At 48.1% G+C, this 519,460-nt stretch overlaps 3 protein-coding genes and 1 pseudogene across 11 annotated transcripts; 1 reads left to right on the top strand and 3 right to left on the bottom strand.

Moving 5' to 3' along the window:
* Positions 1-49,836: 49,836 nt before the first annotated feature.
* Positions 49,837-115,820, bottom strand: ETV5 (ETS variant transcription factor 5). 5 transcript variants are annotated; one of them, XM_070072454.1, is made up of 13 exons: positions 115,507-115,820; positions 111,310-111,428; positions 111,096-111,183; positions 110,927-110,974; positions 110,773-110,823; positions 83,007-83,136; positions 81,847-82,134; positions 68,291-68,550; positions 66,292-66,351; positions 60,594-60,662; positions 60,280-60,449; positions 55,937-56,038; positions 49,837-52,344 (listed from the first exon to the last, which is right to left on the bottom strand). In XM_070072454.1, exons 2-13 carry the CDS (start codon positions 111,352-111,354, stop codon positions 52,123-52,125), a joined length of 1,533 nt encoding a protein of 510 aa, XP_069928555.1. In that variant the 5' UTR covers positions 111,355-111,428; positions 115,507-115,820; the 3' UTR covers positions 49,837-52,122. The 5 variants fall into 5 exon arrangements, with proteins under 5 accessions (XP_069928555.1, XP_008264800.2, XP_017202426.2 ...); XM_008266578.4 differs by lacking the exon at positions 115,507-115,820 and adding an exon at positions 114,519-114,656; XM_017346937.3 differs by lacking the exon at positions 115,507-115,820 and adding an exon at positions 114,519-114,651 and having other exon boundaries at positions 111,310-111,456.
* On the top strand, positions 113,327-152,153 carry LOC127482821 (uncharacterized). Its single transcript, XM_051818434.2, has 4 exons — positions 113,327-113,356; positions 114,300-114,875; positions 142,502-142,590; positions 152,022-152,153. Exons 1-4 carry the CDS (start codon positions 113,327-113,329, stop codon positions 152,035-152,037), a joined length of 711 nt encoding a protein of 236 aa, XP_051674394.2. The 3' UTR covers positions 152,038-152,153.
* DGKG (diacylglycerol kinase gamma) lies at positions 149,928-360,635 on the bottom strand. 5 transcript variants are annotated; one of them, XM_051859165.2, is made up of 26 exons: positions 360,286-360,634; positions 314,926-315,232; positions 301,098-301,174; positions 292,517-292,682; positions 291,883-291,945; positions 283,288-283,458; positions 279,591-279,640; positions 275,697-275,771; positions 274,301-274,423; positions 269,259-269,376; positions 268,340-268,428; positions 265,335-265,451; positions 264,328-264,420; positions 262,408-262,467; positions 262,229-262,276; positions 259,880-259,959; positions 258,208-258,282; positions 255,012-255,097; positions 250,952-251,041; positions 249,300-249,460; positions 241,185-241,249; positions 212,595-212,685; positions 189,656-189,833; positions 168,673-168,793; positions 165,629-165,689; positions 149,928-152,861 (listed from the first exon to the last, which is right to left on the bottom strand). In XM_051859165.2, the coding sequence occupies exons 2-26, from the start codon at positions 314,990-314,992 to the stop codon at positions 152,763-152,765; spliced, it is 2,424 nt and encodes an 807-aa protein (XP_051715125.1). In that variant the 5' UTR covers positions 314,993-315,232; positions 360,286-360,634; the 3' UTR covers positions 149,928-152,762. The 5 variants fall into 5 exon arrangements, with proteins under 5 accessions (XP_051715125.1, XP_051715127.1, XP_051715126.1 ...); XM_051859167.2 differs by lacking the exon at positions 283,288-283,458 and having other exon boundaries at positions 360,286-360,635; XM_051859166.2 differs by lacking the exon at positions 265,335-265,451 and having other exon boundaries at positions 360,286-360,635.
* LOC138849524 (RNA 3'-terminal phosphate cyclase pseudogene) lies at positions 344,845-360,279 on the bottom strand (annotated as a pseudogene).
* Positions 360,636-519,460: the final 158,825 nt, after the last annotated feature.

Raw genomic sequence — 519,460 nt, forward strand, 5'->3', positions numbered from 1 at the left:
TGTGTGTTCTGGGAGCTAACTGTGACTCATCTGGCTCCAGACTGTGGTTCACCTGCAGCTCTTAGAATTCTTAATGCTAAATAACTATCCCACATGAAATAGCGGGTTACTGGGCCTCATCATGTATTTTCCCAATTGCTTCACTCCGTATCTGGCACATGGTAAACAGACTATGGATATTAGCTGTGGTTATTATTATCATCATCATTATTACCTAACAATGATGTTGTAGACTTGGATCTGTGAATAATTGCGATGGAATTGTAACAGAATTATGCAATTTGGTGCTATTCACATTTAATTCCTTTAAAAGCCATATCATAAAACTGGAACATTTTGGAGAATTTCAGACAACAGGGAAAAGGAGATAAATGAAGGCTCACTATGAACTTGAGTCAGAGCCAAGGAGGGTCCCGTGCTACTCTGCCAAGGGCGGCCCCCCAGGCTCATGGTGGCTCACAATGAGGAGTGTGGGTGTCCAGCACCATCAAACACTGGGACGTGCTCGCGCTTTGTGTGTCTCGCAGTCAGTCCTATTTCAGTGATAATAAAACCACACAGTCACACTTGGACTGGTGCCTGGATCTGTGGCTTCTTTCTCTCTCATATGATTGTTGTAGCTTTAAAAAAAAAAAGTTATAGCATCTGTGGAATAAGACCTTGTTCCTTACTTGTCTTCCAAAAATGTCTTGTCTTTCAAGTTTACAAATAGCCTTGCTTACGTCAGATAAACTCACTTCTTTATATGGGATATAGATGTCCAGAGATGCATTTCAGATAACCATGTTCAAATCCAGTATGGGAATTGGCTAGATCTTAAGAAGGAAAAAAAAAAGGTGTGAAGAAAAACATTAAAGGAAAATTTTAAAAATCCACTCTCATTTCTACCAGCCTAACAAAATCATTATCATTCCCCTGTACTCACTCTCATGCATGTTTTTATGTTAAAAAAATAAGGAAGTTATGACTTTATTGAACTTTTTAGAGGCTGGTGGAGGGGTGTGCGTGAGGGGAGGGGCATCCTGAGAGGTAACCAAGAACTTTAGAATGGAATAAAGAAAGCAGAAGATGGGAGTAGGGGGAGAAGAAACAAGGGAGAGGGGCTGGTTAACACCCAGAAAGGCGGGAGGTGATGGCCCAAGTGGTTGGGTCCCTGCCACCCATGTGGGAGACTGGGGTCGAGCTCCAGGCTCCTGGCTTTAGCCTGACCCAGCCCTGGCTATTGTGGGCATTTAGGGATTGAACCAGTGAACAGAAACGTTCTCTCTCTCCCCGTCAACCTTTAAATACATAAAATAAAAATAAATACAAATTTTTGAAAATAGCAACTCTTCGACAGTCATTTTTACAAATAGTCCTGTCAGGTGACTGCTTCTCTTTTTAGGCTCTTAGTTGAGCTGAGTTTGTGCTAAATCTCTGCTGGGCTGCCCTGTACTCTGCTCATATCTCAACAGTGTACACATTCGGCTGTGCTAGAATTATCGAGTCACTTGTCTTTCATGTTGAACCATGAGCCTCCTGCTGTACACGCAACACCCTACCCTGGCTCGGGTACTTAACATTTGCCCAGAACTGTTTGCCAGAGTTTTGAAGAGAAGAACATTCCAGTGAAAACATCAGAGGCAGGAATGCACCTCCGTGATGCCACCATTTTGTGTTTCAAGAACTGGAGGGAGAGTTGAATTTTCTTTCTTCAGTCAGGAAGGCCTAAGGCAGCCTCTGGCTGACCCTGGCGGGGAGCCCAGACGGAGAGCAGACCTTCCTCTCTCCCCAGGGGCCCCACCCATGACTCCGATCCCTGGGGAGAGCCCCTGGGGGTCTGGGTGGGCAGCTGCTTCCCTTTGGCCCCACTTTCAGGGCAAAAAGTTCCAGTGCTGGGATTTTATTAGCCAATAAAATTAAAGGAAAAATGCTGGAAAAAAAGTCACAGCACACTGTTGTTAATTCTTGTGAATGAATAACATAACTTGCAACTAGACTATTAATGTCTAAATGGATTTTCTGTGCTCTGAGCCAAAACACATTTCATAAAGTTGCACAGAGATGGACGGCATCCCAGTTAATAAAAACAGCCGTAGGGGAAGGACGCCTGGCCCAGCTGAAGGCGAGCTGATTGATGCTAGGTGGCTGGAATTTTTGTACCCAACTCTGATTTTATTTTTAAATTGAAAATGTTTTATTAAATAGCTGAAAATATTATTATCAAACCATAACTCTGGAAAGTGTACTTATCGAGCAAAACTTTTTGGCAATATAAATGTATAGATGGAATTTTATGCATTATCTTGAGTAATCTGCCACATTTTATTCACCACCTCTTTAATCCAACTTTAGTTTGCCCCTAGTTGTAAATAGGAATGTTTCTTTTAAAATCACATATGATTTATTCGTTGGAATAATATCCTCCCCCGATTGATGTGCAGTTCTAGAATTTTAACCCAGTACTCAGAACAACTCTATAGATTCTGATGTCTGAGGATACTTTAGGTCAAAGAACTGGTTCCGTAATCACATCCCTTCGCAATCTGCTGTGACAACATATTTCAGAGTTCAGCGTCTTCGGGAGCTCCGTTGTACTCAGCCAACGATGCAAACCTCCAGCATGAAAGTTTGAAAGACCCAGACTTTCCACCTGAAAAAGGTGACTTTGCATTCGAGGCTCAGAAATCTGCTCCTCTCCTAATCTCTTTGGTGGAGATCCCGGGCTGGCGACTGGATATCACTTGGAACTGCTTCCACCACTCCCCCCCCCCCCCACCAAAAAAAAAAAAAAGCTGGAAAACGTGAGTCACAGACTTGCACTGCTTGGACAAAGTAGGAAGACTTCTATATATGTACTTAATATATACAGTTTTCATTTCTTCACACATGTAGTACAGTTATAATGCGGAGAAAATATCAGAGAATAAATTTGGTGTGTATGTGGAAATGGACCAAACAGAAATACTGAGTTGGTACTGGGTCATTGACTTGAAGGTGACAGCTACTTATTTGTGTTTTGTTTGTTTGTTGCATTTTTTTTTCTGTATTAAGCCTGCACATATGTTAGGGAGAAAAAGGAGCCATTTTTTCTTTTTTATATATACTAATATTTTTTAATCTTTGAACATTTAAAACAAATACATAAGTAGTGCAACTAGACTAATGAATCTGGACTGTCATCTAGGCTTGTGCTCTAGGTTTCAGGCTGGCTTAGGACCCGGGACCCTGTTTTTCCTTCCTATTTCTCTCTTTTGGAATGGGCAGCACCTCTTCTATGCATGTCCTGCCATGATATCATTCATTGTCCAGGTCCACAAGGCCACAGACAGAGGAATTTTCTCCTGGTGTGTCATAGGCCAAGTCTCACCCATAACTGATTTAGACAGTGAAATTTGCACCATTATGTGTTGATGATATTTAGATGAGAACTTGTACTTAGAATTTTTGTTTGTTTATTTGTTTAAAGATTTATTTATTTATTTGAAAGACAGAGTTACAGAGAGGCAGAGACAGAGAGAGAGAGAGAAAGAGAGGTCTTCTATCCTCTGGTTCACTCCCCAGATGGCCGCATCAGCCAGAGCTGCGCTGATCTGAAGCCAGGAGCCAGGAGCTTCTTCTGGGCCTCCCATGTGGGTGCAGGGGCCCCAGGACTTGGGCCATCCTCCATTGCTTTCTCAGACCATACCAGAAAGCTGGATCAGAAGTGGAGCAGCCAGGACTTGAATCCCATATGGGATGTCGGCATTGCAGGCAGCATCTTTATCCACTACACCATGGCACCAACCCAGTACTTAGAATTGATGTTGGAATGGCTTAAAACTTTTGGGGATGTTGGGATCAGGTGAGTGTGTTTTGCATGTAGGATGGAAGCGAATATTTTGAGGCTGGAGAGCAGATTAGACTGTGTTAGCTGGTATTTCACCCTCCTCCCCCAAGTTCATGTTTTTTTCTGGAGCCTCAGGATGGGATCTTATTTGGAAATAGGGTAGTTGTAGACGTGGTTAAGGTATTAGTTGAGGTCATATTGGAGTAGGGTGGGCCTTCAATGCAATATGACTGGTGTCTTCCTAAGAGGAAGGAGAGATGCAGAGAGACATGGGGAGAAGGCCCTGTGACAATGGACACGAGAGAAACAAGCTGAGGGAACAAGAATTGCTGGCAACACCAGAAACTAAGGCAAAGGCAGGGAAGAGGTTTTCTCAGAGCCTTCAGAGAGAACATGGCCTTGCAGGTGTCTTGACTTCTGATTTCTAGCCTTCCAAACTGTGAGACAACATATTTCTGGTTTTTTAAAAATTAATTTATTTATTTGAAAGGCAGAGTTTACGGGGGGGAGGGGGAGGGAGGGAGAGAGAGAGAGGAGAGAGAGAGAGAGAGAGATATCTTTCATCTGCTGGTTCACCCCCTAAATGACCACAACAGCCAGGCTTAAGCCAGGAGTCAGGAGCTTCTTCCTGGTCTCCCATGTGGGTGCAGCGGTCCAAGTCCTTGGGTCATCTTTTACTGCTTTCCCAGGTACATTCACAGGGAGCTGGATCAGAAATAGAGCAGCTGGGACTTGAACTAGCACCATGTTACCTGCTACGTCACGATATTTCTGTTGTTTTACCCCATGGAGTTTGTGGTACTCTTATAGTAGCCCTAAGAAACAAATACTCTTTAACTTACATTTCCTATAGCATTGACATATATAGCACAAAGCATGCACAGAAATGGGTATTGAAAAAATATATAAAGATGATCTTATTTATTTAGAGCATACAAAAGATTTTTGACAGCAATGGTATAGATGACGTGCCATTTAAAATAAGTGTTTTGTTTTGAATGATTTGACATTTACAGAAAGGTTGCAAAAATGGTACAGAGAGGGGCCGGTGCTGTGGCGTAGTAGGCTAAGCCTCCGCCTGTGGCACTGGCATCCCATATGGAGCCTGTTCATGTCCCAGTGCTCTTCTTCTGATCCAGCTCTCTGCTATGGCCTGGGAAATCAGTAGAAAGATAGCCCAAGTTTTAGCGTCCCTGCACCCGTGTGGGAGACCCGGAAGAAGCTCCTGGCTCCTGGCTTCAGATTGGTTCAGCTCCTGCCACTGAGGCCATTTGGGGAGTAACCAGTGAATGGAAGACCTCTCTCTCTCTTTCTCTCTCTCTCTCTCTCTCTTCCTCTCTGTCTGCAACTCTACCTCTCAAATAAATTTTTAAAAATCTTAAAAAAAAGAAAATTTTAAAAGGTGGTACAGAGAGTTCTCCCCGGCGGCTGCCATGTGAGAGGGGGTAGCAGATGTTGCCCCCAGATCGCTTGGCAGCTGTGATACTGAGCAGAGAGTTCCCACCTACTCTCAATGTCACAGGCGCCTCAGTTTTCTGAAATTGTTGTGAAGACGGAGTACACCCTCGCGCTGTTCTGAGCTAGCCTAAGGGCCCTGGGGAGGACAGCGGATTCTCAAAGGCAGTGAGCAGCTCTGGGAAGCAGGGCCGGCTGTCCCTGCCCTCCAAGGCTGTAAGCCTGGACGCTCGCTGGAGTCTAGGCGACCGGGTCTCTGTTGGTCCCTGTGCTTACCCCTCAGGCACATTTTCCAGGCTGCTCAGGCTGCATTGCTGCCTGCGCTTGTGAAGATGCCAGAAGGCAGAGCAGATATCCGCATGGTCTGTTCAGACGCACCGCGAAAACTTGCTCTGACACGCGCATGGTATGCGTGTTCCTGTTGTGCACACACGCGTGAGACGGAAGAGACTGGAAACCCCCGGCAGGACCTTCCATCTTGAAATTCTTTGCATGGAGCCAAGCGGGATCCAGGCTGGGTGCTTTCATGCTGGGAGGAGGCCTCAGCTCTGTCTGGAAAACTCCAGGATGAGGCTTTGCGTACATATGTCTGAGAAGAGCTGATTTGTTCTAAAACGAGCAAGTGTGTGGGTTGCTCCGCACCATGGCTCCCAGCACCCGCCCCTCGCCCCCGCTTCTGCCAGCACCAGCCTTGCCTCAGCGGAGGAACCTCTGCCGAAGCCTCCCCTTCCTTCCAGACTCCTTCACGGGGCCGCGGGCCCCAGGGTCCCGGCCTCAGCCCCTTTCTCCTCCTTTCCAATGGGGACAAAGATCACAGCACTCCCAATTTAGAGCCTGCTGTTCTTAGATCGTTTAGTCAACATTTTCCAATCCTGGCAACACTTTGGAATCACTTGGGAGCGCTTTCAAAGCATGCAGATTCCTGGGCTCCACCCTCAGGGAGATTCTGATTGAGTTGGCCCATGCACTACTGGGTTTTTCTTCCCCAAAGCCTCCCCCCCCCCCCCAGTGATGCTAAAGTCCAGCTGGAGTTGAGTACCATTGCCCTAGCCCAGAAATGTCCCGATCCTGTCTACCAAAGGTAGAAATGTGGTCTCATGGTCACCGTCCTCTCGTTAGCAGCACAAACATTTGTTGAATGAATGATCAGACATGTACTTTTCAGAGCCCCGGGGAGTCCCTTGCATGCCGGGGAAGGTGAGGGGAGAAAAGGGCCAATTTGCTGGCTTCTAGCCCGGTCCCTATTTCAGCTGGAACAGCTCATTTTTTTGGTTGTTGTTGTTTGTTTTGTTTTGTTTTGTTTTTCTTTTTATTATTTAATACATGTGAATTTATAAAGTGCAACTTTTGTATTGTTGTGGCTCCCCCCCAACCTCCCTCCCTCCTGCGGCCCTCCCCTCTCCCACTCCCTCTCTCATCCCACCCTTCATCGAGCTTCATTTTCAATTACCTTCATACACCGAAGATCAACTTAGTATATACTAAGCAAGGATTTCAACAGGCTGCACTCACACAACCGCACAAGGTATAGGGTATTGTTCAACTAGTAGTATTGTCTTTAAGTTTCACAGTAAAACACATTAAGGACAGAGATCCTATGTGGGGAGCATGTACCCAGTGACTCCCGTTGTTGATTTAACAATTGGCACTCTTACTTATGGCGTCAGCAATCACCCGAGACTCTTGCCATGAGCTGTCTAGGCTATGGAAGCCCCTTGAGTTCACCAACTCTGAATTTGTTTAGTCAAGGCCGTATCACAGTGGAGGTTCCTCGCCTCCCTCCTTGATGGCCTGTTCCTTCCGCTGGGGTCTTGTTCACCAGGATCTTTCATTCAGGTTGTTTTTGCCACCGTGTCATGGCTTTCCATGCCTGTGAGACTCTCATGGGCCTTTTAGCCAGATCCGAATGCCCCAAGTGTTAATTCTGAGGCCGGAGTGCTGGAACAGCTCATTTTATCTGTTAGTTACGGATAATGCTCTCAAGTAGGGTGCCCCAAACTGCCCCCCCCACCTCCCCATTACCGATAAAGCGCCAGGCTTCTAGACAAAAGGACAGGGACCACATCTCCAGGTGCAGCAAATGGCCTGAAGAACAATGTTGCTGCCATGAAACCCAACGCACGCCCACCAGGCAGGGAAGTGTGGTAGTTAATGGATAATTTAGTGACACAGCTATGGAGTTTAGTTCAAGATTGAGGCCATTTTCCTTTATAGATGCAATGTTTTAGGGCAGTTCTAGATTTACTGGGAAGTTGCATTGACGGAAGAGTTTCTGTCTGCCTCCCTCCCAGTTTCCTCTGCCATTAGCATCCTTAGTTGGTTAGAAGAATCCACTATGTTTCATGAACCAGCAGTGACGTGGTCTTATTGACTAACGCCCAGACTGTAGCCGAATGCCCTGTTTCGGTTTCAGGATCCCATCCAGAAACCACATCCTGGTGAACTGCCATGTCTTCCTGGGCTCGCCTTGCTGGGGGCAATTTTCCCGTTTCTGGAGACCCTGGCCAGGGACCCTGCAAAGCCCTCTCGGAGAATTCGCTTTCTTTGTGGTTACACTGGCTGTTGAGAGGAAGGCTAGAGGCTAGGAGCCATCTTGACAGTATCAGGTCGAGGGAGGGGCCTGCCCCTGTGACTTTGACCGCTGACCTTGACTTGGATCACCTGGTTGAGGTAGCTCGTCAGCCTCTCCACTGGAAAGTGACTTTTCTCATCTCTGCTGCCCCGCCTGCATGCTATACCCTTCGGGAGGAAGTCACCATAAGCATAAGGCTTACAGCATGCAGATTTCCAGAACTCGCTGTGGCGGGGCAGTGTTTATGTAATTTATTTGGAATTCCTCTCCAGGAGAGCGTCCCTTCCCCGCTTCCTCCTTCTCAGTGAGGACTCTGAATATTTATTTTATGCTTTGGGTTATAATCCAATACTTCTTTATTGTGTTGATTAAGTTATTCCAGCTTTGGTCCTTGGGAACTGTTTTCAGTTAGTTCCTTTATCTCTTTGAAATATGAACACCAGTTTTTTTTTAAGCATTTCCATACTTCTTGATGCTACAAAAATGCTATATTTCCTGCCCCAGATTGCCATCATCTAAAAACATATTGGAATTTTTCTTGTGCACTCCTTAATATCAGATTAATGTTATATGCTTTCTCAGGATAATTGAAAAATTTTAAAAATCTGCAGAGGTTTGTTAGTCAGTTAGGGTTTTGTGATACTGGTTTGCTTAAACAAGTTGTAAGTTTGAGGCTGGCATTGTAGGGGTTAAGGAGCTGCCTGCAATGCTAGCATCCCATATGAGTGTTGGTTTGTGTGCCTGGCAAAGCATCAGAAGATGGCTCTAGTGCCTGGCCCCTGCCACCTGTGTGGGAGACCTGGATGGAGTGCCAGGCTCCTGGCTTCCGCCTGGCTCAGCCCTGGCTGTTATGGCCATCTGGGGAGTGAACAAGCAGATGGAAGAGCTCTGTCTGTCTCTGTCTCTCTCTCTCTGTCTTTCTGTAATTCTGCAGATTCCAATACATAAATAAATCGCTGAAAAATTGTGAGTTGTAATTTCTTCTCTTGGTTGAAATAAATATTTTGTACCAAATTTAATATTCATGGTTTTGCACATATTGCTTTAAAGGGTCTCCCCCTTGGTAAATGTTTTAGGACCCAGATCTTTCCCTGGAGCCACTGGTGCCTGTTGGCTGCCTCAGAGGGTCCAGGTCTTCTCTCCTGAGTCAAGAGAAACTGAAAAATCAGGACATAAGGAAAAGCTGGCCCAACCCACAGGCCAGAACTGTTGAGCCCTCCCTTAAACTGATTGCCAGCCATGGAATATGCCAGCACTTCCCCCTCCCTTTTTCTTTTTTGCCAATAGTGAACTTTAGTCATTTTTGTTATTTTACTGATCACATGGTACAAAGTTAAATATCCCTTATCCAAAATGCTTGAGACCAGAAATGTTTTGAAGTTTGGATTTTTTCAGATTTTTGGGAAAATTTGCACACACATAATGAGATAGTTTGGGATTGGGACCCAAGTCTAAACATAAAATTCATTTGTTTCATATGATGTACCTTTTATATATAGCCTGAAGGTAATTTAATTTAATTTGATATTTTTAGTGCACCTACATTTTAAAAACATTTTATTAATTAATTTGAGAACTAGAGAGAGGGAGAGAGAGAGAAACAGAGAGAGAAAAGTGCTCCCACTCCTTGTTCACTTTCCAAATACCTGCAATAGTTAGGGCCTGGACCAGGCAGCAGCAGGAGCTGAAACTCAAGCCAGGTCTTCCCCATGGGAGGCAGGAACTCAGTTACTTAGACTATGATTACTTCCTCCCAGGTCCCTGTTAGCAGGAAGCTGGAGTCAGGAGCCAGAGCTAGAACCCAGGGACCTCTGATGCACTACGCAGACATCTTAACCAAAAGGCTAACATCTGCCCTCTTGCCCCAGCATTTTGACTGTGAGCTGTTACATCAGGTGTGAAATTTTCCACGTGTGTCATCATCTTAGTGTTCAAAAACCTCTAGCTTTTGGATTAGGGGTGCTAATTCAGTGATTTATTTAATAAGCATTCATCAAGAACAGCCTCTTGCGTTAGGCAACTTGGTGGACACTGACAACGCCAAGGAACTTACAAAGGTGCAAAGGGAGTGATGAGATAAGAGAAAATACAGATATCTATCAGCGGAATGCAACAGGTGCTCTGGGGGCAGAAAGTTCTCCAGGAGAGACTTATCTCTTTTACAGGGACAGGGAAAGCTCCCCAGAACGGGGAGCATGTGGATTGAGTCTTGATAAACGAGAAGTTTGCCAAGTAGGAAAAGGGTCATTTCAGGCTGGGGAATGGGGGCAGGTTGCTTAATGTCGTGAGAGGTCCTGGCAGGTGCACAAGGAACCATAGGGCGGCCAGCAGCCCAAAGTGTGTTTGTGACTGCTTCAATATGCTTTCCTAGATCAGCAGTCCCCGTGTTGGGCTCATCTTTGTAATTCTAGCACCTAGACATGTCATGGCATTGTAGGTACATGACAACACTTGTTGAGTGAATCAAATAAAACCTGCGGCACTCATTCTAAGTTGACTTCTTCAATGTAAGTGAATATTTAACTGTGAAGATGTTCAGCAGAACTTTATAATAAGAATAAGAACCTCGGGGTCGGTGCTGTGACGCAGCGGGGTTAAAGCCCCCGGCTGCAGTGCCGGTATCCCATATGGGCACCGGTTTGAATTGTGGCTGCTCCACTTCTGCTCCAGCTCTCTGCTATGGCCTGGGAAAGCAGTGGAGGATGGCCCAAGTGCTTGGGTCCTTGCACCTTCATAGGAGACCTGGAAGGAGCTCCTGTCTCCTGGCTTCGGATCGGCCCAGCTCTGGCCATTGCGACCATTGGGGAGTGAACCAGCAGATGGAGGACCTCTCTCTCTCTCTTTCTCTCTCTACCTCTCTGTACTGCCTTTCAAATAAATAAATCTTAAAAAAAAGAAAAGAATAAGAACCTCAAAAGAACTTAAATTTCCAACAAAAGTGGATTGGTTAGGAAAAGTATGGTGATACAACAGAGTTCTGTTTAGTCATTAACAATAATGATAAGGATTATATTTATGAATGTGGAAGAGTATTTATAAAATATTATTGAGTGAGAGTGGGCAATTTAAAACAAAATATATAATATGAGCTGGTTTTGTGAGTTATATATGTATTTGTGTATATATTTATATACACATTCATGTAAATACAGGTATATATATAAGTATATGTATATATGAAATATATGTACACATATATGAAATGTTTGTTTATTCAATTTCTACCTTATCTAATTTCCCTACAATGCATATATTTTTTTAAAGATTTATTTATTTATTTGAAAGGCAAAGATACAGAGAGAAGGAGAGAGAGAGAGAGAGAGAGAGAGAGAGATCTAACATCAGCTAGTTCACTCCCCAAATGGCTGCAATAGCCGGGGGTGGGCCAGGCCAAAGCCAGGAGTCAGGAGCTTCTTCCTGGTCTCCCACGTAGGTGCAGGGGCCCAAGGACTTGGATCATCTTCCGCTGCTTTCCCAGTGCATTAGCAAGGAGCTGGATAGGAAGTGGAGCAGCTGGGACTCCCATATGGGTTGCCGGCACTGCAGACGGAGGCTTAGCCTTCTAAGCAACAGCACCAGCCCTGAATGCGTATCCATTGAATATGTAACAATAAAAATGTTTTTAGAAAACTAAAATATGGAGGAAAAATGTCTCATAAAAAAGCCAACAGTCAAAAGTGTTCCTATTAAATGTGAATACTGGCATGCATGAGGGCGTGTGTGTGTGTGTGTGTGTGTGTATGAGCATGAGCATGGTGTAGCTACCTCAGCGCTTTAACAACTTGTTACGTCACACTGAACGGTTTTCACTGCAGCCTGGGATGGGGCAACGCTGGCATTGCTGCAGGGAAGAAGCCTCAGGTCCTTGCCTCCGTCCTGCCCGGTCCCCACAGCTGGTAACTCGCTGTGCTGGGACTCAGCCACAGCCTCTGCTTTTTCGGACCTTGCAGTCTTTGAAAACAATATTGTAGAAAAAAAAAAAAAGGGCCGGTGCCATGGCTCACTTGGTTAATCCTCTGCCTGCGGTGCTAGCATCTCATATGGGCGCAAAGTTCTAGTCCTGGTTGCCCCTCTTCCAGGCCAGCTCTCTACTGTGGCCAGGGAGTGCAGTGGAGGATGGCCCAAGTGCTTGGGCCCTGCACCCGCATGGGAGACCAGGAGGAAGAACATGGTTCCTGGCTTCAAATGGGCAGTGCAACAGCCTTAATGGCCATTTGAGGGGTGAACTAATGGAAGGAAGACCTTTCTCTCTGTCTCTCTCTCTCTCACTGTCTAACTCTGCCTGTCCATCCGGGCTTGTGCTTGTCTTTGTGATAAGAAAGATGACATGCAACCAGCCAAGAGAGTTCACCTGAGAAGCTGGGAGCAGGAGGGAAACATGATGGGGGAGATCCACGAGGCAAAGCTTTTTCATACCACTTTGATTTCGAACCATTTAAAAATTAAATTAAACATTCCACAGTGGGGCAGACACACCAAAATACTTACTCTGAAGTGGTGGGGCCACAAGGAATATTTATTCCCTCCCTTTGCTGTGTCCGTGTGCTTTCTTGGTGTTTCACATGTGTGTGAAAGGAGTTATTTTTGGGCCAGCGCTGTGGCGCAGTGGGTTAACACCATGGCCTGAAGCACCGGCATCCCATATGGGTGCCGGTTTGAGACCCGGCTGCTCCACTTCCGATCTAGCTCTCTGCTGTGGCCTGGGAAAGCAGCAGAAGATGGCCCAAGTGCTTGGGTCCCTGCACCCACGTGGGAGACCCGGAAGAAGCTCCTGGCTCCTGGCTTCAGATCAGTTCAGCTCTGATGGTTACAGCCAACTGGGGAGTGAACCATCAGATGGAAGACCTCTCTCTATCTCTTTCTCTCTCTGCCTCTCCTTTCTCTGTGTAACTCTGACTTCCAAATAAATAAATACATCTTAAAAAAGGAGGATATTAGAAAGGAGTTATTTTGAAACATTTTCCTCCACTTATTTAAATCCTCGTACCCATGGTTGAATAGAGGAGTTGAACTCGATTTCTTAAGGACTGCAGAGAAAAGGCATCCCGTAGCATCCTGTAAAAACGAGTCCTTTGTGCACCTGAAACCGTTCATGACTGCAGCCTGCCAGGCTGTGAAGACGTGTTCTGGGGCCTGGTTTCCATTTTAGGAAAAGCAACATCTCCAGAGTTCCGTCGGAACTGCAGTCAGGAGTCTGCTCCCCGAAAGGTGGAACGCGCATCTCCCACTCCGAGGCCAGCCCTCCCTCACCCCAGTGTTGATTCAGAGAGCGCTTCAAAAAAGAACTGCACACCACCTACTTTCAGAGAAATGGAAAAAGTCCAGTCCAAAGATAATCTCTGCGTCTTCAGCATTTTTGATTGATTGTGAGTTTAATATATTTTTAACTCAATTCAAGTGCTCTTCTCTCAAGAGACCGCCTCTCCTCTGCTTCTCGGCTGTGCTGCTTGGTTGTGGTCGGTGCAGTTTGGCTGGGGGTGTGCGGATACGTTTTTCTGGGCAAGGCCACTTGAGAAACACTGACATTTCCCCTAACTTCCTCTCTAGGCATCGGCCCAGTTTGTCTCCCCGTCCCTGTTGGGCCTCAGTCGCTTTCTTGGAAGAGAAGAATCTGCTTTAGCCTTCACAATCACTCTCAGAGCTTTCTCTCTCTCTCTCTCTCTTTCCTCCTGCAGACTTGTCTCTCTTCCCACAGCCTGGACTTCTGCCCAGGCGGCTTCGGAACCAGGCTGTCTCCCCCAGCACTGAGTCCTCTGCTTTCAGAGTTGGAAGGGACCTCAGAGATCCTTTTAGGTTTTGCAATGCAGGCAAATCCTCTAGCACATCTTTGCCATGTGGTCATCCGCTGTCTTCTTAAACACTCTTGGTGACAGAGAGCTCACTAGCTTTCAAGCCACTGCTGATGTCAGAAAGTTGTTTCTTAAGGAAACTGAGAGCCATCTGGAAGTCCCATGGTTTGCTCTTCAGTTAGTTTTCACCCAGGTAGAAAGAAGGGCCTGAGGAAGGAGGATGGGTACAAGAAGAGACCATTGGCCAGCCAGGACCAAAGGGAGCCGGTCCAAGCCTAGCATTTTCCCCGAAGGCAATGGAGTGGCCTGGAGACTCCGTGTTTGGCCTCAGAAGTCAGGGCCTCGTCCCAGCTCCAGCTTTCCCACAGGACTCGGTCATCCGGGGACAAGTCATTCATACTTTGAGTCTAGTTTTTTTCTTTCACAAGATCAGAGTTGTAATAGCTACTTCGTAGGACTGACGGGTAGGCTGAATGAAATGACGCTGGTGACAACGCTTTGTAGCTATAAAGAGTTTTACAGAGGCGAGCACGGTTGTCACATCCAGAGTGGAGACGCCTTGCTTAGTGAGTCTGTGAACAGGGTGAGGGCTTGGAGTCTCAGTCTGCCTGCCTCTGTGGCATTGGCAGGACCAGCTAGACCACTGTTGGCTTCCTCTGCAGGCCAAGCATGGTGTGATGACAGGATCTGGGCAAGTGGGAGGCTGAGGAGGTGACTTCCCAGCTGGCATGGGACACTTGTTTGCAAGGCGGATGAGAAGGACTGGCGATCTGCTGGGTCTGCTGGCTTCCTCTCCAGGAGTCTGACTTCCAGGTTCCGGACAGGGGTGCAGCTGGCATTTCGGACGGTACAATCGCCGAGGTGCAGGCTCCCTGGATCACTGTAGCTTAACCTCCCGTCCCCACTCCATCAGTGGCAGCAGCACTCCCTTGTCTGAGGGCTGTTAGAAAGGCTCCCACACACGTGCCATTGCTCCAGGGTCAGAACCCCCCACACCCGGGTGCCAGGCACTGCCACCTCAGTGACAACACCTACGAAGTAGAGCCTCAGCTCAGAAGTCACCCTTATCCAGCTCTACGATCTAAAGAAAGTAAGCTTCCTGTCTCTGTCTATAGAATGAGGGCTTATGCTCAGAGGCCAGGTCCAGAGGCTGTCTGAAGTCTCTCGTGCCTCCCTTTCTCCAAGACACCATTGCTGGTCTGCCTGACCCAAAATGCCTCTGTCATTGAGACTTCCTTCATGTTGGGTCTTGAAATACGTAACGGGTGATGTGGTTTTTTGAAAAATAACTTTCTGTATTTTATTTTCTGCACTGAACACATATTGGTTTTTGTAGTATTTTATGCTGTTCACTCTTTTTCACTCTTTGGTTTTCTGCTCCATCCCAGTTCTCCCCACCCCATCCCAGTTCTCCCCCCCTCCCATCTTTCCATTGATATGTCAGTGCACTCAAGTTTCTTCCTTCAAGAAAAAGAAAAGGGAGCTGGTACTGGGCATAGCAGATAAATCTGACATCTGCAGTGCCAGCATCCCTTATGGGCACGGATTCAAGTCCTGGCTGCTCCACTTCCAAACCAGCTCCCTGCTGATATGACTGGGAAAGCAGCAGAGGATGGCCTAAGTTCTTGGGCCCCTGCACCCTCATGGGAGACCCAAAAGAAGCTCCTGGCTCCTGGCTTCAGATTGGCCCAGCGCTGGCAGTTGCAACCATTTAGGGAGTGGTCCGGTGGATGGAAGACCTCTCTCTCTCTCTCTCTAACTCTGCCTTTCAAGTAAATAAAATAAATCTTTTAAAAGACAAAGACATTTTACCAACTCATCTTTCTCTTCCTTTTTATAATCCAAGCTGCTTAAAAATGGTGCGCTAATTTTTTCTTTTTAAGTTCTCATAATTTCATACTTACAGAAATGTGCAAGAATAGTACAAAGAATTCCCACATACTGTACTTTTCACCTACATTTCCCCCATGTTTACATTTTGCTACATTTGCCTGTATATCTATTAGCTTAATATAAATGTATAAATGTATATATCTTTTTTCCTGAACTGTTGCACACAGATTTCTCTTTTACCCTTACATACTCAAGGATCTGTGCAATTTTCCTCTAAAACATAATAATGATGATCAACACCAGGATCTTAATTTTAATATAGTATTATTAGGGTCCGGCGCTGTGGTGCAGTGGGTTAATCCTCTGCCTGCGGCACCGGCATCCCATATGGGCACCGGTTCTAGTTCCGGTTGCTCCTCTTCCAATCCAGCTCTCTGCTGTGGCCTGGGAAAGCAGTAGAAGATGGCCCAAGTGCTTGGGCCCCTGCACCCACGTGGGAGACTGGAAGAAGCTCCTGGCTCCTGGCTTGGGATCAGCGCAGCTCTGGCTGTTGGGGCCATTTGGGGAGTGAACCAGCTGATGGAAGACCTTTCTCTCTGTCTCTCCTTCTCACTGTTTGTAACTCTAACTTTCAAATAAATAAATAAATAAATAAAAAATCTTAAAAATATATATAGTATTATTAAATCTATGGATCTTGATTCTGATATATCAGTTGTCCTGAAAACGTCCTCCATAGCAAAGGAACATTCTGGATCTCGCTTGGCATTCAGTTGTGACATTGGTTGTTTTTGATCTGGAAAAGTTTCTGAGTGTTTCCCTCTTGTTTCATGACGTTGACACTTGCAGTGAGCGGAGGCCCATTTGTCATTGTTATTATTATTGGAGGTTTTTTTTTTTTTTTTTTTTTTTCCAGAAAAAAAACCCCATTGAGTTTGTCTGGTGTTTCCTCCTGAATGGAACAACATCGCGCATCTCTGGCAGGTATGCTTCAGAAGTGATGCTGTGTTTTCCCAGTGCATCGTGTCAGAACGCACAAAATGCTGCTTTGTCCTATTACTAGTAGTGTTATGGACGGATTGACCTCCCCATATTCATATGTTGCAATCCTAAGCCCCAGTATGATTCTGTTAGGCAGTGGGGCCTTTGGGTGTTAGAGCTGTCATGAGTGGGGCTAGTGCCCCTGTAAGACAAATCCTAGGGGTGGCATTGTGGTGTAGTGGGTTGAGCTGCTGCTTGGGATGCCAGTATCCCATACTGGAATTGCTGGTTTTGGTCCTAGCTCCTCTGCTTCAGATCCAACACTAGCTTCCTGCTAATGTGCATCATATGAGACAGCAGGTCATGGCTCAAGTACTTGAGACTCTGCCACCATGAGGGAGATTCAGACGGAGTTCTAGGGTCCTGGCTTTGGTCTGACCCAGCCCTGGCTGTTGTGGGCATTTGGTGAGTGAACCAGTGAATGGAAGATTTCTCTCTCTCTCTCTCTCTCTCTCTCTCTCTCTCTCTGTGTGTGTGTGTGTGTGTTCTGCCTTTCAAATTGAAAAATAATTTTTTTAAAAGAGACCCAGGGAACTTTCTTGTCCTCTTTCTGCCACATGATATGAGGAGAAGTTTGCCGCTTGAAAGACGGTCCTCAACAGAATCTGACCGTGCTGGCACGCTGGTCCCAGACTTCCAGCCTCCAGAACTGTAAGAAATAGATTTCTCCTGATGAAGCAGCCCGGTTATGTACAGTGTTTTGTTGCAGCAACCCAAACCAAGACAACTTTGATCACTTGGTGGTGTGGACCAAATTTTCCATTGCGGTTAGTAGGTATCTTTGAGGAGATACTCTGAGATTATGCAAATATCCTGTTAGTCCTCAAACTTTTCACTTTCAATCATTGATGATTGTTAGCTTAAATCAATTCCATTATTATAATGGTTGCCAAATTATGGTCTTGTAATTTTCTTATTCTTTCTACATTTATTAGTGATTGAAATGCATGCTTTTTAAATTTTGTCAAATCTCTTTTCAGTGTCTATGGAAATGATCATATTATGTTTTGTGTTAGATCTATTAATATGAATTCTACTGCTAGTGTTGAACCATCTCTGCATTCTTAAGCTTCACATAGTCATTGCTTACTTTTTAAATGCTATTTTTATTTAGGATTTTGCATATATATTTACAAGTTAGATTGATATATAGTTTTTTTTTTTTTTTTTTGGACAGGCAGAGTGGACAGTGAGAGAGAGAGACAGAGAGAAAGGTCTTCCTTTGCCGTTGGTTCACCCTCCAATGGCCGCCGCGGCCGGCGCGCTGCGGCCGGCGCACCGCGCTGATCCGATGGCAGGAGCCAGGAGCCAGGTGCTTTTCCTGGTCTCCCATGGGGTGCAGGGCCCAAGCACCTGGGCCATCCTCCACTGCACTCCCTGGCCACAGCAGAGGGCTGGCCTGGAAGAGGGGCAACCGGGACAGAATCCGGCGCCCCGACCGGGACTAGAACCCGGTGTGCCGGCGCCGCTAGGCGGAGGATTAGCCTAGTGAGCCGCGGCGCCGGCCTGATATATAGTTTTAATATGTGCTATCTTTGTTATTTATCAATATCAATTTTATAATTGTATTATAAAAACATGTGAATGGCTGCAATACTGACATCCATGTGGGCACTGGTTTGTGTCCCTGCTGCTCCATTTCCAATCTAGCTCCCTGCTAATTAATGGCCTGGAAAAAGCAGCGAAGGATGGTTCAAGTGATTGAGCTCCTGCCACCCACACGGGAGATCTGGATGAAACTCCTGGCTCCTGGCTTCGTTCTGGCCCAGCCCTGGTGGTTGAGGGCACCTGGTGGGGGGGTGGGGGCGGACCAGCGGATGGAAACTCTCTCTCTCTCTCCATGTAACTTTCAAATAAATTTATTATTTATATTCCCAAATGGCTGCAACAGCCATAGCTGGACTGATCCGAAGCCAGGATCCAGGAGTTTCTTCGAGGTCTCCCAGGTGGGTGAGGGGCCCAAGCACTTGGACCATCTTCCACTGCCTCCTCAGGAGCATTAGCAGGGAGTTGAATTGGAAGTGGAGCAGCTGGGACTTGAACTGGTGCCCATTGGGATACCAGCATGGCAGGCAGAGGATTAACCTTCTATGCCACAGTGCTGGCCCTAAATAAATCTCTTTTTAAAATGTGCAAAGTTCCTTTTTTCTAAGTAGTGGAACAGTTTAAAGAGCATTGGCGTTAACAACTCTCAGAAGTCTGGTTAAAATTTTCTGAGAAATTCTCTGAGCCTGCTGCTTTTTGAGAGAAGCTCTCTGATAAATTTCTCAACTTCTTTTATAGAAATTGGTCTATTTTTATTTCCTTCATGTTCTAGGATTGATTTTGGGGAATTATGTTTTCCTATAAACTTACCCATGTCAATTAGATTTTTGAAGTTATTTGCATACAGTTAGTAAATTAGTGTCAAGGTTTTTTCCTTCCCACTAATTTTAGTTTTATTACTTCATTGTAATTTTTTATTTTATAAAGTTCAAAATTCTCCTTGTGTTAATTTTCCATTGCTGTTACAACAAATGACCATGAACTTCGTAGCTTAAACAATGCATATTTATTATCTGATATTTCAATAGATTGCAGGTCTTACGTGGGTGTCACCAGGCTAACACCTAAACGCTGGCAGGGCCGTGTTCCTCTCCGGAGGCTCTGGGAGAAAATCTATTTCCTGGTTTTCCCATGTTCTACGGTCCACCTGTACTCCTTGGCTTAGTGCTTCCTTTTTCCATCTTCAGGTCAGCAATGCCAGGTTGAGCCCTCATAGCCCACTTCTATGACCTCAGCAGGGGAAGTTTCCTGGATTTAAAAAAAAATGATCTGTGATGCATAAAGACAAATAGATGGGTGTGTAGAGAGCACCCTCATTGACTAATTCACTCCACAAATTCCTGCAATGGCCAGGGCTGGGCCAGAGCTGAAGCCAGGATAAGGGAACTCAATCCAATCTCCCACATGGGTGGCAGAGACCCAACTACTTGAGACATCACTGGGGCCTGCCAGAGTCTGCATTGTCAGGAAGCTAGCATCGTGGGCCAGAACTAGGTATTGAACGTGTTGCTCTGATACAATACGATGTTACAGCTAATAGTGGAGGGGAGCATTCCTGGCCAACCCGCCAAGATGCTACAGCGACAGCTGGAGGGTTTGATTCCCTGGCCAACAGCTTGGAAGGCAGCTATGCTCCCCAGTATACCACCAACTACTAGACCAAGGCCCACGCTTTGGTTCCCTCGTTTAAGGACTCATGTGGTTAGGCTGAGTCGACTTGAACAACCCGGCATTCTCTCCCCCCATCTCAAGATCCTTCATTTTAATGCCATCTGCAGTCTCTTTTGCCAGGTAAGGTAGCATAGTCACAGATTCTGGGGGCTACAATATGGACATTTGGGGACCGGACATTATTCTGCTTGATGTTTCCTTTTTTTCTTGATAAGATTGGCTAAATTTTTTAAGTCTATTTCCTTATTTTCTCCTTAATACATTCATTATGTCTTAATTTATTTTTTAAAAAAGAATTATTTTATTTATTTGAAAGACAGAGTTACAGAGAGATGTAGAGCTAGAGAGAGAGAGAGAAGTCTTCCATTCCACTGGCTCACTCCCCAAATGACCGCAAGCCAGAGCTGAGCCGATCCAAAGCCAGGAGCTAGGAGCCTCCTCTGGGTCTCCACAATGGGTGCAGGGGCCCAAGGACTTGGGTCATCTTCTACTGTTTTCCCAGGCCATAGCAGAGAGCTGGATTGGAAGTGAAACAGCTGGGACCATAATCAGCACCCTAAGGGATGCCAGCACTGCTGGCTGAGGCTTTAACACACTGCGCCACAGTGCCTGCCTCTTAATTTATTCTTTTTTTAAAAGATTTATTTTATTTATTTGAAAGACGGAGTTACAGAGAGAGGTAGAGACGGAGAGGGAGGTCTTGCATCCGCTGGTTCACTCCCCAGATGGCTGCAACGACTGGAGCTGTGCTGATCCGAAGCCAGGATCCAGGATCCAGGTGCTTCTTCCGGGTCTCCCACATGAGTGCAGGGGCCCAAGGACTTGGGCCATCTTCTGCTTTCCCAGGCCATAGCAGAGCGCTGGATCAGAAGAGGAGGAGCCAGGACTTGAACTGGGACCCATATGGGATGCCGGCACTTCAGGCCAGGGCTTTCACCCGCTGTGCCACAGCGCCGGCCCGTCTTACTTTATTCTTATTTCTACTATTTTCCTTGCTTTCTAACATTAATTTATACTTTTTTCTTTCTACCTTCTTTTAGTTGACTTTGCTGTTCAATTCCTAATTTTGGAGTCAGATGCTTAATTAACTTGCTTTTCTTCTTTTAGCAGCATAAGTGAAAATATGAAACTTCCTCTGAACCCTCTTCTAGTTCTATTCCACAGGTTCTGATATGTCATTTCATGATTATTGTTTCTAGATAGACACAATTTACTTTCACGTAAGTCCAAAAACAGTTTCAGACTGAATTTTGATATTTCTGTAATGCTCTGAAGGGAGCAGGTTCTCCTCATTTTCTGACTTTCTTTATTGTTACTGTTTTCAGTTGTACATTGGGCTAAGAATGCTTCCTTGTGGCTCAACACTTAGTCAAGTTTCATGGGCCCTTGGGGCAGGGATAATGTATTCTTCATTTTTTTTATAATTATTTATTATTTATTTGAAAGGCAGTTACAGACAGGCAGAGGCAGAGAGAGAGATACAGAGGTAGAGACAGAGAGGTCTCCCATCCACTGGTTCACTTCCAGATGGCCGCAATGGCCGGAGCTGGGCCCATCTGAAGCCAGGAGCCAGGAGCTTCTTCCGGGTCTCCCATGTGGGTGCAGGGGCCCAAGAACTTGGACCAGGCCATAGCAGAGATCTGGAGCAGCCAGGACTCAAACCAGCACCCATATGGGATGCTGGTGCTGCAGGCGGTGGTTTTACCTGCTACACCACAGCTCCTCTATTTATTTTTGTACAGAGTTCAATTGTTATCTACCAGAATTCCCTTACTGCTTATTGTATATATTGTAAATATTGCATAATATTTATTTTAAACTTTTTTTATTTACTTGAAAGGCAGAGAGAGAGAGAGACAGAGACAGAGAGAGAATCTATTCGCTTGTTCACTCCCCAAATGGCTGCAGTGGCTAGAGCTGGGCCAGACCAAACCAGGAGTCTAGTGCTTCTTCCAGGTCTCCTATATGGATGGCAGGGGCCCAAGTACTTGGGTCATCTTCCACTGCTTTCCCAGGCACAGTGGCAAGGAGCTGGATTGGAAGTGGAGCAGCCAAGTCTGGAACCAATGCCCATATGGGATGTTGGCATTGTAGGCAGAGACTTAACCTGCTACATCACAATGCTGGCCCCCAAATTTATTTTTAATGGAAGGATTTTGGAGTTTTTTTATTTGGAAGACTGAGAGACAGAAAGAGAGAGACAATCAGACAGACAAATAGAGCTCCATGTGACAAGCAGGGCTAGGCCGTGCTGAAACCAGGAGCCAGGGACCCACTTTAGGTCTCCCGTGTTGGTGAGAGTAACCTAACCACTGGAACCATCACCTGCTGCCTCCCAGGGTATGCTTTAGTGGGAAGCTGGAATCAGGAGCGGAGTGGGAAGTTGAACCCAGGCAGTCTAATACGGGTATCCCAGTTGCTGTCTTTACTGCTGAGCCAAACGCCTACCGTGGATCTCAAAACATTTTTCACCAAAATAAACTTATCTTTTAATTCCATTATCTACAAACTTTTGGAAGTATTCTTGTATTTTTTGTATCTTGTGTAATTTATGGTAAATGATGGTGGCTGTTATGTTATTTGATGAATGGAATTTCCATAACTATTATATTTTCATAGTATATCTTGTTCATTTCATTTCTTATCATATTTTTTATGTTCAAAAGCTTTTAAGATTTATGTGGCCAAATTTTTTTTAAGATTTATTTATTTGAAAGGCAAAGTTACAGAGAGGCAGAGAGAGACAGGTCTTCCATCTGCTGGTTCACTCCTCAAATGGCCGTAATGACCGGAGCTGTGCTGATCAGAAGCCAGGAGCCAGGAGCTTCTTCCATGTCTCCCACATGGGTGCTGGGGCCCAAGGACTTGGGCCATCTTCTACTGCTTTCCCAGGCCATAGCAGAGAGCTGGTTCGGAAGTGGAGCAGCTGGGACTCAAATGGCGTGTGGCCAAATTTCATCAATATTACCCTTTGGGGTTTCTGTAGTTCATGTCATGCTTAAAGAGACTTTTGTTGTTGCTGTTAAAGATTAACTAATTTACTTAAAGAGCAGAGATACAGAGAGAAGGAAAATGACATCTTCCATTTGCTGGTTCACTCCCCAAGTGGCCGCAATGGCCTGGCTGGGCCAGACCAAAGTTGGACCCTGGAATTCCTCCATCTGGGTCTCCTACGTGGATGGAAGGGGCCCAAGTACTTGGATCCATCTTCCAGTGCTTTCTGAGGCACATTAGCAGGGAGCTGGATCAGAAGCAGAGAAGCTAGAACTTGAAATGGTGCCTGCTGCACCACTATGCAGGCCCCAACCTTGGTCTTTTTACATGGCTTATTGGATGTCTAACCATAATAATGGTGCCTAATAAATTGCAGTTGCCATCTGTTGTTTTTGCTCCCTGTTCAGCATTCCTTGCCTCTTTCCTTTATCTTTCTTGGAGAACTACCTCTCTGTCCATGTAGTTTGCAATATCCTAGCTTCTGCTATGTGTGAATGTGTAAATCTATGTTGTAGTCATCTCTCTGGTCACAGTGATTGGTTCAGGGATGGAGAATGACCCTACCTAAGCCAATTAAAATCAAGGAGACTGAGTTGTAAGACATTTTTTGTTACAATTTCAGAAATGATAGTCTTTTTCTGTTGTGCTTGAACCTGTAAAAGAGTAAGCCTGGGGCCTGACACCCAAGAATGAAACCAGCACGGGGAAAAGCAGAGCCTTGTGTATGGAAAAAGACTAGGTACTCATGAAGCTAGAGGAGCCTCTGGATTCAGCTAAGCCCCACCTTGGAGACATCAGCAATGTGTGCCAAATATATATCTATTTCACTTGCAATAAAAATCTCAGCCCCTTCCCCCAAATCCACAAAGAATAAATTAAAAAGCCTGCACAGATTTAAAATACTTTTATCATATGTAACATTCTGATATCATCCCTTTAATCTGTTTCAATGACCTTTATCTATTCCAAGGATCTTAAGCTAGAGGGAGTTTTCAGATGTCTTTTGTTTGGTTAGCGCAATGCTTACAAAATACTTTGAATTTGAATGTGGCTGTGAGTAACAGCTGGTGACAAGTCTCTTTAGAGACTCGCTCTTGGCCTAACAGGAACCCTCTGACCGTGGAGGTTGTGCTACCAACTCTACCCCAGACTCTGCCAGACTGGCTTCCATGGGGGTACGTAAGGCCAGCTGTCTTATCCTGAAGCGCAGCTAACTTTGCCTTGCAGAGCCTCTTGTTTAGCTTTTCTACCGTGCTCCACACTACTCCCAAGAGCACTTTTCCATAAACCAGAGGAGCAAGAATCTCAGGCTCAGGCTCGGCTTCTAGGAACCTGGCCTAGGAGAGGAAGGAGTTCTTCCCAGGTGTTCTCAGCACTCCTCCCTGGGATCTGTCACCAACTGGGAGAAGCAGCCCCTCTAACAACAGCAGCAATGCAGATGAATAATGCTGACTTTTAAAAATGTATCTACAAAGTTTTCTGCATCTACTACCTTTTCAAGACAAAACAGATAGCCAATATTGGGCAAGCACCCATGTGTAATCTTACTCAGTCAAGGGCATCAGAGGAAATTTAGTTGGGGAATGATTTATTATTAATTACAAAGGAGAAAAGGTTTTTTTTTTTTTCAAGAATCAGAGAAAGAGAGACAGAGACAGAGAGACAGAGCTCCCCAAATGCCCTCAATGGCCATGGTTGGTCCTCGCTGGGTCAGAACCAAAACTAGGAACTGGGAATTCAATCCAGGTGTCCCATGTGCATGGAAGGGATCCGGCTATTTGAGTTGTCACCTGCCGCCACTCAGGGTCTGCATTAACAGGAAGCTGACATCAGGAGTGGAGCTGGAACTTTGATATGGGCTGTAAACATTTTAACCTTGGCCAGCACCTTAACTGCTAGGCCACATGCTTGCCACGAAGAAAAAATACTTTTATAATCAAAAGAACCAGCATCATCACTTTAATAAATAAACCCAGCATCAATGATGTTGGGGAAAACAGACTATGCCTCTTGAAGCGATGTGATAGGAATTGCACAACAACACTTAAGTAGCATTCCTGCCAAAAGTATTGAACCTGATTCCAATCATGAGAAAATGCAAGACAAATCCAGCCTGTGAGACATTCTACTAGGCAATAGGCCTGGAGAATGTTCTCGCATTTCATTAAAAAGTACATAAATAGATAGGAGAATAGCTGAATTTAAGTGAAATGTTTACATGTGTTCATTATATTATTCTTTCTATTTTCACAGGTTTGAAATGTGAAAAAATAAATTTGCAAACAAAATGAGGTATTATTTACATACACACACAAAATAGATACTGTATAAAAATCTCATGTGTTTTCAAATTTGGTGTACATCATTTGGTTGAAACCTATTTTATCAAATCATATTATGAAATGTGCATTACAATTATAGTCAATACTCATCTTATTTCAGCTTTATAATAAGATTTCCTACCTCCTATTAACAAAAAATAAAATTATATGCTAGCTGCTGGACCAATTACTTTTGGCAATATATACCTTTCTTTTTCATTAAATATGTGGGGAATTTAATCATACTATCTAATGAAATTAACAGGGCTATTTTTGGTTTTTTAAATGTATTACTTAATTGCATTGTTTCCAAAAGCTGTCCACCAGAACTCAATACCTATATGGACACACATTTACTGAAGGAGTAATTTGTCTTCAGTAATACTCACGTTAATAAAAACTGATAAGTTTAGCTGCTGTTATAATTCAGATAACCATAAAATCACGAGGACTACCATTATCATTGCATTTTGGTAGCTTGGATATGATTAATTATAATAGATCTGTCTCATTTTACTCTTGATCTATTAGTAATATCCTGAAGGCAAGTGATATTTCTCATATTATGTGCTACAAAATATATTATTTCGAGTTTTTAAATGCTATTCTTTAAAATTGGTGCTAGGGGCTGGTGTTGTGGGAGGCAGGTTATGCCACTGCTTGCAACGCCAGTATCCTGTACTAGAGCGCTGGTTCAAGTCCCGGCTGCTCTGCTTGCAGAACAGCTCCCTGCTAATACACCTGGGAAGGCAGTGGGTAATGACCTAAGTAAGATCCCACCACCCTTTGGGAGACCCAAATGAAGTGCCAGGCTCCTCACTTTTGCCTGGCCCAGTCCTGGCTGTTGTGGCCATTTGGGGAGTGAGCCAACAGATAAAAGATTTCTCTCTGTCTCTCTCTCTCTGCTCTCTCCTTCTCTTTCTGATGCTCTGCCTTTCAAATAAATAAACAAGTGGTTCACTTTTTTTTTTTTTGAAAAACTGGAAAATGACATAGAACTCTTTCTGCTAAAAATTATATCAAGAGACTGATTGGTTGTTTGGTTGACAATGAGGTCAGCTATGTCAAAAATCTCCTAGTGTTTTCCAGAATGTTTATTATTGAATGATCTAGAAAGAATCTTTGAAGTTTTGGTAAAATAAGGTTAAAGCATGCAATAAAACAAAGGTATTTTCTAAAAAAGATTTATTTTATTTGTTTGAAAGGCAGAGTTAGGGGGAGAGAGAGAGAGAGACAGAGAGAAACAGAGAGCAATAGAGAGATTTCTTCCATCTGTTGGTTCACTGCCCAAATGGTGGCAACAGGGGCTGGGGCTAGTGCTGGGTCAGGCTGTAACCAGGAGTCTCTGACTCAGGCCATCGGAGTCTCCCACATGGGTGGCAGAGGCTGAAGCCCTTGGGCCATCCTCTGCTGCCTTCCCAGGCACATTAGCAGGGAGCTGGATCATATGCAGAGCAGCTGGTGCTCACCACAATGCTGGCCCCAGCAGAGGCATTTAAATAAAAAGATGCTGAGTGACGTGACCGACTTCCTAATGTGCGCTCCCAGATCCTGGCTTCCTAGCATTCCTGCCTGGTGGAATCCTCTCCCCGGGAGCATGGCTGGTGCCTCTGACGCATTCCCGAGCGAAGGTAATAGGCTGCACGTGCTTATGTGGACATGCGTGTGTTCCGGGAGACAACAGCATTGGTTTCTTAGGACTGTCTGGCTGGCTCTGGAGAAGCAAGGGGCTGTGTTGGGGAGACCCCCGGTCGCAAGGAGGAGACAGTGGCCTCTGGCTGCAGCCAGCAAAGCTCTCAATGTTGCCCACCACCGTGTGCGCTCAGAAGTGAATCCTCTTCCAGTGTAGCCTTGGATGAGACTGCTGCCCCAGCTGACACCTCGAAGGCAGCCTTGTGAGACACCGACATGCGGAGCCCAGATCTTGTGCCCAGACTCTGACCTGCAGCAATGGGGAGAAAGCAAAGCACGTTGCTTGTAGCCATTCAGTTTGTGGTAATGCTTTCGTGCACGGGCAGAGTTAATTAATACAAATGGCCAGGTGTGAATTAACATTTGCACGCTTTTGGAAACCATTCGATGAAATGGGAGAGCGAGTAAAAAAGAGGCGCAGGTAAAAGAATGACAGGCTTCACACCGGAGGGCTTGGTAAAACGGAGTGACTGCTGAGTCCTGCCCCTGAGCTGCGGGCTCCGGAGGTTGAAGGGAGGACCCGAGAATTTGCATTCCTTACAAGTTGCCAGGCGATGCTGAGCCTGCCTGCCTGGAATCCACACCTTGAGAACCACTGACGCAGAGCCGTTTGGTAACCACGTCCTGCTGAAGCCTTTCTGGTATGCTTCTCAGACAGAGAAAATGATTAGATTCTAATGACTTGTAACAAATCCTTTTGCCAGTTGAACAGTTCGCAATCTTTTATTTTCAGCAAGATCGAAGGAGGACCTAATGGAGTTGTCAGTTGATAGATCACTACAGATCATTTCTGGGGTGGGCATTTGGCCTAGCAGTTAAGCCACACAGGCTGGGACATCTGTGTCCCAAATCATGGAGTGCCTGGGTTCAAGTCCTGGCTCTGATTCTCTTTCCAGCTTTCTGCTAATGTGCAGAGTGGGAAGCAGCAGGAGATGGCTCATGTGTTAGGGTCCTTGCCACCCACGCAAAAGACCTGGGTTGAGTTTCCATTTCCCAACTTCAGTCCCAGCCAGGCGCCGTTGTGGATATTTGGAGAATAAACCAGTAGGTAATGGATATCTGTGTCTCTGCCTCTCCAATAATACATTTCTGATGAAAAATCAGCATGTGAGTTTTTGTATATGACCAAGAAGGACTTCCAAGAATGGAACATTTCTATTAAAAACATGTGCACAGGGGTGGGCATTCAGCCTAGTGTTTAAGACACTAATTAAGATGCCATCGCAGTACCAGGGTTTGACACCCTTCTCTGGCTCCTGATTTTAATTTCCTGCTAATGCAGACCCTGGGAGGCAGTGGTGATGGCTCAGGTAATGGGATCTCTCACATGGGAGACCGGGTTAAGATGCCAGCTCCCGGTCTTCATAGCTGAGGCTATTGACACGGGAGAGCCGGCCAGGGGCGGGGTACCGGCAGATGGGAGTTCCCCCTTTCTGTCTCTTTCTCTCTCTCTGTACCACCTCACCTATCTCTCTACCTTTAGATAAAACACACACAACTTCTCCCATCCCTGAGCACTTAAGTAAATAAAGGTATTTATTAGTTTGTTACAAACAGATCCAAACATGGTTCAAGCAAAAATGTTTCTGCATTGGGAGGTGCCCTTCCATGTGTGGTGAATCAGAGGCCCAGGTTTCCCTCATCTGGTGGCTCCAACATCCCTCAGGGGTTACCGTAATCCACACCCACTTAGAAGAGTGCACAGAGTAGGTACACCTGCTCTGAATGGCCCTTGTCAGCACAGATTTTTTCCAGCTACCTTTAAAAAGAGAGACATCAATAACAGGAACACAGTACCCATCTGGTCCAAACAGGAGAGAGAAACCGCCAAGTAATTTTAGGGAGTTGAATATGAAGAATTACTAATTGTAATGGGGAATAGGGGTGGCAAGCAAAGAGCTCCCAGACATAAAGAACGGATACAACCCCCAGGGCTGACACAGAGTGTCTCCCAGGACAGTCCTCACTTCCTTTCCTTCCTAGGAGTCAGACTTTGGAGAGGCAGATCTGAGCTCCCAGAGTCACCTTTAGGTTCAATGATTTGTGAGAAGGACTCAAAGAACCCAGAAGAATTGCAATGCCCAGGGTTATTACCATGCAAAGACTCATAATAAAGTCAACGAAGAGAAAAGGCACACAGGGCAGACTCTGTGAGATACCAGGAGCCAGCTTCCCGTGGTCTCTTTCCATTGGGACCCAGGGACAGAGTCCTGGTGATATCTGGTGTGGTCCAAGGTCTAGGTAAGTGAAGACATTTTCACCAGGCAGGAAAGGTTATTTTCCAGGAGCCAGGCAAAGACCAAACATTTTTTTGGATGTACAGAGTTAGACGATGCAAGCTGAGTTCATCTCTTACTGCACAAAAGGACATGGCCACGCCTCACTGAAGGGCAGGGGAGGATCTTGCTGGCGGAACCTGCTGGAAATCCACCCTCCTGGGTGTGGGAGAAAGCTGCCCAAGAACCCTGTTACAAAACTGCCTGGGAGGTTATGGGCTAGCCACTGGATACTGCTAGCTACTGTGACTTGTGGGAGCCGTGCGCTGGAGAAACTGGGCACTGGGACTTGGAGGCACTTGGCTTACCAGCTCCCAAGGTAGAGAGAGGAGGCTGCCATGCGCTGCAGGAGCCGAGTGCAGGAGCAGCTGGGCTCAAGGCAGGGGCCTGCACACAGGAACTAGGAAGCAAAACCCCTCACTCCTGTAATATCACTCCAGAGCCCCCTGGCGGACAAAGCTTCAGCACCGGTCACTAAGGAAACGTGTTTAAAGGGCCCAGATTGATTTTACAGAGCGAACAAAGAAGGACGGATTTGAGCCTGGAGGCCATGTACCAGTGAAGGAAACACCAGGCGCAGGAGAAGCTTGGAGACACAATCTAGTCATGGCTCCTCTTACCAACGGACTAGAGGGAAAGTGCTTTTGATGGACAGCTTGCTCTCTCTGCCACATGCATTTTAGCACTTAAAATTGAAAAACAGGAGCAGAACTGATGCTAAACTCTACATCATTCTTACAGTGAACTAATAGAAAAAAATTAACACTCCTGTCTCCCTGATAGATTGATATCTGATTTTTTTAACTTTTTATGTTAAATATATCAAAATCTGGTTATATATTTATGTTTTTGATCAAGGATGAATTAATAGTTGTAATAATCACTCAAACACAGAATAATCTTTTAAAATATAAAACCTTATTGTCAAAGAAAATTATTTTAAATAATTTGTAGAAAAGTATGATAGAGTAAGATGTAAAAGGAGGGGGAGTGGATGTTTAGTTCACTGTTAAGTCACCCACATTTCATATCCAGGAGGCCGGGTTTGATTCCTGGCTCCATCTCCTGATTCCAGTTTTCTGCTAATGCAGGCCCTGGAAAGCAGAAATAGCTGGGTTCCCGCCACTCTTACTGGAGATTTGGATTGAGTTCCTGGCTCCTGGCTCCTGGCTCCTGGCTCCTGGCTCCTGGCTCCAGCCCAGGTCCAACCCTAGCCCTGGCTGTTGCAGGTATTTGGAGCAGTAAACCACTGGATGGGCGCTCTGTCTCTCAAATAAATAAAAAATAACTTAAAACTTAAAAAGAAGGCCGGCGCCACGGCTCACTAGGCTAATCCTCCGCCTTGCGGCGCCAGCACACTGGGTTCTAATCCCGGTCGGGGCACCGGATTCTGTCCCGGTTGCCCCTCTTCCAGGCCAGCTCTCTGCTGTGGCCAGGGAGTGCAGTGGAGGATGGCCCAAGTGCTTGGGCCCTGCACCCCATGGGAGACCAGGATAAGTACCTGGCTCCTGCCATCAGATCAACGCCATGCGCCGGCGGCAGTGGGCCGGCCGCGGCGGCCATTGGAGGGTGAACCAAGGGCAAAGGAAGACCTTTCTCTCTGTCTCTCTCTCTCACTGTCCACTCTGCCTGTCAAAAAAAAAAAAAAAAAAAAAAAAAAAAAAAGACTTCCAAGCATAAAAATTTATCAGGATAAAATTCTTATGGGGGATGCATAAGAATACATAAGAATATGGGTTCAAAAGGAATGACGTAAAAATCTATTAGAGAAGAGAGTGTGTATTTTGGTGATAATGAAACTAATTTGGTGGTGGTGATAATTGCATTGCTGGTATGTATGAATATATTGCTAAATTGGAATATTATTTTTAAATGTCAACATGTGTAACAAATTGGATATTATCTTTTTTCTATAACATGGTGGAAAACATTAAATGTCAACTTAGAGCAGTGCTAAAGATGACCTTGTTTTAAAAATTCTTTTAGAAGTTATATAAGCAAAAAAAATATGCAAACTACCAATCTAGTTCATTACTGAATCTGCAACATCTGGCCCAGAATAGGACACATAATAGGTGCTCAGTAAATATTATTTGAATGAATAAAGAAAAGAAAGAATGGCAAATAGAGGTGTAACTATAAATAATGCCCAATGTGGACAGATTGTGAGAACCTAACAGTCTCTTAGTACAGGTACAAATGAATACAATATTTTTGGAGGACTTTTTGGCATTCATACGCTTTAAAATTTGACCTACCCTTTGACCAAACAATTCATATTCTAGGAATTTATTCTGAAAGTTACAAATGAACAAGGATTCTCAACTACTACGTTCACTCATTCAACAGGCTTTAAAATATTTTTAAATTGATTATTTATTTTCATTTTATTTGAAAAGCAGATAAACAGAGAGAGACAGACAGACAGACAGACAGCCAAAAAAAAATCTCCCACCTGCTGGTTCATTCTCCAAATGCAAGAGCTGGGGCTGGGTCAGGCTGAAGCCAGGAGCCTAAAACTCATCTTGGGTCTTCCAAGTGGTTTCAGGGCTCCAACCCCTTAAGCCATCATCTGCTACCCCCCAGGGTACACATTAGCAGGAAGCTGGAATCTGGAGCAGAGCTGGGACTTGAACCCAGACACTCTGACATGGGATGCAGGCATCCCAAACGCTGTCTTACCTGGTACACCAAATATCTGCCCCTCAATAGGTATTTCTCAACCATCTATTCTGTGTTGGAGATAACGCAGTTAGCAAAATTGAAGTGGTTCTGACTTCCAGGAGTCTGCAGTCTATTTGAGGGTAGACAACTGACTAATTTTATAAATGAACGAATAATTAAAAACTGTGATATGCTTTGTAAAAAAGAGGGGGCACTGAAAGAGTATATAAAGGGGGATGGAGTAGAATAAATCTAGGAGGTCCAGGGAAATGAAATTATTCACTCATTTGCAAGATTAGTTGGTTGTCTTCCCCTGGGGAGACCTTATGATGGAGATTTGAGGATGTGGGAAATTAAGTGGGTTGTGGTTAGGGGTGGACTCAGAGGCCGAGTAATATTTCAGGTCCACAAGACATATCGTGTTCAGACTGCAGCAGGAGGGAGCAAGGGACAGTTGCAACACAGAGTACTGCCCGGGTGCTGGAGCGTACAGGATGGCGGGAGAGTGGTGCAAGTTGAAGCTGAGGAGTTGGGCAGGGACTTGCCTTATAAGGCCAAATTAAGGATTTTTGTTTTATTCCATGAAATGACTATAAATTTTTGGAAAAATAATTGACATGAAATAAAATGCATAGAATTCAGGTATTCAGTTCAATGAATGTTGACACACACACACATGTGCAATAACCACCCTGCTATGATGTGGATACTTGCTTGGATTTACTGTCCCTTAGGCTTCATGTGACATCTGTAGTTCATTCTTTTTATTGCTGAGTGGCATTTTGTTGCATGAGTATCACAACCTGCTTATTAGATCTCTGGTGGTAGATATTTGGTTTGTTTGTAGTGGCTTTTGTGAATAAAACTCCTCTAAGTGTTCTTTTTAAAAAATTATTTTATTTATTTAAAAAATGATAGTCATGTCTACAGCCAAACTATCTTTAAACCTTTTATTTATTTTTCATTTTATTTGAGAGAGAGAGAGAGAGGGAGAGAGAGAAACAGAACACTTGCTGATTTACTCCCCAGCCTTAGCAGGAAGCTGGATCGGAAGCAGGGGAACCAGGACAGAAATCATGAAGTCTGATATGGAATGCAGGCATCTCAAGTGGTGACTAAACCACTATGCCAAATGCCTATCAGCCTTAAAGATTTTATTTTGGCTGCTCTTGTGGTGTAGCGAAGCCACAGTCTGCAATGCCAGTGACCCATATGGGCACTGGTTTGTATCTGACTGCTTCACTTCTGATCCAGCTCCCTGCTGATGGCCTGGGAAGGCAGCAAAGGATGGCCTAAATGCTGGAGCACCCACGTGGGAGAGCCAGATGAAGCTCCTGGCTCCTGGCTTCAGCCTGGCTCAGCCCTGGCTATTGTGACCCTTTGGGGAATGAACCAGTGGAAGGAAGATTCTCTCTCTCTTTCTCTGTCTCTCTTTCCCTCTCTTGTTCTTTCAAATAAATATTTTTAAATTATTTTACTAAATTTTTTGTTAATGTGCAATACTAGTATATTTTTATGGGGTATAGTGCAACACACACACACACACATAGACACACCCCTAACCAATCAGACCAGACAACTAGCCTTTCCATTTTCTTATCTTTCCTTTGTGTTTGGAGCCTACCAGCGCCTCTCTTACAGCTCTTTACAGAGTATATAACAAATATTGGGAACTAGAGTCACCCTACTGTGCTGAGAACACTGGAACTTGTCGCTTCTATCTGACTGTGTTTTAGTACCCATTAGCCAACCTCCCCCGTCTCCCCTGGTCCCTTCCCAGTCCCTAGTAATTACAATTCAAAGTTCAGATAGACTATTTTTTTTTAAACTTCCACATATGAAAGAGAACATGTGGTACTCATCTTTCTGTGCCTGGCTTATTTTACTTACACAATGGTCTTCAGTTGCATCGATTTTGCCGCAGATCTCAGGATTTCATTTGTGTGTGGCTGAATAGTATTGCATTTTGTGTATATGCCACACTTTGTTCACTCACCTGTCAGTGAACGTCCACACTGATCCCACATCGTGGCTACTGCGAATTGGGCTGCAGTGAATGGGAGTGCAGGTATCTCTTTCATGTGGTGATCTCTTTTTCTTCAGATATCTATCCAGAAGTGGGAAAGCTGGGTCATATGGTAGGTCTATTTTTAGTTTTTTGGAGGAAAGTCCATACTGTTCTCCACAAAGGCTGTAGTACTTTGCGTTCTCACCAGCAGTGCATAGGTGTTCCCGTTTCTCAGTACCTCGGCAGCATGTTATTTTTTGTCTTTTGAAAATGGCAACCCTAACTGGAGTGAGGTGACACCTCATTGCCGTTTTTATTTGTATTTCCATGATGGCTAGTGATCCTGAGCCGTTTTTCATGTGTCTGTTAGTCATTTGTATTTCATCCTTTGAAAAATGTCTATTCATAGCCTTTGCCCACTTCTTAACTGCATTGTTTGCTTTGTTATTACTGAGTTTCTTTCTTTTTTTTTTTTTTTTTTTTTTTTTTTTAACAGGCAGAGTTAGACAGTGAGAGAGACAGAGAGAAAGGTCTTCCTTTAACTGCTGGCTCACCCCCCAAATGGCTGCTAAGGCCGTTGCACTGCCGATCTGAAGCCAGGAGCCGGGTGCCAAGCACTTGGGCCATCCTCCACTGCCTTCCCGGGCCACAACAGAGAGCTGGACTGGAAGAGGAGCAACCGGGACAGAATCCGGCACCCCAACTGGGACTAGAACTTGGGGTGCTGGCGCCGCAGGTGGAGGATTAGCCAAGTGAGCCGCAGCGCTGGCCCACATCACTACTTCTAATTCTGAGGTTTTTCTAAAATTTTTTTTGAATTTTATTTATTTATGTTTTAAATTTTTAATTAGTTTGTAAAATAAATTTTAGTTTTTTATTTCATTTTTAAAATAGACTTTTTTAATTTTTTAAAAAGAATACCTACTTTATTTTTTAATTTTTAATTTTATTTATTTTTAAAGATTTATTTATTTATTTGAAGGTCAGAGTTACACAGAGAGAAGAGAGGCAGAGAGAGAGAGAGAGAGGTCTTCCATCTGCTGGTTCACTACCCAGATGGCCACAATGGCTAGAGCTGCGCCGATCCAAAGCCAGGAGCCAGGAGCCAGGAGCCAGGAGCTTCTTCCAGGTCTCCCACGTGGGTACAGGGGCCCAAGCACTTGGGCCATCTTCTACTGCTCTCCCTGACCGTAGCAGAGAGCTGGATTGGAAGAGAAGCAACCATAACTAGAACTGGCGCCCATATGGTATGCCAGTGCTTCAGGCCAGGGCATTAACTCACTGCGCCACAGCACTGGCCCCTATTTTTTGATTTTTAAAAAAGATTTATTTATTTATTTGAAAGTCAGAGTTACACACACACACACACACACAGAGAGAGAGAGAGAGAGAGAGAGAGAGAAGGAGAGGCAGAGAGCGCAGGAGAGAGGTCTTCCATCTGACGGTTTACTCCTCAATTGGCTGTAACAATCAGAGCTGAACCGATCTGAAGCCAGGAGTTTCTTCCAGGTCTCCCATGTGGGTGCAGAGGCCCAAGGACTTGGGCCATCTTCTACTGCTTTCCCAGGCCATAGTAGAGAGCTGGATTGGAAGTGGAGCAGCCAGGACTAGAACCGGCGCCCATATGGGATGCCAGCGCTTCAGGCCAAGGCATTAACCTGCTGCACCACAGTGCCCACCCCAAAAAGATTTTATTTATTTCTTTTGAGAGGTAGAGTTCCAGACAGAAAGAGGGAGAGACAGAGAGAAAGGTCTTCCATCTTCTGGTTCACTTCCCAAATGGACGCAATGGCTGGAGCTGAGCCAATCTGAAACCAGGAGTCTCGAACTTCTTCTGGGTCTCCCGCCTGTGTGCAGGGGCCCAAGCACTTGAGCCATCTTCCACTGCTTTCCTAGGACATACCAGAGAGCTGGATTGGAAGAGGGGCAGCTGAGACACGAATTGGCACCCATATGGGATGCTAGCACCATAGGCGGAGGCTTAGCTTACTATGCCACTGCATCAGCCCAAAATTTTTAATTAGTTTTTTCACTTCATGTTAATTAAAGAGTTTAACAAATAGTATGGGGAGAAAAGAAAAAAATAACTGTTTCTCAACAGTAGAGACAAGTGCTGTTCAAAGTCATTGCTTCTCAAAGTGTTAATTTCACTTTTATAGATCACCTTTTAGGTGCTCTATTCGTTATCACAGGTCAGGGAGAACATACGGTATTTGTCCTTATGGGACTGGCTTATTTCACTAAGTATGATATTTTCCAGTTCCATCCATTTTGTTGCAAATGACTAGTTTTCATTTTTTACTGCTGTGTAGTATTCCATGGTGTACATACTCCATAATTTCTTGATCTAATCTTCAGTTGACAAGTATTTGGGTTGATTCCATATGTCAGCTATTGTGAATTGGGCTGCAATAAACACGGGGGTACAGATAACACTTTCATTTCCTGATTTCCTTTCCCTTGGGTAAATTCCCAGGAGTGGGATGGCTGGATTGTATGGCAGGTCTGTATTCAGATTTCTGAGGTACCCCAATACTGTCTTCCATAGCGGCTTTCCCAGTTTACATTCCCACCAAGAGAGGATTAGGGCACCTTTAACCCCCACATCATTACCAGCATTTGTTGTTTGTTTATTCCTGTATGAACGCCATTCTAACGGGGGTGAGGGGAAGCCTCATTGTGGTTTTGATTTGCATTTCCCTGACAGCTAGTGATCCTGAGCATTTTTTCATGTGTCTGTTGGCCATTTGGATTTCCTCTTTTGAAAAATGCCTGTTTGGCCAGTGCCGTGGCTCACTAGGCTAATCCTCTGCCTTGCGGTGCTGGCACACCGGGTTCTAGTCCAGGTCAGGGCGCCGGATTCTGTCCCGGTTGCCCCTCTTCCAGGCCAGCTCTCTGCTGTGGCCAGGGAGTGCAGTGGAGGATGGCCCAAGTCCTTGGGCCCTGCACCCCATGGGAGACCAGGAGAAGCACCTGGCTCCTGCCATCGGATCAGCGCGGTGCGCCGGCTGCAGCGCGCTGGCCACGGCGGCCATTGGAGGGTGAACCAACGGCAAAAAAGGAAGACCTTTCTCTCTGTCTCTCTCTTTCACTGTCACTCTGCCTGTCAAAAAAAAAAAAAAAAAAAAAAAAAAAAAAAAAAAAAGAAAGAAAGAAAGAAAAATGCCTGTTTGAGTCCTTTATCCATTTCTTAACTGGGTTGTTTATTTTGTAGTTGTTGAGTTTCTTGAATTCTTTATATATTTTGATTGTTAATCCTTTATCAGTTGCATTGGGCCCTGCATTCTGTGATTGCCTTTTCACCTTGTTGAATGTTTGGTTTGCAGTACAGAAGCCTCTCAATTTGATGTAATCACATTTGTCAATTTTGGCTTTGATTGCCTGTACCTCTGGGGTCCTTTCCAAGAACTCTTGCCTATGCCAATGCCTTGCAGGACTCCCTCTGATGTTCTCGAATAATTTGATGGTATCAGGTCATAGATTTAAGTCTTTAATCCATTTTGAGTGGATTTTTGTCTAAGTGTAAAGTTCGGGTCTTGCTTCACACTTCTGCATGTGGAGATCCAGTTTTCCCAGCAGCATTTGTTGAAGAGACTGTCCTTGCTCCAGGGATTGATTTTAGCTGCTTTGTCAAAGACAAGTTGGTTGTAGATACGTGGATTGATTTCCGGCATTTCTCTTTTGCCCCATTGGTCTATCCATCTGTTTTTGTACCAGTATCAGGCTGTTTTGATTATAACTGCTCTGTAGTTTGATTTAACTACTCTGTGTCTTAAAATCTGGTATTATGATGCTGGTTTTGTTTTTCTTGTATAAGATTGCTTTAGCTATTCAGTTCTCCTGTGTTTCCATATGAATTTCAGCATCATTTTTTCTAGTTCTGAAAAGAATGTCCTTGGTATTTTGATTGGTATTGCATTGAATCTGTAAATTCCTTTCAGTAGTATGGACATTTTGATGATATTGATTCTTCCAATCCATGAACATGGAAGATTTTTCCATTTTTTATGTCTTCTTCTATTTCTTTCTTTAATGTTTTATGTTTTGTAATTCTCATTGTAGAGATTGTTGACATCCTTGATTAAATTTATTCCAAGGTATTTGATTTTTTTTTTTTTTTTTTTTTTTTTTGTAGCTATGGTGAATGGAATTGATCTTAGAAGTTCTTTCTCTGCCATGGCATTGTCTGTGTATACAAAGGCTGTTTAATTTTTGTATGTTGATTTTATATCCTACTACTTTACCAAACTCTTCTATGCATTCCAATAGTCTCTCAGTGGAGTCTTTTGGATCCCCTATATATAGAAACATGTCATCTGCAAATAGGGATAGTTTGACTTCCTCCTTCCCATGGCTCTGGCTAAAATCTCCAGGACCATATTGAATAGTAATGGTAAGAGTGGGCATCCTTGACTAATTCTAGATCTTTATAGGAATGCTTCCAATTTTTTCCCATTCAGTAAGAAGCTGGCTATGGGTTTGTCATAGATTGTTGTGATTGTCTTGAGGAACGTTCTTTCTACACCCAATTTGCTTAAGGTTTTCATCATGAAAGGGTGTTGTATTTTATCAAATGCTTTCTCTGCATCTATTGGATACATCAGCGTTAGGTGCACATACCTTTACAGTTTGCACATCTTTTTGAATGAATTTCTTGATAATTATGTAGTGATCTTCTTTGATTCTTCTTCTTCTTTTTTTTTTTTTTTTTTTTTTTTGGACAGGCAGAGTTAGATAGTGAGAGAAAGAGACAGAGAGAATGGTCTTCCTTTTTCCGTTGATTCACCCCCCAAGTGGCTGCTACAGCTGGCTCATTGCAGCACTGCGCTGATCCGTAGCCAGGAGCCAGGTGCTTCCTCTTGGTCTCCCATGCAGGTGCAGGGCCCAAGGACCTAGGCCATCCTCCACTGCACTCCCGGGCCACAGCAGAGAGCTGGCCTGGAAGAGGAGCAACCGGGACAGAATCTGGCGCCCCAACCAGGACCAGAACCCGAGGTGCCGGCGCCGCAGGCGGAGGATTAGCCTAGTGAGCCGCGGCGCCGGCCATGATTCTTTTTTATAATTTTTGTCTTTTTTTTTTTTTTTTTTTTTTTTTTGACAGGCAGAGTGGACAGTGAGAGAGAGAGAGACAGAGAGAAAGGTCTTCCTTTTGCCTTTGGTTCATCCTCCAATGGCCGCCGCGGCTGGCGCGCTGCGGCTAGCACACCACACTGATCCGATAGCAGGAGCCAGGTACTTCTCCTGGTCTCCCATGGGGTGCAGGGCCCAAGCACTTGGGCCATCCTCCACTACACTCCCTGGCTACAGCAGAGAGCTGGCCTGGAAGAGGGGCAACCGGGACAGAATCCGGCGCCCCGACCGGGACTAGAACCCAGTGTGCCGGCGCCGCAAGGTGGAGGATTAGCCTAGTGAGCCGCGGCGCCGGCCTATAGTTTTTGTCTGTTTCATCAGGAGTCCGCATTGTGCTGCAGAGGGTTAAGCTGCCACCTGTGACACTGGCAATCTATATTGGAGAGGAAGCCAGAGCAGAGCCCCAGCTGCTCTGCTTCCAATTCAACTCCTTGCTAGTGTGCTGAGAAAGCAGCAGAAGTTGGCCCAGGTTGTTGGGTCCCTTCCACCCAAATGGGAGACCCGATGGAGTTCCAGGCTCCTAGCTCTCCCTCTTTCTCTGTTCCATTGCCTTTCAAATAAATACAGTGTATCTTTAAAAAAAAAAAAAAAGTCTATTTAATCTGATATAAATATAGCTCCTTTTGCTTGGTTTTGATTTCTGTTTGCATGAAATACCTTTTTCCATCCTTTCACTTTCAATCTCTGTGTGTGTGTGTTTCTTTCTTTTTTTTTTTTTTTAAAGATTTATGTATTTTACTTGAAAGTCATAGTTACACAGAGAGAGAAGAGAGAAGGAGAGGCAGAGAGAGGTCTTCCTTCTGCTGGTTACTCCCCAGTTGGCCACAACGGCTGGAGCTGTGCTGATCCGAGGAGCCAGGAGCTTCTTCCAGGTCTCCCATGTGGGTGCAGTGTCCCAAGGACTTGGGCCATCTTCTACTGCTTTCCCAGGCCATAGCAGAGAGCTGGATCAGAAGGGAAGCAGTCAGACTCGAACTGGTGCCCACATGGGATGCTGGCATTGCAGGCAGCGGCTTTACCTGCTCCACCACAGCACCAGCTCTGAAGTGAGTTTCCTACTGGGTCTTGTTCTTTAATTCATTCAGCCAGTCTATATCTTTTTTTTTTTTTAACTTTATTTATTTATTTTTTTACAGGCAGAGTGGACAGTGAGAGAGAGAGACAGAGAGAAAGGTCTTCCCTTGCTGTTGGTTCACCCTCCAAAGGCCGCTGCAGCCGGCACAGTGCGCTGATCCTAAGGCAGGAGCAGGTGCTTCTCCTGGTCTCCCATGGGGTGCAGGGCCCAAGCACCTGGGCCATCCTCCACTGCACTCCCTGGCCACAGCAGAGAGCTGGCCTGGAAGAGGGGCAACCGGGACAGAATCTGGCGCCCCGACCAGGACTAGAACCCAGTGTGCCGGTGCTGCAAGGCGGAGGATTAGCCTAGTGAGCCGCGGTGCCGGCCCAAGTCTATATCTTTTAATTGGGGGATTTAGTCCATTTACCTTCCAGGTTATTTTTGGTAAGTAATGATTTGGTCCTGTTATTTAAAAATTACTTCTGATTATTTTTAATAAATAGAAATTTATTAAATCTTTTAACCCTTTGTTGTGTTTCTAGTGTTTTTATAGTTCCAATGTTTTCCTGATGGCTGTTATCTGTTATTTTTCTTTTGCTTCTGTACGTAGGCATCCCCTAAGCGTGATCTGGTGGTGATGAATTCCCTCCACGCCTGCTTATCTTGGAGACTTTATAGCTCCTTCTTTTATGAAAGATAACTTCACTTGGTGAAATATTCTTGTTCACAGTTATTTTCTTGGGACATAGCATTCTATTCCCTCCTGGCTTGTCAGGGTTTTGTTGCAAAATCTGCTTTTAGTCTAATGGGGTTCTGTTAAAATTGATTTAGTGCTTTTCTCTTGTAAATTTTAGAATTCTTTCTTAGTGTTTGATGGTAATGTGTCCTGGTGAGGATCTTTTCTGGGAATGTCTGTTTGGGATCCTATGGGCCTCCTGCACATCAATGTCCTTATTTTTCTCCAGATTGGGGAAGTTTGCAGCTATTATAGTATTGAATGGGTTTTCTAAACCTAATTTCTCTCCTTGTTCTCAGGAATCTCCAGTTTCAAATTTTTTTTTTTTTTTTAACTTAATGTATCTCAAAGGTCTTGGTGGTTGTTTTCAATCTTTTGTTAATTTTTTTCCTTTTTCTTTTTGTCTAACAGATATTCGGAAAAACTTGTCTTCAAATTCAGATATTCTTTTTCCTGCTTGATCTAGTCTGTTGTGGAGGCTTTCAGCTGCATTTTTTACTTGACTTATTTAATTACTTACTTCCAAGATTTCTGTTTGGTTCTTTATTTCTGCTGAATTTCTCATTCATATTATGCATTGTTTTCCTGATTTCATTCAACTTTTTTTCCTTTTGTATGCCTTTGAGTATCCCTATTATCATTCATTTGAATACTGTATCAGGCATTTTGTCAATCTCCTTTTCTTTGGATTATGTACTAGAACATTATCTCATTCCTTTTGGGGGCATCCTACTGCCTTGCTTTCTCATGCTTCCCTGTGTTGATATTATGTATCTGGCATATCAGTGGATTTTCTAGACTTTAAGAAAATCTTTTAAAAATATGATTATTTATTTGAAAGGCAGAAAGACACACAGAGAAAAACAGAGACAGATATATTCCTTTCACAAAATGCCTGCCGCAGCCAATTCTGGGTCTCTCACATGGTTGCCAGGGACCCATGTGCTTGAGCTGCCCTCCAGGATGTGCATTAACCAGAAACTGGAATCAGAAGCAGAGCTGGGACCTGAGCTAGCCATTCTTATATAGGATGTGGGCATCCTAATTGGTGGTTTAACCACAGTGCCAAACACTTGCTCTTCTGTAACTTTTAATGAATGGCTTTTGCGGTTTTCTTCCTGAAGATGTATCTTCAGGTATTGGTTTGGTAGGCTATTTTGGTTTTATTTGCAGCTAGCTGCTGTGATGTAGTCTCCCCATATCTTCTTCCCCCATTAATTAATGGCACTGGCATTGGGGGATGGGTCTCAGCAGCAGCCCATGGAGCAGGGTCTTAGGTCATGAGGACACTAGCCTTCACTCCACTGGGCTTGGGGTTGTGGAAGCATCAGCCTGAAGTCCTGGAGGGGTTTCTTGGGTAGTCACAATGTCCAGGGTGTGATGAGAGACACAGAAGTGCTGGCCCAGGGCCAGTTTTGTGGTGTAGCAGGTTAAACTACCGCTCGGAGCACCAGCACTCCATATGGGTGCTGGTTCAACTCCAGGCTGCTCTACTTCCAAAACACCCTGTCAATGTGTCTGGGAAAGCACTGGAAGGTTGTCTAAGTGCTTGGGCCCCTGAATCCATGTGGAGACCCAAAGAAGCTCTTGGCTCCTGGCTTTGGCTTGGTCCAGCCCCATCTGGGGAGTGAACTAGTGGGTGGAGGCGCTTTCTCTCTCTCTCTCTCTCTCTCTCTCTCTCTCTTTCTAACTCTGCCTTTAAAATAAATAAGTCACCAGTGTCAATTAAGTATTGGTCCAAAGTCTGGCAGGGGCATGTGAGTCTCCAGGGTATCAGCCCCAAATTTGTATGGAATGTCTTGGCATCACTTACCCTTTCTTCCTCCAAGTTGACAATTACTCTCTCCATGTTATGCTACCTGGGCTTAGGGGAAGAATGGAGTGAGCTGTTCTATGGCCACCTACTCCCTGATGCTAGGTCACACCTGGAGCCCAGAACCTGCCAAGATCAGTGCAGCCTGGAATAAGCCAAGGCCCACTTTATTGCCTGATGCTGAAGTGGACTTGCATCCCAAGGCTGCCTGCAACCAACCATAGGTGATGCTAGCTGGGATAGAAGTCCAGTTGACTTGAGTCAAGTCTTTGCTTGGGACTGGGGCTGCTCCATGGGCTCTGCCAAAGGCATTGGCCTGAGGACAGAGACCATTAGTGTCTGTCCAGTGATGGTTTTACCAGACCCAGGATACAGTTCTGTGCTCAGTTTGCTCCTTACTCCCTAGCTCCTTGCTGTGTCTGCCCATGGTTGGTTGCCTAGGCTGACACTAAGCTGGGTTGTACCTGAGTCTCCCAGCCACAGTGTATGCCACCTGGTGGCCGCATACCAGGCCCATGTGGGGCTGGGGGCGATGCAGGCTGAAACATTTGTTTGCCCTACTGGGACACAGGATTCTGCTGGCTACCAGGGTTTATCCAAAGGTTCTATATGCAGGAGTCTCTGGCTGGTATCTGGTGTTGGATCTCACCCCAGTGGGGCTAGTGCTGAGCTTCAAGCTAAACTCTTGAGCTCAATTTTCTGCCTCAGTCCCTGCATTTGAAATCATATTCTTTGCTGTCTGCAGGGTAGAAGGAGAGGTGATGGAGGCTGACACTAAGCTAAGTCACATCTGAGTCTCACAGTCCCCGGGCCCTGGGTCTGCAAGGCGTGCGGGACACTGGTGGTCACGCAGGCTGAATGAGTCCATCTCACCTGGACTCAGATCTCCACCTGATGCTGCGCCTGTGGGCACTGGCTTTTGGGGTTTACCTGATGCTGGGTCTCACTGCACTTCTGTTGCAGTCCTAAGTTCACTTTCCCATCATACTCCCCTGCAGCTGGAGTCTTGCTCTGCTGTCTGCTGAAGGTTGGGGCTGGTGATAGGTAGCAGTGTCTTGGTCCACTGGCTAAGGAAGACCCAAAGTCTCAGTCTATAGGTATTAGCCCGAGGGCAGAGTTATGGAGCCCTGTCTGTTTCTAAGTTTTACCAGAAGCCAGGTACTATGTTGCTAAGTCTAAGGTCTGGGTTTTATTACTCTCCCTCCGCCAAGCGGAAGGCATCTGTCCCGGCTGAGCTGGGGGAGGGGTAACACAGCAACTTTTTGCTTCTTGCTTTCTTTAATGCCCCTTTTCTTAGTATTAAAACCGAGCACGTGGCCTCTCACCCGGTTTCCTTGGCTCTTGTAAAGGTGACTTGACGCGTGAATAGCTGTTCCAATTGGTGTCTCTGTGGGGAGATCGCTGGAGCGCCCTACTCGGCCTCCATCCCGGGCGAGAAGGCATGCAGAGGAGGGTCTTTTGTGACACATTTGTATCTTACACTCCCATGGGCATTGTGTCCTCACCACCATTTGGGTTGTCTTTTACTTCAGCTACTCCAGAAGGTAACAGTGAGAAAGCTCAAGCAGGAAATGTCTTGGGCTTGAGATAGATCCCTGTGACTACAAGGTGGAGAAGGCTGAGACTGGGTGTGGTGAGACCTGTTGGCGTCTGTGACAATCCAGGTGACAGAGCAGTGGATTAAGTGATCATGTTGGTAATGGCGATGTTCTTGAGAGACATTTAGAAGGCAAAATTATCAGTTACCAATTAGGAACACAAGAAAAGGCTCTTATTATTATTTGTCATATGTTTGATTTGGGGGTCTAGATTTGATTTGGGGATATAGATCCCCTGTCTTGGTTTTGGACACATGATACTGGTGGTACCTTTATCTCAAGCAAAGGGGACTGCTTACACATATTGTGCTACATGTGCACTGTGGAACACATACTAATTAACATGGTGTTATAGAGGAATATCTCATGATTTGGAAAGGGGTTCAAAAATAAGTTCTGAAACTCTGTACAATGTATAGTATGACCTTTTTTTATATTCTGAAAACACTACAGAGAAAAGCCATCTGGAAAGATGTACAGTGAAGTGTTAACTCATCTGTAGGTTGAGTTTTCAGAATAGTTTTTAATTTGGACTAGGGTTTTTTTTTTCTGCATTTCTACAAAGAACATATGCTAATTGTATAATGTGAAAAAAGTCGTTTAAGAAACACTTAACATTTCAAAATTAGAAATTTATTTTAAAGCACAAAAACAAGAATAAATAGAGTCCCAAAAGGATGGGAAAGGTAGTGGTGACAGCAAGTTATTCCTTCCTCCTTTATCCTCAAATGGCTCTTTCCCACCCTAAGCCTTCTTAGGATACTGGAAGGGATTCCCATGTCAGATTCTGAGAGTCTGACAGTGGAAGAGAGCTCAAATCTAGGATTTTGAAATCCATGAAGACTTTTTTGTTCCTTGTTCCCAACTGAGGGTGAACACAAATCCTGGAATTCCAGTAGAATTGATCAGTTCTGTTACACCTACCGTGCTGTGGAATGGCTCATGCAAGTTCCCCATGGCCTCCATATTACTAATCCAGCCCTAGTCCTCACCTTACTTGACACATCAGAAGCATCTGCCTTAGTTGATTTTTCCCTCCTCCTGGGAACACCCTCCTGGTTATTCCTACATTGCTGGCTACTCCTTCCCAGCGTCCTTTGCTGATTCTTCTTCATCTCTCCAACCTCTTAATCTTGCAGTGTCCCAAGACCCAGCCCTTGGAACTTTCCATCTTCTATACTCAGTCCCTTAATGGCTTCTTTAGCCTTGGCTTTAAATGATCTCTTACACACCGATAACTCCTAATTTCTGTCTCCAGCTGGATCTCTTCCCTGAACTCCAGATTTACCTATCCCATTTAGTGTTCTCATTTGAATTTCTAGTAGGCATCTCAAAGTCAATATGCTTGACTATATTGCCTGTTCTTCCTGCACCCCACGTTACTCCTCCTCAGTCTTTTCCCTCTCAGTAAATGGAGACTTTAACCAAAACCTTTGGAGCCATAATTGATTCCCATGTTCTCCTGACTCTGTGTATCTAAAGCTTTTCTGTTCTACCTTAAAAACGGATCCAGGGGCCAGCGCTGTGGTGTGGCAGGTGAAGCTGCTGCCTGCAATGCCAGCATCCCATATGGGAACCAGTTAGTTCTGGCTGCTCCACTTCTGATCCAGCTCCCTGCTAGTCCACATGGGAGCCCTGGTGGAAGATCCCGGCTCCTTGACCCGCTAGATCCGGTCCTTGCGACCATCTGGGGAGTGGATAAGCATGTGGAAGATCTCTGCCTCTCCCCATCTTTCTGTAACTCTGCCTTCCAGGAGAAGAAATAAATCTCAAAAAAATTAAAGAATCCAGATACACCATCCTTTCGCCCCTGGCCCAAGCCGCTGTCTTTCCTCACCTGGATTCCTCCACCAGCCTGCCATTTGGCCTTCCTGCTTCCTCCCTTGCTCTTTATAGTCTATCTTCCATCAGGAGTCAAAGCAATCCTTTAAATATACATCAGATGCTGTCACTGCTCAAAAACAACAGCTAAACACGAACAGAGCAAGTGCCAGTTCTTAGCCTGTGTGACCTGAGTGACACTCGTTACTTTTCTTTCATTTTCTATGCCCACCCATTTCCTCTGCTCCAGCTCCACACTCCTTACTGCCCTGTAAGGATTCCAAGTATCAGGGCCTTGAATTTGTTCTTCCCTCTGCTCGGACAGCTCCTTTGGATACCTGAGGACTTCCTTGCCCACCCTACCTAAAGTTACAACCCTCTACTCCTTCATTCATGATCTCCCGTCCTGATTCATGTCTCTCCATAGAACTTAACCCTAACACATGATGTCATGTCCTGATTTCATGCTTTGCTCTCTTCTGCAGATGTAAAACCCTTGGGAGCAGACACTTGAATGCTTTCTTCCCCTTCTACTAATCCTAGAGCGCTGCCTGCCATAGAATAGGCACCATTTATCGAACAAGGACTACTCAGCATATTAGAACTCTGTATTCTAGCTTCATGTAGAGCAATGCTTCCCCCACTAGACTGTGTGCTGCTTCAGGATGGTGGGGGATCATTGTGATTCCCTACCCCTACCCTTGACCTATAAGAGCACCACACGTACTAGGTGACTGACACATGATAACTCAGTGATGGAACCATAGGCTCCCCCCCACCCCCCTTTCAGGAGAACCTGCGAATTGTTAATTTAGATGAAGCAGACTCCAGGGATACCCACTCCCTCTCTACTCATCTAACCAAAGCTGTGAATTGTTCCCAGCACACTGGGACATGGACCTATCTTCATCTCCTCCTGGTAGGAAGTACACTTGAAGAGATAATATCTTGGAGACAACCTTCAACCAAATGGGACAGGAGCTGGTAGGTAAATGCCCCAGCCTCCCATCAACATAGTCAGAACAAGACTGGGTCAGTACTGTTTAATTACAAGGTTGGGAAGTAGAGCATTTAAACATTTAAAAGGTCATCATATGCATCCCATACCCTAAACAGGGTTTGTTTGAAAATGTCATCTAAATCATTTATTTCCAGCATCCAGCATTTTGGATCTAGGAGGTACCCAGTGGAAGCTTGGACAATGAATAAGCATGAATAAACAGAGGCTCTCCACGGTGAGACTGAGCAGTTTCCAGAGCTGGTTTAAAGTTAGCTTAGTAATGCTCTTAACTGTTAAAACTTGCAGACTCCTCCCCGACACCTCCTAGATCTGGGAAGTAGCACCTCACTGACCCAGGCGAGGCCAGGATGCCCTGAGAGCATCCAGTCAACCAGAGTCCTGGGGCTGAACCCACCTTTCTACCTACAAGTCTTTAGTCCTCTCCCCATAGTAGCCACTCATCAGCCCAAGGAAGAAAGGAACTTTGGAGGCTAACAGCCATGAGTATTTTCAAATTCAATTTCAACAGAGTATTACCATTTAGGAAAGCCTGCCAAAAAGATAATGGAGATGAAAGAGTACTCTATAAACTGTGAAGTGCTATCCAAAGGTTAGCAATCTGTGATTTACTGCCAAGGTCAACAAACCCAGGCCTGAGTGTACAGCCAGCTCCTCAACTGGAGGAGCTAAGAAAGGCTGGTCTTCCCAGGGCCCCTTCTGAGTGGGCCGGCAGTGTAATTGCTGGGACCAAAAGGTCACAGTTGTTTGCCTGTGCGCCATCCTCACTGCCCACCTCTATTTCACGTCCAATGCATCTGTGCTGAGAACCAAGGCTTACATTGCACACTTGCATTACCACCGATGATCATCTGGACTCCCCGTTTACTTGTATGTCAGAGGCCGCAGAGTGAGCCCCAGCCACCTGTATCACAGGGCACCGGGCTGCTTCTGAAGGTTTCCAACTGTCTGGGTACATTAGTGTTTTCCTTCCACATTCGTGTACATTCGTCCCAGCTGCATGAGAATTTAGATTCTGCACATTACTCTCTGAAAACCAGCATTCTCTTTCCTCACACTACCCCTTTGTCATCGAACAACTGAATAAGCATTGTTCCCCAGGCTTGGCCCGTGAAAGGGGACCCTGATGAAGAGTAAACTTCACATTTTCTGGGCTCCCTTATCCAAGTGCCCAGCACGAGAAGAGCGGCAGTGTTTGGTGACCTCCTGCGCTAGGTTAACGATCTGGGTCTGGGCCCAGGCTGGATAATGAGCGAGTGAAGAATGGGGAGCCGATCGCCAGGGACTTATCAGGGTGACGCCGCGGGCCAGAAACTGCTCTGTCCCGCGTTCCCCTGCCCTGCTCCCCAAGCCTCCTTTCTTCGGCTGTCGAAGCCACCGGGGTTTCAGTGGCAGACATTCAGTCCGCACTGGTGCAGTCTCGGATGGCTCTCTGCTTAAAGGCTTGTCAAAACAGTGGGGGAAAGATAGTAGATAAACGCACAGCCAGCCTCCTGTTCTGGGCTTGGAACAAGCCTCCACTGTGCTTCTCTCCTGTAACAGGAGCCTTGAAAAGCCCAAATTAAAGGTGAAGAAAGGGTGAAAAAAGAACACTCTGAGGCATAACACTGCACACAGCTTTGTAAATTTTTCTCCCATTGCATACAGATGTATACCAAACAGGAAGAGACAAACTTGGAGGACAGATTTTTTTCTCCTATGGCTACATGGCCAGAAAAAAAAAATCCAAACGGGCAAAACTTTCCTGAGCTTTCTTGAGGGACAAACCAATAGGAAAACTTTCATGCAAAACTTGTTTAGGGAAAATTAAGAAGTGAATGTTCTAAAGTCCTGAGTGGCTTTATTTTTAAATATACAGAGATTTGATTATTTACAGTCCTTGTCTACTACTGAGGAACAGTGGTCTTTCTACTTGTTGAATTTTTTTAAAGATTTATTTATTTATTTGAAAGAGTTACACACAGAGAGGAGAGGCAGAGAGAGAGAGAGAGAGAGAGAGAGGTGTCTTCCATGCATTGGTTTACTTCCCAGTTGCCCACAACAGCCGGAGCTGTGCTGATCCGAAGCCAGGAGCCAGGAGCTTCTTCTGGGTCTCCCATGTGGGTGCAGGGGCTCAAGTACTTGGGCCATCTTCTACTGCTTTCCCAGGCCATAGCAGAGAGCTGGATCAGAAGTGGAACAGCTGGGACTTGAACCAGCACCCATATGGGATGCCAGCACTGTGGGCAGTGGCTTTACCCACGATACCACAGCGCTGGATCCTCTCAGTGGCTTTAAAGGTATCCAGGCCGGCACCGCGGCTCACTAGGCTAATCCTCCGCCTAGCGGCGCCGGCACACCGGGTTCTAGTCCCGGTTGGGGCGCCGGATTCTGTCCCCGTTGCCCCTCTTCCAGGCCAGCTCTCTGCTGTGGCCAGGGAGTGCAGTGGAGGATGGCCCAGGTGCTTGGGCCCTGCACCCCATGGGAGACCAGGAAAAGCACCTGGCTCTTGGCTCCTGCCATTGGATCAGCGCGGTGCGCCAGCCGCAGCGCGCCGGCCGCGGCGGCCATTGGAGGGTGAACCAATGGCAAAGGAAGACCTTTCTCTCTGTCTCTCTCTCTCACTGTCCACTCTGTCAAAAAAATAAATAAATAAAAAATAAAGGTATCCATTCAAGGATGCCAAGCCAGAATTCTGGGAGTCAAAAGCTTGAGGCTAAATCAATAATCTGCTCACACAACCCAAGGCCCAAACATGAGCTAATGCTTTAAGAAAAGTTACCAAGAGTTGATGACCAGGTGGGATCAAGCTCACACTGGCTGTAAGAGGATCTCCCTCCCTTCTGCCCCTTTGGATCAAAGTTTTAGCCAGAGTTCAAGGGCAGCTGTGTGCTTCTATTTCCAGGTGACAGTCTGCTCAATAGTGGAGAGAGGGGGAGCAGGGTCGGGGGAGAGAGGAAGTCAATGCTTTCAAATTAGAGCACAGAGGACAAGGAAGAGGCGGGCCCCAGGCACTTGGTAAACGAAAAGCAAACTTCTTTATTGTACACAGTACAGAATATAACGCAGCTTGGCAGGGCGTGAACGGCCCTGCGCAGGGGAAAGTATTCCAAATCAACTGGCAAGTTGAAGCCTTTCTGCACTGTAGACTTTCCACACTCTGGAAAAGAAGCAAACCAACCAACAAATCCCCGAGACCCAGAAATGAAACAGAAACCATCTGAGAGGTGCATGAGTCCAATGGGAATGCAACAGGAATGCCGCCATCCTATGTCCCGCGACAGCACAGGCCACGCAGCCACAGCGGGGGAGGGGTAGCTCAGGCTACGGAGGGTTATTATTATCATACTTGCTAAGAGAGCATAAATTCATCAAAAAAAAAAATCCCAAACCAGGATAAGTAAAGAAAGGTAAACCAAATCTATACAGCATTTACAACAAATAAATCTCTAGCCAGCTGGGGGTAAAGTATGCATCTATGTATAGACTATGTGGAGGTTAGAAAGCTATAAATACGGTTTAGAAAGAGTCCTTTGATTAGAGTACAATGCTAATTACAGCCCAAGTGAGAGGGTCAAACACCTTTGTGGGCTAATTAGCTTCCAATGGAGGAAAACCAGGAGTTCATAGCTCTAAAATGCACCCCTTATCTTTGGGAACCTCTTCCCAAATGTGCTGTTGGTCAGACGGGGAACTCCTGGAGACTACGGCGTGCGCTGGACAGCAACAGCAACGCACACTCAGCAGTGTCTCCTCCTCTCACATCCGAGAACTGCGCGCGTCCTTGCTATGCTAATCGCCTATCCACAGAGCAGGCAGTGAAGTGCCACCGCTTTCTAGTAACTTTTCCTCTACTTGGGCTCAACTTTCCCAGAGCTTTAGCTTGGCTGTTTAAAACTTTTCCAATATAATACAGTAATCAGAATAAACTTAAAAAAAAAAAAAAAAGGAAACTAGAATGCTAGCACTGTTTTTTTTACCTGTCAGTGTCACACGTTAAGTCTCAAACCCTACTGAATCATAGGTAGGATTTAAAAGTCCAAGATTGAAAGAAAAAAGAAAACAAAAGAAACGAATGAAATGGAAATTGTCATCAGTCATGTCCAGGGAAGAATCCCCAGGGTTCCCAGCAGGTGACCACACTTCACGTGGGCATGACAAGGATTATGTACATATGCTTTCCCGAGAGGGCGTGTCGGTGAACGTGGGGGAACTATACACAAAGAATTAAGCTTGTGTCCAGGCTGCCCTGCACACACCGAAAATGTACAACTCAGGTGCAAACGTTCCATCAGGTTGTCTGGTGCAGAAAGCACAAAGCAGGCAACGAAGCGGGCTTAGACGTGGCTAAGGGGGAGCCCCCAGCGAAGCCCCTTACAAGCTGCAGCGTCTTCAGAAGTCGGCACGGCCCTGGCTAAAGGACACAGTGCACAGTTACCAAAAGGTTTGTGGTTTTTTTGTTTTTTTGTTTTTTTTTTTTTGCTTTAAATACCAAAACTACAAAAATCAGTTTATAAACTGTTTTTCCAAAACAACCACCAAAACAAAACAATCCCCTGAATCAAAGCAAAACAAAATACTGTCAAAAGTGTTAATCGCCCTTCGCCTAAAATGAAAGCCATCCACACTCAGCCACGTGACTGGGAAGAGAAAGGGGGCTTGCTCTACTTGGTGACCATATGGCCCGAAGGTTCCCAAGAGTGGCAATGGTTTATGATTTGAGAACCACGGAGTGGGTATTGGCTGTTCTGGCTCCTCCCCTTTTTACTCAGGACCAAGGGGAGCCAGAAGAGCTCTCCACATTTCAAGACACATTTTTAACCCTTAATGCTTCGAGCCTCCCCGACTTAGCCTGCCTAGTTTTCTATGGGTTCGTGATTTCTCTTTCAATAAGTTGTGCAAATTGGAGCCCTTCTACGTAAAGGCATGTAGTAGTCCACGATCGAGGCGGATTGTCACACACTCTGTCCCGTCTGGCGGGCATGAACCTGAACAAGGTATTGCTTTGCATATATTGTCCATGGCGGGGAGGCACCGTTCCGATCTCTGCCCAGAAATCTCATCAGACTCAGAGTTGAGGCACCAGCCTTGGGGGGGGAGGTTTCTGCCCCTCCCTGTTCATACTGCCCCGCCAAGGGATCTGTCTTGAAGGGTGTCGATCCAGAGACGGCTTGGGTTCTCCAGATAATACTTAAAGGGCAAGCTTTAGGAACAGCCAAAAACACAAACAAAACCACTGCCCTCGTTTGCCTGAATGGGAACTGCTAGCTCTAGGGTTTGGCTGCTCAGCCACTCGGAAACTTAGTAAGCGAAGCCCTCAGCGTAGGGGAGGCTGCCGCAGCGCTCCACATCCAGGAGGTAAGCAGAGTTGTCTTCGAAGTGGGTCAATGGCAGGGTGTCCTCCTCGCCGAGGGGGCACTCAGACTCCGCCTTCAGGAACGGACGCTGGTTGTCCGGGAAGGCCATGGAGAACAGGGCATCCGGGTCACAGACGAATTTGTAGACGTATCGCTCTCCGGCCACCTGCCAGAGAAAAAAAACACCTCACAGGGCCCAGCTGGGACAGGACATGCGGATCACGGGAGAAAATGTGTTATTTCCTTTTCTTTTTATTTGACAGGTAGAGTTATAGACAGTGAGAGAGAGAGACAGAGAGAAAGGTCTTCCTTCTGTTGGTTCACTCCCCAAATGGCCGCCACGGCCAGTGCTGCGCTAATCCAAAGCCAGGAGCCAGGTGCCTCTTCCTGGTCTCCCATGTGGGTGCAGGGGCCCAAGCACCTGGGCCATCCTCCACTGCCCTCCCGGGCCACAGCAGAAAGCTGGACTGGAAGAGGGGCAACCGGGACTAGAACTCGGTGCCCATATGGGATGCCAGTGCCGCAGGCGGAGGATTAGCCAAGTGAGCCATGGAGCCAGCCCCCGAGAATGCGTTATTTCTAAGTTACCAAGCTCTTGGGCAGTCAAAGACCAAAGAAGGTTTACTGGTAGCTGATGATCCAACTCAGTTGGATTCCCTTGGGGAAATCTTGGGGAACCTATTACTTATCAAGTGTTTGGCTATGGCTGGCACCACAGCTCAACAGTTAAAAAAGCAGATACCTGAATTTCAAATTCATCCTAGACAGGCTCTTCTAAAAGAACAGCCTCTCTTTTTGTCTTATTCTGACAGCTCTGCTGAGGCTGGTGTGTGGCATCCCCAAGAAGCTACAGGGAATGGAGGGTGGCCACGTGGAAGTCACACCACACTTCCTGTTACCTCCAAAGCTTACAACCTTCAATGTGGCTTTGGTATTTTGAAGGGTCAGGAATCTGATCAGAGAGCCTGTGTGGAAATTTTAAATATGTCCCAAGCCAAGTAGCATGGCTTTTTGGCTTACCTATAGTTTTGAATTACTCGTTGCATGGTTCTGCTATATGGAAGGAACTGATGACTACCTTTATATAGGTTTTATGCATTAGAATAGTAGAACCGGAGGGTCTTGACTACTTCAAGGGCCTCATCAGGCGGTTGATGAGCCGTCCTGGTGGATGGACGGTGTTCGTGGCTCAGCAATGGGGCCAGAGGGCTCACACCAGTGGCCGGCAGAGCTGATCGCGGGGGAGGGGCGGGGAAGGCAGCCGAATGACTGAGAAATAAACATTCCAGACTGAAAGGTCCGGACCGTTGAGTTTACTCCTGCCCTGTAGCCATTCTGTCATGATTGTAAAATCTCTTTTTAATAGAAGAAGTATGGCTTTGTTTCCCAGCTGTGGGTTTTCAGAAGCCTGCTGCTCCAGCGGCTGGCTGCAGAGGCAGCAGTGTAATTATCCCAATAGGTCTTAAAGTTTATTGTATGGTGACACTTCTATGACCAGTCACCATAGCATGGGCGTCTACACCAACGTTCCTTGGAACTCTCAAACACTTTAAAACTGATTGTGGTGATGATTGCAAAACTCCACCAATATGCTAAAAAAATCAGTGAACTGTACACTTTTTAAAGGGGGGAAGGTCGAATTGGGTGGCCACCCATCCTGGAGCGTTTAACTCTGTGCCAAGCACCAAAGTTAAACCTTAGTTCCTGCACCGAAGGAGCTTACACTCCTGTGGGGCATACCAACATGTGAAGGAGTAATTTACAATACAGAGAACAAAGCAGTGAACCAGATGAGAACAGGTACTGTTAGGAACAGGAAAGGGTGCCACCTAACCCACCCTGGAGACTCTAGATTCTTGGCATAAAAGGTGATTAAAAAAAGATTTATTTATTTGAAAGGCAGAGTGACAGAGAGACCCTCCATCCCCTGGTTCACTCTGAAAACGTCTGCAATGGCTGGGGCTGGGCCAGGCTGATGCCAGGAAGCAAGGACTCCATCCAGGTCTCCCATGTGGGTAGCAGGGACCCAAGCGTCTGGGCCACCCCCTGCTGCCTCCTCGGTGCATTAGCAGGGAGCTACACCGGAAGTGGAGCAGCCAGGACTGGAACTGTCACTCCAATATGGGACATCAGCATCATAAATGGCTCTGTGTGTGACAATGCCTACCCAGGAAAAGGTGAATATGGGGATAGAAAAACAAGCAGGGGCTGGCCTGGTAATGCAGGTATTAGGAAATGTTCTTAAGCAGGGTACGGAGTAGTTTCATGGTGCTCCTCTGTTGGACAGTATGCTTCACACCTTACATCACGTGACATGGATTCTTTGCTAAACAGAGACTACATTCATTAAGAGAAAGGGCGGCTATGCTAGCGAAAGCACTTTAGTATGAGTGAGGAAACGGGAGTTAGAGGGTGGCCAGATTGAGAATGGCCTTGTAGCCTGTGTGAAGCACTGGCTTTTATCCAGAAGATCATAAAAAAGGCTACTGAATCAATCAATCTATCAGTCTACCTACCTACCTAGATATATTAAGGTGGTTAGGGGAACGGGAGGGCCACATGACCACCCGCCCATGAGAAGCTCAGTCTGGCTTCAGTGTGGATGCTTTCAGCAGCAATGCTCTCAGGCTTCCAGCAAGTCCATCTTGTTACATGTTTTGTTTTGTTTTTTTTTTTTTTTTTTTTTTTTTTGGACAGGCAGAGTGGATAGTGAGAGAAAGAGAGAGAAAGGTCTTCCTTTGCCATTGGTTCACCCTCCAATGGCCGCCGCGGCCGGCGCGCTGCGGCTGGCGTACCGCGCTGATCCGATGGCAGGAGCCAGGTGCTTTTCCTGGTCTCCCATGGGGTGCAGGGCCCAAGCACCTGGGCCATCCTCCACTGCCTTCCCGGGCCACAGCAGAGAGCTGGCCTGGAAGAGGGGCAACCGGGACAGAATCCGGCGCCCTGACTGGGACTAGAACCCGGTGTGCTGGCACCACAAGGTGGAGGATTAGCCTAGTGAGGTGCGGCGCTGGCTTAATCTTGTTACATGTTACTATCATGTAGACTGCCTGAATACATGAATGTGAGCATCTGGGGAGTGCTAGTGTCTGTGTAAAATACGGTGGCTAAGCAAGACCAACAAGAGATTTACCACCCCCCTCTTCTACTAATCTAGGGGGATTTTAAGATTTTGCCTATCCCAACAGGGATTTTTCTTCTGGCTTCCTCCAAACAGGCCTTATCCTCTGTTCTGTAAGGAGCAACCTGCTAGCAGGTGACTGCTGCCATCCTATGAACCTGCAACTTTGAGTTCCAGTTTCTATAGGTTCTCAGAGAGAAGTAAGATTTTCTTATTCCTCTAACACTGTTGACTTGGAAGTCTAGGTGCTTAGCAACTAAAAACTTCAGCGAAGCTCTTGTGAGAGCAGAGAGCTTCCAGCTGATTCCTTCATGTGCTCCTTTATGCACACAATAGTTGGTTTAAGCTCCTGGACTTTTTTGTAATTAGAGGCAGTTAACAAAACAGAGCCGGCCTCTTTCCCCCACTGTGGGATCCACATGCAACTTCTGGTTGCCACGTACCTAAGAGTGCTAAAAGTGCTCGTTGGCCCTCATTTGATCCTCAAGTTTGTTTTTTCAAAATTCTTTCCTACCACAGAATCACTTATGAGGCTAACATTTTCTTCCAGCTATTAAGAACAGTCTCATTACACAGGCCCTGGGCATCGTCTTTGAAAAGGATCCGAGCGGTCGGAGCACCTCCTGTGAACCCTCACCTTCTGCATGATGCCCTTCTCATAGTAATAGCGCAGAGATCGGCTCAGCTTGTCATAGTTCATGGCCGGCCGGTTCTTCTGGATGCCCCAACGGCGAGCGACCTGAAGAGACAGGCGAGCAATCAGCAATGGAAACAGATCCGCCAGGTCCTAGTGGCTTTCTCCCAACACCCCAGGAGAGTCAGTTCTGTAACCTGACTGCTTTGGTCTGGGAAGCACTCCTCCGATCTGGAAGGCAAAGAACTTAATTCCCTCAAGGCCGGACAGTCCGTGGAGGTGATTCAGTCACAACTGCTTGGGGGGTAGGCGAGGAACGAGACCTAGAGGAGGAAGAATCCTAGCGGTTCAAGATTGCGGAGGGCTTGGCTCACACCCTAGAGGATACAGGCTCTCTCCTATCCCTCCACGTATGAATTATTGACCAATACCCATAGACCATTAACATGTTGCCATTAAGTGCTATGGTTTCTGTAGCAGTCAATAAGGAATAATTAGAATGGTCATTGCTGAAACATTAGAAACACACTAGTGAGTTGCTAATGGGCCAGCAGAGCAAAAGTTCAATTCTAATAAGATTGGAGAGGGGCTGGGAGATGTTTACTTATTGCAGCTCGCGGACTACGGGGGAATCAGATCATTTCAGCCTGCTGCCATCCAATCCCCTGCTCCCAGCAGGCCTGCAGAATGGACATGAAAGCATGTAGCACTATTATCCACTTAATGAAAAATTAACAGGGCTTCCCACACGGTTCTGAAGTGCATTATATCCAACCCAGTCCACCTGAGGTGCAGTGATGGGGAGATGTAATTGGAGCTTGGAGCAAAGAAGCCTACAAACAGGAAAACTTCCTCGCAGAGTTTACGCGGCTATCAGAGCAGCCGAGCAGTCTCTGTTCTCCGGTCTCTCGGCCTCCACACCCCTGACTGTGGATGACGACGGCTGTCAAGGCAGCAGAAGGATAACCCTGGAAGTGGGAGTGCTCTCAGAGGCTTTTTTTTTTTTTTTTAAAGATTTATTTATTTATTTGCAAGTCAGAGTTACACAGATCAGAGGTTTTAAGTGTATGTGAACCACATTTCGAACATTTTGGGTTAGACTGGAAAACTTATTTTAGAGGATAAATTAATGACATTCCTTTGATCTTCTAAAAACCAAATGTTAATCACGGAGTAGGAAGTAGGGAGGGAAAAGCATTCCACACCAAATTTCCTGCAAAGTGTTTGAGCTGAATGAAAGCACCATCCCTAGAGTTCAGGGTTCTAAAATGACCTTTAATGAATACCAGCGGTGGTCTGAGAAGGAAGACTGCATTTGTCCCAGTTACTTTAGAACAACTCAGGAGCCATGACTCTGCCTTGCAGGAAACCCCGTGAAAGTTCGACCCGCATCCTTGGCTTCATGGCCCCTGGCATCCACTGTGTCTCCCTGGTCTCTTCTTTCCCCCAAACTGCACCCATTCAACTCTATCTTTGAAACTGGCCGAAAGGAAAAATTAACCAAAAAGCTACAGCTTGGCTGTAGAGCAGATTCGCATTTTAAGCCAATGGAGAACAGCGGTAGGAAGGGAAACCTGCTGAGTCGATATATATGTCCCTCAAGAAAGGACTCTTAGGAAACTCATCTTTAACTGCGGGCTGCCACAAGTGACATAGGGAAACTTAAAAGAAGCCCAGCCTCATCATTTTACTTTGCACAGTGGGAGAAAGCAATTTTGAATACTCTTCAATTTCAGCGGCGACCTCTGTTTGCTGTCACTTGCATATGCAACAGCTTACTGGAGAGGCTTCGGATATGCACAGACTTCAAAGCAGCTCCCGGTAGCCATAACTACTGACTCATCCTCTTGGGCCAGAGCCCTGTGACTCAGTAGCCCTCACCATGCGGCTCCCTCTACACAACGCATGATGCAGCACAGCCCCACAGCAGCTGCAAATAAGGGCTGCCCCGCTTCTCGGGTAGGGGAGCAAGAAACTGCCTGCAACCAGCTCGCTCACTCGCTCATGCGCGCGCGCTCTCTCTTTCGCCTTCCTCTCTCCCATCAGTTACTTCAGTAGAACATATTTCCAGGGCTGAGGGAATTTAAAAATCCACTTCTCTCCTCCCCTCCTCTCAAGAGAGAGCAGCCGTAGCACAGGCGACGGCTCTTTCTAGCAGCCCATCTTTTAACACCTCCCCATGGCATCAGTTATCTGCCACATGTTCAACAAACACCCCTACCCCCCAAAATATTCATTAATGCAGATTCACAGCGAAAATGGCTCCCGATTAAAGCCGAGTCAGTCATAATTGAGAGGGTGCTAAGCTGGATGACTATCAAAAGACATTTGATTAGGGGGCCTGCCAAAATGCAGTTCGAACACCACAATTTCCATGCACAGTGTAATGGGTATTATGGATAATTACCCAGAGTGCACTACTCTGCCACACAGCTGCCTACAATTACGTCCCCAACAGCTTCCTCCTCCGCTTCGCCCTTCAAGCTCCCCCCCAACACCCCCACCCTCTCCATGATGACTTCTTACAGCTTTTTCCAGGAGTTGGTATCTTCTTGACATGACTCCAGAATCGGAGTTACACAAGGCAGGGGGAGGGGTGGGGGGAGGGGCGGAGAGGCCAGCCCCACACATGTCGTCTGTCACTAGGCCACAGCGCACACGTGAGACCCAGGCGGTCCTGGGGCAGGAGAACGGAACATCTGGAGCTTCTGGAACGCTCCGAGACTTCGAGGTGGGGCGGAAGAAGGCAGCCCTTCCTGAAGAAACAAAGCTGCCCAATCACGGAGGGCAGCTCAAGGCCGCCACGGGCCTCTCACGTGACGCGGCCGCTTGGCATTTACGAGCGCTCTGGATTAATATTAGTTTATTAAGTAAGAAAGCAGGGGCCCTCTGCCATCTGTTCATCATTTCCCTGACCACTGGTGGGAGCCCAGAAGATTCAATAACAGCTTTACAAAGGGTCATAACCAGGTTTACCTGCAGCTGGACAGCCTGTGCTCGGGCCTGAGGCAGTGGCAATAAAGTAATAAAAGCTCCTGTTTGTGAAACAAGAGAAATCAATAAGGGCTGCTGCCCACACGACAGACCTACTTCTTTCCGGAAGCCTCCGAGTCCGGGAGACTCGCCTTCCTCCAGCCTCGTGGAGAGCAGAGGGAAGGGGCCGGGGTGGGGTGGCTGACTCCCCCATAAGGGCTGCCTGCCTCAGACACGGCTCCATTTCCACAGGACTTAGCCAGAAAGAAACGCTGAGGAAAACACAGGGGAACCGAGCCCCGGCTGCGAAGGCGGGCTGAGCCCCACAGAAACGGTTCCCAGTCGTAGATGTTGGCACATCTCTGTTTCAGTGACACCACGCGAGTATCTTCTGTGACTGTCTGGCCCGAGGCCCGCCTCACCCTGCTGTCCACCAGGATCGCCTCACAGCGTCCCAGGCCTTCGGCTTCCTCCTGCTCCTGTCCTCCCTGGCGGTCTAGTTCCCTCTTCCAAGCTAAGTGCCGCGCTGTTCTCGCCGGCTCATCCCTGCAGCCAGCCCTGGAGTTAACGAACAGCAGTGACCCCGGCAGTGACTGCTCTAGGGTTTTCCAAGACTGCGCTTCCCTTTCCAATTAGACCCGACCCAAAAGAGAACCCTTCACTCTGCTGGTTTAACATCTAGCACTCAGCACCTGTTACTCAAAGAAGCGTAGGCCAGTTTTGGGGACAGTTATTTGTTTGCCAGTCATTATCTCTAGATTCTAAATCAAATACGTTTTAATAATTATACTCCTTTAGAATGTGCTAAACTGAGAGACTGATTCAAGTTGCTTTGTTATGTGATATTCAGGAAGGGGATTCTACGGTGTGTCTTCTTCATGCAAGAAATGGTACTGGCTCTGTCCAAAGGCGTTTCTGTCAACAATTCTGGGCAGAAAAGGCAGGAATAACACACTTTAAAAAACCTATTAAGATCGACCCATCTCTGATAATTTATATTTCTCCAAGTTAGAACCATTTGAAATATATAGTAGGGTGGTTACATCCTGTAATATACACACCAAAATATCATACAATACGCTCATGTAACCTCAGACCAGACACAAGTTATGACCTATGCGGGATTTTCAGGTGTTAGAAATATTTTGTGTGTACTCTATGGTGGAGAACTCTGCCCACACATGGGCTGCAGACTGTCTGTCCTGTCTCTAGGAAGGGCCCCTGCCAACCCCACCGGCCAGGTCAGAATGTGAGGGTGGAGGGGTGTATGTAACGCGGTAGAACGGCTCCGTGGAAGTGTGAACAACAAACGTCCCCAGCGTCCCCATCACCACCAGATCAAAGCCCCTGTGAGCCCAGCCCCCCATGCTTACCTCCTCTGGCTCTATCAGCTTAAACTCCATGCCCCGGCCTGTCCAGGCGATGAAGTGGGCGTTGGCTGGGTCATCCAGAAGGGTGACCAGGAACTGCCAGAGCTGAAGGGACCCTCGCCTCTGGTAAGGGGGTCCCTCCCGGTACATGGTGGGCTCCTGCTTGACCTTGCCTGTTTGGGACAAAGACACACAAGCAGTGGTTTAGTTCCTGGTTTCTCAGGTGATCCGGACAAAGGGGAGCTGTCAATGCCAACTTCATGTTCCAGCATCTCCAGCCCTCGGCCCAGAGATGAACCTCGGACGGGGCTACGTACCTTCCAGTCTCTCAGGCACGACGCAAGTGTCATCGAAGTACAACCGGGGGTCTTTTTCATAGGAAAAACCTGAGGGGGAATTTAAAAACAAAGACCTTGTTGCACAACTGATTCTGGCTGTATTGCACTGAAACTAGACATAAAGACTAAAATGTGATCTTAGCATTTCAGGTCCTAAGCTTTACCACCCTGTCTATGCCACATGCAAGTTTGGGGTCGTGGAGAGGACTTGGGATTCAGATCCTGACAGCATGACCCGAGCCCCAGTCGGAGGGAGCGGCATCCATTCCTGCCGCGGGAGCCCAGACTGCGGGGAAGCGCTGAGTCACCGCCAAGCTCCTTGGCATCTTGCTGACGAGGTCTGCGAGCACCAGGGCTGCTGTGACTAAGCCTGTCCATCTGAGAGGACATCTCCTCCACTTCCGCTGGCCTGGCTGCATGGAGTGGCGGATCCGCCCGGAGGCCTCCACCATCTTCCTTTTTGCTAATATTCATTTCGGCCCTTCCTACAACCATCTCATTCAACTACGACAGCGCTCGAAAGGGGAAGGGAGGGGTCAAAATCACACCGCCTTGGGCCTGCAGAGGACCGTGGAGAGCGGGAAGTACAAAAGCAAGGTGACTGTTATCAACAGACACCGTGGAGGGAATCTGAAGATTCTCCAGCAACGCAGCTGCTGCGTTGCGCAGCTGGTAAAACAGAGGTCATCTAGGGGAGCTGACCGGACGAATGACGCATGCAGAGGAAGGGGCGGGGAAAGATGAAAGGGGTCAGGGAGAAGGAGGATGCCCAACAGCCTCCGCCCACGCACCCTGAATATATGCAGTGCTGAAGACCGTGCACCAGGCACCCTGACGAGCCCAGCAGCTGAATCAATGCTGGCTAACAGACAGCCCCTATGGGGATCTCCTCCTTCCCTCTCGTGGAGCCCGTGTCGGAGGCCTAGGGCCGCCGTGTGCTTTCCTGCACACTGCATGTCACGGGCAGTGCTCCAGGAGCTCCTGTCTGCAGAGGCGATGCCTCCCTGTGCGGGCCTCTCTGATGGCTCCTCCTTATGCGTTGCTGGCCATGCAGGCGGACAGCTAGGGGGAAACGCTCAGCTGAGAGGCGCTTTCAGGAGCGTCGGCGAGGCGTGTGCGGTGAACTGAAAAACCCAAGTCTAGGTAGCAAGACCTGACTCTGCAACTCTTTGTTCCTTCCTGATCAGCCCAGATCGAGTAGGTTTTTGGCAGGGCTGCCAGCGCTTTTCAGAGGTCTGGGACTGCAGAACAGCACTGGCCAACCTGGAGGAGACTAAGACCGTCTGAGGTTTGTATTATTCACTTTTGTTTCTCAGCCACAAGCACAATTTCTCTGTTGCTTAGCTGCATCAGAGGAAGTATACTCTACTGGCATTTATTTATTATTTAATCCAATGAATATTTATGCCACGCATTGCGCTGAAAGGAGGGAAGGCTAGGGCCTGGTTCTCAAGGAGCTTACATCTCAGCTGAAGGAGAAATAAACAAGACACGGCGGAGTGTGCAGGTCCAGAGGTGAGCTGGCTGGGACTCCAATCAACAACTATGTAATTATGAACAAATTAATCTCTGTGCTACTTTCCTCACTGGAAAACTGGGTAGATAATAATTCCTACCTTTTAGGTTGTTATGAGAATTTAATGAGTTAATGTTTATTCTGTTCCCTGATCTGTTTCTCTAAATGTTTTTAAAATTTTTTTTACTTGTTTACTTAGAGAGAGAGAGCAAGCAAGCATACACTCCCATCTGCTGGTTCACTCCCCAAATATCCTCAGCTGCTGGCACTGCACCAGGCAGAAGCCAGGAACGCCTTATATTATGAATACAATTGACACAATCCATTTTGCTTCATGCTTTTTGCCTTGAAGCTCTGTATTTTCCGTAAGTATTTTGATAATGCAGTGATGCTTTCATGGTCTTATAAAATCATTAGAAGTGAACTACTTAAAAGTTTACACACTTGCTAGACATGCTGCACCATTTTTAGAGCTTTTCTTCTTCTAAGGTACCGATAAAAAACTCACACTAACCTGGGGACAAAAACTCGTAAATCTAGACGACACCCTCAGTTTGGTTTTGAAAGCTAATCAGGTGAAGGCCCGCCTATGAGGACTACAGTTCTGGTCTGTTTTATGGTTTCTAGTCATCTAGCGGGCCTCGAAAACATCTGAAAGGGGCTACTGGTTTAAGTAAAATTTAAGTTGGCTGGGGTCTGCACCAGTAGTTCCATCCGTTGTGGCCAACAATCACCCATCCCTCGAATGAGGTGGCAGGAAGGAAGAACCTGCTGGAGGGGCAAAGTGGAAATGAAAGATTCAAAACAACACGCCAGGATTCCAGGTGAACATTTAAGGCAGGACTGCGATCTGAGCAATCACAGATGCCAATCAGAAACACTTGTTTCACAGGCATCTGTGGTCAAGCCTGCTAAGAAGGCTAAGAAAAACCATGTCACAGCAATTCAGAGCCATTAAAAATGCCGCGCTCTTTGAAATTCACTTCTTTAATGTGTGTGTGTGTGTGTGTGTGTGTGTGTGTGTGTGTTTGGGGGTGGGGGTCAGGAAAAGCAACAGCCAAGGGCGGGGAAGGGGGTGGGGGCGTGGCACACACAGACACCAGACAGTCCGCGTGTAGTAAGCAACCCAGTGCCTCACTAAAAATACTTCTTTGAGAGCACGCTCTTTACTCAGTGCTGTAATTATGCAAAAACGCTTTCCTCTCTCTCTTCCACTCTCCCTCCTAGTTGGTCTGCCACCGTCATAGACGGCTTCTGTAGCAACACGCGGGAACCTGGGAGAGAGCTGCACGTGGCCAGGCCTGTCCTGGCCACTGGGCCAGTAGACAGCCCTGCCTTTCTAGGGCTGGACACTCAGTGTTATAGGCTGTCCAGTGAAACGCTACCTCGCCTCTCACTGAACCAAGCAGTGGGAAGCGGACACCCAGAGAACCCGCCCTTGTGACCTGATCGCCTATCAAAACCGGCCGACACTTCGCGGCTATTGGTTCTTCTGCCCTTCGTCTGAAACACTGCAGCCCAGCTCTTCTCAACCTGGGGTGCACCCTGGAACCACTTGGAGAGCTTGGAAAACGGTGACCTCTGGGTTCCACCCAGGGCCCTGGGCGAAGTGCGGGCGTCAAAACTGCTAAAAGCTTCCCAGGCGATCCCGTGTGCAGCCCGAGCTGAGAGTCACCACCATGTGACCTTTGAGCTTGAAGGTGTATTAGAGGCTCCTGTAGGCTTGTTAAATCAGACTGCGGGGGGCCCCACCCCTGGGCTGGTCCCGGCAGTGTGCATTTCTAAGAAGTTCCCGTGAAGCTAATCACACTGGGTAATCACCCTGCTCTAGAACCGTAAAGAGAGATGTACTGGACAGAAAACCAGACAGACTCTCGAGGGACATGTTCTAAGGAGGGAGAAGGAAGAAGCGTCCCTATGCCAGTGTTCAGAAACAGGCCTGAACCGACCAGCTCAGGTCCTGCAGCCGGAAGCCTACTTTCCTTCGCCTTTCACGCCTCTCAGACTTCAGTGAGGTCCCTAACAGGGCTCCCTCCCATCCAGTGAACCGGCAGCTCTGCCATTGTCATCCACTCATGCAGGAGCCATTCAGCAAATGCTCTTTGCAGGCTGAAAGCTCAATTACCTTCCCCCAACAAAAGGCCCCCTTCTCCCTTCTGACTCCCATCTAATTACTTCTTTAAAGGAATCCTAAATTTTAAAAATCTGTGACAACGCACTCAAAACAAACAAAACTAAGGCCCTCTCACAAAAACCTGGCAGTGGATGCCTTGAAAATGTCAAATCCTTTTAGTCCAGAAATTTTAGGAATGTAGCTTCAAGAATTCATCAAGGGGATGTGAAAAGATTTAGCAAAGATTCGCTCTGGTTTCTTCTGTGAATAGTTTGGGAGCACCTACATTTTCAGCAACAGGTGACCAGCGAAATGCATACCCATGCAATGAGTACTGTGCAGCCATGGACGAGGAAAACACAGAGGAATGTTTGATGCTATGGAGATTATACTGGCTGTGGCGTACAGAGGGAGATGAAGCGTGTAGGCTCTGGAGCCCACGGGGCTTGGCTCAGAGTTCTGACTCTGTCCTCCCAGCCATGTGACCGTGGGCAAATCTTTTAACCTCTCTGAGCCTCCGTTTCATCATTCAACTAGAGGGGTATTAAGAGTATCTTGCAGAACTGCTATGCGAACTAAATGACCTAATGCATGCAAACAGCTTACAACAGTGCTAGACACATGAGTTAGTGATGACTGTTAGAAGGAGAAAAACCAGACTATACCATGAGTCCTGTTCCATCTATACAGTTCTAGATGAGGAGACTTGAAGTCATTCGTGGAAAATGGAATTAAAAGATGTTTATTTTGGTGTAAACGTTTATTTGAAATCTATGCTGTTTTTTCTTAATATGTACATTCCACGGAATTTTTGAAGATCCCTCACATTCACATATGCAAGATCTATATAGCAAAGTAATGATTATCTCTGGAGAGCAAGATTTAATTTTCATACTTTTTACAATATTTTCTAAAATTTGTTTTGGTTGTGGTAAAAGTAAGTTACGGAACTTTACATTTTAAAGAAAAACTAGCTCAAAAGCAAACTCCTCCGGGAAACTGTGGGACTAGCTCCATTCAGACTACTTTCTTGAAGCCATATGCTACAGAACATTAATGCATCTTATTTGTTCTAAATTCCTTTCCCTCAATTAGTAGGTCAGCGCTAACGAAGGCAAAGTCACAGGTTCAATCTGCCCACTGCTGCCGCTCTGGGCTACTGTGAGATTATCTCAGAGATTCACTGCTGAACTGGCACCAAAGGGCTGGGGCCTAAGAACTGGGACAGACAGCATACTCTTGACATAACACCATCATCTTCACATGCAAATCAGCGTCAGGATATGCGACAGTCCGGGCTTGTGGGCAAATTACATCTGTCCTCATCTTCCTCCTTTGAGATACTTTTTTATTTATCTAATTAGAAAATATTTCCATTGTGGTCTTCTCTATAAATGTTTTGTACATAACAGAAGGGACTTGACAAAGTTCACAGAGAATGGAATTAAAAGATAAAAGCTCATAAAGTTCATTTTCTATTTCATCAACCTGTCCAGCCCAACTCTCCTAGTCTCATCACCCTGCCCACTCACCCCCGCCCCCGCCAGCTTTCTCAAGGTCAGGGACAAACACTTCACATTCCCTCCTATCTGCCATTTATCATGTAATAATAATTGTAATGAAGAGCTACCCACCTACACGGGGAGACTAAGTAAAACACAGAAACGGAGTTTAAAACGCTTTTCTAAGGTGTCCTTGGACCACCATCCCTGACGCAATCCCTAAGTTCCCATTTAGGCTGATAGCTGTACCACCTCCATGTGTGGAAACGTGAAGACCAGGTGGCTCAATTTTTCCTTCAACACTGTCCAGTGAACTTTAGAGTTAGGGTCACAGCTACTGAAAATGCCGGCAGCCCTCACAGTGCTCAGGAGCGTGCCTCATACCCTGTGTGCAAAACAACTCAAGATTATGATCAATTAGCTCTCCCATGCATGTGCTAAGGAAGGTTTAGCCTGTGCTCTCAAACCTCAGCCTGGAAAATGAACAACATTAAGCTTGAGCATTATTTGGAGAAAAAAAAAATTACAAACAAGGAGGCGCCTTACCTTCATGGCTGCTGGAGAAATACCCCCCTCTCATGTAGGATGACTGGCAGTTAGGCACTTCTGAAATGGAAACACAGATGGACACAACTCCCATCAGTGGTTTCTACATTGGAAGTAGCACACCCATTTTGCTGCAGCTCTGCAGTAAAGTCCCCTGAACCTCCTACTTCAAGTTCACGTCTTCTCAGCCTTCTCCTTGGGAATGGTACCAGCCCAGTAACACAGGAAACCCTGCAACTCACCATCTGAAGGCAAGACACACCTGATTCAAAGTCACGGGAGGAAAACAACCAATGCCCATTCTCATAATTCCCTCATTGCAGAGATTGGTCGCCACTAAATGTAGTAGCCCAAGAAACCAGCTTTCGAATGGCCAAGCCAGCTCCTGCTTATCCTGACTATTGGGTTTTCTGGTGGTGGGGCGGAGGGCAGGACTACCGTCCATCTTGCCAACTTGCTCCCCTTTACTGCTGATGGTCACATCTAATTGTGCTCCAAGCGCTAAGGGTATTTTCAGGTCAAATGGATGAGATGAGCTACGGTCATGGAGCCAGGACAAGAGCTGACACGGGTGGGGAACTGCCCGCTTTCACCACGCTGGGGGCGTGAACGCTGAAGCCAAACCACTCTCAAGTGGTCTCTTCTTTGTGCCTTATGTTATCAAGGGGTCCACTGAGAGGAAGGACAGGGAAGTGAGTGGGGGGGGGGGGGGATGAGCCTCGCCCAGGAACAGCACTCCGATCAAAGAATGACAAATACGGTGACATCTGTTCAGTGTCTTGGTTTATTTAAGGGGGTGGGGTGGGGTGAAAAAACCCTCAGGAGAGATTTGTAAAAAAAAAATGTCAATTCCAAAGGAAAAAAATGTTGCTGGTCATGCCCCGCTCCTAAGAAAAATACATCAAAGACTTCAAGAGGAATGCTGGTGGAGATTTTTACAAGTTACCATGACCTAATTTTTTGTCACAAAGCAACAGATGTCTCCCTTTTGCCTACTTCCCCAGCCCTTCCCATAACCAATTTTTGCCTGAATGGAGCAATCTGTGTATTATCATAGAGAAGGCCAAAAGCCAACGCCATATCCCATCCCATTTGCAAAAAGCCACTCAAGTTCAAACACCTACAACCACCCTAAAATTCCTTTAACACCAACTACAAAAAAAAAGTGTGAAAAGTTTATGCCATATCTGAAAGGGGAAGGAGAAACAAAGAAAAGCCGGTTTCTAAATTGCCATCTGTAAAAGTCCAACCCTCCTTTCCCCTAACGGCCTCACTGCATATTCCTGGCCTACAAAATACGTAACGAGGGCATGAATACGGGAGGGACAAAGGAGGGTCCTCCTCCAAACACAGCTTAGATGTCCTAAGTTCCTAGGCAAGAGATAGCCTATAGCCAAACAGTAGGTGCCGTCCCATGTTAGACCTCTCCCGAGGTGGACACACGCACTGAGGCAGAGCAGTGATTCTCATGGAGCAACTCGGAGTACTCACGGCACTGCAATACTGCACCAGGTGCTTTTATCAGAACACCGTTCGTTTCAAAAAGGAAAGAATCCTGCCCTACACATGGCCTCCACTTAATGGCTCCGTTGTAGGAAACGAAGCAAAACCACAAAACTAGAGACAGAACTAAATGCAGAAGTAACATTCCTTGTGTTTGGTGATCCTAAAGCTAATAAGTCTTTTTTTTTTTTTTTTTTTTTTTTAAAAAAAAAGGCACCACCCCAGACTGGACCCCAGAACCTTCAGACTAAGACTCCAAAGTGTACTTTGCACCACTTTGGAATGCCTACTGCACTTCTTGCATTTTGCAACACTTTGCGGTTTTGGTGTATATTTAGCTATGCACAAACACGTCTGCTTTTGCTAGGTCTTAAGTTCTTTGACTACAGTTCTTATAATTCTAGTCTCTAGCACTCTGCACGAAGATGACACTTGGTAACAATCAGACAAACGAACACAGGAATGAAGAAACAAAATGGCACGATATCACGCTAACCTGAATCAACGCAGTAATCCCGGGGCTCCTGCTTGATTCCCATTGGTGACTGGAACCCATGTGCGGGGGGGCCTGGCATCCCTGGCACCCCGTGCTCATACAGCGGGTCGTGGTATTCTTGTTTGAATCCCTGAGGGGGTGGGGGAGCTGCAGGGACAATAGGTTCTGACATTTGCCGGTGGTAACTGGGGCGGTTGTCTCCGGGAACGCCTGACTGCGGAGGGAAGGGGTGGCAGGGCTCAGACAGTTGTCTCTGAAATCTGTAAGACGAAGGAAAGAAGTGTATCGTTAAGGAAGACACAGTAAATACCTCCTGTACCTGCCCACTGAGATCTCCAAGTTCAGATTAAGGAAACTATTTGCCAAGAACTTATTAATGCTTATTTCTGGACAGGGTACCCATTTCCCACAATTAAATCATGTATTTCAAGTCTCTGGAAGCAGAAATGGCAAAAAAAACAAGGACGTGGCAGCTTCTTGTCTTCCATGCACGTTTATTTCAAGTATAGTCCATCTGTACAGATGGGCCACCGTATATATCTAAATACCTGAGACTAAGTATATTTGAAACTAACACTCACACACACACACACATATATATATATAAATGTACGGTTTTTCACTAGTTTATTCATTCTCTCACCTACAGACAGAACAAGTTTTAAAGACTGAAGAGTAAAAGTGAAGTCAGTTAGAAAATATAGTAAAAAAAAAAAAAGGAAATCCCATTCATAGCAGCAGTCTCTTGGAAATAATAAGGAAATGTGTAGGTACATAAAAATAAAATCTTTTTTTTAAAAAAAGATTTATTTATTTGAAAGTCAGAGTTACAAAAAGAGAGGAGAGTCAGAGAGAGAGAGAGAGAGAGAAGTCTTCGATCTGATGGTTCACTACCCAACTGGCTGCAACGGCCGGAACTGCACTAATCCGAAGCCAGGAGCCAGGAGCTCCTTCCAGGTCTCCCACACGGGTGCAGCGGCCCAAGGACTTGGGCCATCCTCCACTGCTTTCCCAGGCCACAGCAGAGAGCTGGACTGGAAGTGGAGCAGCCAGCTCTTGAACCAGCACCCATATGGGATGCCGGTGCTTCAGGTCAGGGCGTTAACCCACTACGAAACAGCGCTGGCCCCAAAAATGAAATCTTAAAATTTATTTTTTAAGGAAAAGAAAGAGCAAAGAGAAAATATGAGTATGAAGCTGTTGACTCACTAGAAATTGTTCTATAAAAGCAAATCTTTCCAACTAATTAGACAAAATGAAAACTAAACTTTATCTAAAATACCAATAATTTATTTTTAAATACTTATTTACTTATTCGAAAGGGGGAGAGAGAGATCTCCTCCACTGATTCATTTCCCAAATGCCCACAATGGTCAAAAGTGGGTCAGGGGGCTGGCGCTGTGGCGTAGCAGGTAATGCCTGTAGTGCCGGCATCCCACATGGCTGCCGGTTCGAATCTTGGCTGCTCCACTTCCCATCCAGCTCTCTGCTATGGCCTGGGAAAGCAGTAAAAGATGGCCCAAATGCTTGGGCCCCTGCACCCACGTGGGAAGCCCTGAGGAGACTCCTAGCTTCAGATTGGTGCAGCTCCAGCCACTGCGGCCATCTGGGGAGTGAACCAGCGGATGGAGGACCTCTCTCTCACTCACTCGCTCTGCCTCTCTGTAAGTCTGCCTTTCAAATAAAATAAATAAATAAATATTAAAACAAACAAACAACCTGCTGCCTGTAGAGCACCCCCCCCCAAAAAAAAGGTGGGTCAGGCTGAATCGAGGAACGAGGCAGCCAATCCGTGTAGGCATCCTACGTGGGTGTCAGGGACCCACCTACTTCAGCTATCAATTGCTGCTTCCCAGGATGGGCAATAGCAGGAAGCTGGAATCTGGAGTGGAGCAGGGCTTTAAACCTGGACACTCTGAAATAGCAAGCAGGAATCCTAAGTAGCATCTTAACCACTGTGCCAATGCCTGCCTCAGACTAATGACCTTTGAAAACAAATAATGGCATACTAGATATTGGTACATATCATAAAATTGCAATAATTAAAACAGTAGACAGGAGTGAAAGACGGGAAGATCAAAGGAACTGAGTGGAAAAGGAACAACCATCAAGTACTGGGATGGGTATTTAGCAGAGCAGTTAAGATGCCAATTGAGATACCTGCAGCCTACAATAGAGGGCCTGGGTTCAGGTTCTGGCTCCACCCCCAATTCCAGCTGCCTGCTAACTGGGAGGCAGCGATGATGGCTGAAGCAGCTGCATTCTTGCCATCCATGTGGGAGACCAGTGGATAGGAGCTCTGTTTGTCTCTCTGTCTCTCAAAATAAATAAATTAAATTTTTTTAAATCTTCTTAGTATATTCCAAAATGTATTACTTGTTAAGATGAGCATTTCAACTTAGTGGAGAAAAGATTTAGACTCTGGTCAATAATACAAGCCAAAATAAATTTTGTAGGAAGTAAAAAATTGCATGATAAATGTGAAAGCATAATAGGAAAGTAAACATAAATGATAATGAGCATAATCTAGAAGTGGGATAAAGCTTTCCTGAGCATCGCAACAGTAGCAGGAACCCTCAAGAGGAGCATGGGCACAGCTCACTGTGTGCATTTCTACAAGTCAAAAACCACCAGAAATGAAACTGAAAGCAGAATATCCAACTGGGAGAAACAACTCTAACAGTCAGAAGATCCCGGAAACAAGACCTAAGATAAAACTGAGGGAAGTGCTCGGATATATACAGCAAGGTTGATATTGTTGACACAGCTTTTAAAAATCAGCAGAAGGTGACCACTCCAACAGAAAAACAGTGAGTCAAGGGTCTAAGCAGGAAAACCACTAAAGCAACACTCATGGTCACAAACAAATTGAAGAAGAATCATAAAGTAAAAGAATATATTTTTCCTGTTAACTTAGAAGAGGAGATAGTGATAACAATTTTTTGTTTTTAAAGATTTATTTATTTATTTCAAAGACAGAGTTATATGAGAGGCAGAGAGAGAGAGAGAGAGACAGAGAGAATCTTTCATTCACTAGTTCACTTCCTAAATGGCCACCAACAGCCAGAGCTGTGCTGATCTGAAGCCAGGAGCCAGAGCTTCTGCAGGGTCTCCCACACAGGTGCAGGGACTTGGACCATCCTCCATTGCTTTCCCAGGTGCATTAGCAGGGAGCCAGATTGGAAGAGGAGCAGCTGGGACTCAAACCAGTGCCCATATGGGATGCCAGCACTTCAGGGGGCGGCTTTACCTGCTATGTCACAGCGCCGGTGATAACAAATCTAGGCCTGGCACATAAACAGTGCTTGAATAAGACAATTAAGAGCTTCAGAGAAGTTCTGGATGCAAACAAGAGAACTGGCCAAGTACATTGTGACACAGGTATTTAGGTGAAAGAAACTGTTAGATACAATGCAAAATACGATCATACAAGGACATGGAAAGTTTTTTTTTTTTTTTTTTTTTAATATTTTAGGGCAGGTTGTTAAACAGGAGACAGAATATCAAAGTTCTGCAAAAATAGAGAATTTGGGTGGTCATATAAAATTGCGGGAAGACTCACACTTGTTAACACTGCTTATCCTTGGAGTGGTTATGATTTTAAGGCGATTTTCCTTTTTTGCTCATCTGCAACTGAAGAATGTGCATTATTCTTATAACAGGACAAAGTCTTCTGTTATTGTCATGAATCAAGTAGCCCTGACACCTGCTGGCTGGCAGATAAATCCAGATGTGAGCCAACTGCCCCTCGCCCAGCGGGTGGACAGTGTGGCAGAAGGCAAGGTCTGAGATGCCTAAGTGATCGCTTACTGGGAAGTGACCAAAGGCGAAGCTCCTTGGCTTCATTTCGTTATCCGTGACCCCAGGATGCGTTACCCTTCGGGGGCTTCTGGAATGGTGAACTGTGTCTATCATACAGTTTCTGTCACGGCTGTCATCTTTCACAGATTGGGACAGGCTTCCGGAGGGTGGACGTGAATGTTAGAGAGGAAGGAAACAGGCGTAAGGGACTCATTCATGTGTATTCAGAGAAGCACTTGTGAATATGCATCCTTAGGGAGAAAACGGGAGCAGGGACTCCATGGGAAACAAAGGACTCAAGAGTTTAAAAAAAAAATCAGTACAATCCTATAACATTAAGATCTCACTCTGTAATTTTAACTTTAGTTCTATTAATAGCTTTAATTAAATCATTTGAATTAAAAAACTTATTTGGGAGTGGGGAAGACAGAAGACAGAGACAGAAAGAGTTGCCACACGCTGGTTCACTCCTCCATATGCCTGCAGTGGTCAAGGCTGGGCTAGGCTGAAGTTGGGAGCCAGGAACTCCACCTGGGTCTCCCACATGGGTGGCAGGGACCCAACTACTTGAGTTATCACCTGTTGCCTCCCAGGTTACGCATCAGCAGGGATCAGGAATTGGGAGTGGAGTTGGGATTTAAACCTAGACGCTCTGATGTGGGATGGGGGTGTCCCAACTGGTGTCTTAGCTGCTAGGCCAAATGCTCGCTCCTGAATTTGATTTTAATCAATCTGTGGCAACAGGTGGCTACCAGATTCCTAGCATATCAAGATTTAACATCTTGGAGCTGGCACTGTGGCAAAGCAGGTAAAGCTGCCGCCTGCAATGCCAGCATCCCATATGGGCACCAGTTTGGGTCCTGGCTGCTCCACTTCCGATCCAGCTCCCTGCTGATGTGCCTGGGAAAGCAGTGTCGAAGATGGCTCAAATGCTTGGGCCCCTGAACTGACATGGGAGATACAGATGAAGCTTCTGGATCCTACCTTTGGCCTGGCCCAGTGCTGGCCATTGCAGCCATTTGGGGACTGAACCAGTGGCTGGATAATCCCTCTGCCTTTCAAATAAATTAAATAAATACTTTGGATTTGGGGATAGCATGGTACGGTCTTTTGAGAATCTTTACTGTTCTATTAGAAACTGCACTGTGGGATCATCTTATAACAAGTCAACCGAACAATTTTACATACACTTCTCCTTTCATCCCACATTCCAAAACCACCATAATTTGCTTGGCCAATGTCTTCAACAAGGAAGTTCCAGCTACTACATAAGGATCAGTGGGTGGAGAGCCTGCCAGGGGGCACCAAGGGCACAACAGTGGGACTTGATCAGGAACTCAACATCCAAGGTCGATGTTTTTTAAGGACACCCTTCAGTGGTCTCTGAAGCAGTGGGAATTTGCGACTCAGGCTCAAGCTTGACATTCAGAATACAGGAGACAGCAGCATCCTCCCAATCTTTAGGGAATTCTTTCCTAAAACAAAGACGGAGATATTCTCAAGGCAGTAGTTTCACAGAGTGCCCAGATCTCGGGCTACTCGGAAGAACAACAGTTGCAAGGACAGCCACTGCCCATTTTCCCCTCCCTTTCCGCTCGGCCACCGGCTTGGCACCTTCAGGGGTGACCTCCACAAATCAGTTCCTCTGACGGCTCAGCGCTGTAACCAGAGCCTCTGCGGCTGGCTGGCCCCATCACCCCACTTCCGCTCCGTGCTCACCGTCTCACCTTCCAAATGGAACTTTGGAGCGGCCCGGGATGGCCTCCTCGGGACAAGGCACTGACGTCCACGTGGGCACCAGCCTGCAAGCCCAGCCCCTCCCTGGAGTGCAGCTGGCAGGATGAACGAAGCTTAGGGGCCGGGATCCGCAGATGGATTCTCTATGGGATTGCTCGGGACTGGTTTGTTCTCTCAGAGTGGGAAGGGCAGAGGGCGTTCAGGGGCAGTCACAAAACCAACGTATTTGCAAGAAGGATCGTCTCAGAGCTTGCTGCTGGTAACGGCTTTTGCTGGCAGAGGTCGGTAAAGTAATTCAGTTCTTGTCCGCAAGACACATTGAGTGAAGTTTACTCATTGACCTTCAACTGAACCCCATCCCTCTCTCGGCAGCCCTTTGAAAGTTCCTGAGACAGTGTTGTATACATAATACGGCTATGGCAAGGATGCCTCTCATTTATCCAGGCACTCGGTCATTTTCAGGGGCGGAGCAGCCCAGTTCCAAAAAAATCTCTCCTTTCTTCCTTGTTCCGCGCTTCCCTCTGGACCCATGCGAGATCCCACTGGGGCTCATGCGTAATGAGCTCACTTTTGGTGTGCAAAGACCAACTACCAACTCAATAGGTTACAGGGTGAGGCTTTCTCAGTGCCGGTTTATTTAAAGAATGCGTTATTTATTTATTTGTCAGATTTATTTAGCGCCTCTCCTCCCAAGAGCTCACCCACGCTACCAACATTTGGTTTACATTATGAAAACCGTTAGATGCTTTCCCTGCACTTCCTTTTTGGTTTCTGCTGCCAACGCGTGGAAGTAAACACAATGCTTACAAAAAGAAAAAGGAAAAACCCGAGGAAGGTTACACAGTGGCTATGGGTGGCAGGTGAAATAGTGCCGGTGCAAAGGTCAGAGAGAGAGAGGAAACACAGAATTTGCCAAGAAACCAACTCCACACACGTAGCACTTCTGCGAAGGCTAAGTAAGAGGAGATGGACAGAGGTACACAGCCAGGTGAGAGGCTCTGGCCATGAAGTCAGAACATTCTGGGCTGAAATTCAGTCTTACCCACCTACTGCTGTGTGACCTTGAGTGAGTTATGTAACTGCTCTCTCTGTGCCTCACTTTCCTCATTGGTAAAACCAGGACAACCGGAAGAGGGTCCTTCGATGATGTAAGGGAACGCCCGTGATGGGGCCCCCACACTGCTGAGTTCTCAGGACACCTTCCCTTCAACTCCATGCTTTCTCCCTGCAGCCCAAGCTAAGACTGGAAGCCACGCAAGTCCCAAGGAAGATCTCCAGGAACCGGGGGCCAATCACACACACACACACAAGCCATACATAAAAAAAAAAAACGAACGAGCCCCACCAGCTGCCTTCCCAATAGCCACTCTTCTGTCCAGAAGGAGAATGCTGATTTCCAGTTTCACATTTGTCTATCTTCTTGTCATATAATCAAAGAACCAGACACTGTCTCTAAAAGCAAACCAAAAAATTCTGACGCAATTCCCAGGGCTCCAAGAGGCCTGTCAACGCTGCTGAGGCTCAAATTAGCTCATCTAAACTGTGATAAAACATGAGGAACAAAATAAGGGGGCACCTCCAAAAGCTCGTGGAAAATGGAATGAAAGGGTAAGTTTATTTGGGTGCAGATCTTTTTTGAAATCTTTGCATAGTCTGTCCTAATATGCATATTCCATGAACTTTTTGAAGGTTCCTCTTATGCATGGATTTCAAAGCTTTTTGAAAACTTTATGTCCTCTCTAGGCCTAGATATTTGTTCGATTTCTCAAGAACCAATCTGTGGGAAGGACAGCAATATGAATGTGACACAGTCCCAGGATAACAGGTGGGCAAAATATTAGTCGTACATATACAACATCAACAGGCCTGAAGATGGACGCAGTGAGGATAAAGGGAGTTATACATTTAAAAACTTAACATTAAACAAGGAAGCAATGGAAGTTTCTTTTCTCTAAGTGAGTTTTTCATTTTCAAGGCAGAGAGAGAGAGAAACGGAACTGGATGGATTCAGGGTTCTTCCCATCTACTGGTTCATTTCCCAAATGCCTACAACATCTGGGGCAGGGCCAGGCCAAAGCCAGTAGCCCAGAGCTCAGTCTGAGTCTCTCATATGGGTGCCATCTGCAGGAAGGTGGAATTGGAAGTGGAGCCAGGACCTGAACCCAGGCACTGCAGTATGGATGTGGGTGTCCCGAGTCTCTTCATTGCTGCATTAAATGTCTGCTCCAGAAATTGAAGTTTCAGAGTTTGTGGTACCTGGATCATTCTAGAAAAACTCCTTTAGTGCAGTACACAGAGAATAAAAGTGATTTTTAAAAAGCAGACTTGTTACGGAATCTAACATTCACTCACTACCTTCTCCATCCCAATGTGACCTAATCCATCTAATAATTCTATGGGGTGAGTAGCTACTATTCTCCAGTTTTCAGGGGGAATAAACCAAGACTTGCAGAAGTCCGGGGTTGGGATTCAACTCCAGGTTGTCAGTCTGTCCAATTCCTTCCAGAGCCACTGGCCAACACTGTTTCTATCTATCGGGAAATCTCAGAGCATGAAAGGGGAAGCTATGAGAAATTACTTCTAGAAGCCAGCGCTGTGGCACAGTGCGTAAAGCCATCGCCTGCAGTGCTGGTATCCCATCCCACATGGGCACTGATTCGAGTCCCAGATGCTCCACTTCTGATCCAGTCTCTGCTAATGATCTGAGAAAGCAGCAGAGGATGGCCCAAATCCTTGTACCTATGTGGAAGACCTGGAAGAAGCCCCTGGCTCCTGTCTTCAAAACAGCTCAGCTCTGGCCCTTGCGGCCACTGGGGAGTGAGCCAGCAGATGGAGGACCTCTCGTTCTCTGTCTCTGCCTCTCTCTTTCAAATAAATAAAAAAAAAATCTTTAAAAAATAACATAAAATAAGGAGCAATTACTTCTAGACAAGACATACATAGACTATAAGCCTCAATATATCATCACCCCAGCCCTTGAAGAAATTTTGTTAAGTTAAATGCTTGCTTATACAGAAAAAAAGGCTAAAAACATCAATGAGCTAATCTTCAACTCAAAGAATAAATCCAAAGAAAATAAAAAGATTAAAATATTTTAGTAACAGCATAAATCAATGAAATAAAAAACAGAGAGAATAAGCAAAGCCAAAAGTTGGTTTGTTAAAGACAATATTGTCTGCCAAGACTAGCAAAGAAAAAAAGATCTAGATAAATTAAAGAAGAAAAACTAACTACAGATGCTACAGTTGTTTTTTTTTTTTTAAATGACATGGTAAACAATTTTATGGTAATGAAAATTAGAATTCAAATAAAATGGGAAAATAACATAAAGTAAGTGCTATGTAAATAGTTGTCTCGGTATATTGTTTAGGGAGTAATGACAGGAACGAGATGTACTGAGGCTGACTGAGCCCACAGATGTGGGACCCGGGAATACGAGGCCTGGCTCTGCATTACGCAGCCTACCAGAGAAGGTCCCATTAAGCATGCAGGGAGGGAGGCTCAGCTTTTGCTCCCTGGGTAGATTTGTGTTGCCAGGCATAACACGCTACCACAGGGACAGGGGAAGAGGTGTCAGACAGCATTCACTTTATTCCGGGCCAGGCCACCGACGCAACTCACGGCCAAGTTCTTTCCTCTACTAAAAGCTACAAATTCTTAAGGACAAAAGTGAACAGCAATTTATTAGGGATGAGCTTTAGGAGAGGAGGTAGAAAAAACAGCACAATATTAGCAGACTCAATCTCTTCATTTATCTAGCTTCTTGAAGGAACGAGTAGTTTCTGTTAAACCAAAATTCCACCAAACTTAGCTCATCCCTCTAAGTTCTGCAGCCTTAACCGTAACCACCCGAGGAAGGGAATGTTCTCAAACAGGTTGGGCGATTTCTTCCTACAGAAGATCCTGCACCCCGCTGCCCTTGTCCTGCAGCTGCTGGGGCCGCTGGGGCGCTGCACTCGGGCTGTGAGTTACAGCCCACAGCCCACGGCCCACGGCCCACGGCCCACGGCCCACGGCCCACGGCCCACTTCCACACTGATGCCCGGCAGTCGAAGTAGAACACTTCCCTCCCCAACCAGAGTATTTTCTTAAATTTTGTCTTGAGCGTTTTTGCTTCTTTTCTGTGCTGTTAAGTGAGAGCACAGTATATTCCAAAATTCTTAAGATGATGTGTTTCTTAGTGGGGCCTCTTGAGTTCAGTTGTGGGGCTTTCCTCAACTCAAGAAATACGCAGATGTGGTACAATAAAAGGTCAGACTACATATGGCCAACAGCATGGGCATAGCGCATGAGTATGTTCCAAATTCTCCTACCCAGCACACGTGAGCGAAATAAATGATAAGAAAAGACTGGAGTGACTGGGCCAGCCGACGCAAAAGCACTCGGTACAGAGCAGCTGGTCTTTCAGGATCAGTGGAGTCCGTCTGAACACGCCAAATTCCATGCCCTACCCCCACCCCCCACCCCACCCCAACCCCTTCTGGGGAGGAAATCACCAATATAAATCACAGCCTTCAGACTCAGTATTTATCTTCTAAAAATAAATCGAGTTGTGGAGAATTATATACTAAGATTACATAAACATTAAGAACGTACTTTTGACTAGATTACGTTTTAGTTGTTTACAGTGTAATCTTAGCAAACTACTATCACTATCAATAAACGCATATTGAGGACAAGTAAGATACAGGGCTAAATGTAGTCTAAAGAAAGAGGGCTACATCATGCTGTTTAGTCTCCAGGAGCTTACTCTGTTCAACAGAATGGATAAAGCACGCTGTGGAGCAAAACAAAAAAAGACAGGTGTTACAACAAGGGTTTAGATTAAGTGATGGAGGCATTTAGTAGGATTTTGGAGTTTAAGAGATGGATAAAGTTCGGCTGGTTCAAGAGACGGATAAAGTTCAAGGTCCACATGGATTTATCAAGGTCACTTACCCGGCTTTTAGTGTGTGCTAGTGGATGTTAGTGACCCAAAGAAAATCAAAAGCTGTCAAAACAAATGGTGTAGTTGTAAGTTAATGTTTTGGGTTCTGAAAGTGGGACCCAGTATCTGGCTAGCTGATGTTTACAAGGTCTTTAGCTGCTTTGAGGCCTCATTTTTTTTATCTATAAAATGGAGTTTTTACTCTGTGTTGGTCAAAGGTGCTAAAGATTGATATTTCCTTCGAGCCTGCAAAATACCACATCCTTATGTTGGGGTAACTTGGAAGTAGTATTCTCTCTAATTTTAGTAAAGTTAGGAGCAAAGACCAAACCACAGTTACTAATAAAAGTAGCCTGCCTACTTTCAGGCAGGCACAGAAGTTACTAACTGTGTGATTTATCAAGTCTCATATCACACATGATGGATTACTGTCATTTTTTCCAGAAATCAAACCAGGAATTTTGGTCCGTCTCATTTTCTGTGTGCTGGTCATCTACTAGCAAAATCGCTGTCGCCTGTCTGATAGCTTGTGCATCACATAGATCCCACATGGATAACCGTCATTATTAAATAAAGGCTGAAACTCAGAGTACTGGGTAATCTATGATTAAAAAAAGAAAAGAAGGGCTAGAATGGGGTGACAGTAGAGAGGGGCAGATCCGGAGTGTGCAGCCCTGCCCCAGACTCAGTCTCTGGGGTGCAGTTAGGAATTTGCACTTGATAATCCCCGCACCCCAGGGGGGGGCCTCCTGGGCATTCCCAGACTGCACTGCTCCAGTACAGATGTCCATGCGTACCAACCAGTGTTGCGTGGAATTTTACTGATTCAGCAGCCTACAGAATGCACCCTATACCCTAATTCTCTCTAGGATCTCTGCCTCACCCCCAGTTTGTGTGAGCTCTTGTTTCTTGAGGCCCATCGTTCCTAAGGGCAGAGAAGAGGCAGGAAGTCTGAGACAGACAGGCCTCAGGGAGGAATGAACCTAAAAAAGAAGTAGCTCCTTGCTGGCTCCTCTCTCTCTGGACACGTGGAGGCAGATACTCAGAACCTCCCCCCCGCCCTTTTTACAGGACATGGGGAGCCTGGGAACAGCTGAGATGAAGGCCACCCTGTCTGGCAGCCGTGCAGACAGCTCTTTTGCCCCCAACTCAGTTCACCGGGAACACAGAGTGAGACACAGCCCCCTGGAGTATACGCACAGACCAAGGCGGGAAATATTAGTAAGAGACCTGAAATAAAGAACATTTCCTTTCCGTACGGCGTAACTGAGTTCCTGGAGTATTTCAAATTGTGGCTATACACCCCACCCTCTCCGTCCATCCAGAACCTCTGCGGAAAATCAGCAACACGCTGCTGTAAACAACAGGACGCCAAAACGCCACTGACGGGAAAGCGGCATCTAGGCCAGAGTTCAGCACTTGGCAGGCCTGCAGGGTGAGTCTGCCCACGGAGGTTGTTTAGTCTGCAAAGCATTGTTGTTTTTAATTAGTATTAGTTGTCATCTTAACAACAATCTGTACTTCTCTTATAAAAATCTGAATTTCCAAATCCTCTGGAGGAAGTACGAGGTTGTTAAATACAAGGTGACTGTCGCCCAAAGCTCAGCCGCAGCTGCCTCTCCCAGCTGAGCTCCCCATTGTGCCACGGGCCTCCTCCGGGGCCAGCCCCTCAACCGGCGCTCAGCTCTGACCCGCAGTCATCCTATCAGGCAGTTCTTCCTGGTGACTTTCAGAGCACGGGGACCCGGGGGATCCCTAGACAAAGGTGCTCCCCTCGTGCCAGCATTTCATCTGGAGTGAAGGAAGTAACATCCAAGTAGACTGGGAGGCACGCGGGTCGGACCACAGGCCTGGGGAAAGGGATCCTCATGCATTCTCCCTTCTGCTGCCCCCTTGCTCTCCACATCGACCCGTGCAGAGCAAGAGAGAGACAGTGGTCACAATGCTGCAGTCCCTGGTACCATCGCTGACAACCACAGGCCCAAGGCCATCTCCTCATTCCAGAGAGAATGGAAAGAAAAAGACAGGTCTCCCAGAACAGCCTACAAAAAGAAAGGCCACACGTACCCAAAATTCTAGACACCACAGATAATGGATCTTGAAGGCTGTAAAGTAAATAGTCAAGTTTGTTCTGTGCCAGAACCAGGTTCCCTTTACATTCTTTTTTTTTTTTTTTTTTTTAAATATTAATGAATGACTTTGGACAAATGATCCCTGATGCTTCAAATTCCTCGCCAGGAATGCAAAACTACTTGGAGTGCTACCAGAAGATTGCTCTGTCAAAAGAAGATAATTGGGGCTTGCGCTGTGGCATAGTGGGTAAAGCCACTGTCTGCAGTGCCCACATCCCATGTGGGTGCCGGCTCAAGTCCCGGCTGCTCCACTTCAGATCCAGCTCTCTGCTATGGCCTGGGAAAGCAGTAGAAGATGGCCCACGTCCTTGGGCCTCTGCACCCACATGGGAGACCTGGAAGAAGCTCCTGGCTCCTGGCTTCGGATCGGCACAGCTCTGGCCCTGTGGCCAACTGGGAAGGGAACCAGCAGATGGAAAACCTCTCTCTCTCTCTCTCTCTCTCTCTCTGCAACTCTGACTTTCCAATAAATAAATAAACTTTTTTTTTAAAGAAGTAGATAATTATAAATAAGAAACTTCGCTATTTTTCCCCTGTTGAGATACGTTACAATCAGAGGAGTGACAATAAATACCTCCTGAAACTCAGCAGTGTCCCTGAAGGTGGAAGTAAAATGGTAATAAAGTAATTACGGGCAGCACAAACCAAAGTTCACTTCTCCCAGGCCCTGTCTGCCCTGGAGCTAGGCACCTGCCCTTGGTGAAGGCGTTTCCAGGCCCGTCACTGCCCCTCGCTCAGAAGCGGGGGACAGTAATCATTCTCTCTGCGGTACCAGCTCCACAGAGATGATGATGTCATGTCTCTAACCAGGCCGGAGCACCTCGGGAGCGGGGCGGAGTGTACACAGGTCAGGTTCCTATCGCAGTTAGTCTGACCTCACAGGATGCCTGGGTCAGCCTGGTAACCACAGCTAACCGCTTCCCCTTGCCCCAGCAGAGGCATCCCAGAGCCGCACCCACCTCTGTTCTGATGGATACTGGTTTTCTGGCATCATCTTTGGCATCTGCAGGGGCTGATGTGGCGGCCGGGGGACGGCGAACGTTTGCTGCTGTGGTCCAGGCTCTGGAAGTGTATGGGGGGTGGGCGCGGGGCCCACGCCTTGCACTGGGCCAGCTGTGGGGGCATGCGCTGAGGCGGGCAGAGCAGCCTGAGGCGGGGGAAATAGGGAATTCTGATGCGTGGGTGACAGGGGAGTGGTGGGAGGGGTTAATGGCTTGAACCCGGAGGGAGGCTTCCTATCATAGGCACTGTAAAGAGAAAGAGAGAAGGAACCAGTGAGCCACTGGCCTGGTTACCAGGCCCTGTGCAAGGCTGGTCTGCAAGCCATTGTTGCCAGGAAATGACGGCATTAACATAGTTAAATTGCCAGCAGCCCCGAGGGAATATTTGTACCTCTGAAAAGTGACAAACACACTGCGTCACAGGGACTTGTTTAACACTTCTAGTGATTTTTCTCAAAGATAATTTTAGCCTCTGCTTCCGGTTTCCTTTTTTCCCTCCTTCTAAGAGAATCCTCCATGTCGTGCATGTAGGGGCGGATAGGTGCGGGGAGCAGCCAGCGCCCCCCCCCGCCCCCCCCGCCCGGGGCCTCCTCTGGTCCCCTCTCCTGAGCATTCCAGGGTTCCCAGGAATTAGTCAGCATCTCTGCCCAAGGTGAATTTCTGACGCAACCTCACTGGAGTTAACAACTCTCCTCCTCCCCCTTTCAGGCAGATCTGTTTGTCTTCCAGAGCAAAGAGTGATTCAAAATTAAAGCTTCATTCCCGGGGCCTGGAGCTCCTTAGGTAAAGGGCACCGGGATGGAGACTTGGACCTTTTTTGATTGGAAGATTACTTCTTGGGTGCTTAAAGTTCACATTAACATATGATAGACACGAAGAGGTATGTTATTACCTGCCACAAAGCCTCAGCTCAAACATCCCAGGACTGGAGGCTCTCTCCCTAGGAGGGCCCAGTACTCGCTTGAACTTAACTCCACACTAAGAGTTCTGCATTTCATGTGCTGCATGAAGGCCTGGGCTGGGCCTGGGGATTAGGGGAAGGGGGCCTGCGAGCTCCCCTCTGGATGGCTCACCCGGAGGCCTGTGTCCGTCCACAGCCCATCGGGGACTCCACTTACCAATAGTTGTAGAGGCACTTTTCTCCATAGTTAGCACCAAGAGCCTGCTCGTGACTACAGGATGACAGCTCAGAGGAGGGGCTGTGCAGCTCCCGCTTGATCTTGGTTGGAGGAGGGGCATGAAGCACCACTGAAATCAGAAGAGGGACGAGGGGGACAGACAGGACAGCCGGTTAACAGGGAGCACAGCACTTCCTGCCACACACCTGCAACCGGCTGCTGGCTCTTGGAACTCGCATCAAGTCGCAAGCCAGAGAAAGCAAAATACTTAAAACATACAACCCTCCATGTGAAGCCAATTAAAAGTGCTTAGAAATCACTGTTAGCCAGCCAAATCTTCTCCCCCTCAAATTTCTCTGGTCATGGATCTCACATTCCAGGGACTCTGAAAGCCTTTAACCTGCAGCCCGACCCCCAGTAGGTATGGAGGGGTGGGCAGGAGAGGTCCAGGTGGTGGTACAGTACCAAGCGTAGCACACATGAAGAATTGTTTCCAGAAAGGACCAAACTACCAAAAATGTGTCGGCAGACATTACACATGAGCTTATCGAAGGCTCAAAATTGCTGTGGCAAATACATTCCTTATGCAGAGGCATATTTACAAGTTGAATACATGATTTTTAAAGGGCCCTTCCTCATGTAACTCTAAATAATATCTTAGAGTAAGAAATATTCAACCTTGATAACTTCCACTTTGATTATGGCCCTGTCTAAATACTCTTGGAGTTTGTGGACTCAAAAGGCTTCCATAGCCGTGGCAGCTCATGACAAGAGCCTCGGGTGATTACTGACGTCATAAATAAGTGTCAATTGTTAAATCAACAACAAGAGTCACTGTGTACTTGCTCCCCATGTAGGACCTCTGTCCTTAATGAGTTGTACTATGAGAATCAATGGTAAAACTTGTCTTCAAACAGTACTTTATACTTTGTGTGTCTGTGTGGGTGCAAACCGTTGAAATCTTTACTTAGTATAGAGTTGATCTTCTCTATATAAAGATAATTAAAAATGAATCTTAATGAAGAATAATATGGGAGAGGGAGTAGGAGGTGGGACAGGAGTGGGGGTGGGAGGGCGGGTACAGGGGGAAGAACTGCTGTATTCCAAAAGCTGTACCTATGAAATTTATAATTATTAAATAAAAGCTTTCAAAAAAAATACTCACCTTTAAGGGAACAACAACAACAACAACAACAAAAATCACGTAAGTCACAAAAAGCAAAGGAGTTAAACAACGGACTGGACCGACCGACCTCCCAGGCCAGGCTGAGCCGCACACGGCAGAAGTCTTACCTAGGAGTTAAACTGTTTCAGAGAGGTCATCTTATCCAAAGGAGGACAAACTAGCGAAGGCATCACATGATGATGGCTGCCTTCTTCTAGCTGGGAGTTGGGTGGCTGCTCCTCGCCCAGCTACCTTGGAGGGTGGGGAAAGAGCCACGTGCAGCTTCTGAGCTATACCAAAGGTCTCATTATATAGCTAACCTTAGTCAGTGCCCTGGTGACCTGCTAGAATTTTCTGTTGGACTCATTGTCTACTCCTAAAACACTTCCAGAAGTTTGGTTAATTCTTAGCGACTACACCAGGGAGAACCTTTCTGTCTGATAAAACTAAACAATCTTCCCGCCAACCGGTTTCGCAGGTGCCTCCTCCAACCCCAGATCCTGGGCTCCGGCGTGAGCACGTGAGACAGATGATGCTATCACAGACAACAAGGTTCTAAAGCAATGTCGCCACAAAGCCATGCCAGCGACTTACTGGGAAGGACAGGTTTTCATAATTCCTTTCTTATATAATGCCAACTGTTTTTCCTAAATACATGGAGTAAGTTGTGAACTGGCAGACTATATTTAGAAGTCATTAAGAGTCTCTCTCGTGATTTTTTGATGGTGACATCACGGCAGCCAACACTCAGTTGTTACCAAATGTTTTTAGACATTCAGACATGAAAAACAGCTAAGCTTGTTGTTGTTTGAATATTGTTGGTAAATAAGAAGGTCACCTAAAACCATTCCTGGACATTCCCACAGTGGCCCCTGGACACTGCCCAGCCTCTCCCCAATTGGCTACCACATAAATTTTTGGCAAAATAACAACGAAAGTCAACAAGAACCCAATTTAAAAAAAGGTACGTGTCTTCGAAGAGTCTACTTTTCTTTCATGGCTGTCTTTTACAATCACTGCTTTGCCTAAGTTAGGAAAGTAAACAATTACGGTATGATTCAGTTTTCTCATTTCAGGTTTTAAAAATGTCTTGACATTTTCAGGATACTGCATTATTATAAGTTACCAGGTCTACTGACAAGACTAACACTGGTGGGTAAATGAAAGTTGCTTAGAAAAAGAGGTTTCCTAATGGGCTCAGGAACAGCAAACATCCATTTAAAAAGAGAACCTCAAGGGCCAGAGAATTCTCCCGTCTTGACTTCTTCAAACCTAGACAGTGCTTTAGCGTACACCACACCACTCTGGATTAAAATTACATAGCATCTCCTTCTTTCAAACTGTTTTATAAGAGAAGTTCGAGGACTATATGATGAGTGATTGAATGGATCATCTTTCCTGCTGGTTCTTAGCCTGGAAGGCAGGGGTCACACCTACTCTGGTACAAGGTCAAGTACAACGTTAGTCATAAAACATTTTTTCCCCAAGAAACAACCATCAGAACGAGAGAAGAGAATGGAACACGGCCAAGAAGTTTCATCATCGACACTGAAGGACTGATGGGAAAGCCATGGGGCCCCTGCGAGTGGTGAGGAGGGAGCTGCGCTCCCCAAAGGCTGCCAGACTAGAGGAGGCGAGAGGGCCTGCCAGGGGCCTGGCTCAGGGAGAGGGGTGTATTTAAAGCAAGAACTCAGAAGCCCAAGGCTGCTCCTGGCTTTCGGTCTGTTTCCTCATTTGTGAAATGAGGTATGTGATGCCATCTTGAGAAAGCAGGGAAAATGCACAGCACCTTGCAGATGGTGCTATGATGTGTAATCTTTCAAAGACAGAGGATTTACCTGACTCAAGAATGCTGGAGACCTCAGACTACAAAAGCTGGATGAGAAGTGGATTTGGAAAAGGCTTACAAACTCTTGGGGAAATTGAAAAAGAAATGCTAGAGTAGTTCACTATTTGAGCTGATAAACATATTTTTTTTTTTAAGGTTTATTATTTATTTGAAAGGCAGAGTTACAGAGAGGCAGAGGCAGAGAAAGAGAGAGGTCTTCCAGATGCTGGTTCATTCCCCAGAAGGCCACAATGACTGGAGCTGCGCTGATCTGAAACCAGGAGCCAGGAGCTTCTTCTGGGTCTCTCACTTGGGTGCAGGGGCCCAAGCACTTGGGTCATCTTCCACTACTTTCCCAGGCCACAGTACAGAGTTAGATCAGAAGTAAAGCAGCCAAGACTTGAATGGATGCCCATATGGGATGCCGGCACTGCAGGTGGCGGCTTTACCTGCTAGGTCACAGCAATGGCCCTTGATAAACATCTTTAATTAGCAGCTGAGTTCAAGGTCAGAGTTCTAAAAGATGGGCCCACAAAGTCAAGGGTGGCCTGATAATAATTCTTGATGAACAGGCACCACCTTCTTCACTGTCATACAGGTTTCTTCTTTCTCTCTCCCTCCCTGGGTCCCTTCATTCACTTCTACGGGCCAAGCAGTCTGAAGGTGCTGGAGACATGGCACATAGCAGAAGAGACATGGTCCTTTCCCCCTGGCATGCACAATGTCTGAGGGATGTGACTGTGCATTAGGACCTCTGTACACGTAACTCAACCCTTACAGTTACAGGGCCTGACACAGTTAAGGGCCCTGAGACCCAAAGGAGGCGAAGGAATCACTCGGGATCTTAGGGCTCCCCAATGTAAATTTAATAATCTGCTACTGCACGGACAGAAACGGGACACATTCCACTCACCCACTTTGTACATTAAAAATAGAAGACCTAAGTCTGTCTTTCAACTGAAACTACAAAAATAACACAGTACACCTGGTTGGGAGAAAGTGCTCTGGAACAAAGGGAAAACGGACAAGAACTAACACTTCTGGAAAAGAACCAGAGAGACTAAGAACCAGGCAGCCGGGCAGACCCCTCAGCATTGATTTTTCTGCCAATTGCTCTTTTTTAAAAAAATTTTTTAAATTTATTTATTTGAGAGGTACAATTAGACAGAAAGGGAGAGACAGAGAGATAGGTCTTCCATCACTGATTCACTCCCCAAATGGCCACAATGGTGGGAGCTGAGCCGATCTGAAGCCAGGAACCAAGAGCTTCTTCAGGGTCTCCCATATGGGTGCAGGGACTCAGGCACTTGGGCCATCTTCTACTGCTTTCCCAGGCCATCAGCGGAGAGCGGGATTAATCCGGAAGAGGAGCAGCCGGGACACGAACCAGTGCCCATATGGGATATGTGCACTGTAGGCCATACACCACAGCACCGGCCCCTGGGTCTACTGCTCTTACATACTTTATTTCATTCAACCTTCGCAAAGTCAGTTAGAAAACCACTCAAGCATGCATGCCTTACTCTACAGTTAGGCCCACCAAATGCCTAGACTCCATCCTCACCCTCACTGGCTACCAACAGCTCTGACTCCATCAGTCTTCACTCTGCAATTGTTTCCTCCTGCCCTAGTGTTCCATCAGAAGAGTCGCCTCCCCTCTCTACTCCAGCTGATCAAAATCCTCAGCTCATCCAGACCACTGGGCGCACTGTGGCCAGTTACTGACAGTCAGACTCCACACACTGCTGCCATGGACGCTGGCCCTCCCCAACCTGAAACTGCTTCTGGATGACTCCCTCTCAGTGCCCTCTCTCGGGCAAGGACAGTGTGAGTGAGCCATCTGCATCCCTACTGGACTATAAGAACTCTACTAAGGATTCATGCAAAAATGTACAAGAGCCTGCTTGTCCGGAGTAGCAAAGACAAGGGTGGCTGGCTGATAGGATTTCACCGAGTCCGAATCTGCACAATATATGGCTTTGTAGACCCTATAACACCATTTTAAACTTAGATACAATGGTTACGAGTCAACCAACTTAACCTCACAGTTGATTTTCTTACTAGATGGGGAAACCCCTTGGAAGATTCTTTTTCTGACACATAGATTAAAAACTAGTCCCAGTCCTAGCCAATGCAATAAGCCAAGAAAAAGAAACATAATTCCAAAGGAATAGAAAGGAAGAAATATTCACAGATGGCCCAGCTGGGTACACAGAATATACAAAAGTATCCACAAAGTATAACCATCAACAGGCTGATTTGGCAATGTCACTGGATACAAGGTCAACATAGAAGAACGACTTCTATATATGGTAACTAAAATGATATGAAATTTAAAAATACATGACCAATAGCAGCAGAAAGATAAAACATGCGGGAGGGGCCGGTGCTATGGCATAGCCGGTAAAGCTGCCACTTGCAGCGCCGGCATCCCATATGAGCGCCGATTCAAGTCCCGGCTGCTCCACTTCCCATCTAGCTCTCTGCCATGGCCTGGGAAAGCAGCAGAAGATGGCCTAAATCCTGGGGCCCCTGCACCCACATTGGAAACCTGGAAGAAGCTCCTGGCTCCTGGCTTCGGACTGGTGCAGCTCCAGCCATTGCAGCCACCTGGAAGTGAACCAGTGGATGGAAGACCTCTCTGTCTCTGCCTTTGTCTCTCTGTATCTCTGCCTTTCAAATAAATAGATAAATCTTACAAAAACAAAACAAAACAAAACAAAACCCACATGGGAATACATCTAATAAAAGACATGCACAATGCCTACACTGAAAACTACAAAACACAGGGAAATTAAGGAATTCTCAATAAATGGAAGGATTTATCCTGTTATAGATTAGAAGGTCTGATGTTGTAAAGACATTTATTCTTCCCAAATTTATCTTTAGGTTCCGAATAACTGCTGACAAACCTCAGCACTACACAGAAATGGAAGTGAAGACATTACGACTGGCGTGTGACATAGTGAATCTTAGGGAAATGCTGAGCCAAAGAGGTTGGACGTGGATGGTGCACACTGTGGGAATCCCCAGCAGAGTTCACAGGGGGACAAAGCAAACCTTTAGCATTCAAAGTCAGGATGGAGGCTACCCTGGAGGGGCAGAGTCTGTTAAGGGGGCAAAAAGAAAATTCTGTATTCTAGCAAGTTCTGTTTCTGATCTAAACTCTTAAACCATTTGTGAAATTCATCAAGCGGCTGTACCCTTATGGTTTCTAGATGTTAGTTCAACCAAGTTTCTACTTTTTTTTTTTAAGAAGCAGCTTGTCCTGGTTGTATAGCATCATTAGTACTAAGATTTCACAAATTTTAGAAAATGTTTCTTCTGTGATGGTATAGAAACAGCCTCCCAAAGAAATAACCCAATTGTTTTAAAATAGAAAAAAAAAAAAAAGACAAACTGGTCCATTCACAAGAAATAATAATTCCCTCTGCTGACAAAATATGTTTCCTGCCCACAAGCACAGGCCTGTGGACTCTGTCCAAGGCGGCTACCCCACGCCAGCGCTGGCGGTGAACTTCACTGTTACAGCACCAAGGATCAAAACAAAGGAAAACAATTTTGTTGAATGTTATGATGAATGACAGCTCCATTTAAAAGGAATTTGTTTTAAAGACAAAAACCACCTTGTTTAAGAAGGTTTTCCTTTAGTGTTTCATAATCATCAAAGTTTCAGCTTGCCACAGGCTTTGTTGTGAATACGGGAAAACATTCATGAAGCCACGGGAGTTAAAGAAGTGGCCCATCAGCTGCAAGGAGAGCAGAGCAGGAGGAGGGCCACGCCCATCCCCCCCTCGCAGGCCCTGCCTGCCTCCCACCAGTTGTCAGGGTTCAGGGTCTGCACTGGGGTTTCCCTCCTCCCTTCTTCAGTTTCATCACCTTCGTCTGGGGCACACTCATCTTTCCCGCATCAGCTGTGCACGCCTGACCTCGGGAGAGGACCTTATTTGGTCACAGTCAAACAGTCTGGATCCTCTTACTTTACAAGAGAAGTCGTGCCTTGCAGCAGAACGTGCCTTGCCCACAACGCACACCTACTTCCGCATGGCATGTCCCTGAGCTGGGTCTCAGGTGGCCAGCCTACATCTCCACAGTCGGGATGTGGAATGCACACAGTCACGGCCTGATACCCCGGATTCCAGGGCCGTAACCCCACAGTGAGGGGTTTACTCCTCAACTTACTGTCTTGGCGACCGGCTTTGGGTCACTGCCCCTCTCTTAGGCTGCTGTCATCCCACCCCATTTCCCTCTAGAGGAAGAATGTGCACCATTTAGTTCCAGAATTGTGGGGAGGGTGTGTGGGGTGAGGGAAGGCATCTTGCCCATCCTATTCTTTGGCTGGGGCAGAGAGTGGGCTATGAAGAAGAAGGCACAGAAAGACGATCAGGTAGACAGACGTGTGACTATCAACAGGGCACTGGCAAAACCCGACCGCAGGACCCACTCCAGGGAACAGCAGGTGTGGCTTCTCACTTGACTTAACTTTACTTTGTCCAAGCACCCCAGTGGCAAAGATCAGAGGGCGCCAAGCATACACAGAGTGGATCAAGTGTATACTACCTGTGCACTAAGAGGAGTACCACAGCGTCTGTGGTTTAAACAACCAAACAAAGCCACAAGTCCAGCTGCTGCCTCTCCTTAGTTCTGGTCTTTTTTGATGAACTTTTGGGACTAAGCTCAAACATAGTTAATTAGTAGAAAAAAGAAGTAGACAGCATGAAGCTTAGTTTTTTAAGTCCTACCACAATAGCAGAAGCCATCAGAACTATTCTGTGACTGAGTGAATCAGAAATTCATTTCAGATACAAAACATGCATGTATTATTAATATCTGCCTATTCTTTATAATTGCTCTAACGGCAATAGTGAATGATAATGACAGGGGAGAACACCCCGTTCTAGGAACCAAGGAGGTTCACAAGAAGATAAGGTGAGTGGATAGGTCCTGGCACTTGAAAAGAACATCTGGAAAAGGAGATGCCGACTTCCAAACCAAGCAACAGGCACACCCAAACTTGTCAGAATGGTTAATACTGAGCGTGCCTGGCTACACTTTCCAGAAATAACAACTGGAAATGTTATCAGATTATTCAAATTGTTATCACAATTTCTAGATGCAAAATTGGAGTAGGCCGGGGAGAATGTGTCATTGTCTTCAGTATCAGATGCAGCTAAGCTTTGTAAACCTAAATTCTCAAATTCAATATAGTGAAAAGTATTATACAGAAATAGCAAAATCAACTATTGAGCAAGTGGTGCTAAAAATGTTTAATGAGTTCCCCAAAAGCCCTCTCCTCAAACATGAATAAACTGTGTGACCTCATGATCTCCACCTGACTCTGTTTTTCTTTCACCAATATATTAAGGTCAACATAATAACATGGATGTGAGAAGGTTTTCAGAAAATCAGTAACACAGATTTCCAGGCTGGAAATCAGCATTTCTATGTATTCTTCAAAAATGTACCCTAAAAATGTCAACAACTACAAAATAACTAGCAGGATTCTTCAAAAAAAAAAAAGTCAACATTACAGGGAATTTAAAAATAAGAGTGGGAAACTGTAGGTTAAAGAAGATAAATAAGGTATAAAAATAAATGCAATATGTGATTCTTACCTAAATCCTAGATCAAAAACAACAAAACCCATCTGAGGACAACTGGGGAATTTTGAGTATTACTGAAGAAAAGTTAATTTTCTTATGCAACGTGGGGAACGTCCTTAATCTTTGGAGATGCACACTTTCCTACCCCGGGGGTGAAATGCCATAATATCTGCAACTTGCTTTCAAATGATTCAAAAAGAAGAAGCATCTACAGATATAGCAAAATGTTTCTAAAATAAATCAGTAAGACAGAGATTCTATCCCATTTCTCTTGAGATACTTGGGGGAAAAATCCTTTATCAGATGATTGACTGACATATCAAAAGTAGAAGTCCTGGGGCCGGCGTTGTGGTATAGTAGGTGAAGCCTCTGCCTATGGTGTCAGCATCCCCTGTGGCACCAGTCTTAGCTGCTCCACTTCTGATCCAGCTCTCTGCTATGGCCTGGGAAAGCAGTGGAAGATGGCCCAAGTGCTTGGGCCCCTGCACTCACATGGGAGACCCAGAAGAAGCTCCCAGCTTCCAGCTTTGGTTCGGCCCAGCTCCAGCCACTGTGGTCATCTGGGGAGTGAACCAGCAGATGGAAGACCTTTCTCTGTCTCTCCCTCTCTCTGTAACTCTGCCTCTCAAATAAATAAATAAATCTTTAAAAAAAAAAAAAAAGTAGGAGTACTAAGAACGTCAAAACCATGCATTCACATATGAAGAAACCCACCCTGGCTTGTTCCCAAGTTGAAACAATAACAGAGCCCCAGGAATGTCAAAGTACACAAGGATAAATGTTGGCCATCCTATAAGTCTAAGCTTGTGGTTCTTGGATATTTTGTTGGCTTTAGTCCACTTAGAAAGGACAAGGAATACCTTAGAGGGGCCAAAATGAAGACTGCCGCTGCTGCCACATAACTATTGCAACTATCACCTGCTGTCTACACTTCTACCACCTGGGAAAAAAGACAGCAACTACTCCAGTACAAAATGATCCACAAAAAGATCACCTATCAGTGATCCCATAGACACATTCATGCACATAGGATAGAAACTAAAACACATGTCCAACTGGAGACCACAAAGCATTCTTATTCTTCAAAAACAAAGTGGAAAATTCCCACTCCCTGTGAATATATATGCACAACAGGTTTCGGGCATTACCAGAACAGCTGGACAACTCATTAGATTTCATATCCACAGTCCTCAAGGGAGCACAATGCAGCCATCACCAACCTGAGAGGGCTGGCAGAATTAGAAAGAATTAAAGGACTCTTTCCCTCTTCAGCAGCTGGTTTGGCCTCTTCTGCCCAGAAGGAGCCAACAGAGCCAGGACAGGAGGGGAGGCTTGAAACGGGACACCTAGGCTTGTGCTACTCTGAGCCCTAAGGGGAAAGGGCACAAGAGTTTCTGGGGGCTCCAATTGGCCCAACCTAACTTATGGAGCTAAGAGATCAGAAAGGAATGTGTGGAGCCAAGAACTAAATTGTGCTGAACAAAGTCTCCTGGCTTGGAGACTGTCCCTCTGCAATTACGTCTTGAGAAGCAAGGATGCCAGCAGGAGTGTGGTACGGAAAATGAGGCCCCACCAACAACTCCAAGGAGGCATGACAACACCTGGTGCAGCCCCCCAGCTAGGTGGGTGTGCCACACACATATGAGAAGCCTTCAAAATGTTCATGGAAAAAATGGAATTAAAGTGCCAATTTTCCATTAATTTTTGAAGCTCCTTTGTATAAGCTCTTTCTGCAATCTCAAGCTACAAGAATGGTTGCATCTGTGCTCGGGCAGGCACTACAAGAAGAAAGCAAGGCTTCTGCTCTACGGTACAGGCTGGTGCCAGTAGGTAAATGGAGACACTGCTGCAGGACTGGAACATCCGCATCATTCAGGGTTGCAGACTGGTGATTCCTTATGGTGATGGGAGAGAGTTACACCTCACCATATAAAAATACCTGAGAGAGGTGTGCAATTGGTATAGTGGTTGAGATGCTGGTTGGGATGTATGCATCCCACATCAGAGAGCCTGGGTTCAAGTCCCAGCTCCGTCCCCGATTCCAGTTTCCTGCTAATGTGCACCCTAGGAGGCAGCAGGTGAAAGCTCAAGTGGCTGGGTCCCTGCCACCCACATGGGAGGCCTGGATTGAGTTGCCAGTCCCTGGTTTCAGTCTGGCCCAGCCCCAGCTATTGAAAACATTCAGGGAATGGGTCAGTGGATGGCAGCTCTGTCTCAAAGAAATAATAAGTAAGTAAAATTGAAAAATATTACAGGGTGTTTTATTTATCCTGTTACTCAGCAAGAACCAACAACTGTTTACGACCTGATGGTATATGATGGTACCATCTTCAAAAAGTTCGTGGGGAAAAACAGGATGTTTATTTTGATGCAAAAAAAAATTTAAATCCAGGCATAGTTTTTTTATAATATATATTTTGTGAGGCCAGTGCTGTGGTGTAGTGAGTAAAGCCACCACCTGCAGTGCTGGCATCCCATATGGGCGCAGATTCGAGTCCCAGCTGCTCCACTTCCTATCCTGCTCTCTGCTATGGCCTGGGAAAGCAGCAGAAGATGGCCCAAGCCCTTGGGCCCCTGCACCCACGTGGGAGACTTGGAAGAAGCTCCTGGTTTCAGATCAGCACAGCTTTGGCTGTTTGTGGCCAACTGGGGAGAGAACCAGCGGATGGAAAACTCTCTCTCTCTGCCTCCACCACTCTGTAACTCTGCCTTTCAAATAAATAAATATTATATATATATATAGACATTTTGTATGAACTTTCTGAAGATCTCTTATTTCAAGGCCCCAAGTGTAAGATCAACCATGAGGCAGTAAAATCCACCAATGAACAATTACAGAACAGAAACCCTTCTTATATGGCCAAATCATCTTCTGTATAATAAATGACAGTAAATTAGGAACTGATAAAGCCAGCTCCTGGAATATTTGACTCCAGGAATCAGGTTTCTCCCAGGCGCTGGGAAAAAACTCAAGTCAGCAGAAAAGACTTCAGGAAGGGGTGTGCAGACAATCAGCCCCACTCCACTGCTTACATTTACACCTAGAAATTTGGGGAAGATCATCAGTACAAGCAAAAAAAGAACGTGTTGAACCTATCATCATGGCATGACTATGGGAGAAACAGATCCAACAAACAGGGCTAGGGCTCACTGGTTTAATATTCAGGTTTATAAAATTATAATGACCTTGCAAGAAAATAGCTGGGGTATAGTAACTAAAACAATTAGAGGCAGGTCTTAATACAGTTGCTTGAAAAGTGAGGGAAGGAGATAACTTTTTTGCCCATAAGAGTAGATGTGGTGATACCAAGTGTTTAGAAATCCAAGATTTTGGACCTTTGGGACATATATAAGTACAAGAATTTTGTTGGTGGGCTCCAACTTTAAAATGCTAGAGGGGGTGAGTGTTGTGGTGCAACAGGTTAAGCTGCCACTTGCAAGAATGGCATCCCATATTGGAGTGTCAGTGTGAGTCCGGGCTGCTCTCTTTCTGATCCAGCTCCCTGATAATGCACTTGGGAAAACAGCAGATGATGGCCCAAGTATGTGGGCCCTGTGCCACCTATGTCCCAGTCCTGGCTGCTGCAGGCATTTGGGGAGTAAGCCAGCAGACGGAAGGTCGGTCTCTTTCTCTTTCAAATAAACAAATACATCTTTAAAAACACTAAGCTTCTTGCTTGAAGATGTGGAGACTGTGTTTCTGAAGAATTCACTCTCAATTCATAAACAGGGCGGCAGAAACACATGGTTATCAAGCACATTGGCAGATTACTTTATAATTGTGAACATGAAAACCTGGAGGCCTTGAATGTAAGAATCAGAAATTAAAGGAAGGAAAAGAAGCTTGGAAAAGAACTGGACCAACTTTGAAATGTGTAAATTTGTAGAGGTATCTGATTCTACCCAAGGGAAATGAAATCAACACATAAAAGTTATGTGCACTCCCATGTTTATTGCAACTCAATTCACTGCAGCTAAAACATGAAATCAACCTAAATGCCTGTCAACTGAAGACTGAATAAAGGAATTATGGGATATGTACTCTATGGAATACAACACAACAGTAAAAATATAATGAAATCTGGTCATTCGCAACAAAATGGATGAATCTGGAAAACATCATACTTAGTGAAATAAGCCAGTCCCACAGGGACAAATACCATATGTTCTTCCTGATATGTAATAACTAACAGAGTACCTAAAAGGAAATCTGTGTAAGTGAAATTGACACTTTGAGAAGCAATGACTTGAACAGTGCTTGACTTGACTCTAGAGGAACAGTTTTTTTGTTTTTAATGGGACTGGGAATGGGAGAGGGAGGAGGCGGCGGGGTGGGAGGGCGGGTTTGGTGGGAAGAATCACCATATTCCTAAAATTGTACTTATGAAATTTGTACTCATTAAATAAATATTATTTTTTCTTTGGGGAAAATAAGATAATTATAAACATGATTGAATTTTAATCTAAAAAAAATTAAGAGAGAGAGGTATCTGAAACACCACTAAGGAGCTACCTGCAAAGGTAGTGGAATTTTCCCCAGGATACAGGAATTAAGAGTTATTGATAGAATGTCCCCTAGCTGGGTTTTAAATTAAACAAGAGAACTGATACCACAGAGAAGTTAATACCAGGAGGCCATGCTCTGTAAGCCTCTCTTCCATTTCCTGTTAACCTCAGATAACCCTAAATCTCTGCTATGGACTGGAGCTGTGACAGGTCTGATGTACTGGGATGGCAGAGTGTCGCGCCCTCTGGGGAGATGCTGGCTGTACACAGAACTGTGCCTCCATGGCAGGGTGCTGCAGCAAACACAATGGTTCTGGAAAATGCGGTGTTTCTAAGGTTTGCATGGATGGGGCCAGTGTTCCGGTGTCTTAAGCCCTTCCTGCTCCCTGATGTGGACTCTGAGAAACGGGATGGATTCAACACTGGAGAAATCCAGCTCTGAAGGTGCCCAAGCACACCAGCAACGGCAGCTTAAGGGGCTGCCAGGCTGTGGCTTCCACTAGACCCCAGAACAGAGTGCTTCTGGCTAGAATGGAAGCAGCGAACGACGGAAACAGTGGCTTTACACTTAGAAAGCAGTTCCAATTTCTTTTTTTTCCTTTTAATTTTTAAGAGGCCAAGAGATAGAGAAAGCAGAGAGCACTCCCATCTGCTAGTTCACTCCTCAAATGCCCACAACAGGCAGGGCTGGGCCAGGCTGAAGCCAGAAGCTAGGAGCTCAATCCTTATCTGCTATGTGTGTGACAGCAACCCAAGTTCTTGAGCAGGTCTGTAATAGCAGGAAGCTGGCAGCAGGAGCCAGAGTGGAGCTTAAACCCAGGTCCTCTGACATGCACACAGCTTCTTAGCTGCTAAGCCCAATGCCTGCCCCTTGGCTTCTTCATGGGAATGGGGACTGTCTTGACCAAAGGGGTTGCACTCTACAGGAATGAGTCTTAGTTGGGGGGACTCCTATACTGTCTGCAAACTATGATGTTTATAGTATGTAATGACTTCCGAAAGCGTGCAAGGAGGGGAAGCGGTCACAAGGGCTCAACGCTACAATATCCAGCCAAAAACTCTCCTCCCTTTCCTTGCCCTCGTTCCAGACAGCTTCTCCCAGGATTGGCAGCAGGCAGGCAGTAGAACAAGTGCAGGGTATCTCAGCATCAAATCACCAAGTGAGATACCGCAAGTCAGGAGACGAAAAGCTAAATTTTACCTATGAAAGTCAGCTTGGGGAGGCCACTGTAGAGTCTCCAGTGGTTAATCCAATTCGTGGCACAGCACCACTGAGGCTGGACTAGCCAGTCCTCATGTGGGGCACTGGAGACTCTCAGGGAAGTTCAAGCCCTCCCCTACTGTGTATTTCCCCACCTGAGAGAAGAAACGGAGTCCTGGTGAAGAGTGACACCCATGTCCTAAAGGACGGACTGTGGGACAGACAGAGGAGGAACCGCTCCTGCCTTCCAATGGGGCTGTGCACAGGAAGGCACAGACTGGCCTGCTGTAGGCCCTTGGAGCCACAGTCCTTGAGGGTGGCCTACTGCACAGCGGCCAGGCTGGCCAGCAGGTTGGCCAGGCCACATCCACAGGTTGCTAAGTGGGTTTTTGGATACTGGCCTCATTCTTCCTTCACCTCGGTCCATGCTAACAGGCACAGCACAGGTGATTTCAAAGGTTTCTACTCTAAGTCTGGATACAATAGGAGGAATGAGATTCTGTGCATTGGGGCTCCCTCTCTCTTCCTCCACCCCCCTCCCCCCACCAAAGCAGAGGTCACGGGAGGGAGAGGAGCCCGCGCTGAGTGCCTGTGCCAAATGAGGAACGTTCGGACCCACAGATGGCGAGCTCTGGGCAGGAGTGGCCGTTTAACTGAATAAGCTGCAACTTGCTCTTGGTATCAAATTGCATCTTTTAAGGAGTCATTGCTAAACAGAAAGCCTCTCTTATCAAATAAGGAAGAGAACTGAATGCCAATAGTACCAGAGGAATCTCTCTCTGACCTAGATGAACTAGTCTCTGATTTCCTTCCTTCAAGCTCACACTCACACTCTCCACACTTTCAGCATTATCCTTCAAACAGCTCGGATCTGTGCAGTTCCTTCTCTCCCAAGGACCCATTTATCCTATTTTATAAAAATAGAAACCCAGAGAGGCCTTGAATGTAAGAGTTAGAAATTAAGAGGGCAGACAAGGAGCTTGGAAGAGAATGGGGCCAACTTTGAGGTGGCATTCATAGATCAATAGATAGGGGACCCTTCCATAAAAAATAATTTGTACAGAATGAGTACTTCTAACTGCATAAGCGAGTCAACCTCCCAGAACTTGTGGCCAGTAGAGAAACCAAAGCATTTTTCAACAGTCAAGTAAAAGACTTGTCCGAGTGTCCAGAGCTGACTCCACGAAAAGTCCTGATAAAAACAAGCGGTGCTTCTAGCTTCTAACGCACTTCCCTGCTTCGACGGAATGGGTGGGGTTTTTCAGACTTCAGAGCTGCAGGGCTGCCTGCCTCCTGGGTGTTTGCTAACTTTCCCCCTGTAAAGAGACCAGTGGGTATAAGGAGGACCTTAGCGTTATCTGAACCAATGTTTTATGCCTTTCCCCCTGGACCAATATGGCAGACATCTGTTTGTACTCCAGTGCTGTCATGGATGACGGGATGGCTTCCTCCATGTGGCCTTACGTCAACCACAGTGGACTTCACCATGCAGGGCTACTCACAGCGGACACACACAGCCAGGACGAGAGGGAACAGCCCATTTTTCCTGAAAGGAAACAAGCAGCAGAACGAAGCCTTGCGCTGTAACAATCTTTCTATAATTTACCCCCAATTTATGATTCTCATCTAACCTGGCACTAAAAATGAAATGTTCACAGCACTTGAAGCAGGATTTAAGCACTGTGGAAAGTCGCATCTTCAACTTCCAATTTAAAAGTCATCAATAAAATCGGACAGGAGTAAAACCAAACCCAAGGGAAACAGCTTTCCCCACCGACTACCAGAACCACTGCCTTCTGTCCGTAGCCCCGCCTCTCCTAACCCAGAGACTCAGCAAGTGCATCGCGGGTGGCTTCACCGTCACTTGTCCTCTAGTGCATGCTGGCTCACTGGGAAATGCAGCATTAGCTGCACAGCCTCGGAACAACTGGCTACTGGGTGTGTTTAAAAGAGGAAACAGAAATGAGAAATGGGCCGGCAAAGCAGTTCACTAGGCTAATCCTCCGCCTGCGGTGCCGGCACACCAGGTTCTAGTCCCGGTTGCTCCTCTTCCAGTCCAGCTCTCTGCTGTGGCCTGGGAGTGCAGTGGAGGATGGCCCAAGTGCTTGGGCCCTGCACACACATGGGATACCAGGAGAAGCACCTGGTCCCTGGCTTCGGATCGGCGCAGCGTGCCGGCCGTAGCAGCCATTTGGGGAGGGGGGGGTGAACCAATGGAAGGAAGCAAGACCTTTCTTTCTTTCTTTTTGACAGGCAGAGTGGATAGTGAGAGAGAGAGAGAGAGAGAGAGAGAGAGAGAGAGAGAGAAAGGTCTTCCTTTGCCGTTGGTTCACCTTCCAAAGGCCGCTGCGGCCAGCGCACTGCGGCTGGCGCACCGCGCTGATCCTGATCTGAAGCCAGGAGCCAGGTACTTATCCTGGTCTCCCATGGGGTGCAGGGCCCAAGCACTTGGGCCATCCTCCACTGCACTCCCGGGCCACAGCAGAGAGCTGGCCTGGAAGAGGGGCAACCGGGACAGAATCCGGCGCCCGACCGGGACTAGAACCCGGTGTGCCAGCGCTGCAAGGCGGAGGATTAGCCTAGTGAGCCGCAGCGCCGGCCGGAAGGAAGACCTTTCTCTCTGTCTCTCTCTCCCACTGTCTGACTCTGCCTGGGAGGGAGGGATGGAGGAAGGGAGGGAGAAAGGAAGGAAAAAAAATGCAAAATGGCCCTAACTAGTGTTTTACTTTTTTTCCATTTATCTCAAAGGTCAGCCCAAGGACTCTCAGAAAACAGGTTTTGAGACCCTTTTGGAGTTGCTTTCTCACCAGTGGGGGCTGGTGTACGGAGTATGGGGCAGGCAGGGAGCAGAATGGCCAATGTGGTGGTGCGCAGAACACCTTCCCCAGGTACGGAGTGTGAGCAGTGCCGCCCACCATGGCTGATACAAAGAAACACGTGACAGGGCTTGTCTGCTTTTGGAGACACTCAGAGCCCAAGAAAAATGGTTTGTTTCCTGTTCCAACAGGAATGGAAATCCGGAAGCAGGAATGAAGTCTAATAGTTATCAAAACACAGCATATGTCAAAGCCCTGTGCTGTTTTTATTCCTCCATAAACAAAATTCCATGGCTGGTGGGGAAACAAAGAAATGAAAAGGGAATTGGGGAGGAGCAGAAATTTTCTGAATCCAGGTATCCCTCAGTGCAGCAAAGCTGTCACCAATTATTTTCTATTAACACTCAGTTTAGAAAACTTGGGGTATTAGGGCAGGCATTGTGGCATGGTGGTTTAAGACGCCACCCAAGACACTGGGATCCCATATGGGCGCCGGTTCGATTCCTGGCTGCTCCACTTCCGATCCCGCTCCCTGCTAATGCGCCTGGAAGGACTTGGGCACCTGCCACCCGTGTGAGAGATCAGGAAGAGGCTCCTGGCTCCTGTCTTTGGCCTGGCCCACCCCCGGCCTTTGTGGCCACTTGAGGAAGGAACCAGCGGATGCAAGATCTCACTCTCTGTGTGTCCTTCTTGCTCTGTAATTCTTTCAAACAAAATAAATCAATCCTTAAAAAAAAAAAAAAAAAAGAAAGAAAACCTGGCGTAGGCTCCAGGATTTTGATCTTCACCGTGGGCCAGCATGTGGAAGGGACATTCTCCCCTCTTCTGTTCCACCTTTTCTATGGGAAAAATCTAAAAGATCCTCATTAAGTGCTTTTTGAGGCCATTACAAAGCGCTTGCAGGCACTCAGCTGAGAAGTGTTTATGTAAGCAAAAGTGGGGGGAAGGGGGCTTGGGAGCAGCAGGCTCTGGGTGTCCTCTTACCCAGGGATATCTAGGGTTACCTCCTGAGAGGCTTCAGACTCTCTCACAGAAGGGACAATCTGCCCAGGCCTGTTCTTTTTTTAATAGGGAAGGGAAGGCAGGCTTGCAATTTACAGCAAGGGAAATATTTCAGGGGAAAAAAAACCCTATGGCAATCAGTTGGAAGCATAGAGGGGGAGCTAGGGAGAGCTCTTTACAGTCCTGGGGACTTGCACAGCTCGTTACTGGGATGTTTCCTCTAGCTTTTTCACTGATTGTCCTTTCTGGCTCATCATCCAGCCCTGGGCTAGTCCGGGCAGCCCTCAGGGGCCTCCAGGGAGCTATCAGCCAAGATATCGGGAGCAGGACATACAAACAGGAACCCTACTGAGGCCCGTGAACCCCTAGAACCTGGTCTGGTGCCCAGCTGAAGGGACCACTCAGCTTGGGGGGGGGTTCCTTCTGGTCTTTCCGGAGGTGTTCATTTTGGGAAGCAAAGCATTCAATTAGTGCCCAGAGTGGAAGGGTAGAAGCCATAGCCAGGTTCGTGCATAACTGAGCCCCGGAGTTTGGAAAATGTCATCTGAAAACCACACGTGTCTGATCACAGTGGGAAATCAAACAGCAGCAAGAAGGCCGAGGAGTGGAGAAATGCCAGCTTGGGCACTCCCAGGTTAAAGCTGAAGCAGGAAGCGGCTACCCTCTTCAGGCCTGGAGGGAGCAGGTCTGGGAAGAAGAACAGGCAGGAATCTTCAATGGGAAGCTAAAACTGCACCCCCCATGGGAAGCAGATGAAAAGCACAGTATCCTTAGATCAAGTCTCAACACCTCTCTCTCTAGGGGAAGCTAAACCACCATCGCCTCTATTCTCACTCCCTTCAGACAGTCACAGACTGAAGTGGGAGCCCAGGACAGGCCTGGCTGGTCAGCAGCAGGCCTCCCCATAAACCCAGGCCATCGGCCTGGCAGTTGGAGGGTTAAAGCCAGCACTTAAAAAGAAAACTCAAACCCCATTAAGCACAGGCTTGGAGAGCAGGGAGCAGCAGGGAAGCCAAAGGAAACTAATTCTGGAGGCTCTCCAAGCTGCCAATCACAAGCATATTTCTAACAGTCCCAGTGTTGTTTGAGTTGGTTGTTTTTCCACAGGCCGCACAATGGGGTCTGGTTATTCATTGAAAAAGTCTGCAAGTGCGCCCCGCCCTCCATTCACAACCAATTTGGAATGCTCCATTCAGGCAAGAGGGGAATCTGCAGCTCTGCTGGCTGGGGCAGACCTCACAGTGCCCAGCGCCCAGCTGTCGCCTCAGGGACACTTGCTTGCCCAGTGCACTGTGTTTATGTAAGACACTCGGACGCCGCAGGAGCCCCTGCCCGCTCCGTACCCTCCCTACCATCAAATGGCCAAGACCCTGGCTGAAATCTGCAAGGCTGTGGGAAGGGAGGCCAGGAAGTGCCCTCTGGCAAAAGGGGAAAGGCAAAAGCAAAACTCTGCAGTGCTGCCCAGTTCAAAATCCCACCGCAGCCATCGCTGAGCGGAACAGAGCTCACTGGCACTTCTTCCACCACGGGCGGAACTTTCTCCCACGTTCGGAGACCTACCTCCCTCTCTCTCTCTCTCTCTCCCGCTCTCTCCCCCTGGAAACCTGCCTCTCCCAGACCTTTCATGCCCAGCAGCTACCTTGGGAGCCACCTGGCCTCCTCTCCCAAGGAGAGGGGCTGCGGACACTACTAGATCTCTTGGCTGCAGGCAGAGGGGGAGGGGCCAGCTACCAGGAGACCGGTTTCACAGTGGGACACCAAAAGGGAGGCAAGCGCATGGACATCTGGAGTTGCAGGGTGAGGTTTTCTCCAAGACAAAGTACAAGGCTGAACACTGGCTTGGTTTCCCAGAGACTTTCCAAACCTTGGACAATCACCCCGAGGGACAGCTGATGGAGCTGGTCTGACAACAACCAGACTTCATTTCAAGGAAAAGCACACTTGTTTGTTGAAAATCAAATCCAGGAGGTAATTTCCTTTCTCCCTCCAACATTTTGGGCTATCCTCAAATGTCCTGTGTCCCCCCACCCCTGCGGCGAACTCAGACGGTGCCACTGGAAGCACTTCCCTGAGGTCTGATCGAAGAGTTCCCATTCCTTCCACACCTTGGCTGTCCAGAGGATCTGTCCTGGACTCCTGGTCTTAGAGTAACTAGATCTTATCCAGCTCGCTGGACCCCTGCACCCTGCCCATGGAGGCTTCTTCCTTCTAAGCACGGGAGCCTCTTTCATTTGCTATATGGCTTCCTTTCATATGGGCCTCCTCTCCCCTGTAACGTGGAAGTTGAAGGTCCCTTGCCCTGTACCTACCAGCACAAAGGTGTGCTTTCCACACTAGGGGCCTAGAATCTTTCGACTCCTTTAAGCCGAGCCTACAGGGATAGGACACTGATAGAAGCTGACGACCAAAGCCTCTGTTAAATGAGCTTGATGAGTTCACAGAATGAATTTTTTAAAAAAGCAACCTAATCCGGTAATGGCAGCAGCATGCCGGGCACTTGTCCAAGAGCTGGGAGCTGCAACATGGCAAGACTCTGAGCTCCCTGGATCTTGAGTGCATCAGCATCGTGTGCCAGGGCACAGATGGGGCCCAGGCTGCCTCAAGGGCAGCCGCATGCCCAAGATGGGGCTGTGAGCCTCTGAGGCTGGAGTACACTTGGCCACCATGAACGCCCCAGAGCTGCAGAGGGAACAGCCGCTGAAGGGAATCGCTCCCCCAACCCACTCCCCTAGGACCAGATTCCAAACATGCTGCTACCAGAGGGGGTTAATGGCAGGCAGTGCACAGGTTCAGCTTTACCGCGCTACCCATGTCTTAAATCTGGTAAAACTGAAGAGCAGGGGATGGATGGTCATTTCCCAACTGATGCCAGGATTTTGTTATTACGGCACCTACACGAGTGATCTGTCTGGCAGATGGAGTTGTAAATTGACCAGCCTAAGTCTTTCTCACCAAAAATGAAGGACTGGAGAGATTATCGAGCTTTATTAGAAGAGGAAGAAGCAAAGAGAATGGAGTACGGAAAGGCAGGAGAAAAACCCGTTGTTCTAAATAACATGACAGCACAACTTGTTAGAATAATCCTCTTTTAGATCAAATGAGTATTCTAGGTCTTGGGTCCTTCAGAGTCCTTCAGAGTCCTGGAATGTCCCGAAACAGGCCCTCCTGGGGTAAGGTGATGGGCTGGCTAACCAAGATTTTTTTTTCAAGATTTTATTTATAGGCCAGCGCCATGGCTCACTAGGCTAATCCTGTACCTGCGGCGCCGGCACACCGGGTTCTAGTCCCTGTTGGGGCGCCAGATTCTGTCCCGGTTGTTCCTCTTCCAGTCCAGTTCTCTGCTGTGGCCCGGGAGTGCAGTGGAGGAGGCCCAAGTGCTTGGGCTCTGCACCCCATGGGAGACCAGGAGAAAGCACCTGGCTCCTGGCTTCGGATCGGCGCAGCACACCGGCCGTAGCGGCCATTTGGGGAATGAACCAACGGAAGGAAGACCTTTCTCTCTGTCTCTCTCTCTCACTAACTCTGCCTGTCAAAAAAAAAAAAAGATTTTATTTATTTGAGAGGTAGAGTTACAGAGAGAGGAAGAGACAGAAAGGAAGAGCTTCTATCCACTGGTTCACTCCCCAGATGGCTACAACACCTGGAGCTGGGCCAATACGAAGCCAAGAGCCAGGAGCTTCTTCTGGGTCTCCCAAGTGGGTGCAGGGACCCAAGGACTTGGGCCATCTTCCACTGCTTTCCCAGGCCATAGCAGAGAGCTGGATTGGAAGAGGAGCAGCCAGGACTAGAACCGGCGCCCACATGGGATGCTGGCGCCACAGGTGGAGGATTAACTTACTGCGCCACAGCAAGGCCCTTGGCTAACCAAGATTTGAAAATAACACTGTAACACCTGGGGTCAGATCACCTGGCCTCCCTCTCCCTCACACTTTCCGCATCCTTTGCTTCCTCTCCACCTTCAGCCACCGGCTCCTGAGAAGTATAAACCAAGAGCCAAGAGCCGGGACTCCCTAGAGCCTCTAAAGCACCTGCTGTTTTCTTTCCTACCTTTCAAAACAAAACCACTCTAGGAGGATCCTTTCCAGCAGAAACGGCCCATGACCACAGAGCAGGCAAATGGGGAGTCTCTTTTACACTCCCATCTGGAACCAAGATGACGTGGCCTCCCCTCCACCCAGCCACTGCCTCCCCCCCAAACCCCCCCAAAAAAATACTGCCTCTACTGGATCAACCTCACGCATTAAAGAAAAAAAAAAGCCAGCCAAATAATCTGCTAGTGTAGCAGGATTAAGAGCAATGCGTTTTAGGCTCAGGGGCTGTCATAAGAGTTAATCCCATTCCCCCAGCCTCTTAGTGCAAAGTATTCATGAAAAGTTGATTTTATCAGTTAATTAGCCAGTCCTTAGGAAATCACTCGTACTTCCTCTAGTCGCTCCATTCTTTTAAAAACACAGAGCTAAAAAAGAACACATCAAGGGGAAAATGGGGTCATTTGGATTTTAAAACAACTCTATATTTGGTATGGAGGCCATGATTTTAAAGTAAGATTTTGTAGCGGCCTCTCTTCAGCATGTTTCAGTCATTCAAGATGCTGATAGGTAATATCCACAGTATCATCACTGAAGTGAATGAATGAGGTTTGTTTTTTTACAAAAAAAAAATCAGAATTGAAATCTGCATTTTAAAAAACTGTGATTGAGAGCCAGTGTTTTGGAGAAGCAGGTAAAGCTGTCGCCTACAATGCCCACCTGCTATATGGGCACTGGTTGCTGTCCGGGCTACTCCACTTCCCAACCAGCTCCCTGCTAATGGCCTGGGGAAAGAAATGGAGATGGCCCAGGTGCTAGGGCCCCTGCCACCCATGCGGGAGACCCAGATGAAGCTCTGGCTCGTGGCTTTGGCCTGGCTCAGCCTTGGCTGTTAGGGCCACTTGGGGAGTGAACCAGTGGATGTAAGATCTTTGTCTCTGGCTCCCCACAACCCCCTGTAACACTTTCAAATAAATAAATAAATCTTTTTTTTAAAAAAAAAAAAAAAAAAAACCCTGTTATTTATATTTGCTACGATCTAGTATTTCACCATTCAGAACTCAAGCAGACAAACTAGAAAAATTAATGCCACATTGGCCACCCAGCCCCACCCCGCACTGGAGCACTGTAGGGTTCCAGCTCGTGCACGGCTTTGACTGCAGTCCATGCTGTGAAAATGTGTAGTAAAGACTTCATGGTTTGCTAGCTCCATGTGTTCTATGACAGGTGTAGCTACATATACATTTATCTAGGTAGGCACACACAGACTCATTTATAAATATATAATCACATATACACACTTTGACCTGTATACACATGCTAGTATGCACATATACACGTCAGTTCTTATACTAATTTTTGTGTTCTATAATTTCTCTTTACCAAGATATTGAAAAACTTTCTCAGAATTGCAGAAGGAAGAGAACATGTGTGACAGATCTGTGTGTGTGTGTGTGTGTATGTAATTCTTTCAAATAACCTTTTAAAAAATTCAGATGACAGAGAATTTTTGGATTTCAGATTTTTGGATTAGCAATGCTCAACTAATAAAGTCCATATAAATATTCCAAAATCTGAAAAACTCAAAAATTGAAACACATCTGGTCCCAAGCATTTCAAGTAAGGGACTGTCAACCTTATCAACACCCTCCACCTCCCGTAAAAGACGATCTCTTCAAGGGATTTTAGTTCCAACAATCTAGGAATTTTTTAATGCATATTTTCTTTTTTTTTTAAAGATTTATTATTTATTTTTTGAAAGGCAGAGTTATAGAGAGAAACAGAGGGAGAGACAGAAAGAGAGTTCTTCCATCTGCTGGTTCACTCCCCAAATGGCTGCAGTGGCTGGAGCTGGGCCAATCAGAAGCCAGGAGCTTCTACCAGGTCTCCCACATGGACGCAGGAGCCCAAGTACTTGGGCCACCTTCTGCTGCTTTCCCAGGTGCATCAGCAGGCAGCTGGGTTGGAAGTGGAGTAGCTGGGACAGGAACCAGTGCCCACAGGGGAGGCTAGCACTGTAGACAGCGGCTTAATGCATTACACCATAGTGTGGCCCCAACAGTCTGAGATCTTTAGGGTTATTTTGCAACACCAAGGGCCGATGGAGGCACTAGCAGAATCCATGGTTTATAGGTTTGCACTTTCTATTCCATTACATTTGACCTTTAAGAGTTTCCAAGTAGGGGCTGGCACTGTGGGTTAAGCCTCTGCCTACAAGTGTATCCCATATGGGCATCAGTTCAAGTCCCAGCTGTTCCACTTCTGATCCAGCTCCCTGCTAAAGTGCCTGGGAAAACATCAGAGATGGCCCAAATGCTTGGGCCCCTGCACCCGCATAGGAGACCTGGAAAAAGCTACGGGCTCCTGGCTTCGGCCTGGCCTAGCTCTTGGCCATTGTGGCCAAGGGGAGTGAACCAGTGGATGGAAGATCGATCTCTCTTTCTCTCTTTCTGACTTTCAAAAAAAAAAAAAAAAAAAAAAAAAAACCCACACCTTTTACAAAAGAAGTTTTCCCAAGCAGGGGGTACTTTAAAAATGTGTATATTGGTGAGGTGGAAGTAACACCTCTAGAAGTATTAGAAGTAAGCCAGACAGCTCTGTAAGACTTCAAGAATGACAGCTTCATTTACTGAAATCACACTCATGGTTGGATGCCTTTGGGCAGCTAACTCAAATCTGGAAAATTTACAAATTAAATCTCTTTAGAAGTTGAGTTTACAATGTTTACCCCCCCCCCCCAAAAAAAAAAACCCAGAAAAAAAAAAAAAGCTCTAGTCTTTAAAACTGATATTCCCAGATAAAAAACCAGCACCCATGTCACTCTGTGCCTCCTTCTTTCCTATTCAAAGGCACTGTCTCACCCAGGCAACCGATGGTGGAAAACTAATCACAGCACTGATAACAGGGAGGGCTGACTATCACCAGAGCCTCTGGGAAGATTGTTACAAATGTTTCTGATGCCTAGGAAAAAGGTTTTCCCCTTTCCTGCAAATAATAAGTTTGGTTCCTAATTCATTGATTGGGTGATTCAAAACGACTCCTAAGGTTTCATTAAACCCCAGTTTCTTTCCCTCCTCTGAAACAACCCTGGACTCTCCAAGAAGATGAGGAAGGAGCAGAAGTTGCTCCTGCACACAAGCCCTGTGAGAGCTCACAGATGGCTAAGAGTGGGCTGCCCAGCTGCCGGCTCTGCCAGCTCCTCCCCAGCTCTTCTGTCAGTCAGAAGTGCAGTCCAGGGGCCCATGCTGTGGCACAGTGGGCTAAGCCTACACCTGTGGTGCCGACACCCCATATGGGCGCCGGTTAGTGTCTCAGCTGCTCCTCTTCCAGTCCAGCTCTCTGCTGTGGCCTGGGAAAGCAGTAGAAGATAGCCTAAGTGCTTGGGCCCTTGCACCCATGTGGGAGACCAGGAAGAAGCTCCTGGCTGCTGACTTTGGATCGGCCCAGCTCTGACCATTGTGACCTTTTGGGGAGTGAACCAGCGGATGGAAGACCTTTCTCCGTCTCCCCCTCTCTCTGTCTGTAACTCTACCTCTCAAATAAATAAATACATAAATATCTTAAAAAAAAAAAAAAAAAAAAAAAAAAGAACTGCAGCTCAGCACTGTGGCCAGAGGAGATGGCTGGATAATGCGCCATCCCACGCTTCTGTTCTTGACCAGCGTCTCATGCAAGTCATCTATCTGAATCTATTCTCCAAGCTCCACCTCAAGAAACATGAGTCACAGAGGAAGCAAGAATTATTACAAGGTTTTTCTAGGCTACTCAACATACTGTTTTATCCTTAAAAGACAGGAAAGCTCAACCTTAAGAAGTTAAAGCAAAAGCAAACAAGGTTAAAAAAAAAGTCATACTTGGTAAGCAGAAACATCTCCCAAAGCAACTCCATTTAAGGTCTGGTATTTTAATTAAAGAACTTAGCATAAACCATTCGCTGAGTAGGAATTATTTCTAAGGAACCAAAACACTTTTATTGATTTCTCCACTTTAGCCCATTCCCACACAGAAACACCTCTTCAGGTACAAATCTTACTTGTTAACATCTCTCTATGGAACACAGCCCTTGCTGCAGGCCACGCGGTCAATGTGCACATAGCGTCACACCTCTCTTTTCTCTCTTTTGGGTTCCAGAGAAACAAACCAAGGTGTCATAAAAGCATTTCAAAGAATCGCTGCCAAGAAAGCCACCTCCCAGACTGCAGCTGATGCTGCTCTGAGCAAGAACTGGCCAAACCGTCAACAGGGAACAAAGCTGGATTACAAATCCCGTCTTTCATCGTGTGCACATACACACACATGCACACACACATAATTTGAGTTATCTTTATTTAGCCTTCTAGTGGCAGGCATCCCAATTACTTGAAAGCAATCAAAGGGCAATAATTAAAATTCATTTACTTGCCTATAGAAAACACCCAGAGCAAGCTGTGACAAAGCTAAGGTAACCAAGCATCTGTGGGTTACAGTTTAATCCCTTTTAAAGTTTCATGGCGTTCTGCCTTGGACAGGAGGCCTATCATTAAAGAACGTTTAGCTGGGACTTCTGTTCTTTCATTTCATAAATGTAAAATACCCAGCTTTACTTAGACCCAAAGATACTCTGTCTCCTACTGGCATTTTTATGCACACACCCCAGAGATAAAACAAAGCTGGGAAGAATCTGCTGGTGCAAAAATGAGACATCGAATCCATGCCTGGCTCAGGTGCTTGCTATTATAAACTATGACTAAGAGACACGAATTTCTCTATGATGCAACTCTCAAGAGAGGCAGCATTTTCTCCAGGCCTCTCTTAAACCTGCTCGTTCGCCAGTGACTAATGCTCTCTAGAGCGGCTCTGTGCTGCTCAAATTTCATCAGGCAGCTTTGTCCTTGATAGCTCTGCCTGGACCACAAAAGCCTCCAAACCTGTGGAGGACAGCCCCAGACGATTCAGTGCGTGAAGGCTGAGGATGCCCCTGCCAGCACTGAGAGCCATCTTTTGAGCTCCTCACTGCATTTTATTATCTCGAGGAATAAGCACTTAATGACCATTCAAAAAAAAAATGTTTCTACTCTTGGAACAGCAAAGTCAGGGGGGACTATGAGAAAAGTAACTGCCAGTCAGGTCACTCTTCGACCACCCCTTGTCAGCTTAGAAGTAGAAACGAGTTTGACAACAAACACGTTGCGTGAGACCACAATTAAGTGGATTTTCCCATGAACTACTTTCTGCACCTTTAAAAAGAACGGAAAACCTCAGGTTCGTGATTTGCATCCAGGACTTAATTTATAAAACAAACCCAAAAGCTGTCAGATACTGTCTAGCGAACAGATGCTTGGTCCAACATCATATATGTCAGTTAAACTTAATTTTCAGCTAGAAGGTTTGCAAAGCTGTAAAAGCAGGAAGAAATGTGGGGTGGAATTTTGTTCCGTCAATCTCACCTGCAAAGGAGTAGAAGCACTTTAGGAATCATTTCAATAAGGAACAAAACAAGTTTTCTGGGTTAGCTCTGATTTGTCACAAGTAACTACTTGCAAAATCTGCGGGCTCTGGCTGAGGCTGTCCCAGACTTGGGTGATCCGAATCAAATACGCGCTTCAGAACGGACGCCCGAGCCCCGCGAGACACTTACGGTTATCAGCCTGGAAATCTGGGACAAACTGTTCATCATCAGGAACTTGTGCTGCAAAAGAGATGTTCATTTTAGACCGTGGATTTTTTTTTTTTTTTATTAAAAAGCACAGTGAAATGCTTTAGATGAAAAATAGAACAGCCAAGAAACTTGCCTTCAGCTAACCAAGCCTCTTGAAGTTGACTGAGATCTTGAAACAACTCTGGAATTGAAAACAGGAGACCCCAGAATGAGGATCTTTCTTCTGCTTGGGAGAAGGTGGGGGGTTGGCGGGGGAGCGTGACTGGAGGAAGCCACAACACAGGAGGGGTGTGCTTCACTACCTTCAGAATCGTGAGCCAGATCTGTGTCCAGAAACTTCCTCTTTCTGTCAATCACAGGCCGCCCTCGGCATTCCTCTGATCGGGATTTCTGAAAGAGGCCAGAACACCTGAGTGTGGTACACAGGTCAAAGGGGGTCGACCCGTTGAAGCAGCATGGAGAAGACTCATCACTGAGCAGGGAGGATGAGACAAACCAAACGTCACGTGGACTTACCCCTGGGACCATAAAAGGGACTTGCTGATCATAAAATCCATCCATGATGCTTCCAACGTCTCTAATGCCGCTTTGAAAGGTTTCAGCATTGAGTAATTTCTGGGGCAAAGGAAATCCTCCTGTAACAGGAATTTGGGAGATCTTCAACTGCGGGGCAGGGAGAGAAACGAAGCAATTTTACACTACTTTTTCCTTTAGGGCCTGTGCCAAATCACTACCGTTTTCTGAAGTACTTGAAAGCCCACTCAAGGCGTAAGTTATACAGACCAATGGCAGGCTTGATTAACGGTATCAAAGCTGCACCACGGACTTAATGCCATTTACTCAAGCACCATTTCCTTTCTTTTCTCTCTCCCTCTCTCTCATCATCATCGTCAAGGTTCTGGTACTGCCTGTCCCCCCATCAGAAAAAGAAAAAGACCTTATTTCATTATTAAAGGGTGATTTCAAATTTCTCTCATATGCAAGATCCCCCAGGGCAGGGTTTTAAAAGGAGATAATTTAATTTTTGATAGTGCAGTGACAGGAAGTAGAGAAACTGGGTTTAAGTATTCCAAATTATTGGCAATTAACACCCTGACATACATGGTGTTTCTAAAAGTATTTTGTAGGTCAGTGGTAAAATACTATATATAGTTCCAGGAATAAAGTTGATCAGAGGTAAGCTCTTCACACACAATTCTTTATTTAAAATCTAAACCTTCTGTCCAAACAGGTGTACCTGTAGTGTCTATAATATCACAAACTGTCTCCATGGTAACTTATCTGTGATATCACCAACTTCTGACAGAATAAAAGTCTGTGAAAAGTAATAAACGAAACTAAATTCCATTACACATATTTTAAGTGCATCTGTGCCAAAAGTCTTTTAAAAAAATGCTTAAAGCGAAACATCCATGGCAGAACATTCAGTTTGTCTCTTACAGTGAAGTCAATTTCCCCAGACATATCAACAAAGAAATAAATAAAACTCATTTCAGCACTGGTGAATGTTTAGCACTGCGAAGAAAGGTTAAGAATCAGAAGGGAGGCGAGAGAACTTTCTCTAATTTTGGAGGAACAAAGTGATAGTAATTTTAGAAAGGTTCCAGCTTCTGGAACTCCGTTTTATTCTCCATATGAAAACATAGGTTCTTACAAAATGGGGGAATGCATTAATTTCACTCAGCCTAGCTCTAGCAAGGCAGTAAGGGTTTCTTTTGTTTAATTTGTACACGAATTTTAAACAGGGAACTTTTTTATTCCCAGCGGGCAATTCCATCCAATCTGTTTTTCACACTGCGTGGAGCATCTCAAATTTTCGAAAGTGAGCAGGATACCAGAGAACCCTTCACCGCCAGCCTCCTCCTCAGCACGCTGGCCCAAGTAATCAGATATTTTCAAAGTCAAAAGAAAGAGGAGCAAAACAGCACACAGTTTATAACTTCCTAGAAAAACACCCGGGGCCAGCCTGCCCGCCTGCCTTCCAAACAGCGCAAAAGAGTTCAGGATAAAGCCTCGTTCTCACATGTCACCAACCCGTACACAAAACGCGAGAAATCTCAGAAGTGAGCGAAGGGGCAACCAGAAAGAGCTCTCTGTCTCCGGCGGAAAATCTGCCTGGTTAAATCGTGGCTTTAGAAATTCTGTCAGCGTCTATTGGGGTGGGGCAGGACACCAGAGGGGAGACACTTTCAGAATATCACGATAAAATACTTCTCCCTGAAGGGCAAATCTATTTGTAAAGATGAAATTAAGAGGGGAAAGAAAAAATAAAAAAGACCTGCCATGAGCGAACCACAAAAAGCAGCGTCGAGTTGAAAGCAGCCTCCGGAGTTCAAGGGCTAGCAACGCCGTGTTCAAAGTATCTGCTATGCGCCCGAAGGGAAGGCTCGAGTCCATCCAGGAGTGTAAGCCACTTCCTTTGCGCTCCCCCTCCCGCGCCCCCGCCCCGCGGCGCCCCCAGGAAAACTTTAACTCAGCGCTGCGGCGCGGCCGAGCCCCTCCCCCGCGGCGCGCAGCGGGCCCGGTTTTATGAATGGAGAGCGAGCCGCGGCCGCCACCTCAGGTAGAGGCTGTAACTGGATCCCTCGCGCTGGGCCCCATTCACAAAACAAGACACACTTCCACCCAATTCCCAGCCTTCCCCATTCATGAAAACTCCTTCAGCTGCGCCCCCACCCCCACTCCCAACGCACGCCCAGCCTCCGACGCAGGCCCCTCACCCCAGCGTTTTAGGAAGAGAGCTCAATGCTTCATTCACAAAAAGGGAAAGGGGGAGAGGGAAGGAAAAAAAAAAAAAAAGCCGCAGGGAGCAGCGAGCCAACGAAAGAAACCCGCTTCATTCATCAAGTCGCCGACATTCATAAAACGAGGTGCTGCGCCGGGCGCTACCAAGCGCCTCCAACCCACCCCCCCAGATCCACACATCGCTCTTCGGCACCCCCTCCTCGACCGGGAGTTCCGTTCCCCCCAGAGGCCCGGCTCGTCCGAAGACTCGGCCCGTCTCCTAATCCAGCCCGAGGCTCCAGCATCGCTCCATCCCCCTCCGCACCCGCTTCCCCCACACCCTCCGCAGGCCGCTGCTCGGGGGCTCCCCGATTTTCCTCGGGAGTCGCTGCGCAGCCCGACGCCCTCGGCTTACTGATGATGGGGGCAGACGGGGCTGAGCGTCCACTTTCCACAGCCTGAAACTTGCAAGGCCTGCAGAAGTTCCTGGCCGACCCCCACCCCGAAGGCTACACCCTCCGGTGTCACTAACCTTCTCTGGGTGTTGGGGGGGCAGTGGCCCTCACGCACTCCTCCCCCACCCCACCCCCCAGCTGCAAAGCTCCGCCAAGCGTCTCTTCTCGCGAGCCTCCAAGTCCCCTCGGGGCTCAGATCTCCAGAGACTGCAAAGCTCCGCAACTCGGCGCTCCCCATCTCCACCTTGAAGCCCCCGCACCTCGCGCTCCCGCGCGCCTCCCCAGCGACGTGCGGAACCCGCTCCTCTCGCGCTCCGGAACCGTTAGCCGCCCCCGCCCGACGCCTCCCTGGAACCGAACCGGACCGGGCCGCGGGGGACGGCGGTGGGGGGTTGTCGGTCAGCCAGCCCCGGGGGACTCACCCCAGATGTGCACCCCGAGTTTGAGGATGGAGGAACAGCCCGCGAACTCTCGCCAGCTGGGCCGTTCGGACGCGTTACAGGACACCCCCTCCGATGCCCCCCTGTCCCCGCAACGCCCCCACACCTGAGGCTGCCGCTCTCCTCCCCTTGCAGCGGCCCGGGCGGCGCAGGCGCGCTCACGCACGCGCGCACCGGGCCTGGGCGCCTGGACGAATGGCTGGGCCGAACCGCTCCGGAGACTGAACCGCTCCGCACACCAGCGGCTGGACTCTGCGCCGCAGCTGCCAACCAGGCTGGAGCGGCTGGCCCGGCCCCCAGCGGCCCACTGCTTCGCCCGCCGCCATTGGCCTGCGGCCTTAACCCACCCTTGTTCCCATTGGCCCGAGGCCGTTCCCGCGGCTGTCCATCACCTCTTGTTTACCCTGTCTTCGGGCAAATCCAGCCGAGCCGCCCCATCAACTCCGGCTCCCATTGGCCAACGGTACGTCTCTCTCCACCCCACTCTGGGGTCTGTTTTACATAATTTATGCACCGGGGGCCGTTAGCCAATCAGCACAGGCTTGTTTATGTAATGAATGTAAGGACGTTTTTCATTCATAAAAAACGCGACCTGAGGGGGAAGCTTAGCTGAGTCAGTGAAGCACTTAAAGGGGCAGAGGCCGGGCGGAGCCGCCGTTACTTCCCACTTTGCCGAAGCTCGGCTCTTTCCCCTTCCCCACTCACCCCCACTTCTCCCTCCGGCCTGGATTGGGTCGCTTGGCGCCAGACCATCGCAGCTGCAGCACCCAGCGAAGTTATGGTTTTAGAATCAGGCGAGAGGAATTCGTCATTACACACACACACACACACACACACACACTGAAACTCGCCGACCAAGCCGGGCGTCGGGCCCACAGAAACACGGAGAACGGAAACCGAGCCCTCTAATCTCAGCCACCATTAGGAGAGGCCTGCGTTTCCAGTGGGAAGAAGCAGCAGCGTCCATTGAGTCTGGGTCTCGAACAGATTTTAGTGACTGGCTCATGCTGGCAAGGCCCAAGGCCCGAGCAAACCCCACTGGCTCCGGGTGGGTGGGTTCTGGAGCCGAGGTGAGGGAGGGTCGGGGCTCTCACACGTCCTCTCCGGAGTCCGCTCCCGTCGGTTCCCCCACCCGGAAACGGATCACTCCGAGGCTGGCACGCAGCTCGGCCGCCTGCTTTCCGTTCGAGCGTTGACTGCAAGATGGTGTGTTTGCGAATCAGATCCCTGCAGCTGGGAAGCACGAGAGGCGGTCCTGCTCGCTCCACGACAGAGCACTAAGTGCCGTCGCCGAGAATTTTCACTGGGAGTTCCAAGGCGCAAACCAAACAGCACCCTACTGCCCCGGCGCCCCCTGCCCCCTCCCGGGGAGGCCTCGGCGGCGCCGTCCTCTCCCGCTGGATGCTGGGGCTCGCGAGGAGCTCCTGTGTGCTCGCTCTGTCCGTGCGCCCTGGCACTGGGCCCGTGTGCCTGCGGCGCAGAGGAGCCAGCCCCTACAAAAGGGACGCCTAGAGTAGCCAGCCCTGCGGCTGCCCCTCACCCCCCCCCCACCCGTGGAGAATGCAGTGTGGATCGCTCTCCGTCTCAAAAAAAATAAAATAAAAAAAAGGCTTTAAAGTCCAACTGTTTCCACCTTCTTGCCTGCCTCCACTTGTGTAACTTACACAGAGTGGGCGCTGGGCATGCTGCCTTTAGCCCTTGAATTATCTATTTGGCTGCACCTAAGGAACCTGGGGCACCAGTGTTGAGTCCTGGGCTCTGTACTGACCAGGCATGAGCTGCTGACTCTGCGGGACACTGGCCTGGGCCTGAGCTGACCCGTGGGAAAGTACTTCCGAACTTTTAACGAGAAGTTCCCTGACATTTGATTTCCTGGTTGAGCATTTTGCTTCCAAGTCCAGTTTTCCCTTAATGCCTTTTCTCATTTCCCACATGGCACCCATCCTGTCGTTTTTTGCCCAGAGCTTTTTTTTTTTTTAAAGATTTATTTATTTGAAAGGCAGAGTTACACAGAGAGAGAAAGAGAGGCAGAGAGAGAGAGAGAGAGAGAGAGAGTCTTCCATCTGATGGTTCACTCCCCAATTGGCTGCAACCGCCAGAGCTGCACGAATCTGAAGCCAGGAGCCAGGAGCCTCTTCCGGGTCTCCCACATGGGTGCAGGGGCTCAAGGACTTGGGCCATCTTCTACTGCTTTCCCAGGCCATAGCAGAGAGCTGGATTGAAGTGGAGCAGCCAGGACTGGAACCGGCGCCCATATGGGATGCAGGCATCACAGGCAGCGGCAGCGCTTTACCCACTACGCCACAGCACCGGCACTGCTTTTGCCCTGGTCCAGTGGTGCTCCCAGGTTGTTGATGACATCTTCTAGGGCTCTAACTCCCCAGCCAGCTGCAAGGTCCAGGTGGGCTCCCAGATCCTCCTCCTCCCCAGCTCTGCCCACCCCAAGCCCTCTCTAGGCTCTCTGATCCAGGCCCCAACCCTCCACCAGGCTTGTGTTCCCAGGGGGCCACATGTCCCTCACCATATGAACAATACCACTTCGATCCCATTTTCTATCTTTAGCCACAGGAAATCAGTGCCAGAGACTTCCTCCACCGGGCTGGACTTGATGGCTAGAGTGGGGCTCCTGTGACCTTTGCCTTAAGCCTCTGCTCTCAGACACATCTTGGGAAGAGAAGTTGGCTGCCTGGGCTGAGGAGTGATAGTGGCTGCATTGGGAGCAGAGGAGGAGTTGAGTGACAGCTTTGTATCAGAACGTTGTCATAGGCACAAGATCATGTGCAGGAATGTATACCAACATAGGACTGTTGCCAGTTAATTATTTAGTCACCCAGTAGACATTTGTTTTGTACTGAATACCCAGCTAGACCCTGTGCTAGGCAAAAAGAACACAGAGATGACTAAGACCCCGTCTCAGAGCCGGTGCTGTGGCGCAGTGGGTTAAAGCCCCAGTCTGCAGTACTGGCATCCCATATGGGCACTGGTTCGAGTCCCAGCCGCTCCACTTCCGATCCAGCTCTCTGCTGTGGCCTGGGAAAGCAGTAGAAGATGGACCAAGTCTTTGGGTCCCTGAACCCATGTGGGAGACCAGAAGAAGCTACTGGCTCCTGGCTCCTGGCTCCTGGCTCCTGGCTCCTGGCTTTGAATCAGCATAGCTCCAGCTGTTGTGGCCAATTGGGGAGGGAACCAGTGGATGGAAGACCTCTCTCTCTCTGCCTCTGCCTCTTTGTGACTCTGCCTTTCAAAAAGCTAAATAAATCTTTAAAAAAAAAAAATACCTGGTCTTAGCCTCACCCTTGGAGGAACCTGCAGTTGTCCATTATATAATTTCAGCACTTGAGGTTTGCTGAGCGCTTAATAGATGACTTATGCATACTATCCACTATTCTGAACAGACTGTCTCATTTAACTCTCAACAATCATAGTGCCAAATTGGTCAGTGTTATTAATATCTCTGTAGATGGGAAACAGACACAGAGAGATTAATCACCAGTGGTCATAGAGCCAGTACAGAGGTTGCTGGAACTGGGTAAGAACCCAGGTCCTCACACCCCCACCCGTATGTGGGGACTGAGAACATATCTCTGTGGCCTGGCCAGTCACTGGGATTCACCCTCTGCACCTAGAGGCACAGGGAGGCAGTTTAGCTCAGTGTAGAGCCAGGAAGGACTTTGGAATGTTTGGGGTGGCCCTGCAGAGAAATACTGTAGCTCTGATGAGCCTCCTGTCATAGGAGGCACTCACACGGAAAGATTTAGGGAGAGTGCGGAGGACGATGAGCTCTGAGGATGGTTCCAGCTCTCAGAGTCTCTGGTTCTGGGAATTCAGAGCTTTGTGTCAGACAGGGAAGTCCGGCCCTGGGCACAGTTTGTGATGGCCTTTCTCGTCGGGTCGGCTCCTAGGCCCAGACTGATTTTTGTCATTAACTCTTTCTGGATGTCTTATCTCTCTCTCCTTTCTTCTTTTCTTCTGCTTCTCTTTATGATCCACCTCCTGGACCCCCAGTCCCAGCCCACTACCCTTCTCTCTATAAGTGTTCTTTTTTTTTTTTTTTTTAAGATTTATTTAATTTATTTGAAAGAGAGAGGTAGAGAGAGGTAGAGACAGAGAGAGAGGTCTTTCATCCACTGCTTCACTCCCCAGATGGCTGCAATGGCCGGAGCTGTGCTGATCCAAAGTCAGGAGCCAGGAGCTTCCTCTGGGTCTCCCACGTGGGTTCAGGAGCCCAAGGACTTGGGCTATCTTCCACTGCTCTCCCAGGCCACAGCAGAGAGCTGGATGAGAAGAGGAGCAGCTGGGACTAGAACCGGTGCCCATATGGGATGCTGGCACTTCCAGCCAGGGCTTTTAACCTGCTGCGCCATGGCACCAGCCCCTCTATAAGTGTTAAGGGTCGGGGCTGACACTGTGGCATAGCAGGCTTAGTGTCTGCCTGCGGCACCAGCATCCCACATGGCTGCCAGTTCATGTTCTGGCTGCTCCACTTCCGATCCAGCTCCCTGCTGATGCACCTGGGAAAGTGGTAGAAGATGGCCCAAGTCCTTGGGCCCCTGCATCCATGTGAGAGACCCAGAGGAAGCTCCGGGCCTGGCCCAGCCCTGGCCATTTGGGGAGTGAACCAGAGTATGGAAAGTTTCTCTCTCTCTCTCCCCCACTTCTGTCTCTGTTTCTCTGCCTCAAGTTAAGGGTCAGTGTACAGAGGCTCTTTGTCTAGAGCCTTGAGTCTTTCCTTGTACGAACATTATTCATGCTAGAAGTTGGGTCGAGCATATGTTCTAGAAGCATTGTTCCCTATCCTCTAGGACAGAAACAGGATTGGAAAATACTCCAGAATTCTCCACTGGTGTTGTCCTCCGGTGACAGCAGAACCCACGTAATCATAATAAGAAAACTTGACCCTTTCTTTAAACTCAATTCACAGTGTGTCTTCAGAAACAACATGGAAGCCGGGGAAAAAAAGAAGTGCCTTATCCCAAGCCTGACAACTTCAGTGTCCATTTATAGGACTGTTTTTAGAGTTTCCCCCTGAAGTGTCCAAAGAAAGTTGAGGCTGGCGTTGTGACGTAACAGGTAAAGCTGTTGCCTGCAGTGCCGGAATCCCACATGGATGCCAGTTCATGTTCCAGCTGCTCCATTTCCAAACCAGATCCCTGCTAATGCACCTGGGAAAGCAGTGGAAGATGGCTCAAGTGCTTGGGCCCCTGCACCCACGTGGGAGACCTGGAGGAAGCTCCGGGCTCCTGGCTTCAGCCTGGCCCAATGTCTCTTTAAACAAATAGGGGCTACAGTGCCTCCAGCACTCCTTATAGCCAGGGAATAGTAACAGAACTCAAAATGAGCCAGACAGTCTGCTGAACACTTCACCTACATTAGCATAGCTGGGCCCAAAGACCGCCCTCTGAGGGAGGTGCTGTTGTCACCCATTTTTCATAGATGAGGAGGCTTAGGTACAGAAAGGCTTGATAAACAATGACTCCAGGTCGCAGGGCCAGCACAATGAGGGGTGGGGACTGTGCTGAGCAGGCAGGCGCCTCCAGAGCCTGCCCAAGCAGGACTGGGCCATGCTGCCTCAGCCCCCGACCCCCTGAACCAAGAGCTGGGCGCTGGGCCCTGTCTCGGCCTTGGCTTGTACTGCCTCGATTCTCCCAACAACCCTGTGGTGTAAATATCACCGTTGGCCCCATTTCCTAGATGAGGTTAAGAAACATGTCCAAGGTCACAGAGCTAGTGAGAGCGGGAGGCCGGAGCTGGATGCACACCGTGAACAGCGTCCTTGCTCCTGAGCACTTGGTCTCGCTGCCTTAGCTGCTCTCATCCTGCCTGCGGAGCCGGGCTCTGCTTCCCCGGGGGAGCTGGCTCCCGCAGTCCAGCGGGGATTTGTCTTCTCCAGAGCCACTTCAGGAAGAGAATGGAGCTTACATTTACTGAGTACTGCGGTACACCAGGCTCTGTGCTGGACACTGAACACAATGACATCTCAGGGAAACTCCCAGTCCCTGGGGAATCTGCGAATAATACTCAGGACGCTGACATGAAGGGCGAGGAGCTTCAAAACATTGCTGTGCCGCCGGCGCTGTGGCATAGCGGGTGAAAAGCCTCTGCCTGCAGTGCCGGCATTCCGTATGGGCACTAATTCGAGTCCCATCTGTTCCACTTCTGATCCAGCTCTCTGCTGTGGCCTGGGAAAGCAGTAGAAGATGGCCCAAGTGCTTGGGCCCTGCACCCTCGTGGGAGACCCAGAAGAAGCTCCTGGCTACTGATTGGCCCAGCTCTGGCCATTGTAGCCATTTGGGGAGTGAACCAGTAGATGGAAGACCTCTCTCTGTGTATTTCCCTCTCTCTACCTGTAATTCTACCTCTCAAATAAATAAATAAAATCTTTTTTAAAAAAGTGACATATCATCACTAAAAAACAAACAAAAAACCCCAAAAACAACAACAAAAACATACGGCTGGGGTTTCTCAGGAAGGCTCAAGTGAGGTCCTTGATGGAGCACATGTCCTGGACCCCATGACCTAGCTGGCCTGGGGGGTGGGGTGGGGTGGGGGGTGCCTTTATTTTCTCCTGACTCATTTCCTGAGCTGCAGGACAAACCCTCAGCTCTTAGATCTTAGGAACCGTCTACCACCAAGAAAGCCTAGGGAGCATAAAGCATGAGGAATTTGGGAAGATTTCTCCTCTTTTTTTTCCCCCAAAAATCTGATTAAAAAAACAATTGGACAGAAATCTTTGGAAGCCTCCTGTGGCTTCCCATTGCCTGCACAGCTGGGTCCAGCTCTGCGGCAGTTGTCCCTGCAGCTTGGTGAGCCTGCAGTTTCTCCGAGCCCCTGGGCCCCTTGGTCTGGCCGTGCAGGGACAGAGCTGGAGTTCCTGGAGTCGGTCACCTGCCAGCATCCTGCACTACCTCTGAGGTCCATCAGGGACCACCTTCCCCAACAGGAGGGAGCCTCAGGCCACTGGGCCTTGGAGCGGTCCTGTGTCTGATCATTAGTGGTTTTCTGCCCCGTCTCCGTCTTGGGCTATCAATCAGAACTTCTCAGTGCGTTAGAGTGTGCTCCAGCCCTTCACATGCACGGCATTGTTCCGCCTCTGATCCGTCAGCCGGGAAACCAGCAAGCCAGGTGAGTTTGAGTGGACGTAGAGAAAGAGTCCATGGGTTGGTTCTGAGCGAGAGCTAAAGTGCTTCTTCCTTCAATAAGGAAGTAGTGAACTTGAATGTGTAGACTTGGCAAAATCTATTTTGACTGCTCAGAGGCCTCTTCTTGCTTCCTTTTATGCACTGGGTGGTGAGTTTCATGCCACCAGGAGTTAACCCTCGCTGTGACACCGTCAGACTGTCACTCCCAAAGCAGCGGCAGGCTCACTCAGAACCTGTGCCTGGGAAAGGCTTTGCTTTGCCGTCTCCCGGCAGCCCCACTGGAAAAGCAGACTAAGGGGTTGGCGAGGCTGGAAGACGGCTTCTCTTGTGGACCTGCCTCCACGCAACAGCTGGGGAGCAGGCGGTGAGCTCAGCGGTTGTCCTTCCGCTCTTGGCGTGGTCTGTAAGTGCCCACCCATTGAGGCTCTGCCAGGCTTGTGCAGGGGGCTATATTCATTTTCAGCTGGGCAAAGGGAGGATCAGCCACGGCCAACTGGTAATCAAGCACCCGGATGGACTTGCCCCATCAGTGGAGTTGAGCACTTGGTTTCCAGTGGGATGTTCCAGCCTGCCCTGGTGACCAGAGGCAATCTTCCCACCTTTTACTTGAAGCCAAATGACCACAGTCAGTCTTTTTAAACAAGGACACATCCTCTCCCCTCCTTGCCCCATTGCATTTCTTGCTGATAGTCTGTCTGCCTGACCCTTTGATTCTGGGGCAAAAGGCAGTCTCCATGTTGACCAGACGCACCTGAGAATCTCCCCTTATTCCTCCTCCTCTCCATTGTCTGCCCCCTCTCCCATCAAGAAGCCAAACTACAAGCCTAAAAGTGCAGAATACGAGCAGAGCCTCGCAGCGCAGGAGAGCCCTCAATGCCTTGAGATGGTGGAGATGCTCAAGTCTTCTGTCTCCTCCTCCTGGCCAGGTGCTCATAAAACCTGGGGAGGGGGCGCTGCTGTGGTGCAGAGGGTAAAGCCGCCGCCTGCAGTGCCGGCATCCCATATGGGCACTGGTTCAAGTCCCAGCCACTTCTCTTCGGATCCGGCTCTCTGTTATGGCCTGGGAAAGCAGTGGAGGATGGCCCAAGTCCTTGGGCCCCTGCACCCACATGGGAGATCCAGAAGAAGCTCCTGGCTCCTGGATTCGGATCAGCACAGCCCCGGCTGTTGTGGCCATCTGGGGAGTGAAACAGTGGATGGAAGACCTCTCTCTCTACCTCTGCCTTTGCCTCTCTATAACTCTGCCTTTCAAGCAAATAAATAAATCTTTAAAAAAATAATAAAATAAAACCTTAGGCACCATCAGCGGCAAGGCAGGCCGCTAATTCTCAGGAAAACTCTTCAAGCTTGGTGTGTGTGTGGGGGCGCTTGGGCATCTCAGTGTCCGCCCACATGGTGTGTTTCCTTTCCAGGGCAGCACAACAGGCCGGGGAAGCACACACGTCCCAGGTATAGAACATGAGTTTCACCACGTGAGCCCCTCTGTGACTTAGCACGCAGATGAAGACACAGAACTTTATGGGCTGTCCTCCTCACCCTGCCTGAAGCCCCCCGGGTCCCTTTGGGTCACTAAACTCCCCTTCTCTTGCTCGCAAGGGTGGCCACTCTTGTGTGGTCTCTAACCACTGGTCAGCTTTGCTTGCTTTTGTACTTCACAGCAATGGCACCGCACAGTATAAACCACAGTGTCTGGCTTCCTTTCTTCAGCATTCTGTTGGGAGAGCCCCCGTGTTATAGTGTGCTATTAGTTTTCTTTGCTGTATAGTAGTCCGTCATATGACTATCTTACAGCTGATTTACTCATCTCACTGTTAATGGACAGTTTCCCCTTCTACTAATGACGCTGCTCTGTCTTTTGGTAAACATCATCTTAATCCTAATTGGTTCATTTAAGGTGCAATCACAGGATTTATTTTATGTCTTTGAAAAGTGACGGGGACCATGACAAAAGTTTGCACATCACAGAAAGGTGTGATCACATCTCCAGAGTCAGGCACTGGGAACAGTTTCTTGTGTACTGTACTAGATATTTTCTATTCCTAGACAATAATATCTAAGACTACACATTGAAAAAACACAAATTGGATTTTTCTGCTCTGCCTGGTGCCCACCATGGCACCAAGGAGAACCAGAAGTCAGAGGAGGAAGGGGGGGTGTCTGGCCGTGGTCCTTCCTTCTGTTGCCTGAGGCTGACCGATCTTTTTTTTTTTTAATTTTATTTATTTATTTGAGAGGTAGAGTTACATACAGTGAGAGGCGCAGAGAGAGAGAGAGAGAGAGAGAGAGAGGTCTTCCATTCGTTGGTTCACTCCCCAAATGGCTACAAGTACTGGAACTGAGTCGATCTGAAGCCAGGAGCTTCTTCTGGGTCTCCCCACGTGGGTGCAGAAGCCCAAGGACTTGGGCCATCCTCTACTGCTTTTCCAGGCCATAGCAGAGAGCTGGATCAGAAGCGGAGTAGCCAGGACTAGAACCTGCGACCCTATGGGATGCCGGTGCCACAGACAGAGGATTAGCCTACTGCACCACAGCCTGGGTTCCTGACCTATCACTTTTAATAGACCCTTTTGAAGGTAAGACACATGGGAAGGTAAGACAACAGTGAGTTTATTTCTGCTGCCACGGACATTAGCTGAGGAGCTGGAGTCCGCAGCCTGGGGCCTGTGGAAGGAGAGCTCCTGGGCTGGTGGGAGGAGGGGGAAGACGCAGGAACCAACAGCTGAGAGGCAAGGCTCTCAGGTGTTGCAAGAGAGGTGTGGAAATGGGCTCCAGGAGTACAAATGAGGGAGCAGCGAGTACTTTCTGTGAGGTCAAGCGAGGTTCCAGACAGAACTGGCTTTGGGCCAGCTCTCAACTGTTAGAACTTCGCTGGGCAGAGCGAAAGGTTTTCCAGGCAGAGAGCAGTGCACACAAGCACACAGAGGCTTGGCAGTAATGACGCAAACAGGACTGGCAGCTGCCCGCCGGGCGGGTGGCTGAGCTGGAGGAGGTCGGAGCTGGGAGGTGTTTTGGCGACCAGCCCTCCAGGGTCTTATACATATCACTGGGGGGGGGGGGGGGTGATCATTCACATTTTGGAGTTCCAGAATACATCTCATAGGTGCTTAAACACCAGCATCCCATATCAGAGCCCCAGTTCAAATCCCATCTATTTCACTCCCAATCCAGCTCCCTGCTAATGCACTTGGGAAAGTAGAGGAAGACGGCTTAAGTGTTTGGGCCCCTGCATCCGTGTGGGAGACCCATATGAAGTTCCTGGCTCCTGGATTTAGCCTGACTATCACAGCCATTTATTTATTTTTCAAATAAATAAAATAAATCTTTTTAAAAATTTTAGAAAGGCTGCTTCAAATATTGTGTCTTCTGTGATGCCTTGATCAAAGCACGCATTGCATTGTGGGTGCATCTGTGGATGCCCTTGATCAAAGCACGCATTGCATTGTGGGTGCATCTGTGCTGCCCACAGGACAAATTCCTCTCTCAGGGACCTCCTTGCACACTTTTTTGAATCCTCCAGCTCCAAACACAGCACCTGGCGTGCAAAGGAACAATGAAATGTGAACAAACAAGTGATCTCTGCTGCATAGCAAAACTCTTTGCCCAATAGACAGACTGCCTGGGTTACTTTCTCTTTACGATTGAATTTTTTCACATGCCTGGCTCTCTGCCTTGCCCACGTGGTGGAGAGGAACAGGGAGCTGCAGCCCCGGCCTCTGCTGTAGCTCACGGCAGATGCTGATGAAGGGATTTGTTGCCTTGATAGCGGTACCTGAGCCCCACTGCACTGGTTTTCATTTTGGCCAGATTTGGGATAGCACAGAGCTTGGTGGGATCATGGCATCTCATCTTAGCCCTCAGCAACCCAGAGGAATGCATACTGCACCCAAAATGGGCAGTCCTCCCATTTCCATGTCTCAAATCTAAGCCCTGATGTGAAGAGGACAGGATTCTGCCTCTTTATTCACTTATCCGGTCTAAGTCTCTTACCCCCAACAGGTGCATTCTTAACCACTGGGGCTGGACTGTTATTGAGCAGGCGGGAAGAACCACTTTTCATTTGTCCTCTGGCCTGGGAAGGTTGGGAGGTTTCTGGCTCCAAAAGAACGTCTTCCTCACCTGGGGGCGGCTGCCTGCCTCTCACCAGTGTCCCCAAGTTCCCTGGGACAGACCCCACTGGACTTGGGCTTGGGGGTCTCCTGTAGGCAGGCAAGAAAGATGAGCCCTCCCAGGCTTTCCTTTCGGCCTGGCCATCGAGGAATTTTCTTACCAGGTGGCATCCTGGGTGGGAGGACTGCACAGGCCCCTCTGGAACCACCTCCGAAATCTCTCCTCATCCTGTTGCTTCTTGCTCCACAGCCTAATTGCTCCGTCTATTTATCAGGGCTGCATCTGGACCTTCCTGCTCAGGAATGTGCATCTCAGGCCTGGGAGCTGACCTCAGAGCCTGTTCTGACAAGGTCTGTCTCCATCACAATAGGATAGAAGAGCTAAATATGGCCTTCCCCTTCCTTCCCCTGTGTTCAACTGCCTTCAATGACAATCATTACAGGATCCGTGTTTCACCCGTTCCAGCCCACACATTCCCCACTGGAATGCAGGTAGCGTTCACTTACAACTACGTGTGCACCTTGTAAATGTAAATGGTAACTAGGTAATCCATATGGTAATATGGTAATAGCTCCATAGACTCATGTCTGGAAGAGGCTCTGTATTTATTCAAAGACCTTCAGGGGTTGAGCTACTTCCCATGCGTTCCAGATTTCCTTCTTTCTCTCAAAGCTACTACGTTATGCCCATGCTTCTTGATGGCAGCATGAACTTGGAGCCAAAGCACTATTCTCTAACTCAAGTCCATCATGACTAACGAGGTGACTGTTGGTGCAGGGCGGCTTCCTCTGTACATCAGCCTCGTGGGAATCACAAGTCCCGCCTTACAGACCTGCTTGAGCCCTCACTGAGATAGTGCACCTGGGAGATGGCCTGGGCCTGGCGTATGTGGGCCATGGATCTGCGTTTCCATCCCAGCTCTCCACTTGCTAAGTGGAAGAACTTGAGTACATAACATAATGCCTCTGAGCCTCAGTTTCATCGTCTGTAAAATAGGGGTGATCATGCAAACCTTAGTTTCCAAGAGGAATGAGAAGTATCTAGAAGAGTGTCTGACCCAGCATAGAAACAGGGCATCACATGGCAAGAAATGGGGTGTGTCTGGTCTGTCCATGTCCCGCTTTATAAAGCCACTAAGCTTTGATCATGAGGGCTGTACTTTAATAATCTAATCCAATCTACTCATTCCCATAGTCCTCTCCTTTAGATGTCATAACTGGATTCTACTTCCACCCTTGTAGCACCATTATCAAAAGGCTTTGGGGACCAAGCTAATACATAGGCCTTTATTGGTTAAGATTTATTTATTTATTTGAAAGACAGAAGAGAGAGAGAGAGAGAGAGAGAGAGAGAGAGAGAGAGAGATCTACCAACTGCTGATTCACTCCCCAAATGGCCACAATGGCAAGCACTGAGCCAGGCTGAAGCCAGGAGTCAGGAGCTTCACTGTGTCTCCGATGCAGGTGCAGCAGCCCAAGCACTTGGGCCATCTTCCGCTGCTTTCCCAGGCACATTAGCAACGAGCTGGATCGGAAGTGGAGCAGCTAGGACGTGAACCCGCACCCATATGGGATTCTGGCATTGCAGGCAGTGGCTTAACCTGCTGCACCACAACACCTGCCCCAGCCAATAGATAGACCTTTGAGGAACACCCAAAGTCATATCCTATCATAACTTTCTTGGTAGAATACCATGATTTTTTTTTAAAAAAGAGAGGCTACCACAAAAGCACATGGTGGATAATTCTATCACATAAACCAAAAAAATTTTATTAGTACAAAATAGAATTTTATTTTATGCGTACATCCAAACCTACAGGCAGGAGCACATGCCTGTGAAATAAACAAGCTTATTGGAGGACACGTGATGGACGGCTCCTAAGGCTTTTCCATGATTATTCATCTAGGACTTGTTTCTTTACTTTGCCATCTGTGGGCTCTCACTAGAGATAGGCAGAGCTGTTGGTACCAAAGGATTAACAAAAACTGATGGGAAAACCTTAACATTGAGACAAATGTATCTTTGAGCACAATTTGGACAAGGATCCCATTATTCCATTTCCAAGTGATGGAACTCCTGAGGCCCATTGATGGGCAGCCTGTAAGAGGGGGCGCTGAGCTGGGGTGGGAGGTGGTAGGGCAGAGGAGAAAGTTTGGAGGGAGTTGGGGAGACACTGCGCACTGGAGAGCTGAGGAATCTGGGTCTGCTTCTTCCAGCAGGAGGGGAGCCTTGATGAGCTCTAGGGAGTGACAAAAGGAAAAGGGACATTTTGCAACGAGAAATCTGATGAAGGTGAAGGGTGGGTTGAAGTATTGCAGGGCAGAGAGGCGAAAGATAGCACAGAACCTGGCTGTGGAGATGGAGGGATCAGAAAAAGCGTTCTTCAGAATGCCCCTGTCTTGGCCCAGTAGAGCCCAGCGTGCAGGGGAACAGGCCTGGGCCCCCGCCCCGGGGAGTCTGGGGAAGGCTGACTGTGGGCCTCTGGCATTCTCCGTGTCTCCGAAGGGCTGGAATCGTCCCAGCGCATCCTCTGCTGCTGCTTGCTGCCGCTGCTAGCTGGCATGGAGGAGGGAGCACAGAGCTTTAAATTCCCTCTGTGAGTAATTGAGCACCATTCCCACCCCCCTCGGGGGAGGGGGACGATGAGTCCCTGTCCTGACCTCCGGCCCCCACCCCAGGGATTCCTCCCTGAGTCCTTCCTCAGGATCATGAATGGCAGAGATCGATTTAAGCCATTTTGAGTCCAAGTTCACACTAGGCAAGCAACAGAATCCTGCAGGCTGTTACATTTGTTATTTTGTGACTTGGTACCTTACTTGTAAGGGCGTGGGATCGGAAGTAAAACTTGTTCTTTCAGCTGGCAGGCATGACTATCCATCATGATACTTTAAAAATTTTAAATTTGTGGCCTAATTCCAGTCAGAGAGATTTCAGATACTTAATACTCCCCCCCTTTTTTGGCAGTTTCTCCAAATTCTTTTGTTTTCCTTATTTTTAAAAAATCAATCTTAATGCACCCAAACTGGGAGTTTGGTTTTTGAAAAGTTTTAAAGTATTTTCAAATTAAAAAAAATCATTATGTATCCATTGTGTATAACTGGAAAAATATAAAAAAAAGATTAAAAATAAACTAACAAGCATCCATCATTCTAGAAATGAATACCGTTAACATTTAAACATATTTCCTCCTTGTCTTTTTTCCTTGCTGTTTTACATAATGGGGATTTTTTTAATATATAGCTTTGCATTTTGCCTCAAATGATATCATAGGCATGCCTCCAGGGCATCGAACACTCATTGTAAGCTCTTTTTTTCAGGTTTGCCTGACATGCCTTCTTATGGCTAGTGTATCCTTTACTTGTTTCCCTAGCATTGACTATTGGACTGTTTCCTATTTTTTTTTTCAAGTTAAAGACAACAATATTATGAAAATCTTTGTGTGTGTTAGTTTAGGTATAGCTGTCACTGATCTGGCTAGATCCTGTTGCCTACTTCAGTTGAGAGTGGAACTGCCCATTTGCCATTTGTTGAGTGATAGCTGACAGCCAAAGGGACGACTGCACTGGAGATTATACCTAGCAATACCACTGGGCTCAGGATTGCTGTAAACACATCTGAGAGGTCTTGCGACTCCACTTTGCAGTGGAGGAACCTAAAAGATAATCTATTTTCCTTTTTCTGATAGGCAGAGCTAGACAGTGAGAGAGAGAGAGAGAGAGAGAGAGAAAGGTCTTCCTTCCCTTGGTTCAGCCGGTGTACTGCGCTGATCCGAAGCCAGGAGCCAGGTGCTTCCCCCTGGTCTCCCATGCGGGTGCAGGGCCCAAGCACTTGGGCCATCCTCCACTGCACTCCCTGGCCACAGCAGAGAGCTGGGCTGGAAGAGGAACAACCAGGACAGAACCAGCGCCCCCACCAGGACTAGAACCTGGTGTGCTGGCGCCGCAGGCAGAGGATTAGCCTAGTGAGCCATGGCGCCGGCCATAGTATTGTGTGGTTTTGAAATTCAATGACACATGTTAAAAATAGGGGCTATGTCAAAGTGCAGGGTTTGGTAGCCTGGCTTGGTCTCCTGACTCCAGCTTCCTGCTAATGCAGACCCTGGGCAGCAGCAGCCATGACGACTCAAAGAGTTGGATTCCTGCCACCCAGGTGGGAAACCCTTGCTGGCATTAGAGGAAAGAGGCAGCAGATGGGTGCTTGATCCCCCTCTCCAACCTAAATAAATGAAGACATTTTCAGACTGGAGGATCTATGGAGGTAGAGAATAACAAACTAGGAAGGATATTATGTGTGAGCTTTTGTGAAGGCTGACTTCATTGGTGACACAGTTCAAAGGGGTAGTAAGAAGAGCTTTGGGGCCCACAGGGCCGAATTCTGACCCCAGCTGGACCATCCTGGACAAGTTGTTTGGCTGCGCCCAGCCTGAGTCCCCTAGGGACAAATGAGGCAGGTGCGGATCTTCAGCAGGCTGGGCTGAGAGGATTCAAACACCCTAGAAGGGACAAGAAAGGCAGCTAAGACGGTGCCCTGAGGGAGGGCTGAGGCTTGTGGCAATCCTAAGTAGGTGTGCCTGGCCTCGGGACAGCACGGTGCTGCAGACCAGCCCAGCACTCCCGGCCCTGCCTCTGAAGGGGGAGTCCGCCTTCTGTTTTCAGAACGCGCTCCTAAGCCATCTCTCCTTGGGCATCTAATAAATGGTTTAATTGGCACACATTGGCTTTCTCTAACCGATAGTTCAATGCCATGTTTTCCTTGGCCCCCGGCCTGTCAGAAGGGACAGGGCTGGGCTGAGGGAACACTGAAACATTGCATTCCTCTCCCAGAAGCTTAAAACCCTGCAATCAAACCCAAGGCCGTATTCGGAAACAAGTGTATCCGATGACAGCTTATTATGGAAGGTTCTGAACTTCTAAGAATTCCTTAGCAGGAAACAAACAAAATACAAAGCTCTCTTTTTAATTTCCTGCAAGGAGGACTCTCTCTCTTTCTGGCCCCTCCAAGCTGGACGTTTGTTCCAAGGTAGGCTCCCGAGGGCCACACTGAGGCCTGGGCAGGCAGGAGGCCAAGCTCAAGGGACGCGATGTGGTTACACACACACTCAAACACAAACACACACACACTCACACACAAACACACACACACTCTCACACACACCCACACACTCACACACACACACACACACACACACTTCTGGGTTAACATGGACGTGAAGCCAAGCTTCCTGGGATGAGTGTGTGTCTGTGTGTTTCCAAATTGTAGGTTGGGCCCTCGCAATGAGAGGAAAGCGAGGCCTGTGGTCACCTGTCCTGTCTGGGGTCCTGGCAGCCCCCAGCTGGGTTTATTTACAAATGCTCAAGGGGAAACTTGTCATCCAGTTTCGCTGAGCCTCTTTCTCCAGGAAGCAAAGAGCTCGCCACGGACAGGCTATTTTTCCCAGGTCTTTGAAGTATTGCTCTCTGAGATCTGAGCACAAGCCGAAGGCAGCTCTGTGTATCTTTGCAGTAGATTAGAACATATTCACATTGTATTTGCTCACAGAACAAATATTTCTCTTGGAATGAGACCGAGGCAGCGGAGCAGGACCAGGCAGGACCTGCCACCGAGGCCGGTCCCACAGCCCCCCAGGCCAGGCAGCTCTGAGCCTGCAGGATTGGTTACCCAGGATTGGCTGTCTTTACCCACCTCATTTAGGCCTTATGGATGGATAAAGATTCATTGATCAGCTGAGTCATTTACTCATTCAGAAATCCTGATTGCACCATGCAGGTTACAGAAAGGAATAGAGAGATTCTGTCCTGAGGGGTTCACAGTCAAGTAGGGGAGATAAGAGATGTTTGTATATGAATGGCTCTAATCAGGTGACAAGGATAAGAACCTGCGGGACTCTGGAGATAAGGTGTTCCAAGGTGTGCAATTGGGTGGATACGTGTGTGAGTGTGGGTGGGTGGGTGTGGCAAGTGATGCTGGTGGTGAATCTGGTGTGAGTGGTAGTGACGGTGGTGTGTGCGTGTGCGCAAGCTTGGGGGTCGTGGTGCTGGTGGACATGAGGTAGGACAGCCTTCCCACCGGAGGAGGAGGCATGGTCAGCGGGTAGGAGGAAGGGCCAGCAGGCAGAGGGGCTGCGCCAGCCCAGGCACAGGGTGGGGCAGGTCGAGTGGCGGGGATCTGCAGGAAAGACCCGATCCACACGGCTGTCCCTCTTTCTCAGCTTGCGTGCGGAGCTGGGTTAGAACTGATCCCCTCCCTGAGGAGAAAGGCCAGCTAGGACTGGCCGGGGCCTCCATACCGGGGAGCGGAACTTGGGGGGCAGATGATTGCAGCTCTGAGGCCCCCTACTTGATTTGGGGTGTTTTCCAGCCTCCTGAGCTCTCAGGACGGCCAAGGTGGGTCCCAGCGGACTTGGGGCAGAGGAGGTTTAAATGCTCGAATTCCTGGGGCAGGTGTTGGGAGAAAGTGCAGCGTGCCTCTTTCCCCTGCACAACGCACAGGCTGCCCTGGCTGGAGCTGCGTTATGTGGGGCTTTTTTAAAAGAACAAACAAGGAGGCAGATGGTAGGAGCTGGCTCCCTTTCTCAAATTTTGGTTTGCTTTCCATTACTTTTCCCCTTTCTGGATAGGGTCAAGACTGCCTCCTGATTAAACCTTGGTTAGATAAGAATGATTTATTTTCATTTTAGTAGATAGGGAAAAAAATTAACATTATAAAACGTTTACAAGATACTGTTCCCATATTATCTCATCTTATCTTCATAGCCCTCTGTGAGGTAAATATCATCTTCCCCATTTTACAAAGGAGGAAGTTAGGGCTAAGAGAAGAAAAACAGCCCGTGTAAAATCACTCCAACAGCCTCTGTAGTGAGTTCACCTCTGGTTGCACCGCTGGAATTTGAACCCAGGACTCTGGCACCTAAGACCGCACTCTTTTTATAATAGTTCTTGTAGCTTAGGAGACACTAAGGTATAATGAAGTGACCATGGGTATTTTTTTTTTTTTTAGATTTTTAAAGCAACATATCCTTTTTTTTTTTTTTTTTATTTGAAAGAGAGGGAGAGAACTGCCTATCCATTGGGTCACTTGCCACTTGCCAAATGCCCAGAACAGCTGGGGCTGGGTCAGTCAGAACTCAGGAGCTATGAACTCAATCCAGGTCTCCTTTGTGGGTGACGGAAACCTAAATACTTGAGCCATCAACCCTTGTCTCTCTGGGTCTGCATTAGTAGGAAGCTGAAATTGAACTCCAGGCACTCCAGTGTGGGGTCTGGACATCCCATGCAGCGTTTTGCCCCAGTGGAGAGTTTTATCATGAGATAAGCATAGGTTCACATCCAAGCTCTACCCCACACTGCTGATGTATGAGTATGTGACCTTTTAGTCCCTCCTTCCTTGTTAAATATTCACTGGAGGCCTAGTGTATCCACACCGAGCATTGAGCTGGGGTCGAGGAACACGCCGGGTACCTCAACAGTCCCCATCTTCCTAGGGTTCCCAGTCTGGGGGATGATGCAGACCATGAAATGGGCGGTGGCATCAGTGCTATGGGACTGCCTTTAGGTGGCCTCTGCCCAACGTGGTAGCCACTAGCCATAGGTAGAGTGTGTAAGTAGAAAACATGCTAGCATGCTAGCTTTTTTTTTTTTTTTTTTTTTTTTTTTTTTTTTTTTTTTTTACAGGCAGAGTGGACAGTGAGAGAGAGAGACAGAGAGAAAGGTCTTCCTTTGCCGTTGGTTCACCCTCCAATGGCCGCCGCGGCCAGCGCACCGTGCTGATCCGAAGGCAGGAGCCAGGTGCTTCTCCTGGTCTCCCATGGGGTGCAGGGCCCAAGCACTTGGGCCATCCTCCACTGCACTCCCGGGCCATAGCAGAGAGCTGGCCTGGAAGAGGGGCAACCGGGACAGAATCTGGCGCCCCGACTGGGACTAGAACTCGGTGTGCCAGCGCCGCCAGGTGGAGGATTAGCCTATTGAGCCGCGGCACCGGCCCAACATGCTAGCTTTTTAAGAACTAGTACAAAAAATGATGAGGGATCTCATTAATAATGTCTTACATTGAAATAATATTTGGATTTGTTGAATTTTTAAAATATTTCATTTAATGTCACCTTTTAAAATAGTTTTTTAAAAAACACTTTTCAAAAGAGGATTTAATTTATTTGAAAGGCAGAGTGACAAGGACAGAGAGAGAGGGGTCTTCCGTCTGCTGGTTCACTCCCCGGATGGCTGCAACACCCAGGGCTGAGTTAGATGAAAGCCAGGAGCCAGGAGCTCCATCCTGGTCTTTCACATGGGAGCAGGGGCCCCAAGCACTTGGGCCACCTTCTGCTGCCTTCCCAGGGGCATCAGCAGGGAGCTGAATGAGAAGCGGAACAACTGCAACTCGAACTGATGCTCTAATATGGGCTGACGGTGTCGAAACAGTGGCTTGATCTACTGCTCCTTTTTACTCATTGTATGCAGCTACTAGAACATTTAAACTTACATATGAAGGGACTTCAAGCAATTCACAGAAAACGTGTACTAGCCACAAATTATGCGGGATTTAAAAGTTCTGCACCAAAATAGGTATCTTTTAATTCCATTTTTCCAGGAACTTTTCGCAGTGCCTTCATGCGTGACTCACATTCTATTTCCATTGGACAGTGCCGCTGTAGGATGAACACACGAGGATGTTTCCTACTTTGGTGCAACAAAGAACACTCGTCCTGTGACCTCTCCAGAAAGGCACATACGCAATGCTCAACAAGTCGGACTTTCTGTCCCTTTGCACACCTTTTAAGTGGCTGCTGTAGAGGCCGTGTTCACTGCGTGGTCCCCAGCCCTGTGAGACCGTGGAGGAAGTACCAGCTGACAAGGCTACTGAGCTTCTTGTTGAGCCCCCTGGGGATGCCTGAGTTTTTGGTCCTACATACCGAGAAGTAGCTGTTGAATTACCCCTAAGCCACTCCCCTCAAAAACAAGCACAATCTGATGAATTAAGTGTTCCTTCTTGCCATGCCCCCAGCCATCTTTGCTTTTCCTTATTTTAGCAAAAGGAAGTCCTGCTCAATGGTTGAATGAAGTGGTATTTTCACTGCTTTCACTGAATTCAAAGAGACAAGGATTAATGGTAAGGCCTTCTCTTTTTCTATACATTAAGTCATAGACCTAGAAAGTGTCTCGGGGATTAACTAGTCCCATCCAGATGCCCCCTTCTTGGAAAGTGAGGCTCGGAGAGGCCAATGAGCCTGCTCAGGATAACGGGGCCAACCTGTGTGGATGGGGCCTCAGGCCCCCGAAGACCCTGTCCACTCGCATGCTCCACACCACAACGCCCCTTCTTCCCTGAGACGTTCCCTCCCCTGCACCCTGGCTCCCAAAGGCTCCTCCCAGCTGGCACCTCATTCTCTTACTGCCGTCTGTCCCTGGCCCAGTGTCTTCCCTTTAATAGAGTGGTATCATAGGCGCAACAGGTGATGGCTCAAGTACTTGGGTTCTTGCCACCCACAAGGGAGACCCAGATGGAGTGCCTGGCTCCTGGCTTCAGCTTAACCCAGCCCTGGCTACTTTGGGCATCTGGGGAGTGAACCAATGGATGGGAGCTCACACTCACCCTCTCTCTCCCTCCCTCTCTCTCTCCTTCTCATATTCTGATTCTCTGCCTTTCAAATAAACAAGAATAAATAAACATACGAGGTGACAGAAATGGGAGTCAAGGGGCAGACAATGGCATACAGTTAAGAACTTGACTGGGGCAATGGCATTCCATATTGAAGTGCCAGAGTTCGAGTCCCACCTCTGCTCCTGATTCCAGATTCCTGCTAATGCACACCCTGTGAGGCAGCAGGTGGTGGTTCGAGTACTTGAGTCCTTGCCACCCATGTGGGAGACTTGTATGGAGTTCCAGGCTTCTGGCTTTGGTCTGACCCAACCCCAGTCACTGGAGGCATTTGGGGGAGTGAATCAGTAGATGGGAGAGATCCGTCTGTCTGTCTTTGTCTCTATCTCTCTGCCTTTCATACAAACAAATAATTTTGAAAATGAGAATCAGAAAGATATAGACAGATTAACAACACAAAATGAAATAGAAAAAAAAATGTCTCTCAATAATGATTTTGAATCGACACTAACAAATAAAGCCAGGAAGACCGTTCTTGGCTTTAATTGTCAGTGATTGAAGCAAAAAGGCAACTTGGGTGTGTTTGGAGGAGTTGGGGGCTTGGAGCTTGAGGCCTGGGCAGGTGGCTTGGGGAAACGTCAGTTTCCTTGTCTTTAATCAGCCTCCCTGGGTTGTTGTGCTAGCAAATGTTTCCGGTCATCTGTGAAGCACCACACCACTGGTAGTTGTTATTCACAAGAGACTGGCAGATTCTGCCCACTGTGGGAGCAAGATGAATGAATAATGTGCTATGGCTGCCACAGCAAGCTAGCTCAGTACCCAGAGTGCAGGGTGGGCTTTGTACTTGTCCGTGCGTCCCCGGGGCTCTGTGCTCACTCCTGGTATGGGCACACTGCTGCTGCTCCAGACTAAGTTGCGAGCGTGGCTCAGACTTTGAGAGCTGTGACAATAAGGGATGATTTAAGGATTAGGAGGATGTTTAGTCTGGAAGAAAAAAATAAAGACGAAGCTAGGATGAGGTTGGCTGTTTCCAAATAGCTGAAAACTGTCTTGCAGCAGAGAGGAGAGACCGATTCTGGCTCCTGCGTTGCTGATGAGCAAGCCCGGACCCCGTGACGGGAATTAAATGGAGGCGGATTTGGGGGCTGCAGACCCCCTCTGAAGCTCAGAGAGCTGTTGCCCAGTGGGCTTCCTAGGAGAGCGGTGAGGGGCCAGGTGGCTGCGATCTTCAAGCACAGGTGGCTGCCTGGGAGACAGGGTGTGGCCCCGGATCCTGCTCTGGCTGACAAGCTGGACCAACTGTTCTCTGTCTGCCTTCAATTCCACAACTTATCTTCTGATCGCCTTGATATTTCCTTATTCTCTGCTTTCGTCACCAGTCCTGGGGCCTCTGTTGACTTTCTGCTGCTTCTGTGAATGGCCGTAGGGTTCTGGGTCAGAAATATTTCTGTAATAATTGATAGGCTGGCTTAATAGAAAGCAGGAGGGAAAAACACTTAAAAACAAAGATGGTTTTGTTACTCTGAAGGACACACAGTAAGTAACCTGTTCGGTGGGGACAGGAGCAGGAACCCGGCCCTCTAGGTGAGGGAATCTTGTAACTACCGTACCAAATGAATAGGCCTTGCTTATTGTTAGCTATTGTTTAAAATGCAAACACGACCGCTGAAGGCCTTTGTTCTGAAATGGAGCAGTGTTTTCCTTGTTTACACAATTCTTTTGATAGCTACAGAACTTCAAGAAAATTCTCCCTGTAAGAATTCTATATCGTAAGCCTCTTTCTGAACTCCTTATTTATTAAGTGCTTTGCTGCTTTGGTCCTATTGGAGTCTGTAGAGGAGATGTTTTGTTGAGTTTTGGAACTCTAGAAAAGCCATTTTCTGGAGGGAAATATTTTTCACGCATAGTTAGTGCTGCTGTGGGGTGAGAGGCTGGCCGAATCTCGGCAGCTGAGTGGGCAGCTGAGCTATTTCCAGTGTGTTGTTCTACCCCCACATAGCAATTACGCATCTGTCTCACGAGGCCGCACCTCAAACATCCCACCCGTCATTTCGGAAACCTCCACCTAGACCCCGAGGCACAAAATAGCACGCAGCAGGTCCAGGTGGACGGAGCAGGAAGTGAGCAGGGTGAGTAACGTTCTGGTCAGGTTCCTTGAGGTCACAGGCCGTGGCCAGCCCTGAGAATGATAGCAGGGGCGTGGAGAAGACTGAGGGTTCAGGGCTGTTTGGATCCTTGCCGGTCACTCGTGGCGGAAGAGCCTTGGGAGACAGCAGTAGCGGCCCTGCGGATCCCAGGGACAGGACAGTCAGGCTGGGCCTGGCCAGACAGGGCGGTGGGGGCTGCGGAGGCAGCAGCAAAGCATCCACTGTCACCCCACTGCAGGCTGAGTACCCACGGCTGCCGTGTGGCGATCCTTGCCCAGCCCCATGCAGGTGTGACCTTGCACCTTGGCTCAGAGCAGCCTCAGCCTAGAGACCAGCAGGTGGCTGTAGACCTGCTTCCTCACCCTGCCTCTTCTGCCTCAAGGTGCTCACCGACTGGTTCTGGTTTCTGAGTTGCTCCAAAACCCCCCTCCCTCGGCTCTGTCTTCCCCACATGGTCCTGCCCTCCCTGCAGGTGTGTGTGTGTGTGGCACAGTGGTTCTCAAACCTCTGTGGGTGCGAAGGCCCATTGAGCACCCAGCTTACACAGATTGCGTACTCTCCATCTGAAAACAAATCCAAAACCTGAAACTGCGAGCTCTGACATGATGGCATGAATGGGAAATTCCACACCACGGAATCCTGTTTCAAGCACAAAATGATTATAAACCTTGTGCAAAAATCACCTTCAGGCTATGTCCAATAGGTAGATATGAGCCATACACGAATTTCAGGTTTAGATTTGGGTCCCATCCCTAAGATATCTCATTACATATATGCAAACATTCCAAAATCTGAACTCTGAAATAACTCTGGTCCTGGGTATTTTGGATAAAGGCTATGCAACTGGTACCAGACGTCAGAGCCCCGCCCTTGGAGATCACGATGTGGGAGGTGGGAGGGGGACCCAGGAATGGGTAGCACAGGTGTTTCTGATGAGCAGTCCTCAGGCCACACTGGGAGAAAGACCAGAGGGAAGAACGTGAACTTCAGGGAATGCGGTGGAACTGGGTGACTTATTGCATTCTTGTGGAGTGGGTTAATTACCATTTCTGAGCCTCTGTGGCATCGTCTGTAAAATGGTCCCCACTTCGCAGCTTCATCCTCCAGGACAGGCAGGCAGTAAGGTGTCCGGCTGGGGCTTATTTAATAGAGTGTTCGGCTTCCTCTCTCCTTCCTTCAGCACTGGGGAAGTGGCAGCAGCGAATTTCAGTTCCTTCCCATCCTGGCGTCTCAGTGGCCTTTCCTTACAGGAGAGTCTGGGGGAGCATGCACAGCCCTGATGCTCCACGGGAAATCCTGACTCCTCAAGCAGGGGTATGCAAAGAAACTTCCAGGAGGTCCGAGGTGTGCCATCTGCTGTCATTTTTATTTGCAGTGAACCACAGAGTCAGGACACACACACACACACACACACGCATACACAGTGCACTATAGAACAAGTCCACGGCACTCTATGCAGGCAGACAGGCAGGCTGGAGCAGGCAACCACCACTAGCGTATCTACGCAGGGGGCAGGGGCACAGTGGAGGCAGAAGGGCAAGCCTGGCCCAGTGCTAAGTAGTGACTGCCTCAGTCGTGGCTCTGTGGGGTCTGCATTTCTGGCGGCAGCCAAGGAGTGTTGCGATCTTTAGCTTCAACCTGTGCTCAGGGTCGCCCAGAAACATTGAGGTTTAGCTGGATTCCCTAAGTGGCAGCTGCAGTTTTCATAGAGGGATTGAAATCTCTCCCAACACACCGGCAATTAGAAAGGTTAAAAGAGCTTTGATATACAGGAGGGAAAGTGCTTATCTTTCAGAGGTGCGTGTGCGTGTGTGTGTGTGTGTGTGTAAATGTGTGTGCGCATGAATGTGAATGTGTGTGTAGGCAGAGGGCTTCCCCAAGACAGTGTCTGGAGTGTTTCTTTCATGTCATCTCCCCCCCCCCCCCAATCAGCTGATTTCTGAGTACGGCCAATCCTCCAGAGGGAAGAAAAATGGATTCTCAGTGGGATAGCCTTTGTGGGTCAGCAGGGCTGAGGGGAGCCATGGGGCTGGTGGGAGACACATGCGGACAGAACCTCTTCCATGGGCACGCATTCACCCCAAGCAAGGGCAGGACTGCTGACGCAGGGAAGTCCCCAGAGCCCCCTTGTTTGACAGATGGAGAAAGGGAGGTCCCAGCAGGCTCAGGGGTGCATCTGAGACCACGTAGCTGAGCCAGGACCATGGCCCCCTCCTCCGGTTGCTCTGGCTTTCCCAGGCAGGGTTTCACTTCTTTCCCCATCAGGAGATGCGAACGGCTGCCTTCCACAGCAGCTTCTCGGGAGCGTTCCCAACAGGAAAGGGTCTCGAGACTTGTTTTCTGCAGAGAGAGAGAGAAGCCAGCATCAGAACTCCCTGAGCAAGTGGACGCTTGCAAGGAACAGCGGCCTCGGAGATAGCCACCAGGGGTGGAGGGTGACTGTACAGAGAGGCACAGAGCTTGCTTCTTCCCAGGCTAGGGCCGAGGACAGCTGTGTTGTTGGCTGGGTCAGCCACTTCTCTTCAGTTGGATTGCATGCCTCTTGCCATCTGGAGAAGGAAGAAATGCAATGTTGCAGACTGGGAAACCCGCCTGCTTGTTGACTCTGCACTGTCTCTGTCAAGACTGGAGACTACCCCGGTAGCTTAGTGGGGCTCAAGGCAGCCAACATCTGCAGCACTGGGCCCTGTCCAGGCAGGCAGCTGGCCTCTCACCCAGGGCCCCTGGGCAAATGGCTTTGGAGAGGAATTCTGTGGATGCTGATGGAGGACCAGTGCTGAATGACCGCCACTTGTTCTGCAGCTACAATCAGCCACGCGAGTGACCGACTCGACTTGGAAGGTTGGGCTCAATGACACCCAAGGAGGAGCCTTTTCCAACCTGAGGGGACCATGGTTCCAGAACTCCTTGCTCAGTGGACTTTTCTCATTAACTGAGCTAGTCTAGGGCCCAGTGTTGTGGCACAGACAGTTAAGCAGCTGCCTGTCAACACCGGCATCCTGTATTGGAGTATTGGTTCTAGGTCCCAGCTGCTCCCCTTAAGACCCTGTTCCCCCCACTAATGTGCTTGGAAAAATCAGTAGAGGATGGCCCACGTGCTTGGGTCCTTACTACTCATATGGGAGACCCATATGGAGTTCCGGCTGTTACAGCCCTCTGGGGAGTGAACCAGCGGGTGGAAGACCTCTCGCTCTTTTCTCTGCCTTTCAAATAAATACAATAATTTTTTTTTACAGAGTTAGACAATGAGAGAGAGAGACAGAGAGAAGGGTCTTCCTTCCGTTGGTTCAATCCCCAAATGGCCACTATGGCTGGCGCGCTGTGCTGATCCGAAGCCAGGAGCCAGGTGCTTCCTCCTGGGCCACAGCAGGGAGCTGGACTGGAAGAGGAGCAACCGGGACAGAACCGGTGCCCCAACTGCGATAGAACCCGGTGTGCTGCCGCTGTAGGCGGAGGACTGTCCTAATGAGCCGTGGCACTGAACATAATAATTGGTTTTTTAAAAAGAGAGGCAGTCTGTTAGAAACTGTGACTCCAGAAAGGTTGTATGTGTGGGTTTTGCTTATTGGCTTTGCTTCTGTTGGTTTTGCAGAAGCCAAACCCATTGAACTGCCAGAGCCTCTGGCTCCTTCCTTGTTCCTGATTCTGTCACTTCTATGCCGAAACCAATATCCTATGGCCTATGGGATGCTCATCTGTGTCATCACGGGTTCCACTCCCCAACAGTTCTAGCCCCCAAAAGGGCTTTTCCTTACAGTGTGACTCACGCAGTGAAGAGAAAAGGGAAAGTGGTACTGAACAGGCAGTGTCAGTGGGACGTCGAGGACACATCCACACGGGAGAAGCTGCGGGACGCTGGAGCGCACCCTGAAACTGGGCTCTGGAGTTGTCCTCTGCCCGTTCCCTGGCCTGGTCAGCACCGGCTTGCCTGGAGGTGACAAAGCGGCCAGGCGACCCTTGAGGTCCCCTCAGACCCTCCTAGTTCACGTTGAACACTCTGAAAGTATATCGTGGGAGAAATGTGGAGAGAAAGGTCCCGAGTAGCAGAGATGGAAGAGGTAGACTCTGGGAATAGGAGGAGTTTGAGAAAAGCAGGACGTGAGGGGGAGAGGAGGAAAAGAAACCCACATTGATTAGGTTAGGAGACGAGGGTACCGAGCTGGCGCGCAGGCGCTGTTTACCAATGCCGTGTTTATTGCTGAATCAACAAGTCAAGGCACGGATCATCCTCTCGAGGCCCACTGTCCGTGCGGCAGCAGGGAGGCATGGGACGGCTTGCCCGAGTGCCTCTTGCCAACTGGTGCGGAGTGGCTCCCGGAGGAGAAGCCCGAGCTGACCAGCAGGAGACGGCGCCTTTCTCGGGGGCCGCACTGAGGGTAGGCAGTGCCCCGGGGCCGTGGCCGTGAAGTCTGGAAGGAGAAGGTGAGCGGGCACAAGCCCAGGCCTGGCGTCTTCCCTGGCCCTGCCTCTGAGCTGCCAGACTGCAAGGACCCTGGGCAGCAACGGGAGCGCAATCGTGCAAGGGGCCTCACGGCTCCCCTGCTGCCGCAGCTCCCCCAGCCCGGAAGCCAAAGTCTGCTGCAAATCCGTCCAGACCCCTCCTGTGAGTCCCCCACAATAGCCACTGGGTTTGGGGGAGGGCTCATGGCTTTCCCTTGCTTTCCTTCTCCTCTGAAACTTGGGCTGCAGTTTCTAGATGTTTCTCCCCTCCTTCAGGAACATGGAGTCTGGAAACAGGTTTCCCACCGAGGCCACAGGAGGCAGGACCCACTTCCTGTTAGAGGAGCTTTGAGACCACGTGACAGCGTCCCATACATGTCCCTTTTCGTCCCCTTGGGGGGCTGCAGGGGATGCGCATCCACTTTGCCTTTGCCTCTGTGCCCTGGCCTGCTCACACACATCTTAGAAGGGACGTTGGAGCTGGGGTCCTCTGAGCTGCCGGGCAGCTGCTCAGCTGCTCGGCCTTTTGATTCATTGCTCCTTGGCCATGACCCACGGCAGGAGGGCCCCACGGCTGGAGTGGCCGAGCCGAGGGGCAGTGCCACCGAGAAGGGGGCTCAGCACATTCAAGCCAACTCCATCTTTGGAATTCTTCTCTCCCTTAGGAAACTGCCACTGTGAATCACTGGGAACCCGGAGGAGAGAATGTGCTTCCTTTTGGCCCCTACAAAACAACTGATGAGCCGCACTACAGGTAGCCCCCACCCCACCCCTTCCGAGGAGGTAGAGAAGAGAAACATCACATTGCCTAGGCAAGGCAGGCGCAAGTGTGGGGAGCCCGGGCCTGCCACCCGGCTCCGTCTCCGGCAAAGCCTGCCAAAAGCGCTTACATAAGCCCCAGTGAGCTCATGTGCTTTCCCGCCCAGCAGCAGAGCCTGAGCGGCAGGGCCAGGGGTTAGGCTGGAGGAGGAAGCTGAGAAGAGATTGTGTTCCTCCAGGGAGGGGGCTCTCTGTGCAAAATGCATTCCTGCACTCTGGAAGGTGAAAGCATTTCTCCCCGTGCCAGGCCCCCTAGACCTTCCTACGTGAGGCGTTGCTGTCAGGAAGGGAAGAGGCGATGCTGGATCCCAGGAACCCTATGGCGTGGGGGAGGGGTGGCAGAGGTGGGGGTGTTTGGTGAGTTGAATGTATGCAGATGTGCACTTGGGGTGTGGCTGGGGTATCCCACGGGCCCACCCCCAGGCTGAGGAGCAGGCCCTGGCTGAGGATCACGCCTTGGTTTGTAGTTTTGGCCACTGCCTAGGCTGTGCTCGGAAGGGAAACTCATTTTATTCCTTGACAGAGACAGGCCGAATGTTCTGGAACCCGCTGTCACTCATTTCCTTTTGCTTGGCAGTGTCACTGAGCCCAGTGACCTTGCAAACTCACTTGCAAACCGCCCTGCCTGGCACCCTGTCCAGACACCTGCAGTCGCCCACCCTGATCTCAGCACCTAAGCACAGAGCAGGTGGAGTTACACCTGCTTTCCTTACACTTTCCTATTGCAAATCCTCTCTCTACCTGTGTAAGCGAGCCAATGCTTTTTGACCAGGCTTCCTATATGTTCTCTGAGGGGCTAACACACCTCCGAGTTCAGTAACGCCCACTGAGGGGGAGGATCTGTCTGTCCATCTCAGCAGCCTGCCCCTCCCCCAGGCTAGCTTCATATTCTTCACCTGATGGAGGCAACAGGTACAACTATTTGTACCTAAGTAAGTGAACCTGAGTGTTCTGCTTGTTCAAAATAATACCATGCCCAGCCTCTCTGTAACCACTAATGCCGCCCTAAATGAATTCTTGCTTCGGAATTAGCACCTCCTCCAGGTGTTTTCCATCTTTCATTGTGGCATCATCCGTGCCTTATCACATTTCCCAAATTAGTGTCTTTTGAGAATTTAGTTGATGTGCTGTTTACTTTCCTCTTTCCACATCAGTCAGGAATGTTTTGAGTGTAGCTAAGACTTTGCTTGGGTTCCACCCAAAACTTTCTTCTCGTGAGTGATGTCCTGATTAACTTCTATTTGGGTGTCAACTGGATTGAGTCAGTTGAGAAAGGCCCAAGCTCACATGCACGCCATCTTGAAGTCTTCCCCCAGCAACGCGCACGCTACACACAAGCTCCGAAGCCGAAGACAGGATTCCTCCATGGTGATGGATGCCTACGAACTTTGGTGTGAGATGTCATGACACCTACAAGATACTTTTACAAATTTCAGTTAAACGTGATGAAGCAGACGGCAAAATGCTAGCAACCGTGAAATACAAGTGATGGGTACACAGCGCTCACTACACCCATGGCCCTACTTTCCTTGTGTGTTTGGACGTTTTCACAATAAAAAGAAATTACTGCCAGCTGTTCTCATTCCAGGGCGTGGAGGGAACCTGGCGGGGCTTCGGGAGGCTGGCGGGGAGCAGAGGGGGAACGGGAACCGATGCATCCTGTTAGGTTGATGCTAGTACCTTCAGGCCTGCTGGTAGCAGCGGAGGATGGGAGCGAACCCCAACAGCAGTCAGCACACCCAGCACCCTCCATGCACGTGTGGTTCTCTGGGTCAGAGGATCTAGCTCTCAAGCCTTTCACCTCAAGCATGCCGGGGACAGAGGAACTATTCACCCGGAAAACTTTTCTTGACGGTCATGCCATTTCTGGTAACCAATCCGTACCATCCGTACCAGTTTTCTCAAAAAAAAAAAAAACAAAAAAAAAGACAAAAAACACGAGTTCGTTCATGACTTTGAAAGTACTGTTGTTTAGTCCCTCAACAGAAAAATAAAGACTTTCTTGAATCTTCTTCCGGATTGCCCCTTACATTGTGGGATTTTATAATTCATTTCCTTTTATTATCTAAGGTACCGTTTTTATTACTCTGTGCTTTGTAATTCTTCCTAAGATTCCATTTTAATAAAAATAATTTTATGGAAAGGAAAAAAGTTAGTTTTGCTTCACTCTAGAGGTAGTCTCCTTGGTTCCAGATATGATTCACCCAGTTTTTAAAAGGACATCTCCAATCTCCTCCTACCATAAAATATCAGTTACCAAATTCTGATGTTTGGCTACCCGGCTTTATTCCTCTTGCCCTTGATCTTTACTACGGTCACTGTGTATCTTTTAATATGATCCTTATCACTGTGTGAATACTCTGAGCTGCTTGAGGTCTCTGCCAGGTGTCTGTTGTCGGCCATCTCTTCTCTGGGATGCAGCCCAGCTGGTGCCTGGGAGCAGGGAGAGGTGAGGGGGGGGGGAGGAGAGGCACTGACCATCCCTCCTCAGGTGCCCCTGCACTGGGACATACTCTGTGGACCGGGGAGGATGAGGCTTGGGCTTCCCTGTTGAGAAGGCAGTCAGTCACGCACGGGGCTTGGCTCACTGCGCTTGAAGCTCCGAGGAGTTGCTAATGGCACTGCAGACTCAGATGAAGGCTCTGAAGGTGGACGCCGACAGACCCGAATCCTGGGGTCTGCCACTACGACATCTGTTTGTCTCTTCATTTGTCACCTGGGAACCATGTCGTATCAACTACCTTCATAAGGAGCTTGTGAAGTGCAAAAGTAGTCCTAAAAGTCATAGTCTTTAGACTAAATGATGGTTGTTATTTAATAACAATTTCCTTACTACCTTGACATTTCTGTTTTAACAACAACCCAACTTTAAAGCTTTTCTTAGATTTTCAAAGGATTTCTCAGTCTTCTCTTCCCTTTTTGGAGGACAGTGTTCACGCTCACCTCCCTTGCTCAACTCGATCTGCTGAGAAATCCGGTTTTCTGTCTCATTTCATTTCACAAATCTGCATCTTGTTATGCTGGTCTCTTACTGTGTTGTGACTCCACTTTGGTGCTGTCCTTTAATTCTTTGTCAGTCCTGACCGGATCTCTAAGGAGCGCATGGCAAGTATTTCTGTCTTTCTATCCAAGCTGAATTTCATATTTTCTGAATCATGAAACTGCCCTCCATGTGACCTAGAAAGCCCTTTGATGATCCATATTTAGCTGTATCCATCACTCAACAGATGTCTGGATAGTTAAAGGCCCCCATGAGCTCCCTCTACATCCTGTGGTTTCAAGTTCCTGAGTTGTTCGTTTAAAAGCTTTCATCCCCCTGCTCTCCACCCAGTTCAGGTTAGAAGGACTGATTCCCTGTTTAGCTATCCATTTTGTTCATTTAATAAATATTAGCTCATCACCTACTATGTGCTTGATACTGGGCTCCATTTATCTCTTTGCCTCCAAATTGCATTTTTCCTAATCTGCCCCATTTATAGCAATCCTCCATATTTTCTGATGATCCCTCTAGAATTTGTACTGAACAACCAATTACATGGCCTCTTCTACCTGCAGTGTTGTCTGACCCCTGGAAGACGTGGAGGCATTAATGATAGACTCTGATGCCTTGCTACAATGTACCTGCTATGACATCCAGAGATGTCAGGACAACCTACGTTCACATGGCTCCAACGAAGGGAGTTTAATTAGATGAGGCTGCAGGACTCAGCTTGCCGTCCTGCACCGTGGACGTGAAGAATGAAGTGGTAGCAAGGGCAGAAGCCCAGCGAGTTAAGTAGCTAATTTCCAAATAGGTTTTCTATGCCCCTGGTTTCCAGAGACGCCCATGAGGAAAGCTGCTTCTCTGCTTTTTGAGCTCTCTGGATCTTCCCAGTAGATAGCATCTCTTGGCATCTGAGAGGCAGCCTGCCATTCTGTTCTCCTGGGGAACACAGATGGCCCAGCCCACGCCTATCACTAATGAGGATCACATGCACAGCCTCTTTGCTGGAGGCTCCCTCCGACGATCCCAGCGCCCCTCCCCTGGGCTGGCTGGTCACTGTGGACCACCGCATTTCAGTCTCACAGGGCTGTGTGCTGCTCTCCCACTCACTCACAGAGCTGAACAACATCAAAACATCTATTAGGTAGGCCCTGGGAAACGAGACATTGAGAATGAAGAGACAGCTGCTAATTTGAGTGCAAGGGTGAGGTTTGGGGATCCAGTTGTGCGTGGAGGCTGTTTCGAGTTTAAAAATGAAAAAGCACTGGAAATTTGGCAGTAGGAGCATGAGTAGATGCCTAGCAGAAGTTGAACAGATAGAACGTCCATTTTTAAAGCCCTGTAATTCCATCTAGAATACTAGCAGCATTGGAGAGAATTAGATAAAAATGTTAAAGTCAGTGAAATACAGTGGGAAAAGCACAGGTTTTGAGGTGAGACAGGCCCGTGTCAAGTCCTAATTGTACCACTTGCTCTGTTGAACAAGTTACTTCACCTTCCTTTGCACTAATTCCTTTATCTATGAAATGAGCATAATGCCCACATCATAACAGGATATTCTGAAAATTAAAAGGAATAGTATGTGAAAAGACCTTGAAAAGTGCCTGGCACTCAGGAAGGAATGAGTGAGAATTTCTTTCTTACCTCCCTCTCCTGTTTTCTACGGTAGAAAGTTGAAAGGCACACTCCAATCTAGTAGAATACCAAACTGAGTAAAAAAAACAAGGGGTCCAAATGAGAAATCTATACCATGCTATCCTCCCATTTTAGTTAAAACTTGGTTGCTGTTTGAGATATGAAATAATTTATTTTTCCTTGCTATTACAAGTCTAAAGCTTATGACTAGGAGAAGAGTTTCAAACTGCTAATATGGACCCCACAGGCAACAGAAAAATCTCTTTTGGTCTTTAATACTTTAACCCATCCTTTAACTTTCAGAGCTACAAGGAGAGGTCATATCATCACCAGCTGCCCTGGAGGTGCCAGCGAGGCAGGTCCATCCATGTGTATACAGTTCTGGTCTAACCAGTCTGTACCCATGCATCCAGAAATCTTTTTTGGGGGGAGTCATCTTTTTATTCTTTTGGAAAATAAAGGATACAAGAAATTCTGTTCAAAAGGAATTAGTAGGGGTGCAATGGGTTGGGCTGCTGTTTGGGACACCCACATCCCCTACTGGAGTGCCTGGCATCAAGTCTTGCCTCTGCTTCTGAATCCCGCTTCATGCTACTGCACACCCTGTGAGGCAGCAGATGATGGTCAAGTACTTGGGTTGCTGCCACTCTTGTGGGAGACCCAGTTGGGGTTTCTGGCTCCTGGCTTCAGCCTGACTGTTGTGGGGCATTTGGAGAGCAAACCAGCAAATGCAAAATTTCTCTGTCACTCTCTTTTTTTTTCTTAAAGATTTACTTATTTATTCAAAAGTCAGAGTTACACAGAGAGAGGAGAGGCTGGGGTGGGGGGTCCTTCCATCCAATGGTTCACTCCCCAGATGGCCACAATGGCTGCAGCTGAGCCGATCCAAAGCCAGGAGCCAGGAGCTTCTTCCAGGTCTCCCACGTGGGTGCAAGGGCTCAAGGACTAGGGGCATCTTCTACTGCTTTCCCAGGCCATAGCAGAGAGCTGGATTGGAAGTGGAGCAGCTGGGCCTCGAACCACGCCCATATGGGATGCTGGTGCTTCAGGACAAGGCATTAACCCACTGTGTCACAGCGTCGGCCCCATGTCACTCTCTTTCAAATAAATAAATAATCAAATATATGTCTTTAAAAAAACCAATCAGGAGCCGGCGCCGCGGCTCACTAGGCTAATCCTCCGCCTAGCGGCGCCGGCACACCGGGTTCTAGTCCTGGTCGGGGCGCCGGATTCTGTCCCGGTTGCCCCTCTTCCAGGCCAGCCCTCTGCTGTGGCCAAGGAGTGCAGTGGAGGATGGCCCAAGTGCTTGGGCCCTGCACCCCATGGGAGACCAGGAGAAGCACCTGGCTCCTGGCTCCTGCCATCGGATCAGCGCGGTGCGCTGGCCGCAGCGCGCTGGCCGCGGCGGCCATTGGAGGGTGAACCAACGGCAAAGGAAGACCTTTCTCTTTTTCTCTCTCTCTCACTGTCCACTCTGCCTGTCAAAAAAAAAAAAAAAAAAAACAACAACAAAAAAAAAACCAATCAGGAATGGAGACTCCTTGTCCTAAAAGAGTAACTTTTGGGGATACCATTACAGGAGATGATTAGATGCATATTCCCATCTCCAGTGAGAACAAGCAACAACAAACAGGAAATGTTGGACTTCAGGCAACAATATTTAATCTGTAGAGGCTAGCAGACAAATGAAGGACTCCATGGCTCCTTCCTATGAGTTCTCAGAGCTTCTCTAGGTATCCCCTAGTAGGGATCCAGGACTTGACTACAAACCTCTATGGGCATTTTATGGATGCTGGTGTTTTGTGAGACACATTTGAGGAATTGATGGCCTCAGATACGCTATGCAGACTTGGAGCGGACGTTCAAAATAATTTTCTGATCGATTCCTGTTGGATCCTGGAACTGGTGGCCAAGAAGACTGTGAATTTCCTTCCTGGGAAGACTGCTGACCTCTCTTCATTCCTCACTAGCCCTCCCCCACTCTCCTGCCTGGGAGTGTGGAGGCACAGGTCTGTGACACAGGGAGCCGGGGAGTCTAGATCCTTCCCTTCCACAAGATTCTATTTTCATGGATCCTGCTGGTGGTAGTGGTGCACGGAAGGCACAGCCTAGCTGGGACAGGAGGTAACTGAGTGTTTGGGCCAAGAAGAGAGGGGGCTAGAGATAGGAAAAATTGATGCAATTATTTTTGGCAGGAGTTGGAACCAAAGCAGCACAAGAGAGTAAGTTTTAAGACTCTCTGGCAAAGCCACTTCCTAATCTGTCACTGAGTATGTGTAAAAAAGTGATTAGTGGGTCTCTATATTTATCATGATTACTCACAAATATGTAATTTACATAATATATACAGCACATTAAGTACTATGTCACCTTATATAATGTGCATATGTATAATGTATATGCATGTTATGTAATGCCAGTCTGGAGGCTCTTCCAGGTTCTGCCAAGTATTTCCTAATTTATTTGGCAATTTCAACATATCTTTTCCATCTGTGTAAAGAACTCTCTTGAGAGGAGCTGGTCTCTGACCTGAATATAATCATTCTAAGTCTATATCCACTCTCAACTCACTGGGGAAACCCCACAAAGGCCATGTTATAATGAGATGCAACCCCTAGTCCATCAACCCAGGGATAGCACAAGGCACTTGAAGGTTTCCTGTTTCATTGTTTTTATTGCTAGTGGGATAGAAGTGTGGGGGCAGGTGAGAACATGTCTATAGCACGGTCGGAGTCACAATCAGGCAAGAAGTCAGAGACTGGGTATTCCCTTAGCTATCTAACTGCGCGGCTTTGAGAGATCGCCACACCTCACTAAGCCCTGCACGCCTCAGGAAGACTGGGATGACACCTTCTGTGCTGCCCTCAGAGGTCGCTGTGAGGATTGCTCTGATGAGGTCCCCTACAATGAGAAACCGCAGTCACAGGTTCTAAGGATGACTTGCAAGGTGAGATTAAACAACGACACAAGACTCACGATATTAAAGTGGATGTGCAATTCCACTGGAGTTTGTCACCCCTTGTGCCTCTGAGGAGGACGAGGGATGTATTTCTCAAGCCACAATGCGAGTCCTGTGCACTGGCTTGTAGGGGCCCAGTCTCGCGTGGACCCTTCCTAAGACTGGTGAATCGAGACTCAAGTTCACCCGCTGATCGTGCCGTGCCTCAACAGCCTCAAACCTGTGGGATCAGGGCTGAAATCCGCACAGCACCTTCCAGGCATGTCTTCGAATCAGTGACTCCAAATCTGAGCCTGCCTCAGCTTCAGAATCACGTGGCTTCCAAGATAGTACCTGCAGTCACTCTGGAACTTGCTGGAGCCTTCACCAAGGGTCCCATCAGGATATTCTACGGAGGGTCTGGTTTCCCCTGGCCTAGTATTCTGCACTTGCAGGTCGAACAGGATGGTTCTAGATCTCAGTCCTTGGTGATCCTGGACGACTGCTTCCTTCGGAGATACGCTCAGTTTATACAGTCTGAATACTCCCTGCCTGGTCGGGAGCTCCTGGCCCAATGCAAGGAGATGAGATGCAGCACTGTGGACTGACATCGAGAGGGCCCCTGTTTCCTCCTGCGGCATTGCAGAGACGGATGGAGGTCCTGTGTGAGCAAAGGGGCTGAGGCAATGTTGCTTTCTATCAGTGAAGCTCTGCACAGACTTGCCCTTGGGAAAGGAAGGTACTGCCGGCACTGGCTGAATGAAGCCCACTGAGCTCTGCCCAGACCTCTGTGTCCTGGCTGCTGGCACCGTGAGCAAGGGGCCTCAGTCCTCCTTGTGACTCTCCACTGCAGTCATCCCTGCAGCCAGGTGTGTTCCCAAACTAAGAGGCTGTGATGACCGTGGTGAAAAACAAGCGAAGAGTTCAATTGGATGATCTCTTGAGTGCCTTCAGCCTCAGCCCAACTTCTCTCCAGTGCAGGCCACACACGACCTCCAGGAAGCAGCGAGGGCTTGTCCTGTCCCTGCATTCCTTCTTCCCTGGAAACTGGGTCCAAGGGCAACGACTTCTCAGCGACCAGAAATGACCTGGTTCCAAGACGTGTGGGTTCTTTTCTCTCTGCATCATCTTCTCAGTGTCATCTACTCTCAAACCCCATTAGCCAAGGTTCACGGACAAGTCTCTTACCTTCTGAGACTGGGCTTCCTTAGCTGATGAATGGGAGAGTAAATCCTGCCCGGCATTTATCTCAAGATTGTTTCGAGGATTTAGACTAGCAGTTCTTCATCTCTTCGTGATAAGGGGCTATTTTCATTTTCCTTAAACCCTATGACCACCACAGGGTATTATGTCGTCTTGACAATGAAATGGTGGAGGGGGAAGGCATAAGAACCTTCTTTTCTTTCCCACTTACTGTTCCTAGATTATCGTCAAGTTTCTTTTCTCAGTCTGGAAAAGTCCATCAGTAAATAAATATTCATATATATAAATATATATGCTACATATATACACACGTTAGACCTTCAGAGGGCCCTTCGGGTCCTACTCTGGCTATGGCAATGGCAGTGCAGAGGAGCAGGAGGGAGCCCCATCGGATGCGCTGTCTCCCGGTTTTCCCAGCAAAGTCCCCTGCCTTGCATCTTCTCTGTCTCAGAACGGTCTGCCGCCAGGGCCTGGAACTCAAACAGGAAACACGCTTTGGCTTGCAAAAGAAAGAAGCTGGGGGTGGTATTTTCTTTTCTTCCCCTTTTGCACAATATTATGACACAATTTGAAAAATAAATCTCCATTTCTCCGCTTTCCCTCCCAGGTGTTCACAGGCCTAAGAAAATAAATACCACGTCTGAGGTGTGCTGCGCCGGCAGCTCTGGGGCTCTCGGAGCCGGCTCCAAACACACAGCCACCAGGAGAAGGCTTGGGGGCTGCATAACAAGCGGCCGGTGACAGCGCAGGGAACCAGGCATGGCGACCCAGCTCTCCACAGCCTTCCTGCCTCCTCAGCGAGTCCAGGGAGCAGTTGTCGCTCAGAGGACAACCAAGAAGCCAACGTGCGCTGGCCGCGCCCTGCCAGGGATGCTGCGCTGAGCGCTGGCGGCCGCCGCGGCCCTGCACAGAGGGAGCTTTGTGCAGGTGCTCAGCAGCCCGGAGCTCCCTCCCTTGACCACATCCGATCTCACCACAGGCAGGAAACCTGCAGGCCGCCCTCCACGAGCACCCGAGAGGACATCGCAGGGCTGCCGGAACGCGAGGGAGCCTTCTCTTTCAGTCTCCGGGAGTCTGACTCCAGGCCTGTGGCAATGTGGAAGCTGCTGTGGAAGCCAGCCACGCTGCTGGGGGACCCCGAGTCCAGTCCAAATGTCCTGTTGGCGCTGGCTGCGGTGGGGGGGCAGCCATCATTAAAATGGGTAGAATGTACGGCAAGGTGACATTTTCTTCTTGTGGGTCCACTGGTTAGAGAAGAATGTGAGTGCAAGTGTGTGTGTGTGTGTGTGTGTGTGTAGTTACAGTTACTGGCTTTCTCTCCTGGGTTAGCTGGCATATGGCGCACTGTTCAGTCTTTTGAGCGGCTCTTCCTTCTCAGCGAAAAGAAGCTGCTCTTCTGGGGAGGCCCCATCATCATGGGTGCTTGGTTCTTGTGAGTAATTTTAATCTAAAAGCAAAGAGGCAGACATGAGTTAGTGGTGTGGAAAGCGAGTTGCAGAGAGAAGGAAGGAGGCCAGCTTTGGGCTGGAAGGAACCCCATGCAGAGGGACAACTGTCCTTGGAAGGCTTCAACATTGGCAACTTGACCCTGACTGGGCCTGGAGATTGGCACCGCTGGAAGGGAGGGGCGGAAACACTGGGGCGAGACAGGTGTGAGCTTCCCACGTGGTGATCAGCTCGCACCTGTCTCGGGTCCTTGCTATTCATAGACTCTCAGAATGTCACAGCCATGGGAGACCTCAGGGGCCTTCTCATCTAGCCCCTGGGATGCGTGGAGAAAGGAACGGGAGCTCAAGGCTCCCTCAGGACTTGGTTCACACGGAGCGTGACACAGCACCTGGCTCTTGGGGCTTCCAGCCTCTGTTGCGCCCTGGCAGTACAGAGATGTCCCATCATGTGGACAGTTCCCCAGTGGGTCCCTTAGCTGTTTTCTCTTTTATTAGCCTTCTAGGAAGACCCTATTTTCTTTTAAAAGTGTGTCTGTGTTTAAATGTGTAGGGTTTATATGTGTTTTATAAACTTTAAGCCACCTAGAAGTGAAAGACACTGATGCATTCTCATTTTTGCCCTTTTTCTCTACCTTATCCTCAGGTAACGGCTTCAAAATTCCCATTGGAATGTGGCCTTGTGACACTGCCACTTCAATAATCCACATTATTAATCCATCAACAAGATGTCTCAAGTGTGGCATGCGTTCAGAGCAGGCAGATAATGTGAGGACAGGAGGCACTCAGGAGTCAGAGACCTGACTTTGAGTGCCAGAACTTCTCCTTTTTTTTTTTTTTTAATCTATAAGATTTTGGGGATGACTCATTTAGTCTTCAGAGTCAGTGTTTGTTGAACTGTAAATTTAGGATAATAACATTTGTCCCAATTTTCTCAAAAAGATCAAGTGATAGACTGTCAATGAAAGCCTACTGGAAACTGAAAATGAAGAGTAATGGTTAAATACTTATTAATTACATTGGGGGACAAACAGAAAGATGGATTAAAAGAAAAAGCCGGAATCTCTGAGCCCATTCTCCTGGTTTTTAGCACATTATTGGAGATGACAGCATGAGCACAGAGAGCAACAGAAGTCTTGACAGTGACTCATCAAAAAGTTCAAACTAATGTAGGATAAACCGAGTGGTGTCCGAAAGAAGTTAGGTGAGGAATAGGAAGAGTCCGAGGGAACAATTAAGAGCAGAAGGAAGGGAAGGGAATGTGTTGGTGGAAAGAGAGAGAAGCTGTTGGGTGGAGAAGGCACGTGTGGACGGGCTGAGCAGGAGGCAAAGGGGGAGGAGCCAGATCAGGGCACAGGAGGGGCAGCTGCTGCAGCGCTTCAAAGAGTAAGTGGCAAGAATGGGCTCACGGGAGGTGATGAGGAACCAGGGGGGTGATAAGGAACCACAGTGTTGGTGAAGACGGCCTTTGAAGCTGCAGAATAACATCAGGATCAGCAGCTGTCGCCAGGGTGGGCTGGAGGTGCTGGCTAAGAGGGTGCTACTTAAGCCAGGGTCACATTGGGAAGACTTCAGGAAATGGAAAGCAAGGCCCAGTAACGGAAGCAGAAATGACCCCTATGTTGGTTTCTGCCAGCCTAGAGACTTAAGGAGAGTGATTTTTCTTTTCAGTCACCAGAGGAGAAAGCCAAGGATACACCAAGCACTACTTTGTTTTGTGTGCACCCTTACTGTGTGCATTACGTCTAATCCAGAATTCATGAAGTGGGGCCAGCATTGTGACACAGCAGGTAAAGCTGATGGCTTCTTGGAGGGAAAGGACTTTGGATTATTCACTTTGGAATTCCCTGAGCCAGCACAGTGCCTGTTCAGAGTCCGTGCTGTGGAAGTAGCGACTGATGGGCTGCACCAGGAAGGAAGAGCATCCTGGCAGGGGAGGTGGCTGTTTAGGGGCAGGGGGTGGCCGCTGGCCCACTGCTTACATTTCCCACTGATGCCATCCATTTGTAACATTTTTACTTATTTTTTTAATTTTCAGAAGCAGAGAGGAAGACATAGAGGGATGGAGACAGAGAGAAGGCTCTCACCCACGAATTCTCTCCCCAAATGCCTACAACAGCCAGGGCCGGGCCGGGCAGAAGCCAGGAGCCAGGAGCACAATCCAGGTCTCCCACCTGGGTGGCAGGGACCCAAGTCCTTGAACCGTCACTGCTGCCCCCCAAGGTCTGTGTTTGCAGGAAGCTGAAGTCGGGAGCCAACGGCAGGCACTGCACCCAGGCACTCTGATATGGATGTGGGTGTCTTAGCTGCTGGGCCAAATGCCTGCCTCCTATTCTTTGTGAGATGACAGAAGACTCCTGTTTCTTCTTCTAAGTAATGTATCTGTTCGTTAGTACCTCCAGGGCTGAGAGGAGGAAGTGAAACTCAAATCCATCTTATTTGGCTTTTCAGCAGTTTTGAGAAAGTTCTTGATGGGCTATGAGCTTGGAGTTCCTGAGTAACATGACATTTTGGTCAGCTTTGTGGATTCTGTTGCTACAGATAACCGAGAGAAGCATGAGATCATATCCTCATTCCGAATCAAAGAGGTACTCATCCTTTATCCCCAAATTAGGAGGGGCTACTGAGTGAAACAGTTAAGATCCCAATTTAGGATGTGGCTAACGTCGCCTTTTTAGCCCCCGATAGAAAGAGAGCATGCCACATTTCTATAGCTAAAGCAGGAAGAGCTCTGGGGATTGGGCAGCCCAGGAAGTTCACTACGATTTTCTTAAAAATCATCCATAAAATTCACGAGTTCTGACAAGCACTAAGGCCATCAGCTGCATGTGAAGTTTTCTGCTCTGTTACAGACAGAATTCAAACAGCAGACTCTCGTATGATAGGTCAACATTCACAAAACTACCGCAGTATATGATTTCCCCTTTAAAACAGGATGATACTTGTGAGAGGTGTCTATTTAGCCATGTCCCACATCAGACTACCTGACTTGGAAACTTGGCTCCAGCTCCTGACTCCAGCTTCCTGCTACTGCAGACCACGGGAGGTGGCAGTGAGATTTCAAGTATTTCCTTTCTGCCACTCCCATGGGAGATCTTGACTGAGTTCTTGGCTCTCAGCTTGGACCTTGCAAAGCCCAGACTTTTGTGTGCATTTGGGGAGTGAACCAATCGTGAATGGGGAGTGTTCTGTCTCTCAAATAAATAAATACAATTTAAAATGAGACAAAATTGTAAGCTTCACTAGTGATGGAGGTTGATTTTGGTTGAAGGAGGGCATTTTCTGCAAATAAACACATTTTCATTACTGCAAGAGAAGACATAACCCGAGGCACTTTTTCCTGAATGCTGCTCCTCAGATGAGCAATTTTGAGATCATGCCTGGTAAGGTGGCCAATGACCTCTTGGAGAATGTCCAAGGCAGCCCTAATTTCAGCTGGAGATAAGTAGAAAGGCACAGTTTGCAATTGTCTCTGGGACATTTTCCAAAGTTAAGGAAGCATTCCTGCTTAAAGCGGACCTGACGCAGAATGGCAGCGAGCTTGTGGATTTTAGGCCTTTGTTATTTCTGGGTTATCTGGAATCTTCCTGACCTGAGAGGCCTGCAAATGGAGCTGGACAGTCAGGTTTTGTGAGGCATGAAGTGTGGAATTTATGGATAACTTGGGCGGTTCTTGAAGTGTGGCCCTGGGCCACCAGCAGCAGCCCCGGCACCTGGAACTTCTTAGAAATGTGAGCTCTCAGGCATCCTGACTACGGAGTCCAAAAGCTGGCCGTCTGGCCCAGCCCTGTTACTCCGACACACATTCAAGACTAAGTATCAATGGACTAGAGATCTAGGATGAATTTCGTTTTCTTTCTTTTTTTTTTTTTTTAATTTTCTTCTATTTATTTGAAAGGCAAAGTTAGAAAGATATAGAGGAGAGACAGAGATCTTCCATCTGCTGGTTCACTCCCCAAATGGCCACAATCACCAGGGCTGGGCCACGCTGAAGCCAGGAGCCAGGTGCTTCTTCCAGGTCTTCCACATAGGTGCAGGGGCCCAAGCACTTGGGCCATCTTCCGCTGCTTTCCCAGGTGCATTGGTAGGGAGCTGGATTGCAAGTGGAGCAGCTGGGACTCCAACCAGTGCCCATACAGGATGCTGGCATTGCAGATGCTGGCTTAACCCAGCACGCCGCAGTGCCAGCCCCTAGGGCAACTTTCTTTCTTTTTTAAAGATTTGCGGCCGGCGCCACGGCTCACTAGGCTAATCCTCCGCCTAGCGGCGCCGGCACACCGGGTTCTAGTCCCGGTTGGGGCGCCGGATTCTGTCCCGGTTGCCCCTCTTCCAGGCCAGCCCTCTGCTGTGGCCAGGGAGTGCAGTGGAGGATGGCCCAGGTCCTTGGGCCCTGCACCCCATGGGAGACCAGGAAAAGCACCTGGCTCCTGGCTCCTGCCATAGGATCAGCGCAGTGCGCCGGCCGCAGCGCGCCGGCCACGGCGGCCATTGGAGGGTGAACCAACGGCAAAGGAAGACCTTTCTCTCTGTCTCTCTGTCTCACTGTCCACTCTGCCTGTCAAAAAAAAAAAAAAAAAGATTTGTATATTTATTTATTTGAAAGGCAGAGTTACAGAGAGGCAGAGGCAGAGAGAGAGAGATAGAGGTCTTCCATCCACTGGTTCACTCCCCAGATGGCTGCAATAGCCAGAGCTGTGCGATCTGAAGCCAGGAGCCAGGAGCTTCTTTCAGGACTCCTATGTGGGTGCAAGGGCCCAAGGACTTGGGCCACCTTCATTGCTTTCCCAGGCCATAGCAGAGAGCTGGACTGGAGCAGCTGGGAGTAGAACTGGTGCCCATATGGGATGCCAGCACTGCACGCAGTGGCTTTACCTGCTATGCCACAGCGCTGGCCCCTAGGGCTACTTTCAACTTTGAGATTACATTGTTGTCTAACTCTGGGAGAAGCTTCTGATTTTGGGGCTCAACTTACGCCACTTACCTGTGATGGAGAAACACTGGAGATCATCTAATAGCACTGCAAGCAGGAGACAATCTTTCCTGCTAAATGTACATTTTATATACATATTGCTCATTTGTAAGAATGTGGAAAATCTGAGAAAAATTTAAAAATCACATAGAGGTAATAACTGTTAACTTTCTCATATGTTACTTTTAGTTTGTTTTTATGCTTACATGTTCTAAATAAAATTAAAATCAGCTTCTCAATCTGCTGTTTTCATTTAACATTATTTTGCAAGCATTTCTGATGTTGTTAAATATTTATTAAATATGATTTCTCAATGGCAGAAAATGATTCCATTTGATGATTCTCACATAGCTTATTTTACCCTTTCCCTAAGTGTTGGGTTTTTAGGTTATTTCCAGTTATTTTTTGCTATGCTGAATAATATAGAAATTGGTATTCTTATACATCAATCTCTGTACTTCTGATAATCTGCATTTTACTTAGACTCAGTTCCAAGAAGTAAATGAACAATTTTAAGGGGGAAAGAAAATAAACTGGATCAATATATATTAATATTAGTAATGGTTCTTTTAGAAGACTATTTATTTATTTATTCGAGAGGCAGAGAGACAGAGAGAGACAGATGGAGAGAACTTCCATCCGCTGATTCACTCCTCAGATGCTCTCTCACTGGCAAGGAGTTGGCCAGAGCTGAGCTGTGCTGAAGCTGGGAGCTGGGGACTCAACCCAGGTCTTCAATGTGGGTGTGAGGAACTCAGTTACCGGAGCATCACCACTGCCTCCCTGGTCTACATTAGCAGGGAGCTGCAGACAGGATTTGGTGCCAGGTAGCAAGCTCAGGGACACAGGTGTCTTCACTGCTAGGCTGAATACCTGCCCTATTTGTACTGGTTCTTGATACTTAGCTCCAGATGCTTTCCAGTACGGCCTTATCAGTGTATAATCTAGCCTCACTGTCTGAGCGCGCTCAGTCATATCCAAGACAGCAAGGAGTTTTAGACAAACTAAAACCACTGTGCTGGGCTGGCGCCGCGGCTCACGGCACACCGGGTTCTAGTCCCGGTCGGGGCGCCGGATTCTGTCCCGGTTGCCCCTCTTCCAGGCCAGCTCTCTGCTGTGGCCTGGGAGTGCAGTGGAGGATGGCCCAAGTGCTTGGGCCCTGCACCCACGTGGGAGACCAGGATAAGTACCTGGCTCCTGCCATCGGATCAGCGCTGTGCGCCGGCCGCGGCGGCCATTGGAGGGTGAACCAACGGCAAAAGGAAGACCTTTCTCTCTGTCTCTCTCTCTCACTGTCCACTCTGCCTGTCAAAAAATAAATAAATAAATAAATAAAAGAATAAAAAATAAAACCACTGTGCTAACTGGTAAGTGAAACATGCATGGCCCTCTCACTGTTTAAAAAAATGTGATCAACAGATGATTTAAAAAAATTTAAAATTTATTTTAGTGACTTTAGAGGTAGAGAGAAAGAGAGAGAGAGAGAGAGAGAGAGAGAGAAAGAGAAAGAGAAAGAGACCATAAGCTGGTTCACTCCCCAAATGCCTGCAACAATTGCCAAGGGCTGGGTCAGGCTAAAGTCAGGAGCCAGGGACTCCATCTGGGTTTCCCAGGAACCCAAGCACCTGAGCCAACACCTGCTGCCTCTCCTAGTGCACACTAGCAGGAAGCTGGAACTAGAGCACAGCCAGCCTGGAATGTGGGCCCTCTGTTATGCGTATCCCAGGTGGTGTCTTAACTGCTGCATCAAATGCCCACTCCTTCCACTCTGCTTTCCCTTCCTTCTTTTCTTAAACTTGTGACAGTAAACATTATCTCATAGGTATACTAGTCCGTGGCATTTCTTCTGTGAATCGTCTGCTTGTGACTGCATTGTCAAGATTTTTTCCCCCTGCTGTACTCTCACAGCTGTTCCTTATGGCTTACAGGAACTGGCCTGCTCTCTGACAGAGCTATTGCAAGCACCTTGACTGTGGCCTTGTCAATAAATATATTGACTCTTGACTTGCAGAATTAAAAGCTAGGTAACAGTCGAATAAGTCACTTTTTCCATAAGAAGTCCTTGCCTTCAGTGTACTTACAGTCACCTATTTTTATCCCATAGCTAGCAACATTTCACTCTTTAATCAAATTGCAGTTTTTTTGCTTTCATGTTTGGAATATAGTTCAAGCTGTGAGGTTGATATAAAATCGCATTTTCCCAAACAGGGAATTTCTTGGATTTCATATGTTAAACAGCCTAATCAGTACATGATACTTCTTTTTCCTTCGTTAGTTTTTACGTGTACTGGGGTTTCTTGGGGCTCTCTATTAGCTTTTAGATAACAGATTTGTCCATTCAATATTGTGTCAGTAGCACACTATTCAATTATTGTGGCCCAATGGTTATTTTAATATCTTGTGAGTTCTTTCCTATAGTTCTTTTATGTAATATCCCAAGAACTGCTTTGTTTTGTCAAATTAAAAAGCATAATTGTGTTGGGATTTGATAAGATGTTTCTGTGTTCAAATCTTTTTTTTTTTTAAGATTTATTTCATTTATTTGAAAGGCAGAGAGTTACAGAGAGACAGAAGGAGAGTCTTCCATCTGCTGGTGCACTCCCCATATGGCTGCCACAGCCCTGGCTGGGCCAGGAGAAGCCAGGAGCCAGGAACCAGGAGCTTCTTACAGGTCTCCCACAAGGGTACAGGGGTCCAAGTACTTGTGCCATCTTCTACTGCTTTCCCAGGCACATTAGCAGGGAGCTGGATCAGAAGTGGAGCAGACAGGACTTGAACTGGTGCCGATAAAGGATGCCAGAACTGCAGGCCATGACTTAACCTTCTACGCCAGAGTGCTGGCCCCTCAACTCTTTTTATTATGTTGGTTAAGTCTTATAGTGGTACTCATCCCTTTTCCACACGCAGTTGAGTGGGGTTTTTGTTGTTGTTGTTGTTGTTACTATCAAGATTTTTTTTCTTTTTTTTTTTTAAACCTTTAAAAAAATCTTATTTATTTGAGAGATGGAGTTACAGATAGAGAGGAAGAGACAGAAAGAGAGGTCTTCCATCCACTGTTTCACTCCCCAAATGGCTGCAACTGCCACAGCTGGGCTGATTCGAAGTCAGAAGCTTCCTCCAGGTCTCCCATGAAGTGGCAGGGGCCCAAGCACTTGTGCCACCCTCCAGTGCCTTCCCAGGCCACAGCAGAGAGCTGGACCGGAAGAGAAGCAGGGGTTGGCACTGTGGCTTAGTGGGTAAAGATGCTGTCTGCAGTACTGGCATCCCATATGGGCACTGGTTTGAGTTCCAGCTCCCTTACTTTCAATCCAGCTCTCTGCTATGGCCTGGGAAAGCAGTAAAAGACGGCCCAAGTCCTTGGGCTCCTGCACCTGTACGGGAGACCTAGAAGAAGCTCCTGGCTAGGGATAGGCGCAGCTCCGGACGATATGGCCATCTGGGGAGTGAACTAGAGAACGGAAGACCTCTGTCTCTCTCTGCTTCTGCCTCTCTGTAACTCTGCTTTTCAAATAAATAAATAAATCTTAAAAAAAGAGTAAAAAAAAAAAAAGAAGAGGATCAGCCAGGACTCGAATTGGTATCCATATGGGATGCCAGTGCCGCAGGTGGAAGCTTAGCCTACTATGTATATCACAGCGCTGACCCGTTTTTTTCTACTATAATTCTTTGGATTCATTTTTGCTGATAATGAAAAGCTATTAATGTCTTTTAAAACACACTTGCATTTTTTACAAATTTTAACTTATTTGTGAGGGGTGAGATATTCTCTCTCTCTCTCTCTCTCTCTCTCACACACACACACACACACACACACGAAGAGACAGAGAGAGAAGCGGAGGAGGTGATACAGAGATAGGGAGAGAGCACCTATCGGCTGGTTCACTTCTCAAATGCCTGCAATCGCCCCTGGCTGGGTCTGAAGGTGGAACTCCCACATGGGGAGCAGGGACCCCACTACCTGAGTCATCACCTGCTCTCTCACAGCAGGAGCTTAACAGAAAGCTGTACTCAGGAGCCGAGCTGGGCATTAACCCCAGGCTCTCTGATGGGGGACGTTGGTGTTCTAACCACTGGACCAAACGCCCATCCCTATCTATGTTTCTTTCTTTTTTTAAATTTATTTGATTGATATGAAAGGCAGAGTTAGAGAGAGAGAGAGAGAGAGGTCTTTCATTCACTGGTTCACTCCCTAAATAACCACAATAGCTGGGGCTGTCCAGGCTGAAGCCAGGAGCCAGGAGCTTCATCTGGGTCTCCCACATAGGTGCAGGAGCCCAAGCACTCTGGGCCATCTTCCACTGTTATCCCAGGCATAATAGCAGGCAACTGAATCAGAAGTGGGCCATCCAGGACTGGAACTGGCTTCCACATGGGACGCTGGCATTGCAGGCAGAGACGTAACCCACTCTGTCATGATGCCATCCCCCTATCTGTTTCTATAAGGCTTCAATGAAATAGTTTGTCCCATGAGGTTTTCAATGGTTCTATTAGCTTTCTATATACATAATATCAACTGCAAATAATGACAGTTTCTGCTCTTTTCCAAATACTTACATTTATCTTCTGTTTCACGGGTTATAACTTGTGAATAATGTCAGCAGACATGTCTTGTCTATGATTTTAGTAATTCCTTTAACATTCTACTATTAGGTAAAATAGTAGTTATTATTCTAACCGAGATACTTCTTCACTATTTTGAGCATGTACCTTCTGGTCTTAGTTTTCTAGGGTTTGTATGTTGTAAAAAGTTTTCAGAATTTTATTATTTAATTGAGAGAAAGAGAGACCCCCTGGTTCACTCTCCAAACTCTCCTAAGGAAGGGGGCTGGGCAGGGACTGAGTACATAACCCAGGTCTCCCATGTGGGTGGCAGGGACTCAGTCATAGGCGCCATCGGTCCTGGGGGCCTGCACTGTCAGGAGCAGGAGCTGAGAATCAAGCCCAGGTACTTGCAGGCAAGACGCAGCTGTTCCAATCACCAGGCTAATACCCACTTCCTCTAGCCGATTTTATTTTTAAAAATCAGAAATGCTGAATGTAACTCAACATTTTTAGGTCATCTGTTTATATTACCATGTAAATTTTCTGTCAAAACTAACATTAGAAGATTTCTTTTAATTTCTTTGCTATGTTTTGGGGAATGAATGATTCTTTTAACATAAATTCTATCTACCAATATTATAATAAAAACTTTTATATCTTATTCATATTTGAGATTGAGTTATAATTTTCCATTTTTAAGTAAAATTTTTGTAAGTTTTTTTTAATCTGTCTTCATTTCATAACATGGATTGGGCAGCTTCTATCTTTGTGTGTATTATGGAAAATTTTACTGAAACAATCACTTCCTAATAGTGTGGAAGAATTCAGCAGGAAGACTATTTGTTTTAAGATCATGTATGTAATTCCTTGAAAGTATTCTCTACTTCATCAAAAGTTACCAGGATTGGGCTGGCACTGTGGCGCAGTGGGCTAAGACTTTGCTGCAGGCCGGCGTCGCGGCTCTCTAGGCTAATGCCTTGCGGTGCCGGCACACCGGGTTCTAGTCCCGGTTGGGGCGCTGGATTCTGTCCCGGTTGCCCCTCTTCCAGGCCAGCTCTCTGCTGTGGCCCGGGAGTGCAGTGGAGGATGGCCCAAGTGTTTGGGCCCTGCACCCCATGGGAGACCAGGAGAAGCACCTGGCTCCTGCCTTCGGATCAGCGCGGTGTGCTGGCCGCAGCGCGCCAGCCGCGGCGGTCATTGGAGGGTGAACCAACAGCAAAGAAAGACCTTTCTCTCTGTCTCTCTGTCTCACTGTCCACTCTGCCTGTCCAAAAAAAAAAAAAAAAAAAAAAAAAAAAGACTTTGCTGCAGCACCAGCATCCCATATGGGCACCAGTTCAATTCCTGGCTGCTCCACTAATGATCCAGCTCCCTGCGGTGGCCTAGGAAAGCAGTGGAGGATGGTCCAAGTGCTCGGGCCCCTGCACCTGTGTGGGAAATTGGGAAGAATCTCCTGGCTCCTGGTTTTGGATCGGCCCAGCTCCAGCTGTTGTGGCCATTCAGGGAGTGAACCACCAGATGGGACACCCTTCTCTTTTCCTCTCCCTCTCTCTGTAACTCTACCTCTCAAATAAATAAATCTTAAAAAATAATTGATTGCAGAGAGGTAGAGTTACAGACAGACAGATCTTCCATCTGCTGGTTCACTCCCCAAATGGCCTCAATGGCTGGAGCTGGGCATATCTGAAGCCAAGAGCCAGGAGCTTTCTCCTGGTCTCCCAATGTGGGATATATGGCACTTGGGCCATATTCCACTGCTTTCCCAGGCCATAGCAGAGAGCTGGATCGGAAGAGGAGCAGCCAGGACACAAATCAGCACCCACATGGGATGCTGGTGCTGCAGGTGGAGGCTTAGCCCACTATGTCACAGCACCAGCCCCTGAAATTTTTATGACCACTACATTTCATAATTGAATGTGTTTTTTATTAAATAAAAATGACCTTCCTTATTCTACCTTATGATTTTGACATGTTAGAGTGTTGGTTTGCCTAAAGTCAATAGAGTTAACATTATCATTTCTTTAATTTCTCTATACTTGATAAAAATTAAAACAAAAAGTTATATGTTTTTGTTTTAAGACTATTTTTATAAGAAGCATACAATTGGTTCTTAATTTTTAACAAAGTTTATTTATGTGAAAGGCAAAGAGACAGAAAACAAGATGGTCCATCTGTTGGTTCACTCCCCAAATGTCTGCAACAGCTAGGGCTGAGCCAGGCTGAAGCCAGGAGCCAGGAACTCCATTCAGGCCTCCCAGGTGGGTGGCAGAGACTCCAGTCCGTGAAGCATCATCTGCTGCCTCCCAGGCTGTGCATTAGCCGGAAGCTGGGTGGGAAGTGGAGGCGGGACTTGTTCCAGACACTCTGCTAAGGGATGTGGCTTAACCCACTGTACCACCCATGCATTTTAATTTTTAACTCAAGATGAAAGTATTGGCTTTTTTTTTTTTTTTTTTTTTTTTTTTTACAGGTAGAGTTATAGACAGTGAGAGAGAGAGAGAGAGAGACAGAGAGAAAGATCTTCCTTCTGTTGGCTCACTCCCCAAATGGCTGCCACGGCTGGCGCTGCACTAATCTGAAGCCAGGAGCCAGGTGTCTCCCCCTGGTCTCCCCCGCAGGTGCAGGGGCACAAGCACTTGGGCCATCCTCCACTGCCTTCCTGGGCCACAGCAGAGAGCTGGACTGGAAGAGGAGCAACCGGGACTAGAACCCGGCACCCACATGGGATGCCGGCGCCGCAGGTGGAGGATTAACCAAGTGAGCCAAGGCACCGGCCCCAGTACTGGTTTTTAATATGGCACCTTAGCCCATTTATTATTTTGTCAGTATCTATATATTTAATATGAACCTCTTTCCTCTTTGAAAGCATTTAAATGTTGGCTTGTCACTTGCTTTCTGTCTTTTGTTATATTGATGGGGCTCATACATTTTAACTTCTACTAGATTTGAAAGGTGTGTCCTCTGTTTTTGGTTTCCCTGGTGATTAGCTGTGAATGATTCAAGTTGAGGTGCTGAAGGATAGGGCGGATGAAGGCTCAGGATTCACGGCCTAAAACCATGGACTTGTGGAAGACGGTTCTGTGTCTCCTCTGTTTTGTGATCGGTGTCTCGAAGTGCCAGACACTCCGTGAAGGCTGGCAGGGGCCTGCGAGGATGGCGAGTACAGTGGAGGAGGGGCTGCCCTCAGTGTGCGAAATCCACAAGTTCCTACCGAGCCACTGCCCCCAAAGGTGCAAAGCAAAGATGGCCAAGACTCACCGTGCAACGGGGCTGCATCCAGGGCTCCCCATCCACCTGCATCGGCAGCAGCTTGTTAGTCCTGGAACCCCGAAAAATGAGAGAACACAGTGAGCTCCTTGGAGGAGGGGGTAGTGGCAGTCAGGGCTGCCTACACCTGGGAGACCTTCTCTGTCCTGAGCAGTGTGTTTATAGTAGATTGCTGGTCTACCACAGGGATTCCAACGTGGCATGTCTGGGGCCAGCCCTGGCACCAGTGTTTTCAAAAGCACCGGGCTGGTTCTGTTGCTGAGGTCTGCCGAGCAACACCGCAGATGGTGAGTGCTGAGACCCCACAGCCAGGGTACAGGGGCCAACAGCGTGGGGGCCTGCAGCAGTGGCCACGGCTCCCCGCTGGGAACTGGGAAGGGCCCGGCCTCACTGAGGAATGAGAGATGGCATCAGGTACAGCTCAGGTCTGAGTGTGCCTTGCTTTGCACGCTGTCTGGAACACAGCACACTCTGGGGTTGTGTGGGCTGTGCACCTGGCTTAGCCGGGAAAGGGGTCATCCGGGAATGTTGTTCTGGGGAGGAGGAGAGGACAATGTGTGACCTTCCGGACCGAGACAAGGCTCGTCTGCATCTGGATTCTCACTAGGGGAGATGGAGTCCTAGGACTTCCTTTTGTGGAAGAGCTGGGAATTCCCTCCACAAGGCCGATGGGAGGCCTGCAGGCTGGGCGACTGGGGAACAGTTCCCACTCACTGGCTGGGAAGCCCTCACCTGGATTGGCAACTGTCCTGTTTCTGATTATAAAGCAAGAGGGGAAAGCTGTGTTTTGATGAGATGCTTCTCCCACTGAGACTGAGAATATTTTTTTATTTTTAAAAATATTTATTTTTTTGAAAGGCAGAGTTACGGAAAGAGTGGGGGAAGAGACACAGAAAGAGGTCTTCCATCTGCTGGGTCACTCCCCAAATGGCCACAACAGCCAGGGCTGGGCCAGGCCAAAGCCAGGGGCCAGGAGCTTCATGTGGATCTCCTCCATGGATGGCAGGGGCTCAAGTACTGGGGCCATCTGCTGCTTTCCCAGGTGCATAAGCAGGGAGTGTGGATCGGAAGTGGAACAGCCAGACCACAAACCAGTACCCGTACGGGATGTTGGCATCACAGGCAGCAGCTTAATCTGCTATGCCACAACGCTGGCCCCAAGGATATTTAATAACAAAGACAAATCACAGAAGGAAAAGAGTGGCATTTTGTTCCTGGGGTTAAGGAGAGTATCTGGGAATGCCCAAGAGGATGGGACTCCTGGCTTATGTCTTCCATTTCCATCTGTAAACAGATCTGACTATGAAGAGACAGTCTCCCTCTGCCCCACACCCACACACGGCTTTCTGACTTCTCAGGGAGCAGATGTTCTGTTCTCTGTGGCCTATGTAAGTTTTAGTTTAGGGGCCAGTGCTGTGGCATAGTGGGTGAAGCTGCTGCCTACAGTACCGGCATCCCATATGGGCACCAATTCTAGTCCTGGCTGCTCCACTTCCAATCTGGCTCCCTGTTAATGTGCCTGGGAAAGTCCTTGGGCCCCTGCACCCATATGGGAGACCCAGAAGAAGCTCCTGGCTCCAGATTGGCCCAACTCTGGCTATTGTGGCCATTTGGGAGAGTGAACTAATGGATGGACGATCTCTCTCTCTCTCTCACTGAATCTCCTTCTTGCTCTCTCTGTAACTCTGATTTTTATTTATTTATTTGAGAGGTAGAGTTACAGACAGTGAGAGGGAGATAAGAGAGGTCTTCCATCCACTGGTTCACTCCCCAGTTGGCCACCATGGTCGGAGCTGAGCTGATCCAAAGCCAGGAGGCAGGAGCTTCTTCTGGGTCTTCCACAAGGGTGCAGGGGCCCAAGTGTTTGGGCCATCTTCCACTGCTTTCCCAGGCCATAGCAGAGAGCTGGATCAGAAGAGGAGTAGCTGGGACTAGAACTGGCACACATATGGGATGCTGGCACTGCATGTGGAGGATTTAACCTACTGTGCCACAGCACTGGCCCCAATCTTTTTTCCTTTCTTTTTTTTTTTTTTTTTAAAGAAAGTTACCATTTATACATGCTTAACTGGACCTGTTCTCCACTGGGGTCCTGGAGAATGGACAGGCTAAAGAGACACATCTGGAAAACAGGGTCCCTCTCACAAAATGGTTCAGAAAGAGGAAGGAGCAAAGCTTTGGGGAACAGAAAAGACAGAGCAGACAGAGGGAATGAAGAAAGGCATATACCTCCAAGTAAGAGACCCCAGGGCCCAGCTGTGGGGCCCTTCTGAGGGATGCCAAGAGCAGAGTGGGACCCTTGCCCAGGAGGTTCTGGGAGAAGAGGGTTCTGTGGTCAAAGACCTAGGAAAGCTGTATGCTGCAGACACCTCTAGGAGAACCCCCAAAGCATACTCGGCAAGGAATGAAGACTTCCACAACGCTCAGGTGGGGAAGCATCTTAGACAAAAAGTGACCAATTCAACAGAGGCTACTGGAATGGGAGGGGCCCCTCTGCTAGGCCCCACCTCTTCCAGGAGCCTGGCAGTGGCTGAACTGTGTGGTCCATACCTGGAGGAACTGTCATCAGTGGGCAGGTCTGCTGATACTGATGGGTTAGCAAAGGTGCATAGGAAACAGTGAGCAGAGCGGAGAACCTGGTTTTTATCAGAGTGTGCCCCGCAGCACCTGAGACTGACCCTGAGGACAGTTAGTGATAAAGACAAATAAAAATATGTTGAAAGGATTAAAACAAGTCAAGGAGTTGGATTCTTGGTTCTCTGGACCTCATAATTGTATGCCCCTGTTTATAGTTTCAGCAGATCATTTGAAGGGGCCAGAGTAGGCTGTGCCGGAACCCCCAGCTGATGTCCTGGATGGCTGCATGCTGTCCCGTTTGGGAAATGGTCTACAGAGACATTGCTTCAAACGTTATCAAGCATTTATCCTCCACTGTCCCTGCCCTGGACTCTGAAGATGGCTTCCCAGTTGTTTTGTGCAGGGATGTTTGGAGAGGCGCAGAGAAGCAGGGGCTGCGGGGTCATGAGGAGGCGTACCTGATGGTGACAGAGGAGCACTGTGCCAGCCTCCTGCCCGCGCTCTTCAGGCCGGTGTAGATCTGTCCCATCTCCATGGCTCCCTCAAGCCCCACCACTTCCAGGAGCTGATCGCCAAGGTCTGCAGGGGGAGACAGCGAAACCAGCGCTTTCAGGCCTTTCTGTTCCTCGGGCTGGCTCTGGCCAGGGGTGGGCCCTGGAAGGCCAGCAGTCTTTCCATGCTCACTCTGAACAGGGCATTTCCTCACGGGCAATGGACAGTACATGGACCTTTTCTTGGACAGAAGCCCAGCTCTAGTAAACAAAGGTTTTGATTCAGAACATGAACACACACCCAAGGAATAGATTGATGTATCAAGACACCTCTTCAAATGTAAAATAATATAAATTTCTTTTTTTAAATTATCTTACTTATTTGAAAGGCAGAATGAGAGAGAAAGGGAGAGACAGAAAAAGAGAGATCTTCCATCTACTGGTTTACGCCCCAAATGGTCACAATAGCCAGGAGCCAGGAACTCCAGCTGGGTCTCCTAGATAGTTGGACCATCCTCCGCTGCTTTCCCAGGCACATTAGCAGGGAGCTGGATCAGAAGCAGAGCCTCCCATTCTTAAACCAGCTCTCTGATATGGAATGCTAGTGACACACAAGGTGGTTTAACCCACTACAAAACAATGCCAGTCAACAAAATAATGTAAACTTCTTAAATAATTTTCAACCTCCAAGCTCAGTTAAAGGCACATTGGTTTGGGACCAAGACAGGAAGGAACGTTGATGGCAGCCATTCTCCTAGCCAGACCAAGTCTTCTCTCCTCCAGACATCTCAGTAACACCTTGGCCGGACTGATGATGACTGCTGGCTACCTCACCTCAACTCTGGCCTGTGGTAAGCCACTGCTGAACCAACCTTCTCGGACATCCTCAGGAGCTCAGTTAGGACACCGGGGGATTGATCGAAGCCAAGGAAAAGAATCTTTTACCTACAGTGGATTTTGTGGGTCCACACTGGAGGAGGAGGGGGCAGAAAACATTGAGTGCTGGGCTCGGAGCCACCGAGCCGATGGCCCCTGCCATGGTACTCATTCTGACTCAGAACCTGGGAGAAGCTTTCTACAGAGGTCCTGGGGCTTGGATTTTGCCTTCTGATTTCTTATGAAAGCAATGGCAGGGTTAACATTTGATGTTGGGACCAAGACTCATTTTTACAAGGCAACTTTTATTTATTTAAAACAGAAGGAGAATAAGAAAATGTTTAAGTCAGCTTCACTCTTTTGCCAATCAAGGCAAAAAGCACCTTTTTTCTTCTGGTAGGTTGTGACTAATCACTAAGGTTCTATGAATATCCACCAACTGGAAAATTGTATCGGTGTTGATGCTTTTGTTTATTTCACAGATGGCTTTTGTCTTCCAAAGTGCCTCCTGGTATAGCGCAACAGTGTTTGTTAAGACTGGCCAGGAGGTATTTGGATTTGTCTTCACTCTTTTGTTTATAAGGCTAACTATTGCTCAAAAGCATTCTCTTGATGGATGTATTTCTAATGAAGACAGTTAAACAAACCTTCCGGCTGCCCACACATATGTCGACAATTCCATAGTCCAAACTACCCGTGCTCATCGATGGACATCGGCTGCCAACAACTGCATCAGTCTCTGCGAGAGGCACAGCTTTCCCTGTCCACCTGCACCGACACTTTCATTCCTGCTCTAGGACTCCCTTTTCCACGGCTGTGAAAACACACTGCCTCCCTGCGCCCTCCCTCTAATGTGGACTTGGAATAAGAAGCCATAAAAGGGTAATGTTTGTTTAGGAGCAGGCTCCAGGCTCTCTGAGGGAGTTTGGACCTAATAAACCATGAATGTCTAAATCTCTACTCACTTAATTAGTTCCCTTCTTACCGAGGGGGTTGAATAACTGTTGGGTAGTCTTAGCTTACTGTGTCATTCTAAGGGTGTCTGTGAAAACCATGTGGGCGGAGAGAGAGAAAGAGAAGTACAAGAAATGAAGGTGGGCGGGGAGGGGGGAGGAGGGCAAGGAGGGGGGAGAAGGGAGAGGAGGGGGAGAAATGAAAACAGCGCATCTAGGGGTGAGGAGGGAGGGGGTGGGGAGCGGAGGAGAAGAGCGAACCTTTCTAGAGCTTTCTCTAGTGGCAGAGACAGATGTCTTAGAAAACGCTGCTCTTTGTACCAGCTTTTGGTATCTGACAGTGCTGTGACAGTTCAGTGTTTTCCCTCCTTGAAACAGTCTCTGTTAACAAAATGTTCTAAGAGGCAGGGGACTTAAGATACTCAAGTGCTTTAGCTTTACAATGTCTTGGTCTTTTAACAAATTTTCCTGTTGAGTGGCTTTAACTCTGGAGTTGTTATCACTTCCCACACATTACCTTGCTTCCTGGCTCCAGCAAAGAAGTAATGAAGGCTGATCTCATCAGCAAGGGTGGGTGGGGGCAGGGGCTGACACGGATGTGGGGCCGAGGAGATACAGGAAGGGGCTAGGATCTTGGTGTGCTTTCTGCCATCTGCCTTGGAATTTGGTCTCTGAATCTCCCCTGGTATAAAAAGCCCGAGATGCCTGCTGTCCACCCCTGAGACAAAGCTCAGCCTTCCTTCCTCTTCTCTACCATCGTCCATTCGCTCTTTCTTTCAGCTTCCTACTGAGAAGTCCTGAGATCCATCGTTTTACTTTGTTTCCCACACTTAGCCCACCAAAGCCTTCTCCTGTGTGATACCGATGAATGGCCTACAGTTAGGAGGGTGCTTCAAAAAGCCAATGGAAAGTGGAATTAGAAGGAATTTTATTTTGGTGCAGAACATTAGAAATCCACACGTATGAGAGGGATCTTCAAGAAGTTTGTGGAAAATGAGCATTATGGGAAAATCACATGGATTTCAAAAAAAAATTTTAGACCAAAATAAACTTTTACTTCCATTTTCCATGAACATTTTGAAGGACTCTCTTATCAGTTTTCTCTGGAACACATTATGGCAAATTCTGGCGTCACTTAACCCCCTCTATCACAGAGATTATTCCTCTGTCACAGAGATACTTAGGCACACATTAGATTTGGCACTACAATGAAAGAGAACAGAATGCAAGCCAGCATCAAGGTCCAAAGAACCACTATTATCTCAACCACAGAACCCAAGACGCAGACACTAAAGATTCAGAGGGTGATCTTGGCAAATCACGTCATCTCCATTTAGTCTTACACTCTTCAACTCACTCGTATCTAAGATGGAGTGTCTGTGCACCTTATCCAAGCAGAGACTCACTCCCTCATTCACTCCACAGCCACTGAGTGCCAGTCACCGTGTTAGAAATTGGAGGTATAAAATGTCCTCTTCTCGAGGGACCCTTGGTCACCAGGGAGACACACAGGTGGGTGTAGAAAAAGCTGTAATGGAACTCTAGGATCAAGGAAGCCTGAGTGACTGGCCGGCCAGGCAAGGTGCATAAGAAAACATGTCACACAGGCTTCAGTGAGATCCTGAAGGGTGGACACCTGGTGGAGGAGAGGAAGGAGACACAGGGATGAGCCCCCGTGTGGCTGGGGAGTCACAGGATGCAGAAAAGAAAATCATTTAGCAATAAGCCCAGCTGGCAATTTCACTGGAAAATTTAAAAAACCCTTTTTTCCTTAAGGATAATTGCTGTCCAGAGACTCCTCTGGGCCAGTGCTGGAGGAAGAGGGTCTCTGGGTCAGGCAGAAGCCTGTGGCGGCCCCAGAGCTGGGCCTTTCAGCATTGCTCCGGCTCCTCCGCAACCAAGCACATGCAGTGCTCTGTGGGTAAGAGAGCACTCAGCAAGAGCTCTCCAGGAAAGAAAGAAGATCGAGACTGGGAACAGGTGAGGACTAGCAAGAACACAGGAGCAGCTCCAATCTGGACCACTTGGTTCAGCCCCTGGTATACAGTTTTAGAAATGCAAATGGATCCGGTCTTCACCTCAACAAGAACCCTCAGTGGCACAAGCCACCCAAGTGCTGGGGAAGAGAAGATGCCACGTGGATCCTTTCACAATGATCATGCAGGAGACATTCTGGAAACAATTTGGGCAATTATAATACAATTCTAAGACTTTTGTGCTATTCGATCCACTAATTTCTTTCTTGGTATTGATCTTGAGAAATCACTGACAAGATCTAAGTTCTTCCAAATATGTACACTGTGGCATCATTTATGATAGTGAAGTCTCCCCCTCCCCCTTCACGCTTCCACCTGTAGGGGACGATTAAATAAAGGATATGGTCTGCACAGGACAGAGTTTTTTGCTGCTATTACAACATGTGCAGAGTTTTGATACCACTACATGTGTCTATGTTACAAGGTCGAGTGTGCAGGTGGGGAATAAGGCACACTGTCAACTAAACAAGAACAGGTAGAAAAGAAAAGAAAAAAAAATCCTAGCACAATCATAATAGTGGAAAGCTCTAGGTAATCAATACAGGTAACTTATTATTTGTGCTTTTCCAGGTGGTCCCTATTCTCTGTAAGTATGCATTAATGTCATAAGTTGAAGTCATCTGAAAATCTATCAGCCGCACTTTGTTTACAAAGATGAATTCAAACTCCCTGGCTTGATGCCCAGTATCCTTCCTAAGGCTGGGGGCTGCCTTGGCAGTTTCCCTTCCTGTCCCCAAAGGGCTAGGCTCCTGCTCCAGGCATCCCCACTTCTTCCCTCCCTTGTGCTCCCACAGGTGTGCTGCCCTTCCTTGACATGTCCTGTCTTACTTTTACTTGTCCATCAAAACTCCAGTCAAGTGTCATCAACTTCAGCCAGTTCCTCTGGACTGCCCCACCTGCAGTGTGATTGAGATCCACACCCTCAAACCCGTTCAGGTGGATGAGGCCAAACCGAAGGACAAGGAGATGGATGTCGGCCGTGTGCAGGAGTTGGCTGCAGTAAAACCTGCAGCGCCAGCTTTAGGTTGGGCAGGGAAGGAGTTGAAGAACTGGATGAAAAGGGAGAAGGCGAGGATGAGACCTGAGGAGTTCTGGAATGGTGGACTGGGACAGGAGGAGAGGCTGGGGAGTGGCACTGTGTGCAGCACCGGTCAGTGACAAATTCCACTGTGCGGCCGGAGGCGGGCAGCTGAAGCGGACGGGGGTGATGGTGGTGACTCAAGGGGAAATGAGGCGAGATCAGTGCTCTCCAATGAGTTAGCTTTAACAGCACCAGGGCTCGGGTGGTACCTCACACCAATTACATCGCAATGTGTGGGCATGGAAGCCAGCGTCAGGATTTGTTTTTAAAGTTGCCTAGGTGATTCCAAAACGCACACACTTTGGGGACCGCTTGGGTGAAGGTACTGGGTGGGTCATCCCCACTGGCCAGTGGCTCTCAGTGTCATCTTGAACTAGCAGCAGCTGCAGCATCTCCTGAGAACCTGTGGGGAATGCAAATTCTTGAGCTCCACCCCAGACCTACTGAACCAGGCACTGTGAGGGCGGGGCCCAGCAGTCTGTGTTCCAACAAGCCCCTGGAAGATTCTAAAGCACACTCAAGTTTGAGAACCTGAGCCCTAGGCAATAAAACTGCCCCAAACATACCCAGGAGCTGGAGTGGAGAACATACACAAGTCGCTTCCTGACTGCTTTGATCCAGAGCTTCCTCTAGCAACATCGACTTCAAAGTGCCGTTATGAGATTGAAATGGCAGAGCTGAATGGGAGAGTAGCTGGCACAGAGTGGGCGCACAGAACTTGTTCATTTCATTGTCCTTTTTCCTCTGCCCTGACAAACTCCCAACTGTCTATCTGCTGTGTGCAGGTATCCCAATAGATACTATTAGGACTAAAAATATTTTCTTAAATCCTCAGTGTTTGTGGAGTTTTATAGATCCATGCTGAGGCTAGAGATTCAGGCGAGCTTTAGAGTAAGTGGGCATCCCGCTTGGTCCGTTTCTTCCCTCTGTCGTCTTTTCCCTCTTCTACCTTTCCTGCCTGTTTTATCTCAACAGCCCCATTCTGCTTTCATTTGCTTGTTCTGCTCACTGTCAGGAGGAGAGGTCAGGGGTGAACACTGATCAGAGAGGCTGGCAGAGCACTTGAATCTAAGACACATCTAACCGGTCCACTCTGTGCTTCAGACCCTTGTGGGGGCTCTGAATGCCAAAGGAACTGTGTGCAGGTTCTTAATTAGGTGAGTAAATATCTCTCTGCTTGAAGAAACTCTGGTTAGCACCCTGGGCTACCCCGGGCTCCATGCTGGCTCCTTGTCTTGAACTCAGATTGGCGTATCTCTCCCAGTGGTGATGGCCTCTCCCAACTCCACTGGAGTTAAAGACAGGTTTCTGTTCTTGGTATTCCTAGCAACTAGCCCTGCCCTTGGTGTACCAGACTAATAAATGTTTGTTGAATAAACTGGGTAAGATAGATGCTTTAGTGCCAAAGGCTTTGACAGGTTTGGTCCGAAGGAGGAAAAAGATACTGATTAATAACAATAGTAATAACCGCTTACCCAGACTGAGCTGGGAAACAGGCTTTCCATGAATTAACTCATTTAGCCTCCACGTAACAGACATCCTGGTCTGGTTCCACCAATCTCTCTTACTGCATTACTTTTCCACCCATTCTCACGTGGGCTGCTGGGTTCTCATTAATGAAAATTCCATCATTTAAAATGAACGGGAAACTCTGGATATACAGGTGTCCTAATCTGGGCTCCTCTCTTGCAGTGCCTTTGGGAAGTGTGGGAGATCCTTGCTACCCTCAGTCCCACTCCCACTCCACTCTCCTTCCCATTAGCACACCAGGTCCAGATCTGGGGCTGCGATGGACCAGCCCAGGGAATCAAGCAGGGGGTGCCCAAATTTCCTCCTGCCGTGAGGACAGCAGTCACACTGCTTTGGGGCCCACTGAACAGCTTCTTTCTACTGTAGTCATCTCTTTAAAGGCCCTGTCTCCAAATACAGTCAGCCTCCGAGGGACTGGGGGTTACAATTTCAACACAGGAGGGCTTTTCTAGGAGAGAAGAGGGACACAGTGAGCCTGTCACAGGGACACTATAAAGCCCACTTCACTGGGTCACTGAGAACAAGAGACAAAAACTACAAAGGTGTTTTACAAACAGCAACGTCCCTTATTGCTGACGTGCGTGCAGAGGGTGTGAGGCGGAAGCAAGGATGCCAGTCCAGCTCTGCCTGCAAGGGGGCCAGGTTCAGGCCTCAGCGTCTAGACAGGTGAGCAGCGGCTGGCAGGCCTCTCTGCGGACTCCTCGTCGCCGCAGCCCCTCTCGGGCCTCCAGACTTCTGTGGAGACGGGCCACGTGCCTCTGGCAGCTCAGGCGCCCAAAGCCCAACAAAGCCGGGCACTGCTCAGTCGTCTGTGCTTCCTGCTGGCCCTGGCCGGCACAGATGAAACGCCGCTCTCGGCTAAAGAGCTTCAAACGCAGCTTAGAAGCACGGCCGCCTGAAAAAGACGTCTGGGGCGGGAAGTGGAAAGAGCCCCCAAAGACTGTTTCCTGGTCCTCTGCGGGGGAGGTGGCAGCACCAAAGGTGGGTATGGAAGGACGGCACTAACTGGCCATGCAGGGTCCCGTGTGCTGCCTGCCCCCATCTCCCACCTGTCCCCTGCAAGCACCAGGCCCACAGGCTCCCCAACCAGTACTAACTTGAAGGATCTGCCGGAGACCCTGACCCAGTTATGGGGAGACAGGTAGTGGGCCTCCTGCTAGCTAAACAGCCCAGGCAGGGGTGAGGGGCTCCTTCCTGGGCCTGGCTACATCCAGCACAGAGGATGTACCTGCAGCAGGTTAGGGAGCAAAGAGCGTGCATTTCAGACATGCTTGGGTGTGCATCCTGCTGTGTGGCCACGCACTTCTCGGAGTCTGTGCTGCCTTGGAGAAATCCAGCAACAGCAACTCCTTGGCATGGTTGTGGTGAGGTTTGCAAGGGCTGCCGGTAAGTGCCCGGTCTGGCTCAGGGGCAGCGGGGCACAGGAGGCCTTCAAGAGCAGTGGCTGTTCCTGCCAGGTTATATTTCTTAGGAAGGGAGGCCCCCAGGCTGCTGTCTGCAGATGATAATCAGTGTAACCAGAGAAGGAAGAGTTGATGGGGAGGAGAGGGAGGGATAGGGTGCTGAGGAAGAGAGACTATAGAGGGCAGAGATGCCCTTTGACCTTGCGGTTTGAGGGGCTGACCCTCCTGGCAAGGGAAGCATCCTTACTTCTATTCCTTTTACTCCAAAAGACAGACAATCCTACAATGACCCAGTTGCCTTCTCTTGTTCCTGAACCAAACCACGTGGCCCTGGAGGTGTTTCAGGCATGAACTTGACACCGTTGGTCCCACTGGGCATCCTCCCTTTGGTGCATACCCTTGACACACTGGATTGCAGGTTTCTTTCCCTCTCAGGGGTCAGTAATGTCTCACCGGGCATCAAAGTGGCCCCAGGACATCCAGTGGCCTCCAAAGCTGGAGAAACCAATTGGAAGGTAGGAGGAGGCAGCAGCGGTCAAGGGCTACCGCTCTCAGAGCAGGGAGACTGTGGGGCCTGTGGGCAGGGCTAGGGTTGTGGTTTCCGCTCTGTCTCTGTCTGATCACATGACCGTGGCCAGGTCTCACCTCTCCTTGGGGCCTCAGTTTCCCCTGGTTGGGCTTTCTGTCCTCAAGGGCTAGTTGAGCTCTTCTCACCAAGATGGAGGCTGGGTTTTCTGACAATCTAGCTGTTCCCACACTGGTAGAAGACAGAACACTGAGAGTGGTCCTGCAAGGAGGCAGGAGGGCGAGCACGTACAGACCCATGACAGCACCACGGCTGGGCCCCGAAAACCCGTGTGTCCTGCCCTGCTGTGGCTATATCCTCTGGGCTTGGCCAGGACTCTGAACCTCTGTGCCCGGGAGACAGGAGCAGGGGGCGCGCGACCGTGGGCTGTGTAGTGGGACCCTTCCCAGGAAGCAAGGGGCTCCTGGATGCTCTGGAGCCACGCCTGACCTCATGGTGCCTCTAACAGCAACCGAGGCTGAGGTGGTGGGGAAGCCGCGGGAATGCTGACCTGCCGGTTCCCGCGAGCACCACGCTGCGCAGACTCTGCCATGCCTGGGTGTTTACACAGGTTTTTGTTTTATTCCTGTGGCCACTCAGTCAGAAAATGCTATCCCAGCCTAAGAACATAGAGATTACTCTCTCAATATATAAAAAAACTGGAGACTCAGAGAAATGACTGCATTGGTCTACTATCACACAACCAGTGTGGCAAAGCTGGAATCCAAACCAAGGCATGTCTGACTCAAAAAAATCTCAAAGGACTCATGGCAGAGACAAAATACCCTGGAGTGACAGGATACCTGAGGACAGGAGGGGGAGCGTGCAGTAGGGGTGAGCCTTGTCGCAGCGCCTCCCAGGAAGACTTCTTGGTCACGGATCCTAGCGATGGGGTGCGGGGTTCTGAGGCTGGGAGGTAGATGCTGGCTGGTGTATTATTCAACACTGCTTTATGTAAAGGAGTCCAAGAAGCTTCAACTCCTGGTATCGTGCATATAATCAAAGATGGTGAGGCTTTCCAGATCAACTCAAACCTGATTCACAAGCTGCCGTCTGTAAGGGACGTAACCAGGATCCACACTGACCAGAACAAGCCCCAGCACCCAGCGACACTGCCAAAGTTGGAGGAGAGTTGAGGTAGGGAGGGTTCCCCCTCCCCGCTGGTAGTTGAGGAGCAGCCAAGATTGGAGAGGGAGAAGTGGGTATTGTGGAATGCGTGGAAAGAATCCTCTGCTTGGAATACCAGGACTTGGGCTCCAGTCCCAGATCCACCAATCAGTGTGGCCTTGGACAGGCCCATTAAGCCCCCCGTGGGGGAAGAAGCAGGGAGGAACTGCCCATGTGGCTGCGGACTCCTGTTCATTCTTCCTCCTGGGCCTCTGACTCCCAAATCAAGGCCTTGGGGTTGTTGCTTGAATTCTGCATTTGCCTCATCCTCGGTCCCCTTGCTGCCAGCTCCTGGCCCGTTCTTTGGTCCAAACTGCAAAGGACTTTGAGCTCCTATGGCTGCTGAGAATCCTCCGTCTCTTAGGACTCCAAGGCTCACGTACCAATGTCATGATGCATCACTCAAGGGTCTCCATCTTTCTAGTCTCCTTTTTGCTACTTCTGTGGGCTAGTGCCCCAGCCTGTGTCCCCTGTCTCTCATTCAGTGTCTTTTAAAAATCCTCCCACTGGGGCTGGTGTTGTGGTGCAGTGGGTAAAGCCTCCACCTGCGACCTATATGGGTACAGGTTCATGCCCCTGCTGTTCCACTTCCAATCCAGTTCCCTGTTAGTGGCCTGAGAAAAGCAGCAGAAGGTGGCCCATGTGTTTGGGCCCCTGCCACCCTCATGGGAAGCCCGAGCAGAGTTCCAGGCTCTTGGCTTCAGCCTAACCCAGCCCTGGCTGTTGCAGCCATCTGGGAAGTGAACCAGTGGACAGAGGATCTCTGTCTCTCCCTATCTCTGTAACTCTGACTTTCAAATACATATTCTAAAAAATAAAATAAAATCCTCCCATCTTTAAGTGTTAGCACACACACATCCTATGTTATCCACCCAACCTTCAAATATTTATTGATCACTTTCTAGGGGCATGGCACAGTGTAGGGGTTCAAGAACATGATGAAGGAGAAACCTCTTTTTCTTGCTTTCAACACTCTTAAGATACTCACTGTCTCTGCTACGGTACTTGCTGATTATGCCAGTATTAAATTAACACGACTATTCTACATATATTTCTTAGAGGTAGGTAGACTGTGAACTACTTAAGGTCTGGACCCTGTCATCTTCTTGTTGTATCCTCTACAGCACCTAAGGCACCCAGGTTCTAGTGCATGTTTGTGTGATTTTAGCCCAATCACTTAACCCCACTGAGCCTTGCTGTCCTCAGACCTAAAAAGGATTAAATAATTTAATATGCAAAGTCTCATCCCATAAAGAAGTATTCAATAATTCACAGCTCAATACATACGCATGGGCTGATTAAGAAGGTTAAATGTTGCCATGGCTGAATGTTTATGCCCCATTCATATGTTGAAGCTCTCATTCCCCAGAGTGAGAGACTTGGAGGTAGAGGCCAGGTGGTTAAATCATGGGGGTGGCACCCTCGGGGATGGGACTGATGTCCTTACAGTCAGAGATCTGAGAGAGACGATCTCTCCCTGTGAGGACACAGCAGGAAGTGCTCAGCTGCAAGCCAGGGAGAGCTTTCACCAGGAACCACGCCGGCTGGCGCCCTGATCTTGGAACTTCCACTCTCCAGAACTGTGAGAAATAAACTTCTGTTGTTTAAGCCACCCGGTCTATGGTATTTTGGTATAGCAACCCAAACGAAGGCAAACATGTCTTGCACAACATAGAAACAAACCCAAGAGACGCCAATGTACAGGCTGTGCAGAGCGTGTGGCCAGCATGGCACTCTGCTGTGGGATGGGTCTTGCCAGGTGTTCAACTTACAATGCCCTAAGCATTGCTACAGTGCAACAGAGACTGGTTTGGGGGCCAAGGTAGGACAACAGAAGGGACAAAAGCTACAATGTCTAGTCCTGCCAGAGAGCCTAGTCTTCTAGAAGTTTCTTTTGCATGTTCGAAGTGAGTTTCCTTGGCTCTGTGGTTCTATTTTGAGCAGCAAACCTCCAGAGGTAGGAGTTATGTGGGGTTCAACTCCAGCTTGAACCTGTGTGAGCAAGTTTCCCCTCTGCAGGGGCTAAGGAGCCTCCTGAGGCACAGGTCCACCTCACCAGCCCCTTCTAGCTCCTGGGGAGGGGAGGAGGGAGCTGCAGGAGGCAGGGGGTGGGAGAGGAGAGCCAGCTGGAGTCCAGTCTCCTTCATTCAGAAGACAGGAAGGATAGAGGTTGCATCACGTGAATTTCCAGAGCTGGGTCATGGCCAGCCAGAAGTGGCAGGGATGGGGTGGGGTTAGGGTGTGTGTTCTGATGAATGCAGAAAGAATTTCACATTTGGAACACAGTGACTTACTAGAATCCAGTCCCAGATCCATGAATTATTATGACATAGGATAGGTCAATTAGCCCTCCAGGCCTCATTTTTCTAATCTATGGAATATTTTCTTGGCATTTTTGGGGATGGGGGAGGATGGAGCCAGGACTGCTGGCGCTGTGGTGTTTCTGTAACTTCACTATACATGTGATCCCCAGGGAACCCTGCTGAAATGCAGGTACTGCTTCAGCAGATGTGGCATGGCATTTGACATTTGAGAGTTGCATTTCTAACACCCTGGTGATGCTCCACTCCTGGTTCAGGGACCACGTGAGGTTTCAGCACAGGCATTGGCCAACCATGGCTTGAAGGCCAAACCCAGCCTGCCCTTTGACGTTGTAACTAAATTGTATTGAAACACAGCCATGCCCATTTGTGAACTGTCTATGACTGCTTCAGTGCTGAGTGGACAGAACTGAGCAGTAGCACCAGAGATGGAATGGAAAGCCAAAAGCCAAATGACTTTCATAGTTACTATGTGGCTCTTTATGGAAAAAGTTTGCCAGCCCCTACTCTTAGAGGACCGAGGACTGGTCTGGGTGGGCTAAAAGACCCGCATTTCTGTCTGGGTTTGGGCAAGGGCAAGCCACTTCACCTTGCTGAATTGATTTCCTTATCTAGAGGATAAAATGATCTTTAAGTTTCCAAGAGGACTATAATTCTGGGAGTTCAATGCTATGCTGAGAGCTGGTGCTGTGGTGTAGGAGGCTAAGCCTCTGCCTGCCATGCCAGAATCCTATATGGGCGCTGGTTCAAGTCCCAGCTGCTCCAATTCCAATCCAGCTCCTTCCTAATGCACTTGGGAAAGTAATGGAAGATGGCCCAAGTGCTTGGGCCCCTGCACCCACAAGGGAGACCTAGAAGAAGCTCCTGGCTTCAGATCGGCCCAACTCGGGCCTTTGCAGCCATCTGGGGGGTGAACCATGGAATGAAAGACTTTCTCTGTCTCTTCCTCTCTCTCTCTAACACTGCCTCTCAAATAAATAAAAAGAATCTTTAGAAAAAATAAGAAAGAAATAAATAAAGAAGGAAAAACAAAAAATCACAGTTTCTATAGAAACAGGCTCCTGAGAACCAGGTGTACAATTTTCATCTGGAAGCTGCAGAAACATACGTAGCCTAGCCTTGCAGAGCCCAGCCAGGTAGCTCCTGCCAGATGCCAAGACAGGTCTGTGGAGACCAACCACAGCTATGGCCTGGTGCAGAGACAGCTGGAGATAGAAAGGGGAGAGTGAGGATTGGAGGCAGACCTCTTGGGCTTCACTTTGGGCTGATGCTGGTTATGGGGGCCTGGGATATGGCATGCCAGTACCGCTCACATGGCTTCCGTTCTGCTGAGAGAACAACTGGAAACCACCCCCTAGCTCACCAGTCCATGTGCCCCTGCCTTTGGCTGCTTTTGGTTAACCAAAGATCTTAAAGAGATTTCACCAGGCACAGGGATACAGAAGGGATTATGACATCTGGGGCTGCTAGAGGAGCTCACAGTTTGGTGGAAGAGGCACCAACTAAGTAAATAAATAAGTATAAGCGCTTCACGAGCCAGCTGTGAAGGGAAACATGGGGCCTGGCTCTCTGGCTTGGCCAACAGGTGAGCCACTAACAAGGCAAGGCACACAGGGAGGTGTGCTGGCCGAGGGGGAGGGAGTGTAGAATGGAGGAAACAGTGATTACTTGGGGTGGGCTGCTTGAACGACTGAATGACAAAGCTGAGATTTCCCAGAGGCCTGTGATCACTGAACAGGAATGACACGGATGTTGCCATAGTTACTTCCCAGAGAAGGGGAGTCTCAGTCGCACACCCTCAGGGCCCACCACGCTCTTTAGGAGCCACTCACCTTGCTCTATCCCTGGAGGCTCCTGTTAAAAGCTCCATTTTTAGGTACACTTGTATTTTCTCTCAACCTGAGAAGAGCAGTGGCTGACTATTGCTCACTACAGTAGTCAGATCCCCAAAGAATGGGAAAATCGGGAACCTACAACCCTGGACAGCTCCTGAACCCACAAGGCCATGATCTGTTCTGCTTCATAAAAGTTAAAAGAAAATCCCAAGAAGCAGTGGACTGCTGGCCCACAATTATTCTGGTGTGTCAGCTGAGCTCTAGCTCCTGTCCAGGAGTGTGACTCTGAGAGGCAGTTGTACGGTGTCCTGTACCTTCGCTTTGGGGTTCAGGGCATGGTCTGCCCAAGTGGTGAAAATCCACATGGCACACTGCAGGCATGCAGAAGAGCAGGGTCAATTGGGTTTGCAGCTGGAGCGTTTCCCCTTCCAGGCAGGGTGTCCACGTCAGGAGGGCAGATCTGGTGACTGTGCTTGCCTGGACAGGGTCCGAGTCTGCTCGGCTCTGGACTCGGAGTCCCGGCCAGGAAGGCCCCTGGTGATCTGTGCGCCTCGCTGGGACACGGGGAGTCATGTGACTTTTTTTCTTAGCCCTTACTGCAGTTCCTAATCATTCGCCTGTCGGTGGGCCTATTTTATTGAGGTCTGGCTTCCCCATTCTCCCATGGCTACAGGTGTCTGCTGAGTTTGTTCACCATTGGACCCTGGGGCACAGCACTTGGTAGGTGCGTGGTAATTATGTGTTGAAAAACTGACAAAAAGCCTGTCTCCACTGCTGGGAAAATGACTCAAAAGTGAATACTCCACCAAGAGCGTCTGGTTTCCAGTCTTTGTTTACTAAGAACCACTAAAAGTATTATCCAGTGGAAGTCTGGGCAGGTTTTGCCCTACAGGTTTCGAGCCTTTTCTGGGACACTCCACTTTCAGTTCAAATGGGATTGACTGAGAAATCAGAGATGAATGCTGCTTTCACACCAGACAGCCAGAGGGGCCCACGCAGCCTCTAGGCTGCCGCTGGCTGATGCTATCGTTTGATGTGCCCACAGAATTTGTGTGTTGGAAACTTGCTACTCATATTCATATGCTGATTGGAGGTAGGGCCTTTGGGAGGTAACTGGGATTAGATGAGGTCATCAGGGTGGGGGCAGGTGGCTTTATAAGAAGAGGATAGGAGACCCAAGCTGACGCACGCTTGGTCTGTCTCGCCATGTGAGCCCTCCATTATGGGATGTTACTGCAAGAAGGCCCTCACGGGATGCCAAGGAGATGCCTGCACCACACCATGAGCCAGGTAAACTCTTATTCTTCCTAAGTCACTCAGTCCGAGGAATTTTGTTTAGCAACAGAAAATGGGCCAAAACAGTGCGACTGGGGGCAGGGGTGGGGATCAGTGAAGGGCTGGGGAAATAGGTAGGAAGTCTCCGCATTTGTATTTCCAGCTGGGGCCAGAAAGAAACAGAGACAGAGTTCCCCAGGACTTTGCTTCTTAACCTCAACGGGGATTGATCCAGCTTTGTGCCTTGCCCTTGGTGCTTTACTTGGACTCAGGACTTGGCACCCTCTGCCCTCACCATGCTTCACTGGACAGCTAGCTTGGTTTAACCACCACCCTGGCAGCAACAGCCAAACACATGTAAGCATAGTGCCAATGAATCACCCTAGAATTACAGGCTGTTAGAGCCATAGGCAATTTAAAGATAATCTCAACCAAAATTCTGAAGAAGAATGATGTCCTAAGTTTGTTCCCCTTTTAATCATATATTAGCTATCTTCCACTTATCACCTGTCAGTAATTCTAGATCCTGTTGGTCAATGCTCATCAAGTTCCCGGTACTCTGTTAAGTACTACACATGGATGATATCACTGAACCCTCGAAACAGTGCTGAGGGAGAGAGAACACAATTGTTTCCATTTCGTGAGCATTGAAATGCTGGCTTGTAGAGGGTTTAGTGGCTGACCCAATGACAGGTGGTCGGTGATGTAAGGCCTGGGTCTTCTGAATTCTATTCACTGACTCTCAATTTCCCACCTCTAAACTACATTAAGATTACTTATTTGAAACTGGCCAGCACATCTTACTATCAATTGAGTTTCTAATGACTCCATGAAGCTAAGTTCTCAGCCTCACAAACATTCACGTTCACTCTAAGACTTTTCCCTCCAGGCTCTCCAGTAAGTGCCTGTCCCGACCTATTCTAGAATCTGCTGGCCATGGCGCTGGCAGACTGCAGGCAGGGCTCCTTCCCTTCTCTCCCTCCTTCCAGCAGACAAATCTGCAGAATATGTGAGCTAGCCATGGTGGGAGGCTTTGGAGGGGACACAAAGATGAAGAGCTGCTCCCCGTTTTCCAGGTACTGGCAGGGGAAAGACAGGAGAACACGCATGCCTGTGACACAAGGCAACCCGCAGTCAACGTGTTGGTGAGACAGAAATCCCGTGGTCTGTGAATTCGGAGCCTGGACTCACTTCCGGGGAGCCCTGAAGGCCCGGCGGGAGGAGCAGAATTTCCACAGGCAGATGCGGAGACCTTCCTGGACTGGGTCTGAATGCTTCCTGTGTTCCGAAGCCCTAGCTTGTGCAATACACACAGTAGGCTCTCTAACAGACTTTCTGGTTGGACACTAGCCACTTGGGGTGAGGCTAGGATTCATGACTCTGGGTTATGATGTCATTATTGAACATAAATGGTCTAAGTCTCACCCCTTCTCTGGACTTATATTTACAAACTATGGAACAATGGCATGGAGGGGGCTAGATGCAGTTTTGCTTATGAGTTTCTGATTAGGATTACATTCAGCTAAAACATGAAAAATCATTTGCAAGCCAAAATGAAATGTAAATACAAAAGACTATTTCTCACTATTCTTATTGTTGCAAAACTAAAAATAACTAATACAATGTGCTTCTCATTTAACCAATAGCTTTTTTTTTCTTTTTTCAGTAACTGAGCAGGGTCAGGCACTGAGGATACAAAAAAAAAAAAAAAAAAAAAAAAAAAAAAAAGGAATAAATACTCAGCTCTGTCCTTGGGATCTGAACTAGGAAAGGAGACAGCAGGGACAATTGGCAGCATAAATGTAACGTGCCAGGATGAAGTCTGGGCTGGAGGTGGCAGGAGTTTTGTGCTTTCTTAGTGATAGTGGTAATGATAAAGTAAAGAACTTAAGAATCAGAAACCAATTGTCATGCTCCAGCATAAGGAAGGAATAACAGGATGGGGAAATGTAAAATAGTTTGAGGTTATACTATGTTCCAGGCACTTTCACATCCATCATCTTCAAAATAAACTCACTATCATTATACCCATAATATAGAAGGGCAGGCTAGGTCACTTCCCAAGGTTTATAAAGCTAGAAGATAAAAGCCAGAATTTAAACCCACGGCATCCAAGAATAACCTGGTGCTTTTCCTGGTATCCCTGACTGCTTTCTTTTCAGTCATTGTTTCTGTAGAATTCTTTCCACACTAATATTGAACAATCTTCTTGGATTGTTTCTCCCAGGAGAAAGATGGGTGTATGATGAGAGAGAGTTGATAGTAACCCTTGTTCTGTCACTTCCTCTTTCACTTCCCTCCGATTGTCTTTCCTGACTGCCCCCTCCTCCAATCCCCAAGAAGCTACTAGGGAGGGAAGAGCCTGCAGAGAGGGCGCCACCAGCCTGCCCATCCCAACACAAAGCCCATGGAGAGAGGAAGAAATTTGCAAATAATTCTGCCTAATGAATCCACACAGGTTAAAATTTGATTTTGCCTGAATTTTGTGGAGCCTTAGGGAATCTCAAACGCAACTGTCGGAACTGCTAATTTTACAGGTGAAAGAAACAGAAATCTACAAAGTGAAAAGAGGTGCCCGGTGTCACTCACGGGCATGAGGCAGAGTCTGGACTGGAACTCGGGTCTCCTGACCCCCAAGCCAAAGCTCTGCGCTCATCAGTTGACTCTCCAGTTTTTCCCATGAACAACTCAACTTACATTAGCAGATGGCTCAGTGTTGGTGTCTCTGCGAGGCCCAGGAGCCAGGGTGCTCCTTGACCTCCACTCTGATCAGCTCATGTTCTCATCTTAAGAACAGGAAGTGGCTTTGTTTTTAGCTCTGAAAGCACATTTTGGGGGTGGGAGAGGGGGATTTGGGGAGGAGAGTTCCGGTACATGATGGTCAAGAGTGGTCAGCCGACGCTTCGCTCTTGGTTGAAGAAGGGGAAGATACAAGGGCAGACAGTTAGGGGAAAGATGAAGGTTGTCCTTGCGTCCTAACCAGACATGACCTCAGCCAGAGCTCCCCAAGCCCTAGGCCAGGGGCAGGCGAGGACTCTGCTCTGGTCATTCCGTCTCTCTTCTGACAGGGCAGGACACCAGAGTGGAGGTTCAGGCAGGAGCTTCAGGGTGGGAAACTTTGTAAGAACTTTATACAACCTCCAGTGCTTCCCCCACCCTCTGCTGGAGGCCACAGCTCCCTTGCCAAGGAAGGAAGGAGGAACACTTTATTCAGTTTAATAATTTATACAAATTGAAAAGTTTACTGTGTGAAATAAAGGGAACTCAGGAAGACAACACAGAAATAAAAATTCCTGAATCTCCTCTTAGAGCATGGAAGTATGGAGATGCTTTTAAAAAATTATTTATTTATTTATTTATATACTTGAGAGGCAGAGAGATGGCGATAGAGGGTGAAAGACAGGCAGAGAATACCTGTCCACTAATTCATTCTCCAAATGTCTGCAATGGCCAATGCAGGGCCAGGTGAAAGCCAGGAGCCAGGAACTCAATCCAGGTCTTCAGCTACTCCCAGAGTCCCCACTACTAGAGGCCTCCCTGCTGCCTTTCAGGATCTGTATTGGCTGAAGATGGAATTGGGAGTGCACTTCAATAGGGGATGAAAGCATCTTAACCAGCATCTCAACTGCTAGGCACAATGCCTACCCAGAGGTACTCTTCTTAATAACCTTGCCTTGGAATAGAACGACCTGATTGTCTAATAGATGGTTGTGAAACAAGCAAGCACCCCCTCCCTTTGAGGGCAGCCAAGTCGTGTCTCCTGCTGCTAGGATCACATCTGACCTTAGCACTTATAGTCTGGAACGTCAGAAAGCACAGACCCCGATCTAGAAATGCTAGGCCTGGAAGAGACTGCGGGCATTCGTCTCTACCAGAGCTTCCCAAACCTGGCAGTGTATCAAATTCATTACAAATTTAGACTTCCAGGAACCAACTCAGAGATTGATTGGGTGGATCAGGACTGGGGTCCAGGAATCTTCATTTTCAACAAGCAAGCCCTGTTTAAGAACAGATTATGTGACTCAACCCTATTCATCCAGCTATCAAAGCTTTTACATTGAGACCCTGCTTACACAGCAAAGAAAACTGAGGTGCCAACAACGAGGTTGGTGGCTGCACTTGGAACAGAGCCTGGTTACCTGCCTGCTGGTGTAAGGTCTTTCTTTGCCAATGACCTTACACATGGCTCCTCTCCCCCCAGCTCACCAGCCCACTGAGAACCCATGAGGACCATTCAGTCCCCATTTGGCTCACTGGTGGGAATGGCTGGTAAGGGTTTGGGCTGAAGGTAGTTTGAAGGGCATTCTCAGAAGGCTGCGTCCTGTATTCTGGTGTGTTAAAAGCAGAAGGCTCAGCTGATGGCCCTTACGGCACACTGCCCGTTGTTCCAGACAGACAGAACAGTTGGTTCACGGTGGAAGCAGCCGGCTGTGCTAGAGGAGCCAGAGTGGTGGGGGCAGACTGAGGGAAGGGGAGAAGAGGAGAGATGGAGTCTGAGTTGGAACTGAGGCCAGGCCATGTGGGCCCTCTAGGCCGCATTAAGGCCTCTGGATTTTACTCTCAGCCACTGCGGGATTTTGAGCAGAGTGGCACAACTGGACATATTTTCACAGGGCGCTCTGACGCAGTGGTGAGCACAGACTGTACACGGCAGGCACAGAAGCAGGAATTTAATGAGGAGGATCTGCAGTACTCCAGGGGACAGAGGGAGCTGGCTTGGCTCAAGCTTGTGGGAGTGCAAGTGGTGAGAAGTGGCTGGATCCTGGGTGATTTTAAAAGCAGAGCTGGGGCAGTTGTGGGGCCTAGTGAGATACCTGTGTCCCACAGCAGAGTGCCTGGGTTTGATGTCAGCTCTGATCCCTGATTCCAACTTCCTGCTAATATGGACCCTGGGAGGGAGCTGTGATGGCTCAAGTGGTTGGATCCTTGCCACCCTCATGTAAGACCTGATTTTAGTTGCAGGCTTCTGGCTTCAGCCCAGCCCAGGCTCTGCCTTGAGCACTTGGGGAATAAACCAGTAAATGGGTGCTATTTCTCTCTCTCTTGCTTTCTTTTCATAAGATAAATATTTTTTTAAAAGTAGTGCTAAAAGATTATCTGATGGATTAGATGTGAGATAGGCAATAAAAAGAGTCAAGGATGGTGCCAGGTGTTTAGACTGGAGTCTCCAGCAGTTGAGACGGTGAAGTTTTGGAGGAGGGATGGCAGGAGTTGTTTTGGACATGTTGAGTTTATGGTCTCTGTGGAACACATAGGGCAAACGTGGCACAGGCTGCTGGATACTGGAGTCAGAGTGCAAGGGGAGGCGGCCCACAGGCTTTGCGGCACCGTGCACACACACGTGGTGTCTGAATAAAGCCTCAGCATGGATGGGGGCCTCCAGGTAGCGAGTGCTGACAGAAGAGAAAAGGGACTGCACCTGGGGACTGTGCAGCATCAAGAGGTCAGAGACAGAGGGAGCGCCCAGTGAGGTAGGAAGACCAGGAGCAAATGGAGTCCTAGAAACACAGTGGGAAAAATGTTTCCAGGGAGTGATCAGCTGGCTCCAATGCCCCAGACAGGAAAACTGAGATGAGGTTGAGAACAGACCATTGGGTGTTGATGGTGGGGGGGGGGGGGGGGAGGAAGTGATCTTGACAGGAGCAGCATTTGCCTTCTAACCTCATGGACATCCACAGTTTGCTGACTGCCATTTTGGATTCCCTTATTGTGAATTTTATCTTCTCAATTAGACGGTAGAGTCTGCAACATCACCGATATTAAGTCAGCATATCCCTAGAGCAAAGGGTCCTGAGTGGGCTGCAGGGCCTTATGGAGCCTGCTATAGGCCCCGAAATGGTTTGCTAACAGTTCCCCTAAGTGACCCTTCCCTGGGGCACTGCCCGAGAGCAGCTGTCCTCATGCTTACCTTGGACACAGAATTTCAGTTCCTTGGGGTCAGTGATACCCTTCCTGCTTTCCCGGATCACAGCCCGGTTCTTCTTGGTTTCTCCCCAGAGATTGGTGCCTCCGTACATGCTGGGAATGTTGAGAATGGCAATGCCTTCAAGGAAGATGTTGCTCAGGTCCACTCCAACCCCATCGCACTACGGGACAGAGAGAAATGGCCATCTATTAGTATCCTCAGTGTACTGCACCACAGAGGGCTGTGTGTGGGTGGGTGGGTGGAGGAGGAGGAGCTCTCTTAGTCTCTTAAAGGATTTGTCAAGGGGTGGGGGGTAGCCCAGCAGCTAAGATGCCACTCGGGATGCCTGCATCTCATATTGAGGGCCTCTATTCAAGTCCTGACTCCACTCCGAATTCCGGCTTCCTGCTAATGCACACCTTGGGAAGCAGCACGTGATGACTTGAGTACTTGAGTCCCTGCCGCTATGCGGGAGACCAGAATGAGTTCCCAGCTCCTACTTTCAGCTTGGCTCAGCTCTGGTCACTGTGGGCATTTGGGGAGTGAACCAGTAAATGAGAGATAAATCTCTCTCTAAATTCAAATAAATAAATTTTTAAAAAAATAAAGAAAAGGATGTGACAGGTCCTCAGCTACCGCCCTGTCACAAGTTGAACCTTGCAGCAGAGTAGCTCAGGCTTTAACTCTTTGGGATGGGGAGGCACAATCTTAGTCAGCTCTGGGGAAGACAGCACAAGGCTCCAGGGATCACGGATAAATCTAGAAATGCTTGATGGGCAGTTCCCAGGTCAATTGCCAACCTGTTCCCAAGGCCAACTTCATTATCATCAATTATGCCTCTGTTTAACCATTGTGAAGATTTAGAGGGACAACGAATACAGAGCCTAACACATGGTGGACTCTTAACCAACGACAGCAAATTTTCATTCTCCCCATCTTATTTTGTCCCTCATGTGAGAGGTATAAGATTCCCATTTGGAAGGCATTCAGAGCTTGCTGTCTCCTGTATCTGTATTGTAAGTGCAGTGTTGGCACGTGTGCTTGCTGAAGTAGAGCTTCTTCATCCAACCTCCACCGCTAGCACCCCTGCCAGGTACAAAAGGCCAGAGGCTTGAATCTGCACGTCTCACATGGCCATACAGCCAGCCCGCTTGGGCACCATGCTCACTGACACAGCGAGAAACAGATTAGCTTTGTTCCTCAGGACTACAGGCGCCTTACTCCCTCTACAGAAGGGGAAAATGCACCCGGAGAGATGAGCTAAGTTGTCTAAGATTACACAGCTGAAAACAACAGGGCAGCGTTTCAAACTTGGAAGATTTGTCTGCAAAGTCCATGCTGTTTATCTCGCTTATAGGGAAAAAGGCAAAAAATCAAGCGTGTACAATAAAGCTCCTCTATCTTTGAGGTTACTGGCTGCTCTGGTTTGAATGTTCTCACCAAAATTCATGTTGAGGGGCTGGCATTGTGGTATTAAGGTTAAACCTTGGCCTGCAGTGTCGGCATTCCATATGGGTGCTGGTTGGAGTACTGGCTACTACACTTCTGATGCAGCTCCCTACTAATGTGCCTGGAAATGCAGTGGAAGATGACCCAAGGACTTGGGCCCCTGCACCCACGTGGGAGACCTGAAGAAGCTCCTGGCTCCTGGCTTCAGCCTGGCCCAGCCCAGGGCTATTGTTACCATTTGGGGAGTGAACCAGTGGATTGAAGATCTCTCTCTCTCTCTCTCTCTCTACTCTGCCTTTCAAATAAATAAATAAATCTTTTAAAAATTCATGTTGAGATTGAACTGCCATCTTAACAATAGTGAGAAGCGAGGGCTGTGGTTGGCGTGTGGTGCAGAGGCTAAGTCAACGCCTGGAATACTCAACATCCTATATTAGGGTGCCTGGCTGGAGTCTCAGCGACTGCTCCAGCTTCCTGCCAAGGCACAGCCTGGGGGCAGCAGAGGATGGCTCCAGTACTTGGGGCTCTGCCACTCGTGGGAGACCTGGATTGAGTTCTGAGCTCCTGGCTCTGGCCTGGCCCAGCCCTGGGTATTGTGGGCATCTGGGAGGTTGAACCAACTTGTGGAAGATCTCTCTCCTTCTGTCTCTATGTTTCTCTGCCTTTCAAATTCAACAAAAGAAGCGAAGCCTTTGGAAGGTAATCAATATTAGATCACCCAGGACTGCATTAGTGAATTTAGAAAAGGAGGGAGAGAGACCCCAGCAAGCAGACTTCCTCTTTCACCCTGTGATGCCCTGACTGCCTGGGCGCTCACACAGTCCCCTGCATCAGCTGCAACTCCTCCACTCTGGAACTTTGGAACTGTGAGCTGATTAAACCTTTACAAATCACCTAGTTAGGGCAGCAGAGAAACAGACCAAGACACCTGTGAATCCAAACTTCCAGAGACTCCTCCATTGAGAAGGCTCAGAGACTGGGCTCTGTTGCTCCTGGTACTCTCTCACCTCCTGACTCCCTTGAAGTTCTGAATTCCTGTTATCTTGGAACCTCCAGGGCTTATTTCCCAAACTTCAAAATGGAGCAGATCGAGCTCCTCATTTCCTCACGTGGAAGTTCTGATCCCTTGAAAGAACTCTTTGTGTTGATCCAGACTCTGGCCTCTTGCCCCCTGCCTCCCATGTGTCCTTTTCTCTCTTCCGAAGCCAGACAGAAGGCCCCTCCTTTCTTCTCCATGGGGCCGGCCCTCCAGACCCAAGAGGACAACCACCATCGTCACTGGGCATGGGGTAAACCTTGCTATCCACCACATGGTTTATATCTGTCTCTTTCATTATCTCCATAATAATCCTCTCAGTCAGTTACTATAACTACACAGGGAAGCATGAATAAGTTGCCCGAAGTCACCCAGCTTACAAATGGAAGGACACAAATTTCCAGGCCTGTGTCAGAGCCAACGACTTAACCACTCCCATCTTTCTCCAACTCCCACACAGGTCTGGTTGTGCCTCCTCTGGCTTGAGGGCTGTTACTGCTCTGAATCTTCTCCTGTAGGACTTGGTTTTCACCTGCCCTTCTTGCACACAACCCAGCTTCTAACCCACCTAGCTGGTAAGGCCCTCAGCAATGCAAACAACATTAGCAACAGGATTTGAAGGGGCAGGTGGCAAAAGCATGAGCACTTCCTGAGGCTGGGATTCTATGGCCCTCTCAGGCCCCAGAAATGAGCCAATGTGCAAAGCCCATGTAAGAGCTCAACACGTTACCCATTTTCACTCTTAATTGTTGCATATGATCAACATTGCACATGCATGCCCTCTTCTTGGCAGCTAGGTGATGGCATCGTATCAGCTCAAATGGGAGGTTATCACATTCACCCAGCCCTTCGTCCCGTGACTCACTTCCTCAGCCATCTCTCCCCTATCCGGAACTTGTGTGACTTTTAAAAAAATAACTTAAGACTTTACATTTATGCAAATTAATTTCATTTGACTTTCAGCCCAAGCTCCTGCTGGTCCATCAGCTTAATTCAAATCTTCATTTTGGGACCCTTGACCACAGCTCTCAGAGTCTGGGGTAAGTCATTAATACACGTGCATACAGGGCATAAACAGTGACCAAATCCTTGCCTTGGTCAGCTTACATACCAGGCATGGTGCGTGAACAGCACTTGAGGTGTAGCTGTTTTATTGGGACTGCATCTGTAGGATGGTTTCGACATCCCAGTCCACTTTTCATTACAAGGTACAATCACTGAACTTGGAAATGAAAGGGATTTGAGAGAATATGCCCCATCTTACATGAGACCCAGTGACATTAACAAACATCCCTGTAGTCACCCAACTTATTAATGGTGGGTTTAGATTACTCCCCAGGTCTCCAGACTCCAGGTCTATGTTCTTGCCACTAAAACACCAAGAAATCAAACAGAATTTTCCAAATGACCACCCTACAACCTAAAGGAATACGAAACTCATCAAAAAAGGAATAAAAGTCCCATATTAAGTCACTAATCACTGTGTGTAAAGGTCAAATACTTAGTTAATAATCTATTCCAAAATCTTGCCAAGGATTAGAATAGTTTGGGGCCACTCTGTAGTTTCTAGAATACAGTTTTATCATTTTTGGAAAACTGGGAGATGATAGGTGTCTGTTTGCCTCCTCAGTGGATAGAACCTACTGTGCTGAAATGGGCCCTGAATGACATTTATAGGTTTGCCTGGAAACCTGGATTCAAATCTGTGTTTTCCAGGGCCAACTCACCACTGATTGACCTTGGGCCCTAGTGGTCCCATTCAGCATCTGCTGCTCCATTTTTGATTTAGGGCCATTCTCTCTGGAAAAGATGGAGATACTACGGGAATGGCAACGTCCTATGGAGCTATGCTTTCCTTTTTGCTCCAAAAATTGTCTAACATCCTGCTTGGCTTCCAGTTTTCAGGCCTCCAGATGCTCTTGTCTGCTCACACCTGGTTGCATGCCCTGCCCTGCCTTTGCATGTGTGCTACCGTCCCCTCCTAGCACGGCCTCAACCAGAGCTCCCTGCTGCTGTCACAGTGATCTCAAACAAAAAAGCAAACTACTTTCCCTTTTCTTCTTCTTCTTCTTTTTTTTTTTTAGAGTTCAAGGATTTGGGGAGCTGCATGCCAGCAAATGGGACCACAATCAAGTAAACATTTCCCAATAAATAGGAACCCTTACATCAAAAGGAAATACAACTCAAAAGACACTGGCACATCCCATTCGGTCTCTAATTATTAGTCCAGTTCATCACACTGAGCAAATACGTCCCCTAGGACGTTCCCTTTCCTTCTTAGTGTGATGAATGTCTTGCTAGGAATGTATTTTGGGATGTCTCCCACCCTCAATCTTTCATACACATAATTAGCACTTACGCTGGAGCTCTCTGGTGCACATTTTTCTTTTCTCCAAGCTCTCTGGACTGAGCTTTCCTTAGCCCTGTGCCCATGCTTGAATTCTGTAATTTAAACTTCATAAATGAAGTGGTCACTTCCCCCTAGTTGTAGTCATTTTGACATCACCCTGAATTTATCCATTCTTGGTCAAAACATCCCCCTTCATTCTGAGACGCTATGAGCAGCTCCCATCTGGTGAGGGCTTCCTCAGGCACTTTACCTACATGATCTCCTGGGATCACCTCCAGAGCAGGATGAGGGAGGCACCATCACTATCCCCAGCTGACAGTCTCACAGAGGTTAAGGTGCCTGCTCAAGGCTACCTAATTTTCCTCTCTCCAAGGTGGTGATGCAAAGCCAGGCAGTCAGATGCCAGATCCTACTCTGGAGATGAGTCAGTGAGGCAAACTGGGGTTTTTGCTGATACTAGACTTATAGCGAAATTAAACTTCCAGCTGTTGTTTGAAGAATTGAAGTCTCCCACCACTGCTCTGTCTTGTAGAGTACTCGAAGCAGTGTCTTGCTCATCAATAGTGGATATTAGTATTATTTTATTTTACCTCTGTGCCAGAATTGTTAAAATATATATTATATAATATGGGGCTGGCATGCAGAGTGTAGCCCAGTGGAGCCCAGCGTCGGCCCACATGGAACACCCATCTCGCTGCTCCCAGGTGAGTTCTGAGCTAATTTTTTTTTTTTTTTTTTTTTGACAGGCAGAGTGGACAGTGAGACAGAGAGACAGAGAGAAAGGTCTTCCTTTGCCGTTGGTTCACCCTCCAATGGCCGCCGCGGCCAGCGCGCTGCGGCCGGCGCACCGCGCTGATCCGATGGCAGGAGCCAGGTACTTCTCCTGGTCTCCCATGGGGTGCAGGGCCCAAGCACCTGGGCCATTCTCCACTGCACTACCTGGCCACAGCAGAGGGCTGGCCTGGAAGAGGGGCAACCGGGACAGAATCCGGCGCCCCGACCGGGACTAGAACCCGGTGTGCTGGCGCCGCTAGGCGGAGGATTAGCCTAGTGAGCCGCGGAGCCGGCCTGCTAAATTCTTCAACTGTTCCATGGAGTCATCTCCCCCTGCCCCTACTCAGACCCGAAGCATCCCAGTGGAGGGCAGGGGTCTCCAACCTAGGGCGGGGGTGGGAACTCAGGTAATTATAGGCCCTTGTGGTAGCCGAGACAGAGAGCTCTAGTCCCGAGAAGCCAGCACGCACACGCCTGAAACTGTGTTCCAGGTGTGCTTCTGACGTGGGGTCGCCAGGGCCACGGGTGGCGCTGTGGACACAAGGCGGGGGCCCGCGCCTGCCCCACGGACGCTGCTGGGATGCACCTGGCCGCCGTTCAACCTGGGCCCCCCGCGATGACAGGACCGCCCTTCTGGTGTCTTTCTGTGCTGGGTTGATTGGAGGCGCTGGTGCCGGCGCCTGCGTGGGGACCGGAGCCTGCGTTAGGAGTCAAGGCGTACCCAGGTGCCAAGGAAACGCCCCCGGACTTCGGGCTCGTACCCCAACTCCACCCCGCCAGGAGGGCCCACTCCATCCCGCCAGGAGGGCTTGGATCCCTCCAATCTCACACCTCTGGGCAAGGTCGGGACCCTTGAGTTCCCCGTCCTCCCCGGTGGCCTGGAGGCGGGCCGGACCACCTCTGTTTTGGTCCTCTCGGACCTATTCTGAAGGTCCCCAGAGGAGATCCCACAACTTATTTGATGTCCTGTTTCCGTTTTTAAGAACTAGGAACGTCTCCCTTCCTCTAACCTTGATTCACCGCGCACACTAGGCGGCTCCGCGTGGCTGCGCCGCCGGACTGCGTATAATCACAAGGTGACTCCTCCCCCGGCGGGTCGGAGCTGGAACCCAGCTCTACCGCCCTGGAGGCGCTTGTCCCCTTTCAGCTTGGAACTATCTCTCTTGGGGTTCCTTCCTCTGTGTCCTCCTGACTCGTCCCTCCCATCTTCCATGGCTCCTACTTGGCTGGTTTGTTTTTTTTTTTTTTAATCTTTTCATTATGGGTATTTCCAAACATTTAGGAACGCAGAATAATAAACCCCATCGTCCCCCCCAAACCCAGCTTCAGCAATTAGGAACTCACAGCTAATCTTATTCTATCTCCACCCCAGTTCACTTTCCCACCTCCAAACCCAACTATTAGCAAATGATGGTCTATCACTGCATCCAAAATACTTGTGTATGTACTGTTTAGGGATAAAGACTTTATAAAAAATTATCCTAACACTATATTAGCACTCTTACAAAATAATAATCCCTTAATAACAATAAACATCAGGAAATTGTTCAAGTTTCCTCATAGTCTCATTTTTTTTTTATAACTGGCTTGTCTTAAAGATCTATACATTGCTTTGGGTTGGTGTATCTCTTAAATTTCTTCTGATCTACACATTCCCTGTACCTTTTCCTCCCCTGTTGTTCATTTAGTGAAGAAAGATCATTTGCTTTGTGGAGCTGCACCTCCCAAACGTTAATGTGCACACAGATCACAGCAGGGTCTCATCCAAATGCAGATTCTGCTTCGGGGAGGTGTGGAGTGGGGCCTGAGACTCTGCATTTCCAGCATGCTCCTGGCAGGTCCACGGACCACACTGTGAGGAGTAAGGCTGCAATGTTTCCCAGATTCTGGATTTTGCTGACTGCATGCGTCTCTGAGGTGTCTTTTTTTTTTTTTTTTTTTTAACATATCCTCAGTTGATCTGCATTTTCAATACCAGACTCATTGGATTTAGCCTCCCATGATGGCTCGTCATCAGCCAATGATGATTCCGCCTAGAACCATTATTATAGTCGCTTCATGGTGATTCCCCCTTGGGAACGCCTGGCACTCTCCCCACACCTTTCTTCCAAATCTCTACAGAAGCTGTTTCCCCCATGAAGTCTTCCTTGTCCACGCTCCGAAAGCAATCTCGCTCTCTCCCACCCATCGGTACTTTCGTGGAGACAAAGACCTAAGGGTCTTGAGAGGTCATCCAGTTCAATTCCCTCTTTTTATAGATGAGAAAGCTGAGACAAGCGCTCAAGGGAATGGCCCAGTGTCACATGGCTAATTAGAGTCAGCTGATTTAAAATTAGACCTGTGGTCATTTGGACTGACAATCAAGAAGTCACGAGTGACTTTATAAAGAGGAATTTGGGGCCGGCGCCGCGGCTCACTAGGCTAATCCTCCGCCTTGCGGCGCCGGAACACCGGGTTCTAGTTCCGGTTGGGGCGCCGGATTCTGTCCCGGTTGCCCCTCTTCCAGGCCAGCTCTCTGCTGTGGCCGGGGAGTGCAGTGGAGGATGGCCCAAGTCCTTGGGCCTTGCGCCCCATGGGAGACCAGGATAAGCACATGGCTCCTGCCTTTGGATCAGCGCGGTGCGCCGGCCGCAGCGGCCATTGGAGGGTGAACCAACGGTAAAGGAAGATCTTTCTCTCTGTCTCTCTGTCTCACTGTCCACTCTGCCTGTCAAAAAAAAAAAAAAAAAAAAGAGGAATTTGGGCTTCTGGATGAGGGCCAAAGCACAGAGTCTTAGAATGAGGAATCCAGATGGAACGCTGGCGACCAGGCCTCATCACCAAAATGAGAGTGATGAGGGCTCAGGCTGTAGGTGAGTTCCAGGTTACACAGCCCTCTCCTGGAAGAGCCGGGCCTTACCCTGGGACTCTAGTGGGAGTGGGGGTGGGGTGGTGGGAACAGAGTCAGAGTAGCCTTGTGCTTTGGTGGTACATGGGACTGGAGTGGGAAGGGTGATGCAGTTACAGATAAGGTTTTCATGAATGGGGCAGAAAGAGCCTCAGTTACACATCATGGATGAATGAATGCACAGAGGTAATTGGGGATCCCTGGGATGGGAAGTAGATGGGAGTGGAAGAGAAGATGCCAAAGAGTGGTGGCACATTGGTCTGGGGGTGATCCTAGGGTCCTTTCCTTTCCCAGCGAGTGAGAGAACTGGGCGAGGGGGAAGCTCTTTTGAAGATGGAAGTAGGAAGATGCTGGGGCACATCTAGAGAAAATGCTATTTCAGTCACAGTAAGGAGGCAGAGAGAGGCCTGAAGACAACACTCTGACCCTCGAGAACAAGGTTCTGAGGATTTGCAGGGGGATGGGCAGGACCGACAGTGGCTTCTCTCAGTGCCTGGGCTCTGTGTCTGAACCTCAGATAGATGCTGAAGGGCAGCATGGAGCTGGGTGGTGGACCCACCCCTGACCCAAAGCCCTCCACCTGCCTCTTTTGTTTGAAGGAGCAGGATGCTGGCGGGCACCAGGCAGAGAAAGCACCAGGAAACCATGTTGTGCTGAGCCCCGGTGCTGGAGGGCCCAGGACAGGATGGGGCAGAGGTGCTCATTCATAGAGGGTGATTTCTGCCATGGAAGGAGGGTGGGAGATTCTCTCTGGGATTTAAGTTAGACTGTGGGGCAGGCTGGACACCTTAGCATCCTCATTGGGTTGGGCAAGAGGAAGCTAAGGAAGAGGGTCAGTTGGGTGCTAGTAAATGCCAGTTACAGAAGCCTGCACTGCTCTGGGCAGAGACCCCAGAGTTGAGGCCCACTCACTTCTGTCTCTGCCACAGAAACTGCCTAAATTGCCCATCAGCTCTTCCATGGCTGTTAGAAATCCTACAGTGGAAAGAACAGGTCTTCAAAGAAGGAGGTACCTTTCTCTGAAGGGAGGAGAGAACTTCCACTTTGACTATGACCTTGTCTAAACAAGGTAAGAGGCGGAGAACTCAAAAGGCTTCCATAGCCTTGGAAACTCATGACTAGAGCCTAGGGAGATTACTGATGCCATAAACAGGAGTGTCAATTTGTAAAGTCAACAACAGGAGTCACTGTGCATTTACTTCTCATTCATGTAGGATCTCTGTCCTTAATGTGCTGTACATTGTGATTTAATGCTATAACTAGTACTCAAACAGTATTTTTCACTTTGTGTTTCTATGTGGGTGCAAACTGTTGAAATCTTTACTTAATGTATACTAAACTAATCTTCTGTAAAAAAAAAAAAAAGAAAAAATAAATTATCAATTCCCAACTTGACTCTCACTGGGATTAAACATGACAATAGGTCTGATCTGGTTTCATCATCGTTTAAAAAATCATCTATTATTTTTCACTTTATGTTTCTGTGTGGGAGCAAACTGTTGAAATCTTTACTTAATGTATGCTAAACTGATCTTCTGTATATAAAGAGAATCGAAAATGAATCTTGATGTGAATGGAAGGGGAGAGGGAGTGAGAAAGGGGAGGGTTGCAGGTGGGAGGGATGTTACGGGGGGGAAGCCATTGTAATCCATAAGCCATACTTTGGAAATTTATATTCATTAAATAAAAGTTAAAAAAAAAAATCCTATCCGTCTAGCTCAAGAACTGTCTCTTCTTTGAGGCTTTTTCCAATGCTCCAGCTAAAAAGTGACCTTCCTCGCCTCTGCACTGCCACGGCTTGGCTCTCCCCACTTACGTGGAATGTGCGTTCTACCATGTGCCATGCCTGTCTGCCCATTTCCCCAGTGGAACACGGGGAACACCTTATACAGCCTTTTGTTCTCTTGAGTTCCAGGAATGTCTTACCTATATCAGGTATCCAGTATAACCACTGGTTAATTTTTTTTTTTTTTTTTTGACAGGCAGAGTGGACAGTGAGAGAGAGAGACAGAGAGAAAGGTCTTCCTTTGCCGTTGGTTCACCCTCCAATGGCCGCCGCGGCCGGCGCGCTGCGGCCAGTGCACCGCGCTGATCTGATGGCAGGAGCCAGGAGCCAGGTGCTTTTCCTGGTCTCCCATGCGGGTGCAGGGCCCAAGCACCTGGGCCATCCTCCACTGCACTCCCTGGCCACAGCAGAGGGCTGGCCTGGAAGAAGGGCAACCGGGACAGAATCTGGCGCCCCGACCGGGACTAGAACCTGGTGTGCCGGCGCTGCTAGGCGGAGGATTAGCCTAGTGAGCCGCGGCGCCGGCCTACCAGTGGTTAGTTTTAAGAAAGAATGTGGAGAAATCCTAAAATGAAAGCCAAACTGTTTGTTGAAGAAACCTGGTAAGTCTCCTTCTTTCCAGATGAATTCCCCCAATCTTTCTGGGTGAACATCCTGATCAAATACATTGAAGTGAATGTTCAGGGTCAGGAGAGATATGAGAGGCTGGTCCAAGTCTGCATGAAGTGGTCCTCCATCCCAGCTAATAGAGATCCACACTCAGACACATGATCCCAAGGACAGGGTACACAAGGCATGAGGGGTCATTTCAGAGAGGCATTCAGAGACAGAAGACAGGGTGAGAATTTGGCTTGGAAACCGGGATGCCCAGTATCTGTCATCAGTGCCTTGGTTAGATACCCAGCTCCAATCCTGACTCTGATTTCCTACTAATGCAGCCTCTGGGAGGCAGTAGTGGTGACTCAAGTGATTGGGCTCCTGCCACTTACATGGGAAACCCTGGATTGAATTCCTGGCTCCTGGCTTTCACTGCACTCTGTCTCTCAAACAAATAAATTAAAAATTAAAAGACAAAATAGCATAGTACTAAATAAATAAATTAACCAAAGAATTCCCTTAGAGAGAGAGAGAGAGAGAGAGAGAACATTTGTCCAACAAGGATGATGAGAATCTACTTATTCTGTGTTGGACCCCGGGAATGGAGCAGAAATAGGACACAGTCTCTGTTCTCAGTGTGCGCAGAGGGTCAATGCCAGAGGCAGTATATGCTCAACAGTAGACTCTCCAGGAACGAAAACAACTCTGATTGTTCTGTTCCATGGTGTAAATCCTCTCAAGACTGCCAATTGGAAGCTACTGACATGGCATCCCTGAAAACATGGTTGGCAAAAGCTACACCCACAAGCAAATTGGTGCTTACACACCATTGGCTCAAGGCAACAGGATAGAAAAGGAAAAGGAAGTCGATCTCTTCGTATCTGCAGGGTCATATCTATGGCCAGCATGGAAAAGTTTATTGGGAGTGAAAGAAAAAACAGCTAGGGAAAACAATGATATCTGTTTTCTCTAGAGAAGAACTGGAGAGAATGTTCTTAGTGTTAATAATGGGATCTGTATCGTGAGGGAAGAAAAGGCAACAACACAGTGAGCGGTGCCGATGAGTGATGATGGCATTATTGGAAAACAGAGCAGGTCCATCTGCATCCAAAAACTTGCCTGCAGTGTGGGTAAATCTTACAGCACCGTGGCTTCTCCTGCATCCACAGAGGCTGGCTTATAGCATCTCAGGAGCTTACATGTACTGCGGGCAGTCAGATAATACTATTAACATATACATCACATCATATGATAGTAACACGGAATCTGCTGATTAACTGCTCTGTATCTTAGGTCTAATTCTTACAACCTGCAGCGTCAGTACTTGTATCCTCATTTTTACAGATGAGGAAACCCTGACTCAGTGGAGCTAAGGAAGGTTGTTCTTTTCCACATCTATCAAGGTCCATGGTAGTCTTCATGAACTGTAAGCTTCCTGCATGGAATGCAAGCAAGAAGATCATGGAACTAGTCCAGCTCAGAGAACATGTGCTTGGCACCTGCTCATCCTGCACTTCGTTACCTAAAATGTCATGTCTGGAGTCTTCTCTGCACAAAAGCTTTGAGTTTCTATTTTAGGGAGGACATTGAAAGAAAACTGTAGTCTACAGAGAGAACAGTGGTTAGGGTAGTTATGGGAGTTCATCTAAGGAGCTGCGGCTGTGTTGCTTGGTGAAGATGAATGGGAGACAATGAGGAAGACATATGTTGAGCCCTACCAAGGGAGTCAGGAGGAGTGAGGAGGCATGTTCCATGCGCCCCCAGAGGATGAAAACAGGCCCGGCGGATGGGGAAACCAGTTCTGCATTCCATAAACACTTATTGTGCACTCATTTTGTTCCAAGCATTGTGTTAAGTGCTGACTAGGGGAGCAGATGGTGAGGACTGGGGCACACATTTCTTGTTCAACATCAGGAGGAACTTTCTGAAAGTCACAGCTGTCTGGCAACGTACCAGACTGCTGCAAAGGCCGTACTCTTTCTATCCTTGGAGTATTCACTCGGCTGGGTGCCCGCTTATCAGAGTGTGCAGGAAGGAATTTTTGTTGAGTGGTAAGTGGGACTTAAATCCCCTTCCAGTTCAGACTCTGTGTTCCGAACTTGCTTTGGCAGACGAGAGTGCACCGTGTTGAAAAGGTGTCATCAGCCACCTCCTTCCACCCAGCCTTGTCCACCTGGCTGCGTGTTCAGGGTTCTCTGACAGTGTGTTGTGGTGGGCCAGTTAGACTGGAAAGTGGCTGCCATCTGTGACAGGGATGACGGAGTTCTGGCGGGTTTGTGTGGGCTCCAGGAATGCGGCATTGAAGCCATGTACACACAACCTGCTTAAGAACATCCCATGGGCAGAAAATGTTTTCTTCCTCTCTAGCCCTCCTCTGTTGCTGTGCCAGGCGGGCACAATGGTGCCTTTGAGAGGGGCAGCTGGAAGGGGGTGCTGGCAGGGAGGCTGGAAGTAGAACATTGCAGCTGGGGGTGGGGGGGCCCAAATTCATTTCCAGGGGTGAGCCTGCACTGGGTGCCAGTTTCCAAAACAACAGTGCTGTTTCTCAGAGCTCACGGTGGTGGGTTGCCTCAGAGCTGGACAGAGGGCAAAGCTGCTTCCTCTCTGCTCCTCCACCCTGCTTGTGTTTAAAAACAGCCTGGTGTGTTAAGGCATTCTTGCTCTGAGTGCAGATGAACATGCTTTGCTGTCTGGAGCAGAGACCATCCTGGGGTGGATGTGGCTTTCAGAGCAGTTCTGGTGGACATAGGGACTGGCAGGGCTCAGGGGGTAGGTGGGCTTCTTCACCACGGGAGCATGGAGACCCCATCTTCTGCCCTGCAGGGTCACCTCCTCTAACGCCACAGCTGCCCGGCACCTTCACTGCCATATGGGCTCTGCCCACTCACTGTCTTAACTCTGTTCGCTGGGAAAGAGGTGGGAGAACCCTGGCATTTCCTGTCCTGGTTCACAGTTGTCCCAGACCCTCAGCTCCTTTCAAAAGATCCCAGCAATAGCTCAGAGATGGGCGTGGGAGGCCCTCCCACTCAATGCACGGTGAGGAGAAGGCCTCAGTGCCCAGTTGCAAGCTTTGCCATGGGCCCTTTTATGCTATAAACTGAGTGGGGGTGGATTCCTTTTATTTTTGAGGCTTCCAGCAAAAAAGATGTGACTTGATGTTGGCCAAGTGATCATTTCCATTAATGTCCACACTGATTATGGGATTTTCATAGACTTGGGTTCAATTTTGCAGTCAAAGAATAGCCACCGAAGAATTACCTCTTTCCAGGTACTGCTGTAAGCCTGGGACACAGAAGGGATCCCAGTAAATCCTTCCTTCAGAAAGCTGACTGCCTGATAGACATGCCAAGAACTGAATGGGAGAGGCTCATTATCAACTCATTTCCCAAGTGATCGAAGGAAAACAGAAGTGTAATGCAGAAGCCACCTCCTGCTGGGGGTACTTTGGCATTGTGGGGCACACGTGGGCCTGCGGTCACAGATCTAGGGTGAAACTCTTGTGAGCTTAAACTTCGTATTTATCTTTATGAGACTCAGCCTTCTTGTATAAATAATGGGAGAGGCTGATGCCATGGTGCAGTAGGTTAATCCTCTGCCTGCGGCACCGGCATCCCATATGGGCGCCAGTTCTAGTCCCGGCTGCTCCTCTTCCAATCCAGCTCTCTGCTCTGGCCTGGGAAAGCAGTAGAAGATGACCCAAGTCCTTGGGCCCCTGCACCTGCGTGGGAGACCAGGAGAAAGCACCTGGCTCCTGGCTTTGGATAGGCGCAGCTCTGGTCATTGCGGCCAGTTAGGGAGTGAACCAGTGGAAGGAAGACCTTTCTGTCTCCTCCTCTCACTGCCTGTAACTCTACCTCTCAAATAAATAAATAAAATATTTAAAAAAATAAATAATGGGAATAATGCATGCCCTACAGACTCGTTACAAGGATTAAATAAGACGATGTTCAAAAACACCAGGACAGAGCTTGCCATGGTATGGTGCTCACTGAGTGGCTGCTATTGCCATTAATTTGTTGATCCTAAGAAGCCTGAGCTATAACTGAATGTGTGCACAGTGGTACTTATCCAGTCCCTTAGAATTGATGCTTTTCCCTCAACAGTCAGTCCATCTACTACCTTAATTCTTTCCTATTAAAGACTCGGATCAGCACGTTTATGATTCACAGACTGAGCCAGAAAAGCTAAGACTTATCCACTATAAGATATATATATCTTATATATATAGATATATCTAGATATACCTTATATATATCTCATATATATCTTGTATAATAATATACAAATCTATACATAGATTCTCTGTTTCATAGCCCGATTGTAGGGGAAGAGGAAGACTGCAATGTTCCTCTTCCCCAACTTTGCTGAATCTCCTGTTGATGATGAAAGATCATGAATTCTTTTAAAAACTCTAAAAGCCTAAGAGAAATGAAAAACTTCCCGTTGATGGGGCCTCACCATTCATTATGACTTAAAAGATGCATTTGTTTGGCAAATACCACTTGGCAAAAAGTTACTCTTTTACCAAGGGTCCGTGGTGGTAGAAAGGTTCAGGTCTCTGGGGCAGAGGTTAACTGAGAGGCTCTCCGGGAGAGCCTAACCCAGCTCAGCCAGGCCTCGAAACCTCCACCTTTGGCTTCTGCCATTTCCTTGGCCAGGTCCACCCAACACACTGCGAATCACCCGGCTGCTGCGTGACAGCGGAACCATGAGAGTTAATCTTTAAAAGTTATTCCCAAGTCCCTAGAAGACACGCCATATGTATAGCCAGGAGTCTGAAGACAAAGGGAAATCAAAGCAATTCACGGAGAACAATGGGACTGGAAGAGGACAGGAACGTGAAAGCACACGGATTGACGCGAACTCCAGGCTGCTCATTTGTAAGAAGTAAAACAGAGGGTCACTTAAGACAGAAAAAAAACTCTGTGTCAGAAATGCAGACAAACAATGGGATTTTATCAGGCAGAAACAGTTTCTCCTTAGTAAGCGGAATGATTCTAAGCATCTGGGATGGAGACTTGTGGTCAGTGCACGGGTGAAGGGAGGTAGAGGGCTGGGAACAGTGCAGCTGCAGTAGAAAGTGGAGAAAGATTTCCCAAAGCCAAAGGCTCAGCAAGGTCCTCTGGAAGCCTGACGTTGAAGAAACAAGGGCTGATATTATGGGACTGAAAGGAGGCCTACGCTGCCACAGTGGCTGGGGAGATGGTGGAGTTACTTTTTGGCCTCTCTCTATATAAAATGTTCAACCTGGATTGTAATAAAGAAAGGAGGTTAGGAGGGAGCAGGAAGAAACTGAGGCAGAGGCATCTGGATGCTGAGAACCAGTGGATGGGCAGGCAGTAGACATCACAGTGGCAAGAGCTGCCCTGGATGGTTGTGCCATGAGGACCACCCTGGAATAGGGGAGCTCCCGGGCTTGACTGAGGAAGGCAGCGGTCTTGCTCTATGGAGTGTTCTAATCTAACTCTAGGATTTGCTGTCTAATCAGGATGCCACTTTTATTTTCCAAGAGTTGAAAATCTCTGCTAATGCTCTTCTCTGATTTCCTTTCCTCTTGAGTACATTCAATTTCACCCAGTGCGGCTGGGTGGATGGGCCGAGTGTATGGCCAGGTCTCACCTTCTCTACTCCAAGCTCTGAAGGTCTTTTCTTGACCAAGCTGGGAAGAAGGTTCAAATTCTGCCGGAGGACAGCAAGACTTGGACATCTCTTCTCCTCTCTATGAGTGTGCAACACTGCAGGTGCATGCCCAGGCAGAATAAGAGAATGCCCCCAGCTGGAGTTGGAAAGACATGGGTTCCTTTCTGTCACAGACTGGCTGGGTTAACCTGATCAAGATGCTTAACCTGGCCTTGAGTTCCCTCTTTTGAGAAGTAATAGGGGCTGGCGCTGTGGTATAGTGGGTAAAGCTGCCACCTGCAGTGCTGGCATTCCATATGGGTGCTGGTTCCAGTGCTGGCTGCTCCACTTCTGATCCAGGTCTCTGCTATGGCCTGAGAAAACAGTAGAAGATGGCCCAAGTGCTTGGGCCCCTGCACCCACGTGGGAGACCCAGAAGAAGCTTCTGGCTCCTGGCTTCAGATTGGCACAGCTCCGGCCATTGCAGCCATTTGGGGAGTGAACCAGCGGATGGAAAACCAGTCTCTTTCTGCCTCTGCCTCTCTATAACTATGCATTCAAAATAAATAAACAAATCTTAAAAAAAAAAAAAAGAAAGAAAAGTAAGGGCAGGGCCGGCTTTGTGGTGTAGCAGGTTCGTGTGCTACCTGCTCCACTTCTGACGCAGACTGGTAAAAGCAGAAGATGGCCCAAGTACTTGGGCCCCAGCCACTCACACAAGAGACCCAGAAGAAGCTCCTGGCTTTGGCCAGGCCCAGCGCTGGGTGTTGTGGCTATCCAGGGAGTGAACCAGCAGATGGAAGATTCTCTCTATCTCTGCCTCTCCCTCTCTGTAAATCTTTCAAAAATAAATAAACAAATAATGGTAAAAAGAAAAGTAATGGCACTGTTTTGGATTGGAGTAGCTAAAGGTATCTGCCCAGTCAGAGTAATCAGCCTCATAATTTATGAAGCTTCTTTACACTCACGGGTGTGCTAAATGTTAGTTCTAGAATTTAGGATTCTCATAGGCAGGACCTGTATATCATGATATTGTCTAAATATCGCTAGCACAATCTCCTTTAAAATAAAAATTGTAAAAATAGAGGTGGAATTTACATGGCATAAAATGAACGAGCTTAAAGCGTACAGTTCAGTGGGATGCAGTGCATTCACTCACATTGTCTTTTTAAAGCATTAGAACAACACAGTCAACGGTGTTGGTTCCATTTTGTTGTAACAGAAAAATGTTTCACTGCAGCTCCATGCTCAGGGGCAGAAATTTCTCCAGGCTCAGGTTGAGAGGAACCTGCTGGGTCCCCCAGTCTGGAAGTGCACTTTCAGGTTGGTGGGTGTCATTATCCTGCTCTCCAAAGTAGTGTGCGTGCCTCTGATGTTTCCAGCAGCAGCATTGGAGGGGTCGCCTTCACAGGCGAGCCACAGCAGCACAAGTAGTGGACCAGCTCTATCAGCAGCAACGTGAGACAGCTCAAGGATGCAAGGGTGTCAAGGGCAAGTGCAGGGTAGCTGGGGACCGTGGGGATTCCAGGTTTATTGATCAGATTTTATCTCCTTGATTGGGAAACATTTGGAAGACTTAAGACAAAGTATTGACAAATATCAATTCTGAGTAAGGGAGAAACTGTTCTCAAGACCTCTCTGTATAGTTTTTTTTTTTTTTTAATTCACAATTAAACAGGGTAATTGATGTGTAGAGATTCCCAAAACATTCTGGATGACAGACTTTTTTTGAGTGCCTTTCAGATTTGGACTCATGGATCCCCATACCCAGGGTCACATTAGTGCAGCTGGATGGTCCTCTCTTATAAACATTGTGCTATGGCTTGGTTGTACACTGTGGCATAGTGGGTAAAGCCATAGCCTGTGAGGCTGGTATCCCTTATGGGCACAGATTCTAGTCCTGGCTGCTCCACTTCTGACCCAGCTCCCTGCTAAAAGCCTGGGAAAAGCAATGGAAGATGGCCCAAGTGCTTGGGTCTCTGCACCCATGTGGGAGACCTGGATGAAGCCCCTGGATCCTGGCTTCTGACTGGCTCAGCCCCGGATATTGAGGCCCTTTGGGGAGTGAACCAGTGGATGGAAGATCTCTCCCTATCTCTCCCTCTCTCTCTCTGTAACTCTGGTTTTCAAATAAATAAGCCTTTAAAAAAAGAGAAACAAGACAGAGATACAAACACGTGTTCCCACGTCTTTTGCCACGTGACAGCCTGAGCTGCCGGGGTATCAAGAAGGCCATCACCAGGTGTGGTCCTTCGACCTTGCACCTCCAGAACCGTAGGCCAAAATAAACCTACTTCCTTGATAACTCACCCAGTCTGTGTTATTGGCAACGGAAAACAGACAACTATACACTGCTTTAAGATTAGACTAAATATCAAGGAATTTTGGAAGTTCTTATTTTTAGCCAGTAAAATGAAACATTTCCACAGAATGCAAAATAAATGCTCGAGTTGAAGCCTGCCTGGTTTGTTCCACCTAACTCCAGTCACATCTACAGACCTTTACAAAGCTATTCTGGGCCTAGGCTGGGGGAGTGACTCACCTGCTTACTCAGGTGAACTCGGGTTAGGCTGAATGTGGAGGGAAGAGGCATCAGGGAGAACCCTGAGAGGCCTCCTTAGCACAGAGGAGGGGGCGGCTGGTGGGGTGCGGTGGGTCACATGCCGGCTTCTTACTTGGGATCCACAATCTACTAGCACCCAGGTTCCACATACAGCACTGTGTTCCAGGCCTTCCTCCCTCCTCTCATAGAATATCGAGGGCCAGCACTTGGTATATTTTGTTTTATGCTCCCTTTTTGATAAATGTAAACACTGCATGCCTGCTTTTAATGTTTCTGAAATGTCAGAGTACATCTAAAAACCGTGAATAATAAGCAGTCAGACATGTCCCTCACCTGGCTGAGACTCTCCCCTCTGGATTCAGCTTTCTGAGCCCCCGCACAGCCCTGCCCGCTCACAGATGGTGGCCCTCAGGTGACCGTCTGTTCGCCTTCCCAGGAAAGATGATTATGACACCTGCTTTGCAGAGTCCAAGCACTTAGCAGCACTGCCAGTTAAATTCAAACAACAGAACAGTACAGAGCCCTGGAAACTTTACTATGTATAATGGCCTTGGGCGGTGGGCCAACCCTCTTTCCCCTGTGTGAAGAGAACACTGAGGTTCAGATGTAATCGTCAGCAAGTTACTTAACCCAAGTGCAGAATGGGGCCCAACCTCGGGCCAAGTGAATCCACACCAGGGTCTTCTCCCTGGTAGACTTAGCGGAGGGTCTGCAGGGGAGCCTAAGGAACCTGGGGTCCCTGGAGTTCCTTGTGCCCTGCCCCCAAAGCAAGGTCTGGGGTGACGGAACTCACATGGCTCCCCAGGACTCGGTGGGTCTGGCCAAGGGGGCGCTGTGTTAGCCAGCTCTTGAGTGTTCTGTCTTGTCAGCTGGGCCGTAAACTCCATTTCAGGGGGGGACCAAGTCTCCTGTTTCTTCTCAATGAGCCATTAGTCTCAGAGAAAGAATCTGTAGCCCGTGTGAATGGATTCCCTGCAAAATCCCATTTGGACTTTAAGTTTTACCATCCAACTTTTTGCCAGTGACAAACAGGAAAGGATAGACTAGAATACAGCAAACAAGCCAAGAGACTGAGCGGACGTCACTCTCTGTTAAGTTGCTGAGCCCCTGTGCCTCAGTTTCCTCGTCTGTAAAGTGAGGGTGTAATATCTGTCCTGCCAAAATACAGCGAGCTGCTGCGTGGGGAAACCTCCTGTACACGTTAGGGCAGTTTCCTGACCATCTCCCAGACCATCCAGCTGAGTCCACCCCTGCCTGCAGTGAGCATTAGGCTGCCTTCTGCTCTTTGCAAAGCTTTTCTCGGCAGAGCTGCCCAGCTGCCTGCAACGGGAAGTAATCAAACAGTCTCACGCCCAATGCAGGAGGAAGACACCATGCATCTGTGCTGAAGGATTTACTGTGTTTTTCAGCCCTTGGTAGGTAAATCTCTATTTATTGGGTTCCAAGCTAAACTCACTTCCAAAGATGTGGAATCTTCCCTCTTGACAGTTTCCAGCAGGGAAGTCTTGGTCGAGTGATTTAATGGTTCTGAGCCTCGCTTCAAGAATGGGCTCATGCTTGACTCACGGGGCTGTGGAACAAGTGAGGGCACAAGTGCATGACTTTTCCTTAAACTTGCTGGGCCCTTCTGTTTACCCTGCTACGCCTCTGTGCCCCAGCCTGCTTTTCCATAAAATGGGCCTTAGGATCCGTGGCCTGCTTAGTTCACAACGTTGTTGTGTGGCTTTGGAATCAAGGCTGTGGTAGGGATTTGGATATGGTGACGCGTGCAGACCTGTAAGGGGCTATTGTCAGGCTCCTGTCCTCACAGGCCTGGGCTGTTGTGTGCAGTAGGCATCTTGTAACAGAGCTTCTCGTACCTGCTCACCCTGCCCCCCACCCCAATGCTCTCACCTCTACCTATAATGCTTTGCACCTGTCACGTGCCTTGCCCCCCTTCTGGATCCCAATGCCCAGGCCTATCTCCTGCTAGTCTCTGGATGCAGAAATTCTGTTGGCTGTCAGAGCTGCTGGTCATGTGACACCATCACCCCCCTCCCCACTCCCCCAGCTTGCCCTCATGAATAAATACTAAAAAGACTCATTATGGGAAGATAAGGAAAACAGGAAGTGCTTCTGAAAGCTCCCAGAGTGAACAGCCCCACCCCCTCCCGAGGCCCCAGTGAGGCCATGGCCCCCTCCACTACTGAGGAAGAGCTGCTGTGTCTTGCGCCCGGAGGGGACGGTGGGGCACAGTCGGTTGGGCCTGGAGCCGGGAGGGCGGGCCACAGAGGCAGGGGAACTGGGCGGCTGTATTCTGGGCACCATTTCAAGGCCAGCTGCTGGGAGAACAAGCAGTCGCTGTGAGCCTGCAGCTGGCCGTGGTTAGACCAGGGCTGTCCCTCACTGGTGGTATATTTAAAGAGACCCCACCAGACGATCGTGCCAACAGGAGAAATGCACGCAGAGATCTGCTTGCCACGCTCAGAGCCCTGCCAAGGCCTCTCCACAGTGTGTCTAGGCTGAGCAGAGGAGAGCTGGTGCCTCGGTCTCTCCCAGGTGTAGGTGGTCACAGTTCTGTACCCCCTGGGGACACGGCCCCTGGTCCCGGGGGCCACTCTGCCCTCTGGCCAGTGGGGATTGGTGCCTCCCGCTCTGGTGTCAGTAACCCAGCAACCAAAGAAGACGGGCAGGCAGATGAGTCAAACCCAGCAGCCGCACAGAACCTCTGGCTGCGTGTTTTGTTTGTGAAAACTCCCTCTAGGCCAGAGCAGGGGCAACAGCAGCAGGGTGTGGCCAGGCTATCCCTCTGCCGCAGGCCAAACCCTCTGCTCGCAGCGCTGCCCGCCCTGCTGGCCACTAATGGAGGCTTTGAGACCACGCTGAGGGGCCGTGAGGAGCCCATCCTGGCCGAACAATTCAGCTGCCTCTTTCATTTGTTTTTCCCCAGTAAAAATCAGCCGAAAGACTTGAATCCCACGAGGGTGGGACTGGGAGCTAGGAATTCTGGGTAGGAGAAGCCATGGAGAGTGAAGCCAGGGGCTGCAGCAAAGTCTGGGCTCTTCGGCGGCCAGGCACCAAGGACATGGCCTTATAGTCACCCGGGTGAGGGGCAGGGAGTGGACAGCTCATCCCCAAGGAAGTGGAGCCCCAGGCAAGCTGTCGCAGGCAGGCTGCTACGTGGGTTGAGTTAGGAAAGCACAAGCTATGTGATCCGTGGGGCCCAGCTCAACGTGAACATGCTAAAAGGCTACCAAGAATTTGGGATGGTGACAGAGAGCATTAAATCAAGGGCCCATTTGAACATGGGGACCTTTGTGACTACACAGGTTGCATCCCCAGGAAGCAGACCCTGGGTACTAGAGTCAGCTCCTCCAGGCGGCTGTGCACACCAAAGCGGATGAGCTGGCGCAGGGGTTGGGGTGAGGGGTGGTAACAAAGCGGGTTTCTAGGCACCTCTGGCCTCAACCCCCAGGCCCCAGCCCTGCTGCTCTGTGGCTATCAGTTCCCAGACTTCTACCAGGCCTGGGCCATGCCTCTGCCCCCACTGCAGCCCTCTCCCTGTGTCAGTGGCAACTAAGTCTTTACTTTTCTGAAAAGGGGCAATAGCAGCAGGGCCACAGTGGCAGGAGGGCTGAAGGCTGGAATGGACTGTGGCTCTGGGTCCCCTGGGCCTCTGGGTTCTGGAGCCCCAAGGGCAGGCCAAGAAAGGTAGGTCCAGCCACCGGAGCCCTCTGGATGAGCCCATGGAGGTGTCTGGGAACAGGATGGAGGGGCAGCAAAGAGACCTCACTGTGGATCGCCACATCAGGACCCCAGAGGACATGTCCTGAGGGAGTGTGTCACAGTCCAGGAGCAGGTCCAAGATTCAAGAAGTCTTCCCCCGCCCGTTGGAAACTTACCTCCAACTCTATGTGGTCGTGGAGTTTCTTGCAGGTGGCTGCAAAAGTCTCTGAGGTGCCGAACTCAAAGTACCACAGCTTGTTCTTCATCCTGGACCATGAGGCAAAGAGACGGCTCAGTATCCTCTCCTTGACTTGGTCATGTACAATAGCTCTGGTGCGTGCACTGGAGGCCCAAGCCCTCAGCATCCCCTAGTCTTACATTTTCAGTACTTGTCTAGCAGTTGAATAGAGGACTGGACATTTCTACCACCTGTTCTTGCAGGGAACTTAAGGAAAACCCACTCACTCCCTAGACATCATGATGACTTGGGGTGACTGCTGACCACCCTCTGAACTTCCTGATCAGAGTGGGAGGAAGGTCTGCTTGCCTTGTCCTGTGAAAAGTCAACCAGAGGTGGCAAAGGTGACAGCGTGCTCTGGTCACTGTCCTGTCTGCTAATGCAGAGGACTTCAGGCAGAGCCTTCCTTTGGGTACAGTTGGCATATGCAGCCAAGACCACAGAGCCTGTGGACCTGTGAGGGGTGTGCAGTGTGAGGGCAGAGAGGAACAGTCCCACCATAGCCCACCCAGGATCTGTTCTGCTTTGCCTATGCTCTGATGGGTGGAAGCAGGGTGGTGAGAATTAGATTCACATTTGCAGGCAAGTTGAAAGGAGAAAAAAAAGGTGAGTGGTTTGGTAGCAATAACCATCCGCTTGTCCAGCTGTATTTGCCTAAGGCACGGCAACTTCTCATTTAGGGGAAGACTTTGTCATATTTACGTCAGAGTTACAGCTCACCATTTTAAATATTAAAAATTTCCTCAGGAGGAAACAAAATCAATCAATGGAGTTCCCATGCATCTGAGAGCTTTGCAAAGTCAGATGGTGTGCCTTGACACTTGGTAGCTGTGATCAGATGGTCACACCAGGAAGTGCTTCGGAAGGTACTCCATTCCTTCCATCCAACTGTCACCCCATTATCAGGGGCTGGCTAAGAAAAGGGACACCTGTCCAGTCTGTAAGCAGACAGGTTTCGCTAAGGAAGGATTTAACAAAATCACATTCTTTTTGGCACTCGGGAGACAGGAAGCCGCCTCGCATGCTGCTAATCCCCTGTCCTCGGACCTGTGGACCAAGGGGAAAGGCGCACTCTTCAGAAGGAAGGGAGCTCTTATTGCTTCCTCGCTCTCCCTAGGCTGCAGCAGTTGGTTCTTCAGAACAACAGACACCACCCCCTTTTCTCTGCATTTCTCCAAGGGTCTACCTAGAACTTGAAGACTATGTTCCTATGTTCTGTGCAGACTGCTAAGATCCAGTTGGTTGGGAAGTGGCCTTCCTGTCAGGATACACAAAAATAAATGATAAACGATGGAGGAAGTAAGGTCTAGGGAATTAGACCTCATGACAAAAGAGGAACTGGATGTACGTTAAGTAGAACAGTTGCTGCTTAACTGCTGCCACGGCACAGATATGTCTGAGATGTCCATCGCCTCAAGCCCCCAGGGTGACCGGGTGGGGTTATGGAGCAGGTTGAGTGCCCATGCCACAGCAAGTATTCTCCTCTGTACTCCCAGTAATGCCAAACAAGTGCTTTTGTTTTCCATGCATGTTATGCTGAAAAAGAACTATTGGGAAACACTGTGCTAGATCAGTAACTGGTTCTCTGTAATATGCACGGTAACGTGCCTAGATAAATCACCTGGGATTTTTTTGAAATGCAGACTCTGCTCCTGAGGTTCAAGGTTGGCTGTCCTCTGTTTTCTAACAAGCTGCTGAGATACTACTCAGCAGGGATCACACTGAAGAGTCATGAGGCTCTGTGGTTCTCAAATATTACTATTCATACGAATTGCCTGAGGCATGCCAGTAAACTGCTGCTCTCCAAGCCCTGTGGAGATTGTGTGTAGCTGTGGGAGGGGGCCCAGGGATGTGTATTTTTGTGAGTGTCCAGTCAGTCAGTGGGCAGGACCTTGAGAAGCATCGTTCTAGATCCCAGAGAAGTGAAAACCATGGGAATGGACAGTGAAGCCTGAAGGAGGAGATTCCCTAGAAAGGATGGAATGAGGGCCAGTGCCTTCCAACAGTCAGTGATGGCAAAACACCAAGTGAAGGGAAAACTCGGAAAACAAATGCCAAGGTTGAACATTCTTTTCCGGCAGCAAGAGCATCTCTAGCCAGGAGACTTGCAATGTGATTCCATTTTCAAATACCACTGCTGGTCTGAATCATGACTTTTGAAAGTTATTGCCAGGAGATTTAGAGTTTTAATAAAAATTTCCGGAAGCCATTGCTATTTTTGCCCAGAAGTGGCTCTTCTGATGATCTATCGAGGTTAAGAGGTCATGGGGAGGTCAGCATCACAGAATGACTGGCAGGATCAAATGGACTCCTTATCTACTGTGGGCTATGTAACCTTTGGCAAGTTACCTAACACTCTCAGGCCTCAGTTTCTTCATCTGTAAAATGGAGATAACAAAAAGGTTTGCTTCAAAAGGCAGGTGAGGAGATGACATGAAACAATAGCAAATCAATTCACCTAATGTTTGATGCATACTGGGCTCATCAAGAATGTTAGCTACTCACTTATTAGCTATTATTATTGCAGTGTCTTGAACTGGCATATCTGGATAACATAATAAGGCAAAATGACAGATTGGGTTGTTTTACTATAGATGCTGTATTTTTCTGAGCAAGAAAAATACGTGATAGTATTTGTTAGATTATGTGACTTGACTTTTGGCCAAAATAATATGTTCCCCACATATATAATATAATAGATCTTTTCAGAGTCATAGACTGTACTTGAATCCTTGATTAATAATCTTGTCTAGGCACATGGTTGGCTAAAGATGTGATGTTTTCTGAGAAAGTACATGTTTGGTGTGAGACTGTTAAAGTACCAATTCAACCAACCACCATTGTGCCAAGGAGTAGAGGGAGTGTGTTAGGTAAAAGGAAGAGCAAACACAGCATTCCATGAGCCAGACAACTAGAAAGGACAGACATAGAGGCAGACCCCAGTGTAATGGGCTAAGCACAAGCAACTGGGCTACGTACCAGGAGGGACATCCAGTTCCTAGTGGGGCCAAGGGTGACCAGAGAAAGCGGGCCAGGGGAACAATGCCAGAGTTGAGTTCAGAAGGACAAGGGAGATGGAGGATGAGCACCAGGCAATGGGACAAGAGAGTGTAAAGTTCTGCTGGGGCAGATGCAGAACTCAAGGTGGGGACTGGCCAGGTAAGGCTGGCAAGGCAGACATGGGCAGGATTGTGAAGGCTAGGGATGCCATGCTTAGGTGTTCGGGCTTATCTTAAAATCTATAGGACAAAATGAACTATCCTTAATTGAGGTTGAGGATGGAGGTGGTGGCCACAATGACTTGATAGGATTTGTGTTTGTTAAAGATCATTCTGGGCCGGCGCCGCGGCTCACTAGGCTAATTCTCTGCCTGTGGCGCCGGCACACCGGGTTCTAGTCCCGGTCGGGGCACCGGATTCTGTCCCGGTTGCCCCTCTTCCAGGCCAGCTCTCTGCTATGGCCAGGGAGTGCAGTGGAGGATGGCCCAAGTACTTGGGCCCTGCACCCCATGGGAGACCAGGAGAAGCACCTGGCTCCTGCCATCGGATCAGCATGGTGTGCCGGCCGCAGCGGCTATTGGAGGGTGAACCAACAGCAAAGGAAGACCTTTCTCTCTGTCTCTCTCTCTCACTGTCCACTCTGCCTGTCAAAAAAAAAAAAAAAAAAAAAATCAGATCATTCTGATCATTCTGTTCTGGGAGGGAGAGTAGACTGGAAGGGAAGGTATGTAGAAGGGAAGGGAAGGTATGTAGGAATCCAGGAGAGAGTTGCTAGGGCCTGAACAAAGGTAGTGCCAGGAGTGCTGGGGAGAAAGGTGAGAAAGGGTATTCATAGACTAGAATTGAGGTAGGACTGACAGGAGTGAGACTCCCAAGGTTCTATCTTAGATAGCGTGATAGATGGCAGATGTGGTTTCTTGAGAGAGGCAAACAGCTCTTCAGGGATTGTCCTCTTTGTAACTGAATGGTAGCACTTTCGTCTTTGGCCCATCCATTCATCCATCCAATCCCACATTGATTGTACCTTACTATGGGCCAGGTGTGGTACACAGTTCAGAGACACGTGATGAGTAATACTGGCAAAACCTCCGCCCTCACAGAGCCTACCTACTTTTAATACCTTCACTAAGACTCTAATATTTGACCTTTGACCCAGAGGAGACTGTTTCTAAATCTAAAAGCTTCCGTTTCCCTTCTTTTAACTCAAGCACTTTTTAGATAGAAGAGAATGCATGCTATTGCCTTGGCCTTATTTTGCATTCTGCTAAACACATCATACACACCATCTCTGTTCTTGTAGAAGAACCCTACCAGCTAGGTACTATAGCAACAAATAAGGAAATCCACAGATTGAAGTAAGTTCTCTTCCTCATCAGCACACCCACCACCATCACCACCTTTCCAAAGGCTTTCATAAAAGCCTACAGGCATGTAGTACCCTACCATTTGGCACAGGAGACATAGCCCTCACTCTCCCTGCGAACCCCAGGACCTAGGTGCCAATGCTACATGTTCCCCTTTGAAGATGTATCTCAGCTACTTTACTTCTAGCTTATGTTCTTGGAACCTTCATCTCTTCAGCTACAAAATGGGAATATTATTCTCTATCTGACAAAGTCGTGTAGCTTGTGTGACAAAGGCAAAGCACCAAGCAGGTGTTTAATGCATAGTAATTGCGCAATGGCTCTGCTTCCATGTTGCTAGGAGACACAATTACTGGAAGTCTCATTCCCCAGCCTCTGCAGCAGTAGGGGCAGGAGTAGTGTGGGGGTTGATCCCAGGCGGCAAAATTTTTTTTGAAGAAAATAAAACAATGTTTTAATGACGGCTTGAATGCTTTTTCTGCAACTCTCTTCCTGAGTTTTCTTTGGCCACCATTTCTTTCCTTCTTATAATCACCTTTCTGCTGTGGATGACTAATTGTTAACCAGTTACCCTGAGGCTAACTTCAGGTCTGAGAAACTCCTACATTCCTTATCCTGTCCTAGGCTACCCTGGTGAACCGATCTTCGAGTGGAGATCCTCATCTGGTCTCCAGGGGACCCTCAGCCATGTAGATAGTGCCACCATGGGCTGGGTTTTACTTCTGGATTTTCTAAAATTCCCCCTGGTTTATAAGAAAATAATAACACTGATTAAGAGTTAGCTGACTCTTTTCATTTGGAGTCAAATAAGACTAATTAAAGACACTCTTTTATGTATGTCAGCAATATGGGGCTGGAATCAGTCACCATCCTGACAGCGATGAACAGCCCGTTGTCAAGAAGGCCCACAAGTGAAACCAAGCTAGCTGCTGAGCATTTGTGATGGCAGAGGCAATGAACTTGGCCCCTGCACCACTCTGTGCTCCTGGGGGCCTTTTCTGAGAATCAAGGAAGTTTTAAAGGCAATAGACTTTTGAAGTCATCAAAACATGAAAACATTTCTGTGGGCTTAGAAGTCTACACAGAGAACACTCCAGTGATTTCTAGAAATAGAAGCCCTTGAAGTGAAGGTATTCCTCTTTGTGGTTTGGACTTTGATAATCAGGTTCCCCAAGTGGTTCATGAGTCACAGAGTTAGTTAGGCCTCTGTTTGTCAGCATTAAGTTGAAGGCCTGGTGGAACAGATGCTGCCTACAGGCTGGTGTTCTGAGCTGTGAGGCAGCTATGCTGGACCGGTAGACAAGGGCCTGCTTTCTAGCCCCGGTTCTCATGCACACTAGCACATAACCCACCGTCACCTCCCCTCCCTCCCCTCCATTCCCTCCCCTCCCCTCCCCTCCCACAGAGCCACTTGGTTCCTCCAGGCCCAGTTTCCTCATTTTACATATCTTACATGAAGGGCTTGGATTTCTATGGTCTCATCCAGTTCCCTACACAATTTGAGACCACTCAGTGTAGGACATGGTGGGAGGACCTGTGTGCCCCACCACTGCTGCTTCATAGGAGTATGGGCCTGAGTGTTCCAGAGCAGTCATTTTGGAAAAAGAATCTAGAAATCTACGTTTTTATGTAAAATCTCCAGATACCAGAGTTTTAAAAGAATATTGAACAATTATCCTTGGTATCCAAGGGGGATTTGCTCCAGGACCCTCCATCAATACCAAAATCCATGGGTGCTCAAGACTCTTGTACTCCTTTAAAATGGTGTTATGTTTGCATATAGCCTTTTTCCATCCTCTTATATACTTTAACTTGTATCTAGAGTATTTATAATACCTAATTCAATATAAAGGACATATAACCAGTTATTATACTATATTGTTTAAGGAATAATGACAAGAAAGAGTCTGTAAATGTTTAGAGCCACATATGGAGAAGGCAACTGTATAGTCAAAACCCACACATCTGAAACAACTATACCTAGCCAACAGACCATTTATGTGCACTAATTATGTATTTTCAAAAGGTTCATCTTAATAATAACAACAAATCATCTCGTTTAATGCCCTCTTTCAGGCTACTGGTGGTGGTGTTGCCACCGCTACTGCAGACAACAGATGAGCATCACATTGTTAAGGTAAAGAATGATGTGGTGCAACCAAGCAGGTGTAATAAAAACACAGATGGGGCAAATGCAGCTACAGCTGTAATTATAATTAAAATAATGAATGTTGGTAATAATGTTGAGAATACTTTACTTGTTAAAATTTATTATTATTTGAGTCCCAAATATCTTTGAAAATTTAGTAATTGCATTAACCAAAGTTTACATTAAGCATTAAAAAAAAAAAAGGAGCCAAGGCAGGTGAAATTAGCTCTGATTGTCAAGTCCTGTAGGGGCCCATGACTCACTTCACAGGTGCTACGGAGGCCATCTGTGTCACCAACACACCCAGCTGCCTTGGCCCATTGAAGAGCTTGTCACCACATCTAATCCCTTCTGCATTCTGTCCCCTGTTCTCACTGCACATTGGAATGGGCACTTGGTGACCCTCAGGCACAGAGCTGTGGATGGAATAATCTTTTCCAAGAGGCAGCAGTGGCCCCCTTTGGTTCAAGGGAAAGTGAACACCCAGCAATCTGGAAGGAGGCTTTATAAATAGCTGTTTTTGTACTCTGAATGTGACTCTTGTGCCTGCTGTTCCTGCCAACAGATTTGTGTTGGCTCAGTGTATTTCAGTCTCAAGGGCCAAGGTATTCCCTGGCTTGTTTCCATACTTGGGACAAGACGGGTGTTCATAGCACTCAGAAAAGTCTAGGGGAGAGAGTGACAGGAGGACTGGAGACCGGCTACCAGGAGAGAGTGCATAAAAACATGAGGCACAAGAGAGAGGACTCAAGGAATAAGAAGGGACTCAAAGGGACAGAAAGGCAGATAAGGGAGGGAGAAACTTGCTTAGGATATGTTTTCCTGTATTAGATAAAGCTGGAATCCTCCACATAACCCATGAAGACACTTCCTAGGCAATTTTCACGAGTGAAAAGCTACCTGTGAAATCACAGATGACAGATGGCACTTAAGGGGTCTTCAGGCTTTAGGGATTCCTAGTCAGGAGATCATAGCTTCCAAAGTATAAATGGGGGCCATGAGATATTGTCAATATTTCCTAGTGCAGAACAGTATTTGCACATTTATTCCCAATAAAGACTGCATAGGCTGCATAGTGGGTTACTTTTTAAATGTAGAGTGGAATTCAATCAATTAATATTTGTTACTGCTTAGTAACTAGAGACACTGATGGAATGGCAAATGGATGTTGAAAAATAAAACCAGAGAGAAAAAATATTACTTAGAACAGCCTTTGGCTGACGAAAGTCTTATTCAATACCACACCCACGGTGGAGGTGGGGTGGGAATGAATGCATACAGCAGTCTGCATTCGATGGCAAAAGGGAGTGTGCAGAGCTACTACTGCCTACCACGTCCGGGTGGATGGTGGCTGTCTTCTAAGCCACGCAGCCTTCACATGGTACGTTACTAGGAGACTGAGATCAGTTCTCGGTGACGCAGCTGGGAAGTTCAGAGCTGGAATGCAAGCCCCAGCTAAAGATTTCCAGGCACATCCTTTACTGTTTCATTCCTCCGGCTCCCACTGCTGACACAGAGGCATCTGAGACAGAGAAATCTCCAAAGTCACCAGAGCACCCGGCATGTGTGAGAGCTGGCTCTGCTTACATCTACTGCGTGGGCTGTGTGCACGGCCCTGCTCTGGGTGGCTGGGATCTCATGACACTCCTCGTCCTCCTTGTCAGAAAGTCAGTGGTCTGGTGGCAGGTGTTTGGGGTAGCAGTGAAACTGATGCTGGGACACCCACATCCCGTATCAGAGTACCTAGGTTCAAGACCAGGCTCTTCTTCTGATTCCAGTTTCCTGCTAATGTGCACCCTGGGAGGGAGTAGGTGATGGCTTAGGCATTTGAGTCCTGCTTTAGCCTGGCCTGGCCCTAGCTGTTGTATGCAGTTGGAGAGTGAATCAGTAGATGGAAGATCTCCATCTCTCTGGCTGTCTTTGCTCTTCAACAACAATGGAAATAAATTAAAAAAAATTTTTTTAAAAAAGAAAGTGGCTGGATTCCCCCTTAAATCTATGGTCTCAGGCCGGCGCTGCGGCTCACTAGGCTAATCCTCCGCCTAGCAGCGCCGGCACACCGGGTTCTAGTCCCGGTCGGGGCGCCGGATTCTGTCCCGGTTGCCCCTCTTCCAGGCCAGCCCTCTGCTGTGGCCAGGGAGTGCAGTGGAGGATGGCCCAGGTGCTTGGGCCCTGCACCCCATGGGAGACCAGGAAAAGCACCTGGCTCCTGGCTCCTGCCATCGGATCAGCGCGGTGCGCCGGCTGCAGCGCGCCGGCCGCGGCGGCCATTGGAGGGTGAACCAACGGCAAAGGAAGACCTTTCTCTCTGTCTCTCTCTCTCACTGTCCACTCTGCCTGTCAAAAAAAAAAAAAAAAAAAAAATCTATGGTCTCCACTCTTGCCCCTCACTAACAAAGGGCACAATGCTTGAGCCTCATGTTTAGAGTGGCCTCTCCACCCCTTCAAGGGTAAATTTTGGCTCCAATCAGTCTGCTGCCTCTGAGCAGGGACCTTCTCTCCCATATAAGACACTGTGTCTATGGATGACAGATGCATTCTCCTCTGACTGGCTCTTCTGTGTGGCACCTGACAATATTCACTCCTTTGATGGGCTTTCCCGAGTTCTATCTGGCACCTGCCAATATTTGCTCCTAAGAGCAGGACACAAGCACGATGAAGCCTCCTGAAGGCTGACATGTGGCACACAGTGACACGTGTGTGCACAGGCCCCAGCAAGAAGGTTTCTCTGCAACTCATGAGTACCATGGCTCTATGTGCCCAAACGCCACCTCTCTGGCTGTGTCTGAGGTCTCAGAAGTCTGACTAGAACACCGTCACGGGGACGTGAATGCCACCACGTGCTCCTGGGGCAGCCCTCAGGAGAGACTGAAGGAGGCCGGGCTGGGCCCCATCTTGTTGGGGGTCCCCTTCCAGGGATCCTGAGTCTCAGGGTTTGTATCTTGTCAGTACCTGGCCTTGCTAGGAGACAAAAGTTCTCTTCCTCCACAAAAAGCACAAAAACAATCTCTCAGAGTTGGGGTGCTTCTGAGCAACCCCTTCCCCTCAGAACAATCTTTCCTGGAAAGAACCTCCTTCAGGCGATTTGGCTGTGGCTGAAGGGCAATAAAGTCCTTCCAAGCAGTTATCAGAGAGCAGAGCCATAGACTGGGACCACAGATCCCTGCCTGGAGGGAAAGGGGAATGGCAACCGGGCAGGAGTCTGCATCCCTAAGGTTCCCTAGTGAGGACTCCTCTGGCCTTCACTGAGCAAGGCTGAAATGAGGAACTGTCAATCAGGGGAAGCAGGCCCATCCCCTCCCTGACTGCAATTAGCAGGTGGACCCTAGAGGGAGGCAGCAGCCTTTCCTCTCTAGCCCCTCCCCCCAACTAGACCCTGCCCCCAACTGTTGGGAAAAATCTTGACTTTCCACTTGCCCACCTCCCAATTCTTTACTGGGTGCCCAAACTGCACCAGCTGCCTCCCACACCCAGGGTGGCCCTCCTCTGGTGGGCACCACTGTGGCTAATTTGTAAATGTGTCTGAAATGGCGGTGCCTTGGCAAAGGCAAAGCCATGGAACCTGAGAGGGACAGGCTGCAGGAGCCTGCTCTCCCCCTCCCTCTCCCAGCCAGCCTCTCTGACCCCCAGGCAGTGTGTGATGTGTGACAGGTCCGGTTACACAGCACCTTGGGTAAGTCAGTCCTTTGTCACTCAGCTTATTGCCCCTTAGATGTGATGTTGGGGTTGGGCTAACCCACAAAAGCCGATTAACCTATCAGGTACTTGAAGTACAATGTGTGGTTCTGGAGACAGCTTGATGGGGCTGAAAGAATTCTGGTAAGAAGTCAGAAAGGCATGGGCCAGGCAGTACCTCACTCACTTACTTGCTGCTATGTGACCTCAGGAGAGGTATGTAGTCTCTGTGTCTTCATCTTTGAATTGGGATGATGTAACCTGCCTTACAAGGAGTCCTGGGAATATGGGGGAATGTATTTGGGTCAAATGCTATCCACTCAAATAGAGCTCCATTGCCACCTATAAAGCTGACTCTGTGGACTCAGGGATTCGGAGTTCCAACTTGAAATATGAGTAGTATATCTTCCTGCTGAATTGGGATTGAGGATCTTTGCTTTCCTCAACCTCCTGGAAGAGAAACAGGGGGGTCCTTCTATCCTCATGTCCCTGGCGACGACCCTGAAGTCCAGGCCGAAGTGTTTATGAGTGGCACTGGAGATGTCGGGGGGAAAGCGAGAAGCAGCAGAGGCAGGAAGGGCAGTTGAGGGCACACACGTAAGTCTGCATCCTATCTCTTTCTTTTGCTGTCATTAAACTCCACGATGGTCCAGTTACTTCCTCCTGTTTCCTGTGCCTCCCATGCCATCAACCATCCAGACGCCTCCTGGTGTGAACTGAGTGCAGGCTAAGGAGTTCCCACCTGCTTCCCTTATCTTTCAAGTCATGGGATTGTTAGCAGGGCAAGTCCAAAACTTATGAGATGGGGCAGATGCCTGAGTAAACCCCCCTTCCCTTTCCTAGTCCCTCTTCCTCTTGTGCCAGTTTAAAAAGTCTTAAACAGGAAAGTACCAGCCAGAGTCTCGCTCTGCTGAGCAGCCCGCAGTGAGCCCTGGCAGCAAACCCCTTCTATTTCATCCTTTTGAAAATCTCGTCCATATGCTCTCTCGACTTTGCTTCCACTCTGAAGTTTGCAACTTCCACTTGTGTGCACACCCGATACCCATATCAGCGACTGTGATGTATATGAACTTGTCACCCCTGCCTAGTCTAGGGTTGCAGTTGTGTGTTCTACCCCGCCTCCTCTCTGTCTGCGTCTCTAAGGCCGTGCTTGCCTCCCCCCCGTGCACGTGACTCATTCAGTTTGCCCCTCACGGTGCAGCTGGCAAACGTGTCCCAGCCAAAGGTGTGGCCCGATGTTCCTTCCTGCCAGTTCCTGGGGAGAACTGCTTGGCAGCCACCTCTGCCATGTCTCTTATTTCCAGCTCACACCTGCTGCCCTTCCATGGGCTGTGATTTTAGTTTCCTTTGAACATTCTAATTTATCCCCCTTAGATCGCATTTAAAACTCTCCTGTTTGGTTTTCAAGTCTCTGGCCAAAACCTATTCCTCTTAGTTTATGTGACAAGCTCCCAGTTCCTTGCCAGGGGCCTCTCATTCCAACATCAAAATCCATGCTCCAGAAGAGCAGTTGTTCCAAGACCAGCTATGGAGCTGCTGTGTCCTCATAGTTGCCCATTTCTTCTAAGATACCTAATGTTCTTTTTGAATGGTCTTAGGAGGTTAGAATCTATATGGGTGTACATTATAAAGTTTGCAGAAGAAAAAGGTAAATGCCAAAAAATCTTTGTTCATGCAGAGTTTGTCCATAATACACATTTTCCACAAACTTTCTGAAGACCTCTCATAATAAAGTCTCTACCTTTATCTTACAGAAAAGAAATATAATTAATTGGGAATTTCCCAAGTTGTTGTTGTTGTTTATCAATTGAGGCTCCCTCTGACCCTGTCTTCCTGTGAATTTCCTCTTAAAATCTGGCAGAATTCACTTTAGCACATGCTGGAAGAAGACAGTTTGGGTAAAGCCTCATGCTTTTAGCTTTTTCCCAACATGGATTTCCTTCTTCTGTCTATGTTATATTTATTAATCTGATTCAGACTTTGCTTTATGTTCTCTGTGGCCATCTGGGTCCCTTTTCTTTCTGGATCACTTCTTTCATGACCCTTTACCAATGCAAATAAACTCCTCCTCAAGCCCATTCATTCTGCCCTTGGCTAGGAAACCAGTTTAGATTTACAGCATCAACAATTTGTGACCAATTTCAAGCAAGAAAAATAATTTCCCCGTCACGTCCTTAAAGTTAGATTTCCTGGACATCAGTGTGACCACTTGGAAGTCCAAGAATCATATGGGGCCTGGGAATGTGTTTATTTGGCTTGTACAGTGATTTTTAAAATTGGAAAATTTACATACACACTTGGAGCCCAACTTCTCTTGAGAAATCAGATCTATTAATATTAGGTTGCTTTTCAACCTGGAAAAATTGGCTGGATCTGAGTGCTGGATGAATCCCTGCACCCAGGGCACATGCTTTCCAGTTTGCTGGAGTCTCCACCCCTCCCTAAAGCCTCACATCCATCCACTTTTCTCATTTTCATGAACTGGCTGGTCTCGGCAGGCATTTGATTTTATGACCCTTCATAGAAATCTTTGTAGTTTCTTCCTGGAAGCCACTTTAAAAATATCTCCCCCACTTCCTTGCCAAACTGATTCTTCCCATCTGCACTAATGGTACCTTTGGACACAAATCCTAACATATGTGTGATTTCAAGGGCAAAAGCTGAAGCTGTTAGTATGTGCAAAGATCATATTTACAGAAATAAAATATCATCCAAATCCACCACTTCTGGGAAACAAATGCTTTTGGTTGCTCTGTAGGAGGTACAACCTGGTTGGTATATCAACTATTCCATAAGAATGGTGCACTGAGCAATGAACTTGTCTTTCAACTCCTGGAAAAGTACCTTACACTCATGTTTGCAATTCCCCTGAATTTTTCAATTTATGCAAATGAAGATTATTATAAATTTTACTGTTAAGATATCAAGTTTTTATTATTAAGAGACAAATTGTCTAGTTAGTAGACTATCCAGCCCTTCAAATCTCTTCTTCTTTTCTAACTTATTAGCTCACTGTTGACCATTTCATTATTCTTTAGTACACCTACTACCGGATGGGTGAAAGAAAAGATTAAACCATGAACCAAGCAAACAGCTCAAGTTCGAGGCCATCTTCTTTTGCTAACTTCACCCCAGCCTTGTGCAAATCTGCAGAAACCCAGATGGAGAGTGGTCGCCATCTAAGTTTAGGGATGAAGTGGAACAGAAGAGGCAGGGGAGAATCTAACTAATTAGTATGCTGTGCTGACACTGCCAGTGAGATTTTCACTGAGATGAACTGTGAGATTTTCCCAGTCTGAGTCCTGGGGAGGCCTTTCCCACCACCTCTTAGCCTGTGGTAACCGAAAGCTGGAGATTCAGACACACTTTCAGCTCATGGAGTTCAAAGGCAAGGTAGGGTCCTTGTCTTGATTGGCACTTTGGAATGCTCTCCAAAATGGCCCACTTTCAAGATTAAAGAGACTATTCAACAGAATAGAAAACGTCTTGTTACTAGACAGTGAGGAATTCCAATCTGAGTGTAGGTTCAATAAACATGAATATTCAGAGATTACGTAAGTCCCTGGTGCTTTGGTAATTTGAGGGTGCTAAGTACATTCTTGGAATAAGGAGAGCTCCTCTTTCATTGAAGAGCATTAGAAGATTGGGAAATGCTTTCTTAGTAAAACATGAAGTGGCAAACCCCTTGCACATGCATACCAAAATTTAAACACTCCACCAATCTTCAAAGAGAGATCTCCATCTTCAAAGTAGAGATTTGATGACCCTCCTCCTATAGGTGTTTATGGAGGGGATACTTATACTGGGACGGGGTTTGAAATCCAAAGCCCTCACCAAACTAAGGCTCTTTGTCATGATCACAGATGAGAAACACCACACCATGCATGTAAGTTAGAGATCCTACAATGGCCTCCATATCAACTGCATGTTCTCCTAAAAAATTCCCGTAGTGGGGGCCGGTGCTGTGGCATGCTGGGTAAAGCTGGTACCTGCAGAACTGGCATCTGATATGGGTGCCAGTTCGAGTCCCAGGTGCCCCACTTCTGATCCAGCTCCCTGCTAATGCACCTGGGAGAGCAGTGGAAGATGGCTCAAGTGCTTGGGCCCCTGTACCTATGTGGGAGACCCAGAAGAAGCTACTGGTTCCTGGTTTCAGAATGGCCCAGCTCCAGCCATTGTGGCCATTTGGGGAGTGAACAGCGGATGGAAGATCTCTCTTGCTGTCTCTCCCTCTCCTTTGTAACTCTGCCTTTCAAGTAAAATAAACAAATCTTAAAAAAATTTCTGAAGTGATCAACAGCATCATTTCAAGTCCATCTATTTGCCTACGCCAATTCTCACAAGCAATTGTGATATAGTTGTAATTTCCATTTTGCACACCAGAACATTAAGATTCAGAGAAGTGAGTAATTTCCCAACAGCACTCAGTAAACAAGAGGTAGTGAGGGGGGTGAAACTCAGCTCTTCTGATGCTGAACACACGAAACTCAGGCACTGGTGTTTACATTTCAGAGTTACATAGCCTGGTGGATAACAGAGTTGGAAAACCACTTATCCAACGATTCTCGAGAGATAGTTTACTTATTTCATTCAAGAGTTACTGCATTTCTTGATAAGTTTAGTGAAAGACTGCTTTCAAAATTTCCTTTGGTCCAAACAGTAAGTGAAATAAAACTTTAGGAAATATTGATTTAGAAGATGAATTAAAAGGAATAACTTGAATATTTCTTGAGACCATCTATTACCCTTCACCTTGCTGTCCAATTTCTTCTTCATAAAATGGTTGTAATTATGAATAGTTTTTGAAATGTCAGGATGAATATGCTAATCATATCAGCTCTAAATATAAAGATGGACTCCAGGGTATCCCAAAATAAGGACAATGGTTCCCCTGAGTTCTAATTAGTGAAGTACAATAGAAGACAAAGTCTCACATTCTTTTCTCAGGATCTTAGCACAAATACAAACAAACAACATGCCCAACCAAGTTGAAGATCATCTAAGTTGACTTCTGCATGAGATAATCTGAAATTGTGGTGGCGAAGAAAAGAGAATGACACACAGATTTCTTCTTCAATGTGAATTTCCACTTCCACAACCAGATAGCATGCTTTGAAGCTCAGGGTTTATAAGAAAGCCCTGTGGTTGGTTTCCGTAGTTCCTCCAGCCATGAAATGTCCTAACTCCCCTGGGTACCTCAGGGTGGCCATAACAAATGACCTTCATCTGTCTACTGATGCGCCTATCTCTTCTTTATGTTTCCTCCTGGAAGCTATCTCTTTCTTTTTCTTTCTGGGTCTCTTCCTGACCCAATATCCTGTGACATTTCAGCAAGGCTCTGTATGTAAGGGTTCCAGTATTTCTAGGAGCCCTGAAATAATTTGAAAGGTAAGTCCTTCCTTCCTTGATCCATTCAAAATATAGTTGCTGAATGAGTAGCCCCATTGTCCACTCATCCACCTATAGGAGAAAGTGCACATGCCTGTATAGATCACCAAGATCTTGCTGTAGCTGCCTCCCACCTGCCCCCTACTACGTCCCATCTGGGCCTGGAGCCTCCAGCCATTCTTCTCATATTCTGTATCCTCCCATCCTCCTTCCTTTTCCAGGCCACTTCCCTCCTCTTAGCATGCTCCGGTTCCCTCTCTCACTGGTAAATTCCTATTTCTCACCCAAGCTCTCCCTCAAATGTTTCCTTTGGAAATCTAATTTCACTTCCTTAAAGAGGTGCTCAACACCCTCAATCTTCAGGGTCCCTCATTAAAACAAAGCTCATCACATTATATTGAAATGCTTTCTTTTGCGAGGCCTTGAAGAGTTCTCTGTGGGGACTGGCTGGTGTAGGTCGAATTGTGTCTCCCCTACCACCTCCACCTCCACTAGAAGACATGCTGGAGTCCTAACGCTCTCTACCTGCGAATGAGGGCTTATTTGGAAATATGGTCTTTGCAGATGTAATAGAGTTAAGATGAAGTTATGCTGGGTTGGGATGGGTCCAATCCAATGACAGGTGTCCCAATGAGGAGAGGGACATCTGGACAGAGACACGAGACACACAGGGAAAATGCCAGGTGATGATGGAATCAAAATTGGAGTGACAGATGACCTACAAGTCAGAGAATGCCAAGGAGAGCCAGCAACCACTACAAGTATGGGGGGCAGCATGGAATGGATCCTCCCTTGGAGCTAGGGGAGAAGTGATGCTGCCACCAGCCCTGGGAGCTAATAAATGTGAGAATAATTCCTGTTGTTTTCAGCCACCCAGACACAGCCATTTCTTATGGCCACCCAGGGACACTGATCAAGTCAGTGATAACATCTGCATGTGCTCATCTTCCCAGAGAGGCCCTTGGGCTCCCGGAAAGAAGGGGCTGTGGTGATTAATCTCTCCTCTCAGCCCTGCTCAACACGCTGTGGCTGGAGGAAAGCACAGGCCCAGCAACCCCCCTTTCTGGCTTTAGTTCAGTGGACCCCAAAGAGATCTTAGACCCTTCTTGGAGTGAGCAAGCTGATGAATGAGCAGGAGGGAGAGCAGCGGAGCTGCCCAGCAGAGAATTGCAGAGGACAAATCAACATGGGAGGCAACGTGACAAAAGCCTTCTGGACTGAGTTCCAGAGAAGGTGGGGTGCAGAAGTGGAGGTCAGGCCCAGAGCTGGCTGTGGAGGGAGTGCTGAGAACAGTGAGGCTGCATGTGAAAGAGTGATGTGACCAGGCCACAGGAGATGTCACCGTGGGTCCAGGACCTATGGGCACTGGGGCAGGTGCATAGGTAGGTAGGAAGGTTGGAGCAAGACAGAGAAGGCTGCACTGGGGCCTGAGGAGCAGGACTTCATAAAAGGTCTTGATGCAAAGCAAGGGAGCTTACATCCCGGGAACTGGGGCATGGGTTGTGGTGGTGGGTACCTGTGCGGCAGCAGGATGATGAAAACATTGGCTCCAGCTGGGCTGGGGCCCTGAGGGCAAAGCATGAGGGTGGCTACGGAAAACCTGAAGCAGAGGATGTTTTGGGGACGAACTGGGGACTGAGGCAGAAAGGAGGGAAGAGGCTTCAAGGGGACAACCTGGTCAGTTGGGGGGTGGGAGACACAGCATGTCCATCTGGTGGGGGTCCTGGTACATGCACGAGTAGACCCTAGGCTCAGAGAAGAGGCGGGGTTTGTCATCCCAGCAAATGAAACTGTGTCTGGAAACCTTAGCAAGAGACGCCACAGCTTCTCCCAGTGACACATTTCAGCCTTTGCTGCCACTGGAGTGCTCCTCTCCCCGGAAACAGCTCTCACTTTTGAAGCACATCCCCCACTCTCATTCGGTCTTGAGTGGAGAAGGGAAAGGGTGTGGCCACTACTTCCTGTTTTGAGTCCTTCACACTGGAGGCCCATTTCCAGTACTCTGTTTCTCTCCAGGAACAATGGCTTTGGTTTATTCAGTTTCCTCATGGACTCATGTCTGTGGCGTCTGTTTGATCTCTTTCTTAGGTGCTTCTTTGGTCATAGCAAAGCACACTGGGAACACAGAGGGGAGGGAAGTATATTGGATAAGTGGAGGTTTAGGAGACAGAGGTTTAAATAGCAGCTCCCACAATGACTGATTGTGTGGTCTTGAATAAGTTAAAGATCACTCTGGGCCTCAGTTTTCTGAAGTGTAAAATGGATTGGTAAGATTTATCTTCTACTTGGAGAGTTGGTACCAACTAAAAATCCTGTACATGAGAGTCTTGAAAACTCTTAATATATGATGGCTATTATTAGTATGGGTTGGAGCAGGACTGATTACATTAGGAATGCTACCTTTCCAAATGCTTTAACATCATCATAGTCATTCAAGCTTCAAAATCTGTACTGCTACGAATTTCAGATGGCAACACTGCTATCTCTGATAGTCAAATAAAGCACAAATTGGTCCTGTTGAGATACAGCAAAAATACATGAAAGACTAGGACCTGTGCTGGGAAAATACAATCTTTTTTATTCCCTCCACAAAAGTACAGCTTTATAACATATCAGAGTTATTTAAATTGCCTAGGGAACTGAGTAATGATATCTTTGTTTTCCTATTGACTGAACAAAATCATGGAGACGTTTTAATTGGAAAAGACTAATAAAACTGCCACTGCAGATAAACCCACTTGAATCCTCTCCTTTCTATCATCTTGCTTTCATAGCTTATAAATGCTTCTGTGTTAGTGATGTTTGGAACCAGTGTATACAGTGTGATCGCAAGTAAATCAAATTGTGCAATGAAAGTACTGAAGGAAAGTAAAATGCTGACGCCGTTTATTTCTTGGGGAAGGCGGTGTGACATGATGTGTTGTTCTATAATGAGCCTGAATGACTGATACAAAAAAAAAAAAAAGACCTGAACATAGCATATAACTTTATAAAAATGTATTATCTCAAATAGTCTAAGGTGTGTATGTATATCAAGTTAACTGCTATAAAATACCAAAATGCGAATGTTGTGATTCTGAGTAATGGTACTAAGAGGGTTTGGTTTTTTTCCCTCATTTTACCTTTTTTGAACTTTCCGAATTCTGGTAATACTGCAATGTACTATAGAATAATACTGTATATTATTCAATTATACAATGATAAATGGATTGAGATTTTATTGAAAAATCCTTTGTTTGGCAAGATAAATGAAAAGGAAAAGACACGCCATGCATTTCTGCACTTGATGACTCACAGTCCATGACCAATAGATATTTACCTGTCCTTCTTCGAGAGTCACCAGATCCCAGAGTGTTAAGGGCTTCTGAGTCACCTAACATGCTTATTATCTGATGTAGGATCTGCCTTTGTAATAAGAATATTAAGAATGTGAACAATGATAGCTACCACTGATACGCCAGGCTCTGTGACAAGGGCTTTAAATGCATTGTTTTGTTGGATCCTTAAAATAATTCCATGAAGGAAATACTTGAGGTAGACAGAATAATGTCCTGAAGATGTCCAGGTTCTAATTCCTGGAAGCTGTGAATGCATTCGGTTACGCGGCAGAGGGGAATTCAGGCTGCCAATGGGATGTAAGTTGCCAATCTGCTGACCTTGAGATGGGTGGGCCCCACTGTCTGGCTGGGTCCACTGTAATCACAGGGTCCTTATCCGTGGAAGGAGGGGGAAGCAGAAAGACCGTCAGAGGGACGCAAGGTGAGGAAGACTCAACTGGCCACTGCTATCTTTAGATGGAAGAGACTAGGCACCAAGGAATGGGCGCAGCCTTTCTTGGAAAAGGGAGGGAACCGATTTTTCCCTAGTGCCCCCAAGAGGCACGCCGCCCTGATGATACCTTGACTTAGCCCACTTGTTTCAGATTTCTAACCTCCAAAATTGTAATGTCATTAACTAGCCACTAAATTTGCAACAGCAGCCTTAGGAAACTCATAGAATGTTATATCCCAATCTTACAGGTGAGCAGACTGAGGTATAAGCAGAGTAGCTTGGTCAAGGTCACACATAAGTTGTTGGCGACAACTCCAGACTTTGAGTCCAGGTTGTCTGATAATAGAGCCTGAACTCCACTGGTGCCTCACGTTCAGCGCCTGTGTGGACCTACAATGTGAAACCCACCAGCATCCCAGTGGCCTGCTGCTCTGAGGACGGCTCTGGCTGACAGAACTGATGTCCTCATGTGGTCTTTCCAGTCACTTGCTCCATTGATTTAATCATGCAAAATAACTCAATTTCTTCTATGGGAAAATCTTATGAAATGTTTGAGGCCAGTAATTACTTCTCCCTAAAGTGTCCTTTCTTCAGGTGGAATACTCTCGGACTCAGCCTTTCCTTGTAAGACACTTTTTTTTTTTTTTTTTTTTTTTTTTACAGGCAGAGTTAGTGAGAGAGAGAGAGAGAGAGAAAGGTCTTCCTTTTCCGTTGGTTCACCCCCCAAATTGTGGCTACGCCCGGCCGGTGCACTGCACCGATCTGAAGCCAGGAGCCAGGTGCTTCCTTCTGGTCTCCCATGTGGGTGCAGGGCCCAAGCACTTGGGCCATCCTCTACTGCTTTCCCGGGCCGCAGCAGAGAGCTGGCCTGGAAGAGGGGCAACTGGGACAGAATCCGGAGCTCCAACCAGGACTAGAACCCAGAGTGCTGATGCTGCAGGCGGAGGATTAGCCAAGTGAGCCGTGGCTCCGGTCTGTAAGACACATTTTAAAGTCCCAGTACCTTCTTGACCTCTCCTCCTGGAAGGCCTCCAGGCTGCCAACACCCACATCTGGACCCAGCCAGTCCCTACCTGACTATGGATTTGTATACTTTGATTTCCTTCCATGAGGTTATTGTGCTAACCTTAACCCCTTTGAACTTGATTACATACTACATCTTGAGCTCTTTGATGAAAATATTTCTGGAAATCCAGCTATCAATAAATAAATACTGATAACTTTTGGATTAGTTGGCCTAAAGTCTTAAAAAACATCACTTGCTTTCAAGTTCCTTCTGATATCATCACGAACTGATTCCACTCTGTTGGTGGGCGTAATACCCTCTCTAGTCTAGGCTGGCAGAGGCCAGAAGAAAAGGGCTGGTAGGCTGCGGCGAGGAACAGGCCAACAGGCACTTTTGTGGGGAGCCTGGAGGTCCCACTGTCTCTCCTGGGTAGCGGTCTGAGGGGCTGTCCTATTTGTCCCCACTTGTACTGGGGAGCCAGGGGGAGAAGGAAGAACTGTTCTGAGTCAATGTGATTTCATCATATTATTTAGGATAGTGTGAGTGCCAGGGCAGAGAAAACCACTCACAGATACTAAGAACAGCCTCCTAAAATCTTTGATCATTCACAGCTTCAGATGACCCATGTGGCTGCTCCCTGGTTTCTGCAAACAATCAAGGGCTGACTGTAAACAAATAATCTAGCCAAAAACAACGCTGGACTTCTGCAGTTGCGTAACAAGGAGCGCCTGGTGCAGAAAACATGAACCCATGTTTCATTCATTTTACTCTCTGAGTATCTCCTAAGGAGGGGTGGGGAGAGCCTGGAATAAACATTTTTGTGGGTCTGCACATAACATTCAAAGTAAGTTGCTTTGTCAGAACTGACTTGACGAGTCCAAGGTCCCTGAACAGGAAGCATAAGGTTTGCATCTCTTTTATAAGTACCTACAGCAAGAAGAATAAAAGCAAAAAATGCCACAGTTCGCTTTGTCTAGGGCTTTTCTGAATCGCAAATATTTGAAAAAAAAAATCTGTTTGATATATTGAGGGAAACAGGTGCAGAGTTTGCACCCTGCAGGTCTCTTTTGGGTACTGATTCTTCAATGAGTGACAAAGCCTAGCTTAGGGCACGCCAGTGGCAAGATGTTTTTCCAAGCCTGTTGTATTTGGTGCTGTTGTACCTTTATGCTTTGGAAAGTCAAGTCATCTGGGCTGAGGATGGGCCTGCCTCACAGGCCTCCTGGAAAGAAAAATTTAGATGCTTTCACTTTTAGCTAAAAGAAGAAAATCTCCTATAACTGGTGGTAGATTTTATGCTTGAAGCCGTGGACTCTGCCATGGGGATTCAAGAGAGAAGGCCCGTTCGTTTTCAGACCTGTGTGACTTGAGCTTTGCTGGTTTCTACTGGGCCTCCTCCAGAACATCTCTGTGTTCATTTAAGGTTGGGAGCACGGGAGGTGGGAATTGAGGGAGGGAGGGGGAGCGAGCAGCATGGTGGAAGGGTTGGCACAGCTCCAACAGCTGACAGCCCAGGTCCCCTCTGCCCACCAGTTCTGTATTCCATGGCTCCAGCCGGTAAGCCATAAGTGTTCCCGGGCATGTGGCACCTGTCCTGCAACTCTGTCTTCCTAACTGCCCCCTGCTCCTCCTGACACCACTTCCACTGGGGTCTGGTGCCTCATTCCCTGGATCCTGCCCCTGATGTGGATTTGGCATTTGGTCTTAGAATCCCTGGAATCCAGACCCCCAGATCCCGTCTGTTAGACCCTCGTGGAGCCAGCAGAGGGAACTTCGTCCACAGCTCCAGTGCTGTTGAGCCCAACCCAACCCTGGCTAATTGGTGCCACTTTGGACAGATTCACCACAGGGTTCTCCCTGTGTTTTCATTGTCCTCCAATTCTTCCATTTAAGGGCCATTTCAATGTGGCAAAGACCCTGTGAGACTCCAATCTTACTTGCCACTCTATCAAAGTAGCCTTTATTAGCAGTGTTTTATCAGTAATTTAATATAATGCTTTCCTCATGCTTGTCACCTGGTGCTATTCTGCCACAAATGTTTATTGAGAACCTACTATGTGCTATGAACTTCCATATTACCTCATCAAATACTTGCAGCAACCATGCAAGGTTTCAAGGGAGGAAGCAAAGGATTAAAAAGATTATCTTGCCCAAGGTCACACAGCTAGTAAGTGGCAGAGCCAAGTTCTGATGCCAGCTTGGTTTATACCCTGCTGTCTCCTTCTATAAATATCTACTAAGGGCTTGGTTATTTGTGAGATATATTTCCAACCTCTTAAGGACTCAAGCTACATTAGGGCTCCTGGGGAACCCCTTACCAGCTACTCTATGGCTGGGTTCCAGGAAAGCTAACACTCAGGGCCTGTTTGGGAAAGGTGGTCAGCCTCTGAGAGGAACACAGCACTGCTTCGGTCCCTTTGAAGGGCCTAACAGGAAATAACTCGCCTCAGCCTCAACTGCTGAGGGACACATTCAAGTGGATGACACTCAACAGGTTTGGAATAACACATTCCTCAAGTGCTCTGAGTTTCTGACCAGCACTGAACAAATCCATTGCTAGGCTTCTCTTGCGGGGCACTCCATGACGGTGACATTGGAATTAGGTAGCTTTTGTGTGTAGATTCCACATAGACAAAGCCCTCTATGGAGGTCTGATCAGGAAACTTCCCAGGGGACTGTTCTCGCTATCTGGAAGACTAAAGGCACCTTGGCCCCTCTGCTGGTGCTGACTGCTTCTTGTCTGGGAGACTGATAATCCCTCTCTTCTTTCCTCCATGAAACCCTGTTCCCTCCCCCCGCCCCCAATTCTTTTGTCTTTGTTGCAAACTCCCCACTCTGTGAGCCCTGGGACATGTGTTTGCTTTTTATTAATTCCTCTCTCCTGGCCAGGGCCCCATGCCCCGGAGGGCTCTGTGTTGAGTTTAATGCTTTCTTACTGAGTTGAAATTCCTAATAATTCTTGAACATGCAGCCAGTCCTGCTCCTGCTGACGGCATCAAGACAGGGAGAGGACTCAGCCCGTATAGGGCAGGAGAGGGTCATGGATCTGTGATTCTCTCCTTTGGACCCTGGCAGGCATTTTTCCACAGAGACAGCCCAAAAGTTGATGATAGCTCCATCATCCCTAGCCTTGGTTTGTCCCTCTCCAAAATGCACCAGTAGCATTTAGCTTTGCATGTTATTGTGAGCACTGAGTGAGGCCATGTATTAGGAACCACTGAGGGTATATGGTATACAGTAGGTAGATGCTGAAGGAAATCCATAGGAGACAGCAGGTGCAGCAAACAGAGCTTGAGTTCTGGAGTTAAGTGCTGGGTCAAAACCAAATAAGCCCACTGCTAAAAAAAAAAAAATGTGTGACCTTGGTTAGGTGACTTAATTTCTCCCAACCTCAGTTCCTTTACCTGTAAAATGGGAATGCTAATATTTACCTTGTCAGGCTGCTTTGGGATTAAAAGAATTTAATGTGTTTAAAGGAACTAGTTTACCACTTGGTGTCTCATAGGAGCTGAAAATTGGTAACAGTCTTTAGTTTGGTTACCTTGGTTCTTTTATAACCCTATTTTTACAATCCAGTGATTTGGGGATATGACCAGTAATTAGTTTCTATATACTACACAGCTTCTTGTGTACTATATGACCTATTAAATGTAATCTCCTTGTATTTAAAATAATCTTGTAAACAGTGTGTGTGGATCATTCTTCCTTCTCTGCTAGACAAGGATTTCCTTGAAGGCAGGGAACATAACTTTTTTACCCTTTAGTCTAAACTACTTTCTAACACAAGTAAAAACCTCGGTTGAGTAAATGTCTCTTCTGTCCTTTATGCCAACAATGAGATGACAATTTTCATTACTTTCCTAAGTTAGCAATTAGTAATCAGTCTCCTGATGACTGGGAAGTAGAAGAGATCAGAAGCAGCCCCAGCTCTGTCCCTGGCGGCCATTCTCCCTCACATAGCACACATGGTTCACATCCTGCCTGCCTGGGCCTGGCAGCCCGGATGTCACTTAGAGGCCTGCACACCCGACCACCTTCCCTGCAGTAACCTGGGTAGAGAGGCCCCGGGAGAAAGAATTTCCTGGAACCCCAGCAGTGGAGTCACAATGTGATGGCCTCAGCATTGACACCTTAACCATTCAGGAGTTTTGAGGGTTACAGACTTGCTGTCCAGAACACTCCCTCTAACATCTTAAGTCTCCTTTCAAGGTGTTTGCAGCCTTGGGACCCCGGGGGCTAAGATCTTATTTGGAGTAGCCCGAGAAACTCAGTCAGCAATGCAAAATATCTGGGTTCCAGCCCTACCTAGTCACTTGTCCTTGTTGAAAACAAAACAAAACAATTACAACTCCCTGGATTTAACCTCAAGGTTATCCCCAAGGGCCAAGTCCCAGCCGGGAGTGACTGAGGCTTCCAGCCAAGCAGTGACTGCGCTTTGGAGAACCTGAGTGCGGTGGAGTCAAGCAAAGCCCTGTTTGATAATATCGTTTACATTCCCAAATCCTGGGTATCCAGCTTTCTTCCTATCCCTTGTGGCCCCTCCTAAGTTTAGCCGCTGGTGTAATGGGGTAACCATGGCAACAACCACCTGCCTATTTAAAACCATCTCCAATGCTAAATAAGGAAGCCTGAAGAAGACGGCTGCTTGTCTGCCTCTCCGTGGCCAAACTGGGCACTTCTGAGTGTTTGGGACATAGGCAGGCAGGCAGGGTAGAAGTGGCATGGACCCCAAAGTTCTCAATTTGCATCCTCAAGCCTGGCAATCTTAGGAAGCAGGGGCTGCCTCTGTCCCTCTGCTGCTGGCTAACCTGAACAGCTCAAACGTCTTCATTGTGACTCATTTCTATTTCAAGACCCTAAAAGCACCTGCTGTTCTCCAAAGTTGTCTTTCAGGTTTTCTGTCACATTCCGGGGACAGATGCAACCCCCAGTCCTGCTGAACTGGTCCAGACTCTGCTGCAAGAGCAATGCCTGCACAGATGGAGCAAAAAGTACCTAAATATCACCCTCTGCTTCATGTTCACACTATGCTCTCCGCCCCAGGAGGCGCTTAACCATTACCATAACATCCAACCTATGTTACAGCACGTTTCTACATTGCTTCTGTGTGGACTTATGCCCACCCTACTTATGATGACAAGAACGTCCCATCCTACATATTCATTTCCCCCTAACAGAAAAGATACCCATCTCCCCTGCTTGGAGAGGCACAGCTTTGGAATTTACTCCCTGTGACCTCCTCACTTGCTGCAAATAAATTACTTTGTGTGCCAGCTCCTTCTGGTGCACTTGTTGGAACTCGCTGGGAAGTGGGCCCATGGTTTTCAGTGGGTGATACCCCTATGTTTTCTTTCTTTCTTTTTTTTTTAAAGATTTTTTTTTTCAATTTATTTGAAAGTCAGAGTTACAGAGAGAGGTAGAGACAGAGAGAGAGGTCTTCTATCCGCTGGTTCACTCCCCAGATGGCCGCAACGGCCGGAGCTGAGCCGATCCGAAGCCAGGAGCTTCCTCCGGTCTCCCACGTGGGTGCAGGGGCCCAAGGACTTGGGCCATCTTTCACTGCCATCCCAGGCCACAGCAGAAAGCTGGATTGGAAGAGGAGCAGCCGGGACTAGAACCAGCGCCCATATGGGATTGCTGGCGCTTCAGTCCAGGGCATTAATGTGCTGCACCACAGCACTGGCCCCACCCCTATGTTTTCACTTATTAGGCAGGCATATGCATTGAGCACATCAATTTACATGCAAATCCATGTGCCCTGTCATGCCAAGTGACCATACTACCTAGCAAGGGTGAGGTGCAAAACTGACCTCAAGGGCCGCAGTTGCATAGCAGGGTAAAGCTGCCACCTGTAATGCCGCCATCTCATATGGGTGCCAGTTCTAGTCCCGGCTGCTCCATTTCAGGTCCAGCTCTCTGCTATGGCCTGGGAAAGCAGAAGATGGCCCAAGTGCTTGGACCCCTGCACCCATGTGGGAGACCCAGAAGAAGCTCCGGCTTCGGATTGGCTCAGTTCTGGCTGTTGTAGCCATCTGGGGAGTGAACCAGCAGATGGAAGACTCTCTCTCTCTCTCTCTCTACCTCTACCTCTGCCTCTACCTCTACCTCTGCCTCTGCCTCTGCCTCTGCCTCTACCTCTGCCTCTCTGTAGCTTTGCCTTTCAAATAAATAAATAAATCTTAAAAAAAAAAAACTAACCTCAAAAGTAGTCTTGTTAATGGGATCTGGGAAATGGGAAGAAAAACCAGTAATACAGATCACAGTGAGTTTGTTTCAACTTTGCATTGAAATTCACACTACAATTTTGTTGGCAGATGCATCTTTCTAAGTGTACTTAATCATATAGATGATTGATGATTTCTCTATTGATGTCATGTGCTGACCTGTTCCTTTCTGGAATGTGGAGGAATTTCTCTCTTCCTCTGCTTGCTTGTTCTCTACAAATTATAGAGATTTTGCTTGTTTCCCACAAGACATCATACAACTAACCACATGGAATGGCTTGCTCTTTCTCTAGCATACTGTATTCTTACTCCTTTGTATCATTTTTGTACATTTTTGGTTCTTTCTCCCTGGGTTGCCTTTCTCATTTTGTTGACCTGGAAAATATAGACTTATTCTCTGAGTCTTGGTTTGGGCGTCTGTTGCTGGAAAGCCTTTCACACCAGGTTCTGCTTCGTGTTCCTGTAGGTTCCCTCTCTTTCTATCACCCAACAGAAACCATCATGCGCATCTGCTTTTCAGCCTATTTGCACCACTGGGCTGTGAGCCCCATATACACCTATAGAACAATGTCTGGGATGTTTTCAAATGATACTGTTGACTGAATGGACAGAACTGCCATGGGCCTTCCAGGCATATGGCATCTTCAGAGGCATGTGTGCATGAGTATCTGTGAGGGCACCTCTAAGACAAAAGGAATGGGGGAGTGGAGTGGGGGAAGAGGGGTATTTCTTAAAGTGATTGGGTAAATGGGACTGTGAGAGGACAATTGGTTAAGCTGTAAACTTGTGATAGTTGCGGTAGGGGCTGGAAGTACACCTGTTCATGGTGTGTAGTGAGCATACGATCACAGGAATGAGCTGTGACAGACGCACATTCTATTAAGGTGAGCTCAGCTGCGGATAGACTCCACAGATCATTTTCCCGAGGCTGAAGTAGCTTCATTAGGCTCGGCTGCTGTTCCCTAAAAAGACTTTCTTCTTCTGAGTTAACCTCCTAGGTTGTGGGTCAAGGTAAAGAATGGGACTAGAGATGGCAAGCTCTTTGAGGGAGCTGGGCCTTAGATACATGTCTTCTGTACCTCCAACCTCTGCTTTGCTGGGAATTCTGTGGGCTAAGTAAACATCAGTCTCATCAGGATCAAAGCTCAAGTCCAAATTCTTAGCCAGCCTCCTCCTACCTGCCTGAATTGACGGTGGGATCCAGTGGTCATCTTGAAATAGTCAACAAAGAGGAAACCACAAGGATAGAAATTTGACAATGAGAAGGAAAAGAAGAAAGGAAGAACCGATCCTAGGGGTAGCTCTAAGCTGGTCACAGCTCCCCTTCTAAGGTACACAAAGGATTTGGTTTCATTTGCAAATGACCTGGTTTTCTTTTTCTTTTCACTTTCCAGCCTAACACCCAGACTTCACACAGGGCGTCCAGACTGAGGCTAGGACTTAGCGGGCTCCGGATCCCCTGCCTTTGCCTGGGCTTCTCTGCTGCTGCCCTCTGCTGTTGGGGGAGGCGCAGGGAACACCCTTCTGATCCCCCTGTCCAAACCCCGGAGTGGAAACAAACTGAGCCCCTCCCATGCTCCCTATCCCTACCAAAATGAATCTCGGGACCTAGAGGGTAAAGGAGCTGCTACTTTCCAGAAAGCAGGGGGCCCAGAAGGGGCTGAGTTAGCCAAGAGCACACTCCTCCTCAAAGGGGGTGCTCCACGACCCTGCTCCTGCCTGGGTCCCCACATCCCTCCCTCTGTACAGAGCCTCTGGGAGGGGACAGACAGCCCAGGCTGCGGCAGGTTTCTGACTCTTTTTTTTCTTCTTGGAATTGGAAACCCTCCTTCTGGCAACAGAGCAGGAAAATGCAGTCATACGAACGTTTCTCTGAGAGCACGTGGGAAGCCACAGTGTGGCCCACCATGCTGTTCTGGGCTGCAGAGCAGCTGGGTCTGCCGCTCTCTTACCTGCTGTTGAATTTTTCAGGGTGTTTCTCTCTCATCACGTGGAATCTGTGAGCAATGGAAGCATCCTGAAAGTGAAAGAGACGACAGCAGATGTTGGGTTAGAGGCCATGATCAGCGGGAGGGACCCACATACCCCTTCAGTGAATCTCCTACATTTTTTTTAAAGCTTTTATTTAATGAATACAATTTTCATAGGTACAACTTTAGGAATATAGTGGTTCCCCCCCTCCAATACCTACCCTCCCTCCCCCACTGCATCTCCCATCCCATTCTTCTTTAAGATTCATTACTAATTAACTCTATATACAGAAGACCAACTGTATATTAAGTAAAGATTTCAACAGTTTGCACACACACACACACAACATATAAAATACAGTTTGAGAACAAGTTTTGCAGTTAATTCTCATAGTACAACACATTAAGGAGGGGAGTAAGTGCACAGTGACTTCTATTGTTAATTTAACAATCAACACTCTTATTTATGATGTCAGTGATCACCAAAGGCTCTTGCCATGAGCTGCCAAGGCTACGGAAACCTTTTGTGATCACAAACTCCGTTAGTACTTAGACAAGGCCATAAGCAAAGTGGAAGTTCTCTCCTCCTTCAGAGAAAAGTACCTCCTTCTTTAATGGCCCCTTCTTTCCATTGGGGTCTCATTCACAGAGATCCTTTATGTAGGATATTTTTGCCACAGTGTCTTGGCTTTCCATGCCTTCATTGCTCTCATGGGCTTTTCAGTCACATCTGAATACCTTAAGGGCTGATTCTGAGGCCAGAGTGTTACTTAAAGTGGTTATCTGCTATGTGGACTGCTTCCCATGTTGGACATTCCTCCTTTTTAGTTCTGTCTATTGTTATTACCAGGCACTTGATAATATTTATATGGTCTCTTTAACACTTAATCCTATCTATATATTCATTTTAAAACTTAATATGGTCATTTTAACAGTTAAGATGAATCCCCCAAACTTGACACTGCTTTGAAATACCACGCCCAAGGGTATAAGCCAGTGCCACCCAGATTCCTGGAACCTCTGCTGGTTTCTCTGGAGCCGTCACAATTGTCACTCAGTCCTCAACCCACAGGTGAGAATGAGAGTCTAGGAGCAGTAAGACAGCAGAGGTGCACGCGTGGGACTGAGTTTGTGTGTTTGGAAATACCTTGATGTATTAGTTCTTTAAAAACTCACTTTTTACTTGGGAATAATTTACTCACATAGAGTTGCAAACATAGCACAGTGTTCCTATGTCCATTTCACTAGCTTTCTGCAGGATAGCAGCTTAATGAAACCGTCTCGCATTGTCAAAACCATAGATCTGACATTGGTAAATGCTACTACATATTCACTCCTGCTTACCCATGTCAGGAGAAATTAGTGGCATTGGATAAAATACTTCATAGATCATAAAAAAGTAAATTGTTGACCAAGGCAGCCTTTCAAGATGTGTAATTGGAACTCCTGCTGCAGTACAGAAGGGCTGCCCAGAATGGAAGTTCACTAGGCATGTCACAGAATTTACATGGCTGTTAGTCCTTGAGAGCTCTAGATAAGTGGTCTGCAAATTAAAATGTGTTGGGAAACTTTGAGTAAGAAGAAGCTTCTGCTTCTTCATCACTCTACCCAAAGATCTCTCTGTAAGACCAGCAAAAGGGTCATTCCTACACACAATAGCCCCCTAGATGTCTAATGGACCCATCCCCTTGTGGCATCATTGGTCACCTGCTCTTCGGAACTCATGGTTAGGATGGCTCTCATGACATCATGCTTTGGGGCTGTCCATTCTCTGACCAGCATTGCTTAGCCCCGAGTCCAAGCTGCAGTCCATGCTCTCCATCCTGGGCCAACCCGTAAGTTCCCATAGTTGGTACTAGATGTCAAATGCTGATGGAGCCATGTCCAGCTCCAGACCCAATCCTGAGCATCAGCCCTAGGACCGAACTCATCTTTCCTCATCCGACTTCCACCCTTGTGAATGGATCTGTCTCCCAGCAGAACAACATGTAATGCCCTTCACCGCCTAGGCACCTTACTAGCCCTGTGGGTGCAGGCACCTGGCTTCATGGACAGGCTGGTTGGGATGGAGATGGGGGTGGCCCAGAAACAGGGGCCACTGATTTCCATTTATTCAAGAACAACAACAACAACAAAAAAAGCCAGAAACCAATTTTCAGGAATATGTGGCTAAAAGATCGCTGAAATTGCATTAAGGCAGATTTTCAGCTAATGCCTCTTAATTCCATTTCCGAGTAAGGAAACTCTACAAAAGAAACATTTCTGAAAAATAACTTCTGTTCCACAGGAGGTGCAGTTTGGTGTAGATGCTCCCTGAGCACACACTGTGCACAGTGAGCTGCACTTGGCACAGGAGTAAGCCCAGTCAGCTGTTCCCCTTTGCCAAGGGGGCAGCGCAAGTTTGTGGTTGGCAAGCATTCGTTGCTGAAATGTCTTGGGAGTTTAACAGTTCCACTTTAGCTAGTTATTGATTCTTTTTTTCTAGTTTAGGACACATCAAGAGTTGAACGTTGGGGCCAGTGCTGTGGTGTAGCGGGTAAAGCTGTCACCTGCAGCACTCGCGTTCCATATAGGTGTCCTGGCCGCTCCACTTCTGATCCAGCTCCCTGCTAACGTGCCTGGGAAAGTGGTGGAAGATAGCCAAAGTGCTTCGGCCCTTGCACCCACATGGGAGACCCAGAAGAAGCTCTTGGCTCCTGGCCATTGCTGCCATTTGGGGAGTGAACCAGCAGATGGAAGATTCTCTCTCTCTCTCTCTCTCTCTCTCTCTCTCTCTCTCTCTCTCTCTCTCTACCTCTCTCTTTCTGTAACTCTGCCTTTCAAATAAATAAATAAATAAAGTAAAGTAGAAAAAAAAACAGAGCTGAAGGTCTTGGTGAGGACTCCCTGTGGATGCAGGGTCGGGAGAAGTGTGTGAACCGCTGCTTCCAACTTGACCCTATGCAGCCTGTATGGCTTCTCTGCTTCTCACACTCCCAGACTGTGCCTGTCTCCCTCTGTCTGAACAGTTTTAGTCAACACTCGCAGTAAGATTCATGTGACATTTATCAAAGGCTTCTCTAGAATTCAAGAAAACATTCCATCCATGTGAGCTTCTTTGAAGCACTAATTTTCTTCTGTCAGAAAAAGAAAGAAAAAGAAAAAAGCAATCCCGTGTTTCTTGCAACGGCTGGCACCTCACCCCCTCCCCACACACACCCAGTACTGCTGTCACTGGCTCCTGGTTTTTAATTCTCTGGGATATGCACACAGGCCTCCTCCCTCTGTCAAGTTCTGACTGTCCTTGGTTTTCCCTAAACTGGGTTTTGCAAAGCTGCTTTCCACAGAGACCAGCCTTTAGTTCGCTCTTAGTCAAGGAGGGGGCTCCTCTTTTGACAATGGAATTCCTTGTAAACCTCAAAAGTAGCAAGGATACTTGGCAGCTCTTTTGCTCTAAGTCTCAAAAAAGGAGATGACGAGAGACCCTGGCCTTGTTCTTCTATCTGGAAAGCCAGTCAAGGCCCCCTTCACTCTCCCGAGCTTCTCTGTGGCAAGCACTGTCCTGGGCATGTTTAAAAGTGGCAGTGATTTCATTTATATTTTGGGTGTCAGAGGTACAGTGGCCCAAACCCCTTCTTGATGGCCACTACAGCCAAATGCAACATGTTCTGAAAGCGGGCGCCAGGGACTGCAAACCCATGGAAGTGAGCAGGGCCTTTCTCATGGTCCCACTTCTCGGGGGTCTTTTCCATGAGGTCCATTGGGTGCAGAGGAGAGGATGAGAAGTACGGGCATTGGGCTGCTCTTTCCTGCATGATGACTCCAAGCACATAGTGGGACAAAGAATTCTGGGGCTCTTCCAACTTTAAGCTGCTGCTTAGCCATTTGGACTCCAAGATATTGGAATTGTCTAGGCCAGTGCTATCCGATACAGATACAGAGTAAGCCACATCTGTAACTTAACTCTTCAGTAGCCATGATAAAAAAAGATAAAAAGAAACTGATGAAATTCACTTTAATAGTATCTTTTAATTAATGCAGTATGCCCCAAATGCTATCATGTAACATGCAGTCAAGGTAAAACTGACTTATATCACCTGAATAATTTTTCATCAAACTTTTTTGATAGTTGGTGGATATTTTATACTTCACGGACAGCACATCTCAATTTAGACAAGTGTGATTGCAAGCATACAATTGGTTCATGGCTACCAAATTGGACAACATAACACCAAGTTACTTTGGCAACCTATAGAGATAAGGAGACAATGGGACCCATTACTTGAAATTTGGATGGTTCTAAAAATAACTGTGGCAGACTGGAGAATGGAAAGGAGTGTAGACTCCGTGTTCAGGTCACTGCTCATAAATCCCTCATCCTGGGACCCTCATGGTTCTCACAGGTCACAGACAAGAACTCAAGGTTGAGAGAACCCCCAAATTTTCTGGGAGAATGCTGCTTTGTTAACAGACTTCCTAGTGGTAAGAGGCTTCTCATTGGGAAGAACTTGCCTGGCAAACTACTGACGGTCTGCGGGGTGGGAAATGGCGTGTGGGTCAGTGTGACGACCGTGGCCTCTCACGGGCCCCTGGGCCACCCTAGCATCAGAAATAGATCTCATTGACTCAAGGGATTAGCTGTCCACCCGTTCTGTTCATGCTCAGCAAAAGCACAGCCTGTGAGGTTCAGAGTTACACATACCCCAGGCATTATTTTGTAGCCAGCCTCAAACTTCCTGTCACCGATACCTGGTCATCCTGACACTTCTAATCCAAAAATAAAGGGCAGGCAGGAGGAAGCTGGACAAGTCACAGGAAGTGGCGCCCTGGACAACTATGTTTCAAATCTCTTGCCAGGGGAGTTCATCAGTTAGGAGGACCGATGAGGCCAACTCCCTTAACTCCTCACTTTTGGGACGCAGTGGCCATGAGACCACAGTCGCTCGGTGGATAGGCGAGGGGTGTCTGCTTCATTTACCCCTCCATTTATTAATGGATTCTGTTGGTACCAAGGACCCAACAGAGTGAACTCACCAAGGCAAACACTGATTGGCAGCGCCCAGGAGCACCATGGCAGTGAGCACTGTCATCAACTTTATAGCTGCAAGGTGGCAGACATCTGATAGCAATGAGAAATTCCAGGTCCTTCCGAGGAGGCAAAGACTTTGCAGGCTGTCTTTGCCAACGTCCGACCGTATTTAACCATCATATGGAAGTAAAGCTGGGTTGGTTTACATACCTACTTCTCCTCTTACAAAGTTGGGGAAGTCAAATAGGGAGCAATACCTTCTGCAAATGTCAGCCCCCATTTCTGGGAGGCCTGCGAGTTGGCTACTTGTTTTCTCAAGAATTTCTGTTTCCAACTTTTAAAGAGTGAGCACACAAACCCTGCAAACATGTTACTGAGAGAAGGCTAAGAGTGCACCAGTGAGAGAAAACCAGTTCTGCTTTGTCACTCCCCAACAATGTGATGCTAAGTGTGCACGAGCTAAAAGCCTATGACAAAAATCATGGAGAAGACACAGGCTGTGAAGTCTTCATGATTCGAAAGATGAACAGATTGCATTATTCAAGTCAGCCCAGGGCCACTGAGAGTGATGGGAGAATCTGCTGTCAGGTTGCCTCGGGGGATAACTCACTAGCCCATCTTCCTCTCTCCTCCCTCCCTCCCTCCCTTCATTCGTTCCTTCCTTCCCTTTTTCCTGGCAAGGATGAATTCAAACCTCACTGCCCACCAGCCCTGACTCTTGGGGTCAGGCCTGGCTGTGTAGCAGGGAGGAGGTTGTCTTTCTCTTTTTGGTGTGCTCATCCACTGGGCCAGCCAATACTGAGAGGGAACGAGGCACTGTTTGGAGACAGACAGGGAGGCACTGGGCTGCTTTTGTCACAAGAGCCGAGTGTGTTAAGAAAGGGAGGATTTGGAGCTGTGATTCCGAAGGCAGCCGTGGCTGTAACCCAGGAGTTTCCAGGCAGCTCAGTCCATTGGGCTGCTGGGCTCTGGCCTGGATGGCTCTATCCTCCCCTCCTTCACTTCTTTCACTCCTGGTTTCTGTGGCCATAAAGAGCCATTCTCTGCTCTAGGGGTTGTCTTTACTCCCTCGGGACTTGGTCAGAATCCTCCAAATCAGAATGATGGTAGGGGTGTGCTCAATATGCTAATTCCCAGGCCTGGCCCAGACCCACTGAGTCAGACGGTGAATCAGAATCCGCTGTGGGGGTGGGACTGGCGTTTCTGCTAAGGGGTGCTGGGGTGCCATCACATGCTGCATTTTGAGACCACCTCCTACTGCCGATAGTGTTGTGTTTGGCAGTGTGAGGAAGGAGGGGGCTGTGCAGAGGCCACGTGGTGGGCCGGTCCACAGTCCATCAGCTCTGGAGCTGAGCACGGATGATTCCAGGCGCCACCACTCAGTGCCTTGCACTTATTTCTGTAGCTCTTCAAGCTATGGTTCCTTCTTAACAAAACACAAAAGAATAATAACTCTATCTACCAATAGGGACACTGTGCCTGCTGTGCTGTGGGGACCCGGTAGAAGCTAACAAGTTGTACCCTGGTTACCATAGTAATGAAGGGGAGCCCACGCTCCAGAAGCTCCCCCAAACACCTGCTCTGTCAGTCACGTCTGACTTGCAGGAGCTGAGCGCTGACTCTGGGGCTCCTGCTGGGGAAGTGGAGCTGAGCAGCTGGCCCAGAGGCCTTGGAGGGGTCTGCAGGGGTCATTGGAGGGTGACCCAGGAGAGGAGTAGGGAAAGATGCACCCTGGTGGAGGGTGGGAGATGAGGCATCAACAAGACTAGAGCACAGGAACCACACCCATGTTCCCCACACACCGCCTCCCTCTCTCCCCTTGGGACCTGATCATGGCCCAGCAATGCCCCTCTCTCCTGTTTTAGTCGGAGAAGGAGAGCACTGGATTCGGAGTTCGAAGGTAAAGGCAAATCCCTTAATCTGACTCTCTGTTTCTTCCCTCATAAGACAGAGATAATAACGCCCTTCAGTACAGTCTAAGAATCAAGGAAACACCTGTAAATCTGGTAAAGTTTAAATCCCTCTGTAAATATAAGGTATTGTTATTTTTAATCTTTTCCTCTCCCATGGTCCTTCTTTTAGGCCTCTTATTAAAAAATAAGCCCTTTCCTTAAACCTGCTATCTATAAAAGCCGCCTATTACTTCCCCTTCACCCCCTCTCCTCCTTTAAATCCACGACCACATGTTCCAAGGTGACACAGGCAGGAAGGCAGGTGCCACACAGTCTGAACCCAGAGGACAATGACAGCTGCTGGGTCTCCGTGGGGACAGTGGAGGGAACACAGTAGGTGCTCAATAGCTTCTAGTGTAGCCCACTCCTCAACCCTAGCTCTAGTTACAGAAATGACTGATCCCGCCGCCCGTCTCCCATCCTGTCCCCGACAGCCTGGGAAACAATGGCCACATCGAGTCCTCTGTGGGCCAGATGCTGAGGTCAGAGAAACCAATGAATCCAGCCACATGAAGGCTGGGGCACAAGAGAGGAACAGAGCCTGGTCCTTGTGCTCCGTGTGCATTTCAGGGGAAGGGTACAAGGCACAGCCAACCAATGCTTGGCTCTTAGGAGGAGCGGGCACACAATGGGTGTGGGGGTACGGGAGGAGCAGGGTGCTCGGCCCTGGGGCTCAGCAGGAGGTCGTGACCTTGGAGAGCGTGGCACGGGGTCAGGGGCAGAGATCAGGAGGGAGGGAATTCTGTGCACTGGGTCAGCAAGGCCAGCTGGGATCACATCTTCACGGAGGCTCAGAACTCCCAGGGGCTGAAGCTCACATGAGTGTCTCCTCCAGACCACGGTTCTTGGCTTGGCTTTAAATGCCTCACATTCCAAAGGGTAAATACATTTGGGCATTTTTCATTCTTTTCTTGTGCTAGTTAAAATGACAGGGAAAACAATTTTCCCCATAATCAACAGATGGGGGAGTACAATGGGTAGGGTCAGGGCCATGTCTAGGCTACATATCAGGAAGCCCAGGTCACGGTCAGGGGCAGGTAGGACAGGTGGACAGGAGGGACTCTGAGGGATACAGGAAGGTCAGGAGCCTTCCTGGCATCTCTCTCCCACGCAGAAAGGGGACCCCGGCCCACTCACCACGCCGATGGAGAAGTAGTTGTTCATGATGCTGTATGGGACCTGGTCTCCATTCTCCACCTCCTCTCTGGGGATGACTTCGAGGTGCCAGCGGTCCAGCATCACCAAGGGGCTCTGCTCGATGTCCTTGAGGATCTTTGTCAAGCTGCCCCCTTCGTAGCCTGTGGAGGACGGCACTGTGTTTGCCACCAGAACAGCAAGGCTCCATTGCTGCTCACACACAGGTGGCCAGCGGGCACCTGTGGACTGCAGACTCCCCTGTGTGCCTGTGCCTGGAGATGCCCACACTCCCTGAGCCACGGAGCAGGGGAGGCCAGCAGGGAGCAGTGAGAAAGAGGCTGAGGTGACTTGGAAGCCTGAGTATCGGGGATGGGGTGGGGTGGGTGCGGGTTGTAGGCAGACCCATGTGGCTCAAGTGAGCCCTGGAGAATTGCTGGGCGGGATGGCTGGGGAGCTGTGCACGGAGACAGCAGGCCTGTTCTAGGACTGTGCTGCTGGGGAGCCGGACTGTATGGTAGGCAGAATTTTAAGATGGGCCCTAGGGTGGGCTCCTGCTGGCTCTGGCCCTGCCCACCGAGCACGAACCCCTCTCTGAATGCTGCCCTCACCCTACCTGGTCCAGCGTTACTCTCTGAATCAGTGGCCATCTGGAGTCCCTTCGGCCTGCTGCACTGACCTGCCCGCACCCTGCACTGAGCTGAATTTCTCCACTCTGCAGCAGGCCCAGCTCCACCGCAGCTCGCAAAGTTCTCCTTAGTGCCTGCCCCTGGCCCTGGAGGCTGACTACCTCTGTTGCCCCTTAGGGGAAATTTCAAAACAAGGGCCGGTGGCCATGGGAACCTAGCATAATCTGGATGTCCCTAAGTACCTGGGAGTGTGGCATCTCTATCTCATGCTGAGCCCCAATTCACATGATCAGTAATTTGGGGGGCAGGGGACCTTCAGATCCAAAGCACCTGTCTATGTGAGCCTCTATTGGGGCGAGCACCATGAAGGGGACAAGCGAGGCTTGATCTTTACCCTGAAGTTGAGAACATCCTACACTGGGTGAGGCAGACCCCACCCTGACAGCTTCAGGATAAGAGTAAATGGGGGAGGGGGTGGTGATGGTGCTGTGGCGCAATGGGTTAAAGCTGCAGCCTGGAGCGCCGCATCCCATATGGGCACCGGTTTGAGTCCTGGCTGCTCCATTTCCAATCCAGCTTCCTGCTAATGTGCCTGGGAAAGCAGCAGAATGGCTCAATTCCTTGGACCCCTGCACCCATGTAGGAGACCTGGAAGAAGTTCCTGGCTCCTGGCTTTGGATTGGCCCAGTTCCAGCCATTGTAGCCATTTGGGGAGTGAACCAGTGGATAGAAGATCTCTCCCTCGCTGCCCCTGCCTCTCTGTAACTCTTTCAGATAAATAAAATAATTTTTTTTTTTTAAAAAGAGTGAAGGTGGGGCAGGCTCCTAGAGAACAGAAAAGGGGGTATTTAAGGCTTAGCATGGAATGGACGGCAGGGTAGGGCAGGGGCCATAGGTTGGGTGCGACAGCAGAGATGATGTTACTCAGCAATGCGGTGCACACAGGTAAAGCTCAGCCTAGCTCTGTACGGCACCCCTAAGCCGGGACGCTTGTCCTCGGGGGAGCACCACTAGCCGGAGACTCACCTCCTCCCCAGCGGAGACACCGGGCAAGGTCATTTCCAGTTCCAAGAGGCAGGACAGCCACTGGTGGGTGCTTCACAAAGTTGGCTTTATCTGCAGCCCATAGAAAGGAACAGAGAACCACTGGCGTGATTCTGTAGGATGTGCACGTTACTTCGACATCTCAGGTCTGTCTGATGCCTGAACCTCCCCAAGGCCCTTTCCCCAGGATTCCCTCCCAGGATGGAAAACACCTACTTCTAACGTCAGCTCTTCCATCGGCAGTGTGTTCACCACTAGCAACAGAGCTAAAGAAGTCAATGTAAATTTCATATTGAGAAAGATCCTGTCTCCTTGAAACGGTCACCTGTTCACTCGAATGTCATCTGAATTCTGCCCTTTGGGTGGCAGCTCAAAAATGCTCATTTGTGTGGTTTTAATCCTGAGGATAACCAGCACTTAATCCCTTTAACCCTCAGACCAGCCCGACAAGGCATCCTCCTCCTCCTTGGAGATGAAGAGACTGACACTTAGGAAGGGGAAGTTATTCCCAAGCCAGATCTCTGCGGCTCAAGTCCATTCTCCTCTCTTCGGGGGCTAGCAGGTGCATAGGTTAGTAAAACAGCTGGGTCTGAGACATTAGGGAATAGTGGGGCATATGGAAAACTGAGGATGCTCACCTAAAGCCATTCAGATGTAAAAGTTTACAAAATAGCAAGCAGAACCTCCAGGAGCTACCTGGCACCTACACCAGTCAGTCCGTCCCACCAGCTCCACAGATTCCTTCCCTTTTCTCCCTGAGTACTATGAAGGCGCCTCAGGCCAGTTGGTGGGAGCACAATAGGACTGGTTCCCATCAGGCCCTATATGTGGCGCAGCTGCTGGCGGGGCTGGGGGAGTCGAAAAGAGAAGAACAGGCACGTACTGGGCTCCAGGAGGCTGCTGCGTGGACCCCCGTGTGCATGGAGCCCCTGGAAGTGAGCGACGTGAGTTGGGGGTTGGAGGAGGTGAGGGAAGGAGCAGGCAAGGCTCAAGCTGGGGCTGCCTGGCAGGGTGGGAGCTCCCCTGGGTTGTCCAACCCATGGCAGAAGTGGTCAAGGTCAAGCACGAGCCAGGGCTCGAATCACCACCAGCAGGGTATAAAGATGGAAACTGGAGCCATGTGGAGGCCTCCCTCCTTGTCCTCAGAACCCACGATTCCAGTCTATGCCTCCTGCCCATGCACCTGCCATTCCCCTGGCCAGGAAGGCCTTGTCCCCTCTTCTGTGGTCCCTGTCTCAGCGTGAGATCCTCCTCATAGACACCTGTAAGGTAGCCCAGGCTTCCCTGGCTCTCTAGCCTGCATCCACCCTCATGCCACCTTCCATGAGTGACTTCCTAGCAGATTTCCAGTCTCCTCTCCTCATCCCCATGGCGATGCCTCGGCGTGATCCCTCCCCACTGGGATGCCTGCGGCAGCCTCGCCCACTCCCCCCCCCCCCCCCCCCCCCCGGCCTCTGGTCCCAGCCCCCGCAGTGTTCTGCACAATTACCCTGGAGGGCAGTCTCCAGACTGCAGCTCCTTCCCGGCAGTGCGCTGCGTTCCCTTGTGCTGTGGGGCCCGTTTCCCCTTAGCACATCTTGCTTGCTGGCCTCCTGCTTCCGCACCTCCCACCCAAACGTCAGCCATCCTGGAGTGTTTACAGCTCCTGACACCGGGCAGTGCTCCGCTGCTCAGGTCAGGAGCTGCCCCTGGGGGGCCCAGCCTGGATCAGGCTCCTCTCCAGCTTTTGCCTGGCACTAGGGATGGCCTCATGGAGCTCTTGACTGTCTACTTGTTTCCTGGTTGCACTGCAGCCTCTGGGAGGGAACTGAGGCTCCTACACCACTGCACGCCCACACGTGTTTACAGAAGCTTCCCCTGTGTGAGTGGCCGTGTTAGGGGCTGCAGCTCCTGGCTCGGGCGCCCAGAGAGGGCAAGACTGATGCTAACAAGGTCATTGCATGGAGAATGCATCAGGTTGCATTTGTATCAGAAGGGAAAGGAGCATAGCCCTATAGTCAGGCAACCGAGGCTAGCAGGTATATCAAGGAAGGCTTCTCTGAGGAAGATGACCTGAAGTAGAAGCTGGCCTAGCGGCTGGTGCCGCGGCTCACTAGGCTAATCCTCCGCCTTGCAGGCCTGAGACTGGGGTTAGGTGACTGGAGACCAGAGGGAGGAGGATGAAGGCACAAAACAAAGCCAGAAGGGTGGGAAGCAGCTATACCATCGGGGGTCTTTGGGTCACTTGAAGGGCATTTTAGAATAATGGGAGGCCACTGGTAACCCACTGGAATGCAGGGAAGGGTGCCCTGGCTGTCGGGCAGAAGAGAGCAGAGGGAGAGCCCTGAGTGACTGAATAAGCACGTCACGCAGGTATGCCTCTTTTTGTTTGTTTGTTTTTTGCTACTAACGTGAGAAAGCCTATTTCTTCTCTCTCACAGGCCCTTCTTTGAGAGCTCTGTCGCCCGTGTCCACGGAAGATGAGCTTTCTAGAACTTTCCACTCAAGTCCACTTTCTCCCTCAGGATGGAGAGGGAGCTGGGCGAGCAGCCGGATCCCCCAGCAGCAGCCCGGCACCTGCGCCTCCGCCCTCCCTCCTCTCACAAACAGGGAGCGGGGGCGGCTTGGCAGGGCTGTGTCCATGGAAACCCAGAGCCCCATGGGGGTGGGGGAGCAGCCGGCAGCAGGGGGCTAGGCCGCAGCCTCCCACCCCTTCAGTTCCGGCCCCCTCTGGACTCCCTCTTTCAGCCCAGGGTACCAGCAGATCTGGCGGCTGCCACCTTCCGCAGACGGCCCCTGGCCGCCTCTCCAGGCTTCTTCCGTCTCTGCTGTGGCCTAGGCCCCGGGCATCTCGCCCTTGGATTTCTGCCTCTGCCCCTTTCTCTTGATCTGCTCAAAACCAGCTGATGCTTGGGACTCTCCCAGAATGAGAGCCTCACGCCCCACAGTGCCCTGCGCGTCTGTGACCTGGGCCCCATCTCCTCTGCTTTGTCCTGCACTCTGCTCTGGCCACACTAGCCTGCCCACTGCCACCCCAGGGCCTTTGTATCTGCTGTTCCTACTGCCTGAACTGCTTTTCTCTCAGGAACAGAGCATGGTTCACCCACCCTCAGCATCTCCACGCAAAGGTCCCGTTCTCCGTGAACCCTCCCGCCCTGCAACCCCACTGCACACCGGTGCTCGCCGTGCCCGTTCCCTGCTGCCTGTCCCTCGCTCCCTGACACGCTCGGCCTCACTTCGCCCTTTGCTCTGTGCTTCTTTTCTCTCTCGAGATGGGAAGCTCTGTGGGCACGGGACTCTGTTCATGCTGCACCCCCAGCACCCGAGGAGGAGGGGTGCACAGGAAAGGTGGAGGCAGCCGGGCCGCCTCCTCTGCCCACCCCACCCCTGCCCAGCTCCTCCCTTGGCAGCGTCCCTGCCTGTGCTCAGCGGTGCAGTGTACATAGCGGCCCTCAGGGGTACGAGCTGCAGTGTGGCCCCAGTCCAGCATTTTGCAGGATCTCTCTCACCACCGGCAGGAGAGTGACGTGGCCCAGGACCTCAGCCCTGGGCAGAGCTGGGCAGAGACTCAGACCTCCTCTGGTTCTCCAGCTTGGGCCTGCCCGCTGCCCTTCTGACTGTAGTGTAGAGATGCGGGCCAGTGTGGCCTTTTCTTGCTGGCTCTGACCTGCGTTTTGCAGACAGCCCCTCCAGACACAGGCCCCAGGTGTTCATCTGGGGCGCCTTGCCCTGAGCTGTGCGTGCAGCCCTGACCCGCCACCCCACCAAAGTTGTCCCGGCCTGCCATGCCGGGACCTCAGCCATGATGGCTGTCTTTAAGGCAAGGCCTGAAATGAAGAAATTATCTCCCTATCTGGGGGAATCCTTCCAGCTGTCTCCCCCGTCCCTCCCTTCATTTCTCCCTCCCTTCCTTCCTCCTTTCCTCTCTTTTCCACCCAAAACATATATTTCATCAAGCATTGGCCAAAGACAATGACGACCAAGACACGGCCCCATTTCTCTTGTGTGTATTTCCCTCTGCTGACCTTAAACCAGCACTAGGGCTCTGCCCGTCCCTTCTTACCAATGCAATCCAGGATCCAGCCAACCGTGCCGTCGCCTCCGCAGGCCAACACCCGGAAGTCGGGGGTATCTCGGAAAAAGTTCAATCTGGGAAAGAGAAAACACGCCAAAATGGTCTTGTTGACCAGGCTGTGGCTGCCACTTGATACGGGCTGGGTCACAGTCTCCCCTGTTCTCTGGGATTGTGTTAAGACCTGGACAGCTTTCGGGGTTGAAAGGGTCACTTCCGTTTCTGAAAGCAGAGCTTGCCTGGCAGTGCCACAGAGCACGGAGGAAGTTCTAGGGCGCTCTGCTTGCACGAGAAGGCCCCGACTCAGTGGTCAGCAAAAGCCAATGTGGGTTTCTAGATACTCTCCATGAATTTCTCAGAGGGACCCACAGTTTGTGCATGCCCACGTTCTGGCTCCTCTCTGCTCTCCTGCCTGCTGTCCTCACCACCTCCCTACTACGTGAGAGGCATGGGGTTGGCTGGAGCTTCATTTCCTGTCCCATGGGCCCAGAGTTAAGTGGAGTGAGCACCTTCTCTCACTGTGAGGTTAACCCTCAGGAGCAGGGCTTGTTTTTGTCTGTTTTCTAAAAAAGATGTATTTATTTTATGTGAAAGGCAGAGTTACAGACAGAGAGGGAGAGAAGAAGAGGTCTACCATCTGCTGGTTCACTCCCCAGATGGCTGCAACAGCCAAGGCTGGACCAGGCTGAAGGAGGGAGCCAGGATCTTCATCCGGGCCTCCCACATGGGTGCAGGGGCCCTAACACTAGGGTCATCTTCTGCTGCTTTCCCAGGCTCATTAGCAGGAAGCTGGGTCAGAAGTGGAGCAGCCAGGACTCAAATGGGGACCCATATGGGATGCTGGCACTGCAGGCGGCAGCTTTACCTGCTATGGCACAGCGCTGGCCCTGAGAGCGGGGTTCTTAGCCTGGGTCCCCCACCCTTCAAGGGATCTGTGGACAGAATTCAGAGGGGAAAGTACTACATCTTTATCTTTTTTAAGCTCTATCTGAAATTTAGCATTTCCTTCAATTGTGAAGGTAGTCACCCAAGGAGAGGTAGGAACAACGCTTGTGACGCTGTCAGCAGTGGGAGTCCAGGTCATGTACTACTTCTTAGGACTGGCAGAAATAGGATAGCGCATGCTGATCGCTGGTCTGAGCTTACCGAAGGCACGGCACACACTCCATGTCACGGATTTGTTTTTTAAGCTCGGGATAACTGTTTTCCAAAGAGTTCATTTCCCTGGGAATCCTACATGGCTTCATTGTAGGCAGTAAGCAAGCCCCTCCCGAGAAGGGGTCCACAGACTTTATCAGACGGCCTGATAAAGTTCTTGGCACAAACAGATGAAGAACCTCTGCTTTGGAACAAACATGTCCACTGGGCAACTTGGGCAGGCTTGGGCATGCTGAAGGCCAGCACTTCCTCTCTGCCCCACCCGGTGCTCCGGGAAGACCCCTGGGCCTTCTGAGTCCCTGGTGATGGTCTCCCTGCACCTCCTCTGGCTGAACTCTGCACTGGGGGTCCCCTCAGCCAGACTGACACGAATGGCAGACCAGGAAGGGGCTGTCCAGGCTAAAAACCATCAAGGCTAGATGGGGCTAAGCTGGAGGATGGGGTTTGAGAATTGAAATGCGCTAAGCCAGAGGGGCTGGTGAGGGCATTTGTGGGCCATTGTTCAAGCAGGCTGAGATCCACGGTGGTCACTGGCAATCTGATGATGCTGCCTACAACCTTAGACTCTGGGTAAGCTCAGTTTGAGTGGTTTTACAGGTAAACCATGGCAGGTGCACTTTTTTTCTTTTAAACAAGTCTGGTATAGTCACTGCCATAAACGGTCACTTGGTGTCAGCCATTTTCTTCCTACAGCCCCTCCTCCTGCCGGGCTTATGGGTCTGGCTGAGCCCAGTAGAAAACTGGGGAAGGGGGGCCCATGCTGTGGCATAGCAGGTAAAGCCACCACTTGCAGTGCAGTCATCCCATATGGACGCCGGTTCAAGTCCCGGCTGTTCCACTTCCTATCCAGCTTTCTGCTATGGCCTGGGAAAGCAGTAGAAGATGGCCCAAGTCCTTGGGCCCCTGCACCCATGTGGGAGACCTGGAAGAAGCTCCTGGCTCCTGGCTTCGGATCAGCAGCTCCGGTCACTGTGGCCATCCAGGAAGTGAACCAGCAGATGGAAGACCTCTCTCTCTATCTCTCTATGCCTCTGCCTCTGCCTCTCTGTAACTCTGCCTTTCAAATAAATAAATAAATGCTAAAAAAAAAAAAAAAAAAATCTGTGGTCGGCGCCGCGGCTCACTAGGTTAATCCTCCGCCTTGCGGCGCCGGCACACTGGGTTCTAGTCCCAGTTGGGGTGCCGGTCTGTCCCGGTTGCCCCTCTTCCAGGCCAGCTCTCTGCTGTGGCCAGGGAGTGCAGTGGAGGATGGCCCAAGTACTTGGGCCCTGCACCCCATGGGAGACCAGGAGAAGCACCTGGCTCCTGGGTTCGGATCAGCGCGTATGCGCCGGTCGCAGTGGCCATTGGAGGGTGAACCAACAGCAAAGGAAGACCTTTCTCTCTGTCTCTCTCTCTCATTGTCCACTCTGCCTGTCAAAAAAAATCTGGGAGAGGAGATTGGGCCAAGAGGCCCAGGGTTGGGAAAGGCCAGGGCTGTGGGAACAGAGCCCTGGCTCAGAGAGCGGCCAGCAGGTGGCGCCAGTGCACAGGCCAAGAGCGCCGGAGGTGAAGGGGACCAGTCAACCAACCTGACCTCCGCAAAGGGGCTGCTTCCTCTCCTCTCCCTCCTTCCAACCCTCAGCCTAGGAGCAGGGAAATAGCCAATAGGCAGTGGCAGGAGAAGGGCCTCAAATCGGATGACCCAGAAAAAAAAATAGATGGTTTTTTCTTAATCGTAAAATGCACCCCTCGTCCCCCAGCAGAGCACACGGCAGGGCTCCAGGTCCCTCACCGAGGGCGCCCGGAGCCTGAGCTAAGGCAGCCCTGCCGATAAGTGGGTGTAACTCCCCAGTCCCCATGGGAGCTACGCTTTCCCCTCTTACACAAGTGGCTCTGGGCCACTTCTCAGGGTGCGCCCAAGGGTGGTCCCGAGGGCTCCAGCTGGAGTGAGGGTGGGATGTGAGAGACGGGAGAGCAAGGGAGCGAAGGGGCCGGACCCGCAAGGGGGCCTCCAAAGGCGATGAAGGGCTAACGATGGTGTCCATACCCTGGGGTGGGCCCCCCGCTGTCCAGGTTGAAGACTTGCTTGGGGTTGAGCAGATAGTGGAATTTCCGGAGAATTCTGTGGGGAAAAGGAAAGGGAGAGAGAGATGGAGAAGAAACTGTCATTGTGAGCCATCACATCAGGGCAAACACGTCTGGACCCGATCGGCCATGTGGAAGCTGAGAGGGGAGCCCTGCACCCAGATCCCTGCAGCCTAGCCACGTGGGCACAGCGTGCATCCTCAGCTCCTGGCTCAGGGCCACCCCACCGCCCAGCCCCTGGAGCTGACCCTACCCCTTGCAAGAGGACAAGGCAGGAGACCCAGCGATCAGAACTTCCAGTCTAAAGCTTTGCCTCACGGAGGCTTCTCCAGGTGTTCTGTTTGTGTGCTGTAAGAGGAGAGGCCCCTGCCGTCCTGGGACCAGCAGTTCCTTTTCAGCTTGGGGCGCCTGCATCCCAAGTCACAGGGCCTGGTTTGAGTGCCGGCTCAGCTCCCAACTCCAGCTTTGGCTAATGAGCACCCTGGGAGGCAGGTGGTGGTGGTCCAGGTACTTAGGTTCCTGCCACCATGTGGGAGACTGGACTTAATTCCAGATTCCTGCTTCAGCTTGGCTTGGCCCTGGCCAAGAACTACTGGATGGAATCTCTCTCTCTCTCTCCCCTCCCCCCTTTCAAATAAATAATAAACATATTTTATTTAAACAGGAGATGCAGGAGCTGAGGTTGGGGCAAGGGAGGGTTAATAGACAGAGACCTTATTCAGGCTTGGTTTCAAGGCTCCAGCTGGAGACTGATCATATTAGTTGGAGAGGGGTTCCTGTCCTTGGACTGGGCTGGGGGTCCCCATAGTTCTTGCTTTACTTCTACTGTTGTTTTTTTAACCTGGCTTTCAAACTGCTGTGCCATCTGCTCGGGACCCCAGAACTGAACAGGCCTGAGAGACAGAGCTGCTCCTGCTGGCCTCCCTCTCTCCCCCATCTCTGCTCGGCAGTTTCCAGCCGGGTGTTTCCTTCAGCAAGGGGCTGGGGGGCCTGAGAGCCTAATCAGGGGAGTCCTGCCACAGCTCTTTAATGACGAAACCCCTTGGGAGGGCTGGGCATTCGGTGCAGTGGTTAAGACGTCACTTGAGACGCCAGCATCCTGTATCCGAGTCCCTGGGCCTGATTCCCAGCTCTGGCTCCTGACTCCAGCTTCCTGCTAATGCCCCCCCCCCCCCCACCAAGAGGCAGCAGGTGACAGCGCAAATGATTGCATTTCCTGCTACCCACATGGGTGACCTGGATTGAGTCTGGGCTCCTGGCTTCCGCCTGGCCCTTGCAGGCATTTGGGGAGTGACCTGGTGAATGGGAGCTTTCTCTCTCTGTTTCTCAGATTCAGAGAAAGGTCTAGTGTGGGAAGGAACAGGGACCTCAGAACTGGGTTGGATCTCAGGCATCTCATGTGATAGGCCTTGCTGTCTATTCTAGTCCTCGAAATAAGCGCACCAGAGGGGAAGTTACAAACTCTGTGCTGTAGAGGAGGAAACTGGAGCACAGGGGTATCAAACCACACGGGTCAGGTCACAAAGTGGAAGGAGGTGGTTCTAGGTCTGAGCCATTCTACTGAGATGGAGGTGGGGAGAGGGCCCTGGTCAAGCTGCCTTGGCCTCCCCACTTGGACAAAGAAGAGCACGTACCTTTCTCCTTGTCTCCCTCCACTCTTGGGGTTCACCAAGACCAGCAGGGGGTGGGTTCCTGGAGTGGGGATGATCTTATACTTAAAGGATAAAAGAAAAAGAAATTAGCTCTGCTTTGTCCAGCGGGGAGGGGTGGGATGACAGCTGATGTGAAGGCAGCTGCGGAGAAGTGGGGAGGCGAGGAGGTAGGGTGGTGGAGATGGAGATAGGTGTGGGGGGAGAGCAGGCCCAGGCATGGAGGAGAGGCAATCAGGGAGGTGGGTCCTCGTCCACTGGCTGAGTTTTCCGAGGGCCTAAGCCTCTAAGTGTCTCCAGCTGGCATGGCCTTGATGTGGTGTGGATGGGGATGAGGATTTGAAGTTGGATGGGAGATGGGGCAATGGCACTGTAGCTTCAAGTCATCCAACAATGGTGTGGCACCATGCCCACAGCACAAGATTAAAGTTTGTGAGGGACACACTGAGTAGGCGTGGCTGTCTGGTCAAACATGTACAGAAAGCAGCGCTCACGGACTGAGCCCTTAGCTCCGCCCCGCGCCTTCCCAGTCTGCAGCCCCCAGCCCAGTTTTCCTCCTGAGCCCTGGCTCCACATTTCCTACTGTCCGGGGGTATGTGTGTGTATGGGGGGGGGCGGTGCCTTCGCTGGATGTCCCACCAGCCACAAACTGAACGAGCCCCAAGCCTGACCCATCTTCTATCCCCATAAGACCGCTCGCTCCTCTCTCCTGGTTCCCTAAGATGCTACTGCTCACCACGGCGCGCCGAAGAAGACCCTGACCTGCCGCCTCTTCTCTGGAGTGTCCCTTCATCTGCAGCCATCACAGTGTCCAACTGCTCAGGCCTTTCCCACGTGGGGAAAGTCTTGCGTGCTGCCCCAAAGGCAGGGCAGCATGCCAACCACGCCACTGCTGCTCAAACACCCTTACTGATAACTGCGCCCTGAGGATGAAATCCAAGTCCCTTAAACCGCAGTCACTCTTGCCTCCTTGGGGCTCCTGATCCGCACCCTCGGCTGCAGTCCTGGCCCAGCCCTGGCATCTCCCCGCTGGCGAGCGCTGTCTCGCAGCAGTGCCTGCCCACACTGGGTTCTGCTCCTGCTCCAGAGGTACCAAATGCACACTTTCCTCTCTGCCACCTCCGAAAACACTTCATCTTCTCATGGCCCAACTCAAGAGCCACCTCCTCTGCAAATTCTGCTGCTAAAGTGCGTGCCCTTGCAAGTGCGAGAGCTTCCGGAGGTTCCTTGTTGTTTAAGTGCATTTGTGGTTTACTTTCTAAGGCTCAAGACATCAACAGGGATTTTAAATGCATCCGACCCAGGGTGCGGGATTTGAAGAGGGAGCTGTGTACAGCTCAAGGCCCAAGCAAGGGCCCGTGGTACTCGGAAGAGTGCCCGTGGCTCTGTGGCAGAGATGCAGTGTTGCTCCACACTCAACATCTCTCAGGCCTGCTTTTTCAGACCCCGTAAGGAACAACCAGCAAACACAGCGCTCGCTATGTGGCTTGAAAAGGCTGGCAGCATTCTTGGTGGTTCTTATGAATTCTCTCATCTGCCCCCTGGGGAACTGTGAGGCCTCTAGAAACTGTCTGAGCCTGGGAAGTGATCTGTTACCTCCAGGCGGGGATATTCAAAGTATTTAACAGCGCAGGCACTGCCCGGCTGGAACAGATGCAAGGTGACCAGATGGATGCCTGCTGCAAAAACCTGGAACCCACATCGCCGTGTGTGTGTGTACGTGCACGTGTGTGCATGTGTATGTGTGCGTGTGTGTGTTCCACCTGCCTTGCTGTCCTAGGTGTCCAGAACTTTCTCACATATGAAGCTTAATTTTCTAAACACACAGATCTGCATGTTCTCATGGAACCACAGTGCCTGTGGGAGTTGAGCTGAGCAGTGTGGGGATTCCTGGATTTATTTTCCAACAAGGAAACCCAGAGCTGCAGGTAAAGGGGAGGGGTCCTTGCTTACTCTTCCTTTGCTAGCACCCTTTGTATCTACCGCCTGACCCTGCACCCCAAGGTCTCTGCCTTGCATTCCTGGGAACTTTGTGGAAGGCACAGAGCAAAGATGTTCATTGGTGAACCCCAATTTAAAAAAAAAAAAAGCCGAGTTCTTCAATATATATTTAAAGGGTGAGAAGAACTTTTGGGTCTGTTTAGCTTCATTTCGACACATCATGTTCGAGAGACAGCTTGGCAGTCCACCCACTGTCTGTTTTCAGGCCACACTTTGGTTATCACTGAGGAGGTTTGCATATTGAAGTTCTATGGAACTTGTTTCTATAAAGGTGATAAAGCCAATTAGACCAGCAATGGGACCAGCCAACCTCCCTTCTCACCACTGGCGTACAGTGTGGCAGTCAAAGGTAACTCCAGAGGCCGGAAATAAAGTGTCCTCCTGTGTGACAGAAGTGGTCAGGTGAGAAGGCAAACATTGAGACACATTTCTTGAGAACCCAGAGCCCGTCCTTCCCGCCACAGCCTTGGGCCAACTCAGAACGAGCAAGGGACCCAGCGCTTGCAAGGTACCTGGGTTACAAGTTCACCCTTGGCGGGCACGCTGCTGTCACACTTGCCAGCTTGCCTGTCCTGTGAGGAGACAGCAAAGACAAAAGGTTTCGGTAAAAAGTAAAAAAAAAAAAAAAAAAAAAAAAAAGAAAGCGATCAGAAGAAAATCATCTTAGAACTTGGCTCCTCTTCTCTTCTAAGCATGTGATATTAAGAAACTTGTATTTTTTTTGAAAGATTTTATTTATTTGAAAGGCAAGGTGACAAAGGGAGGGAGAGATGGGTTGGAGAGAGAGACAGAGAGATAGTTCTTCCATCCACTGGCTCACTCCCCAAATGGTTGGAACAGCCAGACTTGGGTCAGGCTGAAGCCAGGATCCAGGAACTCCATTCAGGTTTTCCACATAGGTGACAGGGACCCATGTACTTGGGTTGCTTTCCCAGGCACATTAGTAGGGAGCTAGAGAGGAAGCAGTGCATCTGGGACTCCAATCAAGGCTCTGCTATGGAATGCTGGCATTGCAGGTGGTGGCTTAGCCCACTCAGCTACAATGCCGGCCCCACGTTTGTTTTCTCAATGCTTACTGTTTATTTTATTGAGGCTTATCTCATACGTAGGAAAATGCTCAAACCCAAATCGTACAATTTGATGAAGTTTGCATATGGATATGCTCTGGTAACTACTGCCTCTTGAAGCATAACCTTGGTGTGACTCCTCATTATATTGGTTCTGCCTGGATTTTGAATTTTGTAAAAATGGATTCATAGGGCACATCTGACTTTGAGTCTAGCTTCCTTTGATCAATTTTTTGTCTTTGACAGTTCCACATTTTTTCATCTAAACAGTTTTATTTTTCCTGGTAATGCAATATTCCATTATAAAAACACCATGTGCCTATATGATGAACCTCCAGGAAGGCCATAAAACATGCACATTATGAAATGACTAGGCAGAGATTATATTTTTTTTGCCCTAAAACATCTTTTAGTTCTTTTTTTCCATGGATTTTTTGAAGTCCTCTTGTATGTCTCAATTTATTTGTCTGTTCCACTCTTTGTGGCCTTTTAGCTTGTTTATAGTATTTGAATGTCATGAAAACGTTGCTGGGGTGGGGATTTGGCCAAATGGATAAGGCATCATTTGGGATGCCTGCATCCCATATCAGAGCGCCTGGGTTTGAATCCTGACAGTGCTCCTAATTTGAGTTTCTTGCTAATGCAGACCTTGGGAGGCAGCAGTGATGGGGTTCAGGTAGATGGGCCTCTGATAGCCATATGGGAGACATGGATTGAGTTCCTGGATCCTGGCTGCTCTAATGTGTCGTGGGCATTTGGGGAGTGATGGGATCTGTCTCTCAAAAAATATATAAATGAATAAATAAAAAAGCCACTATAAGCACTCTTGTCAGGGCCTCCCGGTGGAATAAATGCTCAGACTTTTGAGGTAGATCCACAGGAAGGGAATTGCTGGCTGTGGGTTCTCTATTTTTAACCCAGCAGCTACAGCCAAATGGTTTTCCAAAGGGACGCTTTTCCCAGGTTTTGAATGAGAAGGAATGAGATAGCCAGGTCAAGGGTGAGGCTGTGAGGACTCAGAGGGAGTTGGCAGCATTTTAAGATGGGAAGAGGAGAAAGTTAAAGGCAGGGCTAAGGGAGTGAAATGTTGCTGCATTCATTTCCAGCCGGGGCTGAGACGCCCGCGGGGGACCTCTGCAGGCTGAGGGAGATCCATGTTCCGACACAGGAGACTGGCGGATGTGGGGAGGCCTTGCCACGTGCAGGCAATGGCTGCGTCCCTCGGGTCATGGCTCTGCCTGCACTGCGAGCTGAGGACCAACGTGCTTGCCTGGCTGGGCCATTCCGGGGCGTCTGAGGTGGCCAGCAGCCGGGCCCGGGAAGCCCTCTGAGGGCAGTATGCTCCGGCCGGGCAGGAGCACTTACCCGCGTGACGGGGCATATGGAGGTGGGCAGCAAAATGTGGTCTCGGAGTTCCCCGCCGTCACACACCGTGGATAACTCACACTTGCGGTGAAACTGGGGTGGAAACAGGAAGACGAGAGTGAGCGGAAGTGACAGAGGTGACATCAGGTACGGGGTTCGTCGCTTTGCCGGGGCGGCGCTTGCCCAAACCCTGACAGACGCTGGCTTTGGCCGGCTTGCTGTTCGTGTTTTGTGTGTGTGTGTGGGGGTGCCACATCGGCAGTGCACACGGGACAGAGACCAGGAGCTACCCATGCCTGCTGGCGCAAGACCATCCCGGGCAGCCCTCTGGCCCCTCAGCTTGGCACCACCCCCAGGGCGGGTGGGATTCCAGAGGTCCCGCTGGGTATTTGCTCCCCGAGGCTTTGAACAAGCTCACAGGAGGCGGGCAGTGCACCCTGTCACTCAACCTTGGCATTTTGAGAGTTCTGCAGTCTGGTTTGGAGAAACTTCTCTGATACTACTACTTGGGTGTGGACAAGACCTGACACCGACTTTGCGTTGGCGGGCAGCTCTGGCGCCGCAGGTGGGACTGCTATAAGAAATGTGCCTTGGAGACAGGAGCCTTGAGGAGCAGGTGTCCTGGCATCCAATTCCTCTCCCCCTGAAGTGCCGCTAGATCTGAGGACACCCAGGTGGCGGAAGGTCACGGTCTGGCCTGCAGTTCCCAGCTGCCTGGACAGGTGGTGCGTGGACTGGCTGGTGTCTTCTTAAGCAGTCCCCACTCTCTGGTCCTAGGGTTCCCTCCTCTCCAGGCAGATTGGGGGTTCGCTCAGCACTGCTCGACAGAGGGCACTGGATGGGGGCCCTCAGCCCCCTGGCCCTGCTCATCCTCTGGTAGGATGTTCACTGCTTCTGGGTCACAGTTTGACCAAAAAAAAAAAAAAAAAAAACAAAAAAAAAACACAACCAACAAAAAACAAAGAACCACACTGACAAGAAGCAGGGTGCCCTGGGCGCCAACCCACCGTCATCCGGCACCACACGCAGTGCCGCGCGGTGACACTCTGGTAGCACTTGATACTTTTGTGGCACCGGTCACACTTGACGGAGGAGTTCCCTTCCACCCACGCGTGCTGCATCACCTGCGGGAGGGAAGGGGAAGGTGCCAGGGAGGGCAGCAGAACCACGGCCCCGGCCCTGGGCTGGAGGAGAGGCGTCTGGCAGGAGGGCCGCGGGCGGAGAGGCTCGAGGGACTATTTTCTGCTCAATAGGTGCTTATTGGATGCGGAGTGGCTTCGCCCAGTGGCACGATGTGGTGGGGGGAGGGGGTCCTCCCTGCCTGGCCACCAAGGGAGATGAAAAAGCCTCTTTGCCCGCATCGTGAACATTCCATTCACCTTGGCTGAGGTCTCGCCCGGTCGTCTGCCTGTCTGTCTCGTAGAACTCTTCGCAGTGCTGTGTTTGTGCGTGCCCTCCCATGGACGGCAGTGTGGTGTAAAGGAACGGAGGAAGGGTTGGGTCGTGGACCAGTGTGGCCCGAGTCACCGATCCTTCGCTTCACAGCGAGTGGACCTTTGGCCAGCTCCCGGATCTCTCTGAGTCCTCTTGTGTCGAAACTGGCACCATGAGCCTCACCTCTGAGGCTGGCGGGAGGATGTACTGAGCCAGCATAGGAGGGCGCCCCTGACACAGTCCTGGCTCTCTGTCGGTGCCCATTGCTGGGAAACTTCCTTCCCCTCCTCCACCTTCGGTGCTCAGAACCACGTGTGGGGCTTCCAGAAGCCCTGCTGCCTGGCCCACACTCCAACTAAATCAGTCTCTGGGACAGGGCCTGCCATGAGTGTGTTTCCAAGTGCTCCAGGAGGTGGTAAGGCGCAGCCTAGGTTATGGAGCCTTCTAGAAGGAAATTAAAGAAGCCCAAAGAAATCCGCGAGGGTGCTCCAATGCCTGTCACACCTGTTTCCTAGACAGTCGCCTGCATCTTTCCCTGGCTTGGTAATGCTCCCAGGGCAGGCTAGGGACTTGGGATGTGGGTGTATGTATGCAGCCACAGTGACAGCAATTGACCCAGAACATCACTGTCTGGGAGCCTGAGCTGTTCTCTGTCCCCCAGAACCTATGGGACTTCCCAAAAATGTCCACCAAGGTACCCGGAAGAGCAGAAGGAAGTGGCTGTAGATTCCGGGGAGTGGGATGGGGCACATCCTCCACACCACTGAAGATGCACACAATATTTGCATGGTATTATCCCTGTTTGTATGAAATAAGTGCTTTAAATTGCTTAGCAACTGAGTTGCGTAATGCCTCCCTCAGAATGTTTTTGCTAAAATTATTGCTCCAGAAGACATGTCACATTGGTTTGTAGCTTCTCACCTTCTGCCATGAACTTCTGAGCTGGCTAAAGGGCTCAGTTGGTCAATCAATCTATCTTCTACATGGTCACAGTGAATTTCCTCTGAGCGCTATTATCTCCATTTTCGCAAAGGACAAAGAACTGAGTCAGCTCCAGAGAGGTTAAGTGGCAGGCCCAACTCTGGTGAGTGGTCAGGCAGGGACTCATGGCCAGGTCTACTGGCTCCAAGTCCAGGGTTGTCTCCCCAACACCACACTGCCTTCTCCATCCTCCCTGGGCTCCTGGGTTGCCCCTGAAGACTCCGAAGGCTGTGAACGTAAACTGCGGGCCCCTCAGTGGCCTCACTGTCTTCTGTGTGGCAGGTGGCCAGGGCACAGGTCTACAGCCTGAGCCCAGGAGGCACAGCAGGGTCCTGTGGACGGCATGGACATGGAAGAGAGTGTGGATGGGGGTGGGGCAGAAGGAGGAGTGGCCATGCGGTGTCCATGGGGCATGCACACAAGTTCTCCAAGGCACCCTTCTCTCAGGAGGCCTTTTGTGGGGAGGCTGGGTGCCAGGCCCACCCACCAACCATGCCCTGACTCAGACTCCTCAAGAAATCTCTCGCAGTTCCTCCCCTGCTAATTTTAAGGAAGTCTGTCCCCAGACCCAGGCAGTGGCACCACCCTAGGGCCAAGTTAGAAGCATAGGAGCCATTTCTGACCTCTCCTCCTCCCATCCTCTGAGTCCAGCTGGAGGTGCCTCCAAATCACCTCTCAAACTCCTTTCATCTCTACTTTAGTATCGCAGTCAAAATACTGAATGACTGGCACAGCCCAGGGGACTCTGCACACACAGCCGTGACCATGGTATGACAGGTGAGTGCAGACCCCACCCAGGTCAGGCCCGCGGTGAAATATCCACCTTCAGCTTCCCCTGTAGGAAGGGCTCCCCTCACCCCTCATCTCTCCCACCCCTCTCTCCAGGCAGCTAACTTAATCAGTCCACTCAGTTGTCTCTTCAGGTACTTGGAGGGCTTCAGTAGCCCCAGGCTGCACAGGAAGCGCCTTTCTGATTTCTGAGCTGGCCTCACAAGGCCTTCTCCAAGCTGGGTCTCACCACTTTCTGAGCACAACCTCCTGCAACCTCCCCTTAAACAGCCTGTGCCTCTGCTACACTAAACCAAGTCTGGGTTCTGGAGCAAGGTGGTTCTCCACGCCTTTACACCTGAGGCTGCTCTGCCCGGAGGGCCTTGTCTTCCTCCACAATGCCCCTGAAGCTGTCCTGATTTGGATTCCAGACACAACTCAAGCGTCACCTCCTTTCTGAACCTTGCCCTGGTGTTTCCCTGGTGCCTCCACTATATTTTGCTGGGTGGCCCTGTTATAGCACACCTCTCAGAGCTTTGCACTTTCCTTAAATGTCTGTGTCTACCTCTACACTAAGCATTCTCCAGTGGGCTGGGGGCCATCTCGTACAACCTCTGAACCCCCAAGCACAGTGCTGGGATGTGGTGGGCACCAGGGAGAGGCTGGCTGGCTTGCTGGCTGGCTGGATGGCATGCTGTAAGAATCGTCCTCAAGGCAGAGAAGTGACTAGAGAAGCTCCCAAAGCCCCTTGCTGCCCGGGCATCCGTGCTGATGGACATGTTGCCGGGGACGCGGCATGCAGTAGGACAAGGCAGGCGGTGTCACCAACCTCGCCTCCCTTTTTGGTTTTTGAGTACGTTTTGACACACGCAGGAATGTTTTTGGAGACACAGCGTTCGTGGACAGTGTATTTACAGTCTGAAAAGAAACACAGTGAGGAAGGTGCTGGTGAGTGACCCACTCGCGGCCCCGCTCCCACCCCAGCCAAGGTCTGAGCCTGGGGGTGGGGGTGGCGGTGTAGATGCAGAAGAAATCTCCAGTTGAGAAGGGAGTCCATGTCGTCTCCCAGTTCTGCTCCTGCACACCTCACCCCATTGCTCTCCTTTAGGAGCAGTGACGGTGGCAGGAAAGCCCCAGAAAGTCACTTTCCACGCCAGGGGCCTGCGGGCATCCTCCTGCTTGCCACGCCAATGCCAGTGTGGTCTGTCGGGGATGGCGGGGAGTGGGTCGAAAGGCCGGGGTCTCTGGGATTGGGTGCTTGCTGCACTCTCCCTCTCCCCTTTTTCTCCTCCCTGTCATTTGTGGTTGGTTTCACCTTTCCCCTCTGACTTTGTGAGATAGACTACAAAGTGCAATCCATGTATGGTGCTACTTCCCATTGCATTGGCAGAATATACAATATGTTGCTTCTTATTTAAAACTATAACATGTTCCTCTGGACATACCCAAAGTAAACACCGATTAGAAAATCCAAGTGAAATTAGTAGGAGGTGCTTTCTTGGGATGTGTGAATTTTAACACTTTTTTCCCTAGGGAGTTGGTGATCCATTACAGGACTCCAGCAGCAGAACGAGACTTATTCACTTGACAAAACAGCTCCTAGAGGCTTTTCTTTATTGCCTGCTGTTGGAACAATGTGGGTCCCTCAAGCCAGAAGCTAGATCCCTAGACTGTCCTTGAAATAGCTCCACCACAGACATAGTGACGCGGCACCTGGGGACAAGGGTCCCTGGGAGAAGCCGACTCACAGATGCAGCAGAGGCCTTGCTTCCGAACGCCCACGAGCATCATGTGGCAGAAGTTGCAGTAGGTAGGCTTCTTGAAATGCTTCATGGTCCAGGCATGCCTGCCGTCCCCTTTGGAGCCCTGCGGGGTGACAGGAGGAGAGAGCCTGAGCTGGTAGACCCCAGTGGAGGGAGCCAGGGGCTGCCTTGGGCATGGTCTCTTGTGTTCTGAATACCACTCTCTTCTCAGATTTGGAGGGCAAATACTGTTCTAAATACAAATCAAAACAGAGTTCTTTGTGTATGCTTTCTAAAATTAGCAAATATTAAAACCGAGGGACACCTGTATGTGAGTATGTGTTGAAAGGTATGGGGCATTAAATGACCCCTCTCTTATCTTGCTGGCCAAAGTGTAAGTCAAAACAATAATTTGGTTATCTATCGATATACCTAGCTATCATCTATATCATCATCTATCATCTAGCTAATTTAATCTATATTTTTAAAAGATTTATTTATTTATTTGAAAGGCAGAGTTGCAGAGAGAGATGGAGAGACAGAGAGAGAAAAATAGATCTTTCATTTGCTGGTTTACTCCTCAAATGGTCCCAATGGCCAGGGCTGGGTCAGACTGAAACCAGTAGCCTGGAACTCCATTCAAGTCACCCACATGGGTGCCAGAGGCCCAAGCACTTGGGCCATCTTCCTCTGCTTTCCCAGATGTATTAGAAGAGAGCTGGATCAGAAGTGGAGCAGCCAGTACTTGAACGGGCACTCATCACAGGCAGTGGCCTGACCTGCTGTGTCACAACACTGGCTCCTATCATCTATCTATCTATCTATCTATCTATCTATCTATCTATCTCATGTATCATATCTGTCTCCATCACCTATCTGCCACCTGTCTAACTGACCATCTCTGTGTATAATCTATCATCTATATCTGTCTATATCTAGCTCATCTGTCATAACTATCTATTTACCTATCTACCTAATATATTTAAGACTCTTTTAAATGTTTGCAGCCTTTGACATACCAATTTCCCTTCTTGGACTCCTTCCTAAAAAATAATTTTTAAAAAACATAGGAGCATTTTTGTGTTTTGTGAGATGTTTAATCCAGCATTATTTAAAATCATGATAAATTGGAACTATCCCAAAGGTCTTCAGATCACCAAAAGGTTAATTGTGGGGCCTCCATATGACTTAATTTTAAGTGGCAATCACAAAGACATTTATTTGAATATCTAACAGCATGAGAAGGTGCTCATGATACAATGGTTGGTGAAAAAAGGCAGAATACAGACTTGATAAATTATGATCTCAGTTTTATATGATAAGATCTTTGGTGAGAAGAAACTTCATGAACCTGCTAACAGAGGTTGGCTACAGCTGTCAACCCTACAGGTTTATTTTATTCTCTAATTTCTATTTTCTTCCATATTTTCCCCAATGAGAATGTTCTAGCGCCATAGTCTGGAAAAACTAGTTTAGTAAAAACAAGGTACTCCTCTTACCAAGTTTTTGTACATAGATAACAGAAAAGAGACGCAGGCAGAGGGAAGGTTAAGCCACTTCCTCTGACATGGCTCATAAGTGAGCTCATCTTCACGCACAAGATAAGCCAAGCCTCAGACGGTCCCCCACCTGCCAGCACAGGGGAGCGTGGCCCAGGGCAGGCTGCGGCATCAGGAACAGCTCTCCCCATGAATGTGATTTCCCTTGACCTTTCTTGTATACTCTCAGGCCTTTGCATTGCTCACTTCAGCCACACTTGCTCCTGGGCCCAGACTTCCTATCGGTCCCTAGAGGACCTTGCCCAAAGGATGGTTAGGCTGGGCTGGTTAGTCTCTGATCTTCTAACTTCCTCAAAATCCTGCTCACCCAAGCCCTGGGTATTACAGAACTGTTCTATTTAAAGGTCTCTAATAGATGCACAAATTGATAACAACTCATGAGAAGACGGAGTCATTCATTCATTTGACAAATATCTGCCTCCAGGGATTTTCCAAAGGGAATGAAATGAAACACTGTTAGTCTACTTCCTAGTCCAGTGCCGGACACGCTGTAAATTTAAAGAATAAGCAAAGAGTGTTTATTTCTGTGTAAGGAGGCAGATCTAGTCCTCTTCTAGAAATGACAGCAAGACTCACAGAAGTTCTGTAACCAGCTCCAGACCACACAGGCAGTCAGCGACTGAGTCTGTAGTCAAACTGGGGCCCCTCGCAGGCTTCCAACCAAGGTCAGGCCCCGTCTATCTCCCCTACTACCCCGATCTCAAACCAAAGGTTTCTTTTATGGATTGAGGGGACAGTTACAGTTCTCTTCAGCACGCCCAGCTTCTTCATGTGGCCCAGAGGACTGTCATTTTTTTCTGAAAATACATTCCCTTGCTACATCGGTTAGCTGATTCTCCCTTTCTCTGCTACTATCTTTACAGCTACAAGAAGCAAATGCACCATGACTTGGGATCAGGTAACATTTCTGCTTGGATTATAGCGCCATCATGTGGCCACTTCATTTTTACACAATGAGGCTGCAGACCATGCAGATAATCATCCTTGCATAGGCCCGGGCAGGTGCTTTGCCTAACATATCCCACTCAGCAATGCCTAGACTTTTCATTGATCATATGTAGGTTTGCAAAAAGCTAAACAAGCAACAAGACTTTTAAGATATTGATAAGGTCTTTTCTAAAACCCCAAATACTAAATGTTAAAATCTAATTTAATACATATTTTAAAACCAGTGTGGAGTGGGCATTTAGCCTAGTGGTTAAGACACCTGTGCCTGCATTCCATTCTTGGTTCCAGCTCCTGGGTCCAGTTTTCTGCCAGTGTAGGCCCTTGAAGCAATGGTGATTGTTCAAGAAATTGGGAGAACACAGATGGAGTTCCTGGCTTCCGGCTCCAGGCTCCATGCCGGCCCCACCTGGCCACTGAAGGCCACTGAAGTCAGTGAACCAGGGGATGGGAACCAACTATTTGTCTGTCTCTCTCAAATAAATAAGTTTTGATTAAGAACAATTACACGTACATTTGCTTTTTGTTTGCTACTTTCCTGCTGTAAATTATAGCTTCTTACAGGACTGACTTGGCATTTGGGGGAAAATGTTGAAGACACAGCTGGGCTCTTCCTTCAATAGCCAGAAAACCATGGACCTTTCCATGCTGAGTTGGTGGCAATTTGAAACTCAATGGCTCCAAAATAGAACAGAAAACAGAAGTTGGTTTGTTGTGATGAAAATGTCCCTGCAATCCCCCAAATAAGAGAAAACCTGGGGTCTGGAACAGCGCCCAAGAGGCACTTTCACTCTGATGTACCGGCGAGCAGGGGCAGCACACAGCACACCTTTCCTGTCTGAGCCGCCACAGGTCCTGGCTCCCGCAGGCTCCCGTGCACGCGGCTACTCTGCAGGGGCTCCCTGAATGCGGGGTCTGATGACACAGGAACGGTGGGTGGCTTTCAGCACTAGTTTGGTGTGTGTCCTGGGGCAAGTCCCTTTCCCCGTTGGCCTCAGTCTGTAGAAGGCAGAGGACAGAGCGGGGAGCAGGAAGGTCTTTCCCAGCTGTGACCTCCCAAGGTTCTTAAGCATAAGAAGGGGGTTGTGCAGGTCCTGATTCTTTGACTTGTACTCAGCACTTGGAAAGAGCTGCACGTGCTTTGAGATGACGGCCAGTCTCTTGGTCCTGAACTTCGTAACCAACAGATGGGGAATGTAGGGCCATGACCGTCAGCCAGAGGCAAACCCATAGCACTTCCTGTCCTGCACTTTTCTGTGGTATTCCAGTAATTGCAAAGAGGTGTCACAGAACCTGTACACGGTCCTGGTGAATGTTTCCTGTCTCTCTGCACTTCTACTGGTTCTGATCTTCCCTACCTCATGCATGTAGTTAGTTTTCTTGGTAAAAATGCAGAAAAAGCAGTAACTGGGTGAGCCACAGGCATCTATAACCAGGATTTCTCATTAAGCCTTTAGTCTACTCCCTACTCTGATCCAACAGAGATTTCCTTAACAAACCCTGGATTTTCTGTCATTTGGGTTTCTGACCAAGCTGTTCTCCCAGTCACAAACTCTCTTACCAGCCAAGTCATACCAATCCTCGAGAGGCAGATTAAGGCCCTCCTTGGCGTTCTTAGGAACAGATCAGAATCTCATGCATTCTCCAGGGACAGGTCAAACACCCTCTGAGGTTTCTTCTGGCAGGTCTCAATCTCATGTGTGGGCTGTTAGAAAGTGCAAGATCTTTGGAAATGGGTACAAATCTTGTCTTCTCTTTTTGCTTGTTATCTACTCAGGGCCAGTTAAGTCACTCTTTGGGATGCCTGTATCCCATACTGGAATGCTGCATTTCAGTTCTGGCTCCCATGCTGATTCCAGCTTCCTGCTAATGCACACCGTGGGAAGTGCAGATGACAGCCCAAGTACTTGGGTTCCTGCCAACCATGTGGAAGACACAAATGGAGTTTGGGCTCCTGGCTTTAGCCTGGCCTGTATCTGGCTATTGTAGGCAACTAGGGAGTCTACCAGTAGATGAGAGATACCACTCTCTATTTCTGCCTTTCAAATAATAAAATAAATAAATTTCAAAAAATCGCCCCTTTCTGGTTGTTTTGATGGGTAAATATGGTACCTTTCATAAAAGCTCTTCCTCTAACAAATCAGCATGTTTTCCTTTCCCTCTCTTCCTCCTTCCCGGATTCTCCTAATGTTTTAAAACCCAACTGTGGAAAAGGCGGAATTCTTCCATGAAGTTTTTTTTTTTTTTTGCCATTTGCTTGGTTGAACATAAGCTTTTTTTGTGGGCAAATACTGTATCTGTGTCCCATGACAGTGTACAGAAAAGTATTCTTAATTTGGTAATAATTGAGTAAATGTCTACTGAATGAATGAATGGATTTCAGGAATGAAAAGGGATGAGAATAGAGGGGAGTCCTGGGCTGGCTTTGCGTGCAAGGCATGTCTGTTGGGAAGTCTGGGGCTGAAGCCATGATGTGTAGATGTTAACACAGAGCCCCATGTTCCCAGATGGCAAGAGATCTTCGAGTTCCTCTTGGTGACTTACGGAGTCATCCATGCCCAGAAGGACCAGCAGTGGGATGGTGGTCATCCCTCCATGTACCCATTCCTGCAGAGACACAAAGCCGTCCTGGTCGTAGTCCATCCCTTGCAACATCTCCTTCAATATCTGCGGGATCCAAAGATCAACACTTGTCCGTTTTCATCATCCACTCTTCGACCTCCCTCCCGACCCCTGCTTCTCTTTGGTCCTGTGTTGTCTGGTTTGTGCTTTACCCATTTCTCTCCTTCTCACTCATGGTGAGAAGTAGGGGAGTAAGCTGGAGGTGAGGAAAACAGGGCTGCAGGTCCAGCCCTGCCCTGACCTGACTGCGAGGTTTTGGGCAGTCATCCAAACCCTCTGATTTGTTTACCTGTAAAAATGGAGACAATATTGCAACCCTGTGGTTGAGGATGGAAGAAAATGTATACAGGTTGAGTATTACTGATCCAAAAGTTTGAAATCAGAGATACTACAAAACCTGAAATTTTTTGAGTGCCAATGGGATATGCACACAAAATTTCAGTTTTTTCGGATTTAGGATTTTCAGATTAAAGATGCCTGAACAGTAAAGCCTATGCAGAGCCGGCGCCGTGGCTCAATAGGCTAATCCTCCGCCTTGCGGCGCCGGCACACCGGGTTCTAGTCCCGGTCAGGGCGCCGGATTCTGTCCCGGTTGCCCCTCTTCCAGGCCAGCTCTCTGCTATGGCCAGGGAGTGCAGTGGAGGATGGCCCAGGTGCTTGGGCCCTGCACCCCATGGGAGACCAGGAAAAGCACCTGGATCCTGGCTCCTGCCATCGGATCAGCGCGGTGCGCCGGCTGCAGCGGCGGCCATTGGAGGGTGAACCAACGGCAAAGGAAGACCTTTCTCTCTCTGTCTCTCTCTCTCACTGTCCACTCTGCCTGTCAAAAATAAAATAAAAAAAAAAAAAATTAAAAAAAAAAAAAAAGCCTATGCAAACATTTCAAAATCTGAAAAACTCCAAAATATGAGATACTTCTAAAGGATTTCAGGTAAGGGCTATTCAACGTGTAAGAAGCTCCTAATATAATACCTGATGCATAGGAGCCCATAGAAGTCATTACTATTATTAATAATACTATCTGGTGACTGAGAGAATGTCTAAAATTCTTTCTACCTCTCAATGCTTTGATCTATGAGTTCCTGTGATAAAAATTTTTGCTCTGGAAAGGTTAGGAGAATTAGTGCTTCAGATGTGTCCACACTTTTTTTCTGCTGCCTTACAACTTTCTTATCAGAGAAGTGGGAGGTCAGGGTATAGGACTCCAAAGAAGCTGCCTACAGGAAAGTGTCTGGGAACACCTGCACAGTCAGCATTTGCATCCAAGTCTCCTCTTGGAAACTCACTGTGGAGTCACCCCATTCTTCCAGATACTCACAGGTCTTAGCTCTGTAGGATCCCATTCCAGGTACTGAGCAATATGTAGCATTTGGTTGACAATGCAATCCATCTCCTGGAAAATAGCAAGGGAAGAGAGTATCAAAGGGCCATAATCAAAGATGTGGTCTCAAGAGCACAACTCAAACTCAAACCCCTGGGAAGACAGGCAGGGCAGAGCATAAGAAGCAGGTGCAATTCATGGGTATTTCATGAAGAGCTAACCATTTGTTCCTTGACTGCAGAACTCAGTGGTCAGTAGAGGCTCACAAGAGGCCTGGACCATGGATAAGCCAAAGGCATGTGGCGACCTTACCAGGCACTGACCTCCTCCTGGCCCCATGTGGCCTCATTTTCTTTATCCACCTCGTCTTCATTCCCCTATTTTTGTTCTTTGATTTGAAAAGCATAGAATGCACTCCTCTTTTCTCCTGTGTTGTGATCACAACTCCCACAAAGGCCTACAAACCAAGGCAGGACTCTCTTCCTCCTTCTTATGGCTCCTCATCCTCATAGCCTTAGCAACTCGGGACCTACCTATCCCCTCCCCACATTCTCCAGAGATCAGCTTCCCTTGGATGGAGAGTTCCTGTGATGGTCCTATCTCCAGTGCTATGATTTAGAGTCCTTTTGACATCTCCTTTGTTTCCTTTGAACCATAGTTCAGCCAGGAGTCTGGACTCCTTCTGGATATGTTTGGCTGATGATCATTCTTTTGGTAACAAGACCAGGTTCCATCCAAAACCTCAGAGTTGCTGGGAGCTAATGAGTTCAGAGCCCTGGCAGTCACAGGGTTAAAACACATCCAACTAAGGAGGTATTTGGTGTCAATGTTAGCATCTGTTGGGCACTACCTAAGATGTTCATGTTAAGATTGTTTAGGGGGGACGTGTAGTCTCCCTATTGACTGGAAAGTTTTGTCTTGGAGCCAGCATTGTGGTGCAGCAGGTTAAACTACTGTTTGCAGCACTGGCATCCCATGTGGGTGCTGGTTCAATTTCCAGCTGCTCCACTTCCAATCCAGCTTCCGGATAATGTGCCTGGGCAAGCAGTGAAAGATGTCCTGTGTGCTTGGGCCCCTGCACCTGCGTGGGAGACCTGGAAGAAGCTTCTGGCTCCTGGCTTTTTCCAATCCAGTTTCCCGCTAATTGCACTCTGGAAGTCAACAGGTATCACAGCTCAAGTCCTTGGGATTCTGTCACCTATGTGATGTATCTGGGTCATGCCTCACAAGACAGCCCTCTCAGGAGGGTCTTCATAAAAGCTGAGCTATGGCCCAGTCTTGGCTGTTGCAGCCATTTGGGAAGTGAACCAGCAGATAGAAGATCTCTCTCTATCTCTCTTTCTTTCTCTCTCTCTCTCTAGCTCTTTCAAATAAATAAGTTAATAAACAAACAAATAGCTCTTAAAAAAGTTTTATCTCCACCAGAGAGAGTGCTGGGTCAAAATAAGCTAAAACCAAACAGAGATTTAAAAATTTGTATTTCATTTAAATTACAAAATAATTTATTGCAGAACTACAGGACGAAGCAGTAGAAGAAGGCAAGAAAGTGGGTAGAAAAGTGGGGACAGGGCTTGGCAGAAGTTCTAATGGGAATGAGCTTGTGGGTCTAGCTAGGCCCATGATTCAATGATAAAATGTGATCCAGGAGCTGAGAATAAGGCTCAGTGATGGGCTACATAAACAGGAGAGTGGGCAGACTTCAGGAAGAACTGGTTCCCACTGTCTACACTGCTCAGGCCACATCTGGATACTGAAAAAGGTCACAGTGGGTGGATTCTGTTCCGTCATATCTTAAGAATAACACTGACAACAAACCAGAGCTTGACCAGGATGGACCTCTAAGCCTATGAAAAATAGGCTAAAAAACTCGGCAATTTTAGCTTGGAGAGAATTTTACGGAATGTATGATGGCACGCACAAATACCTGCAGGCCTGCTGTGTAGAGTAGGCATTTCACTTGTTCTGGTAGCAGAAGGAAGCCAGAGGATTGGAGGGAGCAGAGGACTTGAGAGTTTGCCTGCTTCAACCTCCTTTCTGGGAGGAGGCAAGAGTGGAAGCAGGTCTGTGTGAAAGCTGACTGCTACTGCTCTGGCACACAGAGGTGGCTTTTGTAGAGAGAGGAGGCCCTCTCTTACAGTCACCACTATCAGTGGAATGGCTGTGTTACGGTGGGAGTGATCTCATCACTGGGATTGTCCATGAAGAGGCTAAGAGTTCATCTGTCAGGTATTGTGGGTGGGAAACTGAATCCAGTGAGAGAGTTGCTCCAGCCACCAAGTTGCCTTAAGAACGTATCTGGAATTTAACCATTTTGTTCCACCTACAATGCTGGTACCTAGTGCAAGGTGACCTCACTTTATGTCTTGATTATTACAGTAGTCTGCTAGCTGGTCTCCTGGCTTCATCCCTACAGCCTATGCCCAGCACAGTAGCTAGAGAGATCTGTTGATACATAATCTTGTCACTACTCTGCTCAAAACCTTCACTGTTCTTTTCATTTCTCCAGGGTGAAAAAAGATAAACATTTCAATCACCTATGAGGCTGGAACTCCCTCTCAGACTCCCTCCTCTTTCCACCCCATAACTTCTCTGACCTTGCGTGCTAGTACTTCCTCACTGCTCAGTCATCCTGCTCCCATTCCTCTGGTCCCTCAGTGAATCTTCTAACATTTGTCACCCCTCAAGACCCTTGTACTTGCTGTTCCCTCTGAAGGCTTTTCTCCTAAGTCTCCCAGGACCCACTCTCTTGGGCTCTCAAAGTCTCTGTCCAGATGCCTCCTCCAAAGAGGAGGACCCAAAGGAGGCTTGCCTTGGCTACCCTAACTAAAGCTACAATGCCTTCCAACACATCCTTTCTCTCCTTGCAAGCATGTATCTCTACCTAACACACAGTTTACGATGATGGTTAGTCTCCATGCTTGGACTAGAATGAAAGCTTCATAAGGGCATGGGATTTTGTCAGCTGGCTACACTGATGTATTCCCAGTGCTTACAATAGTGCCTGACATGTGATGGACAACCCAGGAAATACGTGTTCACCAAATGCCTGGGAGTCTGTGATTCTCTGTTCCCTCAAGCGTCCCAACCTGCAGCGCTGCAGTGTGGCTGCAGGGATCCTATAAAGGCACCCTGGGTCTCCCAGGGGATTGGGAGGATTCTGGTGCTCAAAGGGAATTGTTCCTCCCTCCTTCCTCCTTCCCTTCCTTCCTCCCCTCCCTCCCTCTGTTCTGACACAGCCCCCACACACCTCAACCTCAGAACCTTCCTATTAACAGAGCCCTGTCCCTGGTGTTGCCAGTCAGGACCACAGAGCCCACGTGACTCCATTTGTCTTCTCTCTCTGCCTTTCTCCTTTTCCATCCTTCTTCTCACTCCGCAATCCTGTGATCCCTGACCTATCTCTGCCTCTTCCTGAAGGGGTGGGTGTGAGTATCAGGCTTTCCCAGAGGCAGAGGGATGGGATCATGAAGACAGAGAAAATGCCTCAGCTGGTGCCCTGGGGTAAGAGAGGAAGTCAGGGGTGATGCCCAGCACACCGGCAGTAACCTCTGCACCTCTGGCCGTCTTGCCCTGGTCTTATTGCTGCTCCCCCTCCCTGCTTGGTCCCTGGGCTCTGGCAGGAAATTGCAGGGGGAGGGGAGAAGTTAAACTAGACAAGATACTAAAGCATCTCCCCATCCTAAGATTGCATGATGCAGGGCTTCTTGGATGCAAAGGTGAAGTACTGTTCACCTTCTGCAAGGATGGCTCTTTGGAAATAGGAGGGGAAGGGTTCTACTCAGACCCCTGCAGTCCTTACTGAGACATTCCTGTCCCCACAAAGATGAAACTGCTCCTCCCTCCCCCAGCCTTTTTCAGCGCACGGAGGGAATATCTGGAGTGAGAGCTTACCGCTTGGTCCAGGAGACCATTCTCATCTGAATCGTAGAGACGAAACATGACTGCAAGAAACACAGAGAGCCAGGCTTGAGGTGTCTTCCAGGAACCTAGGATGAGCTGGAGTTTTGAAGCTGCCATGCTTTTTGATGAGTTCTGGCCATCACTGGGAGGAAAGGTGCTGTAGCCAGCTCACCCATGCTGCAAGCTGCAGGGCCTAACTTCCTCAGAAACAGAGGTTGGAACAAGGGAGGAGAATCAAGCTGCCTGGCTTCCGGACCCACCTCGGCAATAACTGCAGCTGATGAGACCCACGTCGCCCGTATGATTCCTGGAGAGCAGGCACAACTCCTTAGCATCACTGAAACACAACTCAAGGCAAGCCCCCAGCTGGGGCCGGGGCAGAGGCACAGAGTTACAGATGAGCCTTTGCTCCCATAGCACACAGAAAGGGTGTAGAGTCAGACAGGTTCAAATCCCAGCCTCGTCACACCACTCCATGCTAACAATTTCTTTCTCCTAGGGCTCTTGTGTACCTGATATGCCAATCAACTGTGCTTGCAATGGGGAAAGCAACCAACAGATTTCAGTTATTTTTATTTTCATTTTTTAACTAATATTTAGCTATAGCATTTAGAGTTGCAAAGTGCTGTCCTGTGCACTTTATCATCACCACCTGATCCTCAGTAATGCTAGGAGGTAGTTACCACACAGGAGCACATATATCTTTCTTCTAAAAGGTCAGCATGCTACTGAGGGAGACCCTCAGTCAGGCTCCAGCGCAGGGAGGTGAGTAGGATAAGGAAGAGCTGGAAGAGAAATTTGGACAAAGGACTAAATGGTCATCTCTGGGACCTGGAAATCTGTATTCCATTCCACCGAAGTGTAGAGCTCCTGTGATCTCAGAAGGAATCAGGGTAGGAAGTGGAGCCAGACACGTCCTCATCTACTGTCCACTCTAGAATACTCCACCGTGCCTGGGTTCTCCCTGGAGCGCCCCCGGCTGGTCCTTCCCTGATGCAGCCCCTCTGGGCCTCAGGACGAGCCCACCTGGTCACACACATTCCTGCTAAGGACACCTTGGCTCTTAGATTCCTTCCAGATGTCTCCATGTTGCTGTACTCTGTATTTTTTCAGTGATGCGACCTCACTGAGCGTGCAGCTTCTGTTCTTTATGAAAAGGTTTATGGGCTCCCTTCCGATTCTTTGCGACTCCTCAGAATGTCCCTGTCAGAGGCACGAAGCATATGCTGCTGACTTGCTGAGCAGATGGTTGAATGATACAAAGCACAGAGCGTCCTGCTAGATTGTTCAGGAACTCTGGGCCTAGATGGTCTTTACCAACTGACCTCTCTCTGGTCCTACTGTGCAGAACAATGGAGCTCGAGAGCTGAGTGGGCACCTATTTTTCTTTTTTTAAGCACTGTGGTCTTAGGCAAGTCTGTTAACCTTCCTGTGTGTTCTTACATGTAAAATGAGAATAATCAAATCATCCTTTTAGGGCTGTTGTGGGGTTAAAGTGAGACAATGCATTTAAAATGTTTAGCAAATGGAAGGTGTTCAGTAATGAGAGTTACTGTGATTGCATTAGCTATAGGAGAGATTTCAGGCTATAATTTGCAAAAAAAAAAAAAAAGTGAAGAAGGAAAAGCTTAACTTACTTTCAGTCATGACAATTAGAGAATGTGAACTGATGCAGTTTAATAAAAAACCCAAATGAAAACTCTACAGGACAATGACCAAGTTTCTGCAATGAAAGAGTTCAAGGAAAAAAGTTAGTGAAAGAGAAGAAAACAAAGGATTAAAAGGAACTGAAGACAGGGGTGGTGCTGTGGCAGAGAAGGTTAAACCTCCACCTGCAGTGCTGGCATCCCATATGGGCGCTGGTTCGAGTCTGGGCTGCTCCACTTCCTATCCAGCTCTCTGCTATGGCCTGGGAAAGCAGCAGAAAATGGCCCAAATCCTTGGGCCCCTGCACCCACGTGGGAGACCTGGAAGAAGCTCTTGGCTTGGCCTGACCCAGCCCTGGTCATTGTAGTCATTTGGGGAATGAAGCAGCAGATGGAAGATATCTCTCTCTCTCTTCTTCTCTCTCTGTATCTCTGCCTTTCAAATAAATAAATCTTTTTTAAAAAAGGAACAAAAGAGATGGGATCACCAATGGCAATACATGGACTTTATTTGGATCCTGATCCAAACACGCAATGCACAGTATATAATTGGAAAATTGTGAATACTGACTGGATATTTAGTAATGCTAAAGAATTATTTTCTTCTATTTCCCTCTGTCTCTTTCTCTCTGTCTGTAACTCTGACTTTCAAATAAATAAATAAATCTTTTTTTAAAAAGGATTATTTTCTTTAGTTGGGATAATAGTGTTGTGGTTATATTTATGAAAAGGAGTGTGACCCTAGGGCCACATACTTAAATCTTTACAAATGAAATTATATGATGCCTGGAATTTGCTTCAAAATAATCTGAGTCAGAGGGAATGGGTGACATGTGTGAAGTAACCAAGATAGACCACAAGTTGAAGCTGTGGGACAGGCACGTGGAAGTTATTTACCTTAAATATTTTCCATTTTAAGAAGTTCTAAAGTTTCTTATTGCCACTCCAAGACTCAGTCTGAGAGTCACACCACGAAGACCCTGCCAACATTCTCTTTGGTAGTTATTTTTTTTCCAAAGAAACCTTTTATTTAAGGAATACAAACTTCATGCATTTCATAAGTACAACCTTAGGAATATATTGATTCTTTGGTAGTTATTAATAAATATAATGCCTAAGACCCCAAATGCAGCTGAATGTTAGAAATAATTTGACATTTCACATTCAACATTATCCAGAAGAAAAACGAAATCTGCTACATTTGCTACCAAATTAGCACTTAGGACCTGCGATTGTTAGCGCCTTGAACCAACGGGGGAGATCTGAGCTCAACACACGAGCAGACTGTTTCATTTTGTTTTTGGCGCGCGTTCACCGTTGGCAGACTCCCCTCGCTAACATCTACCAGTCTCCCTGTTCACTGGAATTCTGACGTATGTCTTTTCTTTACTGTCTACTTGAGTTCCCAAGAGAAGCAAAGACAGTATGGATTTCTCAGTGAGGTCCCATCACCTCCTGGCTAACAAAGTCTTCCTGCAGGCTCACCTAGGCCAGCCGGCGAAACCATTCCTGGTCTGAGCGCTCGGCCAGGCTGCAGGCTGTGCCAGCCACGCTGGACTTTTCTTTTTGCCACTGCTCCTACTTCCTCCCGAAGGCGTGTATTTGAAATCAACTTTAGTTGCACCATGAAACCAATTCCCTCTTTTCAGGAACTAGTCTTTTTTTCTCTAGAGGCCATAAGAGCTTGAGGTGATAGGTGAATAGAGAAATGGAAATAAGCCTTAACAAGATAGAGGTTGATTACAGCTCAAGGGAAAAAAAAAAAAAAGAATTCCTCATAGTTAAAGAGTTGCTTGGGCATGGAATAGGGGAAGACAATGTTGATTATCTTTTCTGGAAAGATCCACTAAGGGGGGGCAGCAGTTTTTGGATAGCAGGATTTGCCAGCAAAACAAGGGAGCCTCGACCCCTTGATGGGACCATCTTCCCCTCCCATATTGCGGTTCTGAATGCCAAGGTCTCCACTGATTTAGGATTGATGGACAAGACCCAGATATTCCTCTAGGAAAAAGTGGAGGCCCCTTGGCCGGGCAAGCACTTACACTCCAGTTTATCCTGAGGTCTTCCTGTCTCCAGCAGGGACAGGTAACACACAACGTCTTTCAGGTACACGGTGGACAGTTCTGAGCCTGAAGACTGATCAGCAGGGGCTCCCAGGGAGGTCACAGACACCTGGTCTTTAGCTGATGCTTGCTTCTCGGCCATCTTTGATTCTGTGACAGGCAAAAGGAAAGCATCCAAAGACACTTAGTGTTTAGTAACTATTGATCCCTCTTTGTTGCCCCATTCTACTCACAATGGCAGGAAAGATTTTATATAGGTTTCTTCAAAAGCTTTGGTTACCTAGATGTGACCACATCAGTGGCCCTAGAAATTCAGATGGTGGAGTTCATATTTTCTGAATGGACTCCATTCTAGAGTCCATTAGCTCATAGAAGATTCATCTGTATGCTGTGACTTTTTGGAAAAGAAACTTAGATAACAATAACCATAATTGTCATTCAGCCCACTATTTTGGGAATGCATCTAAATTTCAGAAGTAATTTGGGATGAAATTTCAAAATGGTAAGTGACCCATAGTCATTTGCCAATATATCCTCTAAAAATTTCCTTCTCAAATACATTTAAAGGCAAAGAGAATAATATTTGGAAAAGAAAATTTGGATGAACATTCAGCTGATTTCTAGAAACTAAGAACTGTGACCACATGCATTATGTGGACACTCTTTATACAAAGAGACAGGCAATGGGAGTAAATATATCAATTTAGCAGAGTTATCCTGGATGAAAACCTGCCAGGTTCTGGGGGTTAGGCTGAGACGGAAGGAAATTAGACATTACGGACAGTAGGGGAGGTTGAAAGTCACTGATGCACGGTATTTGTTATACCGTGAAGGGATTTAGATGGAGCATATGAAATGGTCTCAGAAGACCAGATCTTTTAAAGTAATTTCCTACTGGAAAAGCCCATCAGCAGCTTGTAAGAAGATATAACCGCTTTTAAACAAGAGCAGAGGGGCTGGCGTTGTAGTGTAGTGGATTAAGCCACCACCTGAGATGCCAGAATCCCATATGGGCACTGGTTTGAGTCCTGGCTGCTCCACTTTCCAATCCAGCTCTCTGCTAATGCATCTGGAAAAGCAGCACAAGATGACCCAAGTACTTGGGCCCCTACCACCCACATGGGAACTCCAGTTGGCTTCAGTGTGTCTCAGCCGTGGCTGTTGAGGCCATTTAGGGAGTGAACCAGAGGATGGAAGATTGTTCTGTCTGTCTGTCTCTCTCTTTCTCTGTCTCTGCAACTCTACCTTTGAAAGAAATAAATAAAATCTGGGCCGGCGCCGCGGCTCACTAGGCTAATCCTTCGCCTTGCGGCGCCAGCACACCGGGTTCTAGTCTCGGTTGGGGCGCCAGATTCTGTCCCGGTTGCCCCTCTTCCAGGCCAGCTCTCTGCTGTGGCCAGGGAGTGCAGTGGAGGATGGCCCAAGTACTTGTGCCCTGCACCCCATGGGAGACCAGGATAAGTACCTGGCTCCTGCCATCGCATCAGCGTGGTGCGCCGGCTGCAGTGCACTGGCCGCGGCGGCCATTGGAGGGTGAACCAACGGCAAAGGAAGACCTTTCTCTCTCTCTCTCTCACTGTCCACTCTGCCTGTCAAAATAAATAAATAAATAAATAAATAAAATCTTAAAAAAAAAAACACAAGAGTAGACAGCATCAGAGGTGTGCAAGCAGAGAAGAAAATACAATAGGATGAGATAAAAACAAAGATGGGGCGGGCACTGGCATAGCAGTTAAGATGCTGTTTGGGATGCCTGCATCCCATGTGGGAGTGCCTGGGTTCAAGTTCCAGCTCTGCTCCTAATGCCAGTTTCTGCTAATGTGCACCATAGGAGATAGCAGGTGACAGTTCAAGTAGTTGGGTCCCTGTCACCCATGTGGGAAACCTGGATGGAGTTCTTGGCTCCTGGCTTTGGCCTGGCCTAATCCAACTGTTGCAGGTATTTGGGAGTGAACCAGTGGATGGGAGATGTTTCTCTGTCTATCTCTTTCTGATTCTGAAATAAACATGATAAATAAATAAAAATGAAAAAAAAAGATAGTGAGGTGGGAAGGATTATAATGAAGTGACATATGCAATAGAAGTATTAAAATCATCACTGGAGGAAAGCTAGGGAAAAACATAACAACACAGAAGACAAATGAGAGGTCATTTACCCTGGGTAGTCCACACTACCCCAAGTTATTGTTACATTTCAGATAATTTATCAATTGAAATATCATCAACAATTTCCACTTTGACTAAAATAGAGACCAGCTTTATACTCCCATTTGAAACAACAACAACAACAACAAAACACTGGACAAAAGGTATGAAACAATGGTTCACTGGAACTTGAATATCAGGCAGCACTAAACAGTTATCTCTGAAAAGATGGGAAAGAACCCCTGTAATTGCCACACTTCATTGTTTGGAAAGAGTTTGAGGGGGAACCCAGGCAGATTGTAGCAGTCCCTCTAATGTTTGGAGAGGCCAAGGTGGCTGGAGTTCATGGAGCAGAGCTCTGGGGAGAAGGGAGCTGCCAAAGAGAGAGAGAAGTCTGGAGATCATTAGGTGTCCCTTTTGGGTAATCAGCAGAGAGTTCTCTTCAATTATTCATCTGAGTAGTGATTAGCACTACTTAAGAAACTATGCAAGGCTAGGGAAAGAGCCAGAATTAGAGGGAAAAGCCCTGGTATGCAAAGAGAACAAGGAATAATTCTTATTCCCACCAAACAGGGTAGAAAAATCTCCACTATTCACACATCATTGGTAGAATGCTCAGAAGAGATTTGCTTCAGTAAGGAGGCCCCAGAGTAAATGTCTTTTCAGTCCTGCCTGATGAGGCCTGAAAGGAAGGCCCAGAATGGTAGACCAAGTATCTGTACTCCAACACAAAGCGCAAGAATATTTGTTGGAATGCAAAAATACCCAGTATGCAACACTTAAGGAAGATATATTTGAATTCTACACAAATTCTTCCAGAAAATTTAAGCAGAGAGAATCCTATGCGACCCATTTTATGAGACTAGCACTACTCTAAAGCCAAAATCAGAAAAAAAACATTGTAAGAAAAGAACATGCATATCAGTGACTTCCATGAACACAGATGTGAAAGTTCCAAACAAAATTTTACCAAACTGAACCCAAAACACACAAAAGAAATTAAATAAAACATAAATGAATCCTTGTGTTCAAGGATCAGAGACTCAGTATGTTAAGGTATTAGTTCTTTGTGATATTGAGATAGGCAAAGATTTCTAAGGCATGATGCCAAAAGCGCAGCCCATAAGAGAAAAAAAAAGTTGAATTAGATTCATAACAATTTTGCTCTTCAAAAGACATTGTTAGAGAATGAGGAGACAAGTCACAAACAAGAAAATATTTTAATTGGCTAGATTTGATCAAGGACTTGTATCCATAATATATAAATAATTCTCCATTCAACAAGAAAGCAAAACAATGTAATTTTAAAATGGGCAATGGAGGCCGGCGCCGCGGCTCACTAGGCTAATCCTCCGCCTAGCGGCGCCGGCACACCGGGTTCTAGTCCCGGTCGGGGCGCCGGATTCTGTCCCGGTTGCCCCTCTTCCAGGCCAGCCCTCTGCTGTGGCCAGGGAGTGCAGTGGAGGATGGCCCAGGTGCTTGGGCCCTGCACCCCATGGGAGACCAGGAAAAGCACCTGGCTCCTGGCTCCTGCCATCAGATCAGCGCGGTGCGCCGGCCGCAGCGCGCCGGCCGCGGCGGCCATTGGAGGGTGAACCAACGGCAAAGGAAGACCTTTCTCTCTGTCTCTCTCTCTCACTGTCCACTCTGCCTGTCAAAAAAAAAAAAAAAAAAAAATAAATAAATAAATAAATAAAATGGGCAATGGAGTTGAACAGTTTACTAAAGAAGATATTGTATACATATGTCAATCATGCACATGAAAAGATACTCAGCATCATTAGTTACTAGGAAAACACAAACTAAAACCACAATGTAATACTGCTACACACCTATTTAATGGGTATATAATAAAGACTATCTTACTGAGGATCGATAAGCGTATGAGAGCCACAGGAACTCTCACACAGGTGTGTATCTGGTTCAACCACTATGGAAGGGTTTGGCTCTTACAAACATGTACCTACCATACTTTACCCAGTCTTTCCACTTCTAGGTATTCATCCAAGAGAAATGAAAAAAAGTTTCACACAAAACTTGTATAAGAATATTTCTAACAACTTTATTTGCAATAAGCCAAAACTGGAAAGAACCCAAATGTCCATCAGTGAATAAACACAAGTTGAATGGAGGAACATACTATCGAATATCTATGTATTAGAATGCTAATCAGTCATTAAAGCCATGAGCTACACGTGCATTCATGTGCCCATATATGTAAACACACAACATTAATAAATCTCACAATTATGCTAAGTGAAAGAAACCAGACCCAAAAGGGAACATACTGCCTGGTTGTATTTATATAAAATCTAGAAATACAATATAATATAAAGTGACAGAAAGCAGAACAGTGGTTGGATGGGAATGGGAATGAGGGAGGGTGGAGGAAGGGATTACAAAGACAATATTTGGAGATGATGGCTGCGTTCACTGTACTGATGTGGTACTGGCTTTACAGATGTACACAGATGTCAAAATCACCAACTGTGTACTTGAAACACGTGCAATTTATCTTCTTCCAATGACACCTCAAGAAACCTATTTTTAAGACATCAGCACAGCCTTTGCTGAAGATCTTTGATTTACTAGAGCTGTGGTTGGATCTTGAGCCACTATTCTAGTTTTCATGGAGGTTTAATGTTCACTCCTGTCTTGGGGGTGCTGAGCTCTGGGAGGACACAGTGGCATTGGCCCATCTCATCAATGTCATTCCTCCTGCTGCTGTTTTGCATGGAACACGCCTATCTATAGCGACATGAGAACACCATCCAGTCCCACCAGTGGAAGCTCACTAATGTGCTCTTACAGACCACAGAGGTTGATCTCTGATGCCAACCACAAACCCTCTCACATGGGAGTTCTTGGGCACACCTGACTTCTTCCACCTCACCCCTTGCCTGATCTCTGCATTACTTGTTGGGTTCTAGCTGTGCAGTGTGGCACAGTGGAAAGAGCACTGGGATTCTAGCATGGGGTTTGAGTTAAATGATGTATGATTTTGCATAAGCGATCTTACTCTCCCACACTCAGCCTCAGTTTTCTGACTTGTTAAAAATGGGGGTCACAGAGTGGGCATTTACCCTAGTGGTCACCATGCCTATGTTCCTGGAGCGCCCAGGTTTGATAACTCAGCTCTGGCTCCTGACTCCAGCTTCCTGCTAACGCAGACTCTGGAAGACTGTGGTGATGGCTCAGGTAGTTGGGTCCCTGCAACCCACATAGGAGACTTGGATTGAATTAGCAGTCTAGGCCCAGGGCAGCCGGTTACAGGAATTTGAGGAGTGAATCAGTAGATGAGAGCTCTCTCTAGCTCTCTCTCTCTCTCTCTCATCTATGTCCTCAAATAAATGAGTTAATTTAGAAATGTTTACATGAGGGGATTGCATTGAAGCGGATATTAATCCAAAATCTTGAAATACAGAAATGTTTGTGAATATAATGTGTAGTGGAAAAACAAAGTTGTATCCAAATTCCGTAGCAAATTACACAAAAAATATACAATGACACACACACAATTGGATTGGCAGCATTCTGGGTGATTTTGTTGTTTCTTTTCATTTAAGAATTAATTTTTTAGAGCTCACAGCAAAATTAGAGAAAGGTGCAGAGATTTCATGCATACCTCCTGCTCCTACACACTTGTCCTGACAGTGACAGAGTGCTGGCGGCTCTGAGCTCATCTCTGGGCCCTGCGAAGACCCCACTCCACTGTTTTATGGACACAAGCCTGTAGCCATCTGGCTCTGGGAATGAAAACACTGAAGTGGGTTATGATAGATCTGAGCCTGGAGACTCATCTGATAGGCCTAGACCATTCATATCAAATAAGTCTAAACTCTCCCTCTGGCTTCTACTTAGGCAACAGGAAAAGGGTGAAGTTTTCAGCAGATGGTCTGGTCTTAGGTGACTCCAGGACTTGGCAGTTCCCTGCTAGCAGAGGCTCTCTCCGTGATGTCTGCCTGGCCCTGTATTCTTGCTGCTGGTGAAGAGCGACATCTAATTAAGACATCCATGTAAGGGTGTAGCAGGAAAGGATTTTCTCCTTCAAATCTTAAGACTCAAAAGAAGATTAAATAATATATACTATATACCTTCCTGTGCCAGGAGTCAGATAATTGCCCTTTCACAGTTTGACAATAGGGGACTGGTTTTCCCCAGGCACAAGGAAAATGGTGCCTCATATATGATTTACATATGACTTAAAGCCATTTCACCAAGAGCCATGGACCTAGCACGGCTGGGAGGGGTCCTGCGCAGGGTGGATGAGCCCACACTTTTTTAGGGTCTTGCCCTGCTGATGTCCCAAAGGCCCTAATCAGGAGTGCACCAGTGCTTTGAATCCTTGCTTCCACAGCTCCACAAATTTGCTCAGAGTTTTCTGAGCTTATGATCCTGGGGCAACTCTCCGGTCTCAACCTGCTCTGCTTTCTATCCATAGTGAGCTCTGATCTCAGCAGTCCTTTAGCTAAATACTGAACACCATATAATCCTTCTGGTGTCTCAGTTTGCTATGGGAAAAAATTAGAGCTATACTTAAGGTCTGCTTGAAGAAACTGTCTCATCCCCGGTCCCAGGTCCCCCCTCTCCTTCAGCTGGAGTGTTTCTTATCTGTCTTGTTCTATGATTTTTTGAAAAACATAAGAAAGTTGCATCCTTTATCTCCTGGGTAGATCCCTAGCATTAGAACTTACTTTTTTTTATTAAAGATTTTTATTTATTTATTTATTTGAAAGTCAGAATAACACAGAGAAAGAAGGAGAGGGAGAGAGGGAGAGAGGGAGAGAGAGAGAGAGGTGTCTTCCATCGCTGGTTAACTCCCTAGATGGCCACAATGGCCGGAGCTGCACCGATCTGAAAACAGGAGCCAGGAGCTTCTTCTGGGTCTCCCATGCGACTGCAGGGGCCCAAGCACCTGGGCCATCCTCTACTGCTTTCCAGGTCATAGCAGAGAGCTGGAGTGGAAGTGGAGCAGCCGGGACTGGAATTGGCGCCCATATGGGATGTCTGCACTGCAAGTGTAGGCTTTACCTGCTATGCCACAGTGCCAGCCAGAATTTACTTTTGTATATCTATGAATCTGCTCAATAGTAAATAGGTCGGGGGGGGTGGTGCTGGCACTGTGGCATAGTGGGGAAAGGTGCTGCCTGCAGTGCTGATATCCTATATGGGCATCGGTTCGAGTCCCAGCTGCTCCACTTCCAATCCAGCTCTCTGCTATGGCCTGGGAAAGCAGTGGAAGATGGCCTAAGTCCTTGGGCCCTTGCACCTGGCACCTGTGTGGGAGACCTGGAGGGAGCTCCTGGCTCCTGGCTTTGGATCCACGCAGCTCCGGCCGTCATGGCCATCTGGGGAGTGAAACATCGGTTGGATGGAAGACTTCTCTCTCTCTCCCTCTGCCTCTCTGTAACTCTGCCTTTCAATAAATAAAATAAATAACTCCTTTAAAAAATAATTAAGTCTGATTCTTAGAGTCCTCGTATTCAAAACTTCCAGAGCAACTGGGAAGAAAGGGAGTCCATGAGGGATCTTCCAGGAGAAGATGCCCCTCTGACACTCTTGGAGGCTGAGGGTGCAGACTGCATTTTGCAGGCCACGATGAGTTGCTAATAGAGTGTCCTTCTGGAGGGCAGCCTGAATAATGATTGCTATTATTATTTTATTATTGAACATTCACGATGTGCCAGGCATAGTTTGAAGACTATATACATCTAACTCACTTAACCTTTTAACAGCAACTTATTGTCATCTCACTTTATAGATGGGGGAACTGTGGTACAGAGATACAGTTCAAATGAGCCCACTGTTACAGGGTCAGGGAGTGTCAGAGCTGGCAGCGAACTCCACAGTCCACATGCTTAACCAGGATTGCCGGCCCCAATTTGGATAGACAGCACCCAGGAAATTTGTATTGGCCATGAAAACAGAAGTCAAGGATGGTAACCTTTGCTCCTTTCAGTTTTCTAAGGAACTTCTAGCTTTAGGCCTGGACCCAATTTATTCAAAATGATGTATGTTTGTGTTGTTGGAAGTCAGCCAGTGCACACACACACATCTTCTCACTCTCCAGCTATCCACTGGTGGAGTCAGCTGAACCTCAATCCTCAAGCCATTCCTTTATAGCTTCTCTCTCTCTCTCTCTCTCTCTCTCTCTCTCTCCCACCCACCCACCCACACACACACACACACACACACTTTCTTCTGAGACCAGCAGGCAGGCCTGTTAGCAGGAAGCATCCAGCGAGCTGTGTCAACTCCTGGCCTGCTCTGTTCCAGGGTGAGTGAGGCAGGAACCTTTACCCATCTATAGCATCCAGGAATACTTGAGGGGTTGGGGGCCACAGAGGGTAAGAGCCGCTGCAGGGTGCGCAGTGGTCCACAGACAAGGCGGCTGGTTTGGTGTCCCCAAGGCTTACACTGCAAGCTTACCAGCATCAGAGGCACAGGCGTTGTCTGCTTGGGCAGCATTATCTACGTTCTGTATATCAGGATCTGGGGAACAAAAAGAAGATGTGACGACCTGTGCTGCCTCCCAGCTTCCCAGAGGAGCATGCAGGGGTCCTCCCCATATGCTCTGATTAACTTGGGTTGTGTCTGCGTTTGGATTACTGTCAGCTGGGTCCATGCTTACAGCTTGGGGTTGGCTGTGTGTCCCTCACGTTAGCCTGAGCTCTAGGAAGACAATGACTACACCTTCCCCACTCTCTGACACACCCAGGCTAGGCGCAGCCTGGACACACTGGCTAGAAGTGCTGCATCCATGGACTGGCAGCCTTTGCAGAAGGTTCTTGTCCCCCTCATGTCCCCGTTTCCCCAGTACTACTCTCTGACTCTCAGCAACAGAGATTAAGTCCCTCTTTTAATCCTCTTCCTGACAGATCCACCAGCCAGGGCTTCCTGCACAATGAGGAAAGGAGTCTTGATCCCATGGTCCCGATTCCTGTCCCATGGGGATGTTCTTATGCTCAGGGGACCCTCTAGGAAAGCAGCCTATGCTTGTGGCAAGGGGGTTGGAGCTGCACGGCACCAGCCATGGCAGGAAGGGGTGGTGGTGATCTGCTACCTGGGCCGTTGGGCTCACTGCTGCTAGCCCCCTCCGTTGGGTGGTCCGGGGGCTCCTGCTTGGGCTTCTGGCTGAAGGCCAGGAAGAGGTGTGTGCTCAGTGGCTGAGGAAGGTCCACCTCCAGATACGCCCTCATGAACAGCTTGAAGACATCATAGCTAATCGGCTGAGAAGGAGGCAAAAGAGAAAAGTCAGTGGAGAGAACTAAAGGGCCAAAGAGGAGGCAGAGAAGGACAAGGAGTCAGACACGGCTGGTGAGAAGACGACCAGGGAGGGAGAAGGAATTGGTGGGGGACAGGAGTGGAAAGGCCAGGGAGGTGACAGAAATGACGGGCACAGGATATAAGAAAAAGGCAACACTGGTGGCTGCAAGTTGGGGCAGGCTTTTGTCATAAGACAGGAATTGGTCTAAGTTTAGACAAAAAGGAGGGTGATGGAGAGGGGGCATGCAGAGCAGAGGTCTGTTAGTGCAGGCCCACGTGGCTCCAATGAGCAGCAGCCAGGTCAATGCCCTGGAATTGCAGCTAAGATGCGGAACGATGCAGTTGAAGGCACAATGGAATCGAGGGGTTCTTCTACACAATCATGGTTTTCCTTTTCTGCTATGAGTATTCAAGTCTCAGAAACCAGAAAGAACTGGAAGAAAAAAAGGACACGCTCCATCCTTCATCACTTCCATAATCCTGATCTTTCCTGGACTAACCTCAAGACCACAGGGGAGTGTGAGTGTGCCATGGCAGCTTCTCAAAACATGTCCTTGTGAAGGGTTTAGGCACCGGGAGAAGAACAGGAAGCCAAGGACAGACGGTAGAACCAAGAGACATGCCAAAAACCAGATCCTCACCCTGCTGTGCCCCTCCCAGTACTGCCTGGCTTCTGGTCCCAGGCTGGGAGCAGCCATGCCAGAAGGAGCTGCTGCACTCAGCAAACTCTCAACAACAACACCAGTTTGCAGTGAGTCATCGCTGGCTCGGGCTTTGGTGGCATTGGACTCCTCATCAAATCAGCAGATGCTCCTGGAGATCATGTGAGGAAGTACTACTCCCAGTTCTGCTGTGCAGGCTTTTGTGCACAATTACAGCCCTGAGAATAAAATCCCTGGTTGGGAGCCTACTTGGTGTTCTCTCCAGTATGATGGTAGCATTTAACCCCTTGTCTGTTCCGGGAGATCTGAGCATCTTCCCAGAAACTGGAGCTGGCATGCCTGGGTACAGTGAGGTTTGAGATGGAAGTCTTGGCACTAGAAGCAAGTAACACCCTCCCTGTCCCACTGGGAGCTCATGGCCATTTCTGTTCAGCCCCTGGCTAGGCTGTGCTATAGATCTCCATTGCAGAGTGCAAGAAACTTGACTCAGTTAGACAGAAGCTCCTATCACATTCAGGGAGCCCCAAGCAAGTGGAGGACTTGCCTTTCTTGTGGCAGCTCTCCTCTCTCTGTCCCTCTCTTGTTCCCGACTCTCTGTGTCTCTCTATTTCACGGTCTTACTGTCCCTGGTTTGTCCCCATAGCCTCATCACCTTCCTCACACATTCTCCTCGTTTTTTTCCCAGTACACAGGAGCAAAATCTTTCCTTCCTGCTTTTTTTTTTTTTTTTTTGACAGGCAGAGTGGACAGTGTGAGAGAGAGACAGAGAGAAACGTCTTCCTTTGCCGTTGGTTCACCCTCCAATGGCCACCTGCGGCCGGTGCACCGCGCTGATCCGATGGTAGGAGCCAGGTACTTATCCTGGTCTCCCATGGGGTGCAGGGCCCAAGCACTTGGGCCATCCTCCACTGCACTCCAGGGCCACAGCAGAGAGCTGGCCTGGAAGAGGGGCAACTGGGACAGAATCCGGCGCCCCAACCGGGACTAGAACCCGGTGTGCTGGCGCCACAAGGCGGAGGATTAGCCTAGTGAGCCGTGGCACCGGCCATAATCTTTCCTTCCTGCTTACCAGAGGTAACTTATACAGGATGACCTTTGATTCTACCCTCACTATCTCTGAGCACATGCCCCAGCATTTGCTTGTCTTCTGGAAGTGGTCAGATGTCTGCTAATAGTGGTCAGTGCCCACTATTCCAAAGACATCTCTGTCTCCTAGAAGTACTAGATGACCCTACTTCCCTTCCCATTTCTCTACAGAAGACACATTGGCTCTCTCACCTCCTTAATACCATTCAGCTTGGGTTCTAGCCCATCACCTCTGAACTGGCTCTCTTAAAGGTCACAAATTTGATGCTTTCTCATTTTTGCCCTCTCGGCAGTATTTCATTATCTCTTCTTCTTGAAGCACTCTATTTCCCATGGAGTTGTTCTATTTTTGTTCTCTTCACTCTACTTTGCTCTGTCTGAGATTTACTGATGGCATTATTCTTCATTATTGTATTTCAAGAGCCTCTTTGTGCACAGTCCTTTTACACATTTTAGTTGACAAGTACTATTTTAAACTGCAATTCTGAGTTCCAAAATGTACTGTTAATCTCTTTGGGTTTGCATCAAATTGAAAATTATGAGAACAAAATATTTCAGAAAAACAGACTTTTCTCAATGATTTAATAAAAAGAAAGTTTAGTTACACAGAATCCAGCATAATGCTGTAAAAACACTAAAGCCAAGATTATCAAATAAGATCTGTAGGAGACTCAGGAGACTTCATGGCTTGTCTCAGATTGACTACAGCTTTTTTTTTTATAGATTCAATTATTTATTTGAGAGGCAGAGTTACAGAGAGGCAGAGGCAGAGAGAGAGAGAGGTCTTCTATCCGCTGGTTCACTCCACTGATGGCCACAACAGCCAGAGCTGTGCCAATGTGAAGCCAGGAGCCAGGAGTTTCTTCTGGGTTTCCCATGCAGGTGCAGGGGCCCAAGGACTTGGGCCATCTTCTACTGCTATCCCAGGCCATAGCAGAGAGCTGGATTAGAAGTGGAGCAGCTGGGACTCAAACCAGAACCCATATGGGATACCAGCACTGCAGGCGGTGGCTTTACCTGCTATGCCACAGCGCCAGCACCTTGACTTCAGTTTTTGACCTGTTCTCTTCAGCAAATTGTGAGTGCTGGACTAGAACAGATCATCTTCTAAACTATATGTGCCTCTTCCCTAAACCAGCTCCTCTTCCTGATTCTGCAATTTCTGGTAATGCCAACAACACCATTACTCTCCCGACATTCCAGGCTCAGTTTGGAACTCTCAGTTGTCTGAGCTGTGTTCTTGTCCCTTCGTTCTGTCCTCTGTTCCCCTGCAACATCGGTCACACTGGATCTTTTCCATGCCTGCTGCCCCTGCTGCCATCATCAAAGTTCCTGGTTTCAGACCTTGGTTTCATGTGTCTCACTGCAACCACTGCAATGCCTCGCCAAGGCTTCCTTGCCCCCAGCTCTCATCTATCCTACCCAGCCTTGCCAGGATGATCTTCCCAACTCTGGTAGGAGCATTTCCCTACTCAAAAACTTCCCATGGCTTCTAATTGTCCATGAGAGAGTCAAGATCAGTTGAGATACCACTGTGCTCCTACACTAAACATTAGAAAGTATATGCAAAACAAAACAATAACTTGGGAAATGGAAATTATGGGGCCAGTGCTGTGGTGTAGTAGTAGTAGTAGTAGGGTAATCTTCCCCTGTGGTGCTGGCATCCCAGATGAGCACTGGTTCAAGTCCCAGCTGCTCCACTTCTAATTCAGCTCTCTGCTATGGCCTGGGATAGCAGTAGAAGATGGCCCAAGTCCTTGGGCCCCTGCACTCACATGGGAGACCCAGAAGAAACTCCTGGCTCCCTGCTTCAGCCTGGCCCAGCTCCAGCTGTAACAGCCATTTAGGGAGTAAACCAGTGGATGAAAGACCTCTCTGTCTCTTCCTCTTTCTGTCTGCAACTGTCTCTCAAATAAATAAATAAACCTTTAAAAAAAGAAAATGGAAATTAGATGATATAAAAAAGAACATACACAGAAGGTCCAATATGTAGTGTTCCTACAGTCCCGGGATCATCCTGCAGACCCTCTGGGACCTTTGGGACTCACAGACTCCCACAATCCCTCTCCAACCTCCATTAGTGGTCACTTCAAGCTCTAAGACCTTTCTCGTGTTTTCTCCTGTAATTCCCTTTATGCTCCTGTACACTCTCCACCTCCACGTAAACCCATGTTCTGTCCTGACTGAGCCTTGATGCATGCTACTCTATACAAAGCATCTCCTTCTCTGCCTGTTAAAATTCTGGCCACGCTTTAAGGCTCAACCCAGATGCTACCTTCTTCAGGAAACCTGACAAGACCTTTTGTTTCTGAATTTCCATAGCTGGCAGCTTGACTCCTGTCTTGTGACACTCCTATCTGCTGCTCTGTGTAATATGTGGTTGTTTGTGACATACTTCAGTTCCTCCACTAGCTCCACAGAGCTCCTAGAAGCTAATGAGATCTTATTTAATCTTTGTATCCCCTGCACCACCCATCACAGCAATCCTTGATGGGTATTTGAATGGATGATGAGTTCCTAATTGGTACACTTCAGAAGTGGCCTGGTACCTGGCTCCTGGCTCTCATCAATTATTGCAGGGTCCCTTCTCTCGCTCTCTTTCCCTCCCCCCACCCACACTCCTAAGTGCAAGCCATAGTCCTGGGATGCTAAACACCAATAGGAAACACACCAGTGAATTAGGTCTAGTCCATCCCATCAAGATACTCAGAGACTCCTCTATGTAAGAGGTAAAGGTACTGAAATATTTATAACATGGGGCCTGCAGTGGCAAATGCCAGAGGAAAAGAGTTTAATGAGAGGTTCAATATATAGAGATACAGAATGAACCGCACAGTAACAGATAACAGCTGGAGGTCAGGCACCAGGCCACTCCTGCAGTGCACAAGAACCTAGAAAATAATGATAATGGAACTCATGCCCACCTGTTCATATCTGTGTCCTGGAGAACAGGATGGCATAGAATAAACCTAGACACACAGAGCATGGGTGTCCTCATGCCACGGGGGCTCAGGAGGTCCAGGGATTTTCTGCAGCTAGCTAGCAGCACAGTAAAACCAGAGGCCGGAGCCCTGGGGTACATCAGAAGCACCCACAATGTTCAGGTCAATGGCACCCTGCTCTCCCAGCAGCTGCCACTTTCCTGTGTGAATGAGCTAGACAATAGCTGCTACTGCCCCTTGTTTCTGGGGCGTGTCCATCTTGACCCTGGCCCAGAAGTGGGTGAAATCAGATGGAAAGCTTACCAGGCATCAGGCACCTTAATCCTCAAGACAGCAGAATGAGGGGTGATTGTTCCTAACATTTTGTGGCTAGAAAAAATTCTGACCACATAAATAACTTGGTCAGGGCCATAATGGATGTGAACTCTGGTGCGTCTGAGTGCAGGTTCCCAAAACCACCTGCCACCACGCCCCACTGGGTTCTGCCCACTGTCTGGCTGTCCTCTGTGGCTCTAATCTCTGGAGCATCACTTGGTGCTGACGGAAAGGGCAAGTTCGTCATGGCCAGATGCTGCCCTGCCACTCCACGAACTTGTATTCTTGTTCCTAGCTCTCCTAGCAGTCTGCCCCTTCCTATGGCAACTCCTTTCTCTTTGAAACATTTTGGCAGCAGGAAGCCATCAAGTTCAAGACAAATTCAGTCCTTGTTGTTTCCCCAACCCTGAGCCGTGACATTACACCTACTAAAGTCAGCCGCACTGTGTGAGGGAACTTAATCAGAGCGTGGAGTGACAGAGCTCACCTGGGACACAGCAGTGCCTGGTGAACAAAGAGTGGGGGCCGGGGAGACAGAGGCGAGGGCGGCCTGCTCAGAACAGGCAGGCTGCTCGTGGCCTTCACACCCGCGGTGGCCCTGACCACATTGTTCCCTCCCACTCGGCAGCCTCAGGGCGGACAGGCTGAGCCTTTGTTCTCTTGTTTTTGGAGCTGAGGGTGGGGGTGTGGGGCAGGGAGTTCTTTCCTGGCTCTGCCATCTTCTCTGCATGGCTTCTCCTCGGGAATGTTCCGTGAAACATGCACTGGCAATCTTGCCGCTGTTCTGGCAACTTTCCTCCTACTCCATTCTCTCAGTGATTGGTGCACTTTAACCAAAGCCCCTCTTGGGTTTGCCTGGAGCTCACACACTCTGTTGATTCACTCTCAGTCTCCAGCAGAGACGGCGCTGACTCAGGCTTGTTGAAGAAATGACAACCTGAATAAGTAAGTGGCCAGCCTCTCCTGACCTGAGTCCTGCTCATCAATCACCTCCCTGTAATCAGCCCTCCTAAAAGGAGCCTGGAGCAGGAAAAAAGGAGTTAGAGGGTGGGAGTTTGGCCTGGAGTTAAGAAGACAACTGGATTTCCTTTTCAGGGTGCCTGGGTTTGAGTCCTTGCTCCAGCTTCCTGCTAACATGGACCCTGGGAGGCTGGGATAATGGTTCAAATATTTCAGTCCCTGCTACCCATGTAGGAAACTTGGATTGATTCCCTGGCTCCCAGCTTCGGACTCACTCAGCCCAAGCTGTTGCAGGCATCTGGGAGAGTAAACCAGAAGCTGAGAGACCTCTCTTTCTCTGTCTTTCTGTTTCTCTCTCTGAAATAAAAAAAAAATCATTTATTCTTTCATTCACAGACAGCAACGTCTAATTTTTTTTTTCAGTTCACAGATGAGGAAAGTGAGGCTCAAAGAGGTTAAATGTTATTCCAGACCACACTGCAGGATGATGGCAGAGGTGGAAGTTTAATCTAACCCCATGTAAGTCTAGGGTCATGGCTCTTGAACTTGACCCAGCTAGTGGGCAATAAGTGCCAAGGAGCAGGAATTATGGTTCTTTTTTATCTTTTATAGTGCCCAGTGCAGTGCCAGGACACCCAAAAAATGTTAGATAAGTTGAATTTGGAAGTAGAAGGAAGTTTTCCTTCATTTATTCATTCAACAAATACTTATTGAATGCCTGCTATGAGGCAGATAAATTTCTGGGTCATTGGAGACATTGCAGTGAACACAAATATTCTAGTGGGCAAGAGAGACAATTAATTAAGTGAATGGTGTAGCGTGGCAGTTGGTGAAAAGTACCGAGGGAAAAAGTAAAGCAGGGCAGGAGGATTGCAAGTGTCATGAAAGCAGCCTTCAAATTTTTGATCAAGAGGGTGGCAGTTGCTGAGAGGGCTACTTGAGCCTGCACTTGAAGGAGGAATGGGAATGAATCGAGGAAGATTCCAAGAAAAGACACAGCAAGTGCACTGGCATGTTCAACAGCATCAAGGAGGCCGATACAGCTGGAAAGCAAGAGTAGCAGGAGATGAGGTCAGAGGAGAGGGGGAGGCACAGATTGTAATGACCTTCAATTTGCTCTGAGTAGAGAGTAGTGACAAGGTCTGACATAAGTTTTAACAGACTGTTCAGGATGTGTATAAAGAAATAGACTTCAACCCAATTAGAAGATGCTTGAATAATCTGGGCAAAATATGATGATGATCACTATGGTCAGGATGGTAGCAGTGCAGATGGTGAGAGGTGGCTAGATTTGGCATGTAGTGTGAAGGTAGAAGTGACAAAGTTTGCTGATGAATTGAATGTGGGATGTGAGAGAAAGAGAAAAGTCAATGATGACTTGATAGTTTTAGGATGAATAATCTGAAGAATAGAATTGTCATTTACTGAAATGGAGACTACTGTTGGACACAGGTTTTATAGGGGAAGATCAAGGGCATCTGTTTGTCTCATGTTAAGTTTGCTTTTTAAATGGAAATGTCAAGTAGGGGTAGGGTAAGAGGAAAATCAGAGAGACCAAGAAAAGAAAATGAAGAAGGATTGGCATGACTGTACTCAATGCTGTTGTAAAATGGTTACTGGGTTCAGTTACATGGGGTCCTTTCCTACCTTGATTAGGGAGTTCAGTGGAGGGGGGAGGGGGTCACACAGTGATTGAAGAGCTTTGAAGAAAGCAGGAAGAAGAGAACTTGGAGGCAATGAGCATAGACAAACCTTTTGCATAGTTTTGCTATAAATGGTAGGAGATAAATGAAGTAGAAGTTGTAGGAAGAATTAGAGCCAAGAGAACATATTTTGATATAGGAGAAATAACATCATGTTTATATATTGATGTGGGAAGTCTAATTTATAGAGAGGGAAAGCTGATGTGAAAAAGACAGAGTTGGAGAAGACGAAGGGAAGGTGGGGCACGAGGATGTGTTGCTGAGGCAATGCTTGTAATATACAGAAGAAGATGGGACCAAATGCACAAGTGGACAAACCAGACTTTGAAAAAGTATGATGAGTTCATTCTTAGTTACAGGGAAAAAATGCTTGTAGTCGGTTACATGGGGTAAGCCAGTTTGTGAAAGATCTCTTCTGATTGTTGCTATTTTCTGAGTGAAGTAAAAAACACGGTTTCTAAGTAAGAAGGGGAGAGTGAGTGAGAGAGTCGAGTGGAGGAGAAAGTATGACATCATCTTATAGGACAGTGGGAAGGGTGACTGGACTTGGGAAATGTATATTGCCAGGTGGTACTAATAGTCCCTGAAGATGTAGGAGAAAATCTGTTGAAGAGCGAGTTCTTCAAGATAAGCCACGTTCCTCAAGGAAAACAAACTATGAAAAGGCTGAACAAGGGGTTTTTAAAGGTTTGAAATAGACACATTCTTACCTCATGTGGGTCATATTGTTTGAGGCTCCCACCTTCGTTAAATTCAGTCAAGACATCCTTAATCTTCTTGGAGGAATCTGCAGAGAAAGAACCCACATGTGAAACACTGGTAAATAGCTAATGGGATTGGAATCAAATAAATTTTCCCTGTCTGGAGCACCCCTGTCTCCTGAGAACATATGGTGAAACTTTACCCTTATCCACCCTCTGCTCTCTTATTTCTTTTCTTCTGTTCATGCCTTCACCTATTGTGTGAATTATTTTTCTAAAACATTCTGATCAGATCATGTCTCTGCTCAAAGCCCTTAATGACTTGTTGTTTTCCCAGGACAAAGCCTAACTCCCCAAGCTTAAGATACAAGCCCATGGCGATCTGACCTAGCCTATTCCTTATTTGTCCATTCACTCCACTTTTCAGATACACCAAGTCCAAAGCTTCTGAATACCCTATGTACTCTCTCATCTCTTCCATATTTCTTCCCTGTCTTGCAAACTTCACTCAGTCTTCAATATATAGCTCAAATGTCAACCGTTTCATGAAGTCTTCCTTTGCATCTGCAGGTTTAATCATTCCCTCCCATGGCTCCCAAGTATGTTGTATACAATTCTATACTAATGAAGTAACACTTTGACAATAGGGAATCCATGTTAGAGCACCCAAGACTCCATCTTGAGAAAGCGCCCCTCCGCCTTGAGACTATGGTCTGAAACTATGATCTAAAACTCAGACGATAACATTCCAAGGCATCCCACTTGACAGAGCATAGAAACTCCCAAGCATGACCACTCAAGCTTAAACAGATAGGCTGTACCTGGATTAATGTTAAGATTGTAATTTGTCTGTTGTCAAGATTGTAATTGATATTGGTCTCGCATAGGCCTTAGGTCAGCTTGACCTTAGTAACCATGAATTCCCTCTGATCCTAGCAACCATGTATTCCCCTTCTTTTCCTTGTGGTTTTTGCCTTTATACACCCTGTTGCTTTGAGCTTCGGGGTTGAGAGTTCTTTAGGGCAAGAGCCCACTCTCCACCACAGGCAATACAGGACCACAAAATTCTATCAATGTCTAGTGTTCCTCTGTTTGTGCTCACTCAGGCACAGCACTAGCACTTGTAATATAGTATTATAATGACTTATTAACTTGCCCATCTTGCTTATCTCATTTTTACCTTAAGAACTGTAACTGACTAGCAAGTCTTTGTATTTTTACCATGATCTGATGTGTAACTATGTTCAAAAGAATACTATGAAGATGAATGTATGAACATGTGAGGAGAAATTTTAAAACATCAAAAAAATCATTAATGATAGAAGATGGGCTAGCATTAAAGCCTAAGGGCCCTGTCCTTGGTGCTGAAACATTGTTGCCCTACCAGGCAAGATGGTTTCTTGTAATTCTAGGATCCCTGACAGTGCTGCTCCTCTTTTCTAGATTTTGATTTTCTGTCTTCATGGGGGAAATTGAGCTATTCATTCTGACACAAAAACATAACCTCAATTATACCTCATAATTAGCATGCCTAATTTAACGTCCCTATGGTAGTTCTATCATATTTCTGACAGTCAGAACTTTTCCTCTGGATGCTGAGCCATCTCTACTCTCTCATGCTTTCCTCTCAATGTTCCATACATATTACATTTACACTGGAAGGGGGAGAAGAAAGAATCAGAGGATTTGTGAAGCATGGTGGTTTAGAAAACCACTTTGCATAGGAAATAATTCAGAAACTACTGTAGACAACAGTGGCTGCTTGTTTTTTTTTTTTTTTTAATAAGGGAATTAGGAGTCAAGAAAAGAGGCTCAGTAATTTTCATTAGAACCACATTGTGAATGCATCCTGTGTGGTTATCAGCACTCTAGAATCAAAGAAAACCAGGGCTTCTGTGGCCTGTGCTCACCCCATCTTGCAGTATTATGGGTAAGTAAGAGCTTCCCAAGGTCTATTAGTGCTGCTATTTAAATGTCTGAGCAAAGGGCAATGTCATTAACAGATCACACAGTGTTCTTTGTTGTCCAGGCCCTTTGTACAGGGAGTGATGGTCTGTTGGGTCTTGGTAAAGTAGATGAACAAGTGGGGTGGGCTATTCTCCATGGCTCCAGTGACTTGGATTTAATCAAGCAGAAGTTCTAATCATTTCAGGATGGAGACATGTTGAAAAGCCACAGAAATGCTGCTGTTTCCCCAAAAAAGGAAATTTCTTTCTGAAATTCAAAACAGATGTTAAAAAACTAATAGCTCAGTAAGATCCAGGCAGCAGATGCCATCAGTTTGGACTGTTTCCATTCAATTCAGAAAACACTGAGGAGGGTAAGATGCTGCAAGGTACTGTTAATGTGCTGCAGGGCAGGATGGTCTCAACAACTGTGGTAATAATAGCTGCCCCTCACTGGGGCCTTGGCTGCATATTCTTTTAAACTATCCCCTACCAATCCATGAGGATTTGGTAATATTTTCTTTGGTTGAAGATGAGGAAGCTGAAATTCAGAAAAATGAAGTGACTTCTCCAAGAGCCAGAGTTTTAACTCAGGTCTAGTCTGGATCAAAATTATTCTGTATCCTTTTCCCTTAAGTATTACTCACTGTTGCTTCCCAAGCATTTTCAATCCAAGAAGAGATGTAATTCATGCTGTAGCAAGATAGGAAGCTCTAGGAACTACTGAGCAGGCACTCAGGTAGGCCTAAGGATGTCCTGTGAAGGAGGTAGCATTGCAATTGGGATATAAAGGAGGAGTAAACTCCGAAAGCAGACAGACATAAATAGGAAAGGGTATTCTTGGAAGGGGCATGGTGAACAGGCACACACAGATGAATATCAAAAAACAATTTTTCAAAGTTAGTGACAGAGAATGGGCCACATTTGTGAGGGATCTTGCATGCCGAGTTAAAGACACTGATGTGGAATTGTGAAAGTTTTCCCCTTTTTTTTCTGTTGGAGCAACATAATCAAGACTCCATTTTCTTAAGGCCTCTCTGAGAAAAGAACTGAAGAGAGTTGAGAATTAGGCCACAACTCAGTTAAGGTCACAAATTACTCAAATTATTCTATAGGCAGCTTACTTATTTAGAAAAAAAATTTTAATGGGAATTTTCATCTCAAAGTGGCTAAATTAAAAAAAAAAGATTTATTTTATTTATTTGAAAGACAGAGTTACAGAGAGAGAAAGAGAGAGGTCTTCCATCCACTGGTTCACTTCCCAAATGGCCGCAAAGACCAGAGCTAACCCAATCTGAAGCCAGGAGCCAAGAGCTTCCTTTGGGTCTCCCATGTGGGTTAAGGGGCCCAAGGTCTTGGGCCATTCTCTGCTGCTTTCTCAGGTGCATCAGCAGGAAGCTGGGTTGGAAGTGGAGCAGCTAGGACTGGGCTTTACCCCACTGCACCATAGCAATAGCCCCTCAAAGTGGCTAAATTTTTAAAAATGTGAACATTGTGGCTTCTCCAAGAGTGGTGTATGGTCAGCATTCTGACTGAGAACCAAAGGAGCGATTTCAATTGAATTTACACACGTTTGATATTATTGTCACATTTTGGAAGTACCTCAGTTCACTCTAGCAGAAAATTTTTAGTTCTGAAAGTGCTACAAAGTCACACTTTATATTTAAATGTCAGACACACACACACAGAGTCATCATTGTTCACATTAAAGGAGACAGATTTTAAAAAGGAAAAAAAATAGGGAAGATATCTATTTTAAGATATCTGATTAACAGCCTAAAATTAAGTTGAAAACAGAATCCAGGCAATTTCCGACTAGCTCTCTGTGAGGGTTTTCCTCATCACATGCTTTTTTCAATCTGTTTTATGAGCTTTTAGAGGCAAGCATCATCAATAGCATGTTTTCGTAAAAAAAAGGAAGGGGGGGGAAACGATCTAATTCTCAAATTTTAGCCACATCCCTTTGTCCTTGGCTGTCCTCTGACACTGTATGACAGCTTTTTTCTCAACCACTTCATGGATTGGTTTCTCTTGCCATGGGATTAGTGGGTGCTCTGCACAGCTAGCCTGCTCTGACAATTACTGCTCCACTCTTGCCAAAGAACAGTGAGAGGCTTCTTTGGAGCAGTCCCTGACCTCATGTCACAGCCCGTTTCACCTTGCCACCACCAGACCCAAAGGATAGCACGCGCCATTTCCAAGTGTACAAAACAGGGCCACGTCCACTGCTCTTTGTCACCACTCTGACTTTGTCAAGTGTCTAGTATACGTTTGGCCCTCTCCCAGTAGAGAAGAGAAAACTGGAGATTATGGAATATAAGCTGGGGAGTGAAGCAGTTTTAACACTGTATAAGTAAGGGGACACAGATATTAGATTTGCTGAATACAGAGAGACTGCTATAACTCTTCCTCTAGAACAGTGGCTCTCAAGCCTGACTGCATGTTGGAATCAACTGGGGAGCCGTCCACACACAGAAACCCAAGACTTACACCAGCTGAGTTAAGTCAGTGTATCAGGGAAACCCAGAAACAGCGTATTTTAAAACTGCCTGAGAAATCCAATGTACAGTTAACGTTGAGGACTACTGTTGTATAACTGATTTTATTTTTGCAAGTTAAGACTATCTGTTTTTTTTTAAATTACTTATTTATTCAAAAGACAAAGTTACAGAGAGACAGAGATCTTCCAACTGTTTGCTGGTTCACTCCCCAAATGGCCACAACAGCCAGGGCTGGGCCAGGCTGAAGCTAGAAGCCTGGAACTCCATCTCAGTCTCTTATGTGGGTGACAGCGGCCCAAGCACTTGGGCAATATTCCACTGTCTTCCTAGGAGTATTAACAGGCAGCTGGATTGGAAGTGGAACAGCCAGGACTCAAATCAGCATCCTTATGGGATGCCAGCATTGCAGGCAGCAGCTTAACCTGTTATGCCACAGTGCTGGCCCCAGTAAAGACTATTAAGAAGCAGCTGAACTTGTTGGATAATTATTACAAAGGGAAAAAAACTTATAATTCTGCTAAATCTAAAATTTCTGTGCATAGCAGGTGTTCTTTGTTGTTTAAGCAGACAACACCAAATAATTCAACCCAACAGGTAGATTTTTTCACTTGCTTGACAAGGCAGGGGCCTGTTCTGCATTAACACAGACTGGCAGGACCATCGGTGAGCAGTTTTACCCCAAATCAGGTGTCTAGAAGGTTCTTCTCTGTGATCCAGTCACTTGTGGAAACAACTGCACCAAGAAGCTTTGCATCCAAAATTATCTTCTTATGTGCCAAGAACTATCGGATCTAAATCAAGCATTTGGTTCCTAGTCAAATCACAGCCTTTATAAGGAAAAAAATTGGCACACTCACAAACACCTTGCTATACACATGGTAGGGGACAGGGACGCCCTCCATCTGAACAAGCAGACAATCAAGAGCTTCAGTGTTCCCAGCAGAACATCAGCTGTGCTGGACCAGAACCCAAAGCAAATGGATGGCCTTGTAGTTAAGAACACTGAGGGGGCTGGCGCGTGGCATAGCAGGTTAAGCTGCCGTCTGCAGTGCTGTTATCCCGTATGGGCGCCAGTCTGAGTTCCAGCTGCTCCACTTCTATTCCAGCTCCCTACTAATGCACCTGGGATAGCAGGGGAGGATGGCCCAAGAGCTTGGGTCCCTGTACCCACCTGGGAAACCCAGATGAAGCTCCTAGCTCCTGGCTTTGGCCTGGCCCAGCCCTGGCCATTTCAGCTGTTTGGGGAGTGAACCAGCAGATTCTCTCTGCAACTCCACTTTTCAAATAAATAAATAAATCTTAAAAAAAAAAAAACACTGAGTATTTGAGCCCTATCCTGTTAAACTAGCAAACTCCAAAATAACCATCAATCAGTGTTCTCCGAAGCAAATCTAAAACCTATATATGACAGAAATTCTAAGGTGCATAAAGACCTCTGGAAGCTTCTGATTGTAACATGCATATAAATCACCAGAGTGTGACCCAGCAGGTCTAAGACAAGGCCGGAGAGTCTGTATTTTCAAAAAGATCATGGTGATACTAGTGATGCAGGTCCATGGGTTGTATTTCGATGAATGTGTCCTAAGCAGCAGTCTTGTAGATGTGTGGCTGACTGCTGTGGCAAGCCTGCCACAGTGCAGGAAAGAGCACAGTGCTAAAGCCAGAGAACTCTTGAATTCTGCAGACTGGAAAGGCTGTAAATGACTCTTAATGTGGAGTGATGGTGGGCACAGAGAGAAGGGGAAAGAGAAGCTGACTGGGATGTATGAATGAGTTTTCTAATTACTACAGGGAGATGCCAAAAACAAGAGAAGGGTCTTCTGAAGGTCTTGGAAGACAGAGGATGCCAGGGGCACTGCATCCAAATGGCCACTTTTTTCTTCTCCTTCTTTTTAAAGACATTTTTAAAAGAAAGATTTATTTATTTATTTGAAAGGTAGAGTTACAGAGAGAGAAGGAGAAGTCCTCCATCTGCTGGTGCACTCCCCAAATGGCTACAAAAGCCAAGGCTGGGCCAGGCTAAGGTTAGGAGCCAGGAGCTTCCTCCGGTTCTCCCATGTGGGTGCAGGAGCCCAAGCACTTGGGCCATCCTACACTGCTTTCCTAGGACCATTAGCAGCAAGCTGGATTGGAAGTGGGACCAGCTGGGACTTGAACTACTGTCCATATGGGATGCTGGCCCTGCAGGAGGCAGCTTAACCTGATGTGCCACGGTGCTGGCCCCCCCCCTCCTTTTTTAAAGATTTTATTCATTTGAGAGGCAGAGTTACAGACAGAGAGAAGGAGAGACAGAGGGAAAAGTCTTCCACCTGATGGTTCATACCCCAAATAGCTGGAATTGGGCCAATCCAAAGCCAGAAGCCAGGAGCTTCTGGGTCTCCCACGTGGGTGCAGGTTGCCAAGTTCTTAGATCATCTTCTCCTGCTTTCCTAGGCCATAGCAGAGAGCTGGATTGGAAGTGGAGCAGCCGGGACATGAACCAGCACCCACATGGGATGCCGGCACTGCAGGTGGAGGATTAACCCACTACGCCACAGTGCTGGCACCCTGCTCTTTCTTTCTTTCTTTCTTTCTTTCTTTCTTTCTTTCTTTCTTTCTTTCTTTCTTTCTTTTTTTTAAGATTTATTTATTTCAAAGGGTGGGGGGAGAGCGAGCCATAGCTTCTTAGAGAGTCTCCCCTATTTGCAGATTCTATGACTCCATGGACAGAATCCTCATCAACATTGAAGGAAAATAAAGTTGGACGTTGCTGAGAGAGATGTGGGTGAGAAGTGGTGGTATTATCCCTTCCAAGACACAGCAACTAGTAATGATGCTCGACGGGCCCAGGACTGCACGAGCATTCGAGCATTTGGTTAGCTCTCACTCCTGGCCAATATCAACAGCCAGGGTTTGGTGATGTTTACTTAAAACTTGACATTGTTCTCTGGTCCTAAACATTTCCTCTGACTCCCCCATTACCGCTGACAGGTTTGAATATTTAACATACCTACACCTCAAAGTCAGAAATGCTGCCTTCACATCTGAGTCTAACAAAAAGTATTTCCTAATAGCACAATTTACTGATTCATTCCTTTTAGATGTAATTTGAATTTTTGCTCTATTATAATTTAATTGACAAATTGAATGTCACAAAGGTATGGTTGGAGGCTGAGCTCCAACAGGTACTTTTGTTTAATTTGTTGGAACTGAATTGAAACAAGTTGAACTTGCAGCAGAATTGAGAAATGGTGTTTCTAATTCCTTGCTACCACTGGCCTGCTGTGTGACATTGAATGAGTCATTGAGCTCTTCCCGGTGTGGCATTCTCACTTGTAAAATGAGTAGAGCTTGGACCTGATAATTAAGATCTCAGCTTTAAAATTCTACACTATCTAGGCAGCTACTGGCTGGCATAGGACATGTTTGTTCTACCTTCTTAGAGAATTAAAAATAGAATTGATGTTTCATCTGGCTTCCCTCCCCCATAGTCTATTCATAAAGCATGGAAATTTTAAAGAATTAACCAAAAACTCAAAAAAACCTGCCCTTCCCTCCAGCTCATACCAGTTTTATCAAGAGGAGGATTACTAGGGGGCATCCCTACATGTAAACGCCCTCTGGAATAAAATATAGAGACCAGGTTATATTAGAAGGACAAATGAAGGTCATTTAACCAACTAGAAAATGAATGCTCTTGTCTTCCCTGTGGTGTCTTAGCCAATTCCGCCCAACCACTTGCAGGGAAAGAAAACTCAGTTGCTTTTATGTCAATTCTGCTCCATCTTGGACAACCTGGACCATTAGGAGTGGACGTATTCTGAACTTGAAGCTAGAGTCTTCCTGTTATTTACTCCATTGGTCCTGAGCATACCACGGGCCACCATTCAAAATTAATTTAACACCTATTCTTACAACAGCGATGATCTCTGTCCCATCTTTCCCATCCCTTCTGTAGCAAATTTGCACATCATCTTCATTTTTCCATAACCAGGCTGTGGGGTCCCTCACACAAGTTCCAGGGTGTCCTCATCCCTTATAAACTGAGGTGCCCAGAAATAAACTGAGTCCTCTAGAGGGTGCAGCAGGGTAAGGCTGAATGTGGCTGTCTATCGATACATCCTGAGATTGCAACCCTGGCGTGGTGGGAGACATGGCCTCAGTCACTGGCCACCAAGCCTGTGCAGAGTGCCGAAGGGCATGGGAACACCTTGTGGCAGGCTGGGGGTGAGTGAACCCCAAGGGAGGCCCCGTCGGCCCTTCCTCTTCTTGTGTGAGCCACTCCTCCGTGACTTGGAGTGCTTTCCTTGGGAGTGCAGTTTCTTTCTAGGGCCTCTGCCCCCTGGGTGTTAAAAAGGCCTGTCAGCAGGTGCTTCTGTGTAGCTGGCGCTTGAGCCAGCATCGCTGCAGTCCAGGCTCCCTGCTGGAGGGAAAGGCTACAAGGAGAAGCCCTGGAACATGAGAGAGAGTTAGAGAAAGCGGTGCCAGGGAGCACCAAGGCACCACTGTGTGGGTGCATCAGCCCTGCTCCTGGCCTTGTCCCCATCACGTGAGTCCTCCCATCTGGAGTCTGGACACTGTAGCTGAGACCAGTCCTGCCGGCTGTGTCCTGTCCTGATTTCTGGTCCATAGATCATGGGAAAAACAAATAGTTGCTGTTCTCACCCACAGATCCAAAGTTTGTTTGTTTGTGTGTTTGTTTTTGACAGGCAGAGTTAGACAGTGAGAGAGAGAGAGAGAGAGAGACAGAGAGACAGAGAGAAAGGTCTTCCTTTTCCATTGGTTCACTCCCCAAATGGCTGCTTTGGCCGGAACTGTACCATTCCGAAGCCAGGAGCCAGGTGCCCCTTCCTGGTCTCCCATGCAGGTGCAGGGGCCCAAGCACTTGGACCACCCTCCACTGCCCTCCCAGGCCACAGCAGAGAGCTGGACTGGAAGAGGAGCAACTGAGACCAGAACCTGGTGCCCATACAGGATGCTGGCACCGCAGGTGGAGGATTAGCCAAGTGAGCCATGGAACCAGCCTGCTTTGCTGTTATTTTATAACAAATTCTTAATGTGGCATTAGTTTTTATTTATTTATTTATTTGAAAGGCCAAGTTACAGAGAGAGAGGAAGAGACACAGAGAGATCTCCCATCCGTTGGTTCACTCCCCAGACACAATGGCTAGGGCTGTCCTGAAGGCTGGGTGCAGGGGCCCAAACACTTGGGCCATCTTTCACTGCTTTCCCAGGTGAATTTGCAGGAAGCTGGATCAGAAGTGGAGCAGCTGGGACACGAACTGGCAGCCATATGGGATGCCGGTGTCCCAGGCAGCAGCTTAACTTGCTTTGCTACAATGTTGATCCCAGCATTAGTTTTTTATGATGAGCACTTTACACGGTTGGTTCACATGACATTATCAACTACATGAAGGAACTTCTAAAAGGTCTTAGAAAAATTGAAGCAAAGGATAATGTTAATTTTCCATGAATGCTTTGAAGCCATGTGTGTGTATGTGTGTGTGTGTGTGTGTGCATGCATGCATAGGTACACACGCATATGTAAAATAACTGTGCATGTCTCTGAGAGCAGTTTTACAATGGGTTCTTTCCCCTAGCAGATCATCTAGAAGGTTCTGATTGTGCCCAGTACACATGGAACACACCGGAGCGTTTCCCACCTGGTAATCCAATTCTCAGGTTGTATACTTCATTATTTCTCCATTGTCAAACCCCTGTTTATGCAGTTATGGAAGAGTGGTTGCTATGGCAATGCAATCGGAACACCAGAGTGCATCTAAATTGGTGGAAGGGGCTTTTTCAGGGTTTCCTCTGAGGATTAATCATTTTCCAAGAATCATCTCGTTTTCCTCTCCTGTGAGAACAGGACCAGAGCACCTCGTCCAGCCCTGGGATGCAGACAGCAGGAGGAGAAGTCACAGGAGGACAGAATGGTGGGTGAAGCAAAGGCCCAACCACAGAGGAAGCTGTCCTGACAGCACCCCTGGTGCTGCCCATCCTCTGCCTCTCAGCCCACGCGTCATGGGAGCCTGCGTTTCCTTTCCCTCCGCTCCCTGCATCTGGGACTTTTCTGGCCCTTCTGGCTTCTCCTTGCTGTCTTCTTCTGGCTCAGTTACGGTCCCCAAGTGCCCACCGAGCCCCATTCAGCATCCTCCCCTCTCTCCTAACACACTTGCTCCCTTCACTCTTACTTTTTTCTTCCCCCGCTGTGTCCACACATGATTCCCAAGTCAGAGCTGCAGCCTAGCCCCACACAGCCACTCCCTGCCCACCACATGCATTCCAGGGGCCCACAGGGGACCTCACTTAGAACGCAGACCCTCCATGGAGGGGTCCTGCTGGCCTCTCCACTTCTGCAACTGCCCCCTGCCATTCATCAGCTCGCGCTCCAGACTCCTCACCTGTGACTGCTTGAGGGTCTTGGCAGCTCCCAGGATGTGTTTCTCACTTCCCTGCCTTTGCCCAAGCCACCTCCTCCACCCGGGGTACCCGTGTCTGCAGTCTGGGAACAACCATTCCTGGTGGGAGTTGCTGTAGGAAGGCTCCTGCCAGGCTGAGCGAGGCCTTCGCCCCAGGCACCCCACTTCTTAAGCAGCTGCCATGCTGCGACAACATTGTTTGAATCCTGTCCGTCTTTTCCCCACTCCAGGCTGTGAGCTCTCTGGGGACAGGCATTGTGTCTCATTCACTGCTGGTTTCCTGAAGGCTGGGACATGTGAATGCGCAAGCGGACTTGTCATGATTAGCTCAAAACCAACCTTCCCAAGCTGTGCCCACCAGCCCCGCATCTCAATGTTCCCATCTTGTACAGAGTCAGTCCTTGAGATGGCTTTCTTTTGTTCTATAGGCTTTGCTGAGACATCTACTACAATTTCCCACAAATCAGCATTTGTTCATTGCCATGCTCCACATCCTACCCTCACTCCTGAGCTCAGACTAGATTTCAGCCACAGGATCCTGCTTGTTCCTAGCACCCTGCCCAGATCAGCAGCCCTAGACTCTGCCAGCTTGGCTGAAGGCCCACACCTTGACGTGCTAAGCTCAAGAATCCTGCTGTCCCCATCCTGCCTGCATCCTTCTCCCGATTCCCTGCTGTGTCTCTGCACCCAGCCCAGGAGCCCTCTTCCCCACCCTCTCTTGGTGGGACCCTCTTCCTTTCCTTCCATTGTCTCCCTCCCCCAACCACTACCCCATTTTATTTTTAAAGACTTATTTATTTACTTGAAAGGAATAGTTTAAGAGAGGGAAAAATAGAGAGAATGAGAGAGAGAGAGAGAGAACTTTCAATCGTTGGTTCACTCCCCAAATGGCTGCAACAGCTGGGGGTTGGGCTAAGCTGAAGCCAGGAGCCAGGAGCTTCCTCTGCGTCTCCCACATGAAAGGCAGGGACCCAAGCACTTGGGCCATCCTCCGCTGCTTTCTTAGATGCATTAGCAGGGAGCTGGATGGGAAGTGGAGCACCAGGGACTTTAATCAGCACTCATATGGGATGCCAGTGCTGCAGGTGGTGGCTTAACCCGCTACGCCACAGCGCTAGTCCCTACTACCCAGATTCTAAACCTCTTTCCTTCATAGAGTTCACCCAGCTAAGTCCTCTGTGACAGCTTCAATGGTGCACCCTCCTGCCAGAGTCACATGTTCAAGTGCTCACTCCAGGACCTCAGAATGTGACCTCATACCAAGTTACTACAGATGTAATTGGTCAAGATGAGGCTATGCTGGAGGAGGATGGGTCCAATCTAACACACTGTGTCCTTAGGAAAAGGGGGAATTTAGAGACTCGCACTCAGGGGCACACACTCCTCTATGAGCCAAGGAGACAGGCCTGGAACAAGTCTGTCCTGCACAGCCCTCAAAAGGAAGCCATCTCACGGAGTTTGGACTTCTTGCCTCTAGAACTTTGCGACAACAGGTATGTGGCTGAATCCACTCATGCCACAGCGCTGTGCCAGCAGCCTAGGGAAGCCCCACACCCTCCCGGCCTGTTCTCCCTTCTCATCGATACGCCCAGTTGGTCCACGCTACTGGAGCTGTCTGCCTGCTGCTCTCTGCTGGTGTCACAAGCACATTCCTGACTCCCTAACAAGATTCGGATTCCTCAAGGGTAGGAATCTTGTCTTTGTGCTTCTTTTTCAGCCCTGACAGGGCCTGGTACTTTGCAGACCTACAGAGCAGGCTGAATTAAATTGAATTTACCCTGCAGGGCGACTGCTTGCTGCTTGTCAATACATCAGAGAGTTTCTGTAAACCTTGCAGGTCAGACAAGAAAACACAGCTCCAGGGTGTCGGGAAGGAAACTGACAGGTAACTGTTACCCCAGGTAACACATGGGTCATCTGTTGACCTTGGGGAGCACACAGGGTTACAGGGCATTAGTGCTGGAAGGGACCACAGGGAGAGAACACTTGGTCCAACCCTCTCACTGCACAGAAGACGGGTAAGGCCCAGCAGGGTCAGGGCTGTCACATCAGACAGCAGCAAGAGGCAGAGCCTGCACTTGAGCTCCCTGCGCCAGTGCTGTGCTCACAGGGAGGGCAGGTGGAGGGGACTCGGGTGAGTTCAGTAGGAAAGGCTGACACACTATAGGCGTCATGACATACAAAAGCACCAGTACAACAACCATGGAGGGAGAGGCACTGAGAGCAGGGAGTGGGGTAGACAGCGAGGCTGAGAGCTCTGCACCACGAATGATGGTTCTCTGCGTGCACAGAGTGCAGTGGTCAGGTGTGGGTCCATTGCAGAGCAAGCCGACCCCTGCCCCCAGTCAGGATCAGGAGTGGCTCGTGTGTGAGCATGGATGGACCTTACTCCCAGTATTCACTGACTCAGGTCCTGGGCACAACCAACGGGAAACCAAAGCCCCAAGTGAAAGCCTGGGCTTTCCAGCACAAAGTCGCCAAAGAGATGCAGAATTCAGTTTCTCACTGAACACAGGCTTGAGTTCAAATGCAGGAGTCTATTATAGCAAATAATTAAGCAATGTTGTAACCTGTCTGCCTGCAGCTCCTCAAAATTCTGTCATAAAGAAGTAAAACACTTCTGACCAGGTTAGGTGGATGGTGCAAGCATCAGAATGGTGTACACAGTGCAAACTCCACCATGTAGAGCAAGGTGCCCAGAAGGGGAGTGCTTTAAAATGGCCACAGAGTTTACTGGCAATTCCTAACCTATTCTATCTCCTTCCAAGTACCTTGCATTCCAAGCTTCTATGGTGAGCATGTGGTCTTTATGGAGCCTAAAGCTAACTGTGCTTTGACCTTACAGACACTGATTCTGTGTTTACATAGAAGCCATCAGGTCCAACCTGGTCCCTGGGGCTTTGCAATGATGATACTGCCCTGCCATCCAGAAACCATCTCCTTGACCAGGAAGAAATCCCATCCCAGGACCGTCAATCCATGTACTCACATTCTGAGTACTTCTGGAGCTGGTCAAATTCTTCCGGAGTAAGAGAGACCCACCGTTCTTCACTCATATTTGCACTGTGGGGGTGAACGCCTGGAGGCCAGGGATGGAGTTCTGTTCACCAGGGGGAGGCAGAGGTCTGGCCCAGGGCCTGGCTCATCACAGGTGTGCAGTCAGGAGACAGCTCAGAGGACCCACGTGTCCATGGCAGCAGCTGGCCAGTCTCAGCACGTGTGGAAACTCTCGTGCTATTCCTTAGGCAACATCCTCCTGTCTGCGGTCAACGTAGATCCAGAAGCCCTGGCTCGTCCTAGGTAGAAACAAAAGACACTGTAAGCAGAACTTTGTAAAACCCCCAAATGTTCTCTAGCTGCAAGATGTACAAGGGCAATGGTTCAACGGGTCACAGGGAAGGATGCCCATGTCCCTCAGCCAGGTATGAAGGGGCAGCCAGAGCAACCAGACCAGTGCGGCTACAGGTAACTGTCTGCTGGGGTGGCAAACCCGGTGGCTGAGTGCACAAGTTGGGGCAGTTTTGAACTCGGGGAATTTTTAAGTGTCTTGCCAGAGGTAGTGTCGGGGGTTCCTAAGGGCATCCTCGGGGTGTGAAAACGCCATAGGCTGTTGGCTGCCTCTGAGTGATCTGAGGGACAGCAGCTTATATGGGGTGACTTGGAAGGAGGGCCATTCTCTCCTCCACTGACTTCCAAATGACAGCTGCTTCCCTCTCTCTGGTGAGCCACTTGGGAGCTTCAATAACTTCCAAGGCTGGCTGACATCTAGTGACTGAACCATTTGTTCTCTGTCCCCTCAGAGCCATAAATAGGAGCTGGGATGGCAGCCAGTGTGGAGGATACTGAGGGAGGGGAAGGGGGTTGCATTCAGACAAACACTCGCACAGCTAGCAGGTATGTTTCATACCATTGGTCACCCAGTCCATTTTGTAGGATGTGAAATTAGTATCAGGGGTCAGGACCAGCATTTAAAAGCATGCAGTAGAATAAGATAGAATGGGATTGACAATGTTAGAGAGCTTAAGTGTTGTTGCCTGTGACTTTTCTTTCAGTTACATGTCAGTGTGTGCCGAACATTTACAAAATATATTTCTCATTTTGAGTTGAGGTGAACAAAGGTTGGAAAGCAAAGTCACCGAACTAGTGGGAGGAGATATGAAGAGGAACTGGAACACAGGCTCTGATGCTGCCAAGGAACAAGTTGTTTTACCAAAATGGGATGCATTCTGGGCACCTGTCAAGGCAGCTCTGGGAGCCAGGAGCACCTGAGCCATGCTGTAGAGATGGCCAGGGGGAGGCACATTTGGATAAGTCCCACGGACGAGGCTACAGGCTTGGTGATGTGGGCCGGCAGGGCTGCCCCAGAGGGGAGGGAAGGTGCTGGAATGTGCTCTGTGAGGAAGGCCTTCCACCCCACAGAGCTCAGGACGTCGGTGGGATTCTGTGGCCAGGGAGGGAGCTGCCTATATTCTTGGGAGTATTCAAGTTCTGGTTTCTCCCCTTAAGGAGTCCAGTTCTCCCCTGTGTACACCAGTGCCTAGCAACCTGCTCCTGCCATGGTCACCAGCACTGCTCAGTCCGTCTCTGCTTCAGCTGCTCTTTCTGCAGCCTTTGCTGTGGCACAAACCTCCCTCCATGAACCTCTCTTATCTTGCTGAGTGCCCCTCCTCAGTCTCCTTTGGCTTCCTCTTCTGCCATCTGTGAATACTGCTGTTTCCAAAATCCTATCCTCAGCCACCTCCTCTCACGCCTTCCCCTGCCTGGCTTCACTCACTCCCAGGCTCAGTGCTCCAGGCCCGGGCCCTGGCCTCCACCTGAATCTGAATGTTTAGAATCCTCAGTCCAGATATGCACATTCTGCTGCTAAGTCTGCTGTGCTTCCCTTGTGTGCACCCAGCCATCCCAAGCCAGCACCTGGTATGTGCCCATAACCCACTCCTCCATGTTCTGATCATGCCCTGGCAGGCTCAGCCAAAGCTCCTGCAACCCCAGGACCAGTCTGTGCTCCCTCTGCTCCCTCGCACCAGACCATTAGGTAACTCCGACCCTCATCATCTCCCCCCGCTGGTCTCCCTGCCTTGGCATTTTCTCTCCCCCACTTGATCTGAATTGCCAACCAGTAATAAAGCTCTTCAGTTGTTTCCCCCCTGCAGAATAAGATGCAATCTTCTATTCACGATACACAAAGCACTTTATGATCTGGCCCCTGATTATCAACTCAGTCCAAAAGCAAGAGGTGTCCCTTAGAAGCGTTTTCCATCAAACCGCGGAATTCAGCATCAACAGCTACAATTACCACCACCGCAGCTGTCATTTAGTGAACACTTACTTTGCACCGTGCTATGTGCTGTACGCACATTACCCAATTTAGTCCTCGTAACAGCCACGGGAGTTAAGTGCTGCAGCTCCTACTCCCTGGATGAAGGGAATGAGGCTGAGTGCTTAGGAAATATAGCAGGGAGAAAGAAGCAGCTGTGGGGTTTCTGTTTGAGAAAGTCCCTCAGACCTAGTCACCCTGCACGCTTTGAGAGGACCCAGAGACCCACCGAATGATAGAACAACCTTGAACTCAAGACCAGAAGGCAGGGAATTTGAAGCTGGGCTCTGCCTCTTATGAGTTATTTGATCCTAGACAAATATTTCATTTCTTGAATTTTGATTTCTTCCTCTTAAAAATGTACTAATGAGAAAGCTCACTGGGTTGATGTTAGGATTAAGTGAATTAACACATGCAAGAAATAGGAAAAAAAACAAACAAACCCAAAATCCACACCAAGCACGGTGCCTGTCATGGTGTTATTACCCTATTGCAGATACAACTTAGCAACATGGCCTAAGCAGTGGGTGAAAGGCATCCAGGCTGTGTTGTAGGCTGCTCAGCCTGACCTCACCCTGCTTCAGGTTGCTGTCATCTAGCAACTACTCAACAACGCTTGACCCACTAGCTTAGGCTCCACTGATCATTGCTGCCTGGATTAACTATTGCTTTTAATTCTATCATTCCTTCTATATTAGTTGGGAGTCTACTGAAAGGAAGAGCTTTTCCTTTTCCTTTTTACATTCAAATGGACACATATATATTATAAATACAGATATTATATAAATAAAAACTAGGTAAATGCATATTCCACTAATATATAGTGTATATTTAATATTCTATTCAGTGGGTTATAATCCATTACTGCCTTCTTTGTTTTGATTCTCAAGTCATCCCAGATTTGATTAGTAGAAGCTCATTCAAGGTGGTTCTTTGCTCTTTAGACACACCCCCTTCATTCTATGAAGAATTATTACTTTCTGACATTACAAAATGTTTCAGGTTCATCTTGTACTTCTTCAGCTCCAGTCGTGGAGTCAGTCATTTCTCTAAAGACTCTTGATTTCTTTTAGTGGAGAATGGTATTTGAAGCCAAGGTTTGAACACTAGTTATGCTCTTTGCTACTGGGGTATCATTACTTCTAGGCCCTATCAGAGAGAGAACTAAGAAATACATGCAGGCATATATGCACACACCTCATCTTTGCCTGTCTGTCTCTCTGTCTCACTCCCTCCATCCATCATCCAATTATCCACCCAGTTGTCTGTGTTAACACCCGAGTTCATACTCATACCTCCATCTCCAGTTTAACACTACAATGTCAATTTAAGCCTACCACTCATTCCATACTTCTAAATCCTTCTCCAGCAGACTTTGTTTTATTATCTACAATATATTTATTTGCTCAATCTTAAAATACACAGAAAATAGTTTCGGAATTGCTAGTACACACTCTTGTGAAGAACAAAATAGAGTTCTCCATTTGTTTTACAGTTCTTGTTTCTAGCTAACAGCAAATTCTCCCAAATACTATTTTCTTTCTTTTCTTTCTCTTCTTTCTCTCTTTCTCTTTTCTTTCTTTCTTTCTTTCTTTCTTTCTTTCTTTCTTTCTTTCTTTCAGGCAGAGTTAGACAGTGAGAGAGAGAGAGAGACAGACAGAAAGGTCTTCCTTTTTTCCATTGGTTCACCCCCCAAATGGCCGCCATGGCCGGCGCACTGTGCTGATCGGAAGCCAGGAGCCAGGTGCTTCTTCCTGGTCTCCCATGCAGGTGCAGGGCCCAAGGACTTCCTGGGCCACAGCAGAGAGCTGGACTTGAAGATGAGCAACCAGAACAGAATCCGGTGCCCCGACCGGGACTAGAACCTGGGGTGCCAGCGCTGCAGGCGGAGGATCAACCTAGTGAGCTGCGGCGCAAGCCCCCAAATACTATTTTCAAAAATTACTTAGGTTCATTCATTCCCACTCCCATGCGATCCTGTTTCAAATTCACTTTAGAGTTTTTCTCCATCCCCATGGCTTCTCTCTCTGTCTCTCTCTCTCTCTTTTTTTTTTTTTTTTTTTTACAGGCAGAGTGGACAGTGAGAGAGAGAGAGACAGAGAGAAAGGTCTTCCTTTTGCCATTGGTTCACCCTCCAATGGCCGCTGCGGTCGGCACACCGCGCTGATCCGAAGGCAGGAGCCAGGTGCTTATCCTGGTCTCCCAATCCGGCGCCCCGACCAGGACTACTAGAACCCAGTGTGCCGGTGCCGCTAGGCAGAGGATTAGCCTATTGAGCCGTGGCACCGGCCCCCTATGGCTTCTTGTTTAGTATAGTTCCAAATGTCATAATTATATAAAAAGGCACACTCAAAGAGACATTGCTCTCCAGTGTTCCCTTTGCACGGTCCTCATCTGTCTCCTTTACACTTCATTCCCACTCACTCAATAGTTTCCAGTTGACTCCTCCTGGGTTTAGTTTTGCATAACTGAGCATTTACATAGATATTTTATTTCCCCTTCTTTTTTTTTACACAAAACGTGGCACAGTGCAGATTGTCATTTGCACATTGTTTTTTCAGTTAAGGATATACCCTATGAATCACTGCATATCTGTCACAGAGATTGTCCTCCTTTAGAACACATTTAACTCCAGCACACCCTGCCTGAAACCTGTCTGAGGCCTCTCTTGGTTTCCAGGATAAAGGGACAGCTCCTTAGCCAGTTTCAGAAGGTCCTTTACCTGTGCTGACAGCTCACCTCCCATTCCACCCTGCTTACCTCCTGCCCCCCATGCTCCATGTCCAGCCAAACCAGCCTGCTGTCTACTCCTGCACCAGCAAAGTGCCTGGTCTGGTAGGAGCTGGGAAACGTGACCGAATGGGCTGAAAAGCACATCATGACTTTAATCTGCATGGAATGCCCTTCTCTCCTGCCTTCCCATGACAAACCTCTACTCATCTGTCTGGTCCTGAAAAAAAGGGTCACTCCTTTTCTGAAGCTTTTTCGAGTTCAAATGTATCTGCTCTTCCAGCTGTGTGCCACAAAACTCTAGGTGTCCTCTCCTGCGTAGTGGACAGTGCCACGTGGGAGACAGACACACAAGCTGGAGAGCAGGGGTGTAGACGTGCAAGGGAATTGTGGGAAGCAGTGGAGGTCAGGGAAAGCTCTCTGAAAGAGCTGCTGCTCCCGCTGAGGAGGGACGATGAGGGGAAGAGGCACATGTTGCAGTAACTCAGCAAATATTCACATTCTTATCTTTATTGGTTCTGTCGTAGCTCGGTGCTAGGCTTTATAATGGAAGGAGTTGCACCACTATTTCCATCAGGAAACATACGGGGTCTGGAACACTGTGTGACTGTCCAGATGGTGCCCCACATGACAGCCCACCTCTGGTATTCTGTCCTTTGACGGAGATGACAGCCAGCACTGATGAGCGCCTGTTCCGGCTTACGTCAGCCAGCCTTTCCCTCCCAGCTGCTGGCCCCGTCACCGTCCTCGCAGAGGCTTTTTGCAATATAAACAATCTTCTCATCACCATTCTGAGCATCTTTCTTGGAGAAAATGGTTTAGTGGGGTTTTCTAAGTAAAAATCAGATTGGATATTGTCTGACTTGGATGGGAGAAGTGTCTTTTACATCACTAGGGCTACAGCACTCTGAGCAACCACTCTGTACCTCTGGGCCTCAGTTTCCTTGGGTGTAAAATGCGAGGGTAGGAATAAAAAGGCTGCTGAAGCGTTTTTCCAGCTCTGCAATTCTACACTGGATTAAACTCTATTTGTCTGTACAGATGTCAGCATGGAAATCACAAGTCGGAAGAAGACAGCGAATTCAATGAGTACTGAATTGCACCCCAGGTCTCTCCATTCATTCGAATGAATCAGACATACCCTATTATCCAGGAGCAAACACCTCTTCATCTGCTCTTTCTCTCCTGAAAGCATTAATTCATGACTCTGACATCAGACTGGGGAGCACATCTATATTCACCAGAAGATTTAAACCAAGCCCATAATGAGTACATTTTTTAAGAGAAGAATGAGTAGAAACTAGGAAGGTAAGCACCCCTCTCTCTTCCCAGATTTGTGATGAATCACATCTCGATGACTGCCCCATGTCTGGCTTTTACTCCTGCTATTCCTTCTGCAGTGCTGTGACTCCTGCATGGCTTCTGGAGTTCAGTTCAGGATCACCTACTCTCAGAGTCCCTTGAGTGACTCCCCACCCCCACCCCTGGACTGGGCAGGCATTCTCTGCTCTCCATTAGCTCTTAGGACTTTTTTTCCACAATGACAGCACTAACCACACTGCATGTACTTGTCAACTCTCTCCCCTATAAGACTCTGAAAGTTTCAGGGGACACATAGTATCCTGTCTACTTTGCCGCTCTGGCTACTATAAGATCTAAGCTCTCTAATGGTTCATTTCTTTTTTCTTTAAAATTTATTTATCTATTTGAAAGACAGAGTTACAGAGAGAAAGGGAGAGACAGAGACAGAGAGGGATCTGCCATCTGCTGGTTCACTTCCCAGATGATGCAATGTCTGGGTCTGGACCAGGCTGAAGCCAGGAGCCTGGAACTCCATCCTGGTCTTACACATAGATGGCAGTGGCCCACGTATTTGGGTCACGTTCTGCTTTCCTAAGCACATTAACAAGAAGCTGGATCAGAAGTAGAGCAGCTGGGACTTGAACTCATGCTCATAATGGGATACCAGCATCACAGGTGGTGGCTTAACCCCCTGCATCACATTGCCAGCCCCTAATGGTTCATTTTCTTGGGAAAGTGGTTCTCAGAGCTTTTTTTTTTTAAACTGATATTATTTGCATGGAGCAAAAGATCCTACCATGTCTATTTGTGCATCCCCCTAGAAAAAGAACTGAGTGAGCACAAAGAACTAGAGAGAAACAAAAGATGCAAGTTGGAGTAAAATTGTTGATAATATCATTTATGAGTTGTTTACTTTTTGACAAAAATATACACTAATACACATATTTTAATATTAAATAATGGCCTATAAACTTATAGGCATCAGAGTTATAAGAAACAGCCTCTAAACTTCTAGTCTAGTCATTTACAATCCTTAATCTGATAGTGTGTTGCAAGATACGTTAGTTGCTCAAATTCATAATGAATTGTCACTATTTTGGTCTTCTGTTCCATTGGTGGTCTCCCAAAGCATGCTTCCTGACATTGATGTCCTTGTTTGTCCCTCCCCCTCAAGTCTGGGCTGTGTCTGTGACTTGCTTGAACCCAGAGGATGCAGTAGAAGTGATGGTGTGCCAGGGTCAGGCCTAAGGTCCTGGGAAGGGCTGGAAGCTTCCATCTTTGTGTTCTTGAGAACACTGAACCACTTTTGGGGAAGCTTAGACACTTTTCTGAAAAGAGTATGTAGAGACCACTTCGAGAGGTCACATGCATAGAGGGAAGTTCAATGTCACATGGAGGAGAAGTGAGCAGCCCAGCTGATGAGAACTGAAGTCCCAGATGCAAGACTCCTGCACGGCCACTCCCCTCCAGCCAGGACTCAGTCGTTTGAGCCATTCTAGCTGTGATGCCAGAAATGCACAAGACAAGAAGCCATTCTGAGTTTTCCAGTCTTGGTAGCTATCAGGTGGAGTAGAGATAACCCATCCCTGCTGAGCCATGTCTGAATACCCAAAGGCTAGAATCTTTCACAGTAATAAAATGGTTGAAGAGTCACCAAGGTTTGGGTTAGTTAGTTATGCAGTCATAGCTAACCAAAACAACTGTATTTGTATAAGCACTTTGGAGTACAAATGATATAAATATCTGTTTAGCAACAGAATATACATGATTCATGCTTGAGCTGCAACTTATTCATGTCTTAAAAGTTAGTAATTGGAAAATTATAGGCTAAAAATACCTTTGATGCAAACGTATATCACTGCCTGCTGTAGGGGTTAACCAGATATCTGTCACAAACTAATCTGATCATGATGAAGCCAAATGAACTATAATTTCTAATTAAAAAGCAAGAATAGCAGTGCTGAAAACCACTACCAGCTCAAAACAAGGCTGACCTTGCAGTGATCACACACAGTCTTCTCCAGGTCACAGGATTCAAACCCTCTGCTGGAGTTGGGGTAGATGGCTGCTGAGCAGTGACTTTGCAGATAACCGAATTGGGAGTTTTCAAATGAGATAATTTGAGTTCATGAATGGGAACTATGAGTGATACCTAATAACTCATTCAGTAGATCCGTGGCATATAGTCCTTAAACATAAAAATAAAAGCCATGGAATTGTAGGTGACCTGTAAAACTCCAGAGAGCACTTTCATTTGAGGAGCACTCTGCACCCCACGAGTAGCCTCAGAGCGAACATGAGGCTCTGTGCTCTAGGGAGTCATGAAAATACGGCTGCACAGGACCGCCCAGGTGCAGGGTAGGCATGGTGTGACTGGTGCCCAGGTGGGACATTTGGTCTCTTGGGAGAAAAGCCAACACCTGCTACTCCAGGGTCTATCTTTGGCATCAGTAAAAAGCTTTGCTCTGGGGAGTGCTGATAACCCAGTGGCATCCTGGCTGGTACACGGGTCACTAATCCATTTATTTTTTTAAGTTATTCAACAAATCATTCTGATAACAAGCAGTAGTGTTGACCTCCATTTATAGATTATAGATTATAACACACTTGCACACTTTGTCTAAGATCCACCTTGTGAAGAAGCCATTTTTTTTGGACGGGCAGAGTGGACAGTGAGAGAGACAGAGAGAAAGGTCTTCCTTTTCCATTGGTTCACCCCTCAATGGCCACTGTGGCTGGTGCGCTGTGGCCAGCGCACTGCGCTGATCTGAAGCCAGGAGCCAGGTGCTTCTCCTGGTCTCCCATGTGGGTGCAGGGCCCAAGCACTTGGGCCATCCTCATCTGCCTTCCCGGGCCACAGCAGAGAGCTGGACTGGAAGAGGAGCAAGTGGGACAGAATCTGGCGCCACGACCGGGACTAGAACCCAGGGTGCCGGCGCCGCAGGCAGAGGATTAGCCTATTGAGCCATGGCGCTGGCCAAGAAGCCATTTTATAGGTCCATTTTTATAGCTTTAGAAACAGACCCAAAGTGATTCTGCCAACATGAGCATGGAATGGAATGGAATACACAATACCCAGGTCAAACACAAGGCTTCCAGACCCTGTGCCCTCATCCTGGGACCACCTCTGTGTGGTAGACCTGGGCAGACACCCACAAGTTTTGTCTCTAGGGATGCCACAGTGGAAATATAAAGGGAGGGGGCATAAATAACAGCAGAGAGGTCTGATCCTGGGCTCTGGAGCTGAGGGACCATGTCGGGGAAAGGACTGCAAGTGGAGGCCTCCTTCCTAGAGTCATAGCCTGAAGAAATGTCTTCCTTTGAATCATGCCCAGGACCAGGGAGGCCTCTGTCCTAAACATCAAGCACAGGTCTAGTCTTGGAATTAGGAGACCAGGACTCATATCTTCCTCTACCACATATAGCAGTGTGACATTAAACACATTTTTTCATGTCTGGCTGGAGGGGACTATTAATCATACTAACGCCAGGTTCCCAAAGTTGTTGTGAGGATGACTTGTACCACGTTTGCGAGGATTGCGGCATGTACAACTTTTATCAGTGGTTCTTCCAGTGTGCTTTCTTTGACCCAGCAGCAGCACTGCCTGGGAAGATGACAGAAAAACAAATTCTTGGAACCTATTCCAGATCTAGAAAAATTCAGTGTCGCCCACTCAGCAGCCTGCCAGGATCTGCTACTTTTTCTTAATGCAAGGAGCAGGACCAAGAGCAGCAACTCGAGCACCTAGACCTCCTCGCTCTCCATAAGGCGGCCCTCAGAATCTGGAGCTCTTGAGTCAGTTCCACTTTCCTGACGCAGGAAAACATCACAGCGAAGCCAGGGACCCAGCACTGCCAGAAACCTGTCATCCTGCCACGTGCCTAAAATTCTCCTGTTATGACTACGTTCCCCACAGAATGTTCCTTTCTCTCCAATCGTTATCTGTTTTTCCTACTCCTCCTGTGACATTTTGTGCCAATATGTCATCTCAAGAGAGTGCAGAAAATCTAATAAGAGTGAAATGACAAGAAAAACAAACAAACATAAACCCCACTGAAGGGGAGAAAATGACAGCTCCCTTAACACCATCTCTCATCTTGACCTCAGAAACAGAGCTGCCGGAGGAGACAGAGCAACGTTCCAGTTCTAAAGCTTGAGTATGGAGCTGGGGCCAGGCTAGAAAGAGGTACCTGGAAGGACACCCAGTACCGTGAGGTGGGTTGGTGTACATGTTTGAGCAATAAACCACAAAAAACCCATATGAAAGAAACAACTGGCTTTGGAAGAGAGTGTGAAACCACATCCAGCGTAGTAAGTTTCCGTGGAGCAAGAGGAACCTGTGATAAGCATCGTTCTCCACCTCAGGAGCCTCTCACGGTCTCCCTCCCCCCCCCCCCCCCCCGCCACCATTTCCTCTGATTCTCGTCTCCTATTCTTCTCCACCCTGCTTCCATAACAGTAGCATAAACAGCAGCAACCACTTACTGAGTGCCTACTATCTGGTCTACATGAGTGGAAACCTTGAAATAATCTCTCAAGGTAAGTATCTTTACACCATTACACCGTTACACCATTACACCAGGATGGACCCCCTTATAGGCAACTGAGCTATCATTCAAAGTGATGTCTACCTGCATGTGAAACCCACATCCTTCCAGGTCCAACCTGGTTCTCAGACCCAGGTTATTAATACAATCTCTAGATCGTACACCATTTATCCTGGAAGCATTTAGTTGACAGAAGGCTCTGGGTTGTCAGATACTTTTTTTTTTGAAAGATTTATTTATTTATTTATTCAAAAGGCAGAGATACAGAGAGAAGCAGAGAGGGGGAGAGAGAGAAAAAGAAAGGGGGGGGAGAGATATTCCCTCTGCTGGTTCACTCCCCAAATGGCCACAACAGCCAGGGCTGGGCCAGGCTGAAGCCAAAAGCCAGGAGCTTCTTCCAGGTCTCCCATGTGGGTAGCAGGGGCCCAAGCACTTGAGCCATTTTCCTGTTCTTTCTGATGCACATTAGCAAGGAATTAGATTGGAAGTGGAGCAGCTGGGACTTGAACCATTGCCCATATGGGATGCCTACACTGGAGGTAGAGAATTAACCTTCTACACCACAACATTGGCCCCTGTCAGGTACTTCTTTCTCCATCAACTCCATAGAACCAACAATGTTCTAACAGGCAACATGCAGTAATGATTCAGCACCACGGACAACACCACGTAGGGGCACTTACAGCTTACTCCCACCCTAGACAGTAAGTCCCTGGATGGAGCCTCTCCGACCCAGAGATGTCTAGGACCTAGTTTGGGGGAAAAAAATAAGACAAAAAGAAAAGAAAACACCTCATTAACAACAACTAACCTACATAATGTGCCAGACTGCCCTGAACAATTTGCATGTATTATTTGGTTGACTCCTTACAACCACCCATAAGGTAAATGACAATATTACGTCCATTTTATTTCCTTTTTTATTTATTTATTTTTGACAGGCAGAGTGGACAATGAGAGAGAGAGACAGAGAGAAAGGTCTTCCTTTTCTGTTGGTTCATCCCCCAATGGCCGCAGCAGCCAGCGTGCTGCAGCCAGTGCACTGCGCTGATCCGAAGCCAGGAGCCAGGTGCTTCTCCTGGTCTCCCATGTGGGTGCAGGGCCCAAGCACTTGGGCCATCCTCCACTGCCTTCCCGGGCCACAGCAGAGAGCTGGCCTGGAAGAGGAGCAAGTGGGACAGAATATGGCGCCCCGACTGGGACTAGAACCCGGGGTGCTGGTGCCGCAGGCGGAGGATTAGCCTATTGAGCTGCAGTGCCGGCTGCCCATTTTATTTCATATAAAAGTATTTTTATTTATTTATTTTTCTTTAAAAATTTTTTAAAAAATTTATTTTACTTGAAAGTCAGAGTTATGCAGAGAGAAGGAGAGGCAGAGAGAAACAGAGAGAGAGAGAGAGAATATGCAACAGCCAAGGTTGGGCTGTGCCTGCATTAGGCACACTAGGCTTGGAAGCAGAGCAGCCAGGACTTGAACTAGCCCTCTAACATAGGATGCCAGCATTATGAGTGGCAGCTTAACCTGCTGCACCACAATATTGATCCCTACTATGCTCATTTAAAAGATGAAGAAACTAAGCACAGAGACTAAATCACTTGTCACAGTGAATGAACTGACCCAGCATACACATCTAAGTGACCTGACTGTGGAGGCTGTTCTTCACCTCTATATCATGGGACACACAAAATAACAAATATTAAGATCACGTGGCAATACTTGGCATAAGTCCTCATCAGTAAAATACAAATATATTTAGAAATTTTAGATACTATCACTAAAGCATCTCTTTGAAAACATGGGGCTTAAGAATCCCAATTTGAGAAACACCACAGACTGAGGTTTGGAAACTGCAAAGGAAGAACAAACTATTTTCTAAGCAAATCAGAGAAGTGTAATGCATGTCCAGGAGCCCTTGGGTTTCATTCCAGTCCTAATATTCAGTAGCAAGCTGACTTTGAAGTCATGTCCATTCCCTAGAACTGAAGTTCTCTCACTTGAAAATTGTGGAGAGTGAAGTAAGTAATATTTAAGATCCCTTCTAAGGGTCATCCCATTTTCCTTCCAGAAAGGTCAGACATCAACTCTGCTCTTGCCACTGATTCTTACCAGGGCCATCTTTTGGAGATGGAGAGTGCTATTTGTTTCTATAATTGTTTGAATTCTCGTCATATTCTCATTGGATAGAAACAGTATGATACTACTACCTATTGAATTGTTAACAACTAAAACAAGGCTGCTGCTGTGGTGTAGCGGGTTAACGCCCTGGCCTGAAGCGCCAGCATCCGATATGGGCACCGGTTCGAGTTCCAGCTGCTCCACTTCCTATCCAGCTCTCTGCTATGGCCTGGGAAAGCAGTAGAAGATGGTCCAAGTCCTTGGGCCCCTTCATCCATGCGGGAGACCTGGAAGAAGCTCTTGGCTCCTGGCTTTGGATCGGCGCAGCTCTGGCCATTGCGGCCAATTGGGAAGTGAACCATTGGATTGGAAGACCCCCCCCCCCCCTCCTCTCTCTGCCTTTCCTCTCTCTGTATAACTCTGACTTTCAAATAAGTAAATAAATCTTTTAAAAAAAGCAACTAAAACAATAGAGGAAATCTTTATTGGCAAGAATACAAGGAGGCAGAAGCTCTCCAACATCACTGGTGTGGAAGTAAAGTAGCCAAGACAACACAGTATATCAATAGCCTTAATGGTACATTCCCATGAAATTTTACATGAGTCAGTTTACCTGAGAAAAGTAATAATGGAAGATAAGAACAGCACTACTCTGCTCCTACTGTTGCTACTTCTACAAGATTTCAACTTCACAGATATTTGTGTTTCTATTGTTTATAAATAGCAAACAATCCAAGCAATTTAAATGCTAAACAGTATGGGATTGTCAAATACTTTTTGGTTTGTACATGTGAATAAAATACTCTAAAGGGACTAAAACTGAAGAGACATTTTTGAATCTATGGAGAAATGACTGATACAGATTAAAAGTAAACAGCCCTACATTAGTTAAAATATTGAACCAAAACTTTCAAAGAGGCACAGAAGTATGCCGATCAGGTTGCCCTTTGGAAAGGGTTGACTCCCCCAGCTGCCTGGGGGAATGGCTGGCTGACACCTGCCATCTGTCAGCTGTCAACCCCTTCATGCCCAAGGTCATGCCCCCTTCTGGGCAGCCCACTTGCAGTTACTGCTGCTGCATCGGGGGTGTAAAGGCCTGGCCCCCCCACCCGAGTTGGGAACAACCCTGCAGGACCCTCCCTTTGCCAAGTCCTGCTTCTGTCCCTTCCCTCCCACCACTGGTGATCCTGAGCACACTCTCTAATAAATAAATGTGAAATGTGGCTATACCAATGTTTAGGAGACACAGTGCAGCCTTCAGTGAATTCATTAGAAAACTAGGTAGATTAAAAAAATCAATCAAGCTTCCAACTCTAACAGCTAGAAGAGGAACACAAAGGAAATATAAATAAAATCAAGGATGGCAGTGACAAAGTCATAAATTAATGAAGCAGCATTCAAAACAAAACCAAAAAACTGGACAATTGGTACAACTCTTTTTATTGTTGACAGTATTAAAAAAAACAATAAAATAGACAAACCTTTGACAGAGTATAAGAGAGAAAAAGATAGAGGGGAAGAGAGGGAGAGGAAAGGTGGGGAGAGAGAAAAACAGAAAGAAATAGGCAGACACATAGACAGGAGAAGAAGGGAGAGGGATAAGGAAAAGAGGAAGGAGAGGGAGCAGCAGCAATGTTAGGAAGAAGGAAACATAATGACAAATACGAGATTTTATTAAATTACAAAAGAATACAACATTCTATTTCACAGCACTACATATGAAAATCTTCATAATGTGGGACAATTTTGAGAAAATATAAGCTATCAATAGTGACTCAAGAAGTAGAAAAGCGTGACTAGTCCAGTAACAGGGAAAACCAAGTCTGTATTCAACCATCTACTGGCCCTGCCCTCTTGGTCCAGACAATGTTACAGGGAGGTTCTAATAACTGTCAAAGAGAAGATAATTCTCCTTTTACATAAACTGTTCCAGAGCATAGAAAAACATGTAAAGTCACAATCTATTTAAAGAGGTGTGCATAACCTGGTTACAAAAACTGAATAAGGAGGACATAAAGGAAATCAAATTACAGACCAACCTCACCTACTAAATCAAGTAAGAACCCACATAAAATAGTAAAACACAATATAGCATTAAAAGAACAATACACAGAATTGGTTCTAGGACAGCAAGGCCGAGTCAACATTACAAAACCATCAATATAGTAACAGAATAAAATAGAAATTCATATGATTGCCTCAATATATTCACCAAAAAACTAGATAAAATTCAGCACTTAAACATAATTCAGCACATTAGAAGGTAAATCAAACATCCTTTTACTTCATAATAACTGTCCAGGAAAACGTCACAGCAGACTTTAAATTGCATAATATGAGAAGCATTACCATTAAAACCAAGGACAAGCAAAGAATGTGCGGGGCCTATGCTGAGGTGCAGAGAGCTAAGCTCCATCTATGATGCTGGCATTCTATATCGCAGTGCCAGTTCTAGTACCAGCTGCTTGGCTTCCTATTCAACTTCCCACTATTGCACCTAGGAAAGCAGCAGAAGATGGCCCAGCTGTGTGGGTCTCTGCAGCCATGTGGGAGACCCAGATGGAGTTCCTGGCTCCTGGCTTTGGCCCTGTGCAGACCTGGCTGTTGCAGTAATTTGGGGGATGAACCACTGGGTGGAATCATCTGTGTGTGTGTGTGTGTCTCTCCCTCTCTCTTTGTAACTCTGCCTTTCAAATAAATAAATCAAATCTCAAAATAAAAAGAACACATGCTATGGTCTCTACTAGCCAACAATCAAATGAAATAACTGATATGAAGAAATGACAGGTATACACATTAGAACAGAAATGAAACATCACATTTTTAAATGACATGATATTCACTTAGAAAAGCCAAGATAGTCAAACAAATACAAGTTATTAAAGGATCTCAGCAAAGTGACTGATATAAAAGTTAATGCTTAAAAATCGATGATTTTCTTTTACACTATCAATAGCCAATTAGGAAGTATGGCACAATAGAAAATATTTTGAAATTTTATCAAAAAGAAGAACATACCCTAAATAACTTGAACGATAATTGTACCAGACCTTCACGGAGAAGCCTATAAACACAGAGACATGAAGGGAAGCGTGACTTCATGGAGTCCCACACCATTCTGGACAGGAAGACTCACGGTAACTCTTCCCTAGCTTGGAAATATTTTTAGGTATTAATCTATCTGAGACCTTGTTCCTTCATTTAAAATGAGAATCAAATCTTCCTGTGGAGTTTCTGCGGTGACAATTAGAACTAATAGAAACAAATGACATTTTATTAAAAAAAAAACCCTCAGAATTAATGCAATATGTCTAATGGTACAAATACATTTAAATGCAAAAAAGGAATATGAAAGGATGACACAAAATATGGGAATAATTATTCTCAAGAAATTGATGTTCAGGGGCCGGCGCTTTGGCATGGCAGGTAAAGCTGCCATTGCAGTGCCGGCATCCCATATGGGTGCTGGTTCATGTCCTGGTGCTCTACTTCCTTTTTTTTAAAAGATATATTTATTTATTTGAAAGTCAGAGTTACACAGAGAGAGGAGAGACAGAGAGAGACAGAGAGAGAGAGAGAGGAGAGAGAGAGGTCTTCCATCCGATGGTTCACTCCCCAGTTGGCTGCAATGGCCAGAGCTGTGCTGATCCAAAGCCAGGAGCCAGGAGCTTCCAGGTCTCCCACATGGATGAAGGGGCCCAAGGACTTGGGTCATCATCTACTGCTTTCTCAGGCCAGAGCAGACAGCTGGATTGGAAGTGGGATGCTGATGCTTCAGGCCAGGGTGTTAACCCGCTGAGCCACAGCACCAGCCCCACAGTGCTCTACTTCCAATCCAGCTCCCTGCTAATCGGGGTGGGAGGGCAGCAGAGGATGGCCCAAGTCCTTGGGCCCCTACACCAATGTGGGAGACCTGGAGGAAGCTCCTGGCTCCTGGCTTTGGATGGTCCCAGGTCAGGCTGTTGTGGCCATTCGCAGAGTGAACCAGCAGATGGAAGATCTCTCTTTCTCTGCCTCTGCCTCTGCCTCTCTGTCTCTTCCTTTCAAATAAATAAATAAATCTTTAAAAAATGAAATTGATGTTCAATTATCTGTAATGTTTTAATTCTTTTTAAAAGTGAAATTTATATATATATATTTTAATTTAAAGGAAATTCTTTATTATCTGGGTCTTATTCTATTTTGCTTACACATCCAAATCAATCTTCCCAAATTTTCTGGTTAGAGAGGCTGAGCTTTCTCGAACATTGACTTGAAGGTAGAAATCAGTTATTGTATGGCGCATGAATCAATGTGTACTGCAGATGAACACATGTGTTGTATGTGAGCTTAGATTAAGAGGTTAGCTTTTTGTACTGTATGAGTATTATTTGTATATATGTGAATTTCATTTATGAATGATGCAGAAATACCTACTATTCTTAATAAATGAATGAATTACCTGCGTCTAATGGTTGCTTACACCAGAATCCTTTTGTGCATCACAGAAGACTTAGTGACTTGAAATCCTGTGCTATCACTTATTTAGCCTTTTTTTTCCTATAAAGTTTGGCTAAAATAATGATGTTCAAAAGGCAGTTTTGCTTAGGCATTTACCTTGCACTTAGTACACGTGAAATACTTTGCTAGGAGCCTGGGGAATGCAGCTCTGAATTATGACCATAACCTGAAAGCCGATGGTGGGTACCACAGAGCATCTATAAAAGCTGTAGATCTGGGCTGTTTGTTAGGGGCTACGGAGCTCAGAGAAAGGCGAGCTCAGCACAAAATGATGTGGCTATGGTTTATCAAGGAGCAAGGGCAGAAAAGACTTCTGTTTGGCAGCTGGATTCTGCAGGCTTGCACTGGAAAGAGGAACTGCTATAATCAAAGCGTCAAGACTCCCAAATTGAGTCCAATTTAAAAAGTTTCTTCAGGCTCTGAGATTATTTCTTGTATTTTCAATTTCAATAAAAAATGTAGGCAATGGATTCTTCAATTCAAACTAATTAGGGATGTGCCATTTCATTTCCCTTAAATTCTCCAAACTAATGAGCCAGTGTGCTCAAGCATGTGCATGGGCTGGGGGGAGGAGGCATGTCAGGAGCCCACGCTAGGATGTGGGAGCTATGAAGGGCATTGCCTCAACCGCTCCTTTGTATCACTGGCTTCTGATGTAGAGAACAAGTCAACAGTATCTACATCTAGACATGGAAACAGAAAAGGGTACAACTCAGGCCCCACCACCCGAGGCAGCATCATAACCATGGTGCCTCCTAGACTGAGGATATCACTTGTTCTTACTTACTGGAAAATGGGCACATTGGCATCACCTTCTGGAGTAGGATTAAAAATGGTGAACACAGACTTCCTAGCACAAAGCCCAGAGCATGGGGTGCAGTGGGTGCTGGTTGCCTCCCCTTCTTCATTATCAGACACAGGTCAATGTGCTAAGATCCCCTTATACCTTGAGTGACTGGAGAAGAGGTTTAAAGTGACAGAAGGTATGCATTTAGAGATGAAAAACCCTAAGCTTCTGTTTAAGGAGGATGGGAAGGACAGAGAATACTTCTCAGTCCTAGCAGTAAACGACAGAAACAGTGATTAGTGGATAAAGCAGCAGACGACGAGCAAGGTGGCGGCATCTGCCTGCAGGGGTTAGGAGTGGCGGGATGCGTGGATGACACGAGGACACTGGAGACTCTGGGAGATGAGCAGAGTTAGTCATTCGGCTGGATGTGTTTAATAAATTACAACCCAAATGGAAGAACTGGGCTCCCTAGGTGAATCAATTTGAATGAGGCAAAAAATAGCCCATAGAAACCAGGCCCTGCTACAAGAGGAGAAAGGAAAAAAAAAAACATTTTATTTGATTTACTGACACTGTTTTGATCTGAGTGTGAAATCCCATGCTGAGTTTAGTTGGTCAGAAAGACATCCTGTTGCTAATGGCACCACATGCATGTATTTCCTCCAACCATTTACTAGGTGTGACTTTTAACTACATACTGCAAATAGATCTATGCTCCAACTTCTCTTCCTCTCTCCTCCACCTTCAAAGGAAATAAGCTTTTCGTGGAGCTGTCATTCCCCACCTTCCTGGGCTTGATAGACCAGTTTCATTTGTCTTTGATCTCCTTCACACCACAATCCCAATACCAAATCAGGACCCAACTCACCTGGCCTTGTATCATGTCAGCTCTCAGCTCTGTGACTTTCTCCCCATTTCATCCCTGTGACCACACCTTCCAATTTCTGGGTAACAGCTTCCTAAACCGGCCCCAATCTCTACCTCTGGTCTTCATAATTGCCTCACTCTGTGAACACTTCACAAAAACCATGAGTTTCAATTATTTTCTAGCTCCAGAACTAAACTATCATCTTATTTCCAATTCCTTTCCAGGCATTCAAGGTCCTTTACCATCTAGTCTGACCCAGTGTCCCAGTAGCTTTGGGCAAGACAGGGAAGGACTCGGGGATAGGGATGGTACTGTCATCCATTCTTTCTACCAACAGTTGGGATTCTGGGATGAAAAAGGAGACAAATGATGTCAATGACTTGCTGTAAGTTTCTGATCTGTGATTTATATTTGCTCTAAGGGTGATTTTATGTCTAATTATGAAGGACTTAGATCCAGTGAGCCTGGGGGCACATGTATTTACCTAAAGACTGGTGAGGAACAGGATCAAAGAGCTGGAAGAATACTATGAATCTATCCACTGTGAGGAACCACTAATAAAATGAAGGCAAACACAAGAGAGGTTCCTGCTCTCGCTCTCTCTCTCTTTCTTTCTCTCTCTCTCTCACACAACACACACACACAATGCTACCGTAATTACAAAGAGTACTGGAAATAGTATTTGGGTGCTGAAGTGTCTTCACAGCATCAGGGCTTTGGACCAAACATTGACTTATGATGAGATTCATGACCCTAAGGATACAGCCTCTACAATCTCTCGTGAGTGAGTAGAAAAATGTAAGGAACACTGGTGATCTCATAGGGAGCGTTAGCCACAGGGAGGAAATGGAAGGTGCACTTCTACCACTGCTGTTCCCACTGAAGGAAAGTGAGAGCAGTGAACGTAGACTTTGCTGGCTAAACATCTATAGAAAGCCTCCTTCAACTAAACCTTGCGCATCATCAGACTGATCTCTTCATTTCCTCTCTCAACACAGGGTGAAGAAGCTCAAGTGGGTGAGCCTCCTTGACCCTTGTTCTGACTGGCACAAAGACTGCCGGGTAACGCAGGCGAAAGAGACACCTTAGAACAAAGAAGCCACTTCAGCTCAGGGGCAGCGACTGTTGAGAAGGAGATGCTTGGTTGTGGTAAGCAAGAACTCTAGGTTAGGCATATTTCCAAAAGTTAGGAAACAAAGGCAGCTGTGACTGTCCAAGGTTCTGGAACGGAAGCAGGCTGCTGTTGCTGAAGTTCTCCAAAATGAGAAGCATTCAAAAACATTCCAGTAAAGAGGAAAGGTCTTTAAAAAAAGTTCCCATAGGACTAACGCATGGGTTCATATTTGAAAAGGACATTTAAAAAGAAGGAAAACAGCCAGCGCTGCGGCTCACTAGGCTAATCCTCCGCCTAGCGGCGCCGGCACACCGGGTTCTAGTCCCGGTTGGGGTGCCGGATTCTGTCCCAGTTGCCCCTCTTCCAGGCCAGCTCTCTGCTGTGGCCAGGGAGTGCAGTGGAGGATGGCCCAAGTGCTTGGGCCCTGCACCCCATGGGAGACCAGGAGAAGCACCTGGCTCCTGGCTCCTGGCTCCTGCCATTGGATCAGCGCGGTGCGCCAGCCGCAGCGCGCCGGCCGCGGCGGCCATTGGAGGGTGAACCAACGGCAAAGGAAGACCTTTCTCTCTGTCTCTCTCTCTCACTGTCCACTCTGCCTGTCAAAAAAATAAAAAAAGAAGGAAAACAGAGGCATTCCAACCAAGGAATTCCTATATTTACACATACCATCCAACAAGGAAGATGGTACAAACTTATACATGAAAATTACATCATGAAAAAAAGCTTGAATGGTCCGAGAGTACAAGATGACAAAAAAATTCAGGCTGCAAAATGCTGGGGGGAGTTTGGGAAGTGGGCTGGTTAATTTTAGAGCAAGAAAAGCAAAGAACAGCTGGCTCCACTGTTTGGGAAAAGGAGGACCAGGAGAACTTCCCATGGAAGTTGATGAACCACTCTCATTGATCTTTGAAAAGTTTGAAGAACAACAAAAAGCCAATGGACAAGAAATGAGCAAATCTAATCTTACTTTCATTATCAAAAGAATGGAAGAACAGATTCCACAAACTATAAACAGTGTGAACATGGCATTAATCAGCCAGTAACCCATATCCTATTTTAAATTTATTTTAAAATAAAATCACATATAATCTCACCAACCAACAATAACAATCAATATTTTGTTGTAATTTTTTTCTAGATTTTTCCACCGTGCAAACATTTTTTTAATTTCAGCTTCTTTTACCAGTCTTTGGGGCTTTAAGAATGCTATCTGGGGTTTTAGACCTGAATTTGTTGTTTCATAGTTTTTGTAAAAATGTATAATTTTTTTAGTACAGTATACTTTTGCATACAGTCTTAAAATTGGGTTTATATTTACTATTTAAACATCTTTCTTTAAATTGGCCACAGTACTGATTGCATCTCCCTTATACTATTGCTTCCTTCACATACTTGGTTTGATTCTCCATAGAATATCCTGCCCATTAATTCCAGCTAGATTTTAATTTTGGCATTGTGCTTTAATTGCCTTGCAATTTTCCATGTTTTATTAATGCTTTGAAATCTTATGTCTCATTTTCCATCTCAGCCTTGTTCTTTTTTTTTTCTAAAGATTTATTTTATTTGTTTGAAAGGCAGAGTTATAGAGAGAGGGAGTGACAGAAAGAAATCTTCCATGCACTGGTTCATCCCACAAATGGCTGCAATGGCCAGGACTGGGCCAGACTGAAGCCAGGAGCCAGGGTTTTCATCTGGGTCTCCTACATGAGTGCAGGGCCCCAAGGACTTGGGGTATCCTCTGCTGCTTTCTCAGGCACATTGGCAGGGAGCTGGAATGGAAGTGGGGCAGCAGGACTTGAACTGTGCCCATATGGAATGCCAGCACCACAGGCAGTGGCTTTACCTGCTACACCACAACACCAGACCCTTCAGCCTTATTTCTCTTCTGATTTGTACTGAGGATGCCAATCTCCTAAAATGCTGGCTTGGTGATATGGCTATGATAAGCAGGGAGCTAGTTAGTGAACAAAGGTGCTAAGAGGCTGCCAGCTGTCTCCTTGCCATAGCTCTGTACTACTCAAATCCCGTATCCTTCCTGCCAATTCAGAATACCCACTTCCACATGATGCACCCGAGTTTCCTCCGTCAGGCAGAAGTTGCCATGATGACCACTTGAGGGCTGAGCTCCACATGGAGATGCCATGAAACTTCCCCTGCTCAAACTCTACCCCATTTGTACACTGATTCAGGGCACTACCCCCTACCCAATAAAGGGGTGACCTGGCCTTGGGTGGGCACAGCATCTGGGGCAGAAGCAATGGCAGCAGACCCCCTCTCTCTCATCATGGAGGGGGACTGCTCACATTCACTTCTGAATGCGCACTACCTCTATCTCTGTAAATAAATCCTGCTCCCATTCTTGCCATTTATCTCTGCCTCCAGTTTGAATTCATGTCTAATGCCAAGATAAGAAATTGGAATTAGACACACACCGTACACACACCGTACCCCAGAAGATGAAGTGGCAAGCCAGCCAGGAGAAAGTGGGGTGGGGGGAGCAGGAAGCATACCTACATGAGGACATTTGGTGAGTGTATTATAATTTCTGCTTCTCTGGCACAGAGAGGCTACTATTTTCCTTTCTCTGTCTCATGGCCTCTGCTTGAGCCTTCATAATGCTAGCCTGTGTACTTATTTGTTTTGCCTCATTAAGTGGCTATAGGCTAAAAGCCAGCTGCTGCTAATGTGACCTGGGAAAGTGGGGAGAAGCCACCCCAAATGCACAACAGGCAGCTTCTTTCTTTAGCTTCCCAGTTCCCAAACGCTCTGGCTGGCAGAGGGAGCTGTTTTTCCAGACCCTAGTAGGCAGGGGATGGATGGGCATGGCTGCTCACAGTGAGACACACACCCAGAGCCCATGGATGCTGGCAGGTTTCTTGAAGGTGGCCCAGCTCTCACTTCCAGAGCTGCTGCTGCTCCTCATGTGGGCCAGGGTCCCATGATGACCGTGTGGCTGGCTTGCCCCCCCCCCCCAGTGTCCCACCGTTGCATCAGCCCTCCCTGCTTGCTTCCTGGGGAGAAAAGGGAAGGCACTGGGGCTGGCGCTGTGGTGCAGCGGGTTAAAGCACTGGCCTGAAGCACCGGCATCCCATATGGGCGCCGGTTCAAGACCCGGCTGCTCCATTTCCATTCCAGCTCTCTGCTATGGCCTGGGAAAGCAGTAGGCGATGGCCCAAGTCTTGGGCCCCTGCACCCATGTGGGAGACCCAGAAGAAGCTCCTGGCTTCAGATCGGCACGGCTTTGGTCGATGCGGCCAATTGGGTAGTGAACCATTGGATGGAAGACCCCTCCCCCCGCCACCTCTCCTCTCTCTGTGTAATTCTGACTTTCAAATAAATAAATAAATCTCGGCCGGCGCCGCGGCTCACTAGGCTAATCCTCCGCCTAGCGGCGCCGGCACACCGGGTTCTAGTCCCGGTCGGGGCGCCGGATTCTGTCCCGGTTGCCCCTCTTCCAGGCCAGCCCTCTGCTGTGGCCCGGGAGTGCAGTGGAGGATGGCCCAGGTGCTTGGGCCCTGCACCCCATGGGAGACCAGGAAAAGCACCTGGCTCCTGGCTCCTGCCATCGGATCGGTGCGGTGCGCCGGCCGCAGCGCGCCGGCCGCGGCGGCCATTGGAGGGTGAACCAACGGCAAAAGGAAGACCTTTCTCTCTGTCTCTCTCTCTCACTGTCCACTCTGCCTGTCAAAAAATAAAAAAAAAAATAAAATAAAATAAAATAAAATAAATAAATCTCAAAAAAAAAAAAAAAAAGGGGGAAGGGACTGAAGGAACTTAATGAGGCAAAGAGGGGACTGCTGGGACGGCCCCCAGGCAGCTGGACATTCTGGATTGGACTCCAGAGTCTGGCTTCCAGAGGCAGATCCAATCACCCAGGGCTCTGGAGCAAGATCAGGTTCCTGACTTCTGGTTCTGGCAGGACCTGTGCAGATGCTGCATTTGCCCCTGGGCACAGGGCAGTATGTCTGCCTGGTCAGCAGCACGTCTGGGATGTATGCCCCTCAATGGTCATGTTAACTAGTCTGAGTCCCCATGGCTTGCTTGCTGTCTGCATGGACCCAGCACTTGGTTCACAGCGGTGTGTCTGGGAGCACAGAGCACTGGCTCCACGGGTACTGGGTGTGGACTGCTGTGCTACATTCAGGCCTGAGCAGCTGTGGTTTCTGAAATCACAGAGGTGGGTCCAGGAACCTGGCTGGTGTTTTGGGTTAGCAGGTTAAGCCTCCGCAGTGCCAGCACCCGATATGGGCTGCTGTACTTCCAATCCAGCTCCATCTAATGGCCTGGGAAAACAGTGGAAGAACCCCTATACAAACACATAGAAGAACACTCAGAAAGGACAGTGGTGCAGGGCGGTCATACCTGAGACCTCAGATGTGACTCTAGGTCTGGATCAACTTCCAGGGAACCCCTGGATAGGGCTGAGGAATGGATAAATAATTCCAGGCCTGAACTGACTCACAGAGAGCCCCATATTGGGATGCAATAAGAGACACTAGGATGCCAGATCTCACCTAAAGCCAGGGTTTAAGATGAATGTCTGGACATGACAGGCTTTCTTAGGGCCATGCCTGCCTTTTCTCTTCCTAGGTCATTAAGAAGCTTTCAGCTATGGGTAACCCTATGTCCATTCCCATGGACTCACCCCTAGGTTGCCTACTCAGATATTCGGAGGAAGCTTCAGAGTCTGACCACAGGACCCCCAGCTCCCATGAACTAGATGCTAGACAAAACAAGTGTGTGTGTGTGTGTGGGGGGGGGTAATAACAGAGACAGGGCTGAGTAGAATCGGGAACTTCAGCATTGACAACAGTGCAGACAACTAGCTCATGGAATAGCAGTCACTGTAACCAGCACCTGCCAACCTCAGAACCCACACAGGAGCATGCACTGTGGCTGGAAAAACTCAAGAAAGACTGTTTCAGGTATTGGAGACTGGGACACTGGTGCAATGAATGTCTCTACCTGAAAAGTTCACCTGGCCTTTGCTTTTGATGTAAAAGAGAAGAGCACTGGAAACAGGGCTTCCCTCGGCTCTTCTGAAGGGAGGGGAGGTCTCCAAACTCCCTCATGTCCCTTTTTGAGGACTGATGTGACCCAGGAACTCAGGCAGCTCTCATAACCCATAGAAACATCTCACACCTAGAACTCCAGGTGACTTTCAGTGTCTCAGGTAAGAATATTGATTCCATAATTGATATGGGAACCACTTATAGGGGTCCATGCAGGACCCCTATCCTCAAAAAGCTGCATCATCACAGCAGTTGATGGTATGTCTCACTCTCAAAAATTTACTTGGCCTCTGTTTTGCCAGATAGAAGATGTTCTCATCTCTGCCGAGGTTTTGGTGGTACCAGAGTGTCCAGCTTCTTTGCTTGTCAGGTATTCACTATTACTATCATCCATGGACACTTCTCTCAGGTTAATCTCTCCTATGTCTGAATCTTTTGTCATGATGCTAACGAGTATTGAGACAAGTTCCAACTTGGATGATCTCCCTGCTGAAATCCATGATGGAGTAGATCCTCAGATCTGGGATCAGAGCATAATTGGACGGACCACAAATGCCGCCCCCATCTTGGCCCTTTTAAAGGATAATGTTTCTTTTTGATTCCAGTACTCCCTTAAAACCAGTACTGTGGCATAGCAGGGAAAGTCGCTGCCTGCAGTGCCAGCAGCCCATATAGGAACCAGTTTGAGTCCCAACTGCTCCACTTCTGATCCAGCTCTCTGCTACGGCCTGGGAAGGCAGTGGAAGATGACCCAAGCCCTTGGGCCCCTGCGCCCATGTGGAAGACCCAGAGGAAGCTCCTGGCTCTTGGCTTCAGACTGACCCAGCTCCGACCATTGCGGCCATTTGGGGAGTGGACCAGTGGATGGAAGATCCCTCTCTCTCTCTCTCTGCACCTCTGCCTCTCTGTAACTCTGCTTTTCAAATAAATAAATAATCTCTAAACAACAACAACAAAACAGAGGCTAAGTAGGGACTCCAATCCTGGATTAACTGGTTCCATGTAATACCCCCATTCTGCCTGTTTTACAGCCAAATGGGGGAATACTGGATGCTTCAGGATCTCAGGGTCATAAATGAGGCAGTCATTCTGCTTCACCCAATGGCATCAAATACCAATGCTGTCCTAGCTCAGATACCTGGAGGCACCTCTTGGTTCACATTCCTAGACCTGAAGGATGCCTCTTCTGCATACTGTTATACCCAGAATCCCAGTAGCTGCTTTTGGATAGACTGGTCCATCCTCAAATATAACAGTATGTTTGGACAGTCCTTCCTTGGGGTTTTAGGAATAGTGCTCATCTGTATGGCAGTGCTCTTGCAAAGGAACTTAGCTCCAATTAAAGACTGGAGCCATTCTACAATATGTAGATGATATCCTCATCTGCAGTCCTTCTAAGGATGAAACCATCCAGGTCTTAAACTTTTTAGTTGAATGAGGATATAAAGTCTCCCCAGCCAAAGCTCAGATTTCTAAATAGGAAGTAACTTACCTGGAATATATCCTGACCCCAGGAAAGTGTGTTCTCTCACTTAAACAGAAGGAAGCTATACTATGTATAGGGCCACCACAGACAAAGAAGCAGCTGAGAACATTTGTGGGAATGGCATGTTCCAACAGGATTTGAATCTCAGGAGTTGCATTGGTTGCCAGACCCTTGTTGGAGGTTTTAAAGGGTCCTGACACTGATCCACTTGAATGAACAGGAGAGCAACAAGAGGCCTTTCAAAAGATTAAGCATCTACTGATAAAGGCTCTTGCATTAGGTTTCCCTAATCTAGACAAAGCCTTCACTCTGTAGCAGAAAAGCAAGGAATATCCCTGGATGTACTCACCCAAGACTTTTGCCCACTTTCATGACCAGTGGCCCACTTTTCCAAACAACTGGATTCAGTGGCTATGGGATGGCCTGCACACTTGAGAGCATTGCCGTTGCCACATTTTTGGTGGAGGAAACCACCAAGTTGTCTTTAGGCTAGCAAATTGAAGTTCAAATTCCATACCAGGTACAGGAGTTCTAGAGACTACAGGACACCAGTGGGTCACAGGAGGATGCCTTACTAAGTACCAGGCTCTTCTATTAGAGACAGCCAAGGTTACTCTCAAAGTATGCCCCAAGTCCTCAATCCAGCTACTAGCCTGCCTTCTGAAGGTGTTGAAAAGCTAGCTCACTCTTGTGCAGAGACCATAGACCAAGTTTATTCCAGTAGGCCTGACCTATGAAATGAACTTCTAGAAAATCCAGATGTTGAATGGTTCACTGGTGGCAGCAGCTTCATGAAGGAAGCATTTAGAAAGGCAGAATATGCCATAGTGGATCTTATGCAAATGGCGAAATGCAGGCATTGGCACCCAAGACTTTGGCCCAGAAAGCTGAATTTATTGTTTTATCAAGAGCCTTAAGATTGGGAAAAGCTAATAGGCTTTTCTTGTGCTACACATGCATAAAGCAATTTGGAGAGAAAGAGGCTACTGACTGAAAAAAAAAAAACAAAACCACAATAAACAAAAAACCAAAACTCTCCTATTAAACATGAGAAAGAGATTTTAGCTCTCCTCCAGGTGGTTTTGAAATCTCTGGAAGCAGCTGTTGTCTACTGCAGGGCACACCAAAAGGGGAGTAATCACATCAAAGAGAACGCACTGGAAGATAGGGTAGCAAGCAAAGCTGCTACTCAGGAGGTTTTGGAAATGGCTTTAAACCTCTGCTCCTTGAGTTTTCACAAGTACACACAGAAGAATTCTGCCTACTCTTCTGAGCCAATTGAGGACTTCAAGTACTTCTTTAAAAAGCAAAAACATAAGTAAAATGTTCGCTTTTGTTATACACTTCTTAGGGAGAGATATTAAAGCTGTTTCACTTTCTAGCTGATATATTTTACCCACAGCCTCTTCTTACTCTCTCAGGTAGCTGGTATTGGCAGGCAAACTCTTCCACCATATTGGGGGAAAATCTTGCTATATCCTTTTAACCTGCTTTAAGGAATCTGTCTACTGCCTTGAGCAACTTGGCCAGGTTCTGCAGTAACTATGCAAATCTGTAGGTTCCTTAGCCATAGCGGTCATGGACAACCAGCCCTAGAGTATCTATGGATAGAGCAAGGTGAGGTATGTGCAGTGACTAATGGAACCTACTACATTTACTATAACAACAATGTGCTCATGGAAAGAGGTATCACAGATATTCATAATCAAGCTAAATGGTTCTGTGATATTGGCAAGGGAAGCCCACCAGCTTCCCTGATCTGGGAAGCCATAGGAAGCACTTTCCCTTTTCATACATGGAAACCTACCCTTGTTTTTTTTCTTTTTACAATTGTGTTCAACCTCACTGTCAAACTTACCTCTTTCAGAATTCTACAGGTTCTCACTGAAATTATGGTCATGCAGGGACTCCAGCCATTGCCAACAACTGGTGGCAATCCTCTGGTTCCTGAGACAGAATCTCTAGGTAAGTTAGCAAGGGATTTTTGTTCCCTGGACAGGCAGGGACCATGCCCTGACTCAGCATGAAGAAGATAGGGAGATGGATCTTCCTCCCTCGACCTCTCATAAAAATGAAAGAGTGAAAAATCTCTTGGCAGGGGGGAATAATATGGGATAGGCGAGGAGCAAGTTAGTGAACAAAGAACCGAGAGGCTGCCAGCTATCTCCTTGCCATATCCTGCACTGCTAAAATCCCACTCCTTCCATGCTGATCAGGCACAGCCACTTTCCCAAGGTGCACCTGAGCCTCCTTCTTCATGCAGATGAAGCCACGATGACCACATGTATGTTGAACTCCACAGAGAGACACAATGAAACCTTCCCAGAAATAACCATACACATTGAGCCCTACCCAAACTCTGCCCCATTTGTATATTTAGTTAGGGTACTACCACCTACCCATGAAGGGGGTGATCTGGACATGGGTGGGCATAGGAGCAGGCGCAACAGCTGTGCCAGTAGATTCCTCCCTTTCTCCTCACGGAGTGAGGCTGCCCACATTCACTTCTGAATGTATACTATAACTCTAAACAAATCACGCTCCCACCTCCCTTGCACTTTATCCATGTCTCTACTTTGATTTCATCTCTCACAGTAGACAAGAACTGGAAATAAATCCAGCTGGGGACACCCATCCCACTCCACAACTTGAGGTCCAGCTGAAGTAGCTCATTTTCACTCTGTAAGCTATTGTTTACTTCCTTATCTTGCATTTTCTTAGTTCCGTTAGTCTTACTCTACTCATTCTTAAAGAAGAAAGGGTTCTGTAGACTTGGTGTTTATCAAATAACAGGTCTTTGGTCTTGTTCTCACTGAATGCTGAATCAACAGTGGTAAGTGGATGTGCACAGGTCCTAGACCTACATCAAATTTCAAAAACACATTACCTTAGAGTGACTTTACTGCAGAGTTTTTGTTAGTATTGTATTTCAATACTTTAATATTAAAATCAGGTATCATAATACCCATCAACTCTTACATTTTATTGCTCCTAACTTAAGAGATATTAAAGTAAGATTAATTTGATGAAGCACTCTTGCTACATTTAGACCACCATACTTCACTTCTAAATTTCTATCAAGCCCTTCAATAAGTAACATCATTTAGGTATCAGAAGCAACTATCCTATTGGTTTGGGTTTGTCATCCCAATTCCTTGGTGCTAAGTGATGTAGGTGTCTTTACAAGCATCTTTTTCATCTTTTAATCTCTGCTGTAAATTTAGGTCTTGCTAGTTGTTCAGCAAAATGTATGGCACTTCGTGTATGGAGTGTATGGTCCTTTTTTATTCTGGAAACTCCATTAGCCAAGTGTCACAAAAACAAACTGCTTCTCCTGGAGATACTCAATGTACAATACGCTTTTGCCCAAGATTTGCTAAGAGCATTTAAGTGACATCAATTCCAGCTTTGTCTGCACTTAAACCACATTTAATAAGTGAGCAAACAAACAGCCAGTGGATGTCTAAGCAATAATGATTATCTCATTTCCATTGCCAAATACTTGGTCTCTAGGTTCCTGAAGAGGCTCAGTGTTAACATACAGATCTCTGATCTCTTTTCTCATGCATCTCATGGCTGCCACTACTTTATTTTTTCCTGCTTTAAATAGTATAACACCAGCCACAAAAGCCCTCTCATATCTTAGTCACAGAATCACTGTCAGTAGATTTGATGTATTCAATTTTTTTAACTAGTGATATTCGGACAATCATGTCACTTCCCCTTTTTGGGTAATAGCCCCTCATTTTAAAGTCAGAATTGAATGTGAAAGCAAATTTTTCAGGGATTGGCTTGTAAACCATCACTGTTTGATGATCTGCAGTGGCATCTGCCATTAACTGCACCCTCTGACAAAGTCTGATGGAGAAGTAGCCAAGACGACACAGGGCACTGAGATCTGCATCCCAGAGGTCCACTCCTGCTGTCTTGGTGTCTGCTGTGTGGACTCTATTTTTGATGATTTCTCTTGAGCCAACTTCTGCCCCCTCCAGTTGCCCAACACACAAATTTGAAATCATTTCCATTTCACACAAATGTTGATAAATATATACACATTCAAACCACCCAGAGCCCTACATTCTATGATAAATTTATAAAACTGAAACTTATCTAGTGGCATGGCTGGTTTCCCAGGCAGAAAAATCAAGGCCCAGTGTCAAGGCGTTTTCCTCTTCACACCAGCAATTCTGGCCATATTCGCAGCTTCCTTGAGAGTTCACAGAAAGCTGGAGTAACACACCTCAGGACCCTTTCCTGTCCTGTGATTCTCAGACCTGGTGTGCTGTGAACCTCCAGATCTTCTGTACCCACAAGGGAAGGCTCAGATATCCTGAGGGTCTGGCCGCCCCCTTCCATTATCCCACTACTGACCCCCAGGGAAGGTGTCTTGGTGCCCAACAAAGCCTCAGCAGAGTGGCAGAAAGCACACAGACAAGGAAATGGAAAGGGAAATTGCTTCGTGGGATTGATTTCTGCTATGCGTATGTATTGAAATGTTGCATGGTACCCTGTACAAATATAAAGCATTGAACATTAATCTGAAATTATTAAAATAAAAAAAGAGACTTCTACCCCCGACACCTCCTTACTGACAGAACAATTTCTACATTTTGGAATGTATCACAATTTTCTTTATGATGGAATCAAAATATCTCAACATTTCATAAGCATTGTGGTAGATATATATGCGTACGGGGCCGGAGCCGTGGCCAGTAGGTTAATCCTCCACCTGCAGCACTGACATCCCATATGGGTGCATGTTCTAGTCCCAGCTGCTCCTCTTCCAGTCCAGCTCTCTGCTGTGGCCCGGCAAAGCAGGGGAAGATGGCCCAAGTCCTTGGGCTCCTGTATCTGCATGGGAGACCTGGAAGAAGCTCCTGGCTCCTGGCTTCGGACTGGCGCGGTTCTGGCCATTGTGGCCATTTAGGGAGTGAACCAATGGATGAAAGACCTTTATCTCTGATTCTCCCTCTCAATATCTGTAACTCTACATATCAAATAAATAAATAAAATCTTTAAGAAAAAAGATATATATGCATTCATTTTAAACTGTAAACTTCCGTATGTGTCCATTCCGCCAAGTTCCTTATAGCCTTAAAGTTCTGAGAGCAGCAGAGGAAGCAGTTGAGCCACCTGGAGATAATATTTCCTGTTATCTCAAGACCTGTAGGATTTGAGTTTGGTTCCCCTTGCTCTGAAGATAAACAGACCCCTGCCAGGACCATACTAGTTTAGAGGTCCAAGGCTGATTTAGACTGAGGTACAGCTCACAACATGCTCATTGTAATATCTCAGTATGCTAAATGACACACCACAAACACTGACCCCTGCAGGAAGCAAAAAGCCGTGATTCCATGGAAAGTCTCCACCTACTTCCCAGAAAAATCATGCCTGTTACTCACCCTTACTAGAATGTACCTCCCCTTTCATCAAACAACCCAGGTAATGTTGAGCATAGCACAGAGATGGGGCCACTCCCCTCTGAGTAGGCCCCTCTGTCTGTGGAGTGGATCTTTGCTTTCTCAAATAATGCTACTCACTATTTGCTATTCTCCAGCTCACTCCTGAATTCCCTCTTGAAACAAAGTCAAGGACCTGATGCTTCCCAGTGCCCATTCTTTGTATATTAATTTGTTTTTGTCACACTACCAACATGAAGATTGGTGGACATAGCTTAAAGTCTCCCTCTATGATTGTGCTTCACCAGTTTTATTTTCTGTATCTTGGTTGTTACTCAGAACGAAAACATTCATGAATATTGTGTCTGTTAATGGATTATTTCACTCACATTTCACATTTTCTGGACTGAATTCTACCTTAATATTAATATTGTCCTCTCTTCTTTGTTTGGTTTGCATTTTCCTTGTATAACCTTGCCCTTTCTTTTTCTCCTCTTTCTGTCCCATTTTGTTTAAAACAGCATATATTTAGAATTGTTTTTTCCTCAGTCCATGGCTTTTTGTCTTTTAATAGAAATGATTAAGCCATTCACACTTAATGTGATAAGTATGTTTGACCTCACTTCTATCATCTTATCTTATGCTTTCTATTTTTATGTTTCCTTGCTATTTCCGTGTTTAGTTTTTAATGTTGGTTATCATGCTGCAAATTTTCCTCCTAATTTTGAAGTTAAATATGGCAGTTTTACTTTCATATTACCTACTATTTTTCTCATTTAAAAATGTATTTAAACATATTTCTCTATGCTAACAATCCATATTCAACATTTCCTAGAGAAGAAACAAGAGTCTCAGTGCTTCAAGGATTTTTTTCTTGAGTATCTGAGTTGTCAGATCCAGGTTATCATTAAACTTATGTATCTTCCTTTTTCAGAATGTTCTTTGGCAGCTTCAAGGTGTCATGACCATATTAATAACATTTAAACATTAAGTCTATGTTTGGGTGGTTTCCTTGCTCTCCTTGTTATCTATCATCTCACACTTTTCCCTTCACAAATGTTATGCATATCAATTTCCCTGCTGACTAGAACATTGTGAGTAAATATTCTCAGTACAGGACTTCAGGGGCCTATTTTCTGGGTACTTTATTGTCTGAGAATATCTTTCCTTATACTTCATGTAGTCCTCAACACAGAACTCTGGGTCATACTTTTATTATCTCAAAAATTAAAAACAAAGACTTCTATCTTATTTATTTGAAAGTCAGAGCAGAGAGGGAGAGGGAGAGACACAGAAAGAGTGAGATCTTCCATCTGCTGTTTCACTCCCTAAATGGGGTCTCCCACATGGGTTGGGCCATCTCCTGGTGCTTTCCTAGACACGCATTAGCATGGAGCTGGAAAAGCTGGGACTCAAACGTGTGCTCTGACTTCGTTTGCTGGCATTGCAAGCTGCAGCTTAATCCACTATGCCACGAACACCAGCCCCACCATCTCAAAATTCTAAAACCATACCTCAACTTTATTCTGATATTGAGAGTTGCAGAATGTCTGATATTGCTTATTTTTTCTCTGAAAATTAAATACTATTTTTCAGATTTTATACCAATATGTCTTATTCTTATAATTGATAACTTTCACCAGAATATACCTTTAATTTCTCTCCTGGTACATCATGAACTATTTTAAACTAAAGTTAGGAAAATGTTTCTCTATATTTTTCTTGCAGCATATTGTGCATTTCTTTTTTTTTTCCTGAAAAAAATCTGTATGTATACATTTAATGTGTTGAATTATAGTCTCCATTTTTCACTCATTTCATTATTAAAAACATTTTATTTTTATTTATTTTCTTTATTTGAAAGGCAGAGACACAGAAGGAGAGAGAAGGGGAGAAGAGAGAATGAGGAAGAGAGAAATCTCTCCCAGCTTCTGGTTCACTCCCCAAGTGTCCACAACAGCCAGGGCTGGGCCACGCTAAGGCTGGGAGACAAGAACTCAACTTGAGTGAGTAGCAAGGACCCAAGTACTGCTGCTTCCCAGGGTGCATATCAGCAGAAATCTGGAATTGGAGCCAATCCAAGACTCAGGCACTCCAGTATGGAATGTGGGATCTCAAGCAGCATCTTAACCACAGTGCCAAATGCTCACCCTTTGTCCATTTTTGAACAATGTTGTTTGGTTTTTGTGTTGTTGAATTTTGGGGGTTCCCTATAAAATCTGGACATTAATTCCTGATCAGATATATGATGTGTAAGCAAAGCATTTTCTCCCATTCAGTTTGGCCCTTGCCACTTGAACTCAGGAGATGCTGGTGGAATTCTTGTAGGCGTCTCTTCCATTTAATTCCCAGGCTAACTGACTGCCACTCTGCCGACTCATGAGTGGGTTCACCTTTCCCTCAGTTCACGTCTGTGTACACTCTTCACTACAGAACGCTGACTACCTTTCTGATACGTGGATTACATTGGTATTCTTTTCTGGTTGTCAGCTCTGTAATAGATACCCCCAAATATTTATAGACCAGTTTGGTTATTCTGATAAAAACTGGGGTAAGGGAATATGAGTTAAGTGTGTATATTTTTTTTAAAAAAAGTGTGTATCTTTCAGAGCAGGTAAAAAATACTGGATTTGGGACCCCCTCCCACATCTCTGAATCAGTCTCCGTGGAGAGAGCCTGAGAATCCATGACGTATCACAAACCTCCAGGAAGTTCCAAAGTACTGTGGTACAGTGGGTAAGCTGCTGCTTGTGATGCTGTCATCCCATGTTGGGAGGGTGCTGGTTCAAGTCCTGGCTGCTCCACTTCCAATTCATCTCCCTGCTAATGGCCTGGGAAACCAGCAGAAGATGGCCCAGGTGCTTGGGCCCTATCACCCATGTGGGAGACCCAGATGAAGCTCCTGGCTTTGGCCTGGATCAGTTCTGGCCATTGTGAACATTTGGAGAGCGAGCCAAGAAATGGAAAATCTCAGTCTTTCTCTCTCTCTCTCTCTCTCTCTCTCTCTCTCTTACTTTCCTTCTCTCTATCACTCTGCCTTCCAAATAAAATCTTTTCTAAAAAAATTCATGAAAAAAATGGAATTAAAAGATAAGTTTATTTAAAAAAATGTGAGAATTGCTGGGTTTAGTGGTGACTTATGTGTGCTTAGAAAAGAAAGCAAGGGATTGACCAAGGTTCTCTAAGAGGAAATCATAGCAGGTGATTCTTACATCTTGACAGGCATATTAGCTATGCAACTCAGAGAAACGTGATAGGCAATGGTTATAAACGCAGGAATATTGGACAAAATTTCCCATGAGTGTTGCAGGTATGAGAGAGAAATTTCTGCTGAGTGCAAAGACAGGAATATTTTGCAAGCAAGACCAGGGTTGACATGCAGGTCCAGTTTAGGTTCTGACACTGTAAAGTGGTTTTTGGGGAAATTGTAATGCACACTTGGGAGATCTGCACAGATGAGGAACTTAAAATCTTGCAGTTTGAAGAAACATTGAGGAATTTCTTCCTTAACAATAGTTCTTAACTTGGCCACTGTGAGACTTAAAAAAAAATACTCTGACTCAGGCTTTCACTCTAGACCAATTAAATTAGCATCTTGGATATGGGCCTTCCAAGTGGCATTATATCAGAGCTCCTCAGGTGACATTTAACTGGAGTTGAGGATCACCAGCTTAGAGAGAAGGATGATGCTTACAAACACATGAAGCTCTGATGTGGAAGAGGAATACAAGTGCTTCTGCAAACGCCTGGCTTGACCATGCATTTGGCAGAAGCAAACACTGGACCAGCTGCATCTGCAACCTACTATCCAAGCTGTGAGAATTTTTCCATGTGAGACATTTTTTTGCCTTTTAAAGAGGTATGAGGGATGTGCATTTGGCCTAGTTGTTAGGAGGCTGGATAAGATTCATGGCTCCCACACTGAAGCACCTGAGTTCAATTCCTGGCTCAGCTTCTTGCCAAGTCATACCTTGGAGACGGTGGTGATGGCTTAAGTAATTGGGTTCCTGCCACCCATGTGGGAGACCTGGATTGAGTTTCCACCTCTTGGCTCTGACCCTGGCCCAGCCCTGGCAGTTGTAGGCATCTGGGGAGTGAATCAGTCAATGGGAACTCTATCTCTCTTTCTCTCTCTGCCTGTCAAATAAATAAATAAATTTTATATAGGCAGTTAGAATATCTGTTGCGATGCCCACATCCCACATTGGAGTGCCTGGGCTGATGTACTGGCTCCACTCCTGATTCCAGGTTGAGTCCCTGTCTCAGCTCCTGGCTTTGGTTCCCAGCCATTGTGGGCATTTGTGGAATAAAGCAGTGGATGGGAAAACTATCCCTGTCTCTTCCCATCCCCCATCCCTTGTCTCTCCTTTTCTCACTCACTCTCTCAAAAAAAAAAAAAAAGTACTAGCAATACATCTATCAAGATAAATGAAAATCAACTCTCCTGCAATCTTACGGGCTTTCATGGTTTCACCTGCCACTCGCACTGATGACTTCACCCGTGCCTCTGGCGACACAGCTCATCTATCCACTTCTAACCACATCTCCATCAGGGTATCTCACTGATACCTCAAATTTAGCATGCCCTGGAATGAACGCCTGATGTAACCCCACTCCTGCCCCTGTTCTTCCACTCCTGGGTGATGAACCCACTATCTTCCCAGGCACACAAAAAAAGAACCCTTGGTTCCTCTGCCTTCCTTACTCTCCCACATCCACTCAATTTCTAGTTCGTTCCTGAGTCTGTTGCTCAGCCCTCACACTGCCTGAACTCCCACAAAAGCCTCCCCTGGGCAGCCCTGCTCCCCAAGCCCTCTGTCTCAGCCCTGTAGCCTGAGGCATTGTTCTCATGCTAACATCTGACCATGCATTCCACACACTGACCCCACTCTCTGGAAGAAGAATCCATACTCTAACTTTGAAGACAGGATCTCCATAGCTCAGCTTGTGCCACACTTCCAGGTTCATCCCTCAGCCCTTCCCAACTTGTTTTTGTTCCAGCAACGCTGTAGACAACAGAACTGCCTCTGAGCCTTTGCTTACACCGCTTCCTCTTTCTAGAATGAATATTACCCATACTCCTTTGCTTCACTTCTACTAATTCTTTAAATTCCAGTTCAAGCTCATCTACTCCTGAGAGTACTGCCAGACTTCCTTGGTTCAGCATCTTTTGAGGCTGGGGAGGTGACCTTTCCCAGCTTTCATTTGAAGATAAGGTTCATCTTACTTGTTTCTGTCTCTGCTCAACCAGTTTCCAGAAGCCTAGTTGGCCTTATCCCCAGAAACTAGTCCTATGCCTAACACAGAGAGGGTGCTCATGATGTGTTTGCTGATGTAATATTGGCTAAAACATTGAGTGTGTCTCCTCGGGAGTATATTTGCCATGGCTTGCATGACTTAGGAAGAGTGTGGGTTTTTGGGTAAATCCAGACTTTCCCCAGTTACAGGAACATGTGACTAATAGTTGGCAAAGATCACTTTATGATCATCCAAAGCCTGCTGGATACACCAGAACAAAAAAAAGGGGGGGGGGGAACAGACTGACTCCCACTAGCGGGTATCTTAGAGCCAGGGTCTGGGAACCATGACAGCCTTGTTAGTGAGACCTTAGGATGGGGAGTGTGGGGGCGCTGGATGAGAACACCACTTGGTGGGGCTCATAAGGGACACCCTGGCTCTCTAGGAGAGGGAGAGAGCCATCTCTAGTTCATTAACTTTAAGTGAAAAGTGGGTTACTGAGGCAGCTGGAGAAGTGCCCAGAGCAGACAGGTACAAACGTGCAGCAGAGAATGAAGACATTCAGGCCCAGGAATTTCAAGCACCTTAGCATCCAAGGGTCAGAGCAGCAAGGCTGACCTCTGGAGACTTGGAGCTTTCACACCAGATCAGCCGTCAGGATGGCACCATTTATGTCCTAAGAGAGGAAAAAACCCCACAAGGAGACCACAGAGAAAGGAGCTTTGGGTCCAAATAGTTTTCTGGGCAGACAGGCTGGGCTTTGCCTGCTGCCATGTGGCCACTGAGCTTTGCTCTTTCACTCCTTTTCTTGCCACGGAAGATTTTCTAGATCTAACAGCCTCAGTGTGGTGAAACCACAGAGTGTAGTGGGGCTGGTGACATCCACACAGCCTGCTTCACACAGCTGTGATCAGAATGAGAAAGATCACGGCTGGATCACATCACGACCCCAGACTTAACAGGCTAATTCCAAGAGGAGAAATGCACACTTTTGCAGAAAACAAAGCCTTAAGCTTCTTTAGAAATGAAGGTGAAAAGAAGGAGTTATGCTGCGGAGAAAGCACTGGTCAGAGAGTGGCGAGGTCCTGCTCCTGGCCTGGCTGTGAAACCCCAGGCAGGGTTTCTTCCCCTGTGGAACCAAATGATCTCTTCATTCCTTTCTTGATCCATTTTCCATGACTCTAGAAACTCCCAGATCTATCAAAAATGTATACACATCCCTTATCCTAACTGAATAGCATTCTTGGGTGCTGGAGCAACATGCACTTGAGGTAATTGGACCCTGCTCCTTAATCTGTCCAGAACCACAGAGAAAGGAAGTCACCTCCACCACCACCTCCACTATTATCCCTACCCTACATCACGACCACCGTCACCACCACCACCACTTCCATGCAAAGATAGTTCTTTCTTTATGGAAACAATAATTTGTAATAAATTTCTTAACTTGAGGGGTTGGTGTCAATCCCTGGAAACATTCTGAAATGAGCTTTTATTTTTTAAATTTATCTATTTTCATCTACTTGAAAGGCAGAATGACAGAGGCAAAGAAAGAGAGAGAGATCTTATTTCCTCTGGTTCACTGTCAAATGCTCACAACACCCAGGCTGGGTCGGGCGGAGGCCAGGAGCCTGGAATTCTATCCAGGTCTCCCATGTGGGTGGTCCAGAACAAGCACCTGAGCCATTGTCTGCTGCCTGGCAGGAAGCATTAGCAGACAGATGGATCAGAAGTAGAGTAGCTGGGACTTGAACTAGCACTTAGCAGTCTGATATTGGATGCAGGTGTCCTGAATGGCGGCTTAACCCACTGTGCCACAACACCATCCAGTGGAGTGAGTTTTTAGAATTGAAGTCATGGGGCTGGCGCTGTGGTCTAGTGTGTTAAGCCACCACCACCTGCACTACCGGCATCCCATTTGGGTGCTGGTTCAAGTACTGGCTGCCCCACTTCTAATCTAGCTCCCTGTTAATGTGCCTGAGAAAGCAGCACAAGATGGCCCAAGTCCCTGGGCTCCTGCACCCACGTGGGAGACCCAGCCCTGGCTTTGGCTCCTGGCTTTGTCCTGGCCCAGCCCTGGCCATTACAGCCATTTGGGGAGTGAACCAGCAGATGGAAGATCTTTCTCTCTGACTCTCCCTTCCTCTTGATGTAACTTTGCCTTTCAAATAAATAAATAAATCTTAAAAAAAAAAAAAAACAAAGAACTGAAGTCATGATCTCTAAGAACCAACATGGGCAGTTTATTTCAAGACCAACACAACTGCTTCTTTGACAGGGTTATTGGACAGTGGCAATGCCAGTGCTAATATCTAAACTTCATCAAGAAAAAGATGGAGAAATATGGGCTGAATGATAGTACAAGCTGAATCAATTTCCTAAAACAGTGGTCTTAATTATTTAATTAGTATCTCTCTGTGGAAAGCAAATGCTGGAATGCCTCCTAATCCACAGTTCATTATTTTCATTGACTTAGTTGAAGAGGCTGTGTTCAGTCAGATTCAGGGATGGCTGGAAAGTGACAGCAAATTCACTCGATGACAAAATCACACCAGAAATATCTGGAAAGCTGGCAAGATAGACTGCATGGAGCAGGATAACATGAGGAATAAATGGAAAGTCTCTGTTCCCAGGGGTCGCAGGTGTCATCTCTTGGGGGTGAAGGGTGGGTGATACAGTTCAAAGGAAAGTAGAAAATAAGGCTGGGTTATTTTGGTTAATACTAAGCTTAACAGTTAATGGTACAGATTCATAATCAGACCTCAAAGGGTTTGAACAGAAACAGGAAAAGTGGAATGAAAGAGGTGATAATCGCATTCTTCTCTGTGCTCATTAGGCCTGCCCTGAAATCTTGCATTTGATTCCCCAAGAACACAGAAGTTAGAGAAAACTGGGCCAAGGGTGGTAATGAAAGTGAGGGCACTGGAGCAAGCAGCAGGTGTGGCAGCGGAAAGAGCACTTGCGGCCGGGAAATCAACAGCCAGATTATACCATTAATGGGCTCCAGGATCCTGGCCAAGCCAGTGTCGCTGCTGACAGGACCCTCCCAGCAGAAACAACCAATGGCAGTTGGCTCACCTGCCTTCCTGGGTTTTGGTCTTTGGGTCAGGTCACTCCGTGGGTGGTGGGTTTCTTTCTTCCTACTTCACCCTTTCGGGAAATAGGCCTGGACAAAATTCTGCACTCTTGAAATGCCATTCACGTTCACAATTTATACCAATCACCTCCCTGGGAAAGTCTCCAGCGTCAACCCTTCTCTGATTTCCTCGGACGCCAAGATGGTGGCAGTTCATACCAACGTCATCACATACAGTGATTATAAAAGCAATCAAGCAACAGTGCTATGAGTATATGCTTTGAAATCATACAGACCTGAGTTTAAAACTCAGTCTCTCCTGCTGGCTTTGCAGCAACAAGCAAATGACTCAAACTTCCTAAGATTCAGCTTCCTTGACTGCGAGATGAAGTTTGTGATGCAGCAAACATTAAGTGAGATAATGCATATAAAATATAGTACAATATGGGACAGAGTACGAGCCCTATAAATGCCACAGTTAACATGACAACAACTGCTTTTACTGCCAACCAGCACCCCTCTTTTTCTTTTCAACTTCTCTAGGCCAGGCACTGTCCCAGTGCAGAGGATATGGTGGAAAATACGACATCACAAACAGACCCCTTGCTGACACTCTAAACAGCACAGTGCACTTGAACTTGTTAATGTTCTGTATGGGCATTCTCCAAGGTGGTAGCCAGAGGCCACGCGTGACATGTCAGCGTTGCAAATGTGATTAGTGCAACTGAAGAACTTTTCAATTTCACGTAATACTGATGACTGGAATGAACATGGAAAGACTCCTATGTGAAAATATACAACACAGCTCTAGACACTTTTCCGGTACATTTCTGAGCCTGCCAAGCCTGGCAGACTGAAGGTGCATGGAGACAGAAGCACACACACTGTGCTCTTGTTTGTTCATTCATCACATGTAATTGTCGACTTTGCAGCGGCACTGTCTTAGGTGTGGGGACACAAGCAAGAATCAGGCACCAACTCTGCCTAGTAGGATATGCAAATAAGGGAGGGAAGTGTGCATAGGTCAGTTCAGCTGAGGGGTTTGTAGCCCGGATGGGCAGTAGAGGAGGACTTCCCAGAATGTTTTAGGACCTGAGTTGAGCATTGCCTACGCAGGTCTCAGAGCCGGGGCTGAGCTGATATTTACTCCATGCACAACAGTGGATTCTATTCCAGAGCTACGAACCCCAGTGCTGGTGGCAGAGGCAGCTACCAAACCAGCGGTGCACTAGGGAAAACCTATAACTACAGCCAATTTGATTTCTTCGCAAATTCCCCTTTTTGTGCTTTTTTTTTTTTTTTTTGGCATTGCCTGATTCAATCCCTTTTCTACCAGTCATATTTCCTCCTATCTGAGGACATTTTTTGAATGATTTGTATATTCTTATTTTTTTATCTTTTTGTTTCAGTAGTTATTAACCTTAAATAAATGTTTTGGTCTGATAACTCGGTTGCTGATACTTGCTATAAATGAGCAGTTCGGTGAATATACTGGTCAGTTTGTGATGAAGCTGTTACTCTTTTGTGATCTTGCTGAATCTGACGGTGATGGTGATGCCCATTCATAAAAGTGAAAGTTATAATTACTGTGTGAAGAGTGGGATGGTACGTGCATTGATTTATCTCACACAACAGTTTGATTTGTTCAAAGATGATAAGTGACATCCAGTCAGAGAATTCTGTAGCTGACACTTGCTCACCCACACACACAATAGGTATAGCTTTATATGGTGGGGTTTCCCTAATCACACTTGAGTGTATAAAACAGGATGAGTGTATAAACAGGCATCGTGGCAGAGTGGGTAAAACCTCTGCCTGTGATGCTGGCATCCCATGTGGGTGTCGGTTCAAGTCCCTACTTCTTCACATCTGACCCAGTTCCCTGCAAATGGCATGGGAAAAAAGGCAGAAGATGGCCCACGTACTTAGGCTTTTGCCACCGATGTGGGAGACTTGGATGAAGCCTCAGGCTCCTGGCTTTGACCTGGCCCAGCCCTGGCTGTTGCAGCCATTAGAGGAGTGAACCAGCAGGTGTAAGATCTCTTTCTCTCTCTCCCTTTCTCTCTGTAACTCTGATTTTCAAATAAACAAATAAACCTTTTTTTTTTTTTTTAAAGGGGCAGGATGAGAGGTATCATTTTTTCTTCCAAGAGGTTGAGATTTGCTCATGTGGTATGAAGCTCTGGCTTCCCTGAGTCACTAGGGTCCCCTGTTAAGTGTAAATTGGTATAGCTCTTTGGAAAAGTGACTTCTCGTGTGTATCGGGAGCCTTAGACAAGCATGCCCTTTGGCCCAGTGATTATGCTTCTGGGAATCTGGCCAAAGGAAGTAATTGAAAAGTGTGCAGCAACGACTTTGCCCAGAGTTATTTGCAGTTGCTAAAGATAGGCAACAACTGAAGCGACCAAGGATGTAGAAACATACAGGCATGACAGTGAGGCTCAGGAGGGACTTCCGCTGGAGGAAGAGCAGCAAAGGTACAACAGCTGCAGAGGCTAAGCAACCACACTCTGGAGCCAGAGGGCCTGAATCGGACTCTTGCTTCTGCGGTGTGCTAGTTCTGTGACTTGGGTAAGTCATCTGAACTGTACGAAACACTAGGAAAAATGAGGTTGCTAATAAGAAGACCTACTTCTGGGCACTTCCAAGGATTAAATCGCATTATGAATATCAAATACTTATTTTTGCCAAGGATGCTTATTAGGTACCCAATAAAATGCTGGCTCTCCATGGATTGTATGATTTAAAGGCATAAAAATAAATGGAAAGAAAATATGCCAGTATGTTAACAGTGTGAGTTCTGAGTAGAGGAACTGTGGACAATTTGTTTGATTCTTTGTGTACTTTTTAACTTCCCAAATTTTCTGGAATGAACATGAGTCACTTTTATAAGAGAGGAGTGTATCACAATGATCTGTGATAACACAGTAAGATTTGTTTTCTAAACAAAGCTTTACGACCCTGAAATGACACTTTCCTTCTCTCTTCCACATTCCCTTCCAGGGGAGGATCCAGGGGCCAGCCTCTGTCCCTAACCCTGCCAGCAGGCTGTCTGGTCTGCTCCCCTGGCAGAGCCCCACACAAGCATAGCCCCGCCCACTCTGGGAGGGGCCCGGTGGAAGGGCTCCTCGCCACCTGTCCTGTTGTGTTGGGAGAAGCTGGAACTGAAGATCTTAGCAGTCTCTCCCATCTCTGGGAGTCGAGATTCCAAGGTACTCTGTAGATTATTTTCTCTCCATGTCTTGGTTGATAGGAACCAAACACTACATAAAATTGTAAGGTACAAAAGAGTCATCTACTCATCTCACATCCCCAGACCCTTCCCAGAAAAATAACCTTAAAAAAAAAAAAAAAGACCTGGATCAGGAGTACAACAGGGAAGTTAGCTTCCTTGCAGCGTATTTAATGAGTATAATTTATATTCAGAGCGGAACTTCTGGCAAATATAGCCCGTTTTAGCATGACAAGCAGCGAAGTACTTCCCACGTTAGTACACATCCCTGGAACTGGGGGCGTGGGGGGGGGGCGGTGCGCACGCGTGCGTGCCTTCGTGCGTTCCTGACCGCACCTTGACATTTGCGCCTTTTGATCTGATGTCCTTCATCCACAAGGAGGGTGCCCTATGCTCCAGCAAGTGGGTCTGAATTTTATAAACAGAGAATCCCAGGCACTGAAATAACCAAATCCATCTCCCCGACCCGGACCACAGGGGCAGTTTCCGGTCCTTGGCCTGACCGCTGTCCCTCATCACGTCTGGAGGTGACCGCTGTACACCTCCATACTCAAGGTGCGTCCCCCACGCCTCTGGGGTGACAGAATGAAAAGCATCCCTCCCAAGCTCTCCTACCGACGGCGAGGTCATCGTAGGATAAAGAAGCGGCGGGGACCACCGCGCGGCCCCTGCGAGCGCGCCCACGGGCTCGCAGCGCTCCCGCGCGCCACTGCGGCGCCGCCACAACCCGCCGCGCGCTGCCGCAGACCCTCCTGCCGCGGGGACGCCCGGGGGCGGGGGCTGCCCACCGCTACCCCCGCCTCCTCAGCTGACTCCTTCACCCCCTGGGAGGCGTCTCCTTGCTCCCGTCCCATGCTTTCCACTGCAGTGATGGCGGGGTTGAGGCCGGCGCGTCAGAATCACCTGTAGGGCTTTTCAGAACTCCGCAGCCCCCTCCCCAAATTTTAGTCCATTCATCCGGAGAGGAAAAACAAAACAAAACAAAATCTCAGGATATGCAGGGTGAGGTGGACCATGGAGTTTGCGAAAGCCCCACAAGTGATTCTGGACGCGCACCCCTCAGACGCAAACACACACGGACAAATCTGGTTACTCGGAGACTACACAGGTCAGGGTCGCTCCCCGACCCGCCTCTCCTATATTTGCCGGGGTATCCGTTTCTCCTCAGCTTCCCTTTAAGCAGCCCAGCCCGGGGGCTTTGCGGAATTATCCCCAAAGTCTGCGAACCCTACCGGACTGTCTGAGGCTTTGGCGCCCAGACACCGGGAAAAGCGGTCCCTGCTGCACCCTGGAGCGCGAACTGGATACCGAGGAGCCAAGGTGAGTCCAGAGGGAAGATTTCCGACCAGTTGCTTCAGCAAAGTGCCGGGAGCAAGGCCGCGTCCCGCCTGCACACTTTCGGGGTTTGGGGAGCACCGCTCCACCCGACGCCCCTCCAGAGCCCCATCCTCTTCTGCAGGGCTGTGCGGCAGGTGGTACCCGTCAGGGTGGGCGCAGGGGCCTCTGTTGCAGCCCCTTCCCTGGCCACCGCACCGCTCCCGCTTTGCTCTCCTTTTCCAAGTTACTACACCCTGCGACCCCGGAGCCCGAGACCCCTCCGCCGCCAGGGCCGCGAGCTTACCTCCCAAGCAACCCTGAGTTGCGCGGTTGCCCTGGGCGCTGCTTCCTCGCGGCTTATTCCCTTACTTGGGAGGAAAGAGGAACTGAGAGACAGAAAGGGGACCGAAGCTGGCGTCTGGGCGTCTTCCCGCCCGCGGAGCCCTCTCAGGGGAGGGGCCGGTGAGCGCCGCCGAGAGCCGGCGGCGGGGCTGGGGGCCCGCAGCTCCGGGGCTTCCGCCTTTGCGCGGGGGCCTGAGGCTCCGAGCTTGGCTCCCGGCCGCCGGCTACTACGGCACTGCGGCTGTGCGCCCTGTCCCTCGCAGCCGGGCGAGTCCAGCCGCCTCTCACTGCGGAGCCCTGCCCCCGGGCGCCGCGCCCGCCCCCGCCACACCCCCGCGCGCGCGCACACACACGCGTCCCACACGAGCGCGCGCGCGAGCGCACACGCGCACCCACCAATGCGGATTCACTCGGGGGCACCCCGCGCCCCTGGGCGCTACTTGGGCGCGGGCGTCGTCAGGGTGCTTCTCGCTGACGGGACGACGCGAGGGGAAGGGAAGAGGTTCCGGGGGCCGAGCGGAACCAGCGGTGGTGGGCGCCGTAGGTCAGCTGCCCCCAGGGTGGAGGGCAACTGTCTGACAAATAAAATACCCACCAGGTGGTTTCTTTTCTCATCCCAGGTCTAGGCTGCCTTAACATCCCTACCGAATCAGAGAAAACATTAAAAATCACCAAATTCTCTCCGTTTCCCAGGAATTCGATGTCTCCAAATCATTTTGACAACCCTGAGGCCCCGTGGCAACCTAAAAAGACTTCTTAGCAGGTGCCTTGGAGCCACCCTGCCTCTCAGACCTGGGCTTTCCTCCCTGGGTCAGATCTCAGCACCTAGGGTTGCTAATGCTGCTAATTCCTGGTCCCCTTAGATTTTAGGTGACCTTGAACTGTTTTCCTGAAGAGCAAATAGACCACTTCTTTTTCTAAAAAGTAGAGAAGCCCAGTAGAGGGAGTGGGGACGAGAGATGAGGGGTAGGGAAAGCAGCATAGCCCAAGGCACTCTGACTTGTTACTTCTCTATGATGCACCTGTCCCTCCCATGGGCAGCGGTGATGGTGGTGACACCATTCCAGGCATGTCACACCAGCAGGAGGTCTTCTGTCCGTTTCATGCCACATGAGAGTCAGCAGGGGTTTAGACTCTCATCTGTAAAATATGCGGAGTTTACCAGTTTCCACAGCTGAGAATTCTTTCCCGTCAGCGGGCAGTGAAGGTCCCCGGGGCCAGGACCTCCGCCAAGAAAAGCTGCAGCGGCGCCGAGGGGCCCTGGGTGTCTGGGCGTTTGGGAAAGAAGCTGCAAACATGAATGTCAAATAGCCCCGAGGACACCGATGGTCAGTGCCTGCAGCGGGCCATCTGCAGACGGGCGGATGGGAGAGGCGAGGCACTGAGGCTCAGAGATGTCCCGGGGCTTCCCTGTGCTGACGAAGGCAGAGCTGGGCCCAGAGCCCTGTGCTCACAGCCACGTCCTTCCATTCACCATCCACACTGTGCCCCATCATCGTGGGTGGGTTCGCAAAGTTCCCTTCCACTCCGCTGAAATGAACTTAGTGAGGGCATTCTGTCATAAGTTCTTTATCTTTCCTCTTTCCCTTTTACTCCCTGACTCATTCATTTGACAATTCTTTATTAAGTTCCTGGTAAGGCCTTCGCTCAAGTCCTGGTCATACTTGGTTGGGGGGAGGAAGGAGAGGAACTGAGAGACATAAAGGGCTTAAAACTGTCTCTGTCCCTGGTAGAGGCTCTTGGACACAGGTTTACTGTGTATATTTCTGTGGTGCTAAGTTGAGTGGATGGGAGACATAATCTTTGCCTTCTGAACTCTTTCCTTTGTGGAGCAAAACACACACACGCACACACACACACACATATACACAAGAAAGACACCCTGGCTCTGTCTATTCCTCATTTCCTTCCAAGAAGGCTAAATTGAAGGAGCGCTTGCATCTGGCTGCACATCATGACATATTTGGTGTGCCCATTTGCAGAAAGGACCTGGGGCAATATTGAGTTCTTCTGCCTATTGGAATAGGAACTGGGTGAGAAGAATGGGGAACAAACGCAGAGGCAGAATGTGGAGACACACCATGGCTGGGAGCACGTGGGGGAAGGGTGACGAGCCAGAAGCCCTTGGAACAAGATTGTCAGGCCAAGAGCTGGAGAATGGAGGTGCTTGCAGAGATTGGTAACTGCTTGTACTTTGCTGTGGGGTGGGCTATGAGACTCCCTGTTCCCATAAAATACATCACTTCTCAAGTCAATATGGTTCAGCAGTCAGTTTGTGAATGAATCTGTTGGGGAACTTGGGTGGTGCTGGGTTAAGCATCATCTGGTTGACACAGAATGAGTACGGAGCAGGCTGTGTGGAAGAGGGCTGACAACAGACAGCTGACCCCCGAGTTACCCACTAACAAGTAGGGGGAGGGTTGTAGGAGAGGTCAAAGCAGTGCAGCCAGCAAAGAGGTGGGGGTAGGAAGAAACTCCAGGGAGAATACTTGGTGCGATTGAGACAGCGTGGAAGATGCAGGATGTGACAGGGGCCTGGGGATCTGGAATAAAGACCAGCAGGGAAAGGGCACTCCAGACTGAGATGGCAAAAGCAGCAATTAGGATAGCTCAGGGTGAGGCCTGGGCCTTCCCAGCAGAGGTGAGGAAGGTTGGGACTGCGGGGCCATGAGACTCTGGGCTCTGTGGAGGGAGGAGCAAGGAGCTATTACAAGCACGTGTTCTTTGTTGTTGCTGCTGGGAGTAAGGAGGCTGGGAAATGATCTGCGAGGTGTCTGAGGCCAGTTTTCCCAAGGTGAGCCTCCCCATGGGGAACAGCCAGCCAGGGAGGACTGTGGGGGGCCGGGGAGCAATCTCTGGAGGAGCCCGAGAGAGACAGGGCAGGTGGCTCAGTGCACAGGGCGCCCAGCTGAGGGGCTGAAATCCAGCTCTCACTCCACTGGCTGGGCTGTGCCTGCCTGGAGGAGGGCACCTTTTCTCTGATTTGCAGAGACTTAGCATGCTCTGGCTGAGGCCCTGGCTCCTGAGTTCCTTCTTTGAACAGGCTGAAGCCACAGTCAAATCAGTGAGGATTTATTGAGCATTTGCTGTATGCGCAAATGCAAAGTGAAGCAGGCAGAGTCTTGGTATCAGTGCTAGCTGTGAGCCTGAGCTCGTGTCAGCTGTTTGGGGCACCCTGAGATGCACGGCAGAATGCAGAGCGGGAAGCTCAGAGCATTTGCAACCCGTGTCGTCTATAAACCACTCAGGGTAGGGAAGAAGCAAGAAAAGAACAGACAATATACAATCAAGTGCCAAACTCAGTCTCAAGACATGAGAAGCGAGACCTCCTCTTGGCTTAAATAGTCAAGGCAGGCTTCAGGGAAGCAGGAGAGGGCAGGGTTTGGAATTGGGGCGTATGTTGATTCCAGAGCAGAGGGCCAGAGGTGAGGAAGCTGGGGGCTTCCGAGCACAAGGTTTTAGCCCCCAGGGCCAAGCGCTCCAATGAGCTGCTCTTGTTTCTGAGAGATGGGGCATTGGGGATGTTTAACTGGCTCAACACTTTACTCCCCGAGGCTTCAGTGTTGGCAGCCCACACTCACCATGTTGCTCCAGGAACACAGCATCCAAGTCAGCAGCTGATGCCTGAGCCCCACTGCCAAGGCAAAGTGAGGGGCTGAGCCAGGTGCCTGTGTCTGGAAATGTTTAAGTTGCACTATCCCTGATGAGCTGGCGAATGGCTCCCAACACTTTGAGCACAGCTAAGTTCACGGTCACCAAGCACAGAGGTGGACTCTGGGACTGGGAACCAAGACTTCAGGGTTCAGACCCTGGGAACTTTGCTTGCCACTGTAGATGTCACTTTTCTCACATGAAAAAAAAAAAAAAAAAAAAGGATCACACCAGATTATCTACAGCTCCCTCCCACTTAATCATTCACAGTGTTGTGATTAGTAGGTTCTTTCTGTTTTAGCAAACATCGGCAGGATGGGGGCCGGGATTTGCTAGGTCCTAACCCTAACTTTCCTCTTGGCTTTGGTTCTGAAGGGGTTGTGAGATTGTGGAATGGGGACAGGAGGATGTTGCCACGCATGAGCCCTGGAAAAGTAGGTAGGTTACCCTTTCTCCAGGCTTTAGTTTTCTTATCTGTAAAATAAGCAGGCTGGAAATGGCCTCTACAACCCTTTCTGGCTCTGACACTCTATTAACTACTATCAACTGAACAGCTGTTAAGTACTGCCCAATCCACTTGATAGGACCCCTCCACAAGGCAAGCTGGGAAAATTCCCACAATAGCAACTGAGACGCTTGAAAGACAAGCCATGGAGTTAAGAGTAGTAAATAGACCATTTGGCTGTAGTCAAACAACCTTAGACGGGCGTCTCTAAGCTCCAGTTTCCTTTTCAGGAAACTGGGGGTAGCAATGCCTGCATCACTGGGTGGGGTAATGATTAAATGAGGATGCATATGTGAAAGTACTTTGCAAAATTTAGAAGTGCTATGGAGAGATGTGTAGCTGTTAAATGTGGTCTGTTCCCCTAAGGCAGAAAAAAATGCCCAATTGTTAAACCATTTACTTCCTAATAAGCAGCAATTCAGGTCAGCAACATGGTCTCCATAGTGCAAACCCGAAAACTTAATAAAGGAGCTGGTGGCCTTCAGGACTGAGGGCTGCAAGACTGCCCCTGGCCTAGAATCCCACATTGTCTCTGGAGCTGCTCAAGTGGATTTCCCAGGATTTTGATTGGGTTTACTTAAAAACGAAGGAGAGACTCACACATTGCAGATACTGTGTTGAGGATGACCTTTCAAGAGCGGGATGGTGGAAAGAAGGCAACGGAGGAGAGAGAGAGAGAGAGAGAGAGAGAAAGAAGAGAGAGCAGAGAGAGACAGAGGTCTTTCACCTTCTGCTGTATTTTGGGAAATGGATGCTAAACTTTGTGCTCTAATTAGCTTGTAAAGAGGCTAATTTTGGCTCACTACTTGACTCTGGGTCTGTTTTCTGCTGGACAGGAGAATTCTTTACATTGTCTCTGGAGGGGAAGCTTGTCCCGGGGAAACCTGGGAAGAACCCCTGCAAAGCAAAGTCTCTAATTCCATAAATGACCACATTCGTCAAAGCCTGCCCAACCCACAGAACTTCCCAGAGGATTAGTCCATTTTCAGAACTATCCCTCACTTCTTTATGTCTTGCTAGCCAGGGAGGGAGGGGTACAAAATGTCACAGCATGTTAACAAGTGACAGCTCACAAGTGCCGGCACCGCTCTCATCTGTTTGCTGCTGCAGAATCACTTTCGGAAAGCACAGACCCCAAAGCCTTCCCTTTGTTCCAAACCCTCAGAGCCTCAGATTCCAAATGGACATGGTGATACTTCAGCAGGAGTTTCTGCAGGTTTAAGAAGAAAGGTTTATGGACCAGGCCGGCGCTGCGGCTCACTAGGCTAATCCTCCACCTAGCGGCGCCGGCACACCGGGTTCTAGTCCCGGTCGGGGCGCCGGATTCTGTCCCGGTTGCCCCTCTTCCAGGCCAGCCCTCTGCTGTGGCCAGGGAGTACAGTGGAGGATGGCCAAGTGCTTGGGCCCTGCACCCGATGGGAGACCAGGAAAAGCACCTGGCTCCTGGCTCCTGCCATCGGATCAGCGCGGTGCGCCGGCCGCAGCGCGCCGGCTGCGGCGGCCATTGGAGGGTGAACCAACGGCAAAGGAAGACCTTTCTCTCTCTCTCTCTCTCTCTCTCACTGTCCACTCTGCCTGTCAAAGAAAAAAAAAAAAGAAGAAGAAAGGTTTATGGACCGTGTAGCACAGTGTTGGTCACATAGTTAAGTTCTTGGTGAAAGGAATTTGTGTTGTTACTGCTTTGCAATGAAGTTAATATTCCCTAAAATGGCATTCGAGGTCCTCCATGAAATGGTCCCAGTTTGTTCATCCAAACCTATGCCCAGTGAGCCCTTCATGGACGTGGTGCACAAGATGTCTGATTTCATCTTCCAAATACACCTTGCAGCCATCCGTCTGCCTATCCTGCTCGGCTGCTCACACAGCTGGGAGAAATGCCTTTTCTCTCTCTCTTGCTCTTTCTGTAGTGCCACCTCTTATATCCACCCAGTGGATATGCATTAAAGTTTGTTTATAATTTATTCTAGAATGTGACCAGGATGCCTTGTGTTATGGTTATTTGTATATGCTTCATACCCACTGTCCAGTCCCTATTCACGGGACAGTAATTTATCTTCCTTTTGATACATCTTTTTAATTCTTTTTTTTAAATTTATTTTATTTATTTGAAAGGCAGAGTTACAGAGAGAGGTAGAGACAGAGAAGTCTTCCATCTGCTGCTTCACTCTCCAATTGGCTGCAACAGCCGGAGCTGCGCCGATCCGAAGCCAGGAGCCAGGAGCTTCCTCCGGGTCTCCCACATGGGTGCAGGGGCCCAAGCACTTGGGCCATCTTCTACTGCTTTCCCAGGCCACAGCAGAGAGTTAGATCGGAAGAGGAGCATCTGGGACTAGAACTGGCACCCATATGGGATGCCGGCGCTTCAGGCCAGAGCTTTACCCTGCTGCGCCACAGTGCCGGCCCCTTTAAGTCTTTTTTAAAACACCCACCCACACACACACACACACACACACACACACACACAGAGGTCATTCACTCACTGGTTAATTCCCCCCAAATGCCCACAAAGGCTGGGGCTGAAACTGGAAGATGAGGACTCAGTCCAAGGCTCTCACGTGGGAGGCAGGAACCCAACTATTGGAGCCATCACCTGCTGCCTCCTAGGATCTGCATCCACAGGAATCTGGGATCAGGAGCAGAACCAGGACTTGACCCCAGGCACTCCGATATGGGATGTGGAACCCCCCTTCCCCTAGATTGCATCTTAGTCATAGTAGGGGATCCATAATACCAAAGAAGACATGAAATGTCCGTGTAGGCCCGGTGATTGCACCATTGAAGGGAGGACTAGCTCACATTCAAGTCTTGTTAAGCAGCTGCCTCTCACTGAGCACCTGCCAAATGCCAGGCCCACTGTGCACACTCTGCTTAACCTCCCGGCCCTGTGAGGAGAGTACCAAAGCCTCTCTTTATACAGACGTTCATTGTTCAAGATCTCCCACTGGTTGGAAGCCACCATGCACCCTTTGCTTCCTCTAAGAGAGCTTCTCCCACAATTTTTATTCTACAGCACTTAGAAACAAATTGACCTATATCATATAAAGCTGGCTTATTGTTGCTTGACTATATTTTTATATCTTTGTCTTGATTTTCTGAGCAGATTTTAATATGGTTGTAGGGCAATATGCTAATAAAAAGAAACAGCCATTTGTTAAGCCTTTATGATATATTTTGCACTTTGAACATGCATACAAGCCAACACACAAATTCCACAAAGATGTCACTAATTTTACTCTGTAGAGAGTACAACTGGGGTAGCTGCTGGCAGGGGAGTTCTGCCAGAGGAGAGGGTACTTTTTCACCCTTCAGAAGTTTGTGTTATTCATCACCAGTACCCCAGGAGTGATCTCAGCCTTCAGTGTTTGTTGAGTGAGTGATGAGATCCCTCTCAACTCTGGCCTCAACCCCTGAACCCCTGTACATGTCTTGTGGAGTAACAGGTGGCTTCTTGCCTTCTCTCGGTAGAGAAGAACAAGGGGGGACTTGATGCATGCTACGGTGATGAACATGCTAACTACTCTGATTTGATCATTACACTACTACCTGAACCAAATTGTCACTTTGTACCCCATGAACATGGGCTCATACAATTATTAGGAGTCAATCAAAAATTTTAAAAGGAGAGGAAGGACCTTAGACCAGACAGACAGAGGAAGCCTCGGGAATGAGACTTCAGCCCAGGGCAGGTGAGTGGCTTCCGCTCTGGACTGGTAGTCCTCTAGGTGTGGTCCTCACATCACCTGGGGCAGACTCTTCCAAGTGATCATTAAAAGGCATCTTCCTGGCTTCCGCCCACCCAGCCCCTGAACCTGCTTCCTGGAAGGACACCTGGAAACTTGTGTTTTGAGCAAGATCTGCAGGTGAGGCATCCGTACCCGGGAGTCTGCACCACACCTCTGCAACTGCTCCAGTGAGAATTGCTGTGTCTCAAGTATCAGCCTCCACAATAAATAAAAAGAAACTGTTTAAACTTCATTTTATGGTTTCCCTGTATTGCCCTTTGTCCAGAGGCTACTGTGTCTCTTGATGTTCCGTATCTGTTTTATGATGTTTTAAAGGAAAAGTTGGCTCTCCGAGTAGCTGTGCTGCTTCCTCCACTCTCCCTCTGTGAATGTCTCCAGGTGGAGCCTTGTGGCCGGTTACTCTTCTGAACTTGGTTCTATGAGAAGTGTACTCCGAATTTCAGAGAACGATTTCATAAACAGACTTTCAGTACACACCCTGTTCCTAAGCAGGGAACTGCCTGCATTTTAATTTTTTGTAGTTATTTGCTGTTGAGAAGATTGTTACAACCTAAAGGGATGCAAAGTGAGGAATTCTGAGCTTTCTCCAATCACCTTCCCACAGATCTCCGGCTCGCTTCCTAGCTTACTTTATTCTGTGAAGTGTTTCTAGGTGTTTCTGGAAGTTTTACCAATTTGGGGTATATAAACAAGAGGTGCAGAAAGTGACTGTGTCCCTCTCATTTGTTCATTTAACAAATGTCCCTCAGGCTCTTCCAGTGTAGCAGATGTTGTGCTAAGCACTGGAAATTCACACAGGGGTGTTGCTTTCTGTCCCCAAGGGCTCCTGGGCTTGGTGGGTGGAGACAAAATGACAGACCATATGGGAAAAAAAGGAGGTAGGTGGTGGTGAGAGGGCTACAGTGGTGTGACAGGGTAAGGGGGAGAGAGTCCAGCACTCCTGGGAGGAGGAAGGAGAGAGAAGTCCAGCCCTTCCAGGAGCTGTCTCTCTTTATACCTTTGTACCCACATTCCACATGCCCAGATTCCCCCAAGGCCGATCAAAAGTAAGCAGAGTGAAATTGCCTCTGTACTAAACACGTATGGAGCTTTTTTCTTGTCATTATTCCTAACACAGTATGACAAGTATTCACATAGTGTTTACATTGTAGTAAATGTTCTTTGTTCTTAGTGATGGCGATTTTCATTTTGTTTTATTCTCTTTTTAATTGACATAAAAATTGTCCATGTGGATGAGGCACCACGTGATGTTTCAATACATATGCACACTGCATCATGTTCAAACCAAGGTGAGCATAGGTAATTTTGTATTAGATTTTCTAAGTAATCTAGAGACGACCTGAGGGTATAGGAGGAAGTGATTTGTTTATACATGAATGCAGCATCATTTTGTGTAAGAGGCTGGAGCACCTGCAGATTTAGTGTCTGCTGGGAATCTTGGAACAAGTCCCTTTCCACCTCATATCAAGGGACAGCTGTGGGCCAGCTCCGTGGCTCAATAGGCTAATACTCCACCTGCAGCGCCGGCACAGCTGGTTCTAGTCCCGGTCAGGGTGCCGGATTCTGTCCCGGTTGCTCCTCTTCCAGGCCAGCTCTCTGCTGTGGCCCAGGAAGGCAGTGCTTGGGCCCTGCATCCGCATGGGAGACCAGAAGAAGCACCTGGCTCGTGGCTTCAGATCAGCGCGGTGTGCCGGCCGCAGCGCGCTGGCCTCAGCGGCCATTGGGGAGTGAACCAACGGAAAAGGAAGACCTTTCTCTCTGTCTCTCTCTCTCACTGTCCACTCTGCCTGTCAAAAAAAAAAAAAAAAAAAAAAGGACAGCTGTGGACACTAGATTGCAATACTCTGGACTGCAATGTCTGTTACTTTGAAGGGTCCCAGCTTCTGCTGGCCTCGGGGCACACCGCAACAGACCTTCCCTCAATGTTGTGGCAATTGCAAGGCCTCCCCACCCTGTGCTAGGGGTGGAGGCAGGAGCCTGAGGCTGTTTCTCACCTGGGAGGGGGCAGAAGATGCTAGCTGAGATGTGGAGGACAGGTGAGGCTCTGTATTCTATGGGCTGGTAAGAGCTAGCAGCTGCACTTTTTCACAGGGACCCTCAGACCCTCAACACGATTCCCTGCCACTTTCTCTTATTGGCCTCGTTTTGTCCCCTGGTATCCCTCGGGGCACACGGTGCCCCTTTGTGATGAGACAGCTCTGCCGATGCTGACAGCAGCTTCCCTGTTCCTCCCCTGCCTGCCCCTGGAACAACCACTCATTCATTCCAGGACCCACTCAAAACACATTGATTTAGCAACCATTCTTTATTTTCCTGGTTTTCCCAGACACTGCAAGGTGCTGGGGAAATGGAAATGGAGACAGGGTCCTGCATTTACTTGGAAGGACTGGCATGTGGACAGATGATGACACATGGCCTCACAAGAGAGAGAGGGAAAAACAGGGAGCCCAGTGGGGGTGGGTGGAGCACTGCTCAGAGGCACATGATGACGCCTTAGCTGTGTCCTGAAAGCTGGTCAGGGCCTTCCACCTGCCCTTCCAGGACCTGGTGAGACCCATTGACTGAGGTGCTCCCAGAGGGGAGCTGGGGGCGACACTGCTCATGTCATCCCCATTCTGCATTCAGTGACACCTGTTGGTAGTTTCAGACCAGCCATGGGAGCAGTATTCACACAGCAGCAGCCAGAGCATTCTAGAAGTCAGGGCTCCCTTCTCTCATCAACACCAGAGCTGCCTGTTGGATGTCTACTAGCACAACACTGGGCCTACCATACTGTGCCAGCCCCAGTCTCGGAGAAACTGATGCTGTAGCAGGTGAAGGGTCTGTTCCTCTCCCCACCTCCACCTCCACCTCCACCTCCACCTCCCTCCTGGGTCCATGTTCCCTGGGGACTCACAGAGTGACCCCTGGGTCACTGGGTCCCTCAGAGGCACCTGCAGCATTTTAGGAGTGAGGCTTTGTGGACCGTGTCGAGAATGACAGAGCTCTGGCTTCAGATGGTGGCTCTACCCAGGCTGCAGAAGGGGCACAAGCTGGAGGCTCCTGGCCCCACAGCAGTCCTCACATGTGCCCCCAAGCAGTGCCACTGCCATGGGCAGTGAACTCGGTCTTCCTCTTCTGTCTGATTGCAAAGTTCAAAGAGTACCCTGCCAGCTTCCTGCTTCTTTACTGCCCCATGTTTGATCTTTGAAACTTAGAAATATAGACTTAAACTCCAGGATCTTTCGTGATTGCTTAACATGTAACTGGACTGCAGAAATATGTTGTTTATGTTTTTTGGGGGAAGTGGGAGGGATGAGTAGAGATGAAGAGCCCCCACTTTGAACTAGCAAAGCTGAGTTGCTTATAGCATAAAATGTGGTTGGGCTACATTGTTTCACGTGATTATCTGCTGCTGCTTGTACTTGAAAAGGATTAAACTCAAAACGTAAGTAAATACGTTGAGACATTTTCTTCTCTGGTCCAGATGTTAATACTCCCCTACCCTGCAGCAATGCAAAAAGGGAGGGGGCAGGGCTGCCTAGTGGTACAGCAGGTTAAGCCACTGCTTAGGAGCCCATGTGGCTTATCATAGCGTTGATTCAAGTCCTATCTGCCCTGCTTCTGATCCAGCTTCCTGCTAATGCTCCTGGGAAGGCAATGGAGGATGGCCCAGGTGTTTAGGTCTCTGCCACCCATAGATGGAGAAACAGGCTCAGTGGGCTGTCATGGCTTGGTCAAGGTCACATAGTCGGGCTTTTCCCTGGGATGTGAACCAAAGATTACAGGTTCTAAAAGCTGTGTTCATTCTCTTATGCCAAGCCACCTTCTGCACGTGGACCCCTTTGAGGTCCATTTCCTTTTTTCTCTCCCATCACAGACCATTTTGGGGATTCCTTTGTATAAAAGCTATCTGTTATGTTTTCTTTTTCTTCTTCTGTGTCCCTACTTAGCATTTATCTTGATGCTTTTTCCCAATGTTCTTGCCATCACAGTGACTTTTCTTGCCTAGGCAGTCACAGCATCTGGAATCATCATTGCCCTGGTTATGCAGATGTGCACACCTGTTGTTGTCCCTCCTGTTGGAGCTGTGGTCCTCCTTCTTCCACATCTGGAACCAGCACAGGCAAGGTACATTTGCAATGCGCATACTTGGCAAGTGAGGACAACATAAGACATGGTAGCCTTTGATGTAGGTTTTCTTAGTAAAAATCCTAGAAGCATCTCTAAACCCAATTATCATTCCAACAGCCTCCAAAAGGACTTCCCAGAAAAACTTTCACACTGGAGGTATAAACAAGATAGGTCTTGGCTGGTTTGGCTGTTCATCTTCCCAGATATATGGTCTGTGGGGGCAAGAATGATCTTTTTAGACAGAGTCTGTCTAGTTGTCCCCATAAGATTGGATTCTACACCATTTAGTGGAAAATTTGAAAACGGCACCTCAAACTGAAAACGCCCAGACACATCTCATTTTCTCATGCCCCATGAATCTGCTTCTCCACGTAGGTCCTTTTCCTTAGCAAGTGGCTCCCACTCTCTGAGAGCCACCCAAGCCAGAAACCTTGGGCAGCTCTGACTTCCTGTCTCCTGGCCCCTTTCCACCTTCAGTCCCTCAGCAAAGCAATTCGCTGTGCTTCCTTGTTGATTCCCAAGTCTGCTGCATGAAGCAGAGACTCCTCGCTGCTCTTCTTCCTGCCTGCATTTGGACTCCCACCAGCCATCCCTGGACAATGATACTGGCCTCCTGGTCTTTCTCTCTGCCACCAGTGGAGAGTCAATCTGATCCGGGCCTTCTGGCCAGCAGCCACAGTGAGCTTCCAAAATGCACATCTGACTCTCTCACACTCCTATGATCTTACATTTACAATTGCCCCAATACTTTCAGTATAATACCTTATAATACCTTAAACTCCTTTTTTTTTTTTTTTTTTTTTTTGACAGGCAGAGTGGACAGTGAGAGAGAGAGAGACAGAGAAAAAGGTCTTCCTTTTCCGTTGGCTCACCCCCCCAATGGCCGCTGCGGCTGGTGCACCACGCTGATCTGAAGCCAGGAGCCAGGTGCTTCTCCTGGTCTCCCATGGGGTGCAGGGCCCAAGCATTTGGGCCATCCTCCACTGCCTTCCTGGGCCACAACAGAGAGCTGGACTGGAAGAGGAGCAACTGGGACAGAATCTGGCGCCCCGACTGGGACTAGAACCCCGTGTGCCGGCGCCGCAAGGCAGAGGATTAGCCTAGTGAGCCGTGGAGCTGGCCCCTTAAACTCCTTTGCCCAACCTTTCAGATCTGATGTAATTTGGCTCCTGCTTACCTCGTTCTGATGTATTTTTTACCTCTCCCTACTCCAGTCCATACTCCACAGTGGTCCTTGTGTCTCCTCTAAAATCTGTATTTTCATCCCTCCTTTCTGGTGAAGAACCTGAGCCTGGACTCACAGAGCTGATTGGTATCTAATATGACTTTATTACAAGTTTTGCTGGCTTTGCAGACCAGCATCTTGATGACAGACTGGGGGAGCCTGGCATACTTTGTGGAGTTGAGGCCTTCAGTGAAGGTGAGAGAGGGAGGTTTAAATCACTTCCACTCAGCACTCCCTACAGTCTCTCAGTGTAGACCTGGCCTTTCGCTCGGACTCACATGATTTTGCAAATGTGAGGGGTGACTGAGCCCCTAGGGGAAGAATCACTGCAGGCTCGCTGTGGCCAAGGAGGAGGCACAGCCCCCGTCATGTACACTGAGCTTGGATCCCACTGCTTGGGTTTAATCAGACGGATGAACCAGCTGGCTTCCTTTCTAAAATGATTTCTGCAGTTTTTGTTGCTGAATAACAGCACAGCAGGATTTGAAAGGAAGAGAGAAGAAGATTCTGCCTGGGAGGAAGGGCATCCTCCAAGTTAGCCAGCTGATGCGTTGGCTGCGCTGGTGGTGTGGTGCAGGGTAGCTGGGCTATGACAAGGAGCTTCGTGGGCCTGAGTGGGGTCTAGCCCAGGCCTAAATGCTCCCAGAGGAGGCAGGAGGCCTTTAAAATACAAACACAGCTCCAAACCTCGAATCAAGAAGAGCCAGGGTGGTGAAGGAGCTTGAACCCCAGAATATATTCCATTCATCTAACATTGTTGATGCTGGTCTGGTCTGTCTGTTATAAATACTGAGAGTACAATGAGAACCCAACATGGACACTGTTTCAAATGCTTTCAAATCAAGGCAAATTGATTTCAAATAATTTATAAACATGGAAGGCTTTCTTCAAACTAAGACTTCTGTTAAAACCAACAGCAAAACCCTATGTAATCCCTACTGTAGCTCCTCGGAACCCTGGGGCTACACAGAGATGAGTACATTATGCTGAGGAACAGGAATGACTCTGGGACAGAGGACCCAAGAGCTGTCTTCAAACATTTGAGAGGGAACATTTGAGAAGGAACTGATCTCTTTATTGTGGTCCTATGTTAGTGAAGACTCAAGTCAGAAATAACAGAAAGCCAACCCAAGTCTCTGAATTATCCCAAAGTGTGAAGGAACAGGGAAGTGCACCTGTTCATTGATGAGGTCTCTGATGGACTTCATGAACAACTGGAGCTTGGGACTGGGTGCCACAAGGTATTGGTCTCTCTTCTCACTCCTTCCCCCTCCCCCCAACGTCTCTTTCTCCCATTCTTCCTAAACCTCACCTTTTCTTTGCTTTTTTTCTGAACTTCAGCCTCATCCTCTCCTGTTCCAGACTGAATTTCTTCAGGTTGCAGAAAACAATGATACTTGGCCTTGGTTCCAAGTTTTTAAATCCCGGGAGGGGATTTTGATTGGCCTGGCCTGAGTCGAGCCCTGGCTCTTGGACCAACTGGCTGTGGCTTAGGTGGAGGAAACACTAGAGCAGCTCCTGCTGGATCCATGGGGTTGGAATACAAGCACAAGCCCCATGGAATTCTTCTGAAGGACCCAAGGGGTAGAATCAGGAACATCAGGCCAACAGACAGGGGGAAATACATTTTGACTCAACAACAGCAACAATAACAATAACAGAAGTCCTAATGGTCTTCTCAGTGACTTCCTCAGGAAGTAGTGAATCCCCTACGCAGTGGAGAGGCTGGACTTCCTTATGATGGTAGTGCTGTAGAGGAAACCCTAGCATCAGAGTTTGAATGGGGTTTGAATTAGATATGACCTTATCGTTTGACTGTTCTATCCTTCTGTGTTTCTAATATCAAGTTGTATAGTATGAAAATGCTTCTCCTGCTACGTCTAGCAGAATTTAATGCATCACAACTGTGGTTCCCTCAGGTGTTTTATTCAGAGCAGGGTATGCTGTCCATTTATTTGGAGAGAGTTTTTGGTTGGTTTTGAACACATGAGTGGCCATGTGCTCCACGCTGGGGCAGCTAGCACAGTCAGCCCCGATTGGCCCAGGCTCGTCACCTGCCAGAAGGGCAGCCAGCCAATTTGGAGGCTGTAACTCAGGCTTGCCTTGCAAAGATGAACTGGGATGGGAGGAATGTCCAGCTCTGAAAACCTGAGCCAAGAGTTTCAGAAAAAAAAAAAAAAAAAAAAAAAAAAAAAAAAAAAAAAAACCACAGTTGCCAGGTAGCTGCTGGGGGAAGGAAAAAATCATAGGTTTCGGCCCTGGGGCAACTCTGTGATTGGATGACCACACATCCCAGGTTGTCCTGGAGAATCTCAGGGTATTCCAGCATAATTATGACCAGGGCATCCTTGCATTTTTATAAGTATCTTGGTCTGGATGAAAAATACTCAATCGCCCTAATTGTGGACCATATGGGAAGTGGGAGACAGGAAAAGAAGAGAGAAGAGACTGGAGTCGGGCCCTGAAGAGCCTGTGGATCAGGCTAAGGAGTTTTGGCTTTTTTTTGCTAAAGACAGTAGGAATTTGAAGGATGGGAAGTTCATGATCAGATTCTTTTGCTTTTAGAAAGATCAGCAGATCCGAGATGGACTGAAGTGGAGGAGAGGAGGTCAATTGGGAGGCTGCTGGAACAATCCAGGCAAGACACAGGACAGCTGGAATCAAACCAAGTGAGTGCAGAGATGAGAAAAGCAGGCACATCCGAGGGATAGCCAGGAGGAAGGTTTGAAAGGATTGAAGACTGATTTAATTGGGGGAGAAAACTGTGAAGAGTGAGCCCAAGTTGGTTGCTGGCAGCAGGATGATGGTACATGCAGCTTTGAACAGGTTGATTCTGAAAGCCATTGGATTAAGTGTTTCAAAGGTTCATGGAAAATAGAATTAAAAGATAAGTTTATTTTGATGAAGAATGATTTCTGAACTCTATACTTTTTGTATAGTGAGCACTTTCCATGACCTTTTTGAAGATCCCTGTTATGTATAGCTTTCAAAATTGTTTCATCCCTAAATCAACTTATCTTTTAACTCCATTTTCCACAAGTGTTTTGAAGTACCCTGGTACTAGTAGGGAGTCTCCAGAGAAACAGGCAATTAGGTGGATTGATAAATAGGTAGGTAGGTAGATAGGTAGATAGATAGATAGGTAGATAGATAGATAGATAGATAGATAGATAGATAGATAGATAATAGGGATTGGCTCACTGTTACAGAGGCTGAGAAGTCCCCTAATTTGCCCTCTGCAAACTGCAGACCCAGGAAAGCTAGTGGTGTAATTCAATCCAAGTCCAAAGGCCTGGGGATCATGAGCTCCATTGTCCAAGGGCAAAAGAAGATGCATGCCCCCTCTAGCTCTCCCTTCCGCTGCCTTTTTGTCCTCTTCAAGCTGTGTGTGTGTGGTGGGGGGGGGGGGGTAAATGATGCCTGGCCACATAGACTGGGTGATCTTTACTCAGTCCGCTGATTCAGCTACTGCTCTCTTTCTGAAAGACACGTCCAGAAATGGTGTGCTGTCGATCTGAGCATCCCTGAGCCAGCGGCAATGAAGCGATGAGGGTTTCATCGGGGAGAGTTATCTTTTAGCTTCATTTTTTTCCACTAACATTTTGAAGTTTTTTGTTCTTCTACACTGCAAACTGTCATCTGCTTGAGGCCTGGCCCCTTGCAATTCTTGAATCGCCTACCTGAGTGCTCTTGATGTACTTGACACTGAGATTGACCATCAGGAGAACACTGATACCTTGCAACAGTGTTTTCCGTGCAGTGGTGGGGCAGATGCCAGGCTGCAATCCTGTTGGAAGAGAAGATGAAGATGAAGAGAAAGCAAACAGTAACCAAAGCCGCGACCTGGGTGGCCTCACTTTCCGCGAGCCCACCCTCTCCTCTCCCATGTTCTGAACGAGCTATAACTTTGAATGATTCCTGAATTGTGGCATCCTTAGTCATTCGAGTGAGGCAAGAGTAGATGTCTGACTTGTTTTATTCCCATGGCTCCCCTACCCCTGCTAAACCCAATACCCCTAGAAAACCACCAGTACCACGATGCCCTAGGGAGCATTGTACTAGGTTTGCACCACACTGTGGAGGACACCATCCAGAGAGCTCTGATCATAAGAAGGGCTTTGGAATTTGAAATCAGATCAATGTGGGACCAATAACTGGCCCTATTATTTACTTACCTAATAGTTTGGTAATCTTTGCCAAAGTTTCAACATATCTGAATCTCAATTTACTTCTCAGAGAAGTGGGGATAATAACTTTCAGTTTGCATAGCTGATCTGTGGGTGACAGAAGCTGAAGCTTACAGAGAATTTTGTATTTGTTGGTTGTTTTTGTGGCAAGGATCCAAATACTTGAGCCATCGCCTATTGCCTCCCAGGGAGCACATTAGTAGGAAGCTAAACCGGGAAGTGGAACTGGGACTCGAATCCAGGTAGTCCAATATGGGGTGTGGCTATCCTGATGGCAACGTTATCCCTGCATCAAATGCCTGCCCTTCATACAGGGTTTGTTTTACAGGCCCAAGTCACTTGGCTGCTAAGGAATGGAGCCGGGGTCACAGCCCAGGTCTTCCCAAGTGTGAAGCTTTCATACTTTCCAGGGCACTCTGCTGCCTGGCACACAGACTGCTTGTAGGTGCCTCCCACTCCTCTTTGGGATGATACAAGGCAGAAGTAACAGAAGTAACTAGTGAAAAACCCAGGTCAAGGACATGCAAACTTCTCTTCCCTGCTCCCAGTTGGCCTGGGACTTGAGGAAAGTCCCCTGGGAGAGCTGAGATTTCTCACTTGTGAAAAGGTAGGAGATTGCAGGACCTGGTGCACAGCGTAATTGTGAGGGTTACAAGAGTCTGTTTCAGCGAAGGCACCCAGCAGTGTTCACACAGTAGGCACTCATCTTATTCAAAGGTAACTAAAATGGATTCCAACGCTGGGCTGCGGGGTTAGCTCTTCTAACAAGCTGTGCTGATAACGGCAACAGTCGTAGTAAGAGCAGCATTAGCCGGCATTTGAAGAACCCTGGGACATCTTCACATACCAGGAAGTAGCTCTCATTTAAAGAATCTCATTTAAATTCACAACAACCTGCTGAACAGATGTCATTATTTATTCTTCTCTTACAGATGAAGATGGCAAGGCATGAAGAAAGAGGCTGAGTGACTGCCAAAGCCATCTATCTAGTAAGTGGGAGAACTAGGACCCAATCCAGGGCTCAGGGGCTAGAGAAGGCCCATGTCCAGTGGACACCATCACCCAAGGCCAGCGTTTGGTCATAATGTGCTCCCCATGCAAGGTCTTGTGAGCTGCAAAGGAAATAGCAGAGTCCCTCACAGGAAGCATGGCTGCTGAGTAGGCAGACCCAGCTGCTCCCTGGCTCTGGATCCAGGAGCTGACCCTGAGCTTTCGAGGACAGTGCTGGCAGCTGGGGCAGAGAGGAGGTCACGGTCATGAAGTCATTGTCTCTAAACGGCTTCCCAGCCCCAGCCTGTGCTTCCATGTCTCTCCCTTCACCCCCAACAGCCAGCCAGCTCCCACCAGGAGGCCCTGCTGGTCCTGCCAACCTTGCTGAGGCCAATGGGATGGAGACAGACATTCCCAGAGGCCATGAGGACCTTCGCCAGAGGCAGGGAGTGGGGAGCAGAGCAAGGAAACCTGCTGAAAGGGGCGGAAGCAGGGGGCCATCAGCCTGCCCACCCAATTGCTCCCGGGTAAAGGCTACAGCGGAAGCCACTGTCCAACCAGTGCCATTTGGATGTGGGCCATGAATCAGTTAAGCCTCAAAGCACAGTTCCAGGCTCTGGTCCCATTCCCTGCTGGTCCTTGTCCTCTGCCCCAGCAATGGCATTGACCTGTAAGCATGTGTGTGAGTGTGTGATCTGCATACCTAAGATGCAGAGCAGGTGACGACCAGTGCCTACTCATCTGGGAGTGCTGCTGGGGAGTCCTCTCCTCTCCTCCAGGTTGTTGGCAGAGCTGCAGAGCTTCTGATTCCATGACATTTTACAGGATAACCATGTTCTCTCTTCAGAGCTATCTGAGAGAAAACTGGGGACAGGAAGCCCACTGTCTCGGAGAATTGAATCTGAATGGTGTTCCCCCAGCAACTGAAGGCTGCAGGGTCTTGGAGCAGTGGGTGAGAGGCAGGAGGAGCCAAGACTCCTTGTGTTCCAGGCCCAGCAGCTGAGATTTTCACAGATTGTCTTTCCTTTTAGCCTGCTGGGTAATACTAGAAAGTGGACAATATTGTCTACGTTTACATAGAGGAGATGGAGGCTGAGAGGGACAGAAGTGACTTGTGAGGAAGTGGCCTAAGATATCTCTACCACGGGCCTTCTCTGATTCTCTGTGGTGACCCTCCCTGTAGTCAAGCACCCCCAAGCTTTGCCGCAGCCACAATCCCTGGGACAGCTCACTGGTTTGTGAGGCAGAGCTGAGTGGCCTGAGCATGCAGGTGCTTAGGCGTGCACAATGGGTCACTGTGCCCCGCTTCCTTCTGCACACTCGGAATCTAGGTTGCGCCAGAAATTCTCATGAAAGGAGACCACGTTGAACTGGCTTCCTTTGTGCATCTAGGCAGACACATGCGTTCACACACACACACACACACACACACACACCAAAAAATCTTGGAGCTGGAAGAGAATTTGTAGGTTGTTTAACCTAAATTCTGGATTCGTGGATTAAAATTCTAAGCACAGCTTGCTGCCTGTGCTTGGAGATCTATTGATTGTGTAAAGAAAGGAGTTGTTATAAGAATTAGTAACAGGTGAGGCGTGACCCCACCAAAGCACAGGCTCCCACTATAAACACCTAGAATTATACGTTGGCTGTGGCCATGGTTATATGGTGTTGGTAACGGCAGGGGTCGGGGCAGTGACGATGGTTGCAGTGGAGGTGGAGGTGGGTGGAGACGATAATGACACTGTTACAGGGGATATGATGGTCTTGATGACAACAGTGGAGGTGGTAGGGACAGAAGCAAGGGGAGGATGACAACCATGCTGATGCTGCCGTGGTGGCAGCGGTAGAAGGGGCAGAGGCTGTAGCAGTAGGAATGGTGGAGGCAATATTGGCAGTGATGATGGCAGAAGTGGTGGTGCTGGTGGTTGGAGAGGAAGGGGGAGGAGACAATAGGTACAAGGGTGGCATCGAGGCAGAAATGGTGGTGAGTGTGACCTTGGAGGGAAGGGTATTTTGCTTCCCCAGGTGGTAGAGGGTAAGCTCCTTGCCAGGGCAGCAGACAGGTGGCCATATTGCCCCTGGGAGGCTCAGTGTCATGAAGATTTAGGTCCACCCATGCTGACAGGCATCTGTACACTCACACTACACACCTTGAACACTCTGACAACCCCCACCTTCTGCACCACCGCATTGCCACACACTCACCCTCACGCTCATGCTCACGGAATTTCTGGGTTGGGCGATTTGTCTTTATAAGCCAGGAGACAGAGTTAGAGTGTGGTACTACGCCATATGCCCACCTCCACCCTCCTGAAGCAGCAGGATAGACCGCACTGGCAGCCAGTCCACTGACTCAGCCACCAAGACACCACCAGGGAAGAAGGCGCTGTGCTTTCTGCCTCTCTGGGTGACCACACCAGACAAAGAGGCACCAAGGAGCCTTGACAGCAGCTATCGACGGCCCCCTGCTGGCCCCCGACTGGCTCCAAGCTGGCCTGCCTTCTGCATGGGGTGAGCAGCCCTCTCACCTGTCAGAAGCGGTATGTGGGGCACATACCAAGGAAACTCCCATTCTGTGTTGTCTGCATTGGCTGGGGTGACTCATTGGCTTCCCTTGGCAGGTAACTCTGTGCAAGGCTGGCTTAGTGTAGCTGGGACCCATAGTGACTCCTGCTGTTATGCTCCATAGTCCCCCTTCCCCGACAAAACCATGCCCATCTCCATCCAGCCGTGCCACAAATCACAGATTCACCTAGGTGTCTGCCTTTGATCACCCTTTCTTCCATGCAGCAGACAGAATGATCATCTCTAGGGCCAGAAGGTGCCAAGGCTGAGGTTGTCACCCCTTCTTTGGTGCCTGGCACTTGGGAGGCACTTAGAAAGTATGTGTTGAGTGAAAGGAATGAGGACTGAGAGGCATAGATGTGGAAGTGCTTCAGGGTTTCCAAGGCCACACCGACTGCAGGCCGGAGAAGGAGTCAGCCCAAAGCTCGGACAGTCTCCAGCCACCCAGGGCCCAGCACAACATCACCAGACCACACAGACAGCTCCCGAGGACTGTGACAGTGGAGTCAGCCACCAGCAGAGTCCCTGCCTGCACGGCTGTGCACAGACAGAGGCATGTGCTGCTACCTGGCAGTTCTCCACAAACTTGATCTAAGGCCCTTTTTATATCCTGTGGCCTCCATGAGACTCAGCCCATGGTGGCCACAGCGCCTTGAAAGCCTGGACAGTGTTCAGAGATGAGCCCTAAAGCCACATCAAGTCATTCACAGGCATAAGCCTTCAATGTTGTGTGTGCCTCGCAATAATGTCCTTGCCGCCTTGTAGCATCCCAGCCTAAGTGTTAGAAAAGGCCCCCAAATTCCAGCCAACCACAGAAGTGAAGCCCAGATGTAAGGAAATTGCTTGAACTTGATGAATAATACTCAGGCTCCTTAGCAGATTCTGTTGCTGCCACCTCAACTTCCTAACTGGATCCTAATTTGTCCCCAGTGTGGGGCATTACCCTGGCATCTGTTATTGACCCAGATGTAGGATGTGGAAAATGCTCACTCATACTAGGGAGTCACAGTCCAGGCCCAAGGAAGCAGCATGGTACAGAGTACAGACAGCCCTAGTGCCACCGGTGACCACCTCCAAACCACAGAGACCAGTGTGGGCTGAAGCTGCTACTCAAGGCAGCCGAGTGGAAGGTCAAAAAGAACCTGTGTATTTGATGCCATTGCTGACACACAGACTGCATCCTGCTCGGGCCCTGCTCTGCCCTGAGCCTCCGTTGATGTCTGATGATACATCTCCTTGTTGCTTTGGTCAGCTTGATTCAACACGTCCTCTTCCCTGCAACCACAGACTGCAAGCCACAGACTCTGCAGGGCTGGCCGTGTGGGGAGATGCAGGAAAGGACGCAGCCCAGCTCTCTCTCCAGTGACTCCCCCTGCACAGTGACCACAGAGGACACCACTCTTCAATGCCCTGACTGCAACCCTTCTCTTTAAAGCTCCCCTGTAGAGCAGAGGGCAGGCTGGGGCATTTAAACAGCCCACCACTCAACGTTCAGGGATAGCAGTGGGAAATAAGCAAGAGAGTGACTTGCAACCAGATCATCTGATTCTCCAGACTCAGTCTGGACTTCTTCAAGTGGTGGCTCTTGTTTTCATTGACTCCTTCTATGGTGGGCTCTGTCTAGCACCTACAAGTCCTGCTGCCTTGGAAATCCTCGCTCAGGGAAGTATATTCTGAAAGTGAGGGGGAGAGACAGGGACTCCTCTCTCCCACCTTTCAGTTCCTGCCTCTTACAAGGGTGGATGCTGAAAAGGCCACATTTCCAAACTATAAGACAAGGTCGTACTTAAGACCACAATAGCTGTAATGAATATTTGTTAAATAATAAATGAGAAGGAAACTCCATCCCGGTACAATGCAATGACACAAGTACTGATGTAAGAACCAGAAATAGGCTACCAGGGATTCAGAGGATTATTTCTTTGCAAGTCATGCACTGGGCCATGCCTTTCCACTGGGCATGGCCTCCAGATCAGCTGAACCTCAGCCTCTCTGGCCCAGGCTGAGCAAATATGGAAGGGGCATCATAGCACATACCCTCGGGTCCGAGATTTGCAGTGGAATACGAAAGGAGCAGAAGACTGGGGCCCACTGCTTAGCTGCTTGCTGTCTGCATGAAGTTAAGTAGCCTCCTTGGTTCTCTGGTCCCTAATTCTTCTTGTACAGGTGCAAACTATACACAAAGGGACCCCAAAAACTTCTTGGGAAATGCACATTACAAGAAAACTGTGCATGGATTTCAAAAATGTTTTGTACCAAAAAAACTTACCTTTTAATTCCATTTTCCATGGACTTTTCGAAGTACCCTTGTATATTGCCATGATGCTTAAAAAATAGTTCTGCCTGTAGCTGGCTCATTAGTGGTTTCTCAATACGTGATGCAGTAGTTGTAGTCTTTGGTAGCCGTTCGGTGAGTTTCCCACTTCTGCCATGACTCATCTGTTTCAGATGTCCACTGTGTCTCTGCAGCCTGTTCTTCTGTTGCTCTTCTGAGTCATCCTCAGGTTTGGCATACAACTTGTTCTTTCCCAGGTTCCAGCACTGGTGGTTCTCCACCCTGCCGATGTCCCACAGATGTGCTTAGAGAAGGGCTTCTGGCAGTTCCCGGTGCCAGGACCACTTGCCATCTAGATGTGACTCCCTAGGTGCACGCCCACCCATCACATCGAAGCAGAACTCTGGTTGTAGCCAGACAAGACTCTTCAGGGAAAATGAATGCAAGAAGACAGTTATCCTGGAAGTGGCAGAGACACACAGCTGCCACTTGAGCCCCTGCCATCTCAGTGATGCGACTGCAGTGCATGGCAAACCCTGCTGGCCTGGCAAGGGAAGCAAGGCAGGGTGCTGACAGGATGGTAAACAGTTTGCTCCCTCCTTACAAGGCCTGCCTGCCTAGGGTGGACCCGAGCCGGCAGAACCCCCTGGGATTACAACAACCAGATGCTTTTCAGTCGCTTTTGCCATTGCTCTTAGTAAATAGAAGGAAGCAGAAACTGATGTGCTGAACCAAAACTAATCCTGGCCTGAAAGGCTTGCATTCAGAAGCTTTCTCCACTTTGTATCAATTCAGCCAGCCTTCTCAGGGTTATCCCCCATGAGTCGGTCACTGAACAAGGCAGTGGCGTTACAAAGATGAGTAAGACATGCTTCAGTCCTAGAGAGGCGCAGAGTGTGGGGGGAAAGGTGGTGGTGTGGGGAGATGGGGGCAGAATAGGGTACTAGTGTATTATAGGTTCTAAGACGGAGACATAGGCAGAGTGCAAAAGAGAGCGCTCAAGAGAGGTCGGTTCTCCTGGGAGCAGGAGACAGAGACGTCTTCACAGAGGAAGTGACCCAGATACCAGCTCCACAAATACTTATTGACTGTCAGATGGCGCTGGTTTCTGTGCTAGAGGATTTCACAAGCATTATCTCACTTGGGCTTCACTCAACACCTGTGAGGTTGAGATTGTTATGCTGTGATTGTCGAAGATGAGAAAAGGCAAGTTCAAATGTCGTGTGGATAATACACGACGTTGGGGCTTTGGTCAGCGTTCAGTCTGACTGCTGAACTCATGGATGCTCCGATGTTAGGGGCCTGTTTTGTTCATGCACACAAGCTGCAACCTAGCAGTTATGTAAGTGGATACTTACACATCTGCTCATTGTTTTGGTAGCAGGAAAATTCGTGCAAGTGCAATCAATGAATGGCAACCCTTTACTTTCTCTGTGCCCCTGTCCTACCTCATTATCTCTCAGCTTTGGAGGCCTTAAACTTGGTGGAAAAAAAAAAGTTATTTGTCTCCAGAAGCTGCTAAGCTTCTCTATGTCATCACCTTGGCTTTGAAATTGACAAAGCATCTACTGCCAAGGAAACCAGAGCAAGGGAGGGATAATAGGAGTGAAAGGGAAGGGGAGGGAACAGGGAAGGAGAGGCAGCCCTGCTCAGGCTGTGAGACCAGGGCTCGGGAAGTGAGGGGAGGCAGCAGGCGTGGAGGCAGAGACACGGGGGAGTCGGGGGGTGCTTCAAAAAGTTCATGGAAAACGGAATGGAAAAGTAGTTTATTTTGATGCAAGACATTTTTAATACACATTTTCCATGCTATTTTTGAAGACCCCTTGTAATCAGATGGGGAGGGAAAGATATAGGGGAGTGAAATGCAGAGGCCCGGGCTGGGGGGAGTACACAGGAGGAACCATGGCCAGCTCAGAAGGGCCCAGCAGAGGGAACACATGGCTGTGCTCTCGCCCCAGGCAGTCCCCACGAAGACTGGGCGACTCCTTGTGAGCCCCTGGAACCCATCAAGGTTACCTTATTGGGAAGAGTTGCTGCAGATGTGACTAAGTTAAGGATGTGGGGATGAGGAGTGAGGAGGTATTTCTGGATTGTGAAGGTGGGTTCTAAATGCTATTACATATAATTGGGGGAGGGTGTGTGTAGGGATTTGACACACTCAGCGGAGGAGGCATTTGGAGATGCTGGCCTTAGGCTTGAGTGAGTGTTGCAGCCACAGGCCAAGGGACGCCAGCAGCCAGCAGATGCTGGAAGAGAGCCAGAGAAGATTCTCCTGTAGAACCTCTGGAGGTACTCAGTGAAGCGTCTGCTCTACCCACATATCCTGCATTCTGAGTGTGCTGTGGGCCTGCTGTTTCTCTCAAAAGGAGGGGAAGGGCGCTCCTTGCCCCTGCAGGTGAGCTGCAATGAAGAAACCATGGACTTAGAGATAGGAAGATCTGAACTGGAGATCCAGGTTGTTCTTGCCCTCTCCAAAGGCTGTTTCCTCATCTGTGAAATGGAAATCCTAATCTGTGACTTGCTCATTGATGTCATGGTAGCATTGCCCAATTTAATGGACTTAGAGGCAGTTTGTCACCTGTTTTATTTTTGTTTAGAGATTTATTCATTTATTTGAAAGAGTTACAGGGAGGGAGGGAGAGAGAGAGAGAGAGAGAGAGAGAGGTCTTCTATCTGCTGGTTCACTCCCCAAATGGCCACAATGGCCAGGGCTGGGCCAGACCAAAGCCAGGAGCCAGGATATTCCTCTGGGTCTCCCATGAAGGTGCAGGGGCCCAGGCCCTTCTGCTACTTTCCCAGGCACATTAGTAAGGATCTGGATTGGAAGTAGTGTAGCCAGAACTTGAACTGGTGCCCATATGGTTGCCAGTGCTGCAAGTAGCAACTTTACCTGCCACGCCACAGTGCCAGCCCATCTGTCACCCTTAATGCTGCATGTACATTTCAGGGGCTGTTGATTATTTTTCATTAAAGTGTGCCCCTGGGCATATCCCTAGTGAAACCAACACTCAGCCCTCAGCGAATGCAGTGCCGGGTCAGGCTGGGGAAACTTACACAGCCCTTGCTTTCTCTGACATTCTCTAGTGCTTGTTTTCTGATTCTCAGATGGAAAGCAGTAGGACAGGTATGAATGAGCTAGAGAAAGGTTTTGGGATGTAAACTTTTCCCATTTCCCCCATACCACAGACACTGGTGAACTTCATCCATAGACTTAACCAAGACCTTGAAAACCCTCAGTGCGTTCCTGACCTGAGCACCACCAAGGTGAAAGGACCTGACAAACATCTCCTAACTTGTAGGCAGTGTCTTACTTGTTTTGTGTTCCTAGTGCTTAGCATGGAAGTCCCAATAAATGTTTGAATGAATAGATTTATGAATGAATGGGTGAATGAATGAATGAAAAGGAATAATCTCCAACATTCACATAATCCATAAATTATGACCTTCTCATATCCCCCCATATTTTTTCTATCTAGACAATTGGGTTTTGGCTTCAGTTCACTTGTCTCACACTGTCTTCATGCATCTTTGTTCTAAGCTTGCCTGGGAACAATTTCCATAATCCTCCATCCCAAAGCCCCACCCAATACTGAGGACCACCATCTGCATCCCTTCTCTGCATCTGCAGATAGCCTGTAATTACCTGCCATGTGGATCTCCAACCAGTCACTGCCCTGGGCCCAGCAGGTGCACAGACAGCCCTAGGTATCCAAGGGTGTGCTTTCTTCATGCTAGATTCTTACACAGGTCACCCACTCCGCAGGACAAGCAGCTCCCTAGAAATAGGGTTCCCCAACTTGCATCTCCACAGGTCACACCCCCTCCTTCACCCAGGCTACTGGGCTTCCAGCATGGTTCCCCCAGAGCTTCTTAAAGGCTTGGCAGAGGGAGTAGGACCAAAATTTTCTACAGATCAAATGGAAGTTTTGAGATGCCTGTTTTCTTTCTCTTATGTTGTTAAAGTCATTGTGTAGAGTGTGGAAAGTACATAAAAGCATAAAATATTAGAAAAACATCATCCTAACCCCATCATTTTGAGTCTTTCATTGTTAACATTCTGGAATATTTCCTTCCTTCCAGTCATTTTTCTCTTTTATATAATTGAGATCATGGAGTATGTACAGTTTGAACCTTGCTCGCTAAATGTAATATTTAGCATAAACCATTTCTCATTAACATTTGTAATGACCACATAAAACTCCTCACTCTAAGGTTGATGACAGTGTCCAGAATGACAGATGGGCTAATAGGCAGTTAGGTTGGTCCTGGATGGAATGAAAAGAAAGGGTGTTCCTCTAAGGGGGTGCAAAATGCTTGCTTCCCCAAAAATTTATCTTTAGGAAGGTCAAAGTGCCAAATTCCACTGCATGTTTCTCCCCCAAAAGCTGCCTTTAGCAAGATAAAAGGGCCTATTGCACTCCTCTGGTGCTTCCTGATTTATCATCAGAACAGCTAGGAAGTAGTGGTTCCCAAAGTCGGATCCCACCCTTTCTGTCTTATCATGTGCAAACTAGACAGAAAGACAAGTTTACAAATCCAGGCTTTTGATGGATTTTGTCTCTAACTGATAGCTAACTGCTGTTCTGTTTGTTTTTTCCTTTCTTTCCCTGAAAAGTGTACCTAAAAGACCCTCACAGTTCCTGAGGTCTGCCTCTCTTGGAGCCCACCTCCTGATCACTGTGGCAGGAGGTTTCTGACAAATAAATGCTGCCTGGCTCTCTGCTTTGTCCACGTGAACATTCTTCTTCCACGTGAGATAAAGAACTGAGGTCACCTGTCTTCGCTGCTGCTCCACCTGTAACACAGGCACAATCCATAAGCATTGGCTTTCCCTTAGTCCTCTGGCTTTGACCCTCTTCTTTGTTCTTTGTCCAATCCATTTGCAGAGCTCAGTATCTCTTTGCTTTCTCTAAGGATGAGTTTATTCCACAGCAGCAATGAGCAATGTTGACTTTTACTGATGATGGCATAGGGAAGACAGAAAAAGAGCTTACTTTTAAAACTTTTTATGTATTTTTTAGCATTTTATTTCAGAATAGTTTTAAATTTACAAAATAAAAATTGTGAGGCAGTAATACGAAGAGTTCCCATTATACATGCTACAGCAAACTAATAAACAGATCTCTTAACCACCTCTGACTTGTATTGATCAGTAGCCCCTGTGCTTGGAGGGCCAGAGGAAGCTGTTTTGAATTTGTTTGTTTTGCTGTTCCTCATTCTTTTCTGCTCCCTATACGCCTCTCTCAGGGAGCTCCTGACATCTGGACTTACAAAGGCTCTCTGAACACCTAGACCCCACTTCCTTCCTTAAAAGGCAAGTTAGTGAAGTCATTTGACCCCTGAATAGGCCTTTAGAAAAAAAAAAATCCATTTCCCCTCCCCCACAGCTGCCCTCAATTATCATCATCAAAATATTTCTTTGAGACACAAGAGATGCTTTCCTAACAGTAAATTCCTTTCTCAATTTTATTAAACTAGTGTGTAATAAGATCTCTTTGATTTGTTTTTCATGAGATCAATTTTTTTTCTAAAATTTGGATCTAAATGGGGAAAATTTATTTTAAGAAGGAAATGGAAGATTGTTCATGTAAATATGGAACTTGAATATTTGAACTCCTTAGGTACTCAGGAAATATGGCCATATCCATTGACTCTGGTCAATGGATTGATTAGGGGAAGGGGAGAATAGAAATAATTCAAATGAGGTAATTCCAGTCTATCAATAGTCAGCAAAAGAGGAAGCTGGACAGTGAGGAAGCCTGAAACTAAGGACCGGTGAGTGGCATTTTGCCTTCAAGGCAAACTCCTGTCCCTGTAAGCTGTAGACCTGTCTGTGTGGGCCTGTAGTCTCTCTCCTCAAGGGTCCAGTAGTGGACAGCTTCTTTCCAGAAAGCTACAACAGATTGGAGTGTGTTCCGAGGAGAGCGGCCATAGCCAGTGGAAGAGCTGTAAGGAGAGGCTGAAAGCGGGGCCTCGGGCTGCATGCAAAGCCTCAAAGACAGCAGAAGGCGGAGTGGGAGGTCACGTCCACCTCCATGCAGCCAGGAGAGTGGTGTTGACTTGGAGAATCCTGAAGGTCTCTACAGTAAGGGGAAAATTGCATGAAAAGATAAGCTTATTTTGGAGTAACCATTTTCCAAAATCATGCATTGTTTCCTCATCGTGCCCATTTCCCCTGAACTTAGCAGGAGAGGCAGGATTTTCCAGAGAAGAAATGCTCCAAGCTACTCCCTGTGCTTTGGCTGCTGAGCCAAGGGTGAACAAGAGAAGGAAAGCACCCATGAGGAGCTGTGTCGCTAGAAGAGCAGCCGTGAGAAGCCCCCTCCCCAAGGGGCAGGTGGGCTCAGCACCCGGGGGTGGGGGGAAGGATTGGCAAGGAGGAGGCTGACGAGGGTGGGACCTGTTGCTGCTGTGTTGGAGTCTGCAGAGTCCACGTGGGGCTGGGGATAAGGTCACTCCTCAGCGTCACAGGGGATTGGTTCCAGGAGCCCCAGGGACTCTCGGTCTGCCTCTGCACAAGTCCTCATGTAGAATAGCATATTTGCCAATTACCCCTGCACAGCTGGATTCCTTACAATGTCTAACACAGGGCCAATGCTACATAGACAGCTGTTAAACTACATTGTTCAGGGGGAAATCTGTACTTCTCCAGTGCAGATGTAATTTAGTTTACATCTGGTAAACTAAACTGGTTAAATCTGCAGATATGGAGCCTGAGGGCACAGAGTGGGACTGTAGTTGTCTCACCCCCGCCCTACCCTGCTAAGGCGTCTTCACCGTTAACCTGGCCAGAGGGAGGGGCTGGGGCTGAGGGTGTTGTGGGGTTTCAGATTTAGCACACACAAACCCACCAAAACAAAACCAAACCACAAGATGCCCAGTTGAATTTGAATTTCAGATAATTTTTTTTAGTGTATGTCCCAAATATTGCATGGTAAAGCTAAGATGACAATATAACTAGTGACTGCCCAAGTTTCCCATCAATGGAGGAAGAGAAAGTTAGAGTAATAGGGAATCTAGTGTTTGGAGAACCAGCATTTGTGTGTGTGTGTGTGTGAGAGAGAGAGAGAGAGAGAGACAGAGAGACAGAGAGAGAGAGAGTCAGCACTGCCACCGATGTAGACAGATACTTGGGGACTGAACAAGAAGATAACAATGATTTTTAATGACTTAGCTCCAATGTCAGTAGAAAACTAATCACTCGTTTATGTGACTCGCCCATCACTTCTGTTTGAGACCCCACCAACTCTTCTACCCGTGGAGGCCTTCGGTACTTAAAGCATCGGAACAGGATTTTTGAGAGTTTGTCAGTCCTCTTCAGCCTCCCTCTGGTCAGGAAGTCAGATCTATGTCTTGCAGTCACTCTGACACCTGGCCCAGGGTGGATCTCTTACCTGGAGCAGGGAAAGCTCGGGAACCAGCTGTGAGAGAGTGACAAGTTTTCCCTCCAAGTTCCTCTGCACCTGTCACCATCTCAAGCTTTATTGGTTGGGATTTGACCTTTATCTTTTATAAAGAAACCTTTATCTGCTACTCCCTTTATTCCCTGGGGAGGCATATTCTGACTGTGTTGAACGCTATGCTTTCAGCCAAAAGGTGTTCCTAGAAGATCAGGAAAGCACAAGTCCCCACCTCTGTGTGTTCTCCCTGGGCCAGTGTTGTGATCTGGATCAGAAACGCCTCCTCTACTTCCTCCCCAGCACTAGGGCCTAACCATCAGCTCCTCTACAGCCCATCACTCCCAGGTGCAGTGTACATTTCTAGGTATCCCTAAATCTTCTTGGCTCCTACTTTTCTCTGACCCTTTGGTCATGGGTATGTTTTTTGTGAAAGTCCCTGTCTAGGGGCCAGTATTGTGACACAGCAGGTAAAGCCACCACCTGTGATGCCAGTATCCCATATGGGTGCTGGTTCAAGACCAGGCTGCTCCAATTCCAATCCAGCTCTCTGCTATGGCCTGGGAAAGTAGCAGAAGATGGCCCAGGTTCCTGGGCCCTTGCACCCATGTAGGAGTCCCGGAGGAAGCACCAGGCTTCTGGCTTTGGACCAGCCCAGCCCTGGCTGTTGTGGCCATTTGTGGAGTGAACCAGTGCATGGAAGATGTCTCTCTCTATAAACTCTAACTTCTAAATGAATAAATAAGTCTTTAAAAATAAAAGTAAAAAAGAAAGCCCCTGTCCTTGACCTGTCCTGTTTCAGCTTTGAGGCCCACCCACATCCCTGCAACCCATGAGCCACTCACGGGCCTGTGGCCTGCCCTGGGTAACCACTTCACCATGCTCACAGTCCTTGTTCCAGACACTGCGTAGACAGACGCCTCAGACACCTGTCATCGGGAAGAGTGGTTCAGGCTCCCCATGCCAGCACCTCGGAGCCTCCCCCCAATCTGGGTGTGGCGGATTCTGCTGCTTATGTCCGCCCAGTGTTCCTTCCCTTCTGCCTCTGCAGTAACAGCTTCCTCCTCCTCTGGGAACTACCCCCACCTGCGCTTCACATCTTTACTAGAACTTGCAATTGCAGCATCCACCCAGGAGCCACGGGGGAGCGGGGGCACTCAGAGGTGCCTCCCGTCTCCCTGTTGTAGAGACACACATGGGAGAGCAGGGCTACTGATCGGAGCAGAGCCTTCCTTGGGGGTACCTCTGAGTTGTTAGTGGGGTGATAAAGATCCAAGCTGAGGCAGGTTCTCTCCTGTGTAAGAGAACCCCCTAGGCTGGTGCTGTGGTGTAGTTGGCTAAGCCGCTGCCTGCGGCGCCGGCATCCCATATGGGCACCGGTTCATGTCCTGGCTGCTCCACTTCTGATCCAGCTCTCTGCTATGGCCTGGGAAAGCAGTACAAGGTGGCCCAAGTCCTTGGGCTCCTGCACCTGTGTGGGAGACCCAAAAGAAACTCCTGGCTCCTGGCTTTGGATTGGTGCAGCTCCAGCTGTTGCAGCCATTTGGGAGTGAACCAGCAGATGGAAGACCTTTCTCTCTGTCTCTCCCTTGTCTGTAGTTCTACCTTTCAAATAAATAAGAAAAAAATAAAAGAGAGAGAGAGATAGAGAGAGAGAGAGAACCTCCTAGTTACAGGAGAATAGAACTGGGCGCTTCATCTGAGCTCCTGCATCCAGTTAGTCTGAGGCTGTTCCACTCCTGGACTCCTTTTTTTTTTTTTTTTTTTTTTTTTTTGCCTTAGTTGCTGCTATGGTTTTGAATGTGTCCTCCAAAAAGCATGTGTAAAGTTAATCCCCCACGCAACAGCAGTGGGAAGTAGGGCCTAAAAGAGGTGTCTTGGGGGCTCCCCTCTCAAGAATGACTTAATCCTGATTATAGATGGGCTTGAGGCCATGAGTTGAACCTCTCGATCTCCGACTTGTGTGTTGTGTTGCCATCCTACCTTCTGCAGGTCTTAGGTGGAGGCAGGCTCCTGCACCTTGCACTGTTCAGCCTCCAGAACTGGGAGGAAATACATTTCTTTTTCTGATTGATTACCCGGTCTGTGATATGCTGTTACAACAGCACAAAGCACTCAGTTTGTCGTTTGCAGCTTAAAGACTCCTGGTGACCACACTGGACGTCTGCTGCTCTCACTGGATTTTACTGATTTTATATAGCAGGTACTCATGGCACGCACCTTCACCTTGGTCTCTCCCACAGTCCTCCACAGTGGCCCCGTCATACACCCATAAGGGAAATGAGATGGGAATAGTGAATAGCTAGTAACGGACTTACTGCAATCAAATGCAAAATTTTAAATTTCAAGGCTAATAGTCTGTTTGAAAATTTCTCATTGTGATGCACAGAAATAAATTTTTGTTTTATGACTATCACATACACATGCTATTAAAGGCAACTATATGAAGGTGTGGATAATTGACTGTTTTAACTGAAAATAAAGGTGATTTCCACTCAATCTCTGTCTCTATGCATGATATAACAGAAACAAAAATGTTACGGAGCAATACTTAACCTTATCATATGTAATGTATTCTAATATTTCTGTTATAACTCATCGCATCTTTTTAAAGTGCTGGTCACACTGCACTATGCTGATTTCACGATCTACTAATGAGATCGGACCCGTGCTTTGAGGGACTGTGGCCCACACAAAATCATTCTGGATGATTTTTTCTGGAGTTTATTATTTTAATCTCACATTAAATCCCCTTTGGGTAAAACATAAATGTCCTTCTCTATCATCATTTCAGCCAGAGCTCACCTGCCAAAGACCCTGAGGCCCAAGTTCTAGAAGGGCTGCTCCTGGGTCATGCCTGGGGTACAGGCTGCAGTGAGCCCATCACCAGCTTCACTCTAACTACATTCAAGAACCACAGCTGGGGTGTTGCTGTTTTCAGTAATAAAAAGGGTGATTTGCAGTAAATATTATGGTAGCAAGCATACCGCTTCAGCTCAAAATGAGATTTGAATTTTTCCAAGCGTGTCTGGGTAACATGTGGACAGTCCATGGAAGAGTGAAGTTTTGTGAAATCCACTCGCCTGAGGCCTTTTGATTTTGGCTGACTGAGGTAGGTTTTTGCTCAGGGTCATGATGCAGACAGAGAAGTGATGAACAGGGCAGATGGACTTCTGTCCCCTGCCTGGTGCAGGGATTGGAGCACGAGCCCTCAGCAGAGAGGGACTGCACTGGCCACAGTAGTGATGGCATTGTCTTGACCCTGAAGACATCACTGGGCGTTGGCTGTGTGGCCACAGGGTCCGCCCCCAACTAGAAGAGGAACAAGGCAGGCTTAGGAGAATGTGTGTGCAGAATGACGTGCAGGAGTGGTGCTGGGGAAGTCAGAATGTGTGGGTGCCTGCTGGGTGTCTCTGGGATATGTGAAACAGGTGCAAGGGGCTCTTGACTGGCACAAAGGCCTGGCTTGAGAGGCAAGAGCAGCAGCCAGTGAAATATAGCTATAGCTGCTGCTGCTACCCCAGGGGCTGGGAGGCCTAGGGAAATTCAGGTCCCATGAAGCAAACATCATCACATTGTAGAATATCGTGTTTGGAGAGTCCATTGCACAAATTGCTCTCGTGGGCACACTTTACAAGGCTCAACAGCAATTCCACAGGTAGACCGGAGGGCACAGACTCTCCACTTTTCAGGACTTGAAGGTTGTGGAGGGAGGTTGGCCCAAGTCAGAGGACCTGAAAACAGCAGAGCCAGGATTCAAACGCAAGTTTTCCGGCTGTTTTTCTCTGTTCTTTCAAGTATGCAGGTTGCTTCCATGGCAACCTATTAAACTGCCCAAACACATTGGTGGGTGGGAGGCAAGAAACCCAGATGAGGAAAGGCAGGCGCTAACCCCGTCACCATTTCCTGCCCTCCACATGCCCTGTGGCCCCCAGGCACTGAGTCACCAGGCAGTGCCCCTGCTGCTTAGACACTCCCACGTGGTGCCCTGCAGTCCCTGTGGGTGCTCCCCCTGGGGGCTGGGAGAGCAGGCCGCAGGAGGCTGCTGCAGGTAGCAGCCCTGCCTGTCACTGCGCTCTAGGACCACTCCCCAGCAATCAGCTCTTGGCACAAGGCCTTCCCAAATGCAAGACCCTGAGGACAGAGCTCCCTGTGTCTCCACTTCCCTTTAGAGAGCTGAGACTCAACACCCCCCCACACACCCACACATACACCACCAAAATATCTGCTCTACTATTGGACAATGATGAAACATGCCATGTACTGAGCACCTACTGTGTGCTAGGCCTTGGGTTGGGCACTTTATAGGAATTGTCATATTTGATTCTCATGTGGTTTCTTTTTTTTTTTTTTTTTAAGATATTTATTTGAAAGGCAGAGTTATAGAGAGGGAGAGGGAGAGACAGAGAGAGAGAGAGATAGAGAGATCTTCCAACTGCTGGTTCACTCCCCAAATGGCTGCAACAGCCAGAGCTGGGCTTATCTGAAGCTGGGAGCCATGAGCTTCTTCCAGGTCTCCCATGTGGGTGCAGGGGCCCAAGGACTTGGACCATCTTCTACTGCTTTCCCAGGCCATAGCAGAGAGATGGATCGGAAGTGGAGCATCCAGGACTCAAAGTGGCACCCATATGGGATGCTGGCACTGCAGGTGGCGGCTTTACCCACTACGCCACAGAACTGGGCCCTCATGCTGTTTCTTCTAAGCAAGCATGACCATCCCATTTTATAGGTCAGGATGTTAACTTACCCACTGTCACACAGGTGGTAACAAGTAAAGCCCAGAGCAGGACCAGAGATCCTGCCTGTCTAGCTGTCTTTCAACCACACCATATTGCTTTGCAGGTTCATTTTCCCCACTCTGGATGGAAAGGACATGGAAGTGTGGGAAATAAGCAATCAGAACAACTGAATTCCTGCAGATGAACAAGCTCACCTGTGCCCACCTGGTATGCAACAGATACAGCCTGGTAGGGCTGAGCTGGATGCTAAAATGCAGGTGAATTGCCACTGAGTGCTTTCTAAGCACCCATGTACCCTGGCTGGTGCCCCCAGACCTCCTCGCAATCCAGCACCTGGGGGTACCCTCAGGTACCCCAGGGCTCTGCCCCAGTGCTGTGGTTATCATCCATCCTGCCTGGGGTCTGCCTGTGCTGAACCAGTTGTTAGATATCTTGGCATTGTTCCTGCCTTCCCCAGTGAAAGGGGGACTCTTGGAAACTGAGCAACATCTGAAATGCATAGCTGGGTTCTGGCGGTGTCCTCCCAGAGGGAGGGGTAGTGAGTATCTGTGACGGTTTGCTTACAGGTTCCCTATGACACAGAAAGCCTGAGGGCCTGTGGAAGGGGCCATGTGCTGAGATTCTGCAAGTGAACCCTGTTGTCTTATTGAGTCTCATGAGAATAATCAGAATGGCTCTTGCTTGTCATTGGACAGAGGGACATGTTCTGACCGGGCGGGGTTGAGATGGCCTGCGCCTGTGGCATGCCGACTTTCGCAGCACGAGATTGCTTTTGCAGGATTCTGTGGGCTTACAGCACTTTCTCGTCCTTGGGGTCTCCTGTCTGCTCCCACTTCTCAGCCCTTCCCAGGATATAAGCAAGTTCTCTCATCCCTGAGGTTACTGATTCCACACTCCCCTCCCTCCTTCCTTCCTGTGGAGAAATCATCAGAATATCTCTTATTTGATGAACAAGTCTGAGATGTTAAGCACTGAGATGATATTTTATCCCATTTACTCTTCACTGCCATTTGTCAGAAAGGGAAATTGAGGCTTGGAGGCATTTAAAAAACTATCTATGTTAACCAAGCTAGTAAGTGAGAAAGCCAGTTGGCAAACTTAGGTCCGTTGGACTTCAAAGCTGACTCCCCACTCCGCTCTGGCACACGGCTGGATAATCTGTGTGATCAGTGCCCCTGACCAAGCTCCTGGCCCTCGCACGCCTTGGCCACTGCCTAGCACTGTGAACCCACCTGTCCTCTGCTCTCCCCTCACCACGCCCCAGCTCCACAGACCTTCTCCCTGTTCCTCAGATGTACCCAGCTTGTCTCTGCCATTGTGCTTTTGCCCTCCTGGCCTGCTGGGCCTGGAATCCAGGAACTTTTCAAGGTCTAAGGATGCAGATAGAGGAGACAAAGTCCTTGCCTTAAGAAATCTACAGGGGAGGGAGGGAGGGAGGGAGGGAGAGAGAGAGAGAGGGAGAGAGAGAGAGAGAAAGAGAGGGAGAGCGGGAGAGAGAAACACAGACAACAGCAATGAACTGGAGCTCTGCTGGGGACATTGGGATGTAACCTGGAAGCCATACCGAGGAACTTGAACCTTAGCCTGTGCACAATGGGGGAACATGGAAATGTTTCAACAGGGGGATGTCAAAATCAGACTTGCACTCTTTAAGGGTCACTGGGACGCCAGTGTGGAGGATGGATGGACATGCCAGAGGCAGAAAGACCACCAAGAAGTCTGTTACACCTGCACAAGAGAGAGAGTTGGAATAGGAGCAAGGTGACAGGTCAAAAGAGGATGGAAGGAATGTGTCAGATAAGAGGTACTGAGAGCATAGATCTTTGGGGTTCTGTGATAGGCCAAGATCAAGAGGAAGAACAAATGATCCCCATCAGGAACCTAGTTAGGGAATCAGGTGGCTGGCAGAGGAACGAAGAGCAGGTTTGGGGACGTGTACAGTGATTCCCCACCACCACCACCCACCCACACACATCGCATGCCTGCAGTCACAGACAGTACTGAAGTCCGGATATACTGCGTCTTCTCCTATTATGCTGAGAAATTTTAATCTTTTCATTCAAAGGACATATTGTATGGCTTCTCTCTGGCATATCTTCATTGCTAGCCCATTACGCTTGTGCTTTGGGGCCGCTATTAAGTAAAATCAGGTTACTTGAGTGCAAGTATTGCTATGTAGCAGCAACTGGTCCAGTCACCGAGAAGGATATTAGGTAGCAGGTGGGTGAGTACAGCGTGGATATGCCAGACAGCGGGATGATTCACTTTCCATAAGGACAGGAGCTGAATGGTACCAGCTTTCCTCACCCTACTCAGAAGAGCCTGCAATATAAATGATGACTGGTTGATTTCTGGAACTTTCCATGGAATGCTTTTTGACCACTGTGGACCACTGGTAACTGAAATCACAGACAGTTTCACCATGGGTAAGGGAGACTGCGCTACTGAGTTAGCTTCAGACAAAGTGAGTTTGAGGGGCCTGTTTAATGGCTGGAGTGCATTGTCGTAGGTCTGGAACTCGGAAAAAGGACTGGAGCTTGTCACAGAAAGACGCCAAAGGGGCAAAATAATTCTCACAGACAGGATTTTAGTGAGGACCGTGGTGAGTTACCACGATTTCCTCTTCTCTTGGCAATTTTCTTTCAAAAAATAAACGCTATTTCAATAACAGGGTATTTAATTAACACTCTACTGACTTGTGGCAGTTAATGAGCTTACGATTTTCCCTGCCTCAGGTTCTCTGGATTCTTAATTACGTGATTATTCTCCAGGAACGTGGTCTGTGTCAGTCACGTGTGGCACGGTTCAGTGCCCATGGGCTCAGAGGCTCTGCACCTTCCCCCAGGAGGCTGCCTCCGGGGACTGCCCGTGGTGACTGCACTGCAACCATGAAGCTGGGCTCACCTCTGCTCCTTTTGACTTCTTAATTCACTTCTTTTTTCTTTTTCTTTTAGAATATGCAATATGTTCCCAGGGTTTATGCATTTAAAATGTGTAAACACACATAGTGAAAAGTCTGCCACTCCTAGGCTTCATCCACACCATCGCATTCCTGCTCAGCCAATCTCAGTCATTATCTGCTTGTATCATCTCACTGCTTCCTTAATATCTGTGAGCAAATAGAAATATGCATCCTCTTTCCTCCTCTCCCCCATTTTTATACACACTTGTTTCCGGGTATAATTACGGTTCTGACCTTGTTTCCTTCTAACATGTTGTGAATTAACTTTTCCACATCGGAACATACAGAAATTCATCATTCTCTTTAAGCACAGCTTATTTAGTTGGACTTCTGATGGGCATTTCGGTTATTGCCGTACATTTGCTATCTCAAACGCACATGCCGTGAATGACATTGTGCATGTGCTATTTTACACTTGTGCAAATACTACCCATAAGGATACCTTTCAGGATGTGGAATTGCTGGCTTCTGTTTCTTGTTTTGATAGATATTGTCAAAGTGGCTTCCACGTGGCTATGCTGACCTCCATTTCTATGGTCAATGTTTGAAAATCCCACTTTTCCACCTAAAAAGTGTAATATCAAATTGGCTATGGGAAAATAGTATCGTAAGCTACTTTTAATTTGTATGTCTTTTCGTTTGAGGTAAGTTGAGTGTATTTTCATTTGTTGCTTCATATGAACTATTTGTCATTAACTGCTCTAATCTGGGTGTGTCCCCCAAATTCATAGGAGGAAGCTACTCATCAATGTGGTGGTATCAAGAGGTGAAGTGTTAGGAGGTGATGACGTCAGGAGGATAGAGCTCTCATGGATAGCAATAGTGCCTTTTATAAAAGGGATCCAGAGATGTCCCTTAGTCCTTCCCCCATGTGAGGTCATGGACGGCAGGCACCACCTATGAACCAGGAAGAGGCCTTTGCCACACAGGAAGCCTGATGGGGCCTTGATTTGGACTTCCCAGCCTATAAGACTGTGAGAAACAAACTGATGCTGTTTGTAGGCTTCCCAGAGTAAGGCATGTTGTTACAGAGCCCCAAACAGACTTGGTTTTATTTTTTCTTTCTTTATTTTTTTGAATTGTTTCTTCTATTTTCTATTGAATTGTTATAGGTTTTGGAGTATTAGATCTTTGTCTAAGACACTAGAAATAAGCAAAGTTATTGTCTTACATGGAAAAAGCAGGGTGGAGAAAAGTATGCTTCATACATTATCATCTATTAAAGAAGAGGGATGTGAATGTATTAGATTGAACCAAACAAAATTGCCTGTATTTAGCTATTTTGGGGTTGTAAAAATTGGTTAAATCATACAGTTCAACCCAATAGTAGAAGTCCTAAGTTGAGACATCATATGAATTCTTAATGTATTTTATCTCAGCAAAAGTCGGTATTTCCTAGTCCACTGTAATGACCAATGACCAGTCAGCAGCAATGAATGCCCCTAATGCATAGTTTATGGTCCTTAAATTCTATATCCCATGAAAAGGAACTAGGACTCCTTGGGAAAATGATTTGCTACAAGTTTATGAAGAAAATACCCAAGAGAAGCCTAGAACAGCTTATCGTGCTGAGAACAGGAGATGACTAGGGTTGTGTCCAGGGTGCTCCAGAGCCAAATTAACAAAAGATGCATCCAGTTGGAGCATCAGGTTGTAGCCACCAACCTAGAGACCCAGGAGAGCCAGCAGTGTGGTTTCCGTCTGAGCCTGAGGCCCAGAAGCAATTGGTTGAGCTGATGGCCAGCCACACTGGGCAGGGCCATCTACTTGGCTGAGGCCACTGTTTCAGAGGCTAACCTCACCTAGAAACACCCCCTCGGCCTCACCCCATGACAACGTTTGGTCTGGGCACCCCAGGACTCACTCAAATTGATGCATGAAATTCACTGGCATGAGTCACCCTGTGTACCACTGCAGAAGCTGCCTGCATAACACCGTGATGGAGCACTTGGGCTCTGTGGTCAGGAGGATGTGGGCCTGGGATTACAATCCTCCAGCTGTGGACTCTGGGTCAAGTCCCTCAACCTCGCTGGGCCTAGCTTCATAGTTGTAGAAAGATAATGTAATCAGATAGAACTGTTGTGGTTACTCCAAGAGATACTGCAAGTCAAATAAATGATCAACAAATGTTAACTATCTCCACTTTTGGTGACTCCCGGTGGGAAGACGATGGCCCAAAGAGAGCACAGAGTTCTGTCCCCAGCCCTCTCACCCACTCTGTCAAAAAGGGCCCTTCACATTCCGGGGTTCCCAGGCCTCAAGTTCATTGGCTGGAAAGCCCTTGGTCCTCTTCAGGCCAGTTGGGGGCAGCGCCCAGCTCGCTGGCAGGAGTGAGGGAGGGGTTCCCGGCTACCCCTGGCAATGGTTACAGAAACGTCCCCCTCCCACTGAGCTACTGGGGCGGGACCCAGGGGGTCGCAACTGGGATCAGTGTATTTCCCAAAGAATGTGCACCCTGAAATGCAGCAGGCTGCCCTCCCGCAGTGGACAAGAGAAATGCACTCGTCCCCTTGCCCCTTGCTGACTGGCTAGAGCCCTCTGCTGTCATATTCAGTCAAAGACAGATAACTGGGTCTCCCAGATTCAAAGCACGGCCGTCCCTCGCGAACGCCACGAACCTGGCCAAGTGGAGCTGTAGGCGCGCGCATGCGTGTGCACACCCGGATGCTTGTGGCTCCCAGAAATTGTCACGGCCCTACCTCCGGGTGCTGCTGGGCTGGGGATGATTTCTAGCCTCTTCCCAATGCACATAAATTCTTTTTATATTCAGAACAAAAGGCCACTTCCATTTTGGAAAAGAAAAATAAACTGTCTATGGATCCCAAGAAAAATTGTTCCCTTTGGCCAAATACTCTGCATTTCTGAGTCCTTTCTTTGTCGCCCCTGGCCTCTGGTGACAGTGAGCAGATTCTCAGGAATCTCTCACTCCGTTGGCTTCTCGGTGGTGACTGGGGAACAGGATTCTGTCGTTCCTGGTGGCTTTCTGGGAACTAGTAGGTCCCTCGACCCGCGCCCACTTGTCTGGACCCCAGGGTTGTACCTGATCCCCTCTATCACGGACTCCCACCCCTGCTGATGCTGACCTGCCCTCACATAGGCCTGGACCCCGGCCTGGATTCCAGCCCCATTTGTTTCTGTTCACTCCTTTCCCTCGTTTTTATGGGACTCATCTCAAAACCAAAGTGGTACCTCTGTCATGGCATAACGTGACCGTGGTTTCTGGGTCTGTATTTAGGACCCCCGGTCAGGTGGACAGCTCGCATGATTTCAGTTCTTGGATTAAGAAAAATTCTTGGGCTGGCAGATAATGAGGGATTCTTCCTGACAACATGTGACCTGGATCCAAACTCATTAATTTCTGCGAGCTGCTGAGCTCCGCGGCCTCTGACGCCTGCAGAGGCAGCACAGCGTCCGGACTGCTAAGAGCTTTGCATGCAAAGTAGAAAAGAGGCTTGGGCCGTTGGAGGTTGGGAGTGCGCAGGCAGAACAGAGATGGGGCTGTCACCGCCTGACTGCTCCCCATAAAAGCAGTGAGAAGGACCAGGAGCCTATGCCATATGTCAGGGGGTTGCTCTGTGAAAAAGTGCAAGACTGGCAGCCCACCAAGACACAAGATTCACAAACAGAGCCTGGGTCCTGGAGCAGAGGAGATCCAGCTAAAAATAGCTGTGACGTCCCAGCCTCCTCGCTTCTCTCTCTCTTGCTCTCTCTCTTTTTTTTCTTCAGTGAGTTCACCTAAAATAGCCTGGCAATAGATTTTTTGCCCTTTAAGTGGAAAAAGAAAACAATCAGAGGGGTCAAGAGCTGAAGTTAAGCTTCTAAGAAGCCTGAAGTTTCTGGCCAAAGAGATGAGCTGTCACTCTCGGGGACGGTCATGTTGGCTCCCCCAAGAGCAGGATCAAGGCCTGGGTTTTTTTTTTTTTTTTAGGGAACAGCATGGACTCCCATGGCCCTGTGGGTACTTACGGAAGGTAGCCAGAGGCTGCCGGCGTGGGCCAGATCCCTGGTGGGCACTCTGCGGTCCAGCCTTGAGCCTGGCGTTCAGGAACCTGAGGATGCTGGAAGTGTTTGGGAAGGAGCATCCAGGAGCCTCTGCAGGCCAGAGCTGGGATGTCCCATTGTCACCAGCAGACAGGGCCCCAGTACAGGGATATGGGCTTTACCTGGAGATAGAGCTAGAGGAGGGAGAGGCCCTCAGATGCCGCCAATGGCTCAGCAGTACTTAGGGCGCCCCCGCTGTGGGTGGGCTTTCAACCTCTGCACCCTTGCTACCGAAGGAGCACGCGGTCCCCTTGCCCCCATGTCTGCCTGCCTGCCTGCCTGGCCTCCCCAAGGAGGCCGCACTCAGACGCATGCTGGAGCCTTCATTGCAACAGGAGAAGCCCCTTCCCTCGGGACTCCTTTGGGAAGGCAAGTCCCCAGTCAGGGGTCAGAATAGGAGGCAAGGTCCCCTTAGAACCCACCACCACCACAGCCTGAGGCTGTGGAGCTGTGTTCTCTGAGGAAGAAGCAGCAGTTGTGTGCTTTCTCAAGTGTGTCCGTCTAGACTGTCTGTCGGATTCCTTTGACAACTGCAAAGCGGTGCACAGAGTTCTAATTCATTCATCAAGCAGCCGCTGCTCCGTCTGTGTCACAAGTGAGGAGCTGAGGCTCAGAGAAGCGGGGTGAGTGCTGCTCAAAGCTTAGCAGTCAGTGGGTTTTAGAAAGCAAGGACAAATCCCAGCCCCGTGCTCCTCCACGACTTGCAGAAGTTTCAAAGGGAACCTGTACTACAAGGCAGGGGGAGGTGTCCTTTAGTGAAATTCAGCACACACAGTGGGAAGAAGCATGGCTGAAGTTTGAAGGAAGGAGCGTCCTACTGCTAGTGTGCAAGTGTGGCCACATACGCGGGTGTGTGAGATTAACCAAGAACTTCACCTCTCTGATGGGGACAGCGCCTCACATGCCTTACACAGTGGTCGGTTGGGATTAAATCAGATAACGTATGCTAAGCCTACAGTATGTGCATAAGCCTCAACTGTGTTAACTATTTTCTTACTATTGTTTTCATAAGGTACGTGGTCCAGAGCCTGCTCTGCAGCCTGGTTTAGCCAAGACTCTCAGAATGAATTTGTTCCTGTGAGTGATATTTGAAGTTGGAAGAGAGATGTGCACTGACCATCCTGGCAAAGCGGAATCCATGTTCTGCACAGGGTGGGCTTCTCTCCCTGAGATGGGTGGATCCAAAGGGTCCTGTGCACTTGACTGAGCAGGTGCTCCTTGTCAGAATCCCAAGGTTAATGACATCAGGTGAAGTCTGACTCAGCCGTCCTCATGGTACAGACAACTGCACCTGTCACCCACTCAACAAATGACTTTACCTCCTGCTGCGTGTTGGGTACTGCTCTGGCACAGCAGAGATGGCAAGAAATAAGACAGGTTCCTGCCCTCTTGCACCTACTATCCAGGACTTAGCAAGCCCCTCTCCCCACCTGACAGCCCTGGACATGGGCAGGGCTGGCATTTGCTCCATTTGCCCCTCACTCTTGGTCTCTGCCAAGCATTTCTCCTGGTGATGCAGATGCTCTTTGGGAAATGTGAGCACAGTGTCACCCTGGGGATGAAATGCAGACACCAAGATGCCACCTCTCTCCTGGCTGCTGGCAACACTAGCTCGCCCCAGTCCAGCCCCGGAAAGCAGCCGCGGCAGGCGTGTTGTGGGGTGCACATCCCGCACCTGCACCCTGACACTCGCTCTCCTTTCCTTGCCCAGCTGCGGCCTTCTTCAATTTCTCATTTCTGCACCCTCCCACAGTTTCCCTTTCCTTAACAAAGTCCTCCCAATATCTCATCTTCCCCTGTGCTCCCTCTTATTCCCTAACGCTGAAGCCTGCTGAAGTCTCAGCTCCCAGCGCCTGCCTTTCCTGGCCTTGACAGTCCCACAGCTCCACCCCTGGCTCCTCATGCTGCGACCCTGCTCCCCTCCCGTGCCCAGGGCTCTCCCACCAGGTGCAGTCCTGCTGACCCCCATCTGTCTTCCTTCATGGCCTCCCAGGGAGTTGTGCCCCATGCCCATTCCATGGGAGTTCTTCCTTTCTCTCCAGGCTGCCCTACGCTCCCACGGCGGGCTCTTCCTGCTCTTTGGGGAAAACATTCTTTCTGGGTCCAAGATCCCTCTTAATTTTCCTATAAATACCTTCCCCCACTTAGAAAAGAGCTTTCTTTTCAATATTTAAGAATTTTAAAACATACAAGTATGAGGGCATCCCTTTATAATTTTTGTTATTATTCCATTATTCAGCAAATAATGGGACAGGAGGTAGACAGGTATTCACAAACTGTGAAGATGGGACAAGGATGGAAGGCTGGGGAACGTGAATTAATCATCCAGCTGATGCCACTCTGATCCACCAGACCTGAGTGGTGGGCTCTCTCTTGATGGTAGGTATTCCTACCACCCATCAGATCACAAACTGATTTTAGGGAGATCACTCAAAGGATGTTTTTTAAGGAAGAAACGCAGCTGGAAGGTGAAACGCCCTTTTTTTCTGGCTCACCCCTCAAATGTCAGCTACATGAAATACCAGGCTGAAGTCAGGAGCCAGGAACCCAATCCAGGTCTCCCACGTGGTAGCAAGTACCCAGTTACTTGAGCCATCTACTGCCGCCTTCTGGGGTGTACGGTGACAGGCAGCTGGAGTCAGGATTGCAGCAATACTTGAACCCAGAGACTCTGACATGGATGCAGGTGCCTCTAGCTGCATCAAATACCAGATACCCACTCCTCAAAGGATCTTCCTTCCTTCCTCCCTCCCTCCCTCCCTTCCTCCCTTCCTCCCTTCCTCCCTTCCTCCTCCTCTCTCTTTTTCTTCCTCTCCCTCCTTTCCACCTTTCCTTCCTTCCTTCACTATATTTCAGGTTCTTGAGGGAAGCCTCAGACTGGGCTTAGGCACCAACAACTATACTTCTCCATCTGTGTAGAATGGGCTTATTTCCAAAGTTGACTTGTAATTAAACTTGAGCTCATTCTCCTACTGAAACACCTATGTGGTAGTTGGATTTCTGACCAGTACATAGAATTCTGTACTACTTAGAAGGAAGTTGCAAAACTCAAATGGTAGTTTGAGGTCCCTGGACCCCTGAATGCTGCCTGTGAGCTGTGGCTGCCGCCCAGGCTTACTGATAGAATACAGAGAATCCAGGCTCAGAAATGGCACTGGAGAGCCTCAGTCTGAGTACCTGGCCCATGCGAGGGCCATTTGCCTCAAGCCAGTGGGGAGAGGCTATTCAAAGCTTAGATGCCTGGGCCCCAAGTGCAACTGACTCCATCTGTCAGCCTGGGGAAAGGGAGCCTGCTGTGTAACAATGTCCCCGGGTAATTAGAAATGGTTCTGAAAATTTATTTTCACATATTTGAATGGCAGGGGATGGGGAAAGAGATAAAGAAAGAGAGAGTCCTGGTTGCTCCACTTCTGATCCAGCTCCCTGCTAATGTGCCTGGGAAAGCAGCAGAAGATGGTCCAAGTGCTTGGGCCTCTGCACCCTCTGCACGTGGGAGACCCAGAAGAAGCTCCTGGCTCCTGGCCTAGCGCTGGCCATTGTGGCCATTTGGGGAGTGAACCAAAGGATGGAAAATCTCTCTGTCTCTGTCTTCTTGTCTCTGCCTCTCTCTGTGTAAGTCTGACTTTCAAATAAATAAATGAATGTTAGAAAAAAACTAAGAAAGATAAAGAAGGGAGAAAAGTGAGTTCTAGGTAAAGAGAATAGCAAGGAAGGCTAAAATCCCAGCGTGCCCAGAGAGGCAAAAGGGCCTGGGATGGCTGGAGTGTGGGGTGGCCCCGGGAGCTGTTGAGGGGCAGGAAGCCAACAGGGCAGTGTCAGGCCGACAGGGTGGGGTGCAGAGGGTGAGGCTGTGGGGCTGAGTGGTCCCCACACCTATGCTCTGCTTCTGGGGACCTCCCATCAGTCGCTTGCCCATGTGTCCCTGGCCTGAGAGGAGGATTGCATGGTGCCTCTGGGGGGCTGCTGACCCCTGCAATGCATGTCCATGTGGCACACAAATAGCGACCCCACTGGACAGTGGGTGTCTCAGCAGGAGCCACCATGGTTTGAAGGCCAGAAAGACCACCCGACATCCTTTGCAGTGCTGGAGGATGCAGAGGCCTTTGTTGTACATCCCAGAGGTGGAGCTGGGACAGTGAGGAGAGAGCCCCAGTAGAAACTGCGAGTGAATTACTGCAACATGCTAATGCGAGTTTCCAAGTCAGATTAATTTAATTTAGAAGACTGACCTGCCTTTCCCAATGTTGTGGCATGAACTTCATACTCTGCAAACGCATATAGGAAAATATGGGATGCTCCTGTTAACCACAAATTTTATTTTCCATATGCCGATGCTTTGGCACGTGGGGCCTTGCTGACCCTGATGGGACTGTCCTTCCAAGAGCTAGGCTAGTCCTAGAGTTCATGGATGACTTGGCCACAGGTGTACCTTAAAAATGTGACCTGATCCATCCAGAGCCCACACCCCCAGCCACAGCCTCTGAAGGTCTCTTGTGCTCGGGGTCACTGCCCAGCTGCCCTAACAAGCCCGGGGCCGGGTCACAGATTACTAGAGACAGCCCCTAGAGTGGTCTGAGCAATCCTAAAGCTGCCCACCCTACCTCGTCCCCTCCTTCCCATGGAAGCCACAATCATGGCTGTCACCCACAGAGATGGTGCTGGAGAAGTGTCTGTGCTACCCACCCAGTGCTTCCCCGGGGCTCCCATCCGCAGCTTGGCATGCCCCTTCCTTTTGGAAATGGTGAGTAACTCTTTCTGATGGCAGTCATCTCCTTACTGCACCCCAACATTTCTATCCATGCACTGTAAAGCAGTACTACTCTCTACTGGACAGGAGAACTGAGGACTCTGACGTCCTGCCTCTTTCAGTCCTCACAACCACCCCACGAGGAAGACTCTGTCATTGACCCTGCCTCACAGATGAAGCCACCTGACCCTTGGGAGGCCAGGGGGCCACCTGCAAGTGGCATAGGCAGGATGGGAGCCCAGAACTGTCAGATCCCTAAAATCCACACTCTTAACCACCACCCTCCAGAGCCATCTGTGCAGTGCTCACCAGGTGCCGAAATACAACAGCAGATAGAAGCCGTCAAGGCCATCTCCAGGGACTTCGGACCTCAAGAAAAAAACCCTCCCCATCTCCAGTGCCTGGAGATGGCTTTGGCTGCCTCCTCCTCGCTCTGCCCTTGACCTGGCCTACTATTAGGCTGTACCCCAACATCCCGAGAACACATGGCCCCTGTTCCATGTCTCTCAGGGCAAATGGAGAATTACAAATGAGCTGAATTCATATTCATCTATGAATTCCCAGCCTCCGACACACTACCCAGCCATTACTTCACTCAGTATATAGCACTGAACAGGCACTCAGAAAAGATCAGTGGGTGGATTGGTGGATACTGTCACCAGGCTAGGCAGGGTGTGGCCTCAGGGTGAGCAGTCAGCCACAGCAAGCAGTGCCGACCCTGGGGGCCCTGGGAGATGTCTCTGTTGGAGCACGCCAGTGTGACGTGACATTTCTTTTGAAATGTGACTCAAGACGCACTTCCACTGGGAGGAATGCCAAGAGGCGTCCAGAACTGGACACATTGTACCTTCCTGGGAGAGGGAGACCGAGAAGCTAGAGAGTGGAGATGCCATTGCTAATCCGCCAGGCCGCAGGTGCCATGAGCATTGCCGGGAACTGGTAGGGCCGGGAAAGGCAGCCATGCTGTCCCTGCTGGTCCTCCCCGGGTCTCTCCGCCACCGCTGGGAAAGACATAGAAGGCAGCAGAAACTGCTCCAGTTCATCAGCACCCCTCGGGCTACTTTTAGCTCCTTGGTCCCTGAAAGTGGGAGGGGTTGGGCTTGAGAGGAGAAGTTGGGGAAGCATTAGAATCTCTTAATGGAACAGGTACTCTGCTCACCTGGCACCATCCGACCTCCAACTCCAGGGTCTGGCCCACTTTTCTTGGTGCAGAAAGAAGAGAAGCACAGTTGGGGAGGGAGGGCAGGGAAGTAAGAAAGTGAACAGGCAAGAGGCGGCGAAGCTGTGTGCCGAAGCCATCCCAGGACAGAAAGAAGGATTTTGGAGATGTGAATGGTGACTGCCTAGGTAAGGCCAGGTGCACCTGTCTGCTGGGTGTCATCACAGCCCAGGCAGGGCACAGGATGGCTGTACCTGTTGCCACTGGAGACCCACACCGATGGCCATCTAGAAGCCCGCTGGTCCGTCTTCCTTTCTTTGTGCCCTGTCGTCGTCGTCCGCTTGTTTCTTTTTATCAACGCCTCCTAACAGCGGGAAGGGAAAGGGCATGGGGAGAGGCTCAGACCCAGATGGCCTTCTCCTCATCTCTGCTTTAAAGACAAAGCTGAGGGGCGGGAGAGGTGAAAGCCATTACCTAGCAAGTCATCACCTGTGGGCTTTGCGCATGAGCGTGGATGTAATCTCACTGCCCTGTTTCTTTTTGGCACAGACCATCAAAAACCTCTAGAGCTCTGTCAGTTGGGAGAATTGTAACCTGCGCCCCCACACTCCAGAACAGGGTGTTTAATCCAAGACATTCTGCAAAACTGTCTTGGTTCCAATGATTTCTAAGCTAGAAATGAGTCATGGTAGTAACTCAATACGTGTTGAGTTGATTTATGTTACCCAGAACTTGTGGATAAATGCAAGTTTTGTATTTTTGTAAATTGAATCATATTTTAAAGGTCCTGGGCTCCTGTAATGACTCCACGGAGAGACTTCCTCCTGCCCGGGTCACTCAGCATCATTCAATGCGGTTGCCCGTGGTGTCCCTGACACAGGTGTGATGCCTCCACCCTCTCACTCCCCAGGCTTGCTGCCTCCACCACTGGCTGTGCTTTCTCAGCCTCCTCTGTGTCCTCGCTGCCTCCCCCAGACCGTGATTTTCCAAGGGACCTGCAGTTCTACCTTGCACCCCCCGGTTTCACTCCCTGCTTCCTAGATTGATGTGGAGAGTGCCCACGCTCTTATCTCTAGCTTCAAGCTCCAGATGGGCAAATGTCACTGCCTGCTGGGTAACTCCACCTACGTGTGTGATTGGCATTGCAAACTCAACAGGTGCAAACCGGAATACACCTCTCCCCCAGCATCCTCAGTCTCCGTTCAGGCAGCAGCTTCAGTCCAACTGATGAAGCGAACAACCCAGAACTCGTCCTTGCGTCCTCTCTTTCCTTTGTTCCTCCTCCAATTCACTGGTAATCTTGGTTCTAATCCAGTGTGTAATCAGGCTCTGGTCACTTCTCAACCCCTCTCCTGCCCCAGTTTTGCACTGCCATCATCTCTCACTGACCCAATGGGCACCTGCTTCCGCTCTTGCCTGTCGAGCCCAACCTGCCCAGAACAGAGCAGTCCTTCTACAGTGTAAATCAAGTCTTATCACTCCCCTGCTTAAAACCCATGCTGGGGAGCTGGCGCTGTGGCGTAGTGGACAAAGCCACCGCCTGCAGTGCTGGCATCCCATATGGACGCCAGTTCGAGTCCCGGCTGCTCCGCTTATGATCCCGCTCTCTGCTATGGCCTGGGAAAGCAGCAGAAGATGGTCCAAGTCTTTGGGCCCCTGCACTCACGTGGAAGACCCGGAAGAAGCTCCTGGCTCCTGGCTTCAGATTGGCGCAGCTCTGGCGGTTGCAACCAATTAGGGAGTGAACCAGCAGATGGAGGCCCTCTCTTTCTCTCTGCCTCTCCTTCTCTCTGTGTAACTCTGACTTTCAGACAAATAAATAAATCTTAAAAAAAAAAAAAAAAACGTGCTGGAAAATAAAGTCCAGGTTCCTCATCCAGGCCTTACGGATTCTGAACTGAGGGTTGGTAAACCTTAGCTCTCGGGCCAAATACACACTTGTAGCTCTTGCTTATCCTGTCCTCTCCTCCCGCATCTTCACATGACTGCTTCCTTGTCATTTGGGTCACAGTTAAAATGTCACCTCCTCAGAGGTTACTGTCCCAGGCGAGGCATCGCTAGGCCAGTCATCTCCCACCAGACCATCCCGTTTTATCTTCTTGGTACCAGTCACCAAGCAGGGAATTCCCAGGTCTACATCTGTATGTATGTATCTGTAGCTGTGACTTCTTTATCCAGCTCTCTTTCCACTAAAATGTGAGGGGTTTGAGTAGCGACTGACTTATTCACCTTGATGTGCCCAAGATCTAATGCTGTGCCTGGCACATAGTAGACAATCCGTAAATGTTTGATGTCTAACCGGATGAGTCTTTGAAAAGAAAATTGTTGCGTATGGTATTACCATTCAGACCTTACTTTGTTATCCAAGCTCAGATGTTCAAATATCAGATTTTCTTTCTTTCTTTTTTTATTTGTGAGGCAGAGAGACAGAGAAAGAAAGAACACGTTCTCCCGTTTGCTGGTTCACTCCCCAAATGTTCACAATGGCCAGGACTGGGTCAGATCAAAGGCAGGAACTGAGAATTCAGTGCACAAATCCCATGTGTAATTGAACTATTCTGGTGGCTGCCCAAGGGTCCCTTCCTCAAAGCCTTGTGGCTCCAATGAGGTTGATTCATGTTTGAGACCATGCACCTGCCCAAGCCAGCCCTTGCCCAAGTGGTTTCTCTACCGGGCCAAGGTCTAGGCACACTTTGTGGGGGAGGGGGAGAGGTCTAACATCCTGAAGGCCAGGGGTGGGGGTGTTGGGTAATTTGCACAGCCACTGAGCTTGCAAGTGGGACAGAGCTAGCTGTGGGAACCAAGGAGACGTGTGGCCTGGGTCACCCCTGTGGGGTGGCAGCTTTCTGAATAGCTCCCTTCGTGGTCAGTTACACCAAACACAGCCCCCCAGGGCCCCAGAAGTGGGTTAAGGGTGTAGCTAAGAACAACCCTCTTGGCTCTTCCTGGCAGCGAGCTTCCCCGGTGGTTCTGGAGCAGTTGCAACAAAGGTGAGCCTGGGCTACCTAGAGAAGAAAACCTCTTTCAGGCCCCTCGCGTGCGAATAAGCAGACCTCAGGGAAATGGTATAGGGCAGGGGATACAGCAGGGTGGGGGTGGGAGGCATTGCTCTCAATTATATATTTTTCCTGCATTAGCCTAGAAAACTTTCCCTGGAAAAAGCCAGTATGCTTAGTGCGAGGGCTGCTTATCAAATCAGGCTACAGCACCGAACATCAGTCTGCCGCAGCTGGGTCCATTTCTGTGGGTGCAGACAGAGGGGAATCTGGGGTAATGAAATATCATTAAGCAGAAAAGAGCTCGTTGCAAAGTAGGATGAGTCTATGTTTGTAAAATAATGTGAAAAATATTGATAGACATGCATTCAAAGAAAGACTGGAACTAGAGGCAACCAATGCTTAAAGTGATAATATTTTATTATTTGCATGTGTGTGTCCAGATGTATTCTCTCCAGCATTCGCAAATATTTTCTATGACTAATATGTATTATTCTCAATATGTAAGAACATTTATGGGCCGGCGTCGTGGCTCAGTAGACTAATCCTCCACATTGCGGCGCCGGCACACTGGGTTCTAGTCCCAGTCGGGGTGCCGGATTCTGTCCCAGTTGCCCCTCTTCCAGGCCAGCTCTCTGCTGTGGCCAGGGAGTGCAGTGGAGGATGGCCCAAGTGCTTGGGCCCTGCACCCCATGGGAGACCAGGATAAGTACCTGGCTCCTGCCATCAGATCAGTGCGGTGCGCCGGCCGCAGTGCACCAGCAGCGGCGGCCATTGGAGGGTGAACCAACGGCAAAAAGGAAGACCTTTCTCTCTGTCTCTCTCTCTCACTGTCCACTCTGCCTGTCAAAAAATAAAAAAATAAAAAAAGAACATTTATGCTCTTAGAAATTAAAAATAATAAAAGGCTCCAGACAAACTAAAACAGTGGTCTTGTGGTTTCTATAAGTTCATTATGCAATTTTCTCTGATGTATATTCATTTCTCATAAGTTAAAAACCTACAATTCTACCAATTCTATATAATGTTATTGATGTTTTTTAATGTTGCTTATATTACATTTCTATTCCAGTATTAACATAAATTTAGACTATATTCAGAAAGCATACTAGACAAATATGGGTTAGCTGTATCATATATTTAGATAGATAGAACTATATGTATGCATTGTTAATGTATCTTTGCTATACTTCTGTTTACAAACAGTATCAGAAAATAAGTTTTTCAAGAAAATTTTGAAAGGCAGAGTGAGAGAGAGAGACATCTTCCATATGCTGGTTCACTCCCCAAATGGCCACAACTGGGGCTGGGCCAAACCTAAAACCAGGAGTTGGGAACCCAAACCAGGTCTCCCAAGTGGGTGGCAGAGAAACAAGTACTTGATCCATCACTTGCTGTCTTCCAGGATGACCAATAGAAGGAAGCAGGGTTGGAAGTGGAGCTGGGGGGCTTGTGCTGTGGCGCAGTGGGTTAACATCCTGGCCTGAAGTGCCGGCATCCCATATGGACGCTGGTTCGAGACCCGACTACTCCACTTCTGATCCAGCTCTCTCTATAGCCTGGGAAGCAGTAGAAGATGGCCCAAGTCCTTGGGTCCCCGCAGCCATGTGGGAGACCTGGAAGAAGCTCCTGGTCCTGGCTTTGGATCGGAGAAGCTCTGACCATTGCAGCCAATTAGGAAGTGAACCAGCAAATGGAAGACCTCTCTCTCTCTCTCTCTCTCTCTGCCTCTCCTCTCTCTGTGTAACTTTGACTTTCAAATAAATAAATAAATCTTTAAAAAAAAAACCCACTCCATTATGGGATGTGGGAACCCAAGCAGTAGCTTAACCGCTGTGCCAAATGGCCACTTCAAGATAGTAGCTTTAACAGGCTTGTCTTTGCAAGCAGAGCATGAGGTGTGGTGTGAAATTGTTTCAGGGTCTTGTGCTCCCAAAATATACATGTTTTTTAAAAAATTGATATTCTTGGTAAATATTACTTTACCAGGCCTTATCTAAACTTTAAATACTTTCTGGGTGTTAATGATCTGACAGATATTTGAGTAACCATAGCCTGGAACACAGTGAGGGGAGCTGGATCAGAAGTGGAGCAGCCAAGACTCAGACTGGCGCCCTTATAGAATGCCTACACTGTAGGCAGCAGCTTTACCCACTATGCCACAGCACTGGCCCCATAATGTTTTTATTTTAACAACCCTTTAAATGAGCTTCTTGAGATTTGGGAACCTGAAAACAGGAAAAAGCAGCAACACTGTTTATAGGGCCAAGTGTATTGAATATCCTCAATATAGAATAAAGTTCACTTTTTTAATGTACAGTTAGTCCTGTAAGTCTTGGCAAATGCATGTCATTGCAGAACCACCACAATCAAAATATATAACGCTTCCATCATTTAACCATCATTGGTTGAAGAACATTTTTTCCAGGTTTTGACAGTGGTAAATAAAGCCACTATAAATGTTAGATTATGGGTTATTGTATAGACTGAAGTCTCTATTGATTTATTCATGTTTTTAAAGATTTATTTATTTATTTGAAAGGCAGAGTTACAGAGAGCCAGAGGCAGAGACAGAGAGAGAAAAGGAGGTCTTCCATCTGCTGGTTCATTCCCCAGATATCTGCAACGGCTGGAGCTGTGCTAATCTGAAGCCAGGAGCCAGGAGCTTCTTCTCAATCTCCCATGCGTGTGCAGGGGCCCAAGGACTTGGGCCATCTTCCACTGCTTTCCCAGGCCACAGCAGAGAGCTGGATGGGAAGTGGAGCAGCTGGGTTTCGAACTGGCCCCAATATGGGATAAGTACCGCAGGCAGCGGCTTTACCCACTATGCCACAGCGTTGGCCCCTATTCATTTGTTTTTGATATCAAAGCATGAGATTGCAGGATCATGTGGTAAGCACATGTGTAATTTTATAAAACACTTTCAAATGGCTTCCAAAAGCGGTTGTAGTGTTTTGCATCCCATTAGGAATGAATGAGAGTTACAGATGCTCATCTTGGTCAGCATTTGTTGTTGTTGTTTTAGGCCGTTCTGAGAGACTCACACACAGCTCATGGTTATTCAGATGCATTTCATTTGCATTTCCCTCATTACTAGTGATGTTGTGTTTTCATCCACTTACTTTCCAGCCATATATTTTCTCTGTTGAAGAATCTGCTAAAATCTTCTGCCAATGTTTAAAATTGGAGTTTTTGCTTTATTATTGTTGTTTGCAGTGTCCTTTATATATTCTGGAATTAAGGGCTTTATCGGATATGCAAATATTTTCACCCATTCTGAGCTTATCTGAGCTAATCTCTGAAAGTATCTTTTGGGAGCAGATGTTTTATTTTGATAAGGTCCAATTGATCCACTTTTTTCTTTTTTGAACCTTATTTTTAGTGTTATATCTAAGAAATCTTCATCTAACTCAAGGCCATAAAGGTTTTCTCCTAGGAGGTTTATTATTTTAGGTATTATATTTAAATCTATATGTAGTTTGTATTTTGTACTTGGTGTCAGGTATGGATCAAGTTTTTCTTCTTTACATTTGGATGGCTGATTGCCAAAACAACTTTGGATGACCTGTACACTTAACTATACACATAATGACAATGTGTTTACCTAGATGTCCTTAGTACAAGTTTTAATCACTCAGTTATTCACACATTTCTCAAGTACCTGCTGTTACCTATGATACCAATCATGAATGACCATGCATGCCTTAAGGAGTTTACCATATAATGTAGCAGATATATCAATATATGTTGCTAGTATATATCTATAACCTGATGCCAAGAGAAACAAAGTACCTACCATACTTCCAAGAATAAAATCTAAACCATATTTTAAAGATTCATTTACTTATTTTAGAGGCAGAGTTACAGAGAGGGAGAGAGGTCTTCCATCCACTGGTTCACTCCCCAGGTGTCCACACAGCCAGAGATGAGCCAATCTAAAGCCAGGACCAGGAGCTTCTGCTGGGTCTCCCACATGATTGCAGGGGCCCAAGCACTTGGGCCATCCTATACTGCTTTCCCAGGCCATAAAGCAGAGAGCTGGATTGGAAGAGGAACAGCCAGGACATGAACTGGTGCTCATATGGGATGCTGATGCCACAGGAGGAGGCTTAGCCTGCTATGCTACAGCGCCAGCCCCAAATCTAAATCATTTCATCATTCATGTCAAGAGGCTACCAGAGGAGCCAACATCACAGCATAGTAGATTAGGCTGCCACCTATAACAATGCATTCCATATCAACACTGATTTGAGTCCCAGCTGCTCCCCATCCAATCCAGCTTCCTGTTAATGAGCATATGAGCCTGGGAAGGCAGCATACAATGGCCCAAGTGCTTGGGCCCCTTCACCCACGTGGGAGACCTGGATGAAGTTCCTGGCTCCTGACTTCGGCCTGGCCCAGCCCCACTTCTTTCTCTCTCTGTCTTGCCCTCTGTCTGTCTGTTTTTTAAATAAACAAAATAAATCCCAAAAAAATTTAAGCCGGCGCTGTGGCTCAGTAGGCTAATCCTCTGCCTGTGGCACCGCCGGCACCCCGGGTTCTAGTCCCAGTCGGGGCGCCAGATTCTGTCCCGGTTGCCCCTCTTCCAGTCCAGCTCTCTGCTGTGGCCCGGGAGTGCAGTGGAGGATGGCCCAAGTGCTTGGGCCCTGCACCCGCATGGGAGACCAGGAGAAGCACCTGGCTCCTGGCTTCAGATCAGCACGATGTGCTGGCCAGAGTGGCCATTGGAGGGTGAACCAACAGCAAAGGAAGACCTTTTTCTCTGTCTCTCTCTCTCACTGTCTACTCTGCCTGTCAAAAAAATTTTAAAAAAATTAAGAACTTAAATCTTTTTTTAAAAAAAAAGCTTTCCAAATTATTCAAGAAGAAGCTACACAACAAGCTGTGAGTGAAGATGACTGAGCAATTTCTTCATCCCTTTGGACAACTGGCCAGTGGGAGACGTGGGAGAAATGCCAAGTCAGAATGTTTGAGTGCTGCTCTATAAATGACAGGCTCCTGCTAATCTACAGGGACATGTGGAATGCTGGAGAGTCCACGAGAATCTTGATCTAGACTTTGAAGTCACTCGAGCCAGGTATGTTCCTTTCTTTCTCTCTCTCTCTCTCTCTCTCTCACACACACACACACACACACACACGCACATACCAAAAATAAATAAACAAAGGGAGATGCAAAAATTTGAAAGTTTGGTCCTACAGCACTGAAACAGAGCAAGTTATAGTCACATAGGTGAACTGATAGATGCTAGTCTGAAAGACATAATGCTGGACCCTTAGGCAAACAGCCAGACTTCCATGCTACACATATTTTTAAAGATTTATTTATTTGAAAGGTAGAGTTACAGAGAGAGGAAGAGACAGAGAGATGGAGGGAGGAAGGGAGGGAGTGAGGGAGGGAGGGAGGGAGAGAGAATCTTCCATCTACTGGTTTGTTCCCCAAATGGCTGCAATGGCCGGAGCTGGGCCAATCTGAAGCCAGGAGCCAGAAGCTTCTTCTGGCTCTCCCACACAGGTGCAGGGCCTAAGTAGTTGGGCCATCTTCTGCTGCTTTTTCAGGTGTGTTAGTGGGGAACTGGATTGGAAATGGAGCAGCTGAAACTCAAAACAGCGCCCATAGGAGATGCTGGCCCAGCAGGTGGTAGCTTTACCTGCTATGCCACAATGCTGGTCCCTATGCCATATTTTTTAAAGAACAAAGAACATTCATGAGAAAATGAATGTATGGTCATTGTTGATATTTTCACAATGCTGTGAGAAGACCTGTGAATAGGGGCCAGCATTTTGGTGGCAGCAGTTTAAGCCACTGCTTGTGACTCAGCATCCCATATCAGAGCATTGGTTGTGTCATGGCTGCTCCACTTCTGATCCAGCTTCCTGCTAATGTACCTGGGAAGGCAGCAGAAGATGGTCCAAGTCCCTGCCACCCATGTGGGAAACCAAGAGGGAGTTCCTGGCTCCTGACTTCATCTGGTCAAGAGCTGGTTATTGCAGCCATTTGTGGAGTGAGCCAAGGGATGGAAGATCTCTCTCTCTCTGTGGCTGCGTGTTGCAAATAAATACATAAAATTTTTGAGAAAACCTGTGAAAAGTTTGTTGCAGTATTACCTTAACACCAATGATGACTGGGTTTCCCCATTACATCCAGGGATGTGCCAACAGACACGGTGTAAAAGATTTGAGAAAAGAGGAGATTTGGGGGATGATGAGCTAGAAAAGGCAGATTCAATTAAAGCACTGGCCTTACTTAGCATTTCTACATGTCACATGGGGAAAATGAAGCTGTTTTGAATGTCAATCAAACTCTTGTATAATTGTATAAAGCTAGATGTTTAAAGTAAATCAGATTATAAGTTGATGCACAGCCCAGGGAACAGATAAGACAAAGGGCTGTGACTTCGGAGTCACCATATTCACCAAGATGGTAGCCTGGAGACTCTTAAGAGCTTGTATAGCCAACAAGAATAATGCAGGCTGGGCGACAACATCCCAGTAAGATGTGGGTTTTTCTGAATGGACTATGGATCAAAAACATTGCCCTCTTGATATAAAAGTCATGGGGGCCTCCACACTAGGAAACCATCTAAACATCAAAGAAGACACAATAAAATATAGGATTGGGGATGGGGTGAGGAGGCCCAATCTTGAAATAAAAGGGTTTTGTGTAAAATATGACTGGCTACAAAAGTATTAGTATGAGCAAGAGAATGAGCACATGTTTGCAAAATCCCAGAAGTAGAGGAAGACTCAATGAAGCATAAAAGTGCGTGCTCCTAGAACTGTGAGTCTCGAAATCTAAGAAGAGATCATGAATGATAATTAAACACTTTCACATAAGATTTGGCTAAAAAGCTTGTGGGCTCAGGGCTGGTGCTGTTGCATAGTGGGTAAAGCCGCCACCTGAAATGCCGGCATCCCATATGGGCGCTGGTGCGAGTTCTGGCTGCTCCACTTCTGATCCAGCTCTCTGCTGTGGCCTGGGAAAGCAGTGGAAGATGGCCCAAGTGCTTGGGCCCCCGAATCCATGTGGGAGACCCAGAGGAAGCTCCTGGGTTCAGATTGGCGCAGTTCCTGTCATTGCTGTCATCTGGGGAGTGAACCAGTAGATGGAAGACTTTCTCTCTCTCTCTCTCTCTCTCTCTCTGCCTCTGTGTCTCTGTAACTCTGCCTTTCAAATAAATATATTTAAAAAAAGAAAAAAAGCTTGTGGGTTCACCATTCATTGACAGAGAAATCAAATGTTTTCAGGATGGTGTCATGGAAGGGCTATTTGCCATCTTGGTCTCAGGAAACCAAAAGGCAAACAAATTTCATTTCACATTCTAGCAGATCATAGAAAAGCAGCAGCTTTTTTGTTGAGTTCTGGGAATCGCATACTGTCGGAAGAGCCTCAGTTCATCAAATCTAAAATTTACATCAGGAGGAAACAGCTTGCTGCAGATTTACTCTTCCCAGGCCAACCTCCCACCACAATGAACATTCGGCTCCCAAAGTGGTGCCCCGCTCTTGATGTGGTGGTTCTGGCTGTCAGTCCAGAGAGGGGAAATCCTAAATGCCCCGTCCATTAGCTGGAGGTTCTTGTGCTAATCACCTTCTTAACCTCACTGAGATATTTAAATACTTATAACAAGCACCCAAATGAATTATTACAGTCTCACGCAGTATCTAAAATAGTATTATACATCAGATAACTAATAACCAAGGCAAAATTGGAACAAAGAGGCTTTGTGAACCATAGAAAACATCAGATGTGGTCTGGTGATAGAATCACTTGAAAGCACAAAGGTAACCCAATGAATGTTTAGGTTATTGCCAGATAATTGTGATTCATGTAAATTAGACTCACAGAATGATAGTCAAATACCAAGTGTTAACATAAGTTCTCTTTGAATTTCCTTGAAGAAAGCCCTGATGGTCTCAGACAGGCACAAGGAAGGGGTGGGTTGGGCAGGGCTCGGTCAGTGGGAGCAGTGGCCGCACAAAGGGAAACGGAACTCAGTGTCCATGACTCTGCCTGGCTGCTTCTCCGCGGTGCTGTACCTAAACACACAGCTGTTCTACACCTGCTGGTATACAATTTTCCACTACAAAATGAAGTTTCTGAAAGCAAAATGCTTTTGGTATGTATCTTCTTTATCCTCAGCACATACAGTACATACACAAGAACAGACCCAGGCCTGCCCTTCCCTTACAGTCCAAGTAATTCTAATTCTGGCTGCCTGTGCTCGCCGGAAAGAGAAAGAAAGCCCCAGGGAACATGGTGTACCCTGAAATGGCCTGAGTTCAACTGACAAAGACCCAAGGAGCTTAGGCAGAACTTCTAGGCCAACTTCAGAGAGAACAGAACGGCGGCCCTGTACTCTGCAAAGGGTAACTTACACCAGGTTCCGTGGGCTCACAGCTGCATAAACCCACAGACGCATCGAGTAATTTACCTTTGTTCTCACTCGAGGGGCATCTCGTGAGTTCCAGGTTTTATTCTTTGGCAGGGCACTACACACAGCCAACACCCACAAGAAAATCTGCCCCAACTGTTCAAAAGTTGGGGGATATTTCTGTACCCTTTGGAAAAGAACTGCTACGTGGGTGCCACCAACTACCTTATTTGCCTCTGGTCTCTTAGGGGCACCTCCAGATCTCTGACCACTCCAGCAAGTACAGGATGAATGCCCAGCCCTGAAGGACCTTGCAGCAGCCTGTAGTGTCCGCTTGGAACCACCAGTGCCTGGACAATGATCCCTTTTTCAATGAAGCACATAACATTTCAGTCACCTGTGGTCAACCACAGTCTGAAAACAGTGAATGGAAACTTCCAGAAATAAGCCATTCATAACCTTTAAGTTGTGCACTGTTTGGAGTAGAGGGGTAACATCTCTCACCATCTTTCTCTATCCTTTGGGGGATGTGAATCATCACTTTGTCCAGTGTATCCATGCTGTATGTGCTATCTGCCCATTCATCACTTACCAGCCATCTCAATTGTGAGATTAACTGTAGCAATAGTATAGTGCTTGTGTTCAAGTCACACTTACATACTCAGACCATGAGAGTAGTGATGTTGGCAATTAGGACATGCCAAAAAGAAGCTGTAGAGTGGTTCTTTTAAGTGAAAAAGTGAAAGAGCTCAACTTAATGAGAAAAAAAAAATGATATGCTGAGATTGCAAAGATCTATGGTAAGAATGAATCTTCTACCTGTGAAATTACAAATAATGGAAAAGAAACCTGTGTTAGCTTTGCTGTCTCATCTCAAAGCACAAGTGAGATGGACACAGTGCATGGTATGTGCTCAATCAAGACGGGAAAGGCAGGGGGCCAGTGCTGTGGCAAAGTGGGCTAAGCCTCTGCCTGTGGCGCCAGCATCCATATGGGGGCTGGTTCGAGTCCCGGCTGCCCCTCTTCCAATCCAGCTCTCTGTCTATGGCCTGGGAAAGCAATAGAAGATGGCCCAAGAGCTTGGGCCACTGTACCTGCTTGGGAGACCCAGAGGAAGCCCCTGGCTCCTGGCTTAAGATCAGCCCATCTCTGGCCATTGTGACCATTTGGGGAGTGAACCAGCAGACAAAAGACCTTTCTCTCTGTCTTTCTCTCTCTGTGTCTGTAACTCTACCTCTCAAATAAATAAATAAAATCAGTTTTTTTTTAAATTGAGAAAGGCATTAAATTATAGGATTTGCTATGATCAACTGCTTCAATCATCTTCTGTGATTTTGGGGACATTTCCCTGAGGGAAAGGGGGAGCTATTACCTGTTACTGAGGATTCAGTATTTCTCTTGTCTGTTTGTTCTCAGACACTGGTAACTGAACAGGAGAGAATGACAGAATGGTGAAGGAGATGCATGGAGATGGAAGAAGAGACAGGTCCAGGGGTGTCTGGTTCTGCCCAGTCCTCTTAGCCTCAAAGGATCCTGGGCTCAGTTTGTGAAGGATTCGCCTGGGTCCTGAACGGTTTAGCAATACCCGTGCGTCACCTGTAGGAGGTGTTGTGAAGAACTGACGGCCACTAAAAAGCAATAGGAACCCAGAGGAGAGAAGTCCTATGTAAGTATGCAGGAGGATTAAAAATAGAAAAAGAAAATGAACCCAGACCGCAAGTGTGTCTTCAGACTGCCAAGGTCCCAAACTCTTGTGCACCGTGATGTGAATGGCGCACTTCCCAACGTCAGGGAACTCAGCTGCGGGGAAGGCCATATAAGGAAGATAATGACAACAGCTCCAGAGGGGGCAGTGTCCAAGTGCAGAAAGGACGCCTAATTCCTTTAAAGAATAAATGCCACCAAGGGTCCCAGTTCAGCACATGTACTTGCTGCATTTAAAAACATCCCTTTGGGATATTTCACAGAACTTGGCAATGCAATAAGATTTCATTCATTTAGCATATGTTTATTGTTTATAGATTTGGTCTCTATTAGACCTGGAAAATGCAGAGGTCTACCAAGGCCAAGCTTTCGAGCAAAAGACAATGTGTTTGACTACTTCTTCTTCCGTCCCCTTGCCGTGTCTCTCTGGTCTCCTGTGATCCATGTGCTCTGCTGTGAGAGACAGTGCCCTGTGCCCAGTGGAATCCCTTCACAGAGGAATCCTGGGCTTCACATCCCATTCCAAACCCAGAGAAGTGAACTTCTACCAGCAGGCTTTCGGGCATCGTCCTGGGGATCAGCTCACTGGACTTAATTTTTCTGGCCTTGGAAGGGAAAGCTCCTCTTGCAGCCGCTTCCATAGCAGGGGCGTGGATGCGGTTGTCCATGCAGTGAGCAGGTCTCTGTTTCTCATAGCCGTGCAGCAGCACAAGGGACCGGATGGAAGATGAGCTGAAGTCGCCCACTGGGTGCCGGAGCACTCAGCGAAGGGGACCATCAAGGAATGTGTGTCCCTGACAAAAGCATGGCCACCCCATGGTGGCAGCGGAAAGCAGGCCAGTTTTTATTGGTTTTGTTATTGATCTTAAATTCTCGAACAGGCAATATGCCTTCATATACTGTGTGGGGGTCGCCACTGCCATGGCCACCACCTGCCCCCTGTCTGGTGCCCCACCCCTACCCCGCCTGGCTCTGCACCAGGCAGCCATCACAGTGTGTCCTGGGAGCTGAAGTCTCAGAGGTGTTCTCAGCATGAGCTGACAGTGGCCAAGTTAGGAGTGAAGGCAGCTGTGGGGCAGAGCGCTGGGAAGACAGCCTCCTGCCAGGAGGGAGGGGACCTGGCACCTTCTCCCAGAGCTGTCCCTCTCAGTCTCTGCTGACTGTGGCATCCTGGGAGGCCCGGACTGTGTCCTCCGGTTGCTAGGGCGACTTAAAAATAGCTTCTACAGCCCGGGATGGGGCAGGGAAAGAATGGAAGTTTTGCAGGGAAAACTACAGCCCCTAAAGTCTGCCTGGGTTTGCTTGGGGCAGGAGAGAGAACTGTTTGTACTGCGCTTCCTGCCCGAGGGCCAACCTTTCTGGCCTGGGCTGCAGTGACCCCTCCCAGGGAAGCACCCTGCTGACTCTGGAGAAGGCTCTGTGTGTGCCTTGAACCGGGGGCCTGGCTGGGTGTGGAGGCCACCTGCCAGGGCATGGGATGGGGCTCTGGACCTCAGGCAGAGGGGAGGGCTGGGGCCCCTGCCTGGCCCCTGCATCAGAAAGTCCCACTTTTGGTGTCACTGTAAACAGACTGGTGCCCAGTGTGCCTTATTGTGTTGCCAACACCCAGCCAGAGGCCACCCTCGTGTTAGGGCATTTTCCCAGATCAGCGCGAGTGTCCCAGGACCTAGGCTCGGGTCTAAGTCTCTCTGTCTCTCCCCTGTCCACTTCAAAGGCTGTCTCACAGTTGCTAGGCTTCAGGAAAAATCAGAAGCAGTTATTTTTTTCTGGAAAAGATTCAAGACTCTTGCATTGAACTGTGCGAGAAACTTCCTCGTCAAGCGGTTTTTGACGAACTCCAAGAAACCACGAAAATAAAGGCTGATATTCCATGTCATGGACTATTGTAAATTTAAAAAAAAAAAACCTCATAGATTGATTAAAGCATGGAAAACACTCACAGAAGAGTAAAAGCAGGTTATTAAAGGGTATATAAATAATATCAATTTTTAGATTAGGGGATGGATATACACAAATACTGTTATTACATATTACAGATACTATACAGATATATAATTATATGTATACATTATACAAATATGATTTCAGATTGTCTCTGGATAGTACAATTATAGCAGTTTTTTTCTTCTATGTGCTTTTCTTTGTACTTCGCATTTTGTACACAGGTGACAGCTTACTACTTGACAGTGCCCCTATGTGATTAGAAAGGTGACCTTGCCAAGGTGACAGCTGTGTGCTCTTCCCTTAGACACATCTGTGTGAAGACAGAACAGCGGCCTGGACACTGTCTCTTGCCACCGGCAACTCCCAAGAATGTAAAGCAAAGTCCAGTCTCCTTGGAGGCAGAGGGATGGACGAGATGCCCTTCCTACTCCAAAGTACAGATGGCTGCTAAATGCTAACCTGCTCAAAAGCATTCCCCTGGGAGCTATTCAGAACCTTCATAACCTTTCCAGTGGTCTTGTCTTGTCATCAATCCAAATGTTTTTTCTCACATTTAACCCAAAGCCTGCACATAGAGCTATAAAACACTCCTAGTGGCTTGAGGGATGACAGGGGTTCCCGGGCCAGGGCACCTGAGCACAGACATGGTCTTCCAGGGGCCTGGAGCACAGTCTTGCTGGTGTGTGACAAGGAGGAGGATGGCCACTTGAAATCCATCGCTCTCTACCCCTGATGCCTCACTGCCTGATGGCTTGATGAATGCCTCCCCTGCCTGCGTCTTCCTCAGAAGTGTCATGGGCAATGGAATTCAAAGATGGGTTTATTTTAGTGGGAGAAAAATTTAAATCTATGTATAGCTTTTTCCTTTATGGAAAAAATATATTAAAAATATTTTTAAATATTCATTTATTTTATTTGAAAGGCCAAGAGACAGACAGACAGAAAGAGATCTTCCATCTACTGGCTCATTCCCCAATGCTTGCAACAGCTGGGACTGAGCCAGGCCAAAGCCAGGAGCCCAGAACTCAATTTCAGGTCTCCCACATGGGTGGCGGGGACCCAACTCTTTGAGTCATGACCTGCTGCTTCCCAGGGTATGCACTAGCAGGAAGCTGGAATCAGGAGTGGAGACAGGACACGAACCCAGAACACTCTGATGTGGGGTGTGGACATCCCCAGTGGAGTCCTAATAGCCGTGCCAAAAACCCACTCCTGTGCTTCATTCTTCGTAATGAACATTTCCTATGAAATTTTTCAAGACCCCTCATTTGGGTTGACTGTAACCAGGCTAAGAAAATCTCACCTTGCAGGGCCAGTGCTGTGGCACAGTGGGTTAAAGCCATGGCCTGCAGCACTGGCATCCCTTATGGGCTTTGGTTCGGGTCCCGGCTGTTCCACTTCTGATCCAGCTCTCTGTTATGGCCTGGGAAAGCCATGGACGATGGCCCAAGTCCTTAGGCCCCTGAACCTGTGTGGGAGACCCAGAAGAAGCTCCTGGCTCCTGGCTTTGGATCAGCTCAGCTCTGGCCATTGTGGTCATCTGGGGAGTGAACCAGTGGATGGAAAACCTCTCTTGTTCTCTGGCTGTACCTCTCTCTGTAACTCTGTCTTTCAAATAAATAAAATAAATCTTTAAAATAAAAAAGAAAATCTCACCTTGCAAGGGGCCTTGGTTGCCTTCTGTCCACATCTGGACTTCAGCTTCCTCTTTTGTAAAACAAACCAAACTTGATGACCAATAAGGCTCCTGTGGCTTGCTGATTGGACAAGAGTTGTCTAGAGGTAAACAGTTGCTTGTAAAGTGTCTGCAAGCCAGCGCCCTTGCTTTCTGCAGTCTCTGAATCGATCTGAGCTACCAGTCTGGGGCCCAGGCACACAGTGTGGGCCAAGGACTGAATCCAGCCAACAGACATGCTTTGTTTAGGTCCCTCCAGCTTAAGCGCATAGAATTTAGAGAACAAGACATTTAATAATTTACTTATAAACATTTAATATTAAGGACATTTTGAATAAAAACCTGTGTTTATATATTTATTTGGGAAATCGCAACATCTGGCAAAACTGGACCTTTATGGAAATACCTACTGGGTGAGTGGGGGCTGCTGCTTCTTAAAGAGATGTGGTCCCTGCACCAGTACCTGGTCCCCACCATTCTTCCCCTCTTGGACCTGAGACCGAATGGTAGTGGCCATGATCATTTTCCTTACACGAGGTCTTCTTCATTCATCGTGTTGCCTGTGTGAATCGGTAATACTTGATTCCTTGGAGGCAGAGGTGAGCTAGTATCCTCCACATCACTTAGATCAGGAAGAACTCACAGAAGGTCTCAATAAATATCTGGTGAATGTGGGTGTTATGCTGTTTCCAGCTGCCCCAAATGAAGGGATTGGTGGGGGCCGGTGCTGTGGCATAGCAGGTAAAGCTGCCACCTGCAGTGCCGGCATCCCATATAGGCATTGGTTCGAGACCTGGCTGTTCCACTTCTGATCCAGCTCTCTGCTATGGCCTGGGAAAGCAGTGGAAGATGGCCCAAGACCTTGGGCCCCTGCACCTGTGTGGGAGACCTGGAGGAAGCTCCTGGCTTTGGATAGGCACAGTTTCAGCCATTGCAGCCAATTGGGGAGTGAACCAGTGGATGGAAGACCCCCCCTCCCCATGCATTTCCTTCTCTCTCTCTGTAACTCTGACTTTCAAATAAATAAATAAATCTTTTTTTAAAAAAAAAGAAGAAGGGATTGGTGGATAAAGTCAGAAAACTCTGTGTTTAGGGCTTGAAGCTCCTGGGTCAATCTTTTGGCTCCATGAAGCAAATTTATTTATTCATAAGAAAAAGCCCTTGGCTACCTTGGGCCCTCTTTGTACTCAGCTCTATTCCTGGCCTTGTATGTCATCAGACTATGTTTAAAAAGATCAGGAAGATTCAGCTTAGGCCAATCTCTCACTTAGGGGAGTGTTGGGCATTGCCTAAAATCTCCATTACAATATGGCACCCGGTGGATGTTTGAGAGAGGCATGTCTGCGGCTGCTGCAGTTAAGGTTAAGCTACATAAGATCAGACCACTGGCAGGGATAGGTCCACTTTAGTTCTGGACACGTGGACAGTGTGTGATCCCTATACTTTGCTTAAGGTGCCCCACTGTGTGCTCCACCCACGCCTGCATGACCTTTTCACTGATTGGCTCCCCTACTCCGCATGTCTTTTGTAAGCTTTATAAGCCTGCATACTTCTTCAATAAAGTGGTTCCTGCTTCGACAGAACCCACGGGTGCTTGTGGTGTGTTCATCACCCATCAACCTTACCTCTCCTGTTCGCCTTGTTGGGGAGTGTCTGTAGTGGCCCCTGGTGGTCAGGGGCCAGCCTAGGGCTTGAGACCCGACAGGGGAGGACTTGGCAGATACCGCTATGGAGACTGAAAAGGAATTCTGGGCTCCACTTATACAGCACTCTTGACACTCAAGAGCAGGCTTTCCATGTGCCAGCCGTCCAGAGACAGAATCCTCATCCTGGTACTGACGTTCTGGGTTTGGATAAGCTGACAAAATAAATACGAAGAAGGCAGTTTCTAGAGATACGCTGGAGAATAAGAAGTTGATGTCTACCTCTTTGATCTCAACAGTGCCATCATCACAGAGACCCAACTCCATCAATAGTTCTATTTCCCTGATGATTTTATCCTTGGCCAAACTCAAAACTTGCTGTGGAGTAAGATAGATGGCTCAAGAGTAAATCAGGAACAGTCAATTGGCTTAAAGTAAATAACTTGAGGAAATAATTTTTAGAATTTTGTTTAGGAATAAAGTATCCACATAAATGATCATCTAAACCATGCCCTTGGGGGAGTAAGAGGGGTGCTTACTGGACAGGATTGTAGCTCTCCCAGGAAAATGAATCTAAAAATCAGATGTCTTTTTTAAAACAATTCATTTATTTATTAAAAAATAGAGCGAGTGAGCGAGAGAGATTTCACCCACTGTTTCATTCTCCAGATGACCTTAATAGCTGGGGATGAGCCAGGTCAAAGCCAGGAGCCAGGAGCTCCACCCAGATCACCCAAATGGGTGGCATGAATCCAAGAACGTGTGCCATCATCCACTGCTTCCCAGGCACAGTGGCTGGACGCTGGATTAGAAGCGTGTAGTAACTGGGACTTAAGCCAGCACTCTGCGGTGATATGCGGGTGTTCCAAGCAGCAGCTTAGCCCACTGCATCACAATGCCTATTCTAGATGTGGTCATTTTAAGAAAGCTTAGGCCAATGGTTTTCATCCATGACAGCTTGGATGTTTCACAGCAAAATTGCTTTGATTTATTTATAGAAAACACTGTCATGACAGGGAAAACTATCAGGAGAAATTCCCAAGTGGCTACAAGAAGTTCCTAATTTTTATTGTTGCACATTTGTCTGTCCATTGGAGTCCATGCAAAAGCCATCTCTACCTTAGCTTTCACCTCCTTCACTCCCTCGATTTAAATCTTATGTCCCTAGTAATGTCTGACACAGTCAAAGTACCTGTGATGCTACCACTCAGCAGTAGCTTTGTAGAACGGAAGCAGACTGGGGAGAAGGAGGTAGCTCTCACAGAAATGGCAAATGCCATTTTAAGAGCACCTATTATATGCTAGAATAGTGTTGGGGAACTTTTTTCTGCCAAGGGCTATTTGGATACTTATAGCATCATTTGCAGGCCATATAAAATTATCAACTTAAAAATTGTCCTGCCATAAATGTATGGAAGTTCAAATTCTGCCTGTGGTTGCCTTGGCAGGGCCAGAGCAAATGACTTCATGAGTCACATACTGTCTATGGGCCTGGCATTCCCCATCCTTCAGCAAGATCTATTCAAATTCAGAGGAAACTGAACCACAGATAGATTCACTGTGAGCAATCCTAACACCAGCTCCACAAGATAAGTTCATCATTACACTAACTTCGAATTAACAAATCTAATATCCCAGTGACTTAATGCAAGAGGGTTTAAGTCTCACTTGTGTCACAGTCCATGGCAACTCAAGAGATTCTCTCGTGTGACTGTTCTCCAGGTGGTAGCTCAGGGATCGAGGCTGTCCCACCGCAGAAGTCTTCACTTCAAGTCATGGAGTCAGAGTAAGAAAAAACATGATTGATTAAACAGGGGTTGTGTGGCCAAGCCTGAAATTGGCATTCATCACACCCACCCAATTGCATTGCCTGGAGCCGGTCATATGACCCCAACCTAACTACAAGGAATACTGAGAAATGTAGCTTTCCTTGACCAAGGATATTAGTATCTGGCTGGTCTCTACCAACGTTGCTGTCCCCCTCACCAACAAAGAAACTGAGGCTCAGATACCATACACAGGGTCAAGCAGCTGAAGTGGCAGCAGTTGGCACTTAATTGAGGTGTGCCTGGCTCCAACGCCCATCTTCTTTCCATCATGCATCAACCTGTACCATCAGCTCAGGAGCTCCACCTTCAGCCTCAGTTCTGCCTAAGTGCCCAGCTTTGTCTAGATATGTCCCCGCTTTATGACAAACTGACTTTAGCTTAGGTTTGGCCATTTGAGCAAGCCCCATGGAGGCCAGGACACTCTGCCGGCACAGCCAGGCTCCCCCGGTCCCTGTGGGGGTGTTTTCATTTGTTCATTCCTTTTTAATTTGTCCCATCAAGTTTTTTCATGGTTTTCTGCACATAGGGTTTTTTTAAATTTTTTAAAATTTTATTTATTTGAAAGACAGAGTGACAAAGAGAGGGGGAGAGACTAAGACTGGTTCATGTAACTCAAAACTAACCATATCAAAATGTATAGGTCAGTGGCATTTACTATTAGAGTGTTGTGTTACTATCACTTCTAAGAAGTTCCAGATATTTCATTGCCCCAAAGAACATCCCATATCCATTAAAGAGGCACTCCTTCTTCAGCTCAGTCAACTTTCTATCTCCATGAAATTAGTTATTCTTGATATTTCACTTCAGTGAAATCATACAATATGTGACCTTTTCTGTCTGGCTTCTTTCACTTAGTGCAGTATCTTCAAGTTTAATCTACAATGTAATATGCCCCAGTACTTTGCTCCAATATGCTGCTGAGTAATATTCCATTATGAAAATGTACAACATTTTGCTCATCCATTCATCGGTTGATGGACATTTGGGTTGCTTCTTTCTTTTGGTATGACGAATACTGTTGTTTTGAACATTCATGTGTAAGTACTTGCTTGAGTATTTTTTTTTAATTCTTCTGAATGTATGCATCTAAGAGTGGAATTGCTGGATCATATGGTAATTTTGTTTAACTTTTTTTTTCCTGTTTTCCACAGTAGTTGCACCATTTTCCCATCAGCAATGTATGGAGGTTCCATACATTCTCCATAGCCTTGCCAACACTTATTTTTTTAGTTAAAAATAAATCTTATTATAGTGATCCTTCTGAATGTTGTGTCTCATTGTGGTTTTAATTTTCATATTCTAATGGCTAATGCTGTTGACCATCTTTTCATTTGCTTGTTGGCCATTTGTATATCTTTTTTGGAGAAATATCAATTTAAGTCCTTTGCCCACTTTTAAAATTGGGATTTTTGACTTCTGTTCTTGAGCTTTAAGTGCTGTTTATATATTCAGGATAATCCAATGTATTATTTGCAAGTGTTTTCTCCCATTCTATAGGTTGTCCTTTTTTTAACCATCAGCCCGCTTTTTACTTTTTTTTAATTAACAAGTAACAAATGCATATATTAATGTACATAAGATATTTGTGGGAAAAAAAGGGGAGAATGTTAGTAAAATGGTGCAATCTTATCTATAGTGCGATCTATATCCTGACACCATCCTAGGCTCTAGCCCCGCTGCCATTGCTGGAGGTCGGGTGGCCACATGGCCCAACCACTGGTGTCAGCTCCACCCCCATCGTAATGGGATTCATTGTTCCTACTTCCCTGCCTTGCCCCCCCACCCACGGAGTTTTAAGAGGACCTGTTCCTGAACACATGGCTCTCTTTCTCTATGTCTCCTGATCTCTCTCCCTCTCTCTCTGTCTCTCAGTCTCTCTCTCTCTCGATCTCTCTCTCTTGATCTCTCTCTTATGTTCTCCTTCTCCCTTTTTTCCTTCTTTGCCCCTTCCCTCTGGTCTGTTGTGTTTCCCCACCAAAAAACCCTTTCCCTTAAAAAAAAAGTTTGTGGGAAATTAAACTTAACAAAAGTTTATTTTGGCACAAAATTATATTTTTAAGATTTATTTATTTATTTGGAATTCAGAGTTACACAGAGAGAGGAGAGGCAGAGAGAGAGAGGGAGAGAGAGAGAGAGAGAGAGAGGTCTTCCATCTGCTGGTTCATTTCCCAAATGGTCACAACAGCTGGAGCTGTGCTAATCAGAAGGCAGGAACCAGGAGCTTCTTCCAGGTCTCCCACATGGGTGCAGGGGCCCAAGGTCTTGGGCCATCTTCTACTGCTTTCCCAGGCCATAGCAGAGAGCTGGATCAGAGTGGATTGGCCAGGACTCCAACTGGCGCCCATATGGGATGCCTGCACTGCAGGCGGCGGCTTTATCCACTGCGCCACAGTGCCAGTGCCTTGTTATTACTTTTTTTTTTTTTGACAGGCGGAGTGGCCTTGTTATTACTTTTAAAGATTATTAATTTGAAAGTCAGAATTACAGGAAGAGAGAGAGAGAGAGAGGTCTTCCATTTGCTGGTTCGCTCCCCAGATGACCTCAACGGCCAGTGCTGTGCTAGGCCAAAGCCAAGAGCCAGGGGCCAAGAGCTTCCTCCAGATCTCCCACAAAGATAGCAGGAGCCCAAAGCACTTGTGCCATCTTCTATTGCTTTCCCAGGTGCCTTAGCAGGGAACAGGATCAACAGTAGAGCAGCTGGGACATGAACTGTTCCCCATATGGGATGCTGGTGTTGTTGGTGACAATGCCACCACATTGCCAGCTCCAGAGAAAAAATTTTAAATCCATGCATAGTTTATAAATTACACAGTCTGCCATAGACTTTCTGAAGCCTCCTGGTATGCACAGATTTCAAAAAATGTTTACACTTGAACTTAATGGTTGATTTCATTTTGCACCAACTTTTTGAAGTTCTTTCATTATGTGTACATTGTGGAATGGCTAAATCAAGCTATTTAACACACTCATTATCACTTTTAATGAGAACAGTTTAAATCTACTCTCAGCAACTGTCAAATATACAATATGTTATTAACTGTTGTCAGGGAGATGTACAATAAATCTCTTGAACTTACTCATCCTGTGTAACTAAAATGTTCTGCCCTTTCAACATCCGTTTAATTTCCTCATAATGGTTTTGATATATAAAATGTTTTAATTATGATGAAACATACCTATTTTTCTTTTGTTTCTCATGCTTTTGATGTTATACCTAAGAATCCACTGACAAACCAAGGTCTTAAAGATTTGCCCCTGTTTTCTTCTAAGAGTTCTACAGTTTTAGCTCTTACATGTGGCTCCTTGACCCACTTTGTGTAAATTTTTGTTTACAGTATAAAGGTAGGGAGTCCAATTCCAATTGTTTTTGCCTGTGAATATTCAGTTGTCCTAGCACTCAATGCACAACTTTTTGTCATTTTGCTGTCTTTTAATTATAGGACTATATTATCTGCAAGTCAAGTATCCTTTATCCAAAATACTTGGGACTCATGTGTTTCAGATTTTGGAGGTTCTCATGTTTTAAGAAAATTTGCTTAGCTCTTACATGTTGAATATTCCTAATCCCAAAATTCTTAAATGTTCTATAATCTGAGATCATGTTCAGAAAATTTGAGGTTATGAAGAATTTTTGGATTTCGGATGTTCAGATTAGAGGTGCTCAAATCTGTATTGAAACTTAGAATAATTATTTTTTTTTTAATGAGGAAAATTATTTTTTAAAGAGGAACGAACTGGGACTGGCACTTTGGGGTAGTAGGAAAAGCCACCGCCTATAGCGCCGGCATTCCATACGGGCGCCAGTTCAAGTCCCGGCTGCTGCACTTCTGATCCAGCTCCCCACTAATGAGCCTGGGTAAGCAGCGGAAGATGGCTTAAGTGCTGGGCTCCTGCACCCAGGTGGGAGAATCAAAGAAGCTCCTGGTTCCTGGCTTTGGATCAGCCCAGCTCCAGCCACTGTGGCCATTTGGGGAGTGAACCAGCAGACGGAAGACCAGTCTCTGACTCTCTCTTGCTCTGTAACTCTGCCTTTCAAATAAATAAAAATAAAAGAAAGAGGAGCAAGCTGATAGTGTGGTTACGATTATGAATCTGGAGCAGGGCTGTTGGGGTGTGGATCGTGAAGGAGCTGACTGAGCCTGAGAATGTTACTGACTCTCTCTACGCCTCAGTTTCTTTGTGTACCTACTTCACAGAGTATAAGAGTTAGGTGAAGCGACACATAGAAAGCACAGTATCTAGCTGCTAGCCCTATATTCCTATTTTTAAAAATGAGTACATGCTGAGTCTCTAACTCCGCAAATGCCTGATGCTCAGGCACCGAGTCTTCCAGCCAAGCAGGGCTTGAGTTTAAGGAACCAGATGGTTTGTAGCATGCGGTGAGAGCAGACCCCTAGCCTTCTATCCCCACTCCCCAGCTCAGAACTGCCCTGGGCCCTGGGCAAGAAGGCTCCCACACCGGGCCTGTGCTCAGTGGGCCCCACGTAACACAGAAACGCACACAAAACGCATTCACGAAGGAACTCACGGCCACCTCTTGGGCTGGCGCTGTGGAACTCATAGCCATAACATGCACTGCGGTGACTGCCGCAGGGAGCGGGCTTCACGGCTCCAAAGTGTTCACAGGGTGGGATGTGTGTGGATTGTGCCACTGCTGCCGCTGAGATGGCATGTGGCGGCATGTGCATGGTAACAGAAGCGCACTCGTTGAAACCCTTCCCCTTGAGCGCTGTGCCTGCTGAAATATCAATTTCCAGCCGGGCTGAGTATTGATTTTCTTTCTTCTTTTGTGTTCCAATTCATGGTTGAAAAGATTCTCCCAGATTTGCCGGCGCCACAGCTCAATAGGCTAATCCTCTGCCTGTGGCTCCAGCACACTGGGTTCTAGTCCCGGTTGGAGCGCCGGATTCTGTCCCCCTTGGTTGCCCCTCTTCCAGGCCAGCTCTCTGCTGTGGCCTGGGAGTGCAGTGGAGGATGACCCAAGTACTTGGGCCCTGCACCTGCATGGGAGACCAGGAGAATCACCTGGCTCCTGGCTTCGGATCGGCGCAGCGCGCCGGCCACAACAGACCAGCCATAGTGGCCACTTTGGGGGTGAACCAACGGAAGGAAGACCTTTCTCTCTGTCTCTCTCTCTCACTGTCTAACTCTGCCTGTCAAAAAAAAAAAAAAAAAAAAAAAAAAAAAAGAAAGAAAGAAAAGAAAAGAAACTCCCAGATTAGTGAACTGTTTTGCAGTGTTAAACATTTCATATCTTTCATATCTGGGCCGGCACTGGGGAGTAGCAGGTAAGATACAGTGCCAGCACTCATTTGGGCATCAGTTCAAGTCCTGGCTGCTCCATTTCTGATCCAGCTCTATGCTATGGTCTGGGAAAGCAGTGGAAGATGGCCCAAGTCCTTGGGCCCTGCATCCGTGTGGGAGACCCAGAAGCAGCTCCTGGCTCCTGGCTTCAGATCAGCCCAGCTCTTGCTGTTGCAGCCATTTGGGGAGTAAACCAGAGGATGGAAGACCTTTCTCTCTCTCTCTCTCTCTCTCTCTCTGTCTCTGTCTCTCTGCTTCTGCCTCTCTGTAACTCTGCTTTTCAAATAAATAAATCTTAAAAAAATTCATATCACTACTAAAAGTATGTGTCTGTACATATTTCTCACATAATTTGTAGAAAATTTGGTAATGATTCCTTATTTTGGCAACTAAATGGACATTAAGCAGTAGAACTACAAATAATTTTATTTATATAAAAATTTAATGTTTATTACAATTTTCAATTAAAGTTATTTCAGCTTTATTAACATTTTAGTAAAACAATATTCATTCATTATGATTTTTATTGTCTTTTAATTTAAATAAAGCATTTTGAATATTTTAGGAAAAGCCTGTTTTACACTTAATATTATTTTATTAAATATACTCAACTTTGAAAATTTTTAATCCAGCTATATTTACTTTTTAATCCTTTGAATCAATGAATCCAAAAGAACTTACATGATGATGGAAGTGGTATCTGTCTATTCTGTCCAGCACACACCTGTGACCATTGAGACCTTAAATAGGACGTGGCAACTGAGGGAATGAAATTTTAAATTTTATATAATTTTAATGAATTGGAATCTAAGCAGCCACATTCACCTAATTGTTTTTGTGTCTCAGTACAGTGGGGAGGCCCCTTGCTAGGCTAGGTCCAGACTCTTATCTCCAAACGTGAGAGAATTCAAGGGGGAGATGAAGGGGAAGGTACACAAAGAAGCAAGCCCCACTTAAGCAAAGGGGAAATACACACTCTGGAGAGACTGCAGGAAACCTCAGGCAGAGTGTTGCAGTTAACAAGGTTCAGGGTTGTCCATTTATAGGCTAGGGGACGGTGTCGGGGGCTGGGCTTAACTGAATATTCAAATGGGGGTGGAGTTTGGGTGGGGCTTGAGTACCACCTTTTTTTGTGCTTCTTTTCTGGAAATCTCAGGAGGTGCATAGCATCTGGTGCATGATGGGAGAGGGCATGCTGAGCCTGCAGCCATGTTGGGTGTTTCTAGCCCTCACCACCCTGGCAGCTGGTAGTACAGGCCAGGCTGTGATACAGACACTGGAAGTTCTCAGTTCCTAGCTACCTCCGTGCCTACGTCAACCGTATCATATCATACCATATACTTTATCATATCCTGAATGCAGCTGTTAGGTCATTGCTTTCCCTGGGACACCAATGACGTGCAAATCTTAGTATAACTATATAATTAGTGATTTCTTTCTAGAATACAAGTAAAACAATTTTTTGAGGAACTATATAATTTCTAAATGTTTAGTATCATTATCATTCATCTAAATACCATAGGGCAGTCAACAGAACTCCTGGCATTTGTAATAATAATCGCGCTTAGTCATCTTTGATATTTTGTCAATCTCCAGCCAATTGGAAACCTGAGCTTGACACACATTGTTTTCTAGTTAATCATGATGAAGATGTATGTGTCAAGAAAGGAGGATACAAAGCGTGCTATTCACCTGGTAGTGATTTATAACATTTAAGTAGAGGTGTATTCTATGCGGGCTGTCTCTTTGAACTCCTGCTCAGGCTTCACAAAACTGGAGGATGGGACTGCCAGGACCAGAATCCTCCTCAACAGCAGCAGCACTGCACACTGGGGTCTTCTCTCAAGCCCTTGCAGTGCCCCCAGCTTTGGTTTCCCCTAGTAATAGCTGCTGTCTGTCCATCCCCAGCTCCTCCGCAGCCCGCTGTAGACTGTGAGCTGTGGCTTGAAATCCCACTGGGGCCTTCTCTTCTGTCTACTACTTGCTGTTAGTGATGGGGAGAAACTCCTGGGGTCGTGTTGGGGAGCATTCTGACCCACAAAATAGCTGCCAGCCAATACATCTTTCTCTAGCATCCTTCTAAGGCTCTATGCCACTTAGGTAACGTATGCATCCATTCTGGAAGGTGAAAAACTCTTGCGACCTCCAGCGTTGACTTAATTTGCTTCTATTCAATGTCATATACACGTGTAAGTAAAACTGTACAAACTCCTTACACCCAGGTGTTCAACCTGCTGCTCAGATAAACTTTCTGGATTAAGTTCAAACAAAACTCCCATACCCATCAAATCCAGCAACATTAGTGTGATAATGGTTTGTGGAAACCAAGTTGCCAGAGTTGAGTTTGGCAGCAGATAGTTCTACCTTAGTATTGGCTTTTTCCAATTGCATGCCTGTATTTTAAATTTAATAATGCTTATACAGATAATTCCCTATGCAAAATCGTATTTTGAAAAGGCTTTGTTTCTTAGTTCTGGAGAATCAGAACCCATCTTCAGCCAAAGCCCTGCCCTGGAGTGCCAGTTTAATGAGGTGCTTGCTTCTTACCAGCTCCGTTAGTGACATGGACGTCAGGGCTGCATGAAAGCAGTATTACTGTCTGATGGGCTTCTGATTCCACTAGAGTTCTGGCTCAGAAATGGAAAACTTTTTCACTGAAAATTTTCTTTTTTTTTCTTTTCTTTTTTTTTTTTTATTTTATTTTTCTTTTTGACAGGCAGAGTGGACAGTGAGAGACAGAGAGAAAGGTCTTCCTTTGCCGTTGGTTCACCTTCCAATGGCCGCCGCGGCTGGCGCGCTGCGGCCGGCGCACCGCACAGATCCAATGGCAGGAGCCAGGTACTTATCCTGGTCTCCCATGGGGTGCAGGGTCCAAGCACTTGGGCCATCCTCCACTGCACTCCCTGGCCACAGCAGAGAGCTGGCCTGGAAGAGGGGCAACCGGGACAGAATCCGGTGCCCCGACCGGGACTAGAACCTGGTGTGCCGGCGCTGCAAGGCGGAGGCTTAACCTATTGAGCCGCAGTGCTGCCTTCACTGAATATTTTCAGATGCCCTGCTGCACATGACTGTGCACCACTGCTAAATCCCTTCTCTTCTGGGAATGTGGTTCTGAATGGCTGCAGCCCAGCTTCCTGCCAGGGCGGCCTCCCTGTGCTCCTTCAAAACACGATGCCAGCATAGCCAGGCACAGCCTAAGTGTGGGCCCTGAGGTACATGCCTCTGTTCAAGCTGGGAGGTGTGTTGGTATACATGCGTTTTAGTTTATCATAAATATGAATATGCAAAATTTGCAAATTCTCGCTGATATCTCGAGAGTCCTTGAGGTGTCCTTTGATGAGTGGTTCTTAGGGTGTGGTCTACAGATGCCCAGGGGTCTCTCAGACTGTCCCTGAGATCTGAATGGTTAAAACCTTGATTCACAACAAAACTATGGAACTATGGTGTTATTTGTCCTTTTCATTCTGCTGGCATTAGCACTGAGGGTAGGTGTCTTAGTCCATCCAAGTGGCTATAACAAAATACTTTAGACCAAGTAATTTGTAAACAATAAAGTAGTTTGCTCAAGTACTAGAGGCTGGGAAGCACAAGGCTAAAGAGCAGGGCCATTTCCAGCAACTTTTAAAAGCAGGGGCATCAATCCCATCCACAGCAGGAGAGACTTAATGGCTCCCAAGAGACCCCATGTCTTAGCACTGTCACACCAAGTACTCAGTTCCACCAAGTGTGAATTCAGGCCACAACAGAGGGTAAAGCTGTTAGCATCTGAACATGGCAGCAAACTTTTCCAGAAGGCCTTGTATTCATCATCATGTGCTCTATGTAGAGAAAAAAGAAGCCAATCTCAACGTCCGTCAGTCAGTAGTAATATTTTTTAATATTGGGAGTGATGCAATGGGGAGTGCATATAGAGCAGTTCTGTTATCTAGTGAAGTAAGATCTTGTCTTGACGAGATCACCTGTGAGATTGAGTTGTAAGCTCAGCTGGCTACTTTTTTTCATGCAACACTATGTTTTCTTAGAAGAATGACTGACAAACACACTATGATTACTCTGACGTAGGTGTTTGGCACCCATTTTTTCCAGAAATAAGCCAAATGAACCTAATGCTTCAAGGAAAACAACTGGCAATATTTTCAGGCAGTGCAAAACCTCAGTTCAAGGAAAATTATGAAACATATCTATGAGTTTAAATTTTTTAATAAAATGTATCTATTTCTATTTATTTGAAAAGCAGAGTTACTTATACACACCGAGACAGAGAAAGAAAGAGAGAGAGAGAGATCTTCCATCTGCTGGTTCACTCCCCAAATGCCTGCAACAGCCAAGGCTGGGCCAGGCCAAAGCCAGGAGTCAGGAACTCAATCCAGACCTCCCTCATGAGTGGCAGGGATCGAAGTATTTGAGCCCTCATCTGCTTCCTTCCCAAGGTGGGCACTAGCAGGAAGCTGGATCAGAAGGCAGCAGAGGCGGGACTTGATCACCACACTGGGATATGGGATACGCATATCCCTAGCAGTGGCTTAACCAGCTGCATCACAATTCCCGCCCCATGAGCTTTCAGTTTCCAAACATTTTAAGTTGTTCCTGATAAGATGGTAATGATATTTTAAAAGGGAATATATCACTATTTGGGAGATCTGCATAACTAGTAAACCAATGTTGTCCCATTGACTAACACATGTTGTTACAAAATCAGGCATAGTAAGAGATCTTGTCAAAGAGTAAGAGAGATGAATGAATTTCAGTGGAACAGAGTATGAGAAATGCAATGGCATGGCTTCAGATTCCACATTGTACCCAACTTTTAAGAAACTGTCATTTGGGGCCAGTACTGTGGCGTAGTGGGCAAAGCTGCCGCCTGTAGTGCTGGCTTCCCATATGGGCGCTGGTTCGAGTCTTGGCTGCTTTACTTCTGGTCCAGTTCTCTGCTATGGCCTGGGAAAGCAGTAGAAGATGGCCCAAGCCCCTGGGCCCCTGTACCCACGTGGGAGACCCAGAAAAAGCTCCTGGCTCCTGACTTCAGGTTGGCCTAGCTCTGACCATTGTGGCCAGGTGGGGAGTGAACCAGAGGATCGAAGACCTCTCTCTCTCTCTCTCTGTAACTGTCTTTCAAATAAATAAATAAATAAATCTAAAAAACAAACAAAAAATGCCCTTTTCACCAATGCCCTTCTCTTACGGTTTTGGAAAAATGTAGGATTTTTTCATATAAACTGGTCATTTATATTAACCTATAGTGGGCTTTTATTATTGTGTTAAATTGATTAACAAATAAATATTAAGTCTTTCTTAGTATTAACTTCTATTATGAGAAATATCAATAGACACGCCCTACGCAAGCCAAAGCTCTTTGGAAGGCATCAAGGAATTGTAACAAGTATCTCAACTGCCGCCTGAGTCCATGGGGCCTCCAGGCTGGGAAGGGTCACTTCTGCTGCATTAAGCGGCAGGAGCCTTTTCTTTCCTGTGCTGCTGTGTCCTTGTCATCATGTGCCAGACAAGCAAGCAGAGTCAGCACGGGCTGTCAGCATCAGAGCTGGAAGTGAGCTCATTACTGCTATGCAGGCGCTCTACCTGGATCAGATGGCCTTGATGCCCACGTCTAGTGCTTCTTATCTGCTTTTGCTTTCCCTCTCTCTCTCCCTCTCCCTCCCTCTCCCTCTCGATATGCAGTGAATTCTGAACATAATATAATTTCTCTCTTCCCTGGTCTGCAGTTTATATATCACCCCGATGCATCCATGCTCACTTCATAGTCACAAACAGCACCTTACACTGGGTGGATTGTTACAGCCAATGGAAATGCGAAGGGTGATGCTGGACATCTTCTAACCACAGGCTCACCCAGGATTTCCCAGATACCATTCTTGTTTCACAATTCCTGTTTCTGCCAGTTAGGACCACAACATTGGCTCTAGACTTTTGTTGTGCCTAGGAATTCAGTTTCCACTGCAGTTCGAACCTAATCACTTTCTGTTTTCATTCTGCAACTGTGTGCAAGAAGAAAAATCACAAGGAAATGTGAGTGGCCTTCACAACGTTCATGGAACATGTGCATTAGGAAAGCAGTACGCATAGATCTCAAATATCTGTGCACCAAAACAAGCACTTCTTTTCATTCCATTGATTCCACGAACATCTTGAAGTCGCCTCATTGTATTTCCTAAATGGGGTGACAGTCTCTTCAGCCGCCCGGAGCACTACAAGCTAAGACCAGAGTCAATTCCTTTCCCGAACAAAGTTATTCTGAGTTGTCACAAGTGTTCTCCTTGTCCTTACCTGGACACGTCCCCATATCCTATGAAATGACATTTGTCATTGCCTCAATACCTCATCCTTGGTGGGCGCCTCATCTGGATCCTGACACCAGACTATAAGAGTTTAATAAACTGCTTCGCTGCTGTCCACCAGGGAGCTATGAGCCTTGCACCCAAGATGTGGGCATTCCCACCCCTCCTCTGCCCTGTGATATGTTAATCTAGTTCTCCAGTCCCCCAAGGGCCTCTTAGAGTTCAACTCTTTAATACAAACTGCTGCATTTATGCAGCTGCCAAGACTCCCTTTGGTATGGGGCATTTATAGCAAGGTGCACAGGATTGATGGAGTAACAGGAGAAGCATCTCCCCGGCTGCCAGGTACTCTGGCCAGTGTACTGCTAAAACTGAGAAATACAGCAATCAAATGGGGAACCAGAGAAAAACCTTGGAGCCCAAAGTTCAGGATTGTTTGGGTTACAACCTAGCTTCAGAAACCTGACATTTATACTTCCTAAAATAGAGAGTTTGACTGAGCCAGGTGGCTGCCATCCAAATGGGGTGACTCCACTGGCAAGTGACTCGTGCCAACTCTGCCCACAATGTTTAGCCTCCCTTCTATTGAGTCATTCCATGGGTCATGCATTTGGTCATCAGGTTTGTGTCACTTAAGTCGGTTGGCAAAAGCCACAGCACCTGAGTTAGGAAAGAATCCACAGGAGTCCCTTGGGCAAAAGGCACCTGTGGACCAGGATTGCGTGGAGACTTCATGAACTCATCAGGAAGGAGCTCCCTCAACTAACTGGGTCAATACAACTACCCTCAGGGGACATATTTAGAAACTGGCCACCAAAGTCTTGGTGGGATTAACATGTCAAAATATGGGCTCCAACTTTAAGGCAGCTCATGTTTCAGTGAACTGATTTTCAGGATCTCTGTTACTAAGATACTTATTGAAAGCTAACCTAGGCCGGTGCCATGGCTCAATAGGCTAATCCTCTGCCTGTAGCGCCAGCACACCGGGTTCTAGTCCTGGTCGGGGCGCCGGATTCTGTCCCCCTCGGTTGCCCCTCTTCCAGGCCAGCTCTCTGCTATGGCCCGGGAGTGCAGTGGAGGATGGCCCAAGTTCTTGGGCCCTGCACCTGCATGGGAGACCAGGAGAAGCACCTGGCTCCTGGCTTTGGATCAGCACAGTGCGCTGGCAGCATGCCAGCTGTGGCGGCCATTGGAGGGTGAACCAATGGAAAAGGAAGACCTTTCTCTCTATCTCTCTCACTGTCCACTCTGCCTGCCAAAAAAAAAAAAAAAGAAAGAAAGAAAGAAAAAAAAGCTAACCTAAGCATCTGTCCCAATGTCCTTGAACAGCTTTAATAAGTGACTTACACTTACAAGGAGACCCCTCAAAGCCATCCTCACTGTCGCATATGCTAAACAGAATGATTGCTGATTAAGTGTCTCTAAATGTGGACTAATATTTCTCAAACCAGCCCTGCAGGGAATTGCTTCTAGGAAGTGTTAATAGACAGACAGCAAAAATAAATAAGTAAAGAAATGGAAAAAGTTAAATCCATGGAGAAAACATTTTGAGAAGAATTTTTTACTACAGGGGCCTCTTCTTTGAGATTCGGCCTACAGAAAGCTCCAAGAAGTTTCATGGTAAAGAAATTTGCATTAATTTAATTTTATTTTTAGTATTGATTTTATTTATTTGAAAGGCAGAGTTACAGAGTGGGAGAGACAGGCAGAGAAGTCTTCCGTCTGCTGGTTCACTCCCCAGATGGATGCAACAGCCGGAGCTGAGCTAATCCGAAGCCAGGAGCCGGGAGCTTCTTCTGGGTCTCCCATGCAGGTGCTGGGGTACAAGGACTTGGGCCATCTTCCACTGCCTTCCCAGGCCATAGTAGAGAGCTGGATTGGAAGTGGAGCAGCTGGGACTTGAACCGGCGCCCAAATGGGATGCTGGCACTGCAGGTGGTGGCTTTACCCACTATGTCAGTGCTGGCCCCAGTTAATTTTAATTATTAAGTATTTTCAAAATTTATCTGAACACAGAAAAGGTTTTGAGTTTTGCTGCATGCTTCTCCTGACCCCAATTTTAGGATATGTAGATCTATGTGAATTTAGCCAAATGTGTAATTCCGTGTTGAACCCAAAAGGAACAGAAATTGATCTACAAACCACATCAAATCTAAAATAAATAAATTAATTAAAAGTAAAAAAAAAAATAGAAGAAGAACAGCATAGTGACCAAGGCTTGCCTTGAATTGGGTCCTCACGGAGCAAATTTCGAGACAAAGACTTGTGCGAAGGAAGTTTTCTGGGTAAAAAGAAGTTTGCTTTGCAAACTAAGTTCTTGGAACAGCTCCTCGAAAGTTCTACGGTTTTCTCAGAGAAACTTACAAGAGACTGGAAATGGAAGGAAGTGCAGCCGCGCCTCTGGAGCTCCCGTTGCAGCCAATGTGACACTCGGCGTCCTGCTAGCCCAGGCACCACTCCCCCCACTCCCCCAGCCACACTGGTAACTCAGTTGGTCTGGGGGCTGTGCCTGAGGGAGGACCAGGCTTTCAGCCCTGAGGGGGCTGCGCCTCCCGGCCCGGACGCTGTGCTTCTGTTTCTTACCAGAATCGGATGTTGAACGTCTGCTCCCATGCCCGCGCTGAGTAGATTACCTCCTCCTTATAACCCAGCTAGGATGCTGGCATCTTTCCTTGTCCGCTATCGGCACAAGGAGGCACGTGTGGCCCATTGACGGCCATAGCCTAAAGTCTCCTGGTGAAAGCATTTCCGCTCTGAAAAACCAGAACCTCTGAATCCAACAACGTCAGAGTTGCAGGGCTGAGAAGCACAGATGCCACGAGTGGATTGGCGGGAGTGATGGTGTTGGAGGATAATTCCTCATTCTCTCTGCTGCTTTCGGGACCCGTGCATTTTGCCTAGGGCGGACCCACAACTATGCAATGGCAGGGGATCTAGAGTGGTGCTGTTTGGTCTTGGGACGACCTCACCCTCTTAGAAAGGATTAAGCTGTGGTTTCTGTGAATGACAATCAATAGTTACCGTGTTGGAAATCAAAAAAAGAAAAAAATGTTTAAGTGCTTCTTTTCTTTTGAAGACAGCAGTGAGGGACACATCACATGTTAACAGAAATAACATTTTAGTACAACTATTATGAAACTAGTTTTGACCTCAGGGAACCCTGCGATTTGTCCAATTTATTCTACTGTGCCAGGTAGTTCCAAAAATAAGCATAACAAAGGCCAAAACTTGGTGAGTGAAGTATACTTGCTTTGGTTTGTAACACCTGACCCTTAAAAGAAGCTACAAAATGTATCCAAATTTTGGTAAGATTTGGATACCTTAATGGGTTGCTTCTTTGATTTACTAATTAATACCTTTGCTAACCATAGGGAGGAAAATTCTGTAGAATCTGCTTAGGAGAACAGTCTTTCTGTTAACTTTGTTATAGCTTTGACTATTCTAGAAAAATACTGTAGGTAAGAAAGAATTTTATGTTCTTTACAAACACATTACTTTGTATGATTTAAAAATTTTATTGCTATTTTGATTAAACAATGATTTTCTATCATTTCAAACATCCATAATACTATTCTAATCAAAGTTCTGAATCTCCTCTGACAACTTTTTGACTTTTTCCTTCTGAAAATCAGATCCAAATATAGAAATATAGCAGGGGGGAAAATGAATGTTTCAGGATACCTTTTACATCTATTTTTACTTCTGTCTATTTTAAGATTTCCCAGGGGGGGCCTGGAAAATCACAAAGATTTGTTCTTTCACCTTATGGAAAGAGAGGTGTCAGAAATAATTAGGATTTTTAAAAATGTTATTATTGTAAAGTTTCATGGGAAAAGTTGTCAAATCAGAAAAGACATTCAGTTAAATTGGGAAGGTAAAATATTCTACTGATACAAAGATTCTGCAATGACATGACTCTCAGGAAGTCCCTGGATACTGTCACTGCCCTGGCTTGCCATAGATTTCAACCTCAGAGAAGGTACCAGCCTAAACTCTGTTGATGTTGCTTTGTCTGATGATATCAGATAACAACAATATGATATTAGTCAGCATTTCGGTTATTTAAAATGTTTACTTTGTCACTGCCTTAATACTTTCATTTAAATCTAGACTATTCTACACCCCTGATTTTCACGGAGTGGGGGTGCACATCAAACTTACCCGTGGAATGATACAAAACTACAGATGTCTGGGATCATTGCCAGCTTTATCAAACCTCTGTGTATTCTTATTTTTTTTGTGTGTGTGTATTCTTGATATACTTAGTATATGTTTGCTATACACAGCAGTATATGATACTGTTATGATTATGATGTCACACCTCAAGGTTTTCCCTCTCTAAAATCATGCTCATCCATTTTATGAATCCGACGTGACATTCACGGACTCGTCTGCGGACGGGCTTAATCGTTGCTGGAGAGTCGCGCTGTCTGAAGCCTTGTCTCCCAACGACTTCCTCATCTTGTTCTGCACCCACAGGCACAACCGCACTTCCTCCTAGGTTACATTGTTCTCTTTCCCAACTCTCATCAGACCTTGGCATCTGCAAATCATCAGTAATAGATGAACCACTGCCATCCCCGCCCCTAGTTCTGCTATCAACTCGGACTCTCAGAGAGGAGACGTGGGGTATAGGCTCCTGTTGTGCCATTTAGATGAGTTTCTGGCCATGCTAGTGGCTCAAGTCAGGATTTCCAGGACCAGGACTCTTCAGTTAGAAAGCATACAGCCTCATGAAGTTGCTAACTCAAAAGTCAATGGAGGGGCTGGCACTGTGGTGTAGCAGGTAAAACCCCTGCAGTGCCGGCATCCCCTATGGGTGCCAGTTCAAGTCCCAGCTGCTCCACTGCTGATCCAGCTCTCTGCTGGCCTGGGAAAGCAGGGGAAGATGGCCCAAGTTCTTGGGCCCCTGTACCTGTGTGGGAGACCCAGAAGAAGCTCCTGGCTCCTGGCTTCAGATCAGCCAAGCTCTGGCTGTTGCAGCCATCTGGGGAGTGAACCAGCGGATGGAAGACCTCTTGCTCTTCTCTGCCTCTCTGTAATTCTGCCTTTCAAATAAATAAATAAATATTAAAAAAAAAAAAAAAAGGAGCCAATGGAACAGGAGGTAATTGTATTGGACTGAAAGAACTGAGGGGGAAAGTTTCCTTGTGGTCATTGGTTAGGAAACTGTTGATGTTTAAATGTTCTATTTTCCAGATTAAAAAAAAAAAAAAAAAAAAAAAAACAAGCACTTCCTTTTTCTTCTTAAACTCTCTGCAGCATGGAACAATGTGGTAAGTTTCGCTTCTGCATACTGAAATATAAATCTGAAAATGACAACCAATCTCACTGTCTCCCTGAAATCATAAACTCTTATTATGTCCCCTACTTTTCACGGCACTGTAAGTTATTGGAGTAAGTTCAGTAAAATGAATAAATAAATAATAAATAAATAAAATAGATCTATTTAAGAACTCAGAATGTAATTGGGAAAATCAATTATACAACTAAGGCCTTGCCTAGCATGTCATATTCGAGAATGGAACTTGGGGGACAATGCTGCCGAGGTCTTCCCACGACACCACTCCTGGTGCCTGGATCTCAACCAAACAGCAGGGAAGGCTTGAGAGAGGCCGAGGGATCCAGCACAGGACGGCTCACTCCTGGCTGTCGGCCAGATACCAAGGGGCCTTGCCATGGGCACAATGTGGCAGCTGGAATCACCTAGATCCTGTCGCCCAGCAGAGTGAACAAGGAGCAAGTGCCAATCCTTTCTATGACCCAGTCGGCATCCTACTCTCACCAGTACTTATTCCCGTTAGAAATGAATCATGAAGTTCAGCCCACACTCCAGGTAGTGGAATCAAACTCTGCCTTTTACAGGAAGGTTAGGAAAGCGTTTGTAGACACATTTTTTTAAAAAAGATTTATTTATTTATTTGAAATTCAGAGTTACACACACACACACACACACACAGAGAGAGAGAGAGAGAGAGAGAGAGAGAGAGAGAGAGAGAGGTCCTCCATCCGCTGGTTCACTCCCCAGATGGCGCAATGGCTGGAGCTGCGCCGATCCGAAAACGGGAAAAGCACATGTCAGGTCTGGGGAACTGAGGACAATACAGCATCACTAACAGCAATGAAAGGAGAAAGTGTTTAAGGAAGACAGCTGTGTGGGATTATACATCAGAGAGATGACCTGGGGCAAGAAGGCTGGTTAGGGAAGCCTTCCATGTCAGGCTCAGGGCATCAGAAATCCAGGGAGGGATGTGAGTGGGAGGCTGGCACGGGGGGATCTTGCTTTAGAAAGATCAGCCTAGTGAAAGGTGTGCAGCCAGGGTCAGAGGGCGACTGGCTAGAAGCCAGGAGCCGGATGGGATGAACAAGTGCCCTGCTCAGCACACGGTGCAGCCCAGGGGCCTCTGTCCTGGCTGCACACCAGTCATGGGGAGGGGATGGGATGGGGGTGTTCCTAAACTGAGCAGGAACCCACACTCTGATCTAGTTGTTCAGGAGTGAGCTGAGGTGCTCCAGGTGATTCTAATTTGCAACAACCGCATGACCAAGGAAGGCAAGTCAGGGTGGTGTCTTCCCAGCACCAGGCAAAATTTTGCCCTATTGCCTGTTCTGGCCTCATCTCCTGAATTCCTCTTCTACTGCCTTGAGCCCTTATCCCTCAGTGCTGTCTTAATTATTTCTAAGTTCCCCATGGTACCATCCATATTTTTTCTAACTATTCTGTCCTCCAAGGGGCTTCAAACTCTTAAACTGCCATGACCCAGCAAACTTGTTTTGCTAGAGCAGCTGCTATCAATTACATCTGTTAAGAGAAAAGTGGTCTGATTAGGTTATTCATAAAAATGGATGTGGTGGAGGCGCCAATAATTTGCCTAAGGGTGTTTGACTTTAATTTTTTTTCTGAGACCAGTGTTGGGGCACAGTGAGCTAGGCTGCCGCCTGCAATGCCAGCACTCCATTTTGGAGATCAGGCTCCAGTCCCAGCTGCCCCCGCTTCCAATCCAGCTCCCTGCTAATGTGCCTGGGAAAGCAGCGGAAGATGGCCCAAGTGCTTGTGGCTGCTGCCCCCATGTGGGAGACCCAGATGGAGTTCCAGGCTCGTAACTTCAGGCTGGCCAAGACTTAGCTATTGCAGCCATGTAGGGAGAGAACCAGTGGATAGCAGATCTCTCGGTGGGAGAAAATGCATTAAGCCTGTGATTATAAAGTAAGTTGAAATTATGTTACTGCAAAAATTAAACAAAAAAAAGAAGGAAGAAGGGGGATTGAGGGAGAGAAAGAGGGAAGGAGGGAAGTACAGTTATCTTGGAATTGTATCTCTGAAATATATGAAATATGTTCTCTTTAGGTCAATAAAATTTTTAAAAAATTGTCTAACACCTGTAAAAAATTAATTTCACATTTACAGAAAAGTCACCAAAAATACTTCCTATATACTCTCTCTTTTTTTATTTTTTAAGCTTTGTTTATTTATTTGAAAGGCAGAGCTACAGAGAGGCAGAGAGAGAGAGAGAGAGAGAGATTCTCCATCTGTTGGTTTACTCCCCAAATGGCCACAATTTGAACTGCGCCAATCTGAAACCAGGAGCCAGGAGCCTCCTCCAGGTCTACCATGTTGGTGAAGGGACCCAAAGACTTGGGCCATCTTCTACTGCTTTCCCAGGCCATAGCAGAGAGCTGGGTCGAAAGTGGAGCAGCCAGAACTCCAACTGGTGCCCATACGGGATGCTGGCACTGCAGGCTAGGCTTCACCCATCACACCACAGTGCTGGCCTCCCTGTATATTCTCTTTTAAAAACTGTTCTGGGGCCAGCGCTGTGGCATGGTGGGTAAAACCAATGCTTGCAGTGCTGGCATCCCATATGGGTGCCAGTTCAAGTCCCGGCTGCTCCACTTTTTTTTTTTTTTTTTGACAGGAAGAGTTAGAGAGAGAGAGACAGAGAGAAAGGTCTTTCTTTTCCGTTGGTTCACCCAACGGATGGCCACTACAGCTGGCGCATCACACTGATCCGAAGCCAGGAGCCAGGTGCTTTCTCCTGGTCTCCCATGTGGGTGCAGGGCCCAGGCACTTGGTCCATCCTCCACTGCCTTCCCGGACCACAGCAGAGAGCTGGACTGGAAGAGGAGCAACTGGGACAGAATCCAACGCCCCAACCAGCACTAGAACCTGGGGTGCTGGTGCCGCAAGCGGAGGATTAGCCTAGTGAGCCGTGGCGCTGGCCTGCTCTACTTTCAATCTCACTCCCTGCTGGTGAGCCTGAGAAAGCAGTGGAAGATGACCCAAGTCCTTGGGCCCCTGCAACTGTGTGGGAGACCCAGAAGAAGCTCCTGGCTCCTGGCTTCAGATCAACTCAGCTCCAGCCATTTAGGGAGTGAGCCAGTGGATGGAAGACATTTCTCTCTTTGTGACTCTCCCTCTCTCTGTAAGTGTGCTGTTAAAATAAATAAATTTTTTAAAAAAACTATCTTCTTTTCTTTCTTCCTAAACACACACACACACACACACACACACACACACACACACATTCACTTTTTCACATCCAGGAGTAAGTAGCAAGCATATCCCCCAAAAGCTTCAGTGTGCGTCTCCTGAGGAGACAGTCTCCTATTCCGCCACAGTATACTTGCCAAATCCGCTCTGACACAATACCACTCTGCAGTCTGCAGACTCCACTCCGCGGGTGGCACCCGGTCAGGTGGCACACCATGTCCACGGCACCCAAATGGCACTTGAGCCTCTGTCCCGCGATGAAGACAGTCCTGCCAGGGTGCTCTGTCGGCTCAGGAAGTATTTTGTCAATAGTGGGTAGGAATCTTGGAGGAATATGGTGAGACCATATAAACATCCTGTTACTGTTAAACTTGGCTCATCTGTCGTAGCATCTCTTCATGGTTCTTGACTGCATCCACGGTTACCACGATGGTTGCCCCATGGCCATTTTCTAATCCTATTGTTTTTTTTTTTCTGTGCCCATTCATTGGTTTTCTACCATAAAGAAGAAGAACTTTTTCTTCTCCTCCGCTAATTTATTTTTATAAACATGGGCTTACGAATTCCGGTATTCAATAGGTTGTTATAAATTAGTAGCATTATTTATATTGATGCCCACATTGGCTCAGGCCTGATAATGAGGACTCTTTAAGCTGGTTGGATATTTGACTTTTAGAAGAAATTCATTTTCCATTCAATAGGTCTTCATACAGTACAAGCAAGGTATTCAGAGACAACGAGGTGGAAAGTCTGGCAGCACTCCAGGAGGGGTGGTGAGCAGAGTAGCCTCTCCTGGATCCGGGCTCTCCAGGTTTCTCATAACTTCTCAGCCTCTCGTAGCTTCTTCTTCCTCCCTGCCCTGCAGTGGAGTTAAATGCTAGAGCCCCAAGGGACCTTGAGATGGTTTGCTCTAGGTCCCCAAACATGGGTTTGTGCTGAAGCCTGAGTGACTGACACCCTTGCAGAGTTGGATTAACAGAATTGGTGGCCCCACACCCAGAGGTCTGGTTCAAAGGTCAGACAGGGGCAGGTGGCCCTCTTTCATATTGTGAATCCCACTCCCGGCCCAGTGCTCAGCCGACACCCCCTGCACCTACAGTCCCCCTCCCCACCCTCCTATCACAGGTGAGGAGAGGAGGCCACGCATTCCAGGTTGTGCAGTCACTGCTCAAACCAGGAGGCTTCTTGCACCCTGGACACCTGCCGCTTGCTCCTCTGTGCTACCACCTCCCGGTCCCCTGCAGTTCTGGGCTCCTCGCGACTGTTCCTGCTGCAGTGGGAATGAGGAATTAACCTGTGGGAGGGAAACGCTTCAATCAGGTGCTTGTCAACGGGGGCAGGGGGCAGGGGGCAGGGGGCAGAGGGCAGGGGGAGGTTGCTTTTGCTGCTTTATACTACACTTACTTGCAATATCACTTGTTTATTTTAAGCTGATCCCCAGAGTTTCAGCTTTGTAAACTGAAAATAATAATACCCACCTCATGCCGTCATTAATTAATACAGTGTCAATTTCAGAAATACCATAAGAGAAGGCCTGGCACTTTGGCTAGACCAGTATATGCATTTGCCAGTTCTCTCACTCCCACACACACACACACACACACACACACACATACATATGCACGCACACACACTCCCCTCCATTAACTTCACCGAAGGAGGTGCTTTCTGTCACCCCTGCTCTCTCCCTCGCCTACTTTCCCCGCACTCAGAATGACAACAGTGTGCCCTCTCACCGAGCTGAGAAAGACACTGTAAGATGCCATTGCTTAGTACACACATGACCCCTGGGACCGTTCTGAGCTGGATTCCCCGACTCCACTGCATGGATCACAGCAAGTTGACTGTCCGTTAAATATGCCAACTGGATAATGCAGGATTCCCACCTGCTGCCTCACTGAGCTGCAAGCCATGCGATTTCTAAAAGGGTTTGCAGGGCTGCAGTGAAGGAGGGGAACTCGTGTCTCTGAATCTGCGCGACTGTCACACAGGGCAGTGCACTCGCGCTCCTGGCTGTGGCTCACACTTTGTCCATTAGATGGCTTATTTGTTGAGTGAGCGATAACCTGCCATTCATTCTGCTCCTTCTGGAATGCTGTAGGGCTCCGTGTGTGCCTCCTTCCCCATCTCCAAGTTTGCCAATGCCTTGGTCTCCGGGAAGATGGGCTATCCCGCGGTCATGAGGGTAGTTGGGGCTAAGAAGTGCGTTGGCATGGGAACAGCCAGGCCTTCGAGGCACACAGGGTGACTAGTAAGTCTATAGTGTTTGAGATTAGAGGGAGCTTTTTATAAAAAAATTAATTTTTTAAAGATTTACTATTTATTTATTCGAAAGGCAGAGTTACAGAGAGGCAGAGGCAGAACAGCTGGAGCTGGGCCAATCTGAAGCCAGGAGGCAGGAGTTTCTTCTGGGTCTCACATACGGGTGCAGGGGCCCAAGGACTTGGGCCATTTTCTGCTGCTTTCCCACGCACTTTAGCAGGGAGCTGGATTGGAAGTGGAGCAGCCGGGACGCGAACCGGCACCCATAGGAGATACCAGCACTGCAGGCAATGGCTCTACCCATTACACCACAGTGATAGCCCTGAGAGAGAGCTTCTTAAGCAGCCTACTGGGGGTGGAGCAATGCACTGACTCCTGTATTTTTGAGGAACTTTAGCAAAGAGGCTTAGCATCACTGCTAATTAGAACATGGCCACAATGGGCCCAGGAATGCACAGGACACTCATACTAACTCAGTACCTAAGGGACTTGCAGTGGTTTTAACACAGGCCCACAGGGGTAGACGTTTGGCCTAGCAATTAAGATGCCAGTTGGGACACCCACATCTCAAAGCCAAGCGCCTGGGTTCAAGTCCCAGCTCCACTCCTGATTCCAGCTTCCTGCTAATGCGCTCCTTAGAAAGCAGCAGTGATGTCTCACATAGGTGGGTCCCTCCGCCCACATGGAAGACCTGAACTGAGTTCTCAGCTCCCAGCATTGGCCTGACCTAGTCCTGGCCAATGCAGGCATTTGGAGAATGAGCCAGTATATGAGAGGTTGCTGTGTGTGTGTGTGTGTGTGTGTGGTCTGTCTTTCAAATAAATAAGTCAATAACAATTTTAAATAAGTCCACAAACTCCTCAAAACTACTCCTTTCAATGCAGCCTGATTTCTCTCAGAATGAATTGTTCTGAGTGACTCCTTTAAAAAAAATTTTTTTATTTATTTATTTGAAAGGCAGAGTTACAGAGAGAGAGGGAGAGACAGAGTGAGAGGTCTTCCATCCTCTGGTTCACTCCCCAGATGGCTGCAATGGTCCGAAGCCAGGGGCCAGGAGCTTCTTCCGGGTCTCCCATGCCAGTGCAGGAGCCCAAGCTCCTGGGCTGTCTTGTACTGCTTTCTCAGACCACAGCAGAGAGCTGGATCGGAAGAGGAGTAGTCAGAACTTGAACTGGTGTCCATATGGGATGCTGGCGTGCAGGCAGAGGCTTAGCCCACTACACCACAGCACTGCCCCTGAGTGACTCACTTCTAATCAAAAGATGAAAACAAGGAAATATGATTTTCAAGGACAGGTTACAAAATACCTATGTTTCTGTCTCGCTCCCTCTTTTGGATCATGTGATCTTCAGAAAACTGGGACCACATCACAGGCACTCTCGAACAGTCCTATGGAAGGTCCCACGTACACAGAAGTGCGGCTTCTTTTCTCCAGCTGTGACACTGCACATCCCAGAGTGCATCCTCCAGCCCCAGACCAGCCACAGCAGACCAAGCCTCATGAGCGAGTCTAGCCAGAACCCCTCAGCTGAGCTACTCCTGAGTTCCTGACCCACAAACATCTCAAGATATTAAAACCTTGTTGTTGGCCTAGCGGCGCCGGCACACCGGGTTCTAGTCCAGGTCGGGGCGCCGGATTCTGTCCCGGTTGCTCCTCTTCCAGGCCAGCTCTCTGCTGTGGCCAGGGAGTGCAGTGGAGGATGGCCCAGGTGCTTGGGCCCTGCACCCCATGGGAGACCAGGAGAAGCACCTGGCTCCTGGCTCCTGCCATCGGATCAGCGCGGTGCGCCGGCCGCAGCGCGCCAGCCGCGGCGGCCATTGGAGGGTGAACCAACGGCAAAGGAAGACCTTTCTCTCTGTCTCTCTCTCTCACTGTCCACTCTGACTGTCAAAAAAAAAAAAAAAAAAAAAAAAAAAAAAACAAAAGCCGCCACCTGTGGTGCCGTCATCCTATATGGGTGCTGGTTTGAGTCCTGGCTGCTCCACTTCTGATTCAGCTCTCTGCTATGGCCTGGGAAAGCAGTGGAAGATGGCCTAAGTCCTTGGGCCCCTGCACCCTCATGGGAGACCCAGAAGAAGCTCCTTGCTCCTGGCTTCGGATCTGTGTAGCTCCGGCCGTTGCGGCCATCTGGGGAGTGAACCAGAGCGTGAAAGACCTTGCTCTCTCTCTCTGCCTCTGCCTCTCAGTAACTCTGCCTTTCAAATAAATAAATAAATCTTTTTTTTTTTTTTAAAAAAAACTTGTTGTTGAAACCCCTGGGTTGGGAGGCATTTTGTTACACAGTAATGGCTAACGAACACAGGGCTCTAAACATTATCCATAGAAGCCAGGACAGAAGGTAGCCCGGCTCTCCCCTTGTGAGTGCTTGCTCCCTCCCCTCCCAGGGCAGCAGTCGCCTGCTTGGTCACTCTCCTGTTGTGGGCATCTCTCGCTGAGCAGAGGGAAGCGTCCCTGTAACTGGTAACCCTGTGTTCTGGGCATGCCTTGTGGAGCAAAGGTGAATCCTCTCCTCTTCCACGCCACTGCCCATCAGATCCGGGAAGTTAGCGGTTGTGCCCTGCCCCCCAGGCCGAAGGAGGCTGGAGGGGCCCAGGGAGAGACATGGTGTGTATCAGAAGAGACCCAGTTGTCTTACCGTCTCTTGCCCTCACAGCACTGCTGGTCAGCCACACGCGTGGTGATTTCCCCTGTGCCACACAATTCTCCAATTTTCTGTAGACACCAACTGTGTGTCCTCCAACCCTGTGCCCTCCAACCCCATTCAATTCTGACTCTTCCCAGAGTTAATGCAGACCCCAAGGGTTCACAAGACTTCAGAGACCCCCTGCAAGTAGTTGGTCCCCAGGGTACCCACAATTTCATCCCCCTTGACCACGTGTTGGAAATTCTCACAGCCCCCTCCTCAGGTTCAAGTATTTGCTGGAGCAGTTTACAGAGCTCAGCTAAGCACTTCGCTTGCATTCACCCACATACTGTAAACGATACGGCTCATGAGCAGTCAATTGGCAGAAATGCAAAGGGCAAACATTGGGTGAAAGACTGCAGAGTTTCCACGGCCTCCGGGTGCGCCCCTGTGCGGTACCCACATACTCAACAATGTGGAAGCTCTCTGAGCCATGTCTCTTGGGGTATTAGGGAGCATTCGTCACACAGGCATGACTAATGACATCACTGGCCACGAGTGATTAACTCACCCTTCAGCACCCCACCCCCACTCCGAGGTTGGCGTTGGGGGGGTGGCAGGAATTTCTAACCAGATGACCACAAGGCTGGTTCCCCTGGAAACCAGCCCTGAACCTGAGGCTGCCCAGGAGCCCCCAGCCTGCAGTCACCTCACTTGCACACAGAAATCATTTATCACTTCAGAAGAGGCCAAGGGTCAAGAGCCCTGAGCCAGTATATGGGGGCCTGGGGGTGGGGGTGGGGGTGGGGCCGAGGGGGCGGAGCAAAATACACATTTCTCATTGGATCACAATACCAGAATCTGGAATCAGGCCACAATTCTTCACGTCCTAATCCAAAGGGGACTGGATGATTCTGAGAGACCTAAGAAACGGGTGGCACCACTTCTGAACCGTCAGCTAATAATGACAGAAGTGACAATAAATAATAATGATCAATAGCACTCACAAGGTACTTATGCCGAGTGGAACCTGGTGTGTGTGTTTTGCGTGGGCTGTCATTTAATCCTCAAAAAGCTCACAGTCGTTGCCTGTTTCCACAGATGAGGAAACAGTAGGACAGCAAGGTTGCAGCTTGCCCGAGGCAACTTAGAAGCAGAGCAGGAGGCAGGTGGCCTGGCTTTGGAATCAAAACCCAGAACGGGGCCGGCGCCGAGGCTCACTAGGCTAATCCTCAGCCTTGCGGCGCCGGCACACCGGGTTCTAGTCCCAGTTGGGGCGCTGGATTCTGTCCCGGTTGCCCCTCTTCCAGGCCAGCTCTCTGCTGTGGCCAGGGAGTACAGTGGAGGATGGCCCAGGTGCTTGGGCCCTGCACCCCATGGGAGACCAGGATAAGTGCTCCTGCCATCGGATCAGCGCGGTGCACATGCCGCAGCGTGCCGGCCGCGGTGGCCATTGGAGGGTGAACCAACGGCAAAAGGAAGACCTTTCTCTCTGTCTCTCTCTCTCACTGTCCACTCTGCCTGTCAAAAACAAAAAACAAAACAAAACAAAACAAAAAACCCAGAACGACTGCTCAGTACTGCCTTCCCTCTAGCTTGTCCTAGAGCTGCCTTATTTTTAGTAACAAAAAACAGCTAGCATTTATTGAGCATCTCCTATGTGTCAGGACCTGGGCTGAGTGCTTTGCACAAAGCAGAGAAATTAATGTGGAGGGGTAGGCATTGGCCTGGCAGTGAAGCTGCTGGTTGGGACCCCTGCATCCCGTGCAGAGTGCCTGGGTTGGATTTCTGGCTCCGCTCCTGATTCCAGCTTCCTGCTAATGTGCACGCCAGCAGGCCAGAGGTGATGACTCCAGTACTTGGTCCCTGTCACCTGCATAGAAGACACAGATTGAATTCATAGCTTCTAGCTTTGGCCTAGGCTCAGCCCAGTTGTTGTGCGTATTTGGGGAGTGAACTAGCAGATGAGAGCTCTGTTTTTGTCTCTGTCTCCCGGGGCCTCTGTCTGCTCTTGGTTTCTGTCTTTAGAATAAGTATTTTTTTAATTAAAAAAAAAAAAAAAAGTTGCTGGCGCCACAGCTCACTAGGCTAATCCTCCACCTGCGGTGCCAGCACTCCAGGTTCTAGTCCCAGTCCGGGAGCTGGATTCTGTCCCGGTTGCCCCTCTTCCAGGCCAGCTCTCTGCTGTGGCGTGGGAAGGCAGTGGAGGATGGCCCAAGTGCTTGGGCCCTGCACCACATGGGAGACCAGGATAAGCACCTGGCTCCTGGCTGCGGATCAGCGCGATGCACCAGCTGCAGCGGCCATTGGGGAGTGAACCAATGGCAAAGGAAGACCTTTCTCTCTGTCTCTCTCTCTCACTGTCCACTCTGCCTGTCAAAAAATAAAAATAAAAAAAGTTAGTGCCCACGGTCACTGAACTACCTGCTCAATATCTCGTGATCAAACATACACACTTTTCTGGTCACTGTGGGGATACAGCAATGACTCAGGCTTGGGTCCTGCTCTCAAGAAATTTTTAGTCTTGGAGGAATAAGCCCTGAATCTAGGGGCAGGCAGTGAGGGGTGCCCTCTTGAAGAGGAAAAGAGACAGCAGTGTACCGTCTGAGTGTTTGCGTTCCACCCTACTCATATAGGGAAGTCCTAGTATCAGAAGTACCGGAAGGAGAGCCTTTGGGGAGGGGACTGGCTCATAGGCATGGAGCCCTCACGGATGTGATTAGTGCGCTGTCCTGTTCCTTCACCCATGGGAGGACACCCCTAGACAGTGCCACCCATGAACCAGAAAGTGACCTCAGCAGCCTCTACGTTGACGTCCCAGTCTCCAGAGCCGTGAGAAACGAGTGGGTGATGTTTCTAAGCTGCCCAGGCCACGGTGTTTTGTTCCAGCAGCCTGAGAGGCCAAGGACAGTGACACACACAGGAGGACATGGGGATATGGTAGCTCCTGCGAAGGCTTCTTAGAGAGGCAGCGTTTGAGCTGGTTCTTGGGGGATGACACGGATGGTGACGGCAGAGGTGGGAGAAGAGCATTCTGGAAGCATCCTAGGAAGACAGCCAGGACGAGAGTGAAAATCAGAAAAACGAGGCTTCCCTGCAGCTGGATGAAGAACAGTGGTACAGAGAGAAGGAAGCAATGCTATGCCTGATTGGCGGTTTTATGAGACTCCCTGGTCTTGAGGCTGATTTGAGTGAATCTACCAGGCTGGAATGACAGAAGCCGGATGAAAGGGACTTCATCTGCAGCAAATGAAAACTCAGAGCCACCAGGACACTCATTCATCACAGTGAGAACTGTGACCTCAATAAGCCCTTCTGCCCCGGACAATTTCTTGTCATCACCCTCACCACCACTTTCCATTTGGAGAACAGAACTGTGAGTGAGCAAGCTTCACACTTGTGCATAAATACTCAGGGCACCCACTTCACACCTAATGAATGGGGAGCAAGGGAGGTGTGGACGCACAGTGGGAGATTTCACCCGGGCTTTTGCCAGTTCCCTCTCCCCAGGGCCTGGCAGCGGGGGTCAGACAGGACCCAACCTGCTTCCTGCAGGCGAAGTGCCTAAGTGCACTGGGGCTAAGCCATGGCCAGGTCCCGGGGTGGGAAAGCCCTCTCCAAGGGTGGAGCATGCTTTTAGAAACACGTTCTTTTTGTGATTTCAGTGAAAAAGCAGGTTCAGATTTATGAAATCTGAAGTTTGTACACTTCAAGCACTCTTTAAGGAAAAGAATACCAAATTATGCATATGAAGGGACTTTGGAATGCTTATGGAAAACATGTATTATGAAAACCATATGGATTTCAATTTTTTTTCACCAAAATAAGCATTTTTTTAAAAAGTATTTATTTTTATTTTATTTGAAAAGCAGAGTGACAGAGAAAGAGAGAGTTCCATCCTCTGACTTACTCCCCAAATGCCCACAGCAACCAGGGCTGGGCCAGGACAAAGCCAGGCCAGTAAGTCCATCTGGGTCACCCAAATCGGTGTCGAGGTCACAAGTACTAGAACTGTCATCTGCTGCCTCCCAGAGTATGTGTTAGCATGAAGTTGAATGAAAAGCAGAGATGGGACTTGAACTTGGCACTCCAATATGGGACAAAGGCAAGTCAGATGTCATTTTGTCTGCTGCACCAAGAGCTGGCCATTAAGTTTTCCTTTAGTTCCTTTTTTGTGTGTGATTTTTTTTGAAGACCCTTCATACAAAGTGAGATGTGAAAGTCACAATTTATTTAGAATGATTACGTAAACCCTAACAAAATTTTAAATCTTAAAAATTCTGGCCAGCGCCGTGGCTCACTAGGCTAATCCTCTGCCTTGCGGCGCCGGCACACTGGGTTCTAGTCCCAGTCGGGGCGCCGGATTCTGCAGTTGCCCCTCTTCCAGGCCAGCTCTCTGCTGTGGCCAGGGAGTGCAGTGGAGGATGGCCTAAGGCCTTGGGCCCTGCACCCCATGGGAGACCAGGATAAGTACCTGGCTCCTGCCATCGGATCAGCGCGGTGTGCTGGCCGTAGCGCACCGGCCGCAGCGGCCATTGGAGGGTGAACCAACGGCAAAAGGAAGACCTTTCTCTCTGTCTCTCTCTCCCACTGTCCACTCTGCCTGTCAAAAAACAAAAAATTCTGACAAATACTGTAAATATCACAAAATCCAGGAAAATGGTGATATTTTACGAACTGCCTGACACAGACTAGAATACCATTCTCTTACATTTGGATCTGCATACCCCTTACATCACTTCTTCCAATGGTAACAATTTTGTGACAGTATTGCAGAGAAAAGAAAAGTTGGTCTTATCTCTGGAAAGCTTCCTCCAAATTTTTTCTCATTTATGGATTGTTTAAAAAGATTTATCTCAGGGCTGGTGCTGTGGCTTAGTGGGGTAAAGCCACTGCCTACAAGGCTGGAATCCCATAAGGGTGCCGGTTCAAGTCCCAGCTGCTCTATTTCGATCCAGCTCCCTGTTAATGTGCCTGGGAAAGCAGTGGAGAATGGCCCAGATCTTCGGGCCCCTGTACCCACATGGGAGACCTGGAAGAAGCTCCTGGCTTCTGACTTCAGATTGGCCCAGCTTTTCGGCTGTTGTTGGTTCCCCCTCCCCACCCCGCCTTCTCTCTGTCTCTCTCTCTCTCTCTCTCTGTAACTCTGCCTTTCAAATAAATAAATAAATCTTAAAAAAAAAAAAAAAAAGATGTCTCTCAGGCTCATAACTCATTAGTGGAAATGCCATGTCAATATTTGGGAGTGTTGTGAATTTAGGGAAAACTCCCAACAAAACTTCTTTCCTACATGATTGCAAGACTCATGCATGTCAAATCTTCGGCAGTGACTAATTCTGAACCCACTTTGAATTGAGAATTACTCATTCATTCATCTTCATGTGGAGACACATCATGAGTTGTATATTACCCTCATTGGTGTGTGAATTTTCATATTAAATCAGGGAGAAATATAAATTTTTCTCCAATGTGTTTATTTTTTTTTATTTATTTATTTTTTGACAGGCAGAGTGGACAGTGAGAGAGAGAGAAAAAGAGAAAGGTCTTCCTTTGCCGTTGGTTCACCCTCCAATGGCCGCCGCGGCCGGCGCGCTGCAGCCGGCGCACCGCGCTGATCCAATGGCAGGAGCCAGGAGCCAGGTGCTTTTCCTGGTCTTCCATGGGGTGCAGGGCCCAAGCACCTGGGCCATCCTCCACTGCACTCTCTGGCCACAGCAGAGAGCTGGCCTGGAAGAGGGGCAACCGGGACAGAATCTGGCGCCCCAACCGGGACTAGAACCCGGTGTGCCTGCGCCGCTAGGCGGAGGATTAGCCTAGTGAGCTGCGGCGCTGGCCTCCAATGTGTTTATATGATTCATTCCTCTTCAATATTACTTGATTACTAAACAGTCTAAGAGTCTATTCATTACTATTCTCTTAAAAAGTTATCCTTTCTCTCACTGAATTATACTTTTAAGTTATAATTCTGTCCTTAACAATAGAATACTTTCCTTTTTTTTTTTAAAGGTTTATTTATTTTTTACTTGAGAGTCAGAGTTACAGAGAAAGGAGAGGCAGAGAGAGAGAGAGAGAGAGAGAGAGAGAGTCTTCCATCCGCTGGTTCACTCCCCAATTGGCCGCAATGGCCAGAACTGCGCCGATCTGAAACCAGGAGCCAGGAGCTTCTTCCAGGTCTCCCACCCATATGGGTGCAGGGGCCCAAGGACTTGGGCCATCTTCTCCTGCTTTCCCAGGCCATATCAGAGAGCTGGATCAGAAGTGGAGCAGCCGGGACTAGAACTGGTGCCCATATGGGATGCCAGCGCTTCAGGCCAGGGTGTTAACCAACTGTGTCACAGTGCCAGCCCCTAATAGAATACTTTCTATATATTTCATTTCTTTTCTTTCTTTCTTTACTTAATTTTTTTCTGAAATTTCACTCAGTTCTTGATAAGAGTGTACTCCTCATAGATATTAAAGTAGGGAGTCTATATATACTCCTTTATTTATTTTACCAAAATGTTCCAAGATGTTGCTTCGAGTTGAGTTAAAGTAGCATGTTGAGTTTTATAAACTTGTAAATACCTTGCTTTTTATTTGCATTTTAATTTCTCCTCTGAATCTTCAGAAATATATTTTATAATATTTTAAAGGTTGTTTCAATCTTGTTCAAGGTATGAGCAGTGCTAGGTACTGTAGGACACAGTCACACATCTGGTCCACCACAATTTGGACAGATGTATTCCTGGAAGCCATTCTTATACCAGGCAGCCAACAAAAACTCATCTCTACATGCAAGCGACAGTGATTTCAAACCCCATAATTATGTCTCAATAAATATGAATCAACTTCTGCTTCACCAAATATCCTAAATACCCATGAGCACTACAATACCTCCTGACATGGGGTGAGGGGATAGGGGGATATGGTGGAGGAATAGTTGCAGTGGTCTTAAACCATTGCAAAAAATAAAGTTTATTTTTAAGATTACTTTTAAAAAAGATGGAAACTTGAAAGAGCTTTTAATGGCCTAATCTGTGATAATTTGAGCAATGAGATTAATGGGTTATAGCCTATAGAAATATCCATGAGCTCATGGTGACATAAATGAAGAAATGGAAGAGGAGGGACAGCTCTTCCTTGCAGATTTCTAATTAATAAAAGTAGGAGGAAAGATGAAAGTAGAAAATCACCATTTAGCAAAAAATACAGTAATAGGGGCTGGTGCTGTGGCACAGCGGGTTAAAGCCCTGGCTGGAAGCGCCGGCATCCCATATGGGCACCGGTTCTAGTCCTGGCTGCTCGTCTTCTGATCCAGCTCTCTACTGTGGCCTGGGATAGCAGTAGAAGATGGCCCAAGTCCTTGGGCCCCTGCACCCATGTGGGAGACCTGGAAGGAGCTCCTGGCTCCTGGCTTCAGATCGGCGCAGCTCAGACTGTGGCGACCATCTGGGGAGTGAACCAGCGGATGGAAGACCTCTCTCTCTGTCTCTACCGCTCTCTGTAACTTGTAACTCTTTCTTTCAAATAAATAAAATAAATCTTTAAAAAAAATACATTAATAATTTCTGTGGGCAAGAATTATCAATGGATGCTAAAATAGTAGGTATAGTATGATAAATAAGATATTTGTATAGTATCAAGATAGCTGTCCATTAGATACTTATTAATGACTGGGGGAAAATCAAACGTTACAGAACAGAGACATGGACTATATCATCTTATTAACATCACCAGCAATGAGGCATAGCAATGTCGTGTACTGCCCAATATAATGCCTGGAAAGGACATAAGGTCACTGTCATGAGAGTGAACTAGTGGCCCAGTGGCTTTGGACATGCAGGGACATCTCTTAGAATTAAAGGGCAAGTGATTGCATCTCACACCTCCCACCCCTGGGATGCCTCTTCAGCTTCTGGGTGCAGCCCTGAGGGACATTTCTCTAACCCATGAACAGATACCATGGAAGGCTGTCAGCTCCGGGTCACAGCAAGTATAGGATGCAATGCAAGAAGCCATACACCTTGGATCACATGATTGAACAGATTATTGGTGTTCATCTCTGGTGGAAGAAGGCACCATGTGGAGCTTCCAGCAAACCCCAAGAAGATATTCATGATGTAGACCCATGAGTTCTGCAGCAAGGCGACGCCATCCACAGAGGAGACCTATACACCATTTGAAAAAGCTCTGGCAGGCCACTTTCCTGGCAGAGATAGAGCAGCTGACAAGTGGCCATGTGGCCAAAACTACCCATCATGAGCTAAATGGTATCCAAGTCACAAATTTGGCAGGCCCAATAGCAACTCATGTTTAAAGGAAGCAGTACGTTTGGGATTGGGCAGGAGTAGGACCAGTGGGTTCTTGTAAGCTATGCTAGCAGATTGCCCAGGTACTCATGGTATTCACCACTGTTGGACAATGTCCCTCCTTTCAGACACCCTGGTGGTCACATAGGGGATGCCTGATGGTCAAGCTAACTGAAGAAGAAAAAGACTGATATTAGTTCAGCAAGTATCAACTTGTTGTGAGGTGATAGCCAAAAATGGACTCCTGTGGTCCTGCAGTCCCACTCAGCAGCGGGGGACTGGAAAACAATGGGAAGGGGGAAATACTCTCCGGGCGGGGCCCATGGTCATTTCCTTTCTGTGGAAAGAGAAGAGGTGTGAGGCATGAACACAACTCAGGGCGTGGAGAATGACTGAGCTGGTTGACAAGGGGCTCCGAAAGAGAAAGACTGTAAGGCTGGGAACTGGGGGGAGAATATGTAGATGAGCTTATATGGAGTGGAGACCTTTGTACTACATGGCGTTGCCCTCTAGAGAGCATCTAACATAGAAGGGGCATTGAATTCTGCAAAAATACAGTTAAAACCCTAAATCAGAGACCATTATATGAGTTGGGATCCCCAATAAGTAGAATCCTTGGATCCAGAAACCAAGGTGTAAAGATAGGAAAGGCCCCACATCCCCTCACTGCCAGGGTCCCACTTGGCCATCAAAGCTTTGAATCACTGCACAATCAGGCTCGTGGGTCTATAGGTCCTGATTCCTGGGGGAAATACTCATACCAGGGGACATAGTAAGGACCCCATTACACTTGAATTCTTGGCTGTCAGTGAGTCACCTGTAGTTCCTTGTGCCAAAAGACCAGAAGGCAAGGAAGGAGCAGCCCCTGCCAGCAGAGATCCCTGGCCCTGATTTTCAGGAGGAGGTAGGATTGCCATTCTACATACATTGAAAGCAAAAGGCCAACACCCAAGTGATGTGCTGGTGATTTTCTGATTGATTGGTTTTGATGGTAAACTGGCACAGTGCAGCCATCAAGGCCTATGAACAACACAGTGACCAGGAGCTCAGGGATGATGATTCGGGTCATCCCACCACGTTAGCACTTTGGCCAACAGAGTCAAGAGTGAGAGGAATAGAAAATGGGCAACTGGGACCCGGAGTCCAGCTGCAGTCACCTCAGTTGCAGACCATGCCTTTCACCTTTTTTTCTCTTTAAGTGGTAAACAGACCAACCAGAATGCAGAAGAGCTGTTTCCAGGCAGACTGTACTTACCATACAAGGCTGGTAGATTTGACAAGGGTGAGTTTTGTGCTGTATTGGGTGCTCTGGCATCACCCAGATCTGTCCTTTCAGGACCAAGGCCCCATCCCCTTACCTGATGTGTGTGCTGGCTACTGACTGCCCACACTTGAGCCTTCTGGGAATTGCCCTCCATGGAAGGGAGCTGTGTGGGCTCCAGGGCTGGGAGCCCCTGGCCTCAATCTGGGAGAATTTAGAAGAACCATCCAGCTCCAGAGCTCCCTGTAGAATTCGGCAGGACTCGTGCTTCATGGAAGTCCAGCTCGTCTCTCTGCTCATCCCCCTCCCAGGCATTGTCCCCAGGGACAAACACCAACAAACCTCCTGCACAGGAAGTCTGCTGCTGAGTCTATTTCTCAGGGAAGCTGATCCCAAGACTCCAGAATTTCGTACACGCTCTTGATCTCAGTAGGAGGTTTGCCTTTACAACCAGTGCTCCAATTATGAGGGAGAATTACGAAAAGCAGAACACCTACTAAATCTACACTGACAGACAAAAGCAAGGTAAGCAAGAATTGCTGAAATTTGATGGTTAATTGTTACCACAGTATACCTACCCCAACTTGCTGACACAGAATCAATATGATTCTGCCTTTAAAAATGTGTAGATTCTGTTTCTTGTTCATAGGTGGACCAGACCAGATTTCAACTTATGAGGTAAATGTAGGTCTGCACTTACATTTGACAAATTGGAATAAAGCTAGAAAGAGTTGGCCGGCGCCGCGGCTCACTAGGCTAATCCTCCGCCTTGCGGTGCCGGCACACCAGGTTCTAGTCCCGGTCGGGGTGCCGGATTCTGTCCCGGTTGCCCCTCTTCCAGGCCAGCTCTCTGCTGTGGCCAGGGAGTGCAGTGGAGGATGGCCCAAGTCCTTGGGCCCTGCACCCCATGGGAGACCAGGAGGAGCACCTGGCTCCTGCCATCGGATCAGCGTGGTGCGCCGGCCGCGGCGGCCATTGGAGGGTGAACCAACGGCAAAGGAAGACCTTTCTCTCTGTCTCTCTCTCTCACTGTCCACTCTGCCTGTCAAAAGAAAAAAAAAAGAGTCAAAGGGGACAGGTGCCACCTTACTGGAGCTTCCCCTGGGCCTGAGTGCCGCAGGATGGAACCCACTTGAGTTGCTTGAGGTGGTTTTTGGACAGTTGTGGAACATGGAGAGGGATTACCAGTCAGAGGGCCACGTTTAGAATCAGTAGCAAACATCCATGTGGTTTCAGGCCACTGCCAAGACCCTCTCTTAGGCAATACAGATTTTGAGCTTGAATTCCAGTGAGAAGGGAGTCACCTATGCTTGTATCCATGAGAAAAATAAAAATTAATAATTCAGTGTTGTGTTTCCTGTCTTCTTTCTGTGGGAGGCCTGGGTCCAAGATAAATGCCTTGGCACTGATACTGTATTCTTAGACAACAGCACTTGTCAAGGCCCCTTCCAAGGAAGTTTAAGCAATGATTTTGGCTGACGAAATGTGATGAGGTGTGAGGCTTTATTTCACGGTCCTGTCTGTCCAGGTGGACAGGTAGAGTTTCTGGAGCCAGTAAGTGGTTTCTTTGATCCCTTAGTAAGTGCCCTGCAATATAACACAGTAGTATCTGGCTCACGGGTGCTCAGGAAGAAGCCAAGGTCTCAGCCATTAGCATTCATGAGAGTAAAGTCTTGGGAATCTGTTGCAGACTGAATCTGAGCCATAGGCCAGAGCCTCTTCAACCCTGTTTCTGCGCAAATCTCCACCAGCTTATTCTTTTTAATTCCAATCTGATATTGCATTACCTCTGCTGGCTGCAGACAATATGGGCATTGGCAGTATTACTGATTCTGTGGGCTTGGCAGCTTTAAGATCCAACCTGTCACATGGAAGTCCCTGAGGCTGCAGAGTATTTGAAACCTGAGAATGAGGGGTTTTTTTTAGAGGCCTTTTGCTAATCACCACTGTTTCAGCCTTAGCACATGAATATGCTTTTCATCTTGAAGATATATGGAAATTATGAAGCCATGTCCATACGAATAGTGTTTTCTTTCAGGATACGTTTGGCTCCAATACTAATTACAAAGTCTCCAATGGAGAGAATAAACTGCTTCATTTCCTGGATGGTGCCCTGTGTGCTCCGTCCTCTACCGGGAGCCTGGAAAATAAATAGGTCAGCTCTGGTGATGCTGTTTGGCTGGACAAGGGAGCTCTGGAGCCGGCCAGGTGAGTCTCAGGTTTCCTAGCATCTACTCTTTGCCCACGAGGATCATGTCATGGTTGCAGGAGCCAGGTGCAGAGGCAGGCCTTTTTGTGCCAAACAAGATACGGATGCCAAAGGCACTCTGCCGTATCCAGAGGTTCCGACCCGAGCCTGACGCCCTGCCCAGTCCCTGTCTAAGGAGACTGCATAAAAAGAGATAGATGAGATCTGAGAATCGTGCATCCTGACCTTAGCTGTGCTATGAACCAATGCAAACCTTTTTTTAAATTTAATTTATTTATTTGAAAGGCAGAGTTACAGAGAGGGAGGGTGGGGAGAGAGAGAGACAGAGAGATCTTTAACTACTGGTTCACTCCCCAAATGGCTGCAACAGCCATGGCTGGACCAGGATAGAGCCAGGACCCAGGAACTCCATCCAGGTCTCCCATATGAGTGGCAGGGCCCAAGGACTTGAGCCATCTTCCACTGCTTTCCCAGGCACATTTAAAAAAATATATCTATTTATTTGAAAGTCAGAATTACACGGAGAGAGGAGAGGCAGAGAGAGAGAGAGAAAGGTCTTCCATCCGATGGTTCACTCCCCAATTGGCCATAATGGCTGGAGCGGTACTGATCTGAAGCCAAGAGCCAGGAGCTTCCTCCGGGTCTTCTCACGTTTTCCCAGGCACATTAGCAGGGAGCAGCTGGGACTTGGACATGTGTTCCTATTGGATGCTGGCATCGCAGGAGGCTGCTTAACCCCCAGTACGCTGTAACACCAACCCTGCAAACATCTTTTTTTAAGTAACATTGAGGCACAAGAAATTTTAATTCCTCCAAAATGGCTCCATTGTCATGAAGTGCCCGAGACACAAGGAGAGTCGTACTGGAAGAGCTCACGGTACCCAACTCTGAACAGGGCAGCACACTTGCCCCAGGAGGCCCAGCACTGCTCCCCCACCCCTCCACACACAGAGCAAATTGCCCTCTAGAGATTAAGCGTCTTCTTTTCCCCTCTTAAACCAGTGAGAACCCTACAATGTGTGCTGGGCACCATGCCAAGCTCTGGACAACACAGAGCTCTGTGAAATTGTCCAAGAGGCGGCATTGGCCGAGGACGGAGTTGAGCCCAGGTCCATTCGCCTCCACCACCCTTGAGTGTCCCCTCTGTGCACCGACCCTCCCTTTCCATGCAGAATGCCGCCAGGTTGTAGCTCCAGCCCAGGCAGGAGACGCCTCCTTACCGACCTGTGTCCGGGGATTACAGGGATCGGAAGTGGAGCAACACAATGGAGAGGCACCTTCCATTCATTCACTCTTTTAACAAATATTTATTGAGCTGATATTATGTCCCAGAACCGAGGTAGGAGCTGAAATGGAGAGGTCAACGAAAACAGAGGCTCACTGAGGACAGGAGACACCAAACGAGTAAATGTGCAAATACGTACATGATTAAAAACCGCGGTTCTTGGGTTTTCCCTGCAGTCCATTATCCTCGGCAGCAGCAGCATTAGAAAGCAATTTCAGTCGTGTGGTCAGTGAATCAGAACTGAAAAGAAGCACTAGTGCAGCGCTGTTCGAAAGAAATGTGATGCAAACCACATGTCTGGGTATGACCTTTCCAACAGCCACAGTGTGGTAAGAAAAACAAACGGGTGCAATTCACGCCATGACTTATTTAGTCTGCTGTTTCCAAGATACACATTTTGACAAGGACCTCCCTAATAATGGGATAGGTTACATTTTTTTTCAGACTAAGTCTTTAAAATCCAGTGTGCGTTCTTGTCATACAACTAACAGCACATCTCGATTCAAACTGGTCTCATGTCCCAGAGACACGTACTGAGCACAGCACCCCTGTCCTACACATAGGTAGTGCATGTGCAGCCTTCAGTGACATGGCGTCACCACGCCCCTAAAAGTCATACATTCTCATTCAAGTGATATAGGGCGAGTGGAGGAAGGTTTTCTGTTATAGCTCCCAGGTGATTCTAATGTGTAACGAAGGCTGCAGCCCACTTCTCTAAGAGCTAACAGTTCTGCAGTCTTCCAAATACGCCAACTGACGGCTCCACCCCAAACCAGGCTGATTCCTGCTCCTGGCCCCTTCCTCTCTGTAAGCTCTGCCTTAGGCCCCACCCCACCCCGCCCCCAGCTCCAGGCCCAGACCTGAGTCTGGGAAACCCGGTGAGGAGCTGCGGGGCAGCTGTGAGGGCCCAGCACCCGCTCCTTGGCTGGTGCCACCCTGATCCTGTGACCTGGTTCTGACAAACCTCATCTTCCTCTCTGGGACTGCGCCCTGTGGTCTAAGTCTCTCTCTCTCTTTTTTTTTTTTTTAAAGACAAGTTTATTTATTTATTTATTTTTGACAGGCAGAGTGGACAGTGAGAGAGAGAGACAGAGAGAAAGGTCTTCCTTTGCCGTTGGTTCACCCTCCAATGGCCGCCGCGGCCAGCGCACTGCGGCCGGCACACCGCGCAGATCCGATGGCAGGAGTCAGGTGCTTATCCTGGTCTCCCATGGGGTGCAGGACCCAAGTACTTGGGCCATCCTCCACTGCACTCCCGGGCCACAGCAGAGGGCTGGCCTGGAAGAGGGGCAACCGGGACAGAATCCGGCGCTCCGACCGGGACTAGAACCCGGTGTGCTGGCGCCGCAAGGCGGAGGATTAGCCTAGTGAGCCGCGGCGCCGGCCTCTAAGTCTCTCTTGACTTTTCTAGAGAACCACCCTGTCTCTCCAGCCTTGGGGCTGCTTTGTTTTCATACATTCTTTTCCCTGTCTCCCTGCTGTCCTACCCCTTTGCCTTCTGTTAGAATACTGCTGTGGGACTCCATCTTTCTCTCACCTCCTGGGACACCTGTCACCTCTTACCAGGTCCTCTGGGGGCTGCACACTCACTGCCTCCCTCATCCTCCACTTCCTTTCTCTGGATGACGTCCCCCAAAGGCTGGCCCCCCTTCATCCACACCCCCGATGCCTTCCCCAGCCCGCGCCTGGACTTCCTCCCTAGCTCACTAATCCTTCCCTGAATCCAAGCTCCCCCAGTATCCTATCCTAATGGCTAATGGGAACATAGAATCTACCAGGAAACAGACACATCTGCTTATCTCTATTTTTATTTCACCTCTCTTTTTTTTTAAATTTTTTGCCAGGCAGAGTTAGACAGTGAGAGAGAGACAGAGAGAGAGGTCTTCCTTCCATTGGTTTACTCCCCTAATGGCTGCTACGGCTGTGCTGCGCCTGGTTTCCCATGCGGGTGCAGGGACCCAAGCACTTGGGCCATCCTCCACTACCTTCCCGGGCCACAGCAGAGAGCTGGACTGGAAGAGGAGCAACCGGGACTAGTACCCGGCGCCCCAACCAGGACTAGAACCCAGGATGCCAGCGCGGCAGGCAGAGGATTAGCCAAGTGAGCCACGGTGCCGGCCTATTTCTCTTCTTTTTTAAAAGGATGTCTTTATTTGAAAGGCAGAGTGAAAGAGAGAGGAGAGAGAGAGTGACTTCCATCCACAAATGGCCGTGACAGTTGAGCCTGGCCAGGCTGAAGCTAAGAGCCTGGAATTCCATGCACGTCTCCCATGTGAGTGGCAGGATCCCAGGCACTTGGACCACCTTCCACTGTTTTTCCAGGCACATTAGGAGGGAGCTGGATTGGCAGTGGAGCAGCAGGGACTCGAACTTGTGCTCCCATATTGGATCCTGCATCGCACGGGGTGGTTTAACCCACTGCGTCACAACGCTGGCCCATCTACTTCCTTATTTCAGTTTGCTGTCCAGTTGCTCCTGCTGCTCTGGGCTTACCATCCCCAGGGGGAAAACAGCCTAACAAGCAGTGACTTGCACGTCCCTGACACTGGCCATGAGAGGACTCTACTCTGGGCTGGGCAGCTCAGCGGAGAAAACCTCTCTAGGAAATGAGTTCAAGCCCTTATTTTCCCATGCAGCCTCTTGCACAGGGCTCACTGCAGGGAGCTGTTGTCCTCCCCTGGCCATGCCACCCCCAAAAAGCTGTGAGACTTGTTACAATGGGTCCTGGTATGAAGGCACAGAGAATCCTTGGCTGAAAAGCACAGCAGGTGTCCGCAGAATCAGGCTTGTCAGATAAATAAAATTAGGGCTGTGGGAGGCTGTTATCTGAAACTTCGTGCAGATTATCAGTTATCTGAGGCTAGTGGAGATTTAGGAAAGACAAAGAGAAGAATCATTTTTCTGCACACAGAGGCTGGGATTTAGGATGCTTTTCCCTGTGAGGGTAGGAGAAGGATGATTTGCCCCAGCTTTGGCAAGTTTCCTCTGCTCCAGGCCATGAGGTGCTATTTCTGGGGGAGCTGGCCACTCTAGGCCTCTCCTGGATCTACTGGACTGTAAAGTGGCCTGGTCACTGGGAGATGTCCTTTGTCTCCTGGTCATTCAATTCTGTCCATTAGATGGAAATGCTAGGATTTAGCAGCAATCAGTGGTGGGGTGGTGGTAGACCAGTAGCTGAGGCTTGTGGAGTCCTTGATCGAGGTTTGGTGGATGGGATGACCAGTGGTTGGGTGGAGGGAGGAAGGGAAGCAGGGGCTCTTACTAGGTTGACCATAAAGAGGATTCATGTAAGAAAAGACAGCTTTACACTCCTGCCGATGATCATACATTTTTATTTCTTGGTTTTGTATGAGACTGGAAGACGCTCCTGGCTCCTGGCTTCAGCCTGGCCCAGCCCTGGCCATTGTGACCATTTGGGGAGTGAACCAGCGGGTGAAAGATTCTCTCTCTCTCTCTCTTTTTCTCTATAACTCTTCCCTTCAAATAAATAAATAAATAAATCTTTTAAAATAATAATAGGATCACCTTCACAGGTTTGTCATAGGATTAAATGAGATAATCTGGGGGAAGCTATGTAGCCAGGACATTAGCTTATACTAAGAGACCACTTATGGCAGCTATTGCTAGTTTTCTTCCCCCTGTACCTGACTCACTTGCCCAAGGCCACAGAGCTAGAATCCGGAGGTAAGATCCTGAGGTGTCTGCATCTGCCCCACTGGGAAGCAGCTGCTGGCATGGACTTCTCCAGAACCTCCCTGTTCCCCCGTAGAGGGAGAACTGTGCTAGTGTAGACCAGCGCTGCCACACTGTGTGCACTGTGTGTGTGTGTGTGTGTGAGAGGGACAGAGCATAGGAGAGGCCTGCTCTCCTGTTTGGAAGGTTATGGTATACGGGAGGACTCACAGGAAGGGACGCTCTGGCTGTTCATGTCCGAGCCCGAAGTCCAAGCCGGAAGGCTGTGATGGCGCCTGGAGCAGGAGAGACACGCAGTGAAGCCGGTGTAGAAGAGCTGCTGGCATTGGGTCCTCCCTTAGCTGTTCTCTGAATACACAGACCTGCAGCAATTCTGTGCGGGGTGGGGGTGAGGATTCCCTGGCTCTGCTGTCCTGGGCTGCCTCCCAAGGTCTCCTCTTACCTTGAACGTCCAGTGTGGTCCACATGGAACCTGGTTCTGCCAGACACCAGCTGTGTCTCCTGGGCAAATGAATTTTCCCTTTGGAAAATTGAGGGAGAAAGAAGGGCAGGGATTATTGGAGTTGCCTGGAAATGTGCTGGGGACTCAGCCTCAATGGCCAGAGGCACAGTCAGCAACGCCTGGGTTGGTGTCTCAGCCTGACCTGAGCGCAGCCTCCAGGGACCATCGAAGCCTGAAGCCCCAGACAGGGCAGGGCGTGAGAGCAGACGGAGCCGCTCAATGGCTGTGCAGAGGAGAGCCACGTTCTCCACCCCACCTGCGATCTGCTGCTGACAGAGCAACCAACGGTCAGCGTGTGTGGGAAGAAGGCTTGTACAACAGGTGGTCTCCTGGCTGACCCGTGACTCAGATCTCTTTCAAAAGTACGGACTCCCCCCGCCCCCAGGGCTGCTGATACAGAACAGCTGCTGCCTTTTCTCCCCGCGTTCACCCGGAACTCGCCTGTTTTTCCGAAGCTAAACAACAATAGCGCCACTAAGGAAAACTTCCATCTGGCATCACCGTTACTCAGAACACTTTCTCAAACTGCGTTCCAGAGAGCACCTTCAGTCTTCAAAGGCAGCGTCCAAAACACAGGTTGTCTTGTGTGAGATACAAACATGGGAATGAGGTAGGGAAGGCGTGCGGCTTGGGTGAGACGCGTTCGCTGTGAAGGTACCGCAGAGTCTTGCAGAGCTGTGAGCAGAGCGTTCAGGTGGCACAGAACCCGTGTGCTACAGAAAGGGGGGCCCCCCACGTGGAAATCCAGCCCTGGGAAGCTATTAAATTAGTAAAATCAGGTTTATCTTTTGTAAGATTTTCCCCAGGGTTCCTTTTGCTGAAGAGTTATTCTGGATCATGTGTAATACAGTCTGGCTTGCAAAAAGCTCATCTGTGCATAGCATGCTGTGTTTGTAAAAACTCAGGGCTTGGTTTGGCTGCAAAAAAGAAGGCTCTACTCTTTGCATGAGAGTGACAAGGCGGGTGCCAAGCTGACCTGTGGAGCACTTTTCCTGGAGTTCTCTTCTTTTTGCTGTTTAAAGATTTATTTATTGATTTGAAAGGCAGAGAGAGAGAGGGAGAGACAAAGAAAGAACCAGAGAGAGAAAGAGATATTTTTTATTTTCTGGCTCACTCCTCAAATGGCTGCAATGGTCGGAGCTGGTTCAGGCTGAAGCCAGGAGCGTGGAACTGCCTCTGGGTCTCCCACATGAGTGGCAGGGGCTCAAGAGCTCAGGCCACCTTCTGCTGATGCCTCAGGCCCATTGTCAGGTTGCTGGATAGGAAGGGGAGCAGCGGGGCCTTGAACTGGCACCACAAGCGGTGGTTTAATCCACTGAGCCACACCGCCAGCCCCTAGAATTCTCTTCTACAAGGCTTTCCCTGTGAATCATGAACGTAACCAGCACAGCCGAGAAGGGTGAATAAAACAATGAGGAAAGAACAGGAGATATTTCATCACACCAGCATCACAGATGATGGAGGATTTTGGAGCTGGATCAGGCCAACCAAGGCAGCCGTGTGACACTGGAGATGTAGCTTAGACCTGGAGAGAGGTCACGAGCTGGACAGACCATTAAGAACAAAGGAACCTGTGAAAGGCAAAAGAGAAAGCAAAGCTGTGTCTGGTCCTTAGGACTGTGAAGAACCAGGGGACTCACAAGTCCTGAGACACTGGGCGTACAGAAACCAGTGTAGCAGAACATATGAAAGCTGGAGCCTCATCAGGTCCTGGGGCCGTGGGACACGTGGACCCCATCTCGGGGCTGTGAGATCACTTGTCTGGAAGGCAGAGCCAGCGGCCAAGCTGGAAACAGGGCCTCACGTGTAATGTTTGCATTTGGAAGAGGTGGTGGCATAGCGTCCAAAAGAACAGGAAATCCAGCAGTACCCTCTGCTGCTGCCCGATCCATCTATAGTCCCAAGATTCTAATCTTTCAGCTTCTCAGGGATCCAATAAAGGAGACACCTGCTGGTCAAGATGTTCATGTCCCACATTGGAGTGTCTGGGTTCCAGCTCCGGCTCCAGCTCCTGACTCCAGCTTCCTGCTAATGCCCGACTTGGGAGGCAATGTCAACGGCCCAAGTACTTGGATCTTGACACCTACGTGGGAGACCTGGATTGAGATCCTAGCTTCTGGCTTTATCCTGGCCCAGCTCAAGATGATGCAGGCATTTGGGAAGAAAACAAGTATATAGGAGCCCTCTCTCTCTCTCTGTCTCTCTGTCTCTCTCTCTGTCTCACTCTCTCTCTAATATTTATTTTTAGAGAGAGGGAGAGAACATGTCCTTTTAAAAAAAAAAAAAGATTTATTTAATTTGAAAATCAGAGTTACACAGAGGAGAGGCAGAGAGAGAGAGAGAAAGAGAGGTCTTGTACCTGATGGTTCACTCCCTAGAAAGGCAACAATGGGCCAATCTGAAGCCAGGAGTCAGGAATTTCCTCTGAGGTCTCCCACACAGGTGCAGGGACCCAAGCACTTGGGCCATCTTCTACTGCTTTTCCAGGCCACAGCAGAGAGCTGGATCGGAAGTGGAGCAGCTGAGACTCCAACTGGTGCTTGTGTGGGATGCCAGCATTGCAGACGGCAGCCTTACCTGCTATGCCACAGCGCCAGCCCCAATATGTTCTTTTAAAAGCCACGTTGTCGGGCCGGCGCCGCGGCTCAATAGGCTAATCCTCCGCCATGCAGCGCCGGCACACCGGGTTCTAGTCCCGGTCAGGGCACCGGATTCTGTCCCGGTTGCCCGTCTTCCAGGCCAGCTCTCTGCTGTGGCCAGGGAGTGCAGTGGAGGATGGCCCAAGTGCTTGGCCCTGCACCCCATGGGAGACCAGGATAAGTACCTGGCTCCTGCCATCGGATCAGCACGGTGCACCGGCTGCAGCGGCCATTGGAGGGTGAACCAACGGCAAAGGAAAACCTTTCTCTCTGTCTCTCTCTCTCTCACTGTCCACTCTGCCTGTCAAAAAAAAAAAAAAAAAAAAAAAAAAGCCACGTTGTCTGCATGTTGTTGGTCTAAAGGAGTTCTCTCCCAGGAGGGGGATTAAATCCTCAGGACCTCAGCATCACACTTGGCTTTTTCCTTCCTGTTGCGGGTTTGGCAAGTGGTGCCCCAGCGTGGAGAAGCCCCAGGCGGCCTCCAATGATGAGGAACCAGAGATGGCAGTGGCCTCCTCTCCCTCTCTCCCTGCCCTAAGACTCTGAAATTTTGAAAACACACTGGGAGGAAGACAGAATGCCGCATGGCAAGCTCTGCCCTCTTCACCATTTTGCCCAGAGCTGTTCCCGAGACAGGCATCAGGAGCAGAATGCCTAACAGGGAAGGTGGTCAGAGAGCGAGCCGGTGCAGGCACAGTTGTAGGTGAGCTAATGGCAACAGGAGAGCGAGAGAGAGAAAGTAGAGAGGCACAGGGCCCAGCCATGCCAGCTCCTCACAGCCCCTTGTTCTTCTGCGTTAGGTAGCATCCTCCAGCAAGTCCACTTTTATTAGGGACCAAGACGAAGAGAGGTGATGCATCCTGAGAAAGTCAGATAGCCCGGAGCGGTAAGGAAACTCTTATGTGTTAGGGAGCCGAACTGGGATCTAAAATAACCTCAACATGTTGGGGAAAATTGGAATTCCACACAATGAGTGAAAAAAGCACTGGGCCCAGAAAGCCCTGTCCAACCTGCCTGATGACAAACAGGAAGGGGAAAAGGCTTGAGGACTTTTTAACTGGCTGCAAAACCAGGCTGGGCCAGCAGGGCGGGAAGGCTGCCAGCCGCTAAGGTGGCCTCCAGCTAGCTACACAGAGGAAGTGTGTTGCTCTGCTCTGTTCCGGGAGCTACCGCTGGCATCTGCGCTCCATGGGCCAGAGCACCACAGGGCTGCAGGCAGGTGTTCCGGAAAGACGTCCACAGCAGAGAGCTAGCAAGCTGGAAAGTGGGGTCAGGACATTCGCAGGGTCGAAAACCATTCATGAAGGAAACCTGAAGGGCCTGCGCATGTGACCTGTAAGGTACAACGCTGTGGGGCTGTGGGCAGGGTGGGCGAGAGAATTTGCAGGGCACGGTGCAAAATGAAAATGCGAGACTCCTTGTTCAAAAATCAGAGGGAAAAGTGACACTAAAGTACTAAAATATAAGGCTTTTACAAAAATTATTTGTGAATTTGAAAGAGTTACAAAGAGAGAGGGAGAGACAGAGAGATATCATGTACCCACTGGCTTATGCCCCAAATGGCCACAACAGCCAGGGCTGGGCTTTGCTGAGGCCGGGAGCCAGGAGCCTGGGGCTCCATTTGAGTCTCCCATGTGGGTGGCAGAGGCCCAAGTACTTGGATCATCTGCTGCTGCTTTCCCAGATGCTTTTGCAGGGAGCTGGATCAGAAGTGGGGCAACTGGGATTTGAACCTGCGCTCATATGAAATGCTCGTGTCGTAGGCAGTGAACCCTCTGTGCCACAATGCCGGCCCCCTAAAATATTACATTTTTCCTTTAAAAATAACATTTTAATTATACAACATAATAGGTATATAGCAGTGTATGATTAGCACTATAAATTTACAAATTGCAAAATCATTATATTTTGACGTCATAAATTTATATGATATAATAAATAATAATACCATATTAATAAACTAGTGACTATAAGATTTTTCTGGCTCACTTTGCTGCAAACTCGTTTAGACTTTTAGTGATTTCATTTTCAATCAATATAATTGAAAACAATGTGAGTCACTTCACAAATGCAAGATTACAAGTTGATAGTTGATTATACTTAATTTCAAGACTAATTTTTTCTGGCAATGCAACTAACTATTACAAGCATTTTAGAGGCTGTGGCAACAGTGGAGGAATTTCTGATACATAATTTTGAAGTATATATATTTTAATACCTCTAGAGCTGATGGCTGCAGGAAACAATTTTTCTAAAATTTAACTCTTCATGCAGGCTAAATGAACTTCAAGTAATTGCAAACAATGGCATTTAAAAGTTTCTGCTGACATTTCCTGTATCCTATGAAAGTCATACAAGAGATCAAAGTGGCTTTTTGATTTTATCTAATCCAGCACACCTGCTTATGCATTCTATCACTGAACCTTCAATTACAAGGGAAAATGAATTTCAAGATTGCCCTCCTTGTTGGAAATTGGTTCATTTAATGCTCTGTGTGAAAACTGTGCTCTTCTTCATTGAACATAATCATCTTTCAATTTAATTTCTATGGTATGGCTGTGGACGTTGGCTTTGCAATGTTGCAGTTTTCAAAACCAGAAACCTAAACACCAAAGAATGCTAATAACACTGATATTGCAATGCATATGCTGTTACTTTGTAAAAGCCAAGTTTACTGTTCAAGCTCCTGTGGCAACTAGCTCAGCATTCAGGCCGGAGTAAAGATTTTTGCAGACACTCAAGGGTGGTGCTATGGCTTGATGCTTATGTCTCCTCCAAAATCCATGTTGAAACTTAACTTCTAATGCAACAGATTTAAGAGATGGGGCCTTGGGGCCAGTGTTGTGGCATAGCCGGTAAAGCCGCCACCTGCAATGCCAGTATCCTGTATGGGTGCCAATTTGAGTCCTGGCTGCTCCACTTTTTTTTTTTTTTTTATTTTTTAACAGGCAGAGTGGACAGTGAGAGAGAGAGACAGAGAGAAAGGTCTTCCTTTGCCATTGGTTCACCCTCCAAGGGCCGCTGCGCTGCAGCTGGCGTACCGCGCTGATCTGATGGCAGGAGCCAGGTGCTTCTCCTGGTCGCCCATGGGGTGCAGGGCCCAAGGACTTGGGCCATCCTCCACTGCACTCCCTGGCCACAGCAGAGAGCTGGCCTGGAAGAGGGGCAACTGCAGAATCCGGCGCCCCAACTGGGACTAGAACCCGGTGTGCCGGTGCCGCAAGGCAGAGGATTAGCCTAGTGAGCCACCGTGGCTGCTCCACTTCTGAGCCAGCTCTCTGCTAAGGCCTGGGAAAGCAATGAGAGATGGCCCAAGTGCTTGGGCCCCTGCACCCACATGGGAGACCCAGAAGAAACTCCTGGCTCCTGGCTTCATATTGGCTCAGTTCCGGCCATTGCAGCCATTTGGGAAGCTAACCAGCAGATGGAAGAGCGCTCTCTCTCTCTCTCTCTCTGTAACTCTGCCTTTCAAAATAAACCTTTAAGAGAGAGTGAGAGAGAGGGAGAGAGGGAGATGGGGCCTGTGGTGGGAATGAGATGACTCTCCTTCTAAAAGATGCACGAGGGAGCTACTCAGCGCGTTTGCTCTCCCGCAGTGAGAGACACAGCGTTCATCCCTTTCTAGTCCTCACCCTTTCCTCCAAGTGAGGACTCGGCAAGAAAGCCCTCCCCAGACACAACACGCTGGCACCTAGATCTTGCACGTCACAGCCTCTAGAACCGTAAGAAATCAGTGTTTGTTCTCTGTAAAGTACCCAGTCCCGGCTCTCTTGTCCCAGCAGCACAGCCAGGCTGGGTTCCAGGGTCAGGTGCACAGGCTGGCCCCGTCAGTGGTGCTGCTGCTGCTTTCATGTAGCATCTCCTCTCCCTCAGGGCCACAGTCGCCATGGCCACTGCTGCTGCTGATGCACTGGCATCGTCTTCAACCTTGGCCAAAGGCCTGTCTTGGGTGGCCAGGCCAGCCGCTTGGCACATACACTGCCCACTGCCCATGCATGGCATCGGGTCCATGCGTGTAGCACTGTCACCTGCCCTATCTCTGCTCACACACTCACGCACGATGGTCTCCTCAGACTGCATTTACCAGACACATGGTCTAAGATGAAGTCACTAAGAATAGCAACAGCAGAGTGTGACACCGAGCACAGAGCTGTGAGTTAGAGTGGGCCTGTGTGACTGCATAGATCACATGTCTGTAGAGCAGGCCCTGCTCTGGGGGCAGGGGCGGGCATGCCATGAGGGTCCCATGAAGCTCCCATCAACCACAGTCCCCATATACAAAAATGGCCCCCTAACATTGAAACAGAGCTCAAAAATTCCTCTCGCCCGGGGATGCCATAGCCATCCCAATGTAGCACTAAGCATGACCCATGTGGCTGTGAGCGATAATGCAGATGTAAACCCTGTGCTGTCAGTCATCTAAAAGCAGAGCACAGAGCAAGCACTGGGGCACAGCACTGAAGCCACCACTTGAGACAATGACTCCTTCAAGTCCCGGCTCTGCTTCCAATCCAACTTCCTGCTAATGCACACCCGGGGAAGGCAGCACATGAAGGCTCAAGTACTTGGGTCCCTCCCATCCATGTGAGAGACTGGATTGTGGCCAGCACCGCAGCTCAATAGGTTAACCCTCTGCCTGCAGCGCTGGCACACCGGGTTCTAGTCCCGGTCGGGGCGCCGGATTCTGTCCTGGTTGCTCCTCTTCCAGGCCAGCTCTCTGCTGTGGCCCGGGAAGGCAGTGGAGCCTGGGAGTGCAGTGGAGGATGGCCCAAGTGCTTGGGCCCTGCACCCCATGGGAGACCAGGAGAAGCACCTGGCTCCTGGCTTTGGATCAGTGCGGTGTGCCAGCCGCAGTGCACCAGCCGCAGTGCGCTGGCCGCGGCGGCCATTGGAGGGTGAACCAACGGCAAAAGGAAGACTTTTCTCTCTGTCTCTCTCTCTCACTGTCCACTCTGCCTGTCAAAAAATTAAAAAAATAAAAAATAAAAAAAAAGAGAGACTGGATTGAGATCCTGGCTCCTGGTTTCTGCCCAGCCCAGTCCTTGCTGTTGTGGGCATTTGGGGAGTGGAGCAGTGGCAGATGGAACATCTCTCTCTGGCTCTCTTTCTCTGTATCTCTGCCTTTCAAGTAATATGAAAATAAATAAAATTAAAAAAATTTTAAGAGTAGAGCACACACAATTATGTACAGTACATAATACTTGATTATGATAAATGACTGTTACTGGTTTATGTATTTACTGTACTTCTTTTTTAAAGATGTATGTATCTATTTATTTGAAAGGCAGAGTTACAGAGAGAGGGAGAGAGACAGAGAGAGACATCTTCCATATGCTATTTCACTCCCCAAACGGTCGCAATGGCCCGAGCTGGGCTGATCCAAAGCCAGGACCCAGGAGCCAGGAGCCAGGAACTTCTTCAGGGTCTCCAATGTGGGTGCAGGGGCCCAAGGACTTGGGCCATCTTCCGTTGCTTTCCCAGGTGCATTATCAGGGAGCTAGATCAGTATATACTAAGAAATATATACTGTACCTCTTACCATTTCCTCAGAATGTACCTCTTCTACTTAAAAACAACTGTACTGGGGCCGGCACTGTGGCTTAGTGGGTAAAGCCGCTGCCTGCAGTTCCAGCATCCCATGTGGGTACCAGTTCAAGTCCTGGCAGCTCCACTTCCAATCCAGCTCTCTAATGTGGCCTGGGAAAGCAGTAGAAGATTGAGCCCCTGCACCAGCTTGGGAGACCAGGAAGAAACTCCTGGCTCCTGGCTTGAGATCAGCTTAGCTCTGGCCTTTGCAGCCATCTGGGGAGTGAACTAGTGGGTTAAAGACTTCTCTCTCTCTCTCTCTCTCTCTCTCTCTCTCTTTGCCTCTGCCTCTCTCTAGCTCTGCCTTTCAAATAAATAAATAAATTTTTAAAGATTTATTTATTTATTTATTTGAAAGTCAGAGTTACTCAGAGCGAAGAGAGGCAGAGAGAGAGAGAGAGAGAGAGCGGTCTTCCATCTGATGGTTCACTCCCCAACTGGCCACAACAGCCAGAGCTGCACCGATCCAAAGCCAGGAGCTGGGAGCCTCCTACAGGTCTTCCACATGGGTGCAGAGGCCCAAGGACCTGGGCCATCCTCCACTGCCTTCCTAGGCTATAGCAGAAAGCAGGATGGGAAGTGGAGCAGCCGGGTCTTGAACCAGCACCCATATGGGATGCTGGCACTTCAGGCCAGGGTGTTAATCCACTGCGCCACAGCACCAGCTCCATAAATAAATCTTTTTAAAAAAGAGTTAAAAAATTAAAACATCTGTGAAGTTGGCAGTAAGTTAAGGACAACTACTGAAGAAAGAACATGCTCCCTATAAAGGTAGTGTGGCCTCAGTGCCCAGTGTATATCAAGTCTACAGCAGTGCCCAGCAGTGCCCAGGCCTCCATTCATGCCCCACTCACTCACTGAGTACCTGGAGCAGCTTCCAGTCCTGCAAACTCCACTCACACCGAGTGCCCTGTACAGGTGCACTTAACTATCCATGCACTCAACTATCTCTTAACTATCCACATGTAGCATTGCCTATGTTTAAATGCGCAAACTCTAACCATTGTGTTACAGCTGGCTGCGGTACTCAAGGCAGACATACGCTGTCTACAGGCTTGAAGCCAGGGAGCATCTATCCCACAGAGCCTTGATCTGGGCTAGGCCATCCCATCTGGGCTTGTGCAAGTACTCCATGGTGAAATCACCCAGTGCACGTCTCAGAACATATCCCTGCCTTTAAGTGACGCCTGACTGTTCTGGGCTGGGCCCTTCACGCTGGTTTGCTCTGTTTTTCCTATACAAGAAGCCTCGGGAAGCTTCCTCAGCAGGGAAGCATTGGGAGAACAAGCAGGGTCAGTGCCAGGAGCCTGACCCCGCCCCGGGAATTGCGTGTCTGGCGGAGCCCTTTGTAGAGCAAGGTTGCAGGCAGAAGCCACTGGAGTTAATTTCCTCCCGGAGCTTCCGAGAAAGCAGGACCCCACAGAGTTACCGGGGGCTGCAGTGACCAGGTGGCAAAAGCCCCCCGAAGCTCTGAAAGGGTAAACAGCCAGGTGCTGGACCACAAGCACCGCAAAAAGACCCCACTTCTCTGTGTGCTCAGGGCCACAGGTGTGGAGGTAGCAGCACAGCTCTTCCCTGCAGACACCAGCAGCAATGGGTACAGCAGCACCCTGCATCCTGGGCCTACATGCCTTGCCCTGGAGGGGCCGGGGGAGAGTAGACAAGGCCTTCAGGACTGTACTCCATGAAATCTGTACAACTACTGTGTGTCCATGAAAAATTTAAAAAGAAGGGGTCTGTGTTGTGGCATAGTGGGTAAAGCTGCTGCCTGCAAAGGCATCCCATGCGGGCCCTAGTTCTAACCCTTGCTGCTCCACTTCAATCCGGCTCCCTGCTAATACTCCTGGGAAAAGCAGAAGCAGACAGCTCAAGTCCTTAGCCCCCTGCACCCATGTGGGAGACCCAGAAGAAGCTCCTGTCTCCTGGCTTCAGCCTGGCTCGGCCCTGGCTGCTGCAGCTATTCTCTCTCTCTCTCTCTCTGTTTCTCCCTTTCTCTGTAACTCTGACTTTCAAATAAATGAATATATCTTTAAAAAAAAAAAAAAGGTATCTAAGTGAGTAAAGGAATTTCTAAAAAGACCTGAAGGAGGGTCCAGGTAATGGAGGACTATTTATGAGCTGATGGGGCCACAGTCAACAAAGAGATAAGAATAGTCAAATTGGTTTAGAACCATTCATGGAACTCTGTTGAGACCCAAATGGTCAGAGGGAACACGCTACAGATGCGATCTTATTCTCAAGTATTTAAAGGCTCAAGAAGGACCAGGTCAATGAAGAAAGATTGACAGCGTGTGTAAAATAATGGAGACACCTTTTCACCTAAGGTGGGGAGGAGAAGTTCTAGCCATGAAAGCTGTGCAAGGCATGTACCGGCCTCCTTGACTCAGCTGCAACAGGGACCATGCGACCCCGGGTCACGAACTTTGGGCAGAAGACGTGGGAAGGGGCTGTGGTTAGGGGAGAGGAAGGCGATGCTCTTCAAAGCGCTGCTGGAGGGCCTCTTGCATCAGCAACACTTTCAGGGGAGGGTGCTGAAACGCAGACTCTGTGTCCCCACAGAAATTCTAATTCAGGGATAGGCATTGGTGCTGTGGTTGGTGTGCCCACATTCTGTGTCTTTGGGTTTGGGTCCAGATTCCACTTCTATTCCAACTTCTTGCTACTGCACACCCTGGGAGGCAGCAGATGATGGCCCAAGTGCTGGGGGTCCCTGACACCCACATGGACTGAATACTCAGCTCCTAACTTAGGCCTGGTCCACAAATATTGTGGGCATTTAAGGAGTGAACCAGCCAGATGGAAGAAGATCTGTCTGCTTCTTTGTTTCTCTCTTTCAAATAACTACAACTAAATACATAAAAAATTTTAAAAATCTAATTCAGTAGATCTGGAAACAGTCTAGGAATCTGCATCTGTAACACATACCTCCAACGTTTCTGACATGTTCCAAAGTTTGAGACGAAAAGGAGATGTTACAACTTATCCCACAGAAATACTGAGAGTCATTAGGAATTTCTACAAACAGCTATATGTCAACAAATTGGATAATCTAGAAGAAATGGATAGATTCCTGGACACATATAATTTGCAAAAATTGAGGCATGAAGACCTGGAAAATATGAATAAGACTGATACCCAAGGCTGAGATTGACTTAGTAATAAAGAATCTCCCAACAAAGAAAAGTCCAGGACCAGACGGCTTCACTGCTGAATTGCACCAAACTTTTAAGGAATAATTAATATCAACTCTTAAACTACTCAAACAACTGAAAAGGAGGGAATCCTCCCAAACTCATTCTGTGAGACCAGTATTACCTTAATTCCAAAACCAGACAAAGAGACAACCAAAAATAGAACTGTAGACCAATATGCTTAATGGACGTAGATGTAAAAACCCTCAGTAAAATATTATCAAATTGAATCCAACAACACATCAAAAAGATCATCCACTCTGACCAATTGAGAATTATCTGGGAGATGCGGGAATGATTCAGTATTTGCAAATCAATAGATGTTATACATCACATCAACAAAATGAAGGATAAAACCATATGATTATCTCAATAGATGCAGAGAAACCATTTGATGAAATATATTATCAGTCCGTGATAAAAAATCTTTAAAAAATTGGGTATAGAAGGAACATACCTTAATACAATCAATATAATATATAACAAAACCACAGCCAGCATTATATTGAATGTAGGAAAGCTGGAAGCATTTCCACTAAGATACAGAACCAGACAAGAATGACTGTTCTCACCACCATTATTCAATTTAGGTCTGAAAGTTTTAGCCAGAGATACTAGACAAGAAAAACAAATCAAATGGACACAAATTGCAAAGTAGGAAATCATCCCTTGTTTGCAGATGACATGATCTAAGGGGAACCAAAAGACTCCGCTAAGAGACTGCTAGAACTCATAAGAGAATTCAGCAAAGTTGCAGGATATAAAGTCAATAGCATTCTGACACACACACAATGCTCTGAGAAAGAAATTAAAAGATCAGGGTCTCATTCACCATAGTAATAAAAAAAATTAAACACCTTGGGTTAAATTTAACCAGGAAAGGGAAAGATCTCTACAATAAAAATTACAAAACATTAAATAGAAGAAGACACACAAAAAGGCAAAATCTTCCATGTTCATGGACTGGAAGAATTAAGGTCATCAAAATGTTCTTACTACAGATTCAATGCCATTCCAATCAGAATTCCAAGGACATTCGTCACAGAACTAGAAAAATACAGTCCTAAAATTCAAATGGAGGGGCCGGCGCTGTGGCGTAGCAGATAAAGCTGCCACCTGCAGTGCCAGCACCCCATATGGGCACTGGTTTGAGTTTCAGCTGCTCCACTTCCAATCCAGCTCTCTGCTATGACCTCACAAAACAGTAGATGGCCCAAGTGCTTAAGCCCCTGAACCCATGTGGGGGACCTGGAAGAAGCTCCTGGCTCCTGGCTTTAGATCGGCACAGCTCTGGCTGTTGTGGCCATTTAGGGAGTGAACCAACAAATGGAAGACTTCTCTCCCACCCCCTGCCCCGCCTCTCCTTCTCTCTGTGTGTAACCCTGACTTTCAAATAAATAAATAAATAAATCTTTAAAAAAATCATATGGAGGGCCAGCACCGTGGTGTAGTAGGTTAATCCTCCGCCTGTGGTACCAGCATCCCATATGGGCGCTGGTTCTAGTCCCTGCTGCTCTTCTTCCAATCCAGCTCTCTGCTGTGGCCTGGGAAAGCTGTAGAAGATGGCCCAAGCGCTTGGACCCCTGCACCCACATGGAAAACCTGAAAGAAGTTCCTGGCTCCTGGCTTCTGCCTGGCCCAACCCTGGCCATTGTGGCCATTTAGGGAGTGAACCAGCAGATGGAAGACCTCTCTCTCTCTCTCTGTCCCTCTCTCTATATATATAACTCTAACTTTCAAATAAATAAAATAAAACTTTAAATTAAAATAAAATGAAAACAATAAAAACAAAGTTGGAGCCATCACAACAGGGTTGTTATAATCAGAACATCCTGGTCCTGGCACAAAAATAGACATATAGACCAACAGGACAGAACAGAGACCCCAGTAATTAATCCATGCATCTACAACCAACTCATCTTTGACAAACAAGCTAAAACCACTCCCTGGAGCAAGGACAGTCTAATCAACAAATGATGCTAGGAAAACTGGATTTCCACACGCAGGAGTTTGAAACAAGACCCCATCCTTACAGCCTATGCAAAAATCAACTTGCAGTGGATCAAGGATCTAAACTTAAGACCTGAAATCATCAAATTACTAGAGGAAAACATAGGGAAAATGCAAGAAATACTGATCTAGGCAAAGACGTCTTGGATAAGACCCCAAGAGCACAGGCAGTGAGAGCAGAGACAAGTGGGATTACATCAAGCTAAGATGTTTGCACTGCAAACGAAAAACTCAACAAAGTGAAGAAGCAACTAGCACAAAATACAGAAAATATTTACAGACTATGCATCTGATAAAGGACTAATACCTAAAATCTATAAAGACCTCAAGAAACTCAGAAACAAAAAATAAATAATCCTGTTAAAAACTGGGCAAAGGATATGAGCAGGCATTTTTCAAAGGATGAAATAAAAATGGCCAACAGTCACATGAAAAAATGCTTAGTAGCCATCAGCAAAATGCAAATAAAAATCACAATAAGGTGTCACTTCACTGTAGTTAGAATGGCTATTATCCCAAAATAAAATAAGATTATGGTGATGTTGTGGGGAAAAGAGTACGCTAATACACTGTTAGTGGGAATGCATATTGGTATAAGCATTATGGAAAACAGTGTGGAGATTCCTCAGAAAACTAAAAATAGCTCTACCATATTACCCAGCTATCCCACTCCTGGCAATTTTCCAAAAGAAATGAAATCAGCATATAAAAGAGATACCTGCACTCTCATATTTGTAGTAGCTCAAGTCACAATAGCTAAGATATGGAATCAATCTAGATATCCATCGATTAATGATTGGACGAAGAAAATGTGGCTAATGTGCATACTGGAATGTTACTCAGCAATAAAAAGAGTGAAATCCTGACATTTGACACAAAATGAATGCAATTGGAGATCACTCTGCTAAGTGAAATAAGCCAGACACAGACAAACATCACATTTGTCTGATTTGTTGAAGTTAATATAGAAAGAGTATAAAAATGGTTTGGATGTCATATTACTTGGTATTTAGTTATAAACATTACTTCACTGAATCATACCATGCAAATGACAAGATGTTGTTCTTTCCCACATTTGAAAAAAATTTTAAAAAGGAGTGGGAGGGGCATAGTGAGGACATTTGGGGTACGAGTGATGTTTTGTCCTGAATTTGGGTGTTGGTTATGAATTTAATAGAGGATAAAAAATTCATTTATCTGTATATTTATGTGCATTTTTGGTATGCATACCATTTTTCAATAAATGTTTTTAAAAAATTCTAAGTAGATGTGGCTATAGCCTGAGAATTGGCACCTTTAACACATGACCCTGACATTCCTAATATGCACTAAAGCATTTTTTAAAATATTTTATTTATTTATTTGAGAGGCAGAGTTGCAGACACAGAGGGAGAGACAGAGAGAAAAGCCTGCCATCCACTGGTTCATTCCTCAAATGTCCACAGTAGTTGGAGCTACATTGATCCGAAGCCAGGAAACAGGAGCTTCTTCCCGGTCTCCTATGTGGATGCAGGGGCCTAAGGACTTGGGCCATCTTCTACTGCCTTCCCAGGCTATAACAGAGAGCTGGATTGGAGGAGGAGCCGCCAGGACATGAACCAGTGCCCATATGGGATGCTGGCGCCCCAGGAGGACTAGCCCACTACTCCAAAGAGCTGCCCCATGCACTGGGGTTTGAGAGCCAAGTACCAAGGTCCCTGCGGCTGTCAGACGTGATGACTCCACCTCCCAGCATTGCTCTCCCTGACCTGAAGCACTGCACAGCCCCCCAGTCTTCATCCCTGTAGGCCCCTGCTCCTGACAGTTAAATATTAGAAAGGTGAGCTGCAGACAACTCTCTTTAGCATGGATTCAGTTTTCCTTCCACAGAAGCATGTAAAAGACTTTTAAACTCTGGCTTTACAGTCCAGCCTGCGTGAGGCTCCTCGGGGCCTGTTCTCCCCTTGGCTCCGCCTTGGGCCCCAGTGTCTGTCCCCGCTGAGTGCCCCTACCCTCGACACTCTTACTGCAATGGTCTTGAATAGTCTTCCTGACTGTTTTAACAAGTGCCGGAAGAATTTTTTTTTTCTTAACATAAATTATGAAGGCACGACTCAGAATCGGACTTATCATGGGGTCCAGGACCCAAGAGCATGCTCTGGAACCTCCGTCTTCACTCCTGCCTGACAGGTAGGGAACCCCTTCATGAGTCCCCCTCCTGCCCCAATCCAGTGCTCCGGTGACAATCCATGAAGATGGGCTAAAGCCAGATGCTCATTCTCAATATCGGGAGTGTGCTCCATGGGCTGGGTGAAGTGTCTCTGGCCTCTCTGTTGACAAGATTGGGGCTCGAGTCCCGGGTGCACAGAGGCAGGGTTTGAGTCCTAGGTTTCACTGTAAGAAACACAGGCTGGGTAGATTCCCAGGCTCTTGGCTGGGGTAGAGCCCAGACCCGCTGGTGTCACTCCCAGGCACCTGAACCCAGCAAGTCCCCACCCCTACCACCACTGTGTGCTCAGCCACTTCCATGTGAACCCACGTCCTTTCTTAGTGACATGATTTGCCCAAGGTAGTCTGGGAGTCCAGGGGCTCCCCCAAGCGACATCTGAGACCTCTCCCTCCCCATTGCTTCCCCTCCTTCAAGCTCCCCAGAGCCATCTTTTTGTCTACAACTGTCCAACCTTTCCCTGCCCACGCCAGCCACTCAGCTCCCTCAACCCACTTGACTCTAGTCCCCTGTACCCCACCAGGGGCTCTCCTGGGACTCAGGGCCCCCCCAAAGCAATTACAAGTCAAAGCAGAAAGAAAAATCTTCAAAACGTCCTCCATAGATGATAGTAGAAATCACCAGTGTTCATATAGAGCAGGCAGCCTTAACTTGCTCCATCCACCAAAAAACTATTTGGATTTTAAAAAATGAGGTAGGGAGATCAAAGCTGAGTACCAACTGTTTTATATAAACCCATTAGTCTAACATTACTATGTCTGCTTGACTCACGGCTCAAAAGTCAGAACATCAGCGGTACAGACCTAGGCAGGAACCAATGAGATAAGTGATTATCACCCAGTACTTCCCAAGTCCTCTCCTCCTCCCCTGACACTGTGAGCAGCTTTCTCCCATCTCCCTAGTCTGACCTTGACCTCACCTTCGCCCCTCCTTTTCTTCTATCCTTTGCTCTTGGTATTAAACAAGTAGACGTTGAATTGGAAGTTTCCTGGGCTATAGTATAATATCAACAAGGAAATATATAGGAACTGAACTGTAGGTAGAAAATAGACGGTGGCTGACAAGTGAGAAGGGGGAATTCTAAACAGCATGAAAGCTATCCGATCACCAGCCACAAAGCACCTGAGCAAGAACTTGCTTTCTATGCTCTAAAACTGCCCAGAGCGTGCCCTGAGGGCCTCTGTGAGGCAGCCAGATATTTCAGGAGTTTGTCTGGGGATGCTCTGGGGAAACAGTCTGACCTTGACACCAGAAGCCAAACAGCACCTGGAATTACAATGAGGCATTGCCTTTCTGTCTGGAGCAGACCAAAAGGTGACTTGCAACCAGAGCCTGTCTCATGCTGCACAAGAGAGCACGTTATCACCCGCCACGCTGAACAGATTTGTACCTGCCGTTTGGGGCCTGCGATTTGAAAGCCTTTGAGGGTAGCCTTGCCAAAATCTACCCACTCGTAGCTTTGGGTCCAAGGAGACTGAAGGCTTCTAAGCTTGTGTAGCTGGCAAGGAGCTTTCTAAGAGAAAGAAATCAAGACCTCAATTGCTTTCCTTTTGGGAGCTCAGTGTTTTCAGAACTCATATGATGGGTTTTAGTTTTACGAACCTGATGGACCACGGGTGTTCATTTATTTGCCCTAACAAAAAAAAAAAAAAAAAAAAAAAAAAAAAAAAAAAAAAAGACAAAGAAAACAGAAGACTAAGTATATAAGATATCTAAAAGGATTTAGGGAGGATGGAAACCAGATAAAATGATCGCTGACTTAGCAGAGAGGAGAAAATTATAACTGAGGGAAGGGAGGATGGAAAAAATTATAACTGAAGGTGTTATTGTAGAAAATTCTGACAGAGGCAGGGATTTGTGGTGCAGTGGGTTAAGCAGCCACCTGGGTTGCACACGCCCCATAGCTGAGTGCTGGCTCGAGTCCTGGCTATTCCATGCTTCTGATCCAGCTTCCTGCTAATGCACCTGGGAGGCAGCAAACCACATTTTGGGTCCCTGCCATCCACATGAGAGACCTGGATGGAGCTCCTGGCTCCTGGCTTCAGCCTTGGCCCAGCCTTGACTGGGCCTTTGGGGCATGAACCAGTAGATGGAAGAAGTTCTTCCCCCCTTTCTCTCTCTCCCTCCCTCAACACCCCTCCCCCAGCCTTTCAAATGAATAAATTGTTATAAAAGAGACAGAAATAATTCTGACATCCCAGAGCCCAGGGGACTCCTAAGAGAAGCTTGGGATTTGGAGGCTCTGCTAAGAAAAAGGGGTGAGGCTCTGATCTAAACCCAAGAGCCATTGGTTGGGAGTCTATGTAGAGGGTCCCACACTCCCACAGAGCCAGGAAATTGATATTTGGCTCTAACCCTGTGAAAAATGCTGGCTCAGGGTCTGAAGCTCCTAAAATTGAAAAAAAATCGGTTGGTGGATCTCATGCATGTGCTCTAGAGCTTCTTCAGGCCTTTCACTCTTAAAATGAACAGACAAGGATGTAGAGAGGAGGAAAGCGTCAATATGAAGAAGATGGGATATTCAGGAACAAAGAGGAGGCTGGAGGAAGGAGACAATGAGGAGAGCATAAGAAATATTGCATCATAAAGCAAGACCATGGTGTTATGAGAATGGACCCATCACAGAACAGAAAAAGAATCTAGGAAAAAAAATCAAAAGGAATTGATGTGGCAAAGCATCTGAAAAATTTAATTGATTGGAATAAGTCAAGGGTAATGGAATATTTGGGAAAAAATAATAATGGACAGAAGAAAAGCAGAGAAGTGTAAAACTTAAAAATTATGACCTCCTGGGAAAACCAAGGGTCATGCAAGAATGGAAGTATAAGCTAAATCATTACTCAATTCAACAGTGAAAGATATGCTTATAGCCAAAATGAATTAGGGACTGTTGATTTAACCAACCACAGCAATAATGGTGGATGGGAGATGCCAGCAGAAAAATGGAAGGTCGCCTTGGTATATGAAAAGTCAAACCTCATCGACATGGTAGGAAATTAGCAGAAAATGGCTATATGGAGGAAGGATTAGAGCAGAATTGGAGGCAAATCCTAGAAGAGCCAGCTACAAGAGTTGTGAGTAGTTGCCCTGAGAATGCCTGAGAATTGCCTGGACAATGGTAGGATTAAAAACAGCAGGTAAGGGACTGGTGTTTTCAGGATGGGCTTTTTCGTATCCTTTGATTTTCATGTTACGAACATGTGTTACTTTGATGAAAAAAGATTTTAATAAAAAGAACCCTGCTAAGGATTCAGACAAACTTGCTTAAAATTAATGAACAACAACACAAACTACCATAGCTTCTTTAAAAAAAAGATTTATTTATTTGAAAGGCAGAGGTGGGGAGAGAGAGAGAGAGAGAGAGAGGTCTTCCATCTGCTGGTTCACTCCCCAGATGGCTGCAATGGCCGGAGCTGCGCTGATCCGAAGCCAGGAGCCAGGAGCTTCTTCCAGATCTCCCCCGCGGGTTCAGGGGCCCAAGCACTTGGGTCATCTTCTACTGCTTTCCTAGGCTATAGCAGAGAGCTGGATAGGTAGTGGAGCAGCTGGGACTCGAACCGGTTCCCATATGGGATGCCGGCACTGCAAGCAGCGGCTTTACCAGCTGCACCACAGCACTGGCCCCCGTAGGCTTCTGATGACACATGGTAAGCATTCAGAAAGGATCGGTTATTGCTATGATTATAACAGCGAGAGGAGAAGCCAGCAGCTGCAAGACCGCTGCCTGTCAATGACTGGCAGCTGCCTGTAACTGGCAGGATTTCTCATGTGTCAGCTGCAGTACTTAGATTTGGCTTGACAGCTGGGCACTGTGGTTCACCAAAGGCAAGGAAAAGCTTAAACTTAAGGAGAAGTAGTAGCTTTGCAGTGAGGACGTCTGGCAGACATCAGCTTAACCAACTGATCAGATGTGACATCCACAGTGATACGCTGGGGCCATCTTTCTCTAATTTAAAATTATTTCAGATTAAAAAAAAACTTTATAGGAAAAGACAAAAGCTTATGAGACAACTTTCAAAAATACAAAGCAGCCAATAAACTCATGAAAATATGCCCAATACCCCTAATAATCTGAGAAATGCAACACTTAGGAAATGATCAAGCTGTATGGCGCTGTGGCATAGAAAGTTAAGCCTCTGCCTGCAGTGTTGGCATCCTGTATGGACACCAGTTTAAAGCTCAGCTGCTCCACTTTCAATCCAGCCCTGCTAATGCACCTGGGAAAGCAGCGGAAGATGGCCCAAGTACTTGGGCTCCTGCATCCATATGCGAGACCGGAAGAAACTCCTAGCTCCCAGTTTTGGCCTGGCCCAGCCCCAGCCATTTTGGCCATTTGAGGAGTGAACCAGTGGATAGAAGATCTCTCTCCTCTCTCTCTGTTTCTCTCTCTCCTTCTCTCTCTGTACCTCCGTCTTTCAATAACAAATTAAAAGAAAGAAAAAAACAGAGGCATAACTTTAGTCCCACTGGAATGGCAAAATGTTGGAGAATAAAAATAGCTGTCAGTCATGGTAATATTGGGATGACTTCACCCCCCATACTGCTTTTCCTTTTATGTAGAAATTGATAATAACCCTTGTGGAGATGAATTTTTGCTCTGTCTTTCAGAATGAAAGATCTCCCACACCTGAGCGCCTCCCCTTCCACTGTGTCTGCCGGAAGTGAGAGCCCATGGGGATCAGTGACCACACATCCAGTGATAGTCACGGCACCCTTGTTCCAAGCAGGCTGCCAGACCCACAATTAATATCCAGAAAAAAGGAAAACAAATGAAAAACAAGAAATTGCCTGGGACTAAACTAATAGGAGGAGTTAAGCCTTGGAGAGATTTCTAGAATACTTGTTTTCATACCTTTCCTGCCTCTCTGGCCTCTAGATGAGGTGGTTTGATGCCGAGTGTCAGGGGTTACCTGGAAGGGGAAGGAGGGTCGGGACAGAGCAGAGGGCCTGCAGAAGGGAAGCAGGGTGGTGAGATGGCAGAGGGTGTATTTCCTTTTTTTATTTTTTTTTAAAGATTTTTATTTATTTATTTGACAGGGTTACAGACAGTGAGAGGGACAGACAGAAAGGTCTTCCTTCCGTTGGTTCACTCCCCAATTGGCCGCAACGGCCAATCCGAAGCCAGGAGCCAGGTGCTTCCTCCTGGTCTCCCACGTGGGTGCAGGTGTCCAAGGACCTGGGCCATCCTCCACTGTACTCCCGGGCCACAACAGAGAGCTGGACTGGAAGAGGAGCAACCGGGACTAGAACCGGCACCCATATGGGATGCCGGTGCCGCAGGCAGAGGATTAACCCAGTGCGCAGGCCCCAGAAGGTTGTATTTCAAAAACTGTCTCCCAGAACTGCCACAGCGCCTGAAACAGTCTTGGTCATGTCAGATATGCCTATGTACTTACCCATGTCGACAAGTGGCTAATGCAATCCGCTCCGGGATTTTTAAACTTCTCTCCTAGACCTTTACACGTGGTTCAAATTTTGCCGAAGAGCATGGGCTCATCGTGTAAACAGCAAGAACACTGTTTTCACAGTGGGAGGAGAAAACCAGTCTGCTCAAGGGTTCCTCCGCCGTCTGTGAATCCACCTGGCGGTTTCACTCAAGCACAGGTGTAGTCAGCTGCGGCCGGAGCGCTGCTGCCCTTCCCTTGGCTGTGGGACAAAGCAGGCAGGGCTCCATCTGCAGATTCTCCGGCTGCCTCTGCAGTGCCTGGGCAGGGTCCTCGGCATTCTGAGAACTGTCCACCGTCAGGCCCTGTGTCTACACTTGGATCTGTCTCACGGAGTCGGTCAGTCCATCAGCTGTGGATTCCCCAGCGCGGAGCAAGACACCAGGGCCGAGGGGAATCAAAGCCCCCACTCGCAATCACGTTAACTGGCAGTTCCCCCACGCTCAGCCCTTGGCAGCCGGTGATCAACTGGCGTGAGCATTCGGCACCTCCCGAGTCTCCAGGCCCAAATCTTCATCTTGCTATGGCGTAAGCACCAGTGCAAAGCCACCCTCAGCCTCTGCCCTCCTCGGGAGCCGGGCAGGGCTGTGGGATTAGGCTGCAGGCATTAAAGAAACACCTCGTTCTCCTCCTAGCAGCCCACGGAAAAACAAACGCAGGCGTCAGCAGCTCTGCCACAGCGGTGCTGCTGGCCGCTGTCGGCCCGGAGCCAGCCCCGCAGCCGGGCTGAGCCTCCTGTGAGCCTGTTTCATCCTCAGCCCCCGCCAGCAAAACGCCCACAATAGAAACCATCTGGAGGGGAGCCAGCGGGAGGCCTTGCCATCACTGTTCTGGGCACGGAGAGAGATGACACGGAGACCGGGCAGCAGCAGAGTGCCCCCCCTACCCAGTCCACAGCTGGGCCCTGGGGACGCAGCCTGCTGGCCAGTGCAAAGATGGGCTCTTAGAATGATAAAACCAGAGCGTCTTAGGATAGAGAACCACTGCCTCCTAGAATCCCAAACTCTTTGTGTTTTTAAATTCACTTTTTCTTGACACGTGATATTTATATGTATTTATGGGGTATAGTGTGATTTGTCCCTACATGTATGTCTTGTGGGATGATCAAGCCAAGGTAAGCAGCATGTCCATCACTTCAAACACTGATCATTTCTTTGTGTTGGGAACTTCCCAAATCCTCTCTCCTAGCTGTTTTGAAATCGAGTATTTCAAAAGGTTTGCGGAAAATAGAATTAAAAGATACGATTATTTGGGTAAAAAATTTTTTTTGAAATCCATGAGAGGTCTTTGAAAAGTTCATGAAAAATGCTATTATGAGTGGTTGGCTCTGTGATGTAGTGGGCTAAGCCTCTGTCTGTGGCGCCAGCATCCCATGTAGGTGCCGGTTTGTGTTCCAGCTGCTCCACTCCTATCTAGCTCTCTGCTAATGGCCTGGGAAAGCAGCGGAAGGTGGCCCAAGTACTTGGGCTCCTGCATCCATATGGGAGACCCAGAAGAAGCTCTTGGTTTCTGATTGGCCCAGCTCTGGCCATTGCAGCCATTTGGGGAGTGAACCAGCAGATGGCAGACCTTTGTTTCTGTCTGACCCTCTCTCTGTAACTCTACCTCTCAAATAAATAAAAAAAAATTTAAATAAAATGCGATTATGAAAAGTGATGCAGGGCCAGCACTGTGGCTCAGTGGGTTAAGCGACTACCCATTCGAGTCTTGGCTGCTCCACTTCTGATCCAGCTCTCTGCCAATGTGCTTGGGAAGACAGCAGAAGATGGTCCAATTACTTGAGTCCCTGCCACGCACAAGGGAGACCCAGATGGAGTTCCAAGCTCCTGGCTTCAGCCTGGCCCAGCCCTGGCTGTTACAATCATTTGGTGAGTGAACCAGTGTATAGAAGATCTCTCCTCTCTCGCTCTCTCTCAATCTCTCTGTCTCTTTCTCTCTTTACCCCTCTATCTGTAACTCTGCCTTTCAAATAAATAAAATAAATCTTTTAAAAAGTATGCATGGGATCGAAAATGCTTTTGCACCAAAATAAACATCTTTTAATTCTATTTTTCCATGAAACATTTGAAGTAACCTCATATACAGTAAATTGTTGTTAACTGTAGTCACCCTATTCTTCTAACTATAATTGTGTGCCTCAGGATCAACCTCTCCTTATTCCCTACCGCCTCCAACACTTCCCAACTCTAGTAACCACAACTCTACTCAGTGCTTTGTAAACAAAGTGATAGTCTGCTTATTTATTTATCTGAGAAGCAGAGAGAGGGTCAGAGAGTTCCCATCCTCTGGTTCACTCCCTTAATGCCCGCAATTGGCAGGAAGCCAGAGTCAGGAGTCAGAGCGAGGTCCTGTGCCCAGGCACTACTCGAAGGTGGCGTGCAGGCTCTGAAATGCTGGACTAAACACAGCTCTGTCAATTCTACTCCTTGAGAGGAAACAGCACAGAATCCTGGCATCTCTGCACCAGAGGTCTCTCCAGTCCCTACTACAGCACTAAAGCTACTTCTGAGGAAGCTGAGAGCGGCCAGGGTGTGGCCACATACCTGTGCACCTGTGCAACGCCAAGGCAGCAATCTAAGAAGGCTTGTTGTGGTGTCTAACTTCTGAAACTTGAGAACCGAGACAAGAGTGAGACCAGAGAGGGCCCTCCCTGGCCCCGCCCCAGCTGCACTGCCCCGAGGTCTCTGGCATTGTCACATTCGCTCAGCACTTCCCCCTGCACTGGGGGTCCAAGGAGGAAGTGGAGGCCCTGGAAACCTGTGGCGATTCCTGCAGCACCGTGGGGGGGCCCTTCACACAGACCGTCCTTGGGAGATGGGAGAAAGCAGGAAATCCTGACTTCTCCCCACGTCAGACTACGGACTATTTTCGTTGGCATTTTTGCACCCTCCCCCCTGACATTTTTTTTTGGCTTTTATATATAAAACAAACCAATAAAAACAGCTTGCTGTGTGGACTCGATGGAATCTGAGCTAATTCAGTCTCTCCTTTTCCCCGTCCCCAGGCTCCGGCCACAGCCCACAAGCTTTAGAAAATAACTTGTCGCCCACTCAACTCCCTGTCCCATTCTTAAGGAAAATATTTATATTATGCCGCAGAAAGGGTTTCCATGGCAGTGACGACTGCAACACTGTTGCCTTGGCAACCACTTGAGTCCGTCTTGAATGATTTGAAAGCCCCTTCACAGACAAATAAGGAGAATCTGTCTAAAGTGCCAGTCTGCCCGTGACAGCCCCAGTGATGCTCTCACTGCCTGGTTCTGCCTCCAACTCCTTCTCCCCAGCGCTCTCCCACCCCGCCACCCCGCCGCCAGGACCCTGGCTCCGGAGCTGGGCTGGTCCCTGTTCTCCCAGGTGCCTGCCTTTCCTCTGATCCTAGCTACTGCGCTCTAACCCACCGCAGAGGAGAAGCTGCCTGCAGTCCCACAAAGCGTTAAGGGTCAGAACACCAAAGACAACAAGAGGCTGGGATAAATACACAGACCTTCCTTTTCACAGAGCCTGGCTGTTGCCCCAGGGGCTACTGCCCTCCTTTCTCGGTCAGCCCCAAAGCAGATCTGAGCACAGTTTATCAAGAAAGGGCCGTCTCCCCTGAGTGATGTGTTGGCAGTCACCTCTCAGGTTCCGGTTTCTTCATCTGTAGAGGGCTTGTGTGCAGGGTCCTCTGGTCCTTCTACAATCAGCACTTTTGTGAATCAGGATGCACAGTCACCTCTCAGTTTCCCCGGAGTGCCCAATGCATCCAGGACACCCCCCCCTCCACCAACCCTGGACACCAATCTCTGGGGATGCTAAGTCCCTTGTATAAAATTGTGGAGTGGTTGCCTGGAACAGATCCGCACCAGTACATCAAATCATCACCAGATTACTTAGGATGCTTAATACACATAAATGCTATGAACTTGTTATTCTGAATTGTTCAGGATATAATGGCAAGGGGAACAAAGTCGGTGCGTGTTGAGCACAGATGCAATTTTTTGGGAATATTTTTGATCCCAGGTTGGCTGACTCCTTGGATGCAGAACCCGAGGATATGGAAGGCTGACTGGATGTCCCATCCTCTTTCTTTCAAAGGCACCAGAAATTTCTCTTAGCATGCCTTCAGGGAGCTCAAACAGGATGCTGGGACAAAAGAAATCTGGAGTGAAAAGGTGCAAGCCGAGGTTGTGTGAGGGAGTACCTCTCAACCATCTCGCGCGGCGTGTGCATGCTGTGGACCCCATCTTCAGGGCCACTCAACTCCAAGTCCTCTCCCGGAGAAGGTGCTCCTGCAAGCTGATTTAACAGACAGATGAGCACTCTCTGGGGAGCAGAAACTTTTCTCCCAGAGGAAATATCTTCAATGCCATTCATGCCCGGCTCTGCAGTTGTCTCTGCCTCTTCCCTTATTGAAAAGCAGCTTAAAAAGCTGGAAATGCTGACCTGTCTCCTTTCATTCTTCCTCCCACTTCTGACGGGGAGAAAGCTTTTTTAGGAGAGGAAGAGAGCAGTTGAAATCATTTTTATCATTTTACTAGTAGGCAGGCACTCCATCGGTTTGGTAAAGCGGCTAGGAGAAATGCAGTCGTGGGGGGCGGGGGGGGGGGGAAGGCGAAGCAAATGCTGCTGCAGAAGGAAGCTGAAAATACAAGAGTTGCCAAAAAAGTTCACGGAAATAAAGAATTAAAAGATAAGTTTATTTTGATGCAAAACCTTTGGAAATCTAGGCAGCGTTTTTCAGACTATGCATTTTTTCCATGAACTTTTAGAAGACTCTGCATACCTTTCTCCTAAAGCATTTCTTGGAAAGTGTGCTGTCTACAAAGTCACTCCAGACTTCCTAGCTCTGGAAGGCAGGAGGGTGGAGGAGGCACGCCAAGCTGAGTTCAGAGCCTGGCTTGGACCATGCCACCCTTGCGACTGTGGACAGGTGCCCTGACCTCGCCCAGCCCCAGTTTCCTTGTGTGTAACGTGAGGTTAGCCACAGCCGAGGGCCGTGTGCTGGTCAGCTATGCGCACTAGTCTGCCTGGGTTATACAGCCCAATACATGTATTGAGTCTCACACTCACCGAGGGGCTGCTGTGAAGGCATTTTATAGATGTGGTTAACAACCACCTTCCGGGGACTTGCAGTCAAGGATGCTACCCTGGACAATGTGTTTGGGCCTCATTTTAATCTGCTAAGCAAAAACCAAAGTTCTGGGGCTGGCGCTGTGGTGCAGTAGGTTAATCCTCTGCCTGCAGTGCTGGCATCCAATATGGGCACCAGTTCGAGTCCCGGCTGTTCCACTTCCGATCCAGCTCTCTGCTATGGCCTGGAAAAGCAGTAGGAGATGGCCCGAGTCCTTGGGCCTCTGCACCTACTTGGGAGCTGGAAGAAGCTCCCCGCTTTGGATTGGCACAGCTCCTCCAGCCGTTGTGGCCATCTGAGGAGTGAACCAGTGGATGGAAGACCTTTCTCTGTCTCTCCCCTCACTCTGTAACTCTACCTGTCAAATAAATAAATAAAATCTTTAAAAACAAAAACAGGCCAGCGCCATGGCTCAATAGGCTAATCCTCCGCCTTGCGGCGCCGGCACACCGGGTTCTAGTCCCGGTCAGGGCGCCAGATTCTGTCCCGGTTGCCCTCTTCCAGGCCAGCTCTCTGCTATGGCCAGAGAGTGCGGTGGAGGATGGCCCAAGTGCTTGGGCCCTGCACCCCATGGGAGATCAGGAGAAGCACCTGGCTCCTTCCTTCGGATCAGCGCGGTGCACTGGCTGCGGCGGCCATTGGAGGGTGAACCAACGGAAAAGGAAGACCTTTCTCTCTGTCTCTCTCTCTCTCACTGTCCACTCTGCCTGTAAAAAAAAAAAAAAAAAAAAAAAAAAAAAAAAAAAAAAAAGTTCCCTGCCCCCATGATTTCTGGACCTGCCAGCCCCTGCGGTTACATGAGCCAGTTCCTTAAAAATAAATCCTCTCAATAAATATTTCTCCATAACACATATTTTATGCTGGGTGTTACGTACATGCTATTTGCCTGGAAAGCCAGGCGTGGGGCGGAGATAACACTGGATGTGTTTGTGGGCCTGCACCGTGCAGCCTGTGTAAGGGAGAGCCAGCCCGCCCCCACCCTGCCCCTCACCCCTCTGGCCACGGCTGACTTGAAGGAGCAGGCAGGAGGACATCCTTGACCTAAAGGCAACCAGTGGGGGGGGGGGGGGGGGGCTGATCTGCTCCGACCCAAACAAATGAGCAAGGCCAACACATTGCTTTTCTTAGGAGCCCAAACAGCAACTCGAGAAAGCAGCCACCCACTGGCAGAGGGCAAGTCAGGCCTCCGTGAGCACAGTGGGAACGGCCCATCACCGCTGGTCGTGAAGGAGACGCGTCTTCTCTGGCCCATACAGCGTTCTGCCTTTCTGTTCCTCTCTTACCGATTTGAGAGGCTTTTTGCATAAAGACCCAGATTGTTGGGTCTCTTTAAAAGCCAGAAGCTCTGTAGTGCGGGGTCTGCGTGGCTGCCATCGGCTGGAGCTGCAGGTGCCTCTCAGCATGGGCCGCTGTGCTTTCTCCCGCCAGGTGGCCTGCCTGGCACACACCCGTGCGGGTGCTGGTGTTGAATTAGAGGGAGAGCCCCTGGACAGCTGCTTCCCAGAAACACAGCTGCCTTGAATCCAGAACCAGAGACAAATCTTACTGTGGTTTCTGTTCCCGGGTTTCCCAAGGCTCCCTTTATCCTTCTATACAGAGCTTTGTAACAGACCCTCTCTACTCCAGCTGGCCTCAATGAGTCAACAGAAAGGTCCCATGTAGACAGGAGTAATAACGACAGCTCCCCGAGGCAGGCATTGGGTTGGGACACTGCTTGGGATGTCTACATTCTGTGGGGGAGTACCTGGGTTCGAGACGCAGCCCCACTGCCAATTCTAGCTTCCTACTAGCGCATACTCTGGGAAGCAGCAGATGAGGGCTCAAGCAGCTAGGTCCCTTCCGCCCGGGCGGGGGACTTGGACCGAGTTCTCAGCTCCTGGCTTCAGCCTGGCCCAGCCTTGGCTAATGTGAGCGTTTGGAGTATGAACCTGCCACCCCCATCTTTTTTCTCCTAACCCCATCTCTTTTTTTTTTCTCTCACCTCCATCTCTCTCTTTCTAATAAATAAAGAAAAATTGGAAAAAAATCACATTCCTGCCTACCCACCTCTCTTCCCAAGTCTCCCAGAGCCCACATCTCCCAGAGGCTGCAGTCTGTACCATGGGTCACTCAGGGAGCACCGGCCGGTAATTGAGAACTGCAGCCCCAGGGATTGGCTGGGCACCAGCAACGAGGGGCAGGCCCACTTTTGTCACAGGAGATACAAGGATGAGCGCTTTGGCAGGCTGACTTGTGTGGTTGATATGGTTTAGAGAGGTGTGTAAGCTCCAGTGTGTAAGCTCCAGGTGTGTAAGCTCAATGACTCCCGGGGACTCTGGGCATGAGCCACAAATCTCAGAGGGCAATGTTGGCTTTAACTGACCTTCTAGGTTGGGGCCAGTGGTATCGTGTGGATTGGGGCATCAACACAGTGGAACAGGACTCTCCAGCTCTGGTTTCCCTGCACCCCATTCACTGCTCCTCTCCCCTAGAAACATCGATTTACACAACTGTGCATGCATGAGAAACCTTCACAGGAGCTAAGGGAGCTGGAGGAGAGATTCCAGCACCTGCGTACAGCACGGAAATAAGACAAGACTCCCTGAAGAGTGTAGCACGGACAGCTTTTCATTACTGCCCCAACCCCAGGCCCCACAATACAAAGATACACAGCCCCTCCATCAGGGGGCATAAAGAAGTACCTGACGGCCGTGGACCCCAACACTGGGCCTGCCCCAGTAAAGCCCAGCACCAGGCAAGGCCCCAAGGCCCCAGACTCTGGGCCAATACCCATGGATTAAACCCCTAGGATGGAACCAGTGCCAGGTTCCTCCACAGCCCAGGGCTCCCAAACCCACAGCCCAGGGCTCCATCCAGGCTTGCCCCTTGAAGGTCTCTAGGTCTCCCCGCTAGCAAGCCAATCCCAGGAACCCCAGGTTTTCGGCCTGTTCCAGCACCAGGCCAACCTGACACTCTAATCACTGGACCAGTGCTCATGCGTATCTCTTAGGTCAACCCCTGAAGATAAAAGCTCCAGGCCCAATCCAAGCTCCAGACCAGCCCAGAGCCAGATCAACCCATACAGTCCCACGTTTCAGACCCACCCCAGCACCAGCTGGCAGGTGTGGACACAGGTTCCAGGCCTGCCCAGTACCGGACTGTTGCCTGCAGCCCATACTCCTGCAGACACCCAGAGTCCAGACACATTCCAGAAAACTGTAGCACAAGGCTAGCCCACAGACCCCAAACTCCAGAACTTTCCCTATGGGACCACTTCCACAGCCTTAGGACCCAAGGTAGCCCTCACAGACCAGGCCAGCACCTGTCACCCAGTCTATAGGCTGGTCTCCAAGATTCCAGGTACCAGGCCAGCACCTGTTATTTCAGATTCTAGACTGGCCCTAAAGCCTCAGGCCCCACACTACCCTAAACCTAAGCCAGCTCCTGGCTTTCGACTAGTCCCAGTGGTCCCAGACTCCACTGAATTCAGGGCTTGTTCCTGTTCCACCGGACCTGGTGTCCACGCTCACCCCAGTAAACTCCGCTGCCAGGCACACCCTCGCAGACTCAGGGTCTGGGGCTACCCCAGCACCAGATCAACCTGTGTACCCAAGCATCAGAGGACCGCTGCAGAGCCAGGTGCCAGGCCCACCCACCTGCCGACACAGGCACCAGGCCAGCACATCCAAGGACTCTAATAGGAAGCCTGTTGTGGACCAGGGCAAGCAGCCAGGCCAGAGTTTCTGGAAGGCTGACTAGTGAAAGGCTCTTTGATAAGGCCAGTTTTCTTTATTTTTTTAAGAATTGTATTAATTGATTTGAGAGGTAGACTGACAGACAGACAGAGGGAGAGACAGAGAGAAAGGTCTTTCCTCCTTTGGGTCACTTGCCAGATGGCTGCAACAGCCAGAGCTGGGCCCATTCGAAGCTAGGGGCCAGGAGCTTCCTCTGGGTCTCCCACATGGGTGCAGGGGCCCAGGCACTTGGGCCATCTTCCACTGCTTTTCCAGGCCATAGCTGCTCGAAAGAGGAGCTGCTGGGACATGAACTTGCACCCATATGGGATGCCAGCGCTGCAGACTGGGGCCACAGCTCCAGCACCCCAAGGCCAGTTTTCAAAGACTAGGATGAATTTCTACTTCAAATGCAAAGACACCAACACATGACCACAAGGATACAGAACAACCAGGGAAACATGACATCACCAAAGGAACAAATTAAGGCATTGGTAACCAGCCTTAAAGAAAGGAAATGTGTACCTGCCTGATGAGAAATTCAAAATCATTATTTTAAGGCAGCTTGGACTATGCAAAAATGCAATGAAACAATTTGAGAAAACCAAGAACACAATAAATGAGGAAAATAAGAAATGTAACACAAAGATTGAAATTATGGCTGCACATAAACCTGTGCCAGAGCTTGGCAGATGTGGGTCTGAGCAACATCCTTCTACTGACCCCTTGAAACATTCTGGCAGCAAGAGGCACTTAAATGTCAAGTTTTAGATCAATGGCTGGAGTGAGGAGCATGGTTACCTGGGAAGGAAGGAGAAAAGGGTTGTTTTCTTGACATTTTCCATGATTGGATGGATGGAGACCACCTGTGCACTGGAGTTGCATCTCTTTATTTTGAAAACAAGTTTTTAAATGTCAGAACATTTTATGAATCTAAAATTCCTTTTAAGATAAAGAATTTGGAGGAAACAGAACAGAGAAGGAAATAACTATTCTGTTACTGGATGGTTGTAAAGGGTAATGCAGACCTACGGCCTTACGTCGTCCCGTGAACATCCCCGAGCATCACGCATGTGGCCAGTGTCTGTTCTAAGCCCTGCAGTCATAGCTCCCGCTCCTGAGATGCTAAGTCCAAGCTCCTAGAAAACCGTAGCACTCACACGACAGTCAGACCAGCATCTAAATTCCCTTCTCTCTCAGCCTTCAGGAGGCCACAGAGTGACTGCAGTTAATTCCTTCCTGGCTGTCTCACACAACAGACCCGCAAAGCAATGGCTCCTTTACATGCAGAATGGCCTCAGGGTCTGCCTCAGAAGTCAACCTGTGGCATAGCAGGTAAAGCGCCACCTGCAGTGTTGCATCCCATTTGGGCGCCAGTTCGAGCCCTGGCTTTTCCTCTTCTGATCCGATTCTCTGTTAGACCTAGGAAAGCAGTAGAAGATGGCCCAAGTCCTTGGGCCCTTGTGCCCATGTAGGAGAGACCCAGAAGAAACTCCTGGCTCCTGGCTTCAGATCGGCCTGGCTCTGGCTATTATGGTCATTTGGGGAGTGAACCATCTGGTGGAAGATCTCTCTCTCTCTCTCTGTCTCTTCTTCTCTAATTCTGCCTTTCAAATAAATAAATTAATTAAAAAAAAAAAGTCGGCCCAATTCTGTGGAACTTCAGTTGTCTCCCACTCAACACGCACCGCCGACTCCCTCGCTCGTGTGAGACCTCAGGCCCCTTTGCTCACCATCCTCTCTGCCAGCTCCGCCAGCGGGTTCCAGGCCGGCTGGGGCAGCACGTGTTCACACAGCACCAGGGCCCACGTGTTGAGACGAGGTCAGAAGACACTGCTTTAAATAAGCTGCTCCTCACAAATAACAGATCCCCCAGGGGAGCGTCTTTTCCTTCTTACATGCTTGTGACCCCTGAGTCAGTCTCTAACCAGAATAAACTCCGTGAGCCCTGCTGAAGCCTCCGAATTAATTTCTCCAGACAATCAGCCTCTGTTAGGCCCCGCACCACGTGGTAGATGCTGCATCGGTGTGGCAGAGGACACCAGCTGCTTAGGACAGTGTCTGCCGTCAGTGAGTGACAGGGCTCCAGAGAGTGAGGGAGGCCACAGACAGGGGGCTCTAGGGTCAACGTGTCCTCATCCTGGAAGGGAAATGAGGTCCAGAGTGAGGACGTGCCTTATTTTCCCAGGGTTCCATGGTTAACGTCAGAGCTGGACCTCGAATCCAATTCTGTGGCTGCTTCGTGCGAGAGTTTGGCATCCCAGCATGAAGAACACTGACAGCATTTGCAGGCAGGTGCTGTGAAGAAGTCAAGGGGGCTGCGCAGGGGCTGGGCTGAGTGAGAGAGAACAGACGCCAACCAAGGCAGCCCTAGGTCTCCTCTGTGCACAGCCGCATCCAGCCGACTCCGAGTGGGGCCAGAGGAGCGGTAGAGAAAGGCCAAGTCCAGTTCCTCAGCAAGACGCTCTAGTAATTGGAGTTTGATTAACTTCTTGGCATGGTTTTATCATGGCACTCCACTTCAGTGGGTATAAGAATCACCTAGGGAGCTGGTGCTGTGGTGCAGGTTAATCCTCCACCTCTGGCACCCGCATTGCATATGGGCACCGGTTCGAGTCTCAATGGCTCCTCTTCCGATCCACCTCTCTGCTTTGGCCTGGGAAAGCAGTAGAAGATAACCGAAGCGTTTGAGCCCCTGCACCTGTGTGGGAGACCCGGAAAAAGCTCCTGGCTCCTGGCTTCAGATAAGCACAGCTCCAGCCATTGTAGCCATCTGGGGAGTGAACCAAGGGATGGAAGACCTCTCTCGCGCTCTTTCTGTCCCTGTCTGTAACTCTACCTCTCAAATAAATACATAAAAATATTTTTAAAAAAATCACCCAGCTGGTGTTTTCATGTATATTCCTGGGCTTTCCCTGGAGATTCTGAGTTAGACCCTGATGTGACTGCCTTCTTGCCCTCCCCCCCCCCCGACCAGGTCTGGTGAAAGCCACAGGGGAGGAGTCAGAGCCCTGAGCTGGTCCCTGAGAGCTCTGGACTCTCGAGCTCACTGAGTGAGCCAGCTGGGTGACTTGGACAGATCCCTTCCCTTCTGCAGGTGTTGTTACATAAGGAGGTTGGATGGGATGATTTAGTGGCCCCTCCAGTCCTGAAACTGCAAAGTTGAATCACTGGACAAGTCCCACAGACCCAAATCCCTTGGCTTGGCTGAGCCAATAGGTACAGAATGACTGGGGGCACTGGCTACACTTTACTGTCCATCTTTGCGCAATATTCTGTCCTGCAGAAGAGCCTGGAGGTGAGTCCATGGCCCAGTTGGAACATCACAAGCCAGTGGGTGCTTTCCATCAAAAATGCCTTTCCTAGAAGCCCTGAGACCAGAGCTTGACAGAGCAGTTCTTGTGCTCTGTGGGTCTTATTCCTCCTTTCTTTCTTTTTTAAGATTTATTTATTTGAAAGTCAGAGTTACACAGAGAGAGAAGGAAAGGCAGAGAAAGAGAGAGAGAGAGAGAGAGAGAGAGGTCTCCCATTCACTGGTTCACTCCCTAGTTGGCCTCAATGGCTAGAGCTGGTACAATCCAAAGCCAGGAGCTTCTTCCAGGTCTCCCACACGGGTACAGGGGTACAAGGACTTGGGCCATCTTCTACTGCTTTCCCAGGCCACAGCAGAGAGCTGGATCAGAAGCGGATCAGCCGGGTCTCCAACTGGCGCCCATATGGGATGCCGGCACTGCAGGCAGTGGCTTTACCCACTATGCTACGGTACCGGTCACCCTTATTCCTAATTTCTCCACTGACATCCCTAGGTCTGAGGAAGTTCATTTACACACCTGGGAAGGGACCAGCTCAGAGAACACATGATTGTTCAAGATATAAGAAAAGCAGGGGTGGGACTGGCGCTGTGGCATAGTAAGCTAAGCCTCTACCTGTGGCACTGGCATCCCGTATGGGTGCTGGTTTGTGTCCTTCTGATCCGGCTGTCTGCTCATGGCCTGGCAAAGCAATAGAAGATAGCCCTGTATCTGCATGGGAGACCCAGAAGAAGCTCCTTGCTCCTGGCTTTGGGTCCAGCTGTTGCAGTCATTTGGGGAATGAACCATCAGGTGGAAGACCTTTCTCTCTGTCTCTCCGTTTCTCTCTAACTCTGCCTCTGAAAGAAATAAATAAAATCTTAAAAAAAAAAAAAAAAAGGAAGAAGAAGAAGAAAAGCAAAGCAGGGGTCCTGGGGGACTCAATCTGGGCCAGAGAGGTGGGGCCCTACTTCCCCCCACGAAGCAGGGAGAAAAGTTTTGGGATTGGACCTGAGTTCCAATCCCAGCTCCACCTCCTGCCTACTGGGTGAATCCAAGTGACTAAGCCTCTGAGCCTCAGTGTCTCTGAGAAAAACCAGATGGGAATACCCGAGCCTAGCTATGGGGCTGCAGCGTGGACTCTGTCTGAGTAGACCGGAAAGTGCCCCGCACTGGGAAGGGGCTTGACAATCCGGCCCCTTCCCCGCCTGCAGTGCTCCGTGCTGGTGCCCTGCGCTTGGGGAAGGTGTGGCTTCCCACTCCCCAGCTTAGCAGCCGCCCAGAGGGAGGTGGGAGGAGGGCTCCTTCTCTTCAGTGCTATTGAGAAATATTCAAAAGAAACATTTATACCAAAAGCAACTCTGGGGAAACAAAGGAAAATGAACAAAGCAAAAATAAACCCATAAAATGAAATTCAGATCCCAGGTCCTGCAAGAGCCTTCGATAAACGCCCTCCTGGTTCCCAGGAACAACGGGGCCAATTGGAGGGGGCGCTGTCCCCAGCCCCCGGCCGCCTCTGCCGCTGGGCTCTTTTCTCAGCATGGGGGCCGGGGGTGCTGTGAGCTAGAAACACAGTGAACGCTCGGGCTGGGCTTAGGCCGAACCCTCTGCGGCTCATTCTCCCCTTCCCACGTCCCCACTCGGTCGGCAGCCCCCGCGGGGGAGGAACCCGCAGCCCTGCCCGCGCGGAGCTGCAGGAAGCCGGTCACGACTCTGCGCTCAGGCAGCCTTGCGCCCCCTCAGGTGGGAGTTGGACAAGCAGCAGGAGTCGAAGATTGACAGGACGCCGTCTGCGCTTGGGGCCGGGTCTCCCAGCGTGGGCTGCCGGGGATAGGAGCAGCTCTCTGCCCAGCACCCATTCTCGGCCCTGGGATGAGGAGCATGGAGGGCCGCTCTTGCAGGGGCGGGGCTGGTGAAACCGCGGAAGAGTGAGATCTCCAGTTCGCACAAGCTTCCAGAGCAGACTGGAGTCACGCCACAACTCAGGCTGCCCTTGTTGGCACAGCAAGGGTTAAGCAAGGCCTCCTGTGTCTGCCCAGGGATCTGGACAACTGGCTCTTTCGTGATTTAAGCAACTGAGGGTGCTTAGAGGGGGAGACCCCTGGGACAGCTGGGTTTGCATAGGTGGCGAGGGTCCCTTGATGGGGGATCTGCCATAAGCAGGGGATGCCTTGGGCCAGAACTACAGCCAAAGCATGAGAGGCACACAAGGATTTCCCATGGCTGGATGGGGCAGGCTCTGTGCTAGGGTCTGCAGGGGGATGATCTGCTTGGAATTTTGAAGAGTGAGATATATTAGTGGCCATTATACCAGTCACAGAGCCAAAGGGCCTCCGGAGCCCTCCACAATATTGTGGGCAGGCGAGTGAGGCACAGGGTGTCTGCAGAGACATGTTCCTGCGGGCTCCCCAGTCACAATGCAAAAATCAGCATGACAGCGAATAAACATCTCCAGCCGGGAACCTTCCCTGAATGCCTCTGGCCCTCCGGCTGTAGACACCTGCTTTTCGTCAACATCTGTCCATTTGATGCCGTGCCTGGCCCTCTCTCAGCCTGGGAACAAGCTACAGGATCCCAAGGAGTGACAGGGGCCCCGCTGCTTCTGCCAGAAGGAAGGGCTGGTGGGTGCTCACGCCACATTAGATCTTCCTGGTGGGACAGCTGTGTCACACCCATGTCCAGTGCACCCATCTACTTATCCAACACCTACCCCCCACGCTGTTCAGATACACACGGTTTATGGTATCCCTGCAGGGAGGGACCATGGAGGGACCATTCCCAATGCCTGCTCCCGCGCATGCCCTGGAGGTCGTCGGGGCTTTCCCCTGGCACAGGGCTGGAGCTGGCTGTCATAACAGAAAGTTGGCCCTGAACTCAACCCTCCAGAACAGCCATATCTGTCCACAATCCCAAACAAGGACTTGTCCTTTTGGGATGTATTTTTGCCCAGACATTGGGACAGATGCTATCTCCACAAAGGAAACACAAGGCAAGCAGTGGAGAGAACGGACATGTCCTGGCCTCAGCGCTCTGCCTCCTCACTGTACTCGTCCCACACAGCAAGGCTTTAACCGATGCATTCCCTGGGCACCTGTGGCAGGCCACTGTAGCAGGATATGAGCTTGATCTGTGCTGGGGAGGCGCGATCCGTGTTCACTGTTTCTTTGCTGCGTGGGAAGTGACCAGCGGCTTTCCCTGGGTGGAACACAACAGCCCAGGAGGGGAGCTATGACGGCTCTCGTCTCTGAACACCAGCTCTCTGTGCCTGCAAACAAGGAGGGTTCTGGCTTTTCTTCTTTTACTTTTTAGTGACTCCTAGGACTCCAGTCTTCATGGGTAGGGATTTTGTTTTGTATATTCACTCTGGTTAGCCGGCACTCTTTCTTGTCGTAAAACACTGCAGCTTCTTTTTGGGGATCTACCTCTATCAGGCTGTGTGCACACCGGCGTGGGGCTGACTGGGGTGTCTCGCTCCCCAGTGTAGAAGCCGGTGTGTCCCTGGAGACTGCCTTCGCTAGATTTTTCCTTTGTCGCCCCAGGGCAGCCTGTGGCTTCAGCCCTTCTAATCAGACCCTCTCCTGGGATTTCTGAACACTGAAAAAAGTAACATGAAAATGCCAAGATGTGAGAAGCGACACCCCATCAATCATCTGTGACCTTTATGATGACCTCCTAAAACTTTTCTTTTCTGCTTACATCATGCTTTAGGACACAGCCAAAACCAAGGGTAACTCCTTTCCAGGATATTATTTGTTTTATTCTTTATAACTGAGCAGCAAGATGAAAGAATCAAGTCACCCAGAGACTAAAGATCCACGGACTTTTCTGCTGTCTGCTTTATCCTCTCTCGGGGCACTGCTGCTTAGTGAGGGGCTGAAAGAAAACTGCTTGGATGCACATTCCAGAAAGTGCTGGAACCGGACCAGCCCACTTGTAATCCATCTTCCTTGTCCCCGTGAGTGGCAGCTTCAACACCTGCAAGGGGCCTAAGCCCACCTGCTACGCAGCTTTGGGGTGAGGGGTGAGCTCCACTCCAGATTCCAGTGAAGCCCATCGCTACGCCAGGCTGTGCATCCAGCTCTGTTCTCTAGGATGAGACCTTCGCAAGATCCCCAGGACAACGGGAGGACCGGAGAGGGAACAGGGTCCCAAGGGTGAGACAGGAGTTCTTACCTCGGGCTCAGGAACTGAACTGAGTTCTCTGGAGAAGCAAGCGCTGAGCGGCTGGGACTGCGGCGCCCCTGACTCATGGCTGAGTGCACGGGCACAGGCTGGGGGCCTTGTGACTCACCATGCTCAATGCAACTGACCTGAGGTTTTAAATGACTCGAGTCATCGGGCCCTTGGGACTCCCAATAAGCTCCTTCAACCTAGCGATTCATTCCAATGATGCCTGAAATGGTTGGGCCAGCTCCATGCCCTGCACTGAGGCACATCAGCACCAGGAGGCAGAGGAATCAGAACCAGAGACACAGGCGATTCAGGAGCAGAGCAAGAGGAGAGCGGGCAGCGGGCTGAAGCACCGCCTCACCCAAGAGGGGATGGGATGTTTCCACATCAGAGCACAAAACCAAAAATGATGGGTGGACATTTTAAGTAAGCAGATTTGGACCGGAATAAAGAGAATATTTTAAACAGTAGCCAAGTGGGCTACCCAGGGGAAGCTGATGGATAGTGGACAAGGTCCTGGACTCAGCAGGCAGCCGCCAGAGTCAAGTCCAGATGTATCTGTTAGAGTCTTGTGACCTTGGCGCATTACTGAGCCTCTCTGTCCTCATTTGTCAAAGGGAGGGGGAAATGGGGTTTGTGAGAGTTACTGAGTCAGTATCAGTAAAGGGCATTGAATGGGGCCTGAGCTACCCATGCACTCTCTACAGGCATGCTAGACATTGACTAAGATTGTGATTGTGAGACAGAGAGCCCCTCACTGCTGAAAGATGTTGAACTTGGGCTACACAACAAGTCTCAGAGATGCCAGAGGCCCTTCTTGCACCACCGAGGGAGACGGGATCAGCTCGTGGTACACAGAAGTGGACACTGGGCTCCGGGGGCAGACCTGGCTGGCTTCACATCACACAGCTGCCACTGCGACCTTGGGCAAACCCCACAATCCCCAGGTCTCACTTAGCACATTTACCAACGCGGCTGATATCCTTGATGCCGCCACACCATCACAAGGATTCAATGATTACGTGTGCAGATGTCTCTTCAATGGTTTGTATTTGTCCTGGGTTCCCAACAGCTCCAAAGAAAACACAAGGCATTTGCAGACTGGTCATCCAGATGTGGGCCCCAGTAGGAGATGCGGCAGGTGGATAGGAGCCTTCCCCGCTGCCTCCCGGGGGCCCTGCGGCTCCCCACACGTCAGACGCGGTCCACAGCAGCCCCCTCGCTGTTAGTTTGTCTCTTTCCCAGTGCCCTCTCCCTTCTGGCGGCTCTGTGTGACTCATCCTTCTTTGCGATGAGCTGTGATGTTCTGCTGGGGGATTTGACCTAACAGGGCTCTGGCAGGCTAGACGGTTTCCCCTGCAGGGCTGGTGCCCTGCCCAGTGCTGTCCTCTGACTGGGCTCTTCGTAGCACACACAGTCCCCAGGGCAGGGCCTTGTACTCACACAAGTGCACTAGCACCTGGCTAGCCAGCAAGAGCCAGCAAGCCAAGCTGGCCAGGGAGCTTGGCGAGGAGGAGAGCAAGGCTGCTGCTTCTCTTGGAGTGTGTCTGTAGTGTGACTCAGAACTCTTTAATTGAACAGCTCCTCTGTGCCAGGCCCACATGGGGACCAGCCATGGCTCTGCAGCAGCCTGCGCTCACTCGAAGCTTAGATCCAACAGGAGAGGAAGGCAGACCCAGGCCGAGTCCTGAGCCTCCGCCGTGGCACTGGGCAAGTGCCGCAGATACAGAGACTAAGGCCTCAGACAGCTGCCACGGGATGAGCACCTACTGTGTGCAGGATGCCCCTTTATCTCACTTCATCCGTGCGGCACTGTGAGAAACAGGGTTATGATTTCTCCTGTCCTACAGATGAACAAAAACTCACGTTCTGCCCCAAATTACACTGTTTAAGAGGTAGTACCAGGGCAGGACACTGAATCCAAAAGGTGTTTTTCCCGGGAGCCCATGTACCCACCCCTAGAGATAAGGTGAGATAAGGCTGAGATAAGGTGGTCCAAGGCTTGAAGTCAGGTGCAGCCTCAGTCAGGCAGCTCTGGGTGGAGGGCATTCCTCGGTTTCCGCTCCAGACACAGCGGGTAAAGATGGCTAACAGCCTTCTCCCATCTCCCCCGGGGGCTGATGGGAAGATAGCTAACAGCCTCTCCCCCTCTCCCCCGGGGGCTGATGGAGCCTGACCCCAGGCCAGGGTCAGGTCATTCATTCTCGTTCCTCTCTGTCTCCACCTGTGATTCCACATGGAAGAAATCACCCCTGTGTCCATCTAAATAGAACACCTGCCCACTAACACCAACAACCCAGATGCATTTCGCATCTGCTGGGAGCCATCACTCAGTCACACACCATTAATAACCCATTCAGCTCTCCAACTAGCCAAGCACAAACACATCCTGTGTGTCACCTCAAGGCAAGTTTGTTCCTGGATATTGGAATCTCAGAGCACTGATGCGGGAAGATACCTGAAGTTTCCAGAAAGGGTGTGGCAGAGACGCTGTCTTCCCCTGAGCCAGTTGGGAGGGACAGACCTCAGAGTCACACAGCGTGGCGACCGCGGGTGTCATCTGGCTACCATGCTGCCTCTTCAGCAGAAGATCCTGCCCCCCTTTCAGGTGAGACACCTGGCGGGCTAAGGAATCATAGGAGGTGCCCAAGGTCACGTGAGAAGCAGCATAGCCAACTTGGAAACATGCACCTGCCTGCCCCCAAAATCGCGCCATAGAATGGAAGGATGCAGGTGTTTTTCCCACCCATTTATGGACTTGCAAAATGGTGTTGGGTTAAGTATGGACCCGAGAGGTCTAGGACCCAGCTTCTCCAGCTCAGTGAGGCCCCGTGCTGGACCTTTCACAGAAGGAGAGCCGAGCTGCCTGAAGTAGTGGCCAGCCCCAGCAGGCACAGAGTGACAGGCAGAGCGCTTTAGAAAGTGCATGTCCTTCTCTCGCTTTGTTTCTGCGTGACTCATGCAGCCCACAGAAAAAAATTAATGTCTTGCCCAGCAGCAGCAAATTCTAGTTCCTTTTGTTAAAAAAAAAAAAAACACCTCAGAATGCAAAGGGCTCTGGTTTATTCTGGAGACATGGAGCCATCCTGTGGCCACTTCACTGGACAGGCTGGAAGCTGCAGCCAGGACCCCAGCACTGGGAAGCTTTCTGAGGCTGCCTCTGTGCCCTGCTCCTGCCCGGAAGCACCTGTCACACCCTGGTCCCCCCGAGCAAGCACTCAGGGAGCCCCTGTGACCACTCCCAGCCCACGACCCTCTCTTCCCCACAGGTGACTGGCTCTCCCACTTCAGTTCCAGGGGCCCTGCTCTGTGAGTCTTTTTCTGGCCCTCCCGCACACCCCCAGGTGACAATGCCACCTCCTGGCTTTGTGCCCTTCTTGTCTCCAAACACACTTCCTCAGAATACTGGATGCTAGCCCGTGTTTATACAGGAGTGACTATGCACCTGGCCCTGCGTGCAACAGCCACTCCCTGTGGTTTCAATGCATCTTCATTGTGTTTTCAGTTCATCCCGACGCGTCCTCGTCCTGGCCCTGTACTTGGTGCTGAGAATGGAACCCCCTTGGTGCGGCTTCCCTGAGTCTGCTTGGGACTTAGCACTTCATTTATCCTGTGAAAATCAAGGAGTGCAGTGGGCATGGAGACGCATGAACTCCATTCCTAGTTCAGTTTTTCTTTGCCTGTCAAAGGCATGAATTGGGTATTCACTCATTTGGTAAATAATATTTAGATATCTACAGCAAATCAGACACCATTCTAGGTGCTGCAAAAGCAGTGGTGGGCACGAGTCATGGCTATATTCTGCAGAGGAGACAGATGAAAACAAACAGCAGCTGAGTGTGCCAAGTGATGGAAAACGCCACGCAGAAGCAGCAAGCAGAGAAAGGGGAGCAAGTGCCTGGGGTGGCCAGGGCAGCATCCCTGGGAACGTGGTATCGGAGCAGCAACCTGATGAAGTGAGGGAGAGAGATGGGCCGATACCCAGGGGACGAGGGTTCCGGGCACAAGGAACAGCAGACGCCAAGGTTCTGCAGTGAGACGGAGAAAGAACAAGGAGTCATTGACGCAGGAGCAGAGTGAGCAAGGGTGCTAGTGGCAGACCCCCGTGGGACCTGGTGACAATTGGGGTTTAATTCCAAATGTGCTGGAAACCTCCAAAGGGACTGGCACAAGCTGAGCTGTATTTTAAAATCAAGAAAGCACAAGTTCCTCGGTGTGCTGTCCCCTTCGAGTGCCAAAACCAACAGTGATGCTCTGTCCTTTGTGGGACCACTGCTGTTTCTCCACAACCCCCTCGCTCCAAAGCCCACACTGTCGCTCCCGTGGATTCAAAGGGCTTCGACTAGAACTAACTGGCTAGTAAGGAACAGAGCTAAGTAAACAACTGTGGAGCTGGTGATCTGAGCTGGGATCGGCGTAGCTGCAGGAGTACAGAAGAGGGGCTACCCCAGCCGGACCTGGAAAGTCAGGGTTGGCTTCTGGAGAGCGTGGCATCTGACCCACGGCCAGGAGGCTTAGCAGGAGCCGGCTGGGAAACGCGAGTGTTCTTGTCAGGAAAAGGGCGCACATGCGGATGGTGCTTCTGAGGCGACCGTCTGGCCTGTGCCCTTGGCGCCCCCACACACTTGTCCTTTAGCACCCACCTTGCCAATTCCCACGCGAGCCAGACTGGGTCATCCTCTCCTGCTGCCCAGCACTGCTGTGGAAATTTGCCGCCACCAGTTCCAACACAAATTCACACTCTGATCCCGGTTGGGCCTCTGGCCACTCAGCACTCTTCCCTGCGCTAATTAACTGCCTGTTACCTTCCCGGGTCACTTGCTCTACTTCCTTCCTGCCAGCCCCACTCACTGAGGGTGACCTGCCCTCATAATTACTACACAAGCGCCCACCTCCTACTCCTCTAATTTCCACCGCAAAGAACATTTGCATCTTCAGACTTCATTTCCTGCAAATGAGCTCAGAAAGAAAGTGATCATTCTTCATGATTAAGGTTAACCCCTGGGGGAAAAATTAAACATGTATCTTTTTTTTAAAAGATGTATTTATTTATTTATTTGAAAGGCAGAATTACAGAGAGGCAGAGGCAGAAGCACAGAGAGAGAGAGATAGAGAGAGAGAGAGTCTTCGATCTGCTGGTTCACCCCCCAGAAGCCCACAACAGTCAGGGCTGAACCAAGCCAGTCAGGAGGCAGGAACCGTCTGGGTCTCCCACCTGGGTGTCAGGACCCCAAGCATCACATGCTACTCCCAGACGCATTAGCAGAAAGCTGGATTGGAAGCGGAAGATCTGGAACTCTATCCAAGACACTACTGGTATGCAATGCAGGTGTCCCAAGTGGTGACTTAACCCACTGTGCCACTATGGGAAAGTTCTTTTTTTTTTTTTTTTTTTTTTAAAGAATTCCAGCTAAAAAGTGTTTGGATTACAGAATTAGAAGACGGCTGCTTTGCAGTGTCATTTGGTTTAGGTGAAAGTCATCAACAGAGGAAGCAATCAGTCCCATGTTAATGGGGGACTTCACATGGAGAGGGAAGGCTGCTGCACCTTCTCATGACCACTAGGAACGGGATAACAAGTCATGACCTCTTGACGAGAAGGCACACTGGGCATGGCCCTTCCCCTGCACACTGGACTCGCCTGGGGGGCATCAGTAACTGGTCGTGCCTGGACCCCTCCCTCACTGATTAAGAGTGTAAAGGTCTGGGTGCAGTTAGGCAGAGAGTTGGTCAAAAGGCTCCCTGGCTGACCATAAGGAGTGGCCAAGTTTGCGGCCCCCACTACTACATGAAGCTCAAAGCCCTGCCATGAACTGACCCTCACAGACGCTCATCTCGGGCTGCAGGAATGCCAGGGCTGGAGAAGCAAGTTTAAGTGACACTATGAGGAAGCGCCAGAAGAATCCAGAATGTGCCTCATTTGATCTAGCAACTCTCTACTGGCTTAAAAAGGGAAAAGGGGACTACTCGAGATTAAATAATTTTAAAACCTAAGAACCAGAAGATCTTCAATTGAAAAAGTCAATTTTTATGCAACTGGGAAAATGTGACCCTCACCTGGATATTAGATGCTACCAAAGAGTTAATGATTATTTTTAAGTGTGTAATAATATTGTGGTTATGTAAGACATGCTTCAGAAACATTTTTAGGTATAAAGGAGTGAAATAATAGGAGGGCTGTGGTTTTTTGTTTTTTTTTTTTTTTTTTTGACAGGTAGAGTTATAGACAGTGAGAGAGAGGCAAAGAGAAAGGTCTTCCTTCCATTGGTTCACTCCCCAAATGGCCACTATGGCCGGCACTGTGCCAATCTGAAGCCCAGGAGCCAGGTGCTTCTTCCTGGTCTCCCATGTGGGTGCAGGGGCCCAAGCACTTGGGCCATCCTCCACTGCCCTCCCGGGCCACAGCAGAGAGCTGGACTGGAAGAGGAGCAACTGGGACTAGAACCCGGTGCCCATATGGGATGCCAGCACCGCAGGTGGAGGATTAACTAAGTGAGCCATGGTGCCAGCCCCGGAGGGCTGTTTTTTTTTTTTTTTTTTTTTTTAATTATTTATTTACTGGAAAGGCAGTTTCAGAGAGGCAGAGGCAGAAAGAAGCCTTCCATCCACTGGTTCACTCCCCAAATGGCTGCAACAGCAGGAGCCAGGATGATCCAAAGCCAAGAATCAGGAGCTTCTTCCTGGTCTCCCATGTGGGTGAAGAGGCCCAAGGACTTGGGCCATCTTCTACTGCTTTCCCAGGCCATAGCAGAGAGCTGGATCAGAAGTGGAGCAGCCGGGACTCAAACCGGAATCCATATGGGATGCCGGCATTACAGGCAGAGGCTTAGTCCACTGCGCCACAGCGCCAGCCCCAATGGGGTTTCTTTTAAAATACTTTAGCAACAAGGAAAAGGAATAGATGAATCAAGTGTGCCAAAACTTCAGGAATTATCCAGTCGTGATGGGTAAATGGGTGTTCATTATGTGTGTCTGTCTAGTTTAGTGTATGTTTGCAATTTTATCATAAAATTTCAAAACTGAACCACATTGCTTTTCCACTGTCAGATATTATTGTTATCTGCACTACATCTGTTCCCTTGTCCCCATCATTGTCATAATTAGCAGCAGCAGGAGCTGTGCTAAAGAATGCAATTCCCACTGCAATCCCAGAGGGTAGGGCTGTCACCCTAACTGTGCAGATGGCAAAGCCAAAGTTCAGAGAGATTAGGTCACTTGCTCAAAGCTGCACAGATAGTGAAAGGCAATCAGGACACAAAGCCAGAAACAGAAGTTCCTGGTCGGAATCACTGAGCCCGCCGTGGCCTTCCCTGTGTCTCTCTCGCTCATGTCTCTCTCTTCTCCACCACCTCCGTCCTCATCAGCCCACGTCCGTCCCGAGAGGACACTCAGCTTTGCCTTGCAGGAGCCCAGTCAGTGCTTTCTCCTCCTTCCCCGGCCGCACAGCCGGGACAGGCATCTCCACACACCTGCCTACTCATCCTCGCACCTGCTCATTTCTTGGTCTCCTGGCAGGCAGCCCAGCACGAGAGGCAGGACAGCTGCCTCGCCCTTCCTGTCCCCAGTCCCTCGCCTGAGCCACCTGAGCGTGGCCTTCTGCTTCCAGGCAGCTACCTTCGCCAGGCTGCGCGCCATTACGGCTACACCGCAGCCGCTGCTGTCCATGTGCAGGTCAAACAAACCCTGCCCAGCAGCCAAGAGGCGGCTGCGCCCTGCGGCGAGATGGGCGGCCCCCTCCTGCGCGCTCGGGCAGCCCCGGGGCGCCTGTCAGACTGCTCAGGGCCTGCAGCATGAGCCGGGCGGGAAGGGCGATCGATCGTCACGGGTCACGGGCGCAAGGTACATGCTCACAGCAGGTCTGCTGAGCCGAATTGATTTCCGTTCCCTTCTCCACTCCCCGGAGACAGGCAGGCAGTGTGGGAGAGCGCCTGACGCAGAGAACAGAGGCAGGCCTGAAGCACACGGCACACGGACTGGAGAGGCTGAGTGCGCCAGTCCAGCCTTGGCACAGCCTTCCTGGCTGGAGGGGAGCGGGGTGGGACAGGCTGGAGGTGACAGTCACTCCACACTCAACGGCGACAGACAGGTATCAGCGGACCTCTGTGCCAGCTCCCTGGGGCTCCTGCCGGCTCTGGCCAGGAGGACTCCCGCCCACAGCAATGGCTCAGGGCATTCGCCACAGGCCCTGCTGAGACAGATGCTGTGAACACTCAGGTCACGGAACAGTGCCACTCTAGCTTCTAACTGCTGTGGCGTCTGAGTCAGAAATCTGCCACAGCCTCTTAGGGGCCATGAATAATCTTCCACATCACCTCCTGCCCTTTCAAACCACTCCAGGCCTGCCTCAGGTCACCTTCATTGTTTTGTCATTAAACAACTCTCTCCTTACTCTTAGTCATACTCTACAAACTAAGGTTAAGTATATTCCATGCATATTGCGGCTGTCACTCTATACAGATGTCAGGCAAATCCATTCCGTATAGGACAAGATTCTATGAGTCTGACTTTGTCCTCTGTGTGGCATGTGATGGGGGAAGAGATGGCCTGTCACACCAGAGCTTCTCCATCCTGGATGTATTTTAGGACCCTGGGACACCTTGGAAATGAAAACTATGCCTGGCTCCCATCCCAGCATCATTAAATCAGAATCTCTGGGTGTAGGATATCAATGTATATATATAGTTCTTAATTTTAAAATTGTGTTATTTTCATTTTATTTGAAAAGCAGAAAGAGAGAGATCGATCGATCTTCCATCTACTGGTTCAGTCCCCAAATGCCTGCAACAGCCAGAGCTGGGTCAAGCTGAAGTCAGGAGCCAGGCACTCAATCCAGGTCTCCCATGTGGAGGTGGCAGGAAGCCAAGTATTTGAGCCATCATTTGCTACCTCCCACAGTGCACACCAGCAGGAAGTTGGATCAGAAGTGAAGTAGGCACTAGGACCCAGGCACTCAGATATGGAATGTGGGCAGCTCTGTGCCCACCCTAGACAACAGAATTTTTAAAAAGCCCCAGGTGAGAACCATTGTGCTAGGGGGAGGGGGCAGGCAAACCCAAGCAATTTCCTGGCCTGGCCTGTTCCTCATTTTTGGCTACAAATGACCTATTTGTAAAATACGGTCTGACCCTGACAAGAGGGACACCAGACAGACAGGAAGCGGCCGCCACAGGAGTGCCACCTAAATTCAGATCCTGTCGTATTTCATGAGTGTGATTCTGTGTCACCATACATTGCTCCACTGTCCCACCACGGGGTGCGGTGCTTTGTGACAGCTCTGAATACTGCCGCGTGAGACGGTGACACAGTACTGAGCGAGAAGGCAGAGTTCTCTGCTGGGATCGCAGCTGCACACAAACACACATTGGCTAGAGCCTGAAAACGAGAGCACAAACTGATCCTAATTCAGGATTGAATGATTTTTTTCCTTTTCTTTTGAACCTTCTTTTGTGTTAATCATACTTTCCAAACTAAAAAGAAGAAAAAAAGGCAAAATAGACTTTATAGATTTGATTGATAGAAACACTGATTTGCTGATACCAGCAGGAGGGAGACAGGTGACAGGGCTGCTGGGCGGGGGTAGGCGGGCCCTCTTCTCTGGGCCAAGGCTTTTGGGTCTGCGATTTTGCACCAGAAATTGCAAGGCATCTTGCAGACCCCCAGGCTGCTGTTCCTAGGAGACGAGTTAGCAAATGTTAGCCAACACGCTGCTCTTGGTAAGGCGCCGAGCCAAGCTGGCTCCGATACGTGCTGTCTCACCTCCTCACCTCCCCACACACCCGCGCCACGGTGCTGCCCTCACCCCTGCCCACGCGCGTCTTCCTGCTTGCCAGCTTCCCTGGTGATCCCCTCCGCCCACTTGCAACTGCTGGCCTCCTTCCGGATGGCCCCTGAGCCCCTGCACGACGAGCCATGTGCTAACCGGCACACAGCAAGCTTGCGCAAAGCTGCATATGTTCCCAGCGGCACTCTGGCGGGAAGGAGCACCCACCACCCTCAGGGGTCCTCCCCCTGGGGCCAGGCGAAGAAGACTCCTGACCCCCGAATCCCACAGGGCGTGCATGGCTTGGGGGAGCAAGAGCATTGGTTACCTGCTGAACCATGGAGGACTTCCTGGTCGCTGTTGGAGGCTCTGTGGGCCTGGGGAAATCTGACACCAGCATCCAGTTCCAGGAACTTCATTGAGTGTGGCACTGGATAGTTGCCTCTTGTGAAGTATTGCATAGTAATTGCTACCACCTCTGGCTCCCCGTGTGCTGGCTGCTACAGACTCAGTATCCTGTCTAATGCTCTCAACAACCTTAATGGCAGGCAGGTATCATTGTTGTCACCATGCATTTAGACAGGAGATAGACGCTTAGGTTAGGTAATTCCCCCAGATATACTGCTTAGTGATAGGACTTGGAAGTATTGGTTCTGAATTCAAGCTTTGTGAATTTGAACTCTGGTTCTGCCACTTACAAAGTGTGTGATTTTGGGTGAGTTCATCTTTCCAAACCTCAGCTTTCTCTTCTCTGAATGGGAATGATGGTACGTGTTAGAAATGGATGTGGAAGTGTTCAGCAGCTGTGGGAGGCGTCAGTGACATGATCCACATGAAATGCTTAGCACACGCTGTGCGCCCAATACATGCATGCTATGGTTTTAGCTGGATCTGACCCAGATTGCTCTTCCAAGTGCTCCACGATGGCGTCCTGTGCGTGTTAGGTTGGTCTGGGCGTGCCCTGGAGTGGTGAACTCAGCGCCACCATGCGTCTTCAAGGGCCCAAGCTTGAGGCAAGGAAGCACCTGAACATATGCGCCAAGTGCATCTCCTTCAAGCCCACCAGTTTCACAGTCTTCTTCTTCCAGGTGTGTTGTCTCCTTTTGAACAACAAAAAGCTTACTTTTTGAACTTTTAGTCTTTGAAAGGCAGAGCAACAAAGAGACAAAGAGATCTTCCATCCACTGATTCACTCTTCAAATGCCCGCAACGGCCGGGCCTGGGCCAGGAAGATGTGAGGAGCCTGGAACTCCATCCGGATCTCCCACGTGGGTGGCAGGGGCTCAAGGACTTGGGCCGTCATCTGCTGTCTCCCAGGATGCCCATTAGTAGGAAGCTGGATA

Source organism: Oryctolagus cuniculus, chromosome 4, assembly GCF_964237555.1.
Source record: "Oryctolagus cuniculus chromosome 4, mOryCun1.1, whole genome shotgun sequence".
In the NCBI taxonomy this organism is placed as follows: domain Eukaryota; kingdom Metazoa; phylum Chordata; class Mammalia; order Lagomorpha; family Leporidae; genus Oryctolagus; species Oryctolagus cuniculus.

What these genes read in the sequence shown, in the direction of transcription:
- LOC127482821 (XM_051818434.2), top strand. Translation starts at nt 113,327, where the DNA reads ATGGAGAGCGAGCCGCGGCCGCCACCTCAG. An exon ending in AGCCGCGGCCGCCACCTCAG is followed by an intron (nt 113,357 to 114,299) that starts GTAGAGGCTGTA and finishes CGGAACCGTTAG; the next exon opens with CCGCCCCCGCCCGACGCCTC. An exon ending in CCGGCTCCCATTGGCCAACG is followed by an intron (nt 114,876 to 142,501) that starts GTACGTCTCTCT and finishes TCTCTCCCTTAG; the next exon opens with GAAACTGCCACTGTGAATCA.
- ETV5 (XM_051859168.2), bottom strand. An exon ending in TCTGGCTCACGATTCTGAAG is followed by an intron (nt 110,975 to 111,095) that starts GTAGTGAAGCAC and finishes TTTCAATTCCAG; the next exon opens with AGTTGTTTCAAGATCTCAGT. An exon ending in TTTCTCCAGCAGCCATGAAG is followed by an intron (nt 60,663 to 66,291) that starts GTAAGGCGCCTC and finishes ATTCCCCCTCAG; the next exon opens with GTTTTTCCTATGAAAAAGAC.
- DGKG (XM_051859165.2), bottom strand. Translation starts at nt 314,992, where the DNA reads ATGAGTGAAGAACGGTGGGTCTCTCTTACTCCGGAAGAATTTGACCAG. An exon ending in AGCGGGGGGCCCACCCCAGG is followed by an intron (nt 255,098 to 258,207) that starts GTATGGACACCA and finishes TCTCTTTCCCAG; the next exon opens with ATTGAACTTTTTCCGAGATA. An exon ending in ACTACTTCTCCATCGGCGTG is followed by an intron (nt 241,250 to 249,299) that starts GTGAGTGGGCCG and finishes TTTCACTTTCAG; the next exon opens with GATGCTTCCATTGCTCACAG.